At 38.9% G+C, this 576,716-nt stretch overlaps 6 protein-coding genes, 1 long non-coding RNA gene and 1 pseudogene across 18 annotated transcripts in view; 5 read left to right on the forward strand and 3 right to left on the reverse strand.

Moving 5' to 3' along the window:
- Positions 1–19,247: 19,247 nt before the first annotated feature.
- Positions 19,248–228,312, forward strand: OSBPL6 (oxysterol binding protein like 6). 4 transcript variants are annotated; one of them, XM_030802339.1, is made up of 27 exons: positions 19,248–19,437; positions 116,011–116,205; positions 136,420–136,637; positions 154,196–154,288; positions 158,271–158,393; positions 161,867–161,920; positions 162,956–163,069; positions 163,186–163,356; positions 166,604–166,736; positions 169,315–169,418; positions 170,001–170,093; positions 174,660–174,734; positions 179,569–179,734; positions 189,706–189,839; positions 190,625–190,648; positions 201,167–201,274; positions 202,957–203,094; positions 211,516–211,603; positions 212,120–212,373; positions 213,135–213,272; positions 214,566–214,629; positions 216,158–216,236; positions 218,108–218,252; positions 220,178–220,322; positions 221,516–221,642; positions 223,454–223,576; positions 224,594–228,312. In XM_030802339.1, exons 3-27 carry the CDS (start codon positions 136,536–136,538, stop codon positions 224,700–224,702), a joined length of 2,904 nt encoding a protein of 967 aa, XP_030658199.1. In that variant the 5' UTR covers positions 19,248–19,437; positions 116,011–116,205; positions 136,420–136,535; the 3' UTR covers positions 224,703–228,312. The 4 variants fall into 4 exon arrangements, with proteins under 4 accessions (XP_030658199.1, XP_030658200.1, XP_030658201.1 ...); XM_030802340.1 differs by lacking the exon at positions 190,625–190,648; XM_030802341.1 differs by lacking the exons at positions 190,625–190,648; positions 201,167–201,274.
- An 11,487-nt stretch (positions 228,313–239,799) lies between these two features.
- On the forward strand, positions 239,800–260,358 carry LOC105738493. The gene is made up of 4 exons (XR_001114312.1): positions 239,800–240,249; positions 252,661–252,800; positions 257,071–257,190; positions 259,651–260,358. It is a non-coding gene; the product is annotated as an uncharacterized LOC105738493 (long non-coding RNA).
- PRKRA (protein activator of interferon induced protein kinase EIF2AK2) lies at positions 257,695–278,370 on the reverse strand. 4 transcript variants are annotated; one of them, XM_003253779.4, is made up of 8 exons: positions 278,032–278,370; positions 277,308–277,477; positions 273,720–273,801; positions 270,691–270,769; positions 269,539–269,656; positions 267,864–267,958; positions 262,387–262,561; positions 257,695–258,531 (listed from the first exon to the last, which is right to left on the reverse strand). In XM_003253779.4, the coding sequence occupies exons 1-8, from the start codon at positions 278,316–278,318 to the stop codon at positions 258,374–258,376; spliced, it is 1,164 nt and encodes a 387-aa protein (XP_003253827.2). In that variant the 5' UTR covers positions 278,319–278,370; the 3' UTR covers positions 257,695–258,373. The 4 variants fall into 4 exon arrangements, with proteins under 4 accessions (XP_003253827.2, XP_030658204.1, XP_030658206.1 ...); XM_030802344.1 differs by lacking the exons at positions 277,308–277,477; positions 278,032–278,370 and adding an exon at positions 276,984–277,222; XM_030802346.1 differs by lacking the exons at positions 273,720–273,801; positions 278,032–278,370 and having other exon boundaries at positions 277,308–277,389.
- Positions 278,371–278,381: 11 nt separating this feature from the next.
- PJVK (pejvakin) lies at positions 278,382–289,303 on the forward strand. Of its 3 annotated transcripts, none has more exons than XM_030802349.1 (6): positions 278,382–279,623; positions 280,800–280,989; positions 281,700–281,895; positions 283,365–283,506; positions 285,889–286,006; positions 288,665–289,303. In XM_030802349.1, the coding sequence occupies exons 1-6, from the start codon at positions 279,498–279,500 to the stop codon at positions 288,955–288,957; spliced, it is 1,065 nt and encodes a 354-aa protein (XP_030658209.1). In that variant the 5' UTR covers positions 278,382–279,497; the 3' UTR covers positions 288,958–289,303. The 3 variants fall into 3 exon arrangements, with proteins under 3 accessions (XP_030658209.1, XP_030658207.1, XP_030658208.1); XM_030802347.1 differs by lacking the exon at positions 278,382–279,623 and adding an exon at positions 288,032–288,130 and having other exon boundaries at positions 280,015–280,989; positions 288,665–289,065; XM_030802348.1 differs by lacking the exon at positions 278,382–279,623 and having other exon boundaries at positions 280,015–280,989.
- On the forward strand, positions 281,969–283,005 carry LOC105738296 (annotated as a pseudogene). Its single transcript, XR_004027982.1, has 2 exons — positions 281,969–281,999; positions 282,087–283,005. The product of XR_004027982.1 is annotated as a nuclear migration protein nudC pseudogene (transcript).
- A 2,050-nt stretch (positions 289,304–291,353) lies between the features above and the next one.
- FKBP7 (FKBP prolyl isomerase 7) lies at positions 291,354–306,498 on the reverse strand. 2 transcript variants are annotated; one of them, XM_003253783.4, is made up of 4 exons: positions 306,159–306,498; positions 304,928–305,079; positions 297,579–297,712; positions 291,354–293,605 (listed from the first exon to the last, which is right to left on the reverse strand). In XM_003253783.4, the coding sequence occupies exons 1-4, from the start codon at positions 306,377–306,379 to the stop codon at positions 293,444–293,446; spliced, it is 669 nt and encodes a 222-aa protein (XP_003253831.3). In that variant the 5' UTR covers positions 306,380–306,498; the 3' UTR covers positions 291,354–293,443. The 2 variants fall into 2 exon arrangements, with proteins under 2 accessions (XP_003253831.3, XP_012357265.2); XM_012501811.2 differs by having other exon boundaries at positions 297,579–297,709; positions 306,159–306,475.
- Positions 306,499–308,069: 1,571 nt separating this feature from the next.
- On the forward strand, positions 308,070–335,855 carry PLEKHA3 (pleckstrin homology domain containing A3). 2 transcript variants are annotated; one of them, XM_030802351.1, is made up of 9 exons: positions 308,071–308,808; positions 313,901–314,017; positions 317,214–317,260; positions 318,899–319,054; positions 321,855–321,991; positions 323,477–323,641; positions 327,346–327,389; positions 329,500–329,615; positions 334,522–335,855. In XM_030802351.1, exons 4-9 carry the CDS (start codon positions 318,922–318,924, stop codon positions 334,647–334,649), a joined length of 723 nt encoding a protein of 240 aa, XP_030658211.1. In that variant the 5' UTR covers positions 308,071–308,808; positions 313,901–314,017; positions 317,214–317,260; positions 318,899–318,921; the 3' UTR covers positions 334,650–335,855. The 2 variants fall into 2 exon arrangements, with proteins under 2 accessions (XP_003253832.1, XP_030658211.1); XM_003253784.3 differs by lacking the exon at positions 317,214–317,260 and having other exon boundaries at positions 308,070–308,808.
- Positions 335,856–355,516: 19,661 nt separating this feature from the next.
- TTN (titin) overlaps positions 355,517–576,716 on the reverse strand; it is a 278,608-nt gene continuing 57,408 nt past the window's right edge. The window contains exons 46-346 of the mRNA XM_030802350.1: positions 563,807–564,085; positions 561,229–561,792; positions 560,429–560,710; positions 560,053–560,331; positions 559,334–559,612; positions 558,959–559,237; positions 558,554–558,841; positions 558,160–558,438; positions 557,786–558,067; positions 557,413–557,691; positions 557,025–557,303; positions 556,645–556,923; positions 556,237–556,524; positions 555,829–556,107; positions 555,401–555,682; positions 555,025–555,303; positions 554,628–554,906; positions 554,237–554,515; positions 553,847–554,134; positions 553,320–553,598; positions 552,825–553,106; positions 551,509–551,787; positions 551,109–551,390; positions 550,004–550,282; positions 549,600–549,887; positions 549,162–549,440; positions 548,790–549,068; positions 548,403–548,681; positions 548,003–548,290; positions 547,591–547,878; positions 546,728–547,009; positions 546,192–546,470; positions 545,790–546,071; positions 545,360–545,638; positions 544,970–545,257; positions 544,534–544,812; positions 544,161–544,439; positions 543,782–544,060; positions 543,047–543,334; positions 542,619–542,906; positions 541,020–541,301; positions 540,521–540,799; positions 539,827–540,108; positions 539,432–539,710; positions 538,618–538,905; positions 538,230–538,508; positions 537,857–538,135; positions 537,486–537,764; positions 536,602–536,889; positions 536,175–536,462; positions 535,111–535,401; positions 532,946–533,233; positions 532,293–532,385; positions 531,885–532,170; positions 530,607–530,790; positions 530,310–530,399; positions 529,943–530,210; positions 529,580–529,840; positions 527,888–528,097; positions 527,602–527,679; positions 527,476–527,502; positions 526,965–527,024; positions 526,557–526,640; positions 524,942–525,013; positions 523,290–523,337; positions 522,047–522,451; positions 521,530–521,592; positions 521,014–521,091; positions 520,781–520,858; positions 520,103–520,189; positions 519,791–519,871; positions 518,675–518,758; positions 518,194–518,277; positions 515,998–516,081; positions 515,697–515,777; positions 515,472–515,555; positions 515,235–515,318; positions 514,864–514,965; positions 514,297–514,410; positions 511,952–512,032; positions 511,687–511,764; positions 511,340–511,423; positions 511,101–511,184; positions 510,765–510,848; positions 510,440–510,523; positions 509,653–509,733; positions 509,140–509,346; positions 508,103–508,180; positions 507,820–507,894; positions 507,523–507,615; positions 506,700–506,777; positions 506,340–506,501; positions 506,050–506,133; positions 505,785–505,862; positions 505,193–505,276; positions 504,859–504,942; positions 504,571–504,654; positions 504,088–504,363; positions 503,676–503,762; positions 502,392–502,466; positions 501,503–501,577; positions 500,776–500,871; positions 500,101–500,178; positions 499,100–499,168; positions 498,876–498,950; positions 498,438–498,734; positions 497,561–497,641; positions 496,688–496,765; positions 496,068–496,151; positions 495,849–495,923; positions 493,774–493,857; positions 493,578–493,661; positions 493,372–493,455; positions 492,960–493,037; positions 491,527–491,610; positions 491,007–491,081; positions 490,809–490,892; positions 490,615–490,692; positions 490,170–490,253; positions 489,974–490,057; positions 489,782–489,865; positions 489,588–489,671; positions 489,421–489,504; positions 489,121–489,210; positions 488,688–488,771; positions 488,493–488,573; positions 488,297–488,377; positions 488,105–488,185; positions 487,916–487,999; positions 485,231–485,314; positions 485,064–485,147; positions 484,764–484,853; positions 484,527–484,610; positions 484,331–484,414; positions 484,136–484,216; positions 483,940–484,020; positions 483,748–483,828; positions 483,559–483,642; positions 483,171–483,254; positions 482,976–483,059; positions 482,782–482,865; positions 482,615–482,698; positions 482,404–482,487; positions 482,186–482,269; positions 481,973–482,056; positions 481,763–481,840; positions 481,271–481,354; positions 480,688–480,795; positions 480,342–480,419; positions 480,077–480,154; positions 479,771–479,854; positions 477,906–477,989; positions 477,587–477,667; positions 477,017–477,091; positions 476,468–476,581; positions 475,091–475,159; positions 472,774–472,854; positions 471,788–471,862; positions 471,086–471,169; positions 470,593–470,655; positions 470,244–470,333; positions 467,919–467,969; positions 466,971–467,372; positions 466,536–466,814; positions 466,011–466,286; positions 465,736–465,875; positions 465,288–465,414; positions 464,930–465,193; positions 464,382–464,648; positions 463,978–464,241; positions 463,752–463,891; positions 463,487–463,613; positions 463,095–463,361; positions 462,715–462,981; positions 461,614–461,880; positions 461,384–461,523; positions 460,822–460,948; positions 459,884–460,026; positions 454,805–454,928; positions 453,997–454,263; positions 452,198–452,295; positions 451,366–451,534; positions 451,001–451,267; positions 450,629–450,895; positions 450,246–450,524; positions 449,748–450,156; positions 449,520–449,644; positions 449,153–449,419; positions 448,107–448,376; positions 447,712–448,014; positions 447,302–447,604; positions 446,843–447,030; positions 446,638–446,752; positions 446,247–446,531; positions 445,997–446,148; positions 445,145–445,292; positions 444,811–444,988; positions 444,351–444,472; positions 443,971–444,258; positions 443,561–443,857; positions 443,262–443,448; positions 442,672–442,787; positions 442,284–442,583; positions 441,791–442,090; positions 441,571–441,676; positions 441,272–441,468; positions 440,886–441,191; positions 440,507–440,785; positions 439,605–439,904; positions 439,199–439,501; positions 438,723–439,085; positions 438,123–438,425; positions 437,695–437,994; positions 437,302–437,598; positions 436,918–437,202; positions 436,538–436,831; positions 434,935–435,234; positions 434,510–434,818; positions 434,231–434,421; positions 433,400–433,829; positions 431,801–432,109; positions 431,521–431,669; positions 431,402–431,434; positions 431,178–431,307; positions 430,785–431,084; positions 430,374–430,691; positions 429,037–429,333; positions 428,629–428,928; positions 428,232–428,546; positions 427,990–428,138; positions 427,393–427,543; positions 427,022–427,303; positions 425,025–425,327; positions 423,850–424,152; positions 423,467–423,748; positions 423,073–423,372; positions 422,678–422,980; positions 422,280–422,588; positions 421,884–422,165; positions 421,483–421,782; positions 421,104–421,397; positions 418,043–421,009; positions 417,395–417,715; positions 417,012–417,296; positions 416,614–416,913; positions 416,000–416,302; positions 414,556–414,831; positions 414,153–414,452; positions 413,757–414,059; positions 413,080–413,379; positions 412,413–412,700; positions 411,755–412,051; positions 411,364–411,666; positions 410,957–411,262; positions 409,784–410,071; positions 409,401–409,691; positions 409,023–409,310; positions 408,268–408,855; positions 408,079–408,183; positions 407,459–407,656; positions 407,075–407,371; positions 406,395–406,982; positions 406,001–406,303; positions 388,784–405,889; positions 387,812–388,108; positions 387,119–387,706; positions 386,724–387,026; positions 386,319–386,615; positions 384,354–384,641; positions 383,942–384,241; positions 383,407–383,709; positions 382,995–383,300; positions 381,126–382,892; positions 380,467–380,760; positions 379,476–379,763; positions 379,060–379,359; positions 376,897–378,963; positions 376,495–376,797; positions 376,092–376,397; positions 375,704–375,994; positions 375,312–375,608; positions 374,881–375,186; positions 373,697–374,002; positions 373,330–373,611; positions 372,561–373,154; positions 372,147–372,434; positions 371,749–372,048; positions 370,786–371,088; positions 369,586–369,888; positions 368,900–369,484; positions 368,464–368,769; positions 368,058–368,357; positions 366,858–367,433; positions 366,460–366,765; positions 365,510–366,103; positions 359,773–365,381; positions 359,492–359,648; positions 358,060–358,751; positions 357,807–357,960; positions 356,979–357,281; positions 355,517–356,841 (exon numbers count right to left, since the gene is read on the reverse strand). Of these exons, the coding sequence (XP_030658210.1) occupies positions 356,543–356,841; positions 356,979–357,281; positions 357,807–357,960; positions 358,060–358,751; positions 359,492–359,648; positions 359,773–365,381; positions 365,510–366,103; positions 366,460–366,765; positions 366,858–367,433; positions 368,058–368,357; positions 368,464–368,769; positions 368,900–369,484; positions 369,586–369,888; positions 370,786–371,088; positions 371,749–372,048; positions 372,147–372,434; positions 372,561–373,154; positions 373,330–373,611; positions 373,697–374,002; positions 374,881–375,186; positions 375,312–375,608; positions 375,704–375,994; positions 376,092–376,397; positions 376,495–376,797; positions 376,897–378,963; positions 379,060–379,359; positions 379,476–379,763; positions 380,467–380,760; positions 381,126–382,892; positions 382,995–383,300; positions 383,407–383,709; positions 383,942–384,241; positions 384,354–384,641; positions 386,319–386,615; positions 386,724–387,026; positions 387,119–387,706; positions 387,812–388,108; positions 388,784–405,889; positions 406,001–406,303; positions 406,395–406,982; positions 407,075–407,371; positions 407,459–407,656; positions 408,079–408,183; positions 408,268–408,855; positions 409,023–409,310; positions 409,401–409,691; positions 409,784–410,071; positions 410,957–411,262; positions 411,364–411,666; positions 411,755–412,051; positions 412,413–412,700; positions 413,080–413,379; positions 413,757–414,059; positions 414,153–414,452; positions 414,556–414,831; positions 416,000–416,302; positions 416,614–416,913; positions 417,012–417,296; positions 417,395–417,715; positions 418,043–421,009; positions 421,104–421,397; positions 421,483–421,782; positions 421,884–422,165; positions 422,280–422,588; positions 422,678–422,980; positions 423,073–423,372; positions 423,467–423,748; positions 423,850–424,152; positions 425,025–425,327; positions 427,022–427,303; positions 427,393–427,543; positions 427,990–428,138; positions 428,232–428,546; positions 428,629–428,928; positions 429,037–429,333; positions 430,374–430,691; positions 430,785–431,084; positions 431,178–431,307; positions 431,402–431,434; positions 431,521–431,669; positions 431,801–432,109; positions 433,400–433,829; positions 434,231–434,421; positions 434,510–434,818; positions 434,935–435,234; positions 436,538–436,831; positions 436,918–437,202; positions 437,302–437,598; positions 437,695–437,994; positions 438,123–438,425; positions 438,723–439,085; positions 439,199–439,501; positions 439,605–439,904; positions 440,507–440,785; positions 440,886–441,191; positions 441,272–441,468; positions 441,571–441,676; positions 441,791–442,090; positions 442,284–442,583; positions 442,672–442,787; positions 443,262–443,448; positions 443,561–443,857; positions 443,971–444,258; positions 444,351–444,472; positions 444,811–444,988; positions 445,145–445,292; positions 445,997–446,148; positions 446,247–446,531; positions 446,638–446,752; positions 446,843–447,030; positions 447,302–447,604; positions 447,712–448,014; positions 448,107–448,376; positions 449,153–449,419; positions 449,520–449,644; positions 449,748–450,156; positions 450,246–450,524; positions 450,629–450,895; positions 451,001–451,267; positions 451,366–451,534; positions 452,198–452,295; positions 453,997–454,263; positions 454,805–454,928; positions 459,884–460,026; positions 460,822–460,948; positions 461,384–461,523; positions 461,614–461,880; positions 462,715–462,981; positions 463,095–463,361; positions 463,487–463,613; positions 463,752–463,891; positions 463,978–464,241; positions 464,382–464,648; positions 464,930–465,193; positions 465,288–465,414; positions 465,736–465,875; positions 466,011–466,286; positions 466,536–466,814; positions 466,971–467,372; positions 467,919–467,969; positions 470,244–470,333; positions 470,593–470,655; positions 471,086–471,169; positions 471,788–471,862; positions 472,774–472,854; positions 475,091–475,159; positions 476,468–476,581; positions 477,017–477,091; positions 477,587–477,667; positions 477,906–477,989; positions 479,771–479,854; positions 480,077–480,154; positions 480,342–480,419; positions 480,688–480,795; positions 481,271–481,354; positions 481,763–481,840; positions 481,973–482,056; positions 482,186–482,269; positions 482,404–482,487; positions 482,615–482,698; positions 482,782–482,865; positions 482,976–483,059; positions 483,171–483,254; positions 483,559–483,642; positions 483,748–483,828; positions 483,940–484,020; positions 484,136–484,216; positions 484,331–484,414; positions 484,527–484,610; positions 484,764–484,853; positions 485,064–485,147; positions 485,231–485,314; positions 487,916–487,999; positions 488,105–488,185; positions 488,297–488,377; positions 488,493–488,573; positions 488,688–488,771; positions 489,121–489,210; positions 489,421–489,504; positions 489,588–489,671; positions 489,782–489,865; positions 489,974–490,057; positions 490,170–490,253; positions 490,615–490,692; positions 490,809–490,892; positions 491,007–491,081; positions 491,527–491,610; positions 492,960–493,037; positions 493,372–493,455; positions 493,578–493,661; positions 493,774–493,857; positions 495,849–495,923; positions 496,068–496,151; positions 496,688–496,765; positions 497,561–497,641; positions 498,438–498,734; positions 498,876–498,950; positions 499,100–499,168; positions 500,101–500,178; positions 500,776–500,871; positions 501,503–501,577; positions 502,392–502,466; positions 503,676–503,762; positions 504,088–504,363; positions 504,571–504,654; positions 504,859–504,942; positions 505,193–505,276; positions 505,785–505,862; positions 506,050–506,133; positions 506,340–506,501; positions 506,700–506,777; positions 507,523–507,615; positions 507,820–507,894; positions 508,103–508,180; positions 509,140–509,346; positions 509,653–509,733; positions 510,440–510,523; positions 510,765–510,848; positions 511,101–511,184; positions 511,340–511,423; positions 511,687–511,764; positions 511,952–512,032; positions 514,297–514,410; positions 514,864–514,965; positions 515,235–515,318; positions 515,472–515,555; positions 515,697–515,777; positions 515,998–516,081; positions 518,194–518,277; positions 518,675–518,758; positions 519,791–519,871; positions 520,103–520,189; positions 520,781–520,858; positions 521,014–521,091; positions 521,530–521,592; positions 522,047–522,451; positions 523,290–523,337; positions 524,942–525,013; positions 526,557–526,640; positions 526,965–527,024; positions 527,476–527,502; positions 527,602–527,679; positions 527,888–528,097; positions 529,580–529,840; positions 529,943–530,210; positions 530,310–530,399; positions 530,607–530,790; positions 531,885–532,170; positions 532,293–532,385; positions 532,946–533,233; positions 535,111–535,401; positions 536,175–536,462; positions 536,602–536,889; positions 537,486–537,764; positions 537,857–538,135; positions 538,230–538,508; positions 538,618–538,905; positions 539,432–539,710; positions 539,827–540,108; positions 540,521–540,799; positions 541,020–541,301; positions 542,619–542,906; positions 543,047–543,334; positions 543,782–544,060; positions 544,161–544,439; positions 544,534–544,812; positions 544,970–545,257; positions 545,360–545,638; positions 545,790–546,071; positions 546,192–546,470; positions 546,728–547,009; positions 547,591–547,878; positions 548,003–548,290; positions 548,403–548,681; positions 548,790–549,068; positions 549,162–549,440; positions 549,600–549,887; positions 550,004–550,282; positions 551,109–551,390; positions 551,509–551,787; positions 552,825–553,106; positions 553,320–553,598; positions 553,847–554,134; positions 554,237–554,515; positions 554,628–554,906; positions 555,025–555,303; positions 555,401–555,682; positions 555,829–556,107; positions 556,237–556,524; positions 556,645–556,923; positions 557,025–557,303; positions 557,413–557,691; positions 557,786–558,067; positions 558,160–558,438; positions 558,554–558,841; positions 558,959–559,237; positions 559,334–559,612; positions 560,053–560,331; positions 560,429–560,710; positions 561,229–561,792; positions 563,807–564,085 (92,690 nt within the window). The 3' untranslated portion in view covers positions 355,517–356,542. The remainder of the gene's footprint in view (positions 356,842–356,978; positions 357,282–357,806; positions 357,961–358,059; positions 358,752–359,491; positions 359,649–359,772; positions 365,382–365,509; positions 366,104–366,459; positions 366,766–366,857; positions 367,434–368,057; positions 368,358–368,463; positions 368,770–368,899; positions 369,485–369,585; positions 369,889–370,785; positions 371,089–371,748; positions 372,049–372,146; positions 372,435–372,560; positions 373,155–373,329; positions 373,612–373,696; positions 374,003–374,880; positions 375,187–375,311; positions 375,609–375,703; positions 375,995–376,091; positions 376,398–376,494; positions 376,798–376,896; positions 378,964–379,059; positions 379,360–379,475; positions 379,764–380,466; positions 380,761–381,125; positions 382,893–382,994; positions 383,301–383,406; positions 383,710–383,941; positions 384,242–384,353; positions 384,642–386,318; positions 386,616–386,723; positions 387,027–387,118; positions 387,707–387,811; positions 388,109–388,783; positions 405,890–406,000; positions 406,304–406,394; positions 406,983–407,074; positions 407,372–407,458; positions 407,657–408,078; positions 408,184–408,267; positions 408,856–409,022; positions 409,311–409,400; positions 409,692–409,783; positions 410,072–410,956; positions 411,263–411,363; positions 411,667–411,754; positions 412,052–412,412; positions 412,701–413,079; positions 413,380–413,756; positions 414,060–414,152; positions 414,453–414,555; positions 414,832–415,999; positions 416,303–416,613; positions 416,914–417,011; positions 417,297–417,394; positions 417,716–418,042; positions 421,010–421,103; positions 421,398–421,482; positions 421,783–421,883; positions 422,166–422,279; positions 422,589–422,677; positions 422,981–423,072; positions 423,373–423,466; positions 423,749–423,849; positions 424,153–425,024; positions 425,328–427,021; positions 427,304–427,392; positions 427,544–427,989; positions 428,139–428,231; positions 428,547–428,628; positions 428,929–429,036; positions 429,334–430,373; positions 430,692–430,784; positions 431,085–431,177; positions 431,308–431,401; positions 431,435–431,520; positions 431,670–431,800; positions 432,110–433,399; positions 433,830–434,230; positions 434,422–434,509; positions 434,819–434,934; positions 435,235–436,537; positions 436,832–436,917; positions 437,203–437,301; positions 437,599–437,694; positions 437,995–438,122; positions 438,426–438,722; positions 439,086–439,198; positions 439,502–439,604; positions 439,905–440,506; positions 440,786–440,885; positions 441,192–441,271; positions 441,469–441,570; positions 441,677–441,790; positions 442,091–442,283; positions 442,584–442,671; positions 442,788–443,261; positions 443,449–443,560; positions 443,858–443,970; positions 444,259–444,350; positions 444,473–444,810; positions 444,989–445,144; positions 445,293–445,996; positions 446,149–446,246; positions 446,532–446,637; positions 446,753–446,842; positions 447,031–447,301; positions 447,605–447,711; positions 448,015–448,106; positions 448,377–449,152; positions 449,420–449,519; positions 449,645–449,747; positions 450,157–450,245; positions 450,525–450,628; positions 450,896–451,000; positions 451,268–451,365; positions 451,535–452,197; positions 452,296–453,996; positions 454,264–454,804; positions 454,929–459,883; positions 460,027–460,821; positions 460,949–461,383; positions 461,524–461,613; positions 461,881–462,714; positions 462,982–463,094; positions 463,362–463,486; positions 463,614–463,751; positions 463,892–463,977; positions 464,242–464,381; positions 464,649–464,929; positions 465,194–465,287; positions 465,415–465,735; positions 465,876–466,010; positions 466,287–466,535; positions 466,815–466,970; positions 467,373–467,918; positions 467,970–470,243; positions 470,334–470,592; positions 470,656–471,085; positions 471,170–471,787; positions 471,863–472,773; positions 472,855–475,090; positions 475,160–476,467; positions 476,582–477,016; positions 477,092–477,586; positions 477,668–477,905; positions 477,990–479,770; positions 479,855–480,076; positions 480,155–480,341; positions 480,420–480,687; positions 480,796–481,270; positions 481,355–481,762; positions 481,841–481,972; positions 482,057–482,185; positions 482,270–482,403; positions 482,488–482,614; positions 482,699–482,781; positions 482,866–482,975; positions 483,060–483,170; positions 483,255–483,558; positions 483,643–483,747; positions 483,829–483,939; positions 484,021–484,135; positions 484,217–484,330; positions 484,415–484,526; positions 484,611–484,763; positions 484,854–485,063; positions 485,148–485,230; positions 485,315–487,915; positions 488,000–488,104; positions 488,186–488,296; positions 488,378–488,492; positions 488,574–488,687; positions 488,772–489,120; positions 489,211–489,420; positions 489,505–489,587; positions 489,672–489,781; positions 489,866–489,973; positions 490,058–490,169; positions 490,254–490,614; positions 490,693–490,808; positions 490,893–491,006; positions 491,082–491,526; positions 491,611–492,959; positions 493,038–493,371; positions 493,456–493,577; positions 493,662–493,773; positions 493,858–495,848; positions 495,924–496,067; positions 496,152–496,687; positions 496,766–497,560; positions 497,642–498,437; positions 498,735–498,875; positions 498,951–499,099; positions 499,169–500,100; positions 500,179–500,775; positions 500,872–501,502; positions 501,578–502,391; positions 502,467–503,675; positions 503,763–504,087; positions 504,364–504,570; positions 504,655–504,858; positions 504,943–505,192; positions 505,277–505,784; positions 505,863–506,049; positions 506,134–506,339; positions 506,502–506,699; positions 506,778–507,522; positions 507,616–507,819; positions 507,895–508,102; positions 508,181–509,139; positions 509,347–509,652; positions 509,734–510,439; positions 510,524–510,764; positions 510,849–511,100; positions 511,185–511,339; positions 511,424–511,686; positions 511,765–511,951; positions 512,033–514,296; positions 514,411–514,863; positions 514,966–515,234; positions 515,319–515,471; positions 515,556–515,696; positions 515,778–515,997; positions 516,082–518,193; positions 518,278–518,674; positions 518,759–519,790; positions 519,872–520,102; positions 520,190–520,780; positions 520,859–521,013; positions 521,092–521,529; positions 521,593–522,046; positions 522,452–523,289; positions 523,338–524,941; positions 525,014–526,556; positions 526,641–526,964; positions 527,025–527,475; positions 527,503–527,601; positions 527,680–527,887; positions 528,098–529,579; positions 529,841–529,942; positions 530,211–530,309; positions 530,400–530,606; positions 530,791–531,884; positions 532,171–532,292; positions 532,386–532,945; positions 533,234–535,110; positions 535,402–536,174; positions 536,463–536,601; positions 536,890–537,485; positions 537,765–537,856; positions 538,136–538,229; positions 538,509–538,617; positions 538,906–539,431; positions 539,711–539,826; positions 540,109–540,520; positions 540,800–541,019; positions 541,302–542,618; positions 542,907–543,046; positions 543,335–543,781; positions 544,061–544,160; positions 544,440–544,533; positions 544,813–544,969; positions 545,258–545,359; positions 545,639–545,789; positions 546,072–546,191; positions 546,471–546,727; positions 547,010–547,590; positions 547,879–548,002; positions 548,291–548,402; positions 548,682–548,789; positions 549,069–549,161; positions 549,441–549,599; positions 549,888–550,003; positions 550,283–551,108; positions 551,391–551,508; positions 551,788–552,824; positions 553,107–553,319; positions 553,599–553,846; positions 554,135–554,236; positions 554,516–554,627; positions 554,907–555,024; positions 555,304–555,400; positions 555,683–555,828; positions 556,108–556,236; positions 556,525–556,644; positions 556,924–557,024; positions 557,304–557,412; positions 557,692–557,785; positions 558,068–558,159; positions 558,439–558,553; positions 558,842–558,958; positions 559,238–559,333; positions 559,613–560,052; positions 560,332–560,428; positions 560,711–561,228; positions 561,793–563,806; positions 564,086–576,716) is intronic.

The raw sequence follows: 576,716 nt of genomic DNA on the forward strand, positions 1-576,716 counted from the left end.
GACTCCATCTAAAAAAAAAAAAAAAAAAGGTTCATGTAATAGAAAGACCAGCGTCACTTACTGGTTAGTGGAACATTTTTTATAATCTTGATTTTATGTAATTTTGTTTAGCCTTCAGTTCTCCTCAGCCAAAGTAAACAGGCAGAAAATTTTCACAATGCGTTTTTCCCCTGGTTCTGCCATAGAGACAGACTGCTTCCTATAGTATGGCTTGTCTATATATTTTCTCACTTAAGTTTTCCTCTGCCACTTCTCAGAAACAAACCAGGTCCAGGGGTGATATCGTGGCCAGCATGTATGCCTTGTCCCTACTGTTAGAAACAAGGTATTGAGATTTTGGGAATAAAAACATACTTTTTACCTTGAAGGAATGTTCTTTGCTGTCTTTTTATGAAATTTACATCTGCAAACACTCTTTCTGCTTTTGTTAATGTGAATTCCTGCATGATCTTCTCTGCTTTGGGGGAACCACATAATTTGTTTTGTGGTTTAGGATTTTAGCTGTTTCCTTAGTTTAATGGGAAACATTTCTTGTGAATTTTCTTCTTTTCTTCTTTCTCTCCTTCTTTTGTTTTTATATGATTTCCAGTGAGAGAAGAGAGAAATGGAAAGTCTGCATTACTATACTGGATATATTTTGAAGGTAAAAACAGCAGAACCTGATGATTGATTAGATATGAGAAGTGAAATTTTAGACTTGAGCAATTAAGTGGAATGTGGTATTATTTATTGAAATAAGAAACTCTAGAGGTTTGGTAAGAATAAAATGAGTTTAGTCTTGAACATGTAAAGTTTGAAATGCTGTGAAACATTTAAGTGGAGATGTTAGGTAGGAAGCTGGAAAACTGTCTGTAGATCAGAGAAGAGATTTGCAAGGAGGGATTACATAGAGAAGAGAAGCATCTGTGACCCTGGATGAAAGCTCAGAAATACCAACATTTAGAAGTTAATAGACAAAAAAAATAACAAATAAGCAAAAAGGAAGTTAATAGAATGAGCACAATGAAGAAATTGAAAGAGGTATGTCAGAATTAGGAAGAAAAATCATGACAAGTGTTTCAAGGAAGAAGTAGTAAACTTGTCAAATGCAGGTAAAAGATCAAGTAAGATGTAGATCTAAGTAAGACTTAGAATCCAAAGTCATACATTGGATTTAGCCACATGGAAGTCACTAAAATCAACCTGTGGTTCTTAATGAGAGCAGTCTGGCAGACAGTAGGGCAGAAGCTATTAAATAGATAGAAATGGCCTGTGGAGGGAATAGGAAGTGAGAAGGTAGAGAAAATTAGCTATGAAATGGAACAGAGGAGCATGCAGCAGCTGGAGAGATGAGAATACGATCAGGGAGGCTTTTTAGAATGGTTAGCCCTAGAGCATGCTTGTATACTCTTGGAAATGATCCCAGAAAGAGGAAGTGGCTGATCCTACAGTAGAGGGAAGGGATGACTCAAGAAGCAAAGTCCTTGAGGTAGCCAGAAAACTGGTATCCAGCACACATGTTTTCTATGCCATTGGCCTCTGAGAAGAGGGGGAATCCATCAGTGGTAATTGGAGGGAAGAAAGAGAAGATAGAGTTAGATGCAGGTAGGTTTGTACATGGGTGAAATGGAAAGCAAGAAGTTCCTGTTTGAACTTCTAACTTCCCAACAAGAATGATGCAAGATTGTCAGATAGAGGTTTGAAGTGGTATGGAGTAGCAGATTTGAAGATGAAGAATATATGAGAAGGTATTTTTGAGAGCAAAAAAGAAAGCTACAGGAAAAGTCATATGATTGCTGTGTTGTATAATGAGTACTTTTGAGAACTAAGATTCTAAAGGTAGAGTGAAATCAATGTGTAATTTTCTCCACCAATGTTCAGCTGGTCACATGCAGAGCAAGAGAAGCTGGGGCACTTGAGTTCTTACAGGGTTCAAATGTAGCCAATCAGAAAGAGCAGTTCAGAAATTGAGGAAATTTTATGGGAGAAATTATTATAACAGTGGACCATGGAATATAAGATGGACAAAAAGGGACATGGAGAGCAAGAAAGCACTAATGCATAGTGAGAAACTGGTGGGATGAATGAGATTGGTAGTTTTTTACCATGTCGGCCTTGTTCGTGGGGCATCCTTCTGGCAGTTAGGGGCACATTTATTCTGTTCTTGTCTTAATCAAACTCTGATTATCTCCCTAGACTTAGACTGGTGTAAACTGAGCTTTGTATTTTCACTTCACTGTAGGCCTAAAATAGTTTTGCTGAAATCTACCTAGAATCCTTTAACTGAGGCTAGAGAACTGAAAGAAAGGCTGGGCGCGGTGGCTCACACCTGTCATTCCAGCACTTTGGGAGGCCAAGACGGCCGGATTGCTTGAGTCCAAAAGCTTGAGACCAGCCTGGGCAATGTGGCAAAGCTCTATCTCTACCAAAAATACAAAAAAAATTAGCCGGGTGTAGTGACACACACCTGTAGTCCCAGCTACTTAAGAGGCTGAAGCAGGAGGATCCCTTGAGCCCAGGAGGCCAAGGTTGCAGTGAGCTGAGATTGTGCCACTGCACTCCAGCCTGGGTGACAGAGCAAGACTGTGAAAAAAAAAAGAAAAAACTTAAACAACTGGAAGATATATAAACCTATACACCGTCAATATGTATTATGAAACATGCTATGTCACGGGGCAGGGGCAGGGGCAGGGAAGAAATCAAAATAGTAGGTGTGTTTAAGAAGAGAAACATTATTACCCTGCTTCTTACATTGAATCAAGTTCTAAATGCTTGATCAACCTGCTTCTTGAACGGATTTGTACCTGACTAAGATCCTGTGGCTTACCAAATGAACAGGAGATCAAATGGTTAATAGCAACAAAAATATAACTCGTGATCACCTTTCCAAAAAAAAAATTGATTTTCTAGACAGAAACATTTGGAAAAAAGAATGAATTAACCAAATCTTACATATCTCTGAACCATACGACATAGGGGATATAAATTTAAAGTTAACATAAACCAAAATAAATAGAATAATTAGAGCCAGGTAGCATAAAATGTAGGTCTATTTGCTTTTTAAAATTTCTTTATATTTTCTATCTGCTTTAGTGATAGCTTTAATTTTTATAAATACTTTTTATCTGATTTTTGTTTACCATGTTAGACCACTATCTAATAGCATATGCCATTTTCACTATGTATAATTTTATTATGTCATTAAGCAAAATCAAATGTAACCAACTATAAACAACACAGGACTGGGCACATTGGCTTACATCTATAATCCCAGCAGTTTCGGAGGCCAAGGCAGGAGGGTCACTTGAGACCAGGACTTTGAGATCAGCCTGGGCAACATAACATGACCCCATCTCTATGAAAAATTAAAATATATAATATATTTTTAAAAATAAAAACAAAGGCCAGGTGCGGTGGCTCAAGCCTGTAATCCCAGCACTTCGGGAGGCTGAGGTGGGTGGATCACCTGAGGTCAAGGGTTCAAGACCAGCCTGGCCAACATGGTGAAACCCCGTCTCTACTAAAAATACAAAAAATTACCTGGGGGTGATGGCGGGTGCCTGTAATCCCACCTACTCGGGAGGCTGAGGCAGGAAAATTGCTTGAACCCAGGAGGTGGAGGTTGCAGTGAACCAAGATCACTCCATTGCACTCTAGCCTGGGCAACAAGAGTGAAACTCCGTCTCACAAAAACAAAAACAAAACAAAAACAAAAAAAGAAAATATAAAAAGCATGTACTGGGGTTCTGATAATTTGTAATTCTTTCTTACTAAGGAACTGGCAAAATCTCATAGCCAGATGTGGCTACTAAGACAGTAATATCTGTTTTGGTCCAGTCTCGTGCTCTCTTTTTCCCGGTTCTGCTGACTGTCTGTTCTGTCTTCTACTTACATTGGCCTGCACTGGAACTCCACTTCATACATCAGAAAATGTATTCTTACTCTCTATTTGTGTACCTTAAGTTCACTTTAAGCATAGATTTTTTTTTTTTTTGTATCCATGAATTATTGAATAGGTGTTGCTTCTTTCCAAAATGTTGGAAATAGCCTGGCAAGATGGCTTATGCCTGTAATCCCAGCACTTTGGGACACCGAAGCGGGTGGATCACCTCGGGTCAGGAGTTCAAGACCAGCCTCACCAACATGGTGAAACCCCGTTTCTACTAAAAATACAAAAATTAGCTGGGCATGGTGGCAGGTGCCTATAATCTCAGCTACCCAGGAAGCTGAGGCAGGAGAATTGCTTAAACCCAGGAGGCAGAGGTTGCAGTGAGACTGTGCCATTGCACTCCAGCCGGGGCGATAAGAGTAAAACTCTGTGACACACACACACACACACACACACACACACACAGAAATGTTGAAAATGTCTTAACACTTGATACATACTTGAAAAAATAAATAAATAAAAGCTTTCTTTTCTACCCGGGAGCCCTGCAGCTTTTATCTCACTCTTGTCTGAGTCCTTAGTGTTCTGCTCAAGACTGCAGTAACAGGAAAAACATTTTAAGTTCTGGGGTCTGATTTATTTATTTATTTATTTATTTAGAGATGGAGTTTTGCTCTTGTCGCCCAGGCTGGAGTATGGTGGCATGATCTCGGCTTACTGCAACCTCCGACTACCTGGTTCAAGCGATTCTCCTGCCTCAGCCTCCTGAGTAGCTGGCATTATAGGCGCCCACCAACATGCCTGGCTAATGTTTTTTTTTTCTTTTTTTAATTATTATACTTTAAGTTCTGGGATACATGTGAAGTACATGCAGGTTTGTTACATAGGTATACATGTGCCATGGTGGTTTGCTGCACTCATCAACCCATCATCTACATTACGTATTTCTCCTAATGCTATCCCTCCCCCTGCCCCCAACCCCCTGACAGGCCCTGGTGTGTGATGTTCCCCTCCCTGTGTCCACGTGTTCTCATTGTTCAGCTCCCACTTATGAGTGAGAACATGTGATGTTTGGTTTTCTGTTCTTGTGTTAGTTTGCTGAGAATGATGGTTTCCAGCTTCATCCATGTCCCTGCAAAGGAAGTGAACTCATCCTTCTTTATGGCTGCATAGTATTCCATGGTGTAAATGAACCACATTTTGTTTATCCAATCTATAATTGATGGGCATTTGGGTTGGTTCCAAGTCTTTGCTATTGTGAATAGTGCCACAATAAACATACGTGTGCATGTATCTTTATAGCAGAATGATTTATAATCCTTTGGGTATATACCCAGTAATGGGATTGCTGGATCAAATGGCATTTCTAGTTCTAGAATCACCACACTGTCTTCCACAATGGTTGAACTAATTTACACTCTCACCAACAGTGTAAAAGCATTCTTTTGTATTTTTAGTAAAGACAAGATTTCACCATGATGGGCAGGCTGGTCTCAAACATCTGACCTCAGGTGATCTGGCTGCTTCGGCCTCCCAAAGTGCAGGGATTACAGATGTGAGCCACCACGCCCGGCTTCTGTTCCTTTTTAATAGTAAGAATACCTTCTGGGCTGGGTGCGGTGGCTCACACCTATAATCCCAACACTTTGGGAGGCTGAGGCGGGCAGATCACCTCAGGTCAGGAGTTCAAGACCAGCCTGCCCAACATGGCGAAACCCCATCTCTACTAAAAATACAAAAAAGGAACCAGGCATGGTGGCACATGCTTGTAATCCCAGCTACTCAGGAGGCTGAGGCAGGAGAATTCCTTGAACCCAGGAGGCAGAGGTTGAAGTGAGCCAAGAGCATACCATTACACTTCAGCCCGAGTGACAAGAGTGAAACTCCATCTCAAAAAAAAAAAAAAAAAAGAATACCTTCTGGATCAGAGTTGTCCCATAAAACTTGATGTGGTGATGGAAATGTTCTATTCTGCACTGTCAATAGGGTAGCCACAAGCCACGTGTGACTATTGGGCACTGAAATGTGGCTAGTTCAGCTGTGGAACACAATTTTAAATTTCATTGAATTTTAATTAATATTGACTAAAATATAAATAGCCGCATGTGACTAGTGAATACTGTATTGATCAGCACACTTCTAAACTGTATTCCGCTTTATTTACTTATTTATTATTTTATTTTATTTGAGGCAAAATCTCACTCTGTCATCCAAGCTGGAGTGCAGTGGTATGATCTCGCCTCACTGCAACCTCCACCTCCCAAGCTCAAGTGGTCCTCCCACCTCAGCCTCCCGAGGACCTGGGACCACAGGTGCACACCACCATGCCCAGACAATGCTTTGTATTTTTAGTGGGGATAGGGTTTCATGGTGTTGCCTGGGCTGGTCTCCTCAAAATCCTGAGCTTAAGTGATCCTCCTGCCTTGACCTCCCAAAGTGCTGGGATGACAGGCATGAGCCACCACGCTTGGCCCCTAAACTGTGTTCTACTTTAAAATTAGATCCTGGCTGGGCAAAAAAGAGAGGGTTATTATATTTTGTTCATAATAATATTAATTGTCCCCCCTGGCTGCAGTAATTAAGGGAATTTCCCTAAAAACTGTTTTAAACTAACTCTAAAACTAACTCTTTGGGCCACACTAATGCTATGCCTATCCATGCATATTGTTCTGTGGTCAATACATCCTCATAGGGAATTGATAACAGATGAGTTCATTTCCCTGTATTTGGAGAAGGGAGAAAGATCTCTTCTGAGTTATTTGGCTGTGGAGAGAGTTGATCACTTAAGTTTACCTATTGTTTATCAATTAACAAAATCGTCACAATTAGCTTTGCAAGAGACGATTCCTTCTAATTAAAAACAGGGCCTGTGTGAGAGGTTCCAAAGGAATCTATAAATATGCATCTGCGAATTGGATTCTTATCCACAGGACTGGATAAAGTGGATAATTAAATTATTCCTGGGGAGCTAAAATGATGAAATGATGGCCAGAGACCTCCAGCCAAGAGAGAGGCAGGGAATCCTTAGGGCAAGAAAACCATGTGAGCTACTTGGGAAATAATAACCTGTGGGTGGTAAAATACAGCTCATTGACTCAGAAGCAGAAAACTTACTCTGGAAATGAAGCTGGCCATGTTTAAATTATATAAATTTTTCTTTAGTTATTGCCATTTACTTTGCTTTTACTGTTTAGTGAAGATATTTTGGAAATGTCAGCACATGTCAGCTCTGCTCAATGGAATCAAAGAAAAGAGCTTTGTGTTTGGGCCAGAACTCCTAGGAGTCAGGTGTGGATGTGTCAAGGGAATCCAAATGACAAGACCCAAGGAAGAGAAGTCTCACCGAAACAGATCCAAGATCGTTCCCTGTCTTGACTCTTACTTCTGGACCTATTCTTTAATAAAAGTTTGGACGGTTTGGTATATTGTTTTACTCATTCATATACATTTAGTTTTCAGATGTCGAAGGCACACCTTCTTAAAGAGAAATTGGTCTCCATCTGTTTAAATTGCAAATGAGATTTGGGCAGAAATAGAATGTATATTTTATGAATTACTTTCCGCAATTTCCTCTCTGTATTCTATGTAGAATAATTTGGCCAGGCACAGTGGCTCATGCCTGTAATCCCAACACTTTGAGAGGCCAAGGTGGGTGGGTGGATCGCTTGAAGCCAGGAATTGGAGACCACCCTGGCCAACATGGCAAAACCCTGCCTCTACTAAAAATGCAAAAAATTAACCAGGCATGGTGGTGCATACCTGTAATCCCAGCTACTCAGGAGGCTGAGGCACAAGAATCGCTTGAACCCAGGAAGAAGAGGTTGCAGTGAGCTGAGATCATGTCACTTTACTCTAGCCTAGTCGACAGAGCAAGACTCTGTCTCAAAAAAAAAAAAAAAAAAAAAAAGAGAAGAAGAAGAATTTGACTATCACTGTTTATTAATCTATCTGCAGGTAAAATTAAAAACAATAGTTTTTTGGGGAAATTCAGATATAAAGAGTGGTTTGAATATTTTTATAATTCCGTAATGATGGAGTTTAATAATAAAGTAAAAAGACTGACAGGTTTTATATGTATAAGGCAACTGGTTTAACTAATTTTTCTTCCCGGGAAATGTTGAAGTTAAACTAGGTAAATCTAAGTGCAGGGCAAACTGTTCTGTGTCAGGTGAGGGGACCGTTGCTGTGAGACCTGTGTTTTCAAGGTCTTTTCTGGCCCTCCTCCAGCCATGAACCTCCTTTTAGGCAAGAGATGTAGACGTGGCATGCCCACCCAGAGCCTTTGTCCCTCTTCTACACTGCACTCTGGATACCTGGGATGCTGAGGATAAGGGGCAGCTGTTTGAGGAAAGTGTAGACAGAGCTTGGATGTGGGAACTGGATTTTCCCTATGTGTGAGCATCAAGACCCTCCCCCATTGAGATGGGCCAGAGCTGGAAGTGGGGAGGGAAGAGGCACAGGCTGGGTGCAGAGCTATATCCTCCTGCACTGCCAAATTGTCTGGTTAGAACTACGTGGAGTTTAAAAATTCCGAATTCCTTCCAGGTCATTACAAAGATACAGTTGTCAAGGCAGGACGATAGAACATAGTCAGTAGTGTTTCTTTTTTTTTTTTTTTTTTTTTTCTTTTTTTTTTTTTTTTTTTTTTTTTTTTTTTTTTTTTTTTTTTTTTGAGATGGAGTTTCATTCTTGTTGCCCAGGCTGGAGTGCAATGGTGTGATCTCGGCTCACCGCAACCTCCGCCTCCCAGGTTTGAGCGATTCTTCTGCCTCAGCCTCAGAGTAGCTGGGATTACAGGCACCTGCCACCACACCCGGCTAATTTTTTGTATTTTTAGTAGAAACAGGATTTCATTATGTTGGCCAGGCTGGTCTCAAACTCCTGACCTCAGGCGATTCACCTGCCTCGGCCTCCCAAAGTTCTGGGATTACAGGCGTGAGCCACCGCGCCTGGCCAGTAGTGTTTCTATACACTAAAAATGAATGATCTCAAAAATGATTTTTTAAAAATCGTATTTACAATAGCTAAAAATAAAATAAAATAGGAATAAATTCAACCAAGGAGGTAAAAATACCTGTGGACTGAAACATATAAAACACTAATGAAAAACGTTGAAGAAGACACTAATAAATGGAAAGATATCCTGTGTTCATGGATTGGAAGAATTAACATTGTTAAAATGTCCATGCTACCCAAAGCAATCTACAGATTCAATGCAATTCCTATCAAAATCCCAATGACATTTTTCACAGAAATAGAAAAGGTCCTCAAATTGTATGAAACCACAAAAGATTTTGAATAGCCAAAGGAACATTGAGCAAAAAGAACAAAGCTGGAAGCATCACACTACCCGACTTGAAAATATATTTAAAAGTTGTAGTAGTCAAAACAGCATGATACTGGCATAGAAACAGACACGTAGACCAATAAATGGAACAGAACAGAGAACCCAGAAATAAACCCACACTTTTATGGTCAATTGATTTTTGACAAGGGTGCCAAGAGCACACAGTGGGGAAAGGACATTCTCTTTAATAAATGGTGTTGAGACAACTGGATAGCCACATGCAGAAGAATGAACTTAGACCCTTATCTCTCACCAAAAACAAAAATCAACTCAAAATGGGTTAAAGGCTTATATGTAAGACCTAAGACTGCAAAATTCCTAGAAGAAAACATAGAAAAAAGCTCCATAATATTGGTTTAGGCAAGGATTTTTTTAATATGTACCCCAAAATAGACAACAAAAGCAAAGTAGACAAATGGGATTACATCAAAATAAAAAGCTTCTGTACAGCCAAGGAAATCAACAGAATTAAGAGACAGCCTACAGAATGGGAGAAAATATTTGGAAACTATACATCTGATAGGAGACGTTAGTATCCAAAATATATAAGGAACTCAATAGTAAGAAAACAAATAACCCAATTAAAAAATGGTCAAAAGATCTGAATAGACATTATCAAAAGAAGACATTCACAGATGGCCAACAGGTATATGAGAAAATGCTAAAAATCACTACTTATCAGAGAAATGCACATCAAAAACACAATGAGATATTACCTTATGTCTGTTAGAATGGCAATCATCAAAAGACAAAAAATAACAAGTATTGGAGAGGACATGGAGAAAAGAGAACTCTTGTACCCTGTCATTGGGGATGTAAATTAGTACAGCCATTAGGGAAAACAGTATAAAAATTTCCTTTAAAAACTAAAAATAGAACTACCATATGATCCAGCAATCCCACTCCTGGGTATGTATCCAAAAGAAATAAAATCAGACTGGGTATGGTGGATCATGCCTGTAATCCCAGCACTTTGGGAGGCATCGGCAGGAGGATTGCTAGTGCTCAGGAGTTTGAGAGCAGCCTGGGCACATAGCAAGACTTTGTCTCTACATTACATTCTAGCTGGCGAATATAGACAATAAACAATAGGCTTGATATATGAGTAAATTACACAGTGTATTAGAAACTCATAAGTGATATGGAAAATGTAAAAATGTAAGCATGTTAAGAGGGTTGGAGGAGGGTTGCCAGGGTGCAATGTTAAACAAAGTGGCCAATATTGGCCTCATTGAGAAGATGACACTTAAGCAAAGACTTGAAGGAGATGAGGGAGTTAGTTAAGCAGATATCAGGGAATGGCGGGAGGGGCTGTTCCCTTTCCAGTCAAGGAGACCAGCCACTGCAAAACAAGTGGAGTGAGCATGACTAGTATTCCAGAGGGGCAAGGAGAAAAAAAAAGAAAGAAATGAAATCAACATGTCAACAGCTAACTGCACTCCTATGTTTATTACAGCATTATTTGTAATAACTAAGATATAGAATCAACCTAAGTGTCCATCAGTGGATGAATGAATAAAGAAAGTGTGCTATATACAGGCAATGGAATATTATTCAGCCCTAAAACAGAAGGAAATCCTGTCATGTGTGACAACATGGATGAACTTAGGAGTATTATGTTAAGTGAAATAAGCCAGGCACAGAAAGATAAAATACTGCATGATCTCACTTACATGTGGAATCTAAAAAATTTGAACTTGTAGAAGCAGAGAATAGAATGGTGGTTATCAGGGGCTGACAAGGGGGTTTTAGGGAAATGTTGGTCAAAGAATACTAAATTTCATTTAGATAGGAGGAATAAGTCCAAGACATCCATGGTAAAACATGGTGACAAAGAGCACGGTGGCTCACGCCTGTAATCCTAGTACTTTGGGAGGCCAAGCGAGCGGATCACCTAAGGTCAGGAGTTCAAGACCAGCCTGGCCAACATGGTGGTCAGGTGGTCAACATGGTGAAACCCTGTTTCTACTAAAAATACAAAAATTAGCCGGGTGTGGTGGCAGGTGCCTGTAATCCCAGCTACTCGGAGGCTGAGGCAGGAGAATTGCTTGAACCCAGGAGGCAGAGGTTGCAGTGAGCCAAGATTGTGCCATTGCACTCTAGCCTGGGTGACAGAGTGAGACTCCGTCTCAAAAAACAAACAAACAAACAAAAAACTATGGTGACTATAGTTAATAACAATGTATTATATTCTTGAAAATTGCTGAGAGTAGATTTTAAGTGTTCTTACCACAAAAATAAGTATGTGAGGCAATCTATATTAATTAGCTCAATATAGTCATTCTGCAGTATGTATATTTCAAAATAAGACAAAATAAGTTGTACATGATAAGTGTATACCGTTTTTATGTATCAATTTAAAATAAATTTTAAAAATGATTAAATTAGGTTGCTACGTACTAATCACGCACCATATACTGTACAAAAATTTGGACAAACAGCTGCCCTCATGAAGCTTATAATCAAATAGAGGGAACAAGACAAGTCTAAAACTACTGCTAAGAAAAGCTGAATGTAGGAGTACAGCAAGCAATTATGCAGGGATTAATGCAAACCTGGAAAGGATCAGAAAAACTTTCATGAAGATCATGACATTCGTATTTCATCTTCAAGGAAAGATGGACTTTTGGAAGGCAGAGATAACCCAACTAACTTTTGTCCAGAGCCTTCTATATATGAGTTACTTTACACATTATTGTAACCACTCTCACAACAATCTTACTAGGCTTTGCAAGTTTTTTTTTTCCAACTCTTCTATAAAGGAACAAACTGGAGCTTAGACAGAGGTTCAGAAATGTGTTCAAAGTCAAACAACTAGGAAAGGTTTGTACTAGGTTTAGAATCTCTGCCTTTTGGAGAGCTTTTCACTTTCATAGCATCTGTGTCAATCAAGAAGGTTGGTTTCTTGCTCCCTTAGCTCTTCTGTAGGGGAAGCAGACTAATGTAATAGAGGGCAACTAATGTAATAACAAGGAAACCTTAAGGATCTAGTCCCATGAAAGGGCCTGTGGGCTGAATAAGTATGTTCTGAGTCTGAGTTTACTTACAAAAAAGTCTACTTTTCTAAAATTAGACCCTGGGATATGAAGCAGTGGGTCCTACTTTGCTAATTTTATTCAACAATTTTGGAGAAAAACTTCCTATGAGGTTTGTCATGTGTATACCAAAACATTCCACTTTTCCATGCGGACTAATCCTATGTTTGAGTGTGTGTTTTATAAAAGTCCAGTGAACTGAGCACTGCTGTGTTGCTGGGCAGCAAGTGTAATGGTCACTCTCAGGTATTAGGATCTTTGCCAGTGATCAGCATTCTTGATAGCTGGAGATAGGAGGGCCCTGCATTTCCTCCCCACAACCTCACCAACGAGTGAATAGTACAATGAAAATAAGTTTTTTTTCTTTCTTTCTTTTTTTTTTTTTTTAATGGAGTCTTGCCCTGTCACCCAGGCTGGAGTACAGTGGCATGATCTCGGGTCACTGCAACCTCTACCTCCCAGGTTCAAGCAATTCTCCTGCCTCAGTCTCCTGAGTAGCTGGCATTACAGGTACCTGCCATCATGCCCGGCTAATTTTTGTATTTTTGCAGAGACAGGGTTTCACCATGTTCACCAGGTTGATCTTGAACTCCTGACCTCAGGTGATCCATCTGCCTTGGCCTCCCAAAGTGCTGGGATTAAGGCATGAGCCACTATGCCCGGCCAAAATAAGACTTAATCATAACTCATGCAAACACTTATCAGCAAGATCCAATCCATCAGAAATCCAATCCATCAGAAAATCCAGTTGGCTCTACCTTGTTTGTTTGTTTGTTTGTTTTTTGAGATGGAGACTCACTCTGTCATCCAGGCTGGAGTGCAGTGGCGTGATCTTGACTCACTGCAAGCTCCGCCTCCCGGGTTCATGCCTTTCTCCTGCCTCAGCCTCCTGAGAAGCTGGGACTACAGGTGCCCGCCACCACACCCGGCTAATTTTTTGTATTTTTTTTTTTTAGTAGAGACGGGGTTTCACTGTGTTAGCCAGGATGGTCTCAATCTCCTGACCTCATGATCCGCCCGCCTCGGCCTCCCAAAGTGCTGGGATTACAGGCGTGAGCCACCACACCCGGCCGGCTGTACCTTTAAAGTACATGTTAAATTCTGTCAGTTCTTGACACCTCTACTCTACCACCTGGTGCTGAGCCACCTTTATCACTCACCAGGATGACAGCCACAGTCTCCTCTCTCTTTTCAGCCTCGCCCACCTTGAGACTATTCACAATACAGCAGCCAAAGTCACTCTCGTAAACATGAGTCAAACCATTCCATTCCTCTGCATGGAATCCTATGATTAATTCCCATCTCACCTAGAGTAAAAGTCCAAGTGCAAACAATGGCCTACAGGGCCTTCATAAGCTGGCCTCAATTACTTCACTGTCTTGGTCCATGTGTTCCAGATGCTTTGGCCTCCTTGCCCCTCTGGAATACTAGTCATGCTCACTCCACTTGTTTTGCAGTGGCTGGTCTCCTTGACTGGAAAGGGAACAGCCCCTCCCGCCATTCCCTGATATCTGCTTAACTAACTCCCTCATCTCCTTCAAGTCTTTGCTTAAGTGTCATCTTCTCAATGAGGCCAATATTGGCCACTTTGTTTAACATTGCACCCTGACAACCCTCCTCCAACCCTCTTAACATGCTTACATTTTTACATTTTCCATATCACTTATGAGTTTCTAATACACTGTGTAATTTACTCATATATCAAGCCTATTGTTTATTGTCTATATTCGCCAGCTAGAATGTAAGTTCCATGAGGGCATGGTCTTTGTTTTGCTTACTTATAATGTCTCAAGCATCTAGAATAATGCCTAATACATAGCAGGCACTCAAAAAGTATTATTGAATTAAATAAATGAAACAGGTACCCAACCCTTTCCCCATAACAGCTTAACCTGTCCAAGCTCAATGAAATCTCAATTCGCTATCATTTTCGGCACTTTGATAAGCACTCTGAATGAAAGGTTCACTCTGAAGTAGATACAACAATATTCTCTGGTCTGGATCAGCAAGTCATCTGGGTGGATGATGGGAGTGTGGGAATAAAGGACACAGCACTAAATGGAGTTGAGGACTGAAGGTTGGCCTTCTAAACTTGCTGGATGCTTACCCAGGAGTTCTTGATGGCAATAATCTTGGTAAGAAAAGTTTCAACAAAATATGTGATTTTTAGGGAGCATTATATCAATTGGGGAAATAAATGTATGCACATATTCAAAGGTGACACCAAATTTGACCAACGAACAGACTGCGGGTAAGAGTATACCAAGGCCCCTCAGCCCTCCAAGCACTAGGGAACATTGTATCCTTCCTGCAAGCAATCATTATTTCAAAGAGTTTGCCTTTTGATTTTTTTCTTTTTTGAGACAGAGTCTCGCTCTGTTGCCCAGGCTGGAGTGCAGTTGTGCAATCTTGGCTCACTGCAAGCTCCGCCTCCCAGGTTCACGCCATTCTCCTGCCTCAGCCTCCTGAGTAGCTGGGACTATAGGTGCCCACCGCCATGCCCGGTTGATTTTTTTGTATTTTTAGTAGAGACAGGGTTTCACCGTGTTAGCCAGGATGGTCTCGATCTCCTGACCTCGTGATATGCCTGCCTCGGCCTCCCAAAGTGCTGGGATTACAGGCGTGAGCCACCGTGCCCGGCCTGACTTTTGATTTTCTCACTGTTCTTTTGGTATTGTAAAAATAGTAAATGTTAAAAAAAAAAAAAGAAAAAGAAAAAGAAAAAGAAAATCTACTTTACAAAAAGTAAATTACAAAGGACTACTACTCATCTTTATGTTCAAATTTATAACAAAATGGGAAACTCAGTTAGGATGCTTCCATAGCCGGGGAAAGTACTGGTCAGAATTTTCCAACTGAGGTTTGATCTGTTATTTTCCACACTAAAAGTCAAAAAAGTCAAAACAATGTCTCAACAAAAGCAAAAAATAAGCCATCATTCATTTTGATGATATGAGAGTGATTAACCAAAATAGGTTAATTTAGTAATAATAAAAACATTTTCAAAGCTGAACTCTCTCAAGTAACAAATACAAGGCAAAACTATGAATATTTTTGCTATTTGAATAAAGCACAGGTAGAGTTCATCCTTAGAGTCTCTTGGCCTCACATTTTTCCAGGTTTCTTAGCTATTTGCCCTGCCTCAACGGTCCCCAAGTGACTGCTCCCATCTAGGCCTCCTGAAGCAGATCCAGCCTAAGCTCCTGGCAGACGGGCTTCCATCAGGGAAGCAGGACCATTGTGAATATGTTGAATAAGGAATTTATTATAGAAATTAGGCTCGGCACAGTTGCTCACACCTGTAATCCCAGTACTTTGGGAGGCTGAGGTGGGCAGATCACTTGAGGTCAGGAGTTTAAGACCAGCCTGGCCAATATGGTAAAACCCCATCTCTACTAAAAATACAAAAAATTAGCTGGGCATGGTGGCAGGCACCTATAATCTGAGCTACTCAGGAGGCTGAGGCAGGAGAATTGCTTGAACCCAGGAGGTGGAGGTTGCAGTAAGCCGAGATCACACTACTGCACTCCAGTGTGGGTGACAGAGAGATACTCTGTCTAAAAAAGGAAAAAAAAGACATTACATCACAGTTGTGGGAGGAGTTGGAGAAGTAAAAGTCTAAAAGTCTGAAAAGGGGAGTTAAGCGATCAGAGAACAATCCTGATTTGGGCAGAGGAGTCCAAGCTTGCAGGGAAATCCGGATATTAGGCTAGGCACATCCAGCTGCTGTAGTGAGAGCACAAAGATGGCTGGTGTAGACATCTACAGAAGGTTGTTGGGTCTTTATGATTGCTGCCTCTGTGAGTTTCTGTGAAGAGTCTGTTAGCTAGCCTGTGGTCACAGTTACTTGTCAGAAGAGAATACAGAGCAGGGAAGAATGAGAACAAACAGGAACTCTCCTGCATCTCTTCTCATTGGTTAGAAATAGCATTTGTCTCTCGCCACCTCTAACCAATGACAACTGTCAAGATGTAATGAAAGTCGTCATTGGTTAGAGGTGGTGAGAGACAAATGAAGATGCTGCTTCAGTATTGCCCCCTAAGTCTCAGGTAACTTCAATTTTGTCTGTCTGGAAGCATATACGAAAGGGGATTTGGGGAAACATAGTTTCCAGCATAACCATGTTGCCTATAGAACAATCCAGTACAATGACCATACCTTGGCTGCAAAGTATGGGATTTGTTTCTCTAGTAGCTGTCATAGGGGTCAGATGACGACTCATCCTGGAAGCTGGAGGAAATGGGAGGTAGCTTTCAGGTAAATTTCTTCTTCAGTCTTTTCTTTGATAGACTGTTCTTGGGCAGTTTTGCATGGCTAAGCAATTGGCTGTGTCTTCTCAGGTTCATGAAGCATGGGCCAGGTTGGTAAGATATCACTATGTATTTGCTTTCTATTCTTTCCTGTGTCATTTCTCCTATTCCTCATTTGTGGCCCTGGGTTTGCATCTTTCAAGGAAGCATTAGCACTTCAGCCTTCCTTAAAACTTCAGCTAAAATAGTACTCATCTAAGAAAATGCAATGAAAACGAAGTGGGACTTGGATGAATTGATGGTGGAAACTGATTCCTATGAGGCTCAGTTCATTTGTATGTGATGGAATTATAGCATCGATGGCTTTTAAGAACATCATTATCTTTCTTCACTGGAAAAGTCCACAAACAAGTATTTTCTGAGACAAAAGGGATGGATTAGGGGAGCTGAGATCCTTTTAGTCAACATATGACTTGTGACTTTAACACTCAGCAAGAATGTACGCTTAATGAAAACATTGCTCTCTGGCACTTTTTTGAGCAATAATCCTGCCATAGCTCAAAAAGCAGTGAAAAGCCTGTTATTCATATTTACATATCTATGCCAGTCTGAGTTTTCAAGATACAGTGATGCACAAATAGGGTGGAGAAACTGCCTTGATCTCTAGTTCCGTACAGTCCGCTGTGTTTAATCCACCCATTTCCCCAGATGGATGGGTGTAGTACCGTTACCTCTTATTTGACCATTAATCAATGAGATGAGGGGAGACTTTTTTCCCCGATGTTTAAAACCATTTTTTAAAACTATTAAAACACACATAGATACTATAGAATAGAGTGAAAAGCATGAGAACATTCTTACACTAAAACGTGAGATTTAGGTTGTGGTAGTTCCCTCTCTTCCCCCATAGTTTATGGTTCTCTGCTGTTAGGGGTTCAGAGAAAAAATTAGATAACCTCTTTTTCTTTTTCTTTTTCTTTTTTTTTTTTTTTTTTTTGACAGAGTCTCACTTTGTAGCCCAGGCTGGAGTGCAGTAGCAAGATCTTGGCTCACTGCATCCTCTGCCTCCCAGGAAGTTGAGATTTCAGGAAGTTCAAGCGATTCTTGTGCCTCAGCCTCCCGGGAGGTTGAGATTTCAGGTGCCTGCCACCACACCCCGCTAGTTTTTGTATTTTTAGTAGAGACGGGGTTTCACCATGTTGGTCAGACTGGTCTCGAACTCCTGACCTCAAGTGATCCGCCCGCTTTGGCCTCCCAAAGTGCGGGGATTACAGGCGTGAGCCACCGCGCTGGGCCTAGAGAACTTCTTTAGGTAAAGATTCTGTGTGCTGTGTGTACTCTCTCATTTTCGTTCACACTTTTGTATTTCTTTTTAAATACATGGGTTTTTAGCTTTTTTTCTTTTAAGGGAGAAAGCCATTTCAGTAGGGTTTCTGTTAATGGAACTCAGAAGGAGGAGTAGAAACGGTGGCTGTGATGAAGCAGAGGTCAGCATCCCAGCTGCTCCCTTGACCTCAGCCTGTCTTCACAGCAAAGGAATGAAGGACAAGCTGCCATTGTCGCAGGGTCCCGCATCTATTATTTTGTGACCAGAGGACATGAGAACATTGCTAGTCTAGGTGGAAAAAGCTAATCCAACAGGTGAGATTGGAGATTCAAGAGAAACTGCATGTGGGAAGGAGTGCATAGAGTCGACTATGTTTCATAGCAAATCATTTTGTCAGCACAGGGCACAATGAAATGCCATCACAGTTGCCTCATTAGTAAGCAATATCTTCCATTTTTGAAGGCACCCCAGTATGTTCTGTAATAGCTCCCGTTAAGTCCAGTCGATGTCCTCTGGACTCCCCTCCGCCTCCCACCCCCAGATGATGATGACACAAATGTCTTGAAATATTGACATGTCCTCAGTCACTCGTTTACAGAATGTCTGTACAAATATTTACATTACCCCGTCCCTCCCAGCAAATTTGCCTTTAGATTAATCTGCACTCCGAATGCAGGCTTGGAGTGGCTTGGAGTGTGGAAGGGTTTAAGGGTGTGGAAGGGTTGTAGTGAGGCGGGACTGACTGACTTTGATCGGCTTTGCCAGGGGCTTGAAGGAACCGGCTCTTCCTTTAGCAGAACCCAGGTGTTTCTCTGGGCCCGGGAAGTTTTTGCTCCCGAGTGAGTCAGGGATGGGAGCAGGCACGCACAGTCGCGTAAGTGTATGAAATGACGACCTCGGAAGGGCGCCCAGGGACAGGAGCTTGACAGCCCCGAGCGGAGGCCGTCAGGCAGCCCTTCCTTTCGGAATACGGTCTCCCGCAGTGCTCCCGGCTGCGGCGCTCCTGGGCCCGAGCGCTGGAGCCGTTCTGGGCAACCCTCCCGAGCGCGGCCGGCCCACCTCCGCGGGACTGCGCGGGGCTAGGGCTCCGCTACTGCGCGCAGGCCCGCGGATGGCAACTCGGGGTTTCCACGGCGGGTGATCTCGGGACACCACGGGTTCCCACGGAGGCCGGGCCAGGGGAGAGCCCTGGCTGTGGGACCCCGCGTGACCAGGGCGCAGGGCGCCGGGTTCTTAGCCCATCTGGCGGCGCAGGGAGGGGCGCCCGGTAGGGCGGGTGCGCAGCATGAGCCCCAGCCGCTTGCCGCTCCACTCCAGCCGGGCGGACGGGCGGGAGCCGGGGGCGGGGAGCCCGGAGCACCGCCCCGCCAGCGCGCCCCGCCCGTGGGAGAGGAGGGGCTGCGGCGCAGCGGACCACTGGAGGCGCAGCACGGTCGCCGCCGCCGCTGTTGGTGCTGGAGATCGCGGCTCGGTGCAGGCGGCGCCCGTGCCTCCTCTCCTCCGCTAGCCCGCGCGCCAGTCCGCCTGTCGGGGCCGGCTCTCTGCCTCCTGCCTCCCGCTGCAGCCGCACAGCCGCCGCAGAGCCCGCGGCGCCACCGCTCGCCCTCCAGGTAGGTGTCCTAGTTGCAAAGGGATTGCTTGGGGCGGGCGCCACGGTGCCCGCATCGCGGCCCGGGGGCATTGTGCGCCTCCGGCGGGCCGAGGACCCCGATGGACGCGTTGGTGGGCAGCCGCAGCTTCGGGCCCCTAGGGCATCGCCGTCCTCCTGGAGGCGCCCCCGGCCGATAGCTCGGGCTACAGGGAAGTGGGGGCGACGGTGTCAGCCCATTCTCGCAGCCGGGATGGGAGGGGGCGTCTGTATCGCGGTCCCAGTTTGCCGCCCTCCCTCCCCCTCGTTGCCAGGGAATTCCGGCCGCCCGCCACTCGCGCTCGCATTCCCTCGCGCGGGCCGGCGCCCCTGCTCTCCGTAGGCTGCCTGGGGATTGAAGCAGGGGCAGGGAGAAGGACTGATGTAATTGTCAGCGGAAAACCGAACCGGCGCGGGTGAGAGCGCCCGCGCCTGCAAGAGCTAACGCCTACGCCGCACCTTTCAGGGAATCGGGGAAGCCGATAGGAGCGGCTGGGCAAGTTGTGCATTGGGTTTTATTGTGCGCGTGCACTGCGGACTGCCCTCGCGGGGCACCCCAGCCCACCCGCTGCTGGCGCCCCTGCAGCCCTCCCGGCAGCCTCCGTCCGCACCCCCGGCCAGGGCCAAGTCTGCCTTCCCTGGTTCAGACCGGGACAGCGTTTGCATTGCAGTCAAAAGACGTGCTTCCCCTGCATCAAGCCGGGAGCTGCCCGCAGATCGTGTCGCCGGGGATGCTGGGGGAGGAGGGAATGGGAGACCTGGGGAGAAAGCCTGGAGAAGTAATGACACAAGCGGATTTTCTCCCCAAAGCTTCTGCTGCGTATAGACACATCTGCAAGGCACCTTTTAAGCTGTTTTTGAAAGTTATAACCAGATACTGATTTTGTGACAATTCTGTGATATACCTGAACAGTTGCTTAAACATAGAGACTTAAAGCTAGGGGAAGAATTACATAATGGACATGAAGCAAATGACACGAAACTAAGTGAACCCACTGGGTTGCCAGATTATTTCTCTCTTCTGGACACAAAATCCTGTAAGGTTTTTTCTGTAGGAACTTTCATTTTTAAATTGCTGGGCTAAGTTTAGCCAATTGTCTATTATATTCAGTTGTGATTTTTTTTTCTAAATAATTTCTTGGACATCTTTTATTAAACTTAAAAATTGCATACTAATGGTTATATATCACTAAGCTGATTAGGAAATGTATTCTTCACAAGGTAAAAATAAGAAATTTCCCATCTTAATACCATTAACTTTGTTTTCCTCTTGTTTTGTTTTTCTTTTCCTTCTTTCATCCATCCCCCCCCCCACCCCCCAACCCCCGCTTTATTTTTTGGAAACATTTCTACAGTTTTGGGTACTGCAAGCTCACAACGTTGATATTTCTATCACATGCTACAGCATTGCAGAGACAAAGACTAATAATAAATGAAACAGAAGACCTCGCAGTAACTCTGAGAGTTAGCAGGGTTCCCAAGGTCGAAGGGAAGCTGCAGTGTAATTCAGCTATAATCACCTACAGAGAATATGCATAGCCCTCATTGGGAAAGGCCCTGATTGGTGGATTTTATTCTTGTTATTCTTTTACAGTAGGAGTTAATATATTTTTTTCCCTAAAAATATATTCTTAAGGTAAAAATGAAATATTTTGAAATTAAAATTTCAGGCTTTTAGAAAACCTAAAAATCCTGGTTTTGCTTATATTTTTGGATGCAATGTTGATAACGCCATTATACATTCAGTGGATGGATTACCTTTGGCGGTACCTCAGTTTCAGATTACTATGACTTGTCAGGTAACTCTTGGCTTTAGTATGAGGTAGTTCTGCTGGACTTTTATAGGATCACATATGTAAGTTTTCTTATCCCTAGATTGCTCTAACCTTAAGTTAACTTTACTTCAAGGAGAAAAAATAAAGTCCTTCCAAGATGAAATCTTTGTGGTTGGAGGTCTTAGTACCACCACAGATACCGGATTAGGTAAACTGCATAAGGAGATAAAAATTCTTATGACTTTACTCATGAAACTGTTGGACTAGAGAGAAGATAATATAGTTTTGAAAGATAAGGCATACATTCTCAAAGGAAGGATTTTGTTGTTTTGCTGCAAAGGTTAGGTCATAATTATGATACTTTTTAAAAAGTTGTTTTAAATGTTGAGGGAAAAAGGGTCTCATAGTATCCATTGACTTCTGGAACTTTTTTTTCCTCACTCAATATTGAATCTCTAGATTCATTCATACTGTATGTAGTTGTAGTTCACTGACTTTCACTGCAGTAAAATATTCCATTATGTGTCTTTTAATGCGGTTATGTTTCTCTCTTCTCCTCTCAGTGACCATTTGTTTTTTTTTTTTTTTATGTTTTGAGATATTGCAGTGTTGCTCTGATTATTTATGTTTCCTGGGCACACGTGCCAGTGTTTCTCTTGGGTTAATACCAAGGAATAAAATTGCCGGTTTGTAGGTTATGTGAATATTCAACTTAAGTATTGCCAAATTATATTCCCAAATGGTTGTACTAATTTACATAAACCAGGGAAACCATCAAATACAAACACTAAATACAAACATGCACTTCTGTTTTGCATATGTGTCTGTTGAAATACATATCTTTTTAGAAAGCAAGAGAATGATGAACATAAAACTTAGAATGGCAGTTATCTTTTATATGGACTGGAGGGTAGCATGTGGGGAGGAACACACACATGGATGTTAGTTATTGATAATGACCTAGTCCTTGGGTTTCATGGTGAGTTGCTAGGTGATCATTGTACAGTAATTCCCCCCTTATCCAAAGGGAGTATGTTCCAAGTCCCCTAGTAGATGCCTGAAACCTCTGATGGTGCCAAACCCTATGTATATTCTTCTTTTCCATACATAGATACCTATGATAAAATTTAATTTATAAATTAGGTACAGTAAGAGATTAACAATCATAATAAACAGAACAATTATGAGCACTATACTGTAATAAAAAGTTATGTAAATGTGGTTTCTCTCTCTTTCAAATTATCTTATTACACTGTATTTACCTATTCTCAGAACCTGATTGACCATGGGTAATTGAAACTTTGGATGGGGGGCAGATATTGTATTAAAAAAAAAGAAAGAGGATAATGCATGGACCAGTGATGATATTTTAAGGTTCCAAGGAAAAAGAAAATAAGGAAAATAGAGTTGTCACAAGACAATAAGCCTACAAGATATTAGTTGAAAGATGAAGACGCAGTCCCTGTGCATAGGCATGAGTTGCCCAGAGTTCATGGAAGAAATTTGCAAAAAGGTTGAGCAGGAAGTGGTCATGCTGAGAAGAGGAAGGCTGTTGTGGACTTAGAAAATGATATGAACAGAAGTTGAGGGAGCCATGAGAAATTTTCCAACAGTGAACCACTCAAAGCATTTATACAGTAAGTTTAAGGAACAGATAGGTGGGGCCTACCAGGAGAGATCCAAGGCTCCTCGTTAGGAGGCACTGCTGATTGAGAGTTCTCAAGTTTGGAGAAAATGAAAAGGATTAGTTTAAAAACTAAAACTACTGTCCTAAAAAAGAAGAGGAGAGTCAAAGGTATTTGACTATAATGAAAAGAAATATGGAGAATCTTGGCGTGTAGTATCAATTTTTTTTTTTTTTTTTGAGACAGAATCTCGCTCTGTCGCCCAGGCTGGAATGCGGTGGCGCAATCTTGGCTCACTGCAACCTCCTGGGTTCAAGCGATTCTCCTGCCTCAGTCTTCCCTAGTAGCTGGGACTACAGGTGCGTGCCACCACACCCAGCTAATTTTTGTATTTTTAGTAAAGATGGGGTTTTACCATATTGGTCAGGCTGGTCTTGAACTCCTGACCTCGTGATCCGCCCACCTTGGCCTCCCAAAGTGCTGGGATTACAGGCCTGAGCCACCGTGCTGGGCCAAAAATTTTTTTTTTAAAGAAAATAGTGGAGTTGCTGTGGGAGCTTTTAGTGAGGTTTAAACATCTCAAGTATGTGGTAATAGATATCCAAGCTCGTGTTTGAAAACATGCAATATGGTGCCTGCTTTATATGTAGAGATTTTTTTAAATTTTTAATTTTTTTGGATACATAATAGGTGTATATATTTATGGGGTATGTGAGATATTTTGATACCGGTATACAATGTGTGATAATCACATCAGGGCAAATGGGGTATCCATCATCTCCAGCATTTATACTTTGTGTTACAAACAATCCAGTTACACTCTGAGTTATTTTAAAATGTACAATTAAATTATTGTTGACTATAGTCACCTGTTGTGCTATCAAATACTAGATATTATTCATTGTTTCTTTTTTTTCCTTTTTTTTTTTTTTTTTAAAAGGGACAGGGTCTCCCTTTGTTGCCCAGTCTGGTCTTGAACTCCTCCTGGGCTCAAGGCATCCTTCTGCCTCGGCCTCCCAAAGTGTTAGGATTACAAGCATGAGCCACCACTCCCAGCTCACTTATTCATTGTTTCTGTGTTTTTGTACCCATTAGCCAACTACTCAGTACTCCGCCAGCTTCTCCACTACTCTTCCCAGTGTCTGGTAACCATCCTTCTACTCTCTATCTCTATGAGTTCAATTGTTTTAATTTTTAGCTCCCACAAGTAAGTGAGAACATGCTCCTCATTGATAATGTCTAGCTTAGCTACTGCTGGATTCTCTGGACCTAGCACATGGTGGGTGTTGAATAAATATTTTTGGAATGAATGAATGGATTTTAAGTAATTGGTTAGATTTTTCAGGTTTTTGGAGATGTTACAAGTGTCAATTCATGTTCGTCATTGCTTCTTTCTTATTGAACTTATATACCTTTTAAAAATAACTTTGCGGCTGGGCGCAGTGGCTTACACCTGTAATCCCAGCACTTTGGGAGGCCAAGGTGGGTGGATCACTTGAGGTCAGGCGTTCGAGACCAGCCTGCGCAACATGGTGAAATCCAGTCTCTACTAAAAATACGAAAATTAGCTGGGAGTGGTGGCCCATGCCTATAGTCCCAGCTACTCGGGAGGCTGAGGCAGGTGAATCACTTGAACCCAGGAGGCAGATGTTTCAGTGAGCCGAGACTGCACCACTGCACTCCAGTTTAGGTGACAGCGAGACTCCATCTCATAAATAAATAAATAAATAAATAAATAAATAAATAAATAAATAAGAGAACCGCAGCACAAAGAGGTTAAGTAATCTGCCCCAGGTGTTTTCCTTATCTGTAATATGGACATACTATCTGTAATATGGACATACTATTAGGGCTTAACTCTCCAGTTGTATCAAATATTCTGTGAACTTCTTGCCCAGAGTAAAAACTCACCACATATTGCCAGCAATGTTAGAGAGTTGTTGTTATAGAAATAGTACCCCCAAAGGTACAATAGCTAAAATGACCAAGGATAATTTAATTGGATCTCAGTTTTTCAAGTAGTAAACATTCAAATAGAACATTTCTTTCAAATTCATCTTTGTCTAACTCAGTTGGCCTTGGGTATATTGTTGGTGTTTAGTGACTATTAGATATGACAGTTTGTACATTTGTTATATTCTGAGAGGAAATTAGATGCATCATATATCCATTGGATGTTCTGGATTCTTCACTCAGGCTTTGCCATGTTCAGTGCATAAATACTATCTGGCAGATAGTAAAATATGACCAAAATTATTAATCCCTATGCGTGATTAAAAGAAACATAAACATAAAACTCAATTTTCTTAAATCAAATGAGAGCTTTCATGTGTCAGTATCCAAAGGCAGCGTTTTAAATTTTGATTATACTGTGAAATTCTGCTTTAAACAAATAAAAATTCACATTATTTTCCATCCTCTTCCCCCTTAAACCCCTACCATTACTCTTTCTACGCACTTAATATTTCTGTTAATTTGCTTCTGAGGGAATACTTGGGTATTTACTGCTAAGTGTTTTTCTGGGTCTTTCTAGAAGGCCGACTGATTTTATTGCTTAGGTTTGGGGTCAAATCCTATGGTTGCCTGGCTGTCTGAGATATTGAGTCTTCAACCTTTAGCTGCCTGTGAGTGACTGCTCAAATGTCATGGGGAGCCTCTGCAGGATAACTATTAAGGGTTTTTTTTTTTTTTTCCATTTGTTAAATCCCCAAAACTAATGCTATTAAGGGGCTTTTCATAGAACTAGAAAGCTCTATGTATTCATCTTTTTAACTCCCACATCACATAGCCTTGTACATAGTGGACATTCAGTAAGTGTTGTTAAATATACCATTTTTGTTAACTGATTCGTATAAAATTACACTGTACATTGTTTGCCATTTGAAATGCTAATTATAGTTCTATTTGGTTTGTGTTTACATTCTAATCTTTCGGAACACTGGGAAAAAAAAAACTTTAAGCTTTTTCCCTTTAAACTTTGAAGGAAAACACATATTTGGATAAGGCAGTGCTGTACTTCTGGTCTCAAAATGTCCATTATTGGGTAGCTAACTGACAATTATTTCTCTGTGTAAGAAATATTTAAAAAAAATTCTTCGAGAATAATGCCTAATTATTCTTTGTGAGCTGGCCAAATTTTGTGAAATAATGAGGTTTAGGGATTACATTTTTCGAAGCCAGCAATAAAATATACAAAGATTAAAGCACATTTCTTTAAGTTGGAGGTGCTGGAGCTTTTTAGTTGCTTCTTTTTGCTTTTAAAATGGGCCATTTGACATTTATATGCAAATCAATAACGTATGAGTTAAATGCTAGCAAGGTTCTGTTTCTTCAGACATTTGTTTTTTTTTTTTTTTTTTTGAGATGGAGTCTCTCTGTCACCCAGGCCTGAGTGCAGTGGGGCAATCTCGGCTCACTGCAACCTCCGCCTCCCGGGTTCAAGTGATTCTCCTGCCTCAGCCTCTCCAGTAGCTGGGACTACAGGTGTGTGTCACCATGCCTGGCTAATTTTTATATTTTTAGTAAAGACGGGGTTTCACCAGTTTGGCTAGACTCGTCTTGAACTCCTGACCTCAAGTGCTCCTCCTGTCTTGGCCTCCCAAAGTGCTGACATTACAGGTACCAGCCTCTGTGCTTGGCTCTTCAGACACTTCTAAAAACTGTCCACAAATCATGATGTAACTTTCTTCCTTTTTCTTCTGCTAACATAGATGATTACTATTATAAGAAATTAGTAATATCTTTTTGAGGATGGTGATGGAGTGTTGTATAGGGGTGTTCCTTGATTTTAATATTTTCTATAATTCCTTGAAATTTTCTTTCTAAAACAGATTTTCTTTAGGACTTCCAGAAATGCTTTAGGAATTCCAGATAAATATTTCTTTTTTTTTTTTTTTGAGACGAAGTCTTGCTCTGTCACCCAGGCTGGAGTGCAGTGGCGCGATCTCGACTCACTGCAAGCTCTGCCTCCCAGGTTCACACCTTTCTCCTGCCTCAACCTCCTGAGTAGCTGGATTACAGGCGCCAGCCAGCACACCCGGCTAATTTTTTGTATTTTTAGTAGAGACGGAGTTTCACCGTGTTAACCAGGATGGTCTCGATCTCCTGACCTTGTGATCTGCCCGCCTCAGCCTCCAAAAGTGCTGGGATTACAGGTGTGAGCCACTGTGCCCGCCCCAAATAAATATTTCTAAAATTGTAGACTCTACAAATGTATATTAATATTTCATTTAGAATTAAGATTAAATTTACCTTTCTGATTTGAAGATTAAGAATCATGGTTAGTCTGTCTAAAGAAAATATTGGTGGGCAATGTTGGGAGTTAGCAGTTGGTAGGCATCTGATTTTCATAGAAGCAACTCAAAATGACAACTTGAGAGTGAAGAAATGGCCATTTTCCAATATAGTGATTCTTTTGGGATTACTTTGAGAATATTTTGTATCAAGAGACATATTTTCTTATTTATTTATTTATTTGAGATGAGGGTCTCACTGTGTTGCCCAGGCAGGAGTACAGTGGCTATTCACAGACATGATCAGGGTGCACTACAGCCTCCAGCTCCTGGCCTCAGCCCCCTGAGTGCCTGGGATTATAGTTGTGTGCCACAGCACCGGGCAAGAGACATATTTTCTTAGTGGCTCAATATCTAAGACTTAACTAGCACATTAGTCTTTCCAGCATTACCCAAATCACAGAAAGTATCTTACAAGTAATTTTGTAGATGAGGAAATTGAGGCTCTGAGAGTTGAGTGAGGTGTCCAAGCCAGTGCCAGACTTGTACTGACCATCACATGCCTGGATACTAAATCATCCTGACCTGGCACATGGTCCACATTAGAGTTAATTTGTGAAAACATATATGTACAGATGTAGAAAAAAATACTGACAGTGACCTGTGGCATTTGTTTTCAACCTGAGAAGTGTGCCTGACAATTAGTGTTCCCATGACCATTATTACATGTGCTTGTTAACTGCAGTTACAGTGCTTTATCAGATATGATGTCAGCTTTAAGATCAAGTCACATAGTAGGCTCATAGATCTTTCGGGAATGGCAGAAGCCAGATAGACTTTGGGTCAGTTTTTAATCAGTCATTCCAATCTGACACTACAGTGAGTGCTTATAGTATTGGAACCTTATAATAGTATACTTTATTTTCTCTCTTCCTGACTTTTGTGCTATTGTTGTCATATTTACGTAATAAACCCCACATTATATTGTTACTGCTTTTGTTTGAAAAGTTATCTTTTAAAGATATGTAAATGATAATTTACAAAATCATATATTTACTATGTATTTACCATTTATGGTGCCTTTCATTCCTTTTTGCAGATGCATATTTCCATCTGGAATCATTTTCTTTCCACTTAAAAGGACTTCCTTTAACATTTCTTGTTTCCAATGGTGATAACTTTTTCACTTCTGTGTGTCTGAAAGTGTCTTTATTTTGCCTTCAATTTTGAAGATATTTTCACTGGGTATAAAATTCTAGGTAGACTGTATTTTTCTTTTCAGTGCTTTAAAGATGTAGCCTCCTGTTTGCATTGTTTTCAGTGAGAAATCTATTATCCTTATCTTTGTACATACTGTGTCTTTTTTCTCTGGCTGCTTTAAGATTTCTTTTTATCTGCTGGGCGCTGTGGCTGACGCCTGTAATCCCAGCATTTTGGGAGGCTGAGGTGGCAGATCACTAGAGGTCAGGAGTACGAGACCAGCCTGGCCAACATGGTGAAACCCTGTCTCTACTAAAAATACAAAAATTGGCTGAGCCTGATGGTGGGCATCTGTAACCTCAGCTACTTGGGAGGCTGAGGCAGGAGAATCACTTGAACCCGGGAGGCAGAGGTTGCAGTAAGCTGAGGTTGTGCCACTGTACTCTACCTTGGGTGACAGAGCAAGACTGTCTCAAAAAAAAGAAAAGAAAAAAAGAAAAAAAAAGATGCTTTTTATCATTGGTGTTGAGTAATTTGATCATGATGTACCTTGATGTGGTTTTCTTCATGTCTTTTGTGCCACTGAGATTCATTGAGCATCTTGAATTTGTGGGATTTTCGTTTTCAAGAAAGTTGGACAAGTTTCTGCTATTATTTCTTCACATATGTTTTTCTGTTTTTTCTTCATTATTCTGTCTTTTGTGGGGAGTCCATGTACTGTATATTAGGCTGCTTAAAGTTGTCTCACAACTCTCTGAGGCTCTGTTCGTTTTTTAAAGTTTTCTTTTCTCTGTTTCACTTTGGATAGTTTCTATTGCTGTGTCTTTATACTTAGTTTCTTTTAACCTTTTTCTTTTTAAATTGAGGTAGAGTCTCACCTCAGTTTATGAGGTGAGACTATGTTGCCCAGGCTAGACTTGAACTCTTGGGCTCAAGCTATCCTTCCACCTCAGCCTCCTGAGTAGCTGGGATTATAGGCTCACACCACTGTGCCTGGCCCACATTTAGTAATTTCTTCTTTGGCAATGTCTACAGTATTAATCTCATCCAAGGATATATTTTTAATTTCAGATTTTGTAGTTTTCAGCTCTAGAAGTGTTATTTGGGTCTTTAAAAATATCTCTATATCTCTACATAACTTTTTGAACATATGGAATATAATTATAACTGTTTTTAATATCCTTGCCTGCTAATTCTAATCTTTGTGGCAGCTCTGGGTCAGGATCTCCTTACCATGAGTCATATTTCCCTGCTTCTTTATGTGCCTGGTAATTTTTGATTGGATGCTAAATATTGGGAATTTTACCTTGTTGGGTGCTGGATATTTTTGCATTCCTGTAAATGTTCTTGAGCTTTGTTCTGTGACGCAATTAATTTACTTGGAAATAGTTTGACTCTTTAAGGTCTTGGCTTTAAGATTTGTTTAGTGGGACCAGGTAGTGCTTAATTTAAGGCTAATTATTTCCATGAACTAGGCAAGACCCTTCTGGGTACTGTACCCCATGTCTGCTGAATCATGAGGCTTTCTAGTTTGGCAGGTGGGAGCAAACTGTTCTTGATTCTGTGAGTGTGGGCACTGTTCTGTCATCTCTAGTGTGTTCTAGTGCTTTTTTCTCCAACCTCTTTGGCTTCCTTATACCTATGAGCATGACTTAACTGAATTCTTTTCTTTTTCTTTTTTTTCTTTTTGAGACAGAGTCTCACTCTGTTGCCCAGGCTGGAGTGCAGTGCTGCAATCTCTGCCCACTGCAACCTCCACCTGCTGGCTTCAAGCGTTTCTCATGCCTTGGCCTCCCGAGTAGTTGAGACTACGGGTGCATGTCACCACACCCAGGTAATTTTTGTATTTTAGTAGAGAGGGGGGTTACACCATGTTGGCCAAGCCAGTCTTGAACACCTGACCTCAAGTGATCCACTTACTTTGGCCTCCCAAAGTGCTGGGATTACAGGCGTGAGCCACCCTGCCCAGCCTCACTGAATTCTTGAGGGGAACTCTCTGCAGATCTCTGGATATCTCTCTGTGAAGATCTCCCTTTTCCTTTGGACTACAGCTGCCTTGGTTTTTCTGAACTGTCAGCTCAAGTCTGCTGCCCTGGGCCTGGGTTCCCCCTCCCTGTGCCACTGCTGGAAACTCACTCAAGGTAGTAACCTAGTATAGTCTTTCTTAGGACTCACCTCACTCCTTTCCTCTCCCTTGGGGATCACTGTCTTTTGTTGCCTGATAGTATCTTGAAAACTATTTCTTTGTATGTTTTGTCCACTTCTTGGTTGTCTCCAACAGGAAGATAAATTCAGTCCTTCATCTTGGCCAGAAGCAGAAGTCCCCCAGATATCTGTTGAAAGTGAGGAGGCAGGCAGAGGAGTGAAGTGGAGGTCTTGAGGGATTGTGGTAAAAGTTAACATAGCCAGTGCGGTGAAGAGGAAAGAGCTTACCATTGGAAGCCTACCTGAGAGGGAGAGTTACTCTAACAATGCAGTTGAGTGAGTTGGCTAGCAGTTTTATTGATTCATTGACTGATTCCCTTTTGCTACTATTCCTTTACTTATTCAGTGCCTACTCTGCACCAGGGTCTTAACATACATTATTTCTCATCCTTACAGTAGGTCTACAAGGTGTTGGTATTGTTAATCCTTTACTCCCACACTCTACCCCACCTTCCCCCACCGTGAGCCCCAGCCTTTCTCAGTTTCACAGATGAGAAAATAGAAACATCAACTGACTGCCAAGCTCCTGCAGTTTGTAAATTGTATAATCAGATTTCAAACCCAGTTTCCTGTAGCTCCAAAGCCAATTGGCCCATAATGCCTTTTCCTTGCCAGGGTTGGGATTTGTGTTTGAGAAAGTGAGTTGGGGGGAATTGAGAGTGCTAAAAAGAGGTTGAAGTGACAGCTCATGATTAAGTAGACAGGGAAGGGAGGAAGCCAAAGATGAAGGCTGGTGGATGGGAAGAAAAAAGAAGCTTCAGCGGCCTTCAGTTCTCTATGGTGTGGACAATGGCTGTAGTGGCCTTAAAGAAACAAGGGAGCCTGTAGTTAGCCCCAGATGATGACAGTGAGAAGTGATGGGGGAGAAAGAAGTCTTAGAATTCTACCTGATCTAATAAGTTCTGTATCTCTAATAACAGTTCCAGATAGATTGTAGGTCTGAGAAAGGTAAAACAACAAAGCTTCTAGAAAAGGAAAATAAGCAAAGATTTCCTAAACAGGACATAAAGAGTGCTCATGATAAAGGAAAACAATAGACAAATTGGACTTTACTGAAGGATCTTTTCAGCAAAAACACTGTGCAGAGGACAAAAAGTCAAGCAGCACAGCAGGAGATATTTCCAGTATATATGCCCAAGTCACTTTTAGGTCAGTGACTTGGACAAATGAGAAGTTACATGTAGTCACTTATTGAAACACTAATTCATTAATAAATATGATAGATTTGTATATTTCCAGAATTGTTTGTCTAATCCTCTTAAGGGCATTATATCACTAAGCAGCACAGCTAAGTGTTTGATCAGTTTAATTAGAATGATCATTTGTCACACTTTAGAAGCATTTGGCTCTTGGCTATGAAAATATCAAAGGCTGGGCAAAAAAGTATTAATTTTGCCTTTTTTGAAAATGATATTTCAAATTGTTAAAATCTAGTCACAGTTGAATTAGTACGTAACCTTCAACTACTTGAGCCTACCCAATATGCTGATTAATCAGATGATGCATCCAACTTTTCCACAATTCTTTTTAATACTGTATTACACAGCCACATGATTAGGATTTCTCTTATTGGTGTTTTAAGAAAATTGGCATCTAATTTTTGTCTTGTGTGAAGAACTAAAGTATTTTCCAACAGGTAGAATGAAACAAAAAAGACCCGTCTCGGGTTTATGTGTGGTGAAAAAGCTAGCATATATTGTGTCAATACAAAGGAAACTGAGAACCCAAATAGCACTTAAAGTTTTGTGGTTAGGGATTATGAGGCATGACATAGCAATGAGACTGAGTTCACAGGCTGCACAGGAAAAACAGTGTCCTTACTTGATCATCTTCCTCTCTGTACAGTGGACGATGGGACAGAAAATCAGCACAAAATGATGAGGCCACTGTCACGTAACCTGTATACTTAGTGATACCATTATCCAACCTTTGGTTTTCAAGATGAAGAAAGGGATAGAAAATTTGATTTATGTTGAATCACTTACCATAGAGTTTAGTTTACTTACCAAAGGCTTTAGTAAGCTCTTTACCAACTCTTTCTTACAGGAGGTTTTTTTTTGTTTTGTTTTGTTTTTGTTTTGAGATGGAGTCTCACTCTGTTGCCCAGGCTGGAGTTCAGTGGCATGATCTCGGCTAACTGCAACCTCTGCCTCCCGAGTTCAAGCAATTCTATCTCAGCCTGCCGAGTAGCTGGGACTACAGGTACCTGCCACCATGCCCAGCTAATTTTTGTATTTTTAGTAGAGATGAGGTTTCACCATATTGGTCAGGCTGGTCTTGAACTCCTGACCTCAGGTGATCTGCCCACCTCAGCTTCCCAAAGTGCTGGGACTACAGACATGAGCCACCTCACCTGGCCTGTTGTTTTTGTTTGTTTGTTTTGTTTTTAATAGAGAATTTAGGTCTCGCTGTGTTTCCCAGGCTGATCTCAAAGTCCTGGACTCCAGCGATCCTCCCACCTCAGCCTCCCAAAATGCTGGGGTTTTTGTTTGTTTTGTTTTTAAAGAGAAAACGATAGCCAGTGGGTACCTGCCTATAAAGGTGGCCTTGTGTGGGTGCACCTGTGAGTGCTGCTGTGGCAGAGTGGTATACTGGTTTCCCATGGCTACTGTAATAAATTACCACAAACTTAGTGGCTTAAAACAACACAAATGTATTCTCTCTGGTTCTGGTCCCTGGTGTTCCTTAGCTCATGGCCACATAACTCAAAATCTCTGTTTTATTTTACATCCCCTTTTCCTCTGTGTGTGTCTTCTCCTTTTTTTGGTCTGTGTCAGAACTCTCTCTGCCTCCGTCTTACAAGGTTACATGTAATTGTATTTAGGGCCCACCTGGATTATCCAGGATAAGCGCCTCCTCTCAGTATCCTTCACTTAATCATATGTTTGGGGGTCATATATGCTAAAATATTCTCTCTTAGCCATATAAGGTAGTATCTACAAGCTCAGGGGATTAGGAAGTGAACATATTTTTTAAGGGTGGGGTCGGTGTGTATTTTTCAGCCAACTGCAGTTTGTTTTTCCAGCTGTGAGTACATCTGCATCAGGAGATGCCTGCAGAAGTAAATTTGGGAACATCTGCATGCCATGAGTATGCAGGGGAAGTCACCTATGAGAACCTCTTGTGTGCTGACCTGGAGTTAGGGCTGCTGTGTTTGTCTGGGGAGGAGGGTGGGAGATGGAGATGGAGAGAGTATTTTGAAAGAAGCTTGAGGGAGGATATCAAATGTACAAGAGATTTTTCTAAAGCTAGGTAGTAACTGGTTTGAGAAAGTCTAATTTAAGAGGTAATAACTTCAAGCTAATTTTAAGAGTTTTTTTTTCTCTTAACTATTTGATGATAAGCAAATATTAACCAAATTATGGAGACTGAATTTAGAGAACTTGTGTGCCACTGTGACAATTAGCAAAGTTTTATTAGAAATAAAGTGCCAGGCCAGGCATGGTGCTCATGCCTGTAATCCCAGCACTTTGGGAGGTCAAGGTGGGCGGATCACCTGAGGTTAGGAGTTTGAGACCAGCCTGGCCAACACGGTGAAACCGCATCTCTACTAAAAATACAAAAAATTAGCCAGCATGGTGTCACGTGCCTATAGTCCCAGCTACTTGGGAGGCTGAGGCACGAGAATCGCTTCAACCCCGGGAGGCGGAGGTTGCAGTGAGCCAAGATCATGCCATTGCACTCCATCCTGGGTGACAGAGTAAGACTCTGTCTTAAAAAAAAAAGAAAGAAAGAAAGAAAGAAAGTGCCATCCAAGATATTAATTTGTTTAATACTTGCTTATCATCAAATAGTTGAGAAAGAAAAAAAATACTCAAAATTTGCTCGAAGTTATTACCTCTTAAATTAGACTCTTTCAAATCAGTTATTACTTAGCTTTAGAAAAATCTCCTGTACATTTGATATCCCCCCTCAAGATCCTTTCAAAATACTTATTTGCTTATGTTTTGATCTTAAATCTTTTTTGTTGTCAACACACACCTCTCTCTTGTATTGGATCTCCTGCTTTCTATGTCTTTGTGTTTTCCCCTTCTTTGTTTGTCCGTCTGTCCCTCCCTCCCTTCCCCTCCCTTCCCCTCCCCTCCCCTCCCATCCTTTTCCTTTCCTTTCCTTTCCTTTCCTTTCCTTTCCTTTCCTTTCCTTTCCTTTCCCTTTTCCTTCCCTTCTTCCCTCTTTCCCTCCTTCCATCCTTCCATCCTTCCTTCCTTCCTTTCTTCCTTCCTCTCTTCCTTCTTTCCTTCCTCCCCTTTCTTTCTTTTTAATGTAGCACACCCTCTGTTAGCTTCCTGAGAGGGTAAAGTTTTTGAGATCTTAAATGTCTATAAATATTTTTACACTATTCTCATTCTTGATTGATAGTTTGGGACTAAAATTCAAGATTAGGAATAATTTTCCTTTAGAATATTCAAGGCTTTAGTCCACTGCCCCCTAGCTTCTGAAGTTATTGTTAAGAAGACCAAAGCCATTCTGAAACCTAAGTTTGTTTTTCTGTCTGGTAGTTAGTAGTATTTTCTCTATTTATGTTTAATCTTTTGTCCGTCTTTGGTGTGCTGTTTCAGTCTGGAAAACTAAGGTCTTTAAAATCTGAAACATCTTCATTAGTTTTATTGATGCTTTCTTCCCCTCACTTTTCTCTGTTCTCTTTTTCTGGAATTCTGATTATTTGGGTATTAGACTTCCTGGATTCATTGGTTCTTTAATTTTCTTATGTTTGCTATCATATTTCTTTGTTTTTAATCTTCTTGCCCTACTTTCTGGGTGATTTCCTCAACTTTATTTTCCTTTTCCTCTTTTTTTTCCTAGGTTTTCAAAGAGCAATTTTCCAGCTTTTCTATTGAGTTTTGCATGTCTGAAATTTCTTCTTTCTTTCTTTCTTTTTTTTTTTTTTTTTTAGCATCCCTTTCTTGTTTGATGGATGCAATATCTTCTGTCACGCCTTTGAGGTTTTTGACATTTTCTGCTCCCTGCACAGGGAAACCTCGGTGTCCTCCAAGTGGCTTTCTTTATGTTTGTTTTGATCTGTGTTTCATGTTTGAGTTTTTCCTCAGATACCTGGTGATTTCGGCTTGCCTGCTTCTATTTAAGAGTGAGTCCCCAAGGGAGCTGATTTGAGCGTTTCAAGCACTCAAGTGGGTCTTTTAAACTGAGGGCTTCATGGACAGAGCCAGTCCTGTAAGGAAGCCCGCTCTCACTACAATAGCAGTATCCTGAGGTTTTCCTGTTAGACTGGGCAGATTTCACAGAGATCTCACAAACTTTTGCCTCAAGGCTACAGGTCTGACTACCATTAAGAAAAAAAACCTGCTAAATAACTTAAAAAGCTTTCCAAGACATGGTGCCTTTTTTTCTCACTTTTCTCTCTTTCCATACTATCGTCATATGTACTCTGAAAAATAAGACTTTATTAAAGATAAAGACTATAAGTACATTTTTTAATTTTAATTTTTATTTATTTATTTTTTTGAGATAGGGTCTCACTCTGTCACCCAGGCTGGAGTGCAGTGGCATGATCTGGGCTCACTGCAACCTCTGCCTCCCGGGTAGAAGCGATTCTTCTGCCTCAGCCTCATGAGTAGCTGGGATTACAGCTGCCTGCTACCATGCCCAGCTAACTTTGTTTTGTATTTTTTTAGTAGAGATGGAGTTTCACCATGTTGGTCATGCTGGCCTTGAACTCCTGACCTCAAGTGATCCTCCCGCCTCCCAAAGTGCTAGGATTACAGGCATGAGCCACCACACCTAACCTATAAGTAAATTTGACAGTTAAAAAAAATCCAGCAAAGACTTTAAAACTCACCTTCCCCTGCAATTAGGACACCCTAGTATTTTAATGTTAGATGATTCAACCTAAGGATATTATTTGATGGCCTTTCGGGTTTGGATATCAATTTACGAAGATAAAGGTAGATACACTATGCCTTATATACATTGGACATAAAAATGACCCCTCTCACCTGGGCGCAGTGGTTCACGCCTGTAATCCTAACGCTTTGGGAGGCTGAGGCGATGAATCACTTGAGGTCAGGGGTTTGAGACCAGCCTGGCCAACCAACATGGTGAAACTCTGCTTCTACTAAAAATATAAAAAATAAGCCAGGCGTGGTGGCGCATGCCTGTAATCTCAGCTACTTGGGAGGCTGAGGCAGTAAAATCACTTGAACCCAGCAGGCAGAGGTTGCAGTGAGCCAAGATTGCACCACTGCACTCCAGCCTGTGCGACAAGAGTGAGACAATGTTTCAAAAAAAAAAAACACACCTCTCTCTCTGCTGGAATGGCTCAGAGGCTGGGACAAGGACAGGGATGGAGGGTTGTTTAAACCCAAGCTACTCACTTTTGCCTTTGTATCTTGCTGTATTTGTGTAGGGCATGAATTTATACACATGGATAGAGCAAGATATAAAATCAAGGCTGGGTGCAGTGGTTCACGTCTATAATTCCAACACTTTGGGAGACCAAGGCAGGAGGATCAGAAGTTCAAGACCAGCCTGGGCAACATAGCGAGACCCTGTCTCTAAAAAAATAAAAAACTTAGCCATGTGTGGCGGTGTGTGCCTGTAGTCCCAGCTCCTCAGGAGGCTAAGGAAGAAGGATTGCTTGAGCCGAGAGTTTGAGGCTGCAGTTAGCTATCATTGCACCACCACAATCCAGCTTGGGCTACAGAGTGAGATCCTATCTCAAAAACAAACAAACAAATAAACAAAAACCCAAAAAAGTCAAGGAGGTCCTGAACCACTTAGTTAATCCTAAAATCCCTGTATACAAATAGGTGAGCAGGTGCCTGACTTTCAATATGGTTTCAGAGACTGGATAACCTTGTGTTCTGGGGCCCCAGGGGATGGTCTTTGATTAATATCTGACTGTGCCTAGGGCTCAGCTTTCAGTTTGTCCAGCCCCAGGACCGCCGGTCTCCTCGGGGCTCCTGCCAGAGCAAGATTGCTTTTGGCACTTGCTCCTTATTTCCTGACCTCAGCCGGATGCCATTTTGACAGGGATTCCCTACCCTCCTCTATCTCTGCAGCCCTGCCAGGGCTGGAGTCTCTGCGTGACCCCATTCTGAAGCACCCACTACATCTTCATCTTTACTTTTGGATCTCTAAGGTGTCAGCCACTGGCCCCAGCCCCTTATTGCTGCCCTACCACTACCGTCTGCCCAGATTCCCAGCTCGGAGCCACATGAGCCCTTTCCCTTCTCCCTGGAGGAGTGGTATCTTCAATTGTAATGCACTGTGTTTTCTTCATTAAAGCATTGTTGTAAGTGGTGGTTAGGAACTCTAACTCTGTTATGGCTTCCCACATGGCCTGGACTCCACCAACTATAACACATTTTAAAGGAATAGTGTATGTTTTGATTTCCAGGTCATAAATTTGAACAACCAACTTTTTGGCATAGGTTCCACTGGGAAGCTGGGGGCTGCCTGGCCATATCATGCAAGGGAGAAAAAATGTCATCATCAAATATTCATTAAGCTCCCACTTGTGCCTCATGCTGTTGTGCCTGCTGAGTCTGTGAGGCCTCTGCTGGGCCTGTTTTTATAAACTCTAATAAGGCCGCCTTACAAATTGCCCTCTGAAGCTCAGCACACTGTAGAGGTTTCGCTGACATACCCTGTGTCATGCTAATGGGGAGGATTAAGGCAAGAAGTGTTCCTAATCTGACAAAGTGCAATTGTAATTTAAATATGTCCTTTCCTGGAGCCCGAGTTCTTTTAGTCACTGAGCCTGCACTAATTTCTGTGATTCTTTTGGGGGCAGGGCACTCTTCTTAGAGTTTTTTAAAATTAATACTTCCTATTGGTTCAGTGTTTTATTTCAAGTGAGGCATTCTTAGAATAATGTGACACAGAGTGATTTCTGAAAGATTAAAGCAGTGTGTTCTGAGGTGAGCCTTACAATTAATTGCCTGAATTGGCTCTAATTATACATAAAAAGCCAAGCTATTAGTGTTAAGAAGAAGTGACTTCAGAAAGTACAGTTGGTCCCAAAGACCGAATAACTATTGCAAACAGTAATCAGTGAGGTGGTACTTATTGTATAAAACACCTTAGCTGGAAATTACTTGTGTCCGTTCTAATTGGGTTTTCCCCTTACACTTGGTTATTTCGTTTTCAGTGAAAGTATGCAATTTTTTAAATGCAGAGGCTAAAACTAAAATAGCTCACTGGAAAACATTTTTGTGTAAACGAGTGCGCCCTGTGTGAACACGGACCCTCTTGATAATTTTTTTTTTTTTTTTTTTTTTTGAGGTGAGTCTTGTTCTGTCACCCAGGCTGGAGTACAATGGCACTATCTCAGCTGACTGCAACCTCCACCTCCCGGGTTCAAGCAATTCTCCTGCCTCAGCCTCCCGAGTAGCTGGGATTACAGGCGCACACCACCACACCTGTCTAATTTTTTGTGTCTTTAGTAGAGACAGGGTTTCACTGTGTTGATAAGGCTGGTCTCGAACTCCTGAGCTCGTGATCCGCCTGCCTTGGCCTCCCAAAGTGCTGGGATTACTGGTGTGAGCCAACACGCCGGGCCGAGCACGGACCCTCTTGATTGCTCCTCTTTAGATACTTTTGGAAGCTCTTCTTCCACCCACCTAAAATGTCAGTGCTTCCAGGAATTTATCCTCAGTCTTCTCACTCCATACTCCCTCCCTGCTTGACCGCATCAAGTTCTGACTCTGCTAGCAAATTCCAAATTTATCTATCTGGGCCAGGTCCCTTCTGAATTCCAGAGGCACATTTTCATATGGTTATCTTACAGGAATTACAAACTTGTGCATGCCCAAAACAGAACTGTGGACCATGATTGTCCCTCCCAAATCCACCCTTTCCCACCTGCCCCGGCTTTTCCACTTGGGAGATCACCCAACACTAAACTCCATGTCTTGTTGATTCTACCGCTAACCATGTGTCTCCATCCTCATCACCGTGCCCTTTTTCATGCCTCCATCATCTCCTTCCTAGACTATAACAGAAGTCTTGCAACTGGTCTCCATCAATCCAATTTGCTTCCTGCCAAACTATACACACCTGCTAGGAAAATATTAAAGCACAAGTCTGATCATGTCACTATGTGCTTAAACACGTGCAGTTGCTGTCAGTTATTTGACAAATTTGACAAATCATTGTCTTTTATTTGTGTGGCTGTTTGATCTTATATGTTCCCCATTCCTAATTTACAACAGCCCAGACTGACTGGTCATCTTTTAGGTGCTTGAATTCATGTAGATGGTTTACTGCGTAAGGCCTTTGCACAAGTGTCTGCTATGACTGGACTGCTCTTCCTCCTGTCCTCTGCCTGGCTACTGCCTTCTCATCTTCAGTGTCATTCCTCGGTGGCATTTCCAAAAGCCCTCCCCAGTTGGTTAGTTCCCCTAATAACTATGCCAACAGCATCCTGTATTTCCCAGCACTCATTATAATTAAAATTAATCAAGTATTTGTATAATTACTGGTTTGATGACTGATGATGTCCCACTATCCTGTAAACTCCCTGAGAGCAGGGACCATGCCTGTCTGGCACACCATTCTCTCCCCAGCGCCTTTCATAACAAATATTTGCCAACTGAATGTGTAATGAATTCAGTTGGACAGAAGCTGTGGCATATGTTATATGTATTTGAACTTATGTTTGAATATGGGGTATCTGATGTTCTAGGAGCATGACTACTTCCCACTCCAAAATGAGGCAATCCTGTAAAGGCCTTATTTAGATCTGTTAACTGTTCAGCTGTTACATCCTCTTTCCCCTTTTATTCTGGAAGTAGATTGGTCAAGAGTTCTACCAGAGAAACACAACCAATAGAAGATAAAAGATTTATTGCACACATTGGCTTGCTCATTTGTGGGAGCTGGCTAGGCAAGTACAAAATCAATCCATAGGACAGGCTGTCTGGACAAACAGGCTGGAATTCTGTGGCACAGGGTGGGGCTGCTGTTCACAGGTGGAATTTCTTCTCGGGGAACTCGGCTCTGCCCTTAAGGCTTCAACTGATTCAGTCAGGCCCACTTATAATCTCCTTCACTTAAAGTCAACTGATTATGGACTTTAGTCACATCTACAAAATACTTTCACATGGAACCAGGCACAGTGGCTCATGCCTGTAATCCCAGCTACTCGGGAGGCTGAGGCAGGAGGATCACTTGAGCCCAGGAGTTTGAGGCAAGCCTAGGCAACATAGTGAGACCCTGTCTCTTAAAAAAAATTTTTTTTAATCAGCCAGGTATGGTGGCACGTGCTTGTAGTTCCAGCTACTCAAGAGGCTGAGGCAAGAGGATTGCTTGAGCCCAGGAGATCGAGGCTGCTGTGAGCTGTGATCATACCACTGCATCCACTCTGGGCAACAGAACAAGACCGTGTCTCTAAACAAACAAAAACCTTTACGGCAATGCCTGGATTAGTGTTTGGTTTAATAACTAGACTGTAGCTTGTAACGAAGTTGACACATAAAACTGACCATCAAATAAGTCTTTGATGCAAAGTACTGGTTTAAAAGCAAAATTATCCTTTTTATTTATTTATTTTTTTAAAAAAAAAGAAACAAAAAGACCTTGGTACTTCTGGGATTGGGAATGGTAATCAAATGTTTTATTCAGTGGGTTTCTTACTAGTTGTGAGCTATGGAAGTAATGTCTATATAAAATAAGTTTTTACCTATTCTGCTGATGTATGCCAAATAACCTAATTCCTCTGCTATCCAAAACAAATGTGTCACTATTCAAATGTGAATCAGTAATAAAATTCTGGGAAAATTGGCCCTTTTATGTGTAGTGTTTCTAATAAGTGGACAACTGTGTCTTCCACAGGTGCCTTTTTGTTTGTTAGCACAGCAAACATTTACTGAGCTCAGAGCAGGGCAGTGGAGATGAGGCTGAATACCACCCTTAATTTCAAGGCTTTGCATTGTATTGTGGTAGACAAATAAGTAAAACCTAATTGCAGGCCCAGAGTTCTGCAAGGTTGGAGTATAGACGGCGAGAGAGACCTAGTTTGATGCCGGAGCTTGGGGACCCAGCTTTATTCTGCAGAGAGAGAAGAAGCCCTCTCTCTTGGGGAGTGTCATGTTCCTGTGATTTAGGGAGAGGAATCTGGTGAAGTAAGGGAAGGGAGGGAGAGTGTTAGTGGCAGGAATTGGAGCTGAAACTTTGGCAGCAATGTTGAAAAAAAGAGGCTGGGTTCTAGCACTAGCGGAGTTTTGTCAACTGAGGAGATGACTTTGAGGTGACCAGTAATGGAGGTGTGTGGTACTGGAGGAAAAATGAATGTGTAGTTCTGGGGCAGGTGAAGGGGACAAAAGGTAAGAGTTGCTATGTATTGTGTATCTATACTGGGTCTGGTGTGTGACACACACACAACTTCATTTATTGGTTTGGAGGCTGGTGTTATTTCTAGCCTGGGTGAAATCACCTAAGGAGGGTCTTGAACCAAGGGAGAAGTTTGAGGAAGGTCCTAACTTACTCATTTGAGGGGGCTGGCTAGGCAAGTACAAAATCAATCTGTAGGACCTTGGTACCAAAGATTCTTTTTTAGGTCTTTCATCTTTTTATAAAGGGTAATATAGACATGCCACTTTAAATATTACCTGACAGCTGATTCTAAGAGGATATCTGTTTGTATTTAAATGTTGGTTAGTAGATATTGGAAAGGGGGAAAAAAAGGATTACATTCATGAATGATTTCTCTGTGTTATCTTATAACTCCCAAAGCGAATTGAGAAAGCAGAGGTTTTTGGCCCTGAATATACCTCTTGGTACATGAAATCATATTCACTCAATTTACTTTTTAAAAAGGCAAGTATGAAAGACTCTCACTGACCATATCTGGGAAAAGTAGAGTGTCAAAATAAATGAGAGTAACAGATTGTAAGTCATTACATAAAATAGGATTCAATGAGTCTGTGTTGATAAAAATAAATAAGCGGAGGTGAGAGAGAGGAAGCTCTTCTTTTATTGGTTGGGAATGCTGACCAATGAATGTAGGAGGAATGTAGGAACTAGAGCAATCACCATTTGGCAAACATAGTGATGGTTGATTAAGGCAGGAATTGTCAATGGATGCTAAGTTTGGTGGATGCTAAGAATGGAGGCTTGAGGAACAGGATATTGGCATAGTCTCATAGTGTTTCTCTACAACGTACCTATCAATTACAAGGAGGAAAATGGTGACTTTATGTTTTTTTGGCATCTTCCTGCCAGGAATGTGTGGCCTGAGTCTGGTCATGAGGAGACATCAGATGGATTCAAATTGAGGGTGACCTGAGTCATCTGAGAGAATAAAAGGTTTAGCTCATTAAAGCTGTCAAGGATGAGAGACAAGGAAAGACCGAGAAACTACTCCACACTGAAGGAGAGATTGGATAACTAAATGTAATGCATGGTCCCAAATTGGATCCTGGGCCTGGAAGGAGAAAGAGCCACTGTTGGGACAAGCTGAATGGCATTTGTGAATTAGATAGTAATATTCTATTAGCATTCAGTCACTGATTGAGCTAGTCAGATGGTTATTATATAAAAGAGTGCCTTTGTTTTGGGAAATACATACTGGAATATACAGGAATGAAGGGGCATCATATCCACAATTTACCTCAAATGATTCAGAAAGTGCTGAAGACTAAATAATCCAGTGTTTAAGTGAACGGGAAAGAGGAGTGTGAGTTCTTTGTACTGTTCATGCAACTTAAATTATTTTAAAATAGAGTATTTTTAACGGTGATGAAACTCAAGGAAGGACCAAAGAACTGTTTTGAATTGCAGGAAACTGAGAGACATGACAAATACCATGAATGATCCTGAACTGAATCCTTTTGCTACAAAAGAAGTTAGTGGGATGATGAAGCGGCTACATTGTCCCAGGTGTATACTCGGGGGTTCATTGTCACACACCAGGAAAATTTAGCACACAGACACATACGAGTTTAGGAGTGGAGGTTTAATAGGCAGAAGAGAAGAGAAAGAGAAACAGCTCTCTCTATAGAGAAAGGGATCTCCCAGTGGAAAGGACCAGCAAGTGGTGAATGTGCCTGATTTTATAGTCAGGTTTGAGGAGGCGGTGTCTGATTTACATAGGGCTCACAGATTGGTTCCATCAGGTATGACATTTACATAGTGCCTAGGGAAGGCTGGTTGCCCCACCCTAATCTTATTATGCAAATAGCCTTTCCAGTTGATCTGAACCATCTTGTCTGCTTCTTACCGTACAGGTGGCTGACAAAGAGAAGGGAAGATGGAGCCGCCATCTCGAACATGATTGGCACAACTGCCAGCATCTATGTCTGCAGCTCAATTTTACAAGCTACTCATTGTTAGAAAGGAAAATAATTTGGGGCTGGTTTTCATGAAAAGGAAAACCTTATGGAGGACTTCTGTGTCCTCACTATCTGCCCAAGTAATTTCTTCCTAACTTTTGTATCAGTGGTTGGCAGAGTTTCAATAGGGTTTTTGAGTGAAGCAGATATGGACATTCTTTGTACTTGTAAGTTTGAAATTGTTTTAAAATAAATTTTTTAAGGTTTCAAGAACTTTCCCTCAAGTCCAAGAAAGTTTTAATTTCCTTTTTCTTTGACCAGAATAGGATAGAATTTGTTTCTGCTATAAAAGGCTAACCAGACTGTGCTTTTAAAAAGGAGGTTGGAAGGTGTTAAAGATTTTATTTTACAAGTAGGAAATGCCTACGTGGTCCATCTGTAGACAAGTCAGCCTCTTGACTCTTTGTCCTCAGATGTAAATTCAGGATAACAGTTTCTGCCTGGCCTCTCTTGTTGTGTGAGTCCTTCTTAGGGCAGACAGAGTTAAATCTGTAAGCATTATTAAAAAAAGAGAGAGAGAGAGAATGCTATAGGAAAGTAAGCTATTCTTGACAAAATGCTCTTCATTCTATTAATAGAAGCATTCTGGGTTGGTAATGGAAATGGCTTTCCCCTTGTTTGCTTCTCAAACATCTCCTTACCACCTTTTCCATGATTCTCTTTCAACTTCTTCCTCTTTTACTGACTTTTTTCTCTCCCCGTCTTTTATCCCTCTTCTTTTTTTATTTTTATTTTTTTCTGATGGAGTCTTGCTCTGTTGCCCAGTCTGGAGGGCAGTGGCACGATCTCTGCCCCCTGCAACCTCTGCCTCCCGGGTTCAGGTGATTCTCCTGCCTCAGCTTTCCAAGTAGCCAGGAGTACAGGTGTGCGTCACCATGCCCAGCTGATTTTTGTATTTTTAGTAGAGATGGGGTTTTGTCATGTTGTCCAGGCTAGTCTTGAACTCCTGACCTCGTGATCTGCCCGCCTCAGCCTCCCAAAGTGCTGGGATTACGGATGTGAGCCACCACACCCAGCCTATCCCTGCTCCTTTTTATTAGGCCTGAATTTTTCCCTCTTGTACATAATTCTTTGCTTTTTTTAATTCTCTCCACTCCTGACTCTTCTCTCTTTGACAGTTTTGTTTCCTGACTTGAGTCCCTTTTTGTTGTAGCCTGAAGGATTCTAGATATAATGCTACTTGTCCAATTTGCCTTTATTCAAGAGCAAGACCAATATAAAATAGACTCTTAGCGATAGACTATTTGTAAAAAAAATGGAGTTTTATTAAAGACACCATTTAATGAATGCTTACTGTGGGCCAAGAATTGGGTTGGTTGCATCATCTATATTCAGATTTAAACCACACAACATTTTGGAGTAGGTATTTTTATCCCCATTTTACAAAATAGGAGATGGAAGCACAGAAGTAGTACAGCTTACTGAAAATAAAAAATAGTAGGTGGCAAAGCCAACTTTCCAGATCCCAAGGTGAATTTCAAAACCTGTGGTGCTTTAATCCTACTATCTGGCCTAAGGGTATTAGTTCCATAACAGTTGGGTTTGGAGATAGCACCCTAGGGGCCAAGGGTGTCATTTACATGAGAATCAATGAGGAGCCAGAGAAAGTGAGTTTCATAGCACTTATTAGGCTAGGGTGTGGGGGAGGGAAACTGAAATATGTGTCAGCCTCCGAATGGCTGATTCTTGGCAAGTAATTATTTATGATCAGTGCATGTTGCTGCTGAAAGCCATCCCATCGGACCCCTTTCCAGCAAGATTCTACTTTTGGAGTGTAACAGCAACTAATTACGTGCTGTTAAATCCAAGACCCATTTTATATTCAGAGGTTCCAGTGGTAAACCTCACATGTCAGGAGCAATTAGTGACACTGTGGCATGTCATCTTCAATGTGCTGAACTGTGGACAATAAATCCTAGCAGGCTGGATAGGTTAAAATAACCACATTCACCATTATCCTCGCTGCCTTCTGAGCAATGTTATTTCAAGGCAACAGGTTCAGGATGTCCTCCTAAGTGGTGGTCTGGGGATTTCAGAAACATAAAAATATGATTAATACTGAAAGTTTTAAGATTTCGAGTGCTTAGGAAAGAGGCTGGAGATATCGACAGAGGATGTCATGCCGTAGGTCTAAAAGCTGACCATGGAGGTGTCTGTTCCCACATAGCTCAAATGTAATAACTGCTATGTGCTGATAGAACCTGAGGCATACACATAACAAATGCTAGAATGTGAAAACTGGTTTGGCCGAGGCTTTAGACATCGAGTTCCATTTTGCTGATTGACTACCTTGGATTAATTGGAAGTATATCCTCCACCCCCACCCCTGCCTTTTTTTAAGTTAAAAAATGAACAATATCCTTCTTTTTGGGGGTGGGGTGAGGAGGCGGGTGGACAGGGTTTTACTGTGTCACCTACACTGGAGTGCAGTGGGGTGATCTTGGCTCACTGTAACCTCTACCTCCCAGGTTCAAGTGATCCTCCCACCTCAGTCTCCTTAGTAGCTGGGACTTCAGATGCACACCACCATGGCTGGGTCTTTTTTTTTTTCTATTGTTTTGTAGACACAGGGTCTTGCCATGTTGCCCAGGCTGGTCTTGAACTCCTGGGCTCAAGCAACCCATCTGCCTCAGCCTCCCAAAGTGCTGGGATTACAGGCGTGAGCCACTGTGCCCAGCCAAAAAATGAATAGTGTTCTTACTGGAATTTGAAATCTTTGTTTATAAAACATATCTCATAGTATACATCCTTATTCAATTTCATAGGGAAAAATGCAGAAGCTGAAATGTATTTTTCTATTGAAAGTAAAATGTGATGTTGCAGTAGCAGCATCAGCTGAGTTGTCTATGCAGCCATACTCTGTCACTTATGGTTCTACTTCTGTTGCTGACATCAGGTTGATCTCCTAAAGGGGGATATTCTCGTCGATCTTGGATTTTTAGGATGTTGCTGAGATGCTGCATGCAAATATGCAGTAACAGGACATTGCTGGAGTGTGGCTGAGCAGTGAAAGCATCTGAAAAAAATTGCCCTCTTGGGAGACACAGGCTGTGTCCATTAAGCCAGGATCTGCCCAGAATGCTGGCTTTATGATGGGTTTAGCTCAGAGGTAATTGACTCTTCAGCCCATTGATGCAGCTCAGGGCTCTCTGAGGTAAAGAAGCTCTTTGTTTCCCTCTCCATTCTGGGGCTTGGCTATTTCAACTAGACTATTCATATCAAATGTAAATTCCAACCACCAAAAACAGTCTGTGGAAATCGATTGTGTGCAGTTTAGAGATGGCCAGAGAAAGAATAAGAAAAGAAGATAAATAAATATAAATTGAATAAAAATAAAGAATTTGAGATAAGTTGTTTAAATTTGGGTGACCACAGGGTATTGTCAATTATTTTAGTGTAGGGTAGAAACATTACTGGGAAACATCTAATAAGCAGGTAGTACTACTTGAAAGAATGCATTGTAAAGATAATATACAGCTCTTTAATATGTGACTGGGTCATTATTGGGTGAAACTGAAGGAAATACTCTGAAAGAGTAGATGAAGCTGTGAGCATGGTTTATTGGAAATGTATGTTAAGTTCTAAGATAATTATTTGATCAGAAATCTTTGTCGATTATGTAAGTGTTATACATTTTTCACTGGCCTTTTCAAGTAGTAAACTTCTAAATATTCCCACAGTGATTTAGCTGATCATCAGTAAGCACTGTCTATTAGCCAAGTACAGTCTATTCTTACAGAGATGAGGATTGACTTTGCAAAGATGTGACTTTGGTCAGTGAGTGATACTCACAGGATAATTGACTCAGTCAACCAGCCATGTTTTGGGGAGTAGGGAGGAGGGGTGGTTTCACAATCAATACATGAAGTATCATGTTTTAGATACCTTTACCTGGCAGACAGGTATAAATCAATGGCTTCACTTTCCTGAGTTCAGATCTGTACTGTGAAGTGACCTATCACAGACATAGCATTTATATTGTTCCCACTGGAGTAAATCACCAAGGAGTGCTGTATTTGAAAGTGTGCACACTTTCACATCCCATGTCCTCTGCCACACTACCAACTTTTCTCTCTCTTTTTCTATGTTATGCATTGGGAATGGAGAGGAATGAAGGAAGTCATCTACTAAAGAGTCACCTTTATGGAGACTGTAAGCAGTGATGGTTTGCAGCATGTTCTCTTCCAGCCCCAGGAAGTTCTGCTTCTGTAATTGTCGTGGAGCAACCCCAGGCTGCAGCCTTTCCTGCCACCAGCCTGGTTTACAGGAATTGATGCTGGTGATGTAATTTTAATCCTTGGTTCATTCATCTACCTAAAATCCATAGATGTCCGTAAACCTTCTATATTCTAATTTGTAGAGACTCAGATATTACAGAGAGATTTCATAATCTTGGCCCGAAGCAAAGGTTTGCTGATAAAATAAAACAGAATCTTGGTATGCATAAAAATTAATTGTAAGTTCTTTTAACATTTGAAAAGCAAATGTTGTTATAAGAAGTAATATTTGTACAGGGCAGAGAAAAATAAGATAGACCCTCCTCCAAGAAATAAAAATCTCCTGTAAATGATCCCACTATCCAGAAATAGATAATATTTGGTGTTAAATACTCAGATTTTCTTCTCTAGTATTTATATTCATGTAAATCATTTATTATATTTATTTTTCATAAAAATGGTCATGCACACATGCTGCTTTATAAACCTCTCCCTTCCCCAGTGTTTCCAAGTTGGTAGCTCTATATTTATCGTTGTTTATAATGGCTGCAGAGATTTAGTGGACACATAGGTTGTGTCTTATTTTTTTGTTGTTGCCATAAGCAACACTGTGATGAACATCTTTGTACACAGGAGTATGCACTTGCTTGATTTTGTGCTTAAAATAACTTCTTAAAGATGTTGAAGCTTTGAAAGACTTGTTACTAGTTCACTCTAAAAGTTTACTCTGATTCTCTATCAACCTATTATGCGAAAAGTGATTTTACATTGTCTTAAATTGCATCTCTATTATTCAGACAGAGCATTTTCCTGTATTGTGTTGGCCATTTGAATTTTGTGGTTACATTGCCTCCTTTGTGTTTTTCCTATTTTTCTTTAGAGATATTCCTGTTTGGGCTTATTGTTTTGTGAGAGCACAATGTATTAGAGACATGGATTTCTTGTCTGCCTTGTTGTAGATATTTTCCCCCATTGGATTCAAATCTTGATTGAGATTTAGTCAAATGTAATGTTAGTTAAGTGGGTATAGGTATATCTTTCAATATTGGCTCTTGCTTATTAAATACTTTTTACAATTAAGGAAATTGTAAAAAGTAAAAGGATATGGAGTGACGTTTTCCAGGCCCTTCAGTTTATTCCTTGCCTCGGGGTAGAACTGTTTTTAAATCCTTTGAGAAAACTGAGTATTTAGTATTTACACTGGCTAAGTGATTGGATTCCATTTGGTTGGGTTTTAAAGTGTTCTTTTTAATGATTTTAGCACACTCACCTATTGTTACTCATTCTCAAATCTGGTATCTTTGGCTCTTTGAAACAGCCTTGAGTGGGTCCTTATGGCCTTGGGAGTCTGACAGTTTTATGATTATGCAAATGTTATTGAACTCATTTTGATGGATGTTTTCTGATCCTTTGGCTGATTGCACAGAGACTTTGCCTTTAACTGTCACAGGGTTGGCTAGTGTGACCTTCACATCAGGCTGTGGAAAACACACTTGCCAGTCATCTTAGGACAATTTGGATTGGTTGCCTGGGCAACCTTACTGGCTTCTAATCAGATGCACCAAGGATAGCCCAATTCCCAAGGGGAATGCCACATCTGAAGGGAGGAACTCTGTCCTTGGAGTAGCAGTGATTTCAGGACACTTGGTTAATATTGGGGGGAAGTGAGGGGATGTCATGATCTCACAATGAACCCAGGGGAGGGAGACAATACAGGAAAGGGGGATCAAGAGAAAAGGGATGTAAGAGAGGCTGGAAGGAAAGAGAAGGTTGCATTGAAACAAATGGTAGACACTAAATAGTGAATAAGAGCAAATGATTTGTGAATAAGAAAACCGTCTATTGCAGAGTGAGCAGAAGTACATCAAGAATGCAGACTGAAAAGTTATGTTTAGAAAAAAAATCCATGGCCAATAAATGACTATCTAGAGAGGGAAAAAGAACTTGGAGACTTCTGAAAATGCAATGAAAATATTTTTTCACTGAAACAGCCTTGCATATGAATGTGTTTGATCGACTCCTTTTTAAGGAAATAACATTGCCTTCTTCCTGTACTCTCCATTGCAACCTGAGTAAATCCTGTGTCCAGAATCAGAATGACACCATTCAGAATTATAGGACACATTTTTATTTGTTTCTTTCATGAATCAGAACTGTTATAGATTAGAAACTAGTGTAGTTAAAGTCAGTTCTGGCCAGGTGTGGTGGCTTAACCCTGTAATCCTAGCACTTTGGCAGGCAGAAGCGGGAGGATTGCTTGAGTCCAGGAGTTCAAGACCAGCCTGGACGATATAACAAGACCCCATCTCTACAAGTAATTAAAAAGTTAGCTGAATGTGGTCGTATGCACCTGTAGTCCCAGCTACTCAGGAGGCTGAGGCGGGAGGATCGCTCAAGCCCGGGTGGCAGAGGTTGCAGTGAGCTGAGATTGTACCACTGCACTCCAGCTTGAGCAACAGAGCAAGACTCTGTCTGAAAAATAAATAGTTCTCTCTCTCTGTCTCTCTCTCTCTGTCTCTCTCTCTCTCTCTCTCTGTGTGTGTGTGTGTGTGTGTGTTTAACAAAACACATCTACAGAATCTACAGGTATGCCAGGACGGTTATTATGACAGGTGGCAGTGTTTCAGCTGCTCTAATAAGCTGAATGAATGCAGATGCTAATAGGCAGAAAGGCATTGTGTAGCCCTGGGATGAGTCTCTCTAGAGAGCAGTGAGCTGACCACAGAACCCTTAGTCGGATGCCCGTTACTTTAAACAAAAAAAAAAAAGAAAAGAAAAAAGGCTGTGACTCACTGCTGAAATACTCAGAACTGTTCTGAAGACCCCCTCTTTTTGCAGATCTCAGACTGAGTATAAGAGAGATGCAAATTTTACAGTAGTTGAAACTGGCACACCCAGCACTTTGTAAAGTATGCTATCCAAGGTAGTCACTCCATAAATACTGGACAGTGAAGATAGTGTCTGGATTTCAGACCCTTGAGTTTGTTCAGATGTTCTCTAGTGATGGGATTCTGTAGTTACAGAAAACCATGGTGTCAGTCAGAGCCCTGGGAGGTAGGGGCTGGTGCATTAGTCTGTTTACACGCTGCTGATAAAGACATACCTGAGACTTGGCAATTTATGAAAGAAAGAGGTTTGTTGGACTTTCAGTTCCACATGGCTGGAGAGGCCTCACAATCATGGCAGAAGGCAAGGAGGAGCAAGTCACAATCTTACGCAGCAGGCAAAGAGAGAGCTTGTGCAGAGAAACTCCCATTTTTAAAACCATCAGATGTCATGAGACCCATTCACTATCATGATAACAGCACAGGAAAGACCCACCTTCATGATTCAGTCATCTCCCACTGGGTCCCTCCCAAAAAACATGGGAATTATGGGAGCTACGAGATGAAATTTGGGCGGGAACACAGAGCCAAACCATATCAGATGGCATATCCTGAATATTTACCTGAAGAATATTTAATGACAGAATGACTTAAAGTGGTGAGGGGAGAGTCCAGGGAACCCCTAAAGGAAGGCAAAGCAGCCCGGAGCTAGTAACAGAAGGAACCAATACCTTTTCTGGGCCAGAAGCAGCAAAGGAGGAAGCTGTGTTCCTAGGGCCCATTGAGAGCTCTAGTCATGGAAGGGGAAGTGTGGACGCAGTGACAGCCGGGGTAGGGGTGGGCAAGGAGATGGGTTGGGCATAGATACTTCATTTCTTCTGGGTCTCACTTTCTTGCTGGTGGCTTCTGTGAGCCAAAGCCCTCTGGAAGCCGGTGGGCAAGGGATGCTGGGTGGTGCAGTCACCTTCCATGCTGGTGGTGCAGTAGGCAAGGGACGCTGGGCGGTGTAGATCAGCTTCCTGGAGCCCAGAGAAGGGCAGAGAAGGCTAGACAATGGGTCTGGTGTGGGAAGAGGCAAATGATAAAGAACCTTCACAGTGTGCACATATCCCGGTTCTATAAGGATCTCCTTGCCCTTTGGAAGCATAAGCATTTGGAAAAGAAGTTATTTATGAAATAATCCTTTTTATAGGAGCTGGAGACATGCTCACATGTGTTTAGAACTTTGGTGTATGTCAGATTTATAGGAAAAGGAGGGACTATTCAGTATTAGGAACTGAGAATAAATGGTTATCCTTAACAGATTCCTGCTTCATACTATATACAAAAAAGTCAACCTCAGAAGGTTCCAGGTCTTAAATGTTAGAAAGAAAACGTTAAGATTTTTAGACTTGGATAGAAAAGGATTTCCTTGGTTTTCTTTAAGACTTTTAGTCTTCAGAGAAAGAGAAGATTTCTTAAGGCACAAAAAGCATTTAATATAAAAGAAAATATTGACACATTTGACTCCATTAAAATTAAGAATATTGTTAATCTAAAGAGGCCTTATTGAAATTGTATGTTGTGTGAGATTTGCTTCAATACAGTTTCTGGGAATGAAGGTTGAATAGCTGGAGATATAAATGAAAAAAAATTGATCATTTTTGAAACTGGGTGATGGCTACACACAAAAGATGAAAGGATAGTAGAATATATTAAGAATATATTAAGAAGTCCAATAACTCAAGATGAAAAATGTGAACAACCCACTAGAAAAATGGACAAAAGATATTCATGGGTATTTTACAGTTACCAAAAAGGAAATACATATGACTAAGTTTTATCAGAAATGTTCAACATTATTTATAATTTGTAGGGAAATGCAAGTCACTGCCATAAAGATGCCATTTTATACCCATTCAATTGGCAAGAATGGAAAAGTCTGTTAATATCTAGAGCTAGGGCAGATATGGATCCACAAGATCTCATACCCTGCTAGCAAATTGTTGTAACAACCACAGAAAATAGTTCTGGCATTATGTCATAGAATTGACCAGTCACATATCCTGCAACTCAGCGTTTTACTCTTTCAGGTTTACATATAAAATAAATTCTGGCACATGAGCATCAAGAAATACATACAGAAATGTTGATATTTGCCCTGTACATATAAAAAACTTAGGAAAACTCAAATGTCTATGGACAAAAGAGTGGATGGATAAACTGTGGTATAGTCATGCAATGGAATACATGCCAAAACCCAAATTAAGTATAATGAAATAATGGCAACATAGATGAATTTTAGCAATGCAATATTAAATGGAGAAATTCTAAAGATATTACATACAGTACCCTTTTCTATAAGTTTAAGAGCAACTAAAATTATAACCATAGTTTTTAGGAATAGATATAAACAAGATGATAGTATATTAAAAAGGAAAGCAGTAGAATGTTGAGTATGGGGTTCAGGATGGTTGTTACCTCAGTAGGGGGAGGCAGGAAGACGAAATGGGAGGACCATTTGGGTAGATAAGTTATTATCAAAGTTTAATTTTTGTGTTTTCTCTATTGCTATTATAACATTAAAATGAAGCATGTGTGAATGAGGGCAGCCTGCATGACCCACATGTGAATGTGTCTCATATCAAATATTATGTTTAATTTAATTATGTGCAATTGAGGTAGAGTAAAAGAAGAAAGGAAAAAGACTAGGACAAGTGGAAAAGAAAGAGTAGCATAGTACATTTACACCAGTTGGAAATTATATATTTTGCATAAGAGGTAATCAGGATATAGACTTAAGCAGCGCTTACAAAGATATTCCAAACAAAACTAATGTGCAAACAAAATAGAAGGTATCTCTTCCACTTTCTCTCATTCATTTAATAGTTTAGTTATCATCCAATATGTTTTTTTTTTTTTTTTTTTTTTTTTTTTGAGACAGAGTCTTGCTCTGTCGCCCAGGCTGGAGTGCAGTGGCGCGATCTCGGCTCACTGCAACCTCCGCCTCCCAGGTTCATGCCATTCTCCTGCCTCAGCTTCCCAAGCAGCTGAGACTACAGGTGCCCAACACCACGCCCAGCTCATTTTTTGTATTTTTAGTAGAGACGGGGTTTCACTGTGTTAGCCAGGATGGTCTCGATCTCCTGACCTCGTGATCCACCCGCCTCGGCCTCCCAAAGTCCTGGGATTACAGGCATGAGCCACCGCGCCTGGCCCATCCAATAAAAATTTAAGACACAGCTGGGTGCCGTGGCTCATGCCTGTAATCTCAGCACTTTGGGAGGCTGAGGTGGGCAGATCATGAGGTCAGGAGATCAAGACCATCCTGGCTGACAGGGTGAAACCCCATCTCTACTAAAAATACAAAAAATGAGCTGGGTGTGGTGGCGGGCGCCTGTAGTCCCAGCTACTCGGGAGGCTGAGGCAGAAGAATGGCGTGAAGCCGGGAGGCGGAGCTTGCAGTGAGCCAAGATTGTGCCACTGCACTACAGCCTGGGCGACAGAGCGAGACTCCATCTCAAAAAAAAAAAAATTAAGCCACATATGTCATAATATTAAATTTCCTAATAGCCAAGTTAAAAAGAACAAACAAGTGAAATTAGTTTTAACAGTTTATTTAACCCAATATAACCCAAATATTATGCTAACATATAATGATATAAAAATTATTAGTGAAATAGTCTACCTTCTTTTTTTCATATTGTCTCCAAAGTTTGATGTGTATTTTACATTTATAGCATATCTGAATTTGGATGCCAAATTTTCATCAGAAATACTTGATCTGTACTTAGATTTCATAAAATCTGTAGTTGAAAAAGCAGATTCACAAACCCAAGATGTTCTAAGTATACTTAGTTTTCCATTAACTGAACTGAATATTGATGTGTTTAGTCCATTTTCTGTTGCTATAACAGAATACCTGGGACTAGATAATTTATATAGAAAAGAGGTTTATTTAGTTTACAGCTCTGAACTCTGGGAAGTCCAAGATTGGCCGCATCTTATGAGGGCCTCGTGCTGCTTCACAGCATGGCAGAAAAGTGGAAGGTCATGCGAGCATGTGTGTGTAAAGGGCAAAACACAAGGGGTGGCCCCGCCTTATAACAACCCACTCTAGTGTTAACTAACCCAGTCTCCTGAGAAGGTGACATGAATCCCTCTTAATGACCTAATCACCTCTTACACCTCCCAATACTGCCACACTGGGGACCAAATTTCCAACACATGAATTCTGGAGGACATGCAAGGTAGATTAGAGCCTTTTCTCTGAATGATCTGTAGACCGTGCATGGTGTTTAAATTAATTAAAATGAAATAATATTAAAAATTCAGTTCCCTAGTCTCCCTACCCGCCTTTGAAGTGATCAGTAACCATGTTTGGCTAGTGACCACCATAATGGAAGAGCAGGTCTAGATCATTAGTTAACAAGGCATGCTTCCCATTCCCTATCCCTACCCCCAGACCAGCAACATTAGCATCACCTGGGAACTTGTTAGAAATGCAAATTGTGGGCCGGGTGAGGTGGTTCACTGCTGTAATCCCAGCACTTTGGGAGGCCAAGGCGAGTGTATCTTTTGAGCTCAGGAGTTTGTGACTGGCCCTGGCAACATGGCGAAAACTCATCTCTACCGAACACATAAAAATTAGCTAGGTGTGGTGGTGTGCACCTGTACTCTCAGCTACGTGGGAAGCTACAGTGGGAGGATTGTTTAAGCCCAGGAGGTCCAGGCTGCAGTAAGCCCCATGATAGCACTACTGCACTCCAGCCTAGGCTACAGAATGAAACCTTGTCTCAAGAAAAAGAAAAAAAGAAATGCAAATAGCAACTCAGACACTCTGGATATGGGCCCAGTCGTCTGGTTTAAACAAGTCCTCCAGGTGATTCTGATGTACATTAAAGTTTACACTTAGTCTATCTAGAAATGGACCACCCCTCTGCCTCTCTGCCTTTTTGCTCAACCATCACTCATAGTGTTGTTCTCATCTTCAGGGTAGAAGCTGGCCAGCTAGGAGCACTTCTGCATTCTACTCTTAGGAAGGTTGGGTGCTGGGGAGAGGCGACAGCTTGGACAAGCAGTTTTCCTTTTTTAAAGGCTGTGACACAACATTGCCCACATCCTTTTGCTCAGATCCCATTGAGTAGAGCTAAATGGCCCTACCCTGTTTCTGAGGCTGGAAATTGTAGATTAGTTGGCTGATGATGTGTCAAGTGAAAACTTGTGGAGGTGAGGTGGTAGAGGAAGTTGTTCTGTTCCTGACAAGAAAAAGCAGAGAATGGATACTGAAGGCAGTTCGCAGTTTCACTGCAATAGGTGGGTGCAGTTTGATTTATTTTGCAACCTAGACCTTAACCTTGATTTTATTATTTCATAGTCTCTGATCTTCATTGGCATACTGGGTTCCTCGGAGAAGTGGAAGACATGAAATATGGATGCATATAATACCCGAGGAAGTCTCAAAGGTGCTATGAAATATGTCTAAATGTGAAAGGTGCCAGAGAGAACTTGAGTCACCAAGATCAGCCTCTGACCAACTTCCTTTAATGCAGAGAAGGCTGTGTGTGGTGCATTGTGTGGGAGGCAGAATTTAGCCGTAGGTGTAACTGTTCAAAGGACAAGTATGATTATCCTAAACCTACTCTACAGAAATAATAACCATTAACATTTTGGTCTGTCTACCTACCTAGATTATAAATATAAAAAAGAAATGGGATTATGCTTTTGTGTGGTTTTGCAGTCTGCCTTTTCCCTACACCTTATAGCACAAATACTTTCCATATCAATAAATACATGTCTGATAACAAATTTCTGTCATGGGATATTTCAATAGCTTTCACTTTCTGATTTATAATTAGCACTATAGTGAACATATATATACATTTCTACCCACAGCAACATATTGAAGTAGCATTGTTGTTTGGGGCAAATACCTGGGGTTTGTCGTCTCGCACTGAGAAGATTAACGACAGTGACACACACACACGGAGTGGGTTAAGGAGTGGAAAGTTTACCAGGCAGAAGAAAGGAGAGAGGAGAGCAGCTCTCTCTCTCGTGAGAGAAGGGTGTCCAAAAATGGGAAAAAGGCTGGCCTGTGGTAGACCTCAGCAGGTTTCATAGGAAGGCTTGAGCAGCGGTGTCTGATTTACGTAGGACCCACAGGTTGGATTGACCAGGTGTAATGTTTACAAAGCACACAGGGAAAGCTGGTCACCCCACCTAATCTTATTATGCAAATGGGCTTTCCACTTGGCCAGGCCATCTTGTCTGCTTCTTATTGTACATGTGGCTGGCAAAAAGAGAAGATGAAGCCGCCATTTTTAACATGCCTAGTCCCAGGTAGTATATTACTGTGGGCACAATTGCTGGCATTCACCCATGCAGGCTTCCAGCTTGCTTGTCTATGTCTGCAGCTCGATTTTATAGGCTGCTCTTTGTTGGAAAATTATTTTGGGGTTGCTTGTCATTAAAGGAAAACCTTACCAAGGACTCCTGTACCCTATCTGCGTAAGTAATTTCTTCTTAACTTCTATATCAATATGAGCAGCCCTTTCCCCCATCCTGACCACCACCAGGGTGGTCCCATTTTTTTTTTTTTTTTTTGAGATAGGGTCTTGCTCTGTCACCTAGGCTGGAGTTAAGTGGCATGTGGCATGATTACACCTCACTGCAGCCTTGAACACCTGGCCTCAAGTGATCCTCCTGCCTTATCCTCCCAAGTAGCTGAGACTGTAGGAGTGCATCACTGTGTCCCTCTAATTAAAAAAAAAAAAAAAAAACCTTTCTGTAGAGATAGGGTCTGTCTACGTTACCCAGGCTGGTCTTGAACTCCTGGTCCAGCATCCTTTTTAATCTCTGCAAATCTATTAAGCAAATTTATAAACTTAAACACGGTTAATTCTTGTTGAAATTTCCATGTCTTTGATAATCATCTTAGGGGTTCTTAAACTGTACTCCTATGCCATAGAAACTAGACACAGGTGTTTTGCTGCTCAGATCCATAAACTGGGTAAAACAGTAATATCTTTTCTCACTTAGCCAAAATAATATTATAGCTTTCCTCTATTTGAAGCTTTTCCTATACATTTTTCTTAAATGTTTGCGATATTTTGCTGCTTATTCTAGAATCTGGTCTAAGATAACAAAGATATATTTTTGTAACATATTTAAGGTATATTTTAACTTTCAATTTAATATATCAATTATTGCTTTTTTTCTTTTTTGATCCTCATCCTCTGACTCTCAAATTATGTTTCTAATGAGTACCTTGACTTCCAGGAAGTAAACAAGTTTGGAAATTACTCATCCCAGAGACATAGGGCACCAAGGTTAAAGAGAGGGGAAGGCTCAGGACTCAAAAGTGCTTGTCCCAGCTGTGGTTCAACCAGCAGCATGATCTTGGATAAGCTATTGAACCTATCTGAGCCTCAATTTCTTCGTATGTAAAATGGGATAATAGAACCTGTACTATAAGGTAGTCGTGATGGCTAAATCAAAAGGTGAGTAGGACACTATCACACTTCACAAAAATAATCATTAGCTGCTATTATTATTCCTTTATAGAGGAGGTAACAGTTACCTAGCTCATTACTCTCAGCATTTAAATAACATATTACATTTTGCTTATTGTTTTTACTGTCTTGAAATCACGTGCTGTTTTTTTTTGTTTTTTTTTCTTATTACCAGGATATTGAGGTTTCTACTCAGCCCAGTACTTTATTCTGGTAACAGCTCCCAATTGGTCTTTCAAAAGCAGTACCCCAGAAATACCCCTCGCAGTACCTTTCCATTCTGTGTAGGGGGTGTAGGGCCTGCTACTGGGCCTCAGATGTTCTCGTGTATACTCTTAACTCCTGTCTCTGAGAAACACTTCAGAATAACTCAGAACACTTGACTTTTTTAAAACTTTCAGATAATTTGTAATTGCAACTGACACTGGATATCAAGCAATTATACAAAGCTAATTCCTGATGGCCTGAGTAGAAACACCCCATGGTGTAGTGCCTAGATGGTAATAATTTTCGTAATATTGGGAACTTTACATTCTTATTTTCTACTTGTTACAATTCTTCAAGTACCTTCAAAACAGCTGATTCAAGAAACCTGTTCAATATTCTGAGGGCAGAAATGGGAAGTGGAGCTTTTTCAGGCTTGGATAGGTTTGGAATTTGCTTCTTTCCCTTTAAAAAAGAATCCTTGAATTTGCTTCAGAAATGAAATACACAGTAAAAGTGAAGTTAGAAATCGGATGACAACCAACTTCCAATGCTGAATATCTAATTCCTGCGAACCGGCCTTGCTCTCTGAAAACTGTGGCCATTTTCGTGGGTTTTACTTGGCCTTATTTTATCATGGCTGCATCTTCTGTATTTGTTGAGGCTTTTCAACCGTCTGAGAGTAGGACCCCTTCATTTCTGGCAGTTCTGCTTTCAATGCTAATTCATCCAGAATTACTGGGGATATTATTACTTTAGTCATTGAAATGTTTAGCGTCAGATTAAAAACCTCATCAGACATCAGTGTCCTTAATTTCACTCACATGACTCAGAGCATCATCCCGGGGATCCCTCAGCCTCTGGAAATGTTAAGGTGGTGATGACACATGGGCAGGGAGGGAGGTTTCAGTCGATGTTCAGTACCTGGAGGCTGAACTTTGGCATCAGAAGGGATCTGGCCATGGACAAGCTATTTAATCTATTTTTTGAGTCTTTAGTGACAATACCCACCTCATGCGTTGTTGTGAGTGTTAAGCTGATCTACTTAGGATGATGAGCTTAGCACAGTATCTGGCACATGATAATTCTTCTATAAGCACTAGTAATTATCATTAGTAATATTATTCACAGTAGACACAATTCTAGAGACACTGAAAATACTCTTGCCTCACACTTTATATATTAAGACAGTAATAGTTCTCTAGTGGCAGTTTTTTTTTTCTCAAGAGTTGAATAATTTACTTTATTCAGCTATTTAATAATACTAATCATATAGTCTTAAAGAATGTTCACTCAGTATTACATTAATAGGAAGAAAATGGAAATATTTTCATAACAGTTCTTAATGCTAATTACTATATATGTCTGAAGTCATATCATTTACTCAATTTCTATGGTACCTGTCATAATAATACTTTAGAAAGTGAAATAGTAATAATAATGACAACAACATCAGCTTTTGCAGTTGAATCTGAATGAATATGGAGTTGGAGAGAATATCTGTCCAATTCAGGTTGTCACTGTTAAATATTTCACAGGTTGTGAGTTGCCAACCTTTGCTGGACTTAAGCCCTTTAGAATAAAATGTATTTCAGGCTGCAGTATAACCTACTGGCTTGTTACCAGTGAGAGAGAGAGAGACGGAGAGGGAGAGTCATTTTTAAAAAATACTTTTTGTTTTAAGATAATTATAGATTCACAGGAAGTTGCCCAAAAATGTACAGGGAGGTACTGTGTACATTTCACTGTTTCCCCCAAAGGTAACATCTTACAAAACTATAGTACAGTATCAAAACCCTGACATAGACATTAGTACAATCCACAGAGCTTATTCAAATATGTAAATATTTTCTCCTGTTCTGTAACTGATTTCTTCATCCTCTTCATGGGATCTTTTGTAGAGCAAAGGTTTTTAATTTCGGTAAGGTCCAATTTATCCATTTTTCCTTTTATGATCTAGGGTAGTTTTTCTCAAAGCCTTTTCCAGACAGTACCTGCTTTTGGAATCATTTGTAGTACCTATTACGAAACCCATATGCTTGGGCCCCACACCAAACACTCTGAATCAGATTCAAGGAATGGGGTCTGGTAGTCATTTAAGAAGTTCCCTAAAACCTGGGAACCACTGATTCAGAGAAATTGGCCTTGGGTCCTTTTTCTTCTTGTTCTGCCTTGTCTATGAATCATCCCACTCACTCTTACCACCTTATCAAATATGTTTGGATAACTTCTAAATTTATCCTGTTAACCTCTGTGATGAGCTCCAGAATACGTACTTTGCCGGATACTCTTCTGTTATACAAAGAACATATTTAATAAATGGGTTATTTGTTAGGTATTACTTTTCTGGACCCCTTTGAACAGTATGCAGTAGAATATATATAATAAAAACCTTCCCAGTTAATGTTTATAAATTGTCAAAGAGACAAGACATTGGTCCTGATGCATGAATTACTTAATTATAGAATACTTTGGTGGAGGGGTTGAGTTATATATATATAATCTTGGGGTTAATGATTTTTTTGTGGTCTTATTTGTATCTCTTCTTCCTTTCATTGAAACAGATAATTTTATACAATTTCTTTTTTTTTTCTTTTTCTTTTTCTTTTCTTTCTTTCTTTTTTTTTTTTTTTTTTGAGACAGAGTCTCGCTGTGTCACCCAGGCTGCAGTGTGGTGGTGCAATCTTGGCTCACTGCAACCTCTGCCTCCCGGATTCAAGCGATTCTCCTGCCTCAGCCTCCTGAGTAGCTGGGACTACAGGCACATGCCACCACACCCGGCTAATTTTTTGTATTTTTAGTAGAGACGGGTTTTCACCATGTTAGCCAGGATGGTCTCAATCTCCTGACCTCGTGATCTGCCTGCCTCGGCCTCCCAAAGTGCTGGGATTACAGACATGAGCCACCGCACCCGGCATTTTATACAATTTCTATTTGGAAAAAGATGCACAGTGCTTGATAAGTATCAATATGCCTATGGCTTAACAATCTAATTTTTAGATGGTTTGGTTCCTCTTTTTAAAATTTTCAAGTATTTTTCATTAGCATAAAGAACTATTCCTTGGGTGTCTTTAATGAAAAATGACCTTTTCATGGCTGGATATTTTATTTGATGTTGGAATGTAATCAGAACATTTATGAAAATGTCAATTTTTGTTTTATTTTTACGTTAGATTCAGGAGGTATGTGTGCAGGCTTGTTACATGGGTTCAATTTTTAAATGTCTCAATTTTATATCACTTGTTTTAACAAGTTAGACTTTTTTTTTTTTTTACAAGTTGTATTCTCATTTTATATGTTCTCTGCAACCATTGCTTCTGTTTAATCCTTGTTTCTAGTTGCTACAGTCTCTTAAAAATTAAATTATCCCTTTAAGATGATAGAACATGCTTATGCTAAAGGTAGCAGCTAAAATGATGATGAAATACTCTTATATCTTAATCCTGAAAAAAAATTATAAGTTAAGCGAGTAGTGCTTAATGATGTTTATGTCTTAGTTCAATTAATTAGAGTTCAGTAGCCAAGAAAAGAAAGCTAATTTTGCCTTGGTTGTAAAGTTTGGATTTCATGTTTTACCATAGTGGAGTGGTCAAAGAATAGCAATAGCTTTGGTTCACAATGTCCATCCTGTAATTATAATATGCTACTGTATCATGATACCATCTTTCTGCACTTGCAGCCCTTTTGGGAGAATCTGATGTCAGACAGCGTTGGTTTCTGTGTGGGCCTGCTACCCCTCGTGACAGGGAGCTTGGTCACCCAGCCAGTCTCTACTAACTTCAGATGGCCATACCACCAGCATGTGCTGTGGGAGACACCAGGGGATCCAGTGACAGTGTGATTGGCTTATGTAAACAGAGACATATTCTCAAGTAAGTGGTCTTCAAAGACTGATGCTGGTAGGAATGTATTAAGTATGATGCAGTCCAGGATGCTTGAATCTTCCCTGCCCCCACTTGGATGCCAGAATTTGTCTACAGTCACTTACAAGTATGACATTGTCTGAACCTTCATGATCATTTGAAACAGTTTATCCTCCAGGATTTGAGACCCCAGAATTACCATCTTTGACCATAGCTCCCTATCATTCTTTCTCTTTTTCACTTTTCCTTTTACTCAACCTGGCATTGCCCTAACTTCAGCCCCCAGCCTCCTTCCTGTCTTCTCTGTCTTCTGGTTTGGGTTTCATGGCCTTAGCTTGGTCCTCAAGTAGGCTGATTCAGCTGGACTGTCTAGTTTCTCTTATCTCTCTTTTTTTTTTTTTTTTTGAGATTGAGTCTCGCTCTGTGGCCCAGGCTGGAGTGCGATCTCAGCTCACTGAAAGCTCCGCCTCCCGGGTTCACGCCATTCTCCTGCCTCAGCCTCCCGAGTAGCTGGGACTACAGGCGCCCGCCACCAGGCCCGGCTAATTTTTTGTATTTTTAGTAGAGACGGGGTTTCACCATGTTAGCCAGGATGGTCTCGATCTCCTGACCTTGTGAGCCGCCCGCCTCGGCCTCCCAAAGTGCTGTGATTACAGACTTGAGCCACTGCGCCTGGCCCTCTCTTATCTCTTATACTCTCTGAGCCATATGGCCAATACTGACCTTAAGAAAACCCAAATGTCATTCTTTTACCTTTTACTCTGGGGATAAATAACTTTTTGCGTAAGATATTCAGGACACTGAGTTGATATTTTTATTCCCCCTGCTGCTGGGCCCTCACAGTATACTGTACTTAAGTGAGGATTACTTGATAATCCTTTCATGTCCTTCTAGTTGATTCTACCTCCATGGCGGCTGTTCCAAGTGTTTTCCTCGCCAAGACCCTACTTCTATCCCCATATCTCTGCAGAATTCTTGCTGCTTACTTTTCTAGTAAGATCAAGGCTATCAGATATATGTTTCCTCAATTTCTGTGTTTTTTTTTTGTCTCAAATTCTCTGCATTCTTACTGCCTGTGCTTTCATTCCTCCTGTTTCAAACAATTTGAAAAGGTCTCCTCTATTGCTCACCCATTGAAAAGGTCTCCTCTGTTGCCCAGCCATCTGTTTCTTTCCTTAATCATATACCTGCCCACTCTTGTGAGATGCTGACTTATCAGTTATATTCTTCCTTTATTGTAACTTAAATTTAGTAGCTTCTCACCATCCAAAAATGCTCAGCTCTCTCTTAGCCTCAGCATGGTTGACATTTTGGGCTGGATAATTCTTTGTTGTAGGGCACTGTCCTGTCTGTTGTAGGATGTTCAGCAGCAACCCTGGCCTCTACCCACCAAATGCTAGTAACACCCTGGAGTTGTGACAACCAGAAATGTCTCTAGACATTGCCAAATGTCCCTGGAGGCACAAAGTTACTCCTCTGTGAGGACCACTGGTTTAGAAATGATTCTTGCAATCAAGCCATTCCAACCATCACTACCCTCCTCTCATTCCCGTCACTACAAGCTTCCCTGTGGACCACTCACTTCTTATCTCCACTGAATCACCATCCAGTCAATCCTAAGTTAGGTTTCTGACAATACTCATTATTGGAAAATGCTCTGAGAGGTCTGCAGTGACCTGGCAGCCAAATCCAGGGAATGACCTTTTCTCAATTCATTGATTGTCTGCAACTTTTAACACTGTCAGCATGTCATGGTATTCATCTCATGTATTCTTTTGGAGTCAGCTCCTATCTCCCTGACTGCCTCCTTCAGTGGTCCCTCCTTGTCTGCAGTTCCAGTTACCCATGGTCAACCAAGGTCTGAACATCTTATATGGAAAATTCCAGAAATAAACAAATCATACATCTTAAATTACTCTCCATTCTGAGTAGCATAATGAAATCTCATGCCGCCCTGCTCTGTCCCACCCGGGATGTGAATCATCTCTTTTTCCAGCATATATACTATCAACTCATTAATCACTCAGTAGCCATCTCAGTGATCAGATGGTCATGGTATTGCAGTGCTTGTGTCCAAGTCACCCTTATTTTACTTAATAATGGCCCCAAAGTGCAAGACTAATGATCCCAACAGTTCAGATATGCCAAAGAGAAGCCATAAAGTGCCTCTTTTAAGTGAAAAGATGAAAGTTCTTGACTTAATAAGGAAAAATAATAAAGCCTAAGCTGAGGTTGCTGAAAGCTGTGGTAAGAATGAATCTTCTATCTGTAAAGTTGGAAAGAAGGAAAAAAAAATTCCTGCTGGTTTTACTGTCATATTCAGACTGCAAAAGTTATGGCCATAATACTTGATAGGTGCTTAGTTAAGACGGAAAAGGCATTAAGGTTGTGGATGGAAGACAATGAATGATGTTCCTATTGATGGTAATCAGGCTTGGTACTATCCATGGTTTCAGGTACCCAATGGGGGTCTTGGAACGTGTCCCCCCAAAATAAGGGGTTCTACTGTACATACTTTCTAAATGTAGGCACTCCCCCACCCCCTCGTGTGGGCCTCTGCTGTGTGCTTTTTCACATTTTCTTATCCCCTCTCCTGCCTGTTACGGTCACCTCCATGTGGATGATTTCCAAATATAGATTTGTCTCTTGGATGGACTCCAGGCTTATGTGTCCTTTTGCCTTTCGATCGTCTACATGACACATCAAAAAATATATTTCAACATTTTCAAAATCAGAGTTCTCTCCTTCCCTCCTTTGATTGATTCTCATTAATGGTATCACAGTCCTTTATATCACCAGTTCCCTAAACATTTTTTGGTTGTATACTACATCAGTAAAAAGGTTTTGAGCATGTTACACCCAAAATATGTTTATTAATAAATCTGATACATGTGCAATAGAATTATATGAAATAGAAATTTTAGATGAGGGAAGATGAAAATAATATTTAGCATTTTAATAGTGATAGCTGGGCACAGTGGCTCACACCTTTAATCCTAACACTTCCTTGAGCTCAGGAGTTCAAGACCAGCCTGGGCAATATAGTGAGACCTCATCTCTACAAAAAATTTAAAGATTAGCCGGGTGTAGTAGCACATGTCTGCAGTCCCAGCTGCTTGGGAGGCTGAGGTAGAAGTTGTAGTGAGCCAAGATTGCGCCTCTGCACTCTAGCCTGGGCGACAGTGAGACCCTGTCTCAAAAAAATAAAATAAAAATAGTGAGACCCCTGTTCTAAGATATTATTAATTTAATGAACTTTATTTTATTTATTTATTTATTTATTTATTTATTTTTATTTTTTATTTTTTATTTTTTTGCGATGGAGTCTCGTGCTGTTGCCCAGGCTGGAGTGCAGTGGCGTGATCTCGGCTCACTGCAAGCTCTGTCTCCTGGGTTCACGCCATTCTCCTGCCTCAGCCCCCTGAGTACCTGGGACTACAGGTGCCCGCCCCCATGCCCGGCTAATTGTTTTTGTATTTTTAGTAGAGATGGGGTTTCACTGTGTTAGCCAGGATGGTCTCGATCTCCTGCCTTCACGATCTGCCCGCCTCGGCCTCTCAAAGTGCTGGGATTACAGGCGTGAGCCACCGCGCCTGGCCTAAACTTCATTTTTTTTTAAAAATCAAATTTTAATACTTTGTTACACACAAATTTAAGTACATTTTATTTTGATTTTTCATTTCAATGTCTTAGTTGAAAAAGTTACCCTACAGACAAGTGGATTCAAATAGAAGGAGTATATTATTGCCTATACTTTTGAAGTCATAATATTCAAGTATAATGGTGATTGCTAGAAATTGAGGAGAGGCAAGAATGGGGAGTTAATTTTTAATGGGTACATAGTTTTAGTTTGGGAAGATGAAAAGGTTCTGGAGATTGATGATGGTGATGGTTGTACAACAGTAGAAATGTACTTAATACCCTAATTTTATGTGTATCTTGCCACAATTAAAAATAAGTCTGGGTGCAGTGGCTCACATCTGTAATCTCAACACTTTGGGAGGCTGAGGTGGGTGGATCACTTAAGGTCAGGAGTTCAACACCAGCTTGGCTGACATGGTGAGACCGCCGTCTCTACTAAAAATATGAAAATTAGTCAGGTGCGGTGGTGCACACCCATAGTTCCAGCTACTAGGAGGGCTGAGGCAGGAAGACCACTTGAACCCAGGAGATGGAGGTTGCAGTGAGCAGAGATCATGCCGCTGCACTGCATCCTGGGCATCTCAAAACTAACTAACTAACTAATGAAATAAATAAATAAATACATAAATACATAAATAGAAGTGTTTAGAATTAGTCGGGGGTGGTGGCGGGAGCCTGTGATCCCAGCTACTCAGGAGGCTGAGGCAGGAGAATTGCTTGAGCCCGGGAGGCAGAGGTTGCAGTGAGCCAAGATTGCACCACTGCACTGCAGCCTGGGCGACAGAACAAGGCTCCTTCTCAAAAAAAAAGAAGTGCTTAGCTGAGAACCATTCACATAATCACTTAATAAAAGTTAATGTTAATAATTAATAATTGCTATTATTATTTCTATACCACTATCATTACTAATTGTCCCCAGGGGCCTATTCGTAGTTCTCAGATAGTATCCTAATTTTGGCTCAGTAATCCATCTTATCCATTATGTGGCACATGGTCCCTTGTATATAGTGGGAAATGATTATTGAATAAATAATGTGAGAACAATGGATTACAATCTTTTTTTTCTTTTCTTCTTTAGGGATTTCTATGAAAATGGGCATGGCTTCTGATTAAATATTTAGTTCATTTAAATTTGATATCTTAAGTGTACTAATGCCACTCTTCATGTATTCATATTCATGGTAGAAATTTATAGTTAAGGCAGTTTAAGCTCATATAGCACAGATACATATTTTTTTACTCTGGACTCCTGGGTTCAAGCAATTCTCATGCCTCAGCCTCCCGAGTAGCTGGGACTACAGGCGCATGCCACCATGCCCGGCTAATTTTTGTATTTTTAGTAGAGACGGGGTTTTACCATGTTGGCCAGGATCGTCTTGAACTCCTGACCTCGTGGTCCTCCCGCCTCAGCCTCCCAAAGTGATGGTATTACAGGTGTGACAGGTGTGAGCCACTGCACCTGGCCAGGGCTTTTTTTTTTTTTTTTTTTTTTTTGAGACAAGGTCTCATTCTATCACCCAGGCTGGAGTACAGTGATATGATCTCGGCTCACCACAACCTCCGCATCCTGGGTTCAAGTGAATCTCCTGCTTTAGCCTCCCAAGTACCTGGGATTACAGGCTCGCACCACCATGCCTTTAATTTTTAAATTTTTAGTAGAGACGGGGTTTCTCCATGTTGGCCAGGCTGGTCTCGAACTGCTGACTACAAGTGATTCGCCCACCTCGGCCTCCCAACATGCCAAGATTATAGGCATGAGCCTCTATGCCTGGCCTGAGCCTTTTTAAAAGACATCTTAAAGTTGTGCCAAGTTAAAATAATTGCCTTGGACAACAGTGACTTTAAGATGATTTTATGGGCCACATAATGACATTTCAGTCAATGATAGACTGCATATATGACAGTGGTTCCATATGATTATCATGTAGTATTTTTATGTTTTGCTATTGTTGTGTGTTTACATACACAAATACCATGAGTTACAATTGCCTGCGGTATTCAGTACAATACCATGCTGTGCAGATTTGTAGCCTGGGAGCAATAGGCAATACCATACAGCCTGGGCGTGTAGTAGGCTACACCATCTAGGTTTGTGTAAGTGCACTCTGTGATGTTCACACAATAATGAAATCACCTAAAGACATTTCTCAGAACATATCCTTGTCATTAACATGTACATGACTATATATGTTGTGAAAGTGTGATTGAGAACTATTTTTAAGTGGGTTTGATGTGGAAAATATGTACTCAGAAAAAAGAAAAGGAAACACTTGGTGGTCTTAATCACTCCCAGCTGAACTCTGCCTTTTATTTTTTCCCCCTTAACCAATATTATTTGACTCCTCTGACATCATCTCAAAAGTATCTGCCTTTTCTTTCTTCACTGGTTCCCAGTAACCTTTCTATGTAGTTGTCTAGCTTAGCAGCCTACTTTCCAGCAAAATGTAATCCCAATTCCCACATCTCTCTTGGCTTCGCTGTTTCCTCCTCCTCTTTCCTCCTTTCCCAGTGAATCAGCAGATGTGGATGACGTCATCTTTGTATTTGGCAGTCACTGGTGTTAAATGTTGCCCTGCCAAGAGTCAAGCGTGGCAAGCCTGCTTCTGTGGTTTTTTGCTCTTATTTAAATTGGTGGAAGTTTGCATTGAACAAAAAAATTTGAATTGTGATACTTTAGTTTTAAAAAAACACCAAAGTCAACCCTGGAATTAGATTTGAATTAAGAGTCCCTTATAACCTGCAGCTGAATCAATGGTTGATGCAGTAATTTTATACCATCTTGCAGTGCTTTTCAAAATACTACCAATTGGCCAAAATGTGAGTAGGATATCGATGTGTGAAGTTTTTATCAAAGAAATGGTAGATGACCTCACTTCATCATCTAAGGACTGTCCAAAAAATTAAAAAGCTGTAAATTTAAAATTGTCTTCACAAGACAGCTATGAAGCAATAGTCACAATATATATATACACACACATAAAACCTTAGAAAATGCACCCATATTTTTTTCTTATGTAAAGTTTATGTATAATACATTTAATATATTAAAATTATGTATTTCATATATTAGCACATTTTTATAAATATATGATTTATAAAATATAAACAACTTGTAGTATGTAAAAATGTATAAAATCAATAACTCTGTGTAGTTGGTTGATAGCAGACTTCTGTACATTCTCAGTATGTAATTTGCTGTAGTTAAGAATGAGCACTGTTCACAGTTCTTAGAGAGGCCCTGTGTCCCCATCCCGTTGGCCTGCTCCTTGACATGGGAGTGGAAGATATCTGGAGGCTAATGGGAAGCTGGGAATGACTCCTTCAAAGAAGGTAGGACAGTTTTAGTTCTCAAGAGTGAAATGGCACATGTGCTTCATTTCTGTTTCACTTAATCCTACCATGTACTTGAGGAAGTCTCAAAGGCATCTTTAACTTTTTAGTGTTTTGTTCAAAACCAATCTTTTGATCCCCTACTAGCCAACTAAGCCTGTGCCTCTTGCTAGTCCTGTTGTTGTAGGGGCCACTGCATTCAATCAGTTGCTTCAGTCAGAAACCCCAGGGTCACCTTTGGTGCTTCATTCCTTCACTGCACTCCCCCCGGCCCATATGGCTTAGCCCTATCCATTCATCTCCAAAATATATTCCAAACTCATCCCCTTCTCCCAACTCTGTTGCCATAGCTTCCCCATTTCTCATTCTCCTCCATTCATTCTGGGTTTTTTTGTTTCTTCGTTTGTTTGTTTTGAGATGGAGTCTTGCTGTGTTGCCCAGGCTGGAGTGCAATGGCTCAGTCTCGTCTCACTGCAACCTCCGCCTCCCAGGTTCAAGTGATTTTCCTGCCTCAGCCTCCTGAGTAGCTGGGATTACAGATGCCTGCCACCACACCCAGCTGATTTCTGTATTTTTAGTAGAGAAGGGGTTTCACTATGTTGGTCAGGCTGGTCTTGAACTCCTCATCTCGTGATCTGCCCGCCGCAGCCTCCCAAAGTGTTGGAATTACAGGCGTGAGCCACCGCACCTGACCCATTCATTGTTTTAAAAACACAAATCTGATCCTTTTTCTGCTCTGTTTAAAGTCTTTCACCATCTCCCATTGTTCTTAAAGAAAAAAACCAATCGTTTATTGGCTCTAAATTATCTGTCTCCTGCCTACACCTACCACCACCTCATTTCATGCCCTCCTTTGCCTTACACACTCTCAAACTCCGCTGGTCTGGTTTAAATTCCTGGCACACCCAGCCTCTTCTTGCCTCAGAGCCTTTGAACATGCTGCTCCCTCTGTCTAGAGTGTCCCTTCCTCCTTGCCCTTCAGACTTTGCTTCACTGTCACTTCCTCTGAGAAGACTTCTCCTCCCCTAGAACTATTATAACTTAGGTCCTTCTCTCTTATTTTTTCTCCTAATACCATGTTCTTTTTCTTCTCACATTTAATATTTGTAATCATAGGCTTAGCTATTTATTTAATACTTTAATCCATCTCTCCCATTAGACCTTAAGTCCATGAAGCAAGGACAAGTCTTTTGGTTTAACACCATATCCCCAGTTCCTAGCACTGTGTCTGGCACATATTAGGGATTCAGTATATATTTGCATGAATGAATTATTGAATGTCTTTTTATAAAAAGGGAATAATATCATATTCTTGATTTTTTTCCCCTTGGTTGTTAAAGATAGTAGGTAGCCTTCTCAACTGGAAGGCATTTGATAGATATGCTTTTATAGTTTTATGTGATTCTGAATATCCTGGCATTTGCGATGCAGAGGGAGACTACTGCTTATGCTTATTTCATGGTTTCTGACACTTGGTTAACAATTTAATTTGAAATCACTACTGAGACTTCCTTCAAATGGAAAAAAGAACTTACCTAGGTTGTTTAAAATGTATGAGCGAGCCCTACTGTACTGTATAGAACAGCAAAAATAATTTCCTGCTTTGGTAATGGGAAAAATATTTTCTCCATGTGTGTTACTTTCCCCCAACCATGTGCTAAGTTACAGATGCTATATTATCTCCATAATAAAAAGATTTTGATTGAATGGTAAGTGAGCCTGTAGCAGCCATATTAAAATGTACTTTTCCAGCATATGCTCCGTTTCAGGGGTAATAGGGATGCAAATGTAAAATGACACGATGGATTATACTGCAGCAACTTCTTACTCGATGATTCGACAGAACTCAAGCGTGTCTTTCGTTGATAGTGGGTTTCCGCCACATCAGAGCTATATGAGGAATGCCTGCCTCCTCACTCAGCCTGGATGTGCTGGTTGATTTTCACTAGATGCTTTCTCTAGACCCAGTGGCCAAAAGCTCTTGGAACATGATTTCTTACTGTTCTTAATTTTTTTAAAAAATCATTGACTTATGACAATGATTGGCAACCTTTTCATAATTGCACTTCTGCTTATTTGAAAATGCTGTGACAACGTATGTATAGTTGAATTCTGTTGTTTGCTAGGAGCCTTACTAAACATTGATGCTGGAAACCTACCCCAGGTTTAAGTATAATGTTTTCACTGTGTAGTGGTATGGGACATAGAAAGAATTCAGTCGCACACCCTTCATTAAGAGGAGGCTGGTGCTTATTCCAAGTCAGTGTGTGTTAAACAATCTGAGTACAAAATACTATGTTAGAACCAGTGTGGGATGCACCACAGATTGAACAAATGCTACCTGTAGTGGGAAACAAGTATACGTGGGATAATTAGATACCAATCCAATAACTTATGCTGTGTTGACTTCAGGGTACATCCACATATACCATGTCATCTGATCCTCACAACAAGCCTTTGGAGCAGCTTGGGGAGGAGGGGGCTGGCATTGTTATAGCTCATTCACTGCTGGGGAAACTGAACTTTAGATGACTTATGATATGTTCAAGGGTGTACAGCTGGGAAGTGGCAGAACTGGCATGCAGAGCCATGTCTTAGACTCTAAGCCCCCAGCCCTGAATTCCATAGTACATCCTATAGGAATTTGGGGAAGGGAAAGGCTGATGTTTATGTGCCCTGGATGGTGGCTTAAGAGTATTCTACATACAGGCCCTGTACTCCCTGCTCTCGTAGTTTTGGAAAAGACCCCGGAGGCTGACCTGTTAGCCTCCATCTGGTCCCTGGCCCTTTCCTCTCTCGCTCCGTCAGTTACATCCTCTTTTCCGTCTTTCTCCAGTCTTGACCTTACCACCTGCTCTCCCCTGTGTCTTCACTCCCAGATTTTTCCTTGATCCCACTTCTCTTTCATGTCACCATTCTCTGTCTTCTTTCTCTTTTTTCACTGTGAGAGTATTACTTGTTTCTCCTTTATGAAGGCCGTTCAATCCTCAACCTGAAACTGCATCAGTAAGATCACCAGGGCTATCTGAGTTCCTGTTTTCCACTCCTCACTCTACGTGGTCTCCATGCAGTCTCTGACTATGGACCAGCCACCATTTCCTGAGCATCTCATCCTGTGGCTCTGGGCACCTTCTCCTGTGGCCGTACTCTTTCTGCTTCTGTGACTTCCAGTGCCCTTCCTCTACTCCTACTCCTTCAGCATTGAAGTTCTGGAGTTGCTTTATGGCCTGGTGTGAGAACTGAGTTACCAGGGGCCATCTCTCCATGTCCAGTAGCTACCTGGATCATCAAGAAGGTGACTACTCCCCAAATCTTCAGTTCCCCCTTTCTCCTGAGGTTATAGTCTGGCTATATCATATTGTACCATGCCCAAAATAAAGCTGAAATCCTTTCCATCTATTAATGGAATCATTCTCCAGTTTCCCAAAATAAAAACTTTGATGTCTTCTTCATATAAGGTCATCAGGAAACCTTGATGCATTTATCTCAGAATTATTTACTGTGGCCTCATAATTAGCCTTCGTTTTGGTCTCACTCCACTCCAGAAAGTCTTCCATTCTGCTTCTAGAGTTACCTTCCTCTCAATTTAGTTTGATTCTATCACTGTCCTGATTAAAGGCCCCTGACTCTGCACTTGCCTTCATTACAGGGACAGAGCCACGTCCCTTCACAATCACTAGCAGCTGTACCTTGCATGTAGTAGACTCAAAATTGTTTTTGAATGAATGAATCTGGTTCCAACCTCCCTTGGAACTTCATCTCCCTGTAACCTGCCCCTCCCCCCATGTTATTGTGTACTCAACTTCTCACCATTTCCCAAATGCCTTCAGCTTTTTAACAATTTCCTGCTTTTGTTGTTTTTCTTCTTTTCTTCTGTGTTCCTTATTAAATTTCAACTCGAATTGATGTTCTCTTGGGCACCTTATAACTTACTGCTCAGCTCTGAAGAAGAAATGGTTTTGTCTATTTGTTTTGTTTTGTTTGTTGTATTCAATCAACTCTCATTGCATCTCTTCCTTTTGTGGTGTTGCTCATTTCTGTTCTTAATTTTTGTATTTCTGATTCCAGGTGGTTTTTTCTAAATTCTCCAAAATGCTTGTGTGAGGATATTTAATTCAGTTTGGAGTGTTGTGTTAGAATTTCTCTTTGCTTCATGGTTTCTTGGCAGGGAGAGTTTTCAGCAGCTGTTTGGTTTTGTTCCGATGTGTTTCTATTCCTAGGCATGTCACGGGCACACTTCTTGGTTTAGGAGCTCTCGTGTCTGGTGGCCCAGGACAGTGCTGGTGGATGGTGAGGGTCTGGTGTGTCTTGCTTCTCTTTCACTGTGCAGTATTTTCAGTTTCTCACTCTTCCTTCACTGCCACAACAGCCCCCATCCTCTGTAGCTGTTTCTTTTCTTTTTTTTTTTTTTTTTTTTGAGATGGAGTCTCGCCCTGTCGGCCAGGCTGTAGTGCAGTGGCGAGATCTCGGCTCATGCAAGCTCCGCCTCCCGGGTTCACGCCATTCTCCTGCCTCAGCCTCCCGAGTAGCTGGGACCACAGGCGCCCACCACCACGCCCGGCTAATTTTTTGTATTTTTAGTAGAGACAGGGTTTTGCCCTATTAGCCAGGATGGGATGGTTTCAATCTCCTGACCTTGTGATCAGCCCGCCTCGGCCTCCCAAAGTGCTGGGATTACAGGCGTGAGCTACCGCGCCCGGCCTGTAGCTTTTTCTCTTCCAGAAGTAGCACCTCTCCAAAGCCTCCAGACTCCCTCATCTTTGGGCCTTTCCCTACTTGTAGCTGGTCCTGAGAACTGCAAGCTCTTGGGCCTGTGTTTGAAATGTGGGCACTTAGTGCAGCACTTTCCTTGGGGAGTATTTTGTCTGTGTTCTGTCAAATCCTCTCCATGCCCCTGTTTCCCTTTCGCAGTTTCCCTGCTCCTTATACCCCACAGGTTTGTAACAGCAGTAGGGGCTCTGTTGGAAATTAGTGTTTATTTCTCTACTTATAGGTAATTTGAAGTTTGCGGTATTCTCTGTCCCTCAGAATGCTGAACAGCTTGGGTCTTTTGAAGATACTTGCCCTCTTCTTGATTATGTGGTCTTTTGGGAGGATGTATAAAGAGTTTTGGATCCATGTGGCTGCCATTGTCCACCAAACTGAAAGCTCCTACAAGGAAAGTTATATTCTCCCTACTTGTAGATATAAAACGAAGATTCAGAAAGGCTAAATGATTTGACCAAGATGGCACAGATACTAAGTACCAGAATACAAAAAGACCATGTTCTTTTGTGTATATCTGTGAGAAAGTTTAATCCTATCTTATGAAGTTTACTTATGGCATAGTGGAGGGACAATGTAAGTTTCCCTGATACATTTTTAAAGTACTGTAGGAAAGTGAAGGTGCTCTAAAAATGTTTAATAATTTGTTTAAAAAATAAAGTTTCAGATTTGGTTGTGGATATGATGGTATATGAATATTTACAAACTTAAAAGTTTGTAAGGCTTTATCTTTTCACAGTGAAATGACAGTTTTTTTCCTGTGATTCTTTTTTTCTTGATGCATATTGTTGAAATCAATGAAAAACAAACATGTAATCCAATTTGTAACCCTAATGTTAGTTGTTTTGGGGTTAGGAAAGGACAGCCGCTGGTGGAAAACATGGATCTGTTTTATTAAGGAAGGACTAGGAAATATTGTTCTTCATGTATGCAACAGTGTCTGGTTCCTTTTGCTGTTGAGGCTGAGGTTGGAGATGTTTCTATTGAGTCTTCCATCTCAGTGTTGCTCCTGACCTTTTTGTTTGGGGATTCGAGGATTGCCAGTGGCAGGTGTTTTAGAGGAAGAGATGAGAATTGTCTGTTTGTTCCATTTCTGTTTATACAAGTAACATGACTCAATGCTGCCATTTTGAAAAACAAAAAAGTACAAGGAAAAAAAAAATCTGAAATCTCATTGTCCAGAATTAACTATTGTTAATTTTCTGGTATTATTTGTCCTGCTCATGTTTTTCTATTACCTTTTGTATTTTTTATTTTTCATTTTATTTATTTATTTATTGAGACAGAGTCTCGCTCTGATGCCCAGGCTGGAGTGCAGTGGTGCCATCTCGGCTCACTGCAGCCTCCACCTCCCCGGTTCAAGTGATTCTCCTGCCTCAGCCTCCTGAGTAACTGGGATTATAAGTGTGCACCACCACACCTGGCTAATTTTTGTACTTTTTAGCAGAGACTGGGTTTCACCATGTTGGCCAGGCTGGTCTTGAACTCCTGGCCTCAAGCAATCCACCCACCTCAGCATCCCAAAGTGCTGGGATTACAGGTGTGAGTTACCATGCCCAGCTTCTATTGTATTTTTTAAGCAAAATATTATGTTGTACATGCTAGATTGTGGCCTACTTTTTTGACATACCAAGAAAATATGAACTTTTTCTGATAGATCATCTATGTATGGCATGATGTTTAGTAGCTATAAATTTATTCCTTTACATGGATGTACCACACTTTACCTAATCCGTCTCCTATTGTTGATTTTCACTAGGATATTCACTGTGATAGTAGTACAGTGAATAGTCTTGCAAATGTGACTTTGTATATATCTCTGATATGTAAGGGAGTTACTGACTCTTAAGGATTGATTGTCATTTTTTTCTGTTTAGAGGGAATAATAGAATAAAATGTATAGAAACCTTTTTCTATCTATTTGCTTTGCTTTAGCTTTTCATCTTTGCTTTGTGTTTAAGGTACTCTCTATATATGTAGGCTCATTTCTTGATGCACTCAGTATTTCTCCTTTAAGGCTCACTTCTGCATCAATCCTTCTACTTTCTACAACTTTGGTTGTTATCAATATGCTGTTGGCACCCAGAGACTGACTTTCGAGCCAATTTATAAGTAAATCTCCAGTTGCTATTATAAAATCCCTAACTATAAGTGTTTTTTTTTTCTGGAATCTCATATTAGCATACTCAAATCCTGAATATTTTTCATCCTTCCCACTTCCAGTAGGAGAGAGTTCTGAGACAAGTTACCTAATTGCCTACTAGACATCTTTATTAAGGTCACCAATAGACATTTCAAACTTTACACAATAACACTAACAACACCTGCTAATATTTTACTGAGATTACTGCATGCAAGTTATCATGCCCAGTGTTTTACATGTATTGCTTTATTTTATCACAGCAACCGTATAGGTTCTACCATAGTTCCCACTTCACAGATGATGGAAACAGTGGCACGGATGCTAACACAGAAGTTAGTAAATCTGATTGTCCTCCTAACAGCTGTGCTGATGCTGTTTGGTTTCCAAGACTGAATTCTTGCTGCTTCATCCTGTAGCATCTTCCTAAGTATTTCTTACTTAGTAAATGGTACACTGTTTACCTAGGAGCTCCAGAAAATTAGGAGATATTTTTGGTACCTCCTTCTCTCTCATTTGCCAATATTTTTGCTGATTCTGTCTTTCAAATATATCTTGGATAAAGTCACTGTTCTCTATCCCAGACCAGAACAGCATCTCCTGCCTCAAAACTCCTGCCCCGAGTTTCTGCTCTTGCTCCTTAGGCCCAGTCCTCACATGATCATCTTTTAAAAATGCAGCTCTAATCTTTCACTCCCCTTTCCTAAGCCTGCCAGTGACTTCCCACTGTATGTAGAAGGAAATAAAAATTAGCACTCTGACAAAGGCGGCTGCTTGCCTTCCCAGCCTTACTTTTACCTCTCTTGATTGACAAGGCCCCACTTCCCTTCCTCAGGGCTTCTGCACCGGCTGTTCCTCCTGCCTGAAACACTCCTGGGCTCCATTCCCCAACTGAACAACTTCTGCTCCTCCTCCTGGTCTCATTTTAAATGTCACTTCCACAAAGCAGCAGCCGTCTCAGATCGTGCACTATAAATGAGGACTTCCCTTTGTATTCTCACAGACTCCTGCTCTGTACCTTCATGGTGCTGAACCCAACATGTAATCTTAGTTAGATTTGTGGCATTATTGATCTCATACCTCCCCACCATTAGCCTGTCAGGCTGGTGCTGTGTCTTATCTTATGCACCCTTGAACCTCAACTCTAAGCCCATGGTAGACATTCATCAAATATTGGAATAAAAAAAAAAGAAAAGAAAGTGTAAACATATTTTTCTGGTTGCACCTGGATGTGAGATGAGCTGGATGTTTCTTTTCCTGTCCAGGAGAGTGAGTGTGTATTTGATTCTCTGTGTTTGTCCAGTAGGAGCCTAAAGCCTTCAGGCATGGGAGCCACCTTTAGCCTAACAAGGGAGTGTGGTCCCAGAGAGCAGAAGGGGATCCATACTGGAGGAGTAAGAAACAAAGGAGGGTAGGAAGAGCCAGATTCCTGCTCTTGTTCTGGTCAGAGAGCCCACCGTGATCCCTAATCAGGGCTGAAGCCTTGCATTAGACCCAGTTGTTAAAGTTTTCGTTCGGTAAGCCGTCTACTCTGTCAGTATTATAAAGTCAGACTTAGCAACGGTTACTATGGTTCTTTTTTTTTTTCTCCTTCCTGCTCCTCTCAACTGGAAGAATATCAGTGTTTAATTTTCTGTGGCATAAATTTCATTAACTGTGAGTGTGCCATTTCTGTTTGCAAGGGCTTTCCATGGGAGCAGAAAGAAAATGACAAGGGGCCCTTCATGCTTGATTACTGTAGAGGGGACAGTATTCACCAAGAGCCTCTCAGAAACTATAATATGTCATTCTGGCAATCTAATCTCTCCTCTAAGGCACCTGTGTTGGGGATCTTTTAAGGCTCACAGAAGTTTTAGTTTTGAAGGCAGTTGTTCTTTCTGATCACGCGCTCTTCCTGCCTAAAGCAGTGAAGCCACAGAAGTACTATGTTGATTTAAATTCTAAATTCCTGTAACAGTGACAGTTACCTCATAGGCACTGGCTCCAAATGGAGACAATTTCCTTTTTGCTGCTCTACTGCATTTTCATCCGACTACAAATGATGGTGGCAGCAGCGATCCTGTGCATGTGCTTGTCATTGTGTAATTTTCCCTTTTGAAATGCTGGATTCCCAGCAGAAAGAAATATGCTTTCTTATATTTTCATGCTTGTATGTTTATTCTTCGGATTCTTAAGGACACCTGAGGCTGAAGAGTGATGTTCTTTTAAAACTACAGTTAGACGTATGAGCCACTACACCAAAAATGCTCCCTGAGCACTTGGAGATGGCACGGGCTAAGTAGTAGATTGCTAGTTCTTGGGTTGGAAACCACCATTCATTTTCTTAAATTGTTGCCAAAAAGGTATGAAACCTTGAATGTTATCATTTCATTTCTCCTTCTTAAAAATGGTGTAATCGTTAGTATTGTTACTAACATTAATGTTACTAATGTTAATATTAGTACTGTTACTAATCTTTGTAGTTACAGCAGGGATTGGCAAATTTTCTCTGTAAAGGGCCAGGTTATAAATATTTGAGGGTTGATGGGCCATAGCTTCTGTTGCCAACCACTCAATTCTGCCATTATAGTTCAAAAACAGCTGTAGACAAAATGTAAATAAATGGGCATGCTGTATTCCAATAAAACTTTTATTGTAAAATAAGCAGAGGGCTGGATTTGGCCCACAGGCCATATTTTGCAGCCATAATTAGCATAATTGCCCAAACCAAAACATTTAAAGCAGGGAAGATGAACTGGGTAAAACAAAAAAAAAAATAGGAGACTTTCTCATACAGTCAGGATTCAAACTCAGATTTTGCAGAGGAGGTCAGTGGTCTTTGTTAAATACATATGATTGTATCAGATGCTGATCTACATCACAGATAACAAGATTAGCTGACTTGAGGCCACTAGGATAAAACCAAATTTAGATAGGCAGAGAGATGTAAATCCTTATAATTAATGCTAATACTTCTAGACTGTCTTTGGTCAGCATGAGTTAGATGTCTGCTGTTCTTTCCTTCCTGGCTTGATGAAATAACTCCATGATACAACCCCATTTTAGAATTATTTTGGATCTTCCACTAAAATAGTATGATCTTTTGGCAAGCAATACCTTAGGGATCACTACATGTAGTCATGGGCCCTGGTGTGGTTGGTATAAGGGGCCACTGTTTTCTCTGCAGCTCTTGGACATTCCCTACAGAGTGGACTAGACAGAATCTATAGAAGGAGAACATTCAAACCACGGTATTTTATTTATTTATTTATTTTTGAGAAGGAGTTTCATTCTTGTTGCCCAGGCTGGAGTGCAATGGCATGATCTCGGCTCACTGCAACCTCTACCTCCCAGGTTCAAGTGATTCTCCTGCCTCAGCCTCCTGAATAGTTGGGATTACAGGCGCCCGCCACCATGCCCAGCTAATTTTTGTATTTTTAGTAGAGATGGGGTTTCACATGTTGGCCAGGCTGGTCTCGAACTCCTGACCTCAGGCAATCACCACCTCGGCCTCCCAAAGTGCTGGGATTACAGGCGTGAGCCACTGTGCCCAGCCTCAAACCACCGTATATGAGCAGAAGTCATCACTGTTGTGAGAAAATAGTCTTCAGGAATTGCTTTTGAAGGAGAAATAGAAATGGATAAGTTGAGTTGATCTTCTGTGAGGAAACCTGTTCCAGTAGACATGAGAATTTTAGATATTGATTATTAAATTTGATATGGGTAATGCCTTGTTAATAATTCAGTGATTTAATGGAATTTTACATCTGGTCCAACTGGTTCCATTTTACAGTTGGGGAAATGGTTCTTATCCTAGTAATATCATTATGCTCATTCTCATATTTTGCTGTAGTATCCACATGCAATATATTCTTAATGAACAAACTCAGGGCCAGCAAGTCAAACGTGAATATAACAGTATGCTTTTTATGTGCATGTTGATTTTACCTATCATTGTAGTGGAGTTGGGAGTTTGAGTTGCCCAGTTTTGCAAATAAAATACTGGACACTGCTAGGGATTGAATGTTTGACCCCTCTAAAACTCATGTTGAAATTTAATCCCCAATGTGGCAGTATCGAGAGGTGGGGCCTTTAAGAGGTGATTGAGTCATGAGGGCTCTGCCCTCCTGAGTGGGTTAATTGATTAATGGGTTATCATGGGAATAGGACTGGTGGCTTTATAAAGAAGAGAGAACTGAGGAAGCACATGCAGCTCCCTTGCTGTGTAATGCTCTGTGCCCCCTCAGGACTCTGCAGAGTGTCCCCACCAGCAAGAAGGCCCTCACCAGATGCAGCCTCTTGACCTGGACTTCTTAATCTCTGTAAATGTAAGAAATAAATTCCTTTGGCCAAGTATGGTGGCTTATGCCTGTAATCCCAACACTTTGGGAGGCCAAGGTGGGTGGATCGTGAGGTCAGGAGTTTGAGACCAGCCTGGCCAACATAGTGAAATGCCACCTCTACTAAAAACACAAAAAATTAGCCAGGCGTGGTGGTAGGCACCTGTAATCCCAGCTACTCAGGAGGCTGAGGCAGGAGAATCACTTGAACCCGAGAGGCAGAGGTTGCAGTGAGCTGAGATCATGGCATTGCACTCCAGCCTGGGTGACAGTCTGAGATTCTGTCTCAAAAAAAAAAAAAAAGAAAGAAAGAAATTCCTTTTCCTTATAAATTACCTAATTTCAGATATTCTGTTATAAGCAACAGAAAGCAGACTAAGACAGACACCAGGTTAAATTTGAATGTCAGAAAAGGAATTATTTAGTATTACAATGTTTGAAATGTATACTAAAAAATGACTCCTTATTTATTTGACATTCAAATTTAACTAGATGTCCTGTATTTTGTTTGGCACCCCTTCTGGGGGCACACAAGATGAAAATTGAGAAAGACAGGCTAGTGGTGGCTAGTAGAATGTACTAGTTTCCAAATCCTAGCACCCAGCTGGAGAACTTACTTAAAATGACAGAGAGTAGGTAGTGGTATTTTTAAACAGTGCCCCGAAGTGACTGTGAAAAGTTCTGGGGCCTGTTGTTTTATACTGCTCACTCACTGGTGCTTTCTGAAACAGAAATTCTCAAGGAGGTAGTGTATTTAGTCTGTTCTCATGATGCTAATAAACACATACCCAAGACTGGGTAATTTATAAAGGAAAGAGGTTTAATGGACTCACAGTTTCACATGGCTTGAGGAGGCCTCACAGTCATGGCGGAAGGTGAATGAGCAGCAAAGTCACGTCTTACAGGGTGGCAGGCAAGAGAGGATGTGCAGTCCAGGAGCAGTGGCTCAGGCCTGTAATCCTAGTGCTTTGGGAGGCAAAGTTGGGCAGATCACCTGAGGTCAGGAGTTCAAGACCAGCCAGGCCAACATGGCAAAACCCCATCTCTACTAAAAATACAAAAATTAGCTGGGCATGGTAGCATGTGCCTGTAGTCCCAGCTACTCAGGAGGCTGAAGCAGGAGGATTGCTTGAACCTGGGAGGCAGAAGTTGCATCAAGCTGGGATCGTGCCACTGCACTCCAGCCTGGCCACGCGACAGGGTGAGACTCCGTCTCAAAAACAAAAAACAAAAGACAAAAAACAAACAAAAACAAAAACAGAGCATGTGCAGGGGAACTGCCCTTTTATAAAACCATCAGTTCTTGTAAGACTTATTCACTATCACGAGAACAGCATGAGAAAAACGCTCCCCAGTGATTCAGTTACCTCCCACTGGGTCTCTCCCATGACACATGGGGATTATGGGAGTTACAATTCAAGATGAGATTTGGGTGGGGACACAGCCAAACCATATCAGGTAGTTCTCTGGTATCAATACCATTGTCTTCCACTGGCTGAGACTCTCTAAGGGTTTTCCTCCATTGATTCAGCCGTTGGGTACTGCAGAGCTGGTCTTCTATTCTTACAGACCAATTCCTAATCTCTCACCTTGACTTCCTTCATATTGCTGTGGGATATCAGAACCTGGGTTTAGAGGAATGTTGGGAAAAAACTAGGTTGGGGGAGGAGAATGACAGAATGATTCAATTCCAAATCCTGGAGAGCTTCCTTTCCAGCTCACTGTTCTCATTCAGTTTCTCTGCTTTCCCAGCTTTCGCTGTTTCTTTCTGAATGTTAGAACTTTGGAGTTTAAAATGGCCTTGGAAGAAAACATTTGGTCCAGAATCCTTGGAATCCATTCAAACTTTAGTATTCACAGGATCTGTGGTTTGACCTTGATAACTGATTTCTGTGCTGGGGGGTGGGGGGCAGCAAATCGAAGTCAGGGGCAAATAATTGAGAAGCTCAGCTCCTCTTGGGTATCTCCTCTCTTGACTTAGTGGACCACACGGATGATCAAGCATGTGGTTTCCTGGGCTGATACAGAAGCTTTCTTCTTTGATGGCAGAAAAGCTGTGCAGTTCTGTGATGAATTAGAAAAAAAAACAAGTTGGTGTTTAGAGAAAGCAGCACAGTCCCTTAGCAAAAAGATCCTTTCCGTGGATAGGACATGTTAGACTGTAAGGAGGAATATAACTTAGGACATAGCTTTGGTATTTTGTGGAATTAGATGTGAAGATTTTGCTAACAGGTTGATATAACTGGAGTGGGAGTTTTAGCTTGAAGCCTTGATTTATCTTGAAGGGGACAGCCCTTTTGCTATAGCGTTGTGTAGTATCATCTACCATAACAAAGGAACAAGTAGTCAGTTTCAAGCATGCTTTTGTTTAGTAATTTCGTAAACAGCAGCTCAGATGGTCTTCCTCAGGCAGCTCCTAAAACCCAGCAGTTGGTAGGTTTAGCCAGTGCGTCTCAAGGAAGTCGTGTGGAAAAGAGTGAATGCAGTGTCTGAGGCAGGCTGAGGAGTTTACCGGGTCATTTCATGGCAGAGCTGAAATGAATGGCATGTGTTCCCGAAAGCCAGATCTTAAGAAATTCTGGAGCACGGCAAGTAGGCACTTACACACATTTATTTTTTGAAGATAAAATTAATGCAAAATACTTTATCTAAGTGATTTTCTTATAAGTATGTTTTTGAACCAGAATATGCTTATTTAAAACAGCATTCTGGCATGCCTAACTCACTTTGAAATTTGAGCCAGCTACAGCACACCAGGCCAACCTAGTTTGTCTTTTCCCCTGACTCCTGGGGATTAGACCAGAACATTACAGCAGAATTACACCTGCAACTCTCAATATGACTTGTATTTTGTGGATAGTGTCACCTGACTAAGCCTAACAGACAAGTTAAAAAAAAAATTTAAAAATGGTCCACATATCTACTTTTAGCTGGACTTTCTTGAGTCGAATATATGTGTGTCTTAGCATTGGAAGGCCAAATATCTAGCTTTCCAATTTCTAAGTACAATTGAGTCCCATTAAGAATTTAATGTCTATTACCCCCAATGTAATTCTATATAAACTCATGAACATTAGTTTGGATGGTAAAGCTTCAGTGAGTTTTATAATGGTTGATTCTCAACTATAAACATGTGAATTATCCAGATCATTTAAAATTTTAAACAAACTTCCTTCTAGAATATGCTTTTAGGCATCTTCTCTTGACCATCAAGTTTGTGTATGTTCAAGGATACAAACTTTCTAAGGGCTTAGAAATTTTTGCTTTTTTAGGAAATTATGCAAAATGAATCATATAGTATACTTTGTAACCAAATATAAATAACATTTTTATTATACATAATTCTGTCATATTATTTCTATTACTACTTTTTTAGGCAGGAAATATTAAAAAGTGAATAAACTTTTTCTGTGGTAAGGAAATATATTAATGATTTCTTCAACAAGGAATGTGGCCTATGAGTAATTACAAATCCTCATTACTATGAATTTGCTATATTTGTATATTGCTTCACGGTTTAGAAATTACTTTTATATCAATTGCCTTATTTGTTACTTAGCAACAACCTAAGGTTATTTTGAATAACGTGTGCAGGGGTCATTAGTTCGTAGATGAATAAACTGAGGTTCAGAAAGGTTGTGACTTTCCCAGGGAATCAATAGCTATTAAATGGTGGAGAGGGAGCTAAAGTTCTAGTTGTATGTATTTTTTTAATTCCTTTTTTTTTTTTTTTTGAGACTGGATCTTGCTCTGTTGCCCAAACTGGAGTGCAGTGGCACAATCACTGCAGGCTTGACCTCCTGGGCTCAAGTGATCCTCCTGCCTAAGCCTCATGAGTAGCTGGGATCACAGGTGTGTGCCACTATGCCCAGATGATTTTCAAAAGTTATTTGTAGAAACAGGGTCTACCTATGTTGCCCAGGCTGGTCTCAAACTCCTGGGTTCAAGTGATCCTTCCACCAAAGCCTCCCAAAGTGCTGGGATTACAGGTGTGAGCCACTGCACTGGCTTAAAGTTCTAGTTTTGTTTTGTTTTTGTTTTTGTTTTTGTTTTTTTGAGATGGAGTCTCACTCTGTCACCCAGGCTGGAGTACAGTGGTGTGATCTTGGCTCACCATAGCCTCCGCCTCCCCAATTCAAGCGCTTCTCCTGCCTCAGCCTCCCGAGTAGCTTGGATTACAGGCGTGTGCCACCATGCCTGGCTAATTTTTCTGTGTTTAGTAGAGAAGGAGTTTTGCCATGTTGCCTGGTCTCAAACTTCTGGCCTCAAGTGATTGGCCCACCTCGGCCTCCCAGACTGCTGAGATTTTCAGGCGTGAGCCACTGCGCCTGGCCAAGCTCTAGTTTTTTAAAAGACTTTTTATCATGGAAAATTTCAAACATGTGTAGATTAAACAGAATACTGTACACCCATGTACCCATCACTCAGCCACGACAATTATTGATATCCTACCATACTTATATCATCTATACATCCACCAACTCTCAGCCCCACGTGATGGTAATGATGGTAATTTTTAAAAATTTTTTAAAAGTTTACCTATACTGAAAGCACTAATCTTAGCTATACAGTCTTGACAAATGGTTATACCTATGTAACTCATATGCCTATCATGATAGTTCTGTCTCTCCAAAAAAAATTCTTGTATGTCCTTTTGCTGTCAACTCCCCATCCTGTCCAGACCAGAGCTGTTTTGATTTTTTTTTTCCACTGGAGACTACTTTTGCTTGTTCTTGAACTTCTTATGAATCAGATCTCTCTGTATGTGTCCTTTTGTGTGTGGTTTCTTTTATTCAGGTTCAAGTCTGTAAAGATCTGTTTTTTTTGTTTTGTTTTGTTTTTTAATCCAGAATATAATACTATTTGTTGAGTCTGGAGCTATATCCTGAACTCATAGTTACAGAAAGATAATTCTCTGAATGATACTCTGAGAAAACCCAAGCTCTGGCTTCCTCTCATTATTGCTTGAGATCACATAGAGAGATGAACAGTTTTCCTGATCAGGGATCCATCATTCTCTCCAGTGACAGAGCTGATTCTCTTCTGAAGGTTGTTGATGGAGGAGATGCCACACTGTGAAATAGTTTGCCTGTAGCTAGCTGAGTCATTTGCTAATATAACAGATGCTTCTCCACCATGCTTCCTGCCCCCTATTTTCCCCAAGTGTACCTGCATATATGTTTTTGTTATTTTACTTTTCTGGAAAATGAGTGACAGAAAGCATATATGTCTTTGGAGGTCTTTTGATCAAATTCCATTTGAGATTGTGCCAACTTTTTAAGGTCAAGTACTGATAATTGTAAAATCCAGAAAGCCATTTACCTGTCTCTTCATTTTTAATGAGATTACTTAGTGGTTCAGTTTTGCTAATTAAGTAGAAGAGAAATGATCAAAATAGTGTTTAAATTGCTGTACCCAGAGCTTGCATTTCATTTCATTTAAAAGAAATCAGGACTCAACAGTCGAATTGGATCCAAATGTGTTTTTCTTCTTCAGGGAATTTTCTTTGAATTCTTTAACTTAATTATCTCTATTTTAGGTTGGAGGAAGAGAACACAGAACCCCCACCCCACCCAAAAAAAGTCAGAATTACCCTTACTTTTAGCTTTTAGGGAAGAAATATGTAAGAGTTTATATAGAAAATACTCCTGAGTAGAGCAGTGAACCCAGGGATGAACTAATTTATAACTGCCTCTGGCTTCTTTGACAGGCGGCAGTTTCTATTCCAAAGAAAGTTTGCAGGCTGATATTGTTGAGTTACTTGTAATTTCTTTAACTTATTGGAGAGAAGAGGGTCCAAATGGTAAAATTAACTTTGGCTTTACTCCCTTTGCCGCTTAAGCTTGAGTCTATACTGGGTGATCTGTTTCCCTATGTGAAACTTGGAGAGGATGTGACTGGCCTTGGTAATTACCATAGCAGCGATGGATGATATTTGCTGAGGTTCCATTCATTCATTAGGAGATGCAAAATGGTAATCTTCTAATTCTAACATTCTTCACTAATTGGAATGATTCTGTAAAAAATAACTGTTCCACATTAGGGCCTCAGCTACCTGCTGCTAATGATGTGTCATAGAAAAGCAGGATAAATTCTTTATTATTTTCTTTTATGCACCAGTTTCAAGATGGGTTGGTTAGCTGACCGCCAAAGGTGACCAATGAATTGTTTTTTTTAGAAGATCATCGTAACCATATGGACTTAAACACATTTGATATGTTTCAATTCAATTGTAGTAATTATTTTTTTGGATTATCTAATTATCCCATTTTTGTCTAGGAGAGCCCTTCCAATTGACTTCCAAGCTGTATGTATATGTATATGTGTATATATATATATGTATATGTATATGTGTATATATATGTATATGTATATGTGTATATGTATGTGTATGTGTATGTGTATGTGTATGTGTATGTGTATGTGTGTGTCTATCTTCTCTGTCTTTCTACTAATTTATAATGTGGTCCAAGTAGACAAGATGTTTCAGGCTCATTCTATTTTTTTGTCTCCAGTCCTGGGATTGGCCATCTCTCTAAGGAGCTCTAAGATGGAAATGGTATTTCCAGATACAATATGGGCACAAGGGGTGGTGATTACTACTTGGTTAGTCATTATTTCTAGGCCTTTTCAGAGGATAAAGTTAGGAAATTTTACCTTTAAGTAAACTATTTCTTGAGCTCATGCTGATACTTCTAATTCAGATTGGAAATAACAAGGGATTTTTTAAAAACTTAAACTCACTAATATGTATTGTTACTTCTTTTCTGTCATGCCAAAAATCCTAGTTCTGAATGAAACCAGTATACTTTTTCATCCTGCTGTAGATGGATGTTAGGAAATTTCAAGTTAAAAACTGATGCTTAGGCCAGATGTGGTGGCTCATGCCTGTAATCCCAGCACCTTGGGAGGTTGAGGCAGGCAGATCACCTGAGTTCAGGAGTTCGAGACCAGCCTGGCCAACATGGTGAAACTCCATCTCTATTAAAAATACAAAAATTATCCAGGTGTGATGGCGGGCGCCTGTTATCCCAGCTACTCGGGAGGCTGAGGCAGAAGAATCGCTTGAACCTGGGAGGTGGAGGTTGCAGTGAGCCGAGATCGCACCCCTGCACTCCAGCCTGGGTGACAGAGTGAAACTCCATCTCAAAACAAAATAATACAAACAAAATAGGCCGGGCGCAGTGGCTCAAGCTTGTAATCCCAGCACTTTGGGAGGCCGAGGGGGGCGAATCACGAGGTCAGGAGATCGAGACCATGGTGAAACCCCGTCTCTACTAAAAATACAAAAAATTAGCCGGGCGTGGTGGCGGGCGCCTGTAGTCCCAGCTACTTGGAGAGGCTGAGGCAGGAGAATGGCATGAACCCGGGAGGCTGAGCTTGCAGTGAGCCGAGATTGCGCCACTGCACTCCAGCCTGTGTGACAGAGCGAGACTCCGTCTCAAAAAAAAACAACAACAACAAAAAAAAACAAAATACTACAAACAAAACAAAACAACAACAACAAAACAAAAAAAACCCTGATGCTTATCTATACAAAGTTTAAAACTGGAAGAAAAGAATCTTTGTATTAGAAATCAAAATGGTGGTTCTTTGAGGAATTCTTGATTGGGAGGTTAATTTCTACACCTTGATTTGGGTGGTAGTCACGTAGTTGTATACATTTGTAAAACATCACCCTGTATACTTAAGAATTACTCACATTACTCCTCAGGAACATTATAATTGAAAAAAAAAAACAAGGAAGAAAAACGTAAGAGAACTAACTGAAAATGATGATTAGTTAGAAAAGTATGGGGTAACTGATCAAAGACTACAAGATAATATAGAAGGAGCTAAGGATATAATTTTCAAATTGTAGAAAAAAGAACTGCAAAAGAATCTTAAAATATTATACAGTCTGGTTTTCTGTTTACTCCTTTTCCCTTTCAGAAAAGCTACATTTGAATGTGTCTGAGTAAAGAAAGGACTCAGAAAGGTGAAACGCAAATATTATTAGTTACTGGCTTCTGCAGTACAGAAATGGCTGGAGGCCTTGATGCAAAGTGTCTTATGTGAAGTGAAGAGATCAGAAAACAGATTATAGAAGTTCAAATGGATAATTTTGTATTGAACGAATTTCAACTTTGGTTGACCTTTCTTCAACTGTTTTCTCACTTTGAACATTTTCTTGGAAAAGGGATTTTATCTCTAGAAATGAGATATTCAGTGTATGAATATAAGACAAGATTAGCAGGGTGCAAACCCCTCATGTCCACAGTGGTTCTGGTTTTCCTTTATAGTCAAGTAAGAGCTATGTCACCATTTTTGTCAGATTTCTCCTACTGATCCTGAACTTTAATGTTGCTGTTATTATTTAACGAGAGGCAATGTGTAAGGCATTTTGGTTAGTATTTTGTCTTAAGCAGGGCAGGGATATATGTGTTCATGCACAGAGTCGATATCTAAGGCAAAACATTATAAGTATGTATGTTATAATTTGAGATGAAGACCTGAATTATTTTACTTACTTTATAGGAAAATTTAGGATAAAGTATAGAGGTAGATTTTTTTGCTTTGCTAAAAAATCTCTGCCCATACAGGTTTAAAATGCCAGTCTCAAAAGTATGTCAGTTTTCAAATTGAATATCTACAATAATGAAGTAAATTTGTTAAATATTTAACAGATTAATGTGTGAAATAATTGAGTATTAAACTTTCCATAATATGTATTGCAAAAGAGAATTGTTTTTGATGGATGAAAATGCAAATTTATCGGTATTTTAGGGTAGTAACAAAATGTTAGCCAAACTCCACTTCATTCTTATTTAGAATTTGTCTCCAAGGCAAGGATTTTATGATCAAAATAAATGATTCCAGAAGTGTCATTGTGTTTAAGCTTAATATTCATTTTTAAAAAAGAAAAATATTAATATTTTGAAATAGACATCACTGAAATGCAGTGTGACAAGGGCAGAGTTCCTTTTGATATTTCAACAGGAAGTAGCTGTTTTTTTTAAAAGGAAGTGAATCTGTGATTTGCCAAAAAAAAAACTCCAATAAAAAATATTACATTTATGTAAGATTTAGGATTATATAGTGAATTAACCATTTTGTGTTAGAGATTTTTTTTTTTTTTGGTTTTTCACCAACATTTTATTTATTTATTTATTTTTTATTTTTATTTTTTTTATCATTATACTTTAGGTTTTAGGGTACATGTACACAATGTGCAGGTTTGTTACATATGTATCCATGTGCCATGTTGTTTTGCTGCACCCATTAACTCGTCATTTAGCATTAGGTATATCTCCTAATGCTGTCCCTCCCCCCTTCCCCCACCCCACAACAGTCCCCGGAGTGTGATGTTCCCCTTCCTGTGTCCATGAGTTCTCATTGTTCAATTCCCACCTATGAGTGAGAACATGCGGTGTTTGGTTTTTTGTCCTTGCGATAGTTACTGAGAATGATGTTTTCCAGTTTCATCCATGTCCCTACAAAGGACATGAACTCATCATTTTTTATGGCTGCATAGTATTCCATGGTGTATATGTGCCACATTTTCTTAATCCAGTCTATCGTTGTTGGACATTTGGGTTGGTTCCAACTCTTTGCTATTGTGAATAGTGCCGCAATAAACATACGTGTGCATGTGTCTTTATAGCAGCATGATTTATAGTCCTTTGAGTATATACCCAGTAATGGGATGGCTGGGTCAAATGGTATTTCTGGTTCTAGATCCCTGAGGAATCGCCACACTGACTTCCACAATGGTTGAACTAGTTTACAGTCCCACCAACAGTGTAAAAGTGTTCCTATTTCTCCACATCCTCTCCAGCACCTGTTGTTTCCTGACTTTTTAATGATGGCCATTCTAACTGGTGTGAGATGGTATCTCACTGTGGTTTTGATTTGCATTTCTCTGATGGCCAGTGATGATGAGTATTTTTTCATGTGTTTTTTGGCTGCATAAATGTCTTCTTTTGAGAAGTGTCTGTTCATGTCCTTCGCCCACTTTTGGATGGGGTTGTTTGTTTTTTTCTTGTAAATTTGTTTGAGTTCATTGTAGATTCTGGATATTAGCCCTTTGTCAGATGAGTAGGTTGTGAAAATTTTCTCCCATTTTGTAGGTTGCCTGTTCACTCTGATGGTAGTTTCTTTTGCTGTGCAGAAGCTCTTTAGTTTAATTAGATCCCATTTGTCAATTTTGGCTTTTGTTGCCATTGCTTTTGGTGTTTTAGACATGAAGTCCTTGCCCACACCTAGGTCCTGAATGGTATTGCCTAGGTTTTCTTCTAGGGTTTTTATGGTTTTAGGTCTAACATGTAAGTCTTTAATCCATCTTGAATTAATTTTTGTATAAGGTGTAAGGAAGGGATCCAGTTTCAGCTTTCTACATATGGCTAGCCAGTTTTCCCAGCACCATTTATTAAATAGGGAATCCTTATCCCGTTTCTTGGTTTTGTCAGGTTTGTCAAAGATCAGATAGTTGTAGATATGCAGCATTATTTCTGAGGGCTCTGTTCTGTTCCATTGATCTATGTCTCTGTTGTGGTACCAGTACCATGCTGTTTTGGTTACTGTAGCCTTGTAGTATAGTTTGAAGTCAGGTAGCGTGATGCCTCCAGCTTTGTTCTTTTGGCTTAGGATTGACTTGGCGATGTGGGCTCTTTTTTGGCTCCATATGAACTTTAAAGTAGTTTTTTCCAATTCTGTGAAGAAAGTCATTGGTAGCTTGATGGGGATGGTATTGAATCTATAAATTACCTTGGGCAGTATGGCCATTTTCACGATATTGATTCTTCCAACCCATGAGCATGGAATGTTCTTCCATTTGTTTGTATCCTGTTTTATTTCATTGAGCAGTGGTTTGTAGTTCTCCTTGAAGAGGTCCTTCACATTCCTTGTAAGTTGGATTCCTAGGTATTTTGTTCTCTTGGAAGCAATTGTGAATGGGAGTTCACTCATGATTTGGCTCTCTGTTTGTCTGTGATTGGTGTACAAGAATGCTTGTGATTTTTGTACATTGATTTTGTATCCTGAGACTTTGCTGAAGTGTTAATCAGCTTAAGGAGATTTTGGGCTGAGATGATGGGGTTTTGTAGATATACAATCATGTCATCTGCAAACAGGGACAATTTGACTTCCTCTTTTCCTAATTGAATACCCTTTATTTCCTTCTCCTGCCTGATTGCCCTGGCCAGAACTTCCAGCACTATGTTGAATAGGAGTGGTGAGAGAGGGCATCCCTGTCTTGTGCCAGTTTTCAAAGGGAATGCTTCCAATTAAAAGACACAGACTGGCAAACTGGATAAGGCGTCAAGACCCATCAGTGTGCTGTATTCAGGAAACCCATCTCACATGCAGAGACACAAATAGACTCAAAATAAAGGGATGGAAGCAAATAGAAAACAAAAAAAGGCCGGGGTTGCAATCCTAGTCTCTGATAAAATAGACTTTAAAACAACAAAGATTAAAAGAGACAAAGAAGACCATTACATAATGGTAAAGGGATCAATTCAACAAGAAGAGCTAACTATCCTAAATATATATGCACCCAACACAGGAGCACCGAGATTCATAAAGCAAGTCCTGAGTGACCTACAAAGGGACTTAAACTCCCACACAATAATAATGGAAGATTTTAACACCCCACTGTCAACATTAGACAGATCAACAAGACAGAAAGTTAACAAGGATATCCAGGAATTGAACTCAGCTCTGCACAAAGTGGACCTAATAGACATCTACAGAACTCTCCACTCCAAATCAACAGAATATACATTTTTTTCAGCACCACACCACACCTATTCCAAAATTGACCACATAGTTCAAAGTAAAGCTCTCCTCAGCAAATGTAAAAGAACAGAAATTATAACAAACTGTCTCTCAGAGCACAGTGCAATCAAACTAGAACTCAGGATTAAGAAACTCACTCAAAACCACTCAACTACATGGAAACTGAACAACCTGCTCCTGAATGACTGTTGGGTACATAATGAAATGAAGGCAGAAATAAAGATGTTCTTTGAAACCAATGAGAACAAAGACACAACATACCAGAATCTCTGGGACACATTCAAAGCAGTGTGTAGTGGGAAATTTATAGCACTAAATGCCCACAAGAGAAAGCAGGAAAGATCCAAAATTGACAACCTAACATCACAATTAAAAGAACTAGAAAAGCAAGAGCAAACACATTCAAAAGCTAGCAGAAGGCTAGAAATAACTAAAATCAGAGCAGAACTGAAGGAAATAGAGACACAAAAAACCCTTCAAAAAATTAATGAATCCAGGAGCTGGTTTTTTGAAAAGATCAACAAAATTGATGGACCGCTAGCAAGACTAATAAAGAAGAAAAGAGAGAAGAATCAAATAGATGCAATAAAAAATGAAAAAGGGGATATCACCACCGATCCCACAGAAATACAATCTACCATCAGAGAATACTACAAACACCTCTATGCAAATAAACTAGAAAATCTAGAAGAAATGGATAAATTCCTCGACAAATACACCCTCCCAAGACTAAACCAGGAAGAAGTTGAATCTCTGAATAGACCAATAACAGGCTCTGAAATTGTGGCAATAATCAATAGCTTACCAACCAAAAAGAGTCCAGGACCTGATGGATTCACAGCAGAATTCTACCAGAGGTACAAGGAGGAACTGGTACCATTCCTTCTGAAACTATTCCAATCGATAGAAAAAGAGGGAATCCTCCGTAACACATTTTTTGAAGCCAGCATCATCCTGATACCAAAGCCTGGCAAAGACACAACCAAAAAAGAGAATTTCAGACCAATATCCTTGATGAACACTGATGCAAAAATCCTCAATAAAATACTGGCAAACCAAATCCAGCAGCACATCAAAAAGCTTATGCACCATGATCAAGTGGGCTTCATCCCTGGGATGCAAGGCTGGTTCAACATACGCAAATCAATAAATATAATCCAGCATATAAACAGAACCAAAGACAAAAACCACATGATTATCTCAATAGATGCAGAAAAGGCCTTTGACAAAATTCCACAACCCTTCATGCTAAAAACTCTCAATAAATTAGGAATTGATGGGACGTATCTCAAAATAATAAGAGCTATCTATGAGAAACCCACAGCCAATATCATACTGAACGGGCAAAAACAGGAAGTAGCTTAATAGTCTCCCTCTTTAGGGATGTGGGATCCAGTGGATTAATGGTGGAAGAGAGAAATCTGAATGCTTAAGTTTCTAAATCACTGTTTAAAGGTACAATGTTAGGGCAAAGGGAACTATGTTCATCATCCTAGTGACCAGTGTTTAATGAAAAAATTAGGAGACATTAATATATGTAGATCTCATTCACTTTAAACTGTTTCTAAGAATTAATAATTTGGGTAAATATGGGATGGAGATGAGGAATCAAATACAGTTGAAATTTAGAGTTAGAAAAAGTGCATCCAAATTCCATATAGTACTCAACAGACTCTTCTGATACTTCATTAATTCTTGTGTTGTTAGAAATTCTAGACTCAGTCTTTCAATGCTACAGTTTCAAATTTATCGTGGAAATGGGTGGAAAAATTAGATTTAAAAAAACACAACTTTTTAAAAATTTGCTGGATCTTATCTATTCTGAAATGAGAATTAGTTCCATAATAGTTTTCTCCAGAAACAGGGTGTTAGTATGATCTTGGACAAAAGCACATATAGAATAGTCTGTCAAGTCCAGGCACAGTGGCTCACGCCTGTAATCCCAGCACTTTGGAAGGCCGATATGGGCGGATCACCTGAGGTCAGGAGTTCAAGACTAGCCTGACCGACATGGTGAAACCCCATCTCTACTAAAAATACAAAATTAGCCGGGCGTGGTGACACATGCCTGTAATCCCAGCTACTTGGGGGACTGAGATGGGAGCATCGCTTGAACCTGGAAGGTGGAGGTTGCAGTGAGCTGAGATTGCGCCATTGCACTTCAGCCTGGGCAACAAAAGCGAAACTCAGTCTCAAAAAAAAAAGAATAGACTGTCAGAGCTGGAAGAAGCTTTGCAATCCTCTAGCAGCCTAGCATATAAAGAGTTCAAGCCCCAGAGATGGTAAGTTACTTGTACAAAGTGACACACATCAAGGCAGCAGAACCATGACTAGAAACCCAGATATCTGACTCCCGGTGAGTGTGGTTTTCTGCTGTATTGGGATGCTTGGTAATCACTCTTTTCTCTCTGTGACCACGAACGTGTGCTTGGGGACATGGCAGGCTCCTGCCTGCAAAACGTCATCTCTCGTACCTCATGTCTGAGGGCCGGCAGAAACATTCAACTGTGTACACGTGTTTGTGTGTGTGTGTACACAGGTGAAACAGAAAATTCTCAGTATTTTCTAAAATGGTAATGATAAATTTAAAGCTGCCTCAGGATCCCTGAAGCTTCTTCTTTCTGCTGTTTGGCCAGTGCTTTTAGTCACTTATAGCCCACATTTACAACAGAGAGGACTGTGGCATGTTAACATGAAGCTCAGGGAGCTGTCTAGTGGCGGGGTCTCCCTTCCTTGTCACCCACAATGGGGCTGTGATATGGGACACTACCCTACTTTCCTTGGTGAATGTCAATTGCTTTGTCCGGTAATGTCTTTCAGTTATATCACTCAGTTCTGAAAATTATCTAACCAGGAAAAAGTAAAACCCATAAAACATGAAAAAAAAAGTAAATTAAGTCCCTTGAAATTACTTGATTTGAAGCATCATTCTCTCATATAAATGTCCAAACTGATCATTATCACACTAACACTGTGGCTTTTTATGGCATCATCTCCTTTAAAGACCTTATAGCAATTCAGAAATGTTAACTCCTGAAAATTGACCATATTCCTCTAAGCACTAGATTAGGCACTGCAGCACCTTGCATGTCTCATGAGTTCCCTAATGAGGTTGAAAACAATTTTGACTCAGACAGAGTGATAAGGGCCCATTTCACAAGAGGACCTCTAACATTTGTGCTGGGAAACAGGACCAATTATAACTAATTTCTAAATTGCATAGCTTTGAACTATTTGGAGAATGAGGACCTTTTTCAACATACAAAATTTCCTGGTCTTCAACATGGTAATAATCGGGTTTTAACGTATTCAGTCTGCAGGCAATACTTCCTCTGTGTGTGTATTTTCAGGCCCCTTACAATTGCATATTCTCCAATGGGTCCCTAGCCCTTACATTGGGAATCATTTGTATAGACCTCAAAGGGAATGTGAAAACTCAAGAGTATTATCAGTGGGGCACAGTGACTTTTTAAATATTTTACTTTTTTAGGATTTTGTACTAATTGTTATCTTATTAAAAATTCATGTGTGTTTCTATAAAATGACTAAACACCACCCAAAAAGTTTGCATAGGATACCAGGATACATTTTTTTTTCTTTAGAGACAGAGTCTTGCTCTTTTGCCTAGGCTAGAGTGCAATGGTGTGATCATAGCCCTCTGCAGTCTCCAACTCCTGGGCTCAAGCAATCCTCCTGCCTCAGCCTCCTGAGTAGCTAGTACTGGCTGATTTTTTTTTTTTTTTTACTTTTTTTAGGGATGAGATCTTGCTATGTTGGTATGTTGTGCTGGCTGGTCTTTAACTCCTGGTCTCAAGCAGTCCTCCTGCCTTGGCCTCCCAAAGTGCTAGGATTATAGGCATAAGTCACTTCCCCTGGCCCAGATGAGACTTTTGTTTTGTTTTGTTTTTTTGAGATAGCATCTTGCTCTGTCACCCAGGCTGGAGTACGGTGGTGCAGTCATGGCTCACTGTAGCCTCAACCTTCTGGGCTGTAGTGATCCTCCCACCTTAAGTTCCTAAGTAGCTGGAACCACAGGTGCATGCTATCAGGCCTGGCTAACTTATTTTTATTTTTTGTAGAGACAGGATCTCCCTATATTGCCCAGTCTGGTCTCAAACTCCTGAGCTCAAGTGATCCTCCTGCCTTAGCCTCCCAAAGTGTTAGGATTACAGGTATGGGCCAGCGTGCCAGCTGGATACTTTAATTTATTCATGCTGTTTTCCAAGTTCCAGTTTCAGTACTGAATAATTGTCCCTCAGCGTATTAGAGGTTACTGGTTCTTTTTTGTAGTGGCTTTAAGTGGGAAGATTTATCCCAGCTCTTGGAAGCATGGCAGCCTTTTGGTGGGGAGTCTAATCTGAGTTGGATTTAGGCCCTGTCACTAGCCTAAATCTGACAAGACTGAAGCAGGCACTACCTTCATAAACTTTGGTTTTTATTTTCTTTCTCTCTCGCTCCCCTTTCCACTTCTACCTTTTTTCTTTCCTTCCTTTTGTCCTTCCCTCCCCACTTTGTTCTACAGATATTTATTGAGCATCATGTAGCTTTGAGAAACTTGCAGACTAGTGGGTAAAACATATGTCTGAAAAAAATCACAGAAATCTCTAATTGCAAACTGTGATAAATGCTAAAACAAAAATGCAGGTGCTATGAGACTGCAAAGCAGAGAGATCCGGCCCAGCCTGCAAGATCAGAGAATACTTCCCCAGGGAACTGACGGTTAGGCTGAATTGGGATTAACTAGATGCTAAGGAAAGGGAAAGAAGTGTTTTTGGGGGCAAGGAAACAGAATGTGCTTTAGGAATTAAGAGGATGAGTAACATGGTGTGGGATGAGGCAAGGAAGGAAGCAAGGGCAGATCACACTGAGATTCACAGGGCCTGTTGGGGATTCTGGTCTCAATCGCGAGAAGACCACAGTGAGCCCCGTGAACTATTGGAGCCCCATATATGTGTGTTTCTGATTTTTGTAGGATAACACTAAGCATTCAGCTGTTTATTGACCTATTACAACTTAGAGTATGACTTACAGTGATTGCACCCAGGATGATACAGTGAGCTGGTGTCTCAGAAGAGGATGGAAAGTGAAATCCTGTGGCATTTGGGATTCTCTCTTTGAACAGTGAAAGAACCAAACAGAAGCCAATTCTGTTATGTCAGCATGCTCTACCACAGAAGCCACTGGGCTTGTGGTTGATCAGCTTACTCCTTCTGTAAGGTGGGCATGGCTCTTGTGAGGGAGCAGATGGTACTCAGTTGCTTGGATCCTGTAGGTCAGCAGGAACATGAACACAAAGCCTTAACACATGGAGCTAGGTTGAGACTTCAGAGCACCACCCCTCACAGTCTCTTCACTCCAGTGATGACAGGTGGCTTCAAGAATCACTATGTGCAACAAGACCACAGAAAAGAAAATTATGAAACTAAAGCAATTCAAAGTTCTTTCAACTTGCCCCCATTTGTAAGCACAATTATTACTATTGTTAACCACATTCGATTGTGGGGTCCAAGCTTTTTCCTGGTACTTTTAAATCTTTTCCTCATTAGTGACCCTTAGAAAAGTTGCACTTAAAAAACTACTAGGAGGTAGATAAGACTGGAGCTCTCTGTGTCATTCACAAGGGTGTTTTCTGGACATGTTGATACAGATGGTGTCAGTGGGGTCTTGAGCGGTGTGGGGAGGAGAGCCAGAGAGACATGGCTATTTTTGTTTTTGCCAATGCACTGCAAACTGTCAAAACAAGGTTTAGGCCAGACGTGGTAGCTCATGCCTGTAATCCCAGCAGTTTGGGAGGCCAAGGCAGGTGGGTCACCTGGGGTCAGGAGTTCAAGACCAGCCTAGCCAACATGGTGAAACCCTGTCTCTACTAAAAATACAAAAATTAGCCGGGCATGGTGGCATGCGTGTGTAGTCCCAGCTACTCAGGAGGCTGAGGCAGGAGAATTGCTTCAACCCGGGAGGTGGAGGTTGCAATGAGCTGAGATCTTGCCACTGCACTCCAGCCTGGGTGACAGAGTGAAACTCCATCTCAAAAAAAAAAAAAAAGGTTTATCATTTTCTTCAATGACATGAGTCTATTATGTCTTTACCTTCCCCACTTCACCTCTCTCCCATACTCTTAAGCTCTATCATAGGATGAAAAGAAAACTGAAAGTAACAAAAGCTACATCTAATACTCTCATTGTAGGATATATGTAAGTATAAGCTATATATTATTCTAGTAAGTGATTTTCAGGTTTCATCAGGGGCAGAGAAAAGTGAAAACCCAGAGTAAAGAACATTGGCCAGAAAACTTGAGGTCAAGAAAAGTACTGTGATGTAACCGGTTAAATGTGAAATTGTCACATGCCTGCTGTGTATAAGATACTGCACTAGGCATTTAACAGCATAGAAAAGTTTGGAACAACCAAATAATTTACATTTTAAATTGAGACCAGCTGTAAATATAAGCAACATATAAAATGTCAAATAATTGCAAAAAAAAAAGAGAACAGATGAGGTGTCAGAAAGTAGTTGGTCATTTATTGCCAAATGAATGACGCTATCAGTGAAGTGATTTTCTCCGCTAATATCCATACTTCCTAATGATGAAGACCATGCATGGTGGGCTTGCAGTGCTTACCATAGTGGTAGGTGTTGAGTAAATATTGGCATGAATGAATGAGTGAGTGAATGACTGATTCAAGGCTGGAGGGCACTAAACGTTTTAAAGTAAATATGGTGCTTTTAGATTATTTAAATTTTCTTTTTTCTTTTTTTTTTTTTTGAGATGGAGTTTCACTCTTGTTGCCCAGGCTAGAGTGCAATGATGTGATCTTGGCTCACTGCAACCTCTGCCTCCCAGGTTCAAGCGATTCTCCTCCCTCAGTCTCCCGAGTAGCTGGGATTACAGGCACCCGCCGCCAGGCCCGGCTAATTTTTGTATTTTTAGTAGAAACAGGATTTCTCCATGTTGACCAGGCTGATCTCGAACTCCTGACCTCAGGTGATCCGCCCGCCTCGGCCTCCCAAAGTGCTAGGATTATAGGCGTGAACCACTGCACCTGGCCCTTATTTAAATTTTCTAAAAGGTATAATTATAGTAAAGTACACACATCTTAAATGTAACTATGATTATTTTTTATATCTATACGGATACACAAAACCACCTCCAGATGAAGGTATAGAGCATTTCTAGCACGTTGGATGGTTCTCTCATGACTTCTTCAGTCCATACTCCCCTTGGAATGCCATTCTGATTGCTGTCACCACACATCAGTGCAACCTGTCTTTGAACTTCATATAAATGGAATTATACAATGGTCCTCTCTTACGTTGAAATTCATCCATGTTGTTGCATGCTGTTGCATGAATCATTCATTTTTTTCATTTGTTTATTATTTCATCATATGACTATTCCACAATATTCTATATTTTGTCTCTCTGTCTTTTTTTTTTTTTTCTCCACAAAATAGAGACATTTATTCCTCCTTATAGCCAGAGCATTGAGGCAGGTTCACATCTGGGTTGGTAGGGCTCGGAGATGGCAGCAAGTGACACCCCTGCCCATTTTTTCCTCCATCCTGAGCATATTGGCATCCATCTTCGGACTTTTTGCCCCATTGTCCTAAGATGGCTTCCAGTGCTTCCTGCATGATTGTATGTGCACTGAGCTTCAATCTGCAACTTTGTGTTTGTGCTGAGGGTATGCTTTTTCGATTGGTCCATATTGCTTTGCATAGCTCTTGTTCTCCTGTGTGTCAGTACTGGCAGGCCAGGGTATAGCTCTCTGCTCATTTAACTCTTCTTTAATACCATTTACCAGTTTATTATAAAGGATACAATTGAGAAACAGCCAGACAGAAGAGAGGTATAGGGCAGGACATGAGGGGACGGGCCAGGAGGGCATGTAGAGCTTCTGTGCCCCCCTTCGGTGTGTCACTCTTCCAGGACCTCATTGTGTTTGCCAACCTGGAAGCTCCCACAATATTCTGTTGTTAATGGACGTTTGGGTTAGTTTAAGTTTGGGACTACTATGAACGTTTGTAAAGCTACTATGAACAATTTGTCTTTTAATGGGCATAAACACTCACTTCTCTTGGGTATATAACGTGGAATTGCTGGGTCATAGAGTATTCGTACCTTTAGGAGATGTTGCCAGACATTTTTCTAAAGTAGTCATACCAATTCATGTTCCCAAAAGCAATGTAATGTAATTTAAATATGGATCCTTAACTGTTTTGTAGATGTCAGTAGAGTTCATTTAAAATGTATAAAGACTCTGGTTATTGCAACCCAAGGGAGGGAGGGAATGAATTTTTCCCAATGTTAGCATTACTCATATTTCCAGACTCCAAATCTTGCCTCTCCCTTCCAGGCCCTTGTTATATTACAGAGTAAGCTCCAGAGAGCAGGAATAGTATCTGATTTCCCACTGCCACATGCTCAGGGCCAGGCACAATATAGGCATTCGGTCAGTATTCAAGTGGATCCTGAGGTAGGGCCATCACTTAGGAAGGCAAATATAGGAAAAGCATAGTGGCAGCCAGTTACTGAATTCTGACCTTTATGGAGATCAAAGCTCCCATCTTTATCACTTGCCAGCTTCATGTCATTCATCCCAGCTTAATAGAGAGTCTGCTCTGTGCCGATAACTTTTACTTTACTATTGCTGCAGAATGTCAGGCAGGGCGGATGATAACACACTGTCTGGTCCAGGTTCGGGTTAGTGGCCACAGCCTCTCTTTGCTCCCTGAGTAGGCCAGATTTGCGGACTGCCCAGTAGTAAAGAGGGAGCCTGTGACAGGACCCCTGCAGCAGGGTTGGGGGTAGGCTCAGGACAGGTCTGCACCATGGAGAACAGCAATCAGGCAGTTTCCAAGAAATTTCCAAGAAACTCTTCAATTTGGCTGCCATATCAAAGATGACCTCTTATTTTCTTTTTGTGTGGAGAGGGATAAACAGGGAGAATCATAAAGCATGACTATGAATGATTTGAATCTGGAAATATGTGCAATGTGACTTTTGGGCAAAACTGCTTTAATGATAATAAAAGGTAACGTTGAGCACTTCCTATGTACCAGGCAGTGTTGTTTAATTCTCATTACAACTCTGTGAAGTGGACACTCTCTTAGTAGCCACATTTCACAGATAGGGAAACCAAGGAACAGAGAGGAGGCATACCTTTCCCAGCGTCACGCAGTTAGAGGGTGGCAGAGTAGGAATGTGAACCGACATGGTTCCAGACACGGGGCTGTTAGCCACTCACTGCATGACAGCTGCCTATTCTTTGTGGTGCTTTGAACTTCTAAATTCATGGTCTTTATTTCTGTGAGCCTCACAAAAGTTGGATGTTTGATATGAATGTTTTAATCACTTGGGGATGTAATTTCTCCCAGAGATGGCAATTTTTTAGTGTGAAGAAAGTATGATGTATATAGAGGTGTTAGAATAATCCATTGGTCTTGGTTTTGAAAAAGAAAAATGTTAACCTAGTATTAGTTGATCTGTGTTAGACAGTTTACAGTACTAGGCCCCGAACACCTTACCTGTAATCTCAAAAGTAACTTGAACTAGGTTTTATCAGGTCAAATCCCCATTTTGCAGATGAGGAAATAGAGGCTCAGATAGGCTGAGTAAACTGCCCAGGGCTTCAAAGTTAGAAAACATCAACACCGGGATTGGAATTAAGCCTGTTTAACTCAGAAGCCTATGTTATCTTTACACAGTACCACAGACTTCCACTTGTGCCCCAAGGAAGCTCTCAATTTCAAGGAAATCATAGTCTACCTTGTTTGCCCTATCCAGTTTTTTTTAAATCAGCCTATGACATCAAATTATATTTCCAGAAGAACAGCTTTGAATTGTAATGGATGGTATTGTTCACTGTCTCGGCGTTTTAAAATTTATTTCAATTTTACTGACAATACCATCTATTTAAATACAGGAAGCTTTAGTCATAAGAATGCTAATATGCCTGATTTAGTTGTTAAATTTTGTTGTGCTCTAATGAGCAAACAAATCACTGTGGAAACCAAATGGAAATCCAGATGAAGAGAGATACAGCAAGAGGCCTAAGAAATGGGGCAGCTTGAAATAATTCCCTCAAAGCAGACTGGGAGACTGAAGAACTGACTCAAAGAGAAATTCAGCTGCTTAACAATGTTTTGTTTTTGCATAAAAACAAAATAAAACAAAAAAGAGAAGTTCAGCCAGGGTTATTCAGTAAAGCTATATATGAAAAATGATACAGATTATACAAACCTTAGACTTATTGAGGGTCTATTTTATCATTTCAAAAACTATGTAATTTATGGCAGTGCTAATAACAGTGTTCACCTAATTTATTAATTTAAACATTATTTTGACCTCAATTTGCATGTGACAAACATGTTTATACTTTAAAGAATATACATAATAGTTATTTTAAAGACTGACTCAATTAAAATGCTTAGAATCTCCTGCTCCGTGCCCAAGGATTCAGTTGCCATTCCAGTAATCCAATAGATACTAGAAACACGATATTCTAGACTGAATGTTCCAGATGTCATTGATATGGAAGCCCTACCAGATAGAGGACCCAACAGAAAATTTCCCATTAGCACAACTTAGTCAAGATAGTTCTATAAAAGTCTGTTCTTTCATCTGGTTTAGGACTTAGTTTGTTCTTTCAGGATTTGAAGCTTAGGAAAATTACTTTTGTCCAAGAGTGAATATCAAAACTCATTTATGTAACAGTTTTTGAACTGAGTAGCCAGAGAAATGTCATCTGTGAAAACAGGACTGCAGACAGTGGGCAGCTGTCCAGTGGTCTGGCAAGAACTTGCTGTTCAGCACAGCCCTGGAGCTTCATGTAAGCGTGAAGTCAGCCTCTACTCGGCGATCCAAAAAGCGTTTCAGTTACTGCCAAGTGCCATGTTAGGACTTGTCAACTTCTGCCCAAGTAGTATCAGACTGCTGATGTTTGGATATACTTTTGTTAATCTTTCCCTGTCTTGGCACTTGTGGGTTCTGTTATGTATCAGATTCTGTAATTTTTGCATTTTGGTACTTGGATATTTAGTGTTGAAGGCATATTAGAGATGATGATTGAAATGATCACTGTATACGCAGGTCTTGAGAGCTCTTGATCCAAGGCCCCAGAGGCAAACAGCATTTTAAGTTTGCAGCAGGGAAAGACAGGATCAGCTATCTTATGATTTATCTAACTTGGAAGTATATTATCAGTTACATCAATGGGAAGGAAGCTTTTAATGCACCACTGTTAGTAGCTGTTGGCAGATCACTAGTCGGTAAATGCCCTGGGAGTAGCATTACAATTCTCCTCTCTGAGTTTGCTTCACAAGAAAACAAGTTTCATTGCATATCTTTTTAACTGAAGTCTTTCTTCAGCAAAACTTGTCTGAGTGCAGGTACTTGTCCATTTGATTTAAACGATCAGTCACTTGAGCTTTAGCACACTTTAGCATCCTTCTTTCATACTGTAGCAAAAAGCACGAGCACCTGCCATGGGCATAAGTGCACATGGTGCAGGTGGGCTTACAAAGATGGAGCAGTTGTAGATATTGCCCTCAGAGAGCATCCAGTCTTGAAAATAAAAGACATGTGTCAATAACTTTGATCAAGATGGGCTGAGGAAATTCCCATAGGTGCTGAGTGAAAGTTATGAAAGTTAAGATCCTGGATAATTCCACTGAGCCACAGAGAATGGCTTCTTGTCATCCAGACAGGGCCTGAAAAGGATGGGATTTAGACTTTGGAGATGTAATGAGGAGACTGTTCTAGATAGAGGAAATGCACAGAGTGGGTAAAGAGTGAGTATGATTGGGGGAATTGCAAGACATTTCATTTGCTTGAAGATTTCAATAAGTATATCCTGGAAGAGGAAGGTGGAAAGTTAATTGAGGTGAGATCATGGAGGCTCTTTAATAGTAGGCTAAGGAATTTCGGCTTTATTCTCTCTTTCTCTAATTTCAGTATTAACTTAAGTATTTTAATATGGCCGGGTGCTGTGGCACATGCCTGTAGTCCCAACACTTTGGGAGGCCAAGGCAGGTGAATCACTTGAGCTTCACAGTTTGAGACCAGCCTGGACAACATGGTGAAACCCCATCTCTACAAAAAATAGCCAGGCATGGTGGCGCATGCCTGTATTCCCAGCTACTCGGGAGGCTGAGGTGGGAGGATTGCTTGAGCCTGGGAGGTGGAGGTTGCAGTGAGCTCAGATTGTGCCACTGCACTCCAGCCTGGGTGACAAAGTGAGACCCCGTTTCAAAAAAAAAAGTAAACAAGTAAATTAAAAGTATTTTAACCTAAGGTCTGATTATTATGCCATTAATAAACAGTAAAGTGATCCTTTTAGCAGTTTGTTGGGGAACAAATACTACTGTTTATGCAACTGCAATATTTATAATATGGGTGAAAATAGCATTTTTTGGCTGAAAATTTTAAACAGAGGCAGCCCCAAATACATCGCATAACCATATCACTCAGAGAAAGTCAGCTAAGGCATACAGCATACACTTATTTTGATTTGTCCATAGATTTGCTGATATTGAGATCTACATTTCACAGCTTTTTTTCTTGGCCAGGTGGGTGTTGATAATGCCTAATAGCCCATTATCTCTGGCAAACAAGACACCAGCTTGTTTGAAAGCTGAGTCATTGAGCTCCTTTATCTTTCTTCCCAATTTCCTACTTAGCATTTTCCCTTTACATTGGGCACGTGGTAAGCAATGAGATTCCCATTGATTTGCTGCCCAGGAAAGAGCAGCTCTGGCTTTTTTCTATTCAAAGTAATTATTTTAGTGTACCTATAGTGTGCCTTGGAAATATTCTGAGCTGATGTTTTTAGTTATTGCAAGCTAGTAAAAGAATTTTATCAGATAGGCTTGAAACACTTTTCAATTGATAAAAACATTAGTGAAAAAGGCCATCTTTGTTAGTATTCTCTGGCTAATTAACTCAGTTGATTAAAGCTTGAGGCTTATGTGGGCAAGGTCAATATTTTTTTGCTCTGTGATTATCTCTTGCAAACTTGAGTCTTGGCTTTCAATAAATAATTATAATAATACCAAGCAGTTATGTAGTCTTAAGTGCTATACATAAATAAACTAATAAATAAACTGTACATAATAAACCAATTTAATCCTCAGAATAATCTCAAAAGGCAGGTACTGTTACTCTCTCCATCTTCACAGATTATGGAACAGAAGCTATGTAACTCGCCCAAGGTCACATTACTGGTAATTGACTGAGCCAGGGTTTGAACCTAGGCCGTTAGGCCTTCGGTCTTTACTATTGATCTCATTCAAATCCAGGGACACCAGTAAGGGTGTCCCTAGATTTAATTAAGTAAACACAATGTATGTCTACATATTTATAACTATGTATTCTCTATAAGGTGAAACTTTGAATTTAAGAAATTTCAAACCAATATTACAATATCCAGACACCAAAAATATATTTACATCTCTTTTGTTGTCCACTCAACAGTATGTTTCAGATATAGGAGTGTGACTAGGATGCAACTTAAACTTCAGATTGTACCCTGCTGAGCAGTTTAAAAATTGTCCTCTAGGACCATGATTTTTTTTTTTTTTAAATCAAAGACACAGAAATTTTTGTATCCAATTTCAGACACTTTCCAGAGTCTCTGAAGCGCACTCCTAGGTCCATAGATCTTTTCCCCAAGCAATAGAGAGTAATTGAGCAAGAGGATAACATGATCAAATCTATGTTTTAAGAAAGATAACTCCGATGACAATGAAAGATGACCTGGAGGAGATAATGATTGGGAGTGGAGAAATGAAATGGTAATGGAAAAATAACTATTTTCTAGCATGATTTAAGGATATATAGTGATGTCACTAACTAAGGAAATATAAGGAAAGGAAAAGGGGCAAGGGTAGAAAGATAATGGGGCTGGGCACGGTGGCTCACACCTGTAATCCCAGCGCTTTGGGAGGCTGAGGCGGGTGGGTCACTTGAGGTCAGGAGTTTGAGGTTAGCCTGGCCAACATAGTGAAACCCCATCTCTACTAAAACTACAAAAATTAGCTGGGCATTGTGGTGGGCGCCTGTAATCCCAACTACTCACGAGGCAGAGGCAGGAGAATCTCTTGAACCCGGAAGCCGGAGGTTGCAGTGAGCCAAGATTGCACCACTGTACTCCAGCCTGAGAGTGAGTGAGACTCTGTCTCAATAATAATAATAATAATAATAATAATAATAATAATAATAGGTTTGATTTTTGAACACACTGAGTTTCAGGTGCCCTTGATATATTGCAATGGAATGGACAGTAGGAAATTGGAAATGCAATCTGAAAAAGAGGTCAGCATTGAGGAGACTGATTGAGTAGTCTCCAGCAAATGGTAGGTTTAAGGCCTCAAAGTGAGACAAGGTCACCCAGAAGCCAAACGGAGGAAAAAAACGGGCAAAAAAAAAAAAAAAAAGAGGAACCAGTAAAGCTGACTTGCGGAGAAGAGACTTGGGGGAGCAGCAGCAGCAGCAGCATAGCATTTGAGCACTTCCGTATGCCTGGACTGTTATGAACACTTTACATGCATTAATTTGCTTAATCCTTAGGCAATTCAGTGAAAGAGCTACTTTTTCCAGATGAGGAACCCGAGGCACAGAGAAGTAAAGTAATTTTCACGAGGTCACAGAGCTAGTAAGTCACTTTCAATGGTAAATTAGCAGTAGCATCGTTAAGCAAATGTAATTGAGTTAAGATAGTTTTTTAACTCTTTTAAATATTTAAATATAGATTAGTAAGCTTTGATGATAGGATTTTCTACTTTCCCCCTGCTGTATCAAGTAAATATAGTACGATCATCATAATTCATGAGGGAAATATGATCTGAGACTTTCATAAATTTACCAATTCCCTAGGCCTCTCTCATGCAAATATTCTGTCAAGATTCATGCATTTCTTAAATATTTTTATATGATAGTTTAAGCTTTCCCTGAAGTTTTCTCTCAATGAGCATTTGGGCATTGGTTGGAATATCCCCTGAAATGGTTTCATGAGTCACATTTTAAAATATTTCTACTTAGAATAAATGTTGAACTGTTTTAGCAGTAATCTGAGAGATCATCAAATTTTATTTTATTTTATTTTTTTTGAGATGGAGGCTCACTCTGTTGCCCAGGCTAGAGTGCAGTGGCATGATCTTGGCTCACTGCAATCTCTGCCTGCCAGGTTCAAGTGATTCTCCTGCCTCAACCTCCCAAGTAACTGGGATTACAGGTGTGCACCACCACACCCAGCTAATTTTTGTACTTTTAGTAGAGACAAGGTTTCACCATATTGCCCAGGCTGGTCTCGAACTCCTGACCTCAAGTGATCCACCCACATCGGCCTCCCAAAGTGTTGGGATTACAGGCGTAAGCCACCACTCCTGGCCTTTACATTCTTCTTTATAAGTTTCCCTGAACTTCTCTTTGTCTCCATGAATCCATTGCTTCCTCAGAACCTCTTCATTTTGTTTTCCCTTTTATTACTCCACTGGAAGAGTTTTTTTTTTTTTTTTTTTTTTTTTTGGAGCCCATTTTCTCACAATAATTTTTTAAGTCACTTCATCAGAGTTATGTGCATTGAGGAGCAAGAACAATGAAACCATATCAAGCCACCACAGCTGGATTCTCTGCTAGGCAAGAGTCAGCAAACTATAGTAGGTGCCCACCACTTTTTTATAAGTAAGGTTTTGCTGGAACACAGCCATATTTATTTGTTTATATGTTGTCTGTGGCTCCTTTCCTGGCACAGCAGCGGAGTTGAGTAGTTTCATCAAGGGATTGCACAAAATCTAAAATATTTACTGATCTGGACCTTTACAGAAAGTTTGCTAACTCTTTCTTTAGAGCATACTCCTTTCAGAAGATTAGGGTGTGTCCTAAGCATGTTTATAGTGCTTTAGAATTAATGGAGTTATTACTTTTTATCCAATTTTATTCAACTGAATAATAGAACCGTTGAGTGGTTTCTGTAATATTTATTCTTTGGATTTTGCACAGATGTTGTCAAGGGAATAATAAAATTGCAGATTCCTTTAAATAGCCTCTACTCAGAATTCTTAGCTGTATGATCAGTCATCTGAATTTTTGTCAGCATTAACAATACTCTTTAATTTGGGGGAAAAAAATCTTTGAATGGTTAATAAATGTCAAGTCCTTCCTGTGCTTGGCTTTTGAATTTTGAAGAAAGAAAACACATTCCCTACCCTCAGAGAAATAATGTCAATTAGATCTAAGTTATATGCAAACAAAAAAATCTGAAAAAATTGGCTAAATGGTAGAACTGTGATAGACTGAGAAAATTGTGTTTGTCTTGAGCAAATTAGTTTATTAGGGTATATGGTTTATTAGCATTAATAAATAAAATATCTTGTTATACTCTGATCATGTTTCTGAAAAATAATGAATGTTTTATTTCTCACTGATTATTTTGCTAAGGCAAGAAACACATGAGGCTGTCTAGGTTCACCTTCTGTCTTGTCCACTGTTAGTTCTTGGTTTGTCCCCTCCTGTTTCCACTCTACCAGGTTGCTTCATCCTCCCATCTGATCTTCTGAGGTTCTCTCTTGTCTTTTTCCTCCCGTTTGTTCTGCGGCTGGATCCCCCTCCCTGAAGTATGATCACATGGCTCTCCTGTTCTGAACTTCGCTCCTGTTCTTTACAGCCCACACAGTGAAATTCAATCTCTCACCAGCATTTGAGACCTTCCACGCTGTTTCAAACCTTTTCTCTGGCTTCCCCTCCTCTACTCTCCTCCTTTGTCCCCTAAGCTCTGAGCTCTGAACTACAGACTACACTTTCCCGTCTCTTGATTTTCATATACTTTTCTCACTGTTTGAAATGTCCTTTATTCATCCCTGCATGTCCATTTTCTGCCTGATCTACTCATCTTTCAAATGCTTCCTCTTTTGAGGAACTTCTTCTGATCTGATTCCCACCCTACCCACAAATGCCAAGCTAGAATTATTATTTTCATGCCATCAATATTCATAGCACATATTTTGCTTTTGTAACTTAAAAAGATTATTTACATACCTTTTCCTGTTATCTAGGGCTTTGAGCCCTCTAAATTTCTTAAGGGCAAGAGTCTGGTTTTTGTTGATTGTTACATTTCTAGATCCTCTTTAGTGTCTGGTTTTGATGTTTATATATAATAACTACATAATTGACTTACTGTTGTGGATTAATCAATCAATACTTAGTGGTGGATATGAAAACTCTGATATGATATTTCAGCTTGTGAATTTTAACTTCTTTGATATGTAGTAGCATTAATGAGATAAGATACTTTTCTGAGGTTAAATGTCTTTTGCTCTTTACTCATTAACAAGAAAGCCACAGTAGTTACTAGGTAAGAATGACTGAAATTTGTATATTTCATCTTCAGGAAGTTACCCCAGCACAACCTGTTTCCATTAAACCTATTGGATTGTGGCCCTTAAACTATATTCTCTGGAGACTTAGATACCCTCAGTGAACTTGGAACTTTCATAGGTAGGAAAAGAAAAATCAATTTCTTGTCTAAACATTGCTGCCAGTGGAAAAAAGCAAAACGATTATCTTTTCACTAATGAAGTTAGTGGTGACAATAGGCAAGTAAGCAAGATAATAAAAAAAGGTGTTGTACTGTGTATTGGGCTACAGATTTCTAGAAAAGCAATTTAGAATGTTGAACCCTAAATTAAGACCAATCCTTCTTTGTAGAAATGGTGTGAGCATTGAAATAAAACCATGGCCCACATATGTGAGAAAATGATCAAAAGTGTCTCATTTCTTGTTTTTGGTATGAAATAGACTTTGCTATCTAGATTACATAGATAACTCTTCTGGTTGTCTTTACTATTTTAGGAATTCTTTATTATTGTACAGAGTGCTGGGGTTTGCTTAATCTTGTCTCCATTTTGCATTATATGCATTTACTTAGTAGCTGCATGGGACAATCTAATCTTTGGTAGACTACATCTTGGTTTCTGGTGGGCTTGAATAAGAAAGGAGAGGAATGTGTGGAGAATGCACTAGACTAGAGCATGTGGGCAAAACCCAGGCTGTGGGAGGATTAGTCACATAGCTTAAAGGAAAATTCTGTTGCAAAGATAATGGATCATTTGCTTCCTGAATGAGCCATTCAGAAGGAACCATTGCCAAGTCACTAAACTCTCCTGAATGAGATTTTCCAGAGATGCCCACTGGCTAGTACTGGTTAGTGTGGGAAATTTTGTTTAAATCAACCTTTTCAACCTTTACAACTTTTACTTATTAATGATTTAGAAAGATAATGTTAGCATCCTTTTTGATCTACAGAGGATATGTTTAAATAGAACATGATTCCTATTGTGAATGTGTTTCAGTTAAAACCAGATGTGCTGTATGAAAAGAAAATGCATGTGTGTGCACGTGTGTGCATGCACACACACACATGCACGTCAATTTTGGTTATACTTTTTAAAAGAACCAATCTTCCTATCTCTGAGTATATTTCTTAACTAGGGTATTTCTTAGTGTGGCTTTAAGAATTAATCTTCAATGTACTTTGTCACAAGCAGTAATCAGGCTTGAACTTTATACATTTATCACCTTTGGACTTCTGCCCTGCACGCAGTTTATGTGCAAGGTAAAACAAGACCCAGTGAAATTTCTTAATTGCAATGAGGTTGGGACAGGCGCGGTAGCTCACACCTGGAATCCCAGCACTTTGGGAGGCCGAGGCGAGTGGATCACGAAGTCAAGAGATCTAGACAATCCTGGCCAACATGGTGAAACTCTGTCTCTACTAAAAATACAAAAATTAGCTGGGTGTGGTGGCACACACCTGTAGTCCCAGCTACTCGGGAGGCTGAGGCAGGATAATTGCTTGAACCCGGGAGGTGGAGGTTGCAGTGAGCTGAGATGGCACCACTGTACTCCAGCCTGGCAATAGAGTGAGATCTGTCTCAAAAAAATTTAAAAAATATAAAATTAAATAAAATAAAATGAGGTTGAATTGCCACTCAGTGAACTCTGGCTTTCTAAAATAATATGTGTCACCTAGAATGTGACTATATAAACCTGTATGTCCTAATCAAGCTTTTGAAGCTGAATTAAGACAAATGTTTCTAATATTTTTGGCTTAAGTAACTATCAGAGATGATACCATGTGTTAATAGTGTGGTGGTAATTTTTAACTCAGAGTACTCAGTCCCCCTGGAGGTTATAGCGGGTACTACACTTCATCTCGGTTGTCTTTTTGAAGGTTGTACAGAATATTCACATGAACATTAATTATGGTTGCAGAACAAGCCAAAACCTCTGTTCTTTGACATTTTATGCATTGTGTGAAAATATACACTTTCGTGCATTTAATAGCAAAACGGACAATAATAGATTAGTTTCTTACAGAATACATGTGAGTCAAAACCTTGTAAATTTCTATTTTAAACTCTAACAGTAAGTGTGAGAGTTAAAAATTGTGTGCAGGGCTGCATAAATGTCTTCTTTTGAGAAGTGTCTATTCATATCCTTTGCCCAATTTTTAATGGGGTTGTTTGCTTGTTTCTCATAAATTCGTTTAAGTTCCTTGTAGACTCTGGTTATTAGACCTTTGTCAGAGATGGATAGATTGCAAAAATTTTCTCCCAGTGTATAGGTTGTCTGTTTGCTCTGATGATAGTTTCTTTTTCTGTGCAGAAACTCTTTAGTTTAATTAGATCTCATTTGTCAATTTTTGCTTTTGTTGCAATTGCTTTTTACTTTTTTTTTTTTTTTTTTGAGTTGGAGTCTTACTCTGTTGCCCAGGTTGGAGTGCAATGGCATGATCTAGGCTCACTGAAACCTCCGCCTCCCAGGTTCAAGCAATTCTGCCTCAGCCTCCCGAGTAGCTGGGATTACAGGCATGCGCCACCACACCTGGCTAATTTTTGTATTTTTTAGTAGAGACAGGGTTTTCCCATGTTGGCCAGTCTGATCTCAAACGCCTGACCTCAGGTGATCCACCTGCCTCGTCCTCCCAAAGTGCTGGGATTACAGGTGTGAGCCACCATGCCCGGCCGCTTTTGACATTTTCCTCATGAAATCTTTGCCCGTACCTATGTCCTGAATGGTATTGCCTAGACTTTCTTCTAGGGTTTTTATAGTTTTAGGTTTTACATTTAAGTCTTTAATCTGCCTTGAGTTAATTTTTGTATAAGGTGTAAGGAAGGGGTCCAGTTTCAATTTTCTGCATATGGCTAGCCAGTTCTACCAGCATCGTTTATTAAATAGGGAATCCTTTCTCCATTGCTTGTTTTTGTCACGTTTGTCAGAGATCCCATAGTTGTCGACGTGCAGTCTTATTTTCTGTGCTGTCCCATTGGTCTATGTGTCTGTATTTGATCATGTCCTTTGCAGGGACATGGACAGAGGTAGAAGCCATTATCCTCAGCAAACTAACACAGGAACAGAAAACTAAGCACTGCATGTTCTCACTTATAAGTGGGAGCTGAGCAATGAGAACACATGGACACAGGGAGGGGAACAACACACACTGGGGTCTGTGGTGAGGGGGGTGGTGGGTGGGAGAGCATTAGGAGAAATAGCTAATGCATGTGGGGCTTAATACCTAGGTGATGGGTTGATAGGTGCAGCAAACCACCATGGCACACATTTACCTATGTAACAAACATGTACATCCTGCACATGTACCCCAGAACTTAAAAGGAAAAAAATTGTTTGCACAGAATTAAGGTCCGGTCCCTGCTTCCCAGAGTACACACAGTCTGGTATGGGAGACACAGTTCACACATAAAACTGTAAAACCAGGACAGCCTGACACAAATAGAACTGACCAAAAGTACTGAGCAGCTTCTTCTTCCTAACTGGAAAGATCAGTGAAGGAGTTGGGAGTTGCAGTTTTGAGCTGGATTTTGAGTATTGGCAAAGACTATAGCAAAAGAAGAAGGAAGTAGATGGATGCTCCTTGGGCTAAGGTTTTATTTACATAGGCAGCTAGCCAAGGACACACACACACAGCATATGTGATGTGATGGGAGAGGGCAGAGGAATTCCTTAGGTATGGTTAGTGAGATTCAACCTGTCTTATTCCTCCCCTCTGCTGCTGCTTAGTGGAGGAAACAGCGGGAAGGAAAGGAAGCCTTAATCTTACCCCCTTGGTCCTCTCTTCTGGTTTACCTTCCCACTTGGTATTTTAGAATGGTAAGAACTTGTGGAGAATCAGACTAGGACAGAAGAACGGGGGTGAGTGGGCAAAAAGAGCTGCAGGATAGCACAGGGTACTCTTTAGCATGCCTTTTCTTTTTTCTCTTTATCAGTGTCTTCTCTGTTTCCAAAGCTTGGCAGAGTTCATCATAGGACGGAGGAAGGAAGAGATGGCTAAGGGAGTTTCTGTTTTTCTTTTTGTTTTTTGTTTTTAGACAGGGTTTTGCTCTTGTTGCCAAGGCTGGACTGCAATGGCATGATCTCAGCTCACTTCAACTTCTACCTCCCGGGTTCAAGCGATTCTCCTGCCTCAGCCTCCTAAGTAGCTGGGATTATAGGCGCCTGCCACCATGCCCAGCTAATTTTTTGTATTTTTAGTAGAGATGGGGTTTCACCGTGTTGGCCAAGCTGGTCTCGCTCTCCTGACCTCAGGTGATTCACCCACCTTGGCCTCCCAAAGTGCTGGGATTACAGGTGTGAGCCACTGCGCCTGGCCTGCTAGGGGAGTTTCTATAGCTGACAATTCATATTCCATCTGCCTATAATTGAATGAAATTAAAGAGCATAGACTGAGTAGTGTGTGCAGAAAATAAAAATGCTGAGCATACAAAAAGAATTCTGATGGACCTTAGCCTTAGTATTCAAGGTCATCATCATAATCAACAATTAAATTTTACTCAGGACTTACAAGGTACACGGAATTGTCTTACAACACGGTAGAATTTTTTAAAAAATTTTATTTAAAAAGTGGAAGGGGAGTTAGAACAAAAACTTTTGCAGAAAGATGGTACTTAAGGGGGCAATCATGGCATTGGATGCTGGCTGAACATAAATCTTTTGCAGTTTCAGTAAGTTGTAGTCTTAGAATATGTATGTATGTATACACGTGCTTGTGTGTGCATTTTTCCTGTTCTCAATAAGTAAAAAAAAAAAAAAAAAGGAAAACTAAAACAGAGTGAAAGGATAGGCTTGAAAAAGAAGTCAAACCCAGGGAGTGATTTTTAAAGCTGGCTTGTGAATAAAGGAGCCTGCTAGAGAGGTTTATGGCTGGAAGGAAAAAAACGTCTGTCATGTTTCAGGATCAGAGAGTAACTTCTACTTTGGATTACTTGTCACATTTTTCTCTTATCTTATGATGGATTTATTTATTCTCCTGTAAAAATACTGTGTTTTAGTCCATTTGTGTTGTCATAAAGGAATACCTGAGGGTGGGTAATTTGTAAAGAAAAGAGGTTTATTTGGCTCATGGTTCTGCAGGCTGTACAAGAAGCACGGTGCTAGCATCTGCTTCTGGTGAGGGCCTCAGGCTGCTTCCATTCGTGGCAGAAGGTGAAGGGGAGCTGTTATGCAGAGATCACATGGTGACAGAGGATGCAAGAGAGAGAGAGAAAAGGAGTCCCAGGTTCTTTTTCAGCAATCAGTTCTTGTGGGATATAAAAGTGAGAATTCACCCCTCAGAATGGCACCAAGCTATTCATGTGGGATCCGCTCCTGTGACCCAGACACCTCCCACCAGGCCTCACCTTCACCACTGGGGATCACATTTCAACATGAGACTTGGTGAGGCCAAACTATATCCAAGCCATAGCATACTGTTTCTTTGCTTTCTGAGAAATTATGTCAAGTTAAAAACTATATTCTTTGTATGTATAGAGTCCATTCTTCTTGCTAGAGGATGGTTCTAGGAGTTTGGCCACAGTTCTCTTCTTCTACGGCAAATTAGAGACTGTTCATGCGTTTTCGTCAGGGCACTAGAGATTGTACATCTATGTGCATGTGTGATGAAACCACTTCATACTTACTATTTTTAAAAACTCTATTGGGCTGGGCATGGTGGCTCAGCCTGTAATCCCAGCACTTTGGGAGGCCAAGGCAGGCAGATCATCTGAGGTCAGGAGTTCGAGACCAGCCTGGCCAACATGGTGAAACTCCATCTCTACTAAAAATTAAAAAAAATTAGCTGGGCATGATGGTGTGTGCCTGTAATCCCAGCTACTCAGGAGGCTGAGGCAGGAGAATCACTTGAACCCAGGAGGCAGAGGTTACAGTGAGCCAAGATCACGCCATTTTGCTCCACCCTGGGCATTGCAGCGAGACTCTGTCTCAAAACAAAACAAAACAAAAAACAAACAAAAAAGCGCTGTTGAGGTTTATATTTAATTGGAGGGCTAAATGTGGTCCTGGAAAATATATTTTGTCCCCTTTTAGGAAATATTTGCTATATCACTTGAGAGTTTTCATAATCCAAGCTCTGGGTAAGATGTAAATTATGAATGTTACTGATTACTGAGAAGGTCAGTGGTTACGTCTTTGAGGTTACATAAAACTGAACAAAGGAGATAAAAAGCTGAGGCACGTACCCATATGAACTTCCTCTTCAAAAGACAAATTGGGAGGGATTTTCTGATTGGCCATAGGCAGTCCCCGTGAGAGGCTCACCGAAGTTCTGTAAAGATGTACTATATGACTGTAATCTCTCTTTTTCAGGTTCTGCCACTTGCTGGGAAAACAGCAACAGAAGAATATTAAGGAGCCACCCCTGTAATTTACCCAGATAGCCCCAGCAAGGTCAAAGACATATTGTGCCCCAAGGAGAAAAGCTGCAGGCATCTGAGGATAAATCACTGTGAAACAGCCTTGACCATAAAGCTGACTTGGAAGACTTTGACTCCAAGGTGCAAGGTGAGTTAGAAGAACACAAGCTTAAAACCAAAAGCAGGGTTAGGTTAGGCAGCGCTTAATAATACCAAAAGATTAGTGAGACACCACAAAGTCACAGGAAGGTGTTTCTTTATATCTCTTATTTGTATGTCAGATCTTAAAATAATATGTCATAATCCTCATAATAAAAAGTTCTGTTTTAAGGATAGGAAGTAGAAAAATGTGAAAATATTTGGTAACCATTTTCTGTTTTCTGTATGTAGTCTGGCATCATGTGGAAATATGATACTGCTTTTCCCTTCTTGAGCAATGAACATGCAGACCTGAACCTTAAAATAGCCAAAATGTTTTCCTTGCTTTCTTTATACATATATCCACAAACCCACATTTGACTACAAGTACACATTCTTAAAATGCATCCAGTTTTTGTAATCTTCCATAGTAAACAATGAGACAGTCAACTTTTCTTTTTGCTCATGAGACTGAAATGGCTAATGTGGTACTAGCAATACTTTCTGTGGTCTCCTTGTCATCCTTGATATTTGCAGTTATTATTTTAGAGCCCCTTGATATATACTATTTGGTATCTTAGGCCTACTGAGTTTGTGGTCGTCACCACTTAGCTGCACCCTCCCAGTTATCCAAAGCTTTCTATTTCTTCAAGGTCAGCCATCTCCAGGGTGGAAGTTTGTGGCATTAATCATCTTCGGGAGCTTTTTACAAGCTGCACATCCTCTGCTCAAACCTTATTTGCCATCATGGGCACAGGGATGGCGGTGGTAGTGGTGATGATAATTCAGACATATATGATTTGAGGAAAGTTTCTTTTGTATCCTGATGCCACTCCCACCCTTTCCTAGTGTGGACTGGTTCCTCTTGGTAGAGCAGAAACCAAGGCTCAGTAATTTAGTGTAATCATTGTTATATGAGAACCTTTCTGTTTATTACTGCATTGTTTAAAAGTGCATTTTAGATTAGAGCTTGCAAAGAAGTAGCCTATAGGCCAAAGTTTTTACTAACATTTTTTAACCTGTAAAAATTTTTTTATAAGAAAATTAATTGCCAACATTTGAAAATCTGGAAACTTCACATAAAAATCAGATAGATCAGATATCTGGTTTCTCTTGGAAGATTGAAAATCTGGTCTTGTTACTATCCCAGTGACTGTATTTTGCTAGTATTTTGCATTCCCTAAATATTTAACCAAACCAATCTTACAGATTATGGCACCTGCCTGGGACATGTAGGCTTTTGAGTTCAAGAGTCCTGCTTTAAGCATCAATTTATTCTGCTCTCTGTATATGAAGTCACTTCTATGTACTTTAACATAACATTCTATTAATATTTATCCTCTGCCATTATTTTAGCATGTATTATTTTATATAAAATATATGAGCTTTGAGAAGCTGACACTTGCCAGCCAGGCTTACCTATGAAGTAAGAAGACTTTTCAAAGATAAGATGTTTCAGGCCATGGGCTTAAGGAGATCTAATTTTCATAGTGATGTGCTCTGCATCATTTTTTCCAGATGTGGAGGGTGTCATCTCAGGGTCTGGTTTTTCATGACCTAAGAGTTCAGTTGCCTGATCTGACTGTTTTGGTTCCAGGGAGGTAAACTGATTCACCAAGTAGCCTTCTTTTTGAATGACCCTTGTAGGGATTTAGAGTCCATTTTCTAGGCCCTCACTCATCTGGACACCAGGGCGACTCAGAGAGCAGTAATGCTATGCCCTCTATATGTGCAGAACTTTTAGCATTGAGAAATCTTGCCATCAGAGTTAGACATACCTCCATCACAGTGAGTTGTAGTTACTCACAAACTTGTCTTTCCTCGTCTTTGATTGCTATATATTGTTGCTAAATGAAATTCATTCAGTAATGTTTCTGTCAATTTGATATTGAACCAAATGTTTATATGGTAATAAAATACTTTAACCATGGAAGCATTTCAAATCATAGGGTCCTTATGGGCATAGCATTTCTGTGCCTGCATTAGCTAAACTCAACGTGGGGAAACTGACATACTCCTAAAACGGTAGTTCTTCTTTTTTTAAAAAAAAAAATTATTTTACTAAAAAATAAGATTTACAGATATTTTCCCATAATGCATTTAGAGTCCAACTGGTAATGCCTGTTACTTAAGCAGATTTTAGGCCACAGGGTATCCGTTTTTCCCCCCTAGATACATCAGACACATTGTAAATCTCTTCTTGATTGGTATCCATTTTTAAATGTTGAGGCACATAGGAAAGAAGGCCAATGGGTGGGATTTTTATTTTGAGTATCTTAGTGTCCTTCTGCCTGCATTACTTTGCTCCATCTCATAGATTCTGTTAGATCGGCATTGCCTAGGATCTCGCAATACTTGACCACATGCAGAGGTGAAATCGTGCATGAGTCCCTTTGAGTATCACATTTGAGTTCATGGAAATAAAGTATCTGAAAATTTGTTTCCACACATTTGCTGAGTTGTGACTTGACTATAGGAGAAGGAAACTAAACTCTTTTTTGAAGGGGAAATTCAGGTGATTGATACCTCATTTTCTACATGAATTTTGTTTGCTAGATTCATAGAGCCTATCTCCCCCCATCTAACCCCCTCAAAAATAAGAAAGAAATTTGTTTGCTTTTATTTCTTTGGTCACAGAAATTAAAGAGTGTGTGTGCATGTACACTCAGAAATGCTTTCAGAAAACCTCCTTATCCTGTTTTCTTGGAGTTCCTATTATCAGCTCCACATTCCATTTCCTTTAACTCCCTGAGGAAGTGACAACCAAGACTGAAAAAATGGGGAAATCGGGGAAAAACTGTAGGGAGGGCTTAGGAGCCATTGTTGACATATAAAACAGGTTGAATTTTTTTTTTTTTTAAGTAAAACTAACCAGTGAGCAAAAATAACATGGTTAGGTAAAAACTGGAAGAGGAGAAAGAGTATTCAACCCTGACATGGTGAGGAAGCTGCCATTGGCTCCCTTTTATCATTTTTGGGTCATGAGACTTCCCCCTGGAGTAGTGGAAATGGAGAGAATAGCAAGCAGGAATTGGCAGTGCAGACACCATTTCACCTGCCCTGTTTCTTCCTGTCCTGTGCTTTCCCTCAGGTTGAAGGGGGTCTCTTCTGCTCAAGGAGCACCTAATCTGAAGAGCTGAGGGACCCAGAGGAAGTAGCAGGCCAGTAGCCACCTCCTCTCTCCAGGGAAAAGGAGTGAGACCCTAAAACTTCTTTCTTGCCTGTTGAAAAGAATGGGAACAAAGGAGGGACAAGAGAAGATTCTTTGTCCAGAGAGAAGGGCTGTGCCCCAGGCCAGCTCTCGCCTGTGCATTGTCCTTCACAATCTGTTTGGTGAGGTTTTAGAAAAATGAGTCGCCCAAACACCTGAAAGATTTAGACCACTTCTGAAAAATAAATTGTACCTTGAATACATATCCAGTAAAAGTATGTATAACTGTATAAGTAACTAAGTGGGGAAAAAAAAGGAGTATCCTCTTCATATGAAGGTTTTCATATATAAATAGTAGGGAAAAGAGACTTTTTTTTTATTTTTAATTTTTTGAGAGGTAGTTTCGCTCTTGTTGTCTAGGCTGGACTGCAATGGCGCGATCTCAGCTCACTGCAACCTCTGCCTCCTGAGTTCATGTGATTCTCCTGCCTCGGCCTCCCAAGTAGTTGGGATTACAGGCGCCCGCCACCACGCCCAGCTAATTTTTTATATTTTCAGTAGACATGGGGTTTCACCATGTTGGCCAGGCTGGTCTTGAACTCCTGACCTCAAGTGATCCACCCGCCTTGGCCTCCTGAAGTGCTGGGTTTACAGGCGTGAGCCACCATGCCCGGCCAGGGACGTTTTTTCTTTATTAAGACTTTTTTCTTCTGTTGATTTTTGTTTTGTTTTCTTTTTCTTTTTTTCTTTCTTTTTTTTTTTTTTTTTTGAGACAGAGTCTCGCTCTGTCACCTAGGCTGGAGTACAATGGTGCAATATTGGCTCACTGCAACCTCTGCCTTCTGGGCTCAAGCGATTCTCCTGCCTCAGCCTCCCGAGTAGCTGGGACTACAGATGCATGCCACCACACCCAGCTAATTTTTGTATTTTTAGTAGAGATGGGGTTTCACCATATTGGCCAGGCTGGTCTCAAAGTCGTGACCTCGTGATCCACCCGCCTCGGCCTCCCAGAGTGCTGGGATTACAGGCGTGAGCTACTGTGCCCAGACAGTTTTTGTTTTCTATATTTTAAAAATACATTTCATTTGAAAAAATTTCAAACTTACACTTTTATGTAAGAATAGCATAATGAACAACCATATGCACACACTCAGATTCATCTATCTCCTTCTCCATTTATCAGAAGTCATTAGAAGTAGACATCATGTCATATCCACCCCTGCACTTTCCAGTAGGCATATTTTAATATGCACATTTTCCTACAGAACCATATTGCCATGTCACACCTAACAATGTGAATGATACTTCTTTGGTGTCATTTACTACTCATTCCATATTCAAATTTCCCTGATTGTCTCAAAATTCTCTTTCAATAGTTGGTTTATTTGAACCAGATCTGAAGAAGTGCATACATTTCATTTGGCTATTGAGTCTCATAAAACTCTTATCTAGAATATTCCCTTTCTTTTCTCAAGTAATTCACTTGTTGAAATTAAGCTACTTTGGGAATAGAACTTTCCACATACTGGGTTTGTCTGATTGTTGTTACTTAACTTTTTTCTCTATTACTCAAATTTACTAGAACTTGGAAGTTAGATCAAGATGCTTGATTGGATTCAGATTTAACTATTCTGGCAAGAATTCTGCTTCCTTTTGCTGTGTACTTTACGTAGTGCCACCTCAGGAGGCACATATGGTCTGGTTACCCCACTTTTAGTGATGCTGTCATTGGACCGTGTTTCGGGGAAGAACATCGTGATCCTCCTATTCTAAAGTTCCCCCATCCGTTTTTTTCACTTCATGATTTTGTCAGCCAATAATTATTGCCTGAATATATTATGTCATTAGGGGTTATAAAAATGGTGACCCCCACCCCATCCTATTATTATTCCTTCTACATTTGTTAGCTGTCATTCTTTTATAAAGAACTTCCATCATCAACTAGTATTTGGTGGCCCTGAAATACAGTTCATATAGGAAGGGCAGGGTGAGTGCTTAATATTTCCCTAGTAATTGACAATATCAGAGTTAGTGCTATAGTTTCTTCAAAAGGTGATATTTCTGCTTTTTAGTGAGAAACTTCCCTTTTTTCTTCAGAATCATTGTAAATTCATGGATTTAAAAAAATATTTGTTATGTTTCACACACTTAATTATAGTGTTTTCTTTTTCATTTTGATGCTCAAACAAAACCTTCTTTATTCATTGTGAGCCCTTTCAACCTGGCTCCTGTGTATATGTATAGAGAAGAGAACCTATCATATGTGAATCACAGGGAATTTGCACATACTGGACACACCTATATAATCAGCACCCAGACCAAGATACAGAACATCCCCAAACCATCCCTGGTCCTATCAATTTCTTTGACTCTACTTTTTGATACAACAGGTTGCCCCAAATTCTTTTTGTGCATTCCATACCTTAGTTTAAGAATCAGCCATTCCAAGCAGCCTGGTTCTTTTTAATAGGAAACAGAATTTAGAAACTATAGTTGGGCACTAGAGGTGCTCATTCCCATGGATTGTCAGTGTTTCCATGCCTTTTCAGGAAACAAGGTAGAAAATACATATGTCCAAAAAGAAAAAAAAAAGATGAGTTCATGCTGATTTTCCTGAGTTAACTTTATGGAGTCTTAATTTTTTAATTTTATGTTTGTATCTTTTTTCTTTTACATTGAAACCATTGGTTCAAAACAGCATTATAAATGTATTTATATCCTTTGAGCACACAAAATAGTTTCAAATTAATAATTTCAGCATGACAACTACTAATTATTGTTATATTTTTATGTAGAGAAAATCTCACAGAATAAAGAGTTAACAATGAGGTTTTTTATTTTACCTTTTATTATCACTATTATTTTTAGTCATTCAAAATTTCTGTATGAAGACAGAAGATGAATTTTTTCTCCCTAACTCCATTTTTAGTATTAATGTTCATATGTTTCTTGGCAGTGATATTCAGTCTATTAAATCTTTAGTTCACCAGATTATCTGAGTTATTTGCAACTCACTGCATCATACACAGGTGTTCCAGGAGTGACAGTGGGATGATTGTACTCTTTGGATGGTAGATCAGTGTGTGCCATACCGAATGCCTTTGTTAGTGTCCACTATTCATCATCATGCAGGTCCAGAAACAAAGGAAAGACAAACACTCTAAATAAAGCAGTGAGACTGAAGGTGTTCCAGTGGTTTTATTTTATTGCTTCTTCTTTTTATTGCTTCCTTTTATTTGATAAATGGATACTTATGGTACTTGTTTTGGAATGGTTTTCTTTTCTTTGGTTTGTCAAGTGACCAAGTGCTTTGTTTTCTGGACACATTTTGTTATATCTGACCCTTGGAGAATGTTAGTGTTCATAGAAAATATAGGAACAGATATTATAGGAACAGAAAATATAGGAACAGTCTCTTCCTTCCTTCCTTCCTTCCTTCCTTCCTTCCTTCCTTCCTTCCTCCCTCCCTCCCTCCCTTCTTTCCTTCCTTCCTCCCTTTTTCCTTTCCTCCTTCCCTGTTTTCCTTCCTGCCTTCCATCCATCCATCCATCCATCCATCCATCCATCCATCCATCCATCCTTGATGTCTTTTTCCTACAACGAGTTAATTCCTTGAACCTGAATCTCAGAGATAGGCAATGGAAGGGAAGATGGAGATCTAGACCATTCCCCTTTTTGTCTTTTAAACTTCCATTTTTGACTTTTATTTTAGGTTCAGGGGTACATATACAGGTTTTTTATATAGGTAAACTCATGTCATGGGGGTTTGTTGTACAGATTATTTCATCACCCAGATTAAGCCTAGTACCCCTTAGTCATTTTTTCTGATCCTCTCCTTCCTCCTCCCATCCCCCACACTCTAGTAAACTTTTTTTTTTCCCAAAACTCAATGATTGGTACAGGACCTTCCAGTAAACTTTTAACCTGTCTTCTCAAAATATCTTGTTCCCAAACGACCATAAAATTGAAATCCAACATTTGTGAATTATTTTTCAAATATGTTTTACATACAGAAGAATGATTAATATTTTAGTAAGTCTATCTTTGATAGTAATTTAAAATTTTACTTTATTCACTTTGCGTATCAAATGATTAATGCCAGGAACTACTGTTGCAGTGAACCAACAACACAAATCTCCTTTGAAAGGTTTGGCTTTCCAAGCAACAATTCTAAACTTTGCTCCTGGAAGAAATGACCACAAAGATGAAGGAAAAACACACATGCTCCCCAAAACTTCAACTGTGTATGGCTGGTGCTAGTTATTTAAAGGGTTAACGTTTTAGAACTAAGAGTCATCTAAATGGATGTCTTTTATCATGTGTCTTACATCATCCCCGCGACATCTCAAGTGTTTGGTCATTCAGACAGGCTTTAATTCATCCATCCATCCATTCATTCAGCCAGCAAAGTCTATTGAGTGTCCACTCAGTATCCTCCAGGCACTGTTATGGGCCCTGGGGTTATAACAAGGAGAGCAGGAAACAAGACAGATGAGGTCTCTGGAGATAGACAGTAAGCCAGTACACAGATAATATAAATACTGAGTGAGCTAAGAGCTATGAAGGAAATGAAAAGAGTATTGTTCTAGAAAGTGACAAGGTGTGTGCCTATTCTGAGGTAACAATTGATCTGAGAACTGCAGGTGATTTGCTGACTTTTTCATGTTTAGAATACTAAATTTGAAAGTACTGTAGAGTTTATTTAAACAATAACTGCAGTTTTGGCATTTGAATTTATTTTCAAATGTCTATTTTTTTTCAGCTGGCACTGTAAGTAGTTAAAGTTTCAGATGAAAATGTCTTGTTTTGTCAGCTTCTGAAAAACTGGTGAAAACTGGAGGAAGTCTTGGGTAAAGGGTGTATGGGAACTTCCCATAGTATTTTTGTATCTTTCCTGCAAATCTAAAATTATTCCAAAATAAAACATTTAAAAGAAAGATACTGGTGAAGAAATGCCAAAATGTGTACTGAATCAAGTACAATGTTGCTTAGATTTACAAAGATGAAGAAGCCACACTTCCACAGAAAGGGGTTTTGGGGAGAGTGGTGGGTGGGAGAACCCATGACCTGAATTCTCTTTCCATTTTGGACTTTTGTCCCATTGCTCATTTTTGGACTAGACAAAAAATAAGCTAAAATGCTTCATTTTAATTTCTTAAACTTCAGCAATCCAATGTAACTTACAAATAGAGTTAGTTTACGTTTTTGCTTTTCTTTGTGCCCAACTAATTTTTAAAAATTTTTTATATTTAATTTTTGTGGGTATGTAGTAGGTGTATATATTTATGGGGCACATGAGATGTTTTGATATAGGCATGCAATGTGTAATCACATCATGGAAGATGGGGTATTTATCCCCTCAATCATGTATCCTTTGTGTTACAATCCAATTATACTCTTTTAGTTATTTTTACATGTACAATTAAATTATTGTTGTCTATAGTCTCCCTGTTATGCAATTAAATACTAGGCCCCATTCACTCATTCTAACTATTTTTTGTACCCATTAATCATCCTCACCTACCCCCACCCTCCACTACCCTTCCCAGCCTCTGCCAACTAATTTTTGACAAAGGCACAAAAGCAATTTAATGAAAAAATAATAGCCTTTTCAACAAATAGTGCTCGAGCAATTGGACATCTGTATATAAAACAGTGAACCTCTAAATTTCATACCTTATATAAAATTAACTCAAAATAGATCACAGATTTAAATATAAAAAGTAAAATTATAAAACTTTTAGAAAAAATAGGAGAAGATCTTTAGGATCTAGGACTTGACAGTGAGTTCTTAGTCTTTAAAAAAATCCTTTTGAGTATTTTATTCAAATAATAATGAAGTATTCAGAAAAACAAAGAATTATCAGCAGTCACCATGTGCACATTGACTGCATGTCCTGGATTTTCTGATTCAGTTTCTCTTTCAATTATTTTATTCTACTTTCCCACTAGGTGTCTTATGCCTAGAATAAATGCACTGCATTGTTCCATATAATTATGGGTTATACCAATTTTGAACCTAATTGAAAAAGGAGGTAAAACCTAAGTAACTAGATATTTTTAGAATCTGAAAAATATTTTGAATAGACATATTTCTCCAGATTTGGTTTCAAAGGCAGAAAGTGAGACAGTCATCATCATTACGAAATAATACATGATAACAGACGTCTTAAAATTATCCAATATTGATTGGAAAACGTTTTTTGAAAGGTACAATTAAGCTACTCAAATATTTTAAGATTTTCATGAGCTAAATTTTAGTGCTAAGAGCAGGTTGTTGCATTTAATGTTTAAAACAGATATCTTCTGGACTGTAGGATGATGATTAAGGGATAACATTAGCTTTAGGAGAAGAGATTTTAGTATAGCTGTTCCTCAATTTATGATGAGATTAACCTATCATAAAGTCGGAAAATTCTAAGTCAGACCATTGTAAGTCAGAGACCATCTGTGTTATCAAATTGTTTCTTTGGTCACGTCAGTTAGCTTTGGACGCCACAGCTATTTTTTTTTTTTTTGGAACATTTCTGGATTTTTAAAAATTAAATCAAAATTGTATATTTTGATCATGTACAACATGTTTTGAAATATATAGTCTTGAGGGTACGGCTGAATTGAGCTAATTAACATGTGCATTACTTCACCGTTAGCTTTTTTTTTTTTTTTTTTTTGTGGTGAGAACACTTAAAATCTACTCTCTTAGCAATTTTCGAGGTCTTTTTTTCTTTTTAGTTCATGCATTTTCCTAAAATACTCTTGGACTACTTAGGGTTTTATCCTTCAGGTGGAACTTAGCAATTCTTTTTCTCATGGGGTTTTTAATAAAACTAACATAAATAAAACTTTGATGAAAACAAGTTCCTCTTTTATCTTATTAATATTTTTCAATTTGTACATTTGCAAGCATAAAATATCTTCTTTCACTTGTTAGGGGAGATAGGGAAATCTGGAGTTGGCAAGAAGCAATTAAATTCAGAATGTCCTGTGTAAATGATTTACCAACTGTAGTGCAGATTAACAGACCTGCCTGCCATGGGAAGCTGTTTAGTAATCTACAGTCTTTGAAAGTACTTGCCAATACCTGGTTCTAAGAATGCATCTTGATGTTTCATAGTCTAGGAGTTACTCCAAGGTTCAGCAATATAGCCCACAAGCCAAATATGCAGCCTCTTATTATAAATAAAGTTTTATTGGAACATAATCATGTTTATTCATTTGAATATTGTCTAAGGCTACTTCTCCACTACAATGGCAGTTTGAGTAGCCACAGCAGAGATTGTATGGTTGACAACGCCTGAAATATTTTCTGTCTGACCCTTTGCATAAAACCTTTGCAGAGCACCACCTACCCTCCATCCCCCATCTAGTCAAAGACAGTGACTTGGTTATCTCCTTGGGTTACTGAATCTGGAATCTGATACACTTTGCAATTGCAAGGATTAGTGGACAACGGAAGTCCTGTGGGCTCATGATAGAGCTTTTTGATTTGTTTTCTTTATTGGAAGGTACTGTGTTTATATAATAAAAATTATAATAAAACACAATTATAATAAAAATAATAAAATTATTTAAAGATTAATTATAATAAAAAATTAATGGAGGTACTCTGTTTATAAGAAAGTCATTTTTTGTAAGCTATCTAAAGTTGTTAAAACTAATTTGCAGTATAAAAACCATTTAGGAATATATACAGGTTCAATGCTACATGCTTTAATTATCTCTAAAATTCTTGTTCCAAAACTTTTTTAATTTCAGAGGAAAAATCTTAGCAATTCCTTTATTGTTGGGGTTTTAGGTCTGTGAGTTGGCGGTGATTCTGTGTCTGATACTGTGTTACTATTCCCTAGCTTTGTTGGTGTTAGGCCAGTGAAGAATGGGGCCCAATTGGCAACTTGGCATACCTGCTGCCTGCTGGCAGGCTTATTAAAGCACAGATTGCTGGGCACCACCCTCAGAGGTTTTGATTCACAAGCATAGATGAGCTCAAGAATTTGCATTTCCAGGAAGTTCCCAAGTGACATGTTGATCCCAATGCTACCCTTGAGAACCTATGTAGTAGATGATTAGCACTGCCATTTCCCAAGCTTGGGGTTTGTGAAGAAGAGTTATTACTATCCCTGTTTTATAGATGAGGAAACTGAAGCAAAGAGACTTCAGTAAATTGCCTGAGGTTTCATAGCTAGGAAATGGCTAGCTATGTGTTGGGATTGGCTTCAAACCCAGGCAATCCATGGGATATTTTAGAGTAAAAATAAAAATGAAAACCACTACAATGAAAACCACCACACACAGTGGTGTACTGGCAAATGTTTAACAATCAGCTCTTTAAAACAAAACAAAAAGCCCAGATTTGAAGCATTCGCATGGCATAGATACTCCCACCACGGTCTATTTCAAGGTCCCAGGGGAATGTCTTTGAAGCCCTGAACTGGGGAGAGATGCACATAGCTCCTGAGCTAGTGCATGCCAGCTCCAGCTCACCACTAGATATGTGCCAAGGTTACCACACTCCAATTAAACGAGTTCACAAGGCTGCAGAACCTAGGACCTGGCAGTGGAATCTCAGTTATGTCAGCTGTTCCTTCCCTCATGTAACAATGAATGAGCAATAATTGAAACCAACACTCATGCTTGAATGCCCAACACGAGTAGAATTTTGGACATCCTGATATGTGGGTAATGGCTTGCATAAACACTGCTCTTCTGGAGCATGACAGGTTTTCAAAATTCTGCTTAAGATTCCTGACCATGAGATATTGTAATTAGTAGATGGTATCTAGTAAATCAGGTGCCAGGTGCCATAATTCTGTGTGGCCAGGCTAACCCATCATTGGTGTTTTGAAAGAATTAATGCTACTGCATCTATTTCCTATTCCTAATGTCCCTCAGGCCCGTATAGTACCGTTAGCAGTCTGGCAGGCCTTTATTTAGGGCAACTGAGAGATTTTATCTTGGGAATGTTTAACCTTGTACAGTCTTTCTCTCCAGCTCACTATTGAACAGATAGGAAACTCCAGTCTACAAATCATGTGGATTATTTTGGGTTATCTTTAGGTAAATACAATAAAATTAAAGAACTAGGCTGGGTACAGTGGCTCACGCCTCTAATCCCAGCACTGTGGGAGGCCGAAGTGAGAGGATTGCTTGAGCCCAGGAGTTCAAGAGCAGCTTGGGCAACATAGTGAGACCACCATCTCAAAAAAATTAGAAAAGAAAAAGAACTAATATGAAGGTGGATATCTATAGTCTGCAAGCACAATCAATGTTATTTAATGGATATAATGGAAGATTTAAGTCTTAATTAAAGTGATAAGCTCAGTAAACAAACCGAATGGCTTTTGTGGCTCATGACATTGGACTATGATGAGAAAAGTGACATACTCCCCACCTTCATTGATCTTACAGAATCAAGTCAAATAAATACAGTGCAGTGTATGTTCAAAAATATATGTATGTGTATGTATAGAAGTAATACAGATTGGAGTGACAATTCTGTCTAATAGGTTAGGAAAGATTTCATAAAGAAGATGAAACTTGACCACAAAATAGTATAAAATTAATGTCTGCATATTGTAGAAGTCATAATAGCTGGTGATTCAGGAACTTTTTATTGTAGCAAAATATGTAGCATAAATTTTATCATTTTAACTGCTTTGAAGTGTCCACTTCTGTGTCATTAAGTGCATTCACATTGTTTGGTATCCATCACCGCTATGCATTTCCAGAACCTTTCCATCTTTCAAAGTGAAACTCTGTAACCACTAAACACAAACTCTTTCCATTTCCTCCTCCTCACAGACCCTGATAACCACCATTCTACCTTCTGTCTTTATACATTTGACTACTCTGCATACCTCATATCTTATATAAGTGAAATCATACAGTATTTGTTTTTTGTTCTTTTGTGCCTAACTTATTTCACTTTAAAATGATGCCTTCGGGGTCCATCTATGTCATTACATGTGTCAGAATTTCCTTCCTTTTTAAGTCTGAATAATATTCCATTGCATGAATATAACCCTTTTCTAAATATATTCATTCATTCATTGATGGACACTTGGGTTGCTTCCGCATTTTGGCTACATGCTGCTATGGACATGGTTGTACAGTATCTTAGCCTATGATTTTAGTTCTTTTGGGGGCATATAGCTAAAAGTGAAATTGTTGGATCATATGGCAATCTATTTTTAGTTTTTTTGTTTGTTTGAGATGGAGTTTCGCTCTTGTTGCCCAGGCTGGAGTGCAGTGGCACGAGCTCAGCTCACTGCAACCTTCACCTCCCAGGTTCAAGCAATTCTCCTGCCTCAGCCTCTTGAGTAGCTGAGATTACAGGCGAGTACCATCACATTCAGCTAATGTTTTGTATTTTTATTAGAGACCTCAGGTGATCCACCCACCTCTGCCTCCCAAAGTGCTGGGATTACAGGTGTGAGCCACTGTGCCCGGCCTATTTTTAGATTTTTTTTTTTTTTTTTTTTTTTGCCATACTGTTCTCCACAGCACCTACATCATTTTCTGTTCCCATCAACAATGCACAAGGGTTGGTTCAAGGACATTTTTAACCCAAGTCATTTTGTCTGCTCTAGCCAGCTCCTCAGAATGCCTCGACTCAGTGCAGAAATGGTTGTTTTGACAGCAAATTGCTCCAGAGAACAGGACATGTACTGTTGAAATCATATAGTGCCTTAGTAAGAATTTGTACACACCTAGGGATTTATGAGTCATCATTTAAGGTCACAAAGTAGGGCAAAATGTTATGTTATGTCTTATTGTTGCCAAAAAGTCTTTGCATTGTGCTGACAATTGGTGTCTGTTAGCAGTCATTGGAACCATATTTCCCAGTATTATTTTTCTGTTAAAATATGAGCTATGACATTATCTAATCTTTCTTTCAAAACATGTTGGCAATGGCCAAAAACCAAGTGATGAATCAAAAAGTGACTGACAAGTCTTGGAAAATTATTACTGGTGAAATGATCACTTACTATGCATTTAAGGTTTTTCCATGTCTTTTCATGGCCTTGATAGCTCATATCTTTTTTGCACTGAATAATATTCTTACTGATATTTTTAAGATCCTTTTTGTCATTGCATAGACTAGTTTCTAGAATTCTTGTCTGTTCCATCTGCTTTTCCTGGCCCCGTACTACTACTATTAAGCAGGAAAGCTGTTAAATAGCTTTAGCGTGTGATAAAGTATCTTTCATTATTTTTTAAAATATTCTTTGTCATTCTCTTATGTTTACTCTTCCAGATGAACTTACTTTTTTTCTTTCTTTCCTTCCTTCCTTTCTTTGTTTTGTTTCTTTCTTTCGCTCCTTATGCTTGGGACTGTGGACACACATTCTTCTTAGACCATAGGGTCACTCTCAGGGTGTGCTGAAGTTATTGCTGTCAGATGCATCTGCCATACAGGGGGTAGGGGAGGCAGGATGAAGGTCTGCTTGTTTTGTTTGTTTACGGCGGGGGCAGCGGGGACAGGGTCTCGCTCTGTCACCTAGGCGGGAGTGCAGTGGCGTGATCTCAGGTCACTGCAGCCTCTACCTCCCGGGTTCAAGTGATTCTTGTGCCTCAGCCTCCCGAATAGACAGGATCACAGGCGTGTGTCACCATGCCCAGCTAATTTGTGTAGTTTTAGTAGAGACAGGGTTTCGCTATGTTGGCCAGGCTGGTCTTGAACTACTGGCTTCAAGTGATCCTACTTCCTTATCCTCCCAAATGCTGGGATTACAGGCATGAGCCACCACACCCAGCCCCATTTTACTCTTAACTGTCACTTACAGACTGTGGATTCCAGTGTGATTTAGAGAAACGTAAAGGGAAGTGGAAATAGAACTTTAAAAGGAGAATTATATCTTTCAAATTATTGTCAAATATAAAAGGCTATTAAAACCATATGAAAGTCAGTATGCTGCAAAAGCCAGATTACCAAGCAAAGCCATCAAGCATTAAAGGAAACAAAGAAGAACCAAAAAAATAGAAAGTACATAATGATATGGCAGGGGTAAGATCAATTATTAGTTATAACATTAAATAGAAATTGGAAATACTTCACTAAAATTAGATTTTTTGAACAATTCAACCTGATCATTACTAGAGGGACACATAATATAAAATATACAGAAAGTTTAAATGGGAAGGATGGACAAAGTTTATTTAATCACTTGCAAGCGGAAAGGGAAGAGATGATATCAGATAAAGCAAAACAAAAAGTATTAAAAGGAATGAAAAGGGTCATTTTTATAATGATCAAAACTAAATGTATAACTATTACAAACTCTTTTGTGATAAATCTCATTGTTCCAAAACATACTGATTACAACCTAAATGTCCCAAAAGAAGAATGGTTAAATGTATTGTGGTATATCTGTGTGGTAGTCTTATTTGTAATGATTAAGAATGGTATTGTTGAAATTTCTTTGTTTATCAAAAATTAGTGATACATTGTTGATCGAAAAACCATACTGCAGATAGTGTGAATATTATTCTCCTACTTTGATTAAAGTAGAACCAAAAATGTTAACAAGGGTTATCTCTCAGTGATGTAACTGGAGTCAATTTAAATATTTTCAGCTGTACTTTTAACTTTTTCCTATAGTTTAGTTAAATGATAGTAAATTATCATTATACCCAAATATCTACTGCCTCGCCCACTGGAAGAACTATAGTTTCATGCATCATTGACTCACCTAGGCCATGTGACTTGTTTTGGCCAATAAAACGTGAGTGAGCTAACCTGTACCACCTACAAGCAAAAGCTCTAAGAACCATCCCATGGTTCTGCAATGGCTCTTTGCCCTGCCTCTCCTGGGGGCTGTTTGTTAAGCCTGGAATGAAGAGGACTCAAGGTAGGTCTGCAGCTGACTTAAAGGACATGTAAATGAGCTAAAAATAAACCTTTCTTGTAAGCCTCTTGGAAGCAGAGAGACGGGGCCCTAACCTACTGGTGCCTTGATTTATCAGCCTTCAGGACTGTGAGAAAGACATTTGGGGCTTGGTTGTGTCACATTACAACTTAGCTCAGGGTAAGTGGTCCCCAATCTTAAGTGTTTTTCTGGACACATGCAATTTATGATGCCTTTGAACAGCAAGTTCTAGAAGTCTTCCCTACCAGCTTTTGCTTTAATTAGGTCCCTGGGTCATAAATCTGAGATTTATGCCACTCAATGAAAATGCAAATGTTATAGCACTTAGCAATACTTATAGTGTTCCCACTGTTATAAAGGAAGAATCAGATAGAAAAATTAGATGTTCAGCTCTCTCGTTTTGCTGTTATTTTCAGCCACAATACTTTTCTCGTTGAGTATAGTAATTATGTTGGTGTTGACTTTAAAATTTATGTCCTTTCTTTGGTTTGGAATATTGTTTAGGCAATTTCCGAAAATGTTTTTTCATAGAGATGACTTTTTTTTTATGTTATAGCAGTTCCTACACTCTAGGAATAAAGAATAACCTTCTCTCAGAGTTTAGACTTACTTTTATAATGCATTTGAAAAAGAGCAGGTGGTCAAACACTTGATTGAAAATTGGTTGGAATAATCTTTAACGGGCATCTCATTCAACTTTATATTAAGTACTTGAAACCCTTTCTGTTAAAAAAATAACAAAAATTCATAGAAACAACAACAATAACCTCAAAAACAATTCTTGGAATGAATTAAGTTCTCTTATTTTTCTTCATTTTGCTATTATTCAACATATTTAAACTGTAGTTCAACTGAAATGTTGCCCTTTTATCATAAACAAGTTATCCTGAAAATGTCATTTTAAATTAAAACAAAAATCAAGGTGTTAGCATTGATGTTAATGAAAAAAGTACAGTTTTTTAAATGAAAAAATCCAGCAGAGGAAATATACCTTGGATTGAATTTACTTCCAAATGGATTTCAGTTTAATGAGTTAGGTTGTTACAACCTCATCCCTTGGGAGCACTTGAACGCATCACAAAAGTACCTCCTTTTTGGCTCAAGAGTCAGCATCTACTTGTAAAACATCTTGGACCAGAAAGCTAAGTACTTCAAATCAAGGATCCGAGCAGTATCTGTACATTCTGTTTGCTGGCACCACAGCTTGGCATCAGAAACTTTACTCACTTATTAGAATGCCTTCATAAAACAAAAAGATTAGATGATCATCTATCAAGTGGAGGTTTATTACTACCTTTTGCCAATAATGAATGGAACTATCTCTAGCTCACAGAAGAGATATACAGCGCTTTCCATTTCTGTTTGTCCAAAGACTAGTTTTGTTTCAAGAGAAAGTCTCCCAGTTTGGAGGGAAAGTAGCTTTCATTTTTCCTGCGGTGACAGTGAAGTTGAAATTTTAAGACTGGATTACAAGTTCTATTCACTAGAATGTCCAGTTCTCACAGTTTATAAAAATTCTCCCTATAATTATTGGGATTGTTCTTTTAGGTATCCTCTATAAACAGGTGACCATTAAAATCCTGAATAACACATTCAGGGTGACATAATCCATTATAAAAAATATAACTATAGGACCATATAAAATTTCATTTACTGGCACATGTGAAATTTACATGATCTTCAAGGATCTGATTAATATATCTGTATCATTACCATAGTCTATTAAACATTTACATCTCCAGCCTAGATTTCCCTGAGCTCCAGACCTACGTTTCCAAGAGTTTGTCTCCAATTGAATGTCTTCAGCAATGTCTCTAACCACAGTCATGACTTTCCCATGGATCTTGGATTTCCTTTGACCATTTCTTGCTCAGAATGCCAGAGACCTAAGATTTAGCCTCAACCCTGCCTCCCCCACCATGTCCAGTCACAGGACACAGGACTCAGTGTCGGAATTTCTGCCAGCACTCTCCCATCCTCTCCTGAGTCCTGATTGGGCCCTCCTCATCTTCTTTACTTCCCCACTTGGAGTCTCCCCACAGCTGCCAAAATCACCCTTTAGTAACACAAATCTGGTTACGTCTCGATGGCTTCTCATGCTTATGATAAAAATCAAAATGCCAATGTCTTTGTCCACTTGTGCTTCTATAACAGAATACCCAAGACTGGGTAAGTTATAAAGAACATAAATTTCTTTCTCACAGTTCCGAAGGCGGGGAAATCAAGGCACCAGAAGGTTAGGGCCCTGTCTCTCTGCTCCCAAGAGGCACTTCAAATGCTGCATTCTCTGGAGAGGAGGAACCTCATGTCCTAATATGGCAGGAAAGCAGAAAAGAGAGAACACACTCCCACAAGCTGTATTAGTCAATTCTCATGCTGCTAATAAAGACATACCCAAGAGCACCTAATTTATAAAGGAAAGAGGTTTAATTGACTCACAGTTCTGCATGGCTGGGGAGGCCTTAGGAAACTTATAATCATGGCAGAAGGGGAAGCAAACACTTCCTTCTTCACATGTCAGCAGCAAGGAGAAATGCTAAACAAAAGAGGGGAAAGCCCCTTACAAAACCATCAGGTCTGACCTCTCATGAGGACAGGATGAGGGTAACCGCCCCCATGATCAAATTACTTCCCATCTGGTTCCTCCCATGACATGGGGATTATGGGAACTACAATTCAGGATGAGATGTGGGTGGGAACACAACCAAACCATATCACAAGCTGTTTATATAGTGGCACTAACCTAGTCACAAGGGCTCCACCCTCATGACCTAAACACCTCCCATTAGGCCTCACTTCCCAATACTGTTGCATTGAGGTTAGGTTTCTAACAAATGAATTTTGGTGCACATATTCAGCCCATAGCAACTGTCGTGGCCTACAAGGTCCTGCAGGGACTGACCTCTGCATTTCTTTGACCACCATATCGCCATATCTCTGACTCTAGTCATATTGGCTACCACTCGTCTGCTGATTATGTCACGCCAGACACCCTGGTATCTAGTAAACTCCTCATCCTTTGGACCTCAGCTCTAACTCCCAGATCCATTAGTTCACCTCAGTCACTGTCTTCATAATGCCCACATATCTCCATCTTTTTTTGTTTACCTGATTCAGTGTCTCACCCTTTGGACTGAAGTTCAAGTCTCACTTTTTTGTGGCCTAAAAATTGATTTCTGTTTCTTGCGAGCAGCTTTCCTTCCCAACCTGTGCTAACAAGCCTACACAAGTGTTCTGGTGTTCTGTACTTCCTCCAAGAAGATATTAGCATTAAGATGGGTGTTAGAATGTGACCTTCTTCTTGTAAGAGGATAAAGTTCACTTTAATTGTCTATCTTTTGGGAAATATTATTTTTTAAGCTTTTGATATTATACCATAGTGCTTACCTTTTAACATTTTTTAGCATAGCTGTGTTGGAGACAAGGCCAATTTAAGAGTTTCTCTCTTTTAACCTTAATACTAACAATGCAAACCTTCCTTACATGAATCCAAGTAAAAAAATTGGAGTGGCTGTTGGCTGTGCATAAGTGAAGGAACTCCATTTACTCCTGCTCTAAGATAACCTGTCAATCTGTAGATGTTTGCGAGCATGTTGGTTGTTGAGAGTCACATGTAGGCATGCTATAGTTTTAAGGTACAAATAACTGTGGATATATGTATTCCTTGATCCTTCACAAATGCTGGATCACAGGATGCACACAATGTGTTTAACATAATGCATTAAATCTTTTGTAACTGACTACTTTGTGTTGGATTTAACCATCACATACATGACATAGCTAAACTAAACTGAAGACAAACATGGACCGAGCTCTTATTCTAGTCCATTGGGTAGGAGAGATTATGTTTCCAGAGGAGAATCTGGCGTCTTTGGCATTAGGGTCTCAAATATAGCATTATAATCTGCTTTAAAACAAAGAAAATGCAAGAGGAGAGAATATGACTTTCGTACATGATTTCTTCCCATTTTGCTTGTTGACAGTCCTTTTTTTTTTTTTTTTACATACTAACACTTTCATCTTCCACCTTAAAATCTAGAGGAAGAAGTATTTCCTAATGTGTCAGAGTTCTTCCTCTCACTAACACAAATTAATATTTCATCCTAAAGATAATGATTTTAATTTGACTTTTAATTACCTACATGAGGCTTGTTTGTTTTGCTTTTAGGTGGTTTTGACACCCTCAATATTGCCTGCTCTTTTTTAGTCAAACCTGATTCATGAAATGGAATGAAGCTGAAAAATCATCTACTTCTTTGTTTGTGGATTTGAGAGAAGACTGGGATGGTCTTAAGTGCATAAAACTAGACTCTAACTGCAGCGATGAGTTCAGATGAGAAGGGCATTTCTCCTGCTCATAAAACATCCACTCCAGCCCATAGAAGTGCCTCCTCTTCAACATCCTCCCAAAGGGACAGTAGGCAGGTAAGAGAAGAGCATTAAGTGCCTTTGGTTGTTTTATGCAAATGCAATACCGTTGAGATAGGATGGGGTTGCTAATTAATTCTGAAATTTTGGTGTAAAGTCTTTTATTCCAAGTGAAAAATCGTTATTTTCTGTAGATACCTTCGTTGATGTCATGAAGCTCCCACTGTTGCTTCTCTGTGGTTTAGGACTCTTTTTTAGAAGGCAGACACAGAAGGCTGGTAGGGTGGCTATGGGAAGCCCTGCCGTCTTTTTCTCCCTGCACCTGGAGGGGAAGCCAACATCAAGAACTTGAACACTCTTCTCTTCATTCATGGAGGTGGAAAGGGAACTATGAACCCTGCAAAGGACGTCTTCCTATAAGGCTGTCACTGGGCTGCCAAGCACTAACTCTGTTTGGTATTTTGTGGAATCTGGTAACAGCTAGATTCGGGAATTAGGTTACAGATAAAATTGTAATACCAGGAATTAAGAGCTGTGAGAACCCAAACAATGTTTACAGGCAACAGAGAAAGTAAATGGTTATTACTTAATCATGGTAGAAAACGCCCATGGTCCCATTTGAGCCAATTTTGCAAGTTATTTTTGTTATGTCATTACTGTTGAAGTGGCAATTCTGCTGGCAGGGTTATGTGAGCATTCATCGTATGAATGTTCTTCATTGTCAAAACAGGTTGTTATTTCAGCCAGCACAGGTCTAAGCATAATTATTTTCCATCATAATTTGTCTTGTGATAGTATCTTGGTTGTGTAACTGGAAATTCCCAATAAGTAGGTGTTATTACCTTTTTATAAAAGCTTTCCGTTTTGGCAACTTTCAATTAGTAAGAATCATGCAGGTTCTCCTTCACCCTCTCCACCCCTCACCCCGTTTTATGTTTGCAAAGCATATTACCTAGTTTCTAGGAGTGTGAGCATCAGTCATTCGATTGGCCATCATATAGACATGGGTCTTGAGACAGCCACTTCCATATATGAATTCATTTTCAATAGTGCAAATACACTGCTGGGGATGCTTTTTAGGAAACCCTCCCAACACTCTCTCTCCCTTTTTAGCAAGAAATTCCAGGAGAATCTGTAAGAATCCAGGGGTGCTAATGTGTATATCTTTCACAGATCCGAAGGCGGGTGTTTCTACTCCAGGGTCTTGGGGAACTTTTGATACTGGTGTCTTTCGTTGTTGAGTTCAAAGACGACACCTATATTCGGTTCTTTAGAAGTAGTCATGCCATTAAATCTGTGATTACACACAGTTATAATATTTATTGTATTGCACTTACAGAGTCAAAGAAAGTAAGAGTACCAGGAATGGAAGCACTTTTATATTAAATAACTACTATATTCTGAGATGCTTTCTAAGTTTGCAAATTTAGTCTACCTTTGCCTGCCCTGCTGTTCTTTCTGGTTATGGCTCCTCCATTTTTCCCTTCCCTGGGCATTTAAACAGAGAGAGAGTCATTGTAAGCAGCATGACCTTCCTGACTGCTGGGAAGAAGGAAGCAGTTGACCCGCTCACCCTGGAGAATTGTGGCAAATGGGAAAGACGGATGACTCCTGTAGAAACATCTATCATGTTGTTATTCTGCCTGTTGCACCCGAGCTCCAGGATGGGCACGCAAAGCAACAGGGAAACACTGAGACCCTGGTGTGCCGGAGGGAGTGTGAAGGTGGAATGTGTGACTCCTCACTGGCTTGTGAATGGAAAGTTTTATGATGGGAATGAAGGGAGCACGTCTGTACATTGATAATGAGTTCTAGCAAAGTAAGAGACACTTTTCAAAGGGTTATTATTCTTTAAGGAGAGAGTTTATTTTTACTCCTATTTATCTCAGCAGGTGGAAACTCTCCCAAAAACTTTCTTCCCTGGTTCCTTCCTGACTCCTGTTTTGTGCCTGTCTACCTCCCTCAGGGGAGAGAAGAATAGAAGAGATCAATTACAGTTCTGTTTTTCCTTCCTTATCTCAATCACTGCCTAAACCTCAGAATTAACTTGGGGAACTCAGATATTTTGAGTGATCATGTGATGTGATGTGATGTGATGTAGTGTTTTTTATGTGCATCTATTTTTGTGTGATAACTGTTTTCATAGTGAAGGGACATAGAGAAAGTGTGATAAATTTGGCTTCATTGAATCCTTTCCATTCTCCTGATTTGACTGACATCTATGCAGATGGTGCCAAATTGCAAACTCCAGCCCCATTTCTCTCCTAAATTAGGATCTAGCACATAGCTGAGAATACAGTGGTATCTTAATGCACATTGTTTGCCTTTCCTTCTCAAGTTCTAATCCTAGGTCACTAATGAATTGATTGAGCATTTCTACTTAAATGCACTACTGCTTGAGCAGTACCACTGTGTCTTAAATCAATACATATAAACCAGTTTACTATCAGGATAACCATTCTCTCAGAGACCCAGGGTCAATGTCTGTCTTTCTCCTTTGCTTCTCCCACATTCAATAGGTTAACAAGTCCTGTTGATCATTTCCTCCTTCATAATATTATCATTTCCTTCTCTTCCCACTGTCAGCTTCCTCGCCCAGCACTCATCACCTCTACCCAGGATCCTGCAGAGTGTGCTTGCCTCACTATCTCACTTTTGGCCTCACCATTTCAAGTGTCCTGAGTAGGGCAGATTCATGCTCAAAATCCATCAGACTCATTGTTACCTACACAATTAAGGCCACAGTTTCTTACTTGGAACCCCATGTCTAGCATAATCTGGTCCAGGCTTGTGTTCCATTTTCCTTCCAACCTCAACAGTCTTGTCTGATCATAGTCCTAAACTGCCCTATCTTTATCTCTACTTGCCTTTCCTGCATGGAATTCCCACCACCCTCCTCTCAACCCGATGCCTCCCTATGCATCAAAGACTGGCTCATATGACACTCCCACTGGCCACGCAAACCCACTTTACCCTCTCCTTTCTCTGAACTTTTATAGACCTTTCTGACAATATTTGACAGTTCTATATTGCTTATCTTTTTATGTACTGATCTCCTTATCTGTATTGTGAGCTCTCTTAAACAGATTATGTACTCTTAAGTCTTCAGAGACCAGCCTTGAACCTCAAATGTTTTAATATATCCTAGAGGATATGTTTTAAAGACCTGCAACAACATTAGTTTTGTGTTTTTATTACAAATTTTCCATTCCTGATTTATTTGTCCTTGTCTTCCTTACTCATGGATAAGTAAAACAAAGAACATCTGTGCATAATAGTAACTAGCTGTCCTTCCTGTCACTACATTAGGTAGCATAATTGGTAAAGAAGGGAGAGGAGCTAGGAAATAAAGTGACTCAGTGCCCCTGTGATCTCAGTAAGTGTTTCTTCACCAATGATAGCATCAAGATTCCTCTTAGTTATTTAACAAGTTAGAAGACTTTAATAATTGTTCCATTTGCATTTCACTAAATCTGATATGAGCTGTTAGAACATCTAGCAAAATTGGCTCTTTGTGTGTGTGATCAACTATGACTCATAAGCTGCAATAAACATATTAATATATGCCCTAAAACATTCAAAGAGGGAGCGTAAGGGTTATTGATGCAACACCTAGGACTTACCAATAAACCAGCATTCCCCAAATTGTGTGCCGAGGAATACTCGCCCCTTGAGATGTTGCATTAAGAGAGAGTTCTTCTGTCAAATAAGTTAGAGAAGTGCTAAACAAAATATCTTTTGCAATGTGCATTACAAAATTAAGGACACCGATAAGTCCCGAAGTAAGAACTTTTTATTTAACTGAGTAATTCTAGAATTTAGTAGACTGTGGAACTTTTTTCCCTGTAAGATTTGATTGTTACAAATTCAGATTCTTCCTTCCATGAAAAAATTGGAAGGTCTAGGGACATTGATCCCAGATTTCTGATGACAACAGTAGACTGGGCTCAATAATGGCTTCCAGTGTAGTTGGGATATTTACTCTTTGATCAGCTACAGTCTTCACCTGCCCTCAATACTTATTTATGTTGACTGACTTGCCCTTTAAAGCATTTGAATTTGTAAGCCCTGATCCTGGATGTCAGTAGGTCAGTCACAGTAATATTTAACTTACCAAGGGTGATTTCAACTTGGATTTTAAGAAAGCATCTTAAGTTTAACATGCCCAAAACTGAACTCTTAATTTCCCTCCCAAATCTACTCCTGCCCAGCTTACACTGCCTCAGTAAATGACAACTCCATTCTTTCATTTGGTCAGGAATCCAGGAATCATCCTGTTGGTTCTACCTTCAGGATATACCTGGAATCTGATGACTGCTTGCCACCTCTTCCTCCTCCACCTTGGTCTGAGCCACCGTCATTTCTCACCTGGACTATCGTCACAGTTTTTCAGTGGGTCTCCCTGCTTCTGTCCTTGCCCAACATACAGGTCATTCTTTACAGAGCAGTTGGAGTAATTCCTTCACAACCTAAGTCAGATTGAGCCACTCTTCTGCACCAAGCCCTCCAGTGACTTCCCATCTCTGTCCAAATGATATTGAATTGCTGACCATTGTCTACAAGGCCATTCATAATCCGGTTCTGCCTGACCCTCTGAGGGCATACCATGTTCCCTTTACGTGGTTCTCTCCAGTACATTCCTCAGATGTGCCAAGAACACACCCACCTCAGGGCCTTTGCACTTCTGGTCCCCTCACCCTCACCTGCTTTTCATCCAGCCATCCCCCGGTTTGTCACACACTTGGCTCAGTCTCCAAATGTACCCACTTTGGGCAGCCTTCTCTGCCCTTCTCTGCATGCACCCATCTCTCCTTGTCCACTTAGCTGGTTTGATTTTTCTTTAAAGCATTAATTACCACCTGGCATGTTATCGATCTGGTTTTGTATTTGTTTCCTGTTTATGTCTGTATCCCCTTCCTGTATTCCCTAACATTGAAATGTAAGCCCTATGAAAACAGGGTTTTATTTCACTCAATAATGTATTCCTAGCACCTTGTACAGTGCCTCACATTTGGTATGCTCAAGATGTACTAGAAGGAATAAATGAATGAATGAGAAGTTGGGATGGAGAGAAGATTGGGAACTCGGCTCCAGAGGTCTTGGTAGCTGTGAAGGAATAATCATGAGGTCAGGAGATGACAACAGGGAAAGAAGATGATATGGTTTGGAGTTCCAAGTCCCACAAGAGTGGATTTTGAGAGTAAATGAAGGATAGCCCAAAGGCAGCAGAGAGGACCTAAGAGAGCACAGTCCCTTCCTCTTGCTCCTGAGAGTGGACGTGTGATGGAATAAGTGGAATCATGTGAAGGACAAAAGTAGACAAAAGCAGAGAGTTGGGAGCATTCTTCTGCACAGGTGTTAAACATATTGGTGGGGGTGGGAGGTATCTCTTTATTTAATTTATGATTTTTTTTTAAATTGAAACGGCATCTTAGTCTGTCGCCCAGGCTGGAGTGCAGTGGTGCCATCTCAGCTCACTGCAGCCTTCGCTGCCTTGGCTCAAGCTATTCTCCTGCCTCAAGCTATTCTCCTGCCTCAGCTTCCAGAGTAGCTGGGACTACAGGCGAGCACCACCACGCCCAGCTAATTTTTGTAATTTTTTTTTGAGACGGAGTTTCGATCTTTTTGCCCAGGCTGGAGTGCAATGGCACAATCTCGGCTCACTGCAAACTCTGCCTCCCGGGTTCAAGCAATTCTTCTGCCTCAGCCTTCCAAATAGCTGGGATTACAGGTGCACCACCACGCCCGGCTAACTTTGTATTTTTAGTAGAGATGGGGTTTCACTATGTTGGCCAGGCTGGTCTTGAACTCCTGACCTCTGGTGATCACCTGCCTCGGCCTCCCAAAGTGCTGGGATTACAGGCGTGAACCACCATGCCCAGCCAATTTAGGTTATTTTTGAGACAGAGTCTCGCTTTGTCACCCAGGCTGGAGTGCAATGGCACAATTTCAGCTCTTTGCAACCTCCGCCTCCCAGGTTCAAGTAATTCTGACGCCTCAGCCTCCCGAGTAGTTGGGATTACAGGTTCCTGCTACCACATCTGGCTAATTTTTGTTCTTTTAGTAGAGACGGGGTTTCACTGCGTTCGCCAGGCTAGTCTCAAACTCCTGACCTCAAGTGATCCACCCACCTCAGCCTCCCAAAGTGCTGGGATTTTAGGCATGAGCCATCGCACCCAGCCTCTCTTTATTTTAAAAAGAAGGTTATTGCTTCCTGATCAGTATGTATTTTATGGTCACATTATATAATAAGGTCACTCAGTTTGTGACCCACTGACTGGATTTTGTTTCCATAATTACTTTTATGCTTACATTTCTTTCTTTCTTTCTTTCTTTTTGGAGACAGAGTTTTGCTCTTGTTGCCCAGGCTAGAGTGCAATGGTGTGATCAGCTCACTGCAACCTCCGCCACCCAGGTTCAAGCAATTATCCTGCCTCAGCCTCCTGAGTAACTGGGATTACAGACACCCACCACCACCCCCAGCTAATTTTCGTATTTTTAGTAGAGACAGGGTTTCACCATGTTGGCCAGGCTGGTCTTAAATTCCTGATCTCAGGAGATCCACCTCTCTCAGCCTCCCAAAGTGCTGAGATTACAAGCATGAGCCACTGTGCCTGGCCTATGCTTACATATTTTAGAGAATTTTAACAAAATACATGTTTCTGAGGCATTTTCAGTAGTTCTGGGATTATGCCCAAGGATCTGCATTTTCAAAAGCAAGTCCTGTATTTGGAGCCAATGATTATTTTTATTTGTATTATTTTCAAGTCGTATCAGAAAATCAGACACTATGGCTCTGAGAATGTAGCGTTTGGAAGGCATAATTTTCAGGTGATAGCATCTGTTATGGGTGAATTCTTATATATATCTCCATCAGGTTAGACCTTGTAAATCCTTAAATGAGTCAATTTTTTTGTTCAATGAAAAATCGAAGAAGAAAAAGCCAGCCAGCCCTCATAATGACTCAAAGTTTGCTGAAGCTCAGAGATAATAAAATAAATAACATTTTAAGGAAAAAATATAAATAATGAAAAATAAATAAGTCATAAGAGGCTAGAAGTTCATCTTCTTACCAGTTTTTACAAAATCTATATTCAGTATCATGGTCCCTCTTTTAACAACTATATATTTCAATTACACAAGTATCTAAAATGTTTCCTACGTATTATCAACAGCAATACATTTCAAAACCAACAGTGGCCTGTTCATTCAAAGCCCACTGGTGACATATTAAGGCCATTCCCCAGCAGTGACTCAGTGGGACCATGTGCTGGTGTAACCATGGGCTAGTGGCGTGGCCACTCAGAGCAGATTTCAGCAGCATCTGTTATACAGGAAACTCATTATAAGTAAAGAAGGTGCCTGGAAAACCAGGCAGTAAAAATGTCTCTCATCAACATCTATCGTTTGTGTGCAGTTTTCATAACAAGTTTTCTTTGTGAACAAACAGGCTAATAAAAAGATCTCCCAGCATATACATGAACTGAATTGGAATGTGTCTCCTCCGATTGAGCCTCTGTAGCATCTTCAAATTGCTCTGTTGAATGAAATAACTAAATCACTACTTTGAAACATAGTGTCAAATCTTCTAAATAGGAAATGGATTTCTTTGAGTTGTGAAAAATAGAATGTTATCTCAAACAAAAATGTTCTAATTTCTAGAGTAAAGAAAGTCAAGCATCCCTGATTTGATACCTAACCTCCAATTACAATCACCTCCAGTGTTACCAGTAAGGAGGAATATAACCTGAATTATTAGCTCTGTGTAGAATTCCACTGGACCCAGGGATTTGCAGAATGACCCTGGAACCCAGCTGTCAATTCAGAGAGAAACACTAACCCGATCTGAAAATCTGCAGTGTCCTCTCTGGAGTGCTAGGTATATTTAAATTATTGAGTTGATTCGAATTTCAGTTTAGCCTTTTTGGGATTCCACCCATCCCATGGAATCAACTTTTTGGGACTTAGGACCAGTGTCGTGAGAAAATAATATTTGTTTGCAAAAGCTCAGACTGGGGCCAATTTTTGTGACTTGGATGCAAACTGGGTATTTTGAAGAGTCTAAATATTAGGCAAAGTTTATGAACAAACCAATAGAATAACACCAGCAATAGTTAATATTTCATGAGCTCTCCCTGTGGAAGGCTGGAAGTGTCATCACTTTGTTCAAAGAACAAAGTGTGGCCAAAGTGGTGAAATGTCTTGCCAACAGCTAATGAGCAGTGGAGACAGGATTTGCTCCTTGGAACCCAGTTTCTGGAGCCCTTGTTCTTGGCCCCTCCACTATTAGATGTTGTAATGCTTGCCAAGCTGGATGTCTGGGCCTCCTGTATACTTTGAAGTGAACCTTGTAGGCAGCATTTGTCAATCATTTTTGAGTTAGGTATTGCCTCCTCATTTTTTCCCTTGAGCAATAATAGTAATTTTTCACATCCTTGATGGCTTGGGAAACTGTAAATCAAATGGTACATAGACTAAAATGTTAATAGTTATTATGAACTGTTGCCATAATAGGTGAGTTCTATGCTATCTGTGCTTTTCTCAATTTTTTGCATTTTTACTACACATATTGCTTTTGGAATGAGAAGTTTTGATCATCTTTTTGCAGTGAGAAGTTTTATTGACAACTGCTGTTAACCTTTCCATTAGATGCAACAAGCAGCTCCACAGCTTTCTTGGCATCGCCACCTTTTGGAGATCCCTGTCACTGTTGCTTGATGTTTACAGTACATGTTCAGTCCATGTCAAACGTGCTGAAATTGAGACCACTAGAAAGAGATTTGTTACCTGGAATGTGTTTTCCTAAAGGTCATATTTTATGAGTTTGTGTGTGTGTAGCTTTAAACCAGTATTTGGAATGTAGTAAATACGACAAAAGTGTCAGCAAATATTAAATATCTTTATCTATTATATATTGGCACACAGATACTCATTACTCACAGATGATTCAGAACCCAGTGCTACTTGGTTAGGAATCTGTTCACTGCTTTCCCTGGTGTGCCTGCCAAAGCCTTTCAGTTCTCTAGGCCTGCCTTTATCAGTTTTTTACTTTAGAGGTTATCTCTTGTTACCTTGAGATGACTGGTTTTGGGTGACATTTTTATAGCAGCAAATTCGTCTGTCATATCCAAGATTAGCACTGTCTGTTAGGTTCTCAGGCATCACACCAAACAGACAGGGCCACAGTATCATGAGTTAATGAAGCCCAGAGGGTCTCATTCAGTAGGCCCTTGAAAAGGCCTGAGAATCTGTTGTTTACAGAAGCCTCCCCAGGAGACTGTTACGCACTCTGTTTTGGAAATGATCACTTTACAGAGAACATTTTTAGGTGTTTCATTAGAACTATAAAAACATCATCCCAAAGGACCATAGGTCTATAAAACTGCTTTATTTGATTTTCAACTTGGACAAACAGAAAATCTTACCTCCCTTTGTCCAGTATCCATTGTAACTCTCCTAGACTGGAAGTGAAATATTCTTACGAAGGTAAAGGAAAGTTCTGCACATATATTTCAAGTGCCAGACTTCCTGACCTCAACTCCCAATTAAGAGCTGATTTCTCAAAAATTTTAATAGCCAGCACTGGTGAGGTTTCAAGGAAATAGATACTCTCCTGCACTACTGCTAAGCATGTTAATTGATTTAGCTTTTTTGGAGTGAAATTTAGTGATATGTATCTAAAGTCTCTTTAAAAAGTCATACCATGGGACCCAGTAACTCAGCTTCTAAAAACATGTATTCTAAGGAAACAATCAAAGATACGTGTTAAAGATTTCAGTTAAAAAAATGTTTATCAAAGTATTTTTATAGTGGTAAAAAATTAGAAACAGTCTAATGTTCAACAAGGAGGTATTTGTATAACCTCTCTCATAGCCACACAGTGAAATATTTCACAGCTGCTAAAAATGCTTTTGAATATTTAATGCTGTGGGAACATTGTACTTTTAAAACCTCTGTAGCCACAGGTTCCAGATCTGTGGATTGAACCAGCCATTGTTGAGCCATATAAAGAATTACATACATAACATGGTTTATGTAACCGCCATGGATTGAAAATATCCCCCCCTGCTACAACACAACAATAAAAATAATGCAAATAAAAAACAATACAGTATAACAACTATTTACATCGTGTTTACATAGTACTAGGTATCACAAGTAATATGGAGATGATTTAAAGTATATGGAAAGATGTGCGTAGGTTATATGCAAATACTATGGCATTATGTATAAGGGACTTGAGGATCTGTATTTTGGTATCTGCAGAAGGTCCTGGAGTCAGTCCCCCAAGGATGCCAAGGGAGGACTGTATTGCTAATTGAAACCAAAAAACAAACAAAAAGGCTATTAAATTGAAAAAATAGTACAATTTTTATTTTGTTTTTAAGAATTGAGTGTGTATATGCATTAAAAAAAGCTGAAAGAAAATATATCAAAATATTGAAAAAGTTTATTGCTGGTTATGGGTGGTTTTAATTTCTATTTTTCTGTTTTCCCCCCAAAATTTCTGCAATGAATGTGTTTTTCTAAAGCTCATATTATATGAGTTTGTGTGTGTATATCTTTAAAACAGTATTTGGAATGTAGTAAATATGATAAAATTGTCAGCAAATATTAAATGTCATTATGTATTATATTAAAATATAATGAAATTGCAAACCCTACCTCGATAAGAATAAAATTAGAAGTTAAATGAGTATGAAGGATATTATGCCACATAGGAAGCTTGGCACAAGTTTTTCAAACCACTTTGAGGTGCTGAGGCATGAGGTGGGTCACCTTTTGTCTTCTTTCCTGCTTACATTTGATCGCACGGTAATTTAACTTAATTATGTCTCAGCAGGAACTTAAGACACCATATATATATATATAGAGAGAGAGAGAGAGAGAGAGAGAATAGTTATTCATTCTTTCATTCAGCAAACATTTATGAGAACATATTGTATATGATGAATATTTGCTGAGTGAAAGGACATATATTCTCATATAAGATCTAATATCAATACATGTTCTCATAAATATTAGCTGAATGAAAGAATGAATATCATATATATATGAATGATATGCTCTCAGTTTATAAGAGTGATCAAAACAGTCCAACTTTCTTCCTCAAATGAACCTACATAAATATTAAAAAGATATATATGGACTTTTTTTTTTTGCTTGTATTGTTAGCAAAATCATGTGAGTGATTATCATACTGAAAAATCCTTATCCTGGGTAATTTTAAAAGCCTTTTAGGAAATTACAGATTAACTTTAATATTATTTTCAGGTCACAGTTTTCCTGCCTTTAAACTGACTCTACATGTTCCAGAGCATTAGCTCTTGATATGCCCTGGTATTTGTCTATGTGATTTACCATTTGTTTATAATTGCTATAATGAAGCATGATCCGTATGTGCTTATACTCTGGTTGCTGTGGTTTCCTCTGATTTAGTTATGCTGTTGAGTGTTATGAGTACAGAATAAGGAGGAAGTTCACCAGTAAGCTCTGGTTCTATTTCTACTTAAACGCAACTGTGGGAATTAAAAAGCTGTTTATTCCCATACCTTTTATCTCTTTCATAGTCAATATCGCTGAACTACTCTTTGCTATCAGTGGACCACTTGATGGGTCCACATGGTATTTCTTACAATACAGGGTGTCTTAAAACAGACCAGTTCAATGGGGAGGCTATAGTGGTTGATTCATAATTCTGTGCAGGAAGGAATGGGACTGTCCTGACTTTGCTTTTCTCCCTTCAGAATTTCCCAGGTGTGCTGTGTAGACTTTTTTCAGCCACTGTTTCTAAAATTTTCTACTTTCATTCGTTTTAAGAGTGCTTATATAGAGACCTACTGTTAATGCACTTCTGCATCTTTCAGTGAAGGCCAGATAATAGAGAAAGTAGTATAATTGCTACTTCTTCAGCCATGGCCTTTTGGCTTTGGTGATTTTAATATTTTATGCTAGTGCAAAGAAAAAACTTTTTCGAAGGAAAATCCACATGCATCTTCTGCTGCAGGCATTCAGAAGGATGCAATCTATGCTGCCATCACTGCTGTTGCCTTCCCATTAGAGAATATCTAGGCCATCTGTCTAAATCATGTTGACAGCTCTCTCACCAAATTTTGATGTCCTGATCACGAGGTGATGCTGACCATGGTTACTGGGTTTGCTGGGTAACATGATGGTCATGGAAGGCACGGCTTCCTCACTTCCAAAAGGGCTGCCAGGTGTCAGACACCAGTAAAGTGTTTGAAAGTCATCTTTCTGTGGCAATGGGAATGCATAAGGTTCCTAGACATTTATTCCTGTAATGTTTATAACTGAGATGATAGCTGCTATTTATTGGGTGCCTACTGTGTGCCAGCCTTTGGGCAGCACTGTGCATACACTGGATGCCTACCCTGTGACTTGCAGTGTCTTGTAAGGTAGATATTATTATCCTCATTTTACAGATAGAGGACACTGAGGTTGAAGGAGGTTAATGATTTGTCTACGTCTCATGGTAAATAGCAGATGAGGGTTGGTATGCTGGTCTGTAGGGCTGCAAAACTTATGTTCTTTTGTCTGCACCATACACTGTACCCCCAAAGTAAAAGCTAGCTGACTTGTTCTCAGTTCTTGAAAATTAGAAATTGTCTGGTTTGAGTGTGTTTTTGAAAATAAAATAAAATCAGAAACTGGAAATTAACTTGAGTGTGCTGTAAGGGTAACAAAGAAATTATCCCTAAGATTGTACCATATTTAAGAGTGCTATAATTTTTTCTTTTTTATTTCACAAATTTCTACTTCTCTATATCCACAGAAGGTTGTGGTAGAGAATGCTTTGTGATACGTTCATTTAGCAATTTGAAATTTCTGTTATTTTTGTCATTTGACATTAGCTTTCATGTTAATTCAGAAGGCCATATATACAAGCTTGACTCAAGAGTAAAATCTTGTCACCTTCCAACTCCAACCCTTAGTGACTGTGTGCCTCTCTTAATCTCTATATCCCTTTATCTGGTCAGTCAGGCAGATCACTTAATAGTCATTATTCAAAGGCTTGTGAAGATGGAATGCAATAATTCATGTAAAGCATAGAGATAGGAATGTAAAAACCAGTAAATAGTAACTACCATTGTCATCGTCATTATCATCAACACTATCCTACAAAAGTTACTAGTACCACTGAAATAGTGTTGCTACATTCAAAGTAGCAGCTATAACTAGAAGAGAGACATGCCAAATAGCCGAAAGCTTGAAGAACGTACTTTAGAAATTTCTAAATTATTTTGGATATTTTTCTTTGAAAATCTTTTGGGTAATCTGTGAATACAAAAATAGCTTAGCTAAGATAGTTTGGCTGAACAACTTCAATGGAGTTAACATTCAGAGAGCAGTGGACCAATTCTCTTTACTATTGTCCTAAATTTGTAGAAAAAGTGAGCCCGTATAGAAATTTGTAGCCGCAGGCTAAAACATTTCCAGCAATGTCTTTATATCTTTGTAATGAAATTTAAGTAAGTAAATGACAAGACCCCTATTCAACAGATCTCCTGGACTCTCATTTTGAGAATCATGTTTCTCTCCGCATGAGTTGCACTAAACCATTCAGCTATTATTAAGTGTCTCATTGTCTGTCTGTTTACCTATGTCTTTGATACCAAGTAAACTAGACTACAGTCATGTTGGCACATTTCCACTTGCTCAGGCGGTATTGAGATCAATGAACACTAACCTGAGAAGCATATTTTTACCAAATTAAAGAGCTACAGTGAAATATGTGTTCCACATTCCTGGTTTTAAGCTAAATATGCATCAGTTGTCTCTGATCAAGGGAAACAGAGGGCGGGTAAGTACTTCCATCTTCTCTGTGTGTTCTAAGTTCCTTAAAAAACTGACCTGGAAATTAAGTTATAATTTTAGCATTTGAGAGGAAACTTGATTTTAATAGAATAATTAACTGGTTTACATAACCCTTTATTTAACTTGCTTACATAATGTGTATAACACCTTGAAGGTAGTGGCATGTGTTTCCAATTCACTGTGAAAGAATATGAAAACAGCTATCTTGCAAAGTACAAAAATTATACCACAAATTATGATCTTAAAGGAAGCCTTATGAAAAGAACTAATTTTTGTAACTGAAGATGTCATGAAATTGTTTGATGTGTTCCCTAATGACTAGTCATAGCTTTAAATGGAATAAGTAAGAGTTCTGTGATTAATCCACTAGATTTTTATGTTTTAAAATTTAGGCTTTTTAACTGTTTTCTGAAGTTCTATCCTATTGTAGCATGATTTTTATAATTCCAAGATAGGCTGGGCGCAGTGGCTCATGCCTGTAATCTCAGCAATTTGGGAGGCCGAAGCGGGTGGATCACGAAGTCAAGAGATCGAGACCATTCTGGCCAACATTGTGAAACCCCGTCTCTACTAAAAATACAACCGGGCATGGTGGCACACACCTGTAATCCCAACTACTACTCAGGAGGCTGAGGCAGGAGAATCGCGTGAACCCGGGAGGCGGAGGTTGTAGTGAGCTGAGATTGTGTCACTGCACTCCAGCCTGGCGTTGGAGCAAGACTCTGTCTCAAAAATAATAATAATAATTCCAAGATAAAGCTGGAAGGTAATTGATTGCTGAAGGACTGTTCTCTGCAAATTAGCACTAAAAAATTCCACACATTTTTGACTGGCTTCAGTGTGCAGATTGTTGTGCTAGGATGGGGTGGATTATGGGTAGAGAAGATGGAATTCCAGGATGAAGATGAGCTTGTCCCCACCTTCAAGGAGCACTCAATCTAGCTAGAGGCCAGGATTGGGTATGGTCAGTTTAAACTGTCTTCTTTATAGCTGCTGGTATAAAAAAATACAACATTCAATTACTTAGATATTTCATTTAAAATAACAAATTGCTTGGTATGTAATTACATAACTTTAGGGTTATGCTTTTAGTTTTTAAAACCATGAGTTTGGAGAAAATTCAAGATAGTAGATTAATTTTTTATTATTTAATAGGCAATGATAGGTTCTAGACTCGTGAGTTTCTACAAGAGCTGTTGGCTTCTTCATTGTCATCCTGGAGGTTACATGGAATAGCTTATTTTTTGAAGCTAGTTACAATTACAATAATGGGTAGCCGCTGGTAGTTTTCTAAATTGTCCTTTAACTTTTTCAGTAACAAATACATACATTAGTGATAATGAAAATATTCATTTACTTGCTATGTCTCACTAAACGTTTTTTATGATTCTCTGGGCTTTGACAAATCAACAGAATTTAGGGTTTAGATATATTGTGCTATATTTGAAATGATTGCAACTTCGTATTTTTCTTCCATAATATAAACTGTTTTGTAACATCAAATGGAGAAGAGACTAATGTTGTGTTCTTTGTGCTAGGTACTGTGGTAGGTATTTTACAGTTGTGTGTCCTGGTTTGTGTGGTTGCTAACCCTTCTGACCCACATAATTCTGGCAACATCTTAAGTATCCCCTCGTATCTATATAGGAAAAATTTATTTCTATCACACTTCAAATATACCACATTGATTTCTATATCTATGGCTTGACTTGGAAGTTAGGGGATTTAATTTCCTTACCCTAGCTTAGTTACTTTATTTCCTGCCTACATAGTTGCTAAGGTCAAGTTTCTTTCCAGGTTTTGTTTTTCTTACCATGTTTTTTTTGGAGGCGAGGGAAACAGTTGGTGATGTATCTGTGTTTTATTGCCGAGCAACCTGAAAGGATGGGGATCAGGGAGAGTCCTTAAAGAGAAGCTCAGATCAGAGATACCTGACTGGAAGATTAAAGTAAGCAAAAGCAGTAGCCACATGAGACAAGGTTAATACGTGGGCTTACAAAAAAGTCCTAACCATTATTTGGTCTTTTGTATGATAAGAACTCTTTCTAGAATATAAGCATCATAAGAGTAGTTCTCTTGTCTGTTTTGTTCTCTGTGGCCCTGTCGTCTGTGCCTGGCACAGTGTAGGTGCCTAATAATGATGTGTTGATTAATTGAACTATGAATGAATAAATAACATATTTCACCGGTAGTTTCTGATCTTGTGCTTTATTATATTTATTTGAATGAAGTTTTTTTGTTGATATTCTATTAAATAGTGAGGGAGAAACTTGCTACTAAAGTGTGTAATTTCTAAATGGTTATTTTAAAAATTACTTTGGAAACTTTTTTTCCTATAGAAAATTATCTCAAAGTATAAGGTAATTTATTTGTTGGTGGGGGAAGCATTTTATATCTCTGTAATACAGTGACACTTGTATCTTTGCTCTTTACAGTGACACTTTGATCTTTATTACCCATGGTTCTTTTTTAGAAAAATCACCTCATGCGTCTAAAAAAAAAAAAAAAAAAAAAAAAAAAACAAAAACACCTTTTAAAAAAATCTTTGTAGTCTTTACTAGTCTTTACAGTAGGGAAGTTTTGTTCACATGTATTTGAAGAGTGCATGAAACAAGGCTTGTTTCCTTCTTTTATGCTTTCATAATGTGCCAAGATAGTGAGGGATTCTTAATGAGTAGATTTATGTAATTTAGGTTAAGGCATGTACTTTTTTTTCCCCCAAGGGCTTTAATATAATTGCAAAATTCCTCTTTAGAAAGATCATATCTAATTTATATTTTCTTTCTTCCAACCCCACTTCATTCTTGAATCTGATGGGTAAAAAATAAATATTATTTTGATTCTTTTTTTGACTACTTCTAAGTTCGAACATCTTTTCAAATGTTTTACATGTGTTAACTGTTCGTGTACTTCACCCATTTTTCTGTTGAAATTTTATCTTGCTAATATATAAATGCTCTTTGTAAAAGACACCTACCGTTTATGGTATTTGGTGAATTGCTTTCTTCTCTGTGCGTTTTTGTAAGAAACTTTAGAGACTAAAGGATGTGAAGGCTCTGGATTTTTATTTATTTATTTATTTTTGCGATAGAGTTTCCTTCTTGTTGCCCAGGCTGGAAAGCAAGGTGCAATCTTGGCTCACTGTAACCTCCGCCTCCCAGGTTCAAGTGATTCTCCTGCTTCAGCCTCCCAAGTAGCTGGGATTGCAGGCTTCCACCACCACGCCGGGCTAATTTTTGTATTTTTAATAGAGACAGGGTTTCACTATGTTGGCCAGGCTGGTCTCAAACTCCTGACCTCAGGTGATCTGTCTGCCCCAGCCTCCCAAAGTGCTGGGATTACAGGCATGAGCCATCATGCCTGGCCGCCACTGGATTTTTTAAGGTAGACCTTTCTTTTTGTCTGTTGCTATTCCCAGTTGGAGAGATGAGCAAATATGTCTATGTAAGGCTCATTAGTCTAAGTAGTAGGTGTGTCTTTGTCATAAAGTTGTAAGTTTTCTTGTGTGTGTATCATAAAATTTTTCGAGAGATATTCCTCTGACTCTCCAAGACTGAAACCAGCACTGCAGCAGCAGTTCAGCAGCAAATCTAGAAGAGGAGGGGAAAATCCTGTGCTGACGTATTTTTCTGACTGTTGCTATCTTTGGTCTTTTCAGGAACTTGCCATTTTTAACATAGCTCACTGTTTTGACTGTGTTGTGTATGATTTCATCCCCATGCACATTCACATGAGAAGTGAGTTGTCTAACCCTGGGCTATGTTTCCATTTATTTTCAGAGTATTCACATACTGGAGAGGACTGCTTCCTCTAGCACCGAGCCCTCTGTAAGTCGGCAATTGCTAGAACCGGAGTCAGTCCCCCTCTCCAAGGTCAGTGATGAAATGCGGTGCTTTCTCTGCTGGCATGATGCCTGGTCTGGGGCCAATTGAACTGTGAATAACGTTTACACCTGACTCCCCTAAAATAGCTGTGATGCCAGTTGTAGGCAACTCTTTGCACTTTTTCTGCTTCCAATGAGTAGAGTTTCTCTGCCCTTTATAAGAGAACAGAGAATGTATACTTTGCTGGGATTTGTAGGGTTACATACAAAGGTCCAAAATTCTGTTTAAGGGAAGAAGGAAAAAGAAGCTATTGCCTTCCCTGTTGGAGATAAACAAATATTTCTATGCCCAGCTAATGGAAAAGAAATAAAAACTGCATCCAGCAATAAAAATAACAACAGCTACCATTATTGCCCATGTACTGCATCACCAGACACTATGAGAAGTATTTAAATATATTATCCCATTTAATATAGTTCTCATAAACAGCTCCACACAGTGTAGGTATTTATCACATTTTACAAATATGGAAACTGAGAGTTAATAACTTGCCCATAGTAAAAACATAAATAAATAAGTAAATAAGCTATCAAGGATTATAGCACAGCAAGAATTCAAACTTAGACTTGTCCAACTCCACAACCAATGCTTGTCAGCTCTTTCCAAGCTGCAAGGTAAAATAGCACCTATGCAGAGGGGCTGTTGTATATTCTGGCTTCTAGGCTCCTTCTCACATCTGGCCTTCCTAGCAATGAGCTCGTGAGAGAACACTGCAGATTATTTAGAAGACCTTTTCTGTGTCATGGGAGCCAGTGTTCCCTCCCCTTCAGCCTGCTCTTCCTCAGACTGGGGAAAATTAAATTCACATATGTCTAAAATGTAAAAATGATAGGGAAAAGTTGGAGAGATACCATCCTACTCCTGCCCATCCCTACCTGAGATTTTCAATGGGCTTCTTCCTTTATTGAGAAATTCTGAAAATAGAATGCATACAGACTTTGAATTCCAGTATAAAAATAGCACTTTATACCCAAAGACGGTTAACTTCTAAATATGTAAAACTGATCATTACACCTTGCTTTTCTATATTAAACATAATCCTTTTAGAAAAGAACACTTTACTACCCAACTGTTATGGAATATATACACTTGAACCTCTTTAAACTGTAAAGATATGACAAGCTATAAAGTTTGTTCTATCAGACAAGAATAGACTGCTAAACCACGGAAAGCAGGGAGTTATTAAACTATAAAACATAAGTGGTCTGACTTCCATTTGAATAGTGCGTAGAGAATGTATACATGGTAAATATAATATAACTAGTAAACTCTTTGAAATAGCAATTCTCTCTTATAGTTAGCTAAAGGAAATAGAGAACAAATAAATAAAAGGGCAATGGAAAAAGGTAGCTAAAATTTATTGAGCACGTACTTTATGCCAGGCACTGGATTAGAATATGTATTATCTCACTTAATCAGCTTCCAACTCATTGAAGTACATACCAATATTGTTCTCACTTTACTGATAATTATGGCATAATTTTCCAGGCATGAAGGCCTCAGCTTGGTCAAACAGCAATTCTTCCTAGAAGGAGGTGACTGTTAGCCCAGCTCACAGCAGCTGGGGCTTGGGTCCACTGGCTTGATATAAAGGGATCTGGGTAGGGTACAAACAGCATCTACTTCCCATTACTTCCCTGTATTGTTGCCCACTTAGATCTTGCTGTAGGACTAATAAACCCTGGTTGTGTTTCTGTGTCAGTAGACACCACATCTCTTGGGGCCTCATGAAATCAGAGGGCCATATCTAACCCAGATACCATCACATCTCACCATCTCTCAGCCCCTTTGAGAGATGGGCTTCCTGGGCACTGGTTAGTAGTGGAAGAACTTTTTTTTTTTTTTGAAGTATGCATTGTCCTGATCAGAATTTGTTCCAATCCTAAGCTTGATGCATTCACCTGCTAAAGCATTTTTATGTACCCACACACACACACACTCACCCGCATACATCTGCAAACGTGTGCACATACAGTTTACCCTTCAGAAAAGAAACGTCTCTTTTTTCCAAATGAAAAAACTTGGGCGATTATGACATTACTGTCTGTTCTTATTTATTGTTATTAGATTAAAAGTATTTTTTAAAACTTACAACACCAAAAATATATATATATCTGGCTTAAGTACTGACATGATCACATTATGGCTTTTAGCTCTGTTGTAAGTAAACCCAGGAAAATTGGAGACTTTTCAGCAGAAAAAATATCAACTGAAATTACAAAAACAAATGCTTCAATTTTCAGAAAATAATTTTAGTGGTCTTAAGATAGTCCTAGTCTACTAAGTATAGAGGGAGAAATTTTAACATAATGGAAAATAGAACATAGACGGTTCTATTTTGTACTAAGATGAGTTTCATTTCTTACACACTTTATTTGTAACATTATCCACAGCATTTATAATTCAAACAGGGGGAACATTGTCTGCTCTGGTTTTATCTTTTGCCTCTGTCAATTTGACAGCCTATTTAATTGTGAGAGCTATAGTAGGATTCTTTTCTATTTCTTTTACTGGACTTAGTAATATTGCATCAGACTGAATAAAATTATTTGCTCCAAGCTGTCACATCTATGTTTAAGAAATACATTTTAACTGTTTGCCTTTCTATCTTATCTCTTTTTTCCCCCCTTCAGGAGTCGAACCCCCAAAGAAGAAAAAAAACACCGTGGTAGAAATTAGTAGCCATACATAAGAATGATACATTGGACTTTGGGGACTCTGGGGAAAGGGTGGGGGGTGGCGAGGGATAAAACACTACACAGTGGGTACATTGTACACTGCTTGGGTGATGGGTGCACCAAAATCTCAGAAATCACCACTAAAGAACTTATTCATGTAACCAAACACCACCTGTTCCCCCAAAATCCATTGAAATAAAAAAACAAAAAATTGGAAAAAAGAAATTAATAGTTAATAGCCATTACTACAATGAGTTTAGTCAGAAGAAAACTTGCAAAGATTGTACTTATTAAATGTTTCCACTTTCACAAGTCATACAGAATATTCTTCATCATCCACATGTACACACACAGTAAATCAAAGGTGAACACCAACTTCCAAATAAATCTAGCCAGAAATAAAAATATTATTCTTCTAGAGATATTATCCATGGATGGGGCTACTGAAAATAGAAGTGCCACTAAATACAGTGGATATCTCTCTAAGAACAGAGAGAGAGCTCTAATGAATATATTTACACATAGATGGAGATTATTTGCTGGAATATAGTGGTCATCTAACTTTCTGTATGAGTCAAAAGCCACAGGCATTAGACTTTTTATAAGAGCCTACTAGTTTCTCCTATTATTCTAAACATTATTCATAAACAGTGCTAACTTGTTGAATTACAATTCACTACTAAGAAATGCAACCCAGAAGCTCCCAAGGGCATGTGTATCTTTGAAAGCATGAAGTTCTTTGGTGTGTCTTTGGTGAGCAGGTGTCTTATGTGCACTTTGGAATGCATGCAAACCTCCCCGAGAGCAGCCGTGACCACAGCGCTGTTATTCCCTGTTAATAGCAGGTTCTGAGCCACTTGAGACAACAGCAGCCTTTCCATTTCTACACAGAAAGCCAGATCCACACACTAATTGAACATTTGTCATCAAAGTAGTCTTATTTTGAAACTTTAAAGTGCCTCTGTGCCCAGGGATTCACTGTCTGGAAAAATGCATTTTAAACATTCTGAGTACAGGCAATCGAATTTCCAACCTACCCCAAACAGACAAGGTGTCTCCACTGAGCCTCTGATGGACCCCACTTACCTCTAGGTCTACCTGGGAAACTCTTTTTAACTTCATTTAAAAGTGCATAGCTGTGTTTGATGTTAGAATTTGCTCCGGAATGTTGTTCATCCTTCTTTCTGGTGGGCCTAGTACTGCTTCAAAAGCAACTTCTACTTAAGAATCTGCTTTAAGTGTGTCATCAGGCACTGAGAAACATGTGATTTGTTTTTCTTCTTTTCTCTCAGGAAGCTGACAGCTGGGAAATTATAGAAGGGCTGAAAATAGGCCAAACCAATGTCCAGAAACCAGACAAACATGAGGGCTTTATGCTGAAGAAAAGAAAATGGCCTTTAAAAGGCTGGCACAAGGTAACATTTTTATCATATTCAGGTTCAGATCGTCTTCTTAAATAAAGAAGATCTTATTTGCTATCATGAGGTGGGAAACTAAGAATATGGCTGTATGTGTAAAACTAGCTTTTTTCTTTTTTTTGAGACGGAGTCTCACTCTGTTACCCAAGCTGGAGTGCAGTGGCATGATCTCAGCTCACTGCAGCTTCCGCCTCACAGGTTCAAGCGATTCTTGCACCTCAGCCTCCTGAGTAGCTAGGACTACAGGTGTATGCCACCATGCCTGACTAATTTTTGTATTTTTAGTAGAGACAGATTTTTGCCCTGTTAGCCAGGCTGGTCTTGAACTCACAGCCCCAAGTGATCCACCCACCTCAGCCTCCCAAAGTCCTGGGATTACAGGTGTGAGCCACCACACCCGGCTGTGAAACTAACTTTTAAGGCCTTATTCTAACCACATGGGTTGTAGTCTATTATAGTTAACAGAGACTGAGATCTGTAATATACATATGGAGGGAAAAAAATACATGATATTTAAAATCCAGTTGGTATATATTGTTGTCTGATTTGCTTTTTTTTTTTTTTTTTTGAGACGGAGTCTTGCTCTGTCACCCAGGCTGGAGTGCAGTGGTGCGATCTCGGCTCACTACAAGCTCTTCCTCCCGGGTTCACGCCATTCTCCTGCCTCAGCCTCTCCGAGTAGCTGGGACTACAGGCGCCCGCCACCACGCCCGGCTAATTTTTTTATATTTTTAGTAGAGACGGGGTTCCACTGTGGTCTCGATCTCCTGACCTTGTGTTCCGCCCGCCTCGGCCTCCCAAAGTGCTGGGATTACAAGCATGAGCCACCGCAGCCGGCCTGATTTGCTTTTTTCACTTAAATTAGTATAGATAAGTTCTCATTAAATAGTCTTTGAAATATGAGGTATTTTAAATGCATGCATGTATCACTTTGGATGGATCTATATTATATCTCTCACTGCTATCGAACTAATGCCCTGTTGCTGGATATGTAAGACATGCCTTATTTTTTACTATTGTGATGTGATGAACATCCTTACACATGAACTTCTATTTAGTTCTTTGGGATAAATTCCTAGAATTATTATTACCAGTACAAACTAAAGTTGGAGGTCACTGATCCCGGAAGTTTGTTTACTGCTCTTTAAAGGCTATAGTTTATTCCTCTCCTTCCTCCCAACATCCTTGTCCTATCTCTCAGTTTTATTTATGGAGAAAATATTTTTTACTGCATTTTACCATTACCCAAATAGCAAGGATTCTGTCATACTAAGGAGGAGAAAGTTGCCGTACATTTTCAGTTTAAACTATTATTATTATTTTTTTTTTTTTTTTGAGACAGAGTCTCACTCTGTCACCCAGGCTGGAGTGCAGTGGCACAATCACGGCTCATTGCAACCTCCACCTCTCGGGTTCAAGCGATTCTTCTGCCTCAGCCTCCCTCCCCAGTAGCTGGGACTACAGGCGCACGCCACCATGCTTGGCTAATTTTTTTTTAAATTTTTTTAATTTTTATTTTTAGTAGAGATTGGGTTTCACCATATTGACCAGGCTGGTCTCAAACTCCTGACCTCGTGATCTGCCCGCCTCGGCCTCCCGAAGTGCTGGGATTACAGGCGTGAGCCACCATGTCAGTTTAAACTCTTTAGTGGGCCACCCAGTATCCTCTTTGAAATCAGTGGAAGAATAAATCTATGTATTTGGCACATCTGCACGTGGATTTCATCTCAGGACAGATACGTTTATTGGCCCAAATGGCCAGTGGTGGCTGCCCATTGGCTCAATGCAGGGAGGTTATGTACGTTAACTTCCTTGAGGAAACATTTTCTGTGTTTTAAGGGAAAGACTTAAAAATGAACACATGAGAAATGTTGCCCCTGTCCCCTGTCTCTGAAAGTGCCTTCTTCCTTGTCAGAAACGATCTTTCCTGAACCCATAATATTATCGTAGTGCCAAGGACCTGTCCTCACTGTTGTTCTCCCTGAGATTTTCGCCAACTGGCCATCCTCCTTCCTACAGTCACTGTTGCCTTTCATTCTTTGTGTTTCCCCAAATTGATGGCCTTGCTAATCTCTTTCCTTATGATATGCTATAGGTGATCTCTGCTGAAATTCTTTGATAGACAGAAATGGAAACACAAGAAAAAATGGTCAAATAAACCAATTTTGTATGAATTGCTAACTTTAATTTAGTACTTTCAGTCCATGTTTCAGCGAAACTGGCTGTGGTTTAGCAGCAACTTTCTAGACCGTGCCTGTGAACATTTTGCTACATAAATAACAGGAACAGGAGGGCCTGCTTTGCATTGTTGTCTTTTCTTCTGATCTCTACAACCACCATGTGTTTATTCAGATGTCAGCCCATTTGATTGACCAAGTTAAGGGCAACTGATTTTAATCAAGTGTTTTTCAACCGTAGAGACTCTTTTTTCCAGTGCTTACTTGTTGTCCCGCAGAACCTGTAGCAAAGGGTTTACAGTGGCCTTCTGTGAGTCCTGTGCAGAACTCATAGGTGTTCTCTGTGCAGAACTCACAGAAGGCCACACTGCACTCACAGAAGGCGGTCCCGAGGCCTGCCTGCCTGCCATCTCAGCAGCTAAGAGGTCCCAAATCACATAAAAACTTGCCAGCAGAGTAATTTTCCAGGAACAGAAAGATTTCTTGCATCTGTAGAACTAGAGGGCACAGGACCCATTCTTTGACCGGGCCCTGGGAGCTGTTTGTTGTCTTGTGAATTGCCCATGGAAGAAAAATCAACAGCTGAGAGTTCCTGAGTGTTTGTAGAGCAAAAATGGGCAAATCCATTCAGACTGGACTAGGATTATCTTGGAGGAGACAAAAATTGCCAAAAACCTCTCTCTTTTTTTACCCTTAATGTAGTTCAGAAATAATTTTCAACCTCTCTGATTAATGATAGAATGCAAACATTTGCTAAGTAGAGATGCAAGCATATTGCTAAGCCCACTTAAATTTTCCGGATAATTCATTATTCATAGATTCAGTCCACTGGCTTCTGTAATGGACATGAACATTTTCAGGAATTGTCTTATGGTATCCAGGGAAAATTCAGGAGTTTATGTTCACGGTGAAAAATTCCCTGTAGACCTGTATAGAGCTCCTTACAGAGTCACTGTGGTCATTTCTCACTTTGAAAAACATCCCAATGTGGTTCATTCAGAGGATTGTAGTTTCAGGTCCTCAGATTCCTTCCCTGTTAAGAAAAATCATGGTGAAAAGACTCCATCTCCATTGGATTATGTATAAAAGAATCTTGGTAGGTTAACGGTATGGAACTAGAGCTCTTATCTCCTTACCATTTAATGTGACTGTGGCCAAATGCACTGAATCCAGATACATTAAAATGATCAAACATATGGATTAATAAATTCCAAGCAATGTTAGACCCACATTTGTCAATGTTTTATACAATTCAAAATACAGACAGTAACTGGGGGTGTTTGGTTCTTGCAGCGTTTTTTTGTCCTGGATAATGGAATGTTAAAGTATTCAAAGGCACCACTCGATGTAAGTAGCACACAGGACATGTTTCAAAGATTGATTTCGAATTCTGCTTGAAGTGAGTAAACACTGTAATTGTACAAGCCTTGTGCCATAGTTACCGGCTTTGTGTATGTCTGGGCCTGTAAGATTTCACAAGCTCCCAAGCCTCCATGTTCTAAAGTGTGTCAACCTAGTGCATGAAGATTTAACTATTTTGATGTGTGTTATTAAAAACAGAAGCTTAAACCTTAAAAGTGACTCATGAGTAAAATCACCTTCCGTCACTTGGAGAGAAAACGCAAATGGGCTTTTTTCCTCCATCTCCCGGTAAACTCTGCTTTATGTGTGCTGCTTTGTTCTTGTCAATGTCCTTTTAAAAACTATCTTACAAATTTTATTTCTACATCATACATCTTTTTATCTTGGAGATCCCAATTCACAAAAATTATTTCAAATTGTTTTTATTTAGTATACAAAGGAGTAGTTTGCATGTAACACTGGAAAATTCTTTCCTTCATCATTGTGGTGTAAGGAAAGTAACAGAAGGCTCAGGTTTCAGTTTTGTCCCCATCCCTGCCATTGAATCAGCCATGTCCTTGATCAGAGGAGCAGCCAGAAGGAAAAGCCGGCTGCTCCCTGCTTTCTGGTCCCAGCTGCCCCGTTCTGCCCCAGCAGCTGTCTGCCAGCTGATTACTCAGGGATGTTCTGGGTTATACGTCAAAGATTGACCGCAGTTATTTTAGGACCACTAAAGATGTCCTTTTGGGAGAATATAAGCTGTGCAATCTAGAATTATGAAGAATTAGTATTACATTCTATGCCAAAACTGGAATAAGATGAATAGTCTTATTTATAAAAAGTGACGTGAAGTCACTGCAACATCAACTATCCTAGAACCTAATCCATAGAACCTTAACTATTTTCTGTTTGTTAATGAGGTACATGTAGTATTCCACTTCCCGTAGATAAGTTAAAGGTTACGTTGAATTCACTTAAATCCAGTACAGAAACATCAAATCATATATCCTTTCAGCCTATTAACTAGTCTTTTGATTTCAGATTCAAAAAGGAAAGGTCCATGGGAGCATAGATGTCGGACTCTCAGTCATGTCAATTAAAAAGAAAGCTCGAAGAATAGACCTTGACACAGAAGAGCACATCTATCATTTGAAGGTGAAATCACTTTTCAACAGTTTCTCTACCATTATCAGGGGAAACCACTTGCCTACACCAGTGGTAGGCAGGAGAGTGATTTTACAACTACTCTGTCCTCTTGTTCATTGTTTTAGGTGAAATCCCAGGACTGGTTTGATGCATGGGTCTCCAAACTGCGACATCATCGGTTGTATCGTCAGAATGAAATTGTGAGATCACCAAGAGATGCTAGTTTTCACATATTTCCTTCAACGTCCACAGCTGAATCCTCACCAGCTGCTAATGTTTCTGTAATGGATGGAAAGGTATGACTTTGTTCTATAAAAACCAGCCTGAAAATTGCTTCGAAAATTATGCAAATTTTGGCCAGGCACAGTGGCTCACGCCTATAATCCCAGCACTTTGGGAGGCCAAGGCGGGTGGATCACCTGATGGCCAGGAGTTCGAGACCAGCCTGGGCAACATGGTGAAAACCCCATCTCTACTAAAAACACAAAAATTCGTCAAATGTGATGGTGCATAGCTGTAATCCCAGCTACTCGGGAGGCTGAGGCAAGAAAATTGCTTGAACCTGGGAGGCAGAGATTGCAGTGAGCCAAGATTGTGCCACTACTGAACAGCCTGGGCAATAGAGCAAGACTGCATCTCAAAAAAAAAAAATAAAATAGAAAAGAAAATTATGCAAATGCATAACTGAGTCTCACTTGGGAAAACCAGAAAGAGGAGGTTTGCTTTGTAAACTAACACTCAGAAGACAACAGTGACATTTGGCATGAAAGTTAATTGCAAGTATAAATTAGGCAGAAATGTGGATCACCAAGAGAATTAGAAGTTATTTTTCTTTTATGAACGGACTATCTTCTAACTTTATGTGGCTTTGTAGGAATACTAGGAAGTACGTAAACATTTATTTAATCAACATTCAGAAATCAGGTGCCTTCCTGGATGGTAATAAGAAAACCTCAGCCTTGAAAATGAAACTTGCTTTTGTGTCTTGACCTATAATGTATACATGAGAGGCTATCGCATTTCTTCATGAAGTAATTACATGTGAGCTCAAGAATGTGACAATAATATAAGTAGTAGCCTATTTAAGTGATCAGGCACTGTGTTAAGCATTTGGCACTCATTCATCTCTAATCTTTCGAATAACCAAAGTTCAGAGACAGTAAAAAATTTGTCCAGAAGTGACATAGCCATTAAACAGCTGAACCAGGATCCAAGCCCACATCTGTTTCCAAAGTCAGTGCCCTTTCCATTTTTACCAGGTACCAGACTAAGGGAGGCTGACCTTGTTCTCTGGGCTGAAATGAGAGTTCACTTCTGTGTTGACGAAAAGCAAGAGATGTTGTTTGTTAAAAAAAATCAAGGTTAAGTCAACAGGCAGGGAAACAGCTGTTTCTGCCTTTGATTCAATAATTAAGTTTCCTGAAACCGAGCCCCACTGCACTGCGCAGGGGTGCTCACCTTCACATTTGGCACCGGAAATTGAGGGCAGAGAGGGTGAGGAAGCTGGCTGCCACAGTACATTGTGTTCAAGAACGTTCCAGTGAAGATTCTGCTTTTCTTTGTTTGCTTACACAGGAATGTATGTCATACATACATCCAAGTTTCCTTTGCAAACCATTGAAAAACCTCATAGAGTAACTGCAATACTAACCAAATCAGATTAAATGAAACATTACTATATTCAGTTTTTGTTATTTTAATCGCAATTTTTGATAGATCCTATTAACGATATTAAAATTATCTCAAACCTTACATTACTTATTTATTTACTTATTTATTTATTTCTGAGACAAAGTCTCTGTCACCCAGGCTGGAGTGCAGTGGTGTGGTTTTGGCTCACTGCAACCTCCTCAACCTCCTCCTCCTGAGTTCAATTGATTCTCCTGCCTCAGCCTTCCGAGTAAGCTGGGATTACAGGTGCCTACCACCACACCCAGCTCATTTTTAGTAGAGACAGGGTTTCGCCATGTTGGCCATGCTGGTCTCAAACTCCTGACCTCAAGTGATCTGCCCACCTCGGCCTCCCAAAGTGCTGGGATTACAGGCGTGAGCCACCACACCTGGCCTTAAACCTCACATTATTCCATTCTGGTTGCAGCCTTGCAAGGACTACTTAATTATCTTTTTTCTAGGAATAGGGTGTTGGATTAACCCTAATACCAACCAGTTCTGAAATAAAAAAGGGGACAAACCATCTGGTCAGGGCGTCAGGAAGGTTGGGAACTTACAGATGCCCAAGATAGTGCCGAGTTTCTCTGGCCTCCTGTGTTCTCACCAGAGGGCAGACTGAATCCTAGATTTAGTCCTTGTTAAATGAGAAATGTATTCCAAATAGATCTTTAAAAAATATGAATTTTTAATTCTTTGGTTCATCCAGCTTCTGCCTACATCATGGGCACAGAGTATTGATGAAAATACTTTATCTCTTATTTATTAAATTATTAAAATATTTATTAAATTTATTGATGAAAATATATTATTTTCATCCCTTATTTGTTAAATAACTTGGGTGATATCTGAGAATGGAAGACTAAAATCAAATCCTCCTCACTGTTTGCCTTGAAATAAGAAAGCTCTTCAGCACTGGTTTTCAAAACAGATTTATTGGTCTGGTTAATGACATACCTCTAAGATCTGCTCGGTGAAAGATTTCCATTACATTTATCAAAATGCAATAAAGAGTGAAAAGAGCTTTTTATCACTTTGCCTGTCTTCTACATATCAAATTATGAGACTCCTGAATGTTAATTAGTTTGTGGCCCTCTGTGAGTAATAAATAAGCCTGGGTTTGCTAAGAATGTGCATCATTCACTTTGTAATGATTTAGAAGAGACACAATTCAGTTGTAGTTGGATATTAAAGTCAATTATGAAGTTTTAAAATTATTTCAATTTTTTAAGAAATAAGTTTCTTCTTTTTTCACTGTTTCCTGCAGTCACCTTAGTATCTATTTACTTAATACAACTTTCACTTATTTCACATAAAATCTTTTTAATGAAAAGTCTATAGATAATAACTTTAATGGAAAGCTATAGATGATAACTTGCCAAGACTGCCTTTTTATAAATAATTTCCAATATGAATTCAAGGCATTGCAAAGTTGCTTACTGGTGGATAATGTATTTAGGGATCACATGTGGTTGAGGAGACCTCGAGTGGTCATAAGGGTACAGAAATCTTTTGGAAAGGAAAGACCTTAAATCATGAGTTAAGAGTACTGCAGTAAGGACACTGCAAATACAATTTACTGAGCGATTAAAAATTACTGGGAATTTGAGTGGCAGGTCCTTGTGATTATGAGATACAACACACTTAAATGTTGTCCTTCATTGAATGATGGAGATGGCAGCTTAATGAGGGGCTGTTGTCTAGGAATGTTGCCCTCACTGGGCACAAACCACATTTAGCCAAGAGGCTTCTTCCATGTTTTGAGTGTGCATTTTCTTCCTCTCTTTGTTACTACAGCTTTGAGGATACTTGTATTTTTTTAATCATTGAAATGTACTGTTTCATAACCATACAATTCATCTTTGTTTGCCATAGATGCAACCAAACAGCTTTCCATGGCAGTCCCCTTTACCATGCAGCAATAGCCTCCCTGCAACCTGCACGACCGGCCAGAGTAAGGTGGCAGCCTGGTTACAGGACTCGGAAGAGATGGACAGGTGTGCAGAAGGTTAGTTCTTGCCCAGTGTGGCCTGAGAGTAAGCCAAAACCAAACAAGAAACAAAACCTAAAGAGGTGAATTATGAGTGCTACATCTTTTACCCTGATTGCCTTGATCGTCTTGACCTTTCCTTGCTCTTTCTTCCCCTTGTTCTTATTTTTATGCACCAGCTCTTTCTCTCTGCCATGACTCGGGCTCCTTACCTGCCAGTTCTCTTGCACCCTCACAGCAGTTGAATCTGGTTCTTGCCTTTCCCCTGACTTCTACCCACTTCAGCCGTCTCTCCTTGTCTTTTCACCAGTTCCTTCTGGCTTCTTTAGCTCCTGGATCCTGGGGCAGTCACACAGAGGAGTAACTCCCAAGGAGGAGCCTACTCTGCCCACGGCCCCAGAATCACTGCTCTGTCGTCCTCACTAGGTCACTTCCGCAGCTGCCTTCTCTGCTGCTGTGTCTTGCCCACGGAGCAGGTGTATGTTTCCTGACAACTCGGCAATAAATGGCAAAGTTGTAAAATGCTGCATCTTATATCCACAGTTACCTGTTAGTGTGCTCCACTGTGGATCAGTGATTCAATATTCTGAACCAATACCTGCTTCCCTCATACTGCCATCTCTGAGCCTCTTCATCTCTTCTTACCTTCACCTTCCTCGTAATTAGCCAGAGCACAATGGTTCAAGCTTGATCTACAGACCATTTCCATTCTATGAGACAGTTTTCATTTGACCTTCAAAACTGAGAAAAACAAGGGCAATGCAGACAGTGTTTAATAAGGCTCAATTAGTTTATTTTTAGACGATCCTAAGATGATATTGGGCCTATTTTTTCAAATTATTTTTTCTTATAAAATTATAATATAAGTAGATATCAGATCACTTTTTTGTGTTCTCATTTAAAAAAATTAAAATTTGGTAATCTATGTTAGTCCTCCAACCAAAAGAATTTTTTCTTATTCTAGGAGCATGTGGACTCAAAGTATGCAGCATTTTTTGTCATTTTTATCAGCCTTCTGATACACTCACATCCCAGACTTTATGTGAAAGTATGATTTCCTCTCTTTCTTATTGTAAATAATAGAAGTGACAAAGAATGATGTAGCATGGTCCAGGTGAAGGCTCTAGCAGGGTGATGAGACATAGCACAATAAGTATTTCTTAGAGACCATTTCTGGCTTTCATAGAACTTTCTCATCTACCATCTCAGTAAGCAGGTAGGAGAGCTAGATACTACTATCACCATTTGACAGATAAGGAAACTACAACTGAAAAATCTAAATTGATGTCTCCTTACACTTAGTTTTGAGTCCTAGGCCTTAAATTGTATTATTCACAAAGTTCTGTTTTCATTCTGTTAGAAAAAGGGTGGATATAATTTAGATGGTTTTCAGCCCCAATTCCAGATTTCTATGTTTATATAGCACCATTTATATAGAATAATCACAATTATTAGGGAGTATGAGTGTAATATTTCCTGGATAGAAAGCTCAAAATGAAATTTTTAGCAACTGACCACAAAAATAAGAAAAGTAACTCAATATTCTTTTTTTTTTTTTGAGACAGAGTCTCGCTCTATTGCATAGACTGGAGTGCAATGGCGCCATCTCGGCTCACTGCAACCTCCGCCTCCCTGGTTCAAGAGATTCTTCTGCCTCAGCCTTCCGAGTAGCTGGGATTACAGGCACCCACCGTCATGCCTGGCTAATTTTTTGTATTTTTGTAGAGACTGGGTTTCACCATGTTGGCCAGGCTGGTCTTGAGCTCCTGACCTCAGGTGATCCTCCCACCTCTGCCTCCCAAACTGCTGGGATTACAGGCATGAGCCACTGCACCCAGCCCAATATTCTTGACTGTGTTTAATTTCACATATTAAAGGTCAGGGTTTTTTTAAAGAGTGATATTTTATTATATAGATTTTTAAATTTCTCTTGTTCTAAATGCATCAAAAAATTTAAAAGAAAACTGAAAGTCATTTCTTCATTCTAAATGTTAATTCAGACAGAATGAGTTGATGTCCAGGTGATGATGATATTGCTGGACCAGTGAATGCACTTTGAAAATCTGATTTGTTTAATATAATGTCTCTAAGAAATTTTAAAGTCATTCATTTCAACATTGTTAGTGAGCTAAATTATAGAAAATATGTTTAACTGATTCTGTATTCCATCCTATTTTTCTGAACTTGATTTTAACGCTACCCAAATTCCAGATAACCATCTTCTAAAGCATGTTAGGGGAGCAGGTAGACAAGCTCCTAACAATGAAACCACAGGACTGCTGAAGTTCACTCGAGTGTGCTTCCCATGTGGCAAAAGCTATCAGAGCAGAAAAGGGATCACACACAATGTGACTGGGAGTTTCATGGTTTCCGCACTAATAGCTGTTAACTTATAAGAGTGAGCTTTGAAATATAATCAATGGTTTTTGGTTCTGCACCAGAAAAGGGTCTGTTTTGTTTCACCTGCCAGTATGTTCATCATATAAACATGGATCTGCCTACTCATATTTGCCATAATTTGCATTGAACCTTTTATTACCATCACAATCGCTCCCTACCCAATTTTAACATATTTTTATTTCTGATTTCTTATTAGATCTTGCACATTGCCAGTCAAACCTTGTGGAACTTAGCAAACTCCTGCAAAATTTGGAAATACTTCAGAGAACTCAGTCAGCACCTAACTTTACTGACATGCAGGTATACATATTCCTGCTGGTGGTGGAAGGACTTAGGATATTAATTTATAATCTTTATTGGGTTGTTCTATGAATATATAAGGTAACATTTAAAGATAAATAACTACAATACAGACATTCGTTTATATTCTGGAGTTATTTTTAATATTTTTGAATCTCAGTGTCAGTGTGTTAATTAAGATGATTATTTTAAAACATTTTACATTTAAATACACACTAACCAGAAGAAATACATTCAGTATCTGAATTATTCTTCCATGTTTGTGTCCTATTAGAAATGGTAGCTTTGAAGATATGCTTTAGATTCTCTCAGAATTATTACTATCTTTTCATATAGAAAACAAAGCTAAAGATTTCTAATCCTGTATTCAGGTTGTTTATCAGAAAAATATATTTTATAATTAAGTTCTTGTTTCTGCTTTTTAATGCCCACTATGTGTCTGATATGCCTTTCTCTCCTGGCTGGTTTGCTTATAGGCTCTAACAATGATCCTTTAGTAACTTGCTGTGCTCTTGTCTATGCCTGTATCATCTGTGTGAACTTAATAATACTTTGTTGCTTTTAACTATTTGTGCAATGTAGGCTAACTGTGTAGATATTTCAAAGAAAGACAAGCGGGTCACAAGACGATGGAGAACAAAAAGTGTCAGCAAAGATACAAAAATACAACTGCAGGTACAGATTTTACTTTTCCTTCATTCATGTTTCTACATACTTTTAAAGTACTAGTCTTTATACATCAGTTTATGGGTGTCAGATTGAAAGGGCAACTTAACTGCTTTAAAGCCAGCACGTTTCAAACTGTTACATTATCTAAAATAGTGGGAAATCTCTATATTTTTCTTACTCTGGCATAAGTGAGAAGGATTTAAAAGAAAGGTTAAAATTATACAATATGTGTTCAAAATGGCATTTTTATTCTCGATTATAGCCTTTGAACCATTAAGATATATTTTAACAAAAAGTTACCTTAAAAATCTAGATTAAAAATCTAGTGCATTATAATGGACACTCATATAAAAATATTAGATTTTAAAAGGGGCTTTTATGTGTCAGCTTTGTCCAAATGTTTTCTGTCAAGAAAAAGTGTAGGAGGTTCAATAGATTAGAAATCAACAAACCCAGATTCTAGTCTAATCACTGTGATTTTCTGACAGTATAATTTCGTACATTTCTGTTAAATTTCCCGAGCTTTTGTTTGCTCCTGGGTAAAGTGATAGAGTTTATTTAATAAGCTCTGAATTCTCTTTCAACTCTAAAATTCTATGATCCTACAAAAATAGATATTATTTGGCTTTCAACAATCACCTTAAAATCTGAACTAAATTCTTAATAGCTTGTAATAAATGTACTTGAAATTTATTTGAAATAAATTACGTATTTGAAATGAGTAACATTTTTAAAGTAAGATCCTTTTATATTATTGTGTTGCAGTGATTCAAAATATGGTAGATTATGTCATAAACCATATTACTTTCAGATCTTTAAACTAGAATCTCCATTATTATCATCCTAAATGTATATTATAAATGGCCCTTGTCCTGTACAATCAAGATTAGACTTTATGATTTGGCTTTTTAAAATTATACTACAAATAAATTTATATTCTAATACAAAGGTTGAAAGAAGTACTTTTCAGAATTCTTCATTCCCTTCTGAATAATTAACAAAATAATTCTTCTCTAATTTGGCTTCATTAATAACATTCTTCATATTACGATTCTGACTGTGTAAATAACAAACTGTTGCTTTGCTTGCTAATCTGATGTATTTGAAAATAAATTTTCATAAGCACTAATACCCATGGTTTTTTATTTAGAACGTCTACATTCAATGAACACAACTTTTTGTGTTCCTTTGCTCAGTACGTTTCTGTATGTTTTCCCTTCTGTTCATAAAATTAATACTGTGGGGACAGATGTGCCAAGTGATTTCACAAGAAAATTACTCAAAATTGCTTTTGGCAGTTTTATTGGTTTTGAACTTGTGAGTGTCTAGTTTTGTTTGTTTGTTTAAGCATGGTGTCTGAATCAAAGCCAAGAAAAAGAATCATTTTTATAAGGAAAAGAATCATTCCTCTAAATAAAATAATTGAAGAAGGCCTGCATCACAAGAAAGAACACATACATTTGTTAATAGATATTGTTTTTATCTTTTGTCTGTAGTGTATGCTATTGACCACATTCTTGTTCAGAGCTGTTGTCTTGGACAGGCTGTTTCTCAGTGAGTTGTAGTGCAATGTTCCAGCTACCTTGCTGCATCTAGGAGCTCCACTGGAGACCCCGAAATCACTCTTTTTTTTTTTTTCTGAAGGACACAGAATGCAACTGGGAGTATACCACCTAGCCTCTCACTCAGCCTGTGGTTTTACATAGAAAAGTTATGAAGATTTTTTTGAGTCATCAGGAGAAAATGTCCAAAAAGCTAGAAAATATTCATTCATACTCCCGCCACATCTTTGGGTGGTTCATTTGTTTTTAAATTTTTATTTATGACATTTCACCTTGTTGTGATTTTGCTAAGGGTAATAAAATGGCCTTTGTAATTCTAGTTTAGTTATTTTTGAGTGAAATTGAAATCATCTCTCCCTCAAAGACACTCAAAGACAACTGCCTTTTCGAAGTGGGAGATTTAGCTCCAATTCCAAGAAGAAATAAATAGACAGTAAGGTGTTGATCATTCCCAGAGAAACTCCACTTCCACCTGGACTAAAACAAAAGGTATTTTAAGGGGAACACAGCAGAACTTGGTGCTATCCATGGACCTTTTCTGCTTGCCCAAACCAACAGTTCTTGCAGGAGCCTCAGGATACTCATTCTCTACTACTGGGAAGTTTCTCCAAGATTCTTCAAAATTCACACTTGGCTAGGGAATCATAAGTTCATCTAGGATGAGTATGACGACATGAAAATCTTTACTCAGTATTTTGCCTAGAGAGAGGCATAGCATCTAATTTTACTCTAGTGGATTAAAGATACCCACCACTTTCTCCTACCTCATACCCAGCTTTTTCCCTTCCTGTTTTAAATGTTTTGATCATCAGAATTCTATCTAATGAGTCCAAGTATTTGTTCTGAGTCAATGATCATCTCACCGCTTGAACTGCTTTCGCTGATGTTGCAGCCAATATGAGAGGCTCTCAAGCGGTGAGAGCTCATTTTCTGTCCCCTCTCTTCTTCATCACTAAGTACAACAGCCATTGTGAAGGTGCCCAGACCGTCCAGTGGTAGTGGTTGTGGTATTGTTGCTGCTGTTGTTGTTATCAACGTTGTGTTACTGAACTTTGTATTCAGTATTCCATAGTAGTTGTCATTTTGAAAAAATTATAAAATAGATCATTAAAAAAATTGACCGCAAGAAAGTAAAAATGAAAAACATGTTATACTGGATGTTTGATTGCTTATTCTTGTGTAGGTTAGATTGTGCTATTGATTTAAGTGAGAAGGTTAAATTCTAGACTGGTATGGCCATGTTTCTACTGGAAACTATTGGGTAGTTGGCCTCAGAAATCCACATTGTATAACTCATGAAGTCAGCATTTGTCCAAGAGGGTTCTGTGGAGATTGCCTTTTAGAAAAAAGGATTTCTTCTTGCCTCCTAAACTTCAAACTTTCCGGTTCGAATAAAAATCTCAGTACCATTATGCAGTAACAATTTGGCTGTGTTTTAAATGAAGTAAGAGGAAGGCAAGAAGGAAATGATTTTGAAAGAAAGAGCTGTTAGATCTCCTGTGTTGCTGATAATTTGAATACTAGATCCCTGGATGTTGAAGGGAATGAGGAATAGTAGAAAGTACATAGTAGCAGACAGATGATCTTATGTTGCTCCTGTGTAGCTGTCCTGCATCTCATAGATGCTCAAATTACACTGAAGGGTGAATATAAGTTCTTCGCCGTTTTACTATATTAAGTAGAAAGGATTTTGTCTAGAAAATTTTTTTTTGTGGAAAACAGATTATGTGTGTATGTATGTATGACAAACATATACATATATGTATGCAGAAGATTTATGAAGATGGAAAATAAATAAGATTGTAATTTTGGAACTTTTTTGAAGATTTAGAGGTAGAAAAATTTTAAATATTTTTCTGACATCCCAAAAAAACTAAAGCAGTCCTACTGGTTCTTCAATTTGGGCTGTTAGGAGATTCTAAGAAAGTATATCTTAATTATTTGGAAATGAAATTATTGCTCATGGCTGGGCAAGGTGGCTCATGCCTGTAATCCCAGCATGTCAGGAAGCCAAGGTGGGAGGGTCACTTGAGGCCAGGAGTTCAAGGCTGTGATGAGCCATGATCATGCCACAGCACTCCAGCCTAGGCAACAGAGTGAGACCCTATCTCAAAAAAGAAAAAAAAATATTGCTCACAACCTTGAGGTGTCAGGGTCTGTCAGATGGAGGCAAAATTGAATGATTAGAAGGAAAATATCATCATCCCTTAATCCCATCCACCAAGAGGAAGAAAACAAAATGAAAGAAAGCTGTAGGATTCTTCTACCGGTTTGTGCATAGGTGCACATTACTGAATGAAAACTGTGCTTTCAGGTTTTCCTAGTTGATTTTTATAGGCATTGTCCTTACCCACTGAGGAACTTAAGTTTTCTTTTCTGATCTTATGGGGTCTGGCATCTTCCTTGGAAAATTCTTAGACTTGAAAATCCCAGCACTCTTACTGATGTTGAGTCCCAGATAGTGAGCTATATAATAGGAGATTAAGTAGGAAGTTGAAGAACCCTCATACCCTTCACTTAACTTTTTTTCTTCCAGTAAGAAATTAAAAAAAAAAATTCTGTCTGGCCATTTGGAGGCTCTCATTACAACCTGTTCATTTTAGCCTTCCCACATTATTTAATCAGTTTTTCCTGAACTTACTTTTTCCTTGCTACCATTTATTGAATACCTTTTGACTTCATATAACATGATATCATATGAATAAAACAGTATGCATATTTATTTTACCTTAAAATTGCAGGCTGTCCATCAGCTTATAACTCCATCTCTTTTGGGGTGTGGGTTATAGTCAGCAAATAGAATTCAGGTGTTTGAGTAATGAGAATGATGAACATTTCTCATAGTATGAATGCCCCTGTGAGCTCTTTTCGATGCTGATTTAAGAAAAGTCGACTTCAGTTAAAAACTCTCCCTCTCCTTGTCTGATTATCTTTCATCCCTCCCATCTTCCATCCTTTCCTCCCCCGTCCTGTGTTTCCTCCCCTCTTCTCTTCTCCCATTCACTGTCAGGAAGGGCCACCTGCGAAGGGCCAGTTCAGCACAACTCGGCGCCGGCAGAGGCTAGCGGCAGCAGTGGCTACAACAGTGAGTGGATTTCAATCTCAAGTGGAAGTTTAATAAGAATGAGAACCTGTGTACGAGGGTGACCCCCCTGTCCTGATGGTGCCACTGGTGTGTGATGGCATCACCTGTAGCCCAATCATGGCAGCACAGCTTTCGCATGTTCTCTGGCTGTCTTTGCATGGCAGGAGTTGAACACGGGTATTCCTTTTTATAATGGAGAACTATTATATAATCTAGTTCTTTTACTGTACATGAAGACATAATTTAAGTCAAATTTGCAAAATTGAGTACAGTGCCCCATGATGTGAGCTTTCCTTAAATTATATATCTTTTTCTTTTTTACCATACTGATATTGGAACTTTTGCTAACTGATTTCTCTTTTCCTAAGAAAAGTCATGTTACTACAGACATAAATTGTGCTTTTTTTTGTAGCAGTGTGACTATTTGAAAAGGATGTGAGAATAAAGAAATGAGAGGGTAAGAAAAGGTGAATTTTGCTGTCATCTCTAAATTGGCTACCAAAGTTACACTTAGCAAGGGAAAATTGTTTTCTGAAAAGAATATTGACATGAAAATTAGAAACTGTAGTGTGGAAATAACAAAAAAAGACAGTTTTATGGTATTTAAATCTGTATCTAGAGCTTTTTTTTTCTAAGAGAAAATAGAATGGATATAAGGAGAGTAGAGAACATATCGAGGTAGATAAGGCAAATGGATAGTGAATGACTTGTCTACAGAACATAAAATAGAGTATCAAAACACAAGAACTCCTTGCTGGATAAAAGCCAATTATAATATTTGTTTAATCATGAGCACCTATGAACTTCTTAAAATATAGATTACTGAGTTCATAGCAATCATAGATGTTAGTTTTTTGGCTATTAGATAATATTTCCTTAATTTACAACAGTCTTGCTGTCACTAAGGGTGGAATGTATTTTAAGACTAGAATTGCTGAAAAAGTATGAGAAAGTTTTGGCTACATTACAGGAGAGTGGATGCTGGTATGAGGATTGGTGGCTTTCTACTTTATGATTAGTAATTGGCTTTTGCCTTATATCTGGGTGTTTAGACTGAGAAACAAATTTGCTTTTGATTATGAAATGAACCAGTGACTTGGAATTTATTAGGGAACTGACTCTTAAACTCACAGTTTTGTAAACATTTGAACAAACAAATTATCGAAATAGCTTTCATGATCCATGTATATCTTATGCATGTATTCAAATGCAGATGTATAAATCCCGTGACACTGATGTGGTAACAGATTCTGACAATAGATGCACATATAATCAGTTAAATATTATTAAAGGTAATTTTCCACTTATAAAATTAAGAAATACACATGGTTATTAGAGAGAGAACAACAACTTAGTATGGAAAGGAACAGTCCATCATTTTATGAAAACACTGTTTTCTTAAGCAATATACATCTAAGATGGCATGCAGAGAAGTGATTCTATCTCTTCTGTGTTCATTTTTTAAATTGCAGATACATACGGTGAATATAATAAAACTGAGATTAGTACCTATTTGAATAGAATGGGTTTATATTTTTAAAATTGGGAGCAGAAGAGAAAAAGCCTTTAAAAGAAGAAATCATTAATGCCCACCTCCCAGGGTAGCTGTGACTATAGAAGTTACGAGAAAAACTTAGCGGCATGTAGTAAGAAAGCTACTGGCAACATTTAATAAGGTATTCAGGAATAACTAGGGGGACTGGCTACTCCAGGATCTATAGCTTTGTCTACATACCAAAATGCAGCAACATCTAGCAGATGTTTCAGAAATTTATTCTTGATGACTCTTAGCACTAGCATTCAGAATAGCCAACTCACAGCAGCAGCCAGACCCAACAGAACAGGAGACTGGAAAAAGAGAAATATACTGGCTCTTCCCCATGGCAGAACACTGAGGATCCCAATGCAGTCAGTACCCTCAAAGAATCCCTGTACACATAGTGCAGAATAGCAACAGCAGGAGACTTTTCCCACTGGCTTGATGAGTCCTGTAAGCATAGTATCTATCTTAGACCTACTGTGTAGACTTTCATGTCTACCATTGCTGAATTTCACTGTCAGCAACTCCATTGTCAACTCATTTCACTTTTGACTTCTTCATGGACAGGAGTTAAGAGCATCTCCTAATGTCCCCATTCCAAACTTCAGTTCTTGCTACCAGAATATTCTAGGATCAGGCTTCCCTCCTTTCACAGGACTTCAAGAAAGCCTTGGATTTGTTTCCTGCACAAGGTAGAAAGGCCCAAATTGAGTGTTGAGGGTTCTCAGGTATAAACATGGAGAGCTGTAGGCAGCTCCCACTCCAACCATCACTGACAGAGAAACCAGTTACCACTTAGTTTTTGAATCCCATAATACCCAAATTGATGAATAAAAAGCTGAGTAAATAAGTCCCCAGTCTGAACAGATATTTAATTAGGGTTAGATTAATACATCCCAATTTGTATTCTCAATTTCATTTCATGAAGTCCTCAATTAAAATGGCCCACTCACATACCTCTTTTTAACAAAAGAAAGTATACCAATATATAAAGATTTTCAGTCAGAAGTATATGCAAATTAGTTCTCAATTTCCCAGGGAACCATCTGATTGCAATTTGAATGGAACATTCAAGTCTCTTTCCCTATGGGTAATATGCAAAACCACTTTTACTGTTTTAATAGCCAATTTAAGTTTCCATTATGTTCAAAATATAAATTTGTAACTTATGTTTTTATTCTCAGCATCTGACCCCAACATTTAATAGAGAAATAATAATTTATCTCAGGGACAAGTCTGGGTCCTTCCTGGACTCCCTGGATTTTCACTGCATAATGGCCTCCTATACAAGCTTCCCAGCAACTCTCATGCCCCCATTCCTCACCTGCTTGCGAGTCCTTGGAATGTTGAGGGCACCTGAATGCAGATAAAATCCTTTTCCATGATTCTCAACATATTACCAAAGACCCGCATTTATTTTTTTTAATGCTGTTCTAGTTCCTTATATCAGAAAACTGTATCATTAATTCTGAAAACTCCCAGATCTACCTATTTTTTCCACTCACAGTCTCTCCCTATGACATCCTAATCTCCAGCAAATTTTCCATGGAGTCTGTGTCCCTCAATGGGCTGACTGCTCTTTCTAGATTGAGCATCACCACAGTTAGGGTCAGAACTTCCTTTCTCTATCTTCTGACATTCTGCCACATAAATACCATTCCTTTGTAGGTATCCTAAAAGGTCCTCAGTCCTTGTTATTATTAAGTTACCTGGACAGGATTCCAGCAGAGTATTGAACCCCAGCACTCCATTTTCTTAAATGGCTTATTGGCCACTTCTGGGTCTCAAATCTAGAATAGCCAGAAATTTTCAGCCTGATAATATCGATAAACAAGCTGTTTAACAATCATCTCCCAGGCCAGTGTAGCCAAGTTCTCCAAAGAAGATGAGGTAGGGTTCCTTTGATAACTCCAGATACCAAATGCTTCAAATAACATATATTAACATGCTTAGCTTAGCTGAATTTGGGGGGAAAGCTTCATGCTCACTTTCTTCCCCAGTAAGTCCTGGATATCTTTTAAGAGAAAAAAATCCCTGCCAGGACAGTGCTGCCTCAGAAGGACGCTCTGTCTCAACTGCCCTCAACCTGCAGCTCACGCCAGATATTTTGGTTCTTTCCGTCTCTTCCATCTGTCCTCTAAATCCTCGGAGAAAAAGTGCCCTCTTCTCCTTCCCCCTTTCTCTCACCAAAAATGTTAGGAAGTTTAAAGCAAAAACCAAAAAATTAAAAAAGAACAGGTCCTGGCATACATATCCATCAGAAGGTAATGATTCCTTCCTCCCACAGCACATTCCCTGTTAGCTAGGGGGTGTGAATTATCCTATCAGTTACACAAAATTTCAACTTGTGGTGGAGTCTAAGAGTCTGGTTCTTGAAGACAATTGAATGCACGTCTTCGCAGTAAGAATTAGGGAGAAGTTGTTTGTGATCTGATTTGCAGGAAGAATTGGTATTTTCCTTTTCCAGGAATGTTTGGCTGACATTTGTAATGTTCAGGTAAAGCCTTCTTAAAGGGGAGGAAAAGGTGCTTTGCCTCCAACCATCAGGAGCCTAGTCCATATCCAGCCTGGGCAAGGAAGTACCTCTAGCCATGTGGAAAAATCTATAGTAATATGACTTTTTCTACTTACTGCTTCTCAGTATTGGCCAGTTCATGAGCCATGTGCATATATGTAATAGAGTTGTGTGTAACATACAAAGGTAAACCACAGTAATTTATATAATATATATTTCATTTACTAATATAAATTTTAATAAGTCAATTTCCAAAATAAGTGTGAGTCTCTTTAAGCCATTACTGTATTTCCTGTTAAGCCTGATTTGTTTTTTATTTAATGGCTAGAGTAAGTGAATCTTCCAGTATATGCATCTCTTGAATTTTCACAGGTTTAGTAAGATCCTGCTCCAGGCTCAGATAGTCCAGACTGTAAGAGAAGGTCAGCTACATCACAGTTCAGACTGCTGTTTTTCTGCCAGTTATTTTTGAGGTGCAAATATGAGTTCAGAGTTTAAGCTTGCCTGGGATTATGTTTTTTCTTCCTGTCATTCTATAGTTATTTCTCTCTGTAGCAGTGAAAAATCGGTGAGTTTGTGGCAGTTCTAAATCAACAATGGAAAATGAGACTCCCTCTTCCCACCCCAACTGCCTGCAAAATAAATGAGTACTGAGAGTCTCCAAGTGTGTTATCAGAGAAGAATCTATTATTTTGAAGAATGGGAGAGGTCTTTTCTGTGTAGGAGAATGTGAAACAATGCACTGTTGCTCTTTAATAATTTGTATCTTCCCCTTTCAGGTTCCTTTCAGTGCTACCATGTCACCAGTTCGCTTGCATTCCTCCAACCCCAACCTTTGTGCAGATATTGAATTTCAGACTCCCCCTAGCCACCTCACTGACCCTCTGGAAAGTTCAACAGATTATACAAAGCTGCAAGAAGAATTTTGTCTAATCGCACAGAAAGGTAACAACAAAAATAACGTGCCCTTTAAAGAAGCTCTCTTCTTTGATGAAAGAGTATCCTTTGTTCTTTTATCTTTGTCTTTGTGGTAATGATAGAAAGATTAAATGGTTTGATATAGTGGTTGAAGTTCTATATACAAAAATGCAACAGGACATGATGCTTGCCTGTTGGAAAATCACACATCACAGGTTTACAGTTTTGACTAAAGAAAAAGTGCCATGGGGGTGGGGATAAAAAAGCTGTTGTATACAATCCGGCAAGATACTGCTACTCAACATTTTTTTCAATGTCTCTTAGTTATCATTTAATATGTATTTATTGGTTCTCTTTAGATTCTGTTTATTTCTTTTTTTATTAAATACCACTCATTTATTGGACTTTACAATTTGTGGGTCGGGAATTCAGGCAGGGCTCAGCTAAGCAGGGAAGCCTCTGTGCCACATGTCTTTGACTAGCCCCAGTCACTAGGATTCGGCTGCAGGCTGAGCTGGGCTGAAAGACCCAAGGTAGCTTCCCTCCTGTGCCTAGCACATTGGCAGCACAGCTGGAAGGCTGCACACAACTGTGCCCCCTTCCTCTCCGTGGCAGTTTAGGGTTCCAAGAGCCTGGTAGTGGAAGCTGCTCATCCTCTTCAAGGCCAGCTCTGGAACTGGTGCAGCATTCTACTTCCATTGTATTCTATTGTTTAAAGCACCATAGGCTAGCTCAGATTTGAGGGGAAATTGATCCCACATTTGAGCCTCTTCTTTATATTAAATTTTCAGTGAGGCTTATTGTATAAATTAAATTGTTATCATCAGCCACAGAGAGTAGGTATGGTAAATAAGCGGGATAGTGGAGAGTAGATGGACTGAGCAGTCCTGTCAGTGTTTAACAAGAAGAGTCTAGGCTCCGTTTACTGCCACAGTATTGAACTTTCAGCCACTCAAGTTTGTTCTTAAGATAGTATCTTCTCAGGCATTGTCTTTTAAAATCTTCTAGAGAGAGATAAACATTGTATTGCTTTTCGTCACAAATATGTTAAATAGAACATCTCAGGTGCCCCCCTGAGACTCAACAGCCTGGTGGAAAAGAAGGGGGCACACTGAAGATCTCTCTGGAAATGTTGAAGCAGCCAACGTTTGCAATCTCAAACCATCAGCAAAAATGTGCTGTCAGATTTCATTAATTCCATGATTCTAAAAACAATTCAGCTAAACCCCTTAGATTTCTCAATTGAGACTCTTCTGTAAGACCAGCTCTCTCTTACCTGCCATTTTACTCCTGGTGTATGTTCATTGCATTTCTTAGCTGGATATTAATTATGATATTAGACTAGAGCAATATTAATTTGTTTATGTAACAGCATAGATTTATAGCCAGTAACTTCTACTTTGGGGAAGGAGGTGCAAAAGGTAGAGTGTGACCACAAATGTGTGAGTTGAATATATGAGCATGGCACAGCTGCTAAGAGGAGATGGTACTTTGGAAGGCAGCCCCAGGAAAACTTTGTGTATTTGGTTGCAATTCTGAAGCTTCCAGGAAATCCAAGTGTCAACAGAGTTTTAAAGCTTCTGTTGAATGATACATCACATTAACCAACTGAAAGACAAAACCCACATAATCATATCATTTGCAGAAAAAGCATTTGTCAAGGTTCAATACCCTTTCTTGATTAAAAAAAACTCTTAAGGTTTAGCTATAGAAGGAAAGTTTCTCAACATATTGTAATCAAGGCCATTTATTAAAAACACACAGCTAACATCACTTAGTGGGGAGAAATGGAAAGCTTTTCCTCTAAGATCTGGTACAAGGCAAGGTGGCCCACTCCTCCTGCTTCTATTCAACATGGTACTGGAAGTACTATCAAGAGCAATTAGACAACAAAAAGAAATAATAGGTATCCAATCAGAAAGGAAGAAGTAAAATGATCTCTATTTGCAGATGACATGATCCTACGTGTAGAAAACCCCAAAGATGCCACCAAGAAACTGTTAGAGCTAATGAATGAATTCATTAAAGTTGCAGGATATACAATGAACATACAAAACCCTGTTATTCTATACACGAATAACAACATAGCTAAAAAAGAAATCAAGATCAATCCTATTTATGATAAAATAAAATACTTAGGAATAAACTTAACCAAGGAGTTGAAAGACCTGTACACTGAGAACTATAAAAAAATTGGTGAGAGAAATTAAAGAGGACACAAATAAATGAAAGATATTCCATGCTCATGGATCAAAAAGTTATGTTGTTAGAATGTTCATACTTGCAACCATAAAAAAAGAACAAGATCATGTGTTTTGCAGGAACATGGATGGAGCTAGAGGTTATTATCCTCAGCAAACTGACGCAGGAACAGAAAACCAAATGCCACGTATTCTCACTACAAGTGGGGGCTAAATGATAACAACTTATGAACACAAAGAAGGGAACAACAAACACTGGAGCCTATTTGAGGGTGGAGGGTGGGAGGAGAGAGAGGAGCAGAGAAGATAATTATTGGGTACTGGGCTTAATACCTGAGTGATGAAATAATCTGTACAATCAACCCCCGTGACACATGTTTGCCTATGTAACAAACCTTCACATATTACCCCCAAACCTAAAATAACAGCTAAAAAAAGTTCATACTACCTAAAGAAATATATAGATTCAATATAATTCCTATCAAAATGCTAATGGCACTCTTCCAAGATATAGGAAAAACAATAATAAAATTCACATGGGCACTCCATTCCAAGATGGCAGAATAGGAACAGCTCCAATCTGCAGCTCCCAGTGTGATCAATGCAGAAGATGGGTGATTTCTGCATTGCCAACTGAGGTACCTGGTTCATCTCATTGGGACTGGTTAGACAGTGGGTGCAGCCCACGGAGGGCGAGCCGAAGCAGGGCAGGGCGTCACGTCTCCCAGGAAGCACAAGGGGTCAGGGGATTTCCATTTCCTAGCCTAGGGAAGCCATGACAGACTGTACCTGGAAAAACGGGACACTCCTGCCCAAATACTGCACTTTTCCCAAGGTCGTAGCAACCAGCAGACAAGGAGATTCTCTCCCATGCCTGGCTTGGTGGGTCCCATGCCCATGCAGCCTTGCTCACTGCAAGGACAGCAGTCTGAGATCGAACTGCCAGGCGGCAGACTGGCTGGGGGAGGGGCATCCACCATTGCTGAGGCTCAAGTACGTAAACAAAGCAGCCGAGAAGCTCGAACTGTAAAAGAACAGAAATCACAACAAACTGTCTCTCAGACCACAATGCAATCAAATTAGGACTCAGGATTAAAAAACTCACTCAAAACCACACAACTACATGGAAACTGAACAACTTGCTTCTGAATGACTACTGGGTAATTAACGAAATGAAGGCAGAAATAAAGATGTTCTTTGAAACCAATGAGAACAAAGACACAACTTACCAGAATCTCTGGGACACATTTAAAGCAGTATGTAGAGGGAAATTTATAGCACTAAATGCCCACAAGAGAAAGCAGGAAGATCTAAAAACCAACACCCTAACATCACAATTAAAAGAACTAGAGAAGCAAGAGCAAACAAATTCAAAAACTAGCAGAAGGCACGAAATAACTAAGAGCAGTGCAGAACTGAAAGAGATAGAGACACAGAAAAACCCTTCAAAAAATTAATGAATCCAGGAGCTGGTTTTTTGAAAAGATCAACAAAATTGATAGACCACTAGCAAGACTAATAAATTAGAAAAGAGAGAAGAATCAAATAGATGCAATAAAAAATGATAAAGGGGATATCACCACCCAACCCACAGAAATACAAACTGCCCTCAGAGAATACTATAAACACTTCTACGCAAATAAACTAGAAAATCTACAAGAAATTGATAAATTCCTGGACACATACACCCTCCCAAGACAAACCAGGAAGAAATTGAATCTCTGAATAGACCAATACCAGGCTCTGAAATTGAGGCAATAATTAATAGCCTACCAACCAAAAAAAGTACAGTACCAGATGGATTCATAGCCAAATTCTACCAGATGTACAAAGAGGAGCTGGTACCATTCCTTCTGAAACTATTCCAATCAATAGAAAAAGAGGGAATCCTCCCTAACTCATTTTATGAGGCCAGCATCATCCTGATACCAAAGCCTGGCAGAGAGACAACAACAAAAGAGAATTTTAGACCAATATCCCTGATGAACATCAATGCAAAAATCCTCAATAAAATACTGGCAAACCGAATCCAGTAGCACATCAAAAAGCTTATCCACCACAATCAAGTCAGCTTCATCCCTGGGATGCAAGGCTGGTTCAACGTACGCAAATCAATAAACATAATCCATCACATAAACAGAATCAATGACAAAAACCACATGATTATCTCAATAGATGCAGAAAAGGCCTTCGACAAAATTCAACAGCCCTTCATGCTAAAAACTCTCAATAAACTACGTATTGATGGAACATATCTCAAAATAATAATATCTATTTATGACACACTCACAGCCAATATCATACTGAATGGGCAAAAACTGGAAGCATTCCCTTTGAAAACCAGCACAAGACACAGATGCCGTCTGTCACCACTCCTATTCAACATAGTGTTGGAAGTTCTGACCACAGCAACCAGGCAAGAGAAAGAAATAAAGGGTATTCAATTAGGAAAAGAGGAAGTCAAATTGTCCCTGTTTGCAGATGACATGATTGTATATTTAGAAAACCCCATTGCCTCCACCCCAGATCTCCTTAAGCTGAAAAGAAACTTCAGCGAAGTCTCAGGATACAAAATCAATGTGCAAAAATCACAAGCATTCCTACACACCATTAACAGACAAACAGAGAGCCAAATCATGAGTGAACTCTCATTCACAATTGCTTCAAAGAGAATAAAATACCTAGGAATCCAACTTACAAGGGACGTGAAGGACCTCTTCAAGGAGAGCTGCAAACCACTGCACAATGAAATAAAAGAGGACACAAACAAATGGAAGAACATTCCATGCTCATAGATAGGAAGAATCAATATCGTGAAAATGGCCATACTGCCCAAGGTAATTTATAGATTCAATGCCATCCCCATCAAGCTACCAATGACCTTCTTCACAGAATTGGAAAAAACTACTTTAAAGTTCATATGGAACCAAAAAAGGGCCTACATTGCCAAGACAATCCTAAGCCAAAAGAACAAAGCTGGAGGCATCACGCTACCTGACTTCAAACTATACTACAAGGCTGCAGTAACCAAAACAGCATGGTACTAGTACCAAAACAGATACATAGACCAATGGAACAGAACAGAGGCCTCAGAAATAACACCACACATCTACAACCATCTTATCTTTAACAAACCTGACAAAAACAAGAAATGGGGAAAGGATTCCCTATTTAATAAATGGTGCTGGGAAAACTGGCCAGCCATATGTAGAAAGCTGAAACTGGATCCCTTCCTTACACCTTATACAAAAATTAATTCAAGATGGATTAAAGACTTAAATGTTAGACCTAAAACCATAAAAACCCTAGAAGAAAACCTTAGCAATACTATTCAGGACATAGGCATGGGCAAGGACTTCATGACTAAAACACTAAAAGCAATGGCAACAAAAGCCAAAATAGACAAATGGGATCTAATGAAACTAAAGAGCTTCTGCACAGTGAAAGAAACTACCATCAGAATGAACAGGCAACCTACAGAATGGGAGAAAATTTTTGCAATCTACCCATCTGACAAAGGGCTAGTATCCAGAATCTACAAAGAACTCAAACAAATTTAGAAGAAAAAAAACAAAGAATCCCATCAAAAAGTGGGCAAAGGATATGAACAGACACTTCTCAAAAGAAGACATTTATGCAGCCAACAGACACATGAAAAAATGCTCATCATCACTGGTGATCAGAGAAATGCGAATCAAAACTACAATGAGATACCATCTCATGCCAGTTAAAATGGCCATCATTAAAAAGTCAGGAAACAGCAGGTTCTGGAGAGGATGTGGAGAAATAGGAACGCTTTTGCACTGTTGTTGGAAGTGTAAATTAGTTCAACCATTGTGAAAAACCATGTGGCGACTCCTCAAGGATCTAGAACTAGAATTACCATTTGACCTAGCAATCCCATTACTGGGTATATACCCAAAGGATTATAAATCATGCTACTATAAAGACACATGCACAGGTATGTTTACTGCAGCACTATTCACAGTAGCAGAGACTTGGAACCAACCCAAATGTCCATCAATGATAGACTGGATTAAGAAAATGTGGCACATATACACCATGGAATACTATGCAGCCATAAAAAAGGATAAGTTAATGTCCTTTGCAGGGACATGGATGAAGCTGGAAACCATCATTCTCAGCAAACTATCACAAAGACAGAAAACCATACACCACATATTCTCACTCATAGGTGGGAATTGAATAACAAGAACACTTGGACACAGGGCAGGGAACATCACACGCTGGGGCCTGTCCAGGTGTGAGGGGCTGGGGGAGCGATAGCATTAGGAGAAATACCTAATGTAAATGATGAGTTGATGGGTGCAGCAAAGCAACATGGCACATGTATACCTATGTACCAAACCTGCACGTTGTGCACATGTACCCTAGAATTTAAACTATAATAAAAAAATTTAAAAAATGAAAATAAGTAAAATTCACATGGAACCACAAAAGGATTTGATAACCAGAGCAACATGGGGGTAAAACAACAAAGTTGAAAACATCATGCTTCCTGAATTAAAATTATATTACAAAGATATAGTAATCAAAATAGTATGGTATTGGCTTAAAAATAGATACACTGACCACTGGAACACAAAAGAGAGCCCCAAAATAAATCCAAACATATATGATCAACTAATTTTCAACAAAGGCACCAAAAAGGCACAATGAGAAAAGGATAGTTTGTTCAATGAAAGGTGCTGAGAAAACCAGATTTCCACATGCAAAAGAATGAAATTGGACCCTTATCTTACACCACACACAAAAGTGAGCTAAAAATAGATAAAAGACGTAAATGTAAGACCTGAAACTATAAAACTCCTAGAAGAAAACGTACAGCAAAAGCTCCTTGACATTGTTCTTGGTGATGGATTTCTTAGATATAACACCAAAAATACAGGCTAAAAAATCAAAAATAAATAAATGGAAAATTTCAAACTAAAAGCTTGTTGTGTAAATTTTTAAAAATAAGCTTCTGCACAGCAAAGAAAACAATCAACAAAAGAAAAAGATAACCTACAGAATGGGAAAAAATATTTGCAAACCATGTATCAGATAAGGGGTTAATATCCAGGATGTATAAAGAACTCATACAACTCAATAGGAGGAAAACATATAACCTTTACTTGAGGCCAGGAATTCGAGACAAGCATGAGCAACATAGTGAGACTCCATCTCCACAAAAAATAAAATTAAAAAAATTAGCCAGGTATGTTAAAATGTGTGCCTGTTGTCCTGACTACTCGAGAGGCTGATGTGGAAGGATCACTTAAGCCCAGGAGTTAGAGGTTATAGTGAGCTATGATCAGGCCATTGAACTCCACAATAGACAACAGAGTGAGAACTTGTCTCATAAAAAAATTAAATAAATAAAAATGTTTTTAAAAAGAAAACATATAACCTGATTTTAAAATGAGCAAAGGATCTGAGTAGATACTTCTCCAAAGATGACATAAAAATGACTAACAAGTACATAAAAAGGTGATCAGCATCACTAATCATTAGGGAAATGCAAATCAAAACCACTATGCACCACAACCTCACACCTGTTAGGATAGCTATTAAAAAGACAAGACAAATGTTGTCAAGGTTGTGGAGAAAATGAAACGTTCGTACACTGTTGTTGGGAATGTACGTTGGTGCAGCCATATACACTGGAAAACAGTACAAAGATTCTTAAAAGAATTAAAAATAGAACTACCATATGACCCAGCAGTCCCTCTTCTGGGCATATATCTACAGGAAATGAAATCACCCTGTTGTAAAGTTATCTGCACTCACATGTTCATTGCAGCATTATTCACAATAGCCAAGAAGTGGAAACCACCCAGGTATCTGTCAGTGGACAAATGGATAAAGAAACTGTGGTATACTCATACACAATGGAGTATTATTCAGCCTTCAAAAAGGAAGCAATCCTGCCAATTGCCATAGCATGGATGGGCTTGAAGGACATTATGCTAAGTGAAATAAGCCAGACTTGGCCAGGCGCAGTGGCTCACACTTGTAATACCAGCACTTTGGGAGGCTGCAGTGAGCAGACTGCTTGAGGCCAAGAGTTTGAGAGCAGTCTGGCCAACATGGCAAATCCCGTCTCTACTAAAATTACAAAAATTAGCCAGGCGTAGTGGTGCATGCCTGTAATCCCAGCTGCTTAAGAGGCTGATGCACGAGAATTGCTTGAACACAGGAGGTGGAAGTTGTAATGAGTGGCTTGTGCCGCTGCACTCCATCCTGGGTGACAAAGTGAGACTCTGTCTCAAAAAAAAAAAAAAGAAGCCAGACCCAGAAAATAATATTGCATGATCTCACTTATATATGGAACCTTTTTGTTTTTTTTAAGTCAAGTATATATAGAGAGAGAATAAAACAGTGGCTACCAGGGTGGCAGTGGAGGGGAGATGTAGGTCAAAGGATACAAAGTAGCAAAGGTATAGGATGAACAAGTAGAAAGATCTAATCTACATTGTGAAGATTATAGTTAATAATAGTGTGTTATATTCAGGACTTTTGCTAAATTAGTAGATTATAGCTGTTCTTGCCACAGCGGGGGGGTGGGGGGGTGGGAATGGGTAAGATGATGGATATGTTAATTTGTTCCACCACAGTAACCATTTTATTACATATATGTATCTTATGACATCATGTTGTATACATTAAATATATACACAATAAAAAAAATTTTTAAGCCTCCATTGAAACTACATATTTTCAACAGACACACAAATTCTCTATGCTAGGCAAAGAAACAAAAGAACTTTTCTATAACTATTGCATGAACTTTTTTGGAAGCATTATTTTAAAATGGATGAAGAGCTTGCTTTTACAGCTACCAGCAGGATTCATGTAATCCAGCTATCAAGTTATTACTTTTAAATTGATGATGACAGAATGTAACACATAAATCAATAGCTCGTGAATCCCTTGTGATCCTGCCATTTTCCCCCTGTAATTCAGCCACTCTATTTTACGCTAAAAATTTCCACTTTTATAAATACCTTTCTCAAATAAGGAAATACCTATTTTAGAATACTTTGCATATTATAGAAACTCTGTTATTATAAAAATAGATGTTGGAAAGTCACCGTTTCTGTATGTAGTTCACGATTGAAGACTGCCTCAGATTTTACCAATGCTAATTTGTTAGGTATGTAGGAAATGGGGAGGGGGTGTCATTTTTATTGTTGCTTTTAAATCAAAGCACTTTAACAACAAGATATTCCTGTCTGAGAAAGTAACGCAAGTGCTGTTCTTAAGGGCATATCATTTCCTACCTCCAAGAGAACCAGTCAAAACTTCTTGATCAGCCACCTGTTTTATGTTGGCAGAATGCATAAAATGCTCTTTTTGGGTGCATGCTTTTGGAGAATATTTTTGGATAGTTCTAAATTATTTATGTGAGACTTTATGCTACACAGAACTGCTCAAATATGATAATCAAATATGGCAAGTAAACTTGTTCCCTATTCTTTCTAGGGATTATAAATTAATTTCTAAATATTGATACTTCGCATTGATCTTGATATTTTACATGCTACTTCCAAATTTTTGTTGGCCTGTCTGGTATAAAAAACAAATTTTTCACTCTGATCAATTGCCATTGGAATATTTGTGTGGAGTATAGATATTCTGATAAAGATTCCTTTTGAAGGCTGATTTTTAATTAGACCATTACATAGCCTTTCCAAAAAATGCCTATTTGTGAGTGAAAGTCTGGAGAAATTTATAATGTTGTGTATTCTTTCTGCACATATCTGACAGTGTTTTCTCACTTTGCTCCCCACCCAGTGCATTCTCTTTTGAAGTCTGCGTTTAATAGCATAGCTATAGAGAAGGAGAAGCTGAAGCAGATGGTTTCCGAGCAGGATCACAGTAAAGGCCATAACATGCAGATGGCACGGCTCCGACAGTCACTGTCTCAGGTAGGCAAGAGTGTGTGTTTGCATGTACATGACACACTCCCAACCCTGTAAGATGAAAGATCAAAAGATAGGGGGCTGGCAGGGAGGTGGCTAGTCATGGGGATAGTACAGTTTGCAGAATTTCCCCCAAAAGACTGCAGTGTCAGTATTAGATTTTACTACTTTTCTTCCCCAAAATGTCAAGGTAAGAGTGAAAATAAACCAAACTTGCTTGTAAGCATATAATGGTAATTTTGGCCAATTGAACACTTAATGCTTCTCTAAGGTCATTTATAAGGTAGCCCCTGATTTTAAAAAAAGAATTATGCATTTATTTGACCTATACATCTGAAATGTGTTCCAGGAGATATTCAGTCCAATAGTAAATATTTTTTAAAAATGTGCTAGATCTTCCACACTTAATATTTTTCCCACTTACATCTTAATCTGTTGAAAATTACTGATTACTGTCACCCATTTTTTTCTTTTCTAATTTGCACTCTTGAGGTTTTCTTCCTAAGTTATGCTCCCTGAACTAGACTTTTATATTTCAATATATATTATAGAGTTGATCTTATTAATACTAATCAAATCCCTATGTATCTCTATCAAAGTTGAAATTTCTGATAAAAATCCTTTAGAGCTGTGCTTATGCTTTTTTCAACTGAGTAGTTCCTTAGAAGTATTTTCTTTAGTCTATAAATGCACTGACTTTAACTTCTTTAAGAATTCGATGTCGTTATGTGATTTTGTGAGAACTCGGTGTTTATATAAAATATTATTCACTTCCTGGTGCCTTGGATCAGAGTGAAGGAGCAAGCAAATCCTGGGTAAGTGGTTCTCCGTGTGGAGCAGATCCTGCTTGAACAGTTTCCCTCGGTCCCTAAAAAGTAGACTTACACTGTGTCACCATGTTTTATGTCCCTGAACTGTCGGCGTATTTTCAGTGTTAAGTTTCATGTCATGGATGTTGTTATCTGGGCCACACTTTCCGCATTATCCATAAAACACTGTCAGCTGAGGGGCATATGCTGCTTCCAGTACAAAGCCAGGGATCTCAGGAGCATGAGCGTGAAAATCCACTATGATTCTGCCAGTCTGCAGAGGGCTTTATTTAGAAGAACATTTTAATGGCTTTCCTTGGACCCTTCTCATGTTATGGATCGGTCGAACACTCAGTTGACGTTAATTGGTCTTCCAAATCATTATTCTGAAAGTATCGTGAATCAGAAAGATCAAAATAATTGTCAAGTAAACATTCAAATGTCATCTTGTAAACATATAAAATACATTCTTGTCCCCCTAAATGTTGCGATGGTTCCTTCAGATGTATTTAATGATGGAGGCTTAGAGTTAGAAGTCAAGCTTTACTAAGAAAAACAAGAAAATGCATTTGTTTCTTGCTTGCCTGCTTGCTTGCTTTTATTTGCTTGCAGGTGAAACAGAGAGTGGTAGATAGAGATCTCGGGTCGGGCTTCAGGTGAGATTAGAAATAATTATGAAGAGAAATTTTACAACAGTTATTCATTTGTTCATTCCCTTATTCATTGTATTCCATTGAGGTGACTATATGCTAGGTATTATGCAAGGTACAGAACACCAATGTAGAAGTAGCCCTGGCCATGTTCCCAGTAAGCTCATGATCTGATTCATGAGATGAGCAGGAAACAGTGAAATGGAGCACGCCGTAGTACATTCAGAGCAGTACATGGTGGTGCAGACTTCCAGGGCTCTGGTTGCTCAGAGGAATGGGAGTTCCCTGAGCTGAGAGCAGAGCCACAGATCAGGCTTCTTGGAGGAATCAGACCTTGAACCTGGCCTGAGTAGACAGCAGCCGCTCACAAGGAAGGGTCTGATGCTAACATGATGAAAGTAAAATAAAGCAAAATTTGATCAACTGTGCTTCCTTGGGGTTAAAATATTTCCCTCTCTTGTCAAAACATATTTATTTGCATCTAAAGTTAGGGCCTCAATAGATTTTTGTTGGATTGTTTATTTTTTTTTTTAACAAAAAAATCTCAATTTTAGCCTTAAAAGATGTGAAAATAATTTGGAAGTATTAAGTTTCAAATAGACTGTTACAGCCTATCCAATAGATAATTCAGTGCTTGCAGTTGTGTGTCATCCCAGCATGTTGGTGATGTTCACATTCCCATGTGTGTTCATGCCCTCCCCTCAGGGTAGTCGCACCCCCACTGGCCATCTATTCCCATCACCTCTAAGTGTGGACTCCCTTTTGGAAACCACAGCAGCCTTTGCTTAAGGTATTTAAGTTTACTGACAGTTCTTTCCTTTCTAACAAATTGTTATTCATGGTTAGGCCATTGGAGAGGTGTCTGGAGAATGGCAGGTAGTTCATAGTGGAAGAAGTATGAGTAGTGTGAAGTATGGAAGAAGTATGAAGAATAAGAGTAGCTGATTAAGTAGGCAAGAACCAGCTCATCAGGGACTCCACAGAGGGAGGGTTTTGGATTTATCTTATCAGTTAACAATTTTAACTGGTAAATGATAATGCCAGAAATTAGAACTATCACAGCATATTTCTGCATATTAGAAAGATTACTCTGGTACAGTATGGAGGGTAGGTGGAATTGGGAGGCAAGACTAGTTGGACAGATTCTTATGGTATTTGAGATAATTTGAGAATAGCTTGTACATTTGAGATAATATTTCTAAACTGAGGAAGTGCCATGCCAGCATTGGTAGAAGGAGGGAATACATTTCAAAGACACCCAGGAGGGAGAATCAGCATGGCTTGGAGATCAGCGGGATGTTAGAGAGGGACAAGGACACAGAGTCAAGACAGTCCAGGGTTTTTACTTGGATAACTGCATATGTGAAAGTTGTTGTCCCCAAGGTAGGACTACAAGAGGAGCTGGTTTGCCTTAGGTATTTGATGATGGATTTCTGTGGAGATTGAGGTGTCTGCGGGGCATTTAACAGGCAATTCGATATTTATGTCTAGAGCTCAGAAGACAGGTCTAGGCTAGAGAGGAAGATGGATGCCTCTGTATATCAGGGCAGTTACAGATGTTGACGAATTGCATTGCAGTCAGAATAAAAGGGTCAGTGGTGCTCCTGCTGCTATAGAGAACATTAATATTTAAATGACAGGACGGCCGGGCATGGTGGCTCACGCCTGTAATCTCAGCACTTTGGGAGGCCGAGGTGGGTGGATCACGAGGTCAGGAGTTCGAGACCAGCCTGGCCAACAGGCGAAACCCTATCTCTACTGAAAATACAAAAATTAGCCAGGCGTGGTGGCGGGCGCCTGTAATCCCAGCTGTTTGGGAGGCTGAGGCAGGAGAATCACTTGAACCCGGGAGGCGGAGGTTGCAATGAGCTGAGATCGCACCATTGCACTCCAGCCTGAGCAACGAGAGTGAAACTCCGTCTCAAAAAAAAAAAAAAAAGGCCAAGTGGCCAGGCGCAGTGGTTCACACCTTAATCCCAGCACTTTAGGAGGCCAAGGCTGGTGGATCACCTGATGTCAGGAGCTTGAGACCAGCCCGGCCAACATGGCAAAACCCCATCTCTACAAAATACAAAAATTAGCCAGGCTTGGCGGCATATGCCTGTAGTCCCAGCTACTTGGAAGGCTGAGGCAGGAGAATTGCCTGAACCCAGGAGGCAGAGGTTGCAGAGAGCCGAGATCACTCCAGCCTGGGCAACAGAGCAAGACTCCGTCTCAAAAAATAAAAGAAGATAAAAGACAGGCCAAGAAAGAGAAGCCTTTGATGGAGACTCAGGGGAAGCAGCCAGAGGATTTAGAAGTGATGACCACTGAGACCAAGGGGAGTTTCAATAGTCTCAGGAAGAAAAAGGTTAACAGAATCCAATTTAGTAGCAACTAATATATGAACTGACAATCAGCCCTGGAATTTGGGAGTCTCAGCATGTTTATATCTTGAGAAAAAGGGGCCAGCAGATAAGGAAATAGTGAGGGCGGAAAGCAACTGATCAGCCCTCGTGGTTGGCCAACTCTGTCCTCGCTGTCCCTCTTTTAATGGCAGCGCTTAAGATTGACCAAGCACTAATTAGCCTCAGTACATTGAGACCATTGTTCTCCATGTTCTGAGTATGTTTTTGAATTAGTATAACTTCACATTATAGCGTCATTTTAGGTAGCCTAAAGACATGTTTGGTCCATATTAAATGTCATGAGTTAAACTCCCAGATATTTTTCTGGGGTCCAGAAAAAAAGCCAGGTGTCCCCCAGAGAGGGGAGGAGGGAGAAAGACTGAATTTCAATAACATCTTTAGGCCAAGCACAGTGGCTTATGCCTACAATCCCAATTCTTCGGGAGGTGGAGGCAAGAGAATTCCTTGCACCCAGGATTTCAAGATTACAGTGAGCCATGATACCACCACTGCACTCCAGGCTGGGCAACAGAGCAAGATCCTGTCTCTAAAGCAAACAAACAAACTTATTTAAGCAGTCTAAAACTTTTAAAGCCTATGTTTTATTTGACATAAGTCCTATTTGATGTATGTCTAATGATTAAAGTGCTGCATTTCAACAAGGCTTTAAGTATATCAGACTCAGCAAATTTTATCATCTTTTTCAAAGGCACATAGCAGATAAAATACTTGAAACTAGCATTTTTACAACATGCTCAACATAAATTGTTACCTGCCTTGAGGAAACAAAAATTTGCAAGGCTGGACGGTCTAAGGAATTGCTCTTCTAAAGTAATATTACTTCAACCAGCCTGGCCAACATGGTGAAACTCTGTCTCTACTAAAAATACAAAAAATTAGTTGGGTGTGGTGGCAGGTGCCTGTAATCCCAGCTACTTGGGAGGCTGAGGCAGGAGAATTGCTTGAACCTGGGAGGCAGAGGTTGCAGTGAGCCAAGATCGCACCATTGCACTCCAGCTGGGTGACAGAGCGAGACTCTGTCTCAAAAAAAATAAAAATAAAGTATTATTACTTCCTGATCTATATGTACACAAAAACATATATAATTCTATTATTTAACCCTCATGAAACTTAAACTTTCATGCTTGAGAGGGAGCCTAGATGTTGGACCCAAGCCTGTAGACAGGACATTTTATGTGGCATCTATCCCTTATAAATGACTTTGTTTCACATCAGCTATAATTTCATATCTTTGTTTGTTTGTTTGTTTTTTGGAGGCAGAGTCTTGCTCTGTTGCCCTGTTTGGAGTGCAGTGATGCAGTCTCAGCTCACTGCAACCTCCGCCTCCTGGGTGCAAGTGATTCTCCTGCCGCAGCTTCCCAACTAGCTGGTGTTACAGGCATGCACCACCACGCCCGGCTAATTTTTTGTATTTTTAGTAGAGATGGGATTTCACCATGTTGCCCAGGCTGGTCTCAAACTCCTGGCCTCAAGTGATCCTCCCACCTCGGACTCCCACAGTGCTGGGATTATAGGCATGAACCACTGCAACCAGCTTATGTCTTGTTTAATGCAGTACCCTGAACACCAAAATGAAATAGTCTGTAATACAACTAAGGCAACCTCAGCACCCCAGATTACCATAATAATAAAAATCCAACTCCTCTTGAGCCTATCTTCAATACATTACATTTTATCACTGTTACTAGTTTGATTCCTGGCCCCAGAAATTGTGCACAGCTTGTGTTAAATGCAGTGAGAGTTGGGCTCATATAAATGTGAATAACGGAATATGACCCATCTATTCCAGCTAGAATCACTGTATTTTATTAAATCAAGATGCCATCAGTTGTTACATCCATCATCATTTTGTGCATTACTGAGAAAAGGAAAAAAAAACCACTACTGTCAATTGAACTGACACAGTGCTTCAGAGGCGGTGAATGTAGGGGGAAATGTGCATCTTAGAATCAGCAAAATGTAAATGTGAGAATTGAAGCAAAAAAATTGCTTAACATACTATATAGTAGCATCATTTAAAATCCCAGTCATATCTGTCATCCTCCCTGTCCACAACATTTCACATACCCAAATAATTATTCTGTGATGAAATAAAAGTTGCAAGTGTTTTTGTTTATTCCTGAATTTCATAGTTCCCTGAGGCTTGGCCAAATTTGTTGTATGTGAAGATACTCTTTATAGAATCCTTCATATCTTCTTTAAACTTTAAATTGTTGTCATTTTGAACATAATTTGGCAATATTTATTAAAAGGCTTAAAATGTTTTTACCCTTTTACCCTATAGGTCCATGGCTGATATGTCTATTAATGCTGAAATTTAGAAAACAATCATGCACATATTCATGACAGTATTATTTATACTAGTAAAAATCAGTAACAGCATAAGTGTCCAATAGTAGGAAATACTTGCTAATGCAACTATTAAAATTATGTGTGTGAAGAGTTTGAAACAAAATAACTGCTTATGTGCAAAGAATAAGGGGCAGATAGAGTACGTAAACTGTGCACCCATTAAACAATATTAAAAAATACAGAGGAAAAAAATCTAGAAAGAAATGGGCCAAGCTACCAACAGTTGGGTAGTAAGATGCATTTTTTAAAAATTTGTCTATATTTTGCATTTTCCAAATATACTATAATGGTATTTTTGTAACTGAAAAAACAAGTGATTTTTAAGAGAGACCCAGGATTTGGTTTTTGACAGCTCTAGCTTTGACAGTTTCTATGCTCATTTTCTCATTCCTTTTGAACCAGTTTTATTTTTATCTAAAGGATTTAAATTTATGATGATTTCATCTTGCCATATGTTTCATATCCTTCTCCAGCCGTTAGGCTTCTATGTTTTTCTCCCAGAACCCACAGTTCCATTTAGTAAAATGTTTATGCCAGAGTCTCACCCAGCCTAAGATAAATCTTCACCTAGGAATTACCTGCCAGGGTTGATGAATGGTAGTTAGTAGCTAAGGAGGTGGCAATTTAGGTAATTGATTCTGGCTCAAATCTTTAAGACGGTAACTTCTTTTATACATTGGAAAGGAATTGTGTGTTTCTTGGATATATTAGACTTGAAATGTGCATAAGGGACATGAGGTGTGGGGAAATGAGCATGCATTGTAGTTTTTAGTGCAGTCCGAGCTCAGTAAAGCAAGTGGTGAGAATATGCATCAAACCTGCTGCATGAAGAATCTGTGCCCAGTTCCTGACTTCAAGGTGCTTCCTCCCTTTAGGCCTTTGGTCCTGTATGCCACTAACAGCGATGTTATTGCTGACAAGTCTCCATAGCTCTTCTTGCTCATTGGCTGGCTCCAGGGGCTGGTCCTCTGCCTCGTTTTTCCTTGCTTATGCCACTGCTCACTCCTCTTGGGTATATTCCCTACTTTATTTCTGCCATCTTCTAGGCCCTTTTCTGTTGTCATGAAGAGCATCATTTCCCTGACAATACTTGTCCCAAAGTTTCCATGGTATTATTATAGAAACATGGTATTATTAGGTAAAAATAATTTTTAGGGCAGGAAATAATAAACGTAGACCTAAGCGCTACCTGAGAGCACTACACCAGAAAGCTCATGGCACTTGGTTGTAGCAAACTTCAAAAACAGCCTGTACGATCAAGGCAAAAGGAGGAGGATGCCCAGAAAGGGGCTGTTGCATGCTCAGTTGCCGACTTACACTTTTCACCACTGGGGTTGCCAGAGTGGGAACAGTCTTGATTTCCATGCTTCCTGTGCTATGTAACAGCAACTCTTTTCCACCACTGCATAGATATTATTAATAAAATGATGTCTTTTAAACTTTTAGCTTTGAACTCAACATGCTTAACATCTGGCTTGAAATCATAGCAGCAGAGATGAGTCTTCTACTTTTGTCTCAATTTGTCTTATTCTAAAAGTGATTAGAATAAGAACTAGCAAAATGTATCATTATGTACTTAAAATGGAACCAAACTGTTTTCTTTTGGCACAATGTTAATATTTTGGCAGGAAAGTGTAATTCTTTACCAATAGTGGTAAACCACAGCAGATCTTTGGCTTTGAGTATTTGCCATCATTAAAAAAAATAGTTTTGAAGTTTGAAAAAAATTTACATTAAAAAATTAAATGTAAAAAAAAACAAATAAAAATACTTCTATTTTTCTTCATCTTAATAAAAAAATACTTTTTTTTTTTTTTGAGACACAGTCTCTCAGTGTTGCCCAGGCTGAAGTGCGGTGACACAATCTTGGCTCAATGCAGCCTCCACCTCAAGAGTTAAAGTGATTCTCCTACTTCAGCCTCCTGAGTAGCTGGGACTATAGGCATGTGCCACTTCACCCAGCTAAGTTTTGTATTATTAGTAGAGTTGGGGTTTCACTATGTTGGCCAGGCTGGTCTCGAACTCCTGACCTCAAGTGATCCATCTGCCTTGGTCTCCCAAAGTGCTGAGACAGCCATGAGCCACCACACCCAGCCTTCATCTTAATAAGAAATACTTTAACTAAGATTTCTCTCTTTTGCTCCCATGCTACTCTTTTTGCCATCAGTGGAAGAGAGAACAGGGTTTCAACAATAAGAGAATTAAGTAAGGACATAGGTGATAAAACTCTCTCCAGACCATCCCAATGAATGCCAAAGTCAACTTTGCATAGAATGTAAAAATACCTTGATTATGCTCTTATCAGAGGGCCAAATACTGATGATTTGCCCCATAAAGTATAGAAATTCCTATGAACCATAATCTAAGCATCAGAAAATCCCCAAACCCAGAATTATTTTTGCACTATTCTAGATACTAGTTGATCTTCAACATGATAACCAAGAAGCACTGTGCAGGATTCTGACTTAGCGTTTCAGTCAAATTTGTATGTTTATTTAATACAACCCCAGAAAGGTTAAGTAACTTGGTGAAGACTACTTAGCCCTGAGATCAAGAGAACCTGATCTTCTGACTCCCAGGCCAGAATTTTTATTTTTCACATCACATCTAAGAAAAAGAATAAATTATATTTAAATTAAAAACCTCTGAGTTCATTTCTTATTGATATTAATGGCTAGATGTTATCTTGTGTGCCCATCACACATACCTGTAGGCGTGATCACATTCAATGAACATGGGATAAGATGAGAGCTTAAATAAGAATTTAATTTTTTTAAATATCCAGAGCAAGCTTTTCTTATAAATGGCAAACCTATCTTTAACATTCTCACCCTGAAGAAAACCACTACTTATCCTTGCCCTTGAGTTTTTGTGGGGTTGTTTTGTTAACACTCTTACAGTGGCAACAGAAGGTGTAGCTACTTTGGAGGAGCTATTTGTATAAAAACCTCAGGTCAAGACTGTGATTCTGGGCTGGGCAGGGTAGCTCCTGCCTGTAATCCCAGCACTTTGGGAGGCTGAGGCCAGACGATCACTTGAGGTCAGGAGTTTGAGACCAGCCTGGCAAACATGGCGAAACTTCATCTCTACTAAAAATACAAAAATTAGCCAGATGTGGTGGTGCATACCTGTAATCCCAGCTACTTAGGAGGCTGAGGCATGAGAATCACTTGAACCCAGGGCCGAGGTTGCAGTGAGCTGAGATCACACCACTGCACTCCAGCCTGGGTGACAGAGCAAGACTCTGTCTCAAAACAAACAACAACAACAAAACTGTGATTCTGCAATTAAAACTATCAAAATAGCTTACCATGAGGCCTCCCACTTATATGACACCAAAGCATATCTGGTTCCAAATATTTCAGTAACTAAGGCAACTATGTATTTACTTGTAGGCAGAGAAGCAACAAAGAAGAAATCAGCATCTTTTGTGGTCCTAACTTATAGGAGAAAGGCCTTTGGTACACACAATAGATAAGAGTAATGCAGTGTCATTGTTGGGTTTTTTTTCTAATTCTAAGTGTTTGAGATTTTGCTCCAAGAAAAATGATCCTGAGCACTTTTTCAGGATGAAAAGATACCAGGAGTCTTCCTTTGAGGCACATGGTTTATCTGCTAAGAATGTTATCACCTTTTTCCCCATAAAACATTCCTGTTTTCTCAGATAGTCAGAGACATATTTCCTCCTATCTCCAAATGTAATGACTGTAGAATCTGTATCCACCTTTAATCCATCAATGTGACAGCCCTCCAGATCAAGTATATGATTTGACATATTTTACAAACTGGTTCTAACAGCTTCAAACAAAATCCAAAGGCTGCAAGTGATAGTTCTGTCCTCAAAAAGCAAAAACTGGGTTGAGGGAAGGGAAGACATGGGGACCAGGATGGAGAGAGAAGAGAAGAGGCTGCTCTGTGCTCCATGCTCAAGGAGTAAGCAATGAAGAGTTTAGCTACTTTGTATTTACCCTGGGTGTTTTAATAGGTACAGAGTTGTAATTATGAGATTATATTTGTTTATGTATTGATTTACTGTATTCATTGGCTCTGAATGAAGCAGAATGCCCATTCCCTGAAGCAGATGCCCTCTTTACTAGGCACTGACATTTATATCATTACATCTTCTAATCACCGATCTTAATGGGAAGGAAAAGTAGGCTGTCTTTTCTCTGGGCCTTGTCTTCTCACAGGTCTTTAACTTGAGGCTTGATATAATTTCAATTAGCTACATCTGTAGTCTATAAATGGAACATGTTTCTATGTATCAATGGGATGTTCATTCCCAGAGGATTCACTGTACCTTTGTCAACAGGGTCCTTGTAGGGATGCCATGCTTATGTAAAGCTGTTCTCTTCTTGTAATAAATGCAGTTGCTCCACATACTAAACCGTGTTATAGCAAGTAGTGTTTTACTGATGCTAACTTAAAGCATGTTGGAGGTAGTGTCATGTAGAGAACTTAGAGCTGGTGTACTTTCAGTGCTCTGTTCTTTGTTATGGTTGTCAGTGTCTACACTGTTCAGTGAAGACACCTTTTTGTTTGCACTTAAGTTAGTTCTGCAGCACTGTCATATGTATTGATTATGTGCTCCTGGAAAATGAAAATACAGATGTTTTCTTTAAACAGACTAAAATATAATTCTACAAACTAAAGCCAGTTCATTCCATTTCTAACTAATTTTTAAGATAACTACCCAGCTTTGAAACAACTCCCAAACTTTAGAAACTAGAACAAAAACGTGAAAGAATTTTCAATGAAAACAGTAGTTTTCATCACAGGCTGCAAAAAGTAATATATATGTGGTGGTAGACTGGGCTTGAGTGTAATGGGCCTCACTCTAAAGGAAAGAAAATTTCATGAATCACTTTTATGAAATCTATTAACTCTTTCAGCCCACCAACCTGCAAAGTAGCAATCTTATTTTATAAAAAATGAATACCTTAATTTTGAGCCATTTATTTACTCCTTGCTGGTAGGGTCTGGCTCATGGTGGCTTCAAAAGTTAGAGCTAAGAACATCACAGACATTATTGTCTAACTTGTACCTGTGTACTTGTTCTGTTTTATGCTTGCTTATTAATTTTAAATTACATGTGTGGTTTTTGTTATTTTAAGGCACTCAACCAGAATGCTGAACTAAGGAGTCGATTGAACAGAATACATTCAGAGTCTATTATTTGTGATCAGGTTGTCAGTGTAAATATTATTCCTAGCCCTGATGAGGTAAGACTCATTTTAAATAGATGCAGAGTACCTATTTTTTAGCATCTAAATTTACTGCATATTTTTGTTTATTTATATCCAGTTCTTTCACTGTTAATAAGGTTCCCTCCATAAATATTTGTGTCACTGACAGTTCAATATTCTTTGAAGTAAAGGATATATAAGAACTTGACATCATTTATACCTGGTGATCAGTGTCTATTTTTATTTATTCCTATGTTCACCTGATGCCGCTGAATATTTGATTTATATATCTACTCCAGCTTGTTAATTTTCAGTGTCTGTCTCATTCGTCATTAGAAGTGTTCATTAGCATCAAATGGCCAGTGAAATGTTGCAAAAAAAAAAAAAATCTAGCTGAGAAGTTGCCAAGTAAAAGTGTTCTTAAGGTTTGTTTTGAAAGCCCTAAGGACAGAAGTCGCCTGACCTTGTTAAGATAATACTAATGGTGCTGCTACAGCTACTACTGCTGCTGCTGCTAATTAATAGCTGACATGTGTCAAGTGAATGCTTACTATGTGCTAGGTATTGTGTTAATGACTTTGCATGTGTTATCTCATTTGATACTCTCAACAATGCTCTGTGTTGGGTGGTATTATTATTCCGTTTTTCAGATTGAAGAAATGTTAAGAGAATAGGGGAATATTCAGTATATGGGCTAAACTTAAGTGTATAATTCTGTTTATGACTCTCCATAAAATTATTACTTTATAGCATGAGAACTTACACTTTTTAACAGTAATGTTAGAGCTTTATATACAGTGGTGATATATGTAACAAGATGAGAGGTTTAACTGATACTAAGGTCATATTTGTACCAAAAACATACATTTTACTAGAAATCTATAGGTACAAGGGTTCTAACCTCTTAGGAAACATTATCCCAGGACAACTTGTCTTTGACTTAAGTTTTCCACCCTAAATCCATTCACCTCCATGGGCCCTGTGTTCTCTGATAACACTTATATTCACTCAACTGCCCAGAATCTAGAAGTATTTCTAAAATTTGTCATTCAAAAATAATTTGATAATCTCAGTTGGAATCTTCTTTTCAACCTGAAATGTGTACTAGAGTATATATATATATATATATATATATATATATATATATATATTTCTTTTACATTTTTTATTGAAACTTAAATAGCTTCCTTGAAAACTATTTATCACTTATTGAATAAAAGTATAATTTGAAATAAGGTTCAATATTCCAGTCATGTGTTTTATTGGTTCAAATTCATGATCAAATTGGAAAGTGACGTATATAGTCTGTCTCAAAAATTAGTTTTATAGATTTTCTTAGCATGACTCTAGTAGTTTCTACAAATATTTCTTTATGTTTAATGTACCGTTAGAATATGACAGACCTAAGAATAAGAGAATGAAGTTGTCTCTACAGTCAAGCAGGGTATTCATAGCAGCTTAACCTGACTTAGTATCAATCAACCAAAGACTTAAAATCAAGGCACAGTACCAACACCTTTCAACTATTCCTTTTGGGGTCTTTAGACACATTGGAAGAAAAATTATACAGTAATCATTACTGAATTGCAAGTGAAAATTACTTGTGGCCGCCACTTTTTAACATACAGTATTAAAGAGTAGAAATCTGGCTAATTTGAAGGAATAGCTATTCTAACAGGGAGAAAAGCAATTACACTGTATGCTTCTGTCTTCTGCAGGCTGGTGAGCAAATCCATGTCAGTCTCCCCCTATCACAGCAAGCAGCCAATGAGAGCCGCCTCTCCATGTCAGAGTCTGTTTCTGAGTTCTTTGATGCCCAAGAGGTGCTCCTCTCTGCAAGTTCATCAGAGAATGAGGTATGTATGCCTTCTTGACTTGTTGGCCTCAACATCTTGTGACTGAGTTTGAGTTAAAGAATATAAAACTGTGGAACTTTTTGGTGGTTACTTTCATTTGTTTTTTTGTTTACATCATAGTAAAATGCCCAAATTGTAGCAAAGCTAAAAGCATGCGAACTGTTATCAGTTCCCAATTACTAAGCACTTAACGTTTCTGAGCATCAAGAATTTAAATTTGATGAATTAAAGGAAAGAATCAACGTTTATTGGAGTGTCTTCTATGATTCCTATTTCAGGGTAACAAAAGAGTTTATGACAGAGCTCTTTATAGAAGGAGACTAGCTAATAAATATAGAAAGAATGAGAGAATTAGGAAAGCACCATTCATGCACATACACAGACACATACATATTAGATATTTTCGCTAGGGACATGAATTTAATCTTAGAAGGATAATGTGTAGCACATAGCTAGTTGGATAATTATGGTTTTTGGAGGTTAACCACTGACTATCATAAAAGCTGTACTGGATTGCTCTTCATGCTTATGATTCTTGCCAAGGTCTTGGAAACAGGGAACCTCTTCCTTGGTCAGGTTGCAGAAATTAGCTCTTTTACTACAGTGTAGTCAACTTTTTTTGGCATGAGGAAAGCAGCCAAAACTCTTTTCCACACAGCTGATTAGGAATTTTGTCATTTGGGATTGCAAATCTATACTGCATTTTTACAAAAAAGAAATGAAATCATTGCTAAACATTATTTCCATGTGCATAGAAAACAGATTGGAAGGCAACATCCTGACAATTAGTAGTAGTTGTTTTTGGATGTTTGAAATTATGAGTGATTTTAGAAACAAAGACAAAGTGGAAAAGAGAAAGCAGTAATGAATACATATCATTTTTATAATGGGAGAAAAGTAAAATAGAATTCTTATATCAGATACTGAATTTGTCAGCATACCAAGGCGTACACCTGCCTGTCAGATCCCAAGGCATGCATTAACAGGTTCACAGAGACTTCCATTCACAGGCTGGAATGCTAATTTAATGATCTGTGATGGTAACTGATACATACTCTCAGATGGACAGAATAATCATCCTTGCTAATTAGTGCGTCTTTTCCTGTAGGCAAATCTGCATGGCAAGCCTAATTCTAGTCGGAGATTGCCTGATGAGCAAGGGACACGAGTAAACTTAAGGCTACAGGGCCAGAATGTTAGAGCTTCATACTCACCCTCCATCATAGGGATACTCTGCCACAACGACTTGGTATTTGTGTCTGTCTGCCTGCACCCCCAGGGACCACCATGCTGTCGATGATGCTACGAAAATTTCCTTTTCTGACTCTGCCTTGCTGAGCTCCCATTGCTGACCCATCCTTCATCCTTCTTTTTTTTTTTTTGCTGTTGTTGTTTTTGCTTTTGTTTTGTTTTTGTTTGTTTGTTTTTGTTTTGAGACAGAGTTTCGCTCTTGTTGCCCAGGCTGAAGGGCAGTGGTGTGATCTTGGCTCACCGCAACCTCTGCCTTCCGGGTTCAAGCAATTCTCCTGCCTCAGCCTCCCAAGTAGTGGGGATTACAGGCATGCACCTCCACGCCCTGCTAATTTTGTTTCTTTAGTAGAGACGGGGTTTCTCCATGTTGGTCAGGCTGGTCTCGAAATCCCGACCTCAGGTGATTGGCCTGCCTCAGCCTCCCAAAGTGCTGGGATTACAGGCATGAGCCACTGCACCCGACCCCTTCATCCTTCTTTAGTCAGGTTACAGTCAGACTTGACCGTGCATTATCTGAGTTCTGACCTATCATCTGATGACTTCCTAGCTTACCTTTCTGAGAGCTATTTCCAAGTCCCTGGGGCACACCCAGCTGGGACCCCAGGTACTGCTTGCCCTGGACACTGGGTATACAGAAATGAAGAGGATGTGAAGCAGGTTATTGCATGAGTCCAAGCAAGATGGTGGTGCCACCCTGGGACAGGTGAGGGGTTGGGGAGTGAATGTGGTGGCAGAGAGCGGATAAGAAGGTGGAGGGCAGGGTCGCAGGGAGATGAGACATTCTCTGTGAGGCATCATGAGTTTATCAGACCTCTCAGTGGAGTTACCTATCAGGCATTTGCATATTTAAGTCTAAAGCTCAAGGACAGAACCGTCCAAGAGACACTCAGCTCAGGATCTACATAACCAGCTACCTGTTAGACACTGACACCTGGTGCTCACAGAACCTCTAATTCAGCACGTCCCAAAAGAGTTCATCAACAAGCCCCACCACTCCACCAGGGGAGAAACCCCAGCCTGCCCATACCTCTCGTATCGTCTGTCTAAGTGCCCCTCTACCCAACTGTTCACACCAAATGCCTGAAGATTTTCCTTCACTCCTTCTTTCCCTTTACTACCACTCACCTTGATTCACTCGGGTTCTGTAGCTTCCATCATCTAAATACTCTCAGATCTGTACATCTTTCTGCAGCTTCAGTGCCACTGCTCCAATTCAGTTCCTATCTGCTCCCCACCTAGATCACCCCATCAGTCTCATAACTTTTCCAGTCTCCCATCTTGCTGCATCCCATCCATTTTCTGCTGGGCAACCTGAGTAATCTTCCTAAAAGGCAAATCTGATTATGTCTGTATTCCCCAGTGTCCTTAGGATAATATTCTAAATTCCTTAGCTATTAAAACAAAGACCCTTATAATCTGATGCCTGCTGTCGCTCCAGCCTCATGCCACCTGTCTTCTGGAGCCTTCCAACAGCCAAAGGAATGATTTCTGGAGTTGCCCATTTGCTAAAGATACCTCGTGTCCCTTGCTGTAGCAAGGAGAGTGACTGTCTCCTACAACTCACACTGGAAAGAGCTGAACTGTACCCCCATTCCTTGTGCCCCGTACCTCACAGGTTTTCATAAAATAACTGTTTTTACTTGCAACTTCTCCCTTTATCACAACAGTTGGCCTTAAGTATTTGAAGGGGGTAGGCCAGGAGATAAACCCAAGTGACAGATATTATGATGTTCTCAGAGTTGCTTTTCCCCTTCAGCTAAGGCTTCATTTCTGGGACAATCTCATCTGCCCAAGTCTCTAAGTTCCCTTATGTATAAGGCAGTTCTCACATTGCCATAAGGAAATACCTGAGACTGGGTAATTTATAAAGAAAAGAGGTTTAATTGGCTCACAGTTCTGCAGGCTGTACAGGAAGCATGATGCTGGCATCTACTTGGCTTCTGGGGAGGCTTCAGAAAACTTACAACCATGGCAGAAGGCCAAGGGGAAGCTGACCCTCACATGACCAGAGTAGGAGCAAGAGAGCAAGGTGGGAGTTGCTACACACTTTTATACTACCAGATCACACAAGAACTCACTCACGATGAGGAGGACAGTACCAAAGGGGATGGTGCTAAACCATTCCAGAGAAAACCATTCCCATGATTCAATCACCTCCCACCAGGCCCCACCTCCAACACTGGGGATTAGATTTCAGTGTGAGACTTGGATGCAGACACACATCCAAACTGTATCACCTTGTGATGAGGTCTCTCCAGAAGGCTCCTTGCGCCTTCACACTCATGGTCTTAGCAACCCACCTGGTGAGTTGACTATACATGTGGGAATCCTAGTAGCAGCTGCAGGCTAAGCTCAAGCTGCGTATCCTGCACTGCAGCTGCCAAAGGAAATTGGGCCTCTGCACTGCCATCTACCCTGGCCCAAGCACTTCCCCCAGAGATCCACAACTTCAGTTCCTTCACTCTCTTCAGACCCTTACTCACAGGTCACCTCCAGGGAAGCCTATGCTGGCTGTCCTATCTACAATTTAGAGTTGCCATTTCTTCCTTTCCTCTGACCTTTGGGGGTTTTTCTATTTATTTTTGAGACAGAGTCTCATTCTGTCACCCAGGCTAGAGTGCAATGGTGCAATCTTGGCTCACTGCAATCTCCACCTTCCGGGTTCAAGCAATTCTTCTGCCTCAGCTTCCCGAGTCGCTGGGATTACAGGCGTGCACCATCACGCCTGGCTAATGTTTGTATTTTTAGTAGAGATGAGGTTTCACCCTGTTGGCCAGGCTGGTCTCGAACACCTGACCTCAAGTGATTCACCTGCCTGGGCCTCCCAAAGTGCTGGGACTACAGGCGTGAGCCACTACACCTGGCCTGCTCTGACCTTTTGTATCCCTCTTTCCTCATTTTTTTTTCCTTCATGCTTATCACTATCTTAAATATATATATATTTCCTATATTTCATTTGTTGTGTGTCTGCCCCACTAGAACATACATTTCATGAAGGCAGATATTTAACCACTGTGTCTCCTGCACTAAAACAGTTCTGGTGAGCCCAGAGCAGGTACTCAATAAATATCTGCTAACTGAGCAAAGGAAGAAATGCTTATAATGATTATTCTGAGAAACATCTGGGCATTAGCTGTCTTACATTAACATTTTCCATGGCTGAGGGAAAAATCCTCTTTATATGTTATTTACCAATGCACTTTACTGAATGAATCCTCTGCTCTTTTAAAAAATGTTCTTCTTGCTTCCACAAAAATCTATTTGCCTTTGCTTTTGAACTTGTTTCTGCAATGCTACATGCCTGGTCACATTTAGGAAAAATATATATTTTCTGAACTCTTTTGAAACCCTAAGTTTGTAAAGAGAAATATTTGGTTCCAGGAATTCTTAACCACGGGGCGGAGGACAAACTGTTTGATTATGATAGTGCAGAGCCTTGGCTCTTTGTGCAGGGTAGCGTGAATGGACCACAGCAAGATAGCCCAGCCTTAGCTACTGCACACATGTGACATGTATACATCTTACTCAAGGCCCACTATTATTGTAGAATTATTTTACACTAGTGATTTCAGATCATTTCTATGATATATTAGTTTGGGAGAGATTAAAAATTGAAGAGGAAGGCCAAGCATGGTGGCTCATGCCTGTAATCCCAACACTTTGGGAGGCAGAGGCAGGATGATTGCTTGAACCAGGAGTTTGAGACCAGCCCGGGCAATACAGGGAGCCCACACCTCTACAAAAAAATAAGATAAAATAATTAGCTGGGCATGGTGGTGCATGCCTGTGGTCTCAGCTCCTTCAGGAGGCTGAGGTGGGAGGATCCCTTGAGCCCAGGAGGTAAAGGCTGTGTTGAGCTGTGATTGTGCCATTATACTCCAGCCTCGGTGACAGAAAGAGATACTGTATCAAAAAAGAACGAAGGAAAGAAAGAAAGGAAGGGAGGAAGGGAGGGAAAGAAGAAAGAAAGAGAGAGAGTGGAAGGAAGGAAAGAAGGAAGGAAGGAAGGAAGGAAAGAAGGAAGAAGGAAGGAAGGAAGGAAGGAAGGAAGGAAGGAAGGAAAAAAGGAAGGGAGGGAGGGGAAGGAAGGAAACAAGGAGGGAGGAAAAGGAGAAAGGAGGGAGGGAAAGAAACAGAAAGAAAGAAAAAGGAAGAAAGAAAGAGAGAGAGAAAGAGAAAGGAAAGAAAGAAAGGAGGGAAGGAAGGAAAGGAGAAAAAAGAAAGAGAAAGAAACAGAAAAGGAAAGACAGAAAAGAAAGAAGAAAGAAAAGAAATCGAAGAATAGACTTTATAGCTGTTTGTAGGATAAACATGAGTGTTTTCTTAACAAACGTTCAAACAATAAACATGCATGCAATGTGAATTTGGTTTAGGTAGACATTTGTCTCCTCAAACATAATTGAGTGTGATTAGATTTTTTTCAGAGAAATCACACAGAGGAGTCTGATTTACTTTTTTTTGCTTTCAAGCATAAGAAGTTGGCTTTTCATGAGCCTGATGGTTTAACCTTCAGCTCTGCTGCAGTCAATAGGAACTGTGGGAACCAGTTGCAGTGGGAAAATATGAATCAGAAAAAGATTCTATTCGCAACTTGTCATCTTTATGGGCTTACTCTGTATGCAAAAACAAAATTACCATTATTCATCCATGTGTGCAATCATTCTGTCCATCACTGTTCTCCCTAAATATATGAATTCTTCTCAACCCTAATTTTTAAAACATTAGCAATAAATCCAGAAACCTTAAAGACAAAGACCAATTGTTTTTACGTACAAATTAAAAATTTTTACATGACAAAAGAATTGGCATAAACAAAGTTTAAAAATGCAAGTTAAGAAAAATGTAATCTATATGTCAAACTGAAAAATGTGTGAACGATAAGAAAATGAGTTCATAAAGGATGAAATTCAAACTTTAAAGCAATCTTTTGGCCAGGTGCAATGGCTCATACCTATAATACCAGCACTTTGAGAGGCTGCAGTGGAAGGATTGCATGAAGCTAGGAGTTCAAGCCTGGGTAACATAGCAAGACCCTTCATATCTAAAAAAAAAATTATTTTTTAATTGGCCAGGCATGGGAGTGTGTGCATGTAGTCCCAGCTACTTGGGAGGCTGAGGTAGGAAGATCCCTTGAGCCCAGGAGTTATGAGCTCAGGTTGCAGTGAGCTGTGATGGTACCACTGCACTTCAGCCTGGGCAGCAGAGTAAGAGTCTGTCTCAAAAAAAAAAAAAAAAAGTGATCTTTTATGTATACTAGGTAAATACTAAAAAAGATGGATAGTGTAAAGTGTTTAAGTGGATGTAGAAAGATGGATGATGTTCCCATATATTGCTGATGAGAACAAACTAATCCAGTCTTTCAGGAGAGCAATTTGGCAACATGGAACTAAAGCCTCAAAGTGACCCATCTGATCCAGAAATAAATTTTAATGTAATCACCAGGCAGATTTACAAAAATATATTTACAAGGATGTTCATCCAAGTATTGTCTATAATAATAAAATGTTAGAAACCACCTATATGCTGGTTAAATTCCTTACTATAATCATATAATGAAATATGTTGCCTTTCCAAATAAAGTAGCTGTAGCTACTATAATGAAAATGTATTCAGAATGCTATAAAGCAATATGTAAACTGATCTCCTTTTTCAGTATATAAAGATAGATGTGTCAATATGTTTGTACAGTCATTTTGAAATTGGAGGATAATACTCACCAAAATGTTATGTGGTTTCCTATAGGTGATGGGCTGATGGGTAATTTTCATACTCATCTGTTTACTCTTACCTGTTTTCTAATTTTTTACAATAAGAATGTTTTATATTCAGAAAAAAATACAGCATTGTTTCCATTTTGAAGGAAGTAAGTATCAGCAGCTTTCTTGCCTACAGGAAAGTCATTAGTTTTCCCATTCCTCTGATGGTTCTATCTTATCCTCTCTTTCCTGATCTGCTCTGTTTCTAAGTCCCTTTAGTATTACATTGTTTCTTAATTTCATTTTTCTTTTAATTTGTGTTTCATTTTAGTTTCACATTTTTCTCCTGCAGGGGTGGCTTCACTTTTCATCTCTCCCCATTGTCACAGAGGCCATCTGAATCTAAGCTGTGTTTCTTTTTTTTTTTTGAGACAGAGTCTCCCTCTGTCACCCAGGCTGGAGTGCAATGGCGCGATCTCAGCTCACTGCAACCTCTGCTTCCCGGGTTCAAGCGATTCTCCTGCCTCAGCCTCCTGAGTAGCTGGGACTACAGGCGCGTGCCACCACACCCAGCTAATTTTTTGTATTTTTAGTAGAGACAAGGTTTCACCATGTTAGCCAGGATAGTCTCGATCTCCTCACCTTGTGATATGCCTGCCTCAGCCTCCCAAAGTGCTGGGATTACAGGCATGAGCCACCACACCCAGCTTACTACGCTGTATTTCTTACCCAGATCTACGCAGCATCCTAGTATCTGACCTCCCTAGGGAAAGCTGCCAAATATCTTCCTGAAAACCAAATCTGACTCCAACATCCTGTGCATTTTTGTTGGTTTTACTAACTCAGGATTGCATATGAACCCTTTTTGTTGGCATGAAAAGCCCTTCACTGTCGAGCCCTCTTGTTTTCTTTCCCTTCTGTCACAGCCACTCTCAACATCCTTGCATTCCTGGGATAAATGTTGCTCTCATGGGCCTTACCTTTGCACGATCTCTCTTCTTCGTGTGCTTCTGTCCCTTCTAATAACTGGGCAGCTCCTATTCATTCTCTAACACCCAGTTTAAATATTGCCCCCTGGGCAGCCTCTCCTGAGTCCTCTAAGGTAGAGTCATAGGGCCTTCTCTTAGGTATTAGGTTGGTGCAAAAGAAAGTAATGGCAAAAACGCAAGTACTCTTGCACCAACCTGAAACATTCTTAGTCTATTATATTAAAATATTTCTGGTTCTTTACTGGTCTCCCCCGCCCTCCTGCCCCTACTAAGACAAGGAGCTAAAGACCAGGCTCCTTTCTAGCGATCCTATATCCTAGTTCATTGAGACCCTCAAGTGTTCATTGCACATATGTCAAATACCTTTCCCTCTAGGACCTCTGCTTCTCACTGGAACAATATTTTGTTATTTTTAATCACTTGATTATCTGAGCTTGCAAAACTGAAAAAGAATTCTGATCCTTGTATGTTCTTCCCTTCCTTAGGCTTCAGATGATGAGTCTTACATCAGTGATGTGAGTGATAATATATCTGAAGACAACACCAGTGTTGCAGACAATATTTCTCGGCAAAGTATGCATCATTTGAGCTTCCAGGTTGTTCTATCTACATGCCAAATTGCAACACTGAAGACTTAATGAACAGGCATTCCCCCTCCCACCCCACCCCCACCCCCGCTAATTGTTCTTTTGGCAGCTGATTGTTCAATACATTCTATTTTGTATAATCTCTTGAGGTAAATGTTTGAAAAATCCGTTAGGTAAATGGTTAAGAGAAAAGGTTTTTCCTCTTTCTCAAATCAACAGCTTGAGTCCTTCTCATTAAATATATTTAATTTTTTAAAACTTAGCCTGTCTTGTCTTGAATAATATTTGAGTGTATTTAATGCCTTATTTATAAAACTATACACTGTTGTTTTCTGCATTTATTAGCAACCTTGCATTGAAAGAATTCCATTTACTTTTGAAAGGATATAATGAAGACTCATGAAATGTCTCAAAATCAGATTTATTTGAAAGTTATTTCCCTTCTTGATTTTGTGAAATCAGAACAGCAAAGTGTCGTTCACTGTGACTCTCCTTCTTCCAGTCCTGAATGGGGAGCTTACAGGAGGGGCCTTCCGAAATGGGCGTCGAACATGCCTGCCAGCTCCTTGTCCTGACACCAGTAACATTAACCTGTGGAATATCTTGAGGAACAACATTGGTAAAGACCTGTCTAAAGTCTCTATGCCTGTGGAGCTAAACGAGCCTCTCAACACCCTGCAGCACCTCTGCGAGGAAATGGAATACAGCGAGCTCCTGGACAAGGCTTCGGAAACTGATGATCCGTATGAGCGCATGGTAATAAATAACTAACAGAGCAGCGCCCCTCAGGGATTTGCCAACCCTAGACCTGGGCTAAGCCAGAATTCATTATGATATATTTGGCATTTGCATAATATTCTCACTGCATAGTAAAAGAGGAATTGACCTGTTTGCATAAATCAGGCAAGGCCAAAACCTCCCAGACACCAACACAGGAAGACACACTTTTTGTGCCTTATCCTTGGTCTAGAGTGTTTCTAAAGTTAAGGTGTAAAGGTCTGATACTCCTTAGAGGTTGAAGGCACACCTTGCCTCACTTTATCAGTTTTTCCTGAATGTCAGGATAGCCCATCTGTTCAGGAACTTAGGTCTGAGAAAATAACTTCTGTTTATACTTCACCCTTTACCCCATATGGCTGCGGGAAACATGCCGTGCCCTCTGAAAAGCACCCACAACCACAATCCTCATGCACATGAGGCTAAGATCATGCCTGTGGCAGAACTGATAAACTGGGTTTCAGAACCTTTGAACTCCATGATACTCATGACGTTGGATGGAAGGGTGAAAAATGCCTCACCTCAGTGGCCTGCTGGTTTTTGTGCGAGTAGTTTTACCTAATTTTACCTGTTTTTTTCCCTATGAGTTGATAAAAATTCTGTGCAGACAATAGGAAATGCAACTGTCATCAAATCAACACCTATCCACATGGGGTGTATAAAATCTGGAGGGATGAGGAACAAACAGACCCAGCAGTCGTCTCTCCTATATTATTCCCTTTTCTTCAATGTTTTAACAGGTTCTCGTTGCCGCATTTGCAGTTTCAGGATATTGCTCCACCTATTTCAGAGCAGGAAGTAAGCCATTCAACCCAGTCCTTGGGGAGACTTATGAATGCATTAGAGAAGACAAGGGATTCCGCTTTTTCTCAGAACAGGTAAGTGCCATTGGACTCAGTGAGGTTTCTATATAGGTAAGAGGGCAGTTTGGTGATGAAAGCAGCCTTTCAATAACAATCTGTTGGGATGGGTTATGATACCAGTTGTGAATCCAAAGTATCTGAGACAGGTCTTAATCAATTTAGAAAGTTTATTTTGCCAAGGTTAAGGACACACCCGTGACACAGCCTCAGGAGGTCCTGACGAAATGTGTCCAAGGTGTTCTGGACACAGGTTGGGTTTATACATTTTAGGGAGATATGCAACATCGATCAATATATGTAAGATGTACATTTATTCTGTCCAGAAAGGTGGGACAACTTGGAAATGGAGACTTCCAGGTCATAGGTAGATAAGAAAGGTTGCATTCTTTTGGGTCTCTGATCAGCCTTTCACTGAATACACAATTTACATGTGAGAGGGTGGTAGAGAGAGAGTCACTTATGCCTCAGTCTCGCTCTGTGAATCTGCATTTTTACATAGACAGTAGGGCAGAGAAAGTAATCAGATATGCATTTGTCTCAGGTGAGCAGAAGGGTGACTTTGAGTTCTGTCAATCCTTTGTCCCATACCCGTGAAGATAAGCTATCAATGTACATTGCCAGGTTGAAATTCAACAGAACTGTTTTAGGGTAAAGATCTTGAGGCCCACAAAGAATTTCCTTGTGGGCAAATTGTGAGGGAGAGAGGTAGCCTTTTTAAAAAAAAAAAAAAAAATCTTTGTAGCTATCTTTTTTAGGAATAAAATGGGAGGCAGGTGGTCCTGAGATTTATTTTCTTTTCACACAGTTAAGAACACTAACACAAGAACAGAAAACCAAACACCGCATGTTCTCATTCATAAGTGGGAGTTGAACAATGAGAACACATGGACACAGGGAGGGGAACATCACACATGGGGCCTGTTGGGGGGTAGCGAGCAAGAGGAGGGATACCATTAGGAGAAATACCTAATGTAGGTGATGTGTTGGTTGGTGCAGCAAACCACCATGGCACGTGTATACCTGTGTAACAAACCTGCACATTCTGCACATGTATCCCAGAACTTAAAGTATAATTAAAAGGAAGGAAGGAAGGAAGGAAGGAAGGAAGGAAGGAAGGAAGGAAGGAAGGAACTCACTTCACTTATGGGCATCATTTCCCCTCTAAATTGTATAAGTTTTCAGTGTTTTTAAAGCATGAAGTCTTACAGATTTACTTATACATTTTGAGAATAATTCGGTAAGAGAAATGGATGATCATGTGGAAGTTTTAACACTGATATTACCTTCTTTTTTGTTTTTAATTACCAGGTTAGCCATCATCCACCCATTTCTGCCTGTCACTGTGAATCAAAGAATTTTGTGTTTTGGCAAGGTTTGTATTTCAATTATAATTTAAAATCAAATGTATGAGCCTATGAAAAAAGATCTGGCTTCCAAAGGGACATTGTATTCAGTTTAGATTTCTACCTTTGGAACTCAGCGAGTGTTGGTAATTGGTGCAGAGCTCAGTTTGAGAAATCGAAATTCCTGGTTTCAACATGAAACAGTTTCAGCTAGGAGATGAGATTGCTTATCTTGGAAACAATGCTGTATGGAATAGCAGAGCTCCATGCGGACTGTGCCGGTGGAGAGCCACCACTTTATCTCATGTTCCTCATTGTCTGCATCTGTAACATGGAGGTTCCATCTCCTGTCTTCTTGGTTCTTGGGGGTGTGCAAAGACATTTTAATTCTGAAGGAAGGCTCTATGAGACATCATCAATGGTCATAATCTAAATAGATATGCAAACATTACAGTAATTCCTGGCCTTTAACTCACTGGGGCTCAAGAGTTTCGATTGAAGTCTCTACTTAGTTAAGTCAGAATGTTACAAGCTTGCCTAATACAAAAAAGTTTCTAAACTCCTTTACAAAGAAAAGGATATTTATGTAAATGTGAACATTAAGTGTAAATAGTTCCTTCATGTTTGGAAGGGTGCTTCATTACTCACAGAATGACTTCTCATGAGCATTTTCTTAACCTGAAAATACATAAAAATGATAGAACACTGTAGCTGTACTTTACTGCAAAAATATGACAGATCATTTCTTGGTCATCACCAAGAATCAGGCATTTTGTGGAGATGGCATGAAGTTCCCATAGTTCATCAAAATGGAACCAGGTGGTTATCACAAATGCACAAATAAATCTAAGTTTCCACATGTAAAACGTAAAGCCATCGTGTGAGGTAAAGTGCTGGGCCCTAGCCTATATCTTAACAACCAGTATAAATACATTCATTAAGTTAATCCCACTCTCTCATAAATCTTATTTTATAAATCTTATTTTATCTGTATTTAGAGATTTTTTTTAACTGTAATCCCAAATTATATGTCTTTGACGGGGGGAAATGTATATATAAATTAATTGTATTGCTATACTCCAATTATTTTTAGTATACCTCTTATGCTTGATATATTTGTTAACTATTTTTACCACTTAGTTAAAACTTATAACAACCTTTATTGCTGTCTGGACATTAAAGCACAGTAGAGTCTATGTTTGTTTGTAAAATGTGAATACACACACAGAGACACATGCACACACGCACACACACAGTACACACTGTTCCAGGCTTCTCCCAGCTCTGTTAGTTGAAAACAAATAAAGAGCATATATTATAGAGAAACATAGATAGTGGGGTTTTTTTAGTTTGTTTGTTTTTGTTTGTTTGTTTTTTGGTTCACAGTTAATATTTTCACCTTGGGCCATTTGCAGGCACTTGTCATACTAAATCAGCAATATAGAATCAGTTGTCATTCCAAAGTGTTTCATAAAGTGTAATACAAAAGTTAGTTTTTACAGAAGAAGTGATTAGATATGGGGTATGTATTTCTTGTCCTCTCCCTATGTCATTTAGATATCAGATGGAAAAACAAGTTCTGGGGGAAGTCGATGGAAATCCTGCCTGTTGGAACACTGAATGTCATGCTTCCAAAGTAGGTGACTCACACTTCCCTTTTGGCCTCTTGTCTGCTTTTCTAAATCATAAATGGGTATTTTAAACTCTAGAAGATGGTAAGGGTTTCTTTCTCTGTATACCCAAACTTCTGTTACCTTCACCAAAGTTTTGAGAATAGACTCCCACAAAAACAAATGAGAACTTAAGCATATGTAGCAAAGCTTCCTGTTTATTTCTTCACATCCTCCATTCTTCAGTCAACACCACCAGGTACCTCCCATGGCCTGGTCGTCATGCTAGTTTGATTTTATATAAAAGATTCTCCTGTTTAGCCATTTCTTTGCTATACAATTCAGTTTCACTTTTGAGTTCATCTTAGATCCAGGAAGTATTTTATCAAAGAAGAGTGATGAAATCCTTTTATGGTTGTGTTCTAGAGGATACTGCCTCTAAATATTTTTAAATTAAGTGGAATTTTTACTGAGGCCAAGGACTTGATTGTTTCTTCAGTTTTATCTATTTGAATGACAGAATTTCCAGGTGAATTGGATATGGAAGAACGTGAAGAGAGGGAGGTATTCCTAGGACCACAAAATAAACTTTGAATATTTGAACATGTAGGCCAGGCAGGCACGGTGGCTCACGCCTGTAATTCCAGCACTTTGGGAGGCTGAGGCAGGCGGATCACAAGGTCAGGAGATCGAGACCATCCTGGCTAACATGGTGAAACCCCATCTCTACTAAAAATACAAAAAATTAGCTGGGTGTGGTGGCATATGCCTGTAATCCCAGCTACTCGGGAGGCTGAGGCAGGAGAATTGTTTGAACCTGAGAGGTGGAGATTGCAGTGAGCTGAGATTGTGCCACTGCACTCTCGTCTGGGCGACAGCAAGACTCCATCTCAAAAAAGAAAAAAAAAAGAAAATGTATAAGGAAGAGAGTTTTCCTAGGTATATATGGTGCCTACATCATACCAATTCATAAACTTTGCAGAAACTTAGAAGCATCCTTTTTATGTTGATGTAACATTTCATTTGAAAATATATGTAACATACAAACTTAAATGTGATTTGAAGCTATATCATTTCATTTCTTAGCAGAAATTCTGTAACCTTGCTCCCCAGAATTTGTAATAGATTTGTGCCATCTTAGTATGCTCTTCATTCTTTTCCCGAAGAATTATTCACATCTGAGGTCTTAAACCTGGAGTACAAAACAGTGTTTCCAGAGTGATCTTTCTTCGATGCACTCTGTGGTGCCTCCCTCCTACCTGGAATCCTGCGGTGGCCCATTGCCTGCAGGGTAAATCTAGACTCCTTGGTACGTCCCTGCAGGCCTCCCTGGCTCTGCCTCATCACACCTTTCCTGCCTTGCGTCCTGCCGCCCGCACTCACTCGGAGCACAGCATTCACAGGCCTGGATGCCTTGTGCTCTTCTGACCTTGGTGGCTTTGTGGATGTTTTTCCCCAGCCCATAGTGCCCTCTTATCTGCCATCTGTGCTTACACCAAACCCAGCCTCTTCTAAGGTGTCTTCCTTACACTCATCCCACTTTCCAGGCAGATTGAAGGACTAAAAACTCTTCCTTCTGTGTTCTGATGATGTGCATATTTTAAGTATTTGTTTGCATAGGCATCTACCCTCCCATACTTTTGTCTCCAGAAAAGCAGGAAACAGGCCCTGTTCCACTTTGTAACTTAAGCACCTGGCCCATAGAAAGCACTTAAATGTTCCTTAAGCGAATTAACCACATCATAAATACTTATGACCACAGAGAGAATTTCAAGACAGAAATGGGAGGAAAATGAGGGAAAAGGAAGCTTTGGCCAAAGAATATTCTCATTAGCAGAAACAGTTATATGTATTTGTGACCTTGGTTGTTTTTCATCAGTGTTACATTCTTCACTAGGTATGGAGATTACTATGTGTGGAATAAAGTCACCACTTGCATACACAACATCCTCAGTGGGAGAAGATGGATAGAACATTATGGAGAAATAACCATCAGAAATACCAAAAGCAGTGTTTGCATTTGCAAACTCACATTTGTCAAGGTAAATGCTATCATACAACAGTAAAGGAAAATAAGTATAAAATGTTTGTTAAAGAAGAAATAGAATAATCACCTTAAATAGCAGCAAGTGAATCTGTCCTGTATCATTGGTCCTTACGGACATCTTAGATAAGAAAGCAGAACAAATTGATAGAATTTCTCAAGGCATGCAAGTTTCTGAACATATGGAGGTCAAAAAAGGCATCATCTAAAACAGAAAAAAACACATTTCTTTTTAAAGAATTTTCTTTTGAAGTAGCCAGTCAGTCTTTCACTGAGTAAAATTCCAGAAAACACTTCTTGACTATAAATCTTCTGGTTTATATTTCTGTTTCTCTTCCTGCTTGATTATATGTTCAAGTAATCTGAATTTTGGGAACTCATTATAATGTTGTCATTTTCTGAAGACACTTGATGTAGTCATGTAGATGATCACCACCAGTCAGTACATGCTTATCCAACCCTGCCACTGTTATAATTCAAATAAGTTCAGCAAGAAAAATTAGCCTCATTAACAAGAAAATATGTTGGGATAGAAATGCCCAAAAAGCACCATTTTCCCGCAGTTTCTCTGGTCTGAAGTGGAACATTCAGTATCACCGCCATGTTTGTTTGGATGTGCTACAGAATTCAACATGGTATAGAAACCCCACCCAGCTACCTTACCTGTTCAATTCATGATCCCATTCTAATATGGTAAACAGGTAACATATTGGAGTCTTAAGACTCTAATATTTTCTTTTCTCAGTTAAATTCTTTTAAGCCATATTGGAAGGTTGTATTTATTTTAATTGAGTATCTTTATTTTAGCCCAAAATGTTTTCACTACCATTTTTCTTAGAGACTCATAAGGTACCTAGAACTGAAGAGCCAAGATCACTATGTGCTCTGGCTGGGTGATGATGTAAATACGTACATTTGGCTTTGTAGGCTATGAGAAGCTGCAGTGCAGTCCTGTCTCTAACACTTGCAGAGCCTGTATAATTAACTAAAATATGTAAATCAAGCCTGTAAGCTATAAAATAGAATGTGCTCTATTTCTTTGCCTTGACAAATACACTTTTTATAACAAAGCCTGTGAGTCCAGGTTGGACCCTTCAGAACTCTGTGCTGTAACCCTGGCAATGTAGGACAGCCAGTCCTGGCCCACAGCCTTCCCTGCTTTCTCCCCACCTCTGGCTCTGTTTTGACTGCAAGGGGCCTCATACACACATATATAGGCAGGCCAGCCCATACATCTAAGCTCTGTTCACACCCCCACAAACAGCCACCCTTGGCCACTCTTCAGACCTAAAGGTGCACACGCTGGTGGGTAGTCTGCCCTTGGTTGCACGAATCCAAGGAAAAGGGCCTTGCCAGCTGTGGAATAAGCTTGGAGCTCCTTGGACAAGGAATTCTAGGGTTCTGTATACTTGGGCCCTGATCTGGAAGGGGAATCATGGGGTCCAGGTAGGCAAACTCCCATAGACTTCTTATCCCTTGGGAAGGAGTATGGCTGGAAGGGCCACATGAGGGTCCTCCTGATAAAATTTGGCCATTTATAGATACTATGAAAATTACTTCACAAACAATTTCTGCAGCATGGCCAATTGAAATTTATTAAAATCCATGAGCAAGAGGAAAATTCAAAACAAGAGGAAAAAAAATTGCTAGCTTAGAAATTAATATTAGGTTCTTGGGATAGAAACTGAGCCTTCTCTGTGATATGCTACCATGTTATGCGTGGATTAGAGACCATTCCTTTCTTGAAAGTTAAGCTAATTCTTAGAAAGCCAGCCCTCCATATAAAACGTTTTGAGATTTCTGTATTTCTGAAAATGGTTTGAATAAGGGACTTCAAGGCTAAGAAATTTTTCTATATGGAAAATACAGGGAATGGTGTTATTAAAGCCATCAGATGTCACAATTGGGGTTTGGTTTTTCCAGGTGAATTATTGGAATTCTAACATGAATGAAGTCCAGGGGGTGGTGATAGATCAGGAGGGGAAGGCGGTGCACCGGCTGTTTGGAAAGTGGCATGAAGGACTCTACTGTGGTGTGGCCCCCTCTGCAAAGTGCATTTGGAGACCAGGTGAGAGTGGCCTGAGTGTTCTGCCAACAGTAGGTCACCATGGACAACAGAAGGGAAAGGAATATCAGGTCATCCTATCCAACTCATACTATGTTTTCTTTAAGAGTAAGATTAAAAGCGTAGATGCTTATGGCAATTATAGTTACATTCATACTTAACATAGAAGTTATACATAAGCCCCAATATTTGATATTTCATAATAAAGAATGTAGGCCAAATCTCTGACAGGCAGTCAGAGACTGGGCTTCATGAAAAATTGCTCAAAGTGTAATGCCTACATTTGAAAAGCTAGGTATATTTATTAAAGACTTTAGATAATTGAAGTATACAAACTTAAAACCTTACTCATGTTATTTATTTTCTGCCTTAATAAAACAAAGACTACAAACATTTATAATCCACAAATTCAATAACTCACCAGAATAAGTGATCTTTTCACTTGAGCCTCAAGAGGCAGCAATATGTTGACATTTAATAAAAGACATCAAAAGAGTTCTGATAACACATTAGCATATATTGAATATCAAGTATAAATGGAACAAGTATCCACATGACATTTATTGTCACTGGAATTTTGTTAGTTAATCCCTAACTAAAATTAGTTGTTAGTTTCCTAAGAGACATCAATGAGTATTTAAATTTCCTGCCGGTAGAGTGGCTAGTTTATTCATTCCGCAACTATTTATTGAGTGCTGGCTGTACATCAGGCTTTATTCCAGGAGCTCAGGATATATCAATGAGCAAGACATACAAAGATCCTGCCTTCAAGTTTAGTTAAAAAGTGGCAAAAAATATTAATTTAGATCTGCATACTTTTCTTTTCTAAAAGGAAGCAAACAAGTGTTTCTGGTGAACTCTTAATGTTCGTAGTTAATTGCCATAGTATTTAGTTGACCAATTGAATATTCAAGAGAAATAGTATGGAGTAGTTTAGCTGATGAAGACTACTATATGTGCAGTTTTGTTTGAAAGACAGGATTGTATTAAATATATGAATCTGTCAATTCTGATCATCAACACAAAGTTTCCTACCTAGGAATATCACCACTTTCATTCACTTGAAAAAATGTATAATCTTGTGTTTATGACTACAAATTTGGTGTTAGTGTGAGTATTAAGCACTAGGGTAAGTCAGCTTCTTGCAGTTCCATAAACCTTTTGCCTCTCACAGTGGTTCATTGGCCTCTTTCCAGGTTCCATGCCAACCAACTATGAGCTGTACTATGGCTTCACAAGGTTTGCTATTGAGCTCAATGAGTTAGATCCAGTACTAAAAGATCTCCTTCCATCAACAGATGCCCGGTTCCGGCCAGATCAAAGGTGAGGATGGCAGTGGTATTTAATATGCAGACTATGGCTGGGTGCAGTAGCTCATTCCTATAATCCCAGCACTTTAGAAGGCTGAGGAGGGAAGATCACTTGAGGTCAGGAATTCAAGACCAGCCTGGGCAATATAGTGAGACTCTATATCTTTAAAAAGAAAAAATTAAAAATTAGCTGGGTGTGGTGGTGCATGCCTAAAGTCCCAGCTACTAGGGAGGCTGAGGTGGGAGGATTGCTTGAGCCTAGGATGTTGAGGCCACAGTGAGCCATGATTGTACCATTGTACTCTAGCCAGGGCAACAGAGAGAGACTCTGGCAAAAAAAAAAAAAAAAAAAAAAAAAAAAAAAAAAAAAAAAAAAAAAAAAAAAAAAAAAAAAGGCAGACTATTATGGCTTGGGGCTTTAGAGGTCATTGTGACTTATTTTTACTACCATCATGTATTTTTACTCAGTCCTTTCTTCATTCCCTTATTCACTCAGCAATATTTGAGTTTTCTATGCTAGGAAAAGCAGTATTCATAGAATGATCATAACAGATTATCTCAGCACATAGTTCCCCACAGAAGATAACAGAGATGCTTTTTAACAAAGTTTCTCCCTCCCCCTAAAATTTACCAAAGGTCTGCAAATTTGTGAACTCTTCCTTAAATATATAATCAGTCCTTACCCAGTGTTTTTGACCTCTTTATTTCTATAACTCTGTAACATGGAGTATCTTTTAAACTGAAGAATAATAGGATAAGTTACAGGGGCACTCACAAATGCTTTGAGTGCAAGTCTGCAATTTGCTCAATGTGATTTTGATCCCACAGGGTATGAGATATACTCAAAATACAGTACCTTTAATACCTTGTGTTCTTAGTTTTTTATTCTTATGTAGTTCTGAACTCATGATGTCCATTCCTATGCAATTCATTTTACTTTTCCCAAAACCTCTATATGCCATACAAATTCCACTCAAGATCAATTTTCTGTTTCCCATGTATTTGTGGCTTTATCTGCCATCTGCCAAAATGCTCTCAGTTTTGAATGTTCCACTATTTAATTCTCTTATATTTTCCCCTTTCTCTCTAGAACATGTTGTCTCACTATTTGACATTCAAATTTATTAATAAACTTCCTGTACAATGTATAGCATATTATATTCCTGTTCTTTGCTCTCATTTTGAAATGTGAGCATTTGTAAGTCACCATTCAGTCTGCGTTTTCCTTCTCAATTCTATTTCAGTTTTCCTTTTCTGAATTTCATTTACTATTCATTTCGCATTCTGTGGCCTTTTGTAATTTTCCCCATTACCTTTTCTTTTCTCATCAGTTTTACCCTCTCCAGTAAAACAGGAAAGCTCCTTCCCTCTCAGCCTGTTCTCAGAATAGATGGAGAATAGCCAGTTACCACCCTCCATTCTATGGCCTTTTAGCAAAAGCTTTCTGATAATATGGAAAAGGAACATGGCTATGACTTCATGCTCTTCTCCCCCTGGACTCTGCAGTCATCCTGAAAATCTCAAGTTATAGAACCCTAGACAGCATAGAAAAGTCTTCAAGGCCAAACCACCCACCTTTCACTGATATTGCTTATTATAATAATTCAGTTCATGTACATAGAAAATATGTAAATCCTGGGAGGCAGAGGTTGCAGTGAGCTGAGATCACACCACTGCACTCCAGCCTGGTGACAGAGCAAGACTCCGTCTGTTACTGTGCGGTATTTTATGTTCATAGCAATTAGAAAACAATTTTGTGCAAATGAGGTTTTTTCCCCCAGAAAAGAGGATAATATGTTAAAATATCAACTGCTTTCTTCTTAGATTTTTGGAAGAAGGAAATTTAGAAGCTGCAGCATCAGAGAAGCAAAGAGTAGAGGAACTCCAGAGATCTCGGAGACGATATATGGAAGAAAACAATCTTGAACATATACCAAAATTTTTTAAGTAAGTCAGTTAACTCCCATAGCAAGTTCATGTTTTGCAAATGGTTGCCACAGGCCATGAGAAACTCCAGTTAAATGAAAATAAAATGGGTAAATGGATTTTGATATCTTTGCTTTTGGCAGTGAAAATATTGAATCGATTTTGCACTTATGAAAAGTTAGTAACTATAAAAAGAAATTTTTTCTACAGCTCTTCTCTTTTCATGGGCAGCAGAAAAGAGTGAGCATCCCACCCAGAAGGCTCTTTGTCCTTCAGCTGCACTCTTTAGAATGGTGGAAACTGGTTCCCACTCCCTTAGCCAGGGGACTGAACCGGACCCCACTGCCCACAAGATCATCCTGGCTTTTATTAGGATTTCATTTTATTTCTATCACACAATGCTTGTGTGTGTTTGGATTTGGTCTCTCTGTGGTATGATAGTATGTGATTATTACAGGATTATTTGCAGGATTATATATACATCACACAGATTAATCTGAGGTTTCCAAATCCATCTGTTGCCCTCCAGAGCCAGGACGAAAAGCTCAGGGTAAACTTATCTCCTTTAGACTTGTCCTCTCATGACTGCCCTGGGGTAGAAATGCAGCCTTGCCTTTCAGATGTCTAAAGTGTCCTCCTCGGACATGGGCCCGGTAGGGGCTCTTAGAGCTACTGATATTGCATACTTTTAGTAAAGGAGAAATGATTCTTGTGGGTCTGGGACCTGAAGCTCTTAGTTACAGTATTTGTATATACTTTGTTGGGGGCTATTTACTTCCTACCCCTGCCAGGAGGTAATTTGTTCCTGCCCTCAGTTCCTCTCCCCCTGGCCCTACCTACTTCCATTTCACACATTTAACAACAAAAATGACTTCACTTCTAGTCAAAAATAGTCACATCATCAGTAGTTAGCAGATAAGACACTAACTGGCTTACAAAACACTGCTTATATATCCATGTCTAATCTATAGGAGAGGGTCCTATTTAAGGTTACCTTGATGTGATTCGTGACTAATGTTGATGTTTATATTTTCACAGAAAAGTTATTGATGCCAATCAAAGAGAAGCCTGGGTTTCTAACGACACCTATTGGGAGCTTCGAAAGGACCCTGGGTTTAGCAAAGTAGACAGCCCTGTTCTTTGGTAGACTGGGAATGTAGAGCTAGCCAACATATCACATTCTGAATGAATAAATAACTATGCACAATTATGTTTCTTATAGCTATGTGTGGTTTCTGGGTCGACTGAAAACCTACCATTTGCTTTTCTATTCATCTTTATAATGGACTTTCAGAAGTGCATTAGACAAGGCCCCTAACCACTTTGGGATCCTTTCTGTTTTGCTGCAACCATATTCCTTAAAAAAAAAAAAAAAATCCACACCGTCCTTGGAAAGCAGAATAAAAGGAGCAGAATATGAAATCCAAAGTCTGACCAGTTTGTAAAGAAAAACAAATGGTAACTGGTGCTTAAAGCTGATCAAGAAAGTTAACAACAACATAGAAACCACACGATTGTTCCACTGTCTGGAAGCACCATCCCCTATCGCAGGACTCCTGGGCCATAAGCAGTTGGTCAGTGCAGACTTCAAGTGTGTCTGTTTGATGTGGTGTGATTGTGCTGGCCTTGTTGAAAAAGATGTGATGCTTCTCAGAACCTGTTCCATCTGTATGCCATTGTTCATGCCTTAAGAAATGCAAAGATGTACAATAAATCATTTTTTAAATGTGTGCTCATAGGTTTATGTGAAGAACAGATTTTTTGAATCATGGCATGATTCACTTTCTCAATCAGAACAATTATGAGACTAACTTAAATGGGTTTTTCAAAGTGAACAACACGTGCTTTACTTTGATAAGTCAGTTGCCATACCGTATGTCTGAAGGGAAAGAAGGAAAAGGTGTGCTAAGTAGATCTCTGTATTTACGTGGCTCGTTAATTTCCTGTCCTGCGTCCAGATAATAAACCATCCCTCTTCCACCTAACCTCACAGTGTGCCCTATTATCTGGAAAAATCTGTCTTTGATTTGGACATTTGGTCATCAATGTTAAAACCTTAAAAGGAAATAACAAAAAGCATATGAAATTCCTGTGTGGGCTTAGTAGTACTATAAATGTAACTGTTTTTGAGTGAAGCACCATGTAATCCATGTCTCAATCCCATGCCCACTCCACTGACACTAGTCGAATTCCACTGAGAACAAAGGCAAGAATGCTAGTAGTTTATTTGCATTGTTTAAATGAATTCTATGCAAAATCATATTTCCAATTTTCATCAAGTGATTCCATATGGTACATGACTATATATTAAGCATTTATCTTGCTATTGGCAGAGATATGAAACTTAAGCTAAGGAATGTATCCGTCCCAAAGCAGGAAAGCAGAAGTGTGTTTTGCATACTTCAGGATTTGTTTTTCCTCCACTAATATACAGAGGCTTTCGCAGAAAACTTGCATCAGTATTCCTAAGTTTCTGCACGTAGATGACTATATAAATGCCTATGTGTTTTTTTAAAAATATCTCCTCAGAGATTTTCCTAGGGAATTATAAAATTACATATATTTTATTGTTAATTAGATGTTTATTCTTAGATTCTTACCATTAGAATTTAAGTGTTATTTAAAACTCTGATACAGTTACAGACACTTTACATTTTATTATGAGGTGTTGATTTTAGTGGTATTTCTCCTCAGCAAAGCATTCCTAATAATGGTTAATACACCATCAAATGAAAAACTGCTGATGAGAGCGTAAGGGAAAGCGCTAACGTTTCCACTAGATGGCGCAATATTTTATTTATCCAAAACTCATCCCTTGCATCTGAGTTTTTATGTTATGTGTACAGTTGGCATTAGCTTAGAATGGAATTTCATTCTCAGGTAAATTTTCGAATCCATCACCAGATCTAAGCATTCAGCTTCAACAATACCCCCTCTATTCCTCTCATTCCCATTTTAAATCCGTAGGTGGCCTGCCCTGCAGCAGTAAAATCTTTCCCTTGATATTGATTATTTTTCTGCTCATTCATCTTGATGTTCTTTTATCTGCATCCTGAGATACATGTCGTTAATTTTAATAAGAATCCTATTGACTTCCTCACGGAAGTCTGTTCTCCTATGGTTGATAAAGCTTTAAATACTATTTAAAGTGGTTCTGGTCTGTACTTACTAGCACTTCCCTGAACAGTCTCAAAATAGCCTAAACATAAGAAAATAATCCTGCAAGGTAAAGGTTTTTACAAGCAGAGATGAAGGAAAGGGAGCATCAGCTGACCATCAGATGTGGTATCAGGCAGCTGGAAGAAGACCCAGGACCCATCAGGGAAGCAACGACTGTACTTAGCAATTTGGGTTATAATTACAAAAAAGAAAAAATAGTAGAAAGGATCTTTACCAGACAGTAAGGTCACGGTACAAATCAGGTGAGTGAATGTTGGTCAGAGGTAGCCTGATACTCTGATGAGGACTTCAAGATGAGAATGAGAAAAATGTCAATTAAAATCACTACATTTGATAATATCTCAGATTTGGAATCTCTTTTGGGATTCAGATAGTCTGATTATTCCAATTCAAGTGTTCAGTTAAGTTTTAGTTACTATTCCTATAATACCCAATTCACTAATATCATATCTCCCGTGGAATATTCATTGGTGCGATGGCCTCATCCCCTTTTTTACTTTTTATTGACATGGTGATTATAAAATTATGAGACTCTATTGGAATTTTCATCTACATAGTATTTGGGCTGTCAAGACTAAATAGCAAAAGGGTAGAATATTAGATCATTCTCTTAATAAGACCTGATTTATTCCTTAGGATGTTATACAAACCTTTTTATTTCAGGCCTACTTTCTTGTTTTTTCCTAAAAGGATCTAGGATAGAGGAGAACATAATATGCCTGTACACTTCTCCCATGGTTTATTCATAAGCTGCTTCATCTCACTGGAGATGGTCATTAAGGAGAGAAGTAATGAGTGGCGATGATTCTGAGGACTTGGCTAGACTGAGCAGATCAATGGCACACACCAGCACTGGTAGAGGCTGACCAGAAGCTCATCGATTCCATGTGCTGCCACCCATGGTGCAGATTTACTCTCTTTTGCTGTTATTTTATTGTTTTTCTTAAATTAAGTCATTGTTTTTCATGGATTATTTTAAAAATACCTACCCCATAATTTTCAGGCAATTGTAAAAATAAACCTTATTTAAGGTAACTTTTAATGGTACATATCAACTATATGTAGGAAAAAATGCAATTTTCTGGGCAAGAGAAACCAAGGGATTTTCAATATATGAGATGCCAGGTTGTCAATTTTCTAAACCTTTTCCTCTAGATTATTCTGGTCCTAGGCCTTTCAGCGACCCCACTAATCAATTATTAGATCCTGCCCCAAGGAGCAGTGGCTTGGGGGCTGGATTTAGGGAGGAAAACCTGATTAAACTGTTTTGCTTAGTACTAGTTACAGCTGTAGCTGGAGAAGAGTTTATAAGCATAAAGTACATTTTTGTTATTACCTTGTGGATTTTAATTATCCATCTTGTCTAATCTTGTTCTCTGTCATCCTAGATAATGAGGTGTTTGTGGGAGCAGAGCTCTGCACACACCAGGGGATGTAATAAATGTTTGCACTTAGCCCAGTATATTATGAATGTGGCACAGTAAATAAAGTTTGTGTACAAAATATTAGTTTATTTCTATGGGAGCCATTATGTTCAGGATATATAAAATGTATCTAATTAAACAATTTTGAATCTATTTTGTGCTCTAGAAATATTCTTTTGGGGAAAGATGGAAAGAAATTTATAAATGGAGTTAAGATTAAAGTGTTTGGGGTTTTTTTTCCCCAAAAGCTTCCCAGTTGTTTAGAAATAATACTATCCAAAGTAGGATTCGATCCTGTAAGTCCTAATTGAATTTATTTTGTAAAACTGATACGTTTAAACTGTACATTGCATAATCATTCTGTTAAACTAAACTTTTGTTTAATATATAATTGTAAGAGCATATATTTGTTATTGAATTGAAAGACCTTTTTTTGTAGCTTTTGCTTTTAAAGAAGATGGCAAATTATCTAAGAAAGACAGCTTTAATACGTCCAAAATGAGATCTAAAGAAGGAGGTCTTTAAAAATTGTTGTGATGGAACAACATGTCCAACATCTTAAGCAAATGAGGCTTCATGATTAAGGCAGCTTACAGATAAGTGGAAAAGAACTGACCTGTCATATGCATCCTTTTGTTTTCCAAAACAACATCTGATTTAGTTCATTTTCTCCAGCCTTGCTCCTAACATAGTGAAGGGCATAGATACACATGTATGTTCTTTTGCACTGTGTCATTGTTTGTAAAATATACAGTATTTATGTACAGTTTCAGAGACATTCAATATTGAAAACCACTTCAGTTGGCCTCCTAGTGAATACTATTAATTTTTCATGGATTACATATTACCATATTACCCCATAAATACATTTTATTAGTTACTTTGGTATCTCCAAATTGGTAGAGAAAAAAAAACATAAAAATGTTCTTATTTTCTGCAATTTTTTTTTTTCTAGCCATTCCTTCCTCCCAAATAGAAGTGAGGGCAATCGTAGAGAGAGGAATATTAAGTTTTCGTAAAGCAATGTATCATCTTATTTGTGTTCCACCTGTTTCTTCTAACACTTAATTCATAAGGTGAGCAATTGAACTTCTTAATACTGTTAACGAGAGAATATGCTAGAACTATTACTTCTTTTGTCTTAGACACCCACTTTCCCTTAATTCTCATCTATTTAGTTTTTTAATAAAAGTGTTGCTGGAATTTTTTTGTCTTTTCAAGTTCTTTTTTGTTAATTTTATTGATATTGCTGTACTTTTTTTTTTTTTTTTGAGACAGAGTCTTGAGTGCTCTGTCACCCAGGCTGGAGTGCAATGGCACAATCTCGGCTCACTGCAGCCTCCGCCTCCCAGGTTCAAGGTATTCTTGTGCCTCAGCCTCCCGAGTAGCTGGGTTTACAGGTGTGTGCCACCACACCTAGCTAATTTTTGTATTTTAGGTAGAGATGGAGGTTTTGCCATGTTGGCCAGGCTGATCTCGAACTCCTGACCTCAAGTGTTCCACCCGCCTCAGCCTCCCAGAGTGCTGGGATTACAGGTGTAAGCAACCATGCCTGGCCTCAAGTTCTTTTTAAAGCTTGATTAAGGTATAACCGACATATAATACACTTCGCATATTTGAACAGTACTTGATACAGTTTGATGTATGTATATACCCTTGACATAATCAAAATAGTGAACATATCTATCACCCCCAAAAGTTTCCCCTGCCCCTTTGTAATCCTTCCCCATCCTCCATCCTGAGGCAACCACTGATCTGCTTTTATTATTTTTAAAAGTTAGCATATTTTCTTATATGTATTGCATATAGGATTTTTCTAGAAGGCCACGTGCATATGCACCCTCCCCTTCCATTACCCCGGTATCCGCCATCAAGTAGTAACATGTTGTAAGAGAAAGAATCCCATTAAGTCCTAGTTCTGGTAGCCCGGTACAAATTTAAGATTTTCCCCAAAAAATGAAAAAAAATTATTTAAAAAGTTTAGATTTGAAATGCTTAGAAAACAATCATTTATTTTTTTATATCAAAATGTCCAAGTAAATTAATGGATTAATTTCCATGCTTTGGGAGTCCAAAATAATGCTAACGCATCTAGTGATGTAACACCACTTGGTGGTGGTGCTGAGGAAACCCTGGGAAGTGTTTTTTCTCTTCTGTGTAATGAAAGACTCACTGACAAAGCCGTCGGGATCCAGAATGACTGCTATTGAAATGATATTTTGATGATGATGATCTTGGAAATAGCCTATGCTGATTTATTTATCATCCTCCCACCCCAACCCCACTTTTGTGTCACAAACATTTGAAACACCCACTGCTCAAGAATGCTGCTTTTCCAATTCTCCTAATACCCTCTCTCCCCATCTGGAAACAAAGTTACTAAACCTAGTTTTGAAAAAGCAATGGAAATGGAAGTGTCCAGTGAACTTACTGGCAGTTGTGCAAGTTGAAAGCTTATTCCTTATATCCTAAGACTAAAAGCCTTATTCCTTATATCCGGAGCCTAAAAGTTTGCTCAAAAGTAGAAAACTTTCCAGACAAGATCACATACAAAATGGTTAACATGAAATGCTAATGAAGAAACAAGGCAAGAATGAATATAAGGGAAATGGAATCTGGGGGGAAAAAGTAGGTTCTCTAACTGGGGCAGGGATCTTGCTTCTTGGGGGCATATGGATGGATCCCAGGTGGGCCACGAAAATCATCTTGGATATTTGTTTACAGGCTGATTCCTGAATTTCCCTCCAAAGATTCTGAGTCCACAGATCTAGGGTGTGGATCGAGAATCTTCATTGTAACAAGCACCCTCTGCCCCCAGGACGTGTTAAGGTAGATGGAGAACTAAGGTGAGAGTGTGCCAGCTAAATACTCTTTCCTTTGTCCCTGTGCCTCAGTCTTTTTTGTTTGTTTTTTTTTCATATGACACTCAGTAGGAAAGTCTAGTTCAAGAACCAGAAACTGAGCCGGGCATGGTGGTGTGCACCTGTAGTCCCAGCTACTCAGGAGGCTGAGGCAGGAGGATGGCTTGAGCCTGAAGCCCATGCCGCTGTGAGCTATGATTGCACCACTGCCCTGAGCCTGGACAACAGAGCAATTTCCTGTCTTAAAAACAAAAACAAAAAGTAATAAAAAAGACATTTCAAAAAAAAATTAGAGCTCAGCGACCTGTGACTCTCGCTTTTCCACTTTGTCATTTTCTTGACTTCTGTCCCACCGCCAGCACTGTAATATGGAGATAAAGAATGGGGAGGACAGAACTCTGAAACCTAAAAGACAAGATTTTTGCTAAACCGGAGAACATAAAAATACATTCCTAGAGGCAATCTAACCAGCCAGATAACCAGAAGTTTACTCTTCAAAGCCAAGAATCAGTACCCCTACCTCACCTTCCATTCTCTCTTAGGCTTTGTCTATGTCTCTAAGGGGAGTTTTTCAGTTGACTGATGAGGTCCTGACTGGTAGGGAAGCCTGCAGGGAAATCCTGTGGCAAAGCACACTCTTGATCACCTACTTAACAAGGAGGTCTAGCAGGACATTCTTGAGCCAGGTCAGCTTCTTCCCTGAAAATAATATATATTTTTAATTTCTGTTTGAAAAATCTCCACTGTGAAATTACTCTGCTTATATTAGAAGGTATGAAGACAGTGGTTATGTACTGTTCGTTTGCATATGGTCATTTTGAGATAGAAAAGTTAAATTTTTTTAGGAATAGAATTTCAAGCAACTTTCTACGAAAATACAGCTTGTGGTTAAATTTCCTAATGAAAGAGGAATTATTCACTGAAAAATTTGTCTAATCTGTGCCACCTCAAAATAAGAATTGTGCCTCTTCAATGAATGTTGTATATGAGAATGTTACATTTGTAACAGCACAGGAAACTCAATAAATTTTAAATAAATTATATAAGTTTTTTTGTGTACAGTATGTCCTGATGACTTTTCTACATTACTAATTTTTCAAAAATTACTAAATTTGCCAAATATTTTTATCTGTTTGAAGCAAGAGACTTCGAATAGGATATAAAGCTTGAGTACTTATATCTGACTATATTTCCAGGTCTTCCTCATGTGTTTTCAAATCAAATATGTTTTCAAATCAAATACTAAAACACAGATTCTTTTCCTGAATTTTGAACTGAACTTTCCTGAATATTAAAAGACTTAAGGCTGGGCACCGTGGCTCACGCCTGTAATCCCTGCACTTCGGGAGGCCAAGGCGGGCAGATCACCTGAGGTCAAGAGTTTGAGACCAGCCTGGCCAACATGGCGAAACACCGTCTACTAAAAATGCAAAAATTAGCTGGGTGTGGTGGCGCATGCCTGTAATCCCAGCTACTCGGGAGGCTGAGGCAAGAGAATCACTTGAACCCAGGAGGCAGAGGTTGCAGTGAGCCAAGATCATGCCACCGCACTCTAGCCTGGGAGACAGAGCAAGACTCCATCTCAAAAATTAATAATAATAATAATAAATAAACAAAAAAAGACTTAGAGTTGCCTTCAGTTTCCCATGTTTCTAGATTATAGGAGAAAAGCTGTAGTTCATGAAGTCTGCAGGAAACTCATAATCACTTAGATGAGAGTTTCTTCCATCTTGGTCTCTTGGGAAAGTTCTAGGGATTCATTTACATTCATTCAATAATTCTCCCTTTGGGAAGAGAGATTTCATGGGGGGTATTTTCTATCTGTCAGTGGTGAAAACTCTTTCAATAAAACAATGACGATGTGTTTAGTTTGCAATCTGTACACATATTATAAGTAGATGATTTATCAGCCTTAATCTCCAAGTCTCCAATTTCTTCAAAAGAAGTAGAGGAAGAAATATTTTCAGAGTGTCAAAACAACATACCAGCTGTTTGGTTAACTGGAATCCCAAAATCCGTTTTTTGTAAAACAAACATTGGTAGTCAACCTATTTCAATCCTGCTGGAATGTTATAAACTCACATGCTCTGGGGCCTTTCTACAGCCTGGCCCCACTGTGGTGCATTTATGGGATGGTACCCAGCCTATCCTGACACTGTCCAATCACAGAAATGTGAGGACCTTGTAATATCATGTCCTAGGGATAAGTTCCTAGGGCTCTATTGAGGAGAAACTGATGTGGTTGGCGAGAACACACAAAGAAGTCGGTCTTGTCTCCTTTTCTGTGTATGCACCAGAAGTTATCAGCTTAGAGGGAAGGGAGAGGTGGCAAGAGAAGATTGAGAAAATGCTAAACACTTGAAATGACAAAGAAATGCCCCCACCCCCTTTGCCATATGTACTTAAGTAACTGGGAAGCAAATTGAAAATAGAGAGACATAATAGATGAAACTTTCATTTGCATAGTTTGTGATTATACAATCACAGTTGCCATAAGTCGGTTTTCCTGCCCAATTATAAAATCATGCCAGAGAATTAATCTCTTATAAAAGTGCATATAGCCCCAGTTACATTAAACTATTGCTGGTTGTAGGTAGTGGTTTCTTGGTTTTGTTTTAGCTTGCTAAGTACAGAATTAGAGGATACAATGGGATAAACACAACTGAGTATGTGACAACAGTTTGTTGACTCAGAGAGAAAGCCATCAGATGGCAAGGGTTGACCATTGAAGGATGTGGGTTGGCCTGACTCAGAACTGCACGGCCTGTCTGGCAGCTGCTTGGCCAGGCAGCTGTGCAATGTGGACAGCTGGCTGCCTGAAGACCAGCCTGCTTCAACGGCACAGGTTCTGCTAACATGCTAACAGGGCTGTTTTCTCTTTAAAACAATGGGTTTGATGGGTTGGGAGGGAGTGAAAACTATAAAAATAAATCTCTACCAGGAAGCTCTCAAGTCTCTTAATGAGGTCATCCATATAGCAAGTACTCTAAGGTATAAATAATGAAAGCTCAGTATTTCCTACTTATTCCTGAAATTGTCCATCATTTTTAAAGTTTACCAAGAGTAAACTTCCCAAATGTAACAGCTTAGTACTTTACCCTTCAAATTCAGATTTATAAAATTTTAGAAGAGAAATATAAGAATGAGAATTTTTCTTTCAAAGAAAATCAAACCACCTCACATTCAACCCTTCTCTTCCTTAAGATTCTCCTCCAAAATACTTAATTTTCTACTTCATTCTCTCGGAATTTTCTATATGTTAGCATAGTATTTTTTGGTTATTATTTTTTAAGCTGCTCATCTTCCCTGATTGCTTTTTTATTACTATTATTTGATATGGAGTCTCACTCTGTTGCCCAGGCCAGAGTGCAGTGGTGCAATCTTGGCTCACTGCAAACTCCGTCTCCCAGGTTCAAGTGATTCTCCTGCCTCAGCCTCCCAAGTAGCTGGGATTACAGGCATGTGCCACCGCACCCACCTAATTTTGTGTTTTTAGTAGAGACGGGGTTTCTCCATGTTGGTCAGGCTGGTCTCGAACTCCCGACCTCAGGTGATCCACCTGCCTCTGCCTCCCAAAGTGCGAGGAGTAATAATTTAAATGTGTTTTAATCCGTTGCAGTTATTATTTTTACTGATGCTTAAATTATCTCCTCTTTGGCCAGTGGGAACCTCATTAATCAGCTCCTGAGCCTCTTGACACTGTGGTGCGGTGGTTCACACCTGTAAGTCCAGCATTTTGGGAGACCAAGGAGGGGATATTGCTTGAGCCCAGGAATTCGAGATCAGCCTGGGCAATGTGGCAAAACCCAGTCTCTACAAAAAATACAAAAATTAGCTGGGTGCGGTGGCATGTGTCTGTAGTCTCAGCTACTTGGGAAGCTGAGGCAGGAGGATCTCTTGAACCAGGGAGGTTGAGGCTGCAGGGAGCCAAGATCATGCCACTGCACTCCAGCCTGGGGGACAAAGTGAGACTCTGTCTCTAAATAAATAAATAAATAAGCCAATATGAGCTTATTAGAGATCTACATTTTACTTTTAGTTTAGAGATATGGTTTCACTCATATACTTAGCAGTATATGAGTAGGTGCATACAATGAACAAGATTCTCGCTTAACACATGATTAAATCTGAAAAAAAAAAAAAAAGTGAAAACCTTAACAATATCCTCTGTCTCTCTCACAGACCATTGCAGGAGTCAATATAACTAAATACCTCCTAAAATTTCAAGGAGAGTAGCCAGGGTACTTGATGATAAGACAAAGTATGCTCAGACTGAGGGACTGAGGAGAGCCGGATCCTTCCAGTCCTGTGGGAGAAGCAGTTGATGCTACTGCTTAGCTACTTGGTGTGTCTGTTGTGCTGTGGTCTGTGCCTTGGCATGGGAGGTACATGAAGCAGGGTCAGTGAAAACTGTGGGAAGTTGTAGAGTATGTAGAGGCTTAACAGTCTTATGGAAGAGTGTATAACGGTCCGTTCACTTTTGCTATAGTAATTCTAGTATTTATTGCATGGTGAAAGTCTACAACTGTTCATTTATTTCCTTGGTTGATAATAATTTTTGTTGTTGTTGTTGTTAATGAGACGGAGTCTCGCTCTGTTGCCAAGCTGGAGTGCAGTGGCGTGATTTCAGCTCACTGCAACCTCCACCTCCTGGGTTCAAGCGATTCCCCTGCCTCAGCCTCCCGAGCACCTGGGACTACAGGCGCATGCCACCACACCCAGCTAATTTTTGTATTTTTAGTAGAGACAGGGTTTCTCCATGTTGGCCATTCTGGTCTCAAACTCCTGACCTCAGGTGATCTGCCTGCCTCAGTCTCCCAAAGTGCTGGGATTATAGGCATGAGCCACAGTGCCCGGCCTGATAACAATTTTTTATTTGTTGTAAGAAGCTAGCTTTTTAAAAAAGGACACATGTAATAAGAGATAGAGTACTGAATATTTGTTTTTTAAGAAAATTGATAGCTACTTGGGAGGCTGAGGCAGGAGAATCACTTGAACCCTGGAGGTGGAGGTTGCAGTGAGCCATTACACTCCAGCCTGGGCAACAAGAGCAAGACTTCGTCTCAAAAAAAAAAAAGGAAAAGAAAATTGATAAAGGATATGTAACTTGTACCAAGTGTTCATCAATGTTTACCATCCACTATTAGTCATTTCATCCATCATGAAATCAATGATGGGAAGTAGAGGAAGACCACCCAAATGAGAGCAGAGGTTACTGACTCAGAGCTGGCTATAGCAAGAGAGTCAGCCTCCATCACTTGCATTTGGCAGAGACTCAAAGGCAGGAAAGAGAAGAGTCAAGCTCTATATTTTAAGCAATTTCAGATATATTTGGTTTGGAAGTTGTTGGCAGGAAGAGATGCAGGTGGGCTAACTGGAAGCAAGGCCTCTTGGGTGTTTGGTTTAGGGAGCATATTTGACTTTCTCTGGTTGGTCCTGAGTTGGAAGAGGGGTAAAAAACAGGGAAGTTGGCAGCCATTGAACAAGTCCTGACTGTTCTGGACTGATTGTTGTAGGAGTTGTAATATAGTTTCCCGGACCGGATACTGTAGAGCAAGCTTGCCCAACCCACGGCCTGTGGGCCACATGTGGCCCTGGATGGCTTTGAATGCGTCCCAACACAAATTCATAAACTTTTCTTAAAACATTATGGGACTTATTTTACTTTTTTTTTCTTTTTTAGCTCATCAGCTATCATTAGTGTTAGTGCATGTTATGTGTGGCCCAAGACAACTCTTCTTCTTCCAATGTGGCCCAGGGAAGCTAAAAGATTGGACACCCCTGCTGCAGAGGTTGTGGGTAAGAGTTCTATTGTCATATATGATGTGGCCTTGTCTGTTTTTATATTCAGTCTCTAACTTGAAAACCAGATTTAAATCTTGTGAATAAGCCATAGCATGTATTTGAAAAGTTAGTTGTTATTTTAAGAACATCATGCCTAAAGATGGTGATTTGACGCATACAGCAGCAGAAGGGGCTTCGTTTTTTTGTTTGTTTTCTGTTTTTATTTTGCCTTGTTTTTTGAGATAGATTCTCACTCTGTCGCCCAGGCTAGAGTTCAGTGGTGAGATCTTGGCTCACTGCAACCTCCACCTCCAGGGCTCAAGCATTTCTCATGCCTAAGCCTCCTGAGTAGCCGGGACCACAGGCATGCACCACCATCACTGGCTAATTTTTTGTATTTTCAGTAGAGACAGGGTTTCACCATGTTGCCCAGGCTGGTCTCAAACTCCTGACCTCAGGCGAGCTGCCTGCCTCAGCCTCCCAAAGCAGAAGAGGCATTTTCATAGCATTCCGTGAAGCATGAGTTTCATTCAGTTCACATGTCTCTACTTCTAAATTACTTTTACTCGTTTTTTAATCCAAGTTTCATGTGTGTACATTAACATGAAGTAATAGCTGTTAGTGTGTTGGCTCCAAGAGCAGAAGAACTTTGCAGATAGTTAACTAATGTCAATTTTATACCACTGGCATAAGATGCTTCAAACAGAAAATCAACGGAAGTAATTCCAAAAGTGGTTCAATTTTTTTCATCCAATTTATGAAATCAAAGTAAAACTTTTAGAAGTTAATTGTGTCGAAAATAAAATATCTGACACTATTTTGTGAACGTTACTATAAATTCAGTTCAAAAGTTCAACTGTGCTGTGAAGATGCAAATGTCGGTGAGTGTAGCATTGTGGTAAAAACAATGTTCTTATGAAGAAAACTTCAAAGCAAAAATATACTAGATACAAAATAAGACAAAAATATGTATATGCCAGATTTGGGCTATAGTATAAACATAATTCAAAATTGTGTTCAAACAAACTGAGAAATCTTACCAATGAAAGTAGCCGTCACATTTAACAAATATTTATATCATTTCCAGTATACGTAATCAAATTACAAAATTTTTCTAGCAAAATTGATATTCAACTTTTAAAATCCCTGAAGTTTTCAGCATAGTTATATACCTTTTTTACTGTCTATCATTAATTGAATTTTAAAATATTTGAACCTTTGCAGTACTACTTTGTAAATCATCCTAAGTATCTTACAATGGTATTGAACTTTTGTGTAACAAGTCCCCTAAATTTTGGTTGTACTTTGCACAAAATCAGTTAGAAATTGTTACTCTAAATATTCAATGAATAGCATGCTAAAAACTTCAGTTTTTGGAGCTTTTAATGAATTGCAATTAGTGAAAACAAAACTTCCAAACAGGATAACACTACATTTTATTCCTTCACAGAAGACAGGAGCTGAATAAATTAAATGATGAGGGCTCAAACAATGTAGACATAATCTTAAAATTTTCTAACTGGACTTTGGAATGTCAAGACTTGTTTTTGTTGTTGTTGTTGTTGTTGTTGTTGTTTTTGAGACAGAGTCTTGCTCTGTCGCCCAGGCTGGAGTGCAGTGGCGCGATCTCGGCTCACTGCAAGCTCCGCCTCCCAGGTTCACGCCATTCTCCTGCCTCAGCCTCTCCGAGTAGCTGGGACTACAGGCGCCCGCCACCACGCCCGGCTAATTTTTTTGTATTTTTAGTAGAGACGGGGTTTCACCGTGGTCTCAATCTCCTGACCTTGTGATCCGCCCGCCTCGGCCTCCCAAAGTGCTGGGATTACAAGCGTGAGCCACCGCGCCCGGCCTGTCTAAAAGTCATTAATCTTGGTCTGTCTTAACTACCGATTCTCTTAATTTGGGTAACCTCAATTTTTTTTTTTTTTTTTTTTTTTTGAGACAGAGTCTCGCTCTGTCGCCCAGGCTGGAGTGCAGTGGCGCCATCTGGGCTCACTGCAATCCCCGCCTCCCCGGTTCAAGCGATTCTTCTGCCTCAGCCTCCCTAGTAGCTGGGATTACAGGCGTGCACCATCACACCCAGCTAATTTTTGTATTTTTATTAGAGACGGGATTTCATCATGTTGGCCAGGCTGGTCTCGAACTCCTGACCTCAGGTGATCCACCCGCCTCGGCCTCCCAAAGTGCTGAGATTACAGGCGTGAGCCACTGCACCTGGCCTGGGTGACCTCAAATTTTTAAATGAAGGGATTGGAGGTAACATCTAGGATTTTATCTAGTTCTATCTTCTATGATTCAAACCCCAAATTCTCCACTGCAATGACTGCTTCTGCAATAAATATTACTGGTTGCCTGTCTCTGAAAAAAAGCTCTCACATAAGGCTAATGAGAGGGGAAACTAAGGCAGGATCTCTCCTTTCAAGACCACATAGTCAGGGTTGTTTAATAAACACACAAAATAGAGACATATTTACCCATTCACCATGAAAAAACACCCCTATAAAGGGCCCAATACCTGGGCTTAATAGCTTCATTTCTTGTGTGATCTTGCAGTATACATCAAAAAATTAACAAATAACATCCAGTGACATGATCTTGGCTCACTGCAACCTCCGCCTCCCGGGTTCAAGCGATTCTCCTGTCTCAGCCTCCCTAGTAGCTGGGATTACAGGCATGCGCCACCACACCCGGCTAATTGTGCATTTTTAGTGGAGACGGGGTTTCTTTCTCCATGTTGGTCAGGATGGTCTCTCTCGAACTACCGACCTCAGGTGATCAGCCCGCCTTAGGCCTCCCAAAGTGCTGGGATTACAGGCGTGAGCCACCGCGCCCGGCTCCCACACCGGCAATTTCTAAAATGTATCTGTCTCCTCCCAAGGCCTTGTTCCTTCATCCCCAACCCGGTGCAGATTCAGACAAGCATTTTAGTTCCTAAGGCGCGCGGTGCTCCCAGCTCCCGCGCCTCTGGGCGGCCCACACCCCTCCCAATCCCCTCCTCCGCGCCGGCGTCCTCCTTGCTCTTGGGTGGCCGCGGCGCCCGCTCCTTCTGAATTCGCCGGGCAAGGATACAGCCGCCCGGGGCCTCTTGCTCGTGCTTGGTTTTCCGGACCCCGCTTCCTAAAGGGTCTTTAGGGGTTCCCGGACTCCTCCGCTTGGGAGCCTCTATCCTCCCAGGAGCCTCTATCCGCCCCGCACAGCCCCCGGCAGGGCCGAGGGGAGGCTTCAGTGGCGACCTGGTGGGGCCTCGCGGCCCTGCTCCCTGACGTCAGCGCCGTCGCGGTCATTTAACAGCTTTTGTTTTGGACAGAAGAACCTATGGGCACAAAAAGCAGGATCGAGTAGCGGTGGCTGAAGAACGAGCAGGAGCTTGAATTTCAGTTTTCTTATGAGGAATTTTCCAGAAATCTTCACTGTGAAATAAGTAAATAAATGCCCACTCAGTACAGTAAGTATTGATATCGTCCTATAGCATTTGGCTAGAAAGTAGTGTCAATAGGATTTTTCCTTCAGATTTTGCAATACTGTTCAGAAGGGCCAATGCCAATCCTTCTGTGAGGAAGTTTTTTTTTCTTCCTAAATATGTTAATTGCCTCAACTTGGACTAACGGTCACACTTGTGAATATGAGTGTAAGAAACAGTTTATTTCTCACATGTATGAAAAGGAAATTTTCCTTCATCTATCTCAGGCCCCTATTCAGCGTAAAGTCAAGATTATTTAACTTGCAAAATTAAACAATGACCTTATTTCAAATGAAATAAAATTCAGTCTGATCAGAAACCCCTTGGAGCAGTTTATATTAACCTAATTATCTTTTTACTGCAGTAAGTTACTTGAGGATTATAGAATGCATCTAAAAAGCAGTTATATTTACAGGTCCCAAAATTAAATGCTAAGGAAAAGCATTTCTGCAAACCCAGGTAGTATGGACAAGCCGAAGGGAGTTTTATTCTGTCAAGTTTTACTCTAAATTTAATCGTTGATCAGCTAGATCTCGGCTTGGTTGTTCTTGGAGGAGCTGCCTTGCAAATGATTCCACTCTGAGCTCGCCGGCCACAGTAGCGTGAAATGGACGCCAGTCAGTTTCCTCTTCCTAAGACTGGGTGGGTGTGGTTTCGCTGGGCAGAGTACACAGTGGCGACTCTGGCGGGATTTGAGGAGCCTGGAGAGGCCCACCACGTGTGTGTCTCCCCCTAGTGACCAACGGGCTGAAGTTCCTGTGGTTAAAGGCAATTGCTGATTTTGTCATTAGCTGGAAGGTGAAAAGCTCAATGACCTCCTGCGTGTACAGCACCATTCTAGAAGCTGGATGTGTTTAAAGATATGATGCAATATGTACCCAGAAGGCATAAGACTAGATCACTAGAGTACAAATTAAAATATCAAGTTGCATACGCTGAGTATGGGATTAGCTCAGCGGAACACACTTTGGAAAACACTACTTTAACCACCTCATTCTGAGTACCTGTAATGCTTAAGATTATAGCACAGTTTAGGCACCTTATATACATTATGATGGAATGCTTTCCTAGAGTGATATTCTGTGGTGGAAAGAGCAAATCAAAGGTCTTTGTGTTCTCTGTGACCGTGGAAGAAATTGCAATTAAGTATTAACATAAATAGGGGTTTTAAAAAACGTGGGAAAAGTCTGAAGAAGCATTTGCAGAAACTCCTTACAAAGTCAGTGACAGCTAGGCCAGGCCAAGGTGGGCGGATCACTTAAGGCCAGGAGTTTGAGACCAGCCTGGCCAACATGGCAAAACCCTGTCTCTACTAAAAATACAAAAATTAGCTGGGTGTGGGTGGCTGAGGTGGGAGAATTGCTTGAACCCAGGAGGCAGAGGTTGCAGTGAGCTGAGATCGCACCACTGCACTCCAGTCTAGGCAACAGAGCAAGACTCTGTCTCCAAGAAAAAAAGACATGTACTATAAATGTAAAATATAAAATATAGGCTGGATTTCAGAGACATAGTATGTAAAAAAGAATGTAAAATATTTCATTAATAATTTTTATATTTATTACATGTTAAAATGATAAAGTTTTTGACATATTAGGTTAAATAGAATATAATTCAATCAATTTCTTTTCTCAAAGAATGTGGCTACTAGAAATGTTTAAATTATATATATGGTTTGCATTATATTTTTTTCAGACAGTGCGGATGTAATAGTAACAAAAAGTCTATTTTTAGTTAAAAAGCCATCATCAGACAATGCAGGACAGATTGTGACAACAGGAAGTACTACAGAGATTCAGAGAATGCCATAAATAACCTTGGAATCCTGTGCTTGGGTAAAACATTTGCTTTTTACTTAGCTGATCCCTTAAAGCCTGTTAAGTTGAAATGTTGCAGAGGGAATTTTATATTAGAGTTGGCCACCTCAATTTCATAACTTTGTAAGGAGAAAATGGCTTACATTTGTGCATCTTCAAGGTTTTCAAAGCATTTGCACATTTATTATCTCATTTCATCTTTTTAACCTTAGAGGAGGGTAGAGCAGGTTATCCCCATTTTACTGGTAAGGGAACTGAGGCTCAAAGAGTTCACGTGATGTGAAGAATATTGGAATTAAGGATGCCAGAGAATAGTGACTCAGAGTGACTAAGTCATTATGGGGTCCATTTGGAGGTCTCTATGTAGAGGAAGAGCTTCCTCAGGGACTTCTGCAGAGACCTCTTTTTTGGAGGACAGGAGGAAGCTTGAAGACACTTTACCCCACTCAGACTCAGTACTGAGTACTTTTCCACTCTAAGCCCTTCACTTTCTCCTCATCCCAGGCCCTGGGTCCATAAAACTGCAGGAGCCTTTTGTTCAGGAGTTCTCTCAGCAATGCTGTGCTGATCCACCTGACCCTGGATTGTTGCCATTCTATCACAGCATGGGATTAAAGCCTTGAACCTTCCTTTCATATTGGCTTATTGTCTTCACTGCTTTTCTGATATCTGGCACCTCAACTCTCTGGAACTAAGCTCGGCCCTTGACAATTAGACCTGCTGTCTCTTCCCACTCTGACTTCCCTCTTGTCTCCCATCCCAATACTCTTCCTTGCTCTGGCTAGGCACAGCCCCCAACTTTAAAGTTTTAGAGTGATCACAGGCATTTCTGGGATTTGGCCAAGGGATAAATTGAGTTGAGACTACATTGAGTTTGGGTTTAATGGGATATATGTATGTGGTTTGTAGTCACATCCATGTGTAGTTAAGTAATGGTCATCCCACCACTGGAATGGTTTCTAGGAATACTCCTACTAGTGACTATGCGGGTTCACATACACCCTACATATAAAAGCAGGGCCATAGGTCACACTATGATATGAATGTGGCCTATTGCTTGGCACTAGAACTATGCGCGTAGTGGAGAAGAAACAGATTGAAATGAACTGTGGTAGATCCATTGCAAGAATGTCTCCAATACTTCCTTGTAGGCAGACCATTTGCAATGTGATTTTTTTAACTCTACCCATGAAAAGTTGGGCCCACCTCTTGAATCTGGGTGGGTTTTGTGACTTGCAATGCTGTGGAAAGAGCCATACTTGAAGAGTAGGGCTGCTTTAGTCTCTAGGAAGGGGCTACTTTAAACCCATGCTAACAAAGCTTTTAAAATACACCTCCTATAAGAATTAATGTGATCCATCACTAAATTAACTGTGAGAAAAAAACTGAATACTCTTTAAAGGAAGACAACAAAATCTTGATTCACAACAATGTAGAATCTGTAGTGTCCAGCATATGATCTATCAAAACATAAGAGAATCAGAAAAGCAGGAAAATGTGACACATATTCAGAATATGTATTGCTGGACAGTGCTGATCACCTGTGTTTTCTAACACTGGAGGACTTGTGGAATCTTGATTCAGCTTGTCACTCATCAGTGGTAACTGTTCTCTGCTGGCCCTCACAGAATCTTACTCTGCACATGCACAGCTTTGTATTTGGCTAAAGACTTCAGGGGAATCCCTATGCAGGATTCTGTAGTTCCTTCTCTACACCACTCCTTATCCTCAGGCACTCTGCCCTACTTACTCTAGGCAACTCAGCGTCCCTGAGGTCTCTCTTCACTTCTCCATTCTGCAGTCCAAAATGGGCCCCTGAGCAGAAATCTAGGGCCACCAGGCGATCATCTCATGTGTTTCCCCTCTCTCAGGTTAGCAATCTGTGCTGTTGTCTAAGATTCTTTGCTTGGCCAAACTTTAAGCAGGCTCCTGAGCCTTTTACTAAGCCCATCTGTGCACTTCCATGTAAAAGCCAGTTGTAGCAAGAATGCTGCTTAGTTGGGTTAGCAAGAATCCCCACCTTTGATATCTGATCACCCTTGATATCTGATTGGGTTCCTCATCCTCTACCATCCCACAGGTGACATCTGATTAATCTGGTCTGACTTTGCAAGAATCCTGTTAGATTGGTTGGTTTAGGCAAAATTCCCCTTACCCTTGATGTTTCCTCTTAGTAATTGTCTATCCACTGCCACTATCCTGCCCCTTGGCTATAAATTCTCTCTTGCCCATGCTATATTCACAGCTGAACCTAACCTCTCTCCCCTACAGCAGAATCCCATTGTAGAGGTCCCTATACCTTTTGAGATAGTCCTAAAATCTGCCTTATTGTGCTTTAAAAAGTATCATTTAATTTTTTTTTTTTTTCTTTTTCAGAAGACAGGGTCTTGCTCTGTCACCAGGCTGGAGTGCAGTGGCACAATCGTAGCTCACTGCAGCCTCCAACTCCTGGGCTCAAGTGATTCTCCCACCTTAGCCTCCCAAGTAGCCAGGACTACAGGAGGGTACCATCAAGCCCAGCTAATATTTTTAATTATTTTTATTTTTTGTAGAGATGTGGATCTCACCATTTGCCCAGACTGATCTCAAACTCCTGACTTCAAGCAATCCTCCTGCCCCAATCTCCTATAGTGCTGGGATTACAGGAGTGAGTCACTGCACCTTGCCTCATTGAGTAATTTTTTTCTTTATCATATATAATGTCTGAAAGGAGCTGCCTTCTGTCTTTTGTCCAGTTTTAAAGTTGTTTACAGTGAAAGGAGGGCTAGCCCACACGTTATTATATCATGTTTGGAAGCAGAAGTCAGTTACCCTTAAATTAGAGATGAGGAAACTGAGGAACTGAAAGGTTAAGCAACTTGCCCCAAATCACACAGCTGTTTACCTGTGATGGAGCTTGAATTCAAACCTAGGCAATCTATCTTTAGAGATGCTCACTTAATTATTTTTCTGTACAGCTTCTTAGAAAAATGGCTTTATATATGTATGTAAAATGTTTTGTCCAGTGTCAGGTAACAGTCAATCCTTAATAAAGTCTAGCTAAATTATTCTTTAAAATTCTAAAGCTCAGTATGAATTTGTTCCTAGCCCAGTGTTTCAAAGCAAAAGATGATTAATATGACATAAGCACCATCATGTGAGTTGATCTTTATTAACACAATTTTTATTACTGTCCTACTATTAGCAAATAAAAACAAAGCATTTGCTTAAGTCCTTTATTAAGCATTTGAACAAATGCTTAATAAAGCATGAACAAAATATTAAATCCTTAGCCTGCTTTCTTTTGCCATTTAAACTACCTTTCTTAATTAGAAATATGAGATAAAATGAATAAAATAAACCAAGCAATCAGGCACAGGTACTATCAGTTTCTGAATTTCAAATAAATCCTGTGCAGTAACACACCCATCTGGCCATAACGGAGATTGCACTAGAATGAAAGCACAAGCTCATAAATAAGAATGTAAATATTTGTAATAGAACCCAGCATTTACTATACTATCTAATTCTTAATCTGCTGTCTAAATGAGCTCCAATTGTTCATCTTATTTTAAAAAATTGTAACTGGAGACATCTGTAAGTCCAAGCCTTTCTTTGGTTTTAGCTCATATACTTGAAAACAGTTTGCCTCTGTCTTCTGCCTCTTTTTTTGGTGAGATATATGTAAATATTTTTCAAACCTCTACTGTATCTATTAGCACAGAATGCAGTAAACATGTGGAAGCTATCCATTCCCTCAGATCAGCATAGAAAGAAAAACTAGTTTATCCAGGTCTTCTCTCCACAATGTCCCACTCTTGCCCCAGCCCAAGCAGTGAAGCAAAAACCACATATTCCAATCTATCTACTTCGCCCTCTCTAATGTTCAAAAATTGACTGAATAGCTATCAGATCTTCATTACACACTGTTCTCTAAAGATGGCCTTTTTGATAAGTCTTAACCTAAAAAAATTATTGAGGGAAATGAAGAAATCAGAAAATGATAAATTAAATACAAGAAATGTAAGACTTGGCTTATTGTTATCGTCTCCTTTTTGATATCAGCTGTATTTGTGGCAGAAAGCCATCATGATCTGCTATCTCAATATATTGTCAAGCTAGTAATTCTGAATATGTTGTCAAGCTTGTAAATGTTCTGAGTAGACCACATCTTCAGTAATTTCCACAAGTTTACAGTTTTTCAGGTAAAGCTATAATTTATTGCCTTAAAAGAAATTCATTTTTTCAATGTAGTAAGAGCTGCTGCTTAGTTACAATACTCTGAAACTTCCACGAAACTATCCTTTTTAGAACTCATATTACAATATGGGCTCTTTCATGTTTTTTAACTTCTTTGGACCTTGAGATGCAGTGTTATTCTAGATGCGGCATTACTCACAGTGGACGTTGTCCTCAAATTAGCATAATTTCTGTTTCATTTCCTACATATTGTTTTGGATAATGTTGAAAGAAATCTCTTGAAAATGCAAATACTTTTTGTCGCAGCACATACACACACCGTCTACAGAAACCTTGTCTTTGTTTAGTGTTGCTATAAAGGAATACCTGAGACTGGGTAATTTATAAAGAAAAAAAGTAATTTCGCTCCTGATTTTAGATGGCTGGAAAGTTCAAGATTGGGCTTCTGCATCTGGTGAGGGCCTTAGGCTGCTTCCACTCATGGCAAAGGTAAAGGTAAGCTGGTGTGTACAGAGATCACATGCAAGAGAGGAAGCAGGGGTGGGGGAGAGGTGCCAGGCTCTTTTTAACAACCAGCTCTTTTGGGATTTAATAGTGTGAGAACTCACTCACCCTTAAGGGAAGGCATAAATCTATTCGTATGGGATCCACCCCCATGGTCCACACACCTTCCATTGGGCCCCACCTTCTAACACCACCACACTGGAAATCAAATTTCAACATGAGATTTGCAGGAGAAGGGACAAACAAACCATATCCAAACCATAGCAACCCTGCCAAAAATAAAAAGCAAAGAAAAAACTGGCTACAAACTCATAATTTGTCCTCTCTCCAGAAATTCTAATAAAAGTCAAAAGATATATGATCTGAAGAGAATGCAGAGTATCTCCAATGCTGACTTGTAATTTTATATATCTTAAATTATGTGATTTCTATGATATTCTTATCATCTTTTTTCACTAAACTATAACTCCATATCTCAGGTGGGACTCTCAGGGAGCAGACTCAGGAGACAGTGGGCAGCAGGTTTATTAGGGAATGCTTTCGTGATCGTCATCCGTGGAAGGAATGGGAAGAAATCAGGATTGGGTGAAAGGAGGACTTGGGTTGTGATACAGTGTCAACACTGTTCTCAGCTTGACCCCGTGGGAAACTTTGAAGCTGGTTGGCCCTTTTGATGTCCCATATTGGAGCAAGAAGGCCAGGACTTTGTTGCCCAGTCACTGGATGCAAGGAACCCAAAGATGGGGGTGACCTTGGATGCAGTGACACTCTCAGCTGGTCTCAGTGACTTACCTGGTGATAAAACTCAGTCCTCCATCCTTACAGGCTCAGAGTCCCTGGTCCCTATAATCTTTTTAGGCTCATAATGGCTGCTACACCATCCATTTACAATCAAAATTGGGCAAGAGCATACCAAGAGGTGCATACGTGCACTGCTTGGTTACCAACATTTTCCTCCTTCCTCCAACTGTGTAACCGTGGTCCTACCTCCTCTTTATGATAAGATCCATTATCCCTGCCAGGATGTGACTCCTCTTTTTGCCTGCTACTTTCTTGGCACAAGGAACCTGAAGTACCTAGCCCGCAGATGTAGCTCATAGTTCAATGAGACTGATGAGTCTCTTCTTGGGTCTCACTGAACTATAAACTACATCTGCTGGTGGAGGTGTTTCACCTTTAGGAAGCAGGACCTCTAAATGACAGGACCCAGTGTTGTGGAGCCAGGAAGCACAATTTCCCCCAAGAGAATCACTGGGAATGTTAGAAAGCAGGGCCATTCCTGCTTCTACCTCTTGATTCCTGGACCCATGTATTCTACCTATTGAGAACACAGCCCTACATAAAGACCATTAAAGTGTCCACTTCATCCTAAAGGATGGTGTTGATGTTAGGTATGCCTTCAGCAAGTTAATTATTCATTTTGTCAGGGTAGAGGCTTCTGGGTGATGCAGCATGTAATAAGACAAGCAGAAGCTGTGGTCATTTGCCCACTCTCTTTCCTCCTTTGCTATAAAACAGGTCCCATGAGGTAGTTCAAACTCTCTGAAAGCTCTCAGTGATGCTGGCCAATGCCCTGCAGATAGAAAAGGAGAATCATTTAGAATATGTGTCTATTCCTGTCAAAATGAGTCACTGCCTCTTGTTAGGATCATTATTGTAAGTCAGCTTGCCACCAAGTGACTGATTGGTCTTCTTGAGGAATAGGCACTCAGCATTGCAGCATTGGTCTCTGTTGTTAGCAGGCTGAAAATTCAGCAGTGAATATAACTAGATCAGCTTCCGTGTATAGGAGCTCACCCTGTTAGGTCTATTATATAGCCTCCAATCCTGCCACAGTAGTTATTCCAATGCCAGATGCTGGATGTTATTAACCAGCCAAGCCCTGATGCTGACTCGGTTGTTCAGGGCCTTTTCCATTATGGATACTTTGTAGTATAAATCAAACGCAGTACAAAGCTCTTAACGCTTTGTGCCCACTCTCACGTGCCCGATCCACCATTTGTATCTCAAATCTCTTTGTTCCCAATAGTTTAGTCTTTCTATTTTCAGGACCCTGATCCCATGACCAAGCCCGTTGCCACTACCCATGTATATTCTAACTTTGAGCCCCTTTCTACACAAATGGACGGCAAAGTATACTGCCCAAAGGTCTGCCCTTTGGGAGGATATTCCCTTACTATTGACTTTCAGGGCCACCCCTGAGGGGCACAGTAATACAGACACCATCTATTTTGTTTGCCAAAATATACCCATTTGTGAGTCAAATTCATGCATTTTCCTCTTTCATCAGCTGGTCATATGGGATCAGTGACAATAAATGTAAGCCAAGGGAGAGACACTGGTGCAACAGTGGTAGAGACATGGGAGTCTAGGCTGCTTGCTAATGTAACATACGGTGCCCTCTGCCTATGTTTGTGTTCTACATGTATAGAACCCAGCTCATGATCATTGTTCTTGGCTTCTTGGCCACTTGGCATCCCTTTGTCAGGTGCTACATCTCTATAAAAGCCCAGCAGCACATCAGCAGCTGTCTGTTGAAAGGTGTTTACTTCCTTGCTACAGATAGCATGGCCAGACTCTTGGGTCTGCATTGTGATTTTCCCATTAGGACTTCTCATAAACTCCACACAGAATCTTTTCCTACGTATCTAATACAACAGCATCTGCTGGGTGGTATGGCAAAGTGGTAAAACCGCCACCTGGACCTGCTTCAGAGCCCTTTTCTGCTCTAGGTCCCACTTGAAATTGGAAGCCTTTCATGTCACCCAGTGTATAGGTAACAGCAAGTATTTCCTGCTATGGCATATGCTGCCTCTAGAACCCATAGAAACCTATCATTCTTTTATGCTACCTTCTTTATGGTGAGAGGTACAAAATGCAATAATTTGTTGCTTATTTTGGAAGGGATATCTTGGCATGCCCTGGACTGTGGACCCACTAGAGAGCCACCAGTGGAAGTTCCTTGAATCTTTGTAGGGTTTATCTCTCACCTTCAGAGTGTATGTGTCATAGCTCCAATGTATTATCTACTTCTTGCTCTTCCGGTCCAATTAACACAGTATAATTGATATAGTGGATCAGTGATGTTCTGCAAGATGCCCACCTGGTCTTGGTCCTTCAGACTATATTATGATAAAAGCTGGGAGAGTTAACATGCTTCTAAGAAGATTATACATGTTCACTATTGTCTGACCCAAGGCAATGTATTTCTGATCCTCTTTTCTAATAGAGATAGAAAGGATGCATTTGTGAGATCAACAGCTGCATATTGTATACGTGGTGCCATGTTGTGATTTCTACTTTTTTGAATCTGTTGAGACTTGTTTGAAATATGGTCTGTTCTGGAGAATGAGAAAAGAATGTGTCTTCTCTTGCTGGGCATGGTGGTTCACGCCTATAATCTCAGCACTTTGGGAGGCTGAGGTGGGTGGATCACCTGAGGTCAGGAGTTCAAGACCAGCCTGACCAACATGGAGAAACCCCATCTCTACTAAAAATACAAAAATTAACCGGGCATGGTGGTGCATGCCTGTAATCCCAGCTACTTGGGAGGCTGAGGCAGGAGAATCACTTGAACCCGGGAGACAGAGGTTGTGGTGAGCCAAGATCACACCATTGCACTCTGTAGCTGTTGGGTAAAATATTCTGTAAATGTCAGTTAGGCCTATTTGATCTAGTATGTAGTTTAACTCCAAAGTTTCTTTGTTGATTTTCTGTCTGGATGATTTATCTGTTACTGAGAATGGGGTGTTGAAGTCCCCTAATATTACTGTATTGCAGTTTATCTCTCCCTTTAGATCTATTAATGTTTGCTTTGTATAATTGAGTGCTCCAGTGTTGGGTGCATAGATATATAAATTATTATATCCTCTTGCTGAATTGACTCTTTTGTCATTATGTAGTAAACTTCTTTGTCTCTTTTTATAGTCTTTGACTTGTAGTCTATTTTATCTGATGTGAGTATAGTTATTCTTGATCTTTTTTAATTTCCACTTGCATATATTTTATTTTCCATCCCTTTACTTTCTATGTGTGTCATTACAGGGGAGGTGAGTTTCTTGTTAGCAGCATACAGTTAAGGGCTTGTTTCTTTATCAGTTCAGCCTTTTTATTGGAGAATTGAATCCCCTTACATTCAGTGTTATTATTGACAAGTAAGGACTTACTACTGTCATTTTGTGCTTGTTTTCTAATTGTTGTTTTATAATTCCTCTCTTCCTTTCTTATTGTCTTCCTTTGGGGTTAAGTGATTTTCTCTGGAGTATGTTTTAATTTGTTGCTTTTCGTTTTTAGTGTATCTATTATAGGTTTTTACACTGTGGTTACCATGAGGCTTACATAAAACATAGATATACCAAGTCATCTTAAAGAGATGACAACTTATCTTAGATTTAAAAAAAAAGAAAAAACTAAAAAAAAAAAAGCCTTTATACCTTAACTCCATCCCTTCTACATTTTGACTTTTGTTTGTCTCAATTTACATATTTTTATATTGCTTATCTCTTAACAGGTTGCTGTAGCTGTTATTGTTTTCGGTAGATTTGTCTTTTGGTCTTCATACTAGAGTTATAAGTGGATTACACACCACAACTTCAGTATTGAAGTATTTGGGGATTGTCTTTGTACTTAATTTCATCAGTGGGTTTTACACCTTCGGATGTTTTTGGTTTTGCACATTGGTGGTTTTTTTTTTTTTTTCTTTTGAAGAACTCCCTTTAGCATTTCTTTTTTTTTTTTCAAGGTCAAAAATTTTTTTTTTTAATTATACTTTAGGTTTTAGGGTACATGTGCACAATGTGCAGGTTTGTTACATATGTATCCATGTGCCATGTTGATTTCCTGCACCCATTAACTCGTCATTTAGCATTAGGTATATCTCCTAATGCTGTCCCTCCCCCTTTAAGATGGGCTTCATGGTAGTGAATTCTCTCAGCTTTTGTTTATCTGGGAAAGACTTTACCTTGCTTTGATGGTTGAAGGATAGCTTTACAGTATTCTTGTGTGGCAGACTTTTTTTTCTTTCAACACTGAAAATTTCATCCCATTTGCTCCTGGCCTGTATGGTTTCTGTTGAGAAGTCTGTTGCCAGTTGAATTGGAATTTGTTATTTGCTTCTTTTCTCTTGCTGCTTTTAGGACTCTTTCTTTGTCCTTGCCCTTTGAGAGTTCGACTATGCCTAGGGGTAGACTTATCTGGGTCGAATCTGTTTAGTGTTCTCTGACCTTCGTACCTGGATATTTATATCTTTCTCAAGTTTTGGAAAAAATTTTTTATTTTTTTTTGAATAAGCTTTCTACCCCTTGCTGTTGCTCAACTTTTTCTTGAACACTAGTTATTCTTAGATTTGGTCTTTTGAGATAATTTTCTGTATCTTGTAGGTGATCTTCATTCTTTTTCGTTCCTTTTTCTTTTCTCCCCTCTGTGTAATTTCAAATGGCCTGTCTTTGAACTCACTGACTTTTTCTTCTCCTTGATCCATTCTGTGGTTGAAATCATCTAATTTTTTTTTAGTTCAGCAAATATATTTCTCAGTAATGAGAATTTTGTTTTTTTCTAATTATTTTAATCTGTTAAATTTCTCTGATAAACTTATAGATTGCTTGTCTGTGTTATCTTGGGGGTTACTGAGTTTCCTTAAAACTGCTATTTTGAATTCTTGGTCAGAGAGCTCACATATCACCATTTTCTTAGATTCAGACACTGGTTCCTTGCTTTGTTCATTTGGGGAGGTCATGGTTCCCTATTGCTGTTGTTTTTTTTGTGGATGTACATCCATATCTTTGCATCAAAGGATTATTTATTCTAGTCTTCTCTGTCTTGATTGTTTTGTTTTCTATTGGGGATGTTTGCTTAGAGATTCTTTGTGACTTATCTGTTAAATTTCTTATTTTCCCACTAGGTCACCGTCTCCTTTTTGGAACTTGATGGCACCTTAAGCCCAGGTTTGCCTCCACTCTAGAAACTCATCAGAGTGATGCCCTTCTCAAATGGGGGAGGTCCCAAAGGGGATATCCTGGCAGTGTGAGAGGCCGGCTAAAGGTCTGTGCCAAGAGGATCTGTGGAATGCACCTCCCACAGCTGGTGAGTAACCACTCTGATCTGGCATCTTCTTTGGTCAAGTTACAGAGCAGAGTTTCCAGGGCTGGGGATTGAAGTCCTGCCTCCTCCCTTTGTCTCTGGTTGTCCTTGGTAATGTTTTTCCCTCAAGGTACTCGTAGGGGTGAGTCAGGGACAGGTCTCCTTCCAGGGAATCCAAGATGGCAGGGAAGTTTGTTGTCTACCTTGATCTCACTTTACCCATTGTAGAAACTGTGAGTTGGGGAAAGTTTTCCACACACTTGGTGCTGGACAGATTGTGGCAAGGGGCACCACAGATATAAAAATCTGATTCTCTTACCATGCTCAGAGTTTTTTCACTTCTGTGTCCCCAGGAATTGACTCATCCTCATATCTGAGTTCTGGGATATTGTTGGTGATAATCTCAGTGCTGTGTATTTGTTTTTGGTTTTCTGGTGTGGAAGTGAAGCCAGCTTGCGTCTACACTGCCATTTTTGAACCAGAAGTCCACCTGATGCCATGTGGGTCTGCTCTAACAAAGATGCCTATAGCTGTCTCTGTAGATACAATTGGAGCTACTACTTAATAAAGTTTGTGGTAGCCAACTATCTGGTTTTTGGAGGGTCTAGACTGGTGAATTAAATGGAGATACAATGTGAACCATCATCCCTGAATCTTTTAGGTCTTTTAGGATGGCATTAATTTCTGCCATTCCCTGAAATGAAATATTATTTTTTGATTTACTATATTGGTATAGAGAAGAGGTCAATTTTTAAAGCTTGCACCTGGCCACTTGGCCTTTATCACTATGTTAGCTCTTACCACACATGCCGAGAAACCTGGTGCCACTAATCAAGTATATGTATCACAATTATACACTCAAGGACTAGGTGGGTCTGTGGATATATTGTGAGCCAGACTTGGGCCAGGACACCCTAGGACTTGGCCTCTATAACCCTTACTCTAATCAAGGGCATATAGTGACAGTTCTGTGATATCATTGTTAACTCAGACCCTGTGTCCAACAGATATCAAAATGTTGAGTATTCCCCTTTCACCACTGTATGATTTCCTGAGTAATGGCGATAGGTCCCTTTGGAGAAGGACTAGAGGAATCATTATTGTGCATACTTGTGGTATTACACAATCCTTCCTCCTGGGGACCCAGATTCTTCTTTAGTTAATGGGCCTGGATCCAAAAACTGACTCAGGTCAGGAAATTGGGCAAGGGGTCATGATTATTTTTTATTTTTATTTATTTATTTATTTTTGAGACAGAGTTTCCCTCTTTAGCCCAGGCTGGAGTGCAGTGGCACAATCTCTACTCATGGCAACCTCCACCTCCTGGGTTCAAGCAATTCTTTTGCCTCAGCCTCCCGAGTAACTGGGATTACAGGTGCGCACCACCTTGCCCGGCTAATGTTTGTATTTTTAGTAGAGACAGGGTTTCACCATGTTGGCCAGGCTGGTCTCAAACTACTGGCCTCAGGGGATCCGCCCTCCTTGGCCTTCCAAAGTACTAAATTTATAGGCATGAGCCACTGCATCCCACCAGTTTAACTTTAATTGGCTTAGTTGCCAAGAGAGGAAGTTGGGGAGGATCCTGAGGAGTGTATGTTTTGTCCCTGGAGAGAGAGCTCATTGTCTTCAAGCAAAAGAGGGAGCACACTAGCCCTTATTAGAGAAGAGAGGGGCACTTCTGTAGCCTTAGAAGGGGCACTTCTGTAGCCTTGGAAACCTGAGAATTGAAGATTTTTCAGGTGCATCAACCCAGATGGTTTCATCCCATGTGTCGGGGTTCCATTTTCTCCCAATCAGGGTCCTGACAACAGCACAGTAGACCTGCCTAGCTTGGGTCCTAACTTCTTTGGAGTTTTATTCTCATGATTTAAGTCCTGGGCCTGGTCCTCAGCTTCCTCTCCTCATTGGCTTGAGGAGCTGAGAGTCTCATATTCTACAAGCGAGGCTTTCTGGCCCTCACACTGAGTTTTTGTTTGTTTTTGAGACAGGATCTTGCTTTGCCACTAAGGCTGAGTGTGTAGTGGCACCCAGGCTGAGAGTGCAGTGGCACAGTAAGCTACTGTAACCTTGAACTCCTGGACCCAAATTATCCTCTGGCCTCAGCCTCTTGAGTAACAGAACAAATGCATGCCACTATGCCCTGCTGATTTTAAAAAATTTTTGTGGAGATGGGCTTTGCTATGTTGCCCAGGCTGGTCTTGAATTCCTGGCCTCAAGCTATCCTCCCTTTTCGGTCTTCTGAGGCACTGGAATTACAGGCATGAGCCACTGCTCTTGGTCCCACACTCAGCTTTTAATTACCAACTAATCACTCTCATTCTTTTATTTTGAGACAGGATCTCACTCTGTAGCTCAAGCTGGAGTGCAGTAGTGCAAACATAGCTCACTGCAGCCTCAAACTCCTGGGGTCAGGTGATCTTCTTGCCTCAGCCTCCCAAATAGCTAGGACTACAGCCACAAGCTAATGGGCATGGATTTTTTAAATATTTGTAGAGACAGGGTCTCGCTATGTTGCCCAGGCTGGTCTCAAACTTCTGGCTGAGCCTCCCAGAGTGCTGGGATTACAAGTGTGAGCCACTATGCCTGGCCCATTCTCATTCTTCTGTTATCTTTTTCCAAGGTATCGGTCTAGTTCAGTAATAACTCATCAGTTCCACTGTCCACACTGTTTCCCACCTGATCTTTGTGCCTGCCAGTGCATTTCTTTGTGTTGACATGCCATCTCAGTTCACCATTAGTGAAAGTTTTAACAACTGCACTGTCAGAGTGTGCTAGCAGTTAACTTCTCCCTACTCCAGTGAGGAGAATCTCATCCTGTAAGTGAGAAGGCAAGAGAAATGGCTCCAAAAGCGCACTGGAGCACCTACTTTCCTGCAACCCTTCTGGTACCAAGTATCACAGATGCTGAGATGAAGATTAGTGGGTAGGAGATTTATTAAGGATTGCCACCTGTGGAAAGAAAGGAAGCTCCACTGGGTGGAGGAAGAATATGGGCTATGATGCAATCTCAAGGGTGGCCTTAGCTGACACTAAGGGGAACTCTGAAGCTAGGATGGTCTTTCAGATTGTCCTAATATGGGGCAATGGGACTAGTCTTTGCATGCAGCCTGGCCCAAGAAGGAAGTGTGACTTCAGATGAGGTGGCTCTTTTCAGTTAAGAGGGCAATTATACTGACAGCTGAGGGCCGTTGGGTACACACTGCCAGGGCGAGAAAACAAAATCCTCTGTAGGGAAGGGGAACCTGTGTGGCATATCACAGCACACCCCGAGAACAGGGGAGCGGCTCTTCATCAAATAGCACAATATGGGCCAACATATTCCCAGAGGCTGCTGTAGTGCTGGGCACATTAGTGCTCAATAACTTATTGAATTAGTATTATCATATTGTGCTATTGCCATCCTCATCTTTTAAAGTTACTTATCACTTAATGGATGTTCTTATGTGTTAGAACTGACACTATGAAGATGACTATGACACAATTACCTGTTGAGCCTATTTGGGAAATGAACCTATATTTAACAAGTTTGACTAATTAGATTGGTTAAGAGCCTTAGCAGAGGGCTAAACAAAATGGTGTTAAAAAGAATACACCTGATGGTCCAAGAAAATCCCTAACTCCCTAGAAAATCTGGATAGTCTGAGAGGTGACATTCGAACCGTGTAAGAATGCACTTTCCTCCAGAGCCAGAAGCAGGGAAAACAGAGGCAGCAGCAGTTTTATCTTCTGGGCACCTTATCCTCAGACCTCATTTTATCAATACGTATGGACTGTCTACAACCACATAATATTATCCTTTTCATCAGCCTTATGAAATTTTCCCCCAATTTATCTAAGTCAGGATTTCAGTATGCAGAAGTCTAATGTCATCTCGGAGAGTTCATTGTGCCTCCCCCATATCCAAGACCATTTACTAAAACCTTAGTTCAATCTTTAAAGAGTCACAAGATCCTATTATGCCTAGTTTTTTTTCCAGTCTTTTAAGTCTATTCCTTACCTTGCCAAAAAAAGTACCTGTTTCTATGGTTTAACAAATGGAGCTTAGAATATGGAACTATGGTAAGTGCTCTTTAGAATTTAAAATAAGTTATATGTACTGGTTTTCCTTTATTTTGTGTTCTTGTTCTCAAAGAATTCCAGATATGATTTTTTCCAGACAAAAATACCTGCTACATACTTCCTTCTGTATGAATACACGAGACCTACCTTCATTCATGTTTCCTCTATGAAGCTTTCCCTGAGCTCCAAACACAGAGCTGAGACTTCCACCTAATGTAGAAAGCTAGCATGAGCCGGCGCTGACAGATGGAACACTTGAGATGTTACAAGATGGTATATGGAAACACAAAAGGTAAGGTTAAAATCTGTTCATTAGACTTATTTCCTAACCTTTTAATCACTCATCTCTTTGGAACATTCTTGCAACTGAACTGAATAAACTGGGAAGGTTTTTTGGGTAATTCTACTAACACTTTTTTTTTTTTTGAGACATGGTCTCACTCTGTCATCCAGGCTGGAGTGCAGTGGTGTGATCCTAGCTCACTGCAGCTTTGATCTTCTGGGCCCAAGCAATCCTCCCACCTCAGCCTCCTGAGTAGCTGGGACTAAAAGTGTGCCACCACACCTGATTTTGTTTTTGGTAGAGATGGGGACTATGTTGCCCAGGCTGGTCTCAAACTTTTGGCCTCAAGGGATCCTCCCACCTTGGCCTCCCAAAGAGTTGGGATTATAGGTATGAGCCAACGTGCATGGTCAAATGCTTTTTAAACTAGTAATTCACTTGTGTATGGTTATGTCAAAGAAAAATACAAGATTACATACGCTTAGAGAAACTAAGGAAGTAACCCATTACATGTATGTTTGTAAATTTTGCTTAGGCCATCATTTTTTATTTTCACCTTTGAATTTCAAAGTAAATTAGGGATATGTAAATAACAGAATTATCAACATTAAAATCTTATTCACAACAATGGCTAACAAGAACAGGACGACAGTCAAGTCAGTAGCTTTTTAATAAAATGAGCAGAATCCCATCACAACAGTTCTTTGTTACATGAATTCAAATACACAGCAGACCAATCATGTTCCCTGAAATTTAACAATCATACTTAATAAAGGCCTGTTAGTGCTGTCCCTCAAGACTTTTAATTCTAAAGGGCTTCCTTTGAATTCCCTTTATAAAGCTTTGTGCAAAGAAGAGCTTAAGCACCAGTAAGAAAGACTGTTGCTAGCATTTTTATTTCATCATCAACAACACACATGCAGTTTCTTTCTCTGATGTGCATGGCACTGTAAAATGGGTGCTACACTCTCTTGTGGTACAAAGTTTATAAATACAATATACTGATACAAAGTTGAAGCCATTAAAAAGAGCTTGATAACAACTATGAAGAGAATTAAATCTGGAGTGTTGATGGAATCTATGAAGAGATTTAGAAACAAGACAGAAACACTACGGTAAAAGTTTTACTTGGGCAGGGGCCAGAGGGGAACTTTTTATGTGCTACTGAAAGATTTTTTAAGTTGCTCCAAATTTACTTTCTTTCTGCTATTATCTTTAAATACTGCAAAGCATTGTGAGCTGCATCACTTTGTGCATTGCCACAGGAGATACCGGAGCCATGACAGACCGTGATGGGGCTGGTGGACAGTTCAGCAAGACATTGATACTGTCCATTGGCGCTCAGTTCATCTGTAATGACACATTCAAGGATGATGATTAATGTCCAATATGTATAAAGTGGATCCCTTTGTAAAAACAATACAATTCTTATTATTGTCTTTCTTTTTAAGCATCCATGGTATACTACACCACTCACAATCTTTGTTTTGCTTGTACAAACAAAAAACCACAACCGCTCAGCTGTAGCAGTTTTCAAACACGTTACACTTCATAATGATCCAACAGCGTTAAAGACACACAGATATCTAGGCTGCACTCTAGCTCACTCAATCAGAACTATATGGTTGGGGGTGGCTGATTCCCACACTTAAAAAAAAGCTCCCAAGGCAATTCTAATATAGTTAGTTGAATACTATTTGGAAATTACTGAACCACACAGTAACTTTCCCAAAAGGGAAAGAACCATTTGCTAGAGGACTGGAGAGGTTGTATTTTCCACTAGGAAGTCATTTTCAGGAGGCATTTGAACCAGGGATAACTTGGGTCAAGGCAAAACCTCCCTTGTGTCTTCTATTAAAAAAAAAATTTAATTGATACATAATAATTGTACGTACTTATGGAGTTGTCCGTTCATGTTCCTAGGTTTTAAGTCTGTGCAGAGTCTAGTTCTTTATTTATACTGTAAACGGGTCATGGTGTTTTAAAAACAATACCTGACCCAGGAAACAAATGTTCTTCCCATCAACTGATGAGCCACTCTTACTAAAGATGGCTGAAATGAGGGCAAAGAGGAAGAAATAGAAACGTGCGGTATGATTTATTTAAAGAGGCATAATAAAAATGTTATTTTTGATATTCTGTTTAGTGGAAAATATCCAAATACAATGGGATTATTTAATGAGTGAAGAGGCTTTCTAGTTCTAGTATCTAGGTTCTTTTCTCCTGACCCTCCAGCCTCTGCTTGAGGCTCATCCATGTTGTAGCATATATCAGAACTTCATTTCTTTTTACAGCTGAATAATATTTCATTGGAAGGACAGTCTACAATTTGTTTATCCACTTATTCATTGATGGATGTTTTGGGCTGTTTCTATCTTTTGGCTTTTGTGAATAGTGCTGCTATGAATATACAGGTATCTGTGTGTACAGGCATTTGTTTAAATACCAGTTTTTGATTTATACTCCTAGGAGTGGAGTTGCTGGGTCATATGGCAATTCATTTGAGAAACTGAGAAGCTTATTCCACGGAGGCTGAACTGTTTTATATTCCCACCAGCAACGTGTAAGGTTCCAGTTTCTCTACATCATCACCAACACTTGCTATTTTCCATTTCCTTAATGATAGCCATCCTAGTGGATTTGAAGTGGTACCTTATCGTGGTTTTGATTGCATTCTCTATTGACTAATGATATTGAGCATCTTTTCATGTATTTTTTGGTCATTTGGTCATTTTTCCTTTTTAATTTTAAAATTTTGAGACAGGCTCTCACTATGTTGCCCAGGTTGGTCTCAAACTCCTGGGTTCCAGTGATCATCATGCCTCAGTCTCCCGAAGGGGTGGGATTACAGGTGTGAGCCACTTTGCCCAGCCCATTTGTACATCTCCTTTGGAGAATATCTAGGTTCTTTTGAAGGTAGTTGCATATAAACTAGCCAAATTAACAGACTGTGGTTTTTAGATGGCTTTCCATATCTACAAGAACTATTTAGTTCTCAAAACAGGGAAGAAATGTTTCAGAGGCATCATTAATTCATAATCTAAAAATTTATCTCAGGTTTCCTTTTTTCCCCCAGATTCTGTATCCTCCATAGTCCTATTCATGACACGGGTCGTTCATCTCTGTATTCTAAACCCTCAACAAACTGTAGACACTAACAAATATTTATTGGATGAATGCATCAGCCACCTTTTCTTTTTTTTTTTTTTTTTGAGACAGAGTCTCTCTCTGTCACTCAGGCTGGAGTGCAGTGGCGCGATCTCGGTTCACTGCAACCTCTGCCTCCCGGGTTCAAGCAATTCTCCCAGCTGAGCCTCCCGAGTAGCTGTGATTACAGGTGCACGCCACCATGCCTGGCTAATTTTTGTATTTTTAGTAGAGACAGGGTTTCACCGTGTTGGTCAGGCTGGTCTCAAACTCCTGACCTCAGGTGAACCGCCCGCCTTGGCCTCCCAAAGTGCCGGGATTACAGGCGTGAGCCACCGCACTCGGCCTCCAGCCTCTTTTCTTTTTTTTTGAGACAAGTTTCACTCTGTCACGCAGGCTGGAGAGCAGCGGCATGATCATGGCTCACTGCTGCCTCAACCTCAGGGGCTCAAGTCATTGTCCCCACCTCAGCCTCCCTAGTAGATTGGACTACAGGCATGTGCCACCACACCTGGCTAATTTTTCATCTGCCACCTTTTCTAACCATCTGTCTGCACTGACTTCCCCGGTTCTGCATCATTATTGGTTTACTGAGACAATGCACTTGACCTGTCCTTCAATCCCAAAGTAGCACAGAATATCAGGAGTTCTTTGAGCCCCTAAGTGCCCTACTTTCCCAGGGTCAGGGGACCCTAACAAGCAAGGTCCCCACATCTTTCTGTGGTTGGATATGGATATAAAATTTCTCATACATGTTAAATCAAGATACTTTGGCCAGGCACAGTGGCTCACACCTGTAATCCCAGCACTTTGGGAGGCTGAGGTGTACAGATCACTTGAGGTCAGGAGTTCGAGACCAGTCTGGTGAACATGGTGAAACTCCCATCTCTACTAAAAAAAAAACTTTGGGAGGCCGAGGTGAGTGGATCATGAGGTCAGGAGTTTGAGACCAGCCTGGCCAACATGGTGAAACCCCATCTTTACTAAAAATGCAAAAATTAGGTGGGCGTAGTGACACACACCTGTAGTCCCAGCTACTCAAGAGGCTGAGGCAGGAGAATTGCTTGAACCCGGGAGGCAGAGGTTACAGTGAGCTGAGATCACACCACTGCACTCCAGCCTGGGCAACAGATCAAGACTCATCTCGGGAAAAAAAAAAAAAAAATTAGCCAGATGTGGTGGTGGATGCCTGTAATCCCAGCTTCTTGGGAGACTGAAGCAGGAGGATCACTTGAACCCGGGAGACAGAGGTTGCAGTGAGTTGAGATTGTGCCACTGTACTCCAGCCTGGGCAACAGAAACAAGACTCTGTCTCAAAAAAAAAAAAAAAAAAAAAGAAAATCAAGACACCAAACACACACAACTAATTAGCTTTATAAATTGAATTAAAAGAAAATCCGTACTGACTTGCTTTCCCATCTGTCCATATTTGTCTATCCAAATGATTAAGGGCTAGAGAAAATACAGATGATGATGGCTGAGATGGGATAAAACTATAAATTGACTTGGTTCCATTTACCTCCCAGAATCAGCATACAGTGACAAAGTAGAGAGAAAAGGTCTGGGCACCACAAACTTGGTACTTGTGCTAGAAATGTAGGTGCCTTTTCATTTGCCTAGCAGGGTCAGTTTAACAGCCAGGGTATCTTCTGGGACTCTTCCCCAAATCTTGCTGTACCACTGACTAGCTATGTGATCTTGGGCAAGTTTCTTAACCTTTCTGTGCCTTTCTTTCTTCACTTATAAATAAGGATAACAGAATTTGCTTCATAGAGTTAGTCTGAGGATTCAGTAAGTAGATACATGTAATCTTAGAACAGTGTCTGACACACAGTAAAACTCTATCTTTGCTATTGTTGTTTTTGTTATAACTGATAGATGTTAGCTATTATTACTATCCACAAGAATGGGACATATCAATTATATATATTACTAGCCTAGTAATTACATATACTTAGAGTCTCTGATCAATAAATACATTATAATAGAAATTTTTGTTCCTCAAACACATTTTTAAATAAACATGTCTTGGGAAAGCCAAAGAAAAATAAATCATACCTATATCCAAATATGTTATATTAAAACCTTGTTCCTTGGCAATTTCACTAAGCAGCTGGATGTAATCTGTATTTGGAATACTAAGGAGGCTTCTTTTCAGTAAGTTGATCTTTTCACCAGGAGAATTCCTCAAGGAATGCCAAGTACATCCTAAAGAATGTCCTACTACATTTGTCTGAAAAACAGAGATGAAGATGAAGATTTAGACTCTTCATCAGAGATGAAGATTTAGACTGGGTTCCAACACCAGTACCAGTATAATTAAAAGTACTTATTAAGCACTTACATTTAATATGTTATAAAGCATGTTTAAATGGATAACATTTGGTTAATTTTCCAATTTAAACAAGACAACATTAAAAAGTACAAATTTAACAATACTACAAAATATGTTTTTAAGAAGCACTTGCAATAATATACTGAAAGCATTTTGTATTTTGTATAGTACAAATGTTTCTCAGTCGAGTTTTCTGATGGTCACATTAAGAGGTACAAGATATTTGGGAGCACCATAAGTAAATCCACAAATAATTAAATCTGCCTAATGGAGAAATTTGCAGATTAAAATATAAAACAATTTTCATATCTTTGGTTTTTTTTGTATTAAATACCAATCACTATAACTGACAGCTATAAAACAGGAAAAAAAAAAAAAAACTAAAATAACATGAAATGTGCAAGTTGGGTTTGAGGAATAAGTCATTCAAATAAATGACAGGATGTCAAAAAGTTCTTATCAGACTTCTATCCCAGAACCCAACTGAGTATTTTTTTTCCTTTTTCTTTCTGCTTTTCCTCTTTCCTTTATTCTCCCCTATATCCTTCCCTTTTCATCTCTGTCCGTAGAATGTCTTATATTTCCATATTAGTTCATGGTTCTCAATTGCTTTCATATGCCATTAATAAAAACGACTACTTTCTGAAGTAAGTAGGGTTACTACTCTTAATCTTGTTTTATTAATGAGCATGACAGAGGGGAGGCAATTTCCAAAAGATTTTATAGATGGCATGATATGGAATTAAGTAATTTGTTAGATTTACCAAATAAAAATTTACATTATAGAAACTTTAAAATACTGTTTTTAAATAAATTAAAAAACACTATTTACATGGTTAAAAAAATACATACATGCACTAAGAACAAATATATAATGAAGAGTACAGTCTCTTTTCCTTACCACCCATTCCCTGAAGACCTCTGTTCTATTTCTTAGACGTACTGTTAAACATTTTTCAGTATCTTCCAATAAATGTTCTATGCATATGCAAGCACACACAATCTTTTAAAGCAAGTGATAACTTACTCCTCTACATCTTGTTCATTTTTCTTTTATCAGTGCACATATATGCACTGTATTTACGTTATGGATCTCCAGCTGTGAGCTTTAGGTTGTTTCTGGCTTCTTGCTTTTACTAGCAATAAACACTCTTTTGCACTTGAATGAGTTTCTCTGTAGAATTATTTCTAGAAGTGGAACTGCTAAGTCAAAGAACATGTACACTTTTAATTTTGATAAATACTTCCAAACTGATTTCTGAACCAATTTATACTCCTACCAACTGTCTTGGAGGGGGCTTGTTTTCTCATACCCTCACTAATACCAGCTATTATCAAATTTTGTAGTTTTTGCCAATCTAAAAGGTGAAAATATTTTATCTTTCATGAATAAAGTTGAATATTTTTTCTTTTTTTCCCTTAATCATTTGCATTTCTTCTATTGGGTTGTGTCTTTTTAACTGATGCATAAAAGCTTTTTTAATTTTCTCTTTTTTAAGAGTTAGGATCTTGCTGTGTGGCTTAACTCTCAAACTCTTGGGCTCTAGGAATCCTCCCACCTTAGCCTCCCGAGTAGCTGGGTCTACAGGCATGTGCTGCTGTGTGCAGCAGATGTGTACAAAACAGCTTTTAAAGGTAGTACTGAAAACAGTTCCTTTATAGTTCTATGTTGAAAATAATTTCTTCCCATTTTGTTTTTATTCTCTTGATTTTATTTACAGATTTTTTGCTGTGCAGTAGGTTTTATGTTGTCAAATTTATTAATCTTTTAATCTTCTAGGTTTTAAGTTAAAATGCTTTCCCCATGCTAAGATTTTTAAAAAGAAAAACTCTTCCATGTTTCCTAATACTTATACTGTTTCAAATGTTTATGTTCAAATATTTGATCCATCTGAAATTTACTTTGGTGTAAGGAATAAGGAAGCATTCTAAATAGATGTCATACACATAAACAAATATATATATAGCCCCCACCCAAATGTGGATGTAAACCATTTCTACATCATTATTGAATAATCCATCCTCTCACCCACTGATCTGAAATCTCACTGTTGCTATATACTATGGTCCTATGTGGATTAGCATATACACCTGGATTCTATTCGCTCCGCTGACTATTCCTGGCCCAGTAACTTGTCTGACAAGTTCAGTTTTACAGTATGTTTTGTTCTCTGGTAAAGCAGCACACCCTTGCTCTCCCAACTCTTCCTTTTCAGTTTTCTTGGCTATTCTTGAGGGTCTTTTTCCAGATAAACTTCAATAAAGGTGTATCAAGGTCCAAAATGAACGCTGGTAGGTTTTTTTTTTTTTTTCGAGTTGGAGTCTCGCTCTGTTGCCTAGGCTGGAGTGCAGTGGCGCGATCTCTGCTCACTGCAAACTCTGCCTCCTGGGTTCACGCCATTCTCCTGACGCAGCCTCCGGAGTAGTAGGCGCACGCCACCAGGCCCGGCTAATTTTTTTATTTTTTATTTTTAGTAGAGATGGGGTTTCACCGCGTTAGCCAGAATGGTTTCTATCTCCTGACCTCGTGATCCGCCCACCTTGGCCTCCCAAAGTGCTGGGATTAACAGGCGTGAGCCACTGTGCCCGGCCAAACGCTGGTAGGTTTTGAGTGAGACCACATTACATTTAAATATATTTACAATGTTTTCTGCTCTATTCTTTAGTAGACTTTTCCTCACGTGGTCCTGCGCATTTCTTTTTAAGTGTATTTTCAGATAGCCTATCCCTGTTTCTACAATTTAAATTGGGATCTTCTATATTCTAGTTATTATTTGTAAATAAGAAAACTATTGACTTTTTTCTAGTATATTTTCTCAGAATAGGATTTTCTATTTTTCTATAAAATGACCAATGTTATCAAGCTTCGTAAGTTTTGTCCAAGTGATACACACATACAGCAAAAAATCAAATAGTACAGAAGTATAAAAGCAACAACCTCTGCCTTGCCCCTTCTCCACCTTCAGGTCCCCTTCCCAGATACAATAATTTTTAGCTTTTTATTTTTAATTATTCTAGTTGTTACCTACATAACTCTGGGTAATATGGAAAAGCTATTGATTTTGTATATTAATTTCATAATCAGTTACCTTGATGAATTCTCTTATTGTTTCTAGTAGTTTTTCTTTAGGGTTTTAAAGGGATACAATCATTGCAGTTAGTAGCCATTTTATCTCCTCTTATTTCCAACTTCGTACTGTTTTCTCTTGTCTAATTTGTTTTTAATTGGTGGGTACTTCTAGAACAAGGTTAAATAACAGTGGTGTTGGTGGGCATCCTTATTTCTGATATTAATGGGAATGAGTATAATGTATAAACATATAACCATGATTTTGGTTTTTTTCAAGTTTTTATCAGTAATGATTGCTGAGTTTTATCAAAATTTTTTTGGCATCCATTGAGAGGATTATATATTACTCTTTGACACATTAATGTGGTTAAAGTAACCAACTTACTAACCTTGAAATAGTCTCACATTAGTTAAATAAACCCTACTTGTCAATGCTGTATCATTATTTTAATATTGTACTGAACATTTTACAAAGGTGTCTCACCATAAGGCATATTGATCTATAATTTTTTTTTTTTTCTGTTGAACTTGCTATTGTCAGGTTTTGGTGTTTGTATTATGTTGGTTTTGGAGAATAAATTTAAAAGTTTCCTTTATATTATCTGTACCTTGCCTGAAAAGAGTTTAAATAGCATTGGAAATGATCTCCTTTGAAGATTTGACCAATTTCACCTGTAAACCTATCTGTGCTTTGTAATTTTGGTGATATCGTTGACTCAAATTCCAAAAGCAGTGTTTTATATTTTTCTATTAAAAAAGTAAAATCAAATTATATTACTCATTTGTATATAGTCTTTGATTTTTTTTCTAAAGAATGAGCCCTTATTTTATCATAAGCTCAGTGAAGAAGTTGCTACAGTTGTACTTTTTTATTTCCCACCTAATATACTACTCTCAGATAATGTACCACATGACACACCTATCTATGAATATCAGAATCTGAAGTTATCTATCATGTGTAGGCCAATCTCTTAAGCTCTGAATTTATTTGTTCAGCTACTTGATATATTCACTTAGCTATTCCATAAGCACTTCAAATTCAATATTTAGTTCATTATCTGCTCCCCTCTTGTTATTGCCAAGTTTAAAATAGTAATTTCCTCCCTTTCCCTTGCTTCCCACATCCAATCAGTTACCATGCCCCTTTACCTCAGTTTTCTAAATAACTTTAAAATCTACCCATCTCTCTCCATTTTCCCAGCCACTACCTTAGTTCAAGCTGTCATGTCTCATGTGTCTTCTACAACAGCACTCTCGCAGGTCTCTTTGATCCTAATTTCATTCACTTACCATGATGCAGCCAAGTGATTTCCTTCTAATGTACAGACTAGATCCTGTCCTTCCCAGATTAAAATTCTTTAATGACTTTGTTCTACCCTTGGGATAAAGTTCACTTTCCTTATATAGGGGTCCCTTTAAGATTTAATCCCTCTTTACTTTGCTGGCCTCACTGAGACTCCCTCCCTCCAACACTATGTTCTACACACAACAAATCACTTAGGGCTCCTAGACTGCATACGATGTTTCACTCCTGGCCTTTGCACACGCTTTTTCTTCTCTCTGGAATTCTTTTCCCCCATTCTACAGGTCTTGGCTTAGACATTACTTCTTCCTGGAATCTGTCTCCAAACCTGTTTTGGTTGGATGCCTTCTTCTGTGTTCCCACATCACACTCTGTAAGGACTAGTCTATAGAGTTCCTTCTTTTCTGTAGTCTGTAAGCTCCTTAGAGGCAGGGACTGCTTATTCACTGCAACCCAGTATCCAACACAACACTTAGCACACAGTATGAGCTCACTAAATGTTTGCTGAGTGAATGAACGAACAAACAAAGGGATGGAAATGCGCTGTCACTTTGAAGGCAAAAATGGCACTACTGGCCTATCATCTTTAGATCCCGTCCTATTATTCTGAATTTGACTGTGTCTCCCAAGCTCTCTTACCTAATTGCCTCTGTGATCCTGACTCACAAACAGGAAGCAGTTAAAAATGGGGTAGTGTATAACTGAATAATGAAGAGATTTCTAAAAATTGCAACTCTGAAGTAGCTATACAATAAGAAATCAAGGAAAGTTTCCTACTGCAAGAAATGCTTAATGACATTAACATCATAGCTGTCAACATTACTCACTAAAGAAATGTGGTTCTCTGGAGAAATATTACTAAATTTGGCAAGAAATTTCTCAGCAGCATTCCTTTTGGCTTGCTTTTTTGATGCCCCCTTTCCTGAACAAAGAAAAAGAAATGGTAGATTTAGAAAAGAAATTAGTGTCCACAGAGGATGATCAAACGTATAAAGTATTATGTTTAATCAGAGAACCTCATGGTTTTTATTATATGCTAGACTATGTTCTTACTGACCTGATATCTTTGTTTGTTATGCTATTTTGTTTGTATGGCTATTAATTCTTCTTTTTTTTTTTTTTTTTGAGACAGAGCCTTGCTCTGTCACCCAGGCTGGAGTACAGTGGCACCATCTTGGCTCACTGCAACCTCCACCTCCTGGGTTCAAGCAATTCTCCTGCTTCAGCCTCCCAAGTAGCTGGGATTACAGGTGCCCACCACCACACTCAGCTAATTTTTTGTATTTAATACAGACAGGGTTTTGCCATGTTGGCCAGGCTGGTCTCAAACTCCTGACCTCAGATGATCGGCCCGCCTCAGCCTCCCAAAGGGCTGGGATTATAGGTGTGAGCCACTGTGCCAGGCCTGTATAGTTACTAATTCTTACACTTTTGAAGGCATTTAAGTTTTTCTTTAATAGTTATGCTTTCTGTTTTCCTATAATAGTTGTATTTTCCTATGTCTAGCATTACTGAACCATATTTGGTTTAATTCTGACCAATTATTCAGATTTATAAAAATACACCTGAATTATAACTCCTCTTTCTCAATGTCTATTTCCTGCTTGTGATCTTCTCTAAACTGACGATTATATGGAATTCCTTTTAACAGGAATAAGAAAGGCACAGGGGATGCTGGAGTTGAAAGATACCATAAATACCTACCTCCATGCTTTTGTTTTATAGATTAAAAAACTGAGGTCCAGAGAGATTAAGTAATTTGCTTAACTTTGCAAATCAAGGACTGCATCAAGGACGGAAGCTGAGGTTCCTGCTTTTGGCCTGGTGCTTTCTGTACTGGCCCTCACTACCTCCCAAAGGCAAATAGTTTCCTATTACTTGAAACTATTATCTAGCTAAGGTAAAATCCCATTTTAAGCCACTTTTAAAAATAACAAAAACATGCCAGAGAATTTAACAGGAATTCTCACTAGTACTTTTTAAAGTGTTTCTTATAGTTTATATAGTGACAGTGTTTCTTATAGTTTATATCCTTGATAACATAGAAGTTGCTATAATTAAGATAATTTTCATTTTTATCTCACTGCAATTATTTGCCATGTAGTCTCTTATCAATCATATCATTTTCAAGTGTAATCTTCCTCTAGTCATATTTTCTAGATAGAATAGCTGTTAAAATCCAAGAGATTTACTATAGCTTTTTCTCCAAAGTGAGGTTTTTTAAGTCACTAATTTATCAATGAAGACTGTTTAAAGTACAGAGTCAGCAGTTTGTCTTTCTATTAATAATCTATAATTTTTAAAAATATCAAATTAAGAAGACTTAAGTATCTTAAGCTAAATATTTATACTTAAGTTCAACCTCAGAAAGTCAGAGACAATAAAAGAGGAGTGTATCAATTTTTCTGCATAGAAATATTTGAAAACATTACAACAGAAATTTCGATAGTCATTCATCATCTGAAAATATTTCAAGTGCCTTTAATTGTAAGAAATAAGTACCAGTTTCCATAAATGACTCTAGCCTGCAAATTGTGGTATATTCTCTCTTATGAGCAGGTCCTCCCTCCTGGGAAAGGGTATATTCAGGAAGTCTCCAGCCATGATGAATAGCCAATTCCTATAAAATCAAGATGAGGCTTTAATAGTAATTTTATGCAATGGCTTAATCACATAGTGTTTTCTTAATTTTGATCCCATTTGTATGTATATGTTTGAAAAGAATAGTGATTTTCTGCAACAGAAAAAAGAGGGAAGACCCTCTATTTCTTAAAGACATTCCCGCATTTTATATTTTTATACCCCAATACCAAAACTGAAGCAGTTTTGTACTACGAATGGTGTTCTTGCATTAAACCACAGTGAGCTGGTATCAGACTTCAACTAGAAAAACAGGCTACTACCGCCCTCTTTGGGAACACCAGAGGAGACCATCTACAGGTTTCACTGTTAGCAGTTCCTAAAGTCCCTCCCCTCCTAGCTATAGACTTCCAAACTCACAGCTGGCCAAGAACACATGAGGAGTAGGGACAGCAAACAACAGACTTGGAGGAAGTGGGGGACAGAAGGTGAAGAAAACTATAGAAAAGCTCATAGTGCAGGAAAAGGAGACCAAAGGACTGGCTGAATAATGGGGAGGGGAATGGCCTAACAGAGCATATGGATAATCTGCAAGAAGGATATTCTGCATATAGAAATTCAAAGCTGAATATATGTGTGTGTTTGTGTGTGTATAGATATAAATTTTTTTGGTAGAATAAGCAAATAAACAGACTCCTTTTCTTCAGTTAGGTTCACTGATTTGATGTAGGCTCTTTATAAAGTCTTCTGTCTCAACAGAAGTAGAAAGAGATTTGTCACAAGAGTAGCAAGAACTATTCTTAAAGTATAAAACACTCTACCCATGTGCACTGAGGGCCTATTGATCTTAAATGAGAATTCTATAAGCCAAAGGCAAATACTGTATAGGAAAGAAAATCCAAAACATAAATAGGAAAATAATTTCAAGTTAGCTCTGTAAATCTAATGATCATAAGTTGGAAAACAAAATATATCACTATCTTGTCTTTAAAATATTAATTCCTTGTGTTAGCCCCTCTGACATTACAAACTTATTATATATTTCATCAGTAGGCAAAGAACTGTACAACTTACCTGTAATGAACCAATAGGATTAAGCTGGTTCTTTGGTTGCTTGGAAGGGTCAGGCATTAAGGGGTCAGGAACTGCAAAGCTAAATATTTTTTAAAAGTGTTAAAAAACAAAATAATTTCCCCCGAATTATGAAATAAATGACAAGCATTTTCTAATTAACTCTCTATGTCTTTGCTCTTGTCATTCCTTCTACGTAGAATGCCCTTTTCTCAGACCTCTTCTATGGGAATCTGATCTGTCATCCAAGATATATCTCAAATGTCACTTCCTCCAAGAAGCCTATCCTTTTACCCCAGTGGTTTATAATCTCTCCCTTCTTTGAAACATTGTAACACATGGTTTAATCCTTTCTTGAGGAAATTGTTTTACCATAAATTATATACTCTTACAAATACATATAATTTGTCCATCCTTCACCACACCTCTCCCCTGTTCAGACTGTAAGCTCCTTGAGGTAGGGCCTATGTATCACTTACCTACATAAGCTTTGTGGTGTTTTGTACATTATAGGCATGCCATAAAAATATATTTAAAGAATACTGTTACAACTATACAAAAAACAGAAGAGTAACAATGATCCAGAAAATTTAGCCTGGCAATGTGAATAATACAGATTATGTATAAATACTGTTTTTTCATCCACAGAACTATGAAGAGAGATCTGTTTGATCTATCATCTGCTCAGTGCTGGGATAATCCTCTAAGATTTACATGTATCCTGCAGAAAATAGATGGCTTAGATGAATTTGGTTTTAGCATGTGGGGATTATGATTAGGGAAAAAGAGAACAACCTCTTCTAGGGAGTTTGGAATTACTAGTTACTTAGCAGGTCAGTACTTAAAATTGAATAAGCAGCATTTCAAGGTTACTACCACCTAGGCAACTGGAGTCATTTTTCCATGACAAGTGAGGTTTAGTTATTGCCACTTCCTCAAGGTTTTTTTTTTTTCCAACTGTGAGAATTTCAAGCTTTACATAGGCTGATGAGATATGAGTATTCACTTACAATGCTGCATGCCGAAGCTACCCAAATAATTGTGATGGAGAAGTGAGAAAGTCTCTGTATTAAGTCAGGCCACTTTAGGCCTGATTACAGCTTAGTAATTCCCATTTTATCTGTCAAGAAGCACAAATATAGTAAAGTTTGTTAGCTTTTTTTGCTGACAAAAGTGAAGTGCCAAGATGCAGAAAGGACACTCCATACCCCTCATTTCTACAAATGTACTTAATGGTTGGGTTCACCTTCAGGCTGTACAGAAACAGCATGGCCATCACCAGTGGGGGAGAACCCAATACCTGCCATGTCATTTGGCATGTCTTTTGTTTGTTTGTTTGGAGACAGTCTTGCTCTGCTGCCCAGGCTGGAGTGCAATGGCATGATCCTGGCTCACTGCAACCTCTGCCTACTGGGTCCAAGGGATTCTCGTGTCTCAGCCTCCCAAGTAGCTGGGATTACAGGAGCGTTCCACCACACTAGGCTAATTTTTTGTATTTTTAGTAGAGACGGGGTTTCACCATGTTGGCCAGGCTGGTCTCGAACTCCTGACTCAAGTGATCTGCCCACCTTGGCCTCCCAAAGTGCTGGGATTACAGGTGTAAGCCACCATGCCTGGCCTTGTTTTGCTTTGAGGCAGGGTTTCACAGGCTGGAGTGCAGGGGCACAATCTTAGCTTACTGCAATCTCCGCCTCCCGGGTTCAAGCGATTTTTGTGCCTCAGCCACCCAAGTAGCTGGGATTACATACAGGCACCTGCCACCATGCCTGGCTAATTTTTGTATTTTTAGTAGAGACGGGGTTTTGCCATGTTGGCCAGGCTGGTCTTGAACTCCTGGCCTCAAGTGATCCACCCACCTCAGCCTCCCAAAGTGCTGGGATCACAGGCGTGAGCCACCACGCCCAGCCTGGCATAGATCAATTATAATGCATGACCCTAGAGAATCAAGCATCATCTTGTGAAATGCAAGGCTTGTCTTGGGCAGCTGCTTATCTAGAGGGTTGCCGTGTCACTGGTTAGTTCTAAACTACCCAAACAGTTTAGAATGATTTACAAAAAGAGAGGAATACTACATGAGAACCTAACTACACCCCTAATCCAAAAGCCTTTCTACTACTAGGGAACAAAAAACCCATCCCAAATTCCCTGGGTCTCTACTGTCAACTATAAACTGATTACACAGATCGTACTTCAGGCATATGTGAGTGTACGCACAAGAAGAACGTGAAAGCATGCCAAGCTCCACAGTGCACCCAGTGGACACTGCTTTAATATGTGAGATGCTCCAGGACCAATATTCTATCTAGAAACACCTAAAGTAGTAAAAAAATCTTACTTTGGAAAGATATGTCAAGAATGAATATCCCACTTAACATTCTCTTCTTTTGGTATATATTATATAATAAAAGAAAACCTCTGCCTGCTTCTTCAAAATTAGAATTCCCAAAAGAGTACTTTTAGTGGATCTTTCTCCATCTCACACTTTGTTTTCTTCAATGTAGAAATAATCAAAGTCTAAATACAAAATGTTAATATTTACAAGCAGCACTGATTTTCTACTGTTGTATCCCATTAAAAAAAAAAACAGTAAAGCCTAGTTCATGAGCGCCTTCATTTAATAGCTAATTGCTGGATTTGATTGGATAAAGTTTTCTTTAATGGATGATAAGTTTTCATAAGGAAATAGAATTTGAGAGGTAGGATGCTAACAACTGTTCACTTTGTTGCTTTGTAAGCATGTTCAAATTTTTTTTTTTTTTTTTTTGGAGACGGAGTCTCGCTTTTTGCCCAGGCCGGACTGCAGTGGCACTATCTCGGCCACTGCAAGCTCCGCCTCCTGGGTTCACGCCATTCTCCTGCCTCAGCCTCCCCAGTAGCTGGGACTACAGGCACCCGCCACCGGCCCGCCTCGGCCTCCCAAAGTGCTGGGATTACAGGCGTGAGCCACCGCGCCCGGCCAGCATGTTCAAATTTTTAATCTTACCTCAGCCATAATATTTTTGAGCTGCTGAATACAAAGAAATTTAGCTCACCAAATACTTGCATTGGCTTTCAAAATGTTTATGGCAGCCTCTGCAGCTCTATGTTTCGCCAGCTTCTTACTTGTACCTTCACCTGAATTAAGATTTAAAAAAAGAAGTCTTTATCTCCTACAAAAAATGTGCAGCTTACAAAGATGTTTTCAATACACAAAACAAAGTCACTATAGATTTTACATACACATACTAGGTAATAAAAATATGTACTATATGTGGTTATATACTGTAATAAAATATTCACCATGTGAAAAATATTTTAAAAAATAACTTTTAAAGTTCTATATATTTAATTCTATGCATACCTGCATAAAAATCCTTATTTCTACATTACATATGTTTATTACATAACATGGTAATAAAGTAGACCATGTCACACCTCTGAAGAAATGCAGCTTAGTATTTTACTCTTCCTTTATTCCTGGAGGGGAAATTCTTCTGCAGCAAGAAGTTTCTTTTAAAGGAACCATTTACAGCAGAATTGTTTGATAGCAAAATGTGCATAATTTTATTCTGACAGCCTGTCCTGTAACGTATCAAACTGCTCTGCTAGGCTGAGCAGTCATGATTATGTGTTGGGTACAACAGGAAAGAGTTTTATGGAATAAGGTGACAGCTTGTTATGTATCTTCTGGACAGTCTGTATCTTCTGCATGGGTAGCTAAGTTGGGACTGGGGATAAGACTGACGTCTAATTTCAGTAAGCAATCACAATGGCAAATGATGAATTCCATCTTTTTCCTTTTAAGTTCAAACTCCCATACCCTCATGGAATATGTTTCAAGTGTGGCCTTCAAGTGTGAGAAGACACACAAACCATATATTTATCTGCTAACAGAGGTATTAGGGATATAGCATACAGGGTCCCTGCCCTCAAGAGCCAACAGACTAGTGTGGGATTTTTGTCTGTTAATAAGCACCTGAAGTATGGAATGGGGATATGTTACAACAAGCCTAAGTGCAGGCTGTAGGGGAGTACATAAAAGCAGCGGCTCTCGTACTCTTTGTAAGGATTCAGAAAGGTTTCATGAAGGAAGAGATAACTAAATGGAGACCTAAATAATGAGTAACAGCTAATAAAGTGAAGAGAGATGGGGGAGTAGTAGGAACAGCATTCTAGGCAGAGAAAAAGAGCACCTGCAAAGGCTCAAAGGCAACATACAACACAATGTTCTCAAGAATCCCAAGTAGTTGGCTTTGGCTAAAGTGTTAAGAGCTTTTTTAAAGTGTAAGAGGCAAGGCTGTAAGTCATGTTAAGAAACATGGTATTGGGCTGGGCACGGTGGCTCACACCTGTAATCCTAGCACTTTAGGAGGCTGAGGCGGGTGGATCGCCTAAGGTCAGGAGTTCGAGACTAGCCTGGCCAACATGGCGAAACCCCGTCTCTACTAAAAATACAAAAATTGGCCGGGCGTGGTGGTGGGCGCCTGTAATCCCAGCTACTCAGGAGGCTGAGGCAGGAGAATCGCTTGAACCCGGGGGGGCGGAAGTTGCAGTGAGCCGAGATTGCGCCACTTCACTCCAGTCTGGGCATAAGAGTGAAACTCCGTCTTGGAAACAAACAAACAAAAAACATGTTATTTATCCAGAGGGTTAGAGGGAAACCACTGAATGGATTTTGAGACGAGGAAGACATATGAATGCTAGAAAGAACACTGGTTGTTAAGGGTGGGTGAGGTGGCTCACGCCTGTAATCCCAACACTTTAAGAGGCTGAGGTGGGAAGACTGCTTGACGTCAAGAGTTCAAGACCAGCCTAGGCAATGCAGTGAGACCTTGTCTCTACTAAAAATCAGAAAAATTAGCTGGGCATGGTGGCGTGCACCTGTAGTCCCAGCTACTTGGGAGGCTGAGGCAGGAGGATTGCTCCAGTCCAGGAGATTGAGGCTGCAGTAAGCTATGATCATGCCACTGCACTCCAGCCTGGGTGACAGAGTGAAACCCTGTCTCAAAAAAAAAGAATGAACACTGGTTGTTACGTGACAAAAGGACATCACAAGACTAGAAGGTAAACGTGTAGCTACAAGACTGCAGCTACAATCCAAGTGAGAGATGATGGTGGCCTAGGCAGTAGCAATGGCCAGAAGAGAGAAGCAGACAGATTCAATGGATATTTAGTGGATTATTAAACTCCAATGGATAGAGTTTAATAACAGACTGGACAAGAGGGAGAGAGACGGGAAGTAGTTAGGAAGACAAAACCCACATTTCTACTGAACTAGGTGACTGTGGAGCCTTTACACAGAAAAGGAATGCAGGAAGAATGGGTTTGAGGGAAAAGATGGATTCAGTTTGGCACAATGAGAGGCTTGAGGGGCCTCTGTGTCATCCAAGCAAAGATGCTCAGCAAGCACAGACTGATACACTATTCTGTAACTGGGCTTGGGATGTAGACAGACATTTCAGAATATTAGCCTTTAGAAAGTATCAGAAGCCATTGAGGCAGATAAGCTTGCACAGGAAGCCATGGTAGTGTGAGAAGAGGGCGTAGGCAGAACGGTTGCCATAGGTTGTTAATTTGGGGTCTAAAACACATTGAGAGGGAAAAACCCTCCCTTTTCTTGAATTCTTCCTGATTATCTAGAAATAGACTAGCTAAAGTAAGTAATGCAGTGTTGACTCTATGGTTCCCATGGGGACCCTTCCGGCCAGCACCTACAATCTAACTGCCTCACACAAAAAAGTTTTAAACTTTTCTTAAAGTGGCGTCAATTAAAATAAAGGACTCCAAACTTCCAGGGACACAAATGCTGCCTTCAGATTTACCAGATGGTAGAACTTGAGCCTTCCTACTAATTTTTTTTCTTGGCATTCTTCCAAATTAAATTTAGCATCCAATGTTTTCTGTGTTTGCAATTAAATAGATACATAAGAAAAATAATGTCCACATTTACAAATGAGCAACTTTAGTTACGATTTGCTCAAGCTCATAGACCAAAAGAAGGCATGAACTTTAAAATTTCATTGCTATGTGACTTCATTGCTATACGCATGTTACTTATAATCTCTCTGAACCTGTTTCTTCTTGTTTAAAAAGTGGATAATATACAAAATATCTGTTCAGTTTCGAAAACTAGAAGTTATTATGTAATATATGAGGACCTTCTCCCCTTTATTTTGTTTGGATACAGAATCAAAAGTGGCACAATGGACCTAAAGTGCCAAATGAGTCCATACAGAGAGGAGAGACGCTCAGAAAATTCTGGGGTCATGCCTCCTGGCATCTGCTATAATCTATGAAACTTCACAGTACCTACTGACCCAGCTATGACTGCTCCAAAACCTTTCCTGCTTCCCTCTAATTCTTAGAAGAACCCTAGGAGGATCCTAGGGTATGAGAAGAGCCGTGCAGGATGGCTGGGTAACTTTTTAGTTTCTGAGCTTCCTTGGTATCTGGGGAAGAGAAAATTAGGAAGAGAATCAGATGCAGCTGGAAAGCCCTAGCGACCTGAGAGGAGAGGTCTCGGTTTCAGAGCCTGTTACTCACAGCTGTCTGGCAAAAAGAGAACTTTTCCGAACTGAAAAGCAACACCAAGTATTGACTGCCAACCCACTCGGTCATCCAGGTTAACTGTGTATACAGACCTGTGCAGGTTATGTCACCAACGGTTACTCTGAAGGTGAAAGTGGGCACGTGTATTTGCACATCAGATCTTTCACATTCATAAACTGGGATGTTCTTGGTCTTCATGCCGTATTCGTGTAATACCTGAATCGGTGTTTTCCCTGGCTTAGCTGTTATCATCTTCCCCAAACTGCAAAAACCACAAAAAGGTGTGCTTTGCATGCCAAACTGGAGATTGAAGCAGAAGCGTAGAGGCCAGTTTTAACCGCCACCGACGGTGACGAGGGAGGCGCCGAGTTCCCCGGCGGCCAGGGCCAGAGCTGGCGAGGCTCGGGCGCACCTGTCTTCTGGCCCCGCTGCAGCAGTCACCCCGCAGGGGCAGGCGGGGTGAGCAAGGTCTTTAGAGAGAGCACTTGAATGCGGGTAGGAGAGATTCTCAACCGAACAGGGCTGGCAGCAGCGCCGCAGCCTCTCAAGACAAACCTGACGATCCCTTCCCGAGCGCGGCGACCGCGCGCCACCTCCGCCCGCCCCGCGCGCCGCCGTTGGCCACGAGAGGGGCGGGGCCCGGCCGCAGACCCCAACCCTCGCCGCCGAGAGGGCGGGGCCGAGCACCCACAGCCGCGGAGGCGTGGGCGCCGGGCAGGGCTTTACCCAGAATGCCTCTGGAGGGCCGGTTCCCCGCGCCCCGGCCCCGCCGCCCAACGCTCCCGGCCCTGGGGCCCTGACTGCCCGCACGCTGACCTGAAGGTCCCACTGTCCTCGCGCTCCAGCGGCGGGGCCTCGGCGCGGTGCCTGCTCTGGGACATGGCGAGAAGGGACGGCTCAGCGGCTGGAGGAAGTGCGGTGCGGAGCGACGTGCTCGCTCCCCGGGTCGCTGTTCCCCAGGAGGAGCTCCAGCGCCGCCACCTCCTCCGACTCCCCCGCCTCCTGCTTGCGTTCCTCCAGCGAGGGGGCGGGCAGGGCGGGGGCGGAGCCTTGGTGGCGTAGCTCCGGCTACGCCCCCTCGCTGCTCCGCTGCGGGCCTCCATCCCGGCCCAACTCCGCCCCTGTCCCTTCCAGGGTCCGCCCCCTTTCCGCCCTGCTCCCGCCTGGGCACAGGCATTGGGCTACCGGGGATTCTCCGCACCCGCCCCTGCCGGCCCTGACCAGCCTGCAGTAACTGGCCCCTAGGCCGCAGTTCTTTGTCCTTAGCAGGAGGCCGTTTTTGGCCGGGAGAGAGGGATTAGAGGGATTGTCCGGCGTGGATCTAGGGTCGTTGAGGCCTAAAGTGAAGCCTTTGTGGGGAGGACGGATTGGGGGCTGGGTCACTTTAAGAAAAAGATTTTAAAATTCCGAAGGCAGAATTCCAGGGAGTCTCCCGGGCCTGGTCCTGAAGCTTGAGACCCCGGATATATACACTCCAGGGGGCTGCGGTGGGCTCTTCGGGTCCCCAAGCCCTGTGTTTCGGAACACGCGGGGACGTCCAAACACCCCCACCCCTTCCGCCAAGCGGCTCCTTTGTCTTCTGGGCTTTCGTCGCGAGATGGAACGCTGGGTCAGTGCATCCCAGCAAAACACGTTAGGAGTAAACGAAGGTCTTTCCGGGGACCTGTGTAGTCGGTTGTAATGGCGTTTGCCTGGGATGCAGCACCTTTGGTGGGCCATTAGATGTCGTGTCGCTTCTCCAGGGACTTGCTAGGCACTAGCAGAAATGCCCCCCTGTGCTTACTCGGTGTTACGGAAGATTGCTTGCACAATGCTATTCGTACGAAAGGATATTATTCAAAGTGATTTATGGCCGGGCGCGGTGGCTTACGCCTGTAATCCCAGCACTTTAGGAGGCCGAGGCGGGCGGATCGCCTGAAGTAAGAGGAGTTCGAGACCAGCCTGGCCAACATGGTGAAACCCTGTCTCTACTAAAAATAGAAAAATTAGCCGGGCGTGGTGGCATGCGCCCGTAATCCCACCTACTCGGGGGGCTAAGGCAGGAGAATCGCTTGAACCCGGGAGGCAGATGTTGCAGTGAGCCGAGATCGCGCCACTGCACTCCATCCAGCCTGGGCGACAGAGTGACTCCGTTATCAAAAAAAAAAAAAAAGCGGTTTGTTGTTTTGTTAGCATGTGAGCCCTGGATGCTTGAAAACAAGTGAAAGATGTTCAGAATCTAATCAAATTATATCATTTGATGCTTTAATTAGAGCCTATTCTTTCTTCCTCTCCGTCTATATATGTATGTATATAGATTACTATCCATCACTGTTTTAATGGATATCTTATTGGAAGGGCTACATAGTCACTATTTCAAAATATATGAACTCCGCCTAACACCTATGGCAAAACATTTCAGCACTCAGGTAAAATTCATTTTTTGCCACAAAATTACTTAAAAACAGGCCAGAACTTTATATAGCTCTTCTTAGAGGTTGAGTAGCTGGGATAATAATGAAACAAAAAGAAGACCGGGCGCGGTGGCTCACGCTTGTAATCCCAGCACTTTGGGAGGCCGAGGCGGGCAGATCACGAGGTCAGGAGATCGAGACCACCCTGGCTAAGACGGTGAAACCCCGTCTTTACTAAAAATACAAAAAATTAGCTGGGCGTGGTGGCGGGCGCCTGTAGTCCCAGCTACTCGGAGAGGCTGAGGCAGGAGAATGGCGTGAACCCGGGAGGCGGAGCATGCAGTGAGCCGAGATTGCGCCACTGCACTCCAGCCTGGGTGACAGAGCAAGACTCTGTCTCAAAAAAAAAAAAAAAAGAAACTAAAAGATGGAGCGGGACTCCATTTCAAAGAGATAGAGTCTGTGTGCCCAACTTCAGAGCGAGAAACCACTAGGTAATAGTTTATATAGTTACTTGGTTACTTATATGTAATGTGGCTTTATTTTTTAAATAAATATCTGCATATAATTGTTTATATCTGTGAATTCATATTTAATATTAAACACAGTTTTGTAAGCATATAAGATGGAAAATGAATGGAATGCTCAATGAACTGTATGCCATGAGGATTCAAAACAGCACTTTCGTGTTGCCAAAATTCCAGTGGTGGACTTGTAAAGGAATTCCCTTTGGACTAGGTCCACTGTAGATTCTATCCAGGACTATCGTTAGTGCCTAAATTGCATTGCTTCCCACAGCGCTATATGCGTCCCTTAAAATTGGCCCATTGCCAGTGGCAAATCACTATCTACTGTGATCCTTATCATAGACATTGGTCATATTTTTACGTTATTAGTCTTCTGTGTATATTTCAGTGCTATAGCCTGCCATTCCAAATTAAACATGCTCTTAGCATATCATTTTACACCGTTGATCTATAATTCATTACCTGAGCACATGAGCGGAGGCAGTGAATTATACAGTGGTAAACTACTTGGTGAAACCATGCTTTGTATTTTTAAGATGTATAATTATATTTAAAAACAAGCAATGCTTAATTTTGTGCCTGATTTTCCTCTTTAAAAATGGATTTATCTGGGGGTTGCAGTTGATGACGTTTTGATTTTAATATGTTTGCTGCTGCTACCAAGAGCTTTGTCAAGCAAGTTGGAGATGGAGGGAGATTAGTTCCTGTTCCAAGCCTCAGTGAAGCTGACAGATATCAACCTCTAAGTCTGGTGGTAAAAAAGAAGCGATGCTTTCTGTTTCCTAGATATAAATTTACTTCAACACCTTTTACACTGAAAGATATTCTCCTAGGAGACAGAGAAATTTCAGCTGGTAAGTTTAAATGTTTGGGAGTGCCAACTCATTCATCTGTATTATTGGCAACCTAAACATAGGTCATATATGCTACTGACGTTAGTAATACACATTTTCAATGATTAAAGCAACTTTTATTATGATGGTAGTATAATAACATTATTAAGATTAACAATGCCAAAAGTTTGTATAATATCAAATCTCTTATTGGTCAAATAATTTTCAAATCTATCAATTATTTTATAAATTGTTTTAACCAAATCAACTTAGAATATGACATATTTCTTCATCTATAAAATGGGATACTATTTGGGCTTACCTATGTTATATGGTCAAATGAGATGAAAATAATTTGTATTTATTTTTTACAATTCAATTATTACAATTGGTAAACTGAAATGTATTTGAAGGGTAGGTTATATAATAAGCTGATGTTTTAATGAGTTACTGCTTATAAACGCTTATTTTTCTTTTAATTGCCCAGTGGATCTTGATGCTTAAGAAATTCTGTTGGCTGAATAGAAAATTTGAGTTCCTTTTAAGAATTCTGGCTATGTGTTTCTTTTTGTTGTAAGATTAATTGAATTACTACTTTAAATCTTGGTGAGTCATGTTGCCTTTCTCTAACATTTGGGTAATGGAGTCTTCAATTGTAAATTAACATGTTACTGTATATAATCTACATAAGATAAAGACGTTTAAAAAATACTGAGTTTCTTCTCATAAAGGTATTTCATCTTATCAATTACTGAATTATGAAGATGAATCAGATGTTTCACTCTATGGAAGGCGAGGTAACCATATTGTAAATGACGTTGGGATCAATGTTGCTGGATCAGATTCCATTGCAGTGAAAGCTTCGTTTGGTATAGTAACCAAACATGAAGTGGAAGTATCAACATTACTCAAAGAAATTACTACACGGTCAGTATAATAATCCTAATATATTTCAGTGTTTTCATTAAATACTTCAGCTATATAAACTTCATTACAAAGAATGCTTAAAACATTGAGGTTGTATTTTACTAGTGTAATTTGCTAGATATGTTTGAAATACATTAGTAGTATATCCAAACTTTGAATTAGGATAGATATCAAAAATCACTTGTCTTAAGTCAGAGATCCCAGGCCCCAGATCAAGGAGCTAACTGATGAAGAGGCAGAGAGTCTGCAGCTAGAGGCTGACCAGAAAAAGGATGCAGAGAATCATGAGGCCCAGCTCAAGAATGTCAGCCTTGACTCCCCAGGGAAGTAGGAGACTGAGGAAGATGAGGAGGAGGAAGATGAGAAGGACAAAGGAAAATTGAAGCCCAACTTAGGCAACAGGGCAGACCTGCCCAATTACCGCTGGACCAAGACCCTGTCGGAGCTGGACTTGGCGGTCCCTTTCCATGTGAACTTCCGGCTGAAACGGAAGGACGTGGTGGTGGACATCCAGCGGCGGCACCTCAAGGTGGGGCTCAAGGGGCAGCCAGCGATCATCGATGGGGAGCTCTACAACGAAGTGAAGGTGAAGAAGAGCTCATGGCTCATTGAGGACGGCAAGGTGGTGACTGTGCATCTGGAGAAAATCAATAATATGGAGTGGTAGAGCCGCTTGGTGTCCAGTGACCCTGAGATCAATACCAAGAAGATTAACCCTGAGAATTCCAAGCTGTCAGACCTGGACAGTGAGACTTGCAGCATGGTGGAAAAGATGATCTATGACCAGTGACAGAAGTCCATGGGGCTGCCAACCTCAGACGAACAGAAGAAACAGGAGATTCTGAAGAAGTTCATGGATCAGCATCTGGAGATGGATTTTTCCAAGGCTAAATTCAACTAGCCCCTGTTTTTTCCTCCCTGAACTCTTGGGGTTGAGCTGCAACCACCCAACTTTCTTTCCCACTCTTCTCTGGGACTTGTGGGCCTCAGGGCTTGGGGCAGGTGTGGGACTGGCCCAGGCACACAGGTCCCAGGGCATCAGGAGAAAGGCTGGGACTTGGGGTCTTGTCCTCCCCAGTTGGCCTGCTGTTACACATTAAAAGGATTTGCTTAAAAAAAAAAATCGCTTGGCTTAAACAAAACTTTTAATTGTTCCACAAAATTACTTTTGCTCTACACACATTTGCTAAATTATTAGATTTAAATAATACAGCAATCTCTCTGCAACAAATAGAGTCCCCTTCAACAGACTTTCAACAGATGAGTGAAACATTCTGCATAAGCATGTTTTAAGGAAATAGAGAGGAGAGACAAATTATTACATTTCTTATGGGTGTATTTTCTGACTATTAGGATTGCCTTGATTTACTATTAGGTGAACTATGAATAACACATGATAGCAAAAAATGTACTTGATTATGTGTAATTAGATGTTATAGAGTCTTGTGAATGTATCTTCTTTATTTTAGAAAAATTAACTTTGACCACAGCTTGATACGTCAGTCAAGGAGCAGCAGAAAGGCAGTATTGTGTGTGGTCATGGAGAGCATCCGAACCACACGACAGTGCTCACTGTCTGTGCATGCTGGAATTCGAGGGGAAGCAATGCGGGTAAACCACACTCGTTGGGCTTCTCTTACTAACTAAAGGGTTGCCATGGGAATTTTTTTAAGTATTGAATTTCTACTCAGACTTGTGTATTTTGTGAAATGTTCTGATGAAAGAGCTGCGGTTGTATAGGATTTTGCACAGCAATGTCTGCTTTAGAATATGAAAAAAAAAACACAAAATCTTGGGATTCTAAAGATGTGTAATATAATGCAAAAACAGTAATCCTTGTGAAATTATGTGCATACTGGAGTCCCTCAAATTACTATTTAAGTGTTGTTTTAAGAATAAAAATTGAGTGAGTTGAATTGATTTTATTTTTAAGTGATACAGTTTTTGGCTGGGCACAGTGGCTCACGCCTGTAATCCTAGCATTTTGGGAGGCCGAGGCGGGCGGATCACTTGCAGTCAGGAGTTGGAGATCAAGTTGGGCAACACAGAGAAACCCCATCTCTACTGAAAATACAAAAATTAGCCAGGTGTGGTGGTGCACCCCTGTAACCCCAAGCCACTCAGGAAGCTGAGGCACAAGAATCGCTTGAACCCAGGAGGTGGAGGTTGCAGTGAGCCGAGATTGTGCCACTGCACTCTAACCTGGGTGGCAGAGTGAGACTCCGTCTCAAAACGAAACAAAACAAAACAAAAACCCCAACCAAAAAAAAAAATGTGTAACATAATGCAAAATCAGTAATCCTTGTGAAATTACATGCATACTGGAGTCCCTCATATTACTATTTAAGTGCTGTTTTAACAATAAAAATTGAGTGCTTAAGTTGAATTGATTTTTTTAAGTGATAAGAGTTTTTACACTTTGAATTTTTTAAAGCTGAATTTATATATATATATATTTTTGAGATGGAGTCTCGCTCTGTCCCCCAGGCTGGAGTGCAGTGGCGCGATCTCAGCTCACTGCAAACTCCGCCTCCCAGGTTCACACCATTCTCCTGCCTCAGCCTCCCGAGTAGCTGGGACTACAAGCGCCTGCCACCACGCCCGGCAGTGTTATCCAGGATGGTCTCGATCTGCTGACCTCGTGATCCGCTGGCCTCGGCCTCCCAAAGTGCTGGGATTACAGGCGCGAGCCACCGCGCCCGGCCTGAATTTATATTTTTATATTCAAATAGTTTTTCAAAGTTAATATTATCAATGGCCATACATGCTTTATTCAAAGTTAGTTAAATCCTTTAAAAAATATTAGCGGCAAGGCGCAGTGGATCATGCCTGTAATCCCAGTGCTTAGGAAGACTGAGATAGGAAGACAGCTTGGGACCTGGAGTTCACGACCAACCTGAGCAAAATAATGAGACCTTGTCTCTACAAAAAATAAAAGAATTAGCTGGGTGTGGTGGCACACGCCTATAGTCCCAGCTACTCGGAAGGCTGAGGCAGGGGGCTCCCTGCGGGGTTTGGGTCATTGTCTTTTAGAATCTGGGAGCCTTTGAAAAGCTGTGGTCCCTCCCACCGCTATTGTGCTGGGGAAGATGTAGCAGCCTCTTCTCCAAACCATCCCTTTGCCTTCGGACTTCTCTGGGGCCAGCAGCCACCCAACTAGGGGCCCGGGGCCACGGGCTCAGCTGACGACTATAGGCTTCCTGTCCAACCAGCAGTTTGCAGGTTCGAGCTCAGGACTTAGCGGGGACACCTTAGGATGCAGGAATGGCCAGGAGTTCAAGGTTACAGTAAGCTATGATTGTGCCACTGCCCTCCAGCCTGGGTGACAGAGAGAGACCCTGTCTCTGAAAAAAAAGTTAGAAAAGTATCTGTGTTTAATTTTCAGCTCAATTATGATATTGTTTATCTTTGTCATTTAGTGACACCTAATAATGACTTGATTGGATTAAAACCAACTGTTAGAAAGATAGGGTTCAAAGATAATCTTTTCAAGTCTTTGCAAATAAAAGTTATTTTCGTATATTCAGCTGCCTGTCAAATTCTGATTAACATTGGATCATTTCTGAGGCACAAACTGAAACATTTACTTGATTGTTGGTGATTGCTTTAGAAAGCTACTAAAAGCTCTGGAGAGCTTTGGAATGGTAGACAGGCTAGGCTGAAAACTTTAACTCTGGCACTGCTTTCTAAGATTTCCTGTTGAAAAAGAAAAGGCTTCTACTCCAGAGCATTATGGTTGTGGTAGCACTAATCATGGGCTGTAATACCAAAGTAAGTGAAAAGTGCAGACATATTTCCTAATATAGACCAGGAGTTTCTGTTGGACCAATTGGATCTCTGCTATAAAAAGTGGTTTAATTCAAGCAGAATAATTCTTTACTTGGGAATTTTTTGTTTTGTTTTTGGTAGGATTATAGGAAATGTTTCGTTTCTCCAGAAAGCTATCCTTACATGTTATGATCCTTAATTATGTTATTTATTTATTCAATATAGTTTCACTTTATGGATGAACAGAATCCCAAGGGAAGGGACAAAGCTATTGTTTTCCCAGCACATACAACCATAGCTTTCAGTGTTTTTGAACTCTTCATATACCTGGATGGTGCCTTTGGTGAGTTAAGGGTCTGCATGAAATACAAATCATTATATTTTTAAGGAGCATTCAATACGGCATGTGCTCTCTCTCTTTTCTCTCATTTCTCGTGTCTAACAATTATAGAAGATGCTCTCAGCACTGTCAATCCTTTTTTCTTTTTTTTGAGACGGAGTCTCGCTCTGTCGCCCAGGCTGGAGTGCAGTGGCGCGACCTCGGCTCACTGCAGGCTCCGCCTCCCGGGTTCACACCATTCTCCTTCCTCAGCCTCCTGAGTAGCTGGGACTACAGGCGCCTGCCACCACGCCCGGCTAATTTTTTTTTTTTGTATTTTTAGTAGAGACGGGGTTTCACTGTGTTAGCCAGGATGGTCTCAATCTCCTGACCTCATGATCCGCCTGCCTCGGCCTCCCAAAGTGCTGGGATTACTGGCGTGAGCCACCGCGCCCGGCCAGCACTGTCAATCTTACGCTTGGGCAAAATAGCTGAGAAAGGCCCTCTGTTCCCTGCTTCCCCACTCCGCTTTTCTGCTTCTTGGTGAAGGTTGTAAACTCTCCACTACCCCATTTAACATTATAAATAAGAGCTAAAATGCCATCTGTATTCCTTAGCTTACATGGGGAGATAATAAATGACCTTCTTATTGGTAGTTTTTGATGGTAGCAAACAGAAGAGTAGGTAGATAGTAGGATGCCTGAAGTGTTAGGATGCCCAAACCAGGACATCTAAAGACAGCTTTTCTTACTTCAGTTTTACTTATCATAGACCCAGCTTCCCCTTGCACTCTTCCTAAAAAATAACTTTAAAAAGTAAAAATACTTCCTCCAAAATTGTCACCTTGTATAATACCTAAGTGCAGCTCACTTTAGGTCTCTACATTTCACAGGTCTTTAAGGTCTGTTGGCCAACTGGAACAAGTCCAGGTGTAGCCCAAGGGATCAGGAAAGGGAGCCCCTAGCCATGGTAATTTGCAAATGTTTTTAGACCTGTTTTTGTTCATTTCTGCAATTTTGTAGGAGGAGGGAATAGGGAGTCCAGAAACAAAACAAAACTACATGTTAAGTAAATTTTTAAAGAAAAAAATATTTTTAATTTTTGTGGCTACATAGTAGATTATATATATATTTATGTATGGGATACATGAGGTATTTTGATACGGGCATGCAGTGCATAATAATCGCATCATGGAAAATGGGGTATCCATCCCCTCAAGCATTTATCCTTTGTGTCACAAACAATCCGATTATACTCTTTTAGTTATTTAAAAATGTACAAATTCTCAGTCTAAGATGGAGAAAAAAACTGTACAATTACATTATTTTGACTATAGTCACCCTATTTTGCTTCTAAGTACTAGGTCTTATTAAGTAAGTTCTAACTGGATAACTTTAGGTTTTTACAGTTTTATTGATGGTTGGGAGGAATGTAAATGGACTGATATATCCACAAGAGTTTAAAATATATATATAATTTGGACTTCCACTTCTAGGAATTTACCCTACAGATATATTTATACATATATGAAATGATATGAGTGCAAGTATATTCAGTCCTCAATAACAAGAGATTGGAAACAACATTAAGGAGACTAAATAATGGTGCATCCTTGCAAGAGAATACTATGAAGCCAATAAGAATATAATACTTTTAATAGATATTTTTAAAGAGCTGAGTATAATATGTAACTATTTGGGCATAAATAATTTTATAGACATACATATATATATATACATCTTTCTTTGTGCTTATAAAATATATGGAGTATTTCTGGAAGCAAACATAAGAAACTTAAACAATGGGCGCCCCTGAGCCCCTGAGGTAGAAGACTGTGGCTGGATGCAGGGTGGGCCAGAGACCTATTTGTCACTGTATCTCCTTTTTGTATGAATTTTGTACCATGTGAATGTTACCTTTTCCAAAAATATGTAAAAGTTAACTTTTAAAAAAATACAATGAATGGTTTGTACTAGAATTCATCACCCCATCAAACAATAAAATATGAATTATTCAAGTTATAACATTTTCTAACAATTTTTTTTGTAGACCTTTGTGTCACTTCAGTGTCAAAAGGAGGATTTGAAAGGGAAGAAACGGCAACATTTGCACTGCTGTACAGGTTGAGAAATATCCTATTTGAAAGAAGTATGTCCATTGAAGAGTACTGTGAATGTCTTTCTTTTTTTTTCTTTCCTGGCTTAACACATGAGGTTTTCTATTCAGTAATCCCATCTGTTAAGGAAAAATTTAAATTTAAAAGCCTGGCTGGTACAGTGGCTCATGCCTATAATCCCAGCACTTTGGGAGGCCAGGGCAGGCAGATTGCTAGCACTCAGAAGTTTGAAACCGGTTTGGGCAATGTGAGAAAACCCCATCTGTACAAAGAATGCAAAAGAAAAAAAATTAGTTGGTTGTGGTGGTGTGCACCTGTAGTCCTAGCTGCTTGAGAGACTGAGGTAGGAGGATCACTTGAGCCCGGGAGGCGGAGGTTGTAGTAAGTAGAGATTGCGCCACTGCCCTCCAGCTTGGGTAACAGAGCCAGACCCTGTCTCAAAAAAAAAAAAAAAAAAAACCCAAATTATTTCATGACTAGTGGATTCACATATTTATTAATGCTATTTGCATTATGTATTTTTCATTTTCACTTCTAACACATTTCTGTTGTTTTTGTCCTTTTAGATAGAAGAGTGATGGATGTCATTTCTCATTCACAGCTTTACTTGGATGATCTTTTTTCTGACTACTATGACAAACCTCTCAGCATGACTGATATTTCACTCAAAGAAGGGACCCATATCCGAGTTAACTTACTTAATCACAACATTCCCAAAGGGCCTTGCATACTCTGTGGAATGGGGAACTTCAAAAGGGAGACAGTTTATGGGTGCTTTCAGTGTTCTGTTGATGGTCAGAAGTATGTGAGACTTCATGCAGTTCCTTGTTTTGATATTTGGCACAAGAGGATGAAATAAAATGAAAAATGAATATACCGTGTTGGTGTTTTAGGTGCAGTTGTGCCACAAACCTTCCCTAAATTATCTAGATTTGCTTTGATGAGTTAAATTAAAATGAGAAAAAAAGAAATTAACCTGTCTGGGTATCATATTCCCTATCTATAAAGTAGCGATGATGACAGTAGTGTCTATTTCTTAAGTTGTCATGAAAATTAATAACATTGTTTAGATCAAAAAAGATTTACGTATAAAATTCAGAATAGAGATTATGAATCTTGCCAGTCACTTTAGAATCATTTTTGGGATGTAGTCTATCATTTTAGTTAACTTTTTTTTTTTTTTGAGACAGAGCCTTGCTCTGTTGCCCAGGCTGTAGTACAGTGGCATGATAGCTCACTGCAACCTCTGCCTCCTGGGTTCAAGCAATTCTCTTCCTCAGCCTCCCGAGTAGCTGGGATTACTGGCGCCTGCCACCATGCGTGGCTAATTTTTTGTATTTTTAGTAGAGACGGAGTTTTACCATCTTGGCCAGGCTGGTCTTGAACTCCTGACCTTGTGATCCACTTTCCTCGGCCTCCCAAAGTGCTGGGTTTACAGGCGTGAGCCACTGTGCCTGGCCTAGATAACTTTTTATATAATTAAGAGATTTTTCTAAATACCAATTTTATTTTCAATCAACTTTCAATTCAATATGTAAGGAAGACAAGACTGCACAAGTAGCAACTTTATGGTGTTTCAGCTATTGCCTTTGGTCTGGTAAAATGAGAAAAATGTGTTAATAATTTAATGCAATCCTAAATGTTTAATTGCAGTATCAAATTAAAAGCACACTGAACTCAACATGGGGTTTTGTGTACACAGTTAACAAGGTGACTGATAGTAGTAATGGGCTGCCATTCTATGATGTGGGTATGCTCACGAGTTTTATCTTCATAAAATGCAATACGGTCATTGTAAAGTTAAGACAGATAAGACACATCTGTTTCTTTTAAAATGTTTAAAACATTTAACATATTCAATTCTGAAAGATCTTTTTAATCTGCTCTGTTGAGAAATCTGAATTTTTCATAAACAAACTACATTACTATTTACCTTTATTAAAATAATTATAAAATGAATAAAATGTTAAAATTCTAGAACTCAGGGCAACCCCCTTTGGGTCCCTCCTTGAATGGGAGTTCTGTTTTCACTCTATTTCACTCTCTTAAATCTTGCAACTGCACTCTTCTTGTCCATGTTTGTTATGGCTCGAGCTGAGCTTTTGCTCGCCATCCACCACTGTTGTTTGCCGCTGTCGCAGACCCGTCACTGACGCCCATCCCTCTGAATCTGGCAGGGTGTCCGCTGTGCTCCTGATCCAGCGAGGCGCCCATTGCCACTCCTGATCGAGCTAAAGGCTTGCCATTGTTCCTGCATGGCTAAGTGTCTGGGTTCATTCTAATTGAGCTGAACACTAGTCACTGGGTTCCACGGTTCTCTTCCGTGACCCATGACTTCTAATAGAGCTATAATACTCACCGCATGGCCCAAGATTCCATTCCTTGGAATCTGTGAGGCCAAGAACCCCAGGTCAGAGAACAGGAGGCTTGCTACCATCTTGGAAGTGGCCCGCCGCCATTTTGGAAGTGGCCCACCACCTTCTTGGGAGCTCTGGGAGCAAGGACCCCCAGTAACATTTTGGCGACCACAAAGGGACCTCCAAGGCGAAATGAAACTGTAAAACTACAAATGGTTCTTCAAATGGAGCCCCAGATGCAGTCCATGACTAAGATCCACCGCAGACCCCTGGACTGGCCTGCTAGCCCATGCTACGATGTTAATGACATCGAAGGCACCCCTCCCAAGGAAATCTCAACTGCACAACCCCTCCTATGCCCCAATTCAGCAGGAAGCAGTTAGAGTGGTCATCGGCCAACCTCCCCAACAGCACTTGGGTTTTCCTGTTGAGAGTGGGGACTGAGAGACAGGACTAGCTGGATTTCCTAGGCCGACTAAGAATCCCTAAGCCTAGTTGGGAAGGTGACCACATCCACCTTTAAACATGGGGCTTGCAACTTAGCTCACACCCAACCAATCAGAGAGCTCACTAAAATGCTAATTAGGCAAAAACAGGAGGTAAAGAAATAGCCAATCATCTATTGCCTGAGAGCACAGCGGGAGGGACAAGGATCAGGATATAAACCCAGGCATTCGAACAGTTGGGCAACGGCAACCCCCTTTGGGTCCCCTCCTTGTATGGGAGCTCTGTTTTCACTCTATTTCACGCTATTAAATCTTGCAACTGCAAAAAAAAAAAAAAAAAAAAAAAAAAAAATTCTAGAACTCAGAATGTAGTCACAGCACTCAATGCCACATATATGCATATGAAGGCATAAGGCAATCATGCAGATATGAACTACTTGTACACTGTATTGTATGTAGAATTATAAATTTATTTTCAATTATGTAAATACAAGTTTTAGAATGAATCATCTTATTCATGTGGCATTATCTGTCATTTTTTAAAAACAAGTTTAAAAGCACTTTGTATGATAATGGGACAAAAAAATTAGAATTACAAAGTTTAGATTATAGAGTGACTTCTTAATATGGATACAGAAAATTGAAACAGGTTCCAAACCAAAATAAAGAATATTGAGTTACTTAGTTTACTTCAATGGAGCAGGTTTTTCTGAGGGAAGGCGATGAAAGACTAAACGATTAAGCACGTGAGAAAGTGTTAGAAAATTGAGCATAGAAATGAAGAAATATTGGGAGGATGGAAAAGATAGTACAGATTCTTGTTTTATGAGGTGTCAAATTAGGTGCTAGCCGTATGTATTATTGACTAATCTCATGGTTGTGCTACCCCTATGTATACTTTTGTTTGTTTTTGTACGTACTCATCTGAAAGCCCTCTATTTTTAAATAGAATTTTTGATAGTGTAAAGAAGTTAAAGGATGAACAATGGTTTGGAAAGAGCAAGTTTCAGAAGGTAGAAAAAACTTCACTTGTTTGGAACTCAATTATTTTGAACAGAGCTATTTATTGTCTGACCATACTTTCCTATATATGCAGTGTAGTAGTCCGTTTTCACACTGCTATAAAGAACTGCCCCAGACTGGGTAATCTGTAAAGGAAAGAGGTTAAATTGACTCATGGTTCCCCATGGCTGGGGAGGCCTCAGGAAGCTTACAATCATGGTGGAAGGCGGGGAAGCAAGGACCTTCTTCACAAGGTGGCAGGCGGGAGAATGAATGCAAGAACTACCAAACACTTATAAAACCATCAGATTGCATGAGAACAGCACGGGGAAAACCACCCCCCATGATTCACTTACCTCCATCTGGTCTCTCCATTGACATGTGGGGATTATGGAAATTATGGGGATTATAATTTCAAGATGAGATTTGGGTGTGGACACAAAGCCTAACCATACCATGCAGTATGCAAAATCTATGTTCTGATAGGCATGTGCCCTCTCTTTGGTACCAACGTGATCTCCTACAGCATCTCTTATGTACTATTCTCAAGTCATATGATATCATAACTTGACCATGACACAAAATTGCCATGGCACTGTGTATCCTCCTTTGTTTGGCACATTTATCAAAATTTGACAGCATACCAATTTGTAATGATCATTCATCATTAATGACAAGAATGATGGGAAATGAGGTGACATAAGGAAAGAGATAACTAGAGAAAGGGAACGAAAACTAAGAAATTTCATGGCATCAATTTAAAACTATCAAGACAAAAGCTTGGGGTGGCAGACATCTTATAAAGGTTTACAAGAGGGAAGAGGAGTTCCACATTTACAATAATGTCTGAAGGAATACAAAAGCCAGGCAGTACAGTCTTTGTGCTTGCTCTAAGAGGCAAAAAGTCTTTGGTTTGATCAAATATCTTTAAACACTCCCCACTGGAAAATACCCAAGGCTAGAAGCTTACACGAAAAAGTATAGTGACTCTGTTGCATTCTTTGTGGAACAGAGATATACAACTATCTTCCTGCACATATACCAAAGGAAGACTCTTCAGTTCTAGGATTTTTATATCCTCTTCATAATGTTATAAAATGTATAAACAAGTGAAATGCTAATTCCTGGGTCCTTACTGGATATGTTAAAAATATGAGGCACTTTAACTTTTAAAATACAAAAAAACTGGATATTAACATGCTGGTAAGTTAAAGTTGGGAAAAGCTTGCAGTTTTTGACATACTATACATGCCCTCCTACATCCTGAAAGGGGAAAAAACGCCCACTGGGACACAGAGGTCTGTTTCATGGTGCTATAATTCTTGTTTACAGAATAAAGCAATAGGAAACACAATCATACCGTTTATACAAGTTAAGTTTGCAAAACGGCCTCACATTTATTATACCAAAATCAATGTATTGGGGAGATCAAAATATCTTCTTATAGGGGAAAAATAGAAAATACAACTTGGAGAAAAGTGACTTTGTTTTATACATAAAGTACAGTAAATAGCTAAAAAAAAGTAGAAATACAAATATGCTACAGTTCATCGTGTTGGTATACATTGTATTCCTTGGGAGAAATGAAGCCATCACCATCATGGTCATTCTTCTTAAAAATATCTTCTAAAACTGCATCCTGATATGACTTGTCACGTGGCTTCTCATCTTTTTCAAATTCCCTTTGCAAGTAGAGGTTTATCTGGAAGGCCAAAATAACATTCCTTTAATTAAAAGGTATCACAGTAAATTTCCAGTAACTTTGAGGAATATTTATAATAATGAAACTCATGTGCAAGATTACTTATAGTAAACGATACAACAGTATGAAAAGCTATTTGAGGTTGTATTTTTCTTACTCTTTGAAGCAATGTTTTGGAGAGAAACAGGTCTTCAAATTAGTTTTCCCTAAGATGATAGATGGTTAGTGGTACATACTCAAAGATTAATATTTAAACTGAATTTTGTTGAAACTAAATGCTTTCTAATAATCCATGCTGTTCATATTATCAAAGGAAAATCACGCATGACTGCCACTAGTGAAAGAAACCCAACTGGCATTTCTATAATCTCTAAAACTAATGAATATTTTGTATAATCAATAAAACACAACCATGGGATTTGAAATAAAATTTAGTATTTTAAGTTTTTCTATGCTTCTATAGCTGTCCTCCAAATCTACATAACTATAATAATCTCTTTAATAATGTCAAATAAACAAAGGAATCCTTAAGTATTCACTAATTATATAACATTTCTATATGCAAACACACATTAAAAGTATTGTCCAATATAGTAGCCACTAGCCACATGTGACTAACGAGCACTTGAAACATGGCTAGATCAAAATGAGATATGTTACTATAAATATAAAATATATAACAAATTTTGAAGACTTCAAAAAGTTATCTCATTGATAACTTTTACATCGATCTCATATTGAAATGGCAATATTATAGATATATTGAGTGAAGATATAACATTAAAATTAATTTCACCTATATTTTTACTTTTTAAGATGTGACTATAAAAATTTTAAAATTATATGTATAACTCAATTATATTTCCATTGGAAAGCACTAATTCTTATAATAACTAAAGAAAGCAATGCACAATCATCTGGAAGTAATGTTCAGTGAGGCTGGCATTATAGAGGCAAGTGTATTTTTGAAAGCTAGAGTTTGAGAGGTTTTTAGCAATACATATTCCAGGGTCAACCCATTGCAAGTTGACTTTATTTTAGAGCAATCAGTGGACCTTAATGAAGGATACATCAACTGTTCTCAAATGGGACTTTGGTCCTACATGAGGGAGACACATTTTTTACTTCCAGCCAAAGCTTAGCAATCCTATGTAGGGGTAAACAATTTTTAAGTAAGTCAATTTATTTTTACATAACCAATATTGCTGATGCTTAAACTCGACTCCTTTTCCAGTACACTAGTATAGAGGTACAAAAAGACAGTGGGTAAGAATATGAACTTAATTTTGCTAGTAATGGGTTCCACACTATTTTCACTTTTTAATTTAATAAATACTGTATTTCCCCTATCCTTCCCATCTTTATTAATATTAAAGAAATAGTTGCACTTTGGGAGGCCGAGGCGGGTGGATCACGAGGTCAGGAGATCGAGACCATCCTAACACAGTGAAACCCCCTCTCTACTAAAAATACAAAAAATTAGCTGGGCATCGTGGCGGGCACCTGTAGTCCCAGCTACTAGGGAGGCTGAGGCAGGAGAATGGCACGAACCTGGGAGGTGGAGCTTGCAGTGAGATGAGATTGTGCCACTGCACTCCAGCCTGGGCGACACAGCAAGCCTCCATCTCAAAAAAAAAAAAAAAAGAAATAGTTTTTCTTTTTCTTTTTTAAATGTTCCTTCCTGTACACTGATGAAATAGTTTACTTAATCTTTCTGACAATGAATACAGTTTTTTTTTGTTTTTGTTTTTTTTAGTTCATGTTTCTAATTCAGGCTTTGCCTTGGATTTGCTGTGTGGTCTTGTGCAAATTAACCTCTGTGAACCTCAGTTTTGTCACCTGTAAAAGGAGATAAGTAAGTATCTATATTGTAGGATTGATGTGAAGATTAGAATAATGATTATGGTCATGAATAAAAGACAGCTATTGTTATTCAAGTTAGTGAAAATCACTCTTGTCCATCTGGTGATAAAACAGCTGGTATCACATAGATATCTGGGGAAATTGTAGATAAGTAGATTACTATTTTGGATTTTCTCTATTCTTATTTTCCAGAAAAGAACTTAAGATCATCTAATGTCTTACTGAGGAGTATTCATACTGCAGAATGTGGCTCTTGGTGTGCCTGTGATAATGAGTGGTCTGTGTGCATAGGCTGAGCTCTTGGGTACTATGCGAATTCATCTGCAGCTGCTATTCACTCTAAAAAAGGGTGATAAGGAGTCAATAGAGAAGTGATAAGGAGTCAATAGAGAAGTACACTTTGGGAACCATTTGCTACCCCGGTAACTGCCCTTCTTAAGAACAGGACATGTTCCCTTCTCCTTCTTCCACTGTTGGCCAACCAAGATGCTTGAAGGGAAAGTCATTACTAATATCCTGGTGTAAGAAATTGAACTGGGTGAGGAAAGGATTGGAGAGAGAGATGAAAAAGAAACAGAGAAAAAGACTTATTTTTATTACTTGAAATCAACCTAGTTAGCTTTTACTACTCACTTATGTGGTAGAGTTATGCATTTTTAAATGTCTCCTAACTAGTTAAGAGGGGAGACAGCTGGTTTACTAATTTTAAGCAAGAGTATCGTCAGTGGGACTAAGTAAGACATTAGACTTCAATAAATAGTATTAGACTTGAAACATTCATGATTTTCTCTGAAAGAAGCAGTGTAGGCCCAAAGTTAAAAATATAGTAGTGGGCCGGGCATGGTGGTTCACACCTGTAATCCCAGCACTTTGGGAGGCTGAAGAAGGAGAATCACTTGAGGCCAGGAGTTCAAGACTAGCCTGGGCAATGTAGTGAGACTCCATCTCTAAAAAAAAAAAGAAAAATTAGCTGGGTATGGTGGCATGCTGGGGAGATCGCTTGAGCCCAGGGGTTTAAGGGTGCAGTGAGCTATGATCACTCCACTGCACCCTGGCATGGGCAACAGAGCAAGACCCTGTCTCTAAGAAAAATTTTAAAAATTAAAATGTGAGAACAGTCATGAAGCCAGATTGCCCACGTTTTGCCCCTTACTACTGTGTGATTTTTGGCTAGTTAACCTGATTATTATTTTCCCCATCTAAAAGCGGAGATGACGACAATAGTGTCTGCTCCATAAACTACCATGAAGATTAGGTAAGTTCACATACTTATGTGCTTATAAATAGTACCTGGTACTAAAAGTACAAAATAAATGTTATCTATTATTATCTTTTTTTTTTTTTTTTTTGGAGACAAGTTCTCAGTCTATCTTCCAGGCTGGAGTGCAGTGGCATGATCACAGCTCACTGCAGCCCCAACCTCCTGGGCTCAAGCGATTCTCCCACCTCAGCCTCCTGAGTAGCTGGGACCACAGGTATGCACTACCATGCCTGGCTAATTTATTAAATTTTTTGTAGAGACGGGGGGTCTCCCTATGTTGCCCAGGCTGGTCTTGAACTCCTGGGCTCAAGCAATCCTCCCACCTCGGCCTCTCGAAGTGTTGAGATTATAGGCATGAGCCACATGCCCAGCCCAATTATCATTATTACTACAAGATCTTTATTACAAGACTGAGATACAGAAGCTAGTTGGCTGAACTTCTGGCTCCTGTTTACCAACTTTCTAGCCCACTCAATTCAGACCCTTGCTAGCTCTTTTCATCATCCTATGAGGCATGAATTATTTGCCCTGTTGCAAATTCTTACAGTGCTGTCTGAAAAAGAGATATGCTAGTGTAATCTAGAAACTGGAAGAGCACTGTAGAGACAATTCGGGATTTTAATGACTCTCTTGCAGGGAGAAAGGCAATTGAACAGGATGACTCACAAGGTTTATACTGAAAAAGCTTAGAGCTTTTTCTAAGTGCTTAGATTACTTTTTAGTGACCAGCTCTATAAAAGCAGTAATCAGAGCCCACTAGCTAGACCTAAAAAGTAATAGTTGTAACACAGATGTATTTAAACTGTGATAAAAAAATTAGACTATACACATGAAATTGGTTTGAATTACCTCGGCTTTAGAGAGTTGCCTGTCATTGTCCGTGTCTATCTGTTTAAATGTCTCAATGCTCCGTGGTCCTTTGGTCACAGCATAAAGTTCAATCTCAAAAATCAATGTAGCATCAGGTGGAATCTTGCCTTCTGCTAAGGGTATAAATTTTGACAGTTTAACTTATGTAAATATATAGTTCTATTCATGAACTGCCATAACCATATTATATTATTTCATGTTGATAAGAATTGCTATCTGAATACTCACAATTTTTAATTTTTTCTCATCTTTTATAACTCTTTTCAGCTTTTCAATAGTTTTTTTTTCTCTTTTTTTATAAATTTTTTTTAGGAATATTTTTTCCGTATGTTTCTATACCAAGTCAATTCAAAAGACCTATGGGACCACTATTTCTTGATTAAGTAAAAATCATAAACTTTTTATTAATACAGGGATATGACCCTCCATATCTGTGGGTTCTGTCTCTGTGGATTCAACCAGTCTTGGCTTGAAAATGTTCATACAAAAAAAGGATAGTTGTTTGTGTAATAAACATGTACAGACTTTTTTCTTGTCATTATTCCCTAACCAATACAATACAACAATCTTTTACATAACATTTACATTGTATTAGATATTATAAGTAATCTAGAGATAATTTAAAGTACACTAAAGTTGTCCAGAGGTTATATGCAAATGTGATGCCATTTTATATCAGGGGCTTGAGCTTCGGTGGATTTTGGAATCCATGAGAAGGTCTTGGAACCAATCTCTAACAGGTACTGAGAGACAACTGTACTCTCCTATCATCAATACAGAAGAGAGGTGGCACAGAGAAGAAATGCATGGGCAGAAAAATTTCAAAGCATAGATGAGTAATCTTTTAGAAAGTGATTTTGTGTAGTTATTTGGAAGCATAAATAAAACATAAGTATCAATATATTTGTCTTTCAAATTTTTTATAGACATTAAAAAATAAGTGCAATGATAGAAAAATCCAGTAACAGGCTGGGCACGGTGGCTCACACGTGCAATTCCAGCACTCTGGGAGACCGAGACAGGAGGATCACTTGAGCCCAGGAGTTTGAGACCAAACTGGGCAACATAGTGAGACCCTGTCTCTATTAAAAAAAAAAGAATTAAAAATAAAAGAAAAATTCAGTAACAATTTTACAAAGAAATTGTACACATTTTTAAGCATTAAGTTGAATACCTCTTTTTATTTTTATTTTTTTTTTTGAGACGGTGTCTCTGTTTCCCAGGCTGGAGTGCAGTAGCGCAATCTCCGCTTACTGCAGCCTCTGCTTCTTGAGTTCAAGCCATTCTCCTACCTCAGCCTCCTGAGTACCTGGGATTACAGGTGCACACCAGGCATTGTATTATTAGTAGAGACGGGGTTTCGCAATGTTGGCCAGGCTAGTCTTGAATTCCTGACCTCAAGTGATCCGCTTGCCTTGGCCTCCCTAAGTGCCAGGATTAGAGATGTGAGCCACTGTGCCTGGCCAGAATTGCTCTCTTTAATTAAGTTAACCTATTAGCTGATGTCACAAATTTTTTTTTTTTTTTTAGACAAGAATCTTCCTCTGTCACCCAGGCTAGAGTGCAATGGCGCGATCTTGGCTCACTGTAACCTCTGCCTCCCAGGTTCAAGCAATTCTGCCTCAGCCTCCTGAGTAGCTGGGATTACAGGCGCCCACCACCAATCCTGGCTAATTTTTTATATTTTATCAATAGAGATGGGGTTTCACCATGTTGGCCAGCTGGTCTCAAACTCCTGACCTCAAAGGATCCACCCGCCTTGGCCTCCCAAAGTGCTGGGATTACAGGCGTGAGTCACCGTGCCAGGCCATGATGTCACAGGTGATTTTAATAAGCGATGGGTTATTTCAGATAAATATGTCATAACAATGACCTGCAGAAATGACTTGCTAAGGGGCAGCGGGTAGCTTGTGTCATCAGTATATTGCCAGTGTCCTACACAGTGCCTGATCTACTACAGGCAGTCCAATATTTGCCAAATGAATGACCCATATCATTTATTTTTAAAATGTTTGTCCTTGGAAGGAAACAGCAATTTCTTTAATAAAAAAGTGAAGCATTCTAGCTAAAGTCTTTATATAGTCTGAAGAGAAAAGAGTTTGTGAGTTATAGCCAAAAGGAGTAGCAGATTAGTAGTTTTCAAAGAGAAAACATAGAAAGATCTACCCATGCATCATATGACTAACATAAAAGTCCTAACCTAATGCACCACGTATTACCTGACTTCAGAGTAGAAGAGCTAGAGATTGAGTCAATGATCGTTTTATAAAACCCATTCCTATTTTTTCCAGTTATAATCTCCTTATGACAGAAAAACAATTACTCCTGAAAATAATTCAAGGCAAATTCAAAACACAAATTCAAATTTCTTTTTTTCTTTTTTTGAGACAGAATCTGCTCTGTTGCCCAGGCTGTAGTGCAGTGTCGCGATCTTGGCTCACTGCAACCTCCACCTCCCGAGTTCAAGTGATTCTCGTGTCTCAGCCTCCCAAGTAGCTGGGATTACAGGTACGCACCACCACACTCAGCTATTTTTTGCATTTTTAGTAGATACGGGGTTTCACTATGTTGGCCAGGCTGGTCTTGAACTCCTGGCCTCAGGTGATCCACCTACCTCAGCCTCCCAAAGTGCTAGGATTACAGCTATACGTCACTGCACCCAGCCCAAAACATGAATTTCTTAAGAAAAAACATCGTAGGTACATATGCAGTTTTTGAACAATTTTGCTATAAACATAGAAAGTATTGGCCAGGCGCAGTGGATTATACCACTTTTTTTTTTTACACAAGAATCTTCCTCTGTCACCCAGGCTAGAGTGCAATGGCACGATCTCGGCTCACCGTAACCTCTGCCTCCCAGGTTCAAGCAATTCTCATTTGGCTTATGCCACTGCACCTGGCCAGGAGTGCGAGACCAGCCTGGCTGGCCAGGAGTTCGAGACCAGCCTGGCCAACATGGTAAAACCCCGTCTCTACTAAAAATACAAAAATTAGCCAGGCATGGTGGCGTGCGCCTGTAATCCCAGCTCCTTGGAGGCTGAGGCAGGAGAACAGCTTGAACCCGGGAGGTGGAGGCTGCAGTGAGCCAAGATCAATCACACCACTGCACTCCAGTCTGGGCGACAGAGTAAGACTCCATCTCAAAAAAAAAAGAAAAGGATATATTGCCAATTACCTCTTTTTCTTGTTTTTTTTTTAAAAAAACACTAAAGTATAAAAAAGAGGAAAATATGCATTTGCTACGGAATTACTTATATTTAGAGAAGCAGATCAAAGAAATAGGAGTTAAGATAAAGAATATATACATACCGCATATATTGTTATTTAAGCACTAACAAGTCACATGCATTTCAAGACATGCAGGGTTGTTCTGTGACATGAGACAAGGATATTTTGCAGAAGAAAGACTTCTTCAAGTACTACCTAAAATAAAGTTATAGCTAATGTTAGGTTTTAATAACAACTTACTTTTAAATGCTTATTTAATCAAGAGGTTGTTTGTTAAACAGTTACTTAAGGTCTACACTGCAACTTTTAAAATAATGTAATCCAAGGTATTGTAATGCAGGCAAGGTCAGTATTAACTATGGTCCAATTAACATGCTTTTGTTTGGGCCTCAGTTTCTTTACCTGTAAAATGAGGGTGCTGGTGGTATTACTAGCGAGATTAATCACTTTAATGCTTGTTAGAGGTACCTCCAATTGAATATGAACTTGTTTCATGTCAAACTTCTATATCTCTGCAGCAAGTTTCTGATTTATTAAGAGCTTAGGCAGCCTGGGTAGTCATTCATATCTAAGCATAAATTAGTTTATGAAAAGGATAAGCTAAGTGGTCCTTTGCCTGATGGTGGTGAACCCTGGATGAGCACCTGATGATGACAGATGTGTGTGCTCTAGGCAGATAGGAGAGTGGGTGCTCTAGTGGTAGGCAGAATGTGGAGGCGTCTGAAGACACAACACAAGTCAGAAAGGAAAACTTTGAAAATGAGAAAGAGACTGAAAGGCAAACTCTGCCTCCAACATTTTGCCTAGAAGTGGCCTCAACTTTTGACATTTTTAGCACAAGTATTGCATTTGACTTAATTTAATTTCAATTTTCCTTCTCTTTCTCCTAGGTTCCTATACAAATAAAAACAGGATATGTAAATTATGGTACCATGGGAGCTGTTCTGATGGGATCAAATTATTGGCAAAAAGCATTAAAAATAAAGCTGAAGTTATCTGGAAATTGTCTCTTTAGGAGTTTTAAGCCTGACTGGGTCTGACTCGAAGCACTGACACCCCCCTACCACCTGCCAATCCAATGTGGGGTACTGATGCCCCCGATTTTGCTGGAAAGAACTCTTAATGACTAAGACAACTGCCTCAAAGAAGGCATGCCACTTCCATGAAATATTTGGAAGCAATGCCAATATCTCATTGTGGAAAATTAATCTTTACTATTTCAAACAGGTGGAGTTAGCAGTGGCTCTAAATAGGGTAAGGAGGCAAAGATTCTTTCTGTGTAGCCTTCAAGCAGCAACACGGAGCAAGAACCGAACTAAGGATGCAAGGTGCAGCCTGTCAGGCTGCCCATCCTCCTGCCTGCTTTAAAAATTTTCTTCTCTGTTCTGCTACACTCAATTTTTGTAATTTAAAAATTTAATTTTGGAAAAATTAATACATGCCCTATAAAACTTTCAAATGGTACCAAATGTTAGAGTGAAAAGAAATCTTCTCATCCTTGACCCTGAGGCCTCCTTCCCAGGAACACTTAATGTCATCAGATGACTGCATATTCTTCCAGATGTATTCTGTGTAGGTACATGCATATGTGAAACTCCTCCTCTGAAATGCAAGCTCATAGAGGATTGGGAGTAGTGTCTACTTTGGTCACTGCTTTATGCCCAGTGCCTAGAACAAAGCCTGGCACTGATGCTCAATATATATCCCAAAAGTGGAATATAGTCTAGTCCACTTTTTTTTTTTTTGAGCCAGGGTCTTGCTGGGTTGCCCAGGTTGGAGTGCAGTGGCACAATCACAGCTCACCACAGCCTCGACCTCCCAGGCTCAAGGGATCCTCCCATCTCAGCCCCCTGAGTAGTTGGGACCACAGGCGGATACCACCACGCCTGGCTAACTTTTTAATTTTCTGTAGAGATTGGGTCTCCCTACATTGTCCAGGCTGCTTTCAGACTCCTGGGCTCAAGTGATCCTCCCACCTTAGCCTCTCAAAGTGCTGGGATTATAGGCATGAAGCCACCATGCCTGGCCTCCACTTTATTTTTAACATATTAATAAGTATAGCTCTACTTCATTCTTTTTACTGGTTACACAGTAATTCATTGTATAGATATACCGTAATTTATTTAACTAATTTCCTATTGATGGATAGGTAGATGGTTTCCAACCGTTTGCTACCCTCCCACCCAAAAATGCCTGCAGTGAATGCTCTTTTACATATACCTTTGTGCGCATTCCTGGAAATGGAACTATTGGATAAGAAGGCACGTGCATTTTCACTTTTTTTTTTTTAGATGGAGTCTTGCTCTGTTGCCCAGGCTGGAGTGCAGTGGCACAATCTCGGCTCACTGCAACCTCTGCCTCCTGGGTTCAAGCGATTCTCCTGCCTGAGCCTCCCAAGTAGCTGGGATTACGGGCACACTCTACCACACCCAGCTAATTTTTGTATTTTTAGTGGAGACGGGGTTTCACCATGTTGGCCAGACTGGTCTTGAACTCCGACCTGAAGTGATCTGCCCACCTCAGCCTCCCAAAGTGCTGGAATTACAGGTGTGAGTCACCACACCCGGCCCTGCATTTTCACTTTTGATAACAATTGTTAGAGAAGTTGAATGATTTCCATTCCCAGCAATAATGCTGGTTTTTCCATGCTTTTGCCAAGTTGTTTTGTCTTTGCTAATCTGATGAGTGAAATATGATGCCTCATTTTAAATTTCTCTTTAATTATGAATAAAATTAAGTATTCTCATAGACTTAAAGGCCATTTGTAGTTTTTTGTTAGTGGGTGTTTATTTATGAATTTGGCCCATGTCTAGGGATATGTCATTTTCATTATTGGTTAGCAAGTCTTCATACATGTTACAAACATTTTTCCCATTTATTTGCTTTACCTAGGTTTTCAGATCTTTTTGCTCTAGGATTTTTAAAATGGCAAGATATTGAAAGAATAAGATCATTTCTTGCACATTTGAAGACTTGTCTTGTATTGGGGTAATAATGACTGACAGCTTATTATATCTCAGATGTTCCTTTCACAATGTGCCCGTCCTGTCCTTTTACTCCAAACCCACATGTTCCAGTTTCTGAGTTTTATGAATTTAACTTTGATACTGCTTACCAAAGATCTGTGCTATAAATATTTATGTAATAATAACATATGCTGAAAACAAATAAAAATGCTTAAGGTAGAGCTTATAGAATATATATAATCATCATGACTGTTGCCACAATGTAGAAGAAAGAACTCTGGCCAGAGATCTATATTCAAACAATGTCATATTACCCTTATAAGCAAAAGAGGGGACTGGACTGAACTAGATAGAGCTTAAGGTCATTGGGCTCTACCATTCTCTTTATTTCATCTATCATTTTTTATTTCACTTTTTTTGTTTTTAATTGTGGTAAAATACACATAACATAAAATTTACCATCATAACAATTTTCAAGTGTCTTGTTCAGTAAAGTACGCTTACGCTACCATGCAATCAATCTCCAGAACTCTTCATCTGGCAAAACTGAAACTCCATACCCATTGGTCAACAATTCCCCTTTTCCCTCTCACTTCAGCCTCTAGCAATCACCCTTCTACTTTGTCTCTATTAATTTGACTACTCCAGGTACCTCATATAAGTGGAATTATACAGTATTTGTCTTTTTGTGACTGGTTTATTTCATGTAGCATAATGTCCTCAAGGCTGATACATGTTGGTGCATGTCTCAGAATTTTCTTCCTGTTTAAGGCTGAATAATATTCCTTTTTTTTTTTTTTTTTTTTTGTAGAGCAGGGTCTTGCTGTTGCTCAGGCTGGTCCTGGCCTCAAGTGATCCTACCACCTTGACCTCCCAAAGTGTTGGGATTACAGGCATGAGCCACTGTGCCTGGCTTCCATATATGCATATATTCATTTTGTTTATCTATTTCTGTATGTATGGACATGTGGCTTGCTTCCATCTCTTGTCTATTGTACATGGCTGCTATGAGCATGGCTGTACAAATATTTCTTTGACACTGTGCTTTCAATTCTTTCAGACCTATATACCCAGAAATCTATTAATCATTTTTTAAATATAACTAAAACAAGAAATTAAAATTAAACATCTTACCATAGCCTTCCTTTCCATATGCAAATGAAGGGGGTATAACTACTTTTCGCTTTTCTCCAGGGCACATATCCGTCATAGCAATGTCTAGGCCTTTTATGACTTGCCCAACACCAAGAACAAACCATTTGGGGTGGCCTTCATTTTGTGTCCGGCTATAATAAAAAACAGTACTTAAGTAAACTGATTTCAAGAAATGAAACTTGAAAATACAACTGGGCATTTAAAATTGGAGTCCTCTCTAACTATCATTCCCATATAATCACTCTTTCTAAAACCCTTAATGGGGTGTTTGACTCAAACTTCCCTATAATCACCAGAAAGAAGTATGATTTGCCCAAAGCTAATCATTAAGAGCTATCTCATTTTTTAAAATTGTTATCTTTACAAAAACTATTCAACAGTTAACTTTTTAATGGGTCTCCAGCCCCTAACTAGGTGCATGGCTTGTACATAGAACTCATTTAACTCCCCTGGGTTTGTTGTAAAAAATGATGGGGCAGGTTTAGCCTCAAAAAGTCATTTTAATAGTAATTTAAAATGGTACATTTTCTTATTAAATTCTAGTGATATAATTTATTAAATTCTTATTAAATTCTAATATTAAATTATAAAATTGTATAAATTCTTATTAAATTTCTCTATTTTATTCTAAATGGATGGAACTGTCTTTCTCAGTCCTATCTTTACAGGGTGAAGAAAAGATTCTCCCTCTGAGTAATAAGCCATCAGTTAAATCAGAGTAGGCACCAGGTGGAATGAGGGAGCAGGGCACACCAGAAGTCACCAGGGAAGTAATTGCTTTTCTTGATAGAAAGTGGCCACAATCTATAAAAATCGTGCTTCTGAAGGCCAGAATTAAATCTCTTTATTCCATGTATTCCTCCGTAAAGACTCAATGCTTCTGGCAAGGGAAAAATGTGAACATCCTTATAGGCAGAACCTTGATTTAATTCTGGAGGTCCCAAGGGTAATGGTGGTGGTTGGTGTGCGTGTGGATGTATTGTATTTTTGATAATTTATTGGAACAACATTTTCAATACTTTAAATAGAAATATTCAGTTTATTAGAGAAACACTGCCATATAATGTGATTTTTTTTTAATGAATAAAGGGCTCAACTTTTACTGTTAAAAAATAAAACCCCAACCAACCAACCAATGAGGCTTCCGCTTGGTGGAGGCAGGCAAGATTTTCTGCAACTGGACGCACGGGCAGCTCGCAGCATTTCCTACCTGCAGTAGAATTTCGAGCCGTCTTTAGCCAGGTAGCCGTCATAATGGGCATTTAGTAGGTCTCCCTTCTTGCTTGTCTTAGAGCAGTTTTCTGGACGATGCAAAACTTGTATTTTCACTTCTTCGGTGCTCTCCTCTTTCTTTTGTCTCTGAGCAGTAAAAAGTCCCCACAGATAAAAGAAAACAATGAATCTGAATAAGAAACGCATGGTTTTTGGCATCGGCTCCAGCAGAACACTGCTCTCCCTCCCGCGTGTCACTCGAGCCCCGTGGATGTCCCCTCGGCCGAGTTCCGACGCGTGGCAGGCGTTGTCCTGCGTCACAAAGGGCCGGGGCGGGGCATAGACGTGGCCCCGCCCTCTCATGGCCCCAACCCCTCCGCCTCCTGCAGCGGGCTCAGCGCGGTTAACGCTGTTTCTAGGCCCTCGGGCTGGCTGTCCTTAGTCTGTAAGATCGCACCGCACACACGCTCCGCTTCTTCTCGCTAACCCGCATATTTTACAGCCGGTTTCCTCAGGGTTCGGTGACAACATTCGCATTTTCTAAAATGAAACTGGCATAAGACGAAATAAACAGCCTGTGATGTCATAGAGTCAGGGAATATGGTTGTCATTTCTGGAAGCAAAAGGCTTCTAAGACCCCTACGGAACGAGCAGATAGATACTGGGGGGAGGGAGAGGCATGCTGGAAAAGGAGCGTAAAAAATAGGCTGGCGGTAGCTTTCTGGGTGCTTCTGGGGTGTCCTTGAAGGGCATTCTCAGGTCAGAGTCTTGCATTCAGAGGTTCCAGGCTGAGTCGCACAACCTGAAGGCCAGCGCGACGCAACGAAACTGCGGTACCGCAGCTCCTCTGCCAGGCTGCAGGCGTTTCCGTGAGCCGACCTCCACGATTCAGCGTCCTCCTCTGGCTTGCATTTCTTTCCCCCGCCACTCGGGGCCGCCCTTGATTCGAGGGCCTCTGGTAGTGCGGGGAATGTTCTTTGGACGGTTTTGTACCAATCCCATGGGATACGTAATTTTCCGCATCAGTCAAGAAAACTTGAGTATCGGGCATGTTGTCCCAATCTCACAGCTAATACGCAGCAGGGATTTGGTCAAATCTGTGTGACAACACCCCCTCACCACCAAATTTAGTATGAAAACCTTTAAAATACACAGAAAAGTTGAATTTTACAGTAAACACTCCTACACCCACCACCTAGATCCTGTCATTGAACTGTATTATATTTATTACATATCCATCCATCACTCCATCCATCAATTCGCCTTGTTTCCAAGTGAATACCCAAAGACTACCCAAACCAGAAAACCCGCAAAGGCCTTCTGCATTCGCCTTCGCCTGGATTAAGTTCTGGGAGGAGAGGTGATATTCCGCCTCTGTGATGCGAAGAAAAGCCGCAGCACTGAGCCTGATTGATGTGGTTTGCTTAAAGTTTGCAAAATTCCATAAACCTTAAAATTACTGTCGATTATGCAAGATGACGATTGCGTCCAAGCAGGAGTCTCAAAAATCATAAAAGCTAGGGGGAAGACCCCATTTCTAGAATAAAATTCCTAAGTCGAGTTCCATGTTTTATATTCTAAATAAAATTGTGGCTATCCAAGGTTATCGGCGTGATGACAGTTCCTTGGGGGCCCTCGCCATTCCTTGTCGGAGGACCCCGTCTGCTGCACATTGCCTTCCTAGGAGATAATTTCAGACCCCTTGAATATGAGGAAAATACGAAGCAAACAGAAATAGGAAGGCTTTTATTTATGTATTTTTGAAGAAAAAACAGGATTTTATGTAAAATAAAAACAGGATTTCATGAAAAAACAGGATATTATGTATTTTTGAAGAAAAAACAGGAAAACCCGAGAGAACTAAGTGCCCGCGGGATGAGTGTGCGGGGAGCTTCTCCTCGGGTAGGCACCGGGGCTGCGCGCGCAGCGGAGCTCGAAGGCCTCGGCCCCCGGCGGCGGTCAGCCTGGGCCTTGGCGGCCAAGGGGAGACTTGGGAGCCTCGGGACTGTTGGCCACCAGCCCGTGGGAGGAGTAAGGCGGCCCTGGCTGGCAGGCCGAGGGTGCGACGCACCGGCCCGCCCTCCTCGCGCAGCCTCCGGCTAGGCGGCGAGGCCGCAGGCCGCGCCCGCTCCTTCAGCCCCGCCGCCGGGGAGGGGTTTCCCGGGACGATCCGGCCCCTTTCATCCAGGAAGTGAAAGCGACGTCGGGGTCAATGAAAACAAACGGGGAGCCCAGGAGGAAGGAAGGCAGGCGAGGAAGAGGCAGCGCCGGGGCGCCGGAGGGAGCAGCCGGGCCTCGGAAGCGCGAGCAGGAGGCCGGTCGCGGTCGCATTTTTGCCGTTGTCGCGGCCGCCGCCGCCGAGGCTTACCCGGGGATGTCTGGGCCCTCGCCTCGCGGCCCCCAAGCTCCACGCTGCGCCCGCTGTCCCGCCCTCTAAGGGCCGCCACGTCCCTGCCGCGCGCGCAGGCAGAAAGCGGCTTCGTGCCGGCTGCGGGCGCCGGCGGAGGGGGCCCGGGCGGGCCGGGAGCGGCTGCCCCAGGCCCCGCGCCTACCCCATCACCGCGGCCGGTGCCGGGCCGGGAGGATGCGCGGTGTGGGGCTCTGAAGCATGGAGGGGGTTTTGTACAAGTGGACCAATTATCTCACAGGTATGGGGGTTCGTGGGAAGAGGGGAGAGGCGGGGGGCTTGGAGGAGCTTAGGCAGGAGGCTACTGAGAAGGCGGGTCGGGGCTCCTCTTCCTCCGTCTGGCCTCCGCGGACCCTCAGAGCGAATTCGCTCTACTCGATTCCAGGGCTTGTTGAGTCCTTCTGGCCTCTTCAGGGGAGGGTTTGAGGCTGCGCACCTTCTAGAGGGTGGGAAGTGCACCTGCCACTTCTTTGCTAGTGTAATAATACTAATCCTTGCCTCCTGTGTGTAGCCTCCGGAACAATTCTCAGTCACCCTACATGTGTTGTTGCGATCTCCGTCCTTATTCACACTTAGTATTCATACTTTAAGAGCATTTTGTTAATAACTGTGTTGTCGGAGTGTTGGACTGGAATGGACCCTTTAATTGTTTCAACTACGAGATTTAATTTTAAGAAGTCTTTTTTGTATTTCTTTTAATTTCCTTTACATTTTATTTAAAAAGTTGTCTTGTTGAGGTTGTTCAAGCTTAGCGAGCATGATTTTGGAAGCTGTCCCCAGATAATATTCTCTTAGGGATTGTCAATGAAGTATCCTTACGTTGGGGAATTCTGTTAACTGTGAGAAATAGGGGAAGAAAGTGCCAATACACAGAAGGGGAACAGGCAAGTCAGTTTCACCTGTGAAGTGGATTGGAAGGAAGAACTTTGAAGAAATGAGAGACCAGCAGGAAAGGGCCCCTTACCATGACATTGGCAGCCTATAGGCTTATTTAAAAGCTCCTTAAATTTGAGTTGTAGTCCAATCTCTGCCATCAACCAACAATGAAGGCAAGTCAGTTATTCTTTCAGGACCTCAGTCTGATAAGGCCAGGGTGATTAGCTATTTTGCCCTGGACATGCCTTCCAACTCCAGAATTCCATGACCTCACTAAGTGAGAAGATGCTTTTAACATAAATTTGAACAGTAAACAGATTTTTTTGGGGGGGTCTAGCATAATAGGCAAATCATGACTTGCTGCCCACTTCTTAGCTCTGCCAAAAGTATCACATCCCTCAGTAATTGTGTGGTACTCTCGACTTGTGTCCACCTGATCTTGTGCAAAATGTGCACATAAACTTTTTAAGGCATAAGCACTGAGCTACAGTTATACCTGCTTTTTGATTTATTAGAATGCTAAAGCCAGATTTATAGCAGCAAATGCTTTTAACATTTATGATACACAGATGTTTTATTTTGTTCAAACTAAAAGGTCAATTTATTTCTATAAGTGACTTGTTTTAACGGGAAACATTTAAAAGTTAGATAAATATTTTTTATTAGGCATTTTCATTTTGGCCATTGTGAGAGCAGTTATACTGTTTGGTTGAGGTATAGTGTTAACTATTAAAGACAGTAGAGTGCTTCACGCCTGTAATCCCAGCACTTTGGGAGGCGAAGGTGGGAGGACTGCTTGCTCAAGACCAACCTGGGCCACATAGGGAGACGTGGTCTCTACTAAAACAAAAAACAAAAAACAAAAAAAAATAGCTAGGTGTGGTGGTACACGCCTGTAGTCCCAGCTACTGAGGAGGTGGAGGCGAGAGGATTGCTTTAGCTAGAGAAATGGAGGCTGCAGTGAGCTAGGATCAGTGAGCTATGATTGTACCCACACACTTCAGCCTGGCTAACAGAGCGAGATCCTGTCTCAAAAAAAAAAAGACAGTAGCTTGTATGCTTTGAGATGCAAATGCTCATCTCATTGCAAGTGTTCCTAAGCATGGTGTTGTGGAGGTCATGCCAGAGGAACCATTGGGCCATTACTGAGATGAATCATAATTTAAGAGTTGAGGTGAAACCTGGTCTTGGTGGCGATTTCCTTATCTCCTATGGTACTAAATAACCAGGGGTTGAGCTTTTAACCAGATGTGATTTAGATTTTAGTCTTTGCAGGGCATTTAGTCAACTTCTAGTATGCATTGTAGAAGCTGGTTGAAAAATCTTTTGTTTGGAAGAATTTCATTTTTAAAAGTTAAATTTGGGTTGATGGTGTGCTGATTATTAATTTTAGTTCATCTTAGGTCATAAGGATGAGCAGCTGTTCATACTAAGTGATCTTTAAGTGTAATGATAGTGTTGTTCAGGCACGGTGGCTCATGCCTGTAATCTCAGCACATTGGGAGGCTGAGACAGGCAGATAGCTCGAGGTCAGGAGTTTGAGACCAACCTGGCCAGCATGGCGAAACCCTGTCCCTACAAAAATTACAAAAAATTAGCCAGGCATGATGGCGTGCACCTGTAGTCCTAGCTACTCGGGAGGCTGAGGCATGAGAATTACTTGAGCCTGGGAGGCAGAGGTTACAGTGAGCCCACATTGCACCACTGCACTCAAACCTTGGCAACAGAGCAAGACTCTATCTCAAAAAAACAAAAAACAAAAAACAGTGTTATTTGAGAATCCTTTGTAGAGAGTAAGAATTTCAGTAACATTTTGTAGTTTGAGATAAAAAGAATTTTTTTTTAAAAAAGAATTTTAAAAAGGGAATACCTGTGAATCTTTTTCACAGATATTACCCTCTGTTATGTAAGTGCGTGAATCAGTTAGAAATTGTTTTATTAAATATTTCTTCAAAAAGTGTGTAGAGATAATTAACAGGCTTGATTATATTAATGTGTTCAACCACTCACCTTTCATGTTGCTGCAAATTCTAAATGAATCATTTTGCCCAATATTTGTTTTAAAGAGATACTGAATTGCAGTACTGCAGGCTTGCAAAATCATAATTTGTCCTATAGGCACACTAGACCTGGGTGGAGGAATGTATTTTCACCACCCCCTGCTTATAATTTGTTTGACAAGGTAAATTAGTGTTTAGAAAGATAATGTTTTTATCATTTCCATGCATGATCAATACAATATACTCTCAAAGATATATTATATGTCTATATTCTCATGGTTAATATGAAATATCTGCCGGGTGTGGTGGCCCACACCTGTAATCCTAGCACTTTGGGAGGCCAAGGTGGCAGGATTACTTGAGTCTAGGAATTTGAGACCAGGCTGGGCAACATGGTGAGACTTCGTCTCTATAAAAATTAAAAAATTAGCCAGGCATGGTGGCACTTTCATAGTCCTAACTACTTGGGAGGCTGAGGTGGGAGGACCATTTGAGCCTAGGAGGTTGAGGCTGTGGTGAACCATGTTCATGCCACTGCACTTCAGCCTGGGCAGCAGAGTGAGACCCTGTCTCAAAAAACAGAACAAAACAACAACAGCAACAAACCCTGAAATATCTCACTTTTGGGGTATTCATTCATTTATTTATTTATTCAGTCACTTGAGAAATAGATTTTTTTGGTACCTCTTATGTGCCAGGCACCATTCTAGTTGCTGGGAATGCAGTGATGAACAAGATAAACTCCATGTACCAAAATAACTTACCTTCTAATTTGTTTCGGTCTCACTAGGGAATACTCTGTTGTTTCATAAAAAGGAATCTTCCGGGAACCTGAAAGTTGCTGGTTTTTAGTTGCTTTAGATATCTGTCTTTCTGAACTGTATTACTGCATTCCCTGCCTTCCTAAACAAGGTTACAAAGTAAAATTTAATCTTTTTGATGACTCAGTGTTGTCATTTCAAAAGTGTTAGAGATAAATCGTTTTGGGGAATTAAGTCCCGGATCTGTATTAAAGTGTAAGGATGATTGACCTATCTCCCCTCTTGGCACTATCTGACCCTGGAAAGATCAAATTAATCATGTGGCAGGCTATGGCAAAAGTGACCAGGATATGAACACCCATGGTTTAAAATATACATTTTAGCCATGAACACTTGTGCTGAATTGTTATTTAATAGTCATGGAAGAACAAGGACTGTCACACTGCCCCCAGCATGGTCACCATGTTAATAGTCAGTGAACTGTTGTAAATTAGCAGCATGCTTGATAAGACTCCAGAGAACACCAAGTTTGGCTTCAAAGAGGAGTGGGAATTGGGTGCCAAAGAAAGCCATCATCCTTGTCGCCACCTTTGGCATGGAGCCAAGTCTGTGATAGATGTGAGCTCTAGTCACTGAATAAATACCAATCGAACAACTGCAGTTTCTAGGATTTCTATCCTAGCTGTGCAACTGCAGAAAAGGGAAGAGGGGGTCATAAGGGGAATCTGTCTTCTCACCATAGGGTATGTAGCTTCTATTTAAGAGACTGGAATTCATTTAGCACTCACTGTGTTTAAGGGAGTTTGCTTAGAAATATGTGTTTTACAAGAGGCACATTGCAGAATTAGAGGGCTAGGTGGCACCTGAGAGGTCATCTTGTTCAACCTACACATTTTTTTTTTTTTTTTTTTTTTTTTTTTTTTTTTGAGACGGAGTCTCGCTCTGTCGCCCAGGCTGGAGTGCAGTGGCGCGATCTCGGCTCACTGCAAGCTCCGCCTCCCGGGTTCACGCCATTCTCCTGCCTCAGCCTCTCCGAGTAGCTGGGACTACAGGCGCCCGCCGCCACACCCGGCTAATTTTTTTTGTATTTTTAGTAGAGACGGGGTTTCACCGTGGTCTCGATCTCCTGACCTTGTGATCCGCCCGCCTCGGCCTCCCAAAGTGCTGGGATTACAAGCGTGAGCCACCGCGCCCGGCCCAACCTACACATTTTAGAGACTGGGAATTTTAGAGATTTATTGAAATGAAAAGATTCGTCCCCAGGGTATGATTATCCATTAAAGAATGATACTATAGGTAAGGCTAGTATGTCTTGTCTTCCGTGGCTTTTCCCATAATATCATAACCCCAACTCTGTTCCTTTTTAGGAAAAGAGGGCAGTTATGCTATACCCAGTTTAGGACTATTACTGAGGATGGGCCTTATGGGTTGTTAATGAGAACACTGTTAGCTAGAATTAGAAGTATTACTCCCTGTGTTTTTGCTGCTCTGGAGATTGCTCCAGAAACCTCTCCCAATAAAGTGGAGACTGATGCAAAAACATTTTTGGTAAGGCTTGGTGATTGAAAATTTCATTGTCAGAATGTTATTTGAGAGCCAAGAAATAATGTGGATGGCAGGTTTTGAAATCACAGTTTTCTGTGTGGTGAAAGTAATATCTTTCCAATTGACCTTTTGTTATTTATGATCTTTTTAGGTTGGCAGCCTCGTTGGTTTGTTTTAGATAACGGAATCTTATCCTACTATGATTCACAAGATGATGTTTGCAAAGGGAGCAAAGGAAGCATAAAGATGGCAGTTTGTGAAATTAAAGGTAAGTGAATATACAGAATTAGAGGAATTGGAGGTTAGATAGTCAAGGGTTCTTCAGCATACTCCAGACAAGAGGAAAAAAGGCATTTCTAACCATGTAGGGATCATCTAATACCATTTATATCCTTAGCAGTCAGGAGTGGCATTTCATCAGTTAACACAATTAAACACAGGTTTTGCTAATTCTCCCTCTACAAATGTATTTTGAATGGAAATAACTTTTGCTGGTCTTCCAATTTGGATTTGACAAACAATTTCTTGTGGATACTACTTTAGTGTCCACCTTCAGTCTACAAGCATTCTATTTCATTATTGTTGTAATTAATAGAAAGATATTGTAAAAGTTGGAGGCTGAACTCTAAAGATGATGGGGCCAGCTCTGTAGGGTTTTGATAAGGTATGAAGTTGGAGTCGTAAACTCTGGTTCTTTGCTGAATTTGGAGGTAAGTTCCTCTGGGGTGATAGAGATGGTTTCCTTTTCTTCCAAAAGGGGAGAAATAAAGCCATAGGTCCTGCTGTAATTTTCGTGAAGGAAGATTTTATGGACCATTGATTCATTTGTGTGTGTGGTTGGAGTGTGTGGGGTGGAGGCGAAATCAGATAAAATGGCAGTGAAAAGGACTGAATTCTTCAAAGAGAATGAAGGAAAAACTAGAGCACCAGGGGAGTGACTGTTCAACTCCCTCCTGGTCGTTTTCATTTCTCCACTCTAGCTTGAATACTTGTCCTTCATGAAGTGTGTTTCTTTTGACGTGGTGAGCTCTGGGTCATAGCTATCAAACAGTCTTCCTGAAAGGTAGCCATTAATCTGACTTTAATTGCCATATATAAGTGTTGTCTATGTTTTATAAATGGAATAATTCAGTATTTTCTTTTGTGTCTGGCTTCTTTTACTCAACATCATGTTTGTCAAATTTATCTATATTGTTCTGTGTAACAGTAGTTCAGTCATTCTCATTGTATAGTATTCCATTGTGTGAATATCTCACAATTTCGGTATCCATTCTAGTACTGAAGGGTTTTTGGGTTATTTCGGTTTTTGGACTACAGTGACTAAAGCTGCCATAAACATTCTTACACATTTATTGAACATATGTGTGCATTTCTGTTTAGTGTATCTCTAGAAGTGGAGTGGAGTGCTAAGGCATTGAATATTCATACATTCAGCTTTAATAGATGTTAAAGGAAAAAGTATTCTTGACACGTTGAAATGGTATGGCAAACTTTATTTAGGACTATTGTGATAGATGTAGGGATTACTGCATTGGAGGAGAGAAATTGGGCTCAACTCCAAGTACAAGGAAAAGTGGGAATTTATAGCCAAGGAGCAGGGTTAGGGGGAGATGGTGTCAGTGGAGGGAAAGTTACTAAAAGGTAAGTGGGGATTCTGGCTAAAATGACGTAATAGGATTCTTGTTGAAGGCAGGCTGAGGCCAGGGTGATCAGACATTGCTGGGAGATGGTAGGGAATGAAGAATGTGGTCAGATATCAAGGGTGGGTGATGAAATATGGTGTTAGGGGATTCTGGCTAAACTGACTTAGTAGGATTCTTGCTAAAACTGAATTCTGCAAGGATGGAGAAGGAAGCCTAGGTGAGTACGGGATTCAAATGAGCCTCACTAAAATTTGGTCAAGAAGAGAATCTTTTTCTTTTTTTCTTTCTTTTTTTTTTTTTTTTGAGACAGGTTCTCACTCTGTTGCTCAGGCTGGAATGCAGTAGTGTGATCATGGCTCACTGCAGCCTCCACCTCCTGGGTTCAGGTGATCCTCCTACCTCAGCCTCCTGAGTTAGCTGGGACCAGAGGCACATGTCACTATGCCCAGCTAATTTTTATGTTTTTTGTAGAGATGGGGTTTCACCATGTTGCAAAAACCAGGCTGGTCTTGAACTCCTGAGCTTAAGCAGTCTGCCCACTTTGGCCTCCCAAAGTGTTGGAATTACTGGCGTTAGCCACTGTGCCTGGGCAATAATCTTTTTCACAGATAATGCCAGATGTTTTCCAAAGTGATTATATGAATTTTTTCTGCAATTGATCAGAGTATTAGAGTTCCAGTTGTTCTGCATCTTTGCCAAAACTTGGTATTATCCATTTTAAAAATTCAGAATATTTCTGGTGTTTGTAGTGGTATCTCATCGTGGTTTTTTACTTGCATTTCTTCAATAACTAATGATGTTGGATACTTTTTTAGATGTTAGCCATTTGAATGTCCTCTTGTCGGGAGTGTTAGCTCATGTCTGTAATCCCAGCAGTTTGGGAGGCCAAGGCAGGCAGATTGCTTGTGCTCAGGAGTTCGAGACCAGCCTGGGCAACAAAATGAGACTCCTGTCTCCATAAAAAGGAAAAAAAAAAGGTTGAATGTTATCTTCTTTTGAAGTCCTCTTTCAAGTCTTTGGCCCATTTCCTAACTTTGGCTATTTTTCATGTTGATTTGTAGGAGTTCTTTGCATAGTCTGGATGAGTCTTTGTGTTGCAGATGTTTTCTTCCACTGTGTAGTTTATGTTTTCATTTTGTTCATGATACTTTATGAGGAACAGAAGTTCTTCATTTCAATGAAATCCAATTTGTTAATTTCTTTTATTGGATCCTTTTATGACCCACTGAAGACATCTTCTGTGTTACTTTCTTGAATGTTTATTGTTTTACCTTTTATATTTAGGTCTGTATTAGGTCTGTACTTGACTTAATAGCAACCTTTCCCCCACTGCACCATGGGGATACCTTTGTCACAAAGCAAGTGACCATGTATGTGTGAGTCTTTTTCTAGACTGTCTATTCTGTTCTGTGGCCCTGTTTTTTTTTTTGTTGTTGTTGTTGTTAATCCTTGTGCCAATATTACATTGTCTTAATTTCTTTAGCTTTATTCTCTTTGTATCTGATAGCCAAAGTCTCCTAACTTTAGTTCTTTTTCAGTACTGTCTTGGCTATTGTAAGCCCTTTGCATTTCCTAACAGATTTTAGAATTTGCTTATAAATTTCCACAGCTATCTGCTGGAATGTTTGGAATTGTGTTGAATCTACAGATCAATTTGAGGAGAATTATATTCTTGATGATATTGAGTCTTCTGTTCCATTAACTCTGTTTAATTAGATATTTAATTTCTCTCAGTAATGTTTTGTAGTTTTGTGTTTAGAGGTCTCGTCCATCTTTTCTGATGTTTTGGAAGCATCATTTTTAAGTTTGTTGCCTTTTCAGGTGACAACTTTGGAGGGGACCACCCTTGATTGGATACATAAATTCTGGTATGTTTGAAAATGAGTCGTCTTATTTTAGTTTCATCTTGTAGCAACATCATTAGAAATTAGAGCATTGCTTTCTTTTAAAGTAGGTATTGGTGCTTTCACTAGTATTGGCAAGTAGCAAGGAAGAGTTACTCATATAGGTTTAGGAATTTAGTAGTTTTACCCTAGCCTAGAAATCTTTTGCATTCATAATTGATTGTTGCATGGTTGTATGTTTCAGTGTCTGCAACTAAGAATGGCCCATATAAGTAGAATAATAAGATAGCAACGTTTCTGTGGCACTTACTTGCCATAAAACATCTGGTCAATATTTATAGCAATTATTTAAGTTGGGGCTTCTGCCAGATTTTGCTGGGACCCTCATAATTTGGCTCCTCCCAGCTTGTCCATTCATGAATATGAATTGTTTTACTTTTCTTTTCCTTTTTTTTTTTTTTTTTTTTGAGACAGGGTCTTGCTCTGTCGCCCAGTCTGGAGTGCAGTGGTGTGATTGTAGCTCACTGCAGCCTATACTGGGCTCCAGCAATCCTCTTGCCTCAGCCTTCTGCCTCCCAAGTTGCTGGGTCTACAGGTGCTGGGAGTACATGCTTGCACCACTGTACTGGCTAAACGAATATGAGTATTAATTTGCACTACAATGGAAGCCTCTATTTATGCTTGTTTCCTAATATTCTCAGTACATTCTGTGTTTATTTTCTCATTTAAGCTTTTTCTCATTCATTTTCTTAACCAAATCCTGCTTTCATCAAAACCTTCTTCTTGAAGCCTTTTTAATTTCCTGTCTTAAATTACTTTCTCTCATAATTACACAAGAAATCTCTGCACCAAAGAGTTAAACATATATGTATTCTGATTGTTTTTGGTGTGTCAGTTTGTTTCTTGGTTAAATTGTCAACTGTATAGAAGCAAAGACATCTTTTTTCTTCCCCTCTATCTTCCATTCTGCTAGCACTGCTCTGAGCTGAGTAAATACTTGTTGATGAATGACGGCTTAACACAAATTTTGTTTTACAACAAAGACTTGGGATTGGCTCATCGTAATTCCTGATTAGCTCTCTTTTCTCAGAGCATCAAAGGAGGTGTGTGTGTGCAGGAGAAGAGGTGGAAAGAGGGGAAGAGATGAATGTCTTCAAAATATACATGCCTTCCATGTGTTATGCTGTGATCCATAATTAAGGGCATATCATAGAGTTACTTTTCTGATAGAATGTGGCTGTAGTTGTCATTTATTACATTCCTTCTGTGTGTCAGGCACTATATATGAAAACAAAGACTTTGTTTTCAAAGAAATCAGTAAAAATGTGTGATAGTGTAAGATTCATTGCAGTTGTATTTAATAGGATAAGTGGCCCCAAGGTGGGAGAAGGGTCTCACTTCTCAGTAGTTAGTATGTCCCTGTTTTCTTTTTCATACTCTGTCATCGCTTTGGCACCATTGTCACCCTGGGTCTATATGAGAATGTTGATTTGGGGAGTGCCACTGGGTGGCCCCTCAGGGAGCAGCACTGCCTACATCATGAATGATAGTTCAATGTTTTAGGTGTATGAAGCATCTGATACCGTGTGATTAGATGATTATTTGATTCCCCTTAAATTACTTAAGTCTATAACTGTATTTCCCCTTTGTTTATCATCATAGTTCATTCAGCAGACAACACAAGAATGGAATTAATCATTCCTGGAGAGCAGCATTTCTACATGAAGGCAGTGAATGCAGCTGAAAGACAGAGGTGGCTGGTTGCTCTGGGGAGCTCCAAAGCATGTTTGACTGATACAAGGACTAAAAAAGAAAAAGGTAACTATAAACTTTTCCCTTGTGGTGAGAGTACTTTCTTAAATATAAATATAAATATAAATATAACTAAATTAGCCTGTCCACTTTTAGTATCTATCCCAAGGAAATAATTAGAAATGTAGATTTATGTATTTCTTTATTATAGTAAAGATTTTGTAAAAGCTATAAATTTAGGGGAATGGCTTAATAAACTCTTGTTTTATTTCTTTTTTTTTTTTTTTTTTTTTTTTTTTGAGATGGAGTCTCGCTTCCCGAGTAGCTGGGATTACAGGCACCTGCTACCACGCCTGGCTAATTTTTGTATTTTTAGTAGAGACAGGGTTTCACCACGCTGGCCAAGTTGGTCTTGAATTCCCAACCTCAGGTAATCCGCTCGCCTCGGCCTCCCAAAGCGCTGGGATTACAGGCGTGAGCCACTGCGCCCAGCCTAAACTCGTGCTTTCACTGGCTGATGTATAGACAGTAAGATGTTGAAAAGGAATTTCAATGTGAGAAAATGCCCAAGGTTAAATGATCATTAATAAAGCGGGATTCAGAATTATGTATAGTGTTAGTATTCATTGGCTGGCTTAGGAAAGGCATGTAAGAATTGGTCAGATTGTTACCTTTGGAAGTGGAATTTGTGGGAAGGAGACTCACTTGTCACTGTATATACCCTTTGGTATCTTTTGACTTTACCATATACACATATTGCCAATTCAAAAAGATTTTTAGAAACTGAAAGCAAAGCAAATGATTTATGTTATTAGTTCCACTATGTACAGATATAATGTGAAAATGACAATTTCTTGATAGTGAGATTATAGTTTGTCTTAGTTCATTTTCTGTTGCTTTGACACATTACTTGAGACTGTGTAATTTATAAAGAAAAGAGGTATGACTCATGGCCCTAGAGGCTGGAAATTCAAGATTGGGCAGCTGTATCTAGTTGGCTTCTGGTAAGGGTCTCATGCTGCGTCATAGCATGGCGGAGGAAGCAAGGGAATGCGGACGTGTGCAGAAAGAGATCAAACCCAAGAGGCAGCCTCGATTTATGACAACCTGCTCTCATAGTAACTAATCTAGTCCCAAGAGGTTGAGAACTCACTCACTCCTTTGAGGAAGGTATGAATCCCCTTTAACGACTTAATCACTTGTTAGAAGTACCACTTTCCTAACACTGCCACACTGGGGACCCAGCCTCAACATGAGTTTTGCTGGAAACAAACCATATTCAAACCATAGTACAGTTATTTGATTTTTCTTTTCTATATTTTTTCTATTTTTCAAAGTTTTTTATTAAGTATGTATTACTTTTATAATTAAATACAAATTAATTGCAGTAGTGAAAGCAAGTAAATTATAGGTATTGAGAAATGAAGGCTGAGGATTGAATTTATAACAATTTTGAAATATATGAAAACATTACAGAATATAGCTACAGGTAGGATAAGAAGGAATGGATATTCACAATAGCCAAAAGATGGAAATAACCCAAATGTTCATTGGTAGATGAATGGATAAACAAAATATACAATGGAATATTACTCAGCTTTAAAAAGCAAATTGTGACACATGCCACACTGTGGATGAACCTTATAGACATTACAATAAGTAAAAAAAAGCTAATCACGGAAGGACATATAGTCTATGATTTCACTTATATGAAATACCCAGGACAGTCATACTTGTACAGACAGAAAATAGAATGTTGGTTCCCAGGGCCCAGGGGGAGGTGGAAATAGGGTTAGTGTTTAGTGGGTACAGACCTTCATCTGGGGAAGATGAAGAGATGGATGGTGGTGATGATTTTACAAATACAAATGTACTTAATGCCACATTTTGAAGTGAATACTTAAAAGTGGTTAGAATAGTAAATTTTATGTTCATGTATATTTTACCACGGTTTTTTTTTAAAAAGGAGAAAGAATAGGCTTAAATGTGAGCAGGAATTAATTTAGGTTAGATTAAATGGGCAGATAGAGCTGCTTTGTCCATTCTGGCAAAAGTGGCTTTGTGGCTAGGACCAGAGAGCAAGACCACTGGGGCCTGGCCCAGGGAGTGTGGAGAAGCACCAGAAATTTACTATATGAATTTTCCTCCTCTGTAGCTTATACTTCTAGTTTAAAAGGTATTGGCTTGTGAGTGGCTGAGATTATGGCTGGATGTTTAGTTTGTCCGGAGATACTAAGGAAGAAAGTATGCTCTTAATAAAAAATTTTGAAAATAGTATAATGTGAAAATGAAACTGAAAGGAACAGAAGAAAATAAATGAATGTTTATATACAATAGTTTTAATTACATAAAAATCTAAAACTTCTGTAAGCCAAAATAAAACTGAAAGGAAGCTAACAGATCTGGATAAGGTATTTGCAGTATATAAGATAGAGGAAAGATTACTATCTTTAATTTGTAAGAACTTTTACAAACTATCAGTTTATATTGTTAAGAGAAAAACCAACATCAGAACTGGAAAAAATGTATAAAGGACAAAATAAAAAAGCAATTCACAAAAGAAAACCAAACACTTTTTAAATGGAAGATGAGTAATGGAATGGAAATATCCTGTATAAAACATCCAGTGGTCGTCATCCTATCTCTGGAAATCACCTAAACATGGCAGGCATATAACTGTCAGCTTTTTCCCAATTATCTAAAGAGAAGATGTTTCCTTAGGGCTCTTGTATCCTATTTCAAAGGTCTCACATTTCTTGAGCTATAGGTATTTATATTCATTGCTTTTTTAAATGATTACATTTTGTTACATTGCCCAAAGAATATGAAAATGATCTAACTGGATATTTGTGTATATTCTTTGCAGAAATAAGTGAAACCAGTGAATCGCTGAAAACCAAAATGTCTGAACTTCGCCTCTACTGTGACCTCTTAATGCAGCAAGTTCATACGATACAGGAATTTGTTCACCATGACGAGAATCATTCATCTCCTAGTGCAGAGGTAGAGCAAAGAGGATCTCTTCATGTGTGGTTATGCTTTGGAGTACTCTGGGGGGATCCTCAGTCATTCCATAAGATGATAGGCATTTTCACATTGAGTTATTTTCAGCTTTTCTGGGTTCTGCCTACTGTATACTATCTGGAAATCTGTAGCATCTTCTTGGTTGTGTCTGTGTGGCCAGAGAAGAACATGAAGTAGCATATTTCTCCAGGGGCCAAGGCTTGTCTTTGCAGCCAGTCTGATAATTTGGAGGTTGGAGTGGGGAAGAAGCATTCCAGGCTTTGTTCTCCAGGCTAGCAGCATAAATTCACTGGCCAGCTGCTATTCTCTTTTTTTGGTAATAAGGTCCCTGCTTCAACTATAAGAGTTGATAACTTATCTTTATGAAATAACTTAAATCCCTCTCAGAACAGTGACTTAGGAATCAAAACTCAGATTAATAGGATCAGGCTATAATAGGCTCATTCTTCATGGTAAAATAGGACCAGTGAGCTATACTACTCTCTGGGTAAAAGGCCAGCATGTTGCCTGTCCTTTTTTGCCTAACTTGGTAGAAGTGGGGCAATAAATCTTCCTATTTCTTCTGTGGCCTTCTCCTGTTGGGGAGGAATCTTGTGTAAGAAGCCCAAGGACAAACCGACCACAAGCTCCCTGGAGGTAGTTGCTCTCACACTTGCTACAGCAGCTCAGTGACAGTATTAGGGACCCAGGCTTGTTCCGTCCTTCCACTCTGCCATTCTTGGTGTGTTGAGTTTTTCTCCTAATGCCCCAAGTGTCAAGATGACTGTCAAGCTCACAAAGAGGCAGGAGGCAGTGGGATTGCCAGGATAGAGAGAGTCCTTCTCAACTTGCTGTGCTTGGTTTTGAATCGGGAAACAAAAATCCCAGAAATTCCCTAGCCGACTTCTCATCTTTTTTTTTTTTTCTGGCTCAAATGAAACTAGGAAAAAATGAGCATTTAGTAAAGAGTGTTGGAATAGCCATGACTAGCTTAGATCAGTCTCTATTCATCCCCCAGGATCAGGGCACTTTGCTATCCTGAGCAAAATTGGGGTTTTTACTCTATCAAGGAAGAAGTGGGAGAATAGATAGAGGGTAGGCATGAATTGTACCGCCACTAATTAACTCTAAGGGTATTCCATGTCTGTGTCCACTTTTGGGAAAATGAAAATTACTGTTTAGGTTCGATTTCTCTAAGATAAATTTTTGTACACAGTTTTTCAATATGATAATTAAATGCAAAACTTGTTTTTTCTTAGCCTCTGTTTCATACATTGTTTAGGAGACAGGCATTTTCTTATACGTAGATGTTTTAATTTTTTCTTTTTTTGGCCCAGCTTAATTTTCTAAGTTACTGTATTTTAAATAAATTTGAACATAATATAGTAAAGTGTCTGTTGGAGATGTCTTATTATTTAATGATGAGGTTGTATATGATTCCATGTAGTTGTATGCAAATCTGTTCAAGTCTGTGTAATTTTTCAGAACATGAATGAAGCCTCTTCTCTGCTTAGTGCCACATGTAACACGTTCATCACAACGCTTGAGGAATGTGTGAAGATAGCCAATGCCAAGTTTAAACCTGAGATGTTTCAACTGCATCATCCGGATCCCTTAGTTTCTCCTGTGTCACCTTCTCCTGTTCAAATGGTTTGAACTTCTTGTTTTGGTTTTTTCCTTCAGTAGTAATGTTGCATGTGTTTTTTGTTTCATTTTGGTATTTATTTTTAAGGGTGGAAACAGGCAGTCGGGGGGAAATAGTTAACAGGTTGAATTTTTTTGTTTGTACTGTTTCATATTAGAGCTTCTCAGCTAATGAGCTGAGCACTTGTGCTAGTGTCCTCATTCCCTTCTCCTTGGAGGGGCTGTGCATGGCCTGCCCACAGGCTGCTTCATCCATTTCCCCAGTGTCTAGGAAAATATTACAAAGTGCTGTGACAAAGAAAAAGTTGGGGAACTCTATTCTGCTTGGTAAGAATTACACAATGGAATGAGATTTTAATCACAATGGGGTACAATTATGTAAATCTTTAAAGGAATTAGAAGGAATTTGAAACATAGTCCAGTGGGAACAGTATTTTGTACTCAGCATTTGGATCTGAACCCTCAGAGTAGCTGATCTTCAGTTTCTTCATGTGTAAAAATACAGTGTATATCAGAGAGTCACTGCAAACGATCTGACCTGTTACTGTTAGGTGCTCAGTGTTAGTTTCTTACTTCCTCACTGCTCAGAACAACAAGTCTTCTTTTTGCCAGGGGTGGCAGATTCGTTGTCCTTTCTGAGCTAATACATTTGCTCTAGCATGCTGTTAGAAATTTGTAGGTGAGATAAGCTTTAATGAGACTTTAAGTTTATTTCATCAAAGTGTTTTTAGGAGTCCATTTATAGGAGTAAGAATGCCACCTTGTTGCTGTTTCAGCAATTACCTGAAGATCTATTTGTTAGGACAATAGGGTCTAACTTATTCCTAGGTTCTCTTACCTATCCCAGCAAATTTAGTTACATGAGATTTAGTAAAGATTATTGCCTAGATTTATTTAGAGAATTGTTTTCTAATCAGTATTTGATGGGCCAATAGTTTCCTCTGAGACAAGCATACCATGAAAATGAGTTTTATGGCCAGATTAATTTGGGAATTGCTAGGTTAACTTAAATGATATGAATTGGGTTTGATAGGACTTGTCACAGCCTATTTATTTATTTATTTATTTATTTATTTATTTATTTATTTATTTTTAGAGACAGGGTTTCACTCTGTTACCCCGGCTGGAGTGCAGTGACACCATCATAACTCACTGCAGCCTCAAACTCCCAAGTTCCAGCCTCCTGAGTAGCTGGGACTGCAGGCGCACACCACGGTGCCTAGCTACGTTTTTTAATTTATTATTTGTAGAGATGGGGGTCTCATTTTGTTGCCCAAGCTGGTCTCAAACTCCTGGCTTCAAGCTAAGTTTTTTAATTTATTTTTTGTAGAGATGGAGTCTCATTTTGTTGCCCAGGCTGGTCTCAAACTCCTAGCTTCAAGCAGTCCTCCTGCTTCAGCCTCCCAAAGTGTTGGGATTAAAGGCACAAGCCACCATGCCCAGCCGTCACACCCTCTTTTATGCTGAAGTGTATTATGAATCTCTGAGAGGTGGAAGTGTAGTGTACAGTGTTTCTGAAATTTATTTGACAATTGAGCCCGTTTTATATATATATATATATAAAATAAATATATATATAAATACTATATATATATTTTCTTTTTTTGAGATGGAGTCTTGCTCTGTCGCCCAGACTGGAGTGCAGTGGCGCAACCTCAGCTCACTGCAAGCTCCACCTCCCGGGTTCATGCCATTCTCCTGCCTCAGCCTCCTGAGCAGATGGGACCACAGGCGCCCACCACCACCACGCCTGGCTAATTTTTTTGTATTTTTAGTAGAGACGGGGTTTTACCATGTTAGCCAGGATGGTCTCGATCTCCTGACCTCATGATCTGCCCGCCTCAGTCTCCCAAAGTGTTGGGATTACAGGTGTGAGCCACTGCGCCTGGCCCATTTTATATATTTTTTAATACCATCTTACAGGACTGTGGTGTTGAGTAAAACATAGTTTGACAATGTTGCTTTTTAGGACAATTGTAGATATGCTATAAACTGTTAATTAACATGTATATGTGAACAAAGAAACCAGTCTTTTGAGATGGATGTATAGTGCTATGTTCCTGAGGTTGATATACAAAGGGTACACTTTTTTTTTTAAAGCTGTACTTTTTAGAGTCAAATGCAGTAAAACACCTCAGAGTTGCCTTGCTTCTGCATTGAACTTCTCAGGAAATCCCTTATGTTACAAATGCTCTGTAGTCCAGAGAAGTCATATGTGTATTTTACATATAAGAAACTAAAATAATTGTCTTTTTACAGCTAAAACCTTCAGTAGAAAAATTATAGGAAATCTAATACATTAATTTAGGAAATATTAGGTTAGAAGCTGCTTATTTTTGCTAGCTATGCCATTTTACTTGATAAAAAGAGCAAGAATTGTGGCTTATGTAATAATTAGTTCTAGAGACAAATAGCATGGAAAGTAAGGTCAGACAGTCTTCATTTTTTTTTAATAACGTTATTTATTTATTTATATGAAAAACTTACATTTATTTATATGAAAAATAAAGCTGAAAATTTAAGTATTCCAAAACAATTTAATCTGATCTTTATAAGTGCTTTAATCTGATCTTTATAAGTGCTTTATATAGTTAATCTCAATGAATTCATCTTAGAGTAAACTTGCATTTAACTTTATTTCAAGTTGTCATAAAAGTTCAGACAACTGTCATTGGACCTACAGATTGAGTGATTATTGTAGTGGGGATGTCCTTGGGTTAGTAAGCCTAAAGGAAGTAATTTCTGTTAAAGGAGATGTTAGTGTCCATTTGCATCTTAACGTCAATCTTATCAGATGTTCCCATACTACAAATTGGGTGGGTCATATCTCTTATCATTTCAACTGGTATTTCTCAGAGCAACTAGTGGCTCATGTTCCAAATATAGAAGGCATTTGCATAACATAAATGTTAGACCTGGGCTTGTTAGACCCTTGGACTCATGTATACAAAAGTAACCACCCTAAACCTTTAGTATAATCTTTGTTTTTCTGCTACCATGTTAAACTTTGAAATAATCAGTTTTACTTGGCTGCCTCCCTTTATATTTTGATGGAGTAGTTGGATCTTCCAAAGTATGTTTAGTATTTATCATATTTTTTAAATGTTCTGCTTAATTAGGTATTCTTTATTTTTTTAAATATATGTTTTGGAAATCCATTGAGACTTAGGGCTCTTCTTCTGAGTTCTTTAAAGTCTTGAATTATTAGTGCTGTCTTCCATGAAAACCACACTTTAGAACATTTGTATGTCAGGTACCTAAATAATTAATGATAAAGAGAAGCTTTGCTACCAGACTCTACTACTGTCCTTTAAAAAAGTGATATTTATTAGAATATTTTGTGGCTTGCTAGATACTCCTTTTTATCACATTTATATCCTATTTATAGTTATATACCCTGTTTTTTATATTTGTATACACACACATATATATGTATTATGTATAAAATTTGGTTTTTACTTTTGAAAAAAGAATCCAGCATGTTTTTGGTGTGTGTTGAAAAAGATTCCAATTAATGGTTATTAGGGAGAAAGCTTGATGTTGTGCTAATTATGTTACTTGAGTCTGTGAAAGATAAATTTTTTTTTTGCCAGGTATCTTTTTCTCTGAGTAAATTTATGTTTATTATGATAATAGTAAATTAGAGCTGCATGATTCTACTTGACGTGGATTATGCTAATTTTTTTTTTTTTTTTTTTCAAAATTTCTAGATGAAGCGTTCTGTCAGCCACCCTGGTTCTTGCAGTTCAGAGAGGTAAAAGAAACTTTTCTTTTAACTAAGTTCTCTCAAATTATACCCATCTAGGGAAGTTCTTTGGGCCCTTAACAAGTGGTGTGGAATGTAAACTCTGGTATGGGTTAGGTCTGGTTCGAAACCAGCATTTTATCTCTCAGTATTTATCTCCTAGTATTTAGTATAAGGGCCTGACCTCAGTAGGTAGTCAGTAAAGAAAAAAATGAATTAATTAATTAACCAGCAAGGTAAGCACCTTGCCAGCCATTTTACCTGTTTTAGATGTTTGAAATACAGTCATATATTGAAGAATGACTTTTCCATCAATGATCGACTGCGTATGTGACAGTGGCCTCATAAATTATAATACCATATTTTTACTGTAGTTTTTCCATGTTTAGGTATGTTTAGATACACAAATACCATTGTGTTACAGTCACCCACAGCATTCAGTACAGTAACATGCAGTACAAGTTTGTAGCCTACGAACAATAGGCTATACTATGTAGCCTACATGTGTAGTAGGCTATACTCGCTAGCTTTGTGTAAGCACACTCTGTGATGTTTGCACAGTGACAGAATCACCTAGCGATGCATTTCTCAGAATGCATCCTTGTCATTAAGAGACGCATGACTGTATATCAAGTGATGGTTAGACAGAAGTACATTTTTGATGTACTGAGACTCCACAGCTAGGGCTCATTTTACCTTAGCTGTTTATAGCATCATCTATTCATGCCGAGCTGTTGTTTCATTAAGAGAGAAAGATCTTGCTGAAAAGAGAAAACCACTTGATATTTTAAAGTACATATTCATATCAATACATTTAAAAATTTTACCTTCTGGATAGGTCTTTCCCAAATGCTAAGTTGTTAAACTATTATTTTGTTAGGTAATAGTCCTTTAAGTTGCTATGGTTGTCTTATTTCGTTCTTTGGAAAGTGATTTAATTATAGTGACATTAGCATTTATTTCTCTATATTTGGACTGTTAAATGCTGTTTTGTCATGTTTTAATTTTTTCCCCTGATGATTGTATAATCTTTGATTAAACTGTCAAATACTCAGAAGAGTCCAATGATGTATATATCCAACCTTGTCAGGGAATCAAGAGTCCCACCAACTGAATTTTCCAGAAAAATGGAAGCTTAATCAACTTTTGACAAACTTTTATTTTTATGAAAGAAATTTTTCTATCCTTTCTACCTCATAGAATAATAATTTTAAAATCTTATTTGTTTCCTGATGAATCAAGGTTGTCATTAAGTACAATAAAGTTGGGCTGTTACAAAAATAGTAGTTGAGGTGCTGTTAGGTGGCGGTGATTTGCTTCTCTGTTTAATTTTTTGAGACTTTTTTTTTTTTTTTTTTTTTTTGAGACGGAGTCTCGCTCTGTCGCCCAGGCTGGAGTGCAGTGGCGCAATCTCGGCTCACTGCAAGCTCCGCCTCCCGGGTTCACGCCATTCTCCTGCCTCAGCCTCTCCGAGTAGCTGGGACTACAGGCGCCCACCACCATGCCCAGCTAATTTTTTTGTATTTTTAGTAGAGACGGGGTTTCACCGTGGTCTCGATCTCCTGACCTCGTGATCCGCCCGCCTCGGCCTCCCAAAGTGCTGGGATTACAAGCATGAGCCACTGCGCCCAGCCTGAGACACATTTTTTAAAAAGTTTTTCTAGGCTCCTTTTTGCCATCTTTATCTTCTCTTGCTGTTCTCAGTGAGTCTGCCTCTAGCTGTATGAACTCCTTGCCCATCTCTTTCAGTCTGCTGGTTTTGATCAGATATGGATTGACTTAAAATACATGCACTCATGAAACCTATGACTTTTAGTTTTCAGACATTTGTAAACCGACTGATATGTCTGCTCTCTGGAGTCCCCTATAGAAGTCACTACTTCTTCATTGTACCCCTCTTCCTTTTAGTTCAGCTCAGAAGCCATATTCTCCAGGTTACCAGCTGTCTTCTAAATGGGTTCACTTGTTTTTGACTTCTGAGTAGAATGTTGCTAACATGGGACGTTGAGCATAAAAATAATTCTTTTTTCACTTAAAGAGAAGTCATTTAAAATTCCAGTTGAGGGTGTTTTTATTTATGTAAGGCCTTACAATTTAATGCTTTTTATTTAATTTGCAGGAGTAGCCACTCTATAAAAGAACCAGTATCTACACTTCACCGACTCTCCCAGCGACGCCGAAGAACCTACTCAGATACAGATTCTTGTAGTGATATTCCTCTTGAAGACCCAGATAGTAAGTGACATAGGTTCTGTCTCTTTCTTTGACATATTCAGCAAAATTACTGTGGGGCTCTGTAATTTGTGGAAATGAAGTATACTGATTGAACATTGTACTTTGTTTCTTTGATTAATTCCTTAATTCAGAGGTAAGCAAACAGCGCTCAATCAATGAAAGCTCATATATCCCCTTACAAACAGGTTTGTTATTAACTAAGGAGTGCTGAGGATTGCTTTGTAAATGTCGTATCTCAGATATATATTTATAGAATATCATGATCTTTTACCACCACTATACTTGCACTTAAAAAACATTTTAGAAGAAGGCATGAATTGTTAGCAGGATTCTAGGGGAAAATAAAGGCAAGTTCCAAGTTCATATAAAAGTCAGCATTGTTACTTTACTAAAATACCTTGAAATGGCTAAGGAAAAGAATTTTGTCTGGTAGTCATGGTGAATTATAGTCGCATTCATTCCTGTACCTTTTTCTTCCTTATTAAAGAGGCAACATACTGTGATTGAATGTTTTTAGGAAAGGTTTTGTGATTTGTGTTAAAATTTTTAAATTTTTCTCTTCAGAGAAGAAGCTTTGAAAGTGTGTCAGAATATCTAGTAAGATAGTAGTGACCATGATTTTCAGTGAACACAAATATATCTCCATTAATAGACTTATACTCTCCAAGTCTTTACTATTTCTCAGGAAGCATGTGGGATAGAAACTATGTACAATTTCCAATTAAGGATCAGGTCGTGTTCCAATAGTTCATTTGTAAGTCAGTTGTTCGGAAAACAGATTTTATTTTTCTTGTGGAAATGACATGATAAGTGGTGGTTAGCTCTTTGGATAGCCTGGAAGAGCCCAGTGAATTCATAGTATGGCTGAAATTGGACAAAACAATGGTGTATTTCTAGCATTTGAGTGTATTGAAAACATTGATTAAGCTGGAGTTGTTTTATGTAACCAGGAAGTTAAACAGGTTTAGTTCATACATATGGCAATTTTAAAAAGGATTGCTGGTCATTTTTGGATGATTTTTAGGAGTTGATAGCATCTTTTTTTTTAATGCCCACTTTTTTTTTTAAACTGAACTAATCATCTGTTTATTAATATATGGCACTATTCTATGCTCATTAACATTTTGAATTTAAATTGAGATATGGGTAGAGAAATGAAGGAAGGAAACTGGGAAGGGGAAGGGAGAAAGAAACTTTCTTGGGCCAATCAAGCAAGACCTGGAAGAGAAGAGGAGGAGAGGAGGAGGGTTAAAGAGGTTGAGTATGTAAAAAAAGTGTTATCTGAGACAGGTAAGATAGATTCTGATTCTCTTTATTCTTTATGCCTTTTACACATGACTCTTAATCCAGAGTTCATGAAGGAGTTCTGTATGCTACCTTGTACTTTTCTTTAAGTGCAACATCTTTTTTTTTTTTTTAAGGAGATCATTTGTGATTACTAAAATAATTTTTTTTAAAGCCATCCATTTTTCTTTAGAATTCTTTTCTTCTAGTTACCCTAGTCCTGAATATTTGAAAACAATTTTCAAAAGATCTAGGTGTACATGCTCTGTTATATTTAGCATCCCCCAGTTTAACTGTTTTGGACTGTAACAAAACTAGTCACACACACACACACACACACACACATACACACGCACACGCATACATATATTTCACTTCTCTAGAACATCTTTAAATTAGCAAGTATAGACTAGGTCAGAAATTTTATCCTTAGATTTTTTCCTGTTTATACTATTTTAGTGTTTCAGTTAGCTGACAAAGCAAAGATTGAATTAGTGCTCCTTCTAGAAAGTACATATTTTGCAATTGGCAGTCTTAGTTGAAAGTTGTTACTCAAAAATATTCTTCTTGTGAGATGCAACTGCTTCTATTTTTTTAACAAGCTTTTTCAAAAAGTATGAAAGTAGTAAATGATGATGGTAAACTCAAACAATATGAATAAAGGTACAACTGCCTTAGAACAGGACTATGCCAATGTAGTCAGCTGTGTTAACATGGAGTTGCAGCGACAGTTCTGTGAGCTGCATTACAAATGGAGAAACGGGGTCTTTCAGTATGAGGTACCTTGTCAGCTGTGCTCAGAAAGTCTTAGAATGAAAAGAGGAATACCTGAATTTAGTCCTCGTTCTGTTACCAATTGTGTGATCTTGGGTAAGGCATGTACCCTTTTATGGGTCTTGTTTTCTTTGCCTAGGAACAAGGAGGATATTAACAGCATTAAAATAGGCTGAAAGGTTCAACATATGCAAATCAATAAATGTAATCCAGCATATAAACAGAACCAAAGACAAAAACCACATGATTATCTCAATAGATGCAGAAAAGGCCTTTGACAAAATTCAACAGCCCTTCATGCTAAAAACTCTCAATAAATTAGGTATTGATGGAACGTATCTCAAAATAATAAGAGCTATCTATGACAAACCCGCAGCCAATAGCATACTGAATGGGCAAAAACTGGAAGCATTCCCTTCGAAAACTGGCACAAGACAGGGATGCCCTCTCTCACCACTCCTATTCAACATAGTGTTGGAAGTTCTGGCCGGGGCAATTAGGCAGGAGAAGGAAATAAAGGTCATTCCATTAGGAAAAGAGGAAGTCAAATTGTCCCTGTTTGCAGATGACATGATTGTATATCTAGAAAACCCCATCATCTCAGGCCAAAATCTCCTCAAGCTGATAAGCAACTTCAGCAAAGTCTCAGGATACAAAATCAATTTACAAAAATCACAAGCATTCTTATACACCCATAACAGACAAACAGAGAGCCAAATCATGAGTGAACTCCCATTCACAATTGCTTCAAAGAGAATAAAATACCTAGGAATCCAACTTACAAGGGATGTGAAGGACCTCTTCAAGGAGAACTACAAACCACTGCTCAATGAAATAAAAGAGGATACAAACAAATGGAAGAACATTCCATGCTCATGGATAGGAAGAATCAATATCGTGAAAATGGCCATACTGCCCAAGGTAATTTATAGATTCAATGCCATCCCCATCAAGCTACCAATGACTTTTTTCACAGAATTGGAAAAAACTACTGTAAAGTTCATATGGAACCAAAAAAGAGCCCACATCGCCAAGTCAATCTTAAGCCAGAAGAACAAAGCTGGAGGCATCACGCTACCTGACTTCGAACTATACTACAAGGCTACAGTAACCAAAACAGCATGGTACTGGTACCACAACAGAGATATAGATCAATGGAACAGAACAGAGCCCTCAGAAATAATGCTGCATATCTACAACCATCTGATCTTTGACAAACCTGACAAAAACAAGAAATGGGGAAAGGATTCCCTATTTAATAACTGGTGCTGGGAAAACTGGCTAGCCATATGTAGACAGCTGAAACTGGATCCCTTCCTTATACAAAAGTTAATTCAAGATGGATTAAAGACTTACATGTTAGACCTAAAACCATAAAAACCCTAGAAGAAAACCTAGGCAATACCATTCAGGACATAGGCATGGGCAAGGACTTCGTGTCTAAAACACCAAAAGCAATGGCAACAAAAGCCAAAATTGACAAATGGGATCTAATTAAACTAAAGAGCTTCTGCACAGCAAAAGAGACTACCATCAGAGTGAACAGGCAATCTACAAAATGGGAGAAAATTTTCACAACCTACTCATCTGACAAAGGGCTAATATCCAGAATCTACAATGAACTCAAACAAATTTACAAGAAAAAAACAACCCCATCAAAAAGTGGGCAAAGGATATGAACAGACACTTCTCAAAAGAAGACATTTATGCAGCCAAAAAACACATGAAAAAATGCTCATCATCACTGGCCATCAGAGAAATGCAAATCAAAACCACAGTGAGATACCATCTCACACCAGTTAGAATGGTGATCATTAAAAAGTCAGGAAACAACAGGTGCTGGAGAGGATGTGGAGAAATAGGAACACTTTTACACTGTTGTTGGGACTGTAAACTAGTTCAACCATTGTGGAAGTCAGTGTGGCGATTCCTCAGGGATCTAGAACTAGAAATACCATTTGACCCAGCCATCCCATTACTGGGTATATACCCAAAGGATTATAAATCATGCTGCTATAAAGACACATGCACACGTATGTTTATTGTGGCACTATTCACAATAGCAAAGACTTGGAACCAACCCAAATGTCCATCAATGATAGACTGGATTAAGAAAATGTGGCACATATACATCATGGAATACTATGCAGCCATAAAAAATGATGAGTTCATGTCCTTTGTAGGGACATGGATGAAACTGGAAACCATCATTCTCAGCAAACTATCGCAAGGACAAAAAACCAAACACCGCATATTCTCACTCATAGGTGGGAATTGAACAATGAGAACACATGGACACAGGAAGGGGAACATCACACTCCGGGGACTGTTGTGGGGTGGGGGGAGCTGGGAGGGATAGCATTAGGAGATAAACCTAATGCTAAATGAGGAGTTAATGGGTGCAGCACACCAACATGGCACATGGATACATATGTAACAAACCTGCCCATTGTGCACATGTACCCTAAAACTTATAATAATAATAAAATTAAAAAATCAAATAGGCTGAAAAAGCAATAGTTAATTAATAAAGATTAAATTCAATTCAGCAAATATTTATTGACTGCCTATTATGTGCCAACCATGATTCTAGCAGTGAACAAAACAAAAATCTCTACTTCAGGCAGTTTCATCATTTATCTCATGAATTCTGATGTTTCTCCTTGTGACTGTTGATACTCTAGTCTAAAAGTTAAGTTTTCCTGTATGAAACAAACAAGGAAATAAAAAATTAGCTGGAAGCTAAAGGAATTTCATGTCCCTGAGTAGGAAATTTAAAATGTTCTTTCACAGAGGACTGGAGTTAATATTGACAGGATGTTTAACGTTTTTGCCAATGTCTTCATAGGACCTGTTCACTGTTCAAAAAATACACTTAATGGAGATTTGGCATCAGCAACCATTCCTGAAGAAAGCAGACTTATGGCCAAAAAACAATCTGAATCGGAAGATACTCTTCCATCCTTCTCTTCCTGAAGAAACTGAAGTGTCCAACTTCCTCTAAGTATTGCTATGCAAAAGCTGCTGTAATTAAACTATTGTTATAGGGAGTAGTTTTTTCCCTTAGGACTCTGCACTTTATAGAATATTGTAAAACAGACAAACAAGAAAACAAACCACATACTTTTGAAGTGTATTTTATCTTTATATAGTTTGTTTGCAAGAGTATTTTCCTAATAACTTCACAGTATAAATGTGCATCTTTTTTTTTTTTGAACAAATGATGGTGTAACATTTTGACATCCATAAGGACAAATGTAGATATTTTTCTAAAAAACTGTGAGGGGACTGACAGCTTGGTCAGGGTGTATTGCAGCTTATCAACATGAAATCTTGTAAGGTTTCAGTTTGACAGAAGTGTGATATATGTAACTTGTGCCATGGACCAAATGGTCACTTTACCACAGCTAAAAATGAGTTACGATAGCAGCTTGATGGTGATTGTATTGTATTCCTTTAATCAAAAAGGAAACACAATATTCTAAGTATCTTTACCCCAAATACCATGACGTATTGAGCATCTTTAAATAACCAGACTGTATTGTCCTTCATATGTGAAGTTGACACTACTGATTTGTCAATACCAAATTTTGGGTTAAAGTGTTTAATTTTTATTTATTTATTTTCTTGTTGCCTCAAAAGATGATTGCATTCTAACTTTTCTGACCTACCAAATTTAAGATGGGTATACATTGTTCTTTATGTTGTTCTAGAAAAGAGATTTTAATGCTGTAGTGACTTTGCTCACTTACACCAGAGAAATAAACAACTTTCAATGGAAGAGGATTTTAGTGCTTTTTTTTTTCCTAAAATAGATATTAAGCTGCTGTTGTAAAGTATTGTTTGCAACTCTTTCCAATATCTAGAGACATTTTTATTTATGAATATTTATACAAAAAGGAATTCTGTCAAGATGACTGCTCTATATCACTTGAGAATGGCATTATTTAATTAAAGAACAAATAGCATTTTTTGGTAGTGCCTGTCCATACCTATTGTCATTGTTTGCCTTGTAATCTGTTTTTTTGAATTCATTTTGGGCTGATAGTTTTGTTTAAGGTTTTGGATAAGGACCACTTTAAAACAAACTGGTGTGTTGTTTTTAAGTTAATCATATGTTTAATAAATATGTGGTTTTTGCATTCAAACACATCATATAATACATTGTATTTTTTACATTCATTGATATTCTGTCTAATCTTTATTAGGCACTAATATAATTCTACTGGATTTGAGTTTGTTTGTATACTTAGGCTTGCTGGTGAAGACATAAATGAAGCATACTTTTTGTTGCCTGTGAGCTTAGAATGGTGTGGCCTATTTCATTTTATTTCAATTTCTCTTGTAAGTTTATGTGGGATATTTTAAAATAATTAATATTTGGTATTTATTTAAAAAACTGTAATTATAGGCCTTCCGTCTTAAGTTTAAAATAGACATAAACAGTTTATACATTAATATGTGTTTGGGTAAACTGTATGCTACTTAAAGTGTTTGTAATTTTAAATAGCACACAGGTCATCAGACTACTCTATATTCAGTGGAGTCTTTACCTGCTCATAAGTTGTACTTATGTCTAATTTGAAAAAAAAAAAAAGTTTGATAATGTAGTAAGTTATGATGTTGAGCAGGTAATCAAGTTTTTCTTTTCTTTTTTTTTTTTTTTTAAATTTTGTAGTAAGAACTTGCACAGTATTAAGACCATGAAGGTCAGGGTGCTATTGATTGGGAGTTTTTTCTGGTAGTGAATTTTTTTGAAGTAATAGGTTTATAGTGAAAACACCATAACAAGCTTTTGAACTTATAGAAAATAATCACATCCGTTTTCTGTTGCTTTACCCAAATAGATGGGTTCGTGAAGAGTTTTCTGTAAATATTTTAAAAATACAATGCAATTATTTCTGGTTTCTATCATTTTTTCCCCCTTGAAACAGGTCCTTGAACAGGTTTGCGGTATCCCTAAGTATGTCTTTTGTTATGACTTGGAGCCACTTTTTGTTGTTATTGTTAGGAACCAAACACATCTGTGAAATCATTTTTTTTTTTGTGGGAGTATAAATATATCTTGAATTATATCCAGGTTTTGATCAGTGAATTGGTAGCATGAGGAAACCTATAAAGCTTAAGGGAACCTTGCATTTTGAGGAGTCCTTTATTTTCAAGTGTGCCTGACTTTTTTGAATTTTAAGAAAAAGATGAACCATATAACAATTCTGTAAGAATTTTAGCTTGTTAAGTTGTTCTATACTTTATAGAAAAATTATTGGTTATTAGTTATTAGTAGTCCCTTTTTTGCTTTGTCTAGGTCATGGGGTTATTGAGAAACATGAAAAGTTATTGAGAAATTTGGAGGTTCTCTTGGCAGCCTATCAGTGATCTTCTAAGCAAAAGCAGTGCTTGTTTTTCATTCAAGTGCTTGCTCACTATTCTTTGGGAATCGCAGGCCTCCATGACTAAAGGGATTTTGATACAATTCTTTTATAAATGAGCTGAATTTGAATTTTCTTACATCACGTGGGATTATTGCATGATCTTCAGTCAGGAAAAGTCCAGAAATGGATGCTGTTTCTTAAACTTAAATTCCAAGGCAGGAGATAGAGTATCTTCATTTCCACAGATGCCCTAGAACCTTTGACCTTGAATTGTAGTTTTTCAGTATGTATTATCACATTTAGAAATGTAAAAATCACAAGATCTCAGGAAATGTGTCCTTGTAATATGTTAATACCAGACTGCTGTTTAGACTAATTCCATATACATGATAATACCATTAATTTGGACTCCGCTAGTTCTTTTATTTAATAAGGCACCTCTAGGTCTGTATTTTGAGCCTTGTGCTGGCTACTTGGTACAGAGGGAGTATCCTGGCCTGAAAGAAAGCCAGATTAGGCTGCAGGAGCTCCTTTGAGGAGGTCTCTCTTTTAATAACCCCGGCGGGTAAATGAATGGTAGGTAGTTGGTAGATAGGCCTTCTCGTTCATGTCTTTCTGTCTCCCCAATCCACTCTTTGAATTCGTGTTGAATTCTTAACTTGAAATTCTGTTGTTTTTTTTTAATTTTAGCTTTCTTTTTATTAAACTAGCTAATGTACATAGTTTGAAAAAATCAAATAGAACTAAAAGGTTTATAGTGAAAAAGTGTAATTCCCTCTTCCCCAATTTAGCATTCCAAAGACAAACACTTGGAACTCTTAGTGGTTTTTGTTAGTATTTGCCTTCCTGTTTGAAAGTGTTGTACTACTTTTTCTTGACTTATCAATTTCAGAAACAGTTTCTTGAATGCCTTTTATGGTAGACAGGATTTACTTTACTTAAACTCTCCACCTCCCACATTTTTCTTCCCCCACCGCTCCCAAAATAGATTTATATTCACACAACTTTTTGTTAGAACAAACTTTTTGTTAAATAGATAGACATAAATGTAGTTCACTGATTTACCACATGGTTAACTATCATTATTTCCTTTTTACTAGAATGTTATTTTTTCTGGGGTTGGTATTGCCTGATTTTCAGATTTGCTTAGTTTTTAATGTACCTGTCACAATGACTATCCAAAGGCTTAAATGCTGAAAAACATCAGATAATCATATCAATTCCCTTTACTTAAAAAAGTTTTTAAAAATATTTTGTCATCCTTTCAGGACATTTCTTCCACAGTCCTTCGTCTTCTGCCATTTGTACTGTTGCCCTCCAGGCCTGTTCCATGGTTCAGCAGTCATTCTGAAACTCCCTTTATTTTTTAGTCTCACATTAGGTTTTTTTTTTGTTTTTTTGTTTTTTTGTTTTTTTTTTTTTGGCAAAGCTCCTCCACCAGTAACTTCCTAAGAAAAGGTGCATAGAAAGTAAAGATTTTAAGGCTTTACAGGTCTGAAAATGTCTCTACTCTTGATTGGTAGTTTGGAGTCTGGAAAATAACATTCTTTCAGAATTTTAAGGGCAACATTTCATTGTCTTAAGGCATTTAGTTTTTCTGTGAGAATTCTGATACCGTTCCTTTACCTGGGATCTGTTTTTACACTCTGTAAGCTTTTAGGAGCTTCTCATTACTTCTGATGTTTCGTAATGATATGTGGGTCTTTATTCATTCATCCTGATGGCTACTTGACTTGGTGGAATCTTCCAATTTAGAGATTTGTCTGCTTCAGTTCTGGGTGTGTGTGTGTGTGTGTGTGTGTGTGTGTGTGTGTGTGTGTGTGATTTTCTTGACAGTTTTCTCTCTTCCATTTTCTTTGTTCTATCTTTCTAGAATTTCTGTTATTTGAATGTTGGACCTCCCAGAGTTGGATCTCCTCTAAATTAAAAAAGCTTTTTCTCTGTAGTTCTTCCTTAAGTTATGTTATCTTTGTTCTTTTTGTTATCCTCCAGCTCTTCTATTGAATTTTCTTTATATATATTTTAATTGCTAAGAGGTCTTTTTCTGTTTCATTTCATAAAAACCTATTTTTATTTTATAGATTAAATGTTTCCCCATATCTCCCTGAGGATAAAATTAAGATTTTTTTCTTACATCTTTCCTGTTTCTTGAATGGTTCTCCCCCTCCCCCACCATGTTTCTGTTTTCTATTTATTTGTTTTGGGCTCTTTCATTCTGAAGCCTTTCTTAGAAATCATCTATTCATATTAGTCATGTATTAAAAAGCTAATGTCGTAGGTCTTTATGTGTGGGCAGGGTTTATAAGTTGTCTAAAGGGCCATCAGATAGAGAGTTGGCCTTTTCTGTTGAGGTCCCCTAAATTTCAGTGGAGGTCTTCTCTTTGGGGCCAGTTTCTCTAGAAAACTGGGTCCTGATAGTAGGGTAAGAAAAGACAGCTGAGGACCCCAAGGTTTATATGATGACGTTTACTTAATCCCTCTATCTTCAGCCTCTCTCAAGCCCATTCGGCCGCACCCCCCTAATCCTCCTCTGGCTACTGACCCTCAGGTTCAGTTTTTCCTGTCAGAGGAGGTTGGCTGTGGAGAGTAGGGGAGAGGACCTGGGTTCCAGTTGCTCTTTATACAGACTTCTTGTCCTGGTTTCAGCCCTATACCTCACTCTCATCTTCTACAATACCTAGTGCTTCCAAGTCCTAAACTTAGTAGAGGTTTGGTGGGGTGTGTTTTCGGGCTTCTCCCTTTTGGGTACTTAGGCTTTAACTTCCTCCACTCTGCTAAGTTAGATATCACACTTCCTCCTGGTTTTTATCTGTATAAACTTTGTTAAAATCTCATGGCTTTGTAGTCTGTTCTCTTTGTCATCTGTTCTCTTTGTGGATTAATTATTTATATTCCTTTAATGTCTTTTTGGTGGTTTGGAGATAGAGGAAATAAATTCATGTGGTTGGTTTGTATGTTTCACTGGAAGTCTAGATTTAAATTCTAATAGGGTATAAAAAATAAAAATTCTTTAGTATTGTAATTCATTCTAGTGATTTTTAATTCATGTGGTTTTACTGTACTACCTACCTCATAGAGTTGTGAGGATTAGAAGAATCAATTCATAAAAAGCAGTTAGAAAAGTGCTGGGCACATAGTGTGTTGAGTAAGTGTTAGCTATTAATATTGTTTACTATCATTATTATTATTACTACTATCAGTTTTTTTTTTTCTGAGACAGGGTCTCACTCTTTCACCCAGGCTTGAGTATAGTGGAGTGATCTCAGCTCACTGCAGTCTCGACCTCTCAGGCTCAAATGATCCTCTTACCTCAGCCTCCCAAATAACTAGGACTACAAGCATGCACCACCACTCCTGGCTAATTTTTGTATTTTTTTGTAGCAGCAGGGTCTTGCCATGCTGTCCAGGCTGGTCTCAAACTCCTGGGCTCAAGGGATCTGCCTGCCTTGACTTTCCAAAGTTCTCGGATTACAGGCATGAGCCACTGCACTCTCCTATCTCTCTCAATTCAGTAACCTGTTTATTCTTGAGTGAAAATGTTTCACCATAGGAAGAATTACTAATATATGGGAAAATCTAGTGTTTGATAATGTTGACCCTACATTTTTTTTTGGACAATCTCTGTCGCCCAGGCTGGAGCGCAGTGGCGCGATCTCGGCTCACTGCAACTTCCAGCTCCTGAGTTCAAGCAATTCTCTTGTCTCTAGGCTACAGGCTAGGACTACAGGTGCACGCCACCATGCCCAGCTAATTTTTGTATTTTTAGTAGAGATGGGGTTTTGTCATATTAGTCAGGCTGGTCTTGAACTCCTGACCTCAGGTCATCTACTTGCCTTGGCCTCCCAAAGTGTTGGGATTACAGGTGTGAGCCACCGTGCCCAGCCGACCCTGCATTTAACTAGACTTCTATGAAATGTTCAGGTGTTAGGTGTTATCTTTCTAAGAAACATTCAAGCCTTAAGAAATCCAATCAGTAATAGTTACTTTAAAAGTTTTAAAAAGAGTATAACAATTTTGATGTGCTTTTAAGCTTTATTGGTATTGTATTTTGTTTTTATCATATAAATATGAAGTATAGGAGATAAGATAATGCAGATGGTGTTTGTTATGCCTTACCTACCGCCGGTAGATGTAATACTCTTAATACATGGAGTACAGAAATAGTAGATTCCCTTCTTCCCCAGTGCAACAGTGTTGGGAGGTGGGGCCTACCAGGAGGTGTTTAGGTCATGTGGGCACCACCCTCATGAATGCATTAATGCCACTGTGTAAAGGGCTTGTGGGAGTGGGTGAACACTCTCCTGCTCTTCTGCCAAAAGTCTCTCCCTTCCAAAGGACGTAGTGTTCTACATGGTGTTGGAAGAGAGAGACCCAGCCCTAACACACCAGTGCCTTATCTTGGATTTCTCAGCCTCTAAAACTGTGAAAAAATAAATTTTCATTCTTTACAGTAAATTCCCATCACTGTATCCATAACCTCTTGTAAATAGTTGTACACCTTTCAGAAAATGTTGTGGGCTTACATAAGCAAAATGCCTGCATTTAATTTCATAGGTAAAATTTTAATCTATTTTCTAGTCAAAGTGTTTTGGGGAACATTTAATTTAAATACTATATTCAATTTTTTTGATGGTCTGCTTCAGTTTTTTTTATAGGTTAATGTTTTAAAATAATTGTGTTCTAGGTAGAAGCTACTCTGAGTCTAGGTTTTTAAATCTCTTTCAGATATTTTAAGTATCTTTTTTGTGTCTGGATTCAAGGTATGATAACAAGATTCTCTTCTAGAGGGGAAGTGGGAGTAGGTTACCATACTACTGTTTCTACGGCTACAGAGCCGCATACTTGAAGGAGGCAGATTTTTATTTGTAAGGACATTTGTATTATCTTTCATTAAAGTAGAGTCCCATGGGTGTGGCAAATGGCTGTAAATAAAAGTGGCTAACGAGAACAGTGCCTGCTATTAGCTTGTTGCTGGCATTTTCTTCTTTCTCTGGATGTGACTTTTATTGTCTTTATTGGGTCCCCTTATTATCCCTTATTATCTGCTTTGATATCCATCTCTGGAACTTTGATCTCTCCTTTTTTTTTTTTTTTTGAGACAGAGTCTCACTCTGTAGCCCAAGTTAGAGTACAGTGACGCAATCTTGGCTCGCTGCAACTTCCGCCTCCGGGGCTCAAGCAATTCTCGTGACTCAGCATCCCAAATAGCTGGGACTATAGGCACGCACCACCATGCCCAGCTGATTTTTTGTATTTTTACAAAAATTTTTCACCATGTTGGCCAGGGTGGTCTCGAACTCCTAAGCTCAGGAGATCCGCCTGCCTCAGCCTCCAAAAGTGCTGGGATTACAGGCGTGAGCCACCGCGGCCGACCTGACCTCTCTGTCTTTGGCATCCTTATGCTGCCTCTTCTCCAAATACAATAACTAATCTAGTATATTTTCATAGTATAGAATTTGCCCTTTCTGTCCCATAATATGTTCCTCTTCCCCCAGAAAGTTTTTTGTTGGTCTCTTTGGTAATAAAACATTTAGAGCATTTACTGTGGGCCAGGTGCTTTACCTCATGTTAGCCTTATAACAGAGATGTGGAAATACAGGACTACCAGTGCAGCCAAGATGCGTAGCACCAGGATTAACTCATGAGACTGATTAGAATGATGAATATCTTATTGTATCCTGAAACATTAAGTCTTTAAGTTACCTCTTTATTTAGTATTTAAATTCACATGCTTCTTGATTTTTTTGGACTAGCATTAGTTGTTGAATAAATAAATAATTCAGAATGTATCCACAAAACCTAGAATATATGACAGTTTTGGTGGGTTCAGTTTTGCTTAGTTACTGTAGATAAACCAAATAAATTAATGTAAAGGGATATTAATGCATTAAGCAATTTTTTTTGACATAAATGAGGGGTTGTTTCCATGGGTAATATATTCAGAACATTAAAGATGAGTAAAATGTATGACTATAATGAATTCCTTCTTCACTTTTACTCTGGCAAGGTGGGAGGAGGGTGCTGTTGATAATCACTGTGCTTTTGCAAGTTTGGCACAAAGACTTTTACCCACTTACATCTCAATATAAAGTATATTGCCAGATCTGGCAGCATGGGGACAATTAGGAACAAAGGAGAGAGAATAGAATCAGCCATCAGGAGCGATAACCACACTCTTCTTTCCCAACCTTTTCTGGTATTAGTAGGCAGAACTCCTTTTGGATGTAATGAAGCATTTTATGAGTGAACAATGGTGAGTCGTGTAATGAAAGGAGATGTTCTAGGAAAACTTTTCAGTCCCGCTCAGTGCTGCCATCTTTTTCTCCCAGCACTCTGGACTTAAAATTCTGAGAGAACAGGGTATTTCCCACCCTTCCTCTTACTTTTTGAAAGCAATACCTGAGTTGTTAAGCAATCATTTAGACAATATGAATAAGCCAAAATTCACCTTGACACTCCATCCCCTAGAGGTAACCATTCTTTTCTAGTATATATTCTTCCAGACCTTTTTCCTGTGTATTGACTTTTATATAGATGTACATTGCAATAGTTTGGATTAGCTCATCCATAGCAGGGTGGTTAAATAAACAGTGGCACTTTTTTTTTTTTTTTTTTGAGACGGAGTCTCACCCTGTCGCCCAGGCTGGAGTGCAATGGCGCGATCTCGGCTCACTGCAACCTTTGCCTTCCAGGTTCAAGCTATTCTCCTGCCTCAGCCTCCCAAGTAGCTGGGATTACAGGTGCGCACCACCATGCCTGGCTAATTTTTGTATTTTTGGTAGAGACGGGGTTTTACCGTGTTGGTCAGGCTGGTCTCGAACGTCTGACCTCGTGATCTGCCTGCCTTGGTCTCCCAAAGTGCCGGGATCCTGGGCCCAGTGGCACATTTTTATGATGCATCTGGTACTAAAGAAGGAGCTGGCTTTATGACCTTTACTTGAGTATTTTTTTGTGTGTGACAGTTGAACATTTCTGACCCCTATCATTGTTGGCTGGACAGGCATTTTCTTTTTAATCCCTCTATGCAAGGAACTGTGGATTGCTTTTTTCTGGATAGCTAGAACGAGGCCATTTTCTTTCAAAAGACAGTCCTAGAGTTTCTAGTGGTTTTCTTTAATTGTGTATGCATGAGTGTGAGAGTGTGCCTGTGTCTGTATCTGTGCATGCATCTGTATGCACAGTTTCTTAGTTGTGGACAATGCAACTTGGAATCATTTTAGTTTTCCAATTGATTTTAAAAGTTTATAAATAATGAGACAAATTTGCTGTAGAAGTTACCACTACTTGGTCAAAACAGAGAGTTGTGGGGTTTTTTTTTTTTTGACAACAATCAAAAGTATGGCCTACAGATAGTAAGGGTTAACCACCCAGATTTTTGTCAGATAATATATACATGTCCAGGTAATTAAAAGCCTTCATTTGACAAATTTATATGGTAAATGAGCATAAAATGAATATCTTTTAAGTATTAGAACATTTCTGTTTATGCCCTATTCCAGTGGTGTTTGTGGTCGCCAGGGGTTGCTGGGTTATCCAAGTGATTCAGCATGCCTTCAGAATTGGCATCCTCAGGTGATTATCCATAGCCTCTTGCAATAGTGCCTCATCTTGGGGAGGATTTAGAACACAACTCTCATTTAGCTTATTATTCATTTTTTTTTCTTGTTTTGCAGTGGTTGGCTAGAGAAAAGTGTGTAGCAATAAGTACACACACTTACTGTGGTTTACCATCATGACCATGGATAGCAAACTGCCTTTTTTTTTTTTTTTTTTTAAACTCCTGTGTCATCTCTGATGTTGTGGCTAATTTTAAGACTTTGATTTTGCAGCTAGGGTTAGCAGAGAATGACCTACCTACTTGATTAATGATGTCTGCATGGGCTTACTAAGAGGGTGTGGGGAATGGTGGCAGGGGTAACTATCATCGAGAATATAGGGCAATGGGTATATTCTAACTTTGCATAACTTTGCTAGATTATATATATCTTTAACTACTCACAATAAGCAAAGTTGAACAACTTAAAATTGATTCCCTGTTTTCTGTTTTCACTATCCAACTAGGATGAACTCTAAGTTCATACATATACTTTAAAATGGGAACAAACATAGCCTATCATGTCTTTATTTAGGCTAAGTGCATATGTATGTATAAGTAATGTATATCCTTTACTTATTAGTAGTGCCTTCATGAATTCAAAGACCCTTGTCACATGGTGCTCAGGAAAAAAACAGTGCGAATATTTTTTTTTTTTTAAGAAGTACTAGTTTAGGTAAGTGAAATTCAGTAGCATATCAGTGCTTTACCTTAGTCACTTTTTGTGTTTTGATCACCCTTAGTCATCACTGGAGAGAAGAGTTTGAATTCATTTGTGGTTTTGCTTTAGTGGCAAACCTCCTTACAGAGATGAGTTGCCCTCTATTCTCCTTGCCATATTTGGTTAATATAGGCCATGACCTTTGAGGGGAAAAGGCACAGATTGCAACTTTTCTTTCCTGCTTTTGTGAATCAGGCCATGTTCACACAGGGTGCTTGAAGGTGACTTGAGTGAGGAAGCCATGTACCGATGACTTACCAATTTTTGGTCTTATTCTCTTTTTTTTTTTTGTAGCATATGGCTTCCTCTGCTGTATGTTGGCATTTGCCACTTTTGGGGATTTGACTCCTGCAGGTATTTTTTTTTTTTTCTTTTGGGGGAGTGTGACAGTAGTGGATATAGTCTTAGATGATGTTTTTAATAGTTCAAGTCCATTAGTGTCTTGCTCTAGAGAAAATGAAAGACTCACTGTGTGAGTTTTCTTGCCCTCTGCTTTTCAGAATTCTGTGTAGTTTCTCAACATTTTCTTTCTACCTGCCCTGAAGAGCTCTTATGGAAATCATGGTTGAATGTTAGTAAATTTCTAAGAGCTTTCCAATGTTATCTATAATTAGCCAAAAAAAGTCATATGAACTTTTCTCATTCTGTCTACCTTTTTTAAGTTTTATTCACTTTATCTTTTTCTCCAGTTTTGATAGATGATTATAGAGTTCCCCAAAATGGCCTTCTTACTATTTCTATATTAGGTATATTATTTCAGAAAAGAAAATAATCACTTGGGAATGGCGGTGAGTTCAGGGGGGCTGTTAATCATTTAATTTAGGATTGTTTATACATTTATTTACCTCTTTTAAAAAATTTCTTCAGTTAATATTCATTGACCACTCACTAAGTGCTATGTTGCTAGTATTTATCTTTGCTTTCTAATTATTTTTTTGTAATTTTTTTTGCTTCCTAATTCTTGGGTGAATTTAAAACTCACTCCTTTATTATTTAATAGCTTAGATACAATGACTATCTTAATTATAATTGGCTTTCCAAAATTTTCACTTTTTTTCAGTTAACTAGTTGAATAGTATTTGTCATTCACATTTGCACCCTATTGTTTTAACCTAAACATAAATAAGCAAGCATTAGAAAGTAGCATAATTGCTGTTAAAATAGTCTTTTCTTTGCGTGTTTAAATATTATTAGAAACATAAGCACATGAATTTTTTTTGGCCTTTTAAATGTCTTTATTTTAGCTAGTTATAAGATGTATATATAGCTTATATATGTGTCTATACACATACATATATATACATACATACATATATATACATAAAATGATTCTTGCAAAAGTAGTTATGGGTATTTAAGTGAAAAATTTGTTAAGTTTAGAAGTTAAGAAATTGGAAATAATGGAGTTGGTTTAAAAAACTAGTCTGTAAATTAACTTAGAAACCTAATAGGAAATATGGATTTCTATTGCTATAACTAAAGACTTTAATTTTGAAAAAGTTTCAGAATAGGATTTCTATTCCCAGGGGAAAATAAACTTCATTTAAAAATATATGTATACTTACTTTGTGAGTCTTTTTTTCTTTTCCAAATTCCAAAAGGTGTATACTGTGTATTTTTGTCATAAAAATTCTGCTTGTTGAGAATATCGTGGTAATTTTATAAATTCAATAAAACCTGAGTGATGTGAACAGTGTGGGGGAAAATGTTTAATCAATTTGCCATGCCACTGAGAAAATCTTAAATACAGTATGTTTTGAAAGTTTGAGGAAGCATAACACTTTGCTTTTTAAAATCATGACTGGTTTGCTGCACATTTAAATGTAAAAGCTGGTTGGCTATTTTAAGATTAGTGCTGTGATGTGAGAAAAGATAGTAGTGATGATAGCTAACCTTTAAACGAAAGCATATAGTGCATCACCTTATTTGTTTAGATCAGGAGTTCTCCACCTTTGCTGCACATTACAAACCCCCAGGGTGCAGCCAGGCACAGTGATTCACGCCTGTAATCCCAGCACTTTGGGAGGCAGAGTTGGGCTGATTGCTTGAGCTCAGGAGTTCAAAACCAGCCTGGGCAACATAGTGAAACCTCATGTCTCCAAAAAAAAAAAAAAAAAAAGTGCTGGACATGGAGATGGTGTTGCGTGCCTGTAGTTCCAGCTACTCGGGAGGCTGAGATGCGGGGATTGCTTGAGCCCATGAGGTTGAGGCTGCAGTGAACTGCAATTGCACCACTGCACTCCAGCCTAGGCAACAGAGTGAGACCCTGTCTCAAAAAAAAAAAAAAAAAGAACCCCCGCCCCCCAGGGTGCATTTAAATTTCCTAGGTTCATGGGTAGGTTGACGCAGACCGATTATAGCAACACCTCTGGGGGCAAGGTGAGACCCAATCATTGGTATTTTTTGAAAGTTTTTCAGTAATTCCAGTGGGTAGCCAGCTTTGCAAACCATTGAGCTGGATGGAAATTCTCAATTCTGATTGTTGTATTTTAGAAGAGGTGGGGGGTGTGTGTTTGTATGTATGTATAGATAGATATAGATTTATCTCTTTTGTATATCTGTCTCACTAAAGTTTGTGGCCATCGTCTAGCAGTCAGAAAGACCAAATAGGTCCTTATTAGCATGGTCTGAGGGTCACCATCGGCCTCACTTTGGGGGTTGTTAGAAATGCAGAATCTCAGCCTCCCCATCCCAGATCTGCTGAACTAGATTCTGCGTTTTCAAAAGTTCCTTCGGTGATTGCTACACACTTTAAAGTTTGAGAAGCACTACTGGAGGTGATATTAGGGTAAATATAGATCTCCATACACCCTGCCTTTTGCTTCTCTCTGGTTTTCTGACGTTGTGACATTTTTATGTGGGGTTGGAAAATGAAGCTAGTACTGTGTGCTCACATCAGCAGATTAATAGCTGTGGTGAGTTTCTGATCTGGAGCAGATGTGAAGGAGACGACTGCCATCACCACAAAACTCCACTCTTCCCTCAGATGGGGAAAGAGAAAACAGCTCAAAGAATGGTCACTGGGCTGAAGGCAGTGCTCTTTCGGTCTCTTCTCTCAACTACCCTGTGTGTTAAGAAGTACAGTACTTGCAAGGATACTGCTTTATACATGCCTTTGAGGATTCTCTGGAAGAGAAAGCTACTTCCCTTTAAGTAAGAAATGTACTCATCCCAGTGTCAGACTGCAATGAATAAAGCCAAATCCTCTAAGTTCTCTGGAATAATTTCTGTACAATGCCCTGTACTCAGAAACCTTTCTTATAGTGGCTACAATCCCATATCTTAAATATTCCAAGAACTCTCAGTCTGCTTCCCTCTGTCTCAACCCCCCACCAAGAAATAGGCAGATTATTTTGCTAGGATGCTTTCTTCCTGCAATGATTGAAAGATTCTTTTGTGTGAATACTATAGGGTCCAGTAGTGTAGTTTCTGGGAAGCTCTCCCACTGCTGTCCCTTCACATGACAATGCTGGGTCAGGTAAGCACCCTATTTCCTGGCTGTATTTCAGATGCCAGTTAAGGGTTCAGCATCTCTGGCCTGAGCTTTCTGAGAAGAGAAATTCCCTACGCTAGAAATGAAGGGCTTTTTTTACAGGAAGCAACCTGATGGCATTTTGCTGTTGACCCTGCCCTGGAACTACAGTGATTCTCAAAGTGGAAAAGAGCCCTCTTCTCCCTAATCAAGCACTCTCTTGCCTGCTCACCCTCCAGCAGGTTTGGTTCTCGGTGTTTTGAAGGGGTGGAAAGGCAACACTGATAAACAGAGACCTGGCCTCTAGTTCCAGCTCTGTTGCTAACCATGTGACTCTGGGCATGTTATTCAAAGACCTGGATCTCAGTATTCTCCATTTTGAGCTTTCCTTCTGGGGTCTCATTCTTCTTCCCTTAGTGGTCCTTCAGGTTTTTAGGACAGAGCATCTCAGCTTCTCACCTGGTCTTGGCCTCATGAGCCTGGTGGTGTCCCTTCTCTCTGGCTTCTTTGGGTTGTGGCAGGGATGTGGAAGTGAAGGGGAAACAGCTGGCCTGCCTTATGCATGTGGGCCGAATTTCTTAGCAAGTTGGAGAACGAGGAATACCTGTGTCCCTCATCTGACCAAAAGCTAAAAGTTGATTACGATGGTCTCAGAAGTGGCAGCTGACAACAAAAAACTGCATTCATTCATGTGCTACATCCCTTCATAAGGCTGAGACCAGTGTCTGACAGAGGCCCCTCAACATCCCTGGAGACTTCTCTAACTCAGGGAATTCGTATCTATTGCATATAGCAAGAAGTATTCATCCTTGAGGCTCTGCTGGTTCAGGAACCACAAGGTTCATTGGCAGCAGCGTCTCCTGGATGCAGAAGGAAAGGAAATTCTGAGCACCGAGCCTTTGTAGGGGTTTCAAAAATGGAGTTCATCACTGCCTCTTTTTAGGGGGAACTATGTGTAGGTATTTCTCAGGTGGCTTAGACATCCCAAGTAACAGAGTTGGAGAAATACTGACCCACAGATACCAAAAAGCACAAAACCAAACTCTCACTTTTTATAACTTCAAATAAAAACCCATGGGCCAATCTATTTTCACAAATCCTATCTATCTAGCCTGCTACCTCTTAGACACATGTAGGACAGCATTTCTTAAACTTGTAAAGCCACTGGCATCTTTGTAAATGAAACCTAAAAAATATACATAGACACAGTCTCAGGGACCTTGTGGATCACTAACAATCTCAGGATAAGCATCAGTTGCATGTTTGGAATCCCGACTTTTAGGACATGCTATCTTTTGCAGAGAATTCCTACAAGATTGAGAAACATTGGCATAGCTGCCCATTCCTCTTACCTGCTTTCCATCTCTTCTTAAAATAGAGCAGGAGCGAATGGGAATCATCTCCATCAGCTGTATTCTTGACACGGCATCCTCAGCGGAACTTGGCTTGTTGGGTGGGACTCTTCTATCTCTTCACTGCCAATGCCATAGCAGTGGCCTTTGTCACTTAGAAGGTTTTGGGCAGTAAGGTGCCCTCCTTTATCCATCCCTTGCTGCCACTTTTCCTATGCCTGGGAAGTCTAACAGATTGGCTTCATTTACATGCACCCCCAAGTCCCATGAAAATCTTAGGAAAGACCTTTCCACGGTTGACTCTAACCTCCCAGTGCTATAATTAAAAGGGACATCATAGGTTAGAAATTTGGTGGTAGGTAAAGTCTTCCTGTGAGTGGAATTCTATAGGCGGAAATAAGCTCTTTGATGTAGAAAGCAAACAAATGTTATAGCTTTCTCAGAACAGCTAAAGACTTGGTAAAAATAAAATTTTATCAAGTCTCTAGTTGACTTAAATCTCTTTAGTGATTCCCTTACCTCTTAGGGAAAAGCCCAAACTCTATTATATGGTATATGAGGCCTTCTGCAAGGTGGCCTTGCCTCTTGCACCCAGCCCTTCAAAGGCTGTTCCACTATAATCTTTTTTCTACTAAATTTTAAAAAATTTTTCTTTAAACTTTTTTGGATGTGTTATGCTGTCCATTGCCCCTAGGTCTCTGCAGGTGCAAAGGTCCTCTGCCTGGAAAGTGAGGCCTGCCCCTTCTTATCCCATATTTTAGGTTGCAGCTTTTGCCTGTTTGCCCCTTTCTCTGACTGGATAAGATGCCTCAGCAATGTGCTCTCAAACACTCTGGATTTCTTTGATCATAGCACTTAACTTCATTTCTTAGGGGATACTCAGTTGCCCCTTCAACCAAGATCTATTCCTTTCCACATCTTCAGTGTTTCCACCTTATATAGCCTGTCTCAACTTGCATTATGCATAGCACCAATGAAAAGCAAATTCTGTCTTAAATTTGGGGAACACTGTGTCGCCTCCTGGAAACATAATTCATAGCTCATAAAAGACTGAGAAATCCTGTACAGAGAAGAACAATTACCGAAATTCTGTTTATTAGGCTGTGGAACAATTTTTCTACAACATCTTGAAGAGCAATGTTTGGGAAACATTGACCCAGAGGTACCAAAATGCATAAAACCAAGTTTTCATATTTTATAACCTTAGAATAAAAACCTGTGGGCCAATCTGTTTTCAAAAGGCCTACTTAAGTAGCAGACACTATTTTCTCCTATTTCAAGGAAATGACTTTCTCTACCTGAATTTCTCAAAATTACATTTGAGGCAGAGTAAACAAAATTGAAAATTACTTTTTTTTTTCTGGAGCATGATCATAAAACATTCTTCTTGAATCAGTCACCATGGAGATATCAATTTAACCTGTTATTTTATGGGCTGTTTCTGGTTTAACAACCTCTATGGTTTATCTACATAATCAGCTACTATTGGATAGAGAGAATAAATCTGTCTTTTCAGAAATTCCATCAGAACACTTAATATAAAGAGGTGCTGTTCCATGTCCGTCACATCTAGGGTGATAGGTTGGATTATGTCCCTCCCTAAGAGATGTTGGACTCATAACCTCAAGTACCTCAGGATGAGAACTTATTTGGTGATAGGCTTTATAGAGGTAATTAAGTTGAAGTGGAGTAACTAGGATGAGCCTCAGTAGTTTGACTGGTATCCTAAAATGGAGAAATTTGGACACAGACATGCAGGAAAAATGTCGTGTGAACATGAAGGTAGCCATCTACAGACAAGGAGAGAGGCTTAGGAGAGATTCTTCCCTCAGAGTTCTCAGAAGGAACCAACCCTGCCAACACCCTGATTTTGGACTTCCAACCTCCAGAGCTGCGAGACAATACATTTCTATTGTGTCTGCCACTCGATTTGTGGTACTTTGTTCCAGCAGTGCTAGAAAATGAATACACTAGTCCCCTCTGATCTGTGGTTTCACTTTCTGCTGTTTGTTACCCGCAGTACAGTACAATAAGATATTTAGAGAGAGATCACATTCATATAACTTTTATTATAGTACATTGTTATATTCTATTATTGTTGTTAATCTCTTACTGTGCCTAATTTGCCTAATTTATAAATTAAACTTTTTCATAGGTATGCATATTAGTCCATTTTCACGCTGCTGATAAAGACATACCTGAGACTGGGTCATTTATAAAGAAAAGAGGTTTAATTGACTCACAGTCCCACGTGGCTGGGGAGGCGTCACAATCATGGCGAAGGCAAGGAGGAGCAAGTCACATCTTACATGGTGTCAGGGAAGAGAGAAATGAGAACCAAGCAAAAGGGGTTTCCCCTTATAAAACCGTCAGATCTCGTGAGACTTATTCACTACCATGATAACAGTAAGGGGGAAACCGCTCCCATGATTCAATTATCTCCTACCAGGTCCCTCTCACAAGGTGGGAATTATGCGAGCTACAATTCAAGATGAGATTTGAGTGGGGACACAGCCAAACCATATCAGCATGTACCTATAAGAAAAATCATGGCCAGGCGTGGTGGCTCACGCCTGCAATCCCAGCACTTTGGGAGACCGAGGTGGGCAGATCACCATGTCAGGAGATCGAGACCATCCTGACTAACATGGTGAAACTCCGTCTCTACTAAAAACAAAAAATTAGCCTGATGTGGTGGCAGGCGCCTGTAGTCCCAGCTACTCGGGAGGCTGAGGCTGGAGAATGGCGTGTACCTGGGAGGCGGAGCTTGCAGTGAGCCGAGATTGCGCCTCTGCACTCCAGCCTGAGCGACGAGCGAGACTCCGTCTCAAAAAAAAAAAAAAAAGAAACATCATAGTATACGTAGGATTCAGTACTATCCACAGTTTCAGGATTCCACTGGGGGATCTTGGGACAGGTTCCCCAAGGTGGCCTGCTGTACATCTAATGAGTACCAGTGAGACCTAGGCTAGGTCCCCTCTAAAATGCTGCTTCTCTAGTCCCTAGTTTCAATATTCTGTACGGTGGTCCCTAACAGAATAATGATTGCTGGTATTTATTGGGTGCCCTGCTAAGCACTGTTCTGAGTTTTACACGTGGTAACTTGTCTAATCCTCACAATAATACTGTGAGGTTGCTGCTGTTATTCTCATTTTGTGGACGAGAATGTCAAAGAACAGAGAAGTTGGGTAACCTGTCCCAGGTGAAGTAAGTTAGTAAACAGTAGGTCCTAGATTTGAGCGGGGCCCTCAGGGTTTTGAATACAGACATGTAATTACAACATGATTCGGCTGATCATGTAGCCAGGGTATGGGGTTTATAAAATAGACGTGAAGGACTTAAGAAAAAGGGGCAGGATGACAGTGAAGCTTGCTCATGGGTTTTGTGGAGGGGGTAGATTGGAACCAAAAAGCACGCATCGGCTTGGTGCTCCCTGTCGCCCTCTGTTGACATGGGGAGAGAAGAGCGGGTATGACTGGGAAATGACGCCATGATGCGGAGGAACCACTCCTGGCGTTGCGGAAGGTGGGGTATGGGGCGGGAAGACCCTCCCCCCGCGTGTTCAGGGGAGCACTGTTTTTGGAGGAATTAGGGGAAGGAGGCTGCCTGGTAAGCCAGGAAAGGGGCTTCTGGCCGTTCTGTTGGAGCGCCTCTGACTGACTTCCCCCATGTGTCCATGTGGCCACACCGTGCTACTTTCAGAGGCAGTGGGCTTTCGCTACGGGATAAAAAAAAAGTAAAACCTTGCCTTTAGCGCAGCTCTCCTTCACTGGGCAGATTGCTCTCCTTCACTGGGCAGATTGCTCTCCCTCCTCACTCTCCCAGGCCCAAATTGGATCTCAGCGCCTGGGAGCTGCAACGGCAGCAAGTGCGAAATCCTGTCTTCAGTTTTGGAATTTTCATCAACACAGACTATATCAGCCACAGATAGGATATGTGAGAATACTAGCATGTCAAGGCCGGGAATCATCCTTAGGCATCACCTAGCCAGTCCTGCCTCTCATTTTAAGGTAAGAATAGGCATTTAACATTGTAAGATGATGTAGTGGGTTCTGTTGACATCACTTAGATGCCCAGGGAATGTGTATTCTTCCATCGATTTCTTGATTGTTTACTGTTTGGCTGCCTTAGTCCACGGAGAATTGTCCTGGCCAACAGGCACCCCTCTTCACTTGGGAAGGTTTATTTCCCTCTTCTATCCCTCCTCAGCCCCCCAGCTTATATAGCCTGTAGCCATTGACTGGTTGGTAAGGGGGTACAAAATGTCAGCCCCCTTGCTCCTAGATGGAACCAGCTCTGTGGTACAATTGAAGCTCCCTGTGAGATCTAGCTGAGGCTTCTGCTGAGACCACATCCTTGCTCAGCTTGCTTCCTCTGCCCTATGTGCTGGCTGCCCCATTCCCTTTTTCCCTGAGAGTAATAATCCCTCAAAGAATTTCTGAGACAAGAATCCCCATCTCAGGCTCTGCTTTTAGGGAATCTGACTTAAGACAGAAAACTTGCTGAATAAATTAATGAAGACCCAGGATCTTCCTCTGGAGAATGAAAACTGACAGTACATTTGCTTCAGCTTTGGTCACCTGTACCTACATTAAGGAGGTCAATTTAGGCAAATAACATCATAGCCTTATAGTTATGATTAGCAAATTGAAGTGGACAAATACAGGTATTTTTGGCATTATTTTATTACCAAGTCTAGATCAGTTGTTTAAAAAGCATAGTAGAATGACGCTATTTAAAATAGTGTCAATCTTCCATATACTGTCTTTCTACCATGCTTTTAAAACAACTGATCTAGGCTTGGTAATAAAATAGTTCTTTAGTTCTGAGGTCTTTTATTTGTTCTGTCTCAATTTGGAGCTGCAGTAGCCAATATGGACCTAGATTCACAACTGATCATTTTCCCTGAAGTTGTCCTTTTCCGTTCACTATGCTCTTTGAGGGATAGTATCTATACCGTGTTAATCATCTTTGTATTGTTCCCTGTGGTGTTTAGCACAAAAGATTGTGAATTGTAGATGTTCATAATCCATCAAAAATATTGAATCACAGCTGATTCCGAGTTGAATCAGCTCTCCTAAAAATATTCTTCTTGATATATTTAGAAGATAAACTTTTGGGGATAAATATATCCATGAGAACTATATCTAGGCTTTTTAAACAAAATTGCTGAATACATCTAACATGATAATTTAAACATTTGCTTAAAAGAACTTATTAGCATGGGCTGTTTTGAACTTGAGTTGCCTTATCTATCTATGATCGTTTTTGTGATACACGAAGATGCATACTTCCCCGCCCCAGAATTTCACAGAAAACAACCAGCCACACATTTTGAGGTGCAGATAGCTTGCTTTATTTTGTTGTTACTATCTCAAGGAGGTCCAACAATTATAACTAACAAACAATTGAATTTATACTTGCATGAAAAGAACTACATCAAATTGATATTTTGGGCAATTAGTAATGTTGTTGTTTAAAATTTAACGACAGCTTTATTTTGTTGTTGTTCTTTGGTTTTTGCTGTGGCTCATTGCTTAGGTGCCCAGGTTTTTCAGCTGCAATTAAAATTTAGAACTACCACACAAAGGCATTGGCTGCACCCTGGGACCTCCAAGAGTTGGCACTGCTCTGGCATAGGAATACTTGAATAGCTTGGTTAAATGAAGGGATGGCCAGGAGATGTTACTTTTCCAAGCTATTCAGGCACTCCTTATGTCAGAGACAGTGTAAAACGAGCGAACAAAGTGTTGGCCGTTACACTTTGCTCTGGTAATATTTGTCATGATAATTTTGTGTGACATCATCAGAGAAAATGTAAGACGTTAAAGTGTTGCTTACAGGAGGGTAAATGCAAACATCACCAATGCCTTACATTTCTGATTCAATAGGTATTGGTGCACATATCAAGTGATATGCATCATTCTCTTTTAGGTGGACAGGACATCTTCAGTGGGGAATTTATCAACCCACTGAGGCATACTTAGACATCAACAGTATGTTGAGGCACAAAGATTGATTAAATGTTGAGCAGGGTATTCGTTCCATAAGAAACTTTCTCCTACCAACAGTTAGTTTCAAAAGTTACATTGTAAAATGTCACAAAATAAATGGTACAAAACTTTATAACCGTTAATCCGGCTATATACAGTATGTACATGTCACTAGCAAATGTATAATATTCTTAGGTCAGCAATTATGAAAAGATTGAAATGAATATTTTTGAACTTTGACTCATTTAGGTTGATACAAAACTACTTTTTTTTTCTTTAAATATTTACAGATCAGAAAGATTAGTCCATGTGAAACGTTTGCGAAAAGTTAAGAACGAATGTAGAGTATAAGGGCACAGGCCCTCTTAAATGGATCGAATTTGTATATTCACAGTGGCAGAGTCAGATCCAAATTCATTCCCTAAACTCAGGGTATAAAGTCCACCATCTTGTTTCTGTACGTCCATGATGATCAGGGTTGTCAGGTCATCTGTGTTTTCAATGTGGAACCTCCCCTGTTGTTCTTGACTGTGAATTTTTCTTCCACCACAGGACCATGTTACTTCTGGGGTAGGCTCACCCGTGAAAGCACAGGCTACTGTTAGAACTTTGCCTTCATCAATGCTGATATCAGATGGAAGAGCTTCAATTTTAGGTGGAATTCCTTTATGGAACAATGACAAAAAAAAGTCTTAGAATCACTGAAAAAAATAAAGATTTGCTTTCTACTGAATTGTGTGTACTAAAGACTACACCATATTACTTGGCTTGTCTACCTCTACTGGTAATTTTATTGCTCACCTCTTATGCCTGCTTTAAGCATTTTACTAGTTGAGCTTTCCAGTTGTGTCATACTAGATTTTCCCATAAAGCTGCTGGAACTCATTTCTACAGAGGACTCTTGCATGGAGGACATGCTTTGGGCAGACATGCTTGCAAATTTCATCTCAGTCATGCTGCTAGCACTGCTGCTGCTGAAACTGCTGAAGGAGGCCTCCTGCTTGGAGGCAGACATTTGGACTGACTGAGACGAGAAGCTTCCTTGCAAGCTTGTGTCACCACTTGTTCTCAATACTACCTCTCTGGAAGGTTCTTCAACTAGAGCTGTGGAGCATAGCAGATACACAGTGAACATCAATGACATCTGGTTAATTGATGACATATGACGCTGACTTACAGAAATGGAAACTTCAACACACGCACAGCAGCATAACCCAAACAATTTGCTGTTGAAGCATAAGCAAATACACATATACATACATTTGTCAAGAGCTAGCTCAATGTCTCCAAAACATGAATCCTTATATTTCTATCATTACATTACATGCAGGTGCTAGGAATCACTAGGAGAAAAATGATTAGTCATATAGAAAGTAATTGACATATTGTGCATCCTGAAAATAAATGTTACAAGGCAGTAAGTAGCTTTACTTTGAAATGTAATCTATCCAAGTTTCTGTGTAGCTATAAAGAAAATTTGACTACAAGAATGAATTCACATCGGATGGCTGTTCCTCTTTCACATGGAATTTAATAAGGCTTCTTAGAGTTTTCTGTGCTTGAAAGAGAGGCAAAAAAACCATCTAAAGGCCTTAAGCATGTAAGGAAGAATGGTGAGGAGATACTTACGAAGGACCATTAAGGAAGCTGTAGCTGAACACTGGCCATGGTAATTTTTGGCCTTAATTGTGTACTTTCCACTGTCGCTGACTGATGCATTTCGGATTTCAAGGGAGTATACATTTCTGGAGCGACTTATGCTGACAGTTGAAGAAATAGAAATCTAAGACAAAGAAAAGGAAAAGAAATGTTGAAGTTCTTCAGATATGGAAGACATGGTATTTTAGTTTTTCTTCAATAATATATTCATAATTAAACTTACTGGCAGGTTGTTTTTAAACCATTCGATTTCAGGGGATGGCTCGCCACTGATTTCACAAGTAAAGACAACATTTTGTCCTTCATTAATATTTTGAGATCTAGGCTGTGAGATGAAGGCTGGAGCATCTGAGAGTTCTTTGCTCAGCATCAAATCATACTGACACTTGACGATTCCTTCCTTGGTTTTGCCTATGCAGGTGAGGATTCCTTCGTCTCTGTGACTGGCTTGCTTGATGGTTAGGGTCTGATCACTGCCTGAGACACCATATCGGTACTCCTCAGAGTTGGTAAGCTCTACGCCATTCAGTACCCATTTCACATCAGTGGCACCAGCAATGTTGGCTTTTAAAACCACTCTTTGACCTTCGTTTAGGCTCATCTGAGTAGAAAATGCTTTAATCTCAGCATGAGTTCTGACTTCTTCTGATGCCTGTGATGTTTTAGTGATTTCCTCATGGACAATGGATTTTTCCAGGGAGGTTGCTGCTGATTTCTTGACTTCTTCAGAAATCAGAACCTTTGAAGCTTCCTCTTTGAGGGCTAACTTTTCTTGAGATTTTGCCTCTGACATCTTAATTTCTTCAGACATTAGGGCTTTTTGGGAAATTTCCTCCTGGACAATAGCTTTCTTCTGAGGTGTAATTTCAGAAGTCTTTTGTGTAGAGACCTTCCGTGCCTCAGTATCTTTTACAGCTAAAAAAGAAACCTCTGTAAGGCAAACTTAATTAGAAAGAGACCCCCGCATTTTACTCTTCTAGATTCTGCATGTGAAAAACATACAAAGAAAAAAAGTCAACTTCTTCATGCAATGTAGGTAATACCTAATACTTTCTCAGTTCCACTTTTGGAAAATTGTCATGTGTGACTTTTGAGATCAGTGTAATGATTCCTTAAACTAAACTGAGCCAAAGATGATTCATATGACTTAAGGAAGAAAGTCTTGAAAAGAATAGTCAACAGATGTAGGAGATAAGTGGATTTGGGAGATTTTGAGTAACCAGAACATTAAATTATCTTTCATAAGATGGAAATGAAAGCAAACTAATTTTAATTGGTAAAATAGAAATAGTTCTTTAATTAACTTTGTACTGCTTTGGAAAATTAGCAACTGTGAAGGTTTAGGCAAGCAGTGCCATTTTGTATATTCACTGACTTTATTCTTAAATATTCCTGGGAGCAGGGGCTGACACTATAGAATCTTATATAATACCACATATAATAAGTTACTTAATAACTGCTTTTCATGCTCATAGAAAAGCATATGCTAACTTCAAATGTGTGTTTCTACTTTGGTGTACAAATTGCATTCTGGAATTAGGAAAATAATTTTATTTTGATACTTTCTTGTATGTGTATATAAGGGAGGATGTTTGAAAATATTTCCCTAATATTATCTTCTGAAAAAATGTGGGTAAAAACAAAAGCCAACCTACCTTTTATTGCTAATTTGCAGCTAGAGGACACAGATCCAGCTGAATTTTTTACTGTACAAGTATAAAGTCCACTGTCGGAAGTATCAGTCTTATGAATTTCTAAGAAGAACCCTCCCTTGTCTTCAGAGAGTTTATATTTACCTCCTTGTGTAATAGCCTGTAGAATGCAAATGATTTGCGTTTTAAAAAGTGATTTCATTTTAAGCTTTTTTTGGGAAGCTGAATTTAGAAGATCAAATATTTTAGAAGATAAAAGTAAGAGACATTTAAAAACTGGTTACCTTTCCATCTTTTGTCCAGATGACAGTTGGCCGGGGTTCTCCAGTAGCCTTAACTGCAAATTTAGCAACACTGTCTGAAGAAACAGTTGTATCCTGCAACCCAGTAACAATTACTGGTTTTGAGGAAATTGGTTCAGGAGCTTTTGGTTCAGTTTTTCTGGTTTCTGTTGACTCAGTGGTTTTCTGATCTGATTTCTTAGTTTCTGATGTTTTTGATACCTTCTCATGGATGCTCTTAAAGGCTTGCCCCGTAAATTGTAAGTTGGTTTTAGACGTTCCACCTTCACCAGAAATCTCACAAACATATTCTCCTTGATCAGATTCAGTGAGGTTATGGATTTTGAGCTCATAGGTACCATCTGCTGAATAATGAAACTGGAAATGCCCATTTTCCTTTAGTTTCTTGCCATCTTTATACCAGGTGACCTCTTTTGCCCTTAATACACTGCTTTCAACCACACAGGTCAGCTTTGCAATCTCTTTAGAAGCTTCTGCTTTCAGGAACTGAGTAATCTTTGGTGGGGCAGAGACTGGGAGGTGCGGAACTTTCTCTGTTGATGTTGGTTTTGTCTCTGTGGGTGATACAGCTTTGGGGTGAGAAGGTTCTGGAGATTTCATTCGTTTTGGAGACTTAACTGCTTCTGGGGATTTCACCTGAGGCTCTGGGGATTTGACTCTTGGTGGTGATGTCACAGCCTTTTCAGTTACTCTGGCCTTTTGAATAGTCAGAGTGAACTCTGCTTCTTGTTTCCCTTCACTGTTTTCTACTACCACGCTGTAATTGCCCTCATCAGAAGCCTGGACTGAAGAGATCTCAAAGGTTGATTTGTACTTTGTGGTGGTCACTTGGTGGCGGGCAGAAGTACTTAGCACTTGTCCTTTACGCAGCCAGGTCACAGTTGGTACTGGCTCGCCATCGGTGTCACAAGAAAACCTTGCAGACTCGCCCTCATAGACGGTCATGGACCGTGGCTTTGTTAGAATTCTTGCCGCCAAAGTCGTCTTGATCTTTCTGGTTGTGGATTTTTCTTCCAGCGACTTTTCTTCTAATGCAGCACTTTTCATTTCTGCAGATGCATAGTGTTCATATGTGGAGAGACTTTCCCGTGTCTCCGTCATCTGTGATTTCACTTCCCTGACAGAAGACGAAGCTTCCATCTCAGATGTTTTCTTAAATGATGAAACAGCATATGCCTCTGTTCTTGTCAGCTCAGGGAAAACAGATCTGGGGACCTCTTCGTCTCTGCGTCGGGAAGCATAGGTGGTATAATCCCCTCCTGTTACGTCCAACGTTGCATAGTCAGAAGCTTCGCCCTTGTAGTTGGTGCACACAGCACGGTAGGTTCCACTGTCATCAATATGACAGTCCAGAATTTCCAGGGTCAGGACTCCACTCGTGTTGGTGTAATGAATCTTACTGCTTTCTTGGAGTTCCACACCATTGTGGTACCATTTAACCTCGGCACTTGGCTTAGACTGAACATTTAAAATAAAACGTGTATTTTGGCCACATGGTACCCTGTGCGAGCGCATTCTCAATGTGATTCGAGGGGCATGATCCAGTGTGAAAGGCTGCTGACTCAAAACTTCATACTTCCTTTCTGATGTCTTCTGAGTTTTTAAAGCAGCTTTCATGGACTCATACCTGGAAAAGATATCAAATCTTGCAGATCTCTCAAATCTCGAGAGTGATCTCTCACTAGACACAGGGCTGGGGGATCGTGGGCGAGTTCTCTCTGGAGTAGGTGACCTTCTTTCTGTGTCATCTTCGTATTCCTCAGCCGGTTGTGGACGTGACCGGATCAGCTCAGACACTGGCCTCATTAACTCAATATAAGTTGGAGACAGGGAGCGCCGTCGTCTCAGTAGTCTAGATGCGGATGAGGATGATTCTCTTTGAGCATGTTTTGAGATTTCGTATTCTTCCTCAATTTCTGTTATTTCTGTCACTTCTCTTTGTCGCCTTGATTTCTTTCTAGACTTTTCCTCCTTTGACATGTAGTCAAGTTCGCTTTTGTATTCTGAGAGACGCTGGGTGGTCGTAACTGGGCGAAGCAACTCTTCATCCTCCTTCTCAGCCATGATTCTTTGCCGTTGCTTTGGCTGTCTGTACGCAGCCTGGGCATGCCGTTCCCTCAGTTCTGCATAACTTGTACTAGCTTCAGCCTTCGTTGGGATGTGATAGGTTGAATACCTGAAGTCTTTTCTTGTTTCCTCCACCTTGACATGAGCTTGTGGTGAAGAGTAACGTAGGCTAGAAAGCTCAAAGCGTGGAGGGCTTCGGCTTGGGGGTGAAGCTGAAAAACCTAACTCAAGCTCTTCTTCAAGACGCAGCCTCTCTTCCTCTGTTCTTTTCATTGCTAAGTAGTCATCAACGGGGAGGAGTAATTCTTCATCAGAGATGTCCCCAAGAGAATGTCTTCTAGGTCGGTAGTAAAAGTCATAATCAGGAGAAGGTGTACGCCGGCGGGCTGGTCTCACTATCTCAAGATCATCTTGGGACAGTTTAGGAATACGCCATTTAGGTCTGTATTGATCTGTAATGCGTGGAAGAGGCATCACATAGAACTGTTCCCATCTTGAAAGGCGGATGCGCTTGGGTCGTTTCTGTACAACTCTGTCAAGTTTCCCAGGCATTTCATACTGATCACGTATCTTTTTATACCACTTCATGTCAGACATGGGCACGAACTGCTTGATGCGTTGGTCTTCTTCTATGGTAGTCTGCTTGTACTTGCGTGGCTCTGGTACATCGTAAGGCATCCGGAGTTTTCTCTCCTCCTTCTTTTCTTCTGTCTCAAGTCTGAATTCCCCTTTTACAGTCTTGGTGCTTACAGCCGGTTTATAAAGGACGGCAGCTTCTCTCAGAGCCTCTTTAGCTACCTGTGTCAGTGGCACACTTTCAGTTCCAGAAAGAATTTCAGCCATTCTGAGGGTTTTGTCAATTTGTTTTTGTACGTGTCGCTCATGCTCCTCCTTACTCTTGAATTCCTGTTTCTTGTACCTCAGGCGTTCCACTTGTAGGTGAGCCTGGCAGCTGGTGGACCCAGCTGTATTAGTGGCTGTGACTCTATAATAACCTGTGTCTTCAGGCAAAGTGTCCCTGATGTGCAGAGCATAATAATCCAAGCCTTCATGGATAATTTCAATGTTAGGCCCGAGGGACAGTGGCTGACCATCTTTCTCCCATTTTAATGTTGGTGGGGGGATGCCAGACACTCTGATCTCAAAGCAGACACTTTGGCCTTCTTGGCATTCTGCATTTGCCAGTAACCTTTTGAACATGGGTCTTAAGGTACTATCTGTTGGAGGTGGGTGTAGGGTTACTGTCAGCTTTGCTTTACAGCTGTCTTCACCGTATTTGTTCCTTGCCACAACAGTATATTCAGCGTCATCATCTGTAGTGACACTGTTGATTGTTAATTGGTAAAGACCCTTGTCTGACTCAAATGTGTACTTCTTGTCATCGTCACCTGGTTTGATTTTCTGACCTGATTTATACCATGTTACACGAGGCTCTGGGTGGACAGTTATAGTTACTCCAAACCGGACATTTTCACCTACGTAAGCTGTCTTATTATAGAGAGGCAGAGTAAATTCTGGTGGCCTTTCCAGGAGTCTCATTGTGTCTGTTCTGCGCTTAATTTTCTTCATGGTTCTACGGCAGTAATAGTCATAGACTTCTCTCACACCTTTAACAAATAGCTCTGCATAAGAACTGTCTTCACCGTAGTCATTGACTACTTTGCATCTGTAGGTACCATCATCAAATTTGGTAATGTCTTTGACATAGAGGATGGCCACTCCATCTTCATAGGTGATTTCATATTTCTCACTGTTCTCCAGCTGTCGGATGCCAAAGTACCAAGTCACTTGGGTAGACTGATCATAATTTTCAATTTTGCATACATATTTGACATGTCCTCCTTCTTCACCAACTGCATGCATTATCTGCCCAGAAACTGGGCCAATTTCAATGGATGCTACTTTAACTTTAGCAACACTCACTCCCCTCTGAGATCGAATTGCACCACCACAGGAGATCCGGGCTGCTGACACAACCATGTTGAGGTCTTTCTTGATCAGGGTGTGGTAATAACGCCGGTGTTTTAATGTTCTGATAACTTTAGTACTGACTCTTTCTATCTTCTGCTTCAACCATGGGTGCTGGAGAGCCTCCGATGCTGTCATGCGAGATTTCCTCTCTTTCACTAACAACCGGTCAACAAAATCCATGGCTTCAATACTAATCTCTTTGAATGCTTCTTCATCGAAAGTATATTCAGCATTCATGATATTCTCAATGATCTGTTGGTTAGTTTCAGCCAGGAATGGGTTGATACCACTCAATAGCACATATACCAGTGTTCCAAGTGACCACATGTCTGTGGCTGTGCTGACAACATCATGCTGGTGGACTTCAGGTGCATAGTATTCTGGGGCAGTGAATAGAAGCCTGAAGTTGTCCCCTGGTTTCAGCTGACGGGCTTGACCAAATTCTATGATTTTAATGGTAGAGCTTCTTCTGGTTTGGTAAATGATATTTTCCGGTCTAATGTCAAAGTGTCCAATATTATGACTGTGTAAAAACTGAAGTGCTTCACAGACCTGGTGAACATAACTTACAATTTCTCTTTCGTTAAGTTCAAAAGCACTTGTGTTAATGCGCTCAAATATGTCAAGTCCTGATATAAACTCAAAGATCATAACTAATTCTTCCATGCTTTCAAATGATTCATGGAGGTATAAGATGTTTCTATGCCTAGCAATATTCAGAATGGAAATTTCCTTCTTTACCAAAACCTGATCAGTCCCTTTGACTTTAACAAATTTGGCCATGTATGTCTTCTTTGAGGATGTTTCAACACAACGATGGACAATTCCAAACTCACCACGCCCAAGATCTTCAGCAATCATATATTTCTCATAGAGTTCCTTGGTTGAAGAGTGAGATGCTTTAGTCATGGAGACTTCCCTGGTTTCATCTACCTCTTCATCATAGTTCATAGCTCTGGTCTTATCTTCTTTGGTTATCGTTGGTTCTGAAGGCTCAGAAGGCTTGCTCAGACCAAATTTATTTTCAGCTATTACCCGGAACTGGTAACTTGTTTTTCCAAATAAGTTGATCACGGTATAACGTGTTTCTCGGGCCTGTCCTACACGGAGCCACCTTTCTGCAGTAGTTGCACATTTTTCAACAATGTAGTTGGTGATTTTGCTGCCACCATCAGAGGCTGGCTCAGTCCATGTTAAGTTGACAGAATCTCGTGAGACATCACTAACTTTGACTCCTCTGGGTGGGTCAGGAACATCAGCCACATCCAGTTCAACTGTCTTCTGATCAATTCCAAATCTGTTTTTAGCACAGACCACATAGAAACCAGCATCTTTTCTCTCTACCCCATTGGGGAAAACAAGTGATGTGAAGGATCTTGTGACAATAACTTGGTAGTGGCCATTATTGTCAATGAGATCTTGTCCTTTCTGCCAGGTGATCACAGGATCTGGTTTGCCACTGAAAGGAATCTTGATGCTGACCGCTTCACCTCGGAGAGCATGAACTGCTCCCATGCCTTCAAGAGTTTTAGGTAAGTGTATCTTAGCTGGAACTGTATCAGAAAAAAAATAAGAATATAATTTAGCAACATCTAACAATATCTGCTTAAGTGCAATAGCCACCACCCCCAAGTTAATAACTCATTTAGCCTCAAATTGATGATAATTGATTTATTTTTACCTTCCACTTCCAAGGAGGCAGTGCCAGACACAGATCCCCCTTGGTTGGTAGCTCTGACTTGGTAAACTGTGGCATCATCATCTGTGACACTTGCAATGATGAGCTGGTGGTAGCCACCCTTAAATTCTTGAATCCTATATTTTAATCCATCTGAAATGATTTCTTTGCCTTGTCTGTACCATTTCACGATAGGTTTTGGATGACCAGTCACTTTGCAGACCAAAGTAGCATTGCTCTGATATCTGACATTTAGATTTCTCAGTTCCTCTTTAAAGTGTGGTGCCTGAATTGGGACATCAGATTTGGGAGTGATGGGTTCTGATATTTCACTCCATTCACTTTCCCCACCTAGATTTTCACATTTCACACGGAACTCATATTCAAGACCTTCAATAAGGTTTTTCACTGAAAAGACAGTTTCTCGAATTTCTTCTGTTGTCACAGAAATCCATTTATTCTGCTTCTTCTCACGCTTCTCAAGGTAGTAATTTCTAATCTTTGCACCTCCATCACTGGCAGGTGGCTTCCAAGCCACAACGCAAGAATCTTTTGTGACAGCAGTAATAGTTGGTTTGCCAGGAGCACCTGGCTTTTCTATTAAAAAAACAAAAGATTTGAGTCATGAGATGAAACAGGCAGCTTTATTAAAGCTTATTTTTTAAAAAAAGTTATGAGTCCAAAATTTTATTTAAAAATAGCTATTCCAGAAAAATGAAACTGGTTACTTTATACTAAGACATATCAAAAACCAAAGTTCTATTTTTAAAAAGGGGTTAGGATATATATTTCTCCTTTTAGATATGCAAACATTCAATTAAAGTGAAAGAAAAGGCACTTGTACTTTATCTGAATCTTTGCTATTTCCTTTCAAAATTTCTTTCTGTTTAAAAGAATTTTATGCAAAGATGGAACTTTACCATAGGAAGATATAGAAATCAGGTTGTACTCACCAAATGGACTCTTAATGATCACAACTGAGGACACTTCTAGAGGGTCACTGATGCCGAAAGTGTTCTGAGCTGAAACCCGGAAATAATAGCCAGCATTTTCTGTGAGGTTCACAATTCTACAGGTTGTCACTGAGATGGCTGAAGACACCAGTTGCCATTCAGCCCCCTCCTTGGCCTCACATTTTTCCACCACATAGTTGGTGATCCAGGAGCCTCCATCATCTGTGGGTGGTTTCCAGCTGATCACTGCAGAGTTCTTCAATAGAGCTTCGATCACAATTGGTCCTGTAGGTTTGTCTGGTTTATCTGTTGGGGGAAAATACAATTGTGGTGGTTTTCATAGTGTGTTTTTGAGATTTTTTCTTCTTTAAAAATAAAAAGCACTGAAAATAAAATACCTTGTATTTCCACATCAAGGATGGCATCAACTGTTCCAAATACATTGCTGAGCTGGACTTTGTATTTCCCAGCATGAGTCTTACGTTGGACATTCTTCATGACAAGATGAGTATAGTGCTCAGTGTTTTCAATAGTAATGTTTTCTGAGTTTTGCAAAAGTTTCTGACCATGGAACCAAGTCATGGCAGGTACTGGACGACCAATGTACATAACATGAAGCCGAAGTGTAGAACCCACAGCTCCATAATATTTCTCTTTCAGTGGGTAACCAGGATGGAACTGTGGTGTTGCTTGCAGGAGAAGCTTACTACTGGTTTCTACTTCTCCAACCTCATTGGTGGCTATGCAGGTATAAACACCTTCATCTTCCTGTTCCTCTGTCATTACTGTAAGAGTGTGTGTGCGTCCATCTGAAGACATTTTGTATTTCCGGCTTTGTATGAGCTCTTTACCAAATCTATACCATTTAATGTCAGGAAGAGGCCTTCCAACAATCTGGCATGAGAGTTGAGCAGCTTCACCCAATTTTGTGGTAACATCCTTCATTTCTTTGCGTATTCCTGGGGCCTCTCCAGCTGAACGATATGAAAGGTAATATTAAGTGATTGTTAATACTCAATCTGTAATCCTTTGTCCTTGTATATCAGGAATGAATTTACCTTATCTACTAACACATACCATGATTTACATATTAGCCTAATTCTTAAAAACTCTTTGAAGTGATTTTCCTAGGATCATATGGTAAATAGGGATTCAGTGAGCACATTGTCACATTTTATGTAGAGTGACTTTTTCTCTTTATGATTGGAAGGGAATTAACAATGTATAGGCTTCTAAGGGACTATAAATTCTCTTATAATTCTGTAGTATTCTTGCCCTTACTTAGGTTCATTGAAGTGGCATACAGTTGTTGACCCTTCAAATCTTGTTGGGAAATATTTTTAAAAAGAAACCATTGCATTAGAGGGAATTGCTCCAGGAAAGTGCTCAGTTCACTGCATCTAACATCTCCTGCTGAGGTTATGTGCTTGGAATGGTTTCCTATAGAACTTGTCATATTTCCTGTGTGTGCACTTGCTTTTCTTTCTTAACACTTGCTCTCCAATAAAGCTTTCCAGGGTTCTACTTAGTATAGAGGGGGAATTAGCCTTAACTTGTTTAGTTTGTAAATCATAAGTAGAGAACTAAAGGCTACTTACATGTGAGTTTAGTCTTTATAGACATAGCAGTTCTGCGAGGTCTGCTCAGCCCAGTCTCATTCTCAGCAAAAACCCTGAATTCATATTCAGTAGCTTCCAGCAAACCTCCTATTGTGAATTGCTTGTCCTTAATACGTTCCTTATTGCTCTTCTTCCAGGCACTGTCTCCAGACTGTCTGTATTCAACCCAGTATCCAAGAATTTCTTTGCCACCATCACATTCAGGTTTCTCCCACTGTAGAGTGACACTATCTTTGGATATTGAAAGAATCTCAAGTTCTCCTGGTTGGCTTGGTTTATCTGAAATATTTTAAAATAATGAAAAGGGAATCAGCTTTACTGGTGAAATAAAAGGACCAAACATGGCTTGCTTCTTTAATTTAACCCCTTCTTCTGAATTCCTTACCAAATGGATCTTTGCAAACAACTGGTTCAGAAGCAGGGCTGGTCTCACTTAGGCCGACATCATTCTGTGCGATGATGCGGAACTGATACTCAGCATCGGGAACAAGCCCTGTGACAGTGTACATTGTGGTGGTGATCTGAGTCTTGTTGTGTCTGACCCACTTGTCAGTGGATGTCTCTTTGCGTTCAATGTAGTAGCCTGTGACTCGAGAACCACCATCATCTTTGGGCCGGGACCAGGACAAGCTAACAGAACTCTTGGTTACATCGAGTACTTCTGGAGGATTGCTTGGAGGTTCTGGAGGATCTGTAAATATAAGTGGAAAGCACATATGTATTAGAATACAGTCCCAAGTATTATAAGCCAATGACTTTCATTTAAAAACAGAAAAGTGCTAAAATAATGTTTATAATTTTGTGGTTGAAAGGGCACTTACTCAATGGTGTTTTTGGTATGACTGGTTCCTCAGATTTCAAGGGTTTGCTTATGCCAAACTGGTTTTCTGCTGAAACACGGAAATGGTATTCTACATTCTCTTTGAGGCCTTTTACCACCAGAGATGTACCTCGGACTCTGGAATCAATGGTATACCAGGCGGCTTTAGGCACTTCTCGTCTCTCGAGGATGTAGCCTAAGATGTCAGCACCACCATCATCAGCAGGAGGTCTCCAGCTGACCCTCACAGAGCGGGCTTGGATGTCATCATATTCCAGTGGCCCTTCTGGACTGTTGGGACTTCCTATCACCCTGACCTTGATGTAGACAGCCTTCTTGCCACATTTATTTTCCAGAACCAGGTCATAAGTGCCAGAATCACCCCTGTCTGCTTCTTTGATCACAAGCTCAGTGTGTGTTTCAGATGTTGCAATCATGGCACGCTTACTAATATCCTGGCCTTCCTTGGTCCATTTACATATTGGGAATGGTTTTCCTTTGATTGGTATGGTAAGTCTGATGACTCCACCTTGCCTTACAAAGATACCTTCTTGGTATCTTTCATCAAGTTCATAATCAGGATATTCTGGAAAAAAAGGTAGGGTTTCAATTTAGCATTTGAGGTAGGGGGACTAAGAAATAAGTCTGTGGCAATTATTGCAGAAAGTAAATGATCATATGTCTTACCAAGCATTTCAGTGACTTTGACTGTTCCTGGTACCTCAGCAGGCTCACCAGGTCCACCAGCATTACAAGCTAGGATGCGGAACCTGTATTCCGCACCCTGAGGTAGGTGTGTTAGAGTATACTCTCGAATCTTGGTTGGAGTGGTGTTACACTTGGTCCATTCATGTTGATCTACTTTTTGCATTTCAATCAAGTAGCCTGTGACTTTAGATCCTCCTTCATCTTCTGGAACGCTCCAGGCCAGGGAGACTGATGTCCTTGTTGTATCAGTAACTCTTGGGTTTTGTGGCTTTCCTGGAGGAGCTGGGAATAAGAATAAGACAATATACTGGTTAAAGTTGCTGCAAAGTTGAAAATTAGCTGTGCCACCTAACAAATTTAATGAGTTGTTGAAATAGACTGTTAACATTAGCCTGTTTTTTGTCTTGTGAAAATTTTATTCATGGCCAGGTGTGGTGGCTCATGCCTGTAATCACAGCATGTTTGGGGGCCGAGGTGGGCAGATACTTGAGGTCAGGAGTTCAAGAGCAGCCTGGCCAACATGGTGAAACCCCGTCTCTACTAAAAATATAAAAATTAACCATGCGTGGTGGCAGGCACCTGTAATCCCAGCTACTCAGGAGGCTGAGGCAGAAGAATTGCTTGAACCTGGGAGACAGAGGTTGCAGTGAGCCAAGATCATGCCACTGCACTCCAGCCTGGGCGACAGAGTGAGACTCTGTCTCAAAAAAAAAAAAAAAAAAAAAAAAAATTTTATTCATTTTATCAGTTAAAAATACTTAACATTTTTTTCACTTTCCTTTCTCTTAAATGTGCTTCTTTTGTAATCACTATTATTATCTTACATTTATCAGCAGTTTTTAAAGTGCTTCCAGAAATATTAACTTGTTTCAAAATTTTAAGTGTGACAGAAAGCATATATTATGAATCTCATCTTAAAGAGGTGGAAATTGACTCCAGAGAAGAATATTAAAAATTATTTGCCAGAAATTGCTAGCGGCTGGGATGGGGAAGGGACCGATTACAAACGGACACAAGGGAAATTTATGGGGTAATAAAAATATTCCACATTTTCATTGTGGTGGTGATTACAAAACAGTACATTTTTCAAAAGTCATAGAACTATATACTTCAGAAAGGTGAATTTTCCCACATATAAATTGTGACTCAATAAACTTGACTGATACAAAATGTACTTACCAATTGGATCCATGGCAACGATGGGTTTGGAAGGACGACTTGGTTTTCCAGACCCTCTTGCATTAATGGCTGTGACACGGTGTTCATATTCTAAGCCTTCAATAAGGCCAGTGGAGCGGTACCGTGTCATCGTCACAGGTACTTTATTTACACGGACCCATCGATCTGCTCTCACTTCTTTGCGCTCCACAATGTATCCAGTCACTTGGGAGCCACCGTCATCCTCTGGTGGGTACCAAGTAAGTGTCATGCCATCACGGGAAACATCAAATATCTGTAATGTTTCTGGGGGTCCAGGAATACCTGCAGCAAGACAGAGGTTAACACGATATGGCAATATGAATAAGTTAAAATAATGACTCATATATTTGTGTTTTCCTTAGGTTTTGGTTGGTATTTTAAAAGATATATAAGACACATGACTATTTTTCCAATAGTTTCACTTTTGTACTATTTGTAAATTTTAATTTAGATCATTTAATTATTTTTATTAAAAATTTTTGACTTTTAGGTTCAGGGGTACATGTGCAGGTTTGTTACATGGGTATATTGCATGATGCTGAGGTTTAATTTTGTACTTTCCTTGCTGTTCCTCATTTTCTTCAATTCTACATTTATTAAGCACGCACTCTGTATTTTTTTCTCACTATAACATTGCCAGTCCTCCTTCCTTTCCTCTCTTCCTCCTTCCCTTCTCTCTTTTCTTCCTTCCATTCCTTTCTTCCTAACTCCCTCCTCTTCTCTTTCATAAAAGTGAAGATATTAAAAAAAATCAAGCCTAAGTGTGTTGAAAACCTCTGAGAAAAGGAGGTTTAGAAACCTGAGAAAAGGAGGTTAGAAAGACCACAGGGTTAATTTTGTGACCTATTTTTATTTACATTAGGGCATATTAAAAACAAATTCTTTGTTGTTACCATTCAGAATCAGAGGTGGGGAGAGTGGTGGAAGGGCCTGTGGACTTACGGATGCTGCTGCGACATTCTATGACCTCAGACTGCAAGTAAGAGCCAATCCCGAAGCGGTTTGTTGCAGCCACACGGAACACATACTCATTTCCTTCGGTGAGTCTGGTAAACTTAAACGTGGACCTAGTCACTGATTCAGAAACAGGCAGCCATCCTGGACGATGAGCATCACGTTGTTCTACCACATAACCACTCAGTGGAGCACCACCGTCCAATTCAGGTGGTTCCCAGGAAATGGTAATTGATGTAGCATCAATTTCATCAATCTTAATAGGTCCTGTTGGTGGACCAGGCTTGTCTATGAAAGAGAAGAAATACAGGAAATTAATTTTTACTTCAAATCAAAATTGGGTGACTGAACATCAACTTGCTTGTAAATTTGTCACACATCCTTACCAAGAATGATAACTTTAATGGTTTCTGAAGTAGTTCCAGTAACATTCTTCAATTCAAGTGTGTATTCTCCAGTATCTCTGATAGTAGTTTCGCGGATGGTTAATTTAGCTACTTTAGTGTGAGTTTCAACTGTGACACGCTCTGATTCTCTCAGTTTAGAACCAGCAAAGAACCAGGAAGCAGCAGGAGGTGGACGGCCAGCAATAGGTATCACCAGCTCTACTGGTCTGCCAGCTGGGACATGGATGGTCTTCTGAGGCATTGTAGAAAGATCGATTGTTGGCAACACTATGGGAAAGAAATCAGGCATTTATTATTAAGCATTATTTTTATGGTAAATTGTTATGAATTCTGAATGTTTTCATTTTACTTTAGTTTTTTTTTTTTTTTTTTTTTTGGCCATTTGGTACATACCTCTGAGGTCTTGTACAGTCACAGCTGTGACAATCTCTCTTGGTTCTGACACACCTTTCTCATTTTGTGCTCTCACTCTAAATAAGTATTGTTCACCTTCATTTAAGGAAATAACAGTGTGCTCTAGGACTGTGGGTTTTAAGGTGACAACCTTCATCCATCTCTCTGTGCCAGCTTTGCAGGCCTCGAGAACATATCCAGTGAGTCGGCTACCACCATCGTAGAGTGGTTTTTCCCAGGCAAGGGTAACAGTGGATTTGGTGACATCGACCACTTCTAGCTTTGTAGGCACCAAAGGCACTTCTGAGACCAGTACTGCATCAGATGTTTCACAAGGTTCTCCAATGCCATAAATATTTTCTGGCAGCACTCTGAAATAGTACATGGTTCCTTCTACAAGTCCAGAAATTCTGTAAAGTGTCTTGCTGCATTTGGTAGTTACTGTTTTGAATGCTCTCATGGCAGCTTCACGCTTCTCAACGATGTAATTGTGGACTGGAGCTCCACCGTCAATCGTGGGAATTTCCCAAGTTATAGTCACAGAATCTCTTGATACTTCCTTAACTTTCACTGAAGGACAGGGACCAGGAGTATCTGAAAAACAGAATGAAAGAGTCATATTTCCTATTTGCCTGATAGCTTTTTTTTTTTTCCTTGGGGCAATATAATCAACATAGTTCCTCTCTAAAGAGGTGATCAATCATAGGTCAAGCTATATTGTTTTAGAGGATCTACTCATTGTATAGCCAATTTTAAGTAAAATGCTTACCATAGACTTTAACAAGGACTGTTGCTGATTTCTTGCCAGATTGGTTTTCAGCTTCAATTGTGTATTTTCCAGCATCGTACCGATTAACTTTGTCCACTATTAGCAATGAGTAGCTCTCAGTGGTGTCAATAATTGCCCGGCTTGCAAGGTCAATGCCCTGCTTGCTCCACGTGATGACAGGAGGTGGTCTTCCAGATACAGACACCATCAAGCGCAAGGAGGCCCCAGCCCTGATGGTCACAGTCTTCTTTAGATCATCTGCAAGCTCAAGATCTGGTATTTCTGGAAAGTTAATGACAAAATTTAATTAATTCATGGACAGGTGTGAGAAGAAAATAATTCACCTAAAAGCTTCTATGATAAATACCTATTCTTTCCACGGGCTCAATTTCAGCAATTGATTCGCTGTATTCGCTCATACCCTTCACGTTCACGGCAGCAACTCTGAAGGAATATTTCTGTCCCATTTTAAGGTCTGGCACAGTGAATTCAGTATTTCTTATTGTGGCATTGGTATGCACTCGGTACCACTGATCAGTGTCCTTCTCTTGCATTTCCAGAACATATCCTACAATGTCAGTACCACCATCGTACATGGGTTTGGTCCATGCCAAACTAATGCTGTGTTTGGTGGTATCCACAACTCTTGGAGCAGAAGGTGGTCCAGGGGTATCTGTGGAATTTAAAAAGTGAGATGCAGCTATTAGGCAAATAAGGAAATGTTGAGATTTGTATTGTTTGTTTTCAAGACTCACAAAGGCATTATTGCTGTTGTCCACACTCACCAAGATAATCTTTATTAACTGGGCTCCTGATATTATAGGACAACACAGCATGCCACATTATAATTTAATATTATTATCTTAAGAATTAAATTGCTTTAGGAAAGTAGATATTTCTTCCTTACTTCTTTGGCTAGCTTTACCGTGTGTTCTCTGTTAGCTAAACTCATTACTTAAAGTACCCATTCTTAGGGACTTTTCTTTAGTTGCTTATCTTTCACTGGGTTAGTATCACTTGCCACCAATACATTTCTAATGAATACAGGAATTGGTTTCCTTAGCTTCCCCCAATTCAGTCCCAGTGACTATTCCTTTATAGTTCTTGGGCTCAGACTCTGTAAAAGGATTTGCCACTTATTTTTGAAGCTCTTGTGACAATTATTTTGTCAGTAAATTATGAAACCACTACAAACTGTATGTTCCTGCTAAACCTCTTCTTAAAAGGAGTTTTGCCATTTTTCTTTTCAGTTATTACAGTACAGTGCATTTTTCTCTAAGGAAAATTTATAGATTCTTTTCATATTGATAGTAGAATATTTTTTCATTAATTGGAAAATGCTGTACAACTTTTAGCAATTCTAATTGCTAACTTAACAGATGTAATAGTTAAAATGTTCTCTGACAAGCTATATTTATGATCATGCGAATAAGCATATGCTTTTCTAGACCATTCATAAATTCTAAAAATTCTTAGAAATTGTGTGTTGGAAAATTATCTGTCATATAGTTTTGAGGAGCATTGTATTTATGTATGATTCTTGGAGCTCACATGATGGTTCTCTGCATGAGATGAAGTTGGAGGCTTCGCTCGGCTCACTGTTACCAGCTGCATTCACTGCGGTCACCCGGAACTGGTAATCACAACCCTCCATCAGGCTGGTCACCTTCAGCCTGGTATCATACACCACATAGTCTTTGTTGACACGTGTCCAGCGCAGGCTCTTCTTCTCACGTTTGTCTACTAGGTAGTTGCTGATTTCATTGCCACCATCAGATTCAGGTTTTGTCCACTGAATGATGATATGCTCTTTTCCAGTCCCAGCTTCTTCAGGTATGCCGGGTGGTGATGGAATAGCTGTTTATGAAAATAAGGATGATCAGAATTGCACAAAATTACTATTGATAAGACTGCCCTTCTCCCTTCTCCCCTGATTCTATTACATTTCAACTGTCAAATTGTTTAAAAGTGTTAATACTCACTGAATGAGTTTCTGGCTACAATTGGCTCTGATTCAACAGGCACACCAGGGCCATATTTGTTTACTGCCCTCACTCGGAATATGTACTCATTGTTCTTGATGAGCCTGGTAACGACATAGGATAGGGTTGGGCATTCGCCTTCAACAATCACCCAGTTGAGCCTGCTAGTCTCGCGTCTTTCCACGATGTAGTGAGTGATTTCTGCTCCTCCGTCTTCCTGAGGAAGGCTCCAGGCTAAAGTGCACTTCTCCTGTGTTACTCTGCTGACGGTGAGCTTTCCACATGGGCCAGGGGAATCTGAAACAGGTGTAATGACAAGCCATGATGAAGATCATTCTTCCTGCCCACACTAGAAAATGCTATATAAATGTGAGAACATTTGACATGCTTACCAAGCACTTTGACCATGACAGACACGGCCTTGGTCCCGCTGGCGTTTTTCACTGTTAAAGTATATTTTCCACTATCACTCCTATCACAGAACTTGATCACAGCAGTTGCTCGTTTGCCAGTATACTGCAAAGAGACTTTTTCACAGAGATCTAGCTCCTTGTCTCCTTTGGTCCAGATAATTTTGGGTTCAGGTTTGCCACCAACTGCAGCATCCAGAACAAGATCAGAACCTGCTCTGATGGTAACCAGATCACCGTGTAATCGGGCATCTAGTTCGGCTTTGGGTGGAGCTGTCAGTAGCCAAAACAGATATGAATGAATATCTGAGAGTTTATTTTCACATAAATTGTGATAATTTTAAAAAGGAGAATGTTGACTATTTCCTACCGTATTCATCTCGGCAAGTGACAGGGCCTGTAGATTCAGACCCTTTGCTAATTACGCCTGCTGCATTCTTGGCTAACACACGGAACTCGTAAGTGTCTCCTTCACTGAGAGCAGTCACGGTGAAGAAATTGTCAGATACAATGGTATAGTTGCACTTCAGCCAGCGACCGTCTCCTACCTCACTGACTGGCTTACGCTCTATGATGTAGCCCACAACCTTGCTGCCTCCATCATACACTGGGGCAGACCAAATCAGTGATACTGTTGATCTTGTGACATCTGTCACCTCTGGTCTGCCTGGTGCATCTAGAAGGGATGCAAAAATAAGGTTAAAATATACCACTCTGAGTTCTACTAGAATCAGTAATAATAAACAAATATGTCCTTAAATTGTGATACATACCAACTGGATTTTGAGCCATTATGGGTCTTGAAGCTTCGCTGGCCTTGCTAACACCTGCAGCATTGAGTGCATAAGTTCTGAACTGATATTCCAGTCCTTCTACTAAACCAGTTACTTTGTAGTTGCACTCTAAGCATGGCACTTTGTTTTCTTTCACCCAAAGAATTGTGTTACGTTCTTTCTTCTCAACCCAGTAGCCAATGATTTTACTGCCACCATCGTGGTAGGGTTCTTCCCAACGAATAGACATGGCATTGGCAGACACGTGGTAGACCTCAGGTCTGGTAGGAGCGCTTGGTGGGACTAAATATAAACAAAGGTATTAAGTATGAATACAATTTTACAAAATTCAGGGGAAACATTTAATAAGAGACTTTCAAATAGGATTTTTATTTTTCTTACCAAATGGATGTTCAGCAACTATTGGTGCTGATTCTAGAGGTTTGCTGACACCAAATCGGTTCTCTGAACTGACACGGAAAGAATATTCCATGTATTTTGTGAGATGAGTGACTTTAATTTGAGTGCGCTTGACACTGGAATTGACAAGCTGCCAAGCTGTTGTACCCGATTCACGCTTTTCAACTATGTAATTAGTAATTTCAGTGCCTCCATCATCTTTAGGTTCTCCCCATGACAGGACACACGATTCAGCCGAGACAGATGAGACCTCAATGGGGCCGGTTACTGGACCTGGCCTTCCAATGACCACAACTGTGATGGTAAATGTTTTAACACCAGCTGTATTTTCCAGGGTCAAGAAGTATCTTCCAGAGTCACCTCTCATGCAGTCCTTTACAGTCAGGGTGGTTCTGTCTTTTGTTGTTGTAATGCTCACTCGATCTGTCTCTTTAAGTCTCATTTCTTCCAGTTTCCATGTTACTTTGGGGGCGGGACGACCACTGATTGGTATGTCAATGGTAAATGGGCTTCCTGCTTTGCAAGTTATAAGCTGATTGGTAATTCCAGTGAGGTCAGCAGTGGGCTCGATTTGAGGCTCCTTAATGATGACAGAAGAGAAGGCTTCCCTGGGTTCACTATAGCCAGCATCATTCTTGGCCTTCACGCGGAATTCATATTCAGTTTTCTCAACAAGACGCTCTACTGTGAAAGTCAGCTGTTTGGTGTGACCAGCTTCAACCCAGAAGTCAGATCCCTTTTGTCTCATTTCAAGCAGGTAGCCAGTGATCCGGCTGCCTCCATCGTGGTCAGGTTTAAGCCAAGCTAAGACTGCGGAGGATTTGCTAGTATCAACAACATCAAGTCTCCTAGGTGGAGCAGGCTGTTCTGTGGCTACAATTGGTTCTGGCATTTCATAGGGCTCACCAACACCATACTCATTTACTGCAGAAACACGGAAATAGTATGGAACACCTTCTGCCAGGTCATTGACCTTGAAGATCTGACGAGTGCATTTTTCACTGATAACCTGCCAACTACGGCGACTTGCCTCTCGTTTCTCTACCACATAATGATGGATTCGGGCACCACCGTCAAGAAGAGGGGCATCCCACATCAATGTAGCAGATCCCCGGGTCACATCTTTGAAGGTAATTGGGCCAGGTGGGCCTGGAGTGTCTAGCACTTTTACGGTGAATGTGATTGACTTACTACCACTGTTGTTTTCCACAGTAAGGGTATATTTCCCTGCATCATTTCTGTTGCAGTTTTCCACAGTGAGGGTGCTGAAGGAGTCTGTTGTATGGATATCAGCCCGAAGGCTAAGGTTAGAGTCTGGTTTGCTCCACACAGCTGTAGGAGTAGGTCTACCTTGGTAGGCAATGAAGAGGCGAATACTGGCCCCAGCTCTAACAACATGAGTCTGTTTGAAGTTTGCATCTATGTCTAACTCAGGAGCTGTCAACCGGTCAACTGCTTTAATTGTGCCGGTCACTTCACAGCTGTCGCCTTTTCCAGCACCATTGATAGCACTAACTCGGAATTTGTATTCTTCACCTGCTTGTAGATCAGTGACTGTATATCTTGTTTTCACACATGCCTCTGCATTCACCTTGTGCCAGTCTCCTAAGTCGGCCTTGCACATTTCAATAATATACCCAATTATTTCCATGCCACCATCAAACACTGGTTTGGACCATTCTAAGCTCACAGTTGTCTTTGATGTGTCTGTTACTTTGACCACTGCGGGAGGACCTGGTGGGTTGACGGGCTCTCTACATTTAATGAGTCTTGAGATGCCACCTGCAGGTCCAACTCCTGCAGCATTTTCAGCCATGACATGGAATTCATACTCATTGCCTTCTGTCAGACCAGTGACTTTGAATCTTGTTTCGGAGATTGGTCGTTTGCTGATCACTTTTACCCATCTTGTGCTTTTCTTTTCTCTTCTTTCAAGGATATACTGTTGAATTTCACTGCCACCATCTGATTCTGGCCTTGCCCATGTCAGGGTAATGCTGTTGCCTGTTACGTTGCTAGGTTCTGGAATGCCAGGGGCATCAGGAACAGCTGTAAAACAAAAACAAAACCCCAAATCAATTAGATACATTTGCTTGGAAGATTAAACTTTTGACACAGTACCACTTAGTAAAAATGCAAACTTACTGTATTGTATTTGAGCAACCACTGGATCAGAATCAAGTGGCCTGCCAACACCAAATTTGTTAACTGCAGAAACACGGAATTGGTATTCATTGCCGTTTATTAGTTTAATGGCAGTGTAACTTTGGGCTTCACATTTATCCTCAATTAGTGCCCAAGCAAGTCTGCTAGTTTCCCGTTTTTCAATGATGTAGTGGGTTATGGGAGCACAACCGTCATTGAGTGGAGCATCCCACCACAGAGTCATCTTCTCCCCAGTAATATTGGTGATTCTTATTGGCCCAACTACTTTTCCTGGTGTATCTATAAGAAAAAGTTTCTAGAGTTAGTTTCTTTTTCCTTGTCCATTAAAATACAACTAGGCATGTCTCTAATCCAAGTTCATAAATCGTAACATTAAGAAGCTATTTTAAAAGTACCTTGTACTTTCACTTTAATTTCTGCTTTTGCAGAACCAGATGCATTTTTGGCTTCCACTGTATATACACCACGATGGTCCCGAGTAGCATCTCTAACAAATAGGCTGGTGGATCCAAGTACATCGGTTATTTCCATATTCATCCTCTTTTCGATTTCCACTCCATCTTTGAACCAAGTTACTCGAGGCACTGGTCTTCCTTGTACCAAAGCTTTAATTCTAAGGCTCTCTCCGGACTTAATAATGAGACCATCAAAGTATTCAGGGCCAAACTCTACTATTGGTGGAACTATAAAAGAAAGAGAAATACTATGTATTAGTTTGGCTTAATAAAGACATACATAAATATATATTTTTCAGTAGTGCCATATCACAAGGCCCGGAAGAGTAATGATTTGTACTGTGCTACCAAAGGCCATTTTGAAAATAGGATTGATAATTGAGAATTTGGACTATGGGGTTAAATATTTGCCTATTATTAATTACTCCCTTTGAAATGCCTGTCATGTTTTTAATTTTGCATTGCTCTTTGTAAAAAGAAAAGTGAAACATTTACAGATCAAGATCATTGACTTCCTAATACTGCTGCACAGTCACACAAGTTCTTTTAAGAGGCTATCAGCTGCATTCAAGCAAGGGGATGATTGTGTTGTTGGATGTATGTTGTATTTTAATAACTTCAGTAAAGATGGACACTTATTCTCGAGGACCTTTTCTTTATTTACTGTAAGTGGCGAAAATTACAAAGCTAAAAACTCATTCTCACTTGCTGCATGCTCTTTATATGGGAATGGAGTGAAATAATAGAAAAAATAATTGATGCCAATTATTTTTTTCTTCTTTTCATCTGAAAGGTAGAAAGACATAATTCATCCACTTAGCAACCTTGGGTAATTTGTTTTCTGTTCCCATTTTACAGGCCAAGGGCCAAATGTGTTTTTTAAAAATGTGAATGCTCTTAGTCTCATTGGAAATAAGTTGTAAATGCTTACCATTTTCGTCTCTTGTCATAATAATGCCAGAAGACTGTGAGGGCGGGCTTATAGTTCCAACAGCATTTCTTGCAATTATTCTGAACTCATAGCGATCCCCAGGACTGAGTCCTGTAACTGTGTACTGACATTCACTGACGTCAGTAAAGTTGCATCTCACCCAGCGTTCATTTCCTTGCCGTTTCTCAATGCTATAGCCCACAATCTTACTGCCTCCATCACGCAATGGTGGGTTCCATTTAAGTGTGATGGTTTCCCGGGTGACATCAATGTAGTCAGGAGTGCCAGGTGGGTCTAAAAAGTTATAAGGAAGGTAAATGCATCGTTACATTTGTAACCAGGTCTTAATCATCCCTGGAAGAACAATAAAATTATTCAATAATTCTAATAAATAAAATTTTTATAATAAATAATTTATTCAATCTCCCAAACTCATTTTGGTCATTAATTTCAACTTTCCATTTCATAGTCTTTAAAATGAACTTCAAATTATTTTATTAGACTGATTTAAAATCATTCCTCTTGCTTTACATGACCAGTTCTCTAGTGACAAGAAGATATGTAAGAAGGTGATGCAGAGAAGAAAAGCGTTCTTTGATATATTTGTTTCTAATATGTTCAATTGCTAAACTAAATGTATTTGCATAATAATCACTTACCTACTGGAGAAACAGCTAAGGTAAATTTGCTTGGGTCACTAGGTGAGCTTAGGCCAGCAGAATTTTCAGCATATACACGGAATTGGTAATCCAGACCTTCTACCAGTCCAGTAGCTCTATATTCTCTTCCAGATATTGGTGATATATTAACTTTTTGCCAGAGGATGCTGTTTCTTTCTTTCTTTTCAACATGGAATCCAGTAACTTCTGAACCACCATCATAAACTGGAGCATCCCAAGTTAGTGACATGCCATCAGAAGTCACATTGTATATAACTGGCTTTCCTGGGGGACCAGGAATCCTGAACTGGTGTTTTGCCACAATAATGCTTGAGACAAGTGGTTGGCTGACTCCATATCTGTTTTCTGCCCTCACTCTAAACTGGTACTCAGCATCTTTGACTAGATTAGGAACTTTGAAAGTCGTCCTGGCAACACTTGAACACACCATCTTCCAATTAGTTTGTGAAGTTTCCCGCTTCTCGATGCTGTAACAAGTAATTTCTCCTCCTCCATTATCTTCAGGTACATCCCATGACAGGATGACACTGTCAGCCTTGATTTCATCAAATCGAATGGGTCCTTTGGGCTTTGATGGTGGGCCAAGGGTGATGACTGTAATGGGGACTGCATTTCTACACACTGCATTATCAAGAATAACAGTGTATTTTCCTCCATGCTCCTTCTTGGCATTCTTAATACTCAAAGTAATTTTGTTTTCGGTTTTACTGAAACGAACAAATTCACTTTCTTTCAGTGGCAAGCCATCTTTCAGCCAACTGATGGATGGTTTGGGTTTTCCCTTATAAGGTAATTCAAGGTGCACATTGTGCCCAATTCTCACAGTGACTTGTGCCCCAGGGATATCTGACAGGTCAACTTCAGGTGTGATAATAAGTTCTTTCACTGTAATTGGCCCAATAGTGACAGGATCACTCAGTCCTTTCTCATTTTTGGCAAACACTCTGAACTCCAAGACTGACTGCTCCTTAAGTTGGCTAACCTCAATTTCACATGTCTTACTTATGCCAGCGTGGGACCATGTCTGTTCACCTTTACCTTTCCTTTCTACAACATATTCTGTGATGACGCTACCACCATCAAAGTCAGGTTTGGTCCAGCTGAGGATGACAGATGTCTTTGTTGAGTCTTTCATTGAGAGATCACGTATAGGAGCTGGTACTTCAGCAGCCTTCACTGGCTCTGTTGTTTCACAGGGTTCCCCAATTCCAATTTCATTTTCTGCAAGGACTCTGAAGAAGAATGGAGTCTTCTCCGACAAATCTGTTAGCTTGAAGGATGTGCTAGAACATTTATGTGACACGACAGACCATGTTCTCTTGGTGGCATCTCTCTTTTCAATGACATAATTAATTATTGGAGATCCTCCATCAATGAGAGGAGGATCCCAGAGCAAAGTGACTGTGCCTCGAGAAACATGTTTAACCTGTAGTTTCTGGCAGGCAGCTGGTGTGTCAAGCACTTTAACACTCACAGTTGAAGACTTAGGCTCACCAACTCCATTTTCTATTGTGAGAATATATTTTCCTGTATCACTGCGGGTAACTTGAGGAATGGTGAGTAATGAAGATGAATCAGTGTTTTCAATGCTGTATCTGGCATCACTGCCAAGATTCTTCTCGTCTTTTCTCCATGTGACAGTAGGTGGAGGTCTGCCTTTAAAGGGAATCAACACTTGTACATCTTCACCAGCTTTGGCAATAACAGAAGTTCTGAGAGCCACATCCAGGTCAATCTCTGGTGCCTCTGTAGGCATAAAATGGATATATACAGTGAATTTTAAAAGCAAAAAACGAGTGATTTCCTGGAAGTATGCTTACTAAAAAACATAAACCAGTAGGTACATACCAAGTATATCTTTAGCTTGTACAGCTTCAGTCATTTCTATAGGTTCTCCTTGTCCAGCACAGTTTACAGCAGATACCCGGAAGTAGTAATTGACTCCAGGTTTCAGGTTGGATACCACATATTCTGTAGTTCTGACCTCTCCTTTGGTAGAGACAGTAGTCCATTCCTCTTCCTCTCCTTGTCTCATCTCGACAACATACCCAGTAACAGCACTGCCCCCATCATAGACAGGCTTACTCCAGCCAAGGGTGATGGATGACTTGGTTGAATCTGCAATTCTTATCTTAGCAGGTGGACCTGGAGGATCTGGAATGGCCATTCACAATAAAATAATTACACAATCATGTACAATTTAGTCACACAGGCGAATATAGAAGACACAGGTGAAGATGCTGCAGGTATGAGCACTTACCAATAGGATCAGCAGCTTTGTAGAATTCAGATGGTTCAGAAAATGGACCCTGTCCAGCAGCGTTTATAGCACAAACTCTGTATTGATAGTCACTGTTTTCTGTGAGTCCTGTTACTTTCTGTCTGGTGTCACGGATAGTCTCTTTTAGTACTTTAAACCATCCTAGGCTTTTCTTATCTCGTTTTTCAAGGAAATAGCCACTTATATCACTACCACCATCTGCAATTGGCCTGCTCCATACAACAGTCATCGAATTCTTGGTAATCTTTGTCACTTCTGGTATGCCTGGTGGCCCAGGTGTAACTATTTAGAAAGGAAAGGAAAGCAAGGTACAAGAATCAACATTACTGATAAATTATACCTTTGATGTTCACGTTCTTTCTAAGAATATTGGTTTTATTTTTTATATTTTTCACCTTGTGAAAAGGATGGTAATGAGACAGGTGTTACATAAAAGAAAAAGCATATGCACAGGTTAGCATAGTTTATTTTTAAATTTTTCACGTTTCAGTTTTCTAATGAAATCGTGTCTCACCAAATGCATTCTTGGCTACAACGGAATCAGATTCCAGTGGCTCGCCAATTCCATATTTGTTCACGGCTCGGACCCGGAAGATGTATTCATTTCCTTTGATAATTTTGGTGGTTGTAATGATGCACTCTTCCAAATGTTCAGACACCATAGACCACACAACACGGCTTGTCTCACGCTTTTCCACAATGTAGTGAGTGATTTTTGCACCGCCATCATCAGCTGGAGGCCGCCAGAGAAGGGTAATCTTTTCAGCAGTTACAGTCTTAAATTCAATTGGTCCACCAGGTGGGCCTGGTTTGTCTATCAATGAAAGGACAAAACACGATGTTAGTACTTCTTTAAAGCCTATTTATTCAAAATTACTAAGCTTTAGGCAAATGTAATATGACAGTGGTCTGTATTCAGCACCTACCAAGGATCTGTACTCTGATGGTGGCTGAGGCTGAGCCCATGGCATTCCTTAGTTTTAATTCATAGCATCCACTATTAAGGCGATCGGCATCTTTGATGAGTATAGATGCGAGGTCCGTGGTATTTTCAACACACACCAGTGCATTGGTTTGTAATTCTTTATCATCTTTATACCACTCAATGGTAGGCGCAGGTTTGCCAGAAATGCCAGCTCTGAGCTTCACAGATGTACCTGCTCTGTATTTGACAACTTCTGTATATTCTAGAGGCAAATCAATTACAGGACCACCTGCAAGAAAAACAGATGAGAAATATTTAAAATATTATAAGGATGGAAAAAAATAGTTTCACCAACCTTAAAGTAAGGTCATTGGCCATTATTAAATTATACATACACACCATCGTTATAATCTATGCAATTATTATTTAAAAATTAAAAATTTATAGGCCAATCTTCTATCTCAGATGGGGTAGAAAGACTGTGAGTTGTGCAGGGGCTTAAGCACCTTTTACATGTGTTTAAAGTCCATTAGCTGCTTTATTCCAGTGATGAAATGGGATATGGTAGTGAGAACATCATGGAAGAAGCTGTTAAACATTTTCTTTCACTTTAGCTTTTCTTTCCTTTTCTTCTAAGCACCTCCTATTCTTTTTCTTTTCCCTTCCCAGTTCACTGATATCCAAGTGTGGATGGTTCATGTCAGACCCTTAAAGTCTGAATTCTCTACCCACAGAGCTACCTCACTGGACAGATTTTCTGCCATGCTGTTTGGAATTATATAGAAAGATAACTAAATTTGACTTGCTTCATACTCTCATAAACACTGATTCAGTGCCCACAAAGCCTGATTCATAAATAATGAACAGCCCTGAGACCCTCAGCATGAAGATGGGAGTGGATACTTTTGCCCAGACACTATAGTGGCTCAATTTTCTCTTAGCAAATGGAGATCTTTTAGGTAAAGTGTCACAGGATACCTGACTCTCATGACGTTTAATTTTCAAAACATTGTTGAGTTGAATGTGCCACTTATTTTCCAGAATGGTGAAGAATTTGCATTTTGGACTAACCATGATAGAGAGGGCTCTGAAGTCTGTCTGAATTCCCACTCCATCCCTAACGAGGAAGTTACAAAAGCACTCTCAGCCTCAGTTTCCCTTCTATAAGATGGCTAACATGAGGGCTGTGAGAACTAAGGGAAAGAATTCATGAAAATTACTCAATAAATGTTAGCTGCTGCTAATACTATCATCATCAAAGTCTGTGTTTAGACCAGGCATGGTGGCTCACACCTGTAATCCCAACACTTTGGGAGGCCAAGGTGGGTGGATCACCTGAGGTCAGGAGGTTGAGACCTGCCTGGCCAACATGGTGAAACTCCATCCCTACTAAAAATACAAAAAATTAGCTGGGTGTGGTGGGGCATGCCTGTAATCCCAGCTACTCAGGTGACTGAGGCACGAGAATCGTTTGAGCCCAGGAGGCGGAAGTTGCAGTGAACCAAGACTGCGCCACTGCACTCCAGCCTGGGCGACAGAGTGAGACTCTGTCTCAAAAAAAAAAAAAAAACCAACAACAAAAAACCAAAAACAAAGTCTCTGTTTAGTCTGTGGCTTATTTAAGAGCAATATTATCTAGGAACTCAACCATGGTTTAATTATTGACTCTGATAATTTAACATAGAATGAAAGCACCAACTCATACAGTCAAACAATCATAAAAGGTTGAAGTTGGAAAGGCCCATAGATATCCTGAGGTCTAAATCTCTCACTTTACAGTCAAGTCAAGAGGGCTGGAAAGGTATTTAAGGAATTTTCCTCAGACTCCCAGCTAGTCCATAATTTCTTCCAAAAACCTCATTAAGGCACAGAGTAAAAGTTATTCTATAGGATTAGAACCAGGAAAAGGTATGTGGAAATACTGAGTTAAACAGCAATTTTGATTCAAAGTGCTAAGCATGCTTACCATAAGAATCAATGCAAGTAATGGGCCCTACAACCTCAGATGGATTGCTAACGGAACCAACAGCATTCCTAGCAAAGACACGGAATTCATACTGGGAATTCTGAGTCAAACCAGAGATGGTGAATTGAGTTTCAGTAACATTGGTGAAGCTGGCCTTGGTCCATCTGCCATCTGGAAGGTCATGTCTCTCAACAATGTAGCCTGTAATCTTGCTACCTCCATCGAAAGCTGGTTGTTGCCATGAAAGGCTGACAGAATTCTTTGAAATATCAGTGACACGAACATTTCTTGGGGGTTCTGTGGTAATAAGAGAAGCAGATTAGCGGCACTTATAATATTTTGCTTTGCAGAAGTAAGATTTGCATTTTTATTATCAGAACTCGCCCTCCCATGACAAATACATACCACAAGCATCAATTGCCAAGACTGGTTCAGAAGGATGGCTGGGTTTTCCAACTCCAGCAGCATTTTCTGCATACACCCTGAATTCATAAATAAGTCCAGCACTGATTGTTGTGACTTTGAAGTGAGTTGTGCGGATGACCAGTTTGTTGGCTTTTTGCCATAAAATACTGTTTCTGTCTTTCATTTCCAGGTGATAGCCTATGACCGCACTGCCTCCATTTGACACTGGTTCATGCCAGCCCACAGTGATGCTTTCTCGAGTAACATTAGTGACCCATGGTGTAGATGGTGGTCCAGGCATTGCTACAAAAGAGAGAAATCCTATAGATTAGTACAGACAATAACACATTTATGGTAAAAGAAAACCTGGATCTTTGAAAAGTTGGACAACTTACTGTATGGTAGTTTGACAGTCACACAAGCTGAATCTATATGATCACTGATGCCAAAGCGGTTTTCTGCCTTGATGCGGAATTGGTATTCTTCTCCTGTGGTCAGTTTCATGACTTTCATCATGGTTCTTGCAACTGTTGCAGACACTTCAGTCCATACTGCAGTACTTGTTTCTCTTTTGAGTAGAATGTAGTTGGTAACTTGACTTCCACCATCATACTTAGGTGGCTCCCACTTGAGAGTCACACTTTCTTCAGTTATATCACTAATAACAACAGGGCCAGTTGGAGGACCAGGCCTGTCCAGCACGACAATGTTAATGAAAGCTTTGGTTGTACCACTGGAGTTGGCAGCAGTGATTTCATATCTCCCAGCGTCAGCCGTAACACTTTCTTTGAGATTGATGGTCAGGTTCTCAGCAGTAATTTCGGTATTGAATCTCATGGTTGCCTTCAGGGGGACACCATCTCTTGATAAGGTCACTTTGGGAAGTGGTTTTCCAGAGATTGGAATGTCAACTTTAAGGTTTGAACCAGCTCTAACATATACAGTATGACTTGGGAAATTCTTCATATCAATTTCAGGTGGTTCTGAAAAATGAGTATAGAAAGTGAAAGTGAAAAAGGGTTTCTGAAAATTAACATAAATCAATGCAAATAATTTCAAATTTTGCTTCTACACAAAATTAGACATACCTAGTTGCTCCTTAATAAGAACAGGAAGCAGAAGCTCTCTCGGGTCACTCAGGCCAGCTTGATTTTCAGCAAACACTCGGAAAAAGTATTCAGAATTCTCTCTCAGACCGGAAACAACGTGATGGGTTGACTTTGCCACTGCACATTTAACCCAGTTTTTCTGTCCTTTTTCTAGTGCTTCAACGACATAGTGTACAATTCTGCTTCCACCATCATGTTCAGGCTTCAGCCAGGTCAGGGAAACACTGTCTTTGGTTATACTTGTTACTCCAAGTTTTTCAGGTGGGCTTGGTTTTTCTAAGAAAACAAAGCATCAAAAGAAAGTGAATAATTATTACAACATTTTTAAATGTGCATTCTTCATGTATTGTCAAAAGAAAACTTTTAAATGAAGGCCATATTTTTACTTTGATTTTAGTCTTCGTTTTTACGTAACCCATTTTGCTTCTGAGCCAACTAAGGCTCCCACAAGCTATGTCATTACATGCTATAGCATTCAAATCCAAATTAAGGGTAAAATGACCAGATTAAGTGATAAAATTTACTCCAAATTCACCATGGGGATAAAAAAGAGGAACGAGATGAACAATCTTTTAAAAAACTTTATATACAATTTCTGTACACACACACATGCACATACACACATATGATATATATGTCATACACACATACTATATATATATAATCTGTGTATATATAAACATTTATACCTACATATAAATACAGTTAGATTCAATAATACTTAAATTCAACATATATTATCCAAGTTTAGCTACGTAAATTTCTTTTTTTTTAATCAATGAAAGACTCTTCACTAGAGATTCCATTTTGTGCCTTAGTATGAATAGTTTGGGGTGTGAAGGGTGTGAACCCAAAAGCATTTAAGATGAAATAATGACTAATTAGAATGATTCACACTATTCTAGCAAAATTAACGTGGATATGTAGAATTTCCTTATTCTTAAAACATACCTGTTATTTTTACTCCTTCCTTTGTTTCAGCTGGTATACCAACACCAAACTCATTTTCTCCAGAGATTCTGAAGTAGTAGATAGCTCCTTCTTGTAAACTGGTAACTTTGTAGGAGAGGCGGTTACAGTTGTTGGTCACAGAGACCCATGCTTTCTTGCTGGCCTCACGTTTTTCTATGTGGTAATTCTTCACTGGTGCTCCACCATCGTTTTCAGGAACATCCCAGGATAACACTGCAGACTCTTTGGTTACATCTTGCACAGTAATGTTGGTTGGAGGACCCGGGGTATCTAAAACTTTGACAACTAAGGTCAGTGAAGCAGCACTCAAAACATTCTGAATTGTTAATGTGTACTTTCCAGAGTCATTTCTGTTGGCATTTTCAATGGTCAGTGATGTACGAGAGTCTGTGGTATCAATATAAGCTCTAGTACGGAGGTCAGTGTCTGGCTTACTCCACAAGACATTGGGTACTGGTCTTCCTCGGAAAGGCACAGTCATGGTAAATGAGGCACCAGCCTTGACAATCAAGGTCTTCCTCATTTCACTGTCAATATCAAATAAAGGTTCTTCTTCTCTTTCCTTTGCTATCTGAGGGTCAGAGCTATCACTGGGGTCACTAGCACCAACCTTATTGACAGATTTTACTCTGAAAACATATTCAGCTCCTGTTGTTAGTCCGCTTATTGTATATTCTGTCCCCCGTAAGCTCTGAATGGAGGTTTTCCAGTCAGTGTCATCAGATTTTTTGTATTCTACAGTATATCCTGTTATGGGGGCCCCACCATCAAACAGCGGCTTAACCCAGGCAATAGTTATAGTTGTCTTGCCTGAGTCCACAATTTTGGGTTTGGATGGAGGAGATGGTAGGAACACTGGATCTTCTGCCCTAATTAAGGGAGAGGTTTCACTTGGAAGACTTAGGCCAGCAGCATTTTCTGCATAAACACGATATTCATATTCACATCCTTCCCGAAGTCCTGTTGATTTCACTCTCAGATCATAAACTGGTTTTTTGTTTACACGCACCCATCTTAGGCTATTTTTTTCTCGCCTTTCAATTATATATCCAGATATTTCACTACCTCCATCACTCTCGGGTCTTGACCAGCAAAGTGTCATAGATTCTTTGGTCACAGAAGTAATTTCCAAAGACGTGGGTGGACTTGGAACTGTAAATGGATCTAGTGCCTTTACAGCTACGCTCTCTAGGGGCTCACCAACACCATATTTATTAACACCAGTTACTCTAAATATATATTCATTGCCTTTGAGTAATTTGGTTACTTTACAGGATGTCGTCCGTAACTCTCCTTCACATATTGTCCATGCAAGGTGGCTTGTTTCACGTTTTTCTACGATGTAATAGTCGATATCTGCACCACCATCTTCTTGGGGACGTCCCCAGGAAAGAGAGCATTTCTCAGCAGTGAGGCCATTTATTTCAAGTGGTCCTGCTGGTGGACCAGGCTTATCAAGTACCTTGCAATTAACGGCCACAGACCGAGTGCCGGCAACATTCTTCAGTGTTAGTACATATTGCCCAGTGTCTCGTCTTATACAGTCTTTAACTGTTAACAAAGTATGATTGTCTGTTGAGATGATTTCTGTTCTTGCTCTTTCTTCAATTTCTATACCATCCTTGGCCCAGGAAATGACTGGCAGAGGTCGCCCTGCAATGTCTGCATTTATCTTAAGGACCTCTCCAGCTTTGACAACAATAACGTCTCGGAACTTGACATCCATCATAACTCTTGGAGCCTCAACATCATCTTTAACTATAATAGGCCCAGTGGATTCAGATGGCTCACTAACTGAGTCAGCAGCATTCCTTGCAAAAACCCGGAATTCATAACGCTGATCTTCAGTAAGTTCAGTTACTTCAAAGTATGTTTCTTGTATATTAGTATAATTGCACTTCAGCCACCGGCCATCTGGTAGTTCTCTGCGTTCAACAATGTATCCTGTGATCTTAGCTCCACCATCATAATGTGGTTTAGACCATTTAAGTGACACTGATTTTCTTGTGATATTTGTGACTTCAGGTTGTCCAGGAGGGTCACAAGGATCTCTTGCAGGGACTGGTTCACAGGATTTACTGCATTTACCAATTCCAGCAATATTTTCAGCATACACACGATACTCATACATCAGTCCTTCATCAAGGCCGGAGACTTTCATTTGAGTATCAGCAATGAGGATTTTATTTGCTTTTGACCAAAGAATGCTGCTTCTTTCTTTATACTCAAGATGATAGCCAATTACTCGACTTCCTCCATCGTTAACTGGCACTTGCCAGGTTACAAGCATGGTAGATTTTGTGGCATGCACAACTTTAGGGGTACCAGGAGGACCTGGGGGACTGAATGGATACGCTGCGACAACAGCTGAAGATTCACTGTAGGAGCTCTTTCCATAGCGGTTTTCTGCACAAACACGGAACAGGTACTCACTTCCTGTTGTCAGGCGAACTATTTTAATGGATGTTCTTGCAACTGCTTGTGAAACTACGTGCCACGTTGTAGAGGTGGTTTCTTTCTTTTCAACAATGTAATTGCTAATGTGGCAGCCACCATCATATTCTGGAGGATTCCAAGAAATGGTTATGCTGTCACAACTAACCTCATCAATACGTATAGGACCTGGAGGTCCTGGTTTGTCAAGGACAATTACAGTAATAGGAACTGTTATGGATCCAGCACTGTTTGAAACACACAATTCATAAGTTCCAACATCTTCCCTCGAAGCTTCCTTAATAGATAGTGATGTTACAGTCTTTGAAGAAGAAACATTGACTCTAGTTGTCTCTTTAAGAGTCTGACCATCTTTTTTCCAGTTCACAGTAGCTTGAGGTCTTCCTTTGAATGGCACATCAATCTTAAGTTGTTCTCTAGCCTTTACATTGAAAGTATGGAAAGGAAGCTCAACTGAAGGCTTTATTTCAATATCCCTTGCAATTACTGGCACTCCAAGTTGTCTTGGATCACTTCTTCCCTTTTCATTAACTGCAGCTACCCTGAAGACATACTCTTCTCCTGCAGTTAAGCCAGATATAGTTGCTTCTAGAGTCTTAACTTGTGTGCAGGTGCTCCACTTTTCACTCCCTTTAGTCTGCATTTCAACCACATAACCAGTAATTTTGCTGCCGCCATCACTTTCTGGTTTCTCCCACTTAATTGTAGCTGTATTACGGGTCACATCAACAAGAGTTACTCTTCCAGGTGGGAGGGGTGGTTCAGACACTTTAACGGGTTCTGTTGTTTCAGCTGGCAAACCAATCCCATATTCATTGGAAGCCAAGACTCGGAAGTAGTAAGAACATCCTTCTTGTAGATTTTCAATTCTGAAAGTAGTTTTAGTGCAATTATTTGTAACAGTAGCATAGGCTTTTCTTGTAGTTTCTCGTTTTTCGACAATGTAGTTTGTAATCTTAGCTCCACCATCAATAAGTGGTGGTTCCCAGGACAACGTCACTGAGTCTTTCTTCACTTCTCTTACAGTCAAATTCACAGGGGCACTTGGTGAGTCAAGAACTCTGACGTTAACAAAAGCTGTTTTGGAGCCACTATTATTTTCTAATGTCAGATTATACCGACCACTGTCAAATCTGGTAACATTATCAATCACCAACATTGTAAATGAGCTGGTCACCTCAATCTGAGCCCTGTCAGTGAGAATGCCTTCTGCCTTTTCCCATTTAACTTCGGGTTCTGGTCGACCTTTGATAGTGACAAATAAGCGTAAAGTAGCACTTGCACGCAGAACGACCACCTTTCTGAGATCAGCATCGAGTTCTATTTCTGGTGGCTCTATCCTCTCCTGAGCAACCACTGAACCAGGTAGAGTTGCAGGTTCACCTACACCTTCAGAATTGATGGCACAAATACGGAAGTTATATTCAGTATTTTCTTTAAGCTTGGTCACTGTGAACTGCTTTCCTTGTAATCCTGTTGGCGGAGTGCAGGTTGTCCATTCATCCGCAGCAGCTTCTTTGGCCTCTACAACATAGCCTTTAACAGGTGCACCACCATCATAAATTGGCTTACTCCATGCCAGGGAGACAGAAGATCTGGAAGTGTCCGTCACTTTTGGATTGCTTGGTGGACCTGGTGGATACAAGGCATCACATGCACGGTAGAAAACAGATGGCTCACTAGGTTCTCCCACACCAGCTGCATTTTCAGCAGCAACTCTGAATTCATAGGAATGGCCTTCGGTAAGACCAGTTACCCTGAGCCGGAGATCTGTTAATGTTTTCTTGTTGCACTTGGTCCATCTAACGCCTTCCTTATCTCGTTTTTCAAGAATGTAGCCCTCAATTTCAGCACCTCCATCATCTACTGGGCGTGCCCATGTTACTACCATAGAATCTTTGGTGATTGCTGAGACTTCAGGTGTTGAGGGAGGACCTGGTGGCTTATAAGGATTACAGGCTGTAACAGGCCCAGATTCCAAGGGCTCTCCAATTCCGTATTTATTCACAGCCATGACACGGAAAACGTACTCATTGCCAGGAAGAAGTTTAGTAACTTTGTAGTTAAGGGCCTGTACCTCAGTTGAAACCTGGGTCCAAGAGAGTCGGCTTGTCTCCCTCTTTTCAATGATGTAATGTGAAATATTAGCACCACCATCTTGCAAAGGTGGGTTCCATGCCAGGTAACATTTTTCCGCAGTAACTCCAGTAATTTTCAGAGGCCCTTCAGGAGGCCCTGGCCTGTCAAGTACCTTTACAGTGATGGGTATAGACTTTGTACCACCAACATTGCTGAGTTTCAGAATATATTGTCCTCCATCAGTCCGTATACAGTCTTTGACAACAAGAGTTGTTTTCTGAATAGTAGATTTAATTTCCATTCTAGCAGCTGTTTCTTCAAGTTCTTTTCCATCTTTTGACCAAACAACATCAGGTATAGGTTTGCCACGGATGTCGGCTTCAAGAACAAAAGTCTCTCCTGCATGAACAACGATGACATCTTTATATTTTGGATCCAGAGAGGCATTTGGTGCATCAATTTCATCTCTTGCAGTAATGGCACCACTACTTTCAGATGGTTCACTAAAGTTTCCAGCTGCATTTCTTGCAATTACTCTAAATTCATATCTTTGGTCTTCTACAAGTCCACTGACTGTAAATTCAGTTTCTAATACGTTGGTAAAGCTGGCTTTCATCCAGCGGCCGTCAGGTAGATCTTTCTTTTCTACAATATAACCTGTTATTTTGCTACCACCATCATAGGCAGGTTTCTTCCATTTCAGTGTGACATTGTTTCTTGTAATAACAATGGCTTCAGGGCGACCAGGTGGGTCACATGGATCACGAGCAACAAAGCATTCTGACACTTTGCTAGGCTTGCCAATGCCAACAATATTTTCAGCAGAAACTTTGAACTCATACTCAAGGCCTTCATCAAGCCCAGTTGTTTTGAATTTGGTGTCCTGAATGGGGGTCTTATTTAACTTGACCCATAAAATACTGTTCTTTTCTTTCTGTTCAAGATGGTAGCCAATAATTTTGGTGCCTCCATCATTAACTGGCTCATGCCATTGCACAAGCATCTGATCTTTTGAGATTGATGTCACAAAAGGAGTTCCAGGTGGTCCAGGTTCTTTAAATGGATATTGTACAATAACTGGCTTAGAATCTAGTGGGGCACTTTTTCCATACCTGTTTTCAGCAAAAATTCTAAACTGGTACTCCGTGCCTGTTTTCAGTTTGGTTATTTTAATTGTTGTTCTTGCAACTGTTGCTGATACCATGTGCCAAGTGGTGGTGGTTGTATCTCGCTTCTCTACAATGTAGTTGCTTATTTGGCAGCCACCAGTATAGGCTGGAGGTTCCCAAGATATGATTACAAAGTCTGCACTAACTTCATCAAACCGAACTGGGCCAACTGGAGGTCCAGGCTTTTCTAAAACAATAACACTGAGATTTTCTGTTGCTGTGCCTGCACTGTTTGTTGCTGTTATGGTGTATTTTCCAAAGTCATCTTTGTTACCTTCTTTAATGTGCAAAACAGTTGAGGTAGCTGTTTCTTCAACGTTTACTCTTGTTGTCTGTTTAAGAGGCTCACCATCTTTGACCCAAGAAATGTTAGGTCTTGGTCGGCCTATAACTGGAATTTCTATTTTAAGATCTTCTCCAGCTTGGATACTATATGTGTTAAATGGTAACTTTAAACTAGGCTGTATAGTCAAGTCCTTGGCTATGACAGGAACACCCAGCACTCTTGGATCACTTTTTCCTTTCTCATTATAAGCCTTGACACGGAACTGATATTCTTGTCCAGAACTCAAACCAGTAACAACTGCATTACAGACTTTGGATTCAGCCACAATGCTCCATTTTTCAGTTCCTTTGGGCTGCATTTCAACAACATACCCCAGGACTCTGCTACCGCCATCATGTTCAGGTTTCTCCCACATAAGTGATGCACTGGTTTGGGACACATCAGTGAGTGTAACCTTTCCTGGTGGGGAAGGAGGTTCAGCAGCTTTCACGGCATCAACAGTTTCCACTGGAACACCAACTCCAAATTCATTTTCAGCCATGACTCTGAAGTAATAAATGGCTCCTTCTGTAAGATTTTCCACTTTAAAACTTGTTTTGCTGCATTTACTACTCACATTAGCATACGCTTTTCTGGTTGACTCACGTTTGTCAATCACATAGTTCTTGACCTTTGCCCCTCCATCAATAATGGGTGGCTCCCATACCAGGAAAACAGAATCTTTTCTCACTTCTTTGACTGCCAAATTCTGTGGTGGTCCTGGAGTGTCCAGAACTTTCACAGTTACAAAAGCAGACTTTGATCCACTGCTGTTTTCCAACTTAAGAATGTATTTTCCAGCATCATTTCTATCACAGTTATCTATTGATAGTTGGGTATAGTTTACTCCCTTTTCAGTTTGGACCTTATCTGTGAATTCACCTTCCTCACGAGACCAAGTGATCTCAGGTGTTGGACGACCTTTGAATGGAATGTGAATTCTGGCAGATCCACCAGCTCTTACAACAATTCCTTTTCTTAATTCGGAGTCAAGGTCAAGTTCAGGTGCTTCAAGTTTATCTTCTGGTTTCACAGTACCAGGAACTGATGTAGCCTCACCTAAACCAACTTTGTTGAGGGCACAGACTCGTATTTTATACTCTTGGTGTTCAGTGAGTTTTGAAATTTCAAATCGAGTGACCCTCAGGCCAGTCTGTGGAGTAACTATTTGCCATTCTTCTTCATCTGCTTTACAGATTTCTACTACATATCCCAGGATCTCACTGCCACCATCATAGATGGGTTTACCCCAGGCAAGTGTGATTGAATTTTTAGTGGTGTCTACAATGTGTGCATTGGTAGGTGGGCCAGGTTTGAACACAGGATCACAGGCTTTATAGTAAACTGTAGCTGGACTTGGTTCCCCAACTCCAGCAGCATTTTCTGCAGAGACCCTGAATTCATACTCATGATCTTCTGTTAATCCTGTCACTCTTAGACGCAAATCTGTAATGCGGCGTTTATTACATTTTATCCATCGAATGCCACTTCTGTCTCTTTTCTCTACAATGTAACCAATAATCTCACTTCCACCATCACTATCTGGACGGTTCCAACAGACGGTCATGGAGTCTTTGGCAATATTTGTGACTTCCAAGCTTTTTGGTGGTCCAGGAAGCACAAATGGATTTTTCATTAGTACTGGTGCAGATTCCAAAGGCTCTCCAACACCATATTTGTTGACAGCCATTATACGGAAAATATATTCATTACCTTCTAAGAGTTTGGTAACTTTCAGAGAATTGGTCACAACTTCTGAAGCAACAACAGTCCAGGCAAGTCGACTGGTTTCTCGCTTTTCAACAACATAGTGAGAAATGTCACTGCCACCATCTTGAAGTGGTGGAGACCATGTTAAAGAGCATTTTTCAGAAGTGACTCCAGTAACCTGGACTGGCCCTTCTGGAGGTCCTGGTCTATCTAATACTTTTACATTTACTGGGAATGACTTAGAACCTGCAACATTGGAAGCTCTTAAAATATACTGCCCACCATCAATTCTAATTGCATCTTTTACAATAAGTAAAGCCTTGAAATCTGTGTTCTTTATTTCACATCTAGCAGATTCTTCAATTTCCTTATCTCCTCTTAACCACTCAATGGTAGGTAAGGGCTTTCCATGGACATCAGCCTCAAGTCTGAATGTTTCTCCAGCATTTACCACAATTGTGTCTCTGAATTTTGGATCCATTGAAATTCTTGGGAGTTCAACCTCATCCTTGGCAGTTATTGGTCCAGTACTGTCAGAGGGTTTACTTATTGCACCAGCTGCATTTTTTGCAATGACTCTGAATTCATATCTTTGATCTTCAGTAAGACCTGACACAGTAAATTGAGTTTCAATGACATTTGTAAAGCTGGCTTTCATCCAACGACCATCAGGCAAATCACGTTTCTCTACAATGTAGCCTGTAATCATACTTCCACCATCATATACAGGTTTGGTCCACTGTAAAGTGATTTCATTTCTTTTAACCATTATTGGTTCTGGGGTTCCTGGTGGGTCACAGGGATCTCTGGCTACATAGCATTCAGAATTCTTGCTTGCTTTGCCTACACCAACAATATTTTCAGCATACACTCTGAATTCATATTCAATGCCTTCTTCAAGATTCTGTGCTTTGAATTGGGTGTCATGAATAATAGTTTTGTTGACCTTTGTCCACAAAATACTGTTTCTTTCTTTTCTCTCCAGGTGGTAACCTATGACTGGGCTTCCACCATTGTTGACTGGTTCATGCCACTGTATGACCATGGAGTCTTTGGAAATGGCTGTGGCAAATGGTGTACCTGGAGGGCCTGGTTCTTTGTAGGGATATTGAGCTACAATTGGATCAGACTCTAAGGCAAAGCTTTGTCCATATCTGTTTTCGGCAAATATTCTAAATTGGTATTCTGTGCCAGTTTTCAGTTTGGTCACTTTGAGTGTAGTTCTAGCAACAGTAGCAGAAACAACATCCCATACTGTGGTGGTTGTATCTCTTTTCTGAACAATGTAGTTGGTGATTTGGCAGCCCCCTGTATATAATGGAGGGTTCCAAGATAATGTAATGCTTTCAGCACTGACGTCATCAAATTTAACAGGTCCTTTTGGAGGATCAGGTTTATCTAGAGTTACAATTTCGATGGATGCTGTCTTCTGACCAACAACATTGGCAACTGTGATTCCATATTGTCCACCATCATCCTTATGAGTTTCTTTAATACTGAGTGTGGTGAGATCCAGTGAATCAGTAACATTGATTCTTGTGGTCTGTTTCAATGGGAGACCATCTTTAGTCCAGGTAATGGTTGGCTTAGGACGTCCAGAAATTGGCACTTCTATTTTCAAATCTTGGCCAACCTGTACACTGTAACTACTGAATGCAGGTTTTACATCTGGCTCAATTACCAGATCTTTGGCAACTATTGGAACTGCAAGGGACCGAGGATCACTTCTCCCCTTTTCATTTACAGCAACAACTCTAAAAAGATATTCTTCCCCTTGAGTTAGGTTGGTAATTACTGCCTCAAGAGACTTTACTCGAGCACACTCTGACCATTTCTCACTGTGTTTAGCTTGCATTTCCACAATATACTGAATGATTTTACTGCCACCATCATGTTCAGGTTTTGTCCAACTCAGAGAGACACTGTTTCTGGTGACATCATCCACAGTTATTTTTCCAGGAGGTTGTGGGACTTCTGCAACCTTAATTGGATCAGCAGTCTGGGCAGGAAGGCCAATACCATACTCATTCTCAGCTGTGACTCTAAAGTAATAACTGCAACCTTCTTGGAGCTGATCGATTTTCCAAGAATTCTTATGGCAATTAGTTACAACAGCAGCATATGATTTTCTTGTGGCTTCACGTTTCTCAACAATGTAATTTTTTATTTTGGATCCCCCATCCAACAAAGGAGGTTCCCATGTAATTGATACTGAGTCTTTGGTGATTTCTGTGACTTTCAGGTTAACAGGTGGGCTTGGCGTGTCCAGAACTCTCACAGTAACAAAGGCAGACTTTGTTCCACTGCTGTTTTCTAATGTAAGCGTATATTTTCCACTATCATATCGGTTGACATTGTCAAGAACAAGAGAGGTGAAACTGCTAGTGACATCAATTACAGCTGCATCTCGGATTTCACCATCCATCTTTCCCCATTTAACTTCTGGTGTAGGACGACCTTTTATAGGAACAAATAACCTTAAGGAGCCACCTGCCCTTATATTTATGATTTTCCTTAGTTCTAGGTCAAGATCAATGTCTGGTGCTTCCAATTTTTCTTCAACTATAATAGGTCCAGGGACATCAGCATGTTCTCCAACTCCAGCTTTATTAATAGCACAGATACGGAAGTTGTATTCATGCTTTTCCAACAGCTTCTCTACTTCTATGTTTGTTTTATTAATTCCTGTTGGTGGAGTGCACATTGTCCATTCACCAACACTCACATCACATTTTTCAACAATGTATCCTTGGATTTCACAGCCACCATCATATATTGGTTTGCTCCAAGAAAGGAATACTGAAGATCTGGTAATATCTATGACTTTGGGGTTATTTGGGGGTCCTGGTTTGTAAATAGGATCACAAGCCTTTTGGTAAGCAGAAGGAGGGCTTGGTTCACTAAGTCCAGCAGCATTCTCAGCAGAAACTCTGAACTCATAATTGTGATTTTCTATGAGTCCAGTTACTCTCAGGCGCAACTCTCCAATCAGACGCTTATGGCATCTTGTCCATCTAATGCCTTCTTTATCCCGTTTCTCAAGAACATATCCAAGAATTTCACTACCACCATCAGATGCTGGTCTTTCCCATACAACAATCATTGAGTCCTTGGTCACTGTTGTGACTTCTGGAGCTTTTGGTGCATCTGGTACTACAAATGGATTTTTGGCAATTACTGGCTCAGATTCAAGAGGTTCACCAACTCCATATTTGTTTACCGCCATTATACGGAAAGTATATTCATTGCCTTCAAGAAGCTTAGTAACCTTGCAGCTGAGAGTCTGCACATTGGCATCAACTACAGTCCAAACTAAGCGGCTGGTTTCTCTCTTTTCCACAATATAATTTATGATATCACTCCCACCGTCCTGAAGTGGGGGTTTCCAAGCTAGTGTGCATTTTTCTGCTGTAACTCCTGAGATAACAACAGGTCCTTCAGGTGGCCCTGGTCTATCAAGAACCTTGACATTCACAGTAACTGATCTCTCTCCTGCAACATTTTTGGCCTTCAGTATGTAATTTCCACTGTCGACACGTACTGCATCTTTTACACTGAGACTGGTGGCAAAGTCGGTGCTCTTTATTTCTAATCGAGCTGTATTTGAAAGCTCCTGATCACCTTTTATCCACTGAATGGTTGGTATTGGCTTGCCATAAATATCTGCATCAACCTTGAATGACTCACCAGCATGAACCACGATTGTGTCTTTGTATTTTGGATCCATACTTATTCGTGGTGGATCTACCTCATCTCTAGCTGTTATTGCTCCTGTGCTTTCTGAAGGCTCACTAAACACTCCTGCGGCATTTCGGGCTATAACCCGGAACTCATATCTGTGATCTTCAACTAGGCCAGTTACTTCAAAATGAGTGTCAATAATATTTGTAAAACTGGCTTTCATCCAACGGCCCTCAGGCAATTCTTTCTTCTCAACAATATAACCAGTGATCTTGCTTCCACCATCATAGGTGGGTTTCTTCCACTGAAGAGTCACAGAATTCCTTGTGACAATGATTGCCTCTGGCCGTCCTGGTGGATCACATGGGTCACGAGCCACATAACATTCTGATACTTTACTCGGCTTGCCAATGCCCACGATGTTCTCTGCAGAGACTCTAAATTCATATTCAACACCTTCTTCAAGGCCAGTTGTCTTAAACTTGGTTTGAGGAATAGGTGTTTTATTCAACTTAACCCAGAGGATGCTATTTCTTTCCTTGCGTTCTAGATGATAGCCAATGACTCTGCTTCCTCCATCACTGACTGGCTCATTCCATTGTACTTCCATGCTGTCCCTGGAGGACAGTGTGACAAGTGGAGTGCCAGGAGGACCAGGAACTTTGAATGGATATTGGGCTACAATAGGCTCTGAATTGAGGTAGGTACTCTTTCCATATCTGTTTTCAGCTGCAATTCTAAACTGATATTCACATCCAGTCTTCAGTCTGCAAGCCTTTATTGTTGTCCTTGCAACTGTAGCTGATACAATTTGCCAGGTGGTTGTGGAAGTGTCCCGTTTCTCAACAATGTAATTATTGATAGAACTTCCACCATCATACTTGGGTGGGCCCCAGGAAAGAGTAATACTATCAGCTGTCACTTCATCCATTTTAACTGGTCCAGTTGGAGGCCCTGGTTTGTCAAGAACGATAACATTAAGGGTTTCAGTAGCTTCACCAGCTGAGTTAGTCAGTTTAACCACATAATGGCCAACATCTTCTCGGCAGGCGTCCTTTATTGTCAGTAGTGAATTATTTTCTGTGCTCTCTGCATTTACTCTAGTTGTCTGCTTCAGTGGTACATCATCTTTATGCCAGGTTACAGCTGGGGTAGGGCGGCCAATGAATGGAACATCAACTTTTAGTTCTTCACCTGCCAGTACAGTAAAAGTATTGAACAGGAGTTTGAAGGCTGGTGGAATGACAAGATCTTTGGCGATCACTGGCACACTCAGTTGTCTAGGATCACTGATGCCCTTTTCATTCTGAGCTGAAACACGGAAAGAGTATTCTTCACCCTGAATTAATCCGGTGATAGTGGCTTCAGTGACCTTGACTGTGGCACACGTGGCCCATTTGTCACTGCCTTTGCTCTGCATCTCCACAATGTAGCCTAGAATTCGGCTGCCTCCATCATGCTCTGGTTTCTCCCAAGAGAGTGACACACTATTTCTTGTGACATCCATCAAAGTTATTTTTCCTGGAGGAAGAGGTCGTTCTGATGCTTTCACAGATTCCGCGGTTTCAGCAGGCAGCCCAATGCCATATTCATTTTCTGCGAGAACCCTGAAATAGTAGCTACAGCCTTCTTGAAGCTGATCTACCTTCCAGGAAGTCTTGTGGCAGTTTGTTGCAACAGTTGAATATGCTTTTCTTGTTGATTCCCGCTTTTCAACAATATAGTTCTTGATTTTTGAACCTCCATCAAGGAGAGGTGGGTCCCATGTGAGTGTGACAGATGTCTTAGTGACCTCTTTTACCTTCAGATCCTGTGGAGGGCCTGGTGTATCGAGAACTCTAACATTGACAAATGCAGACTTGCTGCCTGAACTATTTTCTACAGTTAGTATGTATTTGCCACTGTCAAATCTGTTTACATTTCCAACAATAAGCAGGGTGTAAGAGCTTGTGGATTCGATGCTAGCTTTATCTAAAGATTCTCCATGTTCCCGGGCCCACTTCACCTCAGGTGCAGGCCTTCCTTTGATTGGAACAAAAAGTCTCAGGGTGCAGCAGGCCCTTATAGTAACAACTTTGCGCAGGTCAGCATCCAGTTCAATTTCTGGAGGCAGCATTCTGTCTTCAGCCTTCGGAGTTCCAGGAACAAGGGCAGGTTCCCCAAGTCCTTCGGAATTCATGGCATAGATGCGGATCTTATATTCCTGATTTTCTGTGAGGCCAGTGATAGTATACGAAGTTGCCTTGAGTCCTGCTGGTGGAGTGACAATCTGCCATTCGTCTTCCTCTGGCAGGGCAATCTCAACCATATACCCAGTGATTTCTGAACCACCATCATAGATAGGTTTATTCCAAGCGATTGAAATGGATGATCTGCTTGTATCTAGAACACGTGGGTTACCTGGTGGTCCAGGTTTAAACACAGTGTCACAAGCCTTGTAAAATGGACTGGTAGGACTTGGTGCACTAATTCCAGCAGCATTTTCAGCCATAATCCTGAACTCATATTCATGTCCTTCTGTCAGTCCAGACACTTTATATCTTAAATCAGTAAGAGTTTTTTTGTTGCATTTAATCCAGCGTTGGCCAGCTTTATCACGCCGTTCCACAATATAATTGATGATTTCACTTCCACCATCAGAATCAGGATGTCCCCAGCAGACAACCATCGAATCTTTAGTAATAGTTGTCACTTCAGGGTTTTTGGGTGGATCAGGGGGTCCATAAGGATTCACTGCAAGCACAGGCTCTGATTCCAGTGGCTCTCCCACTCCATATTTATTTACAGCCATGACACGGAATATGTATTCATTGCCTTTCAAGAGTTTAGTGACCTTTAGCTTTGTTACTTGGACTTCTGAGGCTACATTTGTCCATGCCAATCTGCTGGTTTCACGTTTCTGTACTATGTAATGATCAATTTTGGCACCTCCATCATCCAGTGGAGGCAACCATGATAGTACACACTTTTCTGATGTCACTTCAGTTACAGCCAAAGGTCCTTCAGGTGGGCCTGGTCTGTCAAGAACTTTGACATTGAAAATGTGTTTAGCAAAGCCACCAGGATTAGTTGCTGTAAGGGTATAGGCACCACTATCCCTTCTTGTTGAATCTTTGTTTACCAGATTAGTAGAGAAATCTGCAATTTTTATTTCTAACTTTGCTGTGCCTTCCAGCTCTTTTCCATCTTTGGTCCATTCCATTGTTGGAGGTGGGCGGCCTGAAACATCAGCTTCCAGTCTGAATGCTTCACCTGCTTTTAATATAACCGTGTCCTTAAATTTAACATCCACCTTTATCTTTGGTGCTTCAACATCATCCCTGCAAGTGATAGCATCAGATGGCTCAGAAGGTGGACTGATGGCACCTGCAGCATTTTTGGCGATCACACGGAATTCATATGCAGCATCTTCTGTTAGGCCACTGACTGTAAATTCATTCTCCAAAATGTTGCTGAAGTTGGCCTTCAGCCACCGTCCATTAGGAAGGTCTCTCTTTTCAACGATATAACTGGTAATTTTAAAGCCCCCAGTATATTCAGGCTTAGCCCATTTAAGTGTCACCGTGTGTCTTGTAATATTTAGAGGTACTGGTTTTCCAGGTGGGTCAATGGGATCCAGAGCCAACATAGGCTCCGATGGCTTGCTTGGCTTGCTTTTGCCTGCCATGTTTTCTGCAATCACCCGGAATTCATAAGCAATACCATCTGTAAGTCCACTCGATTTGAAAATGTTGCCTGGTACTAAAGCTTTGCTCACAGTCTGCCAGAGAATACCATTTCGTTCTTTTCTTTCAACATGATATCCTAAAATGGGGCTTCCACCATCAGACAGTGGCTCATGCCAGCTAATTGTCATGGAATCCTTGGTAACTGCAGTTACCTGAGGGGTACCAGGAGGTCCAGGAACCTTAAATGGATAGTTGGCAACTATACATGCTGATGTGATGCCTGGTCCAACTCCATATCTATTCTGAGCTTTTACACGGAACTGATACTCTAATCCAGTGGTAAGGCGGGTGGCTTTATATGTAGTACGTATAACGGTGGTTGCTAACTCAACCCAGGTAGTACTGTCAGTCTGTCGCATTTCCACTACATAGTTGCTTATTGGTACACCACCATCGTCCTCCGGGGGGTCCCAAGAGAAGGTTACAAAATCAGATGAAACTTCATCAAATTTGATTGGTCCAGTAGGTGGCCCTGGGATATCATGGACTTGAATGGTGATGACATCACCAACCTCTCCTACAATGTTCCTTGCTGTTAATGGATAGGGCCCACTATCACTTCTGACACACTCATTGATATTTAAAATGGTTGAAGTCGCTGTGGTTTCAAAATTAACTCTCTGTGTCTGTTTAAGAAATTGGTCTCCTTTTTTCCATGTCACTGTGGGCTTCGGTCGACCGAGCACTGGAATTTCAACTTTGATGTTGTCACCAGCTTTGGCAATGACCAGTTTCTGATAGATGCCACGGAGATCCAGCTCTGGAAGCATTGTCTGCTCCTTGACAATGACGGGTCTGCTTTCTCTAGGGGCACTTCTCCCCGCGCTGTTCACTGCCATCACTTGGAAGGTGTATTCCTCTCCTTCAGTTAGATTCCTCACAACACATTCTAACCCTTTCACGGTTGTGATGTGGGTCCACTGGTCAGAGCCTTTTCTTTGGGCTTCAATCACATAGCCAGTGATCTTGCTGCCACCATCGTGTTTGGGCTTAGGCCATGCTAGGCTGACGGTGCTCTTAGTTATGTCCATGATGTTAAGGCTGTCTGGTGGAGATGGTGCTTCAGAGGCTTTTACAGGCTCTGTAGTTTCTGTTGGCTCACCAATTCCATATTCATTCTCTGCCATCACTCTGAAGAAATATTCACACCCTTCAGACAAGCCGGTAACTTTATATGTGCATTTATGGCACTTAGTGGTGGCTGTGGAATAAGATTTCCGTGTTGCTTCACGTTTCTCTACAATGTAGTTAGTTATACGTGAGCCTCCATCTATCAGAGGGAGGTCCCAGTGCAGGGTGACACTGTCCTTTGTGATGTCTGTAGGCCGCAGGTTGAGGACTGGGCCTGGTGTGTCCAAGACTCTGACGTTCACAAAGCCACTTTTCTTCCCAGCCGGGTTTTCAATGGTCATGACAAATTTACCGGTGTCGTATCTGTTACATTCTGGGATAATCAGAAGAGTAAATGATTCCGTATTTTCAATGTTGGCTCGGTTTTTCAGGTTGATGTTATCTTTGGTCCATGTCACTTCAGGAGCAGGACGACCTTTAATTGGCACAAATATTCTAATACTGAGTCCTGCTCTAACAACAAGTGTTCTTCGAAGCTCGGCATCTAGTTCAAAATCAGGAGCCATTTCCCGTTCTACGATTTCAACATCTGGAATCACCGCTGGCTCCCCAACACCTGCATCGTTGATGGCACTGATTCTAAAGTTGTATTTTTCTTTAGTCTGAAGATCAGGAACAACGAACTGAGTGATTCTGAGGGCGGTTCCTGTGGTATCTTTTATCCAGGCCTCGTCTCCTACTTTTTGATGCTCCACGACATAGCCAGTGATTTCAAGTCCACCATCATAATGAGGCTTGCCCCATGCCAAAGAAGCAGATTTCTTGGTAGTATCAGTGACATGCGGATTTGAAGGTGGTCCTGGAGGATCTGAGAAAGAAACAAAGACACAAAGTATATATTCAGAGTTTGGCTTTTGGATAATTTAGATAAAATATTGGCACTCTGGAATGAACGGTATTGAAAAAGACAAATACTAACATGCTGCATCTTTCATCAGAACAGAATTTGAAGCCTCACTGGGTGGACCAATTCCTGCTCTGTTTTCTGCACTGACACGGAATTCGTAGGTGCTTCCTTCTTGCAGTCCTGTTACTTTGCATCTGAGATCGGAAACTGGTGTTTTTATTGCTCTCACCCATCGCAGGCTTTTCTTTTCTCTCCTTTCTACATGATATCCTGTAATTTCGCTGCCACCATCATCCACTGGCCTTTTCCAGCTGACAGTGGCAGTGTTCTTAGTGACATTTGATACCTCTGGTTTTTCAGGAGGGCCAGGGGGACCTGAAAAGGAAGAAAATTTATTAGAAATCCATGATTTCCTAAACTCTGCTATAAATGTTTCCATGTCAATTCCCTCACATGTTCTACATACCAAATCTGTCTATCATTTTGACAGGTTCAGACTGTACAGGTTCTCCTTTGCCATAGTGGTTTACAGCTGAGACCCGGAAAATGTATTCATTTCCTTGGATAAGTTTGGTTGCCACATGCCTGCAAGACTGAATATCTTCAGAAACCACTGTCCACAAAAGTCGGCTGGTTTCTCTCTTTTCAAGTGTATAGGACTTAATTGGTGAGCCGCCATCTTCCAAGGGAGGTGTCCATGTAAGTGTTGCTTTTTCAGCAGAAACATTACTGATTTCAATAGGACCTGGGGGACCAGGTACATCAAGGACTGTTACCTTCACATGTTCCTCCTTCGTGCCAAAAGGATTGGTAGCAGTGATGGTGTATTCACCGGCATCTTTTCTAGTGGCATACTTGATAGTAAGCATGGAAGATGTTGGGGTTGAAGTTATCTGAGTGATATCTGATGGTCTAATGTCTTTTCCTGCCTTGGACCAACTTGATTTTGGAAGGGGTTTGCCAAGAATGCTAATGGCATTCAAAACAATGGTATCCCCTGCTTTAATTGTTAGCCCATCTTTTATTGTGGGATCAAGGACAATTGTTGGTGCCTCTGCAAAGAAAAAAAATACACTTTAATCAGAAAAGGAAGGAGGCTTAATTTGCTTTTTTAAAAAAAGTACACAAAAAGTAAAATGGACCTACCATATTCATCCTTGCAAATAATGGTGTCTGTACTTTCTGATGGAGCACTGATAGCACCTGCTGTATTCTTTGCTCTAATTCTGAATTCATATTTTCCACCCTCAACAAGGTCAGTTACAGTAAAGGCACATTCTGGGACATTAACATGGTTGGCTTTCATCCAAGACTTCGAAGGTAGATCTCGCTTCTCCACTATATATCCAGTTAACTTATGACCACCATCATATTTAGGTTCAGTCCAAATAAGAGTCACTGAATTCCTTGTTACGTTAATAACCTCAGGTTTTCCAGGAGGATCTAAAACATAAAAACAAAACCAGTCAAACAATACCAGTTTTCTTCATGTAAAACATGCACCTGGGTTTTCTTCATATAATGACTTACCAATCGGGTCCAGTGCCACGACAGGCTCTGATGGTAGGCTTGGCTTGCCCACACCTGCTAAATTGATTGCCATAACTCGGAATTCATATTCAAGACCTTCAGTTAATCCTGTCACTTTAAAGTCTCTCATCCTGATCGGAGTCTTGTTAGCTCTCTTCCACAAAAGGCTGTTTCTTTCCTTGAACTCGAGGTGATACCCTACAAAAGACCCAGGGATGTATCAAGTATAAATGCAGCTTGATTTTACTATATATATGTGTTGCCCAAATTATTTATACATATCCATATATATTGAACAAGTAATCATTCTTGCTAGTATCTATACTTTTATTACCCAAGCATAGTGCCATTTTTTTTCCCTCTTGGAATATGCATAGTTGTTGTCTTTTTTGGTGAACAATTTTAACTTACAAAAATAGATATTATAATTAAGAAATACTTTGTTAACTATTACATTAGATTTTTCAATAAAATTAAACATTAACCATATGCACTGAAAGAAAAACACATTTCTGTATAAGCAGATAATGTTATCGATAAGCACATATTCAACTGTTCTCAGGGAAATATTTGTGAGGAATCTTGATGTAAAAGCTGCAGGATAAGAACAAACAAAATACCTGTAATTGGAGAGCCACCAGTTTTCTTGGGGTCAGTCCAAGTTAGAGATACTGAATCGTGTCTGACATCCACAATATTGGGAGGTGGGGGAGCATCAGGCACATCTAGAAAAAAGTAGATAATGCAAGATTTATAATAAGCCTCAAAACCGTGTTTTGCTTTACGTCTTCTGAATTTAAGACACTTACCAAATGGATGTCTCGCAACAATTGGCTCTGATTTCAGGCCTTCCCCTACACCATATTTATTTTCGGCACTGACCCTGAAGGTATATTCCATGCCCTCATGAAGTCTGGTTACTCTAAAGGTGGTTTTCTGGACAGCTGAGGCACACGTCACCCACTTGTTGTTCACAGAATCCCTCTTCTCTAGGATATAGTTGGTGATTTCAGAACCTCCATCATCCTTTGGAGGAGCCCACTTTAAGGTCATGGCTTCTGCTGTGACTTCATCAAATTTGATTGGTCCAGTGGGGATGCCAGGCTTGCCAACGACCTTTATGGAGATAGTTCCTTCCTTGGTGCCAGCAACATTCTTAAGTGTGATTGTGTATTTTCCAGCATCAGATTTTTGGCAATCGTACACTATAAGAGTTGTGTTAACTGCAGATGACTCAACACTGACTCTAGTGTCAGTTGCTAGAGGATCTTCCCCTTTCTTCCAGGAGACTGATGGAGCTGGCTTGCCTTTTATGGGGATCTTAAGCCGGAAGTTGCTGTTTTCTTTAGCCAAGTAGCACAAATCAGGTAGACCCTTTAAGTCAAGATCAGGAGCCACTGTAAAATAGCAGAGATAAATTACTGGTATTTTTAAGGCCAGGCAATTAACTTTTTCACATAGTTCTAGCTTTTAATGGATTTTTAGATAAGCTAGTGAGTAGGACACAAGAGTGCACTTTCGATGACAATAAAGGAAAAATGAAGATGTGTGGATAGAGACTTACCAACATCATCCCTTGCCACAACAGTGATTTCGCTTGGGGTTCCTTCTCCATTTTCATTCTCAGCACTCACTCTGAAGGTATATTCCTTCCCTTCAGTCAAATCTTTTGCAGAGTACTGTAGGCTTAAGGATTTCATAACTCGTTGCCACTTATTTTCTTCAGTCAGGAAATCAACTACATATCCAATAATCCGACTTCCACCATCACTATGAGGCTTTTTCCAGCCAATGCTACAAGATGACTTAGTTACAGACCTCACTTTCAGGTCCACAACTGGTCCAGGAGTTTCTAAAGCAAAGGAGAAATGATAAGTGTAAGCCCCATATAACAAAGGAAGGATGTAACTCAAAATGATGGGATGATGGTTCATTTGCTTACGGGAAGCTTTGACAGCATCACGAGTTTCACCGGGATCACCAATGCCATACTCATTTTCAGCAAACACTCGGAAGAAGTAGGATTTTCCCTCCTCCAAATTAGGTACTCTGAAGCTTGTTTTGGAGCACTCAGTTGTCACTGTAGACCAGGATTTCCTCTCTGCATCACGTTTTTGTACCACATAGTTTATGATGGGGCTTCCACCATCAATAATGGGAGGCTCCCAGGTAACATAAGCAGAGTCTTTGGATATTTCCTTAACCGTCACATTGACAGGTGGCCCAGGAGTATCTGGATAAATAGTAGGTAAATAAGAAATGAATGTGTAAAAAATACATAAGCTATTTTAAAATAGATATGATTCTTTTTTGAAATAGACTTACCAAGCACTTTCACAACAATGGTATATTCCTTTTTACCACAGCTGTTCTCCAAGGTTAAGATATATTTTCCTGCATCATATTTGTTCACATTTTCACAGCGCAAGAAAGTGTCAAAGTCAGTTGACTTTATGTCCAGTCCAATCCTGTCTCTTAGATTGACATTTGGTTTAGACCAAGTAATCTTTGGAGGTGGGCGTCCTTTTACTGGTACATATAGTCTCATAGTAACTCCAGCACGTAATATGAGTGTCTTCCTTAAGTCCGCATCAAGTTCTCCCTCAGGTGGAACTGTTTAATTTTGGGTGAAGAGGTTAAATAAAAATTTAATAGTCAAATGTATTTCCAGGGACTGGCTTATCACTCCTAAAATACATTTATTTTCTAGAGCTGATTTCTTGTTCTTTAAAACTTCCTTAATACAATCCTCAAAAGCATTTTTCTGTTCTGTACTAATTATTGATCTTTCCATTTTCCACTATGCTTTAGGCTTAACCAGGTTTTCCCCCCGGAGGATCTGTACCTCCTCTTTCATGGGCCTTAGGTACTCTGAAATGCTACATATATTAAAAGGAAAGCAGACGATTGATTTTTGGCTCCCTTTCATTCTTGTTTTTTCCTTTCTATATTCCATGAAGGTATTCTGCCACATATTCTAGCTCTCTTTATTATTTCATAGTAGGAAGAAAAGTACCTGGAGGGTGACATATAATATCAAGTAATTCAAATAAAGGGGAAATTATCATGGAGAATAAGCAAATAGAAGAAATAAGAAGGGAAATTAAGATGGAGAGCCCACCAATCACATACTTAGGGAGATGGTGGATTGGAAAACAGAAACCCTAAACATAGTAAATAGCTCACTACTTAGTTAAAAGGCCTCTTTATTCCTAAAATAAAACTATTACATTCCAATAAAATTATGTCATTTCATGTCTTTTGAAGACATGAAATTCTTATGTATATGAAAAGCTTTTCAAAACCACAAATCATGTGCATTTGATTTGCCTGTTCCACAATACCATAAAGTACCCACCCAGCTCTCCTAAAAAGTACTCTTGGAGTTACCAACTCTACACCTTGTAAATAAATTAATCTACCTAAGGGAGTTCTATTCTCCCTCTTAGAATATGATTAATAAGAAAAGCCTTATGTATTCCCCCTGGTAATACTTACTTAAGATGTCCTTGGGATAGTGTTTATCTGGCACATCACTGGGGTCACTGTATCCAATCTTATTAACGGCATACACACGGAATTGATATTGTGTGTCTTCCATCAGGCCAGTAACCTCAAAGCGGGTTTTCTGTAGATTCTGTGGTAAGTTGCACCTCACCCAGTTATCAGACTCAGCCCGTTTTACTTCAACGAGATAACCAATGATAGGGCTGCCGCCGTCATAGGCTGGCTTGCCCCAAGATAGACTCACGGAGCTACGAGTTGTATCATATACTTTAGGGAAAGCCGGTGGGCCAGGAGGATCTGAGAATAAATAATGATAGGAAATTTTCATTAAAACCTCCTTCCTGGGTGTTTAATGCTGCTTTTAACACAGGATATGGAACTCGTTCACGAACACTTACACTGAGGGTCCCGAGCATAAGCGGCCTTAGATGCGTCACTGGGTTTGCCTGGTCCAGCTTTATTTATAGCTGTGACACGGAACTCATATTCGGTACCTTCTTGAAGACCTGTTGCTTTTAATGTTCTTTCTATTATAGGTTTTCTGTTGACCTTAGTCCAGTTAACAGCCTGGGTTTCCCGCTTTTCAAGCAAATAGCCAGTGATGGGTGAGCCGCCATCATCTGCTGGTGGCTTCCAGCTGACTGTCATGTGATCTTTGGTTATGTTGCTAATAACAGGAGGATCACAGCGTCCTGGTGGGTCTGCAGAAATTGATTGAAAAGTTAATTTCCCAGGCTAAAAGGTAATATTTAAAAAATAAAATGAAAAACCACTGGGAAATGTTCCTACCATATGGGTTTTTGGCAATTGCTGGTTCAGTGAAGACTGGATCGCCTACTCCATATTTATTTTCAGCACAAATACGGAACTGATACTCATGGCCCTCTATAAGTTTCTCCACGCTGCAGCTGGTGATAGGCACAGTTGCAGAGACTTGAGCCCAATTGGGCCTGCTTGTTTCACGTTTGTCAACAATATAGTTGGTGATTTCTGAGCCTCCATCTTCAAGAGGCGGTTCCCAAGAAAGCATTGCACGATCTGAATACATTTTATTGATTTTAACAGATGCTGGAGGACCCGGTTTATCTGAAAGAATAAGGAAGAAGAGTGAAGTATTTCACTAAAATATGTGGAATGGGGAATGAGTATAGAGTGGAGGTCTGGAGACCTGGGCTGCAGTCTGTCTATTGTCAATTTCCTATATGACCTAGGAGGTTAGTTAATTTTTTAGAATCTTAGTTTCTTCATTTGTAAAATTAGGTAACTGAAATGTGTGATTTCTAGAGCTCTTTTTAACTCTAAAACATGGTTCTGTCATAAGAACAATTCTGTGCATAGGAAATATACATTAGAATATGTATGTCTTCTCCCACATTATTTTGTAAATCCTATTTACATCCCATTAACCAAAGTAAAATATGGGATTCCAATGAAGTTTATTAGTTACCTAACACTTTAAGCTTAATGGTGGCTGATTTAGAACCACTTGAATTTTCAGCAGTAATGGTATAGTCTCCTGAGTCCTTCCGGTTCACGCTGAATAGCTCCAAGGTGCACAGATTCCGCTGCATGGCCATCTTTATGCCTTCTGCTGGTTTTAGCAGTGTGCCATCTTTCTTCCAAGAAACCGTTGGCATTGGTTTACCAAAAACAGTAGCATCCAAGCAGACATTAGTTCCAGCTTTCACAGTAAGCAAAGATTTCATAGCCACACTCAGGTCTATCCTGGGAGGGACTGGAAAGAAATGAGATAAAGGACTTAATATATGCAAAGCTATATTATGTAATCTTTATTAATAATAGTGGGAAATTCATATGCTGCCTCTTTCAAGAATGGAATTTTAGTGTTATTTCATTTTGTTTATTTTTAATAGACAAATAGTAACTGCATTATTGAATAACTATTGAAATTATATAGTTGCCACAGTTGTGTATCCTGCATTTTAGTTTAGCATGTTATTATGATTCTCCATAATCATAATGTTTGTGTCTATATACAAAACATCATTTTAATTTTCCTTTTTTCCTTAGGTGTATATTTAGTTTTTTATTAGGAAAAATAACCATCATGAATGCTGTTACATCTTTGCTTATAATACTCAGCAGAATCTTACCATTTTCTGCGAGGATAGTCACTGGATCAGAAGGTTCAGAAGGTGGGCTAATGTTTACCGCGGTCCTGGCAATAGCTCTAAATTGATACTGAGCTTTCTCTTCTAGGCCAGTAGCTGTGTACTCTTCCTGGGGAATCTGGTGAGGTGCAGTATTGCACCGTACCCATTTATCACCAGGAAGTTTGCAAGCTTCTACAAAATAGCCAATAATTTTACTGCCTCCATCATGCTTTGGACGAGCCCAGATCAGAGATACAGTACTCTTGGTGACATCAATAACTTCAGGTTTCCCAGGAGGATCTAAAACAAAAAGAGGTACACTCACCATTTATCTTACCAGCAGAAGTTTAAACTTCCATATTTCACATTATCATCCCTGCTGCTAAGTAACAAGCTCAACAGGATGACAATTACCCCATTTTAATAACCGTCCAACTAGTATGCACTTTTGAGTCCTTGCTGTATGCTTTAAAGGAAATTATATGTCCTTTTCTTTTTTTAATATGTCATCTTCATTGTAAGAGATAGAACATATTCTTAAATGGGAGTTGTAATCTTCAGATCTCTACTACTGTCTATGTCTTGGAGTCCAAATCTTAGACTCTGAGATTTAAATGTGCCTCCATAATACTAAAACAACAACAACAACAACAATAAAAAAAAAACCCAAAACTTACCAACTGGCATTCTTGCAGTTACATATTCTGTGGGTTTGCTGGGTGGGCTGGATCCAGCTTTGTTTAGGGCATAGATTCTGAATGAATACTCAAGACCTTCTACAAGGCCAGCACAAGGATATTCAGTCGACCGGACAAGAGTATCATTGGCTTTCACCCACAGCAAACTGTTTCTTTCCTTGCGTTCAATCAGATAACCAATAATAGGGCTCCCTCCATCACTGTCTGGTCTGTCCCAAGCAACAAAAATACAGTCCTTGTTGACTTTGGTGACTCTTGCATTCTTTGGTTCACTAGGAACACCTGGAGATGAAGACAAGGAAAATGTCAGTTTCTACATTAAGTAACAAACTAGAAAGAAAACATAACTTTTTTTTCTCCTTCACAAAAACATACCAAATGGGAACTGCGCAACCATCTTTGGAGATGTGAGAGGCTCTGAAATGCCAAATCGGTTTTCAGCACGGACCCGGAAGATGTACTCCTGGCCTGGGATCAGCTTTCCAACCCTGCAGGAAGTTTTTGTGACTGAAGCTAGAGCCGTGACCCAGTCACCTCGGCTTACATCACACTTCTCCACTATATAATTGGTGATGTTACTGCCTCCGTCCTCCAGAGGGATGTGCCATGACAGGGAGCAAGCATCAGCGTCTATATCAGAAATGTCAAATGGAGGCTGAGGGGGGCCGGGGGCATCTGCATGAACCAAGAGGAAGGAAATGTAAGAACAAGGATTTGATGCGTAAAAATGTTTCTGAGCTTCATATTTAGATGGCCGTTTGTCTAATACTTAACTTACCCATGACTACAACTTTGATTTTCTGAGTGTCTGTCCCAGAACTGTTCTCTGCTGTGAGGCTGTAGTAACCACTGTCTTTCCTAGTCACATCTTTTATTATCAGAATTGAAGAGCTGTCTGCTTTATGCACTGCCAGGTGGCTGGATGTGACAACTTCATCTTCTCCTTTTTTCCATTTACAGGTGGGATGAGGCTTTCCATACACATGGGCTTCAATTCGGAGTTTTTTCCCAGCTTTGATAGTAATTTGCTCTGGCATTAGGATCTTTGGTGGCACTGAAAGTAAAATGAAAAGATATTAATTTGGGGAAGGTGGTTAAGTTTCTTCTGGTGGAGAACTATACTGGTGCAAATTAATGCTTGTATTACCACCAATTTTTTTTTATATATATACTTTAAGTTCTGGGATACATGTGCAGAATGTGCAGGCTTGTTACATAGGTATACATGTGCCATGGTGATTTGCTGCACCCATCATCAACACATCATCTACATTAGGTATTTCTCCTAATGCTATCCCTCCCCTAGCCCCCCACCCCCCTGACAGGCCCCAGTGTGTGATGCTCCCCTCCCTGTGTCCATGTGTTTTCATTGTTCAGCCCCCACTTATGAGTGAGAACATGTGGTGTTTGGTTTTCTGTTTTTGTGTTAGTTTGCTGAGAATGATGGTTTCCAGCTTCATCCATGTCCCTGCAAAGGACATGAACTCATCCTTTTTTATGGCTGCGTAGTATTCTGTGGTGTAAATGTGGTGCCACATTTTCTTTATCCAGTCTATCATTGATGGGCATTTGGGTTGGTTCCAAGTCTTTGCTATTGTGAACAGTGCCACAATAAACATACATGTGCATGTGTCTTTATAGTAGAATGATTTATAATCCTTTGGGTATATACCCAGTAATGAGATTGCTGGGTCAAATGGTATTTCTGGTTCTAGATCCATGAGGAATCGCCACACTGTCTTCCATAATGGTTGAACTAATTTACACTCCCACCAACAGTGTAAAAGCTTTCCTATTTCTCCACATCCTCTCCAGCACCTGTTGTTTCCTGAATTTTTAATGATCACCATTCTAACTGGTGAGAGATGGTATCTCATTGTGGTTTTGATTTGCATTTCTTTAATGACCAGTGATGATGATGAGCTTTTTTTCATATGTTTGTTGTACAGCCAATATTTTTCAAAACACAGAATAGGGTAGAAAACATAAGAATGCACATGATAATGAATGGGTATTGTTTCAGGAAATGTTTTTTAGTTATATATGTGTTTGTACAAGTTTATTTACTGTGTGTTTTTGGCCCACTCACGTGTTTGAAAGCCACTGTTCTCTATTGTTTTTCAAGTATTTCTAGAGCTAGATTCCTCAGGGAGAAATGTCTACATATAAAAGAAATTCTAATAAACTTACCACATGACATAAATGAAGCAACGACTACTTACACAGTTGTTCTTTGGCTTCATACACTCCTTCAGCTTCTCTTGGCAAACTGACTCCAACAGCATTTCTGGCCGCTACTCTAAATTTGTATTTCTTTCCTTCCTTTAGGCCAGTGACAACAAGGCTGAGATCTTTTACCACTGAGTACTCTGTCCAGCGATCTGCAGGCTGCTCTTCTTCTCTGTAACTAATGATGTAGCCATCGATTTTAGCACCTCCATCACGTAGGGGAGGTAACCAGGCTAAGGTGGCACTGTTCTTTGTCATTTCAGTCACTTCTAATTTCCTTGGGGGATCCGGCTCACCTAGAAGAAAAACATAATTTAGAAGATTACCTAGGTAACCTAATCAAATCCCCTTTGTTAACGTACATAAGAGTTTTAGTATGCCGTTTGCTCCAATGTATGTAGAACCTGTAGTTCAGTACATTAAAAGTAAAACATATAAGATGAGACAGATCAGAAAAGTGTTTCATGAGTGAGATAGATATTTATTACACTATTTGGGTCTCTACAAATGAAATCTCTTTCAGAAGTGGATTAAAATGGTATTAGTATCTTGACCTTGCTAAAATAGGAGACTGGAGTTAAAAGGAGGAAGAAAGCATAATACTTACTTAGAGGATCTGATGCAAGCACTGGTTTTGGGACATCTGTTGGGACGCCAGGGCCATATTCATTGACAGCAGTTACTCTGAAGTAATACTCATTCCCAGGGACAAGATTGGTTACGTGGAAGCTTGTTTTCTTAACTTCTGGGGTAACGGTCGACCATGTCTTTCTGTCTGCCTCACGTTTCTCCACGATATAATGTGTCACTTGGCTCCCACCATCGTTTTCAGGAGGGGCCCAGGACACATGGCATGATGTTTTAGTGACATCTGAAACTTTTAAATCAGACACAGGTCCAGGAGTGTCTGTAAAGAATCATAAAATCAGATATACATGTCTCTTCAGCATCCCTGTTAACAAATTCATTTTTGAAGTGGGAGGGAGAAGCATTTTAGTAACCCACCTAATACTCTGACATTTACGAATACAGCCTTTTCTCCTGCTGGGTTCACAAGTGTTAAGGAATATTTTCCTGAGTCATCACGGGTAGAATTGGGGATGACAAGGAAGGCCATAGTGTCAACCAGATCAACTTGTCCTTTCCTGACCACATTATCAATGCCCACTTTTCGCCAAGTAACTTTAGGGGCTGGTCGTCCTCTCACTATAGCAAAGAGACGAATAGGGCATCCTGCTCTCACTGTGACCAGTTTTCTCATGCTGGCATCCAAATCAATCTCTGGAGGTTCTGCAAATGACATTAAGGTCATTAATTGATTTTTCAGAATGTGGGGAAATCATAAGAAAGTAAGTGTGAATGAATCACATGCTAAAGGAAGGACTTACCTAGTATTTCTTTAGGTTTGATAGCTTCCTTTAGCTCTGCAGGGCGCCCAATACCAACTTGGTTTTGGGCACACACCCTGAACTCATATTCCTGGTTTTCATCCAAGCTGGTAACAGTGAATTCCTTGCGTACAAGCTGTGCTGCAGCATTACACCGTTTCCAGCCTTCATCAGGAGACGCATCTGCTATTTTTGGTCTCATTTCCACAACATATCCAATGATCGGTGCACCACCATCATAGACTGGTTTTCCCCATCCAAGAGTTATGGAATGTTTGGTTGTATCAACCACTCTGAAATTGGTTGGTGGACCAGGTGGCTCTGAAAATAAAATATAAGAATAAATATACATATGATTAACTACTACTAGTGATACTTAAATGTGTAATTTTATATGGCCTATTCTCAGTTAATCAAATATAGGTCATCCAATTTTTCAATTAGAGTCCTCTTTATTTTTCCTTCATAAAAATGAGAATCTACTATGGTTTGTACCTTTTAGGTATTTTGGTAAAAGGTCTATTTGGAAAAATATTTGCTAAATACAGTTTTGATGTTACGGATTTAGATGTTACATTAACTTATCAAATACTTCTGTGCTTGAGATTAAGAGTCGATGTAATATCAGAAAAAACAAGGACATCCTACCTATGGGGTCTTTTGCCACCACCGGTCTTGAAGGCAAGCTTGGTTCTCCAATTCCAATTTCATTTTCTGCCTTGACACGGAACTGATATTCATGGTCTGGGAGGAGATTCTGTACTTTCATACGTCTCTCAGGGATTGCACTCTTGTTAACAGGGACCCATCGTGTTGAATGCTTTTCCTTTTTCTCCAAAAAGTATCCAGTTATAGACTTTCCACCATCATATTCAGGTGGATTCCAAACCACAGTCATCTCTTCTTTGCTTACTTTAGTGACCTCTGGGGGATCAGGGCGACCAGGTTTATCATACTTGGTTTTGGCTATGACTGGTTTACTTTCTGTTGGAGGCCCTGTGCCTATTTTATTTTCTGCACGGACTCTGAAAATATATTCATTTCCTTCTATGAGACGTGTTACTGTAGTACCAGGTGTCAAGACAGTAGCAGAATAGGTAGACCAAACCATTCGCTTTGTCTCACATTTTTCTAGAATATAATTTTGGATTTCACAGCCACCATCATCTTCTGGTGGATCCCAGCGAACAGTACACCTATCACTGGACACATCAACAATTTTCAGATTTCTCACAGGACCAGGCTTATCTAAAACATTGACAGTGGCATAGGCCACAAAACTGCCAGCCGTGTTAGTTGCCGTAACTACATATTTACCCCCATCACTTCGCTTTGCTTTAGTAAGAGAAAATTTAGATGAATCAGCCCAGGTATCAATCTTGACCCTTGGTGATCTTGTTAAGTCTGTAGCGTCTTTGTCCTTGGTCCATGCAACTTCTGGGAATGGTTTGCCTCTAACCCCTGCCTCAAGCCTAATTGTGTCCCCTGCTTTGACAGTTAGGACCCCACTTAATTTCAGATCAAGTACTGGTTTTTGTAAGTCTTCTTTCACAACAACTTCCTCTGTCTTCACCCAGTCACTTTCCCCACCTTCATTCTTTGTTTGCACTCTGAACTCATAAATCTGGTTTTCAACACATCTGTCAACCATGTAGTGAGTTTCTTTAATGCTTCCTTTATGCACTCTTTCCCAGTCATCGGAGCCCTTAAGCCTTCTCTCAACATGGTATGACAGATTTGGACTGCCACCGTCATAGTCAGGCCTCCGCCACTTTAGGTAGACAAATGTCTTTCCTTTATCTGCAATGTGAAGGTTTTCAGGCTCACCTGGTCTGTCAATAGGGTTAATAGCCAGAATGGGAGTTTTTGTTTCGATGGTTGGCCCAACACCTACTTTATTCTCTGCACAAACTCGGAAATAGTATTCATTGTTGGCTAAAAGATTGGCCTTGATTAATCGTTTAGTGACATCTGATGCAACAATTGACCAGCCTTTCTGGTTCGGTTTGCGATATTCTACTATGAAGTTTGTTATTTCTGAGCCGCCATTATCTAGTGGGTTTTCCCAAGAAATTGTACAGTTCTCTTTGGTTACATTGGTAACCTTCAAATTCTGGCAAGGCCCAGGTCTGTCAAGGACGTTAACGATGGCTGAACCTTGGGCATGTCCACTGCTGTTCTTAGCTGAGATGATATACTTGCCATGATCAGCTCTAACAGCTTCTTTAATTTGTAACTCAACACGAGGTAGATCCTGAATAAGGTCCACCCTCTTTTCTCGGACCAATACTTTGCCTTCCTTAGTCCAAGTTATGTCTGGTTCAGGTCTGCCTTTGACTCGAGCTAGAATGCGGATAGTTTGGCCTACTCTCACGGTAATAACATCACGACAAGTTACATCAAGTTCTACTTCTGGAGGATGAAGGATATCTTTTGCAATCACAGATTCTGCTAGTTCTCTTGGCTCACCCTCTCCTACAATATTAGCTGCCTTTATACGGAATCTGTACTCATTTCCTTCAATTAGTCCAGGTACCCTAAAGGCACATTGCCTAATGAGTTCATCTTTATTAATCCTATTCCACTGTGCTGTGCCAGGTTTCTGACATTCCACTACATATCCTAGGATGGGGCTGCCACCATCACTGAGAGGCTTTGTCCACACCAAATCAGCTGTTTCTCTGCTCTTGTCTTTCAGTTTAGGATTAATAGGTGGTCCAGGTGGTTTGATGGGCCGGCAAGCTTTTATTGGATCAGAACTTGGGGATGGCTTGCTTAGTCCTGCAAGATTTTCAGCAAAAACTCTAAACTCATATGTATTTCCTTCATAGAGTCCAGTCACTCTGAACTTCAGGTCAGCGATAGGTGTTTTGTTGACCCTCACCCATTTGCCAGTTACTTCTCGACGTTCCATATAGTAGCCAGTTATTGGACTGCCACCATCAGATTTTGGCAGGGTCCAAGACACTGTTGCTGCATTTTCAGTAATGTCAGTAACCACTGGTTTACCAGGAGGAGATGGAGGACTAAATTTATGCTTAGCAACAGTAGGTGTGGAGTCAAGGGGAGGACCAACACCTATCTTATTCTCTGCCCTGACTCGGAAAACATATTCACAGCCCTTCTGCAGATGTGGGATTTTCAGCTTTGTCTTACTGCTTCCTGAAGAGACAACACCCCACGTGTCTTTCCTTGTATCTTGTTTCTCAACAATATAATTTATCACAGGGCTTCCTCCGTCATCTTTAGGTGGCTGCCATGAGATAGTCATGTGTTCAGGAGTAACATCCAGAATATTAATAGGACCTGTTGGTGGCCCAGGAACATCAAGAACAGTAAGATGTACGGCTACTGTTTTGCTACCAGCTGCATTGGAAACTGTGATTTGATATTCCCCAGTGTCTCTCCTTAAGCAGTTCTTAATGGTAAGTACTGATGAGAAGTTGTCTGTTTCAATGGTGTAGTGCTCATCGGTTTTAATCTCACTCCCATCAGTTGTCCACTTTGCAGTAGGAACAGGCACACCTCTTATAATAGCAGGGAATCTGACTGTGGTTCCAGCCTTTACCACAAGACCTTCAATTAATTTCACATCTAGCTCCACGGATGGAGGCACTGAAAAGTGAACATGAAAAAATTAGATTTTGATTTTCACCTATATGAATAATTTTAAAAAGAAATAAGATAATACGGCTAGTCCAAAAATTACCTAGTTTTTCTTGACATTCTATCGGGATAGTTGTGTCAGGGAGACCAAGACCCACAATGTTTTCAGCTTTTACACGGAATCTATAGGTCTTTCCTTGTTGTAGTCCAGTAACCACACACTCTAAGTTTGTCACAGTCTTAAATTTAATCCAGTCCTGGGTGCCTTCTTCTTGATATTCTACCAAATATCCAGTGATTGGAGAACCACCATCACGATCTGGCTTATTCCAGACTAGGGAGACTTCAGTCTTGTCAACATCTACATGGTGCAGGTCCTTGGGTGGCCCTGGGGGATCTTTTCAAAGAAGAAGTTATGATGAAAAAGTAATATTCTTAGAGACAGTCAAACAATAGTTTTGTATTCAGAGAAAGCAACTTACGGAGAGGATCCAGAGCCTTGATTGGTTTCGGTGTTTCAACAAAAGGACCACGTCCATACTGGTTCTCCGCAGCTACTCGGAAGAGGTACTGGTTGCCTTCATTCAGATGCTTAGCGAAGTGACTCTTTTTCTTTGATGTAGCTGAGAGAGGTGACCACTGGGCGCTGGCAACATCTCTCCTCTCAACCACATAATTGGTAATAACAGAACCACCATCATCCAGTGGTTCTTTCCAAGTAAGGTAACAAGAATCTTTCCTAATTTCACTGACTTCCAGATCTCTAGGTGGGCCAGGTTTATCTAAAAAGTGTTAAATAACAGTTTTATAAGTAATTTTATCCAAATAAGAGCTCAAAATTATCAAAATTTATTTTTAATGGCATAAGTATTAAAATTCTTACCCAATACAAGTACTTTTACTGAGACAGTTTTTGAACCAGCTGGATTCTCCACTGTTAAAGAATAAATTCCACCATCTTCATGGGCAGCATTATGAATTTCAAGCTTGCTACCAACTGGAGTCACATCAATTCTTGCTTTAGTTGGAGCATCTCTGTCTTCTTTTTTCCAAGTTACTTTTGGGAATGGCACTCCTTTGATGATGGCACTAAGTCTTAGAGTATCACCAACCTTAATGTGTTGTTCTCTTGCCATGTTGGCATCAAGAATCAACTCAGGGGGTTCTAGAATAAAGAGAACAGAACACTCAGATTTGATCCATAATGCAGATTACAATTAAACACATACAATCAGACATCTATTTTCCTTGCAAACACAAGTGAGAGCATTTTACTCACCAAGTCTGTCTTTTACTAGGACTGGCTCCGGAACATGAGCTGGATCTGATTCACCAGCTTCATTGACTGCTAACACTCTGAACTTATAGGTTTGACCGTCCCGAAGACCGGTGACTTTATATTTAGTTTCAGGACATGACTCAGGGGTGTGATTGGCTCTTCTCCACTCTTCATCTCCAACTTTCTGGTACTCAACAATATAACCCAGAATCTTGCTCCCACCATCATGACGTGGTGGCTGCCAAGTTAGATCGACTGAATTGCATGTTGTATCTATTGCTTCAGGATTAACAGGTGGACTTGGTTTAGCTAAAAAATAAAAGTAAAAAACAAATTAGCTTATAGCTGAAAACAAAGTTAGATAACATGAAAACTGGATAAATCCATTAATACTATACCAATTGGATCTTTAGCAAAGACTGGTTTGGATGGTGGGCTTGGATCTCCAATACCAATTTCATTTTCTGCAGAAACCCGGAATTCATACTGACATCCTTCTAGAAGATCAGGAACCCTAAATTTAGTGTATGGATGAATAGGATCTTTGGTAACTCTAGCCCATCGTTTAGACATCGTTTCTCTCTTTTCCAGGATGTAGTTTGTGATGGGTTTTCCTCCATCATGTGGCTTGTTCCAGGTTACTAATGCAGAGTCTTTGGTAACTTCTGTAACAATTGGCTGATCAGGTGCATCAGGAACCCCTATAATAAATGTTGGAAAATGCGTTACAAATTTATTTCTTTCTATTAGTTTTATCAAGCATTGAATCACTAAAAAGAAACATAATGCATACTGAAACGATCTTTGGCTTTCATTGAATCAGACACCAGAGGATCACTTATTCCATACAGATTTTCAGCATGTATCCGGAAAATATAATCTTTTCCTTCAAGTAGTTTAGAAACTTTGCATGTTGTTTTAGCACTTGCAGATGTCACTGGCATCCAGACATCTTTACCCACTTCCTTCTTCTCAATAATATAATTGGTGATTTCACTGCCTCCATCATCTAAAGGAGGCTTCCAAGAGATAACCATGTAATCTTTGGTCACCTCATCAAAACTGACTGGTCCTACTGGTGGTCCAGGACGGTCTGCAGAAAAAAAAAAATCATGGCACAAAATGTTATTTCCATTTCTGCTTTTGAAAGAATAGAAGATCTATTCTTTCCACTAAATAAGACTTACCAACAACATTAACTTGACAGAAACCTTTCCTAGAGCCTGTACTGTTCTCCACAACCACACAGTATTTGCCAGAATCTGAACGTTTGGCCTTGATCTTCTCTAAAGCAAGCGTTGTTGGTGTAGTCTTTATATGAGTGCGATCATCTTCCAGCACATCAGCTTCATCTTTGAACCAGGAAACCTTAGGCTTTGGTTTGCCTGAGTAACGGCCAGTGAGGGCAAAAGCTTCACCAACTCGAATCGTGAGCTTATCTCTGAAGTCGAGGTGAAGTGTTGGGGGTGCTAAAATTTATAATTATAAAGGCAAGTCATTTTTATTGATGTCTTATTACAAATCTACAAATGTGCAACTTTCAGAAGTATAAATTGTAGTAGACACATACCCAGCTCATCCTTGCAAGTGATTGGTTTGGTGCAAAATGATGGTTTGCCTTGTCCAACAATGTTGACAGCACTGACACGGTACTCATAGGTATCACCTTCTTTTAAGCCTTTAACAGTGTATTTTCTGCTAAGCAAGTTGTCATTTGTAACTTTGTGGAACTTCTCAGTTCCAATGAGCCGACTTTCTAGGACATAGTTAATAATTTCTGACCCGCCATCATACTTAGGAGGATTCCAAGTCAAAGTTACAGTATTTTTAGTAACTTCTTTGACTTCCAGGTCTTCAGGACGCTCTGGTACAGCTGCGAATATAAGTATAGGAATTGTGATAGAAAAAAATGTCATATTAAGAATGTAGTAGGATGTAGTGAATATTCCTTTTCTGAAGATTGCATTTAAACATTAAACTCTCTGCTCCCATAAATAGCAAAAGAGGTCTCATCATAAAACTATTAGAGTTAAAAAGGACCCAATACAATCGAATTTCTTCACTTGACAGATGAGGAAATAGATGTTTGTTGAGGCAAAATAATTTAGGAAGGGTCTTCAGAGTTGGTAGTTTTAGAAGTAGGAAAATAATTCAGTTTCTATTAATGCCATTAAGTGGGCAATTAAAAAAATATCTGTGAGGTATAGATGGAAGAAATTTGATAAATGAGCCAGGAATGGTAATGCCAGCACTTTCGGAGGCCGAGGCAGGTGGATCACTTGAGGCCAAGAGTTTGAGACCAGCCTGGCCAACATGGCAAAACCCTGTCTCTACTAGAAATACAAAAATTAGCTGGGCATGGTGGTGCATGTCTGTAATCCCAGCTACTTGGGAGACTGAGACACAAGTATCACTTGAACCTCAGAGGTGGAGGTTGCAGTGAGCCAAGATCATGACACTACACTCCAGCCTCAGTAACAGAGTAAGACTATGTGTCAAAACAAAACCAAAAAGAAAAAGAAAAAAAAAACAACAAAGAAAGAAATTTGATGAATTGTACATATTCGTAAAATCTCTTTCACAATCACTGTCCAGATACTACCAAATCAGATACTGAGTAGTTGTGTGATGACTGCTTGTCAAGTGAATGAAATGTATGGCATTTATACACATATTTTTTCACCATAATCTTGTACTAAATGAATAAAGAAGTGATTAAGTATAATTTTTTTTTTTTTTACTTACTTATTGGCTCTCTGATAACAAGTGCCTCTGATGTCTCAACAAATGGACCCATGCCAATACTATTTTCAGCCGCAATTCGGAAAAAGTAGGCTTTTCCTTGAATGAGACCCTGGACAGTGGCATTTTGTCGGGTAACTGTATATGTCACTGGGGTCCATGCTCTGCGGTCAGATTCACGCTTTTCAATGACATAATTGGTGACTGGAGAGCCTCCATCATCTTCTGGAGAAAACCATGTCAGTTTGCAGGACTCATTGGTTAGGTTGTGAGCTAGGAATGGTGTTCCAACGGGACCTGGAACATCTGGAAGTAAGAAGAAAATATTTCAAGCTGTTTGCCTTCAATGAAAGATAATGCTCAACATTTGTTTTTTTAAAAGGAGACAAAAATGTTGTTATGAAGAAAGTAAAGTTTTGTGTCTACTAATTGAGTTAGTTTTTCCTCCTGCTATCTAGTCAATACAAAAACAAACAGTCAACCACTTTTTTTTTTTTTTTTTTTTTTTTGAGATGGGAGTCTCGCTCTGTCACCCAGGCTGGAGTTCAGTGGCACGATCTCGGCTCACTGCAACCTCCGCTTCCCAGGTTCAAGCAATTCTCCTGCCTCAGCCTCCCGAGTAGCTGGGACTACAGGCACATGCCACCATACCAGGCTAATTTTTGCATTTTTAGTAGAGACAGAGTTTCACCATGTTGGCCAGGCTGGTCTCAAACTCCTGACCTCAAGTGATCCACCTGCCTTGGCCTCCCAAAGTCAGGGGATTACAGGTGTGAGCCATAGCATCAAGCCCCATATTTGTTAATGAAGTAGGTTTGCAACAGTTATTGGTTACCATGGTTTTAGTAGAGGCTGAAGGGAAAATAAAAATGCTTTTTAAAAGCAATTTGTGAGTTGGACAGGAGGGAGCTGGGAGGCAAGCATGCAGAGGGATACAGGAGATGGGTAAGAGTGGCATAGTCAGTTTCTATGTCCAGTTTCCTCTCCAGGGGAAAAGGAGGGAGAGATGGTTTATTTCTGGATGACCAGTGGATCAACAAGCAGCATAGGAGGCCCCAAATTTCAGAATGACTTTGAGGAGGTTGCAAATAGTTAACATGGAAATGTACCAGTTCTCAAATTAAAGTAATAGCCATTAGGCAAAAGAGCTTTAGGTGCTTGAAACTAACCTGAAAGTTTGTGGTACTATTGCTTAATGAAATAGTTTTCCTTATGCCATTCTTATATTAATTATATTCAACATAGAACTGGCAATTTTCACATAAAAACTGTGGCTGGAGTATTGTTGTGCCTAGAGACATGCTTAGAAAGAGCTCTGAGTGGAAAGGCTTCATGTTCTGAGCAAATCACTGGACTAAAGCCTCCAATGAGAGCCATGAAAAAGCCTCCCAGAGTTCAACTCTATATTCAGTGACTAGAAATACAATATTGATAACCAACTATGATGCTTCTCTTCAATTAGAATAGTGAAACCCTTCAAACAGGTTTTTGCATTATTATGATAATTTAGCGATAGAGATAGAGTCTTATGATGTGAAATGGTCAGCACTGGCAAATTGTTAAACATTCATGTACAGTTTAAGGAAAGTTGCTTCTATGAAAACTATATAACAACATAATAGACACCATGGGGGCAAGTTCCATAAAAAAGCCATATTTATTCTGGGCCATGATTCAGAATACATATTCATGGCCTTCTAGCAATTTGAGAATTGTGTACATGCACTCTTTAGGTTCACTGGAAACATGGATGCATGTCTTCTTTTTAGCATCTGTTTTCTCAATTATGTAGTTTGTAAACTTAGACCCACCATACAGAATACACATAGAATAAAAAAGTAAGGAGGAAATTTTTAAAAATTCTAATAATATTCAACGTGATTATGGGTGATTTTTCTTATTTTCCAAAATGTTTGTTACATAGCATACAGCATAGCTTTGTGTAAATATAATAAGAATGTTGGTTTAAAAAGTTGCACAGACAAATCGAAAGTATTTACCTAATACATCAACAATAATTGTCTTCTTTCTTTCTCCGGCTTCATTTTTGGCAAGAAGAGAATAGATGCCTTGATGGCTTCTCTGGCAGTTCTTGATGACCATGGATGAGCTAATGGCTGTGGTCTCAATGGTGGCTTCTTGAGGTAAGGTTCTTTCATTCATGTTCCAAGTGACGGTTGGAGGAGGCTTTCCAGACACATAGGCAATGATTCGGATCACCCCTCCAGCATGGACGACAATTCTATCTCTGACACTGGCATCTAGCTGAAGGTCAGGTAAAACTGGAAGCAATTGAAAATTAGAAATGTGATTTTTCGCCTTCAATCTGAAACATAAATACTGATGGCATAAAAGAAGGACTGATAATTACCAAGTCTGTCCTTCATTTCAATGACATCTGTGACCTCTCCAGGTTCTCCAATGCCAGCAATGTTGACTGCTCTAACTCTAAATTTGTAGAATGCTCCTTCCTTTAATCCTGTCACAACAAGCTTTGTTCCTCTCACTTCTTTATCTTTACCCTGGGGAGAAATCATAAACATTTTATAATTAGAATAGTTCTTTGTAGCTTCTTGCTTTAATGGCTTCCTAAAGCATCACCAGCAGCCTATTTAACTGTTTACTCTGGGAAAATTGTTGCTGGTTTAGGTTTTAGGGATCAGATATTACAGGCAACACGGAATGGAATAACTTGGCAGGAGTTATGCTTTAAAATTATTGTCAAATGATTAAACCTTTATTTATTTATTCCACATTCCAGGGTTTATAACCAAAAGATTAGTAATAACATGACTTAACTTTTGATTAGATTTCTGACATTAACAGATGTTTGGAATATGAGTTAAAATTATGCTATTTTCATGATTTCTTAATCCAAAAAGTATAGACAGAAGTTAATGGGATTGAGAATAACTATGACATTTTTAGTTTATTCTTAGTGCATTTCCTTAGTGCCCAGTTTTCCTACCTTTTCCCATTCTTCTTTTCCTTCTTCTTTATATTCAACGATGTATCCAGTTACTTTGGATCCACCATCTTTTAGTGGGGGAGACCACTCCAGATCTGCAGATGATTTAGTCCAATCTGTCACTTTGGGAAATGGAGGACCAGGAGGGGCTGCAAAGCGCCAGTATACATTAGTATTCTTGACTTTTCCAAGGCACTTTTGGAAAATAAGATTTTACGAAAAGGAATGGTTTCAAGGCTTACCAATTGGATCTCTAGCAGTCACTGGGTCTGATGGCAGACTTGCTGGACCCACGCCAGCAGCATTGATTGCATATACCCGGAATTGATAGTCGGAACCTTCAATAAGACCAGTCACTTTATAAGAAACACCCAAAGTCATGGCTTTGATAGGATCTCGGTTAACTCTCTTCCATCTCTTTGAAGTGGTGTCTTTCATTTCCAGCCAGTACCCTGTCACAGGAGAGCCTCCATCATATTCTGGCTCTTCCCAGTTGACGGTCATGGAGTTACGAGTCACGCTGCTAACTGTTGGTTTATCTGGTGCTCCAGGGACAGCTGTGAAAAAGATCATATGATTATAAGAAATTAAAAAAAGAAGTAAAAATGGCTTTGTATGTGAAAATGTTCTCCTACTTACAGAAGAGGTTTCTTGCTGTTTCAGGTTCACTGTCAAGAGGTTCTCCAATGCCATATTTATTCTGGGCCATGATTCGGAATACATATTCATGGCCTTCTAGCAATTTGGGAATCGTGTACGTGCACTCTTTAGGTTCACTGGAGACATGGACCCATGTCTTCCTGTTAGCTTCTCTTTTCTCAATTACATAGTTTGTAATCTTAGACCCACCATCATCTTTAGGTGGAAACCAAGATAGTGTCATTTGCTCTGCTGAAACAGATTCAAATTTTATGGGTCCCACTGGAGGGCCAGGACGACCTAAAATGGTTTAAAGAAGGAACCCTTTATCAGTCAGATGATTTTAAAGCCAAATGTTATTTATGAACAGAAAAACAAGTAGTTTTAACCAAACCATGCAGTCTTTACCCAGGACATTCAGTCTCATCTCCTTTGATGCTGTTCCCAGATTATTTACAGCTGTGATGGTATATAAGCCAGTGTCACTCCTGCGAGACTGTGGAATAACTAAAGTGCAAGTATCATCCACCACCAGTTTGTTGACATGGGTGTCATAGAGAACAGGTTCTTTGTTATCAGGCTTCTTTGGAGGAGCTTTAAACCAGGTTAGTGTCGGGAATGGCACACCTTTAATTTTGGCCACAATGTTAACATCAGTTCCTTCTTCAACCTCCATGAATTCTTTTAGATCAATTGATGGTGGGCCTAGATTATTAAAAAAAAGTTGTCATTAGGAGCAAAAAGCATAGAGGGATAGAAAGTAGAATTCACAGTTACTATAAAGTTGTTTGGATCCACTGTAGTCAGACTTTGTAGCTCAGCCCAATATAAAGAATGGTTCTGTCTTTAACACTATTACACTAGTTTGGGGAGCAGGTACACGGGGTCAGCATCTTTTATTGGATCTACATGTGGCTATATATCAGTGCTTGCCTCACTTTATTTGGCATCATTATGCATGTAATGATGTGTATTATTATATTCTTATATCCTGACAAAAGGGAAGAGAGGAGATTGTAGTAGGAGAGTATCATGGGATACTCTCTTTAATATTTACGCAGAATTATGAAGGGATACATAAGAAGGTGAATTCCCCTTTTAAGAAATATAACTGTTAATAAGAGGAAAGCAATTTTCCATTTTGCACAAATTTGGGACAGAAATATTCAAAGAGGGTAGTGACTACAGTTTCTTTACACTTAGATGAGAGAATAAACAAATACACAACAGTAGTGATGGTAATTATCAGAGGAAGAATTATTACCATATATATACATGTAGATATATATACATATATATGTGTATATATCTACATGTATATATATATATACTTCATTAAAATGGATATATCTTTTCTCATATAGAGAAATAGAAACTTGATTTTGAAGATAAATGGGTCTCAGCAGTTGCTAAGAAAATGACTAGTTACTTTCTGTCCCTTTTGAGGAGCATGCAGAGAAATTGCTTTAGCCTCTGATAAATAAAACAGCCTGCCATGGAGAAAATTACAGCGAGGAAATTACAGACATCATCTCTTTTGAATAGGGAAAAGGTAACAGGTAAGGGAATGTGAAAATTCTGTGGAAATTGAGGGAATGAGTAATTGAGTGATGTGCCCATGTCTGCATTCAAGCCATAGTAGCTTCCTAAGGTACAGATATAGCTCTTTTAATTTTGAACTATTATTGAACACCTAGGAAGGCAGCTGTGAGGAGGACATTCTTTGTCAGTACATTGGTACTTACATGTCTGGTCTTTGACAGTCACAGGGCCAACAGTGGCTGAAGGCTTGCTGACTCCTGCAGCATTGACAGCTTTGACTCGGAATTCATATTCCCCACCCTCTACTAGGTCTTCAACAGTAAATTGCAGTTCTTCCACATCACGCTTATTGCACTGCCTCCAGGCTTCTTTCTTTGTCCCAGTAGGGTCCCATGCAAGGCACTCAACAATATAGTGGGTAACAGGGGAGCCCCCATCATTCTTCGGGGGTTTCCATGACAGATGTACTGTGTTCTTTGTGATGAGGCCAATCTTGAGTTTAATAGGAGGATCAGGAGGATCTTTAAAAATAGTTAAAGGAAGTATTAAGCATTGTTTATAATAATATACTTCAATTTTGAGAAGATATTTGAAATTTAGATTTTAAAGCTTACATATCGGATCTCTGGCAGTGGTCCTCTGAATGGTTTCCACAGGTGGGCCAATGCCAAAACGGTTTTCTGCTCGCACACGGAAGAAATATTGCTGTTCGGAGAGGAGATCAGGCACTACAAATGTGGTGCTTCCACAGTCTGGATTGACTTTGGTCCAGGCTTTTCCATCAATAGTCCTCTTCTCGATAACATAGCCTTTGATCCTGTCTCCTCCATCGTCGTCTGGCATCTTCCATGAAAGTCTGCAACTACCCCTTGTGATATCACTGACTTTCAGATCTTTGGGTGGGCCTGGTACATCTGTTGGATGTAAATCACAATATAAGCAACGTTCCTTAAATGCTTAAAAATAATTTGTTTTTATTCTGTAGCAACTTTCAAAGTCCTTCTTACCCATGACTTTAACTCTGCAATTTGCAGTCTTTTGTCCTGCTTTATTCTTGGCTGTGATGCTGTATTTGCCTGTATGAGATCGTTTACACTCCGGAATAATAATTACTGAGGAGTTTTCAGCAGTCTCCAGCTGTACAAAGAAAATAGTAGTCATACACTGAATGAAATCATAGCAATATTGAAGTCAACCATATTCTGAATTATTTTAATTATTATTTTTTTACCTGTGCATCTTCAGGTATGTCATGAACTCCATCCTATTAGAAAAGCAGACAGTCAGTTGTAGTATAAATACTCTCATAGTGATTCAGTGGAAAAAAGAGGAGAATGGTTATTTTCTTACCTTCATTGCTTTCTTTGCCTTTCCATCAAATTCCCAAGATGATTTTGGTGTTGGGCGTCCCTTGATGACAGCAGGAATCCTAATCTGTGAGCCAGCTTTACAAACCAGACAGTCCTGTGCTCCAATATCAATGAAAACTTCTGGTTCCTCTGTAATACCACATACAGTTTAACAGGATTTAGCTCATATTTGTCAAAAGTAATTGAAATATCTTCAGTAAATTAATCAATTTCATAATAAGATCAAAAGAGGAATACATAAACTCAGTAAGTACTAGTACCTTGAATATCAGTGGCAGGGATCTCCCCAGTTGTATCACTTGGTTCAGATTCACCAGCTTCATTGACAGCTTTCACTCTGAATCTGTACTTCCTGAGCTCTTTCAGATTAGGCACCACACATTCACAGGTAGTTATAAGTTTGTCTGGTTCATTTACTCTTTTCCAGTCAGTAGTACCTTCTTCTTGCATTTCTACAATGTATCCTTTGACTGGGCTGCCACCATCTTTGGCTGGAGGTTTCCATCCTAGTGAGATGCTTGACTTCGTTTTATCTTTAACTTCTGGGCAAGAAGGTGGCCCCGGTGGAACTAATAACAAAAGAAAAAAAAAAAAAGCTTCATCAGATTTTGAAGCTGATGAAGTGCTAGAATCTTTTACTACACATGATCATATATTATTTTAATCTATTAAAATATTAAAATAGAAATGCTAAAAGGAAATACAGTTGCCTTCTAGAGAAGAGAAATAAAGGAAATGGTCTATTTTCCTTTAGCATTAATGCAAAAACAGAGAAAGCAAACAACTAACTGGGAATAGAAAGACTACTTCCTATCTTGTTAGATTTACATTCTATTTACACATGATTGGTAAAAAACTACTTTACTTTTGAGATCCCTTTGAAGAAATTCTACAATAGCCTTTACTGAAAACATGATTTAAATTTAATTTGCCACAATATGAAAATTTAAAAACGATTCCATCAATAGCTAGTAAACCTTCGAACACAAACTAATCTTAATGCCCTTTAGGGACAGGATCAGTGTCTACAGTAATCCCATAACAATCCTTTACCTTTCTGAAAGTGCTTTACAATTACAGAAATTCTTTTACTGCACTTGTCTTTTTAATCTTAACTTTTCCCCCTCCAGTGGTTAATATAGATCCTTGCACAAAGCACCTGTTCAATACTAGTTTGCAAACGAATGAATAACTACATCATTATATATGTATATATGCTCCACATAGCACTTGAGTATTTAAAATTTTCTTTTTAACAAATAATTGAATTTTTCTTCTATAGAGAATCTAATCAGATATATAACAAATAGGATGAATTATTACGGCCACAGTGTTTTTTAATTTTTGAACGAATCTGCTCACAGATCTTTTAGAAGAATTTTTCTCTCTTATTTGACCTCACAGACTATGCCTGAGAATCCTAAATCTTTGTTCAATAATATTATTGAGAAGCTAACAACATTTTGTTTTTTGTTGAATTCCTACTGGAAGGTCTGACTGTTTAGTGGGAGAGATGATTTCCCCAGTATCTAATGAGATAGAAATCTATTTAAAGTATCAGAAGAGATAGGAGTTTATAGTCCAGGTCTTTATTATTGTGATTCCTCATAAAATATTTGGTTTAATCCAAGAGTTTACAAACTGTATGATTTTATGTATGTGTGTATGTATATATATATGTGCATGTATGTATACACACGTAAATATATACTTCTGATAGTCTATGTGAATATGAACCTTTTTAATTTTAATAAATAAAATAATTTGGCATAGAAAAATATAAGAAATTTAAGGCAGAATTATCCATTTAGTGACTTTGTGCTTTAGAAATTAGTCCCCAGAAACGGAAGCATACTTACATATGGGATCTCCTGCAACCTCTGGATCTGATGGTTCACTGGGAGGACCAATTCCTGCAGCATTTATTGCCATGGCTCTGAACTGGTATTTAACGCCTTCAAGCAAACGAGGAACATTAAATTCCACGCCTTTCAATCCCACTTTAGTTATTGGTGCTCGGCTAACACGTGACCAGTAAGGACTTCCCTCTTCTCTTTTCTCCAGCCAGTAGCCAGTAATTGGAGAGCCACCATTGTCCAAAGGAGGAGTCCAGCTCACTAGCATTGATCCTTTGGTGCGTGCCAAAACTTTTGGTTTTCCTGGAGGTCCAGGAAGGCGATAAGGATCTTGAATGACTACTTTATCTGATTTGCACTCATCACTGATTCCATATTTATTCACTGCCCTGACTCGGAACTCATACTGACCATTGGGGATAAGTTTCCAGATCTAGAAATTAGAAAAATAGAAATTTATTGAAGAGAATATACTTATGTTGATTTTTACTCATTTAAAAATTCAACTTATTTTGGGAGGGATGACTATAAGAAGAAATAAATATATAGACTCAAAACATGGGAAGACAGGGAAAAGGAGAAAGCTTTTTTAAAATAAAAATATGTAGATGTATTGTACCTGATAGTGGATCTCAATTAAAAGAGTATCTGTGTATCAAACGCTATGTACTAAGGAGCCTTATGTGTGTGGGGCTAAACACTACAATAACAAAATAACAGCTTATTGTGTGTGGTTTTGAGTTTAATTATCAAATTCCAAGGTTATACTAAAATGGCATCAAACCAGAGTCATGTACTTTTAATGTGTATAAGAAAATATTTAGAAGAGTTTACCCCATATCTTTTCTCTACAGCAGTGTTGGTGACTTCCTCCCATTCTGCTTTCTTCCTACTTGCATCACGTTTGTCAATAATATAATGGGTGATTTCACTGCCACCATTATCAAGAGGGGCATCCCATGTCAAGTAGCAAGATTCAGCTTTAATGTCAGTAACAGCAAGATTTCTTGGTGGGGATGGGCGGTCTGGAAAGGAATCAACAGAGAATATTGAGAAGGCAATCCTTAAACAGACAATGGATGCCCTTTTGATGTAAGAAAGCAAGTCACTTACCATATACTTCAACGTGAACATTTCGGAACACTGAGCCAAGGCGATTGGAAGCAGTAACTGTGTAAGTGCCTTTGTCCTCCCGGACCGCTTTGGGAATGCTAAGCTCAGTTTTTGCCTCACTTCGGGATACCTCTTCCTTGGTTATCTGAAGTGCATCAGTGGGTTTTTCAATTACAGTTTCATTTTTGGACCATTCAATCTTAGGCATTGGAAGGCCTGTCACATCTGCAGGGATGTGGACAGGCTCTCCTGCCTTAACTTTGATAGTGTCTCCTCGAACACTCAGACGCAACTTAATAGTTGGAGGCACTGCAAAGAGAAGAGAAAGAAAAAAGTAGCAAAGTCATAAGGATGTTTTTTCAACTTATGGGATAAAGGCACACTGTAAAATGCATTAAAATTATTATTATATTTAGATTCCGCACCTTCATCATCTTGTATGACTACATTAAGGGGTAGGGATGGTTCACTTTCACCAATTTCATTGACAGCTTTGACACGGAACTCATACATTTGGTGTTCATCAAGATTTTCAACCAGAAAAGATGTGGTTGGGCAGAGTCGCTTGTTAACTCTTTCAAAGTCAGGTTTGTCGTGACGCCGTTTTTCAATGATATATCCTTGGATGGGACTGCCACCATTACTGCGGGGCTCTTTCCAGTCAAGGGTAATAGTGGACTTTGTCCTTTCGGTGTATGTGAGCCTCTCTGGAGATGTTGGAGGACCTTTAGCCAGAGGCAAGTGAAAATGATTAGCATGAGATAAATATTCATGTAAGAAATATTTCACTTCAACTTAATTATGTAAAAAATAGCCTTCTGTTTGGCATAACCTTACATCCTTATTTAAAATCATTCCTAAAACTTGTCAGTTGCCAAAATTATAGACATTCATGTAGATAGAATTTTTCTTAGCAAACTTTTTATCAAGATTATCAGTGAAAAATCAAGGGCACGTATGCTTTTTTCATTTAACATTTTAGATTGTTTACCTTTGTAACTGGGGATGCTTCTAATTCTAATGAACTAGGAAAGTAAGTCTGTGAAGTTTCGCTTTGAATGACCAGCTGAGAGCAAAGTGTTTTTTCTTTTGTTAACAGATAGTGGATATGTCTACGAACATACTTTGAGTCATGTTGCCTCACATGTGGGTTCAAAATATGGTGGAAAGAGGATGTATGTAATGCTGCTGAAGTTTTCTTTCCTGAAGGACCAAACTAAGAGTTAAGCTTTCAGTGGTAAAACTAGACCCAATCCATACTTGTTGACTGTTATTGCAACCAGAAGGACTGGAAGCTCAGCTCTGTTCTGGTGCCTCTGGCACAGCCTGTGGTAAATTGGACATTCATAGATAAGCTGCAGCAGTGGTATAGGATGTAATTTTTTTTTTTCAGGGGGTGATGGTGAAAGAATAAGTTCTTCTGTCTCTTGAGGAATGGGTCTTCCTCAAAGGCTTTGCTTTCTTAGATGGGATGTCAGTGTGCATTACTGTGTGTGCAATTTTAGTGTTTCGTATTGATTTCTGGGAGATTCCCTCTGGTTGGTTTTCTATTCTTTGGAGGCTGTTACTGGTTTGGGGCCTCTCTATCCTTCCAGTATGGGGACTTTTTGAATATAGAGGAAGACTAAGGCATTTATCCTCAGGAATTGTCATCTTTTAGAAGAACATTGAATTCTCTTTAACTACTATGCTAGTGAATTTTAAAAACCCGACTTCCAATGTGTTCTACTGGAGAGATAGATATAATATGTCTAAACTACTTCTAGGTTATTATTAAGCCCCTGTAGATCCAAGTTTTTCAGTACAAGAAACCATGCATGATTAATATACTTATAGCCACAAATTACATTGAAATTATAGCAAATATGATATCTTTAATGTTGCTAATAGTTTTTTGATTTACTTTTCTTATTATTCTTTAGCTATAGATTTTGAGACTGTTGGGAGTTTGAAGCCATAAAGCTCAGTAAATAATATAACTAGAAGCAAAACATTATTCTGTAAACACAATGAAACCTTCTCTTTTACCTAGTGGATCAACTGCAAGAATTGGTCCTATTTCAACAGGAGGGCCACAGCCAAACTTGTTCTTGGCAATAACACGGAACTTATATTCTTGTCCTTCAAGTAGACCTGTGATGTCACATTTAGATCTCTCAGTCTCTATTGGTTGTCTCCAAGTATGCATCTTGGCATCTTTTCTTTCAATGATAAAGCCTGTTATTTCACTTCCTCCATCATCTTCTGGATCAGACCAGTTAAGTAGACACATTTTTCTGTTTGTTACAACAGGTTTTAAATCAAGAACTGGACCAGGGACATCTGAAAACAAAACAAAGCCAAAAATCAATGTAATAAGATAGTACCACTTGGGAAAATCCTATGAAAATCAGTGCAACATTCCTTACCAAAAACTTCTACCCTAGCTGCTGCAAATTTGGAACCACAGCTATTTGTAGCTGTAATCACATATCTGCCATGATCTTTTCGCAGTGCATCCTTGATAATTAGTTCAGATTTAGTTCCAACGTTGTCTATTACAATGCGGTCTTTATCCAGCTCCCCTTCTTCTTTGGTCCATACTTTTGTAGGTACAGGGCGACCAGTCACCACAGCTGGAATTCTAAGAGTCTTCCCAGCCATTATTTGTATTCCACCCTTGACAGAAACATCCAGTTCCACAGTTGGAGGCTCTGTTGAAAGAGAACAGTCATACATTAGCCCATGAAAGATTAAAAAATAGTCCCATATAGAGAAAATATCCATAATTTTATTCTAATAATGTTAAGTACCTTGTGGTTCAGCCACGGTAACAGGTTCTGTTTCTCCAGGCGGTCCTTCCCCTGCAGCGTTGACAGCACTCACCCGAAGTTTGTAATCAGCACCCTCTCGGATTTCTTTGACGGTGTACTGACGGACCTTGATCATCTTCTCTGTGCAACGTGACCATTCATTTGTGCCAACCAACTGCTTATCAACAAAATAGCCAACAATTTCCCCACCACCATTGAAAGCTGGGGGTTCCCATTCTAGTTCAATAGTTGTAGAGCTTGTGTCAGTGACTCTTGGGATAGGTGGCCCAGGAGGAGCTAGAATGAATGAAGATATACAAATCAAACTCCCTGATGGTTTTAAAATGTACACTAGCTTGTTCTACTCCACCTTCTTCTTAAGGAACTACTTACAGATTGGATCACGTGCTGTTTTGGGATCTGAAGGTGGACTGAACTTTCCAGGTCCAGCTGCATTTTCAGCACATACTCTGAAGACATAGGTGAGTCCTTCTAATAAGCCATCTACATTGGCTTTCAAGGCATTCAGAAGGCTTTTGTTGACACGAGACCAATGTGTACTATTAACTTCACGTTTTTCAAGCCAGTAACCCAAAATGGGGCTTCCATTATCTTTTGGTTCATTCCATTTCACTAGCATACTGTTGCTGGTAACATCTTCCACAATGGGCTTATCTGGTGCATCAGGAGGTCCTGATAAAAAAATAACATTTGAATTAAATTTCCCAATATGACATAAAAATGCAATTTTAAAAGCTGTAGTAATTATATACCAAAGTACATGGTAAAAAGGCAAACTTTAGATGCCAAAGGAAACTTACCAAATGGATCTTTAGCTACAAGTGGCTTTGAAACACATGGTGGACCTGGCCCAAATCTGTTTTCAGCTCTCACACGGAAGAGGTACTCTTTTCCTTCAATCAGTTTTGTTACTGAATATTTGCAATGTCTAAGTGTTGAAGTGACAACAATCCAGTCTGAGTCGGGTTTTGTCTTGTCTTTCTTTTCCAAAGTGTAGTTTATGATTTCACTGCCACCATCATCAAGGGGTGGTTCCCATTTACAAAGGACTGAGGTCTTTCTGATATCTTCAAATACAAAGTTGATTGGTGGTCCCGGTGTATCTAATATTTCAAAAGAAAACAGTAATCAAAAATGTGTGTGGGAAGGGTTGCTATGGAAAATATAAATGTGAGCATGCTCCTCTGACATGATTTCTGGTTTTCCCACATCTATCTTTGTATTCTATTAGCTAATAAATAACAAGATCAGGTGATTTCTTTTACATGGCCAGCAGATAAAATATGATTGAGGATAACTTGCTGAAGCTATGTCCCATTTCTTTTAACTCTCCCCCAAACTTTATTTTTATGTTTTACTAAAGCCTTTTTCCATTGGAAAGTGTGGTTTTAATGACTCACCTAACACACTGACAGTACAAGGAGCTTTTGCAATACCGTGGTCATTTTCAACTTTGATCATATACAGACCATGGTCAGGTCGGAGAGAATCTCGGACACGTAGCTGAGATTCTCCCTTTTTGCTATTGTCAATACTCAGACGCTGTGTCAGAGGCAGGACAAATGGTTCTTCTTCTTGAACTTCACCCTTCCTTCTCCTAACCAAGGGTGCTGCACGCTTCTTAATTTCCTCTGGTACAATAACATTTTCATCCTTTATCCATGTAATAGTTGGGTAAGGTGATCCAGAAATACTTGCATCAAGTGCTATTTCATCACCTCGTTTCACTTCCAGGCTTGTTCTCAGAATGACTTTGGGGGCATCTATAATGATCATAACCAATAAATGTTTTCAATTCTGATGAAAATAACTGACAAAACACTATTTTCATTTATTTCGAAATGGGAAAGTGGCAACTCCATGAAACAAAACTTACCAATGGGATCTACAGCTTTGGTTGGAGGAGTAGCCCGAGAAGGTTCACTAATACCCGCGGCGTTCTCTGCTCGCACACGGAATTGGTACTCTTTCCCCTCTTCAAGTCCTTTTGCTGTATAGGTCAGGATTGGTACCAGGTGTTCATTGCATCTCTTCCACCTTTCTTCACCCTTAGCAATCTTCTCTATGATGTAGCCCATTATCTTGCTCCCTCCGTCATACAAAGGTGGCTTCCATGTAATAGTCATTGCCTCCGCTGTAGGATTATGAACCTCTACATCTACAGGTGGATCAGGGGGTTCTGAAGAACAAGAAAAAAATGTTAGTGTCAAGAAAACCACCTTCTTAAAACAAAACTATGATTTATTAGTTCTTAGCCATAGTGCATCCATGTCCAAACTTACGCTTTGGATCTTGAGCAATGACTGGATTTTTCAGTTCAATATATTCTCCTCCACCAACCTTGTTGACTGCTTTAACACGGAAGAAGTATTCACCATTTGGTATGAGATCCTTCACAGTCCACGACAGTTTGTTCTCACCAGACATGACTGGTATATATGTTCTCCTCCCAGCTTCTCTGCGCTCCAGGACATAATGAAGAATTGGGGTTCCACCATCAAATTCTGGAGGTTCCCAGGTTAACTTACAAGAACTCTTGGTAATGTCACTTGCTTTAATATCTTTGCACGGTCCAGGTAGGCCTATTACAAAAATGGATAATTATTCTAGTAATCCTGAAAAATCAGCATTTTAATAATGCACTTGTCTCTAAGTGGGGCTATCTGTATTTTGGGTTGGATAATCTTTGATGTGCTGGAGTGTCATTCACACTGCAGAGCATTTAAGCATCCTTGGCTCCCAACTACTAAATGTCAGTGGTATCTACCTCAAGTCTGTGTGCCAAGCAAAAATGGCCCCACAAATTTCCAGACATTATTTGCAGGGGTGGGGGGAATGCAGAAAATGTTACTATCCTTGGTTGAGAACACTATGGGAAAATGTGAAGCTGTACAATTAAAAAATTGTGGTCATTTCAGTATTCTTTGGGTATGCTAATATCTTTTATTTAAATTAGTATTTCACATGCAATTAATTAAAACTAGTGTAAATTAGTTAATAGAGTTTAGAGATTTCATCTCTTTAGAATTGTTTTACTTCTCATATGGAAAGACATAATCAGAAGTGACATTTAGTTTACAAGTGGCCAGTTCATGAAGGCATTTATATTATTAATAGCACTGCAAAGTCAACTGATTTCCTCTACATGTGAAGAATGTCTGGTTTTTCTTCAAAGAATGATTACCTATGACTTTGACATTGATTGAGGCTGTTGCTGAGCCGAGCTTATTCTCCAGTGTAATGGTATAAATTCCGGCATCTGCATGGACACTCTTGGGAACTTCAAGGTGTGCAGAGATGTGATCATTCTTCATTGTTAATCTATCACTTGCTTTAACTTCTTTGCCATCTTTATGCCAACTAACAGTTGGAACTGGGACAGCTCTGAAGGGAACAGGAATGCTTAACTTTTCACCTTCAATAACAATAATGTCATGAGTCTCCAGGTCAATTGTTGGCTTGCCTGTAAGATATCATTCAAAAGAGCAGAAAAGAGAGTATGTCAAAATGCAATGCATGAATAAAGGTTATTTTATTAACTATAAAAGACATTGTGCTCTTACAGTCTGGGTCTTTGGCAACCACATTTTCAGAGATTTCAGATGGCTCGCTGACACCAATAGCATTGACTGCTCTCACTCTCAGGACATATTCTTTGTCAGGAACAACACCTTCTTCAACCTTGAATTTCAAGTCCTTTATTGGGCGAGAATTAACTCGCATCCATTTCTCAGTGCCTACTGGACACATTTCAACATGGTATCCTATGATAGGACTTCCACCATTTTTCTCTGGAGGCTTCCAAGCAATGGCAATGTGTTTTCTCCCAGCATCAGTCACATGTAGGTCAAGGGGTGGTGAGGGAGGACCTGAGAAAAGAGTGAAATATTCATATCCACAGTCTCATCAAGTTCTAGACAATATCTTGTGTATAATCAGCACTACTTACTTGTTGGATCTTCAATGGATAGGATTTCTGTGGGTTCACTTGGGTGGCCAACTCCAGCTTCATTTTCAGCCCGAACCTGAAACTGGACCTCTGTTCCTTCAATGACATCAGTTACTCTGAAGTTACAGTCAGGTCCTGCAGTCTTTCCAGCTTTCACCCAACGGGTACCTAACCTTTCTTTCTTCTCAATTATATATCTATGGAAATAACAAAGCATTTTATTAGCATTAATGAAAAAACACAGTTAAGAATTTGCGGCCAAGTGTAAGTTATTCTTTATGAATTAATTCAAATTCTACCTCTGTATTGGTCTTCCACCATCATTTTTAGGTGGCTCCCACTTTAGGTCAACATGTCGTTTTGTCACATCAACCACTGCCAGGGCGTAGGGTGGTCCAGGAGTGGCTGAAAACAAAATAATCAATGATTAGGAAAACCAGAGGAAAGGAGATAATCTCCTGTCACAAAATTTAGGTGCGAGAGCACTTATTGTCACAAAGATTAAGTGCAAGAGCATACTAAAGGTGTCTTTGGCCAGCACAGAGTCCTCAATTTCGGTGTAGTCGCTTTGTCCTATAGCATTTTCTGCAGCAACTCGGAACACATATAAAGAGCCCTCAGTCAGCGGGGTGACTGTGCACTTGGTGTCCTTGACGGTGGTATCCACTGTTTGCCAGCCTTTTCGCCTGACGTCTCTCTTTTCCACAATGTAGTTGGTGATGGGGGACCCTCCATCTTTCTCAGGAACTGTCCATTTTAGGTCTGCTGTATTTTTTGTGATATTAATAACTTCAAGCCAGCGTGGTGGTGATGGAGGATCTGAAAAAGAAGGAATGAAAACAAATTCATTTTTTTTATTACCCAATAGTCAGTCTGAAAGTGCAGGCAGTCACTAAGCAGTAATGTAGCCAGGAGGAAATAATAGTAATGAATTTTTCATATTTTCTCGTATCGTAGCTCACAGGCAGATGTTAGAAGAATTTATAGACCCCAGACATCAAGAGTGACTTACATAGCTTCTCCCGGCAAAGCACAGGGTCGCTGGGTTCACTGGGTTCACTTTCCCCGGCCTTATTCACAGCTCTAACTCGGAATGAGTATTCCTGTCCTTCCATGAGCCCTGGGAGCAAGTGCTGAGTGGTGGGAACCCCTTCCGCCACTCTGACCCACTCATCTGTTCCAGTCTTCAGCATTTCAATGACATAAGACTCAATCTTTGCGCCTCCATCATGTTCTGGTTTTGTCCAATTCAACTTTACTGATGTTTTGCCTACATCTTTTACAGTTGGTTTTCCAGGGGGCCATGGAGGATCTGCAAGCCAATGAAATCATTGTTTAGGTTTGTCAAAAAGGAGTTCATATGAGCTTCAAAATAACCACAAAAATTATATAAATAATACCTATGGGATCCTTTATTAAGATTGGTTCAGTTGATTTGCTTGGTTTTCCAGGTCCAGCAAGATTTTCAGCCAACACACGGAATCTGTATTTTTTCTTATTGGTGAGACCTTTCACTCTGAATTAGGAACAAAGTGCATGTGTAACATCATGGTAAGAAGCAGAAGAAGCCTATGTTTATTTTACACAGAAGAGACTAATTTATTTAAATCGTGAAAAGGTGATTTGGAAATTTAACTGAAAAGCACTTCAATATAAATTAAAAATTGCTTTTTAACTGCCACACACTTTAGACTTGGCCAAACATACCAATCTAATTATAATATCTATGACAGTGATCATTATCATAATATACTGGGGGATCAAACACTTTGAAACTTCCTGAAGGTTAATATTTTAGAGTAAACTAAGAAATGTGCCCTTGAATGGAATTTGTATAATTTTTCAAATTATGAGGTAATAGAAAATATGAGTAAAAGTAGTTTAAAATTTTTTTTGTAAGATATAATCATCTATAATCCCAAGGAATACTAAAGAGTAAACATTTGAATATACTGCTGTCTTAACATCTTGATGGGGATTCTGAGCATACCTGTATGTTGTGTCCTTTACTGGCATCTTATTGCATCTAACCCATTTATCTGTATCAGGATCCAGTCTTTCAACCCAGTATCCAGTGATTGGGCTGCCACCATCATCATCTGGTTCACACCACGTGAGAGTCACTGCATCTTTAGTGATATCAGAAGGTTCTAGACGAGTTGGAGGTCCAGGTGGATCTATAGACAGGATAATGGTGTAAAATGTTATATGTCCTGTATATAAATATGACACCAAAATGAAAGTTTGACATAAGCATCTTTTTTTTTATCAGCTGATTGAGAAACTTACCAAACTGATATTTGGCTGTTATTGGAGTGGCCTGAACTGGTTCACCAACACCATACATGTTTTCTGCAGCAACTCTGAAGATGTACTCTTTATTGGGGATTAATTTGGTGGCCTTGAAGTTTGTATCCTTGACGGTGGATGAGAGCTTGTGCCACACTTCACTATCAGTTGCTCGTCTCTCCACAACATAGTTTGTGATCTTAGATCCACCATCATCGCGTGGTGGGTTCCATGTTAGAAGACATGACTCATTGGTTACATCTGTGATGTCAAAGGCAGCTGGTGGTCCGGGTTTATCTGTGTATGGCATTACAGATGCAGAAAAAAAAATTGTTCACCTTTTTTTTTTTTTTTTTCAAGAAAGTAACTGCAAAGAGTTTATCCCCTTTTAAAATGAGAACCTTCCTTACCTAAGACGTTCACTTCCACCACAGCAGTGGCCCGGCCACACACATTCACAGCCTCGATGATGTATGTGCCAGTGTCACTTCTCTTACTATCAACAATAGTCACTGTGGATTTCTTAGGGACATTTTCAATGGTAATTCTTTTGTCCTGCTTTAGAATCATATCAGCCTTTGTCCAAGTTATTTTAGGTTCAGGTTTTCCGGTTACAGTGGCAGGAAGTTCAATCTTGGTCCCAGCTTTTACGGTGAGACCAGCAAGGAGCTTCACATCGAGGAAGATTTCTGGGGCCTCTGAATTGGAAAAGTTATTTATGATGTTATCAAGTTCAAGCAGATTTAAGGTCAGAGGCCTATTTGATAAGACAAAAATCAAAAATAGATACCTTGTGTGTCCACAGCCTGGATTTCCTCTGTGGGTCTGCTTGGTTTGCTAGCGCCCTGCCTGTTTAAGGCCTTCACACGGTAGGCATACCATTTGCCTTCCTCAAGACCTGTCACTTCCATTCTGTCAGAAAACAGAATAGGATGTTTTACTGTGATGTCGATAATCGTTTCATTGTGTAGTACTCATAATCTTTCAAAAATTCAAACCCCTGGTATAATACTAATCTTTAAATTAAACCTGGATTACTTCAACACTATAACTGAATACATTTTCATTTCAATACTGTCATGAAAACCCTGAGCAGGCAGTACATTCAGCAGCACCTTTAAAAATCAGACAGACACACCGGCAGCATAGGATTCTCAATGAAAAAAGACAAACATTTAAATTTTCCCCAGCAAAGCCCATTTTAGTGACTAGGAGTACACATTTACTCTCATGCCAATTTAAAAACCTACTTTGTTTCTGCAACAGGTTCTCCACAGGCAACCCATTTATCAGAACCACGTGGACATCTTTCAACTATATATCCTTTGATGCGCGAACCACCATCATTTTTAGGTGGATCCCATGTTAAGAAGATGCTATTGGCTGTTCGATCTCTCCATTTAACATTCTCTGGTGGGTCAGGTACCGCTATAACATTTGGAAGACAGAGTCAGTCTTACACAGGCCACCTATGCAGTTCTCTTCACATTGCCAACCCCTGCCTTGCCCCATAACTTCAACTCTAGGTCTAAAAGCAAAAACAGGCAACAAGATTAGGTAAGTAATCATCAAGAATGTACTCACTTGCAGGAGCTGACATATTTACAGGTTCATCAACATATGCAGGTTCTCCAGGGCCACATTTGTTACGAGCACAAACTTTAAATAAGTACTCTTTTCCTTGAACAAGATCAGGAACCGTGAATTCTAGATCAGTCACAAAGTCCATAACCTGGGACAAAGAAATACAGTTAATCAGTTATTTCCCAAAAACCCTTTCCCCAACTTAAAAGATTTTTACCATGACCAGGGATACAAATTGCAGTTGTTTTGAATGCTAGGGATTATTCTTACATTAATTTCATATTAGGGAAAATTGTAAAGTAGGATACATGATATTTGACTCAATATAAGAAAGACTGCTTCATAGTTTGTACACATTAAAAATGATGGCAAATGAGGTGTTGATTCTACCAGTTTGCTTATCAGAAATATGATTTTAATTCAGGGTAAAGAATAGTAACTAATATAAACACGAGGAAATAATGGCTGATTAGGTCAACTAAGGTATTCTAGTGGAATAAGAAGTGTGACCACCAGGGAAATAAATATTTACTTTCCGCTTCTAGCTTAATGGGTACATATTGGGTACTTAGCGGGTACCAAGTCAGTAGGGTGTTTTTTTTTGTTTTTTTTTTGTTTTTTTTTTACAAATTTGGTAAGGCTCACAAGACAAGACAATTACAATTATACAATCCTTGGTTGAGCTACCTCAGGAAGCATTAGCACCGATGCATTCTTAAAAAGTTTTTGTACATTTTCAGTGAGGTAAAGGTAAGAAGTTGTAGCACATAAGACTTTTGTATGGCATCCCAACCTTCTGGGATTTCCCCTACTCTCATTTTTGGCGTTGATGCAGTGCTGCTCAAAACTCACTTTAGTCCATGTTTTCCGGCTGACTTCTCGTTTTTCAACAACGTATCCAGTTAACGGACTTCCTCCATCATCATCAGGTGGTTCCCAAGTCAAATGTACTGAGTCCTTGGTTATATCACCAAATTTCAGTTCTTTGGGTGCACTTGGGCGAGCTGAAAAAAAATGCACTCACAAGTCACTGTTAATAGTCTGAACTAATATTTGTTAATACTGCCAAATCACCTTAGATGATAAACGTTTCGTTCCTTACCAATTACATTGACATCAATTTCTCCAGAAATTGTTTTCACACGGTTTTCTAATTTCAGTGTGTAAATGCCCTTGTCTGAACGTTCACTTGGAGAAATGACAAGTTCGGCATAGGCAGACAAGGTCTTCATTTTCACACGGTCCCCTGTTTCTAGTACTTTATCTCCAAAACACCAGGTTGCAGTTGGCCTTGGATAGCCTGTACTTGGAACCAGGATCTTGATAGGATTTGGGACAATAACTTCCAGACCATCTTTAAATGCACTTAAATCCATTGTTGGTTCAACTACAAAGAAGAAAAGTTAATGAGTTTGCAGTGCCATATTTAAGTCCCTGTTGCCCCAAAGTAGCTATGTCCTATTCTCCGATCTAAAAATAAAATATCTATTTACCAAATGCATCGTCAGCGGTGAGAGGACCAAGAATTTCAGATGGATCTGAAACACCAGCTTTATTTTCTGCAGATACTCTATATAAATATTTATTTCCTTTTTCCAGTCCGGTAACCTACGATTATGAATTAATATTTGTAAAAAACACATACAGTCATGTCCATGATCCACACTGAATATTCTTTTTTATATGCAAATGACCTACCTTGTAAGTCAGTTCAGGGACAAGTTTCATATTGCAACGAATCCAATTATCTTTTCCTTCTTCGCATCGCTCAATTATATAGCCTAATATTGGGCTGCCTCCATCTTTCAGAGGAGGTTCCCATTTGAGCTGAACTGATGACTGAGTCTGATCTGAGGAAGTTAGGTTTACAGGAGGACTTGGTCTCTCTGGAATAAAAGAAAGAGTTGGAGCATACCATTTATGTTAGTGACAATTTATGAAGACAGTGTTGTAATCAATTATATCATCTCCATTAAAATAACAGATTTATCGAATTCACTAAGTAAAGTAGGCACAGTCTGGGTTTCTAAAACTTTATCTAAATTTTTATGATATTCTACCTTTTTATTAACTTTCATTTAACTTGATTTATTTTAATTGATAGGCCTAATATCTGGATTTCATGCAGTAATTATTTCCCTTTTTTGATGGGCTTACCAATTGGATCGGCAACCTTGACGAAGGGTGTGGCTGCACTTGGTTTTCCAACTCCAATTCGATTTTGGGCTCTCACTCGGAAACTGTATTCCTGTCCTTCTACCACATCAGTAACAGTTGCAGACAGGTCTTCAGCTCTCACAGTCATGGCAGTATCCCACCTGATAGAAGTCTTGTCTCTTAATTCGATGACATAGTTTGTGATCTCAGCACCTCCATCATACTCTGGTGGTTCCCATGTCAGTGAGACACCAAATCGATTCACATCAGTGATGGTTACATTCAAAGGAGGGCCTGGAACATCTGGATTTCACCACAGAAGAAGAAAATACGAGTTTGGGGTAATGACGATGAAGGCAAAGACTGCAATTTACTTAGAAGCTAGCTTGAATTTACTTAAAACTTCTTACCATATTTACTCCTTGCTTCTACAGGATTGTCAGTTTCTACTGGTTCACCAGTGCCAACTCTGTTTCTTGCACTCACACGGAATAGGTACTCAACTCCTCCTTTCTGTAGACCAGTGACAGTAAACTCACAACTCTCTGCACGGTCTGTGGCCAGAACCCAGGTTTTTCTCTTAATGTCACGTCTTTCAACAACGTAACCTATGATTTTGCTTCCACCATCAGTTAAAGGTTCTTCCCAAGCAAGGCTCACTTCACCATCAAATGTTTCTGTCACTTCTAAGTTACGTACTGGCCCAGGAACATCTGAAATTCACATATAAAGGAATTTTTTTAGTGTGCTGTCTTGCTTTTAAATTGTGCTTTGCCAATTAAGTATGAGAGACCCAAGGGCTTACCAATAACTTTTAAATTGATGAATCCTTCTGCTTTTCCATGTTTGTTCTGAAGCACAATTTTATACCTCCCTTTGTCTTCTTTCTTGGCTTCTAAAATTCTGAAAGAAGTTTGTTCAGCCGTAGTATCAATGGTTTTTGTAGATAAAGGTTCATTTTCTTTAAACCATTCAGCTTCTGCTTTGGGGTAGGCATCATATGGCACCACCATTGTCAGAGGCTTGCCAACATCAACCACAAGGTCTTGGTCAGCTGTCTTGATTTTCGGTGCAGCTAGTGAGAAAGATAACATGTGAATGCTTTCGACTATTAAACGTAGCCAAGCTACATCATGTTATTATGCATTTATTAGAAAATATTGGTTACATAACCTTGGAAGTAAGCCACAGTAACTTTATAGCAGAGAAAACTAAGTGGCTTAGAGTTCTCATAGCTTTTTGTTGTTGTTGTTGTGTGTGCAAATTAGATTGGAGAGTAGAGGATTGAGAATGGCATAAAATCATAAGACGCGCATTCCTTGCCAAAAATAGTAACATAGGACTCAGTGTAGTGCAAAACATGTTTTGTTTTGTTTTTTGATAGAGTAGGCACTGCATACTTAGTTCAATAAATCAGAGGAACTTTTTTCTTATGAATGAGAGGTACACTAATGGCTTTTTCATAAGGACAGTGTATAAGGATGTCCTGGGTCAGGATGAGAACATACCTAAAAGGCACACAGGGGTTTGTAAAGTAGGAGAGTATAAGACTGTCTTTAGATTTGCCAAGACTCTCAGGGTTGATAGCTTAGTTGTAGTCTAAGTTCATAAACAGTCATCATGTACTAGGAAATGTCCAAGGCTCTGGCATGTAAAGATTATTGCTATTAATTTCCTTTTACTCAAGACACTTACTTTGTAGTGAGCAAAATTAGAACTGTTAACATGTGGGTAGGGCTTGCTAGAAATGAAAGACTCTCACAAGGATTACCTCATTAAATAACTGTGAAATCTGAAATCTAACCTCTGTGATATTGGAAGGATATTTTAAAATAAAAGAAAGGGACTGACCTGCCAGTTCAAGCTTAGCTCTGGCTTCTTTGTCTTTGGCAATAAATCTGTATTCACCCTGGTCACGGGGCTTAATATCACAAATCTGTAGTCGATGTATCTTTCCTTCACTCATCATCTGGTGTTTATCACCCTGGACAACAACCATGTTATTTCTTAGCCATTGGACTTCCACCTTATCTTTATTGAGTTCTGCTAGAAAGACAACATCAGCACCAGGGGCTTCAAGAATATCTTGTGGAGGCCTGATGATCTCAACAGGAATTTCTGGAAAGAAAATGTGAAATAAATACAAATATGTTTACATTTTGATTAACAATTTTAAAAAATTGGTAACATTAGAATTGTTCTTTCACTTAATACGTACCTTCCACAAAAAGTCTAGCACGAGACTTCCTGTCTTCTACTCCGCAAGCATATTCACACTCATCATCCAGCCTGCAATCTTTTATAATGAGTCTGTGTATACTTCCATCTTTTTCAAATTTGTATCTAAAGGAGACATTGGATTATCAGTTAGCTTGCATAATGGCCACTAAATTGTCAAAAGTGTATATATAGCTACAGAAATAGAGAATAAAAAGATCTTGCTTACTTTTTGCCTTCTTTGATTTCTCTCCCATTTCTGTACCATTTCACATTGGCTTTCTCTCTGGAGAGCTGGCAGGAGAAGACAGCGTCATCGAACTCAGTGACTGTCTGATCTTCCAAGTGTTCCACAAATTCTGTCGGGGCTTCTATGATGAGAAGCTCAGCAACAGATTTATCTTGTCCAGCAGTGACAATGTATTCACCTTCATCTGGGAAGCCACAGTCTTTAATGGTTAACATGTGCTTGTACTTATCAATTCTGTATGAGACACGGTTGTCAAAAGGCACTTCTTCACCATTTTTGGTCCACTTCAGTGTTACATTGAGACGATTCACCTTGCACCAGAATGTGACAGATTTCTTCTCCATTGTTTCAATATCTTTAAGAGGCTCAACAATCCTAAGGTCTTCCTCTGTTGTAAAGGAGAAAAATATGTTGAATTTAATTATTTTCGTAAGAGAAACTGATGAAAAAATCTCTAGTGGTATATAAATTACTTACCTTCTACTATTAGATTGGCTGCACTTTTAACATTTTCACCTCTGTGATTGGTCAAAGACACATTATAGTTGGCTTGGTCATCTAAGCGTGCATCTCTAATTCTGAGGGTGTAGACCAGGTCTTTTTGGAGAATGATGTATTTTGAACTATCAAATATGGCTTCTTCATTTCTGAACCATTTGGCTTTGGCACCTTCAGTATTGACTTCACAGTTGAAGACAACTTCTTGTTGTTCCTTCACCCGGGTGTCCTTAAGAGGAACTACGATCCTGAGTTTTTCTGAAAGCAACCGACAAGACTTTATAATATGAAGAATGATCAAAGCGGCAAATACAAATACAAAACAAACAAACAAAAAACCCTAAAATCAAGAACAAACTTACCAATGACTGTCAAGTGAGCTGCTGCTCTGGCGGCCCCTACCATGACGACGTAAGTGCCCATATCTTGTAATGTGGCATCTTTCACAACTAGGACCCTCTTTTTACCATCAGCAATAACGTCATATTTATCTCCAGATTCAAGTGTCTTATCATCCCTCTTCCACTGGACTGGAAAGCTTTCTTTTGATATAGAGCAGACAAATTCAGCCTTTTCTCCTTCAAGTATTTCAAGGTTTTGAGGCTTTGAGATAAATTCAGCAGCCAGTTCTGGGAAGAAAAATTACAAGATATTAGAAACGTATGTCTTTGTACTTTAAATCTAGCAAGTGTGAATTGTTAGAAATAAAAGATTATTCACTGTAGTTTTCATACCATGTACTTTGACTTTGCCATCGGTTCGAGAGCTTGGGAGTCGACAGTTGTAGTTGCCAGCATCTTCAAGGTGAGCGTTCTGAATGACCAGGATTCTCTTCCGTCCTTCAGTCAGTATTTCATATCTTCCTGTTTCAATGATCTCCTCATCCCCTTTATACCAAATCACTTCTGCGCCAGGTTTGGAGACTTCACAAACCAGTTTTATAGTGTCTGTTTCACTAACTTCAATGTTGGCAAGATTTTTGGTAAAGACAGCTTCTTCTTCTGCAAGCATTGAAAAAACAAAAACCACACTGAGTTAAGTTGGAAATTATTATTTTTTCCCAACACATATACTTCACAAAGAATGACTTTACTCTTACCCAGAACTGTCAGCATGCCAGAAGTTCTCGCTGTCCTTACTTCACAGGAATATTCAGCTTCATCATCCAGTAGACATTTGTTGATGACAAGAATGCGCACTGCTCCCTTGGATATGATGTCATATTTTTTGCCCTTTTTAATTTCAGCACCATCTTTAAACCACTTAACCTATATTTAAGATAAATAGATTATCAGTTTTCTTGTTGTTCCTTCACACAAGTATCCCTAAGAAAAACTATGATCCTGAGTTTTTCTGAAAGCAACCAACAAGACTTCATAGTGTGAAGAAGAACCAAGGTGGCAGACACAAATATAAACAAACCCCAAAAGCAAGAACAATCTTACCAATTACTGTTAAGTGAGCTGCTGTGATACTATTATCAGTTATTAAAAACAATGGGATCATATAAGTTTAGAGCTATAGTGAGCCTTAGACATCATGCAGACTAACTTCTTGGATGTGTAAACTGAGGCTCAGACTTGAAGAAACTTGCCAATGGTAGTTAATGGCAACAGGAGGTACTTAGTTGAAAGAAATATAATTGCTGATATTTGACTTTTTCTGATCTAAGAAAACAGCAGTTTCATATGGTTCAAACTAATATCTAAATCTCCTGATTGTGAGTCCAGTGTTTTTCAAGTAATAGTAAATTAATAATACTAAAAAGAGAACAATTAAAGTCAAGAATACATTTTATACTAAAATTATCTTTAAAAGTAAAGTGGTGACCAGAGAAGTTGTGACTAACTTTTTTTTTTCCATTTTGGCTAGACCAAAAGTAAATATAAAGTTATTTGACAGTACAGGATGACAGGTATACAATCACAGACCTTAGCATTTTCTCGAGAAAGTTCACACTCAAATCGAGCCATTTCTTTTTCTCTTACTTGAAGGTCTGTGAGTGGTCTTAAGAATTCCACATGAGGAGCTGTAAGAGAATGTCATCAGAATTCAAAATGAGGTTTCTGGAAATTTACTCTGACATTACCATAGTATACATTAAGAAAAAGTGACTCTTTTGTAGGGCCTTTCCATCTTAATAGACTACAACTGACTTTGAAATCACTTGAAGCTGCCCATTAGGTATGATGCTTTGCTTTTTAGATATCTCTTTAGTTTACATAAAATTATGTGGCATTCTATATGTTCAACTAGTGTGCATGTGTGTGTGTGTACAGTATATATACTAGGGAGCCATCTCAGTTCTTTTGAATAATAGCTGGAGGAAAAATCTTCATTTGTACTGCACCAGACTTGAAAGATAATGTCAAAGGAAACCTCAGACACCAGTGGCAAAGAAACATTGACTTATTTAAGGCACTCAACACAATCTTTGAGAAATTAGCAGAATTCAAAGATAAAACACGTGAAGCACTATGGCCAGCCTTGTGTATGGCTAAGAGGCATGAGGCTGTAATTAAAACATATATTCAGCTTTTAAAAAAAATCAGCTTTGAAGACGTCACATATAAGTCAGGCATAACATCCATTAGTGCAATAAAGCAATGTGTTTTGTATGGGAGGGTGATTAGGATTTTACATCTGCTATTTCATTCATCTCTAGAATTAATTCAGCTGGTGTATAGGATTAGGGAGCTGCCCCCTTGCCCTTCCTTCTTTCAGAGCTCCTTGTGAGTCCTTCCCAAGATGACCATTCTTGAGCAATAAGATTCTGAGACAAATGCTGTCTAATAGGTTTGAAGATATGCTCCTTGCAGCTGAGTCTTCTTGGATTGAAGGTAGATGTCAAGGGGAAGAAGGAGACCCCCCAAGAAGCTACTTTGACATAAGCTTTAGCAGAGCAACCACAAAGTGGTAAGAAAAACATGGTACAAGATGCGTGAAGCACAGAGTCACTAGGTTGTAGCTGTTGACAGATGGGAAGCAACCAAACCAAACAAACAAATATTGCACAAAATATGCAGAAAAATGTCATCACCGGACAAAGGAATGAATGAAACAAATAAGCTAGCATGTGGCATTTTGAAAAAAGACATTACATTTTTTCACCAGAGGAAGAAGTAATGTTAAAAACCATTAGAGTTCTCTCCATTCAAAGAGTCCAGGACTCAAAAGATCCAGGGCCTCACTCCATCTTCTTATCCATTCTTATTCTCAGAGATTGAATCATGTGAATGTGCTTTGTCATATTACAGCAGATCTCTGGTATACTCCTATTCAGACTGAAATTTCATGCTCATTTTCTAATTGTTCCCCACACTTGAAAATTCATTTTCCTTCTACATGGAAATCACTTTTACTTTGTTTTTAAAATTAGGACTCCCTACTTATCTTTAAAATTCAGTTTCTCCTCATCCATATCAGGATATCCATACAGTAGGCTGACCCCATGTAGACAAAGAGCGCATCTACTCACTACTCAGTGAGAGAAAAGAAGCATAGGGAAAAGTGATTGCTCCATCATTAATCAGACCAGACACAGAATAAGACTTTTCTTTTCTTTTTTTGTTTAAACACATAAAGGATCAGGTTAGGTCAGTGTCAATACTAGAAGTTGCCAAGAAATGCAGTTAGGCCAAGAAGGGCATGCAAAAAGTGTTGTGTTGTTTTGTTGTTGTTGTTATCAAAGAATTGCAAATGAAAAGTCCTTTGTAAGAAGAATACTTACGCACGACATTCAGGTTACAGGAAGTCTTAAAATCCTTAGCATCACAAGTGTATGTTTTAATATCCTCTGGGGTACAGCCGTGTATAATAAGTTTTCTGACCCTGCCATCAGCAACAATTTCATACTTCTTGCTTTTGAGGATTTCTGTCCCATTTTTGAACCATTTCACCTTAGCATTTTCTCTGGAGACTTCACACTCCAGCACTGCAGTGGCTCCCTCTTCGACCGTCTGGTCCTCAAGAGGCTTAGTGAATTCAACTGGGGGTTCTGAAAGAATCATACTCATTAGCCAAGGTACTCCTTTCCTTCTCCAAGAGTTGTGGTACCTTCTCAACTTTCCCCTGCCATCTCCAGGGCTTTGTTCTGTCTTAAGTTTCATTTTCAAATTTTGATTACACTCAGACGTTTTCCTCTAATAATGATATTTTATCATTATTTGTACAGACAAGAGGAAAATCATTTTTAAAAACTAGGAAACATTAAGGAAATAACAGCCAACTGTTGGTTAATAAAGTGATGGATACCTAGCTTGATAATAATTCTTCCTCCAGCTGGCTTTTGAAAATCTAGGATGTGCAATAAAAACAACAGAGATGGAAGGAGGAAGTAAAACTCATGCTACTCAATTTTGACTCTTTAAAAAGATAGTCTGTGAAGTATTTTGTTATGCTAAAAAGTAAAATTAGACTTTTGATTATTTGGTTGATTTTAAACATCTATAGTACTCAGCATATAAAGATAATTGAGAGTTGGCATTATTTATGAGCCTCTGCCTTATACATGTTTTTAAAATAAGCCTTGTAATTACCTTTCACAAAGAGGTTGGCGTGAGTTTTGAAATCTTTTGCTGTTAGTTGGACTTCCCCAGCATCTTCTAACTTTACATCCCTCAGAGTAAGTGTATGAACTTTTCCTTCTGAACGTGGGACCACCTAGTTGTTTGTAAAAAAAGAATATATGAAACAGCAATCTAGTATGTGGGTGCATTTAATTCATTTAGATAAAAATAAATGGAAATAGAGCTTTCCGAGTTGTTTTATAATCATCTATTTAGCACATATGCATTCAAAAATCATTTCAACCAATAGTTTGGGATCTTTCAAGAAAATTTTAGGGTTTCATAGTTACCTTTATTTATTTATTTATTTATTTATTTATTTATTTTTTATTATTATACTTTAGGTTTTAGGGTACATGTGCACAATGTGCAGGTTTGTTACATATGTATCCATGTGCCATGTTGTTTTGCTGCACCCATTAACTCCTCATTTAGCATTAGGTATATCTCCTAATGCTGTCCCTCCCCCCTCCCCCAACCCCACAACAGTCCCTGGAGTGTGATGTTCCCCTTCCTGTGTCCATGAGTTCTCATTGTTCAATTCCCACCTATGAGTGAGAACATGTGGTGTTTGGTTTTTTGTCCTTGCGATAGTTTACTGAGAATGATGGTTTTCAGTTTCAGCCATGTCCCTACAAAGGACATGAACTCATCCTTTTTTATGGCTGCATAGTATTCCATGGTGTATGTGTGCCACATTTTCTTAATCCAGTCTATCGTTGTTGGACATCTGGCTTGGTTCCAAGTCTTTGCTATTGTGAATAGTGCCACAATAAACATACGTGTGCATGTGTCTTTATAGCAGCATGATTTATAGTCCTTTGGGTATATACCCAATAATGAGATGGCTGGGTCAAATGGTATTTCTAGTTCTAGATCCCTGAGGAATCACCACACTGACTTCCACAATGGTTGAACTAGTTTACAGTCCCACCAACAGTGTAAAAGTGTTCCTATTTCTCCACATCCTCTCCAGCACCTGTTGTTTCCTGACTTTTTAATGATCGCCATTCTAAATGGTGTGAGATGGTATCTCATTGTGGTTTTCATTTGCATTTCTCTGATGGCCAGTGATGATGAGCATTTTTTCATGTGTTTTTTGGCTGCATAAATGTCTTCTTTTGAGAAGTGTCTGTTCATGTCCTTCAGAAATGATGCCGCATATCTACAACTATCTGATCTTTGACAAACCTGACAAAAACAAGAAATGGGGAAAGGATTCCCTATTTAATAAATGGTGCTGGGAAAACTGGCTAGCCATATGTAGAAAGCTGAAACTGGATCCCTTCCTTACACCTTATACAAAAATTAATTCAAGATGGATTAAAGACTTAAATGTTAGACCTAAAACCATTAAAATCCTACAAGAAAACCTAGGCAATACCATTCAGGACATAGGTGTGGGCAAGGACTTCATGTCTAAAGCACCAAAAGCAATGGCAACAAAAGCCAAAATTGACAAATGGGATCTAATTAAACTAAAGAGCTTCTGCACAGCAAAAGAAACTACCATCAGAGTGTACAGGCAACCTACAGAATGGGAGAAAATTTTTCCAACCTACTCATCTGACAAAGGGCTAATATCCAGAATCTACAATGAACTCAAACAAATTTACAAGAAAAAAACAAACAACCCCATCAAAAAGTGGGCGAAGGACATAGTTACCTTTATATAATTACTAGGTGGCCTTTCACGTTGAAATTGCCCAGGTCAATTTCTGTTTACATTTGTGGTCTTTTTTGCATATGCATAGATATATAGCATATATAGTATATACGTATATGTGTATATATATGTGTGGCCCCATTCTGCTCCTGGGCTTATATATATATAAAGGAAGAACTTAGAAAAGTGAAATCATGAAAGGATGAAGGAAACTATCAGCTATGGCAAGCTAAAAGTAAACTTTATGTTCTGTATGTAAGGTGTTTGCCATGCAACAACAAGCTATAAGTCTTCTTCCCATTTATTTTAGCAATTAAACTTACTTTGCAAACCAATTAAACCTGTGATTAAAATAATTTGTACAACCTATTAATTTTGTTCAAAACTGCAAGTGAAGGTTGGACTCTTCTTCCCTTTTCATGTGTCTAAGCATCAGGAATGGGAAAATCAGATGTCAATGGTGCGACAGATAGGGTCATTCTGACAGCAAAGATAAGCGACTTGGGGGTTCTTCCAGTTCTATGATATAAAATTCCCAAGAAGCTGTGCCCTGTCATCCAGACTGATTTTGCACTGCTTAAGAGTTTACTTAGAGTTAAAAATAATGTAAAGGTTTTCACCAGTGGAACTATTTATTACACTAGTGTAAAGAGAAGAATCAGAAATAAGGTCTCATCTAAAAGTGTTTTCTTTAATTAAGAACTGGGCATGGTTAGTCACATAATTATCTTAATAATTGAGAGTGGCCAAAAAACATAATAAGGAAAAATAACAGCTAGGAGAGGGTTGTTAAATATGCCCTTGGAACAGAGCTACTTATCCAAGGGCATGGTGCTGAAATGGGGAAAATTTGTTTTTTAATAACATTTCAATATAAATTTTGGCATGCAACTTTTGGCTATTGAAAAGGTGTCTTAGTTTCTAACCCACCCACAGATATATTTTATCTATTAATATTATGTTGCTTTATCATCTGAGTTCCTCTGTAGCTACTCTAGGACATTGCTCAGAATGCAGTATGTCTCAATAAACAGCTTGTATACAGTCCACCTCCACTATGTTAAAAGAAAAAAAAGGAAAACCGGTAGGTACCTTATAAAAATAAACCAATGAAGTGAATGTTGAAGATTTTGCAGTGGATTCTAAGAATAATGTTGGAGATTAAAAAAATTTATTTATAATGGAAGCATATTACTATAATATGGTAGGCTTATGACCATGACAAAACTATTAAAGTTTTATATTTAAACTTTAGTTTTATCAAATTTAAAATTTAACTTTAAAATTATCAAATGCCATTTGGAACTTGGCAGTCCTTTCTTAAACTGACAGCCAAAAACAATTACAACAACGAAGAAAAAATGCAAACAATCATATATACAAGTTTCTCTTCATATTTCCTATTCCTATAGCTTGTTTTTGCAGTTTTGAAGGCAAAAATTTTTACAAACAATGAGTATTAAAGGTCGGAATTACATTGACAAGAGCAAGTTTGTTCTGACAGACTTAATTTAAACAAAATCTGCCAAATGTAATAAAATGATTTTATTACTTCAAAGTTTATATTTAAGTTCTTTTTGAAAAGAGACATTTAAGTAATGCAAGAGCAAGTTCACAAAAGGCTAAGGCATTTCGGGTGCCTAGAGTAAAGGATTAAAATTCCTATGCCAAAAGAGATGTAAAGGGGCCCTATAGAATTATAGTAAACTGATCCTTTCTAACCCTAGAAAAAATTTTAGTTACAGTAAGAATTTTTTAAAAATAAAATGTGAATAAAATTTTTAGGAGTCTACATTTGAATTGAAATAGTGCAGTTTTTTGTATTAGAACTGAGACAGATCTTTTAATAAGAAGCTCTTAATATGACAAAAAGATATTTGGTAATGAAAAAATAATATCATTTTTCTTTAAGCAGTGTTCCTATATATAAATCATGAATTTGCAGATCTAGAAAGAATCTTGAAAAATCAACCAATTCTCTGCCTTTAGACATGGAGTTAATTAAATCATGCATGATATGAAAAATATATTTTTTCAAACAATAAGCTTGAAGGTAGAGGTGCCTCCCTCAGTTCAATATTTAGAAGACCTCATTGTAAGGAAGGTTTTCTGATATATAACTTAATTCTCATGCTACAAATGGAATGTACTGCTGCTTTTTCTGGTCAGTGGAAAAGGAGACCAAGAAGATCTTATTATCTGTATAACAGGCAGGCATTACGTATCAGATGATTGTTGGTGAATTACCCTGTAATCACTTCAGTGGAATACCAGGTTTTTTGTTGTTGTTGTTTGTTTGTTTGTTTCAAAGCAGTTACTTGAAAGCATTGCTTTCAAATACTTAGTCAACTTTGTGGCTTTTTGTTAAACTGAATTACTTTTTAATTATATTCCTTTAAGTCTTCAAAGTTTGATTTTTGTTGAGATATTTATAGCACATTTAATATTATTTCTGAAATATTGGGGGAAAATGTCACAGAACAATGTACTGTCCTGTGCTTTATTTCCAACCCAGGCTGGACATATTCCATGTATTTTATTTTAAGAATTCAAAATTAACGATGGATTGTCAAGATAATTTAAAGACATATGTTGTTTCTGGGGACAAAACATATAGATCAATTTAGGCAAATTGTATTGTGGGCCTATCTGAATAATCCCTTAGTTTTTGGTTATGGGTAAAATATTGGGCATAAAGAATGTTAGTAAAAGCTAACAGCAGGAGCTAGTTATTTACCAAAGCTTAAAAAAAATATTTCATCCACATATGTGGATAACCACAGAGCCCTTCTTTCTTGTCAGTACCATCAGTTGCACTTTAAATAGTCCACTTGCATTCCAGATATCACACAGCCCAAAGCACTTGAAGGTTAAAAATAGCTTTGGAGAAATGCTTGAAGAGCGAATCTGCCCAGAAGTTATCTCAACTACTTGATCAACTGCCTGAAATGGAATTTCAATCTTCTCTTAATCCCCTTATATGCAGAACACTAAATAGGATGGAGAGCGTTAGTCTTAAAACTTAATGTGCACCATGGTTGCAGAGCATGCAGTCAGAAAGCCTTTTTGATCCTTCCTGTCTTCTGGTTAATCAAACAAACTGTCATTGATAGTCAATGAGTCTTGCCTTTTCTTCAAAAAACTAAAACATGATCATACTTTAAATTTATTTCGATTTCAATAAAAAATATTATCAGGTTAAACCTAATAAAAAATGGAAAAATTGTCTTTACAGTTTCAGCAGAAATCAGGCTAAAGGTGGAAAGAGAAAGGCAAAGACAGAGGAAGAGACATTAGAAAGAGCAAAGAATAAGGAACATACAAGTGAAGGTAGAAGAACTCCAGAAAAAGAACGGGAAAGACAAGGCATGCCTGCTTTTTACCTTATCGCTGGGCTCTAGTTTCTTCCCTTTGAGATACCATTCTACCGGGATATCTTCGTAGGAGAGCTCACAGTCGAAGGTGGCTGTTTCCCCTGCAGTCACGGTGACATCCTTTAAAGGCCTCAGAAGACCAATTACTCGTGCTTTTCGAGAGGGAAGAAACAGCTTTGCGTTACTCATTTTATAATCCCAAAAGAATAAATAGAGACTTAGATATGAATCTTCATGGTTGCTTTCTTCAAGAAGCCACAGGACTGGCCACTATTTTAACTCCCATATGAACGTGGCCCCATGGTGCTGAGAAGGGGAGAGCTGGTAGCTGGAGAGCGAGTATATGTAGGGGCCCTTTCGTTCTGACGTACAAGGTCAGCGAGAAATCTGTGCTGCATCTGTCTCTCTGCCAGGCGTCAAGTTCTTCTTGCTACATAAGGTATGTGACTTCCAAAATAACTAAGACTCTGATTGGGAGAGGACAAGGGGCCCTCAATCAGAGGCTGTCCCTATCCATCAAACACTTTGCACCTTCCAGAAATGTTAGCCTAATGCTCCCCACCTTCTTTCTTGAATCTGAAATGCCCACGTGGCAAAGTTTGTCTTTCTGGTGCTCTAGTTGCAGAGCCACTTGAGGGAAGTGGTCTTTAAGGGTTCTGAGTTAGATTCTCATTGTATGTGTATCTACTTTCAATGAGGACTACAGAGCAGGAAAATCTGATTTGCTAAATTTTCTTTTGTTCAAATGGCAAGGTCAACAAAATTTCCAAAACTTTACGATTTGAACTACTTCTGTATTGGAATGTCAAAGTGGCAAATATAAGAGAGCCAGTTTTTGTGTTTTAATAATATTTTCTAACTAATAAAATAATTCCAATTAATTTCACTCACATTCATTTTCTGAAAAAGTGTTTATTTAATTTTCCTCAAAAACATGCAATACTTACGCTTAACTCGGAGGTGGGCACTAGATTTAACATTGGCAGCCTGGAAATCCACCCCACCAGTCTGGTCCAGGCGACAGTTGTGCAAAACAAGGGAGTGTATCTTGCCTTCTTCCTTAATTTCACAATCCTGTACCAACAAAACAGAAAAACTTTCATAGAAAATAATTTTCTTTGAAATTTTGTTCTAAGGATAGAATATCTTAATTAAAGGACTGCAACAAATAAATGGTGATGAAACTTTATATAACTTTGAGCTCTTTTTTAGGAAGTAAAGCTTACAAGTACTAAGAGGAAAGCCACATTTATTTTACCTGTATAATTCTGAGCCAACTAGCAGCATCACAGAGTATCTACAACCTTATACCCACTCTGCTGGATCAAAAGTAATGCAAGTGTGCCAGTCTGAGCCCATTCATAGACCTTGACATCTCTCTCTGGCTTAGGGTCTGATAGAGAAACTGCTATCATGTTTTAAATGTCCTGCATCCACTCTGACTTTCACCTGTTCTTTTCTAATTCACACAGCTCCTTTTGGTGTTGACAAGTTCAGAAATAGCCTTACAGGTGTTTGGAGTAGGGCCTCTCCCTTGAGTTTCCAGTTGGCGTGGATATCATCTTCAGAGATTTCAGTTTCAAAGCGTGCCGTCTCAGTCTCCATCACCTCCACACTGTGCAGGGGTCGCACCAGTTTAATTTCCCGATCTAGAAAAGTGAAGGGCCAGCATGGGTCATTAGCCTCTGGCACAAATAACCCCAATGCTTCAAGAGTGAAACTCATGGAAATTTCCTTACCCTCAATGTCAAGTTTTCCTGAGGTCTTATCTGTCCCACAGTCACAGGTGTACTGTCCAATATCTGATTTCAAGGCTTTCTTTAGGATTAACATGCGTTTCTTGCCATCTGCCTTAATAACAGCATTTTTGGATGGCTTTATTTCCTTCCCATCCTTAAACCATTTCACTGGTGCATCTGCTTTGCTAATTTCACACTGTAGAATAACTTCATCTTTCTCTACACCAGTATAATCTTGAAGTTTTCCTGTAAAATATGGGTCTCCCTCTGCAAGTAAAGTATAAGTGAAAAAGTTTTATTAATCACCTTAGGGAAATGACAATCTCTTGGAAAGTTTAAGACACAACTCACAGAGTTCTGACTATATTTTAAAATTGTGTCAAGTGTTCAATCATTTAACCTGTTTATGTTCAAAAGTTCTCTAAATATTAGAAAGGGAATCAGTGCATGGGATTTATCAAGATCTAATCCATTCATATTGAATTTTGAAACATTTTATTAACAGTAGCTAAAAAGACTGTGAAATTTAGCTTCAAATACAATTTTGTGTTCCTCCTTTATTTGGATAAATTTCTAATTTCTTAGCAACTCTATTGTGTCTAGTTTACTTTTAAACTTTCAGGCTCACATTGTTAGTTTTTCTTAATCAATTAATAGTTTGCCTTTAATCGTGTCTATATATGTTAGCCTTCATGTTTAATCTTGTTGATATTAGGTGGCCAAGAAAAACAATGAGGCTTATTAATGTAAGTTATGTAATATCTTCTCTTATGGGAAACTTGAAAAACATTCCTCTGAAATAATTTTGATAAAATGAAGAGATAGAAAGTATTTATACATTCCTATTTTAAACATGACAGGGCTGAATAATTAATGAAGAATTTTAAGTTGGCTTTTAACTGGCTATTTTGTGGTTGTAAGCTAGAATCTTCATTAATTTACAGTAATGAAGGTAAAGTGTTTGAGAAATAAGCCTGATTATATATGTGATAGCTTCTTAAGGAGTTGGGCTGCTTTCATGCAATATAACACTTAGAATAGATACTCCACAAATTTCTGTTGAATTTAATGCAATAAAATTAAAATTTAAAATGCACTTACCAAGCACAGTGAGTTTAGCTTCTGAACTCATCCCCATAGCTTCTACTCTAATTTGGGAGGTGTCATCAATAGACAGGTCTTTGAATGTGATTGAATGAGTTTTCCCTTCGTCTTGCATTGAGACCGACCTGGTGGTGTGTAGACGCTGGTCATTCTTGAACCATTTAACTCGGATGTTATCATGAGATAACTCCACAGTAAACACAGCACTTTCCTTCTCTTTGGCAGTTACATCTTTGAGAGGGGTGAGGAATTTGAGCCGGATTCCTATCAAGAAAAAAAAGAAAGAACTTATTAATTGAAGCACTTTAAAGAAGAAATATAAAACTAAAGGCAAAAAAAAATGATTTTGGGGTGGACTATTTGATAGAACTATTTACCTTCAATGATCAGTTTGCCACTTGTGTGCTTATCTTCAGCTTCAAACATGTATTTTGCTTCATCTTCAAAAGCAGCTGACTTGATCACCATTGAATGCTTAGTGCCATCCTTTATAAGCTCAAATCTGTCATCACCTGTGATTTCCTGGGTTCCTTTTAGCCAACGGAATGTTTTGGGCTCCCTGGATACTTCACACTCAAACTTAGCCTCATCTTTCTCGAAGACTTTAACATCACTGAGAGGTGTGATGAATATAAGAGGCAATTCTGAAAGAAGTGGACAGTGGATGAAGTCAGAATACGTTTCCATTGATGACCCTTGATCAATGCAGGGGTGTATCAGGAAGTCTTGCAGAGAAAATACAAAAATGGGGCTGACAAGTAGAGCATACCTTTCACTTTCAGACTGGCTGCAGATTTGGCATTAGCAGCCTGGAAGGAAACCTCTCCTGTCATACCCAGCTGACAGTTATGAAGGATCAGAATATGCTTCTTCCCATCCTCAATGATTTCACAGTCCTGTTTGGAGTGAGGGTTAGAAAGAAAGAACATCATTTATATAGTTATTCCTACAAATCATCAAGATATTTTATGCCTTTTTTCACCCTACACAACCAAGCAACCCCTCTCCTACATAATTAGCTAATCTTGACTTACAGGGGAAGCTGTCAAAGGCTGTCCTTTCAGCTTCCACTGGCCGTGAACATCAGGTTCAGAAAGTTCAATTTCAAAGCGGGCTGTTTCACCAACGAACACCTCTACTCCATACAGAGGCTTTTCCACTTTTATTAGTCGAGCTGAAATGATACAGTTTTGTTAGCGTGACTGAACTAATAAACTGAAGATTCAGATAGGGTAAATTTTACATTGTTGAGCAACTCACCCTCAACAGTAACATTTGCCTTGGTCTTGTCTGTGCCACAGTCACACACATATTCGCCTTTATCTTTAAGTTCCGCCTTTTTGATTTTTAAGATGCGGCGCAGGCCATCTGCCTTGATAGAATATTTGGGTGAAGGGACAATCTCTTCACCATCTTTGAACCATTTCACTGGTACATCTTTGCTCACTTCACACTTCAAAGTAATCTCATCCTTCTCCACTGCAGTTTTGTCATGTAATTTCACAGTGAAGTAGGGATCGGCCTCTGTAAAAGACATTTAGCATAAAATTAGAAGAATGTGAAAACTAAAGTTTATTAAAGAGTAAAAGGTTGCAAAATATTTTATTACTCCCCACTCCCATGATTCAGAAACTGGCTATCTGGTTATAGTTGGTTACATTTACCTAAGACCTTCAGCTGTGCTGTGGAGCTCAGCTCCTTGACTTGAGCTTTTATCTGAGATATATCATCCAGTGTCACTTCTTTCATTTCCAATTTGTGAGTCTTGCCCTCAGAAGAGATGAGTACTGTTCTGCTTGTATGGAGTTTGGCATCATTTTTGAACCAGACTACATGCATTTTTTCATGAGAAAGTTCACATACAAAAGTTGCTGTTTCACCTTCTTTTACTGTTTGATCTTCAAGAGGCGTCATGAATTTCAGTCTTATACCTGAAATGCAAGCATGGATAATGCCTCAGAAACACAATTCACCTTCAGAAAGATTCCATTCTAATCTGCCTGAGTAAAAGGGACCCATTTCACATGGCACTTATTTATTCATCTTTCCAAATAGAGCTCCACTAAAAAAAAATTAAGGGGTTTGTTTTGGTAACACTGTGAAAGTTAATTAGTGATGCATTATCATAGCTTTTAGAACTTGGCATCCTATCTTTAAAGTCATATATTTGCATGCCTTTATGGGATGTCACAGATCTCATTAGCTCACTTACCTGTGACAAATAACCGAGCTGAGGTCTTCTTGCCCTCCACCTCAGCAGTATAGACCCCTTCATCATCAAATTGAGAATCATTAATAACAAGAATATGTTTCTTTCCATCAGCAATGATATCGAATTTGTCAGATGACTTGATTATATCAGGTCCTTTGGACCATATAACATTTGCCTCTCGGGTGAGGACACATTCGAATCGAGCCTGTCGCCTTTCTGGAACAGTGACATCCTTCAGGGGCACAGCAAAGTCAAGTTCGATTTCTGAAAATCAGACATTAAGAAAATGAGGCTTTTCAGAATGCACAGGGATGTGAAATGAAGTTGAGCCCCTCCCTGAACTCTAAAAGCCCCATACCTTTTACTGTCAAAATGGCAGTTGTAATTGCATTAAGGGCCTGGTAGAGGACTTCACCAGCTTGGTCCAGTTTGACTTTGTGCAAAGTTAAGAAGCGTTTTCCACCTTCTGCTTTGATTTCACAAGTCTGAAAAACAATAGTTTTAGTAACCATTTGAAAGAGATAAATTCCCTATAGGAGAAATGTTTCAGATACAGATTTCTACAGAGTTTAAGAAATTACTACTAATAAAAGTAAGCAGAAAATTCCCTGTCATAACATTTTACACAAATTGTTCAAGTTGTCCCCAAATGATATGTAAAATTTCTTTCCTTCTTGGAGACTTTAGAAGACTCCATTATTATTAACTTCATTATTATTAAAGCAACCTGAATCTAGGATATAGATCCTGAATATAAGATGTGGTTATTTTATATGACTAACAATTTAAAATGTGAAATTACTCACAGGTGAGGGCCTTAGAAGTTCTCCTTTCAGTTTCCATTGTCCAGGAATGTCTGCCTCTGAGATTTCTGCATCAAAGCTTGCACTTTCTTTCTCATAAATGGTAACGTCCTCTATTGGTTTAAGCAGTTCAACTTCACGCTCTGTATTGGTCAGGGATGAAGTAACATAATGCTTTAGACAATCCAACAATGCTTTGCTTGTATGTGTTTTGGTGTGTTATTTGGCTTTACACATACACAAAACTTATATTTCGAATAAAAGGTAACACTTTATACCTCCAAGTGTCAGCTTTGCAGGGTATCTTTTTCCTTCAATTTCCACTGCATACTCATCAACATCTTCTGGCATAGCATTCTTAATTTTGAGGAATAGATGATTTCCATCTCTCAGTATTTCAGTCTTATCATTTGGTTCCGTAGGGATTTCATCATATCCTTTGAACCACTTAATGTTTGGAGTATCTTTTGCTATATCACAGGCAAAAATAGCTGTCCCCTTGGGTTTCACATGCTGGTCTCGTATAGGTTTCACCAGCCAATCTCTAATGACTTCTATATGAAAATAAGATCAGAAAAAATGATTTAAGATCTGAACAAGTAATATACATTAGCTTCCTTAGTAAATTTCAGGAATAGGAAAAATTTCACAAAATTGGGCATAATTAATCCACTATAGGATATATTGTTATTCCCCTCTTAGGTACAAGATTTCTGATATTGTAATACTGGGAAACGAGGTCCTTTCTTCCATTTTCTTAGTGTGATAATAAGCAGAACGAAATCTCCCAGGAAAGTACTAACCTACTACTTTTACGCAAGATGAACACTCCAGGTTGTTGGCGTTTTCCACAGTAACTGTATATGTTCCAGCATCTGTGTCATCTGCATCATTGATGGTCAGGGCTCGCATCAAGCCGATGACGCCTGGCACAATTCGGCCAGGTTTCTCCACCACAATCTTGCCATCCTTCCTCCAGACCACGTCACGCTCTTTGTTTAACTCGCAGCTCAAGTACAGTGGCTGTCCTTTGACCACTGTGACTTCCTCTTCCAGTGTTTTTACAAAACGCACAGGAAGTTCTGTGGAGAATTTCAGTATATATTTCAATAAATACAATATTTTCAATGAAATAAAACTTGGAAATAAGAGGTTCTGTAAAACTACAATGCAAGTTGCTACTAAGGTTTGTTACATTAAAGTTTAATATAGATTATGTTCAGAAGACTAGAAATTACCTTCTACAACAAGTTTAGCCGTGGAGGTCTTTTCTTTGTTTCCCAAACGTAAAACACAGGTGTATTCACCAGCATCGGAAAGTTGAACATCAATGATGTGCAGCTTTCTGTCTTTACCATCTGCAATAAACCTGTGCTTGGGACTCTCACGGATATTGCTACCGTCTTTCATCCAGGTTGTAATTGCAGTGGAAGGGGAGACCAAACATTCAAAGATTGCTGAGGAGCCAACGAACTCTGATTCCGTCAAGACAATGTCTTTGATTTCTTTCACAAACTTCAATGGCACAGCCTTTAGCTGGTAGGTGAATGGGGCTTCATCAGGAGGTTTCTCTCCACCACTCCCTGGCCTTAACTTTCTCCTTTCGGCTTCTATTGGTGAAGGAGTCTTTTTGGCTACACCTAATTCAAAGTAAAATAAAAAGTTGATTTGGCATCTCCTTAGGAGTCAGAAAGTTCGTACTTGGCTGCCTGCTGGATAAAACCAGCCATAAAGCAATTAGAAGACAAGAACAGAAAATTAAAGACCAGGCAATTGAAAGGCCAGTTGAATTTGTACTGCTTTGTTTCAGACAGGAAAATGAGCTGGTATAAGGAATCCATGAATAATAAATGTTCCTTTTCTCAAGTTTTAATCTGAAGTATAAAATAGCCAGATTAATGTCTAATTATTGTATCTGCCATGTATAAATATCATGCATATGAAAAATGAAGCTAAGAACTTATAGGATTCGCTATGCTAAAATATAGTTGGTTTTATATATATATATCTCCTTACACAATACTAAAAGTGTATTATTTGAAATATCAGAAAACATGCTAGTTTTAGTAGAATCAATTAGAAAAAATAAAAATCGTTATGAATTTTGAAAATTTTTTCCCCTTGAATATGAACTTTGGAAATTGAGTGGAAGGTTACAATGTAAGTACTAGAAAAATGAATCTCACCTTTGATAGGACCTTTTGGCTTGGCAGCCTCTTCCTTAGGTGCTTTGGCTTCTGAAATAAAAATAAAACTCAGCATTTAAACACTTTTCAGACTTATTTCATGTTTAACAGTAAACCATGGAGGGTGACTGATGCTCCATTATAAATATTAATGCATAAAGAGAAATTGGTTTCATTTATATGACTTCTATGGATAATCATATTTCCAGGAAGGCATATTCTGAGATTTAAGAGCTCAAGCTAAATTGCCAACATATTTAGGATTAACAAATTCTTTCAGCAAGTGCCTTATTCTCTTCCCATTTTTGGAAGGCTTACTGTTGCCTTGTGAGGAAAAGTTTTGCTCCTGCCTAGCTATGCAAAGTATTTTATATGTTTATGTATGTCCTGATTATGTGAACCAAGGAAATAAGATTTTGTCAATAAGAAATCAGTGTAGGGAAAAGGGAAATGGCTGCGAAGTTACCAAAAGCCTTTCTTTTTATGTCTAAATTGGGCAGACAAACAAATTCAGGGAAGACTAAGGAAAAAGAGTCCATGTACCACACATGCATGAGTTTCTCTGAAGATTTCCCTTAGACAATGAAGTAAGGCAGAAGCAAGAGAGTTCTGACATTTAGAGTTTGATTCCATTATTAATACAGGGACAGTATAAACTGTGGAATGAGTTCTCTAGCTTCAGCCCCCAGGATAGCTGAGAATAGCTTTATTTTTATACATACTTAATTAGTCAAGAGCAATTCATCATCCTTTTCTGAATAATAAAAGTACTACGTTAACATTATAAAAGTTTAAAAGAATATGCCCAAATCATAAACATCAGCAACAAAATATCACATAAATATTAAAAATTAAACTACTGTCAAAATAATATAGTTTATTTTTCCATGTCATTAAACATGGTAAACTCCAAATATTTTGAGATAATTTTAAATAAAAAAATTTCTAAATAATTTATATAAAAATATATAAACAAATATAAAATGACTATATAATTATTGAATTAATAATCTAAAATAATATAATTTTTCTGAATAGTTTTATTTATTGATTGATTAAAGATGTAAGCCAATTTTTATTATTAGGTTCAGAAAATTAAATTAAAAAATTTCTCTGTCAAACTATTATGGATATTTCTAAATGCTATTCCCAGGGGCTATGCACATCTCATTGTGGAATGTAACAAATAGTTCTCTTTTTTTTAAATTCACCCTGAATTTTTGATTTTGTGCTTTATCAGTGGAGATGATCATTTTTCCATAGGAACAAATTGTCAAGGCATTATATTGAATATCTTAGATTCTTCACATCTTAGAAAACTATCAATATATGCATTCTCCCCCACCCCACCTCCACTTTAAATTTACTTTGTTTTATTTTTGGTTTTGTTGTTTTTTTCTTTTTTTAAAGAATAATTTCAACTTTTATTTTAAACTCATGGGATGCATGTGCAGTTTTGTTATGTGGATATATTTCATGATGCTGAGGTTTGGGATATGAATGATCTCATCACCCAGATAGTGAGCCAAAGGGCAAATAGTCAGGATGTGTGTTTATCAATGACTATCAATTACACATCAAATCAGTTTTGATCAATTATATCTCAAATTATCACTTAAATGATGAACTATACTAAATAGTTCATATACAATTAATAGGTGCTTTAAGTTTGGACTTGAGATATCTATACCATTAAGTTAGAACATTTAAGAAAATTATTATTGATCTAATTCCTTATACAGATTAAAAGACTGAAATATGGAGTCTCTTTTTTCTTTTTCTTTCTTATTGTGGTAAAATATACCTAACATAAAATTTACCATTTTAGCCATTCTTAAGTATTCAATTCAGTTGTATGAAATACATTCACAATATTGTACAACCATCAACACTATCCATTTCCAGAACTTTTACATTATCCCAATATACAGACTTTTTTAAAAAAGAGAAAATGTTCCAATAGGGTATAAGGGAAATTTGAAGCTTCAAGGGATTCTTATATGTATACCCTTACAGGGTCTCTGCCTGTCTCATTAGTTTTTATCAGCCCCAAACATATTCATTACTTAATCTGCAAAGCATATGAAAGAAATGGTGCAACCCAGGAATGTACATTCCAATTAAGGCACAATATTCACCCACTGGGCAAGAGACAAGATGGATAAAGGATATCAGATGAAGAAAAGGTAGAAACTTATCATAAACCTCCGAAGTTGAAATGATACCTATGTTGCAGCATAAACAGGGCTTGAATTTTAATCAAGTGTGAATACTTTTATTAAGTCACCAAAACAAACTAGCAAAATAAAGCTACAGGATAAATACCTGCTTTCTTTCCAACCACCGGCACTGTTACTGGGGCAGCGATGGGGGTTGGTTCAGGTTCCACAGGAGGTGGTTTGATTGTTTTCACTTCTGTAGAGAGATGTCCGTTGCATTAATGTATCAATGTGTCACTTCCTAAAAGCTTATTTGGTAGCTTATTTGCCTCTTCTGATATAATTTTGAAATCTTTGAATAACTAGTTTTTAAGAGAATAGTATGTTAAGCATTTTGAGACGTTAGAAATCATTTGATACATACTGACTTTCACCTACTATCTTTTATTAAGTACATGCTATGTGTGTGAATCAAGAAGGAATATGCTGTTGACATTGAGGATAAGCTTGCTCACCTGCTTCAGGCTTTGGTTTCGGTTCAGGTGCAGGGAGAGGTATTGCGGGCTTGATTTCAGGCACTGAAATAATTTAGAGTAGAGGGCAGATTATTACAGGATTTTTGAAGTTTTTCACAAAGTCAAAACCAAAATTAAGCCCACATATCTTGGAAGATATTAGAATTTATATACATATAATTATCATATCAAGTATTTGATTAGTTTTCATTTTAAACAAAATACTTGGAAAATATAGTAAGGCAATGTTCTTGGTTTTAATGTTGTTATTTATCTCATTGCCCATAAATACAATTTTTTTTCTGGTAACTTATTTAGCAACTGAGTAATCATTAGCCAATTGCATATGAGAGTGAGATGGTAAAGAAAATTAAGCCATATGTGATTAACAGATTAAGGTCATGTGTTCAAATCTTGATGTCAATGTAACGATATTTTAAATGATACATATTTGCATTTTTAGAGACAACTAAGAATGACAGTAGATTTGTACCTTTTGTTGGTTCAGGAATCTTCCTTTCCCTTTTTGTAACAGTAGGTACTTCAACCTCTTCAACAGGTTTTGGAGGTGGTGGTTCTGGTACTTTAAGATAATATTATTTTTTAGTGTTAATATTTGAATATTTAGGAAGCAACTCATCTGAAGTATTTCAGATTTATTTTTCAAAAACTCTATGGATGGCTTTTTAAAAAACCTTATAGTTTATCAAGTAATTTCTATTTTATTTTCTTGACTCTGCTTCCATTTATTTTTCTTCCTTTTATTCCATCCACTTGTCTTCCACTCCCCATAGCTCTCTCCTTCTAGATCACTTCTATAATAGTTCCCAATAATTACACCCTTTGTGAATAGGCTAATGATAAAAACCAACCCATTTAAAAGCCCCCAGATTATGAAACCTTTGCTGACACCCTCCCATGAATAGCCACTTGATTATTTCAGTCATTTCTACTGGAAGAACTTAAGTTGCAAAGTAATGATAAGAATGAAATGCAGGGAAATACGTGAATGGATTTGAGAATTACTATAAAAATATTTAAACAGAAAGCAGACAATGGAAAACAGAGACTACATCACAGATGAAATATGAAGCTATGTTTACATCTAATTTCATTTATGTTTACAAGATAAACCTTTTGTTAAATGTCCATTTTGTTAAAAGATAATCTTACAAATTGTCACTGAGATTCCTACCTGCAGGTTTTTTAACTTTTTCTAGTTTTTTAGGTTCTACTTTAGGTTCTTCTTCTTCAGGTCTTTTTCTTAGAACTTTAAAGACAAAAAGGTTTATATGTAAACCAAGAGAAACTAATGAAGATGTTGAACAAGCTTGACAAATGCAAATAATGTGCAAAGCAAGGAAAATGAAAAAAAAGCATGCTACCTAGCACCCTGGAAAATAAGCATTTACACTAAAAGTGTTTTTTTTTTTTTTAATCAAAAGTTGTTAATTATAATAGCACTCAAAGTTACTTTGTTTCTATCTAGATAGAGGGTCTATTCTGAGACAAGTCTGTGGGAGAAACAGCTCCAACACAAAATGAATAATTTGAATAGCAACGAATTATAATAATAATTAAATGTTAATGATTTAATGAGTATGTAAATAAGTAGAAAGTTTACTTAAGCAGAGATATCTGAAGAAATGTAGCCTTAAAATCAGTAATTCTATGTGAAGACAATGTTAGAACTTAATTCTTCATTTGACTATCTTGTTTCTCATTCTTTAATATTTTATTAGTCAGAAAGAAATGTTCAGTTTTTTAAAAATGTTATTTATTAGTTGTGGTGATCCTGTGTCACACTTTAAAACTGAATATTGAATTTAAGCTAAAGTAGTTTAATGTAAGGTATTTAATAGGTTTAGTGTACTTTACTACATAATTTGGTTATGAAAATGGCAGTCATAGTCGTTGTTAGTTTAGAATATTATCAACTTAGTTATGTCCATTAACATTTTAAATTTCAAAATACTGTGAATGCTCACAAAATTTCTGTCTTTTTTTAAAAAAAAAGATTTGGAAATGACATTTTTCTTAATTTTCAATGAAACTACAAACAAATTTTGATAAATAGCGAACCAATTCAAAGAAAACCAAAGGACAGAAACATTTTGTAAGCTTTCAAGTTCATTTTTAAAATATACTTAACGCTGACAGAATGGTTGAAAAATACTATACCGCTTTTCAGAACAACTTCTTCCTTTGGTTCAGGTTTACGTTCAGGAAGTAATTTGCGAACTTTCTTTTCACCTCCAGGCACTTAAAAGAATATGATTTCAAATTTTGAAGTGAATTTATATAAAAACAGAATTTCAACAAGAAAAATGTCTCTCCTAAAACTAGTTAACTGTAGTGCATTAAGTAACAATTTTTGCTGCATATAAATACCACAGAATTTAAGTTTAAATGATACATTTCAAGTTATCTCCTCTGCAAATATCTATACAGCCTTGTGATGAAATTCAATTCCATTAACTGCAGGCAAATGTATTCATTTTAAATGGATGTAGGGGATGTTGCTCTATATTGACTTTATGAATCTTTCATCAAATTACAGGGTTCTTGACAGTATCTTTGTCCCAAACTGCAATTGTAGATTGTCCAACTCTATGATGTTATCTACCCAACCACTAAATGTATGAAAATGATACTGGCAAGTGTTAATGCCATCATTCAGTTTTCTCCACTGAGGGAAGAAGGTGGCCAAGGGTTCCGGTTTGTGACTTTGATGCTGGGGAAGGGCCATATCTCACTTTCTGAACAGAAAAAGAGTATCCTTTCTTAAGATTTCCTTTTTGAAATAATGCTGGATAAAATATTTAAAATTATAGAATTATAAAATTTCAAAGCTGGTGTTGGGAGCTCATTTTTCATGAATAAGAAAATGTTCTTAAATTCATTCAAATTAAGGAATGCAAGGAATTCAAAATTTCCTCTTGCGTCTACAGCGAATACTGAGCATGGTGGATGATGTTATTTTATAGAGCAACCTCTTTTGCTATCATGGCCCTCGTAGATTTGAATGGTGAAAGAAAGGAACACGTGGTGATTATTAAACCATTTTCCTCTCTACTAATGTCAATTAAAATCTGATTTAAAACGGTATTTATTTGTATCATGTAACTATTTGCTCACTATCAGAAATCTGAATTTTTAGATATTTCTATAAAACTTCCTATTTAGGGCTTTAAACAAGATATTTGCAATTCATTAAATGGTTTTTTATGTGATAAAGATAACTGCTTAACTCTTATTTCAAAAATTTAAACCTACAATAGGCAAATATGTATTTTGTTTTGAATAATCATTTTTTTCTAGTGTCAAATATTTTAAGTAAAAATTTTAAAGTTAAACATTACATATTTTATCCAGGATAAATTGTGTTGGCCTTCAATACTATTTTAGAGGTACCAATCTTCTTAATAACTATTTTTATTGCTCAAACCCAGAAGGAAGCACATGCATCTAATTAATGTAAAGTAAGGAGGCATAATATAGATTTTCTTTACTGATATAATGGACATAGTGAAAATATATCTGTGCATTTTTCATATTATTATTTTATTTTAAAAATCTTATTGATGTTTGAGAACCCAACATTGTAGCTATTATTTTTAAAGTCATTATATGTGATTATGTGCTATTTTAATGTTTATGATCAATATCCATGATAACATTATTTTGTAATCTCCTCTTTATGAAATCAGGAAATGTATATTTACATGGGTGACTTTTTTCCCCAAAATTTCAGAGTGACCAGAAACAGTCTTAACTTCTAGGTCTGAATGTGTTGATTACTTGAACGGAACACTACTACCCACTAGAAAAAATATGTTTATTTTTGATAGATGTTTTCTAGACTCTTATAATTCATTTAGTTTTCTTTAGGGTCTAATTTTAGATGAGACCTTACTAGGGAAAATAGTGTTTACAGAAAAATACACTTTGAAAAATTACCTACAGTAATAAGGAAATTTTTCTGAAATGTGAGTTCTGTACACCTCAGAGAATGCCTTAGAGCCAGTGAGAAGAGAGTGACATGAAAGTCCTAAGGAAATCCCTACAAATAACCTTAATAATATAAAAGGAAGATAGGACTTATTTTTAGTGCTTATTACATTGGCTAAAATTCTTATGTCAGGTGAAATGTCAAAACAGTTTACTACTAGCTCTCAGCATTTTAATCTCATACGTCTCTTGATATCAATTTTGGCTAACCAGTAAAATTTGTTATTTTTAAGTTTAGGAAAATGCAAGAAGACATATGCATATGAGACAAAGATAGACCATGTCTATACATGTATGAAATGGATGGGAGACAAAAGAAGCCACACTCATGAGCCAGGACCATAAAAGCCACAGAAATATAAGAAATGAATGGGACTACTCTCTGATCATTGAAAAAGAGAAACAGAACATTCGATGGAGGCAGAAAGAGCGAGGAGTCAGGAAAAGGGCTACTACATAAGTATGTATTTTTCAGCCTGTGAAATACCTTTCAGAGGTGTGAGCTCCACTTTTTCTGGAACTGCAGGTTTTTCAGGAACTTTCTTCTTTGGAATAGCTTTAAAGAATATGATTTTACTTTTGTTATTTGTATATTTAATCTGAAGCAAGTGATTAACTTTCTACTCCAAGAATCAAAACCAAGCTTTGCTTATAACCAGAAAGCATTAATAACAGCCAAGAACAGCCTTCAAAGAATATACAAGCAGCATTCGAACCATGAAAACAGACTGCAGTTTTACTCCAAAGTTCAGTAGTTAATTCAAGACCAGCAGAGAAAGAAGACAATTTTTGTTATTGGCAGGAGGAAGAAATTTTCCTTTAAGCATACATTTTACGTTAAGGGAAATGTATTTATGTGTGTGTCCTCATGGAGTGTCAATTAACAGATGGGTGGCCTTTCGAGAGGTGCCAGAAGGTCCCCCTAATGGCTATGAGGGTTGTAGAGGGCAGGAATCACCAGCAGCAATGTCTTATGCTGGAAAACTGTGGTTTGAAGATACATAGGTCTGTATGGGGAAAATGCATATCTAAGATTACATCTAGATAATTTTAGATTGGGGAATTACATGATGTCGCAAGACAACTTTTTATTAAAATAAGAATAATATGTTTCTGCCGGTTTATTTCAGCTTTTAAAGAAACTGATATTTTTAAAATTAAGTAACACTGTGTCAATTCACAGAAAAATCAAAATATAAGAAGGGGGAAGGGAAGTTTAATAATAGGGAGATGCTGGATACCAAATGTCTTCATAACCACTCTTTCCAGCTCCCCTGAGAACCACACAGAACACTTGTTTAAGTTGCAAGAAAAAAAAAAAGATGGGGGAACAGTAACAAGTCATTCATATGCTTTCCTTTCATGATATATAGGCACATATCAGCTATTGGAAATCATAACTATATTACTTGTAATATATTTAAAAGCACATGTAGTTATTTAAGAACAAAGTTTTGGCTTTTATGTAAATATGTTGCTGCAATATTAAAAATATCTTGCAAAGATTTCTTATACATTCCTTAAGCATAAGATCCCAATGATATGTATAGCAATCAGGCTTTGAAATCAGAAAACTCTTTCTCACCCACTCCACAAAAGAAAGTTAATTGGACAGCGCCTGCATTCAGATATCCCGGATGATGCTATCAATGTACTTTCTGACTTTTGCAGCAGCAGGCATGGCATGACAAGCAACCCAAGAACCATGGGGCAGCAGAAGACACAGCTCTATGCAATCTCACAGTACAATCATGTCTGAAAGTACACACTTCTAAAAGTCATATATTTCTTGCAAGCATCATTTCAGATAGCTGGATACAAGTTTGAAGCAGGCTAATAAAACTTTGGAAGTGGCATTTTTTACCTTTAAGTTGGAATATTTTCTCCTTCACATCTTCCTTAGGTGGAGCAGGTGGAGGAGGTGGAGGTCTTGGTTTGAGTTTTGGTTTCTCAATAACCTTCTTTTCAGGTTCAGGTTCTTGAAAGAGTATTTCAGAGGTGTTAGTATATGTATATGTTAGCATGTGGATATGTAGTATATTTAATAGAAATTATATATATATATATATATATATATATATATGAAGTACAAAGTTTACTTTTTAAGGTATGTAATACCAGTATCCAACATAAAACACAGAACATAAAACATAAAAATATCAACCCTTTACACAGATGATAAGAAATACAGCAAAGGCACCAATAACAACAAACAAAGCATCCAGACAAGCCACAACTGACATGAGAGAAAGTACAAGTTACATGGAAACCTAAGAATGAGGCTCACATTTAAAACAGAATACTTTACATACAAATGGGAACAGACGTACTACATATGTACAACAACATAAACCGTATACATTTCAAGAGAAAGAATATGATAAAGAAGATTTAATTCCACTGGATTGAATACCTTTTACTGGTATTTCTTCAGGCTGTGGTTCAGGTTCAGGCTCTTCAGGTTTAATGTACTTTTCAATTTCACGTTCTTTAAAGAATGTTGACAAAGGATATGAGGTTGTAAAGTTCTTCAAAAAGACTCATAGAAATTTCACATTGATGCAAAGATTACAGTCACAAAATAAAAATATACAATTCATACAAATTCACGTATAGAAAAATTCACCTATAAGAAAAAGTTCTTTTACTTGAACTGCCTATTAATTAGATTATTCAATGTATATTGATGGCAAATGAGGTGACTTTTAAAATTTGATACCGTGTTATCATTTGAGGATCCAAGGCAATTATTCCATTTTGCTTCAGTAGTTGTTGTTGGAATTTATAATTACCAACAACAGTAACTAAATTAAAGATTCTAACTTGAAAGAAGTGTAACTACTTCAAAAATAAAGCCGTCAAACATGCTAGACTGCTCTTGTATATAATTTCAAGAAGGAATATTGTCCTGTAAATGCTTTTGTAATTCTAACAGGAATCTTCAGGAGATTAAAAAAATTTATATATATATATATATATATACCTTCAACAGGGGGAGTCTCTTTTCTACCAATGGTTATAGATGCTTTTTCTTCATATATTATTTCCTCAGGAGTCTCTTCAACTTTAAAAAACATAGTATTTTATTTTAGACTATATTTAGAACAGAATACTGCAACTACTATTCTAACATATCAACCTAGTTACATTAAGTAACACTCTATAACAGATTATTCAGATGACCCCCAAATATCAATAACTTCAATACGTGAGACAGACAAATACATAAGATTCATCTACAATCAAAGCAAGAGGATGAAGACAATTGTCATCTTTCCAAGATTTATGGAGAAGCCGTGTACCTTCAGCAGGTGGAGCTTCTGGCTCTGCAGGGATAGGCACAGACACTTCCTTTTCTGGGATGATTTTCTCAGGCACTTTGGGCACTTTAAAGATATGATTTTGTTTACTATTAAGAATTTAGAAGACATGCAAGATTGTCTAAAGAGCAGGCAAAGAATGCAGGGGCAAGAGCTTCATCTTGGATTTCATGGGGAAAATGGCTTCTGAGACATGGCACCATTTTGGACATTCTAATTTTATATATGAATCTTCTCAGCCTTCTTCATTTGCTTCTAGTCCTCTGTGTATGCTTAAATGAAGGTGTTCTAACTTTGACACTTAAAAAAATTTGCTCTACATATTCTGAGTAATTGTTCCTGCACACTCAATTCTTATTTCCATGTGAATGACTTTAAGATCTACATCTCTAGGCCTGATCTCTTTCTTAAGCTCCTGATGCACACTCCCAACTTTTATGCTTTAAAGGTGAAAAGTACATCTACCATCTTCCTCTAACATTAGTTCAGAGACCCAATGAACCATTCTTTTGGCCATCTAGCTTTAAACCTTACAATGATCTTGGGCTCCTCAATCTCCCTAATGGTTTTGATAATGGTCAGAGGCCATTCAGTCTCCATCTCTCTCAAACCCAGTCCCCCTTTCAATTTCTGCCACCACGGATCTTGTCCAACTCTTAAAGACCTTAAATAATTGCAATGGGTCTTTACTATTTAGTAGCTGAAATTGCTGCCAGTTATCTTTCTAAAGCCCAAATCCTATTAATATGTAAGCCTGCTTCAAAATCTTTGAAGCTTCCTATTGCCTATAGAAAAAAGTACAAGCCTTTTACTGGCATTTGAAGTACTCCAAAATATGACCCCATCTTTATATCTGGTATTATCTTTCAAGACATTCCACAGCCAATCCATACTCAAATTGAGTTTACTTGACATAAGTTTACTTGACAATCCTTGAACATTCTAGACCCTTCTATCTCTGTGCCTTTCAATATGCTCTTCCCTTTCCGTGGGCTATCATGTCCTCAATTTCTTTTTTTTTTATTTTTTTGAGACAGAGGCTTGCTCTGTTGCCCAAGCTGGAGTGCAGTGGCATGATCTCAGCTCACTGCAACCTCTGCCTCCTGGGTTCAAGCAATTCTCCTGCCTCAGCCTCCCAAGTAGCTGGGATTACAGGCACATATCACCACCCCCAGCTAATTTTTGTATTTTTAGTAGAGACGGGGTTTCACCGTGTTGGCCAGGCTGGTCTTGAACTCCTGACCTCAAGTGATCCACCCACCTCATCCCCAAGTGTTGGGATTACAGGTATGAGCCACCACATCCGGCCTCATTTCCTCAATTTCTACATGTAAAAGTCCATCAAAATTTAAATTCAATTTAACACAGCTTCCCATGATGCCTCTGCCTGAACATAATCTTTTCTTGCGCTGTGTTTCTGCAGCCCTTTTGTATTCACTTGCTATGTGTAATCACTTTCTGTCTGTATTAGAGTCCTGTTATCTTTCTATCCTCTCACCAGATTTAACTTATTTGAAGACAGGATCAGGCCTTAATTTTTCTAATATGATGTCTTGTTAATGGTCAACATTCAACAAAATATGTTGAATTGAGCTGTTTTACACATTGAATGACAGAAGGTTCTTTTCTACTAGTTGTAACCATGTGATATATCACAGCACAACTGAATCCCATTCATTGTTTCACTCCTGCTTGTCTGTTTCATTTTTTTCCCTTCATTATTTCCCTTTTTTCTGTGCAATATGGTTTTAACATAAATTCACACTCAGTATGTTTTTCTCTAAGACCTATTATTAACATGCTTAAATAGCGGTTAGAGAAATCTATTTTCTCTTCATGGTAGGTACCTTTTTCTGGAAGAACTTCTGGCTTTTTGGTAACAGGCACAGGTTCTTTCTTTACTGGAACAAGTTTCTTGGGCACCTCAGGCGCTTTGAAGATATTAGTTTTGTTTTAAAAAGAGTATTTAAAAACATTTTAAAATATTAAGAATAAAAAACCTGTTTTGATTGGAGCAGCATTAAAATTAATGAAAGCAAAATAAGGAAATTTTTGTCTTTAGTTATGCAACAACAATAAGGACAACTTATTGGATTCCACTTTAAGATATCAGAATACTTTCTTTTTTATGATGCCAATGATGATGTGAATACCTTTAGCTGCTGGTGTTTCTGGCTTCTTAACAGTTGGGACCTTCTTCACTGGAACAACTTTCTTTGGCATCTCAGGTTCTTTAAAGATATTAGTAGCATTTAATAATACAAAGTTGCAAGATGTAAGATATACATACAAGTTTATTCAACACCGTAACATATAGGTAAGAGTTAACAAACATATAATACAACACAACACACAATAAGAAAAGAGTGTAAAATTGTAGACACCACAAAAATGAAGTATTCATTTTAACATGAGTACCTTTAGGAGGCGGTGCTTCTGGTTTTTTGATGACAGGAACTTTCTTCTCTGGGATGATCTTCTTGGGCTCTTCAGGCACTTGAATAATAGGAATTTCTTTTAGAATTAGGTGATTACAATGAAAAATTTAATGCTGATGAATGAATTAAAAACCACACATATTTCTTGGTACATGTGGGACCAAATTCTGTGGGTCCAAAGTTTTATGTGTAGAAATAACTTTTGTTCTTAATGTAGTCAGATTTCAGGCAACAAGATACAAGACTGATATTTTGCCTTAAAGAAGATATATAGACACAAAAATGAAATGACTGTATTTTCCCATACAGTGGATTCTGCTTTGTACCTGCTGGAGGTGGGACCTCTGGTTCCTCCTCTTCTGCAGCAGGAACTGGCTCTTCCTCTTCAGGAGCTATTTCCTCTTCAGGAGCAATTACCTCAGGTTCTTCATATGCTTTAAAGATATTAGTTAATTTTATTTCAATGTATGGAAAAATATTCTAAGATGGACAAACACTAAACATGATAAATAGTAATCTTGATTTCTTCCTTTGTTTCAATTGATACCTTCTCTTATTTTTGTTAAGATAAAATCTATCTCATTTGCACTGACTTCTTTGTCTATTGATTCAAATGCTGGCAAAGCCCTTTTAGTATTTAATGTCATTTATAATCATTAGTTCTCCTGTCTTACTTTCTATGTACATTGGAGAAGCTTTGTTTAATACAGCTTACTATGACTTATGCAGTTACTGTGGACCAATAACCCAAAATAGATTTGAGATTGGAGCTAATTTAGAATGATGAATTAAGACAAATAATTAAAGGTTAGAAAATGACCAAGAAATAATGAGGAAGGCAGAAGAACAAAGTTTAAATTAGAAATAGTCGCAAGTGGCAAGGTCATTAATGATCGGTCTCACGTGTACCTTCTGGGGGAGGAGACTCTACTCTTTCTGGAACAGGAACAGCTGGTTTCTCTTCCAAGACAGGTTTCTTTGGCACTTCTGGCACTTTAAAGATATTAATTAGTTTTTCTTATGAGTAGTTGAGAAGTATATTAAATTTATACCACATCTACTTCACATTTTGCTCAAATAACCCAGGGACAGATCCAAGAACAAATTTCACAATAAGGTCAGTGATCTGTCTTTGGACCCTCATATAGTGGGGAGGAAAATATGGCCTATTAAGAATAAAAGAACCAAGTTAGTAAACTTTTCCAATACTTGTAATAAGTAAATATATCACTTTTTAAAGTCAATGAAAAAATTATTAAAAAGCATTTACACCCGAAAAATCCAGAATGACAGTTTTGTAGTTGTGAATTTAAGAGGACTGGCAAACAACGGGTTTGATAATAGGTGACTATTTAGACAAGAGTGAGTGCTTTTCTGCAGAATCTCATTAGTGACATGTACCTTTTGCTGGTGGGACTTCTGGCTTTTTGGGAACAGCTACTTTCTTTTCTGGAACAACTTCTTTTGGAACTTCAGGCACTTCAAAGATATTAGTATTTTAACATTAGAAACAATCACCAGTAAACATTCGTCACATTTACACAGAACAAAACCCTTTTAGAAGCTGGGGGCTCCATCCGCCCCCATCAAACAGTGGACAGCTGCATATACCTTTAGCAGGTGGGGCTTCTGGCTTTTTGGGAACCACTGGAGGCACCTTCTTTTCAGGAACAACCTCCTTGGGCACCTCGGGCACTATAAAAGATATTAGTAGTTGTTTAAGCTCATGGTTTCAATGAAATGTGAAAATCATGAAGCAGAACAGTAGAATATGACATTTTAAAGACAGTTTTTTGATAGGGAGTTAGTGGCAGTGAGGAATACCTTTCACTGGTGGTGGTTCGGGTTTTTTGGCAATGACAGCAGGTGCTTTCTTTTCTGGGACAGGTTTCTTAGGTGGCATGGTCACTAAAGAATTAGAAGGTATGTTTTAGAAAGAATGAAGATTGAGAAATGAGACAAAAGCTCAGAGCACCCAGCAGTATCAGGGCAGGAAGGGGAAAGAGTGGCTGAGGTGTCCTAGCAGCTTTCTTGCCATGTACCTTGTGGAGGCACAGCTGGCTCTGGCTCTTCCACAACTTCAGCAGGAGGCTCTTCTAGGGCAACTTCCTCAGGCTCCTCGAACACTTTAAAGACATGAGCTCATTTTAATGCCAGAATTGACTAAAACTGAAATAGTTTGCAAAAAAATGTTTTTAAAACACTAAGGAGAGATTTTTTTAAAAACACTAATTTGAATAGTTTCATTATTACCTTCAGGGGGAGGACTTTCCGGTTTGGGAGGAATAGCTTCAGGCACCCTCTTTTCTGGGACAGCTGCCTTTGGCACCTCTGGGACTTTAAAGATATTAGTATTTTCATTATTAGACAAAGTAAAGACAAACACACAATATCAAACACAGCAACATGAGGGTGTCTACCTTTTGTGGGTGGCACTTCGGGCTTTTTAGGAGGAGCCACTGGCACTTTCTTTTCAGGAAGAACTTCTTTGGGAGCCTCAGGCACTTGAAAGATATTAGTGAAATTACATTTAGGCATTATGAAGACCACTAGAAAAATATTTTCCAGAGCAGAAGAGATACATCATTTGAAGCCTAAAGCCAGTGACAAATACCTTTAACAGGTGGGACTTCAGGCTTTTTAGGAGGAGCCACTGGCACTTTCTTTTCAGGAACAACTTCTTTTGGAGCCTCTGGCACTTAAAAGATATTAGTGAAATTACATTTAGAAGTTATGAAGACCATTAGGAAAAATATTTTCAAGAGTAGAAGAGATAGATCTTCTGAAGCTTAAAGTCAATGACAAATACCTTTAACAGGTGGGACTTCAGGCTCTTTAGGAGGAGCCAAGGGCACTTTCTTTTCAGGAACAACCTCTTTGGGAGCCTCAGGCACTTAAAAGATATTAGTGAAATTACATTTAGGAGTTTGAAGACCAATAGAAAAAATATTTTCCAGAACAGAAGAGTTCAATCTTCTGAACCCTAAGGCCAGTGACAAATACCTTTAACAGGTGGGACTTCAGGTTTTTTAGGAGTCACTGGCACTTTCTTTTCAGGAACAACTTCTTTGGGAGCCTCTGGCACTTAAAAGATATTAGGTAAAATTACATTTAGGGGTTATGAAGATCACTGGAACAAAATATCTTCAACTGCAAAAGAATTAGATCATCTGAAGCCTAAGGTCAGTGACAAATACCTTTAACTGGTGGGACTTCAGGCTTTTTAGGAGGAGCCGAGGGCACTTTCTTTTCAAGGACAACTTCTTTGGGAGCCTCTGGCACTTAAAAGATATTAGTAAAGTTACATGTAGAGCTATGGAGACTACTAGAAAAATATACAGCAGAGGAATTGGATCTTCTGAAGCTTAAGGTCAAATGACAAGTACCTGTAACAAGTGGAACTTCTGGCTTTTTAGGAAGCACCAGTGTTTTCTTTTCTGGCGCAATTTCTTGTGGGACTTCAGGCACTTGAAAGATATTAGTAGTTTTTCACTTAGGTTAATGAGATAAATGGAGTAAAATATTTCTAAGATCAGAAGAGATATTTCTTCTGTAGAAACAGGACGGGTGAAAAATACCTGTGGCAGGTGGGGCTTCTGGTTTTTTGGGCGGAGCCTTGAGAACTTTCTTTTCTGGGACAACTTCTTGAGCTTCAGGCACTTGAAAGATATTAGTAGTTTTAGACTTAAGTTAATGAAGAGAAATGGGCTAAAATTGTTTACAGTAGGAGAGGAGATATCTCTTCTGCAGAATGAAGTCAGGGCTAAAGTGTACCTGGGACAATTGGAGCTTCCGGTTTTTTGGGTGGAGCCATGGGAATTTCTTTTTCTGTGGCTTCTTGAGGAACTTCTGGCACTTGAAAGATATTAGTAGTTTTATACTTAGGTTAATGAAGAGCAATGGACTAAAACTGTTTTCAGGAATGGAAGAGAGATTTCTTCTGCAGGATAAGGTTGAGCTGACATGTACCTGTAACTGGGGGGGCTTCTGGTTTTTTGATTGGTGCCTTGGGAATTTTCTTTTCTGGGACAACTTCTTGAGCAGCTTCAGGCACTTGAAAGATATTAGTATTTTTATAATTTATGAATGGCGAAGGTATATGTTACAATGATTGTGAGGGGTACAGACAATAAGTTTTTCTTAGCAGAGGAGAGGGAATAAATACCTTTTGCACGTGGGGCTTCCGGTGTTTTGGGCACAGCCACAGATACTTTCTTTTCAAGTACAACTTCTTTAGGAGCTTCAGGAACTTTGGAGATATTAGTATCTTTTAGTTAGAAGCTATAAAGGGGGAATATCAACTCCACATTTACCCAAGCAAATACAACTTGTGAGATCGGCAGACACTTCTATACACTCTTTCCCCAGGCCCCCCTGACTGACAATGTGTAATGATACCTACCTTTAGGAGGTGGAGCTTCTGGCTTTTTGGGAGGAGGCACTGGTACTTTCTTTTCTGGGACCACTTCCTTCGGTGGCAGCACTTCAGGCACTTCAAAGATATTTGTAATTTGTGTTTAGAAAAGGTGAAAATGATGGACGCCTTTTGCATATAAGCACACACCAAGATATTTTGGATAGCGATTGACATTTGTTTTCTTTAGAATTATATCATCTTTCTGTAGTAGGATTTTTAACATATAATTTCCTAGTTAAAATAACAGTTATTTTTCTCCTGTAGTTTGTATAGCTTTGGCATTACCTTCAGGGGGAGGACTTTCCGGTTTGGGAGGAATAGCTTCAGGCACCCTCTTTTCTGGGACAGCTGCCTTTGGCACCTCTGGGACTTTAAAGATATTAGTATTTTCATTATTAGACAAAGTAAAGACAAACAAACAATATCAAACACAGCAACATGAGGGTGTCTACCTTTTGTGGGTGGCACTTCAGGCTTTTTAGGAGGAGCCACTGACAGTTTCTTTTCAGGAACAACTTCTTTGGGAGCCTCAGGCACTTGAAAGATATTAGTGAAATTACATTTAGGCATTATGAAGACCACTAGAAAAATATTTTCCAGCAGCACATCAAAAAGCTTATCCACCATGATCAAGTGGGCTTCATCCCTGGGATGCAAGGCTGGTTCAACATACGCAAATCAATAAACGTAATCCATCATAGAAACAGAACCAACGACAAAAACCACATGATTATCTCAATAGATGCAGAAAGGACCTTTGACAAAATTCAACAGCCCTTCATGCTAAAAACTCTCCATAAATTAGGTATTGATGGGACGTATCTCAAAATAATAAGAGCTGTTTATGACAAACCCACAGCCAATATCATACCGAATGGGCAAAAACTGGAAGCATTCCCTTTGAAAACTGGCACAAGACAGGGATGCCCTCTCTCACCACTCCTATTCAACATAGTGTTGGAAGTTCTGGCCAGGGCAATCAGGCAGGAGAAAGAAATGAAGGGTATTCAATTAGGAAAAGAGGAAGTCAAATTGTCCCTGTTTGCAGATGACATGATTGTATATCTAGAAAACCCCATCGTCTCAGCCCAAAATCTCCTCAAGCTGATAAGCAACTTCAGCAAAGTCTCAGGATACAAAATCAATGTGCGAAAATCACAAGCATTCTTATGCACCAATAACAGACAAACAGAGAGCCAAATCATGAGTGAACTCCCATTCACAATTGCTTCAAAGAGAATAAAATACCTAGGAATCCAACTTACAAGGGATGTGAAGGACCTCTTCAAGGAGAACTACAAACCAGTGCTCAATGAAATAAAAGAGGACACAAACAAATGGAAGAACATTCCATGCTCATGGATAGGAAGAACTAATATCATGAAAATGGCCACACTACCCAAGGTAATTTATAGATTCAATGCCATCTCCATCAAGCTATCAATGACTTTCATTGGAAAAAACTACTTTAAAGTTCATATGGAACCAAAAAAGAGCCCGCATTGCCAAGTCAATCCTAAGCCAAAAGAACAAAAACATGTACCCTAAAACTTAGTGTATAATAATAATAAAATTAAAAAAAAAATAAAGAACAAAGCTGGAGCCATCACGCTACCTGACTTCAAACTATACTACAAGGCTACAGTAACCAAAACAGCATGGTACTGGTACCACAACAGAGATATAGACCAATGGAACAGAACAGAGCCCTCAGAATAATACCACACATCTAAAACTATCTGATCTTTGACAAAGCTGACGAAAACATGAAATGGGGAAAGGATTCCCTATTTAATAAATGGTGCTGGGAAAACTGGCTAGCCATATGTAGAAAGCTGAAACTGGATCCCATCCTTGCACCTTATACAAAAATTAATTCAAGATGGAGTAAAGACTTAAATGTTAGACCTAAACCATAAAAACCCTAGAAGAAAACCTAGGCAATACCATTCAGGACATAGGCATGGGCAAGGACTTCATGTCTAAAACACCAAAAGCAATGGTAACAAAAGCCAAAATTGACAGATGGTATCTAATTAAACTAAAGAGCTTCTGCACAGCAAAAGAAACTACCATCAGAATGAGCAGGCAACCTACAGAATGGGAGAAAATTTTTGCAATCTACTCATCTGACAAAGGGCTAATATCCAGAATCTACAAAGAACTCAAACAAATGTATAAGAAAAAAACAACCTCATCAACAAGTGGGCGAAGGATATGAACAAACACTTCTCAAAAGAAGACATTTATGCAGCCAAAAGACACATGAAAAAATGCTCATCATCACTGGCCATCAGAGAAATGCAAATCAAAACCACAATGAGATACCATCTCACACCAGTTAGAATGGCAATCATTAAAAAGTCAGGAAACAACAGGTGCTGGAGAGGATGTGGAGAAATAGGAACACTTTTACACTGTTGTTGGGACTGTAAACTAGTTCAACCATTGTGGAAGTCAGTGTGGTGATTCCTCAGGGGTCTAGAACTAGGAATACCATTTGACCAAATGACCATCCCATTACTGGGTATATACCCAAAGGATTATAAATCATGCTGCTATAAAGACACATACACACGTATGTTTATTGCGGCACTATTCACAATAGCAAAGACTTGGAACCAACCCAAATATCCATCAATGATAGACTGGATTAAGAAAATGTGGCACATATACACCATGGAATACTATGCAGCCATAAAAAAGGATGAGTTCATGTCCTTTGTAGGGAGATGGATGAAACTGGAAACTATCATTCTCAGCAAACTATCACAAGGACAAAAAACCAAACATCGCATGTTCTCATTCATAGGTGGGAATTGAACAATGAGAACACTTGGACACAGGAAGGGGGACATCACACACCGGGGCCTGTTGTGGGGTGGGGGGAAGGGGGAGGGATAGCATTAGGAGACATACCTAATGTAAATGACCAGTTAATGGGTGCAGCACACGAACATGGCACATGTATGCATATGTAACAACCTGCACGTTGTGCACATGTACCCTAGAACTTAAAGTATAATTAAAAAAAAAAAAAAAAAAAAATATATATATATATATATATATATAAAAGACAAATATTTTCCAGAGCACGAGAGATAGATCATCTGAAGCCTAAAATCAGTGACAAATACCTTTAACTGGTGGGACTTCAGGCTTTTTAGGAGGAGCCGAGGGCACTTTCTTTTCAAGGACAACTTCTTTGGGAGCCTCTGGCACTTAAAAGATATTAGTAAAGTTACATGTAGAGCTATGGAGACTACTAGAAAAATATACAGCAGAGGAATTGGATCTTCTGAAGCTTAAGGTCAAATGACAAGTACCTGTAACAAGTGGAACTTCTGGCTTTTTAGGAAGCACCAGTGTTTTCTTTTCTGGCGCAATTTCTTGTGGGACTTCAGGCACTTGAAAGATATTAGTAGTTTTTCACTTAGGTTAATGAGATAAATGGAGTAAAATATTTCTAAGATCAGAAGAGATATTTCTTCTGTAGAAACAGGACGGGTGAAAAATACCTGTGGCAGGTGGGGCTTCTGGTTTTTTGGGCGGAGCCTTGAGAACTTTCTTTTCTGGGACAACTTCTTGAGCTTCAGGCACTTGAAAGATATTAGTAGTTTTAGACTTAAGTTAATGAAGAGAAATGGGCTAAAATTGTTTACAGTAGGAGAGGAGATATCTCTTCTGCAGAATGAAGTCAGGGCTAAAGTGTACCTGGGACAATTGGAGCTTCCGGTTTTTTGGGTGGAGCCATGGGAATTTCTTTTTCTGTGGCTTCTTGAGGAACTTCTGGCACTTGAAAGATATTAGTAGTTTTATACTTAGGTTAATGAAGAGCAATGGACTAAAATTGTTTTCAGGAATGGAAGAGAGATTTCTTCTGCAGGATAAGGTTGAGCTGACATGTACCTGTAACTGGGGGGGCTTCTGGTTTTTTGATTGGTGCCTTGGGAATTTTCTTTTCTGGGACAACTTCTTGAGCAGCTTCAGGCACTTGAAAGATATTAGTATTTTTATAATTTATGAATGGCGAAGGTATATGTTACAATGATTGTGAGGGGTACAGACAATAAGTTTTTCTTAGCAGAGGAGAGGGAATAAATACCTTTTGCACGTGGGGCTTCTGGTTTTTTGGGCACAGCCACAGATACTTTCTTTTCAAGTACAACTTCTTTAGGAGCTTCAGGAACTTTGGAGATATTAGTATCTTTTAGTTAGAAGCTATAAAGGGGGAATATCGACTCCACATTTACCCAAGCAAATACAACTTGTGAGATCGGCAGACACTTCTATACACTCTTTCCCCAGGCCCCCCTGACTGACAATGTGTAATGATACCTACCTTTAGGAGGTGGAGCTTCTGGCTTTTTGGGAGGAGGCACTGGTACTTTCTTTTCTGGGACCACTTCCTTCGGTGGCAGCACTTCAGGCACTTCAAAGATATTTGTAATTTGTGTTTAGAAAAGGTGAAAATGATGGACGCCTTTTGCATATAAGCACACACCAAGATATTTTGGATAGCGATTGACATTTGTTTTCTTTAGAATTATATCATCTTTATGTAGTAGGATTTTTAACATATAATTTCCTAGTTAAAATAACAATTATTTTTCTCCTGTAGTTTGTATAGCTTTGGCATTACCTTCAGGGGGAGGACTTTCCGGTTTGGGAGGAATAGCTTCAGGCACCCTCTTTTCTGGGACAGCTGCCTTTGGCACCTCTGGGACTTTAAAGATATTAGTATTTTCATTATTAGACAAAGTAAAGACAAACACACAATATCAAACACAGCAACATGAGGGTGTCTACCTTTTGTGGGTGGCACTTCAGGCTTTTTAGGAGGAGCCACTGACAGTTTCTTTTCAGGAAGAACTTCTTTGGGAGCCTCAGGCACTTGAAAGATATTAGTGAAATTACATTTAGGCATTATGAAGACCACTAGAAAAATATTTTCCAGAGCAGAAGAGATACATCATTTGAAGCCTAAAATCAGTGACAAATACCTTTAACAGGTGGGACTTCAGGCTTTTTAGAAGGAGCCACTGGCACTTTCTTTTCAGGAACTACCTCTTTGGGAGGCTCTGGTACTTAAAAGATATTAGCAAAATGACATTCAGAAGTTACGAAGACCACTAGAAAAAATATCTTCAAGAGCAAAAGAATGAGATCTGAAGCCTTAAGTCAGTGGCAACTACCTTTAACAGGTGGGACTTCAGGCTCTTTAGGAGGAGCCAAGGGCACTTTTTCTTCAGGGATAACCTCTTTGGAAGCTTCTGGCACTTAAAAGATATTAGTGAAATTACATTTAGGTGTTATGAAGACCACTAGAAGAAAATATTTTCAAGAGCAGAAGAATTAGGTCTTCTGAAGCCTAAAGTCAGTGACAAATACCTTTAACAGGTGGGACTTCAGGCTTTTTAGGAGGCACCACCGACACTTCCTTTTCAGGGATAATCTCTTTGGGAGCTTCGTGCACTTGAAAGATATTAGTATTTTTACACTCAGAAAATACAGAGACGACTAGATAGATACACAGACATTTTCAAGAACGAAAGAGCTATTTTTTTTCCCCTGAGCCTGAGATCAGTGGTAACAAGTTCCCATAATAGGTGGTGTTTCAGGTTTTAGAAGAGGAACTTCTGGTACTCTTTTTGGTAGCCATTTCTTTGGGAGCTTCAGGCAGTTTGAAGATATTAATACATTTATACTTGAGTCACAAGAGTCAACACAGACATGATTCACATGTACACATCAAAATAATTTTCAAGGCTGGAAAGGTGGTCCTTTCTATCGCCCCACCCACTATCCCACCATAAAAAGACAGTTAAGAATGTACCTTTGACAGGTACAACTTCAGCCCTTTGGGGAGGATGCACTCTCTTTTCCGGGACAACTTCTTTGAGAGCCTCCGGCACTTTGAAGATATTAATAATTTTACATTTAGAAGTTACAAGAATCAACACAATCGGGAAACACATTTATACAAGAAAAGACATGTTCCCACCCCTCTAAGCTTCCAGCAAGATATACCTTCATCAGGAAGGACTTCAGGCTTTCTGAGAGGAACCACAAGCGTTTTCTTTTCAGGGACAATTTCTTGGAGAGCTTCAGGCACTTTAAGAAATTAGTAGTTTTATGTTTAGTGTTATGCAGATCACTAGGAATAGCAAAAATATTCTCAAAACTACAAGAGCTAGTTCTTGACCCTGAGAGCTTGGTGACTGGTACCTTTAACTGATGAGGGTTCTCTTTTTTTGGAAGGAACTATCTTGGCAGGAATAATTTCTTGAGGAGCTTCGGGCACTTGAAAAATATTAGTAATTCACATTTAAGAGTTAAAATGATTAATGGAAAACAGTAACCACAATAAGTTAGGAAATACAACCACATTTTCTTCTCTTCCCTCCATCCTCCCTTTGTTCCATCAATAGGCTGTCTTTTAAGGGGTTAGTGGATCCTTGAGAAGAGGTGCTCCCCCTCCTCCAGAACCTCACAGAGCTCTCGCGACACTCTACACTCTCATTATGAAGGATTTTTTGTTGAATGAATACTTTCAGCAGGAGGGTTTTCCGTTTTGGCAGAAACAGCCACAAATAATTTCTTTTTAGAGGAAACTTCTTGTGGAACCTCAGACACTTAAAAGATATTAGCATGTTTATATTTAGAATTTATGAAGAGTATTAAAAAACAGTTTTAAGAGCAGACGACAGATAATTTCTTCTTCCACATTTGTTCAGAGGTAACGTACTTTTCATACGTGGAGTTTCTGGCTCTTCAGGTACATCCTCAAATATTTTCATTTCAGGAACAACTTCTTTCATAGCTTCTGGTGCTTTGAAGATATTAGTATTATGGTTAGAGGTTAAAAGGATCAGTGGAGACATTAATTAAATGAGCTGAACCAAAGTGATTTTTATGGCTAAAAAGATGACTCCTTTAAAGAATCTGAGGAGGCATAAAATCTTGAGGAGAGAAACAAAATATTAATTGTCTTTGTTGATTATTCTCCAGTTCCCTAGCACCCTGTACATGCTAAGCACTCTAATAAATGAAGGAAGGAATGACAGGATGAACGATACCTTTAGTGGGAGGTATTTCAATTTCAAGGGGAGCAGCCATGGGTGTTTCCTTTACAGGGACAATTTCTCGAGGTGATTCAGGCACTTTAAAGATATGAATACATTGTACTTTGGAGTTATGAAGAGCAGTAAAGAGTTCCCATCATAACTGCACATACAGAACATTCCAGATGGGAACGTTCTCCCACTCCCCGCCCCCAGAATCGGATTCTTTTGTAGCAGTGTGAGTATTGGGTTATAGGCGGCTGTTTTCTTGGTCACCTCAGGCACTATCAACATTAGTAATTTTATTTATTGGAATGGTAGATGCATAGAAAATTAGATCATGGAAAGTGGAAACATTGATTATAATTAATGCTATACCTCTAGCTATTATGTTGAGAAAAATGAATTACAGCCACTTCGAAAAATCTAGGTTGGCTTTTTTTTGCATTCACACCTTAGGCATCTTAAAAAGGTGAGTGTTTTTCAAGTTTAGGAGAGAAGAGAACAACCAAAAGATTCCAGACTGAGAAAAAATATCAAAATATTCAGATATTCTTTAAATTACAGAATACCATGGGTATTATGATGAAATTATTGTTCTGGAGGTTTTAAAGCTTTTTCATGTTTTGACTTATCTAAAGATATTCAAAATGAAAAAAAAATGTATGATGCTTGAAAAATAAAAGATAGGCTATGAGAGGAGCAAATGAACATGGAGGGGAGATTTCCAGCTTTAACTGGAATTATTTTTCCCTAGGTTGGAGGATATTCTGGGAGGCTCTCAGGTGTTCTAATTCACACTGAATTAATATTTTCTTTGCTTTAAGACATGTTTTGATCATAATATGTGTATATATATTTTCTCTGGAGTCCTCATAAAAATACACTGACTCAACTATCTTTCATGTGTATAAGTTAAAGGTATTTTTTCCCTCTATTGTCTCTTGAGTGACTCACTGGTACATGAATACATTTGGTTGAGCTTCTACTTGGGGGATCCATCTCTGAAGTGATTTCCATTGTAGCCACTGTGGCTTAAAAGATATTAGTATTTTTACATGTCTTAAGTACAACTGCAAACATGAGATTAAAAAGCTGACTTTCTTCCAACTTGTACCTGTTGGTGATGGTGTTTTTCTTCTTTTAACAATAGGAGTTTCTCCCTCTGGAATGACTTCCTTGAAGACTTCAAACTCTTTAAAGATATTAGTATTTTTTTTAATTGAGAAAAGGCAAAGGCGTAAAGACATGACATACTAAGAAAGTTAGATATGTTAATATCATTTCAGAGATCTTTATGTTAGAAATGTTATTTTTGTTCTAATATTTTATCTTTGTATATTATATATGTGGGACTTGACTTTCTTGGGGGCAAGTCATGGGTCATTCTTTGTTGTGGGTATATCAGATCCTTTAAAGACAGTATTTTAACATTAGAGGTTGTGAGAATGTATATTAAACATTAAACATTTTGTAGACTGAAGACAGGATATTTTCTTCTTTAGATTTTCCTAACTAGAGAATTATACCTTCAGTTGGAGGATGTTCTGGAATTTCAGGAATAGCCTCAGGTACCTCCACCTCTGGAAAAACGCCTCTGGTTGTATCAGGTTCTTTAAAGATATTAGTAGGTTTACATTTAAAAGTTGTAAAAACAGTAAATTACATAAAGCATGCAATGTCTGAGTCATAAAGCCAAAGATATTAATCTGGGTTTGATGTATTTGAAATATACCTTTAGTTGCTGGTGTTTCTCTCTTTTTAGGAATAGTCACATATATTTTGTCTTCTGGAACAACTTTCTTGGGTGGCTCAGGCACTTAAAAGATATGAGTATAGTTATATTTATAAATGGTGAAGAAAAGTATTGAGCTTTTTAAAAGAAGCCAAAAAATAGTCTTTCTTCAGACTGGATCATTGGTGTTATATACCTTTTACTAGTTTGGGTGTTGTCTTTTGAGGTTGAGTCACAAGCACTTTTTCTTCTAGGACTGCTTCTTCAGATGCTTCATAAACTTTAAAGATATTAGTATTTAAATAATTAGGATGTTTCAAGGTGGATAAAGAATTGTATCAAGAAAAATATAATATATACTACCACATTCATCACCAAAATTAATAGTAGCACATAGAGGCAAATTAGTGGCTAGAATGCATTGGCTGGGGATAGCCTCATTCCCAGTTTCATGATATAAGACTCTAAGCATTTCTCTATGATCATGATAATAAAATGGAGGAATTGTTCAGGCAAGGACTATATAATTCTTCATTTTGCCTTAAGAAAGTTGTTGGTAAAATTGTCCTATTGGTCTTATTTTTAATGGGTTTTTCTATAAAGAACAGGGAAGATGCTGAATTGCACATTGAGAATTCTCCTATATTTGACCTACTAGAAATTCATGTAAGTCTTTTCCCTTTCTAGAAGCCTCATTATCAAATCACATCTAATATATGGTTTTACAGTTTAATACGAATGTAAAAGCCATTTAGGGTTTGGAGGCAGAAAATTAAAAAAATTAAATACTTAGGAAATAAGGCAAATAAAGACAACAAAAATTTCTCCAGCTTTTAGAAAGAAAAACTGTCTGAAAACAATAACTAAAGTCAAGAATAGAAAGGATATTCAAAGGAGGAAGTGATTATATTCTTTTATCTCAACTTAGTATAACAGGATGAACAACAAAAAAGTTGAGTTTCAACAGGAAATTTTTTAGATTAAAAAGAAATGGAAGAGGTCTGGCTGTAGTGGCTCATGCCTGTAATCCCAGCACTTTGGGAGGCTGAGGCGGGCGGGTCACCTGAGGTCAGGAGTTTGAGACCAGCCTGACCAACATGGTAAAACCCCATCTCTACTAAAAATACACAAAATTAGCTGGGCCTGGTGGTAGGCGCCTGTAATCCCAGCCACTCGGGAGGCTGAGGCAGGAGAATAGCTTGAACCCAGGAGTCACAGGTTGCAGTGAGCCAAGATCGTGCCACTGCACTGCAGCCTGGGCACGGCAGAGTGAGATTCCATCTCAAAAAAAAAAAAAAAAGGAAGAATATTTTGACTACTGTCATTTTTACTATTCAGGTTGTCGAACAGTATTCTATTCACAATATTTTACTATTTTGATTATTTCATAATTCAAATTATTTAAACCTAATTTTGTATGAAAGCGAAAAAAAATGTCTTGAGAATTCTTTTGAGGTTCGAGTGGCCTTGTAAACCTAGGGTCCTTTGAGCAGTTTTGCCAAAATGTTTCCAATTACGATTGTCAAGAGTAAAAAAAGGCCGGGCGCGGTGGCTCACGCTTGTAATCCCAGCACTTTGGGAGGCCAAGGCGGGCGGATCACGAGGTCAGGAGATCGAGACCACGGTGAAACCCCGTCTCTACTAAAAATACAAAAAAATTAGCCGGGCATGGTGGCGGGCGCCTGTAGTCCCAGCTACTCGGAGAGGCTGGGGCATGGTGGCGGGCGCCTGTAGTCCCAGCTACTCGGAGAGGCTGAGGCAGGAGAATGGCGTGAACCCGGGAGGCGGAGCTTGCAGTGAGCCGAGATCGCGCCACTGCACTCCAGCCTGGGTGACAGAGCGAGACTCCGTCTCAAAAAAAAAAAAAAAAAAAAAAAAAGAGTAAAAAAATAATAATGGTGAAACATTTTTGATTTTATAAAATCCAATTAAAATATTATTATGGAGTTAAGTTACTTCATGATCTGAGAAAATAAATTGCTTCAAAGCAAAAGACACTTGTATACAGAATGGGTTAGAAAATTTAACAAGACAACTGACTTTTCTAAAATCACACACTCTGATAAGTAGAGGATTTCTTTTTTAAATTGGTAAGGAAATATAGCTTGTCTGAGGATAATAGCCACTAAGATTATTTGAGTCATATATTTTTGGCATGTTAGGCTTTTACAAGAGTTTAGTATATTTACTTTTCAAAGCTATAAAGACAAACATAGTGAATTTAAGGACACAAATGAAACCAAAAAGAACCACTAATTTTTCTACACTCACTGTACATCTCTGTGTCTTCAGAAATAACAATAGGTGATTTTTCTTCTTGAACACTTTTCTTAGGCATCCCAGGAACTTTAAAGATATTAGTATATTAATTGTTACAGATAACAAATATAAGATACAAAATACAAGGATTTAATGTCACACACATTCACTTTAAACCATGAAAAACTAAACCAAGAGTTACTTCATGTTGTGATTAGCATCACTGTATACCTTTAGCTGGTGGAACTTCAGGCTTTTTCTGAACAGCTTCACGAACTTTTTCTTCTGGGACAATTTTCTTGGGTACTTCGGGTGCTTTAAAGATATTTATTTATTTTTTCAGAACATTATAGTTGGGTGTAAACATAGCAAGCCTAGAAGGGGCATCTAACAAGACGAATGCGAAAAACCCCTCAATTATAAGTCAACTATAAGTCAAATGTAGTCATTGCATTTCTCTGAATTGCCTTGTCGATGAGTTCTTGATTCATTATATCAGAAACACTTTGCTCTTTGGAGATAGTATCATTTTCTATTGTCATTTAGAGCACACTTTTTTTTTCCAGAGCTACTTCAGAAGAGCTTCCAAAATGAATTATTTTTGAAAGAGAAGTTGAGGGATCAATATTATTTAGTTATTAAATAAGAGGATCAATACAAATAATAACTTTGGGCTTATGTCTTTATGCCTAAAACATTGCCTCAAAAGGCAGGATTATGTTATAGAACATAAATTGAAGTTTATGTCATTCACAGCCATCTTGTGGCGTTGAGAGGAGAATGGTCTCTCTTACATAGTAAGTGAATAAAAAAGGACTTTATATTAATGATGAATGAGAAAAGGCAGTCACCTTTAGTTGGTGGAACTCTGGGCTCTTCAGGAACACGTACTTTTTCTTCTACCACAATTTTCTTAGGCACCTCCGGTACTTTAAAGATAATAGTAATAATTTCTTTTATTTTTAAATATACACTTTTTTAACAAGCAGAGCATAAGAGAGATATAAACACAGAACAGAACACAGCAACAATATAAAATACAGACATCACTTTATCAAATACATTACAGTATTTCAAATGCATTGAATTTAAAAAATATATAATAACAAAAATCCAGGGGAATTTCCCATGTTAGAATGGTAAGAACTTGAGAAGAAAAATTAACAGTACACCTTCAGCTGGTGCTATTACTGTTTGCTTTTGTGGAAGAGTTGCTACTTTCTCTTCAGTGATAACTTTCTCACATGCTTCAGAGACTTTAAAGAAATACGTTTATATTATTTATTAGATAGTTTTTTATTTCTATTGTGAAATTTAAGAGATTTACAAAAATGAACAAAGCAAGAACATTAAACACATATTCACTATGCATTTATATTTGCCAGGTTAATATAATTAATAATAAATAGAAAAACATGTGTTTATCAGTAAGCATGTTAGTGAATAGATAACCAAACAGCACCAAAGGAGGAAATTTGGGCTCATTATTTGGTTACTAGAGATATTTGCTTTGGTTGTTTTAGGTATAACAACAGTGACTGTCTTTTTTTGGTAGAACTTCCCTTGGACCCTCAGCTGCTTTAAAGATATTAGTTTGTTTTAGACATGTCAGAAACAAGAAATACAGAAGAAAGACATCAAGTGGAATGCAAACTTGTGCTTATAAAGCAACCAAGGTGCTATTGTATGTAAAGTTAAGTAGTAATTTTTCACCAAGAAGATACCTTTAGCTGGTGGCTCTTTTCGAGGAACAACTTTAGTGGGCGGTTTTTTTGGAGGGATGATTTTCTCAGATATCTCAGGCCCTTCAAAGATATTAGTATTTTGGTTTAGAATGAACTCTTGAAGTATTTTGGAGCACTACTACTAACGTTAGTACAATGAGGGGTCACAAAATTCTTTATCTATATTTTTTGAATTTATAACACACTTATTTCCAAAAGAGCTTTGATTTGATAAATATCATGTATATTATAATTTGCTATATATGCTAAACACATACACACACACATTCCTTCATATTACACATATATTATTAATTTGTGCAAGATCTAGAGGGTATTGCAGATAACTTATTTGTGCTATGGCTTGTCTTCACAGTATGCTAGAATACAGGTGCCATTAACAATACTTTACTTCCTTAATGTTGTTTCTCTAATGAAAGTATCATAAACTGGCAAAAGCTTTTGGTAAGTATTTCTCAGTTTGTGAACAGTTGACTGAAATGTTAAAGCAGTGATTATTTTGCCTGAACATGTAAATTCCTCAGTGAACTGAGGAGTTTCTTTTTCACTTCACTAATGACACTGGTCAGTTATTTTGGTACCTGTAACAATTGTGTAACATTCTTAGTCAGATTTAAAAAATAATCCCCAAATTCATACAGTGACCTCCTTAGATAAGTAGATATCAAATATTATCATCCACTAAAATTATACTCCATGTGGTTAAGAGATATTAATCTTTGTGTCAACTAGTTTAAACTCATGTTTAAAGTATTTCGTGAGGTTTCTAATCTTCCAAACTGAACACAAAATTTACTCTCAAAGGAAAGTTAGAGCAAGATATAAGAATTTATAGTATTTGAAGAATTCCCTATACCTTTAGGTGGAGCTTTTGGTTTTTCAAATACTTCCACTTCTTCAGCCTCAAAAACTTCTATTACCCTATGAACTTTTTCAACTCTGTGTTGTTCTTCAACTCTATGTTCTTCTAATTTGACGAATTCTTCTACTTCATGAAACTCATCTTCTTCAAAATATTCTTCAACTTCATGGAACTCTTCTTCTTCTGGAATTTCTTCCACTTCTGCTTCTACTACTTCTAATTCTAGTCTTTCTTTTACTACTTCTTCTTGGTGGAAGGCAACTGATACTTTTTCTTCAAGGACAGTTCTCCCTGAAAGAGCATCTATTTTAAAAGACTTATTTTTTTAAACACTGAAGAAACAAAGATGTACATTCAAAATATATATTTTTAAAACTGAATAAAGGCTTGCATGCAACAATACACAAAAATCCAAGATCTTTCCAAAAATACCTTTAGCTGGGGGAACAGCTTCTTTTTTAGGCACAAGGACTTTCTTTTCTGGGACTTTCTTTGGTACTTCAGGCACTTTAAAGATACAGTTTTAATATTTAGGACTGTTGAGAGCAAGCTTTCTTAGACAAAAGTCATCAAAAACAATCAAGACACAGAGACATGAAACATAAAAGTCTTAACGAAAAAAGAAGAGGAAGTCAGGTTTAAAAGAGAAGATGTACCTTTGGCTGGGGGTGCCTCTTTTTTCTGAACAGGAACAGGTACTTTTTCCTCAGGAATTTTCTTTGGCACTTTAAAGATATTAGGTGTTTTAGTTAGCTGAGAATGCTCAATAACACACATGAAATAAAAACACCAGAGACAACACCAACATTACAATAATTAAAGTTTTTCAGAAGCCACTCTGTACTGTGGGACATCCATTTTAGAGGCAATAAAGATACTTTCTCAAATCACTCATTTGTCCTAACATTCCTATAGAAGAAGAAATGTCCACAAAGTACCTGTGCCATTCTTTTTTTTTCTTTTAATAACAGGGATTACCAATATGGACCCACTTTTACTATTTTTAACTTGATGAAGACTTTTTTGAAGTGATTACCATTGTAGAGTATTTAAGCCCGGACACTGGCCTCACTTTCTGCTGTGCACTCTTATATTAGCTGAGGAGTCTACTATGACAGGGACCGCATAATCTAACTGCTTAAGAGCACTATCTGAAGCATTAAGTGAACTAGGAAGCAGGGAAAAGTAGACATTTTGTGATAACCTTGAATGCTTGGGCTAAACATTACAAAAAGGATGTGAGGCTCTTTAAAATAGTTATTATCCAAGCATTAGATTTGTTCCATAAAATAATAAATATAGTAAAATAATTATTATAACACAGAAGAAAACTCCACTTCACTTATGGAATAAAATCTAGAATGTGGGGAAGAGGGATCCATTGCTATGTGTATAAGTATATAGAGACATACTAATATATTAAAATTCTCAGCTAGTTAAGAAGCTTCTAGAATAATTCATACATAACCACATGCACACAGTTATTCATTAACATCCTAGAAAAGATTAAAGAAATGGAATGAGTTATATTTTTACGGGTCCTTAATCAGTTCACTATCTAAATGATTATAAGAAAGCAGTCAAAAAAGACAATATTGCTTTTTAGAAAGAAAATTAATGGGAATTTAAAGATATTAATAATGAGGATTTGATATACCTTTAGCTGGTGGCGCCTCCACTTTTTTAGGAACAGGAGTAGGTGCTTCAGGTACTGCTTTCTTAATCACTTCAGGCACTTAAAAGAAATTTTATGAACATTTTGAAAAGTGGCATGTGATGAGCAGAACACCACCCATATACAAATAAATAAATATCACAAAACATTGACTTATTTTTAAAAGATATTAGCAACCTAAATGGTAATAATAAATGCGCAGTAGGAACCCTAGAGGTGTAAAGGATATTACTTAGAAATCCTATAAGCAAATATAATACCAATTATGCAAAAGATTATCACACTCTTCAGGAATAGTAAAAGATTTTTCTAAAAAATGAACACTTTCACCAGAGAAATAGATTCCCCCCATATTAATATTAGAAACAAAATTAAAGATTGAAATCTAGGAGAAACTATTATAGTAGGGCCTGGTCAGAAAAAATTCAATCACCAATAACAAAATAATAATCTCTCATTCTTAGTTGTATTGCAGATGTAGAAAAATTTAGGGTAAAAAAAGGACACATAGATTCAGGTGCTAGGAATAATTAATCTTCACTTTATCATGGATACGATATAAGAAAAGCATACTGGTGAATATTAGATTTAGATAACTTCTGAGAAAGATTTGGAACACCAAGAATTTTAAATATTCATCCTTAAAAGCGGTTATACCTCTAGGTGGTGCCACCTCTTCAACTTCCTCTATGCTAGGTGGTTCTTCTGGGATTTCTTCTTCTGGAATAGGCTCTTCTTCAGGCTCCTCAGTCACTTTAAAAAGATTATTATTTTGTGAATTATTTTTATAATTATTTTGAATATTAGACTACAGTGATAATATCTGAAAACTGCTCAGCCTTTGAAACGCTTATGTAAACTCACTAGTTCTTAAAAAATCTCTACTGGGTCTTCAAAATATGTTAGGCATATCCCAGCATTTGTGAACTGGAAAGGACTTCGGATAATTTATAATAATAAAAAAATTATTATTATTATTTTTTAATGAAAGACTTGTTTGAAGTCAAACAGCCACTTGGGGTAGAAATCAGATTTTCTGCACCAGTTACTCAGGCTTAACCGGAATTTCTCTTGGATAAGCTTATTTTACAATTGCCTACTAAGTCATTTGATGAAAAATTTCCCACAGCAAATACAGTTTCCCTTCATGAATTCTAATTAAAATAAAACAAATAGTAAACAGACAAACAGGCTGAACATGCAAGAAGGAGATTCAAATAATATTAATTTGCCTGTCCAATTTCTATTAGGTTAATAATAATTTATTTTAGAATCTGAATATGTTGATTTCCTGGGGTAAATTGTACATTTACCTACTTCAAATATTAGACAATAATAAGACAAGGATGACTTTGAAATGTTATTTTCTTAGAAAGTTATCTACCTTCAACTGGTAGAACTTCCTCTTCTTTAGGGAGAATGATTTGTTTTTCTTCCACCTTCTTAGGCACCTCAGGAACTTGAGAGACATTGATTATTTTAGACACTTAAAATGCAAGAACCAAAGAAGAATAAAGACCAAGTTTCCAGTTTCCAACATAAGAGAGTAAATATCACAAGGCACATACACAAGATGAAACATTGACATTTCACGAATCGGTTAATGAGAAAAGAATAAAAAGGTTTGTGGTTGAAGATTAAGGGTTTTTTAAAGAGAAATTCTACTTTTTACTGCTGGAGCCTCTATTTCTTTTTTTTTTTTCCTTTTTTTTTTTTTTTTTTTTGTAGAAAGAAACGGATACGAAGAAATGGGTATTTCAGGGACTAGTTCCTTAGTTATTTTTGGCTCTTTAAAGATATATTTTTATTTTTTAGAAACAACATACATAGAGAAACAATGTAAAACACACCAACACCAAGTGAAAAAATGGACACAACACAAACTTGGGTGCAACAGAGTCAGAAATGACGAATGTGAATGACAGACCATACAATGCACACATTTATGTTGAACGTCCTGTGTGGATAGAACCACAGTTCAACATTGGTGCAGCAAACACATGCCTGTTATGGGATGATGTACCTTTGGCAGGAGGGGCCACTGCTTTCTTAAGACCAGGAGGAGGGACCTTCTTTTCTGGCTCAGGTTTCTTAGGTACCACAGGCACTTTAAAAATATTATTTTATTTTATAAGTTCAGTTTCACAAGCACAAAGACAAGTAGACACAGCAATAATATAAGTTGTACTAACAAATATGGAAACAGGACATTTTGACATTTATAGGTGAAGGAAGGAAATGGCATGGTCTAATTTACTTAGGAATAGCAATACCTTTGGCAGGGGGAGCCTCCTCTTTCTTGGGAATGACCACTTTCTTCTCTGTCACTTTCTTCTTAATCTCAGGCACTTTAAAGACATCATTTCATGACAAGGATTTATTTTGAAGGACAAAAAAAGAGAGAAACCAAGAAGTCCCCACACCCAGAAAGACCAACATGTAACAGTTGCTCAAGACAGGTCTGTAAATGCTAGTGGGGAGCCCAAATATTATAATGTAATTGGGATTTGTAAAGCAAGGGACCAGTGGCATATGTCATTATCAGAGGACAGATGCTATTAGGGTGGTGCAAAAATAATTGCGGTTTTGACATTACTTTTAATGGTAAAAACCGCAATTACTTTTGCACCAATCTAATATCATTTCATCCATTTAAATTTCACTAGTAGTTTATTGTCTAGAAAGTATTTCTGAATCGTTGATATCCAATAAAAGATCAGCTTTACTATTTCATTTGATTATATAACTATATGGCCTGATGGGAGGGTTATGCTGATTTTAAGCAGCCATGCCAGCATCTTTTGTAGAAAATATTATTGAGCTTTAAAGCACAAAAATATTTTAATTCTGTCCTGTACTATGAGCTGATTGAATATGTTAAATCTGGATACTATTCATTCAATGAAAGACTACTTTAATACCTTACTTTATTTTATCCTCACCATAATAGCTGAGCCCATTAAGACTGATATTAGCATCCCCAACTTACAGGAAAATAACTTCAGGCTCAGGTTGGTTAAAGGACTCACTGAGAGTAATACAACAAGGTGTAAAGTCAACGCTAAAATCAAAACCTGTTGGGCTGCCTTTTATATATATGTATTAGAAGACATAACTGTTATTCTGTGTTTTGATAAATACATTCATCTTTTTTTCTTTTTAGCGTGGTGTTAAAAAGGCATTTAATATAAATGGTTGAAGAAAGAAATTTAAGAATATTTATTCATAATACTTTTCAATACGTTTAACTATATAGTATACTTATTCATATATATTTAAATATATCTCCATGAAAACTATGATGTTTAATCAAATGATATGAAATCAGAACTTTTGTATCAGTTCTGGGACAATGCTTCCTTTCATCTTTGCTCTTGAATACTGCTTTGTATCAGTGAAAAAAGTAGATATCAGTGTTCCTGAACATCGTTAGAAGTAAATATGTAACTGTGTGATTGTCCATTTTATAAATATAATTTTCCTAAAACCCAGTTTTATCATAATTTATGTGGCGAAGCTATGGGTGAAGAATGTGTATTCACTTTGGGGAGGTGTACCTTTGGGTGGTGGTGGAGGTTCCACTTTTTTAGGAGCGGGAACAGGGACTTTCTTCTCTGGTACAGGTTTCTTTGGCACTTCAGGCACTTAAAAACATTTCATTTGAAGGCATTAAAAACCACATATACATGGTCGTATATATATATATATAAGAAAGAGACACATGTGAATAAGACCACAAACAAGTAAACATAATATGTGATTTGAAAAGACATTTAGATAATTTACAATAGACAGATACACAAGGCAGATACACAATAAGAGCACACATGTCTGGAATGTTTTCTAAGATTTAGATGGTCAATCACAGAGGGTAAAGGATTATAGATAAAACTGGAGATAAACAAAAGGATGGGAAAGCAGAATTCAACACAAAAGAGGCCTTGATGATTCCAAGAAGAGCTGCTATACCTGGTGCAGGTACTGGCACCTTAGGTTTAACTTCTGGAAGGACTTCTTCTTCAGGTACAAATTCTTCTTCCTCAGGTACATATTCTTCTTCAGGAGGAAATTCCTCTTCCTCAGGTGGAATTTCCTCTTCTTCAGGTAGAACTTCCTCTTCTTCAGGTAGAACTTCCTCTTCCTCAGGTAGAACTTCCTCTTCAGGAACAATTTCTTCTTCAGATAGAACTTCCTCTTCCTGAGGTAGAGCTACAGGAACTGGAACTGGTTCACGTTTCTTTGGCACTTTAAAGATATTTATTCAAGGGTACAAACATCACTTTTATGTAAAATATTCAAAACAATGAAGAAGCTTATGAAAGGCAAATATTCTGTGATCACAAAGCATCAATTATTATCAACATAAATACTAAGCATTAATTATAATTAGTAAGGCTGTATAACACCAGTTAGTTTTCTCTTTTACTGTGGCTCTGTTACAGATTAATGTACCTTTGGGTGGTGGTGCTTCCACTTTTTTCGGAACAGGTGTTGGTTTCTTTTCTTCTGGGATGAGCTTCTTGGGCACCTCTGGCACTTTAAAGATATTATTTATTTTAGGAATATGTTCTTTTACAATGTCTTAGAGCAATAGATATGAAAAAGAATCACAAAATACCTGACATATTTCTAAACAGATAGACATTTTAAAAATGTACAATGTAATGGGGAAATTTGTATGTGAGTATACATAGATGTGAGTTTTTTCCCCCAAGTACTTTAAGTGATGAAATGATGTACCTTTTGCAGGTGGAGCCTCCACTTTCTTAGGAGCAGGAACTGGCACCTTCTTCTCAGGCACAGGCTTCTTGGGTACCTCTGGCACTTTAACGAAATGATTTAGAGAAAAATTTTATACGACATAAAAATACTGATTCCAAGCATAGTTTCAAAAGATTAAGATAAGGTAATAAAAGTATGACAAAGGTATTCCAAGAAGCATTTTATTTTTAAAATAAAATATCTAATTTTCTCTAAAGAGTTGCATCCCAAAGAGTACAGAATTAAACCAATTAATTTTTTACCCATATGCAAATGTGAAATAAAAATATTGTAACATTGCAAGTTCATGTACCTTTGGCAGGTGGAGCTTCCACCTTTTTAGGAGCTGGTACTGGTACTTTCTCCTCTGGTACAGGTTTCTTGGGCACTTCAGGAACTTCAAAGATATCAAATAGAGTTAGTGTCACATTTTTCACCCATAGCTAAGATTTTAAGGCTGGCAATGTAAGGCCTTAATTGAAGCAGCATAGATATTCTATCAGTTTCACTTTAAGACTGAAAATTATAATAGCCACAAAACAAAGGCCAGAAAATACACAAAAATTAAAATAAAAAACACTGAAAAAAACGTGGACTGGTGATAAAGACAAGACACAATGCCTGGTAAATGATGGTTTTGTCCATTTTGATATGCAAAAAGAATGTATTTTACTTGAAGAACTTTCCACTAAAGAGGAGGAGCCAACCATTGAGCATAAGCATAATTTGATGGTAAAATTCAGAGATGAATACCGGGTAAACTGCTCCTGTGGCCAGTTGAGAGGTGCTTGTCATGGCATTAATGTTGTTAATATTGTCATGGGGAAAGATCTGCTATGGCTCACCAAGTTATGCTGCATGAGTGAATTATCATGCTATTCCATTGATGGATTATAAGGATGTACCTTTTGCTGGCGGAGGCTTCTCCTTCTTAGGAATAAGCACAGGAACTTTCTCCTCTGGCTTCTTAGGAACCTCAGGCACTTTAAAGACATTGTTTATTGTTAAGTTCTAACTACTAGTAACAACACCTCCATATAAAACACAGCTAATGTTTTTTAACAACAGATAGTGACAGACATACAAGGTTTTGAACTCAGAAGAAAGTTGAGTTAACTATTTCTAGGCAGATGAAGTCTCTTAGATACCCATCAATGAATGGTGGTGTACCTTTTGCTGGTGGAGCTTCCTTCTTTTTGGGAACAGGAACAGGTTTCTTCTCTTCTGGAACAGGTTTCTTGGGTACCTCAGGCACTTTAAAGATATTATTAAGAATGTTGGAAATTTTGCAGGAAAGAAATAAAATGTGAAAAGCACCTGTAGAAATCATATTTCAGCATCTAAAAATATCTGCTTTAAGCAATCATCAGTGCTGCCAATAACCCCCAGAATCTGACCAAATCAGACCCCCAAACTCCAAAGATCCTGTTGCACATCCCTTTGCAGGAGGCATCATCTACCTTTGACTGGTATCACTGGCACCACTTCTTCCTCAGTTATGAACTCCTCTTCTTCATGAATGTACTCTTCTTCTTCTTCTACAAGATATTCTTCTACATGGGTTACAACTTCCTCTTCAAAGGCAACCTCTTCTGGTTCAAGTTCTTTAGGCACTTCTGGCACTTTAAAGATATTATCTTTAAGTTGGACATTTGCCAACGACTCAACAAAATTAAGACAACTTAGAAACATAGGCCCATTTATAACAGAAGAAAAGACAAGATTTAGTTTTCCTACAAAAGAAGTTTTCACACACAGAACTGAAGAGGAATTCAACAGCAAAAGACGAACAACACATTAAAATGAATGCCATTAGATACCTCTAACAGGTGGTGCTACTTCTTTTCTAGGGACAGGTATTTTTTCTTCTGCGACAACCCTCTTGGGCTTCATGGGCACTTGAAATACGAAGTATAAGGAAATTTTATTTTCAGAAAAAGGCCACACAGCCAATGCTTGCTTTGCTGTACTTTAAGCAGATAGAATAATGTATCTTCCTCTAATGAGATAGAGATGCGATTGTTCATCTTTAAGAAACTCAATACTCTGTGGAAAGGATTCTGAGCTTCATATAAATACAAATACACAGAAGTACACAACTAAACGTGAAGTAGCAGAGCCCAAATGTGAAATGAGGTTTAGTGTTCAAATATCTCTGCTTGAAAGAAATATCCTTTCCTGAAAAGCGAAATTTACTTCTCAATTAGTATACTTCATACTTAGTATGAATCAGGGGGAAAATGACTGGAAACTGGTTAGCTTTAAAAAACATCTTCAAAATGAATTTAGAATGAATAAACAGTTACCAAAGTTTGGTGAATATTATGGTATCATTACATCGTTTAGGTAAATCAGGAATATGCCAAATGGTCATTGATTTTAAACCCAAAGATTCTATTTTATATGTATTGTAGCCATGTGGCAGGACACAGCCATTGGCTAACAGGCTATGGATGTATTTAGAAATAATTTTTCCTTTTAAAGGTATTATCTCCTTATCCTGTATTTACACATTTTTACATCCAACATTCTGCTGACAACTAATTTAAAAGACATGAAACAACAAAACAAAATGAATCATAGTTACATTAATTTCAAAAGAGGCATCAGAAAAATCACAATCGAGGAAGGAAATCATTATACCTTTAGCAGCGGGTTCAGTCACCTGCTCTTTTTCACGTTTGGTAATTGAAATATGTATTTTTTCCTCAATAACTTTCTTTGGTTCTTCAGGCACTTTAAAGATATTAATTATTAAAGAGCATTAAAACCAACTCCTTGAATACTATGTAATAAATACACATAAAAAACTGAAATATAAGAATCAGGACAAGAACATCCTACTCAGTAAAAACACAGAACATCAGACGGGCTAGGAAGACATGATTTTAGAACATACATAACAAAGTTGTTTTTGGTGATTATTACTCAGTAATGTACCTTTGGGTGGTGGAGGTTTGAGTTTCTTAGGAATGGGCACTGGTACTTTTTCTTCAGGGACAGCTTTCTTTGGCACTTTAAAATATCAATATTAAGAGATTTTAAAACTTGAAACATTTCTCAAGGCTAGTAAGAACAAAAAGTTAAGAAAGACAAAAACAACATAATATTCCCAAACACACACATAATTTGCACGCTGCCACTTTTACATATATTTTTATAGTAGGACAGACATGGAGGAAACAAAGATCTCTTACAGGTAATAATGTTTTGTTCACTCTACCTTTAGCTGGTGGGGCCTTTGGTTTTGTGGGAACTGGTTCTTCTGGGACAGGCTTTACAGGGATAGGCTTCTCTGGTTCTTTAAAAGTACATACAAGGTATTTCATGTTAGACTTTAGAATATAAGTTTAAACATTTCTTAAAAGGAATCAAATAATTGAAATAATATCTTTTATCTACAGTATAACCATAGCCTATTGAAGTAGGCAAGAATCAGAGGTCCAAGCAGAACAAGCTCATATTGCCCTTTCCTTCTTGCTATTTTCTTTAATTAGGTAATTCTTACATATTAAAATTCTCATTTCACTTCAGGTAGATAAATTCCTGGCTAAAACTCCCCTATAATATGGTTTTTTTTTAAAGCTATCCGTAAGACTATGTAGAATGTTCTCAAAGTTGGGCTATGAAACATCAGACTGAATAAGTGAAATAAGATTGATTCATTTCAAAATTTCAATAGAGATTTATTCTTTGAGTAAAATAAACCATTTGAAGCCCAAACTATATGCCTACAAATTTGACCTTCATTAGGTAAAACACAACAGCTTGTGTTAGCTTACATGTCTGTCTTAGCTTTTGAAGTAGTCATTGTCAAGTTTTGATAATGGGAACCCTGTGGGTAAATACATTTTCTCAATAGCCTATCATACTCCATAATAGCAAGCTTTAGAATAAAGGATATTCAGAAATTTTTAACCATGTACTAGAATGATCATGGGCACTTGAAGATAAACTTGTAACCTTTTTGAAAAAGAAACTTAGGGACATTTACTATTTTGCACATGAGCAAAAATGAGGGGGGTATTACATTATTCCCAGAACAAAAGTCTAACAATAACCTTAAGATTTATAGAGGTTTTTTAAAATTTTTTCTAGAAGTTATCAAAGAAGAAAATTCCGCATTTGCGAAATGAAACAAAGTTCTTTCCAAATTTCTTTGGGTATCCAAATTTTTATCTTGTTATGATTTATCTTGTTTTATCTTGTTTGAGTGTGCACATATTTAGTGTGGTTTTGAGTTTGCAGTTTTGCTCATACCTGTGATGTATTCTTCATGCTCTTCATATCGTTCATACTCCCGCTCCTCATATTCTTCATATTGGTCATATTCTTCTGTTGGTTCATACTCCTCAAATTCTTTATAATCATATTCTTCATATTCCTCATATTCTTCTTCCCGTTGTACTGAAACAGCTTCTTCTTCTAGGGTATAAAACCTTTCTTTCTCTTCCATTATAGTTACTTCTGAAACAATATTAACAACAGGCAGCACTTTAAAGCACTTTTAGGGATGACTGTCAGTAACAATGTGCTTTGATTTTATTCTTTTGTGTTTGTTTCATGCACAGATTATGGGAGACCCTGACTGTTTTTTTTTTTTTGGCCGGTCAAGGTATCATAGAGTATATTTAGCAATTGTGATTTCAAATGTTATATGCCCTGCCCTTAGTCAACAATAAGCTAATAAAGTATAGGAGTCAGATTGGGAACTAGAAGGCAAAGAGCCGGATAGTTTCATGCCTCACATTACTTAATCAAAGTTCAATATACCTTTGGTGGGTTGAGGTTCTCTTTTTGGAGCTTCAATTGATACTTTTTCTTCTTTAACCACTCTTTTTCTGAATTCAGTCACTTTAAAGGAGTAATTATTAAAAGTGAATTACAAGATTCTGAAAATGTGTGTGTGAAGAGAAATTTTGTTCAAACAATTCAAGGACAAAGACAACCATAACAGTGCCTGATTAAACTTCCACTTAAAAGGCAAGAAAATCAATAGACTTGGAAATAAACTTGCTCTAATATACATAGGAAGTACGTCAAAGACATTGAATAATTTTAGGAAAATCAAGTAGTATTTATAAAAGTGTAAAAAGACAACTAAACAGCATAAATAATGACTATCAAACTAAGTAGAAGCATTAGAAACCTATGTTACATGAATAATTTCTTCACCTTAATTCTAAGACATTTTCCTTAGCTCTACTGGTACAATGTAGAAAATTCAGAATTGAAAAATTAAAAATTTCATCAGAGATTGCCACAAAAAGCAAGCATCTAGGCAGATGAGTTTAGTATATGGAAAAGACATTAGAAGACAAATACAGATTAAGGAAAATTATTCGCATAGGTTTAGAAGAAGCCTCACGTTTTTTTTTGAAGAAAAAAGTACTTTCTGTTATCAAAAATGTTTAGTTTTGAAGTGATATGCATTAACAAACTTATATTGCTTACTTTATACTATGTCTTTTTTTTTCTAATGAAACCTGTTCCACTAGATTAGTTTTAGTGTCTGGATGCTTATTTTGATTTTTCTTTTTTTTTTTAGGAGTCAGTATACCTTTAGGAGGTGGTTCCTCCTCTCTTTTAGGTTTGAGTTTCAGAACTTTTTCTTCTGGGACGGCTCTCTTCGGTTCCTCTGGCACTTTAAAGAGAGATTTCACTTTAAAGGATTGTTTCCCTCTTTCAAACCACAAAAAGGCAGCCATATAGTAGTAGCCCAAACATAAAAACTTGACATTTTCATTATTTCAAACATAAAACAACAACTGTAACAACAACAACAACATCAACAACAACAACAAAAACCAGCACCCATAACCAGTGTATTTGGTAAAGAGAGTAGGGCAAGTACAATATTGTGCATAATGGAAGGGTGGATGTACCTCTTGCTTTTGGAGGCGCCTCTTTTTTAGTTACAGCAACAAGAACTTTTTCTTCCTGCGTAATTTGCATGTGCCTCTCAGTCACTTAAAAGATAATTTTAGGATTAGGGAGTTATATTAAAGTGGACATAAAAAATATACTAGCCAGAAAGTACTGTGACTTTAGAATAGAAGAATTTACAAGGCACACACAAATAAACATCACAAGTAATACTCCACCCAAAGACACCATTGTCACCCACCAACATTTAAACCATATGACCCAAAGGACAGCAGCAGAGAGAAAGAAAGACAAGCCATATGTTCCTAGTTTTTCTGCTGGGGAGGTTTGTTTACCTTTGGCTGGGGGAGGTTCTTCCATCTTAATGACTTTTGGAGGAACCTTTTTTTCTGGAACTGGTTTCTTTGGCTCTTCTGGCACTTAAAAGATACCAGGCAATACCGTCAAACATACAATATGGAAAACACTAAGCACAGACACACTTATTTTCTGGTTAATGTTTAAAAAATCTGAAGAATGTATCAATTTAATATAAAAAAGACAGTCTTGAAGAATAAAATAAAATCCAATATACCTTTAGGTGGGGGCACCTTTTCCTTTTTAGGAACTGGAGCAGGAACTTTCTTTTCTGGCACAATTTTCTTAGGTGCTTCAGGAACTTTAGAAAGATTAGGTTTAAGAATATGAGTTTGCCTTACATATGAAGTGATACAGTTTTGGGGCTTAGAATTCACTTTTTGAAAATATTGCACATATATACAAACATTAATGACTATACTCAGTAAATACATTCATACACGTGTGGTGACAAAATGTAGACAGTTATGTAAATTGTTATGCATAAGACAGTTATGCAGATATGAAGGTATTATTATATACATTAAAATAAATAGTGTTGCATTTCTTTGAAAGAAATCATACCTTTAGCCGGTGGAGGTTCCTCTATTTTAGCAGGAATTTTTGGTTTCAGTATAATTTTCTTCTCCTGCCTCTCTGTCACTTGAAAAGATTATAAAATATATTTGTAGAAATGTCTAGATTTCTTTTTGATAAAATTGTAAGGGATCTTTTTATTAGACATTATATTTATCAATATTTGCAATATGGATGACAAATTAGCTATAAGAAAACATAAAGAAGGAGACAAGCTAACATAGGGATAAAACTAATTAAAGAGTCAGTATACCTTCAGCTGGCTCAGCTTCCACTCTCTTAGAAATAATGTGCAGCTTTTCTTCCACAACATATTCCTCAGGCTCTTCCATCACTTTAAAGACAGCAATTTTAAAGAAGGTAAATTCCAGTGTTTTTCATGTTTATTTTTAGCTTTAATTTATCACTTCAAAGAGTAATTAAAATAGCCAAAGTTTAACCCTTGCCAAATCCCTGCTTGTTCCTATTTAAAATACTCAAAGAGCATTTTAATCAAAGCATATGCCTTAATGAAGAGTATGGGAAATGGGAAATAGGTTTCATTAACTTAATTTTCACATGCGTCATACAGATAATAATGCTTATATCCACAGCAACAACAGGACAAGTACAAGACAAAAAACGATTATAATAGCTGAGTTAACAAGAACAAGAATTTGAAGATGAGTTTCACAAATAACAGAGCACTCTAGATTTGAAGGCCACAGGGCAGAAACATATTCCTGAGGATTTAAGTGAATTGTAAGATAATATTTCACATTGTTTTCCCGCCAATTTTGTGGGGCAGGTATGGTAGAAGAGGCGGGAGGCTTCACATGATTTTTGAGCCTAAGTGTATACAGTTTTAATTTTTTTTTTAAGACAATGTCTTGCTTTGTTTCCCAGGCTAAAGTGCAGTGGTGTAATCAGAGCTCACTGTAACCTCGAACTCCTGGGCTCAAATGATCCTCTTGCCTCAGCCTCCTGAGTAGCTGGGACTACAGGCGCATGCCACTATGCCTAGCTGTTTTTTTAATTTTTGTAGAATGGGGTCTTGCTATGTTGCACAGGCTGGTCTTGAACTCCTGTGCTCAAACAATCCTCGCTTCTCGGCCTCCCAAAGCACTGGGATTATAGGCATGAGCCACCATGCCTGGTCAAAGTTAAATATGGAATAGAAGTGTCTGGTTAAAAACATATCTGTTCTTTACACTGAAAGTAAACCTAACAAGCCACCCATCTTTGGGGCTTAATGAGAACATAAAAATAATCACAGTGTTTCTCTTTTTAACTAAAGTCTGGAGTACTAAAGGAAGTTTATAGTGTCAAAGGTTGAAATCAGACTATGTTTGGTTTTACGAACACTTTTAGAAAAGATGGAGTCGTCTTCAAATCTACCAGCTTCCTGACTTATGTCCACCATCAGGGCCTCTTCCAGGAAGCACAACAGAACTAATGGATTTCCTTCTGGGAGTCATGTCCCATCTTGGCCTATTCCAAGGCATTCCATTAAGACTATGCACCTTGGATTTTTACATGGGCTTTTGTTCCAAGTGAAAAAAGGGGCATGGTGTGCCATCTTTTATTATACAGATAAAAACAGATACTTAGGGCATCTAAATGTACTTCAATTCTACTCATCTTCTCACTGGGAAGAGAGTTAGTTTGGTTAAGGAAATTATTGATTTCTCTTTAAAAGCAGACCTTAGGAACTTTCTTAGGAAAGTTCTTTTGGCCATATGGATTTAGCCAAAATGCTGGATTTTAGTTGGAAACCTGGTGTTGCCTTAATTCATTGAAAAGATATCCCAATGGAATAGTTTGTTGGTTCTGTCCTTAAGAAACTATAGATAATTAGCATTATAGGTATGAAAAGATCTGAGTAACAAGTCAGTCTGATCACATATATAACACAATTGTTTTCTCCATGTGTAAAATACAGGAAAGCCTTATGTGTTCAGTGCTTCCGACTCACAAATATGGCATTGACTCCTGGAATGTAATGAGGTAATATATTTTCTTGTTCCTGTACCCTAAAACTTAAAGTATAATAATAATGAAATTAAAAAAATACATATATATTTTCTTGTTCATTTCAAAACATTTTAAGACATTATAGTGACTTCTGCAATTGACTTAATGGATTATAACTTATAGTTTTTAAATGCCTAGAATAAAAAAATTAAAGGATTATAATGTAAAATATATTTCTGTCTGTGGATTGTGGTACAAGCAATGTTTGAGAAACACCAATTAGACATTAGGCTATTAAGGTAAAGCTTATGCCAGCCCACCATGCTGAAGCCAAGTCCTGTTTAATGAAACCATATATGTATATGGAGATATCTGCCCTGATTAATTATATATAAATATGAAGCCTCTTTTATTCTATATAGGCAAGTAAGAAGGGATGCAGAAGAAATACATTGGATTTCTCTAAGCTAGTATAATCCTCCTGAATCTTGTGTTTTGATCAAAATATTCATTAATTAGACTGGTAGATGTTCACTGAATTTGTGTCACTTTTTTGTGTCCCTTTTCATTGGTCTGTAAACAATTTGTGAAAGAAAACACCTCATTAAAACCCCAGATCATCTCTAGCTTATTTGCATTGTTTACCTTCATATTCTGTAACCTCCGCTTCTTCCTCCTCCTCTCTTTCTTCTTCTCTATAAACTGAAATGGACACACCTTCCTCCTCTTCTGAATAACTCCATTCCTCCTCTGCAGATACTTTAAAAGATAAGGTTTCATTTAAATTCAGCCTGCTGAGATACAGATGTATATACAGCCATGTGGTCACTACAGATGGATAACTGTTCCTCTATCTGCTTAGGACATAGCTTCATGGTACTTCCTCACTATAAGAAGGAGGAAGCTAATTTAAGATGAGGGCAAGTACAGCCCAAGACTGAGAATGATACTTTAGTTATGTCCAAGTGTGGCCACTTTCAAAATTATAACGTTTTCGGGACTCATCCACTTCCTTCGAATGATTCAAGGCCAACATAGACACAAAAGACTCAGTCCCAGAAGGCTACAAAAGGTAGACACATTCTAATACCAACATAAGGAGAAATAACTGATGAGGACACGTTCTAAAGTAAACAATCACATGTGGAAGAAGAAGAGACTTTGAGGAAAACACACACAAACTCATTTATCCCCTGACTTCCGATTATATACCTTCGTGCCGCATGACTTCCACTCTTTGAGGAACTGCGAAGGATAGTTTTTCTTCAGCAACAAATCTTTTTTCTTCTACAACAGTTTTCTTAGAGACTTCAGCTTTAAGAAAGTGTTACAGTTGAAGTTTAAAATAAAGAATTTTAACAATTCTCACTTTCTAGAATTTGGGGAAGAGTTGCACAGTACACCACTTTGACTAGCAAAATGGGAAAACAAGTTACATATCACAAGGACATAAACACAAAAGTTTCACTGCAAGTAAGACAATGGATCAGTACAAGCACAGACCAGGTGGAAAAAGCAAGAATTTAACATACTTAAAGATTTTTTTTTTTTTTTTTTAATCAGAGGACTGAGGCAAATCCTACCTCGGGGAGGAGGAGCTTTCTTAGCGACAGGAACTGGCACTGCAACTTTCTCCTCTGGGACAGGTTTCTTAGGCAGAGCTGGCACTTTAGAGACATTATGCACTTTTAGAAATTTAATGTGATCTAATTGAAGCCCAATGCAAAACAAAGAAATACATCCACAATGCACTCATATCACAAAACTAACAAAATCACTGGAACATAAAGACACTTCTTGGGAAGATGGAGAAACAATACCTTTTGGTGGTGGTGGAACTTCTTCCTCTTTCCGAGGAACAGGTTTTCTTTCTTCAGGAACTTTCTTCTTTGGTATTTCTGGCACTTAAAGGATAGTGTTGAATTTTAAAATTTGTCAAAAAGGACAAATAAATCAGCAACATAGAAGTGGCAATTAAAGAAGACATGCAATTAAAGAAGCTTGAAGGAAAGACGAGGTTATTTCATGGAGATGGGATTAAGTACCTGCTGGTGGTGGAGATTCCTCTCTTTGAGTTACAATGGTTATTTTTTCTTCTGTCACAACTCTCTTCTGTACTTCAGGAACTTGAAGAGACATTTTTAGAATTGACTTTATATTTTCTAAAGTAGCTATGCACAGGTATTTTTTTTAAGAAAGCAGACAGGTGGACAGACACTTTTGTTCAATTCTCACCACAAAACATTCATTTAGAATTAAACTAACTCAATGAACAGATAATTAAACACAAAATATTTTGTATCAAAGACAAAAGATAGGGCTTCTTTACTTCGAAAGCCACTGTACCTTTAGCTGGGGGAGCTTCCTTTTTCTTTGCAACAGGAACCGGAATCTTTTCTTCAGGGACAGGTTTCTTTGGCACCTCTGGGACTTAAAGTTTTTGAAACACAATGTTAGTTCAGACAGATATCACTTTTATGAAAGAACATAGGCACATGCACAAATCTTTATGTAGTACATTAATGTTATAGATTATCTATGCATCAGAAAAATTATCCAGAAAATTAAACTAACTATAATATTCCAAGGATGACAATGTGACAAATATCACAAATAATGTTTTAGAGGCATTTAGACAAAAATGAGTTATGTAACAGAAAGTTGTGCACAGAATTAATCCTTTATATATTGATATGACCTTGCTAAAAACAAATTAGTGATGACACAACAATCAAGAATGTGGATATGGTATATAGAAAACTTCTTTATGCTTTGTATTGAGAAATGGAGTACATAATAACAATGGCTTTAGTTTATCTAAGACTATTTTAGACTAAGACTAAGAAGTCTTAGAATAGTTGAATATATGTAACTTACTTCTCTTCCCCACATTTCTCCTCTCATTTTTAGGGGGTGTGCCTGTAGTGAATTCAAAACTCAGGAAACACTCTAGAGTAGGTCTCTCAATCTGATACCCGTGTGTTAATGACTTTACAGAGCTTTGTGTGCAGAATTTTGTGGGTATGTGTATTTGTGCTTTTTTTTCTAAGGGACTCTAGAGTTTTCAACAGGGTTTTCAACCTAAAAAGTGTTTACAGTGTATTTGATTTATCTATTCTAAGAATGGATAATGTTGACTTCTTAATTGGAAGATGAATTTTAACAGCATGCATTATTGGCAATAATTGTTCTCATTTTAAATACAATATTGGCAGCTTTTGTGAATCCCTGCACCTCTGCACATGCATTTGTAATATTTTGGTGTAATTATATAGCTGTTCATTTATATATGTATATGTTATGCTATATATACATGCAGTATTTATATATATATACATGCTATTATACTATGTGTATTTGTTTTTGTGAGTAAATGAGAGATGACTCTGTGTCTCCTTTAGAAGACATATATGACTTTGCTGAAAACGAATTAGTGATTACGCAAACAGTCAAGAATGTTCAGATAGTATATAGAAAAGCTGCTTTATGCTTTGTATTGGGAAATGTAGTACATAATAACAATGGGTTTAATTTATCTAAGATGATCTGTCTCAAGTAGCTTTAGTATTAGTATTGGTTTTACTAACATGACCTTTGTATTTAATGGTTAGGTAATCAAAAGAATTTTGAAAGAGCCAAGAGTTTGAGAAAGAGAGAAGCATATTTGATTCAGGAAGAAAATAGAAACATTGCAAAGTCAGGCCAAGGGAACACTATTCAAAATGTACTATTTTAGTTAGGTCTGGTTTCTCCTAAATTGGATAATGTTGAATTCTTGCTGAGTCTCTCTGTAAACGAATGGATGTGTGCAATTGTAGCTTCAGTGCTTCAATAAGATAGTGCCTTTTATCGCCAAAAAAATCCCGAACAAACAAAAGCAAGGGATTTGTGATATACCACAGCAGCACATTTTCATTCAAACATACCTCTGTGAAAGGTACTTTGACTAGCTAATTAGATAATGGAAACATTTATGGCAATCACTGAAGCTCAGTTAAGGTCTCAAGAAAGTGGTGAAAGTAAACTTCAAAAAATCTGTATGTTCCCCACTATTGACGACTCGCCACTATTGACTTTTAAGAAGCATGGTACTATGTTCGTCTTTATGTAATTAACATTCAGTTCTGCCAGACACTGTCCAGTTGTCATTGCCTGTCTCCACCTCTTCATAATGCATGAAACTGCTTTTATTAAGAAAAAGTTGCATTTATGAAGGACGAAAGTTTTTTCCTAGTAACATGTCAGTAGAAAACAAGTTTCACAAACATTTCCTCTTTCTCTAAAAGAGGGAAGATATTAAAAATGTAAGATAGCAGTTTGACATAGTTACTTCCTTTAACAACACTTTTTTGTGATGTCTTAGGAATATTCAGTATAATAAAGTATGTCAAGAGCATGGCACGGAAGCTGACAAACATTAAAAACACAAGGAGAATGTAAAAGAGACAAAAGACAAAGGCAGCATAGTACATACGAAGATCGCAGAAAGCAAAAGGCTGGCACTTGGAGCAAAGAGTCTCGCCATCATTGGCTCTGGTGTACCTTTTGGGGGAGCAGCAGGTTCCTTCTTAGGCACAGGAACTGGCTTTTTCTCCTCTGGCACGGGTTTCTTGGGAACCTCAGGAACTTTAAAGATACAATTGTTGAAATAACGTGGAATATTCTAGTCGCCTTCTGAGACATTTAAGATTACATTAAAGCATAAATCTTCACTAAGAGTGTGAGAATTAGGAAGTAATTCAAATACGCCTATTTGTGATAGAAACGAACGCTAAATACCTCAACACCATATAGATATTACATACATTACACAAGCAGACAAAGACCCAGTTAGCATGATCTGGAGTCTAGAAATGTTACCAATACTTGTATAACACATTACCACAAATAAATGAAATCAATATACACAGAATTAAATATATTATAGATGGTTTACAGATGCTATTTTGTTAATACACAGATCTCATAGAAAAAGATACAAGATGGATGCTAAGAATTATTTTTTTCACAAATATTATTCTACCTTTCGGTGCTGGGGGCTCCACTTTTTTAGGAATGGGAACAGGGGCCACTTCTTCTGGAGGTAGTTTCTCAGGTAGCTCAGGGACTTTAAAAGAAATGTGCCATTTTTGAGAAGGTGTGCATTTGACAAGGCATATGTTGTTGTAGGACTTAGAATTAAATAAAATAGAGATTCCCTTTTTATACCAATTGAATGCAAGAAAATTATGCTTTAGAAATGAGGGTAAATGAAGATGGCTGAATGGCTAATTAGAAAATGTGACTGCTGTCATCTTTAACTGCAGAATCCTCCACTTTGTCAGGAACAGGTAGGAGCAATCCTCCCTCAGAGGTGCCTGTGTCAGTTCCTCAGAAACCAGCTTTTTATGAACATCAATAACTATGAAGTTAGTTTTTTTTCGTAACCTTTACTTTTATAAAGCAGTTTCATAAACACAATTGCATTAGATTTTTTTGTGCCTTAAATGTTTAACAATTTGGGTGGGACAGAGGGGTGGAGCCTTGATCTATAGTGCTTGCAGATTTCCGATTTCCAAACTGGTATAAACACTCCCTCCCACCCTGGCTGTCAAGGTGATGTCATTGTCCTGGAGTTGGAAAGAGATGTGTAGTAGTACATTATATGGTATTTCCACCACACAGACACGAAGATGGAAACAATCTCAGAAACACAGATAAAAACAAAATGCAGTAAAATAGGAGGTAATGAGTTTTGAGTATTTATTAACATTTAAAAATATACTTTATTGGACTGTAAGCTTACATAATCTAATTTTTAATAATGGTGGTGTTAAACTACTAGCTGGCAAAATTCCTGAAAATGTAACCATAGGCTCTGGTGAGCTGGTATGAACTGGCTCCAGGACACTGTATTTCCAAATAACAGGTTACGAGATTGCAAACTCTCTAAAGCAGGGAATGGAGCCTCCAATAATTTTCACTTTTTCCCCTGTGCATTCCTCATGGTTCTTCCCGTCCCCCATCACATCCTTTGTACATAGTGGCTATAGATATGCAGACTGTGACTAAATCTATTATTTAATACTAACATAAATGTTTTACTATGGAATTTGTACTATTATTAAAAGAGTTTAAACTTAGAATGAATTACTAATACCTTTAGGTGGTGGTTCAACCCTTTTGGAAACGGCAACGTGAATTTTCTCTTCAGTAACAATTTCCTTTTGTACCTCGGGGACTTAAAAAATGTACATTTTAATTACTGATATGCCGTGTTGTGGGTGGTAATTGTAATTTACAAAGAACATTAAAATAAAAATGAAAACAGAGACAAACATGAAATGAAAAAGATGACAGAATTTACAAGGAGACAGAAATGTCTACACGATCACAAATTAGACAACAAGAGGGATAAAAATCTGCCTAAAACCCTTCCATTTGAGCCCCCACATTCCAATTTGCCTTATACCTGTGACTGACACCTCCTCCTCTGTGTGAGAAGCAAAGAACATCTTTTCTTCTGAAATAACCATCTTCTTTGTATGCACAGCTGGTACTTTAAAGAGAGTATTTCACATTAGTATTTCTTTTTTTTTTTAGTACAAGACATCAGATCAAATACATGGATTTTACACTCAAGTATTTAGACATAGAATGAGTGGGTTAATATGGTAGCTTGAGAACAAATTCAGTATTGACAAGAAAACAAATCATGTTTTGATCTATAGGGACAAACAACACATGCAGCCTTCATCAGACATTCTTAAGTGAGAATCAAATAGACACAACTTCTTCACACACAATGTTGTGCTTTTCCAAATCTGTTAGGGTCTATTTCTATAAATAAGAGGACAGGGAATATTATATGCAATGGAATGCATTGCATAGTAAAGTTAGCAAACTACTAATTAAACACAAGCCTTCCTTATAATAAAAAAATGTAATTTTTAAGCAGAACTAGAAACAAAGTAGATAATGTTATTATTTAAATTAAACATGTGCAACTCAATGTAAAATTTGTATTATGTAAAAATGTGCTTTTTTTGGTCATTTCAGATTTGTGAGTTACTTAGCAATATATGTACACATGTCCATACACATAAATAAAAAAATTTTGAACTTGTAGCTGAAACACAAAGATGTATACCTTTCACTTCAATAACTTCTTCCTGTACTGGAGTCCGGGAAGGTTTTTGTGGAACAATCTTCTTTGAAACTTCAGGTACTTTAAAAATATGTACAAATATATTTGTATTTTGAAGAATATTGCTTTGCACAAAATTTAAAAGTATTTGATTATATAAATAACTAACGTGAGTATAGATCAGTAAACATATTACTTGTGTACCTGGGTGCTAGGAATGTTTTAAATGATAATACCTTTGGTGACTTGAACTTTTTCTTCCTCCATTCTTCGAGAAGTCTTTTCAATTTTTTCAATTACTGGCTTCTTTATAACTGCAAGCATTTTAGAGAAATTGCAGTACTTTTAGAATTCCTATTAAAATTCTCTCTTTTTCTATCTCTCTCTCTGTGTGTATATGTGTTTATACACACCTATATGTGTATATGCAGATATATGTATCATTTTTTAAAGAGAGAGATGAGTTCGATTTTTTTCTTTGACTTTTACACACAACTTTGAACTTTGGGTACAAGTTTCTGTACTTAACATATTTTGGTTATATTAAAGTTTACCATTACAATTTTTATCATCTTTTGATTTTTTAATGAAATGAATTAGATACAAATTTTAAGAAAAAAAATCATTCACAATAAAGCTTAGAGAAGAAGTTGTGCCTATTGGATTGAACTGCTGATTTATACATTGCTGCCAAACAAGCCATGATAATGATGTTGATGCTCTAGTCTATTTAAATATTTCCAATTACTTACCTTTAGGAGGTGGTGGTGCTTTCTTTTCAGGTACTTTGGCTGGAACTTTTCTCTCATGTGATTCTTAAATAAAAACACAGGAATAAGAAGGGATGCTTAAATAGGTAAGTTCTCTTAGGTTGTTAATTGCAAATGAGATAAGGTAAGGATAATATATAATCGCGTAAAGTATTGTATTTGGGATCATTATTACCAACACAATTCTTAGTGCAAGGATTTGAAGCAGGATCAAGCAGAGATGCAACAAGGCAGTAAAAGTAAAACTTGAACTTCTGCATTAGAAATTAGCACCTGGAATTTGGTGTTAGTAATAAGACTAAATGATTTAGCTTGTAATGCCAAAGCATGAAAGTAACTCTGAAGAAAATAACTTTTAAAAGATTTCTAACCTTAAAAAAATCTAAGATCATTTTATCTATTTCACATAAACTGCAAATCAGGTTCATAGCATTGAAAATTTCATGAACTGAGCAAAAATGAAGAAAAGAGGGAAACAAGTCATTCAGTTTATACACACCTTCATAGACCTCCTTTTGAACTTGAATTACTTCCCTTTCTTGGTAAGCCTCTTCCCAATCTTCCTCCCCTTCGTCATAGCCTTCTTCCCTTTCATAGTATTCTTGCCCTTCTTCAAAATCTTCTTCCCATTCCTCGTGAACTTCCCTTTTAGCTTCTACCTTGATCTCTTCATAGTCTTCATCTGGTTCTTCATAATAAGGTTGTTCAAATGGCTCTGTGTATGGTTCTACCTCCAGTTCGTCATAAGGTTCTTCGAAAGATTCAATGAAGACTCTCTTCTCCTTGTGGACTGCTTGCTTTTTCTCATACACAGCTTCTTTTTCTTTCTGAACCTCTTTCTTTCTGGTTATAGTCATTATTTTTACTTCTTCAGCTTTAGAGGATACATCAATGATTTCAGGAGCTAAAATAGATAAAGATACTATTAGCATCTTAAGTCTATCCATCCAACTGCTTCACTAAACAAAAACCTACCTAAACAACATCAGTATTTCAGATCTATTTTATTGATAATTTTTTTTTGTATGGGTTCCATTTAAATTTTTGACTATGGAACATAGTAGAGTATCAAGATGCATTCTACTCTTGATTTGAGGATTTTTCCAGTATTAAAAAATGGATTCAACAAATATTATCAAATGGACACACCTTCCATTATTCCATGAGAGCTCCAGTTTGCAGAACCCCTAGTTTCTTCCAATGGAATAGTTTTAATATTTGATACGTTTATGGAACTTATATTTCATACTTATACAGTTAACGTTTTTAAAAAGTTCTGATTATTATTTCAAACACATTTCTAATTTTAAACCTAGGTTTTTGACTATTGCGTATGATCCCTTAGTTTCATAAAAACAACATTTAAAATTATGTAACCAAGTTAATTAGGTACTTTTACATAACAGATTTTTAAAGTTCTTAAGTGCTCTCATTATTTATATGACTCTTAACATTTGTGTTAACTACAATAAAAAAAATAAGGAATGGCCCTTCCTTTCTAGCCCTCACTGCTTCTTTCTCTGAGACCATTGCACAGCGGCAGCATAAACATCTACCTGGGTTTGTTTTCCTGGGAAAGGGGCAATATGAAATAGCCATCATTTCTAATGCTAAATTTAACACAGCAGAGGAGACTCCACAACTTTGCAATAAGTTGGAAGCCTAATATTTAAAATAAGAATAGTTAGCAGAAGTGCAAATCTCAGGAATAAGCAGAATAAAAATAATTTCTCTTTATTTACCTTTTGCTGGAATTAAGGTAGTAGGAGGTGGAGGCTTCTTGGCAATCTCTGAGAGTTTGAAAACATAAAAATGTGTGTTTATTTTTAGATTACATTATTATTAATGTTTACTAATCCTCCACATCATTGTTAGTTGTTTATAGGAGCTATGACTACTACTCATACACCAGCCCTTCCAAGAATCATGAAAATGCTTTTATAATTTCCAAATCTAGCTCATTAGAAATGCTATGCAAGGCCATATTAACAAAAATCAAACATGCAAAAGGCCAAAGTTAGATTCTAGTTTAGACTGATTTAAGATCATTTAAATTGGTTCTAGTTTAGATTGATTTATAATAAGTTAACATTAAGCATGAAGAGAATATTTAAATATGTCCAATGCTAAAAATAATGCATTAGACTTTTTCAATTATTAACTATAAAGTTCATGAAATATCCTTGCTTTTTGAGTGTCCTCTTATTCTATGATGTTTCACAAATGACCACTCAGAAAAGTCTGAATGATGAATGATGCCTTGTGTTTCCATATTTTCCTTCTTTATGGAGGTTGCTGTACTCTATTCTTAGTCAAATGGGTTAAAACTATTTGTTTAAATTTAGTTATCCAACTGTTTTCCTAAAAATCTTCGAGGATATATTGAAAGTTAAAGTGATTTGAATTGATCCTCCCTCATAAAGTGTTTTTTCTTCAAATATTGATATTTAGATCACCTAAATCAGGAAAGATAGGTGGGTTGCAGCAACCTCTTAAAATTGGCACCAACCCTTGATCTTACATTGAAAGATTATGGAAACACCGTAAGTGTCCATGAATGGATGAATACGTAAGGAAAAGGTGGTACACAATGGAATGCTATTCAGCCTTATAAAAAAGGGGAATTTTGTCATTTGTGACAACATGGATAGAACTGGAGATTATGCTAAGTGAAATAAGCCAGGCACAGAAAGACAAAGACTAAGTTCTCACTTAGATGTGGAACTAAAAAAGTTGAACTCATAAAGAGTAGAATGATGGTTACAGAGGCTGGGGATTTGAGGGAATGGGGAAATGTTTGTCAAAGGGTACAAAATCTTAGTTAGACAGGATAAACATGGTTTTCTTGAGATCTGTTGCACGGAGTGGTGAATATAGTTAATAACAGTGTACTGTACATTTCAAAATCACTAAGAATAAATTTCAAATATTCTCACCACAAAAATGTTAAGTATTTGAGGTGATGGATATGTTAATTGGCTTGATTTAATTATTCCGTATTGTATTCACAGATCATAACATCACTTTGTACCCCATAAATATATACAAAATAGTAAATCGTCAATTTACAATAAAATAAAAAAGAAAAAAAAAGAACAGCTGTTGGACTTCTGGGCAAGACCTTCTTTAAATTATCATCCAGAAATAACCAGAATACACTGGTGTTGTCATTGATTCCCAGGGGCTCAGGAGGGCAGGAAAGAGAAAAGGGAGAAAAAAGGAGTTGAAAAAGAGAGTGAGGACTGAGTCAAAGAAGAGGGCGAAAGTGAATGAAGGGAGAGGTACCATTTTGTGATTGCAAACTCTTACCCTTCCTTCACCCGCCACTATTTAGGATTTAAAAGTTTTAGCCAAGAAAAAAGTATTAAGACTGCTTTTCGATTAATTATAATACCTTCAAGTGGTGTCATCTCTTTGGGCTTTGCAACAACTTTTCTGGCATCTTTCTTCACAGCCTTTTTGGTAACTAAAAAAAAAAAAAATCTGGTGTAAGTAACTAAAACGCTTTCAGGAAACTAGGAATTTTACTGAAATATTTTATTTTTCCATATGTTGATAGTAGTGAGATTCTGTACATTACTACAAGATATTTGTTTTGGAAAGATCTAGGACTAGATGCAAAAAAATTGTTTTGGAGGGATATAGAAAATGTACTGTGATCTTACATCTTCACTGATTTTATGTCTGCTGAGAGTTAAAGTTTTCAGAACATGGAGTGTGAATCTAAGTGATATCATAAATAGAAAACTACACATTTTCATCCTTGTTTCATCCTTAGGGACAAACACAAATATGTTAGGAGGAAGAGTAACAAGTGGGTTTAAAGTCCTTTGTTGTGCTGCTGTTATACCTTAACCACGGTTCCTAATCATACTTGAATATGGCCTCTCATATTCATGAATAAATAACACTCTTTTTTAATTTTTAAAACATTATTTAACTTCTCAAGTTTCACAGTGAGTACCAAATTTAGCCATGTTGATATTACCAGTCAAAGAACAAATCATTCATTAACATAAGTTATTATTTTTGACAACAGAAATAGGAATGGAAATCCAATTTGTGATTGTTGATTCTCGTTCCTCCCTGTTCTCACAGCTAGATAAAATGTTTATGTTCATATGAATCATAAAAATGCTTCTCTTTGTTAATGAGGTTGTATTAGTCACAAAATTGGAAGTTTCTAACTGAATTTCCTCTAAGGCTAGCTGAAAAATAGGTCAAGCGTTTAATGCCAATTGTAGTGGGTGTTAAGGGCCTACCATGTCCACCCCTTGAATCTAATACAGTAGTAGTGACTTAGCTATAGAAAAATGTGATTTTGACATGCAGAATTTTTTCTGACCATGCTGGGAGAATTCTGATGGCATTTCTGAACTCCCTATAACTCCAGAAAGTCCCAGGAAATCTGTTATCTAATTTAGTTGAGAAGCTTTGGGACACAAATAGTACAATTTCCCTACTGAATATTTGAGAGGAGCAATTCCTTGGAACACTTAAGATCTCTTTACTGGTGAGATCATGCCTTAGGTACAAAAGACGTCAAATATTTCATAAGTATTCTAAATCATATTTTTTGTAACAAAATAGTAAACTTTTAACAGTAGTTAATACTATAAATTGAGAAAAAGCACAAGCTGTAATTTGCAATTTGACTGTAAACTGCTATTTCCATAAGCTGCACTAGAAATTGGTTCCATTATCCTTTTTGTTATACATAGTAGTTAGGAAAATATGAAACATAAAATTAATTATCCATTAATGTTTCAGTAATTCCATTAAAATAAAATATTTTAATACCAACATAGTATTTTGTTTGATGATTTTCAGAGTTTTAAGCACATGACTTACACATTTAGTTAGCTAATACTTTGAGAAAGTAATTTACATTTTGAAAGGCAATTCCACCTCTTGACCACTAGAGGGCCAATGTGTTGCATTAAGCAACATTTTTCGGGTCAGCAGAGTGAAATTCTTATTTCGACATCTAGGTAGATGAGGTATAATACCTTCAATACGTTTTGCTGGTGGTTTCTTTTCTTCGGGTGTTGGTAGCAAAAGGGGGATAGGAGGAGCAACCACAGGAGGGATTTCTGAAGAAAATAAATGCCGTTAGCAACATGTTTTAGTTTCTTATTTTGCGTAAAATATAATGAAAAGTCTCATGCATTTCTTTCAGTACTTCATAGGTATTATAGTACCAATTCATCAGTCGGAACAAATAAAAGTAGCATTTATTTATAACTGGAACTACTTTTTTATTTTACTTTAATTTCTAATTGCTCACTGAAGAATACGACATAGAAGGGTTTGTTCTGACTTTGCTGCAGTTTAGGCGTTGGTATAAAATTTTGTACAGATTCCTAGTGCTAGAATATTGCTGCTCCAAGCTCAGATGTTGAAGTTCTGGGTCTTACCTTCTGGTGGCACTGCTCTGATAGGCATGGTTGGGATTGGAACTCTGGAGTCAGGAATATCTGGAAAGGGACACGTAATAAGCACAGAGAGACTGAGAACAAGCTATTTATTAGAAAACTAAGATGTGTTTGATTTATTAGACCCTGAGATATATCAGGCATATCTACTGGCAGAATCTAATATACAGACAAAATAATATTAGTATTCTTTTGTATGCAACCACATAGGTAAGTTTTGTTCACTGTCAAAATTTGTTTCATTCTGTGGCCATTCTATTTAACATGATTCTAGCATCAGCTGAGTGAGACCTTATTATCTCTAATTTGCCAAACTCACAAGGTTTAACATTTTATTATTTGACTGAAAGTAATTTTACTGCATAACACTTTTATTGAAAAATATTTTACCCAAAAGATAAAGATATCTTATACATTTAATTTGGCTTCTGTGATTTACAAAATTATGCCAAATTTATTGTAAGCAAGGATTGATTTTTACAAAACAACTTACCAGGAGGCTTTAGCTCAAGTTTGATTTCTGCAAAATAAAAAAAATGATATTTTTAGGTTCAGAATGGTATAGGTAGGCTACGTGTTTTGAAGATGGCAGGGTGGCTTTCTGATGGCGCTACCTCACCTTTCGTCGTTAGGTACAGCTCTGCCGTGCTTCTTGCTTCACCTCTTGGCTCCAGCCGAGCGATGACTGAGTAGACACCTAGGGAGAAAAATCATCCAACTTTTGTTTTCTGATATGTTGCAAATAACACTTCTTTACTTCAATATACGTATGTGTTTATTTACACTTGTCTTTTCTAAAAAAGCATTCTAGATACAATTAGAGCATGAGTGCGTACAGGGTAGAAATACAGAAAACAGACGAGGCTTAAATTATACATTCACTGGAAAACTGTCAATGAAATCACCTTCATCGTCTGGGGTTACATTGTGGATGGTCATATAATGGCAGCGGCCATCATTCCTGAAGTTGTATTTCTGGCTCTCTGTCAGTTCTGTTGGTCCTTTGTACCATGTTACAATGGCGTCATCAAAGGACACTTCACATTCGAAAGTGGCAGACTGATGCTCACTCACCACGATGTTCTGTATGCGCTTTGTAAACTGAATTGGTTCAGCTGTTTAAGTACGAAGAGGGTTCAAAGTTAGATTATATAGAGAAGAATTTCTTTTACTTGCTTTTACCTCAGATACTTAAAATCTCCATCTTTGTACTCAGTTATAAAATAGCAAGAAAAGTTCAAAAATCCAAAATGAGAAGAAATACACTCTTCTTTGCATCGCTAACAAAAAAGTATCCCAATTCTTAAGTGTATTCATGCTGGTCGAATGTAGCAAAGTGTAAAGAAATTATTGTGAGTCCTTAAAATATTTATATAAAGGACATGTTAAAGAGAGCTGATGACCCAAAGTCAAATTAAATTTTAAAAGTGTTAGGGAACACAAACTTAATTGTACTCTACAACTTATTCCTCTGTGAAATTCTTTCTTGCCTCAGTAAAATAATTTTTGCTATTCAGGATCTGTAATTGTTTATCTAATATGTATAACTTTTCCTATAAAATAATTTCAAACTCAATAGGAAATCTGCACTTCTAAATTTCAAAAAGAAAAATTTTAGAGTTCAGAAATCTGCTAAGTACATATGGGCACAAACAAAGGATGTGTGTGGATGGCAGGAGTGTTTTCTAGAAGAGGCTGGAGGGGAGGGTCTTATATGTATAACAGTACCATAAAGTCTTAGAAATCACAGTACTCTGCTGAGCTCTATTTACTAAAGAATTATATTGAAAATATCAATTATTTAAAAAATAATTAATACTTGCAGCTGGACCTTTAATTTGAAAACCATTTAAAATACAACCAGTTACTGATATTCATTGTAAGGTAAGTCAGAAAAGTTGACATGCTTATCTAAATCGAATGTCATATATTTGTGTTTCAGCAACTACAAATGGGCACCAATAGCTGAAAGCAGATGCTATTATGATAGCCAAATTTTTTCTCAATACAGTTTGAGGGTGTCTTTGGAAAATGCATATAATCAATTAGGAAATGAATGTTGTTACTCCTAAATTCTGAGATTTCACTTAATTTCAGAAATTCAGAAGGTTGAAACATGATCTGAAAATGAAATAAATATTTTTGAAAAATAGTTGCTAATTGCACATGACACGTTAATGTTATCTATATAACTTTGTACAGAGAAAGTCAGACTAAGTCCTATAAACAAAATATCAATTCCTAGCCAAGATCCTCCAGATTTACATCTATGAGATCTTGTCCTTTCCTAGATTTCTTTCTACAATCCTAGATATGAGAATCATGAAATTTAGACTTTAGACAGAAATAACTGTTAAAGATTATGTCTTAGACTAGATTAAAATCTAAAAGAACGATGCAAAATAATTGACACTCATTTGAGTATTTCCCTTGTGCTTTTGTATGAACTTTGAGATCAATACTATGAGAACGCGTGTTGGGAAATAAGAACACATGAACACTTTGGTGTGTGTCTAAAGGTAGGGTTGCAGGGGTCCTGCACGACATTTGCCATTGACCTATGCTGTACCACAAGGACTCCATAGTGTTTCACGCACCTTCGATTCTGAGTTCTGCTGAAGTTTCAAGGTCTTCATATTTGCAGGTGTACTGACCCTGGTCTTCTGCTCGAACATCTGCAATGGTCAATTTGTGGACTTTGTGTTCCACTTCTGTTTTATGTCTACCTTGGGGTTTAAGGATTCTGCCATTTCTGAACCATTCAGATTTTACATTTGGTACCGAAAATTGGCATGTCATGGTACAAGTCTGGCCTTCTTTCAGAGTCACATCCTGAAGATGCCGTTCCCATGCAGGCTCTGTTCATGTGATACAACACACATTTTGTTCAATATCACACGCAGATGTGCTCAACAGTAATTTAAATCTCACAAGTATTTCATAAGCCTTTTCTAACTTACCAATTACAGTTAGTTTAGCGCTAGCGATGTGTGGACCACAAACCAATCGATAATTGCCCTGGTCTTTAAGTTGACAGTTTTTGACTCTGAGTGTATGTCGGTCACCATCAATGCTTATTTCAAATTTATCACTGGGTTCCAGTTTTTCAGTTCCTTTGTACCATGAAAGCTTGATTTCTGGATAATTAATTTTAATGTCAATTTCAAAGACAGCATCATTATCTTTCAAAACTGTCTGATTTTCAATGTCCTTGATCAGAGTGACAGGCTAGGAGAATAAAGAATTAAAACACATTTGTTACTCCTTCCCTTATAATAATGCTCAATAATAACTTGTTCATTTTATTATCAGCATAATTCTTTTTACCTCTGTCTGTGACAGTCTTTGCTGAATAAATGATACAAGTTCCTCGAATTCCTTTTCATCCCTCTCTGACCTCTCTATTTCCTCAATTTCCTGAGAAGAACAAAAATGATAGGCATTACATATGAAACAAAATTTGATTTAGAGGATGCATGACTATATAGAGCTTCCATTCTGGATGCTAGTTAGGTCATATTAAATGATGTCATATAACCATAGGATTCTGGTAATTCAAAGGGAATATGTGAGATGTTTTAAATGTGACTTTTTTAGCTTGATGCTATATATGAAGGAGCATACCAGTCTATGTGTCTCTTCTTCTTGGCTTTGCTTGAGCAGTTCAAATGCTTGAAGAAGACCTCGGAAGTCAGTGATTCCATACATGCGGGCATATTTTTCATATTCTTTAGGATCAACATTTTTGAGAAGTTCCATGATATCAATTTCCTCTTCTTCCCCAGCTCCTTTCTTTAAGATTGGAGTCCTAAATAAAATTTAAAAAATAAGGATAAATCACCTGTCTTCTATTTATTTTTAATTGTCTATCATCATTCAAAGATTGTGTACTTCATTAAGGTTTTCTATGTTCTTTATTCAATAAATATTAATTTTACCATGTTAGCTGTGAAACAATTTAAAAATGTGGGTTTGGAGATGGAGTGGATTAAGATCAGATGGATTAGGACCATTGTTATAAAATATAGATGTAGGAACAAAAATTTTAAAAAAGGAAAGAATAATAGAAGTATTTCTGTAAACTTTATAACCAAAGGGCCTAGTTAATGAATTATAATATCAGAAAAAATAATAATAGCAATGGAAAACTTCAATAATAGAATAGTATACATATCATGGAAAAGATGTGTGGAAATTGAGTATGGATTTAATTTAATAATTATGTTGAAAAATGAACCATATTGAAATGAATGATAATTATGGAAAATGTTTAAAACAGTTGTTTTAGAGAACCATTCATAACATAAGAAATCATATATTGAAAAAAATTTCATACCTAGGCACAGACAATACTGGGGTTTCTTTATAGGCCATTTCTTTTTGTTTAAAAATCTTAACAGACATTCACCTCATTCTTAAAACTTTCTCTTAAATTCGGAAATTGATTCTAATGAAACAAGAACACCCAGATGTTGTGTATTTGCTTATCTGCTTCTGTTAAAATATCTATATGCCTGTGTTCTTTAACAATCTGAATCTTGAGATGGATGGCCCATGCCTCCTGAGAAATTCTTTTTGTGAATGGGACATTACAGTCATCCCTCTGTATGCCTGGGGGATTGGCTTCAGGAGGCCTGTGGCCAGATGCTCAAGTCCCTGATGTAAAATGGCATAGTATTTGCATGTAACCTATGCACATCCTCCTGTATACTTCATCTCTAGATTACTTATAATATCTAATACAATGTAAGTGCTGTGTAAATGGTTGTTATGCTGTATTGTTTATTTGTATTTTAAAATTTTTTTTCTTTAATACTTTCCACTGGTGCTGGTTGACTGTGGATGCAGAACCCACTTATACCGAGGGCTGACTGTACCATTTGTGGTTTTTATTGAACTCACTTTTTCAGCATTGCTCTAAGATCGCCTTCAATTTTCTCTTGTTTCTTCCTTTCATCCACCTGTAAGTTAACATTACTTTCAATTTCACCATGTTTGTTAAATGCCACGCATCGGTATAACCCAGAATCAGTTTTTGTGGTGTCTCTAATCTCCAGTTTTGCTTCATCGCCTTTTTGGTGGATGAAAACACGACCTCCTTGGTTCAGCTGTCTCCACTTCCCTTTTGTCCATTTAACATTTGGGATTGGGTCACCTCCAACTTTTGCAATGAAGGTTGCAGTGGTTTCTAAGGAATAATGAAAACAAGTGAATAAAAATTTAATTTTCTAAAATCAGTTCTTCCAAAATTAAATCATAAGTAAAAGGTACAAGATAGATGAAGATGTACTTCTCATGAAGTGCACTTACTTTCTACGACTCTGATACTCTGAGGTTCTGATACAAAAAAGAGTCTTCCATCTACTGCAGCTTTCTTGGCTGCTGGGGCCACAGCTGGTTTGTCTGAAAAAACAATTACATGTTTTGTTACTACAATCAGCTCAAAATTATAATAAATATGCCCCTTTGTAAAATAAACCTTAGGTTGGTGGTGTGACAAGTACTGCAGAATTCTCTATGTAAGGGTGGGTTACAGAAGATAAAGCAGCTTCTCAGACATTTATGCTAATGATAGCTATCAAAGGTTGAACTATAATCATATTAGTAGTGTCAATATTTTTAGACTTGGTTTTATTTTTTCCAGGTGTATCACACCAGCCTACTTTCTATCGCATTATTATAGCATCATTTTTGGAACTGCATTAATTACATCTTAATGGATATGGTGAAAAGAAGTTCAAGAAATAGGGTGGTAAACTTGTAGTAATTTCAGATACTTTGTATTGACATTATTTCTATTAAATTACCTAATATTTCAATTATAATAAGGAGCCTACAAATTGCAGATGAGCAGCAACTGATATTTCTAAAAATCTAATTCCATTTCTAGTGAAATTGTAATAAGCAAATAAACATGAGTGGTTGCTGGCTTGAGCTGCATAATACTTTTGAGGTGTCTGTACCTTTAATGGTCACTTTTGATTTGGTAGTGTCACTTCCAGCCACATTTGAAGCTTTACACACATAATCTCCCGAATCTGCTTTAGCCACATCTCTGAGTTCCAGTACAGCTGTCCCACTAGCAAAGCTGAAGCTGCATCTGTCTGAAGGTTTTATTTCCCTGCCAGCCTTCAACCACTGGATCCTAATTGGCTCAGATCCATGGACATGGCAGCTGAGCTGCACGTATTCTCCTTCACTCACTGTTACTGGAGTAAGGTGCTGATCAAATACAGGTGGCTTCTTAGGTTCTGGAATTGAAAAGGTATTTTCATGAGGAACATAAGGGCAAAAAAGTATTAAATTCCACAAGAGAAACAAATAAAGAGAAAAACAGTTTTGCCTCCAACAGGTAACACCGGTTGCTGTAGTAGAACAGAATTATGTGCCTGGTTTATTCCTCTCTAAAGACAATAGTTTAAATTTGTTGGATTTTTTGAAAAGATAAAGGTTTAAAAACAAGCAAAGAACACATGACATGCTGCCCACAAATTGCCCCAACATCTGTGTCCTGACTAAGCACTGCAGACATTGGCAGTTACTATGAACTTCTTTGCCATATAGCACACTATTAATTCTCTCAAACCTGTGTACAGCTGCGTTTTTGCTGAACCCTGAAAATGAAGGGCTTATTTGGGAATTCTGCTTATCTCCAGCAGCAATGATTGCTACCCTCTAGGAAAGAAAGCTAGCATTTGAGTAATACATAAGCCTACATATTTATATGTGATTTTCTCTGATGTTCATCTTTAGCTATTAAATGCAGCCACAGTAGCATTTAAAATCCAATCTTAGCCCAAGGGAATTAGGAGTTGAAGCTCAGTGTTTAACTGAAGATCAATGATGAAGACATTGATGAGTAACATGATAGGAAGGCAATGTACAACTCAGTATTATGTAATGATTTTGTTCAATGGTTCTGAGACCTGTACCTAGAAAGAATAAGGCCATTTTTTTTTGTTATTGCAAAGATTAAAACTTCTGACGTCTATCCTTTAAAAAAATTTTATAAATAGTTTCAGAATTCTATAGAAAGCATTTATCTGCCCATGGTAAAACCATCATGAATGTAAATCATGAATATAAGCCACTGCTAAGTATATATTTTTCATTTTATTAAATGTGTTTTAAAACTAAATGCATCTAAATTCCATAAAATGAGTGATGAAATTGGAATTTTAAGACAACTCAGTGATATTTACTTATTAGTGATATCAGCCTATTAATAATAACTTACTATCTGTGCACCGTGAGATAACTAACCAGATCATAAGAGTTGGTAATTAATTCCAAGCTGCTCTAGGAGGTTAGTTTTTTTTTTTTTTTTTTGAGACAGAGTCTCGCTCTGTCGCCCAGGCTGGAGTGCAATGGCACGATCTCGGCTCACTGCAAGCTCCGCCTCTTGGGTTCATGCCATTCTCTAGGAGGTTAGTTTTTAATGTGATTTTGATGAAGCTATGTTGTAATTACTGGAAGCCATTATAGTGAAGAGAAATAGATAAAGATATCCTTAAACAACATAGTCTATTTCATTGTCTCAAGCGATGATTGTGTATTTAAATATGTCTTCCACAATGATATGCAATGTTTTCTACCCATTATTTTTCTTTTTGGGCAAATGTTACCCTTTTGTCTTGGATTAATATTTGTTTGCAGGTCAAAAGCTTTGGGCAATATACATTAAACAATAATCCTTTAGAAATACACTTAGAAAGGAGAAAGTTTCAGACTGCGATGTAATATATAACTCAATAATAGTCAAGTTAGTGTGATATTTGGTGATGAACATTAAAAAAATTTCAAAACAAATGTGCTTCATAAAAATATATCTGTCACATATGCACACATTTCATAGTACGCTGAAACTTCTAACTACCTAAGGGAATTTTAGGATATGATTTAGAAACCTAAGATATTAGTCCATTAAATGACACCTCCTTCGGGAAGCTACATAATTAAATTACAATAATTTATATTTTTAGTAAACATATGGAGTGATAAATACACAGTTAAATAATGTGTATTTATATTTGTTATAACTTGGTCAAGATATCATAAGAAATGCTCATGGATATATAACAGGCAGTGAAGAAAAACACAACAGGTTGGGGCTGTGAGAATAACTCACCTTTGATGACGATTGAAGACGTGCACAGAGCAGAGCCTGCATCATTGGACACTTTGCATGTGTACAAACCAGCGTCGTTCATGCCTGCTTTCCTGACTTGCAGCACTAACGTGTTGTTCTTGAATGTTATTTCACAGTTAGAAGTTGGTTGTATCTCTATATTATTTTTGTACCAGGCAACAGTTATAGGCTGGGAACCAGCCACACGTCCCTCAAGTTTGAAAGAATTCCCTTCTGTTTCTTCTACTGTCTCTGAGAGTTTTTTAGTGAAACTTGGTGGGATGAGCCGCTCTACAAGAAATTGCAAGGATATGTGAAGTAGAATCCAGAAGCAGATTACTAGTATGAAGCTTTTCAAGAAAAAAAAAACTCATATTTTTAGTTAAAAATCAAGGCTATCCAACTAAATGCACTATATCAGTGTATGTTCCTAAACATTTCAGCCTCCTTCTACGAGCTTATTCTAAACTGTTCTTTGACTTACAAGGTGGATGATAAGAAGTAACTCATGGCCATTTACAGAATCACAAATTTGTAAAAAGAAGGGATAGTCTCAGTATCATAGGGAATATATAAAGTTTTAGAAATATAGATTATAAGCTGGCTGGGGTGGCTCATGCCTGTAATCCCAGCACTTTGGGAGGCCAAGGCGGGTGGATCACTTGAGGTCAGGAGCTCCAGATCAACCTGGCCAACATGGTGAAACCCTGTTTCTACCAAAAAATACAAAAATTAGTTGGGCATAGTGGCAGGCGCCTGTAATCCCAGCTACTCGGGAGGCTGAGGCACGAGACTCACTTGAACCCAGGAGGCAGAGGTTGCAATGAGGCGAGATCACGCCACTGTACTCCAGCCTGGGCAACAGAGTGAGATCCTGTCTCAAGGAAAGAAATACAGATTTAAAAAATGACTTCTTCTCTAGATAAACTTATTTCCTCTTAAACATTTTCTTTCCATTGTTTAAAAATGTCCTAAATTGCATTTATCATCATAAAAATGACACCTTCAGGATATACTACAAAATAATTACACTTTTGTTGGACCACTTGCAAAATAAACGATACCTTTTATATTCAGCTGAGCTGTGCAAGAGTCTTTTCCCACTTCATTCACAGCATAGCAGGTATATTGTCCAGAATCTCCTTTGTCTACTTTGAGGACTGTCAGGTGGGCACTGTTTTCCAGATAACTAATCTGGTACTTTCCGCCACTTCGTATTTCTCTGTTGTCTTTGGCCCAGCTGACCTTTATTGGTTGTGTGCCTGTGACGTGGCACTCAAAGTCAGCACTTTCTCCCACCACAGCATCCACAGGGGCAAGAGGGATGTCAAAGAAGGGTGGGTTCTTCCCCTCTAATAGTAGAGCAGAAAGACAAGGTTTCAGGCTCAATATCTGGACCATGTCAGTTTACTGAAATAGAAATTTCTCCCTAATTACATATTTGATTATAATACTTTAATTCTAGAAATAAAAGTTTAAGAATCCACAAACCTGTGAGAATGAGCCTGGCACTAGAAGAAGCAGAGCCTATAGGGTTTGTAGCTGTGCAAGAATACTGGCCTGCAAGGCTCCGGTCAGTTTTAAAAATATTAAGTGTGGCTGTATTGTCTAAAAATGATGTTTGTACATTTGGGCTGTCTTTCAATGGCTTGCCATCTTTATACCAAGACACGGAGATAGGTTCTGATCCACTTATGGCACAATCAAAAACAACTGGCAGTCCAACTGTTTCTTGAACATCTCTCAATTGTCGAGAAAATGATGGTGGAAGTTTTTGCTCTGTAGGAAGAGAATAAAAGCAACAAACACTTTAATTTACTAAATGCTCTTCTAACAATTATATATATATACAAATGCACGTATATGTGCAATTTCTATTAAAAATCAGGAATTATTAATGTCTCTTGAATTAACTTGGAGATAAAGAAAAGCATATAGATTGCTGGAGCAAAAGTATCACCCTGAGACCAACCCTAATGCACAGTAGGTGCAAAACAGTCTGAAAACCAATAAAGCAATTGGTTGGCTGAAGGCATGTCTCTGGGCAAGCAGCAGATTCCTATAATTTTAAAGACTGCCTTCTAGCAATTTGCATGAGATACTTATGGGGTGGAATTTAAAAATATATGGTCACTTTTTAAAAAAGATTTAATTATAGAAGCAAATGATTGCATAATCCTTCCAATTAAAGATTTAGTCATATTATCTCTCTGTAGAATCCATAGAAAAAGATAAGCCACTAACTGTAAATAGGATTACTTAAGCAGAATTTTAAGGCTTTGGAAAGATTTTCCTAAAAACAAGGCCTCCCCAGACATTTTAAATCTTGTTCAAAAGAAACACAAATTTGTTCACTTTAAAAATATTGCAGTCACCTTGAACGGTAAGGAAAGTTGATGCGGAAACTTCTCCCACACTGTTTTCAGCTTTGCAGATATATTCTCCACTATCATTAATATCAACCTGGTTGAAAACCAGTGTAGCAACATTATTCCTAAAATGCATTTTGTAAGTTGTAGTGGGTCTCAATTTTGTATCTCCTTTATACCAGGATACCCCAATTTCAGGGGTTCCAGCAAGCTGGCATTGTAGAGAGGCAGAATCTCCAACAGACACCTTAACTGGCTCCAACTGCTTGACAAAATACGGTGGTTCTGCAGCCAAGAGAGATAATCAATCAGTCATGAAGGAGACGTGCCGGATCATCGATTGTATACAAAGGTAAGAATGTGCAATCATGACAAACCTAGTATGAGTATTTGCGCTGAACAGGAATCTTTTCCAGAGGCATTTTCAATGTAGCAGTTGTATTGTCCTGCATCCTCTACTGCACTACTTGGAATTTCCAGGATTGCCGATTTTTCAGTTGTAGTTATATTACATCTCTGAGAAGGAGTTACATTTATGCCATTTTTCTTCCAGGTAACCGAAATGGGAGGAGTTCCAGTGAATGTACCCTCTAGGATCAGGGGTTTTCCTTTCTCTATGCTGTAATCATTCAGCCTCTTCACAAATTTGGCTGGGGCTAAAATGAAAATATAAAATCAAACACCTATACATACAGACATAGACACATCTAATTACTAATCGTATAAATCTAGAAGAGCAGTCTGACAAACCTTTTATGTAGAGATGTGTTGTACAAGAAGCCTTGCCAGCTTCATTGCTAACTATGCAAGTATATTCTCCACTTTGTGATGTATCTACATCGAACAACTCCAGTTCAGCAACTGAATCCTCCAAAGACACGCTGCATCTGTCGCCTGGTACTAGTTCACTGCTACCCCTGAACCAGCTAACACTGAAAGGAGGTGTTCCTTTTACGATACTTGTGAAAGTTACATTGGTCCCAGTTAAAACATCCATGGGATCAGGTTTCTGAACAAAGGATGGTGGTTCTAAACACGAAAGCACATATCAGAAAAGGTTTAGTATTTGTGAATTGTTACGACAAACATGCTTAATAAACTATGAAATGCAATTCATTTTACTGTTTTGTAAACTGACCTCTCACAGTCAAAGGAGCACTACACTCATCAGAACCAGCCATATTAGTAGCTATACATGTGTAGTCACCACTGTCTGACTCTTCCAGCATGTTCACAGTTAAAGCACAAGTATTATCTGTCAGGGTGGTCTGGTATTTCCTTCCACTACTGATCTCATTTCCTTCGTGGAACCAGGAGACAGAGATTGGAGGTGACCCATAGACTTTACACTCCATTACAACTGAGGAACCGGATAGACCATTTGTCTCTTTCAATTTTCTTGTGAATGAAGGAGGAACGGTTCGGTCTGAATGACACACACACACACACACACACACACACACAAAAAGCAAAAACAAAGGACAACAATTATAAAATGACTTGAAGAGAGAACTATCTTTTTGATAGAATATCCCTAGATCCATTTGGCTCTTTTGTGAGGGTATTTAAAAATCCTCTATGGGTTCACACTATCAAAAGCTTGGAGAATCAGTGGGCAGAATGTGATGGTTGACTTGCTAGGGATTTTCTCTCTTTGCCATGAAGCATTATGTGGTGAATTATTTCAGCATAAATGAAGACTGCTTTAACCTTATCCAGGGACTATTTTTCATTCCTATCATCATTTTGGAAATTCCTCAAAAAGAAAGGGATATAACTTTTGAACATGGTTTTCTTCTAATTCTACAGATGGTATTGCCTCTGAATTTGCTGATTCAGAAGATGTCAGACTCATGTTATCCTACAGAAGATGGAACAACCCATATACATTTATGGAAATCAGGAACTACATTATTATAATGATGAAGGAAAAGCCCAAGAAATCAACCAACCTGAAACCTGCACTGAAGCTGTGCAGCTGTCTTTGCCAACAGGGTTCTGCACCTCAAAACTGTATACCCCACTGTCACTCGGTGCTACATTGATGATCTTAAGGCCAGATACTTTGTTGAAGAAGCTTATTTTGTATTTGTTGTCACTTGTTAGCTCTTTTCCATCCTTAAACCACTTAGTACGGAGTTCAGGGGTGCCAGCTACTGTACACTCCAAGGTACAGGTGTCTCCTGTGGTAACTTTTATGGATTCTGGCTTTTCTACAATTGTTGCAGGCTCTGGAATGAAATGTAAAAGATACCCATATTTTAAACTCAAATTGAAAAACTACAGAAAATACAGATCTTGGTGAGTGTGTGCCTTGTATCTGTGATAACATCATCTTTTTACTAACCGAGAACGGATAGCGTGGCGAAGCACTCTTGCATCCCTGCATCATTTTTGATCTGACAAGTGTATTTTCCAGCATTGGCTGGTTCCACTCTTGAAAACTGTAAGGTTGCAATGTTTTCTGAATAAGAAATCCATATGTTGTCACTTTCTCTAACGATTTCTCCCTTATCTTTGAACCACACCACTGAAATGGGCTCAGCGCCTTCAATGGTAGTCTGCAGCTGAACTTCTTTACCAACGACAGTAGATATGTCACTGAGCTTCTTCACAAATCTTGGTGGTGCTGATGAAAAAAGAGGAAAGGCTGGGTTTTAAAATGTGTGAGATTGACAGCATTTTGCTCAAATCATGAATGCCAGGAATCAAACTAGTGATAATGTGTTATTTCCATTTAAGAGGCATTTTTGGTGGATGCGAGCAGGGACACATAAAAGTTTGTATTCAGTAGGAAAGCTGAATATCTCATCTATTCCAGCGTTCTTAATCCAATCAAAACCTAATGACAACATTATCTAAAAGGATATTTAGTAGGATTTAGAAAAGGGAAGCAGACTAAACAGAAAAGGACTTGGAGAGGAAACAAAGGGAAAGTGGAATAGGCTGCTAGTGATAAGACTGGGCTGGGGTGGAGGGGGCAACAGAGTATTACAATTAGAAGGGAATTAGTGAGCAGAAGAGAAAGCAGTCCATCTAACCTTTGAGAGTGATGGAACCAACGCAAGTGTCGCTCCCCACATCGTTTGTGGCTTTACACTGATATTCCCCAGTGTCTGCAGCATCGACATTCAGGATGTGGATACTGGTAAGGAAGTTCTCAGACATTATCTTGTACTTCTTGCCGCTCCTAAGTTCTCTCTTGTCTTTATACCAAGAAATGTGAAATGGGGGAGTGCCCTGAAGCTCACATTCAAGGTGAACATCAGCTCCTTTCAGTGTCTCTACAGGATGAGGCTTTTTGTGGAAAATGGGTGGTTCTAAAATTGGAAAAAAGGAAAATACGGATGTATTCTATAGTTAAAAGTAAGAATCAATCTTCCACTCCATCAGAGAGAGAGAGAGTGAAAAAAACACTTTCAATTCTTTGTTGTGTCCTTTCCCTATTTCAAACCATCGTTGAAGAGTCAAACAGGAAGTTAAGAGGACAATTAAAGAGGAGGCTAATGTGAAAAACACACAGGTGGGGAGAGCTCTGACCTTTAACTTTTAAGGACGTGCTGCTGCTGGCACTGCCTGCTGCATTGTGGGCCTCACAGGTGTAGTCTCCACTGTCTTCAACACTGAGATTGTGCATTTCCAGCACAGCCACCGAGTCAATGAATGACATTCTGAATGTACTGCTCTCGTGAATTTCAGTCTCATCCTTATACCATAGAACTTTGATTTCTGGAGACCCGCCGATTTTGCATTCGTACCTCGTGAATTCACCCTGTTTCACAATTCTTGAAGGTTCTAGCTTCTTAATGAACCTGGGTGGTTCTATGGAACCAAGAGGAAAAACACAGGGTAAGGGATGGAAAAGATGCATATAATTCAAGATGAGGTGGAAAAAATAATCTTTGCTAGAGAGGTCTTTAGCTCTGGAAACCAAATTTATGCAGTTCAAGAAAGAAGAGTTAAATGAAACCTAAATAGAAAATTTCTAAAATAAAATATGCTTGTTTTTGTAAGCATCCACATCAAGTATTATTACTAAAGGAAGGAGAAAAAGACATTACTCTCTATTGTGCCGTCCTCTCCCCAGCAAGAGTCCCTTCTCTAGTGCCAAGATCAGAGATAATAGCATGTATCTGTCAGTGGAAGCCCTCTGAGGTCCACGGAGAATGAGAATTTGATTACTCTTGTATATGAACCAGTGAAGAACTACTTCCTAAGGCTGCAATGCTATCAGTTACATAGCATGAAGAGCCAGAAGGGCAAAATGGGTCAGATATCTTAATATTTTTAAAATGCCATTTTCCTCTCATAGGTGTTAAATGGGTATTTCTTCAACCTTCATAATTTTCCTTTGAAGTGTGTGAGAGTAATGATTTCCTCATTAAGTGAAGCAAAAAATTCAGGCATAGGGAAGTAAAAATGATTAGCTGTATGTCATAGAGCAAATAGGCTGCTAAATCTAATTATACTTTAATTTCAAGATATTTATAAACCACCACCACAAAAACCCTTAAAAATACTCTAATGGACTAGACTAGCAGCCCATTGAGTGAACTATTTAATTTCTGACAGTAGCAGCGATAAACATGTGGCAGAAACACATGACTGCCTTCCATAATAGCAGATACTGATCTACTTACTCCCCAGCCCCTGACCTCCACTATTATTTAAGTGGGGCTAGTGGAGGAAAGTAAGTTGAACTTATCATTCTCATTTGAATTCTCCTTGAAGGGCTTGATAGTTTGGCGCTTTGCTATGCCTTAGAGGGACAAAATCCATTCATTTACTAAGTACTGTGGAAAAAAAGTCATTTGCAATAACTTCTCTTTTTTGTCCTATGATACCGTCTTTCAAACTAGGATTTTCTTGCAATTTTGTAGAGTTTCGGTTATCTCTCTCTAGTCTCTATTTTTAGTCTCTTAAAATGGACTTTTGGTCCATGTTTTCCTAGTTTTTTAAATTTTTTTAAAGTAATTAAACAATACTTGTCTCCATTTGGAAGGTCCTTGATCCACTTGATCCATTTTAATCACTAGACCCTGGTCCTAAACATAGCTCTCTCTCAAGCACACCCACCCTCCTATATTTTAAGATACTGAAAATGTAAAAGAGATCTTGCTCCTTCACTCTAACAAGTACCTTGTACACCCAGCTGAGCAGAACAAGAGTCTTTTCCAGCGACGTTGCTTGCATAGCAGGTGTACTGCCCGGCATCGCCTTTGCCTACTTTGAGAACTGTCAGAGTGGCAGTATTTTCTACCAAAGTCATCTTGTAGTTGCCTCCAGGGCGAATCTCTCGGTTATCTTTGGCCCAAGTGATTTTGATTGGTGCAGTCCCAGTTACATGACACTTAAAAGTACCACTTTCTCCAAGAGCAAGATCTACTGATACAGGCTTTAGATCAAAGAAAGGAGGCACTTCATGCTCTGAAAAGAATGAAGACCAACATGGTGATTTTTATTTCCATGCTCTCACATACAGAACAGAAACTAAATGGCACCAGCCTTTTGGTGGCCTGGAGCAGTGAAGCTGCTTTACAATGAAGAGGGTAGTGTGAGTTACTCACCTGAGAGAATGAGCTTGGCACTGGATGAAGCAGTCCCAAGAGGATTAGAAGCAGAGCAATTATACTGCCCTATGTGGCTCTGGTCAGTTTGTAAAATCTGAAGAGTTGCTACATTATGAACAAAAGATGTCTGCAAATTAGCATCATCTTTCAAAAGAACCCCATCTTTGTACCAAGACACTTGAAGAGGTTCTGAGCCATTGATGCGGCATTCAAATGCAACTGGGAAGCCTAGAGTTTCATGAACGTCTTTCAGTTTTCTTGCAAAGGAAGGTGGAAGTTTGCGCTCTGTAAAGAAGTTACAGATAATCCTTATTTACAGGTGAGAGAGCATCCACAACATATTTCTTTTTTTTTTTTTTTTTTTTTTTGAGACGGAGTCTCGCTCTGTCACCCAGGCTGGAGTGCAGTGGCGCGATCTCGGCTCACTGCAAGCTCCGCCTCCCGGGTTCACGCCATTCTCCTGCCTCAGCCTCTCCGAGTAGCTAGCTGGGACTACAGGCGCCCGCCACCACGCCCGGCTAATTTTTTTTGTATTTTTAGTAGAGACGGGGTTTCACCGTGGTCTCGATCTCCTGACCTCGTGATCCGCCCGCCTCGGCCTCCCAAAGTGCTGGGATTACAAGCGTGAGCCACCGCGCCCGGCCCACAACATATTTCAATTCATGAAAGTTTTGACGTTTTTAAGAAAATGAATCTGTTCACACACACTAGGTTAAACAACACCATCATCACCTTTGATAACAAGCACAGCTGAAGAAGCGACTGCCCCCACACTGTTCTCGGCCTTGCATGAATACTCTCCCACATCACTGTGATCCACTTTGTTGATTACTAAGGAAGCAACGTTATTTTTGAATTGCATTTTATATGCAGGAGCTGATCGTAGTTTTGTGTGTTCTTTATACCAAGAAATTCTAATTTCTGGGGTTCCATCCACTTTACACTGTAAAGTTGCAGGTTCTCCAATGGCTGCTTCCACATGTTCCAGAGGTTCAATAAAGTATGGTGGTTCTATGGTACAAAGGATGGTAATCAATAAGTCAGTCATGCCATGTAAAAGAGGATGTTTGAAAAGAAAGAGAGCAATAAAAAGAGGTAGCTGTCAACACACCTAAGACAGACACCAGAGCTTCACAGATATCTTGACCGGCCTCATTTTCTATCAGGCAGCTGTACTGTGCATAATCCTCTATTGTGCTCTCAAGAATTTCCAGTATGGTAGATTTTTCTGTCATAGTAATACTGCATCTCTCAGATTGTGAAAGAAGATACTCGTCCTTTATCCAGCTCACTGAGATTGGAGGTGTGCCAGTGTATGTGGCCTCGAGAACTATGGGGCTTCCTGTCTCAACACTGAAATCAGCCAATCTTTTCACAAAGGTGGCTGGTTCTGTAAGGAGAAAACATGCGGGTAAAATTCATGTCTTCTAATGAAGACTTAAGAGAAATTTTAAAAGATGCACATATTGGGGGAAAGATCAAACCTTTCACAAAAAGATGTGTGGTACAGGAAGCACTGCCAGCATCATTTGTAACGAGGCAAGAATAGTCTCCACTTTCTAATGGCTGCACCTCGAACAACTCCAGTTCTGTGACAAAATCTTCCAGAGAGATGTTGCATGACTCCCCAGGCACCAGTTCCCTGCTGCCTTTGAACCACTTGACCTTGAAAGGAGGGGTGCCTCTGATGACACTGGTGAACGTGAGGCTCATTCCAGGCAAAACTTCCACAGAATCAGGGGTTTGTTCAAAAGATGGTGGTTCTAGATATTGCAAGGCGGAAGGGGAGATTAAGAGAAGAAAGAAATCCAAGTGAGAAGTGCTTTTGCTCCTTAAAAAAAGGGAGCTAAGACTAAACATGAAGACAAAGAAACTCCAGGGAAGGCAGGCATCATGTCCACACTGTCCCTGCACACTGACCTTGCACAGTCAGGACTGCTGAGCACTCGTCGGAACCAGCTACGTTGGCAGCCACACACGTGTATATGCCTGTGTCGGAGGGCTCCAACAAGCTCAGATTCAAAGTACAGACGTTTTCCGAAAAGCTGGACTGACATTTGGGCCCACTAACAATCTCATTTCCATCCTGAAACCAGCCAACTGAAATCGGGGCTGAGCCAGAGACTCGGCACTCCAAAACAACTGAGGCCCCCAGGATGGCATTCACGTCTTTCAGCTTGCGGATGAAGGAAGGAGGCACAATCCGATCTATGCGGGGAAGGGTAGTTTTGCGTTTAAAGAGAAGTTTTATTCTGCGCCCCTCCACCCCCTGAAAATATTGTGTATTCATAAAAATCTCATTCTACTCACCAGAAACATGGACAGATACAGTGCAGTTACTTTTGCCAACACTGTTTTTCACCTCAAAGCTATATAACCCTTTGTCACTCATTTCGGCAGAAGGGATTTTAAGGGAAGCCACTTTATTGATGAATGTAATGTGATGTTTGCTGTCTGCAGACAATTCTCTTCCATCTTTGAACCACTTGGCTGAGAGTTCTGGTGTTCCAGTCACTACACACTCTAATGCAAAAGGATTTCCAGTAGTGACAGTCATGGGTTCGGGCTTCTCTATGATTCTGGCTGGTTCTAAAAGAAGAAGTATTTTGCATTGAAAACAAAGTCACCTTTCAAACTCAAGAGTGCAATCACTGTATTACTGGATAAGAGGAATATTTGAGGAAAATGATCATGGATCAATTAACTCGATTTTTTTCTCTGGCTGTGCTTTGCTACTAACCTAGTACGGTCAAGACTGCGGAGCATTCTCTCATTCCAGCATCATTTTTGATTTGGCATATATATTTTCCAGAATTAGATGCTTCTGGACTCCCCAGCTGGAGGGTTGCAATGTTATCAATGAATGAAATCCTGGTGTTTTCACTCTCTCTGATGACTTCACCTTTATCTTTCAGCCAGACAACAGAAATTGGCTGGAAGCCCTCCACTATGGCCCGTAACTCAACAGCATCCCCAATAAGGGTTGAGGTGTCACTTAGCTTTTTCACGAATCGTGGAGGTTCTGATGAAAGAAATTTGTGGTTAGAGGAAAAAATGTGAGAATCATGGCCACACAAGTTATTAGCTAGGCAAGAACAGATAGGAGGAAGGGGCATATATTTTTGTGTCCATGTATACAAACCTTTGAACTTGACAGAGCAAGAACACGTGTCACTTCCCACCTCATTAGTAGCTTTGCAGTGATATTCCCCAACATCGGAGGATTCAAGATTAAGGATATGAAGACTTGTATCAAAATTTTTTGAAGTGATTTTAAATTTCTTGCTGCTTCTAACTTGCTTTCGATCTTTAACCCATACTACTTCAAATGGGGGAGTTCCCGAAATTTCACATTGGAGAATCACATCGGAACCTTTAAGAGCTCCTACTGGAGAAGGCTTCTGGGTGAAAACAGGAGGTGCTACCAGAAAAAAGAAGATAAACAATGAGAACACTTGCTTACTATAAAGGAAAAAAAAATTAAATATAGAACCTTGAAGAGTGACTGGTGTGATCATATGATAATACATGCTGATACAAGAAATGACAATTCTTTAAAACTTGTTGAAGAATTGCAACCAAATAACCTTAATTATCCTTTTATTTTGGAGCTCATAACTTTGCTAAGAGCCCAAATCAGAGGAGAATAAAGAAACGAAGAAGCTTAGTGTGTCTAACCTTTCACTGTCAACGCTGTGCTGCAGCTAGCGTCACCAACACCATTATGAGCCTCACAAATGTAGTCCCCGCTGTCTTCAGCACTAGCTTCATTGATGGTAAGCAACGCCACAGAATTAATGAATGACATGTTGTATTTCCAACTTTCATGAAGTTCGCTGTCATTTCGGAACCATGAAACTTTGATTTCTGGGGAGCCACTTATTTTACATTCCAGTTGAATGGATTCTCCCTGCTTTGCAACTTCTGAAGCTTCTAATTTCTTAACAAACTTTGGAGGTTCTAGTAAACCAAATGAAACAGTCAGCAAGGGATATTTATTATACATGTTAAAAGAGCTTGTTTTTGTAGCTGAAGATCCCATAAATTTATATTTAAACTGGTTTGTTATTAAGAATATACTTTCTGAGGATTTTACAGTAAAATAAGTTAGCTTTTAAGTTAAATAATCTCGTAACATTTTTAATAGAGAATTTAGGTGATACTTTTTTTTAGTTTGACTATGTAAGTTGAAACATAAAAGTTAATGTATTATAGATGTACTTGATCAACATTTAATAATGATAAATCAGAATGCCATATAACAAGAAAGCATTAAAAATGGACTAGATAGTTAAAACAACATTTATCAAATTTCAATTAAACACTACTTTTTGATAAAATTACACTTAGAGTTACACTAATGTAAAGAACAATATAAAGAGAAAACACAACTTTGATTAATGTTGCCTCCAACACTAATACACAAATTCTAACATGTCCAGTTAGTTTATCTCAAACATTTAAAAACCAAAGAAACTTTTATAAGGCAATTATGCAAATATGGTAAGGAACAAATATTGTCAAAAGCCATGGAATGATACCTTTTACACTGAGCTGAGCTGAGCACATGTCTTTGCCAACATCATTGGTTGCTTGGCAAGTATATTGACCAGAGTCTCCTTTGCCTACTTTAAGAATTCTCAAATGAGGAGTGTTTCCCACACATGTGATTGTATAGTTTCCTCCAGGACGGATCTCCTTGTTATCTTTTGACCAAGTGATTCGCATCGGTTGAGCACCAGTAACATGACACTCAAAATCAGCACTTTCTCCAGCAATAACATCTATAGATACAGGCTTGATGTCAAAGAAGGGAGATTTCTTGGGTTCTGGAGGATGAGAAGAAAGGCAATGTGTATTTTTTGTTTGTTTTTTTGCCAGTGGTCATTTCTACTTTGACAATGAAATACGTAGTCACAGTTTGCAAAGAAAAAGAGTGACATGTGAACAAACCTCTTGCTGTGAGTCTAGCACTAGAAGATGCTGTTCCAAGTGGGTTGGAAGCTGAGCAAGAGTACTGGCCAGAGTGACTCAAGTCAGTTTGCAAAATTTTTAAAGTTGCCACATTATCTACAAATGAAGTCTGTAGATTTTCGTCATCTCTTAAAAGTACTCCATCTCTATACCAGCACACTTGGATGGGTGCAGAGCCATTTAATCGACAAGTGAGTGTAACAGGTAACCCCACAGTTTGTTCAATGTCCTTTAATTGTCTTGCAAAAGAAGGTGGGAGTTGGCGCTCTGTAGGGAGACATGTAATACTTAAGGCGTTAGGAGACGCAATGAGAAGTTCACCATAAAGATACAAGAGTTAAGGAAAAAAGAAATTTTTTAATTTGTAAAATATCATCACCTTGAATTCTGAACACAGTCTTAGAAGAAGCAGTTCCTATACTATTTTCTGCTTTGCATGTGTACTCTCCGCTGTCATTGATGTTCACTTTATTAAAAACAAGTGTGGCCACATTGTTTGTAAAGTAGGTCCTGTATTCAGGAGTTGGCCGTAATTTAGTATCTCCTTTGTACCAAGACACTGTAATTTCTGGTGTCCCAGCAACTTGGCATTGTAAAGAAACTGAATCTCCAACTGATGCCTCCAGAGGTTCCAGTTCCGTAACAAAATAAGGCGGTTCTAAGGAAGAAAGGCTCACAGTCAGCAACTGGAATTAATGAATATCAAAGAAACTATGCTACATGTTAGAAGAATGCAAATGATTTAAGAGACAAGGAGACAACGCACCTAATGTAGATACCAGAGCTCTACAAACATCCCTTCCTGCCTCATTTTCAATCTCACAGGAATACTGTCCTGCATCTCTTTTTGTGCTATTCAGAATTTCCAGGATACAAGTTTTCTCTGTTGTGACTATGTTACATTTTTCAGAGGTAGTTATGTTAAAACCATCCTTTTTCCAAATGACAGAAATTGGAAGTGTTCCAGTGTAGGTGCTCTCCAGAATTATGGACTTCCCTGGTTCTACAGAATGATCACTTAATCTCTTCACAAATGCAGCTGGTTCTAGTAAGTGACAAAGCACAGCAGTTAAACACAATAAAAACACAAGGATGTCGGTATACAGAAAATAGAAAAAGCGAATCCACTTGAGCAAACCTTTTACAAAGAGACGGGTAGTGCAAGATGCTTGGCCAGCGTCGTTAGAAACCACACAGGTGTATTCCCCACTCTGAGATATGTCAATATTAAATAATTCCAGTTCTGCCACAGTGTCTTCAAAATAGATGTTGCACCGGTCTCCTTTCACTAGTTCTCTGGCACCTCTGAACCAGTTAACTTTGAATGGAGGGGTTCCTCTAATAACACTTGTGAAGGTTACATTTTTGCCTGGTAGTACTTCCAAAGGTTCAGGTTCTTTCACAAAAGAAGGGGGTTCTATATAGACATGGAGAACAATTAAAAGATCCTGTAAGCTTCAAATGGAGTTGCAATTTTGAATAAAACATTAGAGCACTTTTGAATGTTTGTCAACATAGATGTGCACCTGAAGAGGAATTTGTAAGAAATTCCTTACAAGTTTGATGGTCTACTGACCTTGTACTGTTAGCACTGCACGACATTCATCAGACCCAGCGACATTAGCAGCCACGCATGTGTAATTGCCCATATCTGATGAATCCAGAGAATTCAACTGCAATGTGCAGACATTATCGGAAAATGTGCTTTGGTACTTTGCTCCACTGACAATCTTAGTTTTCTCATGAAACCAGGCAACTGAGATAGGTGATGATCCAGCTACTTTGCATTCCAAGATGCAAGAGGCACCTAACACCCCACCAGTATTTTTCAGTCTTCGTGTGAAAGAGGGAGGAACTGCTCGGTCTGTGTGAGGAAAGATAAGAGACTCATCGTGATTTGAAAGAATAGAAGAGACTTGAAAGAAGGAAACTTGTAAAAGGAATTTGCATAAGCAACCAGAAGAAAACAGCAGAACTAACCTGAAACATCAACCACAGCTGTGCAGCTGCTTTTCCCAACATTATTTTGAACCTGGAAAGTGTATGTGCCTGCATCTTGCCTTTCAACTGAGAGAATCTTTAAGGAAGAGATTTTGTTGTAGAAGCTAAATTTGTGTTTTTGGCTGCTGGTCAACAGCTTTCCATCCTTGTACCATTCAACAGAGAGTTCCGGAGTGCCAGCCACCTTACACTCCAGAGTGCACGTTTCTCCTACAGTCACTGTCATCGGTCCTGCCTTCTCAACAATGACTGCGGGCTCTGAAATAAAACATGATATCCATCTGTCAAAGTCTGGGATCTTTACTCTGTCTTTACTATCACATTCACTAAGATTGTTTCTCCCAGTGAGATGGTTATGTCAGGGTGCTCCTCTCTCTCGACTTTAAAGTGTGATTCCATAATTACATGCAGTCATAGAATTATAGCTATTTTTATTTTAATATTTTTTCTTTTTAGTTTTTTCTTTATTTTTTGCCTTTCCCACCACTCTTGCTGTCGTCTTATATAGCAATTATTCTTAAGAAATATATGTTTGTGCATGACTCAACTTCAAAACAATTTAAACAATGTGCATTAGATAGTATATATTGATTTCCACTTGACTCTCTGTAGACCAAAGGCTACAGGTTATTGTGAATTACTTGATATTTTTGCTCTACTTTAAGGTGCTAAAGGCAATTCTTTGGAAGTTGTTATTCAAACAATTGTTTAATTGTCATTTAATTTTATGTGCAAGCTTTGCTATCAAATGCCAACTTTTGGAGTTCTTGTTAGTTTTAACAATTACTCTTGTAGCACATGCTGGGCTCTGTATTCTTTCATGCTTAATCAAAGAGAGTCATGATTATATCTGCTAATTGATTAAGACAGGTAGTTATTAAACAATAAAACGTCTAATTTTTGTTAGAATCACAGAAACAGAAAAGAGTGTTTGAAAGATCAACTATGTCTTTCCTCTAGATCTTTCAAATAGATGAGGATAAATATAGTTCTAGAAGAAACTCAGGAAAAGAGTCTGCCAGTAACTCTTAGTAGTTCATTCCAGCATTTGGCACCAGTTTCTATTGTGGGCTATTGTACCAACCTAAGACCATCAGTGTGGCCATGTTCTCCCTCATTCCACCATCATTCTTGATTTGGCAGATATACTTTCCAGCATTAGCTGGCTCTGCTTTTGCAAACTGTAGAGTTGCAACATTTTCCACAAATGTAATCCTGATGTTTTCACTTTCTCTAATCACTTCTTCCTTCTCTTTAAGCCACTGGACAAAAATAGGCTGGGCGCCTTCTATGGATGCTTGTAATTCAGCAGGCTCTCCGGCTACAACGGTGAGGCTGTTCAGTTTGGAGACAAATCTTGGTGGTTCTGAACAGGAAAAAATGGATGGAAATTTTTGAAAAGATTGTCCAGATCATGTGAGAGTGAAAAAAATAGGATTTTGCACATTTATGACATTTCTGCCATGTGAATGAACTATATTTACCTTTCAATTTTATAGTACAAACACAAGTATCACTTCCCACTTCATTCTGTGCTTTGCAGTGGTATTCACCGATGTCTGAAGTGTCCACATTGAGAATGTGAATACTTGTGTGGAAGTTTTTGGATGCAATCTTGTATTTCTTGCTGCTTCTGAGTTGCCGCTTGTCTTTGTACCATACCACCTCAAACGGTGGTGTTCCCGAAAGTTCACATTCAAGACTGACTTCAGCATTTTTAAGGGTTTCTACTACAGGAGGGAAGCTGCTAAAAACAGGTGGCTCTGTAAAAAATAAGAATTTCTCATGAACTGGGCTACTGAATTTCACAGAATGAAAGTTTTTTATTTATCTTTAAATTAGAAGAAAGGTTTAAGATATTCTAAAGGGTAAGTAGAGTCCAGCACTATCACTCTCATGGGATAACAGCCTCAGAAGCCAATCGCCTTCACAAGATAACCAGCTAGATGGGCAGAGAACCCAGATAGATCCTAGATGTTATTACTGAACAGTCCAACATTCTGTCTACTCCACCTTACTGATGTATCTTAGGCTACAAAGATTGACACAAAAATTGTAAACAAGCAAGTATAGCAACAAATATGATTTGCATGAAGTATGGAATTCAAATTTCAAGGATTTTTTTTGTATATGTTCTGTAACAGACAGTTGGAAGTCATCACAACATCTGTGATCTAAGTCTTCCATTTCAGCAAATGATTACTGCAATAATTGTCTTAAAACAAGACAAACTTGGCCTTTGTGACAAAAAAAAAGCACTGGAAAATTGCAGCAAAAAATACAGATACTATTTGTACCAAGGTATAGTCATATAATTTTTAAAGGATAGGAAGTGATCCTTGAGAGAGAAGGAAAAAATACGATTGTCCTGTTTTAAACATAAGTTTAAAACCTGTATTGCTTTCATTTTGCATAGATACAGTAAAAGTGCTTGTTATTAATGATACAGATTATAGTGAGAATGATATATCTGTAAGTTGATTGAAGGCAAAAGACTAATTTTAAAATGTCTACTTCATTTTTTTGTGCAGTTTTGAAACATCACGTTTGATATTTGGCAAATGTGTTGAGGTAATCAGAATTATGACACTGGAATAACAAAAATATTTCATAATGACTAGTTACATGTAAGCAAAATTCAAGAAGGAAAAACATCTAAAAAGGGAAATAATACTAGCTCAGAAAAATATTCTATGATCTCAAATGGAAACTAAAATGATAGTGAATGAATAAAGAGCTATAATACCCAGGGGAGAAGATGGTTTTCATTTAATGAGAAACACAAGAACAAGATGTCTACCTTTTACTATAACCTTGGTACTGCAGCTTGTGCTGCCAGCGGGATTCTGAGCCTCACAAATGAAATCTCCACTGTCCTCAGTACTGAGATTGTTCATCTGTATGACGGCCACTGAGTCAATGAAAGTCATTCTGTACTTATCACTGGCTGGAAGTTCATGTTCATTTCGGAACCACACAACTCTGATTTCTGGGGATCCAGCTATCTTGCATTCAAGTCGTGAAGAGTCACCTGCTTTCACAATTTTGGATGCTTCTAATTTCTTTACAAACTTTGGTGGTTCTAAAGAGTCAGGAAAGAGGAGAGTATGAGGGAACAGAAATAAATAACAATAGTTAAATTAGATAGTACATAGGGAAGAGAAAAACATGAGCAAATGCTGTTTACTATGTTAGAAAGAATACTACTTTCGTGATTGTTTAGAGACGTTGTAACTGAATACAGAGAACCAAAGACACAGTCAGACAGAAACATAAAGGAATCAAATTTGCACACCTGTCACAAGCAACATCGTAGTACAAGAGTCACTACCAACATCATTGGTAACATGGCAAGTATACTGTCCAGTCTTAGAAGCATCCACTGAGTAGAGATTTAAGAAGCTAGTCGACCCTTCCAAGCCAATGAAACATTTAGGACCTGAGACAAGTTCCACATCATCCTTAAACCATTTTATTTTAAATGGTGGTGTTCCTTTTAGTATTGCCTTAAATTCCACTGTAGAATCAGGTATGGCTTGTTGTCGCCCAGGTTTCACTAGGAAGCTTGGTGGTTCTATAGATTTTAAGAGAGATATATTTAATTAAATTGCTTGCAGTTGAATTATTGTGACAGTTTTATGGACATTTAAGAAAATACTCTTGAAAAGAGGCAATGGCTGAATATTTCTTGAACACAATGAATATGTGTCTAAAGAACCGGAATCATAGAGATTTTATCTCTAAAGGATACAAAGGTAAGAGTGATACATTTAAGAAGCATTCACAAGGAAGAAAATCAAGAAGAGGTAAAGAAATTCTAACCTTTCACAGTTAAGATGCCACTGCATGCATCATCTCCTGCTACATTTGACACTTTGCATGTGTAATTAGCAGTATCTTCTAATTCCAGATTATTAACTTCCAGAGACACAGATCTCTCATGGCACACAAGTCTGTATTTTGCACTTGTAGATATTTCTTTTCCATCCTTAAACCACTGAGCACTAATGGGAAGTGAACCAGACACCTTGCACTCCATATGAATAGAAGAGCCCAGAACTTTATCCATTTTGGTTAATTTTTTGGTGAATGATGGAGGAATATTTTGATCTGTCCAATGCAAACAGCAAAACACATCCATTAATCTCTTGCTATTTGTTTACAAAGGACATACTATAAATAAGGGAAGCTGACTGGGGTGAAGATACAAACCTAGCACTCTTAGGTAGGCATCACAGCTACTGCTTCCGAAGTCATTTTCCACCTTGAAAGTGTACTGACCGCTGTCCTGCTTCATTACTGACTGAATTCTAAAACTGGCCACGTTATTTTCAAAACTCATTGAAAAGTATCTACTGGGAACTATTTGTTTCCCATCTTTAAGCCATTTCACTTTGAGTTCTGGTGTTCCAGCCACAACACATTCCAAGGTCATGGGATCTTTCTCCGTAACATCAACTGATTTAGCTTTCTCTATGATTTGAGCTGGTTCTGTAGTAAAAATGAAAATGTGGATGAGTTACACTGGTAACTCCACTAGAAATAATGTCTGCTCATGAAACTGCCTCTATAGACTATCTTTGAAAGAGAATAGCTTACAAACCTTGTACTAAAAGGAAAGCATAACACCTCTCAACTCCTGACTCATTCTTGGCTTGACACGTATATCTCCCACTGTGTCCATTATCCACACTTCTGATTTGAAGTGTGGCCACACTGTCCACAAATGAAATATAGACATTATCATCTTCATCAAGAATCTGATCATCCTTTAGCCAGGTTATAGAAATAGGAGGAGAACCTGCCACGGTACTCTGAAAGGTGGCAGAACTTTTCAAAACAGTAGTGGTATTTTCTATCTTCTTAATGAACGATGGTGGTTCTGTGATTAAATAAGAGAGTGTGAAAAGAAGAAACATATTGTAACTCCTACCCATAATGATAAGATTTAAAAGCGTTACAGAATTTTTATTTGGTAGGCTGCTTCTTGTATAACTGACCTTTCAGGGCAACTCTAGTACTGCATGAGCAGCTGCCGCCTTCATTGGATACAATGCACTGGTATTCCCCAGTGTCTGAAGGGTCACACTTGGTTATATGGATGTTAAACACAGACACTCTGTCGGTCAATGTGTATTTTTTGCTGCTTCGAATTTCCCTGTTATTCTTCAGCCAAGTGACTTCAAACGGAGGTGTTCCAGTAACTTCACACTCGAGCTCCACGTCACTATCTTTTACTACCTCCACAGGCTTCAGCTCTCTGATAAAGGTGGGGGGTTCTAAAGATTCAAAAGGAAGACAGTAGCTTACTCAAGGGAAGACCCCAAACCTATCAGACAGCATAGCCAAAATGGAGAATAGATTCCATTCACGAACCTTTCACTTTGAGTTCAATGCTGCAGCTCGCCGTGCCTGCGTCATTTCGAGCTTCACAGACATAAGTCCCACTATTTTCTACCCTGGCACCAGAAATCTGGAAAGTGGCTAAACCATCAATGAAGGAAATGCCATGTTTCTGAATGGCTGTTATTTCATTCCCGTCTAGATACCAAGACACTCGGATTTCAGGAGTGCCTGTTATTTGGCATTCAAATGTTGTTGACTGTCCATTCCTCAGCACTAAGACTGGACTGGGCTTCTTAATGAATTGAGGAGGTTCTAAAGACGGAGAAAGAATTGTGATGTTGAATATTTTTAAAAACAGGTCACTGGACAAAACTGCTTTCTTAAGCGTTTTCCCCTCCCCCATCCCCAGGCAAGAAAATCTAGACAAGCAAGAAAGTGAGGAGATGTGGAGACCAGACCTTTTACAAAGAGAGTGGCTTTACTGGTTGCTGTGCCAACATCATTGCTTAGTTGGCAAATGTAGGTTCCGGAATCGGTAGCTTTGGCTGCAAAGAGCTCTAGAATGGTAGAGGTGTCGTCCTTCCAAACTGAGCGGGCTGCTCCTGAGTGTAACTCTTTGTTATCTTTAAACCACTTTATTGTCATGGGTGCAGTGCCACCCACAAGAGCCTTTAACTGTACCCTTGTGTTGGGATTGACATCTTGTGACTGTGGCTTTTCCACAAAGTAAGGGGGTTCTGGGGTGAAAGAAAAAAGAAGCAAAAGAAAAGAGGAAGTTTTATTTTATAACTTAGCAATAAAGGTAAAAATTGAGAAAAGAAAAATAGTTTGTAAGTTCTTGATAAGTGGAAATAAAGTTTGCCAACCTTTGACTGTCAGATGCCCACTGCACTGGTTGTGCCCTGCCTTATTTGTGGCAGAACAAGTGTATGTCCCACTGTCTGTACCTTCCAGCTGGCTGATTTCCAAGAAGGCAGTATTGTCATGAAAAGAGAATTTGTGCTTTTCACTAGCTGATATTTCTTGGTCATCTTTGAACCACTGGATGCTTATGGGATGTGACCCAGCCACTATACATTCTAAGTCAATGAAAGAACCTTTAATGCTGTCCATTTTCTTCAGCTTTTTGGTGAATGAAGGAGGTATGATAAGATCTATTCAATGAAAAAGCAAACAACAACAAAAAAAGGTCAATCTACTAATTTTTTTTTTAATTTTAAGAGAAGAGGGAGCATGGAAATGCCAAATCCTCTCTATAGAAGAACAATACCAACCTAATACATTAATTCTAGCCTTGCAGCTGCTCCTCCCAACATCATTTTGGACCTCGAAAGTATATTCTCCACTATCTTTCTTTTCTGTAGAAATAATCTTCAGTATTGAGACTGTATCAGTGACACTGATTTTATATTTTGAGCCCAGGGTCAGTTCTTGGCCATCTTTAAACCATTTGGCTGTAATCTCCTTAGTTCCTGAAAATTTAACCTGCAAAGTGGCTGGGTCTCCTTGGGTGACATCTATAGACACAGCTTCCTCGGTGATTGTTGCAGGTTCTGTAGAAAACAAAGGGATAGATGTGGGTTGTGCATTACCCTGCTGAAAGGCTTAGATCTGCATTTCTTCCTCAAATCCAAGGCAAACTTTCTGAACCAACCTTTTACTGAGAGTAATGCAGAACATCTTTGTATTCCTGCATCATTTTTGGCCTGACAGACGTATTTCCCATCATGCTTGACTTCAATGCCACTGAGGTACAAACTGGCCACATTGTTCTCAAAGGTCATTCTTATATTATCATCTTCAGTGATTTCATCGTTGTCTTTTAGCCAAGTCACCGTAATTGGCAAGGAGCCCTTCAGAGTGGCCTGGAAGGCAGCTGTGCCTCCTCGGAGGGAGCTGGTACTCTCGATCTTCTTTATGAAGGATGGGGGTTCTAACAGAAGAATGAATTCTCAATCAATATTATCCCTATAGTAAAAGTGGCTTAAAAAAAAGAACTGACTCTTCAGAAAAGCCAGTCCATCACTGGAACCAACACTAACCTCTTAAAGTCACCCGGGCACTGCAGATACTGCTGCCCACCTCATTGGTCACCCGACACTGGTATTCGCCAGCATCTGCAGCTACAAACTTGAGGATCTGCAGGCTAACCAGATGATCCTGAATGAAGGTCTTATACTTTCTACCACTTCGCAGGGTTGTGTTGTCTTTGAACCAAGTGATCTCAAAGGGAGGAGTGCCTGTCACCTCAGCCAGCAACATGACATCATACTCCTTTAAGACTTCAATTGGCTTAAATTCCTTGGTAAAATAAGGTGACTCTACAGTAAAAAAGGAATGATTTGCATTAAGGGAGGAGGGGTCTGTGCCATGGGCCATAACTTTGGCAACACAAGAGGCAAAGTGAACACAAACCTTTGACTATTACAATGCTACTGCAGTGGTCACTGCCAGCCTCATTTTGGGCCTCACACATATATTCACCACTGTCTTCGATGCCAACATCTGTCAGTCTTAGAACTGCAGTAGACTCCACAAAAGACATTCTGTGTTTGCTGCTCTCCTTAATTTCTCTATCATTTGCAAACCATGTTATTTTAATTGGAGGGGTACCAGTTACTTTGCAGGCTAGCTGGGTGGCATCTCCCTTCTTTAACAGCTGTGATGGCTCTAACTTTTCAACAAATGTGGCAGGTTCTGTGGAAGGAAGGAAGTTATTAAGAAATGTGAGAAAGAGGAAAGAATTTATAACAAGGGTAGCACAAAGATTTCAAGAAAACAATGCAAACCTTTTACAAACAAGTTTGCACTGCATTCCACCCCTCCAGCGACATTGCTGACTTTACATGTGTATGTGCCCGAATCAGAGGTTTTTACTGCATAGAGTTCCAGGGAACTCTCTAAAGCTTCTTTGGTAATATAGCAGCTTCCACCAGAAACCAGCTCTTTGTTGCCCTTAAACCATCTGATTGTGAGAGGAGTAGATCCTTGGAAAGTGCTCTTTAGGCAGACTGCTGAGCCAGGCAGAACATCCTTTGAGCCGGGTTTAGTTACAAAACTGGGTGGTTCTGAAGAAGGGGTATAAGAAAGAATTTCAAAGAGTTAAGAGGTCTGATCTAAGGGAAGATGACTTAATTTGAACATCATCTTTAATAAGGATAAAATGCAAAGTCTCCAGCCAACCTTGCACAATCAGGGCTCCACTGCTGTCTTTGCTTCCCACGGAATTTGTGGCTCGACAAGTGAAATTCCCTGCATCATTCATGTCTACTCTGATGATCTCCAAAGAGGCTGTGCCTTCCACAAATGCTATCCTGTATCTGTCAGAAGCAGCTATTTCTTTGCCATCCTTAAACCAGGACACCCTCATGGGGAGGGAGCCTGCAATTTTGCAGTCCAGTCTGCAGGTACCATTAACAACACTATCCACGTTGCGCAAGGGTTTGGTAAAAAATGGAGCAATGTCTCGATCTGTGTGTGGCACAAGAAGGGAGAAAAGGTCAATGTAGAAAAGTGCTCAGTGATTGACTTTAGGCCATTTGTTGGGTTTCAAATGCATATGTAGCATCATTTTCTAAAAATACTAACCTAATACAGTGAATGTAGTCTCACAGGAGCTGCTGCCCACTTCATTGGAAATCTCAAATGTGTATTGGCCACTGTCGTGCAGCTCAGCTGAATAAAATTTGAGCTGGGCAACATTGTTTTTAAAACTTATTCGGTATTTTTTACTGGCGACCAAGGGTCTCCCATCTTTGTACCATTTGGACTTCAGTTCTGGCGTGCCTGCCACTGTGTACTCCAGTGTGGCAGGATCTCCTGCTGTCACCTGGATCAGTTCTGCTCGCTCAATGATTTTGGCAGGTTCTACAATGGTATGAAATAGTTAGGACCCTAAATGCTTATTAGGGTTTCACTTTAATTCTAAATAGCAATTTGAGGTTTAAATGTTCCTAGACAAACCTTTAACTATTAATTCCCCAACAGATGTTTGGCTTCCAGCTTCATTTTCAGCCAGGCACGTGTATTTGCCTCCAAAACTAATCTGAACATCAGGGATTATCAAGACTGCAACACCATTGGAAAAGCTCATTTTGATTTTTCCGTCTTCTCTGATGACCTCTTGTCCTTTCATCCATGTGACAGAAATGGGCTCTGACCCTCTCACAGCAGCTTGCAGGGTAACGGTTTGTCCTGCTAGTGCAATAAAATCATCTACTTTCTTTACAAAGGTTGGAGGTTCTAGTTAAGGAAAGAGAGCATATAAAACATATCAATTCCCAAACACTTTCAACACCATCTATATTTAAAAGTTTTATCAAGATTATATTTATCTTGTCCCAATACTACTATTTCATAGTGTTAATTAGAAGAAGAAATAAAAGTTAAGAATAATTATAATTCCATCCAAGAGACAGAGGCATAGATGATACATGTTTGTCAGCTGTCAAAATGGCTTATTATGTAATTCCCTTTTGTTATCAGATAATAGATATTTACACTAGGCTCGGGAAAAAGACCAGGTAAAAGTTACTGACTTTGTTCCCAGGGTCCCAGGTCAAACCAAGACAAAACAAATTTAAAGGATAGGACAAGAGAAGAAAGTATCAGTTTTTCTTCCATGGGGTAAGAAAGTTATTTTGACAATTTATTAAAGAGACATTAGTTTTTCAAGCACTAACCTTTGAGTAAGTGTGTTGCCATGCAGCCACACTTGCCGACTTCATTAGCAACAACACATTCATATTCACCAACATCTGCACTATTAAACGAAAAGATCTCCAGACACACAAGAGACTTCTGAGAAAACAATCTGTATTTTTTACTACTTCGAATTTGTTTCTTGTCTTTGAACCAGCTAATTTCAAATGGTCCAGTGCCTGAGATTTCACATTGAAGTAGAGCATTTGTTCCTCTCACTATGTCTGCAGGCTCAAGAGTTTTGATGAAAGAAGGAGGTTCTACAAAAGCATGAAAGCATTGTGTAAGTAAGTAATAAGTAATTAAAAGGGAAATCTTTTCTCAGAAAAATACTGGATGGAAACTCAGTAAACAAACCTTTGATAACTATTTCAGTACTGCAGCTATCACTGCCGACGTCATTCACTGCTTCACATGAGTAACTCCCACTGTCTTCAACTTTTACATCCGTAATATCAAGTATAGCCTCAGAATTGACAAAATACATTCGGACTGTATTACTTTCACTGAGTTCTTTGTTATTTTTAAACCAAGTAACCTGGATCACAGGTGAGCCTTTCAGCTTGCAATGGAGGCGTGCTGATTCACCTGGGAGCATTAAATAAGAGGGATCCACCTTCTTCACGAAGGATGGTGGCTCTACATGAAGTTTACAAAAAAGAAAAAGAAGATATCTGAAACATAAACTCCACAAAAGAAAAGTAGACATATACGACAAAGAGACCCAAAACACATAAAATACCTCCACAAAATTTCTGTAAAAGCTGTGGTGCATTTAATAGGTTCCTATCATTCCTAGACACTTTCCCAGTCTCTTGATTTAAAATAAAACAACAGTAAACAGACTACCCACACAAAGAAGAATTTTATAAAAGAAGATAGTTAAGAATTGCCCAGACACTTGGAGTTTTTTCTTAGAAGAAATTTTAAGCAAGCTTTGTTAATAGCAGACAATTTAAAAGAACGAAAGTAAGTGAACTTTGAAGAGGATTAAAAAAATAAAATCAAACAATGCCAGGACTTTCCCAAACCATAATGTTTGCTGAATGACATTATTTTAATAACAAAGTGTACTGACTGAATTGTTTGCCAACAGTTTTTCTACTGAAGATTCCTTGCAGAGAAGGGACTAGAAAATACATTCACACATTTCTTACCTCTGACAGTGACTGTGGCTGAACAGGAGCTGCTTCCAGCCTCATTTGAAGCTATACAGACATAGGTTCCTGAATCTTTCAGTTTGGCCAAAGGAATCTCAAGTGTTGCTATTTTATCTTCAAAACAGATCTTATAATCTTTCCCTGGGGGGAGTTTTTGCCCATCTTTGCTCCACGTAACTGTGACTTTTCTGTCTTCATCTACTTGGCACTCAAGGTGGACCTTCTTATTGATAGCGGACTGCACAGGCTCTAATTCTTTAATGAAATGTGGCTTATCAATGATGATCAACTCTGCTTGGCAGATGTCTGCTCCAAACTTGTTAGAAGCCTTACAAGAATAAACTCCTCTATCTTGAATGGTAAGGTTTGAGAGTTCTAAAATGTGTTTGTTTTCTGCGTCGGAAATCTTCCGGTTAGGTGAAGGTGAGAGTGCAGCACCATCTTTCTGCCAAATGGTTTCTATCACAGGAGTCCCTGTCACTGTGCAGATGAACTTGGCTGCTTTACCCACAAAAGTCATAAGGGACTTAGGTCTGGAGAGAAAGGTTGGTGGATATGCCTCTGCAAAAGAAATTTTTCCAGCATTACATTTAGTCCCCACCAAAGCACTTGCTGTAATTATATATTCCAAGACAGAGAAAAGATGAGTTAAGTCTTTAGATAGACATGAGCCATAATTTAAAATAGAGTAATGTGTTAATAAGAACAAAAGATTGTCAAAGGAAAGGGATGAGACTGTTCTTTATAAAGGAGCAAGACATCACTTTTCTTGTCTCTATCAAAGAAAAGACAAGCATTTCTTTATTAAGTAACATTGCTAAAGATTTGCCCATTTTAGTGGCTGATTGTTTAATTATTTGATAAGCTATTGAGCTGATACTTTAATTCTGAAAATTAGAAGATTATGTAAGGAAGATAAAGAAAATGTATTCGACTCTTCTGAAGAGTAGGGATATTAAGTGATAAGAAGATTGAAGTAGTTTTGTAATGTCTTTCTAACCCTCATGTCAACTGCCTGGAAATTCTTACATGGCTTAACTATGAATGCATCCTCTAGGCCAACTCAAACTTGTAAAAATATTTAATAGCAGCAACTTCCCCTTTCCATTCTGCAACTTGAAGCCAGACTTTCAGAACCTCTCTTTTTAATTTTTTTAAGTCATTCTCCTTATCCTTTCCTCTTATAATCTGAAGCTTCAATATTAGTCGCTTTCCTAAATTGACCTAATTTGAGTAAAGAAACTTCCAAACGTGTCAGTATGAATAATATCATGTACTTGGTTTTATGGAGACATTTTGACCAGAGTGAAAAGCACTGGTTGGGTCATCATGGGCCTGGGTTTTTCTTAGGATCATGTAAAAGGATTGTAGAGAAGAGGAAGCTATAGGGAACCTCATCGTTTTCACGTCAAAGAGATGTGCTGCATTTGCCCTTCCCTTTGATATTCTCATTGACAAAGAAGACCAAGGGACAGCCTTCCCCAACAGTCCGAGTATGGCTTGCCTGCACCTCTACCCCTGTCCTCAAACCATAGTTCATACTCACACTTTCTCTTGGGAAGAGGGAAAGAAAGAAAAGAAAGAAAGAAAGAGAGGAAAGAAGGAAGGAAGGAAGGAAGGAAGGAAGGAAGGAAGGAAGGAAGGAAAGAAGGTAGGAAGAAAGGAAGAAAAGCTTGCTACTAATGTTTTGGTTAATGAAGGCATTCAAGTATTTGATGAGTGTTAACTATTTGAAAGTCACCCTACGTATCAATTAGAAAACTGGGAATAGGATATTTGTGTAGTTGTCTTATTTTCTTTCTTTTTTTTTTAGATGGAGTCTCGCTATGTTGCCCAGGCTGGAGAGCAGCAGTGCGATCCTGGCTCACTGCAACCTCTGCCTCCTGGCTTCAAGCAATTCTCCTGTCTCAGCCTCCCAAGTAGCTGGGACTACAGGTGCGTGACACCATGCCTGGCTAATTTTTTATATTTTTAGTAGAGATGGGGTTTCACTGTGTTAGCCAGGATGGTCTCGACCTCCTGACCTTATGATCCGCCTGCCTTGGCCTCCCAAAGTGCTGGGATTACAAGTGTGAGCCACCGTGCCCAGCCGTCTTATTTTTAAATTAGTAAAAATGCCTAGAGAGAATCCTAGTTTTCAGTCCTATACTAGCTCCCTGTCTTACATTAGGATTTAATTTCAGACTTAGACACTGACATTTTTAAGTTTGTAATTCTGTTCTTAATTGGTTATTTGATTTAAAATTTTTAAATACCTTGAGACTTTTTTTTTTTTTTTAGTAGCACCAAACTGTCCTGATATGTTTTATATGAAGGCCCAAGCTGAGCTCATTTGATTACTTAACTTTGTTCTCAAATAATAAATTATTTTTTCTTTGGTCAGTAGTAGAAATGTGACTGTAAATAATGATTTCTTATCCCATATAGGCTCTGCAGTACCCACCTACCATGTTACCATCTTGGTTGTTGGTCTCTCCAGTTGGTAATACAAGCATTTCCCACACATGTACAGAAAGCAAAAAGGACAACAATATGAAATGAAGTGACAACATCTGTGCCAATGTATGGCATTTACCTGTCACAGTTAGTGTGGCTGTACAGCTGACACTGCCATACTCATTGGAAGCTTTGCATGTATACTCGCCGCAGTCAACCACCTGGGTTCTCAGGATTTCAAGGCTGGAGATATACTTTGAAGATCGAATAGAACACTTCTCACTCTCATAAATTTCTCGACCAGCTTTAAACCACTGGAACCGGACATTGGGAGCACTTTCGATCTCACAGGTGAATTTGGCTAGGTGGCCCAGTGCTACTTCCAGGGGTTCGATTCTCCTCTTGATCACTGGGGCAGCTGCAAAGGGAAGTAGAGTCCATTAACATGCCTCTTTATCAGGCATATGACATTTTTCTTTTTCTTCTAACTTTTGTTGCTGTTAATGGAGTAAAACAGTTGAAATTGGTGAGATGGATTACAGCAGTTTAAGGCAAGTGACTGGAAAATGAGAAAGATCATTGAAGGCAAAAGAAGACAATAAGCTTTTTTTTTTTTAAAAAAAAATATTCAATCATTGCTTTGCAGTGAACTGTGAAAAAATGTGATGCTATTGCATTACATGCATAACAACATGATATATTCTTTAAATATACCATGCTGAATGGGAACACTGAAAATAATGTGAAGAAACATGATATACTAAATAAAGTGATGAAGTGAAACAACAGCAAAAAATAAACAGAAACAAGAAACAGACAACTAATCATGGTTATTTTGAATCTAAGGGTGAGACCGGTGATTTCAGAGTAGCTAGGTGCTCACTGATACTTTTTATTACATATTATGAAAGTTATCTTCATATGAAAATAAACTAAAAGCTTATCTATTGGTATTATGAAACATGAAAACATGTTTGATTTTTAAAATAAGTAGTACCATGGATATGATAGCATAGCACCCAACAGGGCAGTAAGGGAAAAGGTGAGTTCATAACCATGATTATGTCTATGATCTCATTCTTACTCTAAATAAATTACATTCTGGAAGTGGCAGATAAGTGAGAATTTAAGTGATGCAAGCTAAATCATTACAATCCAGTGAATGTTAGCACTTGATCTATTTTATCCTTAAAATCCAACCTCTTTTTACTACAGTGAGTTTGGCTGAAGTTGCTGTTTTTCCGCTGTCATTCAAGGCCTCACAGACATACTCTCCTTGATGGTCTTCGGTATTTACTTTGTCAATGACTAGCGTATATGTATTTTGATCTTGCAAACACTTGAACTTTTCATCTGAAGGCACCAGTTTATTCTCAAAATACCAATTCACCTCTTTAGCATTTGTTATGGATGTTGTGAGGTGTACAATGTCACCTTCCTCAGAAACAGTGTCCACTAAAGGTGTATGTATCACGGGGCCATCCTCTTTGATTAAGCCGCCCTCAGCTTCCTGTATCTTTACTGTAGCAACCTCCTCAGTACCACTTTCAGAGGAGGACTCCTCTTTTTCCTCTGATGGTTTCAGACTCTCATCTTGTTTTTTGTCAGAGACAACAGCTGAAGCAACCCCTTTAGTGACAGGTGTGGCATCCAAATATTTAACCCGACTTTGCACGTTAAAATAACTGACCTCTTCAGTTGAGATCAGATATTTAGATTCAACTTCTGGTTCAGTAATGGGTTCAACCTTCTGTGAACCTGAAAAAGAATCCATTTCTTCTTGCAAACTTGTTTTGGCTCCTTGCTCAATTCTAGGACCCTCAGCTGTTAGGATGTTTATTTCCTCATATATAATAGCACACAAAGCATCCCTAAGTTCCATTTTCAGGTTAGCCATTTGAGGATCAACATCAATAATGATGGTTACTTCTTCTGTTACAGACTTCGCCGAAGTAACAAGGTACATGCACATGATGTGTCTGGGCTCTTGGGTGATGTTTACGGCCTTGACCTCCACCTTTTCAATGTTTCTTAGCCACTCAGAGAAAAGACCTGGCTGCTCACTGGCCACAGCTGCTTGCAAAGCCCTGCGGATTTGAATTTTCAGGTTTAATCGCTGCTCTTCTGGAATACCAGAAAGCAAGCTTTCCTTACAAAGAATGTCCCCTCCCTGTACCTCCAGCACTTTCTTTATTGCCACGGGCTCCCTTTTAGACTCAATGATCTGGTCTGGGGGCATCACCACGTTGTCAGAATGCTCTTCTTTGAGCAGTACCTGCTTTTCTTCAAGTGCTAGTGGAAATCTTAAGGACTTGCCTTCCTCAATTCTGACCGCAGAATCTTGCCCTGCATTTTCCAGTGGATTTGCACTTTCTATCAAAATTTTACCTCCTTCTGTGCATAAGTGTTCTGAAGGGACTAGGGGCTCATAGTTTACCTGAGAGATCATGACATCAGGACTCTGGAGACTCTCCACGTGTCCCTCAGCTAAGCTGGGACTCAAGATGAGCGCACTTTGTGCCTCTTGCTTTTGAAGAGTCACTCTTTGCTCTTTGTTGGCATCAGATACTGTCTTTTCTTTTGGTGAAAGTACTTCCTCAGCCACAGAGGTTAGGTAAGAATGCATTGGAGGTTCTATTGAAGACTGTGGATAATTCCCTTCAGGTTCAGCTAATAAAGTTTTCAGAGGCTCAACTGTTAATGAATTAATTTGTTCTATGGACATGGCACTTGCGAAGATTTTCTTGGTATCTGATAGAACCGCCTGTGTCTCAGGCTCTTCAGGCATTAGAATACCTTCTTTGGAGAAGGTTTTCTGGGACTGTACAATCTGCAGCTGTAGGTTGGGAGATGGTTCCTTGAGAGGCTGAAAGTGAATACTGCCATTGATGCAAAGAAATTCCCTGGTGCTTTCAGGAGTGGGCTTGTCTTGCTCCAAAATGGATTGTAATTCCTGAGCTCCCAAAGGAAGCTGACTGCTCAATTCATTGGCTTTAGCAATATGCTCATAAGATTGTTGCTGGTTTTCTTCTGCAATTAAAGCAGCTTTCAAAATGGTGTCTTTCACAAACGTTGCAATTTCCTGCTCTGAGTCAAGTGCTTCAACTGCAGGACCCTTTAAGGGTGTCTGTGGAAAATCCTCAGAAACCTCTGGTGTGGACTTTGCTTTGCAGGGGCTATCAGTCATGTCTGTGTCTTCCAGAAGCACAAGCAGCTCTGCTGCACAGGTGGACTCACCCAACATATTCTCTGCTTTACAGATATAGAGGCCACTGTCTTCCCTCTGAGGGTCATTGACAATGAAAGTTCCAGAGCCATCAGCGTTATGAATGATAGTGTAATAAACACTGGTGCAAAGCTGCTTGTTTTCTTTGAACCATGCAACAGTAGGGGCAGGCTCTCCAACCACTGTGTACTCAAAGATGGCAGGAAGCCCTTGAGCACAGCGAATTGGTTTTAACTCCTTAAGGAAGTGAGGAGGACAAGGACCTCCAAGCTTTTCCAGAGATTTTGCCACTGCTGATCCTGTTTCAGTGTCTTTGTGACCCTCTCCTTTGGAATTTATTTTTAGATAGGCACTACATATTGTCTTTCCATAGTCATTACTGGCCATACATGTATACTCTCCCTCATCCTCCAGTTTGGTGAACAGAATGATCAGGCTATGATCATCACCGTCAAAAACAAATTTGTAGTCAGCAGAGGGGGTTAATAGCACTCCATTAAAGAACCACTGAATTTTAGGTGTGGGGATGCCAATGACAGTTACAGACAGTGTAGCCACATCCCCCATGCTTATATCAGCATTTGACACTTCTTTGATGAAAACTGGCACAGTGCCTTCCTTTTTGGAATCAAATTTAGTTGAGTAAACTGGAGGTTCAGACAAAAGTTCAAGTGTTTCATTTATTTTAGATAATTGAAGTTCAGCGCTATGAAGTCCTTCTTCCTCGGCAGACAGAAAAGAACTAGAAAACTCTGTATGGGGAAAAATGATTATTATTTTACTACAAAATTTTATTTAATATAAAAATAGAAATCAAAGAATTAGACACAAGTTGATGGCCTTCTTCTGCTTTATTCCTGGAATGATTAGATTATTCCAAGATTAATGTATCAAAAAGCACATTTCTAAATTTTTCTTAGCTTAACATATAAAATTATGCAAAATTATAGCTACTGTACAAAAGCAATTTTTGATCCTCTTCATCTGTGTTAGAGTTCATAAGTTTTAAAAATGCTCTCATGAGTTTTTCTTGAGATATAATTCCAATTTTAAAGTTTGAAAAACTGCTAATTAAATAGTTATAATAATCCAGCATTATTTAAATCAACTTCTAAAAAGATCCAGAATTGTTATTTATATTGAGTTTTCCTGAGTTTAAGAATAATCTTCTTTGTTAAAGACTGATTATTTCCAAAATAAACCACTGATGTTCTAATTACTGCCGCTAAAGTAATTATTAAAAATAAGAGGCTACAGGGAATGTTTAATTTGGATTTGTAAGAGAACAACTGTTTTCAGTTTCTAGAAATGCAGGCCTTCTTTCACCTATGTAAATCACCATATTACTTGAACAAATCCTTTGTAATAAGGCATTAGCCAAGAAAATAAGATAATCAAAAATAAGAGAAAACAACTCCAATATTAAAAGTTCGTTGTATTTTATTGTATAAGAAAACCTGTACAGAACCACTGAGCAAGAAACAAAGCAGTGCATAACAGAGACTCTTTAAACAGTATCCTGGATGACAGGATGAAAGACATGTAATTTTAAACAAGGAATTCGATTTTTTATTAAACCTGTTAGGTATGTAGAACAGGCCTGTTATTAATAGTTCTATTGCCTTAGCAAAAGACAGTTTTATGATTTTATTTGGTGACTTCACTTGCATCACATGAAATAGACTTACACCTTAATTCCTTTCTGTTCCAGCATATAAGCATTAGAAGACAGGACTCAAGTGTCTGCTGGCTGTAAAAATACTGGAGAAACTCATCTATAGCATGCAGAACACATATTCAGGTATTTATTATTTTAATTAAATCATAAAACCATTGATAATTTTACATATTAATGGTGATCACTTAACTTTGCATTTAATCTACAATACATAATTTGTGTTACCTTTCCCTTCACTTGAACTCACAAAATATCTGTAAAGGGAATGAATGTGAATACGGTTAAAATACCCTTACTCACTAGTATGTTGAACTATTTTCAAATATTTTTCCTTACTTCAAGCCATGGTATTATTAGCCATAAAAAGGATAGTAAATGAAATCCAAATGTGCTGAAACTTGAAAGGCATAGTTAAAAAAATTACATGTTGTGGTAGCAGCTATTAATTGTCTAAACTCAACTATGTGCAATACAATAAATTCTTTATCCAGAATCAGAGAAATTAATATTTTGGGGTTTTACGTTACATGCCATTGAGTCAGAAAATAAAAAATTCCATTTCATTATCTATGACAATTAAAGTAAGCCAAGGCTTACTTTTCTTTATTCAGTCACTGTTATTCTGCATATACTCAAGTTTACCATACTTGAAACTAAGAGAATTACAGAATTCTAATGAGCAAAATCAAACAAAGCCCTCTTTCTTATATGAATAAGAGTATTTTTCAGCTCTTCCTGAAATCCAGTAGGACATTAAAACATTTTTCCATTTCTCTCTTTCTCTTTTTTTTAAGAAACAAGGTTTGAACTGTTGCTGTGCTGTATGATGTTTGAGTAAAGCATGCTTGTCATGTTTGCTTCAATCTGAGTTTCTCGTTAATTTTAACATCCATTATGTGACTAAGTGCAGAATAAATCTCTAAGTTCCTATCTATAGGATTAGTTTTATTTCAGGAATTTTTGATGTGATACATTACATTATGTCTATAATTATTATCACAGATATTGTGTGCTCACTGGATGGAACAGGAATGATTGTTCTACAATAGTGTATCTACGCTGATGAGTTATGGTGGCTCAAACAGATAATTCAGAAATTTTTTTGTGAGGGAGGCAGGGGAATCCTGACTGCTCTGCCTATTTTCTGTACATTGTCTCTATTGCTTCTTTAATTTGGATAGCTGTTAGAGAATTCCCATGTTGAGAATAAAGATTGATAGATGAAAGAAACATAATAAACATAATTGGATATGAATTCTTTTGAAAATTAAATTTAAATTAAGTGTTTACATTTCAAATTAAAATTGGCATTTTAAATATGATCATGGTACTTAAATATTGCTAAACACAGGTGACAAATATAGCCATTAACTAACAATAAGTAATTTAAGAGGTGGAGGGAGATAAAATTTATCTTTAATTGTAATATTCTTTCTCTCGTCCTTTGTTACAAAATTAAAGTTTATTCTAAATTGTATTAAGAATAATTACTATTAGGTTGACACAGAATTGTATTGTTGAATGATCACCTCTAAGGTCTTTTGGTCCTACCCTTCATTTTCAGAATTTTTTTATATTTGTCGAGTCTTATATGAGAAGACTTAGGTCCGCATTAGTATATAGGTAAGATATTAAGGAGTATGTTAATTTACTGTTATTTTAATTTTAAACGACAAAATTAAGGAGTTACTTTAGAAACATAAACATCATAATAAAAATTGAATGCTTATTAAGCTATATTAGTTTTAAAGATGAAATTCAGTGAAACTGATAGGAAAGCTTGTTATCTTGTTATTTATATATAATCTGAAATACAAATTACCATGTTGTCTCAATTCTAAAAATATCCCACTTTTTTTTTAATTTTAAAGATTCTGAAATCAGAATACAGTTTTAAAATCTATATGTAAACACAATATGATAGTTTCCCTTTTTTCCCCAGGCCAATACTAAATTATTGCTGCATTTTACACTTGATGTCATCTCAAAAATGGAGAAAAATAAGGTATCTCCAAAAGTGGAAAGATCTGTTTGCTTATTCTGCAAATGTCTAGGTGAACCCTGCCCACAAAGAGCACAATTGGTCCCTTGGAGCCAGTGAGAATTAAAGCGCTTATGAAGAGGAATATTAATAATGAATATATTTTTAAAAGAGATGAAGTTAATATATTAAGATTGAAACGTCAAACAGATTATAGAGTTAGTTGCCAATTGGGAGAAGCTGGTTTTTGTTGTTTGTTTTGCCTAGTCTCAGTCAAAGTAAATAAACATGGGTTTGGATACAAAGGGGTTACAATTCCAAAAATAACTTAGAATGGGAGCAGAGAGATTTGCCCTTACCAATTTGTCTGCGTGGTCTTCTGATACGGTCTCCACTTTTACATTGTACTTTTGCATATATGGTTGATCTGCTAAAAGAGAGTCCATTCCACTGAAACACTTTGTGGAGGAGGCATGAGGGTAAATAGAAGTACAAACAATTAGGTAGCCAACGAGAGATTTAATTGTGTTTGATGTTACACAGCATGATTCACACAAGTGATGATTCCACAGTTCAAATAACAAAATATTTACATGTATTACAAAGGTGAGATTTCTACACAGAGATTATTTCTTCAGGGGTCTCCAAGGTAATGAATTCAAATATGGTGGACCTGTTTGGAAGTTTATTAGATCCATATAATTGGGAAAATTAGACCAATTCTAATAATTACTGAGGCACTAAAACATTACATTTTAAGTTAAGGTGAGTGCTGCAAAGCTCTCAGCCATTCCTGATTTGTTTGTAGCTACACACCTGTACTCTCCTTCATCACTCTTTACTAAGCTTGTTATAAACAGGTTGTGGAACCCTGTGCCACTTTCCTCAACACTGAACCTTCTTCCTTGGACCAATTTTCCATCTTTGTACCAGTAAACTGTGGGTCTTGGAGAGCCACGAACTAAGCACTGAAAATATGCTGCTGTACCTATTGGTGCATAACAGTCAGAAATACCTTTGATAAACCTGGGAGGCCCTTCCACCACCTGAAATTCAAAAAAACTGTCTGTGTAGTTGCTCTTTAAGACCAATTCTTCCGTCAAACTGCTTAAAGTCACTTTGCTTTTCTTTGCTATCATAGCAAATATTTCAGAATCTCCCATGGTGAGGAATCCCCGACAGATAGCCTCTCCTACACAGTTCACAGCTCTGCACCTGTATGTTGCACTATCAGAAAGACAGACATCTCGAATTTTAAGAGTGTGACTTCCCTTCTCCTCGCTAATCACGTATTTAATATTATCTGGCTCAATACACATATATTCTTTATACCACTTAACTTCGGGAGTAGGGATCCCTATGACTGAACATTTGAATACAGCATCTGAATTTTCTGGAATTTTAAAATCACAAATAGGCATTATAAAGCGAGGAGGCATTTCAAATACTTCTAAATCAATTTTTAGTTCTTTGTCTTCTCCCTCCCTTGAATCCATATTTGGATCTACAAAATTAAATGGAAGAACATCTAGACTCACAATCATACTTTTATGGTCAGGAGTAAATTCGGGAACTGTCACTATTTTCACCTGCTTCTCAAATTCTTTAACGTCTTTTTCACTTAATTCAACTTCCAGGACAATTTCTTGGGGAGAAGGTGTTCTTGATGATGTGGTGTGTTCCAAATCAAACTCCATGACATGCTGATGTGTTACTGGAGGTGGGAGTGCCACCACTCTTTCTTCCTGGGGCATTATGTCTACATTTGCAAAGCTCTTTGCTTCCCCTATGATGTTTACAGCATGACACATGTACTCTCCCCCTTCTCCTTTTTGAATGTTAGAAATTTCCAGTGAACACACATTACCCACTCTTTCAATTTTGATTCTTTCATTTGGCTCTAGTAAAGATTTATTGCGATACCATTTCACACCAGGAACTGGAAGACCTTCAACTTCAACAATGAAGCCTAGTGTTGTGTTTTCATATACCTTCCTTTTCGTCAGAGGTTCAATAAAAGATGGAGGCATTTCATTGTCTTTGGGCTCAATGGCTTCATTGGGTGTACCAAATGAATCGGAATGCCATATTTCATAAGCTGAACCTCTCTCTTCTGTAGGTGTGTAGAAATGCTCATTTGGTGTACTGTCTTCCCTTTCTATTTTTGATGGATATGTTTTAAAAGTACCAGTGGGGTTTGGTCCTCCAGTAGGAATAGAATATCTCTCTAGTGCCTCCCCTGGGGGTGTGGAATATCGCTCTAGAGTCTCTCCTGGGGGTGTGGAGTATCTCTCTAGAGTCTCTCCTGGGGGTGTGGAGTATCTCTCTAGAGTCTCTCCTGGGGGTGTGGAGTATCTCTCTAGAGTCTCTCCTGGGGGTGTGGAGTATCTCTCTAGTGTCTCCCCTGTGGGTGTGGAGTATCTCTCTAGTGTCTCCCCTGTGGGTGTGGAGTATCTTTCTCCTATCTCACCTTCGGAAGGTGTTGAATATCTTTCAACAACTTCCCCTAAAGGTGTGGAATATCTTTCAACTGTCTCACCTCCTGAATGTATTGAGGATTGTTTAGTTATATCTGAAGGATTAAAATATAAGTCAGGGGACTTTGGAGATTCAAAATATTCAACAGATGATGGTGGGGTATAAAACTGATCTAACTCAGATATTTCTTCACTGGTTGTACTTCCCACACCAATGGAAATGTCAGACTCAGGAGAAAATGGACGACCTAGTGATTCCTGTTTCTGGTTGTAGTATTCATACACAGTGTTGAAAGTTACTTCTTCCACCTCCATTGAAGTGATTGATTCACTCTGGACAAGCTTTGCCTGGTCTCTCGTGTCTTTAGTTTCAGGAACCTCACGCTTTCCAGCAGCAAGTAAATATTGTGTTAGGGAGGTCTCAGATTCCGCTACCTCAGTGGTATGTGCCTCATCTAATTTAGGAATACTTTGAGAAAAACTAGTTTCTATCATTTCTCCTTCTAAAGTGGAGAAAGAAGCTTTGTTCAGAACTTGAACTTCTTCATAACATTTTTCTTCTCCAGAGGCATGAATGTTTGTACTTATTTGTTCACCTGGATTCTGTTGTTCTTCAGTCATCAAGAGTGGGAAGCACTGACTGAGGGAGAGCTGTCTATGGAGTGTGTCAGCTTCCTGAACATCACCCCTGTGGTCTTCCAAAGTGGCATCTGTATATTCCTGTGTCCCACCATCCTGCTTTGGAAATGATGCCAACTCTGGTTCTAGAGTACATTCTTCTTCCATTTCACCAATCTCTAAAGGCTTTTCCTCACTTGCTGCTTTTTTCAAATGTGAGATGAAACTTCTACCTCCATTTTCTAGAAGACAATTTTTCTCAGAAAGATCAGTTTCTTCTATATCTGCAGATGAGGTTGGAAGTAGGGCACATGATTCACTATAGATTTCTTCAGAAAAGGACTTAAGAGAAAGATCAGTTTTTAAAATGTCTAAGTTTTGTTCCTGTACATGTCGGACTTCTTTTTCTAAAGAAATGGAATTTTCATCAATACTACTTTTCTCCACCATAGTTCTATTTGAAAGCTCTTGACTGGAAGAAATTTCTTGACTGGCAAATACATTATTTTGCACATTTTTAGAGATACTCTGTGTATCAGGTTGTAACGTTTCAGGGCTAGGAATTTTTTCTTCATAATGTATTTCCTGCTGTTCCCTAGTTTCTTGCCCTTGGAACTCCAGAGCTGGATCTCCTATATGAGAATACATTTGTTTTAGATGAAACACAATGTTCTCAGTGTCAGCAGGATGTTGGATTTTAAAATAAGCTTCTTCTGGTTGACCACTATCTAATTCTTGGAATTTCACATCTGTGTGTTTTATTTGAGTATGAAACTGCTTTAAGTCAAATGTAATAGGTGATTCATGTTCAGCTCTTTTAGAAATTGCAGGTTTATCTATAAGACTTATTTTTTCCTGTTGTTCCCTTTCTTGTGCTTCAAATTCCTTATGAGTTTGAGAGGACAGCAGCTTTAAATTTATTGTGATGTTAGATGAATCTGATTCAGCATTTGGAGACATTTTCTCTGCCTGATACATATTTGCATTTAGATTGCTTGATCTTGATTCTCTTTGCTTTAATGAAAAGGCTTTGTCATCAATCTTCTTTTGAGGAGGATTAAAAAATGATGTTCTGGTAGGTCTTTTTTCTAGAACTCCTTTTTCTACATGTAATTTTTCAAATTCGATAATTCTATGCTTCACCTTTTTCCCCGGGTAGTGTATCTCTTCACCAAGGGATTCTTCATATACAATGGCAGATGAATCTTTTGTATTGTAACTGTCAGAAATTCTCTCGGAGTGAATATTTGGTGAATAGTCACTTTGAGCACATTCTTGTATATTTTCCTTTTCTGATCTACCAAGTTTTCCAAAATTGTTTCTTACTTCTTTCTTAATAGTGACATCACTGAAATCATCAACAAATGGATAAACAGTACCCTCTGCTTGGTGCAGCTTTGACTTTTCACTTATCTGTCTCTCTTTCCCTTCAGCCTGACATTGTATGAATTCAGCCCTGATGGGCTTGCTGATTTTTATGGTTCTTGAAGCACCATGCACAAATCTGGGAATTTTTTCTCTAGAAGGTATGCAACGCACCTGCTCTTTCTGGTCTATTTTCTCAATAGTCTCAAGGCTTTGAAAATAGTCCCTTACTGAATATTCTTTTACATTTGTCCAGGGAGTAAAGGGACCAGCTGGATAATCACAAAAATGTGCCCTTACAGATGCTCCCTGGACTTGCAGTTGCTGATCTCTGGAATATTTTCCATAAATTTCACCAATATTTTCGAATTGACTATTTTCCCTATAAGTGACAGGCTCCACTGTTAGATCTGAAACACTTTCAACTGCCCCTGAATTGTTTTCAGCAACACATTTATATTTTCCAGAATCTTGAGAATTAACATCCTTAATATATAATCGGTGGCTACAATTAACTTCTTCAAACTGAAACTTCTGGTTCTGCTTTAAAAGGACTCCATTTTGAAACCATGTTACAACTGGCTGGGGCTCACCGGATATTAAACATTTAAGAATGATGGAATCCCCTTCTCTACACCTGGCATGCTTTGGCATTTCTTGTAACATTTTTGGCGGTTCATTAGTAATATCAGACAAAAATACAAATCTGTGTTTTGGTGATTGAGTAACTTGATCTTGAGGCATTGATTTAGGTTCTAGCTCCTCAGTTTGAAACATTTCTTTAGACTCTTTATCCTGTTCTGGGATAGGAGTAGCTGCTGTTACCTGAATTTCTACAGGAAAGGAAAGCAATTCTGTGTCTCCAGAGGGAGGAATTTGTGGGTTAGTTTTTAACAAATGAAGATTTGTTTGGCCCTCTTGACTCATAGATGGATGGGCGCCTTTTGCGTGGTCAAACACCAATGCTAGCTCTTCTTCCTCATCAAAGTAGTCACGGAACACTGGGACTTTATGTGCTTTGACATCATGTTTTTGTTTTGCTTTCACTTTAAGCATACTGGTTGTTTTTACTGTTCCATATTGGTTAAATAGCACACAAGTAATAGAACCTTCATTCTGATGATGAACAGATGAAAGAGTTAATATTGAATAGTTTTCCAAAGAATGAATGATAAAGTTTTGATTACGTGGGATTGGCATGTCATTGTTATACCACGTCACTATAGGTTGAGGATATCCTTGAAAATGACACACAAAATTACAACTGTCACCTTCATAAACTTCTTGAGATTCAATTTCTTGAAGAAATGAAGGTGGGCAACGTTGTGGGCGTTTTCGAAAAGAATTTTCAAAAAATCTCATGTTTTCTTCCTTCTGTTCAGTTTTGAATTCATCAATTTGTGTAGAAGCAGAGAGTTGTAATTCTCTCAAATCATCCTTTTTTATTCTTTCACTAGCTATTTCTTCACTTTCTTCAACACTTACAAGTGTACCAAAAGATTCGCTGGCATGTTGTGTAATAGCTTGAGACACTTTTTCAGGAGTCTCATATACTTCCTCCTTCTCACATACATTAGTGATATATGTGGATGACTCTCCAATTGTAGTATTGGCCGTAATTTCTTCCAGCTGTCCTCTTGCTTGTGTATTTTCATTTACTAGAATCTCACCATATAAATGGTCTTTTGGTAGACTTTCCTTTAC

The sequence above is a fragment of the Nomascus leucogenys genome, chromosome 22a, assembly GCF_006542625.1.
Source record: "Nomascus leucogenys isolate Asia chromosome 22a, Asia_NLE_v1, whole genome shotgun sequence".
Classification (NCBI taxonomy): Eukaryota; Metazoa; Chordata; class Mammalia; order Primates; family Hylobatidae; genus Nomascus; species Nomascus leucogenys.

Excerpts from the sequence above, each read along its gene's own strand:
- PRKRA (XM_003253779.4), bottom strand. The coding sequence starts at position 278,318 with ATGGAGGCCCGCAGCGGAGCAGCGAGGGGGCGTAGCCGGAGCTACGCC. Across the intron at positions 273,802-277,307 it reads TGGTGACATAACCTGCACAG|GTGAAGGTACAAGTAAGAAG; the intron begins GTCTGTATACAC and ends ATCTTAATTCAG. Across the intron at positions 269,657-270,690 it reads ATCCTATTGGTTCATTACAG|GAATTGGCTATTCATCATGG; the intron begins GTAAGTTGTACA and ends TTGATTTTATAG.
- PJVK (XM_030802349.1), top strand. The coding sequence starts at position 279,498 with ATGTATGTATATAGATTACTATCCATCACTGTTTTAATGGATATCTTA. Across the intron at positions 279,624-280,799 it reads CAAAACATTTCAGCACTCAG|AGCTTTGTCAAGCAAGTTGG; the intron begins GTAAAATTCATT and ends GCTGCTACCAAG. Across the intron at positions 280,990-281,699 it reads AGACAGAGAAATTTCAGCTG|GTATTTCATCTTATCAATTA; the intron begins GTAAGTTTAAAT and ends CTTCTCATAAAG.
- PLEKHA3 (XM_003253784.3), top strand. The coding sequence starts at position 308,769 with ATGGAGGGGGTTTTGTACAAGTGGACCAATTATCTCACAG. Across the intron at positions 314,018-318,898 it reads GGCAGTTTGTGAAATTAAAG|TTCATTCAGCAGACAACACA; the intron begins GTAAGTGAATAT and ends TTATCATCATAG. Across the intron at positions 323,642-327,345 it reads CACCTTCTCCTGTTCAAATG|ATGAAGCGTTCTGTCAGCCA; the intron begins GTTTGAACTTCT and ends CAAAATTTCTAG.
- OSBPL6 (XM_030802339.1), top strand. The coding sequence starts at position 136,536 with ATGAGTTCAGATGAGAAGGGCATTTCTCCTGCTCATAAAACATCCACT. Across the intron at positions 179,735-189,705 it reads TTGTCTAATCGCACAGAAAG|TGCATTCTCTTTTGAAGTCT; the intron begins GTAACAACAAAA and ends CTCCCCACCCAG. Across the intron at positions 211,604-212,119 it reads AGACAATATTTCTCGGCAAA|TCCTGAATGGGGAGCTTACA; the intron begins GTATGCATCATT and ends TCCTTCTTCCAG.
- FKBP7 (XM_003253783.4), bottom strand. The coding sequence starts at position 306,379 with ATGCCAAAAACCATGCGTTTCTTATTCAGATTCATTGTTTTCTTTTAT. Across the intron at positions 305,080-306,158 it reads GGCTCGAAATTCTACTGCAG|CCGGACACAAAATGAAGGCC; the intron begins GTAGGAAATGCT and ends TTTTTATTATAG. Across the intron at positions 297,713-304,927 it reads ATATGGAAAGGAAGGCTATG|CAGAAGGCAAGATTCCACCT; the intron begins GTAAGATGTTTA and ends TTATACCCTTAG.